This window comes from Rhipicephalus microplus, chromosome X, assembly GCF_043290135.1.
Source record: "Rhipicephalus microplus isolate Deutch F79 chromosome X, USDA_Rmic, whole genome shotgun sequence".
NCBI classification, from domain to species: Eukaryota; Metazoa; Arthropoda; class Arachnida; order Ixodida; family Ixodidae; genus Rhipicephalus; species Rhipicephalus microplus.
The window spans coordinates 215515159-216059588 of record NC_134710.1 but is presented as its reverse complement, the minus strand read 5'-3'; the positions used below and the strand labels follow the sequence as shown (position 1 = coordinate 216059588).

Here is a 544430-nt window from a genome sequence, read left to right as displayed (position 1 = left end):
TCATCATCACACGCGTGTAGTGACTCTGCTGTTATGGCACTATTTTGTGAAATTCTCACGGCTATGTGTTCGTTATAGCGGCCTGCACAACTGCTACGATGCATCTAAATTTCAAACTGGTTTAGGGGCCCTTCAAGTACTTGTATAGGAGTAGCTGCTACATATCTCCTTGTCTTGCACCATCTAGTGAGTTTATTGAAAGTAAACCATATTAAAAAGGTGTAGTGCATATTTTGCACACTTCTCCACAACTTATCTTGACATTGGCGCGAAGACTACGGAGGTGAGGCTCCTGCATGTTCGTGTTGCTCCGCAAGTAGTACGGCAGCTTGAGACATATTTTGGTTTTGCTCCCTCGCATCGTTAAGATATTAAAAATTATATACATGAAAATTTTGAATTAAAAAATGTTGAGATAATTCGGTGTACATTTTAGTGCACTTTTTTTAATGAGTGTATTCTTGGAAAATGGGCATGCTGAAAAAGTGGTGCTGTATGAATAACAACTGTATTTTATCTACGACTTCCCACAACTGTTCATGTCTCATAATAAATAAAGCAGCATTTATTCAGCAAGGCCAATGATTATAAAATTATCAGCAAACTTAACTACTATGTTTTGGTGCTGTAGCAGGTATGCGCTTTGGTTCTATAGCTTCTGCAATGCAGGTAATAAAAGTTATTGCCAAATATGGTGTCACTTGAACAGCCAATGTAGCAATTGTTCACAGACATGATGCATAGAGAGAAATACTACGTAAATATCTTTTGCTCGCTACAAATGCCACTGTGGCCTGAAGTGATCTTGTCACAAATTCACAATATGAAGAAAAATGAGCTTGGAGTCATGCCTCTACTGGTAATCTTTTTGATTACATAAGGCGTTGAACTGTCACCATAATATACAGAACAGTTAACTGCATAGAAAGTTATCTTGTATTACGGAACGCCTTGGAAGTAGTATCTGCAGCGACACCCATCACAATCTTGTGTACTGCCAGAGATTTCATGAAATAGCTGCACAGAACGAGCAAGGACAGAACAGAAAAGAGATGGTCACTAAAGACAAGTGCATCATGACTGCCGACTTTGTTCGTTAATTTTGCATTGCTGGGTGACTGTTCGGTGATGTATTGCTGCAGGAGAGTAGTTTATAAAGCATATGTACCTTCTAATGTACTCCTTTAAACCTTCATTTCTCTCTTACCTCGAATTTAGAATTCATTTCCTTTTCCGGTATACTATTTGTAGATATATGTTAAAAAAAAAAAAAAAACGAACAATGGGCATGTGGGGAGACGCGGAATGGGAGGCTGCGTTCGTACGGCTCCTGTGGACGCGCAACTAAATCTGTGTTTCTAGAGTTTTTTTTTTTTTTTTCAAGTGTTCATGAACTGTTGCTCGCATCGGTTCCGAGAAGTCATCAGGATCCTATCGGTACCATATTTGACCACAGCGAGTGAGTTTTTGTCAAGTTAGGAACAATTTCTTTTCCTGTGGAGCGGTGCCCTCTTTAACCCTAATGAGTGGCTTGAGAGACCGCGCTTTTGCTGGGCTTGTTCTCGCCTTCGAAGGCCCGGTGCGCAGAATTATTTGCTCATGATGGAGTATGAAGTGCACGGAGAGGATATTTCAGAAGAAGAGTTTACTCAAGATAAAGGTTGGCAGTCCGCTGAGGCCAGAAGAGCTGGCGCCAAAACACGCACTGCTGACTCTGATGCACCATCGTCGCAGCCGGGCGCACGCCACGGCAAATCGAGTGGCGCTGCGCTGAAGTCCAAAGTAATGTGGGCGGGAAAGATGCCCTCCCTTCCTCAAGATGACATCAGGATTATGATCCGGCCGAGAGGTGATCTAAAAAATTGGCCCAGCTACGGTGGCAGACACAATACTAGTTGCCGCTGGCATAAGCCAGGAAGATTTGTGCCAGGATACTCTATGCCCGAATCTGCAGCAAACTATTATGGTTGCCAGTACTCCCAATCGTAAAAACGCAGACCGATACGTTCGGATGAAGCAAATACTCATTTCGCGCAAGGTGCACAAGCTAAGTGCCTATGAGACTGCCCCACACTCCACTTGCAAAGAGGTGATTCGCAACGTCCCAGTTCAAGAGGGCCCTGACGTCATCGATGCAAAGATTGTCAACACAAATAATCCACTCGCCTTAGCAGCCAAGAGAATAGCCCAAACTGGCACGGTCATCATCGCTTCCGACGGGTATCATGTACCGAACTTTGTCAGGTATGAACCAGTGCTGATGCAGTGCTCACTGCCGCAAGCAAATTGACGTGTGTTATGCGTGCGGCCATCTTGGTCATCGCGCTTACATCTGCCCCACTCCCGGTGACACGATTTGCCGAGACTGTGGTGCCGCAAGCCCCGACAAGCAACATGTGTGTACTCCCAAGTGCAAACTCTGTGGTGGCCAGCATCTCACGGCTAGCAAAGACTGTGCTCAAAGGTTCAAGATCCCGTTCATTGTGCACCGTCGTCGCAGTGAGCGTGCCAGAATGGCTGGTGCTGCGTCACCGTCCCCGCAACGTCACCTCGACACTGCGGACGAGTTCCAGTCTTTGTCACCCGTCACGGATGCTCAGCACATAGGACGCCCCCGTTCCAGGGGACGCTCGGGAGGCCGCTCCAGATCCAGGCGCCGTGGTGCCCCCAAGGAATGTTCCGGCTCGCCCTCCAGGTCGACAGAACGTGCCCGGCGGAGTTCCACTTCTCAGCCTCGCTCCACCTCAAGGCCGGGGCACGTTTCGTCGGGGCCGACCAGGTCCCGCTCCCGCACGCCCACCATCTCTAACAGCAAGAAGCCGACGCTCTCCTGGGCCGACAAGGCCCGAGGAAGACGTGAGAGGCGACGAATCAATCGCGGTTCTCCCCACGCGAGTGAGCTTGACGAGATGCGACGACCTAACGAGCAGCTGAGAAAAGAAAACGCGCAGCTTAAGCAAGAAATGAGCAGGCTAGGTGCGGAGATGGCGGAGATTAGAAAGCTCGTGTCCTCGCCCCCTTCGGCGCAGCCCGCCCCAACCCCGGTCGCCATGGATACGCCTGAGGCACTTCACAGGCCTAGCGGAACCAAGCGCCGAGCGGTTGAGAACACACAAGAAGAATATGCGGTAAACTTACTGTTGGAACTCAAGGTTTTCTTCGTCAACATGCAGGCTACCTTAGCGAAAATTCAAGAAGCCGTGGCGCATCCCAAGATGGGATTAGGAGCACTGAGTGAACGCATAGGCAAGTTAAAAGAGGTCGATGCGAGGAGAGACCCCGGTCCGACTCCTTTGCACAATGCAATGTACTAGGGCCACCGACTTAGGGTGCGATCCTCCGGGCCGCTATAGTTGCTCAACCATCCCCTCAGCCTAAACATGGAGAGTGTGGACGAAAACTTCAGAATCTGGCAATGGAACTGTGGCGGATTTACTCACGAAAAGCCCATTCTACAGCAATATTTAAGAACTCTCTATGTTAATCCCCAAATCATCGCTGTTCAGGAAGTTGCATCTGGCACCCTCATCAAACTCCAGGGTTACCTAGTAGCGTCATCACATTCAGGAGGTAGGGGAGTTGCCACACTTATCAGCAAAAGGTACAATTACCTATCGCGTGACCTCAGTGCAGTTGCCGATGGCATTGAGTACGTAATGGCTGAAATTATAATGAACTCGCCCAAGAAAGGTGTCCGAAGAAATAGCCTTTTTATTCTCAACGTATACTGCAGTCCCAGTTATAGCAGGGCGAGAGCAAACTGTCCTCAAAAGGGCTGTGAGCATGGCCAGTAGTAGGGCGAGAGCAAACTGTCCTCAAAAGGGCTGTGAGCATGGCCAGTAGTTACCCTCTTGTCGTCGTAGGGGATTTCATTGCCCCACACAGCGTGTGGAGATACATGTATGATACCCCCAAGGGACGCGAGCTATGGCAGACTGCGACAGAAGCCGACTTGACGCTTATCACTAACAAGGATTTTCCCACTAGGAGAGGTAACTCCACATGTCAGGATACCACCCCCTGACTTTTGTGAAGAATATAGGTAGGGTCAGGTGGGTCAACACGGCTCTAGACCTCGGAAGTGACCACTACGTTATCGAGGTATCCTTCGCGATTGCCCGCTTTAGGACGAAAAAATTCAAGGTGGTCAACTGGGACGTTTTTCGCGAAGTCAGAGCTGAGAGAGCACCGAAGGCTGGGACAGACTTTGAAGGATGGTACAAAAGAATCAGAGATGACGCCATGGCAGCGACCAAGGAGGTCGTCACTGACCTCGATGTTGAAAACATAGACAGCAGGTTGGCACACCTACTAGAAGCCAAGCAAGCCCTACTGACGAGGTGGAAGGGACAGAAGCAAAACAGGAGGCTCCGCAAGAAGGTTTCCGAGGAGCACTGCAAAACCTTGTGTAAACAACAATGGCATGAGCTCTGCGAGAGCATCGAGGGTCAGCTCAGATCTGGGAAGAGCTGGGGTCTTCTCAAACACCTTTTCGATCAGGGCAGCACCATGTCCAGCCAGAGGCGATCCCTCGCGCAAGCCATCCATCTTGCTACTGACTCTACCCCGGATGAATTGGTTGTCAACAAGCTTATAAACAGGTATCTGCGAGTCGCGGATAGCTCTGCACCCACACAGTTTCCGGACTACGCGGGTTGCGACGTGCCGGAGTTGGACCAGGACTATACTGTGGCCGAGATACGGCAGGCTCTCTTTTCTCTAAATGCCCAATCCGCTCCTGGCCCCGATGGCATAACCAATAAGATGCTCAAGAACCTTGATGATGACTCCATCGAATTCCTTACGAAAAAGATTAATGAGGTGTGCCGCAGTGGGGAGGTCTCCACACAGTGGAAGACGGCCTACACAGTTCTAATCCCGAAACCTGGTAAATCACCAGGAATAGATAATCTAAGACTGATTTCCTTAACTTCCTGTGTTGGTAAGGTCACAGAGCACGCCCTTCTGAACCGACTCAGGGTGCACCTCGAGACCAATGACATGTACACCCACAATATGATTGGTATCAGAGCTGGTCTCTCGACACATGATGCCATGAAGCTGATAAAAAATCAGATCATCGACCGGAGCACAGGAGATACCAGAGCCATCCTTGTATTAGACCTGGAGAAGGCTTTCGACAACGTTTCTCACGAATTCATTCTCCAGTCTATCGCCAGCCTAGAGCTAGGGAAGAGGGTCTATGACTTCGCGAGATCCTTTCTTTACCAGAGAACTACCAAGCTCAAGATCGAAGGGTACTTCTCACGAGAGATCAACCTCGGTTCATGCGGCACGCCTCAGGGCTCAGTTATTTCACCAACACTATTTAACATCGTGATGATCGGGCTCTCCAAGGAACTCGCGAAGATTCAAGGAATCAATCATACCATCTACGCAGATGATATAACCATCTGGTGCACCGGCGGGAGCAATGGTAAAGTTGAGTAAGCCATGCAGCGCGTAATCGACGTGGCCGAACGTTTCCTCCGTCCCACCAGTCTCAGGTGCTCCCCATCGAAATCTGAACTTCTGCTCTACAAGAAAAGACCCCGAGGCGGCGGCCACCGTGACTGGAAACCTGCGTCTCAAAGTGAAATACGGCTTTTCACTGGTGACGGGTCCCCAGTGCCCAGAGTGGATTCGCTCCAAATATTGGGAATGTATATCGAGTCCAACGCGCTAACGGAGCTGCACTCAGACAGATCACTACCAAGACGGAAAGTGCTCTCGGCCTCATCCGGAGGATCACCAACAGACACCGGGGAATCAAGACAATCTCATCCGCATCATACGTGCGTTTGTGCTCTGCCACCTTTCGTACTCGGCGGCCATGTATAATTGGCATGTTGCAGAGAGAAGTAAGCTCAATTCCCTAATAAGAAAGATCTTCAAGCTCGCGCTTGGCTTGCCTGTAAGCACTTGCACTGAAAACCTTTTCAAGCTCGGTGTTCACAATACACTCGAAGAGATAATCAAGGTGCAAGAGCACTCACAGCTGCTCAGGCTTTCCGGAACCAAATCGGGCCGCAAGATACTTGATGATTTGGGCCTCAACTCTATTGACCAGTGCCCCGATTCCATGCAGATTCCCAGACACATCAGGTCTCAACTGCGCATCGCACCCATTCCCCACAATATACACCCTGCGCACGTCGGTCGGCGTAGGGCCAGGGGTAGAGCTCTGGTGGAACATGTCCGTAGCAACCCCACTGATGCAAGCTTTGTGGACGCTGCGCCATATGTCCAAGAGGCATTCGCTGTTTTCATCGTCGACTCAAAATCCAGGCTCACTTGCTCCGCCATGGTACGCACATCGAAGCCCGTGATAGCCGAACAGGTTGCAATCGCGCTGGCTATGCTAGAAAGTTGCAAAGAGTCAATATACAGCGACTCCAAGGCGGCTATCAAAACCTACGAAACCGGCATGGTAGCCCCTCAGGTCCTCCACATTCTCCAAAGCGTCAAGAGTATCACGCCCCATTCTCTCACTTGGTTTTCTGCTCACCTGGGGTCGATTGAAGGCTCTACCTCTAACCCGAACAAGGGCACACACGAGGCCGCGCAAGGACTCACTGGCCGCGCCACCTCCACAGTCCCTCTGCCTCGCTGGGAACCCTTACTTACGTTCAACGAAATAACAAAGCACTTCTATCTGTCAAGAAGGGTATTCCCTCTCCCACACCCGGCCTTGTGCAGGGCGCAGGCAGTCGTCCTAAGACTATTGCAAGCCAGTGCGTATCCTAACCCTGCGGTTCTTCATGCCATCTACCCTGAACGGTATCCAAGTGCGGATTGCCCCACTTGTGGACTGTTAGCCACATTCAATCATGTGTTGTGGGAATGTGAAGCCATCGGCCCCACCCTCAGCGAGGACAGGTGGGCTGCGCTCTTACACAGCCCCGAACTTAAGGATCAAACCCTGGCCGTTCAGAGTGCCCGTGAATGAGCCGCCAAGCTCGGCTCGACGGTCCCTACGTGGGATTAGCCGGGTGGCGCGGGGTCTCCCCTGCGTCTTCTCAGGACAAAAATAAAGTTTTAATCAATCAATCAATGGGCATGTGGTGTCTACATCTGCCCATTCTTGGCTGCTGTCCCAGAATGGATGTTCGTGGATTGGTATGAAACCATAAATGTATTTAGATTTAGTGGAGTTAGTTAATCATTGTGACACGTAAGAAATTCGCAGTCAATACTTGTTTCCAGTCTTTTTTTTCTACCGTGTTGCCATATTTATATTTGTATATGTTACACACAGTGACACACTGGAGTTTCACAATACAAGCACTACTGGAAGATTTGGTAAGCCAAAATAGGTGCAATGAAAGAAAACCTGGTTGCTGTACCACCTTCAAGTTTATTCCACATGAGATCCCCGTGATGTCACAAATTTTGAAGGTGTCTGGTAAGGTCTGTTTGTTGGTAAAAACAGCATCACGCTTTAAATGAGCCAAATAATGAGCTTTGAAATTTAAGTCGATATACTGCGCCAATGTTGGTCGAATATGAAAAGATTCTTTGGAACCAAGGACTTGACAGTTGCACTGGTGTATGCCTAAGATTTTAAATTTGGTAAATACAACTTAGACCTTAATTTTCTTGTCCAATTGTCAACCTATTATGGTGAAATTACAGCAACTTCTGAAAAGTATTATATCACTTTTAAAGTCCGTGGTTTTTTCTCATCTTTAACTTTGGTTATTATACAACTTTGAGGGTTATAAATTTAATAACAGTTGAATGTCAAATGATCCTGTATAATAGATGTTTTTTATTTCTGGCCAACATATTTTGGAAATAATAGATTGCCATGTCTTTAATATGACCAAATGTTTGCCCGAGGTTGGATGAAAGTGGAACTCGAGTGATATACCTAGAAATCTTGCATTGCTATTGTACACTAGCCCAGACTGCGTTCGAATCATTCACAATCTGCATGTTGCAGTCATGTAGTCCACAGCATCGGCCGTTTTGCGGCAAAAAGGTCGCAGATGGGTTACCTTCTCACCGCAAGAAGGAAGCACAGCGCAAATTGACCTCCCGTTTCGATGTTGCTCAATAAAGGTCAGTTGCTGATAAAGAATGCATATTTTCCTTCCTTTTTGAACCTCTGGTGAATATTTTTACACAATTTGTTTTATTTCCTAATTTGCATAAAAACGTATTCTAATGTGTTGGGCTTCACCCGGAAACTAAACTGGGGACATCGAGAAGCTACAGTTTTGAAATATTTTTTATCCGTACCAATTCCAGCTATTGTGGGCAGCAACAGTAAGGACAATGGGTTCCTTTCTGCATACACCAAAGCACCACAGGCGTTGGTTCACATAAGTGTGATTGATTGATATGTGGGGTTTAACGTCCCAAAACCACCATATGATTATGAGAGACGCTGTAGTGGAGGGCTCCGGAAATTTCCACCACCTGGGGTTCTTTAACGTGCACGCAAACCTGAGCACACAGGCCTACAACATTTCAGCCTCCATCGGAAATGCAGCCGCCGCAGCCGGGATTCGATCCTGCGACCTGCGGGTCAGCAGCCGAGTACCTTAGCCACTAGACCACTGCGGCGGGGCTACACAAATGTGAAATCAATGTTTAGAGTAATAGGTAGTACACCCCCATGATACCCAGGTGTGCAGCTGTAGGTTTTCAAGCTGTTGCAATCCACTTCACACTGATCAGTCTAAATGAGGTAGGTACACGTTGGAAAGGCCAACATTGGCTGAACAAGAATTATTTCCATCTTCCTGCGAACGACTGTCTTGTGAACCTTCTAGAGATGCAAATGTGATGAAGTAGCTGCTTACAAGTGTATGAATATGCATTTATCTTACAATATTGTTTCTCCAGGATAAATACAAGTACACATTTTTTCACGTCTAATAAAATTTTTAAACTTTTTTATTAAAGCCACAAAATCAATTCACTTAACAACAAATTATAATTTGTGCACACTAAAGTTGGCTTTACTGATTCTTTTTTTGAAGAGAACACCAGGTTCTTTTAGACTTTTGCACATAAGATGGTGTTCTTGGTTTATGTTCTGAAGGGGGCCCTGCAACATTTCCTAGTAACGGTGTGGCTTCATTAAAAGTCCATTTCCTCGTAAATTGACTGCCACAAAACTTTTTAGCATCTGTCAATTACGAGCAGAGTTATGGTGATTTGCCATATGCTATAATTGATTGATTGATTGATATGTGGGGTTTAACATCCCAAAATCACCATATGATTATTAGAGATGCCGTAGTGGAGGGCTTCGGATGGGTTTCTTTAACGTGCACCCAAATCTGAGCACACGGGCCTACAACATTTCCACCTCCATCGGAAATGTAGTTGCTGCAGCCGGGATAGCCATATGCTCTAAGCACTTTTTCTCTACTTTTGTACCAGCGAGCGTGCAGGAGATTATGCTGGGGCAGGAAGATGAGTCTGTCAGCATGCATCACAACCTTGAGCACTTTCCTTTTTTTTTCTTCTAACTGGTCTCTTGCTTTCGATATGATCATGAGTGAGTGCAAGGGCACAAGATAACATCCCTTAAGGCAGCGTTGGCTATGGAGCTCACAATGCTGAAGTCAGTGGCCGTGCACTTTTGGGTTTCGAGCATTACTTGTAAAGAGGGAGTGATTTCTAGCCAACTTTGAGAATTGTCAATTTCGGGCTGCATGCTGTGCTATAATGTTGCTCGTGTGTTCTCGACTGCTGGGAACATTTTCCGACCATGATGAAGAAGCGTTGCAGGGCCCCTTTAATTATGACCAAAGTCACTGGCATGCTTTCAGGTATCGCACAGATTAAGAAGTTAATAAAAAAGATCAGCTCATTTTTAGGGGGATTAAAACAATGATTTCAGTAGTGTCATCCTTGGTGGCAATAGGATGATTCACAGCAGGACAGTAATGCTCACAGAAAAGAAATTCACTTCAAACAGCAAGCCTTCTATGCTAATGTAATTAAGACTCGTACTAGGCCAGATATCAAAAGGCCCTTTTCATTTTTCTTAAATATAGCAGGCATTGCTAGTGATGGCAATTACTAAAGGTAGTTCTCCCTATGTGGACATTATTATGTGTATAAACCGATGAGCCGCCCCGCCGCGGTGGTCTAGTGGCTAAGGTACTCGGCTGCTGACCCGCAGGTCGCGGCTTCGAATCCCGGCTGCGGCGGCAGCATTTCCGATGGAGGCGGAAATGTTGTAGGCCCGTGTGCTCAGATTTGGGTGCACGTTAAAGAACCCCAGGTAGTCTAAATTTCCGGAGCCCTCCACTACGGCATCTCTCATAATCATATAGTGGTTTTGGGACGTTAAACCCCACATATCAATCATTAATTAAACCTATGAGCCACAATGGTGTGCCTGATGGCTCAGTGAAATATTGCTAGTATAATAAAATCGCACAGGATTGTAACACAAATGTTGATTGATATGTCGGGTTTAACGTTCCAAAACCACCATGATTATGAGAGACGCTGTAGTGAAGGGCTTCGGAAATTTTGACCACCTGCGGTTCTTTAACGTGCATCCGAATCTGAGCACACAGGCCTACAGCATGCAGCCGCCACAGCCAGGATTCGATCCTGCGGCCTGTGAGTCAGTAGCAGAGTACCTTAGCCACTAGACCAGCACAGTGGGGCTGCAACACAAATGTGCTCTACACCGTGAAACTGACAAGAACACCAAGTGTTGCCGATAGTTTCGGGCAAGAAGTTTTGTCTGTGGGACGAGATTGTAATGAAAACAGTTCTTTGCCTTCTGCAAGTATCATGACTAGGCAAGAGGGCATGCTCATATCAGAAGGCATCTTTACTAAAAGCTTGCAAGGTCACCGTGAATGAAGCTCCGACTTTGTTCACAGGTTGAAGTACAAGGTGCGGAAACACAGACGTAAGAGACAACATCGCAACACCAAGTTAGTTGGCATTTTTGGTGTCTTCCCTCCCGCATCTGTGTTTGCATGCCCTGTCATGTTAACATAAATACCAACCAACTAGCTCAGTTTTCTGTTATTGAGAACTGTTGTATGGTGTTGTTTTGCTGCCCAAACCAGCGAACCTCGAAGTTACGTAGTGGTTTCGTAATCTTTTGCAATAGTTACACCAATGCTTAGATGAAATTTCATCACACGCCAGGAGAAAATGATACCCTCAACCGAAAACAAACACAATGAATGCACACCCTAGTGTAGCAGCAGCTTTGGTATCGTTTACTTGTAGTTACCAGATGGCTACACACAAAACAGTCTCCAGGGTTCCTTGGAATGTTATTCCAAGCAACGCTGTGACAAATACAAGTCGCGGAGTGTTAGAGCGTGCTCGGTACGATCATTTCCATATGCTACCCAGTCTCTGGAAGTGGGGAAAATCCAGGTTAAGGCCAGAGATGGAAGCGCGCAGGCGTTTTATTCACTCAAGGAAAGGGAAAAGACTGAGTTGTCCTAGAATATGGTGAGCAACGCAAATACTCCATACACGAGGGCACATGGGTAGAGGACGAGCGGCTGCTGATGCACCATGCTCAGCGCGGTAACGAACAGCTTGGACGCAGACAGCGCGCACCAAACGACGACTGCGAGCGCAACGGCGGTACCCAGGCTGCCCTTCAGCGAGAACAGGATAGACAAGCCCGACAGCAAGACCATGGGGAGAAGGCAGTAGCCCAACACGCTGACCGTGCAGCCGACCGAAATGCCGGACGCACTCATCAAGTTCAGCAGCGAGTACATGGCTAAGCATCCAAGCACACCGATGCCATAGATGTAGCCGAAGTGTACCTTGCCCGTGAGCAGCAAGAATCCTCCAAACGCCAGGCAAAAGACTAAAGGTCCTGCCAGGTCAGATTCTTGCAGAATGGCTGCGTCTGGGTCCTTCATGGGGTTCAGCACTGCTACCGTTTTCTGCAGTATGTGGTCAAAGTTAATGCCCAGCTCTTCCAGAAGTGGCGGTTCGTTTTCGAAGTCCTCATCTGTTCCGTATGATCCCAGGCTAGAATCTGGCGTCAGGATGCTACCGGTGTATGGCGAACCACCGGAACCCACGTAGCTGGATGGGTCGCCGTAGCCCGCGTTCACTCCGCCGCCGGGTGCAGTGTAATCGAAGGTCGCAAACTGCTGCTGAGCTCCGAAGTCATGATGGGAGCCTGTGCCGTAAACATAGCCTTGCTGAACTGGCGGTGGATTATTCCAGTCATAATAGTAATCCTGGTTTTGACCATAGTTTGACATGATGCCCAATGTGCGCACATTGATTTGCGGACGTCACACTCCGGAAGCGGAAGCAAGGTATGGCACACAAAACCAGCAGTGATGTCTTAAGTTGTTTTAGATTTTAAAAATTTAGTAAAACTGTAAGTCTTACAAAAATTGTCGCAATAATTGCATAATTTTAGACCTTTTATTATAACGGTGGTTCTGATGTTTTGACTAGAAAACATTTCGCACCGTTTTGATGGATAGATTTACAGTGTTCTAGAAGGGGATAGTAGGATTCCAAAAAAGTCTCTAAACGTTGGTGAGAAGCGGCGCCCGCCGCAAGGAGGATGCATAAAACTTTATGTATACATAAAACTTTATGCATACATAAAACTTTACGGATACATAAAGTTTTATGTATCCTCCTTGGCCCGCCGCCGTGATAATGGATGAATGTATGGATGAATGTGGCTGTACCCTTTAGATTGGGCGGCGGCTAATGCCACCTAGCCGTAATACTTAGTGAACTAACCATTACATTTATCTCTTTTTTTTTTTCTTTAAATAATGACGCTGAGGATTCCTACTTCACAGTGAAGGGTTTAATTTTCACTCGTGCTTTGACTTTAGCCACCAATCAGATAACCTCGTTCTAGTTAAGTCTACCCGCTTGAAGTCGATTTTGCCCTCGCTGTCCCTAAACCCCAGTGCTTTGAAAAACTCTGCGCCATCATCCTGAACTATAGGGTGAAGCCCTTTACAGAACATTATCAAGTGTTCGGCAGTTTCTTCTTCCTCTCCACACGCACTGCATACTGTGTCTACCCCTTCGTATTTGGCCCGATATGTCTTGAATCGCAGTACTCCCGTCCTGGCCTCAAACAGTAGAGAACTACCCCGAGTATTATCATAGATCCTTTCCTTGGCAATTTCCTGCTTAAAAGTTCGATAGATCTCTAGTGCGGACTTCTTAATCATGCCCATTCTCCACATGTCAGTCTCCGTTTCCTTCACTTTTTTCCTTAACCGATAGTTCTTTTTGTTGTGGCCACCTGCTGTTTTCTAAGTATTTACCAGTCAACTTCCTGGTTCGCTTCCTCCATTTTGTATCGACATTCTTCATGTACAAGTAGCTGAAAACCTTCCTAGCCCAACGCTCTTCCCCCATTTCTCTCAATCGCTTCTCAAATTTTATCTTGCTGCTAGCTTCCCTGCCCTCAAATGATGTCCATCCCATATCACCTTGTACTCCCTGATTTGGTGTATTCCCGTGAGCTCCTAAAGCAAGCCTACCTATTCCACGTTGCTTAATTTCTAATCTTGCTTGAACTTCTGATCTCATGCACAAGACCGCATTGCTGAACGTCAGCCCAGGAACCATGACCCCTTTCCATATTCCTCTCACAACATCATACCTATTGTAATTCCACAGTGCCCTATTTTTCATGACTGCTGCATTCCTGTTACCTTTAGTCGTCACGTATATTTCGTGTTCCCTCAGATACTCGGTCCCATTGCTTATCCATACGCCCAGATATTTGTATTTATCTGTTATCTCTAGCGTCACCTCCTGTATTCTAAGCTCACTACCTTCGTTGTCATTGAAAATCATGACTGCTGATTTTTCCCTACTGAATCTAAAATCTAACCTATCTCCCTCCTTACCGCAGATGTCCATCAATCTCTGCAAATCTTCCTTGTTGTTGGCCATTAGCACTATATCATCTGCGTACATTAATGCTGGTAGTGCCTGATCAATAAGTTTTCCTTGTTTGACTAAAGAGAGGTTGAAGCCCAGTCCACTTCCCTCTAATTTTGCCTCTAATCCTTGTAGGTACATCATGAATAATAAGGGTGACAGGGGGCACCCCTGCCTAAGCCCCCGTTTTACCTCTGCAGGCTTCGATACCCGTTTTTCCCACTTTATAACTACCTTGTTACCTTTATAGACACCCTTTAAAAGATTAGTGACTACATGTTCCACGCCTAGTGTGTCCCGTATTCCCCACAATTCCTCTTGAACCACGCTATCGTACGCTCCCTTGATATCCAAAAATGCTAGCCACAGGGGCCTGTGTTCTTTTTGTGCTATTTCGATGCACTGCGTGAGTGAGAACAGATTGTCTTCCAACCTCCTGTGTTTCCGAAACCCATTCTGCAGTTCCCCCAGCACCCCCTCATCCTCTATCCACGCCTGCAGTCTTTCCTTTATAATCTGCATCGCCAGCCTGTAGACCACTGATGTCACTGTTATAGGACGGTAGTTGTTTATGTCAGCTTTGTCCCCCTTTCCTTTATAGATCATGCTCATCCTGCTAAGTTTCCATCCATCGGGAACTTCCCCATCGTTTATTATTGTACTCACTGCCTCTCTCAAAGCCTGCTTAGACTTCGGACCTAATGTTTTTATCAGCCTAATTGGAATGCCATCTGGGCCTGTTGATGTACTACTAGGAACCCTTTTCTCAGCCCTTTCCCACTCTTGTTGTGAAAATGGAGCCATTGCACCACTTGATTCGTCTTTGTCTATTGTGGTGCATAAAGTACTTCTTTGTTGAAATTTTTCTGTCACTCTTGTTCTTATATATTCAATAGCTTCGTCCCCTTCTAGCCTAGCACCTTGGGCTGCAGTTATAAAGTTCTGCTCTAGGCTCGTCTCATTCCTTAGGGAGTTTAGATGGTTCCAAAATTTCGCAGCTGCCTTTCTATCTTTTTTATGTACTTCTGCCAGCCACTGAGCTCCCTTCCTTCTAATCTTTTCATTGATCAGAAGGGATGCATCCCTTCTACAGCTTAGAAAGGTTGCCCATTTTCTTTCCACATCATCTGTCGGTTCACCCCGCTGCTTAGCATGTCTGTGTTCCCTAGAGGCTTCCTGACGTTTTGCTATGGCTCTCTTAACTTCCTCATCCCACCAACTTTTGGGTTTGTGTCTTCTTTTCCGGGGTGACTTGTCACGCGTCTTAGCAAGCTCTATCTCAAAGAGTCTAATTAGATTCGTGTATGTCCACACTGTCTTATTATCCTCCGTGATTATTTTCTCAATTTGTTTAGTGGCTATTTCAATTTGCCTTTCTGGATAAAAATTTTCCTGTAGTTGCTCATCTTGTCTCCTTCCCACTTTCACTGCTCTTCCAAAACTTAGCTTGATACGTTTGTGATCACTACACAGACTTCTGGAGCCACCTTCATCTATGTGCATTTCCCTGAGCTTATCATACATCCTATGTGACATCAGTGCATAATCTATCGATCGACTGAAGCCTTCCTATCTCCCATGTTATTTGCCCTTCACACTTCTCGGTACTGTTGCAAATGATCAAATCAAGCCTTTCACACATATCCATGATCATTTTGCCTGTCGGGTCGGTATACCCATCTATATCTTCTATGTGCGCATTCATGTCTCCTTGTATAATTATCTCGCACTCTCTTCCTAACTCCTGAATGTCCTTTGATATACACTCTACCATTGCCTGGTTTTCCTCTCTGGCCTTTGCTCCCGTCCACAAGTACACGAAACCAAGGAGTGTCATTTGACCTGCCACTTTCCCTTTTAGCCATAAATGTTCCTTGCACTCCTGCTTTACCCTTTGCCAGTCTGTACTTTTATGAATGAATGCCCCAATACCACCCCCCTTTCTGCTGCCTTCTGTTCTATTACAATACTCCCACGCGTAGTCCGGATTGTTCGGAGGTTGTTCCATGTCCCTGAGATGTGTTTCTACAAAACCGTATACCATCGGCCTCTCTTCCCTTAGCTGTTCTTCTATCTCTTCCCACTTCAGCCTGTTCCTACCACCCTGCATGTTAATATACCCTATGTCTGAATTGGCTCGGCGCTCGTGGCTACGTCTATTTATGCCCCGGACTCTACGTATCTTAGTTATTGGTGCCACTTTGGAATCGTATCTGTCCATACCACCTGTCGAAGAGTCTCCCTGGTTGTTTTCCTCGTTACTAGCTATCCTGCACCCCGAAGGGCTCGCATGCCCCCCAAAAAAGCTACTGCGCGTCCTGCAAGTCGCCAACCCACCTCATGACCTAGCCGCCCATCGAAGTGAATTCTGTCTCGTTGAAAACCCCCCCACCTATGCACCTCTCTGTTTATTTCCACCACCTCAAAGCCTTTCTCTCGACTCATCCGCCATATCTCTCGGTTTGCGTTGACCACCGCTCTTTGCAGGTTGCTATCACGCACTGGTACCTCCGGTATCGTGCATATCACTACCTGCACCTTAGGAGAAGTGGCGCGCATGTCATCGACGCCTTTCGCCAGTGTGGCTGCTAGTCCTGCTGCATCTTCATTTAGGACATCGTTTAAACCGCCTGAAATTATCACGAGGTTGCGTCTATCAGCTGTCATTTTGAGCTTTGCTTTCAATACTTTTGGTCGCGAGCGCCACCGCGCGGCGCTCGCTCAAAACTGAAGGCAGGCCAACTCCGCTGGAAGCGCGAGCCATTCCCCAGGCATTGCTTAGAGGAGGCGTTGCCCCAGCTTGTTTCGCCTTTAGACCGATGCTAGCTCCGGGAGATCGTCGTCTGCTACTTGTGCGTCGCGGGAATATGGTTGTCGAAAATTGCTACTTCATGATGTGATCACGGCTCGACGATCACTTAGGATATAATTACACTTTAATTAGGAGCTGTAAGCAGATGCTCGATTAGATTACTACGAGCGTGGCGCATCATCAGAGTCGTCTTTAGGTCTAACTCCGCTGATGTGGAGACAAAATTTGCTGGAAAGAACGAAGCGCTAGCGCACTCGTGCCAACGTGCTTCTTTGCAAGCCATGAAGCACATCACTCGCTAGCTCCTCGGAACCGCGGACGGGCATTTTACGCATCGGCAGTGGACCGCACAGTCAAGCTCATCAACACCCCTCTACTGCTAAGGATTGCTTGGAATAGCGGCTAGTAGTTTCGGGTGTCGGCACTCGGAAATGCGCTACATCAAGCACAGTGCGCACTGGTTTTCATCATCATAGCTACACACTTCGCGCATTGTCACTGAACGCCGCCGCCAAGTGCATTACACGCCGGCTGCACTGTCCAGGTGACCGCGCACTTCACGGTCATATGGGGTGCTGTCAATAAGCTTTTGTGATGCGATTCAGACGGGCTTGGAGCTGTGCTTGGTATCGCCGCAGGCATCTATGAATGTTTTGAGACAATGAAAGCCTCGTAGATCAGCGTTTCCACGACCAACCGTATGTATGATAATGCATTTCATGGCCAGACTGGGGAAAGAGGGTGTATGAAGCAGGCGCACGTATTTTTATATGCCCGACTCTGGTCGTTGAATATACTACTAAAAGGTTCCCGTGCCACCAGCTTTCTGCCGATAACTGTTCGTTATTTGGAAAGAAAGCATAGGCTGTTATGGTGTGAGCCATTATTCTGATGCAAGACACCTCTCTCTATATAAAAAAATGTTCAGTGATTATTTGTAATCAAGAAATACTTAATTAAGCTAATAACAGCTTGAACACAAGAAAGATGTATAATCATTTCACTATATGACCTTGTTCAACTACAGTCTATTTTGTCATGCCTATCACACCACTCCTTCATACAGAGAACTTGGTTAGAAATTCATACTTGTTCTCTGTAGTTAAAAAAAAAGAGAGGTTATGAAAAAAATATAAAGGCAACAAAGGCACACTGGCAGATACAGGTCACTTGCCTGAGAAGCCAAATATCACAAGTCAAGCCTAAGATCGCAATTTTTTAGGTGTTTTAGACACTTAAAAACAAGGTGAAACTTTAAACACTGTTTTTTCAATGCTGTTTTTTTTTTTTGGTATTATGCTCAGCTTGTGGAGCAGATATCTTTGCCACCACTGCACAGATTTTGATTTCGTTAGTTCTGTTATGCTCCTTGAACTCAGCTTCAGGGGGCTGCAATCTTAGTTTTTTTATTTTACTCCCTAAAAAATTTTTCGTAGAGTTTCCTGTTTGTAGTGCGAATTTGCTCATTGCAGTGTCACTGGAGAGAACGTTTACAAGTTTTAGTGTTGTAAAAAATTATTTTGAAAGTTCACACCCCTTCAGCATAGATTTGGCTGTACGTACAGTAATCACCAACTACTTTTTGTCGTTTTATAAATCCTCCAGCCCCTCCACAAAGTTTAATGAAGAAATAATTTGTATCTTAGGTTTCGGGGTATCGCCTCAAACTTTTTATGGAAGCACTGTGAGGCCATTTTTAGTGTCAGTGCCAATTTTCTTCAATATCCAACCAGAAACAAGAAAGTTTGTTTTGAAAGGCATGTCTCTAGTGAGTTTTTTGCAGGAAGGACTGCCATTCTCTCATTATGCTAGCCTGCCTGGCTTCATCAGTTATTAAGCTATTTAGTTTAATTATTTTACTGCTTTGATTGATGCATCTAGTAATCTTAGGATCTCAGCTATAGAAAAAGCAGTCATGAAGGCAGTAAGCAAATGCTACTACTGCATTTTCCTCATTTTTCAAGACCTTTGGACACACCCTGTATAGTGCCACAGAGATAGGTGGCCCAGGAAATGCAAATATATGTCTTTTCTTGTTTATTTCGACTAGTTTCAATTGGAATTGAATCAACGGACCAATTCTAATGACCACCTAGCCTATTCACGAACAAGCCCCTTGTGGAGGAAAAAGAAAGAAATATTAGAACTGAAAATAAATACAACTAGTCCTTCCAAGAGGCACACAAGCGTTTTTCTCTGCATAACCAGACCTCTTCTTGCTTTGGTAATGTAATGCGCTGGGGCGCCAAGCCACATCTATTTGCATCCACAAATGTCACATTAAGTGTGATTGTGGGCACGCCAACAGTGGCTCTGGCTGGTGGAGCTGTTTCTGCTGCTCCGCTCTCTGCCAAATAGGGCCAGCAGACTTTCAAGTCTGTTGAACTACGGGTTGCTGCAAGCACAATTAGGTCTGAAACAACTGTGCCTGCCGAGCAGACACCGTGTGCCACCTTAGCAGAAGTGATAGATACAAGTAGCACTTCTTCTGTGCCTGCGAGGCCACGCATTACAAAGCCCCCAGAAGACCCTGTAGCCAAAGGCAACACTTTTGTACACATAGCACCAAACTAAATTAAAATGGAGACAAAAATTCTACAGTGGAACATCAGACGACTCCTGAAAACATTGACGATGCACAGGAACTTATACATAAACATTCACCAAAGGGGCTGTCTGTGTGCAAGAAATGCACTTAGAAACCAATACCACTAATTTTCTAGGTCATTATGTTATTTTTGAAAAAGATTGAGATGATGCGACAGCATCATCTGGTAGTAATGTGTTATAGTTAATCAAGGTATTACATGTACGCATCTACCACTACAAACAACCCTTGAGGCAGAGGCTGTTTAAGCAGTTTTTTTTAGTGAACTTGTCATCATCACCTCTCTGTACATATACTTCCATCTCACTGTCTTGAAGAACATGGAATTCCAGTCCTTAATAGATGAACTTTCAGACCCCTATTTTGTCCTAGGGGACTTTAATGCACATTTTAGCCTGTGGGGTGGCTCTCATTACAATGTGCAAGGTTGCCTGACTGAACAGTTCCTCTGTTCTTTGGCGTGTGCCTCCTGAATAGAAAAGAGCCAACCTATTATAGCATTGCTAACAATACCTACTCTGTCAGCAGACCTCAGCATAAAATCTCCATCACTCTTGCCTCTACTTAAATGGGAAGTCATTTATAATTCTGATGGAAGTGACCACTCCCCTGTTGTTCTGAGCACACCAACAACAATAGAATGTCCTTCTCAGGTGCCGAAGTGGCAGACTGAGAGAGCTGGTTGGAAACAGCTTCAGAAATTTACACTTCAGAAATTTATGCTTCCAAGTTATACCAACATGTGCGCCTTAAGCAGGGGGGTAGACTCATCTTCGACATTTTTTGTTCTCATCTTGTTCTTGAGATAACTTAAGCTCACCCCATATTGCTTAAGGCCACCATAGAAAAAAAAAGTGCTTAAAGGGGCCCTGCAACACTTTTTGAGCATGGTCAGAAAACGCTGCCAATCGGTAGTAGAGGCTCCCGAAAACACGCGAGCCAAATATTATAGCACAGCATGCGACCTGGAATTCATAATAAATGATGAAAGTCCGCTAAAAATTGCTTTCTCTTCTCTCGACAAATGGCGGAATATGCCTAAAAATCACACGTGAATTACCTATCTATCAGCTAATGGCTGATTTAAACATGGCACGCTCGCTCCTTACAGAGATCACCGCGGCAGGCTACGACTTGTCCACGTGTGCATGCGCGATCACACCGAAAAAGTGGCGCATTCGAAGAAAAAAAAAGTGCTCAAGGCCACGAAACGCATGTGATGTTTTTCTATGGCCCTGCCATGCCTCCCTGCTTAGCTTCCAGCGCTTTCGTCAGAATGAGAAAAGAGAGAATGCAGTTGCAGCATGCGACAAACCTTTGTAATACCACTCGCACTGAACGGATTCTTAAAATTTTTACGGCGTTGAATTCGTGAGGCAATAAGCTTTTCCAGTGAATTCATTCCGTGGTTACATGAAAAAGTTTTTCAGGGCCCCTTTAATTAAAAGTGATATTTAGGGTATGGCAACATAAACTAACGATGAGATATTGAAAGTATGCAAGCTTTTTTTTTTACCTTTCTTGGTTATTTTACAGCAAAATAAGCTTTCAATTTTCAAAAGAATTTGGAATTGTGTTTCAATTTTGATGAGTAAATAATTAAAAATGCTTGTGCTCTAAATTCTGCTCCCATACTTGTATTCTCTAAATGTATAGGTTTCCAGTGCAAGAAAAGTTATTATTGTTGTACCTGCCCTAGCTGCAGAGATATTAAGGCCTCAAAATTAAGAAGTCATAAATTTACTTTTTTTTAGAAAAATGGAAAAACTGATAACACAGTTTTTTCAATAAACAACAATCATAGTGTGCATGTTTTTCCATGCTCATAAAAGCGCTCATAAATTGGTAGCAGAGCTTCGAACACAGGTGCTGGAAAATTATGAAGAAGCCTTGAAGAAGGCTCCCCCTTTTTTTGTAGGTTCTGCTTTTTGGTAGGACCAAGAATCTGGACAGTCAGAATGACATTACAAAAAATTACCACTTCGTGGTGTGTGAATTTTACAAAGAGATAGAAAAATACTTGCAAAACAAAATATGTAAATTTTAAAAAAGGGATATTTTTGTCACTTTTTGGTCCCAAAGACCAGTCCACCCCCTTAACATAGATGAACCTGTAGACTACTTCAGAGCACTTCCGATTGACGCTGTAGTCAAGTGTATCCCCCAAACAGGTGGACTGTCCATCAAACGACATATACTGTGGTGAAATAATGAGTGCTGAAATGCACGCAGTTAGCACAACAAGGCATGGAGATTGTTTCGGGACACTGACCATAGAAAGCTTTATCGATTTTGTACACTGTAGGTCCGATGGACGTACAGTGTACATTCATTAGTTCGTACATTTGTTACCTTTGTACATGTGATGTATGTCCACATCACATGTACAAAGGTAATAAATTTGTACGTTCGCTCAACATCCCTTCAGGACAGCCAACATGAACATTGACATTCTCTTCAAAAGATATATAAGTTCAAGTGTTATGTGACGCCAAAAAACAGGCTCTCAAGGAGTGTGCCACACTTGCCGTCATGGCTACATGTAGCGCTGATTGATACTACCATGTTTAATTCATATATAAACACTATAAAGTGGCCGGGGGAATAGCGTTATGGTAGCTACAGTTGGTAGAGCATCGAACGCGTTATTCGAAGGTTGAAGGTTCGGTTCCTGCCCATGGCAAGTTATCTTTTCACCCACTTTTTTTTCATCACATTTACATTACAATTAGGTCTAATAACTTCTCCTGTACTTTTCTTGGCATTATTGTCTGTTAGATATTAATATATTGTGTGTGAACGTGTGAAACACAGAAAAACAAGTCCTCAAGTATACACTTCTTTCCTTGATATGTGTGCGTGCGTGCATGCGTGCGTGCGTGTGTGTGCGTGTATATATATATATATATATATATATATATATATATATATATATATATATATATATATATATATATATATATATATATATATATATATATATATATATATATATATATATATATATATATATATATATATATAATGTTTGTGTGTATATAGGTAGTGCATATTCGAGAAAAACTTTTCATGTGATCAACGTACCCAAACAGTCTACTCGGAGGCCCGTCTTTTTTCTGCGGGAGCTTTTCTGCTGCAAATGAATTCTAAAAAAAAAAAAAATGGACTCCATGCGGGCTTTCAAGAACAGTTGAACCTTTATTGTCAACATATATCAAGGCTAAGAAGCACATAACTCTCAGTCCACAGCCACGATTGTGAAAGTGTGTACGCAGTCTCATAATATTTCAGTGTTCAATGCCCATCCTTCTTCAAGTGCGATGACTTCTTATAGGCTGCAATAATCGCTTCTTTATGGGTTTAATAAATTATTAGCAACAAACTCAACTCGCACGTGTTTATAGCAATGTTATTCTAGCAATTGTAATACGTGCATACAGACAAGCATAGGAGAAAAACTAATGGGTGTAGCAAATGTTTCTAAAGAAGGTTTTCAGGTCCTGACCACGTGCTCATCTTAAATCGATTAATATCAAGGTATATGCAAGCAAATGAAGAGCTGGAAACATGCCACGTATTAGCAGGGCTTATACAAATGGTGTGCAATAGTTAAGGTGTGCTAAGAACAGATAAATGTCCAATATGAGACGTAAATAGCGGGCATGTAACACGTGGCCTTATCTGTGCCGTGCGAGTGAACGGGCTTGCTGCTGCTTGCCGTGGTAATTTCTGCCGAAAACAGTGGTGGGCTTGTGCTGCGTTTCGGTGTTTCTTGCAAAAAAGTCATCTTTTGTAACTTCACATGTTGCTGTTGATATCCACTCGGGCGCACATTGTCCACATGGGTGCACTTGAAAAAAAAAGAATCTGCCTTCTGCTGCTCGGAGACCGGCTCAGTGTACAAACGTACGACGCAACAAGAACACTCTTAATTAATGTACAGAATACTGATTTAACAATGCTGTCACCATGCTCTGTGAGAAAATATAGTATTTCTATAAACACTTTCTATTTCAGTACCTTGTCAGTGTTCCCCTGAAAATGTTCAGGGTGTGGGCGTTTCTTGGGATGCTTGCACAGGTAAATTATTGCATTTTTTTCAAGCTGAATTGCGTACGTCTTTGGTGGAATAATTTACATTTGGGCAGGTTGGAATTTGTTATGCATTTTTGAAATGGGGCAACATGAGACAGAGGACACGAGGCGCTGTGTGGTGCATTACACTTCGGCTTGTGTCCTCAATATCATACTTCCACTTTAAAAATGCATTAAATCTCTGTTTGATATCTCATAAAAGATCACCTAAATAGAAAATCCATACCTGTGCCTTTTTGTATTATGTGCATGCTTGCATGTAAGTGTGAACAGGAATGGGTGGGTTTGTGTGTGTACCTGTTACATGCAAGAGAGAAAGAAGGTGCTAGGTTTCGACAAAACTTGCAAAGCCTTCTTCAGGGGCAATCATAGTGGTGTGCAGTTCTGTAAAATCGTGTGTACCGACTGCACAAGACCATATAGCATCGAAAAAAAGAGAAACTTGTGTTCTGGCTCTCACATAGGAGTTTTATCACAATGGATTTCACACAACTGTTTCATGTGTATGCAGACTAGTATAAATAATTAATGCTGTACCAAAAGCTCTAAATACAGTGTAATCTCATTGATACACTTTTCAGTGCAACGAGAAAATAATTTATTATGCAAAAGTTATATTAACCAAAGAGATTAAAAAAGGACAAAAATATGTATTCATACTTCATCATCAGCTCACTTTTAATTAGCGACATCGAAGTAGTTGGTCAAATTGTGCTGCACTACTTTTTTAATTTCAAGGTCCAGGAGTAAATTCTTCTGTAATGCTAGAAAAAGGAATTGCAGTTCGCTCACTGAGCTCTGCATTCGCGATGAAGCTATGAAGTGCATCTAAATGTTTGAGTGCATCACTTGCTATTTAGAACTCGTTGCCATGCCTCTGTCTGGCTTTTATGTGTCATCAGCTATGCAACACGCAAGTTGAAGCTTGTTTGAATGCTGTTCGAAGCTAATATACGGAAGAATAAATGTTGGATTTCTAGATATATCGATCAAGATCCACTTTTATGGTCATATTCTGAGCAAAAATGTGATCTTATTAAAGCCATGACAGTTTATTGTTTCTGAGAGTTTATTATTTCTGAGGTACGTTTGCCAGGAATAGAAAGGTAAATGTATTTGGTCAAAAATTATATTATGCAGAATCGTATCAATGAGATTTCAATGTAGAAGAATCATTCACACCACCAAACTCTAAAATTGCACTTCATGCAAGCAAAAATAAACCATGAGAATGAGTTTCTTTCTGGTCACATGTGTGGTGCATAGTGTAAGGCCATGTTTTCTCTCCATTAACACCTGTGCAGTCTACATTGCATCTTATGATGTGCCTCATTGTTGCCATCAGTGTGTGGCTGAATGCATTTCTGATTTTGAACCGCTGAAAGTGATCACACATCCAGTTATAAATGGTGCTGCATGCATAGAGTAAATAAGCCTTTTGTTTTTTGTTTTGCTTACCAAACTCTACAATATTTACATTTACCTCTATTTAAAAGTGAGAGAACATTTTGGCATTATACTGAGTGTTCAAAGTTCATTTTACGGAACCTTTGTATTGTATAAAAAAAATCGCTATTTAAGCATACATGCAAATTTTCAAGATATATTTATTTTTTAGCTTATTTTCTAGTTTTTAAATGTGAATATATAGCATGGTTGTTTGCATATGTACATGTTTGTATTTCTTCATGCAAGAGAAATGAAAAACCTACAACATGCATGGGGCTAATCACAGTGGATAGCACTGCACTTCTGCAAAAAGTTTCGATACTGCTGTCAATGTAGATTGCCAATTTCTGAAGGTGATTAAAATATCTACTTTGATATTAACGTTACAACACCATGAGAACTCGTGCAGTGTAAGTAATGTATAGAAAGGTGTATAATTTGCATCCCAATTAGGGCTCTTTTTACACCTCGAGCTCAAGACCTCTTTGGCACCAGTCAACTTTGTAGTTATTTGATGAAGGTAACTGCATGAATTTGATAAATGATCATGTTGAGACTGGCTCAAAGAATTTGCGGTCATGTTTATTCTTGAAGATAGTGCAAAGTGGCAGTTATTTACATAAGGATACAAAGCTTTCTATTTCGATCTGTTTTGGTAAAAGATAAATGCACTGACTGACTAATATCTTGTGCACTTGTTCTCGTTCAGGTGCCATTTGCCATTGTCATTGACAACATCTTCCGCAACCGATACAACAACTTGGGCAACATGGCTGTCTGGATTTCACTCATAATAGGGTAACCTTTGGCGATATTGATGTACTATCACGACTATTACATAATCAACTATGGGACATCGCGAACATTGTGATCACATTTTCTGCAAGCCTAGACAGCGGCAGTTATGAAGATTAGCAGTTGAGCCAGCTGTGGAAGTTTGTCATGAGGAATGTCAAAGTGATGTACACCGCAACTTTATGTGGAACATCTTTACAGACTACACATGCATCTGTGATCCACTTGTATATAGATGTGTGCATCATATGCTAAAGACATGTTAGTGATTGCTTTGCTGGAAACATAGTGTGATTTTTTTTTACTCTCTTCATGGGAAACACGCGATAAGTATACTTCTCAAGCAGAATACGGAATGTGCATTGTAGCTCTGATACTATTGTTTTGTTTGTGAAAGTAGCTCTTTGCTAACTTTATATGAAATATGCATGTAATTTTATAGAAGTTTTATAATTACTGTTTTGTATTTAAATCAGTCAAACTTTTTAGATCAATTATGTACCTATTTAATTATGTACCATTGTAGGACAATGGTGGCTAGCCAGACGAGGTGGAATAACCAAGAGCAAGGTAAGCTGCAGCGCAAAGGTAGCCAAAGAAGAAAAAAAAAAATGTGTGACTACTCGTATTTGCAGGTTTACTTGGACACACACTTTCACGTTTGACAACAATATTTTTTGTACACGCTCTCCATAGTGTAAGACACATCTTGTGTTTAAGAAAAAAAAGTAGAGATATTCAGGCATTCCTTTTCTGAATGATCGAGCGTTAGTTTGAACAGAATTAGGGTATTAAGTTCTGCAAGCTGTGTCGCATCAGTGCATCAGTGTTGTTACGGAGGAAGGGAAAATTTTTCCTTTCCTTTCCTTCCTCTGTGAGTGATGTGCACTATATTTTGCTTTGCAGTGACTATGATGACGGGGCCTGTCAACGCAGTACTATCACAGAACACCTATCTACGGTACTATCGTCAGAGTGTCGGCGCCCGTCAATCATGGTGTAACGAAACAAAGGAGGTTTAAAGAATACTGCTGGAGTGGAAATTCTCGCCCCGAGTGAAGCCGTGTCAACTGTAAAAAGGCGGCGGCGGCAGCCATCTTACTAGGGGCATAATGAGCTGTTTGTGTTCGGCGATTGCGAAGTAGCTTTTTCCTCACACACCCAACGAATTTAACGTGGCAACCTTTTAAGGTCAGATAGTGTTTAAAGTGCGTCCTTGTTTCACTAGTTTCCTTCAGTTAGCCTCAAATTAAAGGCAAATTTCAACGGAGATTAGGTAACTGACACTAGTCTTTGCGGATAATTTCTTCGAAAACAATTATCATTTAATTAATAATTAACGTAGCCTTAAGACTAACAAATCAAATCCACTTGATGTGGAAGCGGGCACCACCAGAAAATAGCATGTTTCGGAAATCTTTGGAGGGCAAAAGCTGGCAATTCACTATTACTGGCAAAAAAATTGCGGGAGCTTTCACTCCAGAATTTTTTTTTAATCTTGAATGAAACATAGAGTTTCTCACAATCATATTTATGAGAAACTCTATGTAATGAAAGACACTAGTGACAATAGAGTTAATATATTAACTCTATGCTAGTGACGGGGCCTGTCCGACGGCCCCGTCATTGTAAAGCAATTAGAGGGGTCCCGTCACCGTAGTGCATATAGAGTTTCATACAATAATTATTATTGCATAAAATTCTATGCCGTAGTGTAATGGTAAAAATGAGGGAGCCCGTTGCCATAAATATTTAGCCGTTTTAGACGTCTAGCTATTTTGGTGGCGTAGTTGGGCGCGTAGTTGAGGAAGCGGTTGTGACGCAGGTCGTCAGTTCCAAGTTCCTGTTTTAGAATATTTAACTTCTTTTTCCTTTTTTTTTTCAAGTTAATGCTGCAAGAAAATCACGTCGCTGTCTGCGGCGGTTGTTAGACAGCCATACCATGTGGATTTCGTGTCGTTGGGGTCCGACCTCGGTGCAAATCGCTTTCTTTTTTTTATTTTCTTCTCTCAGTATTGTCTCAAGAATTGTTACTTATTTTTAAATGATAATAGTGTTCATTATCATTCATCTGGAATATAGATATTGACTTTCTTTTATGTACAACGTGCAATGAAGACCTTTGCCGATTATTTCCGATTGATACTGCGCTCGGCGAGCAGATTCCGTTGTATGCATGTGAATTAATTTTCTTGAATGTGAAAAACCTGGAGTATATGGTGGCGATTTGCGGAGTATCAAACAGAGGATAGAGGTATATGAGGAGGAACGCTATCGCAGAGCGCTAGTGCGAGCCAGAGCAACATCAATTACTGTGGATGATCGCCCGACGAAGTGAGCGCTTGGATTAGAGAAGAGTCATGCCGGACGAAATCACATAGATGCTATTGAAGTCAACGGTATCGAAGTTTCAGACAATGAGAGCATGGGACGAGCGTTTGGCAAACACTACGAAGGACTCTTCGCTGCCACGCCCATTGATTCAGAGGCATTCAAGCAGGTGTTCCTTAACAGAATGCCGAAGTTGTCACATAACACCAAATCAGCTTTAGAGCTATCTATAACGCCAACGGAAGTAGAAAGGGCTATAGATAAAATGAATCCTGGTAAATCTCCAGGGCCGGACGGGCTTAGTGCTTCGTTTTATAAGGAGTTCAAAAATGAATTATCCCAAGTACTTGCAGATGTCTTCAATCAAGCTTATAAACTTAATGGCCTCCCTAGGTCCTTTAGTGAAGCACGTACAGTTTTGATACCTAAGACAGAACACTCGGACAAGTTAAAATTAGTTTCTTCGTATAGACCGATATCACTAACTAATTGTGATTACAAAATTTTAATGAAAGTACTAGCACGGCGACTTCAAGGGGTAATGAAAGAATTGGTAGGGCCTCACCAAACATGCGGGATTATGGGACGCTCCATTGTGACTAATATACACAAGATGCGTTGCGTGCTCGAGTGTAGCGATGAAAATCAAGTAGGGGTTGCCATTCTACAGATTGATCTCGAGAAAGCTTTTGATTGCGTTTCCCACAACCTTCTGCTTGCCATTCTTGACCATGTCAACGTTGGTTTTGTAATCAGAGATGGAGTATCTATGGCATACCGGAACTGCACAACCCGACTGGTAATCAATAAGAAGCTAGGAGATACAATTAACATAAAGCGTTCTGTCCGTCAGGACTGTCCGCTGAGTCCCCTACTTTTCAGTTTATATATAGAATCGTTGTGCTTAGCAATAGCTCAAAACAGTTGCATTCGTGGCTTTAGATTACAAGAATCCGAAGTTAAAATTTTGGCATATGCCGACGATGTGGCTGTTTGTTGTATCGATCAAGATAGTGTTACCACTACCATCAGTGTGGTTAAAAGCTTCGGCAAGGCAACTGGCAGTCTAGTAAACTGGGGAAAGTGTCTGGGTTTCTGGCATGGAGAGTAGTCGTCAAAACCAGACTATTTTGCCAATGTTAAATGGGTGACCACACCTGCCAAGTTCTTAGGGGTGCCACTGAAATTTTATAAAGATAATGAGAACTACAGGCAAGAACAAGCGAAAGAAATCCGGACGAAAGCTAATAGATGCAACGGTATGGTAATCATCTGTCAGTGTTTGCTAGGGTGACTGTCTGTAATCTTTTCTTTGCCTCAAAACTTTGGTATGTGATGTAAGTATTGCATTGTTCAAGGGCAAACGTACAGAAGTTCCATCGCATCTTCGCAGTGTTCGTGTGGGCTTCGAACTGAGAGAGATGCAGTCGAACTAATGTTTCGAAAAGTAAAACACGGAGGGCTTGGTTTAACACATCTTTTCATATGCCAAGTCGTAAATAGGTTCTTTTTTTTTCGCTACACAAGGTACCCTTTCTTACGTACAGTGTGCCAAATGAGACTGATGCGGGCTTTACCTGGATATGTGGTTAGCACGAACGACATGACCGGTGCTGTGCGCGGGTATATTAAAGAGGTTATTCTAAGTGTACGGTTTTTATCTGTTAGATCTTCCAATAAATATTTGTTTTCAGTGTCTCGAAAGAAGTTGTACAAAGATGTATGCGATGTTGTTTTACCTGGACCACTGTATCGTGCCATGTACGCTGGAGGTGAAGGGAAAGATGTGCTTAAACGAGTGAAGAGAATGCAAGTGGCTCCTGGCGGGAAGTCTTTCTTTTTTCAAGCTGCACACAGATACATTATCAGTCAGGACATTTCAAGCAGACCGTGGTTTTTACTTACCTTGGGGGACAAATTGCCTTATCTGCAAAAAACCGGAAAATATTGACCATGTTTTCTTACATTGTTGGGAGGGAGTATATTTTTGGAATGTACTTCAAAGGACGTTACAGAAATAATTACCTTTAAATTCATATGGTATAAGATTTCTGCCAATAGTGGACGAAGAGGGAATGCCTTTTGATTTGATTATGCTATGTGGACTTCACTGTTTATGGCGGGCCCGTATGGCGGGTTTCTATCGCGATCAGGATAGACGGCCTGCATGAATGTACTTCCGTGAATGTATGGCCAAGTTTGTTGAACTGCAGAAAACTCAGGAGATTTTACCTGAGTGGTTGTCGAGCGTGGAGCCCTTGGCAGCACTTAGGGAATTTTAAATTTCTGTCGGACTGTTACTGCTTGATTTTGTTCTGCTTGTGGTTTGATGTATGCGCCTATAAACAGACAATAAACCAAAAAAAAAAACCAGCGTGGCTCAGTGGTAGAATAGTGGGTTGACACCCAGTGGACCCAGGTTCGAGCCTCGCTGTGTCTATGGTGCTAGGTTTTTTTTTTTCTAAGTTTGCACGATGTGGTTACAGACACTGGCAGCGGCGGCGGCTTTCGCTGTAAAAAAGAATAAAGCATCAGCACACAGCTAGCAACAGACCAGCTGCAACTTGACTCAATGTGGAGAAGTGTGCTTTGGAACTATCCATCTGAGTTAATCACTTGTCACCAGGTGACAATATGGTGTATTCAAAACTACGACACATCATGCCCATAGAAGTTATTTACAAAATTGTGGCAGCATAAAATTTCTTTAGACAGAATGCAAAAAAATGAAATCTGATGACCAGTAGCATGATCTTAGCATTTCGAACTGGAATGTACCCCAAAGATTAAGACTTTGGGATGTGCAGAGCATTGCAGGGTAGAAACCTGAGGGAAGATGCTACTTGAAAAATGCCTTTTCCAAAAATGCATATTTTTTTGTTTTTACTTGTTTTCACAAGATTAGTTTGCCTACTTTCAAGACAAAAAAATCAATATTGTAATTAAGCATGAAGCAGGTTAAAATTGCTTTTAAAATGCACAAGGTGGCTATTGAAAACCAAAACGAGCTTATTGTCTAGAGTCCCTTAGAAATTGGCACCTGGCTTCTTGCCATTGAATTTTGCATGAGGAGTTCACCAAAGCCACATGCTCAAAATAACTATTATTCTAAAGCTCTTGTAATGGAAGCAATTATTTTAAAAAAGGATGTTTTAGCACATAAATGAGCTTTCATTTCTACGTCTAAAGTGTATTTTTCTCAAGATGCAATTCTGGGCAACGTATCAAGTTTGTAAATCATGTTTTTGGCATTTTTGATGGCCATATCAACATGAGCTTGTGCCCACATATTTTTCAACTTGTGAAGAGTGCAATAAATTTTTAAAACATGATATTGCTTATGCAATCATTATAAACTCAAAGTAAGCAATTAGTTTGGGCTGAGCATTCTAGGAATTTTCACATTACAGTTTTTGTTATTTGAAATGTCTTAGAGACCCTTTATTATTACTTATTAATATTCTTCATTTAATGTGGAGCGATATGAGCCATTAATGGTTAATAACCATAAAAGTTTAGTGGCAGAAAAAGTGCATCTGAAAACATGTTTTACCCATTCTCATGCTATAAAACAAAAAACGATGCAACTGCTATAAAACTGAATAAATATGTGAAATCAATGTAAAAACCCATATAAACAGCAAAAATTTCATCGCCCTTGGTTAGAGATCGATATGCTTTTTTTTTTCAAATAGCATCTGCACTTAAACGGGTTTGATAAAATTTGGGGGCCACAATATCCACAACCCTGTCAAGCGTTATAAATTGTTAAGAGTTGTTTGGCTGTAGAAGAGCACCCAGAAACTATGAAAATTTTCTGAAGCAAGGTGTACACTGCAGTTGATGAGGGTGGCGATTTGAGCTAGTTGGTATAGCACGAAGGTTGATGCTAGGATAGATTAAAGAAAAGAACAAAATAATACATTCCACAGAACACAGCGCTTGCTTGCAATGACAGCAATAAAACTGTTGTGGAAAGTTAACGCTGTGTCGTGTGGAATGCGTCTTCTTTTGTCCTAGTTCTTAGCTAACACTACCATCAATTTATATAGCACACTGTGGGTTATGAAGACTATGACATTAGGCTGTTGGAGGTTATGATTATGCACAATTTTACACTGGTAGGGTATGTACAAGAATGCATATGCACATCCTAATATAATTACCTTATTGCGTATCTAGGTGAGAATGATGTAGGCTCGCGTGCTCAGATCTAGGTGCACATTAAAGAACCTGAGGTGGTCGAAATTTCCGGCGCCTTCCACTGCAGCGTCTTTCATAATCATATGATGGTTTTGGGAAGTTGATTCCCACATATCAACTTTATTGCTGCACTTATAGTGGCCTTTAACATTCCTTGGCCGGTGACATCACTGATCACCCAACTGGTTAATTACACCAGTTATGGTAAAACAAACCTGGCATGAGAAATTGGCCACATTATTAGTGTGAACTTGTTGGAGATTGCAGGTGTACTATGAGTGAAATCTAAGAGCAAATGTACCAATCAATAAGTGATTGCATATTGTTATGTTGGTAATCTATTGAGCCTGAATGTTGCATTGAGCACCATCTTGGTGTTAACAGCAGTGGCCTCCAAATGCAGTCCTCAATCACTGTTTCTGATGCCTGTAAGACTGCAGTGCTTACAGAATCAACCCAGGCAAAGTTGGATGTCCAGCAGGAAAAAAAAAAAACAGCCTATATTCACAAGAATAGTTCAAATTATAAGTCCACTGGACTATACTAAATTTTCATACTGCTGTCTTCTGCTGCGTAGGTATTTTTTTTAATATTGAGATTTTCGAGATAAGCATAGAAAGACATGCTCTACTGATAAAGAAAGGGGCGTCCTTATAATGTTGTCGTCTAGGTAAGGTCCACAACTGCAGTATGGTGCTATGTGAATCTTGCATCGTCACATGCTGGCAAACACTGAAAATGCGGTATGCCATGCGTGCACGAAAGATGGTGTCATTTATGATGTCCCGTAGAATATAATATTTCTAGTATACAAAGGATAAACTGCTTGAAAACTTTATGAACAACATTGTTCTAAAGCATGTCTGAATGAGCACAGCTACCCAAACGAGAAGCTTGTAGTTTTATCAATGAACTTTACATACTAGTTCATTCACAGTAGAAATCATCTGTAAGATGATGTACTTGCTAGCATGTCTTTTGATGAAAGATGTTGCAAACTTATTATTCTTTAAAGGCTAATCATGCAGGCAGAAATAAAATTGTACAGCTTGCACTAAACCTTGGCAGAAACACTACGCAGGCTAGTGAAACTTCTATTGCTGCTTACACCTGTGGTCCAAACATGGGCCATCACATACTTTATTTTATTTAAATATTTACAGAAATATCACAGGCCACAGCCCATGCAGGAGGGGAAATACAAAAGCATCAAAACATTGGAAAAAAAAGGAAGATAACAAGCAATAATACTAACAAAATCTGAAAGAAATAAAAGTAATACAGGTTGTGAAAATGTGATGCAAATAAATGCCTGCGAATATAGTAACAGTCACAAAAATGATCAAACAAATGAAATGGAACCAATTGTTATTATCCCTGGAAAAATAAAGTGTTTACAAAGTAACCTATGAGGAGGCACTTCACTGTACTAAGGACCACAGTTGGTCAGGAGACGGATCATTCCAATCAGAAATCCTTTGTGAAAGGAATGATAATTTTAACAGATTTGTTTTGGCAATATGGGGATTTACAGCGCATTAGTGTGACGAGTGCGTCGTGATGTAAGTGGAAATAAGTATGGTGCTTGGGCTTTCCCATTAAGCAAGGAGTATATAACTTTAAGCGTTCATCTTTTCACCTGGACTGCAATAAAAAAACCTCTTGGGTTCCATAAATGACCTAACAGAAAACTGGGGGCTATACAAAGAAAAAATAAACTGCACAGCCTATAAGAGAGATTGGTAAGTAGCATGTAATTCTATGTAATTTTTCATATTTCATGTCACAAAGTAAGATATACTAATTGGCAGGTCTCCGACATATGAACTTGCTGACCAGTCGAGCAGATGCATTTTTCCGACCAGCAATCATAGTGCACAAATTGAGGTAGTAATCACAATGAAGTATGTTGCGTGTTGAAACTTCAAAAAAGCTCAAACGATAAATGATATGATGTAACTGCAGGCCTATTTAGTAGGAGTTATCAATGAAGTAGTTATTCCATAGAAGCTATCACTACAAGTATAAAACAAATGAACTGCAAAATCTGCAGTGTGATGCTTCCAGAACTAGGGTTAATTTGATGCTATGTGACCGTCCGTACTTCATCTTTTTCTGCTGATACATAGTCTATACTTTAACTCTTTGCTACACATGTTGGCAAGCAGCCCAAATTTGGGCCTTTGAAAAGCACCCAAAGTGGGCTACCTCGCAGTCAGTGAACTACTACAAGGAAAAATCACAAGCCACAAGTAGCATTTCCTCTAAAGCAGTAGTGAAAGCTAGTTCCTACCCAGTTTCAGAACAAGTTTCAGTTACAAGTTCCTTTAATGCAAATGGAACTCTATACAGTTACATTTTCAAAACTAGAACGTGTCATTACATTGGCGTCACATTTGATTTTTCAATCAAAACGTTTTTCACCCCAGGAATTGCGCTCTTTATCTTATTATCTCTTTTCTGCTCTCTCTGTTCTAATTTTATTGCCCATCAGAGTTATTGCATTCTCCGTCAGACAAATCGGCGCACTCGTTGTGGGAGTGATGCAAAAGAAAAGAACAGAATGAATAGACCGTGTGCCGGATAATGATCATGTTAACTTTCTATATATACGGCACTCGGAAAACCTCAAGCTTAACAGTTCTGTTGTGAAAAGAAAAAGTAGCTGTTCCTCTCGCATGTGTTTGCGATCTCAGTGCCGTGCGCTCTCTGCGCCCTCCGTGGGCACTTTTAAGTGAAAACCAGGATGTACCATAGTCACTTAACAGGCGAGTAGTACACTTCTTATGGCGCCTCATGCTGTTTTCACCCATATGTCCTCTTCTGCATGATGTGCCGCTTGCGTGCACCTGTTTGATGCTGAATAACCCCGTTCTCTTGGCCATTCTTGCATAAACGCAATGAGTTACTCTTACAGTTCCACTAATCCTGAATGTAACAGTGGCGTTCTTTCGTTCCTCCCAAAGGAACTAGTTCCTGAATGGTTCCTTGGAACTCCGGAATGGTTCATATATTGCTGCCACTTGCATTGCTTCAGAATAGCTGCTCTTTTGAATAAAATGCTAGCATATAGTGTTCACGAAAATATGCGAACCAAATTTTCTTGCATACTTTTTTGCAAAGCCCAAGACATTGCCTGAAATCGCTAATTGCTATGCATAAACAAGTGGGCACCATTGTCAGAAAAAAATTTGTAAGACATGTATGCAGTAAAAGAAATATCACAGCTGAATAGGAAAAAAAATGCATTAATGCACTATAATGAAAACAACAGGAAGGGTGAGGTACGTAAAATTTTATTCCAAAAGTAATACGAACAATAAAACTGCATTTTGCAATTAATAAAAACTATAGGCTTCGCTTGTATGAATATAGGCACCAAGCATAGCTTGGCTACACACTTGTTACCGCTCAAGGTTTGAAAAGAATAAACAAGAAGGCTCTCTTGTTCACATCAGCACACATTTTAAATGTTCTGGGTTTCACCAGAAATTCTATGCCGATATATTAAATGAGGAAAGAAAGCACAAGGTTTTTCCCAACATACAATTTGATGCCCTGTAAGAAAATCTCCACATAACTAACAAACCCTGCCTTCACCTGCTTCATCATGTATGTCATGATGGTGAGAAAAAATTGGGCACAACAAAATCTAATAAAAAATAATGCACCATGAGTGAACACGAAAACTATAATGGACATGTGGTTGCGCTGAAGAAAGTGCAAACATTGCTGAGATAATATCTTAACACAGCTAGGTCATTCCAAGTGAAACGTCCCGGCCAATAATTCAAACACCTGTGATTCTATGTAAAAAAGTTGAACTGCAAGGTCCCTGTGTGATTTTTATATAAGGTATTCTAACTTTTAAAAAAACTTGTGCGGTCACATGACCACCGTTTTAATGTTGCGGCAAAAAGGAAAAGTTGGGTGGAAATAAGTTGTTGGTAGTCGCCGGCAAAGCAAAGCATTTTCCTTGATATCAATAAAGTTATTGGAATGTATTATTGGTTATTTCTGTACTTTATACTGTTTTAGACCTTGTTAAATTATTTTCATTAGTTTTGAGTATTGCTAGCCTTGTTGCTGATGAGTGCTGCATCACCGCGCGATGTGAAACAGTGGATAGATGATAAGCCAGAAGCAAAATGAATTTCTTGAATATTTTCCACCACAGGAAGATCTAACAGCAAAATATAACTCCTTAGCCACTTCACATGTCAAAAGCACATGCGACTGTGTCGGTGACCAAGTTGAACGCCTGGTAATTTAGGGCCGGGACGTTTCACTTGGAATGACTCGGCTATGCGAAAGAAACATACACGAGCATAAACATCAGACTGTGTGTGCTACAATTAACTTGTATTCCTTCAGACATTTAAGAAATGCAATGTGCTATTAAAAGCATGACTAGTTGGAGACTGGTAGTGAATTCAAACAAAACATACTCTAATCAGTAACACTCGTAGAAGGCTGAGGCCTTAATGGCTTGTGCATGTTAATATTACACAAAACGTTATGGAGGAAGAAAGAATCGCACAATAGACGACAAATGAGACTCATCTCCCAATTTAAGCATGAACTCAAAGGGGCTAAATATACCAGTGGTTAAAGGAAACTCAAGCAGAGGTGAATGCAATTCTAAAAAATTGGAATGTAGCTAAAAATAGTAGTGTCATGCTAAAAGACGTTGCTTTTACTATCAATCAATGTACAATATTTCAAAAATTTTGAATTTTTTAGTGAAAAGTGTGTTGACAGTGTGAATGGTTCCTTACACATTTAAACAGATAGAAAAGTAACTCTTACTGTCCCAGTATATTGTCGATATACTGGGGCCGTAAGGGACAATACATTGTTGCAGCATTATGAAACTGAGATATTTTCAATGCCTAGATTTTCAACCAAGAGAGAGCATGGGCTGAAAACATTGAATGGTACATTGGATAAAAAGAATAAAGAAAATAAATGCCACATACTGTAGTTCAAGGGAAGAAAAACATGCAGGCTACTATGCTTGCACAGCCAACTTGCTGAAGCTTTTGAACAAGTGCGTTGACAGTATGAATGGTTTCTAACACATTCTACACAAATAAAAAAAAGAACTCTCAAAGCCCCAGTATATTGCCTATTAGAAAGTGAAGAGTATGCAGTTGTCTTGCAGCAATATAAAAAAAATATGCAAGCTACTGTGCTTGCACACCCAACTTGCTGGAACTCTAAACCTCAACTGAAATGATGAATAAAGAAAATGTATTTGATGCTGCTGTAATAGGTCAAAAAGAAAGGTTATAACTATTTATCTCCACTGAAATGTGCACACTGTTATGGCAAATGAAACACTAATGATGAACATCAATGTTTTTAGACACTTAACTTCACTGTGTTGTTAAAGAGACACTGAAACAGTTTTGAAATTTCAGTAGAAACACAAGGGGTCAGTAGACCAAGTCCTAAAAGTAATTTTCAGACTGATTTCAGATAAGAAGGAGGGGTTGATATAATTTCTTTTAGCAGCTTTGGTGCACCGTGTGCTGCTAAATTTGTGCCACTAATGGTATGACAATACTTTAGCTTGAAACTTCCAAAAAATGTTTCAGGGTCCCTTTAAATAAGTTCAGTACAGCCAAAACAGACTGCAAAGGCCGCGAAATCTAATCATGGTTGCGGCAGATCAACCTTAGTTTAGTGCCCCACGTGTTATTACGAACAGACCAAACTACCGTGGGGATGATCGAAAACCAAACTTAAGCACACCAATAGTACATTATCACAGAAATACTCGCATATCTTGACCAGTTCTTCATCTCAGCACACCTCACGATGGAGAGCCGATGTCAAGTTCATGTGCAAGCGACAATGTGTTTGCAATACATGCCCAAGTGTCATCAGAACTGGTCACATTGTTGTCTGTGACAAAAAGTTCTTCAACTTTTATCACTGACAAGTTCACTCTTCCAATATGCAATAAATTATCCTTGAGACGCAACAGCTGTACACTGCAAGGTTGACAAATAATGTCTGCTGGCACCACCACAATGTCAGGTATCACCTTAGCCGTTTGCCGGGACAATGTCTTTGGTATTATTGCAGTGCAGTCTTGTGGTCGTCTTGCCCGTGATTTCTTTGCATTTCTACGTTGCATTGAAGATGAACTCTCATCAAATGAAATGTCAATGTCTGATTGAGAGGAATCAAAGCTATCGTCTGAATACTTTCTTTTGCGAGCATTCGGGCGTAAATAATGATGACGTAGCTGTCTTTTTTTGGGTGTAGAATTTCCACAGGAACCAATGTGCTTCTTGTGGCCCTTTCCCAGTGGTTTAAAGGAGTACTGATTTTCTGTAGGAGGCCCTAACAACGAGTCCTGTGTTGAAGATGCATCAAAGCCATTGTCTTCAGAGGGGTTCACAAATGACCCCGAAGATGGCTCTGAACACACCTCAGAGTCCGAGTTGTCTGAAGAGGTCTTGTCTTCAGATGAAATCTCTTCCTCATCAGGGCTGTATGTAGGATCTTCATCAGAGCTTTTAGGAGCTTTTCTGCCATCTGTCACGTCATCCATGTCAGAACAGTCTTCACTGTCTGATGTAGAACATACAGCGAGAATGACACGAGGCTCAATAGGAGTTTTGATATCTTTCAATACTGACTCTTTGGAACCATCTGCAGTCACATGTGGGTCACGAGTGACACCACCTGATGTTCCTACCGTCGGAGGTGTGACAGAAGAAGCTGTGTCAACTTTTGTCACCTCATCATCAGAGGAGCTGATAATGATTATGTCTTGAATAGTAATTGTAGGAGCGGAAGTAACAGAATCCTTGTACCTAAATTTTTTTTTATTTTATTTTTTTTATTTAGGAATACTGCAGGCCTTAATAGGCCCAGGCAGGAGGGGAAAAGTACGAACAAAAGTACAAAGTCTGCAAATATCAAGAATATATACAAGTAGGATCTATACAAAGCAACAACAAAGTGAATCTACTAACAAGTAAATGAGCACTAAAAGAAATGTGATACAAAGAAAAATAATATACAATATGAGAAGATAAACAATACAGAACTATCTAATCAATGTACAAAGGAGTTAGTAAAATACTGGATCACTGTATTGAAAGAGGAAGGGCTAGATCTAAGATGAAATGGATGCGATAGAGTCGGTGTTGCCGAGTGTACTAAGAGGTAGGCTGTTCCAGTCGGCTACTGTTCGAGGTAAAAAGGAATACTTAAAGATGTTGGTTCTGGTATTGTAAGGCGTTAATGTGGCAGAGTGGCGATGTCTTGTTCGGCGAGCAGTGAGAGGCTTTATGTAAGGTTCAGGAGAAAGAGACAATTTATTTTTATACAGTAAGAATAGAAATTTAAGCCTGTGAATTTTTCTTCTTAGTTGCAAGGACTGAATGTTGTATTGGGCCATTAGGTCACTTGGAGAGTCACTGGTGCGATATTTGGAGAAGATGAATCTTACTGCTTTACGTTGGATCCTTTCTAGCGCATCGATGTTAGTTTTAGTGTAAGGATCCCATACGATAGCTGCATATTCAAGTTTAGGACGGACAAGAGAGGTATAAGCGGTTAGACGGGTCTCGGGAGGAGCATGTTTTAATTTGTGTCTGAGGTAGCAGAGTTTTTTGAAGGCTGAGTCGCAAAGGTGAGAGATGTGGGAGTTCCAACTGAGATTATTAGTTATGATGACACCCAGGTACTTATATTCATCAACCTCTGTAAGAGGCATGGATGCAAGATTATACGTAAACGAAAGTTTGTTAATTTTTTTGGTGATTTTCATAAATACTGTTTTATCAATATTAAGCTGCATGTCCCAGCGTTCGCACCATGTTAAAATTTTTTGAAGGTTAGAGTTTAGGGTGATTTGGTCTTGCTGGCAGGTAATTTCATTAAAGAGTAAGCAGTCATCAGCGAATAATTTTATCTGTACAGGTTCAGTAATAGAGTCAACTATGTCATTAATGTATATATTAAACAATAAAGGTCCAAGAACACTTCCTTGGGGAACTCCAGAAGTAACAGCAAGGTCACTCGAATAGCAATTATCAATTGCAACAAATTGCCTACGGTTAGTGAGGTAAGCAGAAATCCAATTTACTAGGTATGAGGGAACGTCCAGATGAACAAGTTTTTCGATTAGTTTCGCGTGTGACACGAGATCAAACGCCTTCCTAAAATCCAGAAATATGATGTCAGTTTGTCCTGATTTGTCGACAACGCTAGCGAGACTGTGAATTACAGTAGTTAATTGGGTTACAGTGGAGAGGCCCTTCCTAAATCCATGCTGCATAGGAGTTAAAATAGCTCGATCATCAAGAAACCTAGTGATTTCGTTAGCAATAATGTGTTCTAAAAGTTTACAACAAGAGGAGGTTAGTGATATGGGGCGGTAGTTTTGAACTAATGATGGATCGCCTTTCTTTAGGATAGGAATGACACGAGCAGATAGCCAGTCGTTCGGAAGCACTGCTGAAGATAGTGATGCACGAAAGATGATAACAAGAAAACGCGATAGCATTTCGGCGTATCTGTGAAGAAACACGTTTGGTAAGTTGTCAGGCCCGGGTGAAGATTTTGTTTTTATATTCAACAGCATAGAAAAGACGCCAGGCAAAGAAACAAAACTAAAGTCATCCTTCACCAATGTGTGATTCAGGCAACGGGGAACAGGCGAGTTTGAAAATATACTATTAAAATAAGCATTGAAGTGAACAGCGATCTCTTGTTTAGCGACGACAGGATTGCCCTCGTGCATAATATGGTCAACTGGTTTACTTTTTTTGCTGAGAAAGCTCCAAAACTTGCTGGGAGCAGTTCGGATGAAGTTAGGCAGGGTAAATTGAAAATAACGAAGTTTAGCTGCCCTAACAGCCTCGTTTAATTTAGCTTGGCATGGTACGATTTCGTCACGAGAAATACCCCGTCGTCTCAGACGTTTGACTTTTCTCTTCGCATGCACTATCTCACGCGTCATCCAGGGAGTAGGTTTGGATGTTTTTTTAGTTCTGCTTGGAATAAAGTTGTCGATACAGTGCATACAAATATTCTTAAATTCGTCCCAAAGTTTAGCAGCGTCATGTCCCCCAAAAGCACTCAGACTATCATCAAGGTAATCTAGTACGCTCTCATCATTGGAACGTGAATAATCCTTTACAGAAACAGTTTTACAACTAGTAGACTTGGGAAGATCGATGGTACAGGAAAAAGCCACAAGTTCGTGATCAGAAATGCCTTGTTCAACAGAAACAGAAAACTCTTGAAAAGTCTGGCTAATAAATATGAGGTCAAGTATTGAAGCAGAAGCAGCGCTAATTCGTGTAGGCTCAGTAACCACTTGCTGTAAGTTATGCATCAAAATAATGTCACGCAAATGTTCATTGTTTACGCTCACATCAGCGCTATATGTACCGCGAATCCAGTCAATGCCCGGTAGATTGAAATCACCTATTAAAAAAATTTTATTGTGTACAAAAGATGCCATGTGTTCATGCAGATCTTGAAGAAATAGCGGAGGGGAATCAGGGGCTCGATAAACAGCAAATAATAGAAAAGATGTATTACGGCATAAAATTTTTAAAGAAAGCGTTTCAAGATTAGCTGTCTGACGTAGGAGAACTGCGGTGATATCTTGCCTCACCAGGACAGCAACACCACCACCCCTTGTATGCCTATCGCGACGGAAAGCACGGTAATCAGAGGGAAAAACGTCCATATCATCTATTTCGTCATGCAACCAAGTTTCCGTGATGACGACCACGTGTGGGTTATGCCCAAGAATAACCGCTTCAAGCTTATCAGTTTTATTAAGAACACTTCGTGCATTAATGTTCAAAATTCGGAAATCACGAGGTGGAGGAAGTCAGTCCTTTTTTGAAGTGCTACGATAGTTATGAATTTTAACCCTGCTGTTGGTGGGATCGCTCCATATAAAGTAATCGTTATCGACTCGCAGTTTCTCGTCTATCAAAGCGACTTTCTTGCCATCTTTTTTTTCTGCTTTCGCACTGTCCCATAGCAATTTACGTTTTCTGAGTGTTTCACGCGAGTAATCGTTTTGTACGGAAAAGCTTGTCCCTTTTAGCTTGTAGGCGTTTTTTAGAACATCACGTTTTTCATTAAAGTTTTGAAAAAAAATGATAGCTGGTCTTTGTTTACCCGGCTTCCCTAGACGATGGATTCTTCCAATCGAACTACAATTTACATTTAATTTCTCGGAAAATATATCGGTAACAACTTTTTGCTTAAGCTCAGTTTCCGTTTCACCGGCTTCCTTTTGAAGACCGAAGATCAACAGATTAGAACGCCTACTCCTGTCTTCTAAGTCCACAATTTTGGATTCTAGAGATTTTACGGTCCGTTCAAGATCATCTACACGAGCAGCACGTTTTTCTAATTCAGTGAACCGACCGCCCCAATCAGCGAAAATCTTTTCCATGTTATTTTGCTGTGTTCTAAGAGCCGCCACATCTTTAACCAATTTGGTTTGTCCTACCAGTAGTTCTTGCAGCATTTTTTCTATGTCGGGACCTGGATTTGTCTCAACATCACCGCACAATAGAAGCAAGCATGCACAGTACATTTCGTAAGCGATACTAGCACAGCGCCGTGGGCACGGCAAGACCAAAAGGCAGCGGTAATCGCTCTTGAACGAAGCAGAGTAATAACTAACCTGCATTAAGCAGAGAAATGGCTTGTGAGGCCACATGCCCGCAGCTGGTTCGCCGTGCCCACTGAAGGTGTGCAGTTTCAGTCGTCCTTTTATAGAGTTGTCGACCGATGTCACATGACGTGCAGGTGGCGCTGGGGTTGACGTGGGTGTGACCAAGGCTGGCATGAGAAGAAAGGTTCCTTGATAAGCCTCCGTCGGTGATCCCGTGTTAAGAAACCACGTGGGAGGAACAGGCACGTTTTGACAGCTTGTAGATCCGGTAGAACAGAAGTTTGGATGATACGTCGCTCCGGTCAAACCAAAAACGAGCACCTGCATTAAGCAGAGAAATGGCTTGTGAGGCCACATGCCCGCAGCTGGTCCGCCGTGCCCACTGAAGGTGTGCAGTTTCAGTCGTCCTTTTATAGAGTTGTCGACCGATGTCACATGACGTGCAGGTGGCGCTGGGGTTGACGTGGGTGTGACCAAGGCTGGCATGAGAAGAAAGGTTCCTTGATAAGCCTCCGTCGGTGATCCCGTGTTAAGAAACCACGTGGGAGGAACAGGCACGTTTTGACAGCTTGTAGATCCGGTAGAACAGAAGTTTGGATGATACGTCGCTCCGGTCAAACCAAAAACGAGCACCTGCATTAAGCAGAGAAATGGCTTGTGAGGCCACATGCCCGCAGCTGGTCCGCCGTGCCCACTCTAAATGCCCACTCATTTAGTGCCCACTAAATGTGCCCAGGTCCTTCCCATCCCAGTGCAGACGAATTATGCGATCCTTAAAAACCATCCGTTGGTTTACTCTGCTCGCAAGGAATGTTTCAATGCCTTGTCTGACCTCTTGTAGCAACAGTTTGGAAACTACGTCAGAGCTCACTACAATACGGTCCCACGAGCTGTTCAGTGCATTTCTGAGATGTGCGCAAGTGGGACTCTGCTTTTCATTGTGCATAGCTTTGTCAGAACATGAAACTTTTTGAGGCTGCGTTTGTTGACTTGTACCACGCTGCTTCGCCTGAGAGGATGGTGTGCCAAATTGATTACGCATCCAGACTTGTGTATGGTACTTTTTGAAACGCTTTGCAGTTTGACCAGCACTTCTTTCTGCTTTTTGAGCAGCTGTTAACAAATGCGACTTCTTTTCACTTTCTTGAGAATTGACTTCGTGTGCTTGTGGTAACCCATTAACTTGCAGAATTGTAGATCCCTGCTTCGTAGTCTGATCAGCCATAGCTGAGTGCACCGATGGCTGAATAACACTCGATTGCATCAGCATATCAGCCTCAACTGCGCGCACTTTGCAGACATCAATACCTTGGATCATGTTCGCTTCACTGCATTACTCCCTGGCAGGTTACTCACATGCTCTTGATGAACTGAACCAGGCTGCTGGTTTGTCTGCGATAATTGCTTGCCTGGTGGTATAGTTTCGGACGGTAATGAGGGAACATAAATGCCCGAAGGCGATGTTGCATCTTCAAGCAATTGTTTTGCTGCAGGGCTTGATGATGGCCACGGATGAATTGAAGCAGAATTCAATTAAGGTGATGGAGAATACATATTCTGCTGCTGGCTTGAAGTATTTGAGTGCAAATCCGTTGCACTTTCTGTCAACGATGGATGGTCCATGAGAACATCTGAATAACCCGAGGTCAGTGCCATAGCTTCTTCTATGACTTCAGTCGAATACTGTGAATGCTGTGGCGACCGTGATATCGTTGCCGATGGCACCTGGCTCGAGCAGGCAGTTGCAATTACAGGAACAGAAGGCACATAACTTGGCTGCTCGCCTGGTTGCTGTACGTACAGCAATGCGCTTTTTGTTGACGGTGAATGAATCACACCAAGAGAGCTTTGGTAACCCGAGGGTTGTGCTGCATCCAAAGCGCGGGGCTCTTGCGACAACAAATCTGTAGATGTCTGAGGTTGGTCAAAGCCTGCCGGCATCAGCATCAGTGATGCTGGGTCAATGGTTATTGGCAGCAGTATTTGAATTTCAGCTACTGCAGGGCTCACCTGGGAGTTCACACGTGGCCTCCTCTCGTACTTACGGTCACTCCTTTTCTTACGAACACGCGGAGCGCGGTCATATTTAGGCAAGGTCGTCTTCTTTCGAACACGCGGCGCGCAGACACCATCAGGCAACATACCAGGGTTCGTGTTTGTTTCTGCCTCAACCAGCGAAGCTGAGTCAGCTGTGGTTTCAGGGATACCATTTGGGCCCGTAGGGTTTACAGCTAAGCTGAAGACATTCGTGATGACCGGTAATGGAAACTCTTGATTAGGCTCGCTGCATTCTTGCTCCGAAGACGGAGGATCTTCATCCATCTTTGCAGTTGTGGGAGTTGAGAAATGGTCACGTGCAGCAGCGTATTCAGATGTCAACTTAGCGTCTCTCAACACTCGCGCAGTCGCCAAGTTGCAGTTGCCGTTTTGCGCCGGTAACTTGCCGATCACAAATGAGAAACGCAGCACACGCACACCAACAAATCGATTCGAACGTTGTGTGCGCCGGCTAACGAGAATGCGAATTTCTCCGTGTTCAAACTTCCAGCCACATCAGCCTCGTTTTTTTTTAAAACAAGCACACAATAGCAAATGTTTGGAGGTCGTTTCGAGGCCCCTGATTGGCTGTGTCCGCCATGGATAAACGGTTGAATAAAGCTGTAGCCTTTAGATTGGGCGGTGGCCAGCGCCACCAAGCCGTAATACCTAATGATGTCACCCCAGCCAACGCCTCCTCTAAGAAGATGCCTGCCGCATGAAAAAAAAAAAAAACAGCTGCCACACTCTTTTCCTTCTTCATTTTGAAAATGCTTTTGGTCGCTAGCGTCACTTGTGGCGGACGGTGCAACAACGCAACACTTTGCATAGCCTCCAAAACAGTGGTACACAGTTGCAGGTTTTGCACAGTTGCAACTCTCGATGGACGCGCCCCTATGGGCCGCAGATGAAAAACGCTTAGCTGGTAGTTAGAACAGAGCAGCCACCTTTAATAGAGGTGTGCGCCGAGACGTCGGCGCGCCGCCGCTGACAATTTTTTGCTACGTCGCCGACGCCAGCTGATCGGCGCGCCGCCGTCACCGCCGCCAATGTGTTTTTCAGACGCGCCAATTAAATTTTTGTTTTTTTTGTAAACCTGGCTTTCTTTGGCAGTTTATTTTGTCACCAGTAAACTATCGGTCCTTTTTTTTTGATCCAGTTAATTATCTGGATCAGAAAAAACGCCACGCCTGCGCGGAAAGTGAGGCACAGTCACAGCGAAAGCAAGAAGAGCGCCCTTTCAGAGTTTATTCTAAACACTCATTGCGTAACTGCTGCGAGTACACTTGCTTGATACCACTAGGGCATTAATAATAAACTTCTGGGTAGTAACCGGCATTCGCTATGCTATTTTTCGTCATTCTTCTGAGAAGCGTGGTATCCGCTAAACACTTGCAAGGAATTTTGTGCCAATTGTTCATGCAGTGGCTGACGACAAGGAATTATGCCTGAAGTGGGTATGCGCCACAGTTAATGCTGAACAAGAACAATCTTTTGTAATGGCTTGGATCGTTGGATGACCCACACGCTACGCTATTCGTATTCTGGGACGACTGGTTGTCTTTCGCTGTCTTAAAACGCCTTATAAGTCGTATTAACGCGATTGCGTTCCCGACATCAACCTTATCTAAGGCAAGCTTGCCAAGAAGTCCCAAGTACTGGTGTGGCTCAGTGGTAGACTTCAGGGCAGGCACGCAGCGGATCTGGGTTCGAGCCCCACTTTGTCAATAATGTTAGGTTTTTATTTTCTAATTTCATGCAATGTGGTTACGGACACCGGTGGCAGCGGACAACTGTGTGTGACCTGAGTTGGGATCTAATGACAGCTTTCGCTGTTAAACTTGTTCAGTACTCCTATAATAACGTAGGAAGGTAGTGTTGGACTCAAACGTTAATTTTAAGCTACTTTCAAGCTCACTTTAATTAAGCGAATACAGGTCGGTGACAGCGCCAACGGCGGTGTTTGGCGAGGACTATATGCCAACATATACGAGTCTATACTACCTTTCCCACAATATTGTTACGGTGCATCATCGACAGGAGCAAGCGTGGCACTTTGCGAAGATGAAGAAGACGCCTGTGCGTTAGGCGCTTGCGCGAGAGGCAACTCATGCTCACGGGCCCCACAATTCTGCTTCACAGGTCCCAACGTTCCTTTTTCTATCCTCAGGGTTGCGGTCAAGTAGCCGGCGGTTACTTTTATTTTATTAGATCTACCTCTTGTTCCGCAACTGTTTTAGTGCATTGATAAGTGTGACTTCTTCTTATTTCATGTCTGTTTCTTCTCCGGGCCAGAGGCCTGCCATCTGGTCAGCCTCTGTTCCCCCTCAAGATCTTCCCCTGGAAGTGTTTCTCCGCAATGGAACCCGTAGCGTTCCTGTCGCTTTGGTGCCGACCACCGGTGGGTTCATCCGCATGAAAAATCCCAAGACAATCCAAACGGAACTTCGTACGATCACTCCCCACTCTCTACTGATAACAGAGGTTCGTCAGTTTGGACGCGGGGGGATACTATGCTGCTCACCAGACAAGGCTTGCATTCAAGACCTTCTGAAGTTTACTACTTTTGCATCACATCCGGTGAGCTCTTTTATCCCACCTCATCTAGCTTGCTGCAAAGGATTTGTTCGGGGGGTAGACGCAAGTCAAAGCCCAGCAGAAGTCTTAGACATCTCTTCCCCAGCAGGTGTTATTTCTGTTTATCGCTGTACCAAACAGGAAAACAAACATAAAGTTCCCACTGAAACTGTAATTGCCACATTCGCTGGAACAGATCGCCCTTCGGAGATGAAGGCATGGCCGCTTATCTATAAGGTCGAAGCTTTAGCTGCCCGTCCGTTGCAAAGTGCTAAATGCTGGCGCTTTGGGCGCAGTACTAAAGGTTGTCGATCGGAGACCCGATGCCGCATATGCGGGGCCATATACGGGGCTGGTCATAGTACTGCTGAGTGCCAATCAGACAATAAGACATGCCGTTTGTCCAAGGCAAATCACGCTGCAGACGATTCTAACTGCCCTGCAAGATCAAAGGAACTTCAGGTGATTTAAATCATTCAAAGGAGACGATGCTCTCGTAGAGAAGCAATAGCGGAAATTTGAAGCAGGAATCAGGGTTATGCCGGCATAGCAGCTCGTCCACCTCTTTCTATGGATGCATCACTTTCTCAGTCCATTTCTGCTATGGTAGAAAAGGCCGTAGAAAAAGTATTAGAAAAATTTTTACTCAATCTGTCCGACTCACTCAATAATATTATGGATTCACAGATGTCGGGCGCATCTGATCGAATAACTAAGCGTATCCAACCTCCTAGTGCCTCAATCAATAAACCTGCCGAACATCAGTCAGATGCCTCTATCGATAATGAGGCAATGCCTTCCAGATCTAACACAACTGAGCAGGAAGGTATATCTGATTCAGAATCAATACGTAATCGGGATGTAGATATGGATGCTCGCCTTTTGAAACGCACCAGATCACCCACTAGCAAACTTAATAATTCTTCTCATCCAAAAACAAAAAAGAATGTAAAGGAACCTAGTACTAAAGCGGACTTCTTAAAAGACAGTATGTTAGATCAAGCAGTTGATACTGCTTGCTTATCATCATAGGGTGCCTTAGAGTACTTCAGTAGAATTGCCGTTCAATTCTCTCTGCAACTACAGACTTATTATACCTAATTTCTCAACAATCTCCAGACATCCTAATGTTACAAGAAACTTAATTGGCTGTCTGCTGATCAAAACTTCTAAAAAATTATCAGTGCTTTCGACTGGACGGAGACTCACGTGGTGGAGGGTTAATGTTTTTCATTTCATCCAAAATTTGTCATAAAGCACACTTAGTTTACCAACAAATATCACACGATTATGAAGTATTGGTTCGGGAAATTAACTTTCCCGGATGCGCGCCCCTATCTATGGTCAACAACTACTTTCCGGCTGGAATACAAGATGAAATAGCCCTTCACGTGACTGTGAGTTTTTGCATAAACAGTATGCTATTTGCGGGAGACTTCAATTCCCATCACGTGTCATGGGGATTCCGCACTGATTCATCTCGAAAACGGTTGTGGGACTGGACTAATCGGAATAATCTTATTTGTTGGAATTCCAGAGTTCTGACATTCGTTCGAAGTAATTCGAGGTCCGTCTTATATTTGACATTTGCTAGCTCAAGTGTGACAATATCGTCTTGGACTGTTCTTGATACCGCTGGATGGATGGATGGATGGATATGGCTGTACCCTTTAGATCGGGCGGTGGCTAGCGCCACCAAGCCGTAATACTTAATGAACCCAAAACTATATTTATTTTTTTCCTTAAAAAGTGAGTTTGAGGATTCGTACTTTGCAGTGAAAAGTTTAATTTTCACTCGTGCCTTGCCTTTAGCCACCAATCAGATAACCTCCTTCTAGTTAAGTCTACTTGCTTAAAGTCTATTTTGCCCTCCCGGTCCCTAAACCCCAGTGCTTTGAAAAACTCTGCGCCATCATCCTGAACTATAGGGTGAAGCCCTTTACAGAACATTATCAAGTGTTCGGCAGTTTCTTCTTCCTCTCCACACGCACTGCATACTGTGTCTACTCTACCCCTTCGTATTTGGCCCGATATGTCTTGGTTCGCAGTACTCCCGTCCTTGCCTCAAACAGTAGAGAACTACCCCGAGTATTATCATAGATCCTTTCCTTGGCAATTTCCTGCTTAAAGGTTCGATAGATTTCTAGTGCGGACTTCTTAATCATGCCCATTTTCCACATGTCAGTCTCCGTTTCCTTCACTTTCTTCTTAACCGATAGTTCATTTTGGTTTGGCCACCTGCTGTTTTCTAAGTATTTAGCAGTCAACTTCCTGGTTCGCTTCCTCCATTTTGTATCGACATTCTTCATGTACAAGTAGCTGAAAACCTTCCTAGCCCAACGCTCCTCCTTCATTTCTCTCAATCGCTTCTCAAATTTTATCTTGCTGCTAGCTTCCCTGCCCTCAAATGATGTCCATCCCATATCACTATGTACTCCCTGATTTGGTGTATTCCCGTGAGCTCCTAAAGCAAGCCTACCTATTCCACGTTGCTTAATTTCTAATCTTGCTTGAACTTCTGATCTCATGCACAAGACCGCATTGCCGAACGTCAGCTCAGGAACCATGACCCCTTTCCATATTCATCTCACAACATCATACCTATTGTAATTCCACAGTGCCCTATTTTTCATCACTGCTGCATTCCTGTTATCTTTAGTTGTCACGTATATTTCGTGTTCCCTCAGGTACTCGGTCCCATTGCTTATCCATACGCCCAGATATTTGTATTTATCTGTTATCTCTAGCGTGACCTCCTGTATCCCAAGCTCACTACTTTCGTTGTCATTGAAAATCATGACTGCTGATTTTTCCTTACTGAATGTAAAATCTAACCTATCTCCCTCATTACCGCAGATGTCCATCAATCTCTGCAAATCTTCCTTGTTGTTGGCCATTAGCACTATATCATCTGCGTACATTAATGCTGGTAGTGCCTGATCAATAAGTTTTCCTTGTTTGACTAAAGAGAGGTTGAAGCCCAGCCCACTTCCCTCTAATTTTGCTTCTAATCCTTGTAGGTACATCATGAATAATAAGGGTGACAGGGGGCACCCCTGCCTAAGCCCCCGTTTTACCTCTGCAGGCTTGGATACCTGTTTTTCCCACTTTATAACTACCTTGTTACCTTTATAGATACCCTTTAAAAGATTAGTGACTACATGTTCCACGCCTAGTGTGTCCAGTATTCCCCACAATTCCTCTTGAACCACGCTATCAGACGCTCCCTTGATATTCAAGAATGCTAGCCACAGGGGCCTGTGTTCCTTTTCTGCTATTTCGATGCACTGCGTCAGTGAGAACAGATTGTCTTCCAACCTCCTGTGTTTCCGAAACCCATTCTGCAGTTCCCCCAGCACGCCCTCATCTTCTATCCATGCCTGCAGTCTTTCCTTTATAATCTGCATCGCCAGCCTGTAGACCACTGATGTCACTACAAGCAGTGATCACTGCCCCCTGGTATTTGAAGTCAGCATTTCTTTAGTGACGGTAGATTGCCAGGTACAAAGTTTTGTTAACAACTCTAAATTTGCTTTTACGCTTCATTCACGCTGGCGATCTGACGGTCTTCGTCGCGAACACCAGATATCAAAATGAAGATAATCATCCAATGCCAGGAGAGTCACGCCGTTGAGGTAACCGGCGAGGAGACAGTTTCCTTTCTCAACTCTAAATTTAAAAAGAATTTACCGTCAACGCTGTCTTTCTTGCCCAATATGGAAGCAAATATGAAAGCTATGAGACTTTGTTGCACCCTAGAGTGTACAATTAAAAAATCACAGTTCACTATATCTTCAACAAAGGGAAAATTCATATCTGCCTGGTGGAATGTGGATTGTGCCAGAGATTATAGACGCCGCAACGCTGCATGGAAAAAACTCCTTACCGACCAATGTCCGACTAATTGGAGAAATATTTATTTGCTAAAGCTACCTTTAAGAGAACAGTTTCATTAGCGAAAGACAATTATGAAGAAAAACGGTATAGCTATCTATCCAAGAGCGGCAACAAGAAAGCTCTATTCAGATTTCTCCGTAATCGTAAAGCTATTACAGCACACGTAAATATTGACTCAGTTATTTTTTCTCCAACTGAGTTGGAGATACATTAACTGAAATCGCATTAAGATTGGAGAAGAGATTTATATCACAAATCAAAGTGTGCAAAACCATCATTCGGAAATGATTTTATTGAAGTAAGTAGGGATGAACTTGCGCACGTCGTTCGTATTCTGCCAAACACAGGTCCTGGACCAGATTGCGTCACTTCAGAAATGTTAAAAAGATTACTCGACATCTCTCCTGAAGACCTCCTTAACGTTGTTAACTATTCACTTGAAAATAGTTGGATACCTCCTGACTGGAGACTTGCAAAAATAATACCGCTTCTTAAAAAACAGGGACTAGGAATGCAGATAGATAACATTAGGTCAATTGCTTTAAGATCACATGTAGATAAGTTAATAGAAAGAATACATTAGAGTTACGAAGTTCATAAGAGATAATGCGATACTCAGTGCGTGCCAGATTGGATTTAGACCAGGTTACTCTATATGGTGGGCGCATGTTGATTTAGAGGCTCGTATAAAGCTTGCTCGCCACAGACGACAATATGTGGCCCTAGTAACCCTTGATTTAGCCAAGGAATATGACAATGTTGAACATCCTATTCTATCCCTAAAAGAGCTTACGTTCCCGCAGTACATAACAAATTGGATATGCGAATTTTTAAAAGACAGAAAATTTTATTGCTTCCAACGAAGTGTTTCCACACCGAAGTATAGCCAAACGAGAGGTGTTCCTCAAGGCTCTGTTCTATCGCCTGTGCTATTTAACATTTTGCTAAGTTCAATACCACTGAGTGATAAGGTACAAGTATATGTATATGCAGATGATATCGCGTTCTTTGCATCTGATAGTGATATTTATTTACTACATTCGACTTTACAGTGTTATTTGGCAACATATTTGAAACCTGGTTTCAGAAAATTCATATGAACCTGAACGTAACTAAAAGTGCTATAATAGTTTTTCCATTGGACGTACCAGTTACTATTTCTCTTCCGTACCATCAAGAAATAATTCCCCAGGTTAACTGTATTAAATATCTGGGTGTACTGTACGATCAAAAACTGGGCTGGCGTGACCACATTGAATATATTAAAATTAAGGCTACACGCGCTGTTGGGATGATAGGTAGGGTTGGCCACCTCCGTTCCGGTCTTCGCAGAGATACGCTGATCATGATTTATCGCATGTACGTTCGTCCGATTCTTGAATTTGGATGTGTACTATTCTATGGTAGACCAGCACACAAAATAAACCCCCTGATTCTCTTAGAGCGGGAAGCTCTTCGTAGTTGTTTAGGTGTGCCCAAATTCACAGCTAACAATGTTTTGTATCAAGAAGCTCGGATACTCACCCTTGCTTGCAGATTCCGTATTTCAGCAGTCAAAACCTATTTAAAATTTTCTGAATCAACTTTAAGAAGGCGACAGTTTGTATTCTTTGCCGAGCCTGGTGTCTTTTTCAATGAGAATTGGTCCCGTGTATATAAACCCCAAGTGCTATATTTTCAAACACTTCTAGACGCTTTAAATGTTAATATATTTGAGATCACACCATCTGTCAAACAGATCGGCCAAGTGCAAATAGAATTTGATGATATCTTCCCCATGAACGCTGAACACTTGCCCTCTAAATATTTGATTGGTTTACTAGAACAACACTTGTCTCAATTAGGTACTAATATAGTAATTGAAATGGATGCATCTATGAGTGGCGAGAAGGCAGGTGTGGGTATTTTTTCTCTCTCATTATTCTGGTCATTTTCATTACGCCTCCCAGATTATGCACCAATATTTGAAGCGGAATTAATGGCCGTTATACTCGCTATTCGTAAACTTCCTGCGACTCATTCGACAGCTGTGATAGTGACTTACTCGTATTCCGTGTGTTCATTTTTATCATCGTCGTTGGCATCAGAAGTACTAGAAACTTTTAAATCATTAATTCCAGCAAACATTCGTCTAGTGCGAATGATATGGGTGTCAGGCCATCGTAGTATATTTATATATGAGATGGCTGACACACTTGCGCGAACATCTCTTGATCTTCCGATTGTGCCAATCATGCCTCCTACAGCTTATGTAACAGCAGCGAGGTTTAGAAAACTTTCCTTTTTTGAAGACTCATCAAAAATCATGATACCGAATCCAGATTTCTCGCACCTGCACTTCACATGGAATAATAAATGGTGTCCCACGCGTAAATTGGAAGTCTTGATAACAAAATTACGGTGCCGTGTACCACCTCTTAATTTCTACTTATACCTGTGTCACACGGGCGCACAAAAAGTCTTTTAAGTAAGCGGTCTTTTACGAAGTTGAAAGACTTTTAACAAAGAGGTGTTCGCGGCGCAGACACACGGCAGCAACGATCTCCTTTTAGTGTTTTCGTTCGAAGACGCTAGCGAAAGCGTGGCGCTAGCAGTTAAAAGAGAAGCAATGAAAATTAAATAATGTATCACGATGTACAAATTAAAGACTTGTTGCACTGCTCGTTTCTTCAAATAAATTGAAGAATAAGAGATGAAGAAACACCAATGTGAATGTTTTTTGCACTAGATAAGGAAGCATTCCCATAACTAGCGACGTGCACAAGTCCGCCTGGCACCACTGTGCTTTTATTTACCGTATTTGTTTTTCGCTGCTCTCGACACGTTATTGGCGACCGTACGGAAGAAAAAGCGAGGATCGCAAGCCTCACGGCCTGCCTTCTCGCTCTGGAAAGCGAGGCAGACGCTGCAAAAGCCGCCAAGGAGAGGATAAAGCAGCGCAAGACCGAGCGCCACCACGTGATATTGCCGACGCGTTGTAGCTGCTTACGAGACTAGAAAAGGAAATAACCATTGAAAGAGTTCATTACACCTTCTGCAGGATAAGAAATTTGTTTTTACAAAGAGTTTTGGTGACAGAAAAATAAGCATTTGCTCTTTTTTTCCCACCACTCGAAAATTGCTGGCGCCCACTGGTTTCGAGGCTACTCATTCGGAGCCGTAAAAGAGATCGACGAACGCCGTTTACGAAAAAGACCGCTTCTGAAAATGAGTTCGCTCTGTGCCGTGTGTCTGCTGTCAGGAACTCCTTTTCGGAAAAAGACCGCTTACTTAAAAGACTTTTAAGTGCCCGTGTGACAGGGGTATTATACAGGTCTGGTCTGGTGCCATCCCCTCTGTGCTCAAGCTGTAACGAACCTGAACATATCGACCATTTTCTTATCACATGTCACCGTTTCAAAAATCAAAGAAAAAATTGCTTCAAAATTTTATTCAAAAAACTAGGAATATCACTTAATACTCCCAATATTTTGTCTTTTGGGGCCGTTTCATTGGGACACAGCGACAAGAACATCTGCGGGGCTCTCTGCGAATTCCTATATAACACAAGAAGATTATATTGCTGAGTCAGTGATCAGCTCTCGAATTTTAATAGCCACACTACCCCTTATTATTTAGCTGATACACTGCAATGATTCAACTTTCAGAAGAATTTTATATAACAATTACACCTCAGATATTCAACAAGTTCTATTATTTCTCTCCTCCCCCCTTTTCTTCTTTTTTTACATTGCGCAAAATTAAATTCACAGTCAAAACACAGTAATCATATTCCCCTAGTCTAGTAAACCTAAAGGTATTGACTTGCATTAACCACCGGCTTCTTGGCCAATACCCCTTAGTGGGTGAGAGCCACAAAAGAAAATAACAAGCAAGCAAGCAACTCAGCCATCTTGTTCGGCTGCCGATTCTCGGTGGACGCTATCCTATAAGCCTAGACCTCGCCCCGTCACATTTGGTGGAGGTGCTGGGTGACCGCCTCGCTACTGAACTTCGCAGCGGCCGTCGTTTGAAGGGTCATTCCACAACGATGACGGAAAGTACGGCATCTGCATCTGCTCCTGGTGTGCCTGCATGCGGCCGGAGATGATGCGGTAACTACATCTCCTTCTGCGACCACAACCTTCGTGCTCGAACCCCCGCGGGATCCTGGCACGTTTAGCGGTTCCGGCGATCCAGATGAAGTTGACGTTGAAGACTGGCTGGCAGAGTACGAATGTGTAAGTACTTGATACCGATGGGGCCCGACTTTTATGCTGGCAAACCTGTTATTCTATCTTAGTGGAACCGCCAAATCGTGATATGAGAACCATGAAACAGAACTTGGGAGTTGGGCAGTGTGCATGGAGAAAATGTTGGACCTGTTCGGAAAGCCGATTGGAAGAAAAACGGCCGCGAACAAAATGTTCGTGTCTCGGGCACAGACCCTGACTGAGTCTTACGTCTCCTATATAGAAGATGTGTTATCATTGTGTCGCAAAGCCAATGCCGAGATGCCGGAGGCTGACAAGGTCGGACATATTCTTAAGGGGATTGCGGATGACGCATTCAACCTTCTCATCTGCAAAAATTATTCTACTGTGGACGCCATTATAAAAGAATGTCGGCGCTTTAAGCAAGCGAAGAGCCGGCGCATTAACAGCGTGTTTACCCGCCTTCCGAATACGGCTGTGACGTCGTCTTGCGAAGACCGTGCAAGAACACAGCCGCCACCTCTAGACTCATCGGATCAGGTGACCCAAATTGTACGGCGCGAACATTGCCTCTGCTCCAGCTCACATCGCTTCAAGTGACACGACCCCACTCACTGCTAACATGGTTCAAGCCATCGTCCGCCAAGAACTCGCCAGCATAAGTATTCCCTCGGTGTGCGCTTTGCCCAGCCCGCAGCGAGCTCCATGGCGTCCACCCTCGTCCTATCCCGAGCAGCAGTTTACGGCCCAATCTCGCGACCCTGCTGCGTGGAGAACCGTTGACAATCGACCATTTTGTTTTAATTGCCACCGTATCAGTCATGTCGGCGTTACTGCAATTACCGCTGGTCCTTGCCACCTCGAACTTCATCTGAACCTCACTACCGACAGGACAGCACCCGCTTCGCATCTGCCGCGCAGCCTTCTCCGCCAAACAACTACAGAAGGTTCAACAGCCGATCTCCGTCACCGCATGGTAGTCAGTCGCGTTCGCCTCCAGGACGTCGCCAGTCGTTTCGCTCACCGCAGACTCGCAGGCCGTCGTCCCCATTCAACCCCGCTCCTGCCTACCCGGAAAACTAAACGGTGCAGCGCCCGGAGGTGACGCTGCATCTTCGACTCCCTCCACAAATCCTCTCTTGACGCTTCCGACGAGACAAAATTTGTTAGACGTTGCCGTTGACGGTGTGCCTATTTCTGCCCTTATAGATACTGGAGCGCACATTTCTGTAATGAGCGCGAACCTTCACCGACGCCTACATAAAGTGCTCACGCCTGCCGCTTCCCGCACACTTCGTGTCGCTGATGGGAGGACCCCTGACGTTCAAGGGATGTGCACGGCCCGTGTGTCCATCGCCGGTCATCCTACATTAGATCAGTTGGCCGTCATTGAAATGTGTCCTCGTGACTTAATACTTGGTTTGGACTTCCTGTCACGTCATTCTGCACTCATTGATTGTGCCACTGGTGCTCTTTAGCTTGAACTGCCGCAGCTTGCCGATTTTCCAGCTGACTATTCTCCCCGTTTATGCTCTCATCACCACGTTCGCATGCCTCCGCAAGCTGCTACATAAGTCACTTTGTCGTGCTCACGTCATGTGCCCGATGGTGACTACCTCGTCACTCCTATAGTCGACGTATAGTCGAGACGTCGCCCTTGCTCACACTGTTGTTGCCGTCGCTAATAATACAGTGGTTATACCACTACTCAACGTGAATCTCTTGACTCAAGTTATTCCGCAAGACATGTCTTTGGCCACCCTATCTCCACTTGACAGCTGCAGCGTCACTGGTTTGGACACCGATACTACATCCCCTTGTCTTGGCCGCAATTACACTCTGCCTGCCGATGACATTAACAAGATGGTTGCTCCCGACCTCACTCCAGCGCAAGCTGCCAGCCTCTGTAGTCTGCTAACATCATATAGAGACATTTTCGACTTTGACCACCGCCCTCTCAGCCAAACGACTGCAGTGACTCACCGGATCAACACTGGTGATACCAGTCCTATGCGGCGGCGTCCAATGGATATCGCGTATCTAACAAGGAACGCCAAGTAATTCAGAATGAAGTGGACAAAATGATTACTAAAGACGTAGTAGAACCATCATCCAGCTCTGGCCCTCCCCAGTCGTGCTCGTTGAGAAGAAGGATGGCAGCTGGCGCTTTTGCGTGGACTATCGCCATTTAAACAAATTGACCCACAAAGATGTCTACCCTTTGCCTCGGATTGATGACGCCCTCGATTGCCTCCATGGTGCCCAATACTTTTCGTCTATCGACCTTCGGTCCGGCTATTGGCTAATTTCCGTCGACCCCATGGATCGTGAACAAACCACTTTCGTTACGCCCGACGGCCTCTACCAGTTCAAAGTCATGCCGTTTGGACTATGTAATGCGCCGGCAACTTTCGAGCGCATGATGGACTCCCTTCTTCGAGGATATAAGTGGTCCATCTGCTTATGTTACTTGGACGATGTCATCGTCTTTTCACCTACCTTTGACAGCCATATAACACGTCTGTCAGCCGTTCTGGATGTTTTTCGAAGAGCCGCTTTCGAGCACAATTCTGCAAAATACCATTTCGGACGTCGCCAAATCACCATACTCGGCCACCTTGTCAGTGCCGCTGGTGTTCAACTAGATCCAGACAAAGTGCGAGCAATACAACAATTTCCTGAACCACGCTCAACCACGGACGTCCGAAGTTTTGTAAGGCTATGTTCCTATTTTCATCGATTTGTCCGCAACTTCGCCGACATCGCTCGACCACTTACTGATCTCTTAAAGAAGGACGTTCCCTTCGCATGGGGCATGGAGCAAGCGGATGCCTTTTCGGCTCTTATCCATCTGCTGACTGCGCCACCAATACTGGCCCATTTTGACCCTGCATCACCCACAGAGCTTCGGACCGATGCCAGTGGCCATGGAATTGGAGCGGTCCTTGGCCAACGACAGCACGGGAAGGACCGTGTGATTCTTACGCCAGTCGTCTTCTTTCACCTGCCGAACGGAAGTTCTTCATTACTGAGCGTGAATGCCTAGCTTTAGTGTGGGCCGTGGCAAAATTCAGGCCTTACCTGTATGGCCGAACTTTTTCCGTTATTACGGACCATCACGCTCTTTGCTGGCTGTCATCGCTAAAGGACCCATCTGGACGTCTCGGTCACTGGGCGCTCCGTCTGCAAGAATACTCGTTCGTGGTCCACTACAAGTCGGGACGCCTGCACACAGACGCAGACTGTTTGTCACGTTATCCGGTTGAAACGCCCGACTTGACAGACCTTGATTCAGACCCCTGCGTTCTCTCCATCCACGCTTTGGGTGATATCTCCACCGAACAACAACGTGACCCGTCGTTACTCTCCATCATCGAGCGTCCGACCTCTGCTCCAACAGGCCCTTCCGTTCGCCTGTTCGAACTGCACGACAGCATTCTGTACCGTCGCAGCTTCAACGCTGATGGCCCGGAATTACTACTCGTGCTTCCCCATCACCTGCGTACCAGCGTTCTTGAACAACTACATGACGTACCTACAGCCGGTCACCTAGGCGTCTCTCGTACCTACGATCGTGTGCGACGTCGCTTTATCTGGCCCGGACTGTATCGTTTTGTGGTTTGCTACGTCACTGCTTGCGACCACTGCCAACGCCGCAAGCGCCCCTCTTTGCTACCGTCTGGCCTCCTACAGCCCATTGACATACCGACGAAACCATTCTTCCGTGTTGGCCTTGACCTGTTGGGCCCATTTCCTACGCCCACCTCCGGAAATAAATGGGTTGCAGTCGCCACAGACTACGCCACATGCTTTGCCATCACTAAAGCACTGCCGACAAGCTGTTCCATTGACGTCGCTGACTTTCTCTTGTATGAAGTCCTTCTTCATCACGGCGCTCCGCGGCAGCTGCTCACTGATCGAGGAAGGTACTTCCTTTCACGTGTTGTGGATGACATTCTCCGCGCCTGCTCCACTGAGCACAAGCTTACCCACCGCTTATCATCCACAGAGAAATGGATTGACCGAGCGTCTGAACCGAACGATGACGCAGATGCTGTCAATGTACGTTTCGCCAGATCACCGTGACTGTGACAAAGCACTCCCCTTTGTCATGTTCACGTACAATTCTTCATAGCACGACACAGCTTGTTATTCGCCGTTTTATTTGCTGTTTGGCCGACATCCAGCATTACCATTTGACACGCTCCTTCCTTCGGCTGCCCCCTTGTCTACTGAGTACGCCAGCGATGTCGTTTCTCGAGCCCATGCAGCCCGTCAGCTTGCCCGTGATCGGCTGCACTTGTCGCAAGTGCACCAAAAAGACCGCTATGACAGTCGCCACCAAAGCGTGCACTTCTCGCCGGTGTCTCTGGTACGTCTTTGGACACCAAACCGCCAAGTCAGCTTATCAGAGAAGCTACTGTCACACTACCATGGCCCATACAAAGTGTTACGACAACTCAGTGATGTGAGCTACGAGATCGCACCCCTAAACAATGCCTCTTCGACCACCTCACTCCAGACGGACGTTGTACATGTTTCCAGACTCAAACCGTATCACCCTGCTCGTTCGTCGCCGCCGTACTAAGCGCCGTGACGGCGCTTCCGCTGCAGGGGAGTGATGTTACGGTGCATCATCGACAGGAGCAAGCGTTGCACTTAGCGAAGATGAAGAAAACGCCTGTGCGTTAGGCGCTTGCGCGAGAGGCAACTCAGACATCTTGTTCGGCTGCCGACTCTCGGTCGACGCTATCCTATAAGCCTAGACCTCGCCCCGTCACAATAATAATGAATAAAAGGTGTGGAAAGTCAGTGTTGGAATACCAATCAAAGCGACTGTGAAAGCGATTGAAGGGACATTTACAGTTAAAAGGGGGAAATCGGCGCTAGTAGAAGCCCCCTTATGTAATGCCCTTACAAGAAAGGAAGACCATTAAGGTAATAAACTGAACTGAGCTGAATGCGTATGAAAGCAGTTGCTTATAGGTGCTTATAAACGAGCAGGAGCCAGCTAGTTTGTGGCATGCGTATTTAGAAAAAGTCCGTTAAAGAATTGGAAGACAGCCTTTACTGAAGGGAGAAAGAGGCAATCAACACAACAGATGAAGTATGTTCTATCAAACAATCGATCTACTTGGCAGGTTCAGCAAAGTAGACCATTGGGCGAGATTAGGATCACCGTCAACTTTGTGTGAAGTACTGTACAGAACATGAATGCACGTGGATAAAACACTATATAGTACGTAATGTCGTGTATTTCCTCCGCTTTATCATGCACTCGTCAGACAATCAAAGCGAGTAATCTGTGTGTTACTTCACCCGTGCTCTATCTTCGACTAAATTCGACTAACTAAATCTAAATGCCAATTTTCCTCAACGGTGTTTGAAACAGTACATCACTAACGCAACTTGCTGTGCGAGTTGCTTCATAATATTCGGAAAAGAAATCGAATGAAAGACACGAAGACAACAAAAGAGAACATCCACAGAGAGCAAGCATTGGACTTCAAACACAATGTTTATTGCAAAAAGCCCACCTACACACAACCCAGCAACGCGTGCATAAATTATGCTATCTGAGTCATTTCACAGTTGTACACCTAAGAGTGCACATGTTTTAAGGTATTACAAACAGCACATATTCATGAAACACGATATAGAGTCGACGCAACCGGGCAGTCACTATGTAGCAACGCGAATTCTTTATCTGTAAGGAAAATTGATGGTTGATTTACACATGACGCATTGTCATGTTTTGTTTTATTTTGAAGGCTATAAATACTTTACGTTCAAGCTTATTTTTTATTTCTTTGCCAATGACATTTATTGATTTGAAATCATGGGACCTAGAGCCATTGCAGTACATGCAGCGGCGAGTTTCCACCAGTACCTGTAGGCAGTAAAATGCGGTGTTGACAGTCTGTCATTGAAGCTGATTGGTTCTTCTCACCGTTGTAGGCACGGCGACATGACTAGACAATTTCGAAACTCACGTACGCCTGTGCTGCAGAGGCTGTAGCTGCGCGCCCGTGATTTCAAATCAGGGTGCCAAAAAAAAAAGGAATTGAGAAATAACATTTAATATGAAAGTTGTGAAGCCTATCATTATAATAAAAAAGCGATGTGACATATGTGATGCGAACCTTCAGTTTTAGTCAACGGGCACACGTGGCACTGATATTTTGGCTTTGTGGAAATGCGCTGTTTGCGACACCTTGACATGCTTAATTCTTGGCTTTGTATTGTTAAATGTTCAACATACTAGGCTCAAATAGTCCATTTACACATGCGCTGATGGTTCATGCGTATGGGGGCTTTCTTTAATAAATATTTAGTTGTTAGTCCAGCCCTGGTCCTCTCTGGTTCCTTCGCTGTTTTCGTGCTTTTGGATGGTTTCTTATAAAGTATAGTTCGCTAAAGATCATTACTTTTATCGTCATGCGAGGGACGTAACAACTGTCCTCACACACTTCATCTTCTCCTGATAACTTCCCATCATGCGTATATACGAATTGACTTCATCAACACATGACGTAATTTGTTTCACCATTCATCCACAAACTATAGAGACCGATCGACCTCCTTTCAGCATGTTGTACAAAATATTCAGAAAGTAAATCTGAATTGTGCATAGTGTTTTACCACAAATCATCGTTATGCGAGTAATCGAAGAATTCACAAAACTGCCAAATAAAAAAAAAGAACCCTCTATATGACAGATTACGAAACGGCCTTAAACTCTCAAGAGATATATCAGCGGTTTTAGAAGTGCTGTGTCCGGACGTCGTTCTGGCAGAGGAAATTCGCAAAGACGGGGTCGAGGCAGCTTGAAGATGCTAAATTTTCTTCAGTAGAAGGAAACTTGACGTTTATTTAGAATAATTACAGGGCAAGCATTTTGCTACGTGATGGACATATCGTGAAACCAGACGAAGATATGTCTCCACTGAGCCCACGCCCGCCTGCAGGTCGAGGTTTTTGACTAGGCATTGCCATCACATTTTACCAACGTGTCCCTTTTTTGGTGTGAGAAGGGCTGGGGCATAGGTCTCACACTTGTGCAATGGAGCAAAAAAAAAAAAAAAAAAGGACCACCGCTCGCCACGCTCAATTATTGAGGCTGGTTGTCATCCGCCGTGACACCACTCTCCTCAAGCAGGGCGGTGTGGCCGGGAACCATTGCAGTAGTTTTCGTCGAACTCCTTGCCTCGTCGGGCTGCATAGCGCCCCACTTCCCGTGTCGGGAGCATGCATTTGGACGGCCATCAGCAGGCCCATAGCCCTCCGGCGACCTGTTTCTTGTATTAGCATGAACAGGAAAGGGATCACCACTTTCTCCGTGACTCGGCGCCGGATTGACCCAACAACGTGTTCCGTGGACGAGTACATATGTGCGATTCCATAGCTACTCCACTTTAAGAAGAAAAAAAAAGGGGGGGGGGGAGCTGGAAAATTCCTTATGACACTGGCAATGTAAATTCCTGTTTTGTAATTTCTCCCCCCTCCCCCCGCGTCCCCCACTCTTTCTGTTTGTTCGGAAGGACGCTTAGTAGGAAGAACGTGCGTTTTTTAGGGGGTCACGCACACCTACAATCATGGAGAGAATTAGGCGGCACTGGGACAGCCTTCGTTGAAAAGCTGCAGCGTTTGAGTAACCCGTTGTAAGGCCGCAAGGTTGAGTTAAAACGAAAAGGAAGTTAAAAAGAAACAGATGGAACTTCAGGTACGCGTGAAAGTGGGTACTGTAGGCGAGCGGTAGTGCACGATTTCTAATAGCGTGGAAAAAAAAAAGTTGCCGAATTCTCGGCGCCATGCAATGCTTTCGCGATTTTGTGAGATCATCAAATCCGGAAATCAAGGAGCAGGTACAACTGGCCATGTAATAGATTAACTGAATTACTCGCAAACGTGAGGAAAGAAGCGCACATTTAGGGCTCATTATTTTGCTAGATATCATACGTATCGTATACCGTTTTCTTGGTGTATGAGGAAGAAGAAAAGGACAGGGATTTTAGCCATTCCTTGTTTTGTGGTAGAGTGTGCATAGGCCAGGCGGGATGCTCAAAGAACCTGAAATGTCTGTCACATCATCGGTAGGAGACTCGCCTGCTCGACTGCAGAAAGTGCGGTTGCTCGCCAGTTTTTAACGAAACCCAGCAATGATATAAATGCGAGAAGGAACTGATGAAAGCATATATCAAATGCCACGATATGCGATAGGGAACTGACTGAAGTATATAATGTAAGAATTCATTGGACGTCATTTTCCTCATCTGTCGATAACCATGATCAGTCTTCGTTCCGTTCTTCTTCATCATCGGCGCCATCTTGCTGTTGCTTGAATAAAGCGTCAGCTGAACCGTCGTATTTCAAGTGGTGGAGGTGCTTCCCGATCTCTTCGACCTCTCTCCATCCAAAGCCAGCTCCTGCAGTTCCGTTCAGGACGTCGCTTACGCCAGCAGAGCACCATGGCACCATGGTGCTCTGCTGGCAGCTGACCAATAGTCCCTATAGGACTATTGGTCAGCTGCCCGCCCGTAATAAGTTCACGTGCTACGTGACGCCACACAGGCTCATATAAAAGGGTGTTCTACACTCACCAAGGTGGCTACAGATGGCACTGACTGACACTCCCACGTTTAAACTCACATATAAACCCATTAAAGTGGCTGGAGGGATAGCCGCCGTGATAGCTCAGTGGCGGGAACATCGACCACGTTATTCGAAGGTCGTAGGTTCGATTCCTGCTCACGGCACGTTGTTTTTTCACCCACTTTTCTTTCTTCTTATTTACATTACATTGGTTCTATTAACTTCCCCTATACATTCCTTGGCATTATTGTCTGTTAGATCTCATTATTACTGTGTAAAAACACGTAAAAACGAGTCCTTAGGTATACTTAGAAGTGTGGCAGCTTGGGCTAGTTGGTATGGCAAGACGATAGTTATAGCGCGAGAACAAAAAGACGACACAGAGACAAGTGTCCTTCTTGTCTCTGTGTCGTCATTTTGTTCTCGCGCTATAACTATCGTCTTAGGTATACACTTTTTTCCCTTATATATATATATATATATATATATATATATATATATATATATATATATATATATATATATATATATATATATATATATATATATATATATATATATATATATATATATATATATATATATATATATAGATGAAATAGATGATCAGAGTTTCTTCCGGCTACCGTAATAAAAGTTATAAACTTCGAGAATAGTGCAGTATAGGAAACAAAACAATAAAATATTTATTTAATCCTAACAGTTTCGGCTGGTGGACCAGCCTTCTTCGGAGGATGTAAGTGAAATGATACAAGTTCCCGTAGCAGAGGGTCACCCTCACAGTTTAAAGACCCTCCAAAAAAAAAAAGAGAAAAAAAAAAAAAAAAACAAGCGGGCGAACGAGGTAGCAACAGACAACAAGAAGCAGAAGAAGGAGAGGAACTAGAAAGGAGCGACGGAGAGCCGCCGGAAACGAGCGGGTAATTCTGGCATTGTTACTTGGTATAGGTAAGACGCGCCGCCAGCGGAGGCGACCAAGAAAAACGGAAAAATGTGGAACAATTTCTTTTTCCGTAGTCGCAAGCATCTCAAGAGGGTTGAATACATCATTTGAAATAGTTATTAGGAAAGTTAAATTAATTAACATTTTAATTAGCGGAGTTACGCAGTTATGTCAAGTTGGAGAATTGAAGTGTTTCATGCGAAAAACCGATTGCCGCTTTGATATTTCGGAAAAGCGGCCTCTAGTAATAACTACGAAATAATAAACTTTTCCCCCCTTTTCTTTCAACGAACTCGAAACTGAAACGCGAAAGAGCGCGACGGAAATGAGGGAGCGTTGTAATATCAACCATCAACCGACTTCCTTGTGTGGAAGTGTGGGCTGCGCTTGCAATTGCAGCACGCATGAGGCACACACGTTAACGAACGGGCAAGAGCTGCACCCCTGTAAGCGCTATTCTGAACAGTAACGTACTAAATATAGAACCTGAAATCAATAACTCGATTCGAGCGTTTCTTCTGTCTCGGCGTCAATTTGTGGCCACCAATGATAGCGTGTCTGAAATTGCCCCTGTTGAATACGGCGTTCCTCAGGGGTCCGTTGTCGGTCCTCTTCTGTTCTTAATTTAAATAAATGACTTACCCGATAAGATTTCGTCTCAAATTTGTTTATTTGCAGACGACTGTATCATATATTGCAGAATAACCACTACCAATATTGTCACTAATATACAGTCCGATCTGAACCACGTCCACAACTGGTGCGTCACTTGGTGTATGGAGCTCAATACTAAGAAATGCAAATACATGCGTGTTTCACGCTCTAACGCAGCATGCCCAACATATGTGAGTAATAATTCTATTCTCGAATCTGTCACATCATACCATTACCTTGGCGCCCACAAAACGGAAACATCGCGTCGAACACGTACATAATATCCAAAGGTAACCGCACTCTGAGATACATCAAAAGAAATCATTTTCTCGCTTCTCCTTCACTAAAGATATAGCTCTACACATCGTATATTCGTCTTCAGCATGAGTATGCTTAATCGGTTCAGGATCCGCATCAATCCCAGTTAAATGACACAACTCAAGTAGTGAAAAATTGCTCTGCCTGTTTTATACTAACGAACTATCACTGTAGAGGAAGCGTAACAGAAATGAAAGCTCTTCTAAACATCCAACTACTTGCCATTCGCCAGAAGCAAACTGGCATTTCAATTTTGCATAAAATATATTATCACAACGCCACTCTCCGATCAATCTTCGTTCACCCAACACCATTCACATCTGCTTGTAGGGATCATTGTCATGAAGTCAAGGTCTCGTTTTTTAACACTGTCATGGGCGCACAGTCATTTCTTCCGAAAGCCTCAGTCGACTGGAATAATATCGTCTGCAGTAAAAATACGTGACCTAATTCTTTTCAAAGATGCTCTGGGGAACATAATCTAGAATCGTAAAATTATGCCATCTGTTCTCTCTTTCTTTTTTCTCTTCTTGTTAGGTGTTCGGAGCTCTTGCCCTTATACCTTTTGTTATTTTTATATTCATATCCTAATTACTCAATTGAGTGGTACATTTTGTATAACCAGTGTTTAATCGGTCTTATCTTTTGCCTTTTGTCTCTATTACACATGTTACTATACTCACCTGATATACTGTTCATGCATCTTTTTGTTTTTTGTTTTCTTCTCTTCGTACTTGTCCTCCCCTATATAATGTACTGTATGTACCTTGAGGGTATTTCCAACAAAATAAATAAATAAATTGTAGTCGTCTGCTTGTTGCGCTCATCAGTCCATTGGTTTCAGTTTCGCCACATAATCTAGGAGAATTTCATTATTTCGTAGTTATTAGTAGAGGCCGCTTTCCTTGAATCTCAAAGCGGAAATGGGTTCTTCGCATCAAGGACTTAAGTTCTCTCATTTGACTTAACTGCCTAACTCCACTAACTAAAATGCTAATTAATTCAACTTTCCAAAATACTGTTTCAAATGATGTATTTAACTCTATTAGTATACCTGCTGCTACCGAAAAAGCGAATGTGAAGACAGCGCGCGAATAGCGTCTTTTGCTGATTTCTTAATAATAATGGACACATTTTTTGAAACAGTCTGTATATATACATACAGGGTGCCCCAGCTATCTTTAAACAAAGTTTAAAAACATGCCGAAACACGCAATGACGATGCGATCAAATGCATGTTGCTGACTGTTGCCTGGAGTGAGTCAGACTATTATTTGGCGTCTGTGTTATTGCCTAATCAAGTCACTTTTATCAACTAAATTTATAAGCAACGAAAATGGACCAACCTTTCCAATGAGAAAGCTGTTCATCAGTTTGCAAAGCGGCCACGGTTAGACAGTTTCGAGCTTTATATCTGTTAGGTTTTAGTGCTTTTCTACTTGCTGCATATGCCCGCGAAATTCAAAAAATACCACGTGACAAGCCCGCCCGCGCGCACGATGATTCAACTGTTCCATAACGTTCAGCGTACGAATGACCATATATTATTGAGATAGCAATTACATGGACACACTCAGCTGGATATTACTGCAGGCATCGGCGTCAACGTGGGCGTCGCCATCACTCACCGTGAAATATACGTATCTATAGATAATAAAACGCAAGAAATAAAAAAAAAATAAAAAGAAAAGACTCCGGCGCATGAAATCGTATAACCAGTGTATAGCACGTGAGTGCGAGGCGTCAATCACTGAGCCACGGAGAAGCCCGTCCTTCGATGTTTAAGTGACAAGAAATTTATATCCAATACTTGCCGCTGTTGACGGGCATCTTGGGAGGGGGGACTCTTGTGTTTCCAGCATTACCAGCAAGATGGCGCAATGAGCGCGCGTCGACTTGAGAACCTTCATGTGCACGCATTCTCCGTGTTTTAGGGTGGTGACAACTTTCATCATGGTTGCTTGCAACTGTCTAAAATGGCCACCATACTTTACGAGCCGCCATGTTGGTCTTTAGCGGTCGCTCCTTTACATTGAAGGTAGCGTGAGTTTCAACGAGAAGAACGTGTTTTTTATATTGCAAGTTCTGAAAGCTGAAGGGTTGTTTTCTGAAGTTAGCCGCCGTTTTGTAGAAGAGACAAAACTTGTTCCTGACTCGAGTTTGTATAAAATATCGTTAAAGCAGTTCGTTCCTCCCACCTGGTAGACCCACAGCATTGGCGGAGTGAGGATATTTAAGGGGCTTATATGCGAAGTAGAGAACCTCGATGCCACCGTGGACGTACTTCAATGTCTGCGCGGAATTCCTGAAACAAATTCACCTTATCACTGCAGACATCTCAAAGACGTTCTAGTGCAAGGCTCAAGACGGTGCTGTATTATATGACGGTGCCCATAACGACAGGGAAGGCAGATCAAACAACCGGGTAGCTCGCGAAGTTTTCTGTAACCCGCATAACTTCGCTAGCTTGTTTCTCATACCCTAAATATTGCTTTTGTCCGTATTATAATTTCCTGCAGCAAGTTTAGTTCCTGCAAACGAATCTGTACTAATGACAGCTTAAAAACCTTACAAGCTGTAAGCATTGCCAGAAAATAGCAGGGCACTCAATCATATTGCACCAATCCTCCCCCTCCGAACACAAGCCTAGCAGAAAAGCAAAGGGGAACAACAAGGGAGAAACCAAGATTTTACAGGTCAGATTTTATTGCAAACAGCATCCAAACAGAATCTAGACTGAACGTCTTCGAACCGTCCTGCCTCCTTCGCTGAAAGCTTGTGTCCTCGCTGTGAGCCTACAATAAAGCAATAAGGCGAAAAGTCATACATGGTGCCGGTCACAATATGGAGTCCATACACAATATCTGTACAAGCACTAAATAAAAACTGAGTTCACGATAATAAATCATCTTTGTGGCTGGTTCTGAAACAAAAAGACGACGAAAATAACGACGCCGCACCAATCTTCCATAGGGCATATTTGAGTTACGTGCCAACAACCAACTTGCTTAGTGTATACAGGGTGTTCCACGTAACTTTAGCCAGAGCTTTAAAGTGTGCCGGGACACGTAATTACGACGCGAATAAATGCATGTTGCTCACCGTTGCCAGGAGTTAGTCAGACATTTTTTCGTGTTCTTAAATATTGTTTAATTGCACCTGTTTAATTAACTAACTATCGAAGGAACAAAGATGGATATAATTTTCCATGAGAAAGTGATACGTAGATCAGTTTGCAAAACGTCAAAATAGATAGTTTTGAACTTTATATCTGTTAAGTAATAATGTTTTTTGCTAATTACGAATGCCCGCAAAATATCAAAAAATACAACGGGACAAACCCGCTCGCGTGTCAGTACGTACGATGATTCTAGTGCTCCCTAACGTTCCGCGTACGAACAACCATAGCATTTTCCTCATTGTGCTGTCTCGGCAGGACCGCGACGATGGTGGTGGCTTTACGATGAACACGTTTTGCTATCGGCCACAAAAACGATAACCGCTGTGACTGCTTATCGCTGTGACGAACCAGTGCGAAGGAAGCGTGTCGTTCGTACGCGTAATGTTAGGGATCACTAGAATCATCGTGCGTACTGACGCGTGAGTGGGTTTGTCACGTGGTATTTTTTTATATTTCCCGGGCATTCGTAATTAGTTGAAAAACGCTAATACTTAACAGATATAAAGTTCAAAACTATCTATTTGGACGTTTTGCAAACTGATCTACTACTTTCTCATTGAAATTTGTGATCTGTCTTCATTCCCTTCGAAAGTGAGTTAATTAAACAGATCTCATTAAACAATGATTGAGAACACAAAAGTAGTCTAACTCCAGGCAACTGTGAGCAACATGCATTTGGTCGCGTCGTAATTACGTGTTCCGGCATATTTTTAAACTCTGGCTAAAGTTACGTGAGACACCCTGTATATACTGTACCGTAGAGGATCGACAGACAGACAGGACGACGGACACGAACAGTAAATCTATCGCATTCTATATTATTAAAGCGAGATACTTTTTGCCATTGTTCAGCGAGTTTCGCTGTAGTTCCGCGTGTATTTGAAAGAAAGAACGAATACTCCATGGCAAGCCGCACAAAACATTTAGTTGTGTTGCAACTGTGCAAGACTACAAGAGTCTACAGTGAACGCGTTCGTCGGCTTGTCTGTCTACATCTCCAAATGCCCTCCAAATGACCGAGATGAAAGTGCAGGAACGTGAACATCTGCCAGCAAAGGAAGACGCGAACGCAAGCGTCTGTTAGTGGTTTACGGGCCTGGCGTTTCCCGCGACGAGTGCGGTGACAGCTTCGGAAACCGATGAAACGCAGAGAGTGAATGCATGCAGCACCTCACGTTCGACTAGGCATATCATTCGATTGGTGAAGTGCGCTTGGACTTCGAGGATAAACAAGCATACTCAAGCTAACCAGTTTTCGCTCGCATAACCCGGTGTAGCCGACCGAAGCTTTATCCATTTTCGTACTGTGCAAGTTGTGTTTACTTTACTCAAACTGCTTTTAGTCGCATGAATAAGTAAACAATTTCAAGAAATATGCGGCGGTATACTCAATCCACTCGCAATACAACGTCTACTCACCTCACAAACACGGCAAGAAGTAGTCGGCTCCAAGCAATCTCGCTTCACATGTGCAATCCAGCGTTTCCGTCGGCTGTCGGGAAGCGGAACAGTCTCCAGATGATTTTGCTTTGCAGCACAGAGCACACTGGCATTTACACTCCAAAGTTCTTGTAGGTGGTTTTAGCGCCAGGGTGGTGTCGTAGTGGAAGCTAGGTCTACGGTCTAGTCAAACGCAGCACACATACCGCAACTTGCACACTCGCGCCAACATGCAGCTGGTGCAGCGCGGCGGGAAAGGAACGCCTGGCCGCGAGAACCAACATGGCGCTTGTTGCCATGGAAACCGGGATTGGCAGCGTTGTGTTTTAGCGGGCGGAGGCAAGTGCAGGGTCAAAGGCTGACACCACCCCAAAACATGGCGATGCGCGCACATAAAGGCTCTCTAGCGTCGACACATCGTCACGACGTGGCGGCGCCTTCTCTCATCTCCAACGTGTACTTTGCATCGAGGAGAGATGGGGTTTGGGCACTCGCTCGCGCGCCCTTATCTCGCGGTGGGGAGGATGGTACGTCTTGGTTGGCCAAGCCTTTCACCGGAACGATTGTGTTGTAGTTATCGGGCACACTAAGGTCACTGCGATCGCTGCTCAGTCTCCGTTTGCGAAAAGAGCGTGTTTTTCAGACACAGCGAAGCAACATCTGAGACGCTTATTAGCGTTCATCTGTACCTGTCAGTATGTTTCGTGCGTTATTTATGCTCGTGATAAACGTGGGGCACGTTTCGATTTGCTTGTCATTCTGCGCGTGCCCTTCAAATTTGTTGCTATCGCGTTCATTGCTTCACCTTTGCAGCAAAGCTGTGACTCTTTTGCCCGATTGTGCAGTCTCCACAGGGCCGAAACGATAGCGGTGGCTTTGCGATGAACACGTTTCGCTATCGGCCACAAAAGCGATAACCGCTATGACTGTTAACCACAGTCATCAACCAGTGCGAAGGGAGCGTGCTGGTTGTACGTGGAACGTTAGGAAGCACCATAATCACGGCGCGCGTAGGCGCACCAGTGGGTTTGCCACGTGGTATCTTTTGTGTTTCGCGGGCATTTGTAGGTAGCAGAAAAACACTAATAATTAACAGATATAAAGTTTGAAACCGTGACGTTTTGCAAACCAATCTATAACTTTCTCATTGAAATTTTTGGCCGATCATCGTTCCTTCAGAAGTTAGTTAAAATGGTCTAATGAAACAATTGATCAGAACACCCCGCCGTGGTGGTTTAGTGGCTAAGCTACTCGGCTGCTCCACAGTCCGCGGGATCGAATTTTGGCTGCGGCGGCTGCATTTCCGATGGAGGCGGAAATGTCGTACGCCCATGCGCTCAGATTTGGGTGCACGTTAAGGAACCCCAGGTGGTCAAAATTTCCGGAGCCATCCACTACGGCGTCTCTCATAATTATATGGTGGTTTTGGGATGTTAAGCCCCACATATCAATCCATCAATTGATCAGAGCACAAAAAATATTCTGATGGCACTCCGAACAACGTTCAGCAACATACATTTGTTCGCGTCGTATAATTGCGCGTGTTGGCATATATATATATGAGAGGGAGACAGAGTCTTGCAAATTAAATAATTAAACATAACTTTGCTGTCTTATGGGTGTCGGCACCACGATATCGTCATGTCTGTCGGTCCCTAGTGGGAAGCTCCACGTTTATTTTACAGAGAGGGCTGTTACGAGAAAACAACAGATAGGGGCCGATTCTGGCACCGTAGTTGTCGCCGCCGGTGTCCGTAAGCACCACCGCGCGAATGAATGGAATAAACATTTAATGTCCCGAAACAGTGTTCCCGAGCTCGTGAGCACTGAACATGTCAGGGTGCCATCATTCTAAGAATCCTCTGGCGCAATCGCCTCCCGGGCCCTGGCGACGAATTCACGTGGGTCGTCTAGGTTGCAATGCGGCGATCTTGACTCGGCTAGGGGATCGTCGGTACGTATGGTCGTTACAGGTTCGGTATTGCCCCCTTCGCGGAGCCACGGGCACTCGGGTATTATAGGTGTACTATACATCCGGCGCACCTAATTCTCGAGTGCCCGTGGCGCCTCCGAATAAGAAGAAAAGAAACTCACTAAATGGAAAATACCGAGGTTACAATGGAAGTCGAACCCGGGTCCTCTGCGTCGCTACCCAATGCGCTCTACCACCGATGATGATAATAATGCCTTAATTTTGGCTCATACCCACTCAGGGGGATCGGCCAAGAACTGATTACTTGAGCTAGGCGTTATCAATATTGAATATTTATGAAGAAAGTTATGTACGTAAAGAGAAAAGAGTCCCATAAGTGTTATTCTCCCGTTCAGACCAGACAGAATAATAATTGTCTTGACTAACCCTAGATGTGCTTGAAAGTAATTCATACTAATAATAATCACAGTGAAAAATAAAACGACCCTTTTTTGTTTTTTATTTATTTTATGTTAAGCTATTGTTGCATTAATGAGCCACAATTAGGCAGCTCAAGTCTCATTCGTTTTGTTTCGTAAAGATAAGCACAAACGGCATCAAATAATTCCTGTGGCTGAAGCCCAAACTCGCAGCACCGAAGGTAAGTATATTGTCACTTAGTAGTAGTAGTAGTAGTAGTAATTTATTTTATTTCTTGAAAGGCAAGAAAAAGGATACAGAAGCAAAAGGCGTTTCATACGCCTGACAAAGGCCTCTGCACCTGTAGTTCGTCACAGATGCACTTTTTTTTTTTTTTTTTTTGCAGATACAAACAAGCAACAAAAACTAACATGTCATGTACCACATGAGCGCTAACAAAAGAAATACAGGAATAAAAAAAAAACAAGCAACATATAATACACTTAGCATAATACAGATGCAGGAACATAAAATGGATGCATCGTATACCATAATGAACTACTTACTTTCTTAACATTAACATTCTACCTACTCTTTTTACACAATATAGATTAGTGATGATAAGTTATTTCTTTTTTGATCAAAATTTCTTTAACTTGTTTTTTAAATGTCCCTAGGCTGACGTCAAACTGCAAGCCATTTTGGAATTCATTTACTATTCGCGTTGATTGGTAATGCAGTGTTTGCTTTCCGTAATTTGTCCTGGTTCTCGGTAAACGCTGTAAGTTTCTTCTTGCAGGATAACGTTGGTCATTTTCTTTTTGTTTATACCACTTATTTTTGTGTACCTCTTGAAGCAGTTTAAAATAATATATTTGGTTTGCCTTTAAGATTTCATGTTTATCAAAGAGCACTGAAGTGCGCAAACGGTCTATTCTACCCTGGTAATTTTCATAACAGCGAAGTATTTTCTTTTGTAGCATTATAAGTTTGTTATAATTTTTCGCTGTTGTGGTACCCCATACTAGTACGCCGTAACAAAGTCTCGAATAGAATAGGACTTGACAAATTAAGTCCCCAGCTTAGACAACGGGATATCAAGTAGTCTTTTTCCCAGTAGCCTGTACCGATGACATAATAAAAATAATGTTCTATTGTTTTGGGTTCTAAACAAAAATTGCATAAAGAAGATATCACCACACCAGCCCTCTATGAATACAAATTTAACGGGGGGACACGACAACGTATTCTAGTTAATACGACTTCCAGTTGTCTGGCGGGACACCACTGATTTTTCCACGAAAATTTTAAATCACTGAACTCTGCCCGTGAAGTAATTTTGTGGCATCTGCACGAAGCGAAGATTTTCAGTATCTTATCGCAGTTACTGGGGCCACCTCAGGAAGGACCGAAAGTACTGGACAATTCAATGCCGATCGTGCTAGAGAGTCAGCCATTTCATTTAATTCTAATCCACAATGACCGGGTACCCATACTATATTTATTAGCATCAGCTGTGGGGGAACTAGCATGAGAATTATTTCGATGACGATGCAAACAATGTACAGACAGACAGGGAGCCGGTAATTATGATTGCATTATGAACATTCACTGGTAATTTTTGCCGAGCTAGAATAATTGCCAAGAGTTCTGCTTCAAAAACGGGGGTGTAGTCCGGTAATTTTACTGAAAAAGACCAGCTAAACAAACGGGAGTATATTTCTACACCTGTCTTTTCTTCCCTCACTGAAGCATCTGTGGCTATTATGTTATTCGTTCCTACATGTGCAAGATAATCTTGCAGTTGGCTGTTAAGTCCTTGTTTGATCGTAATTTGCGCTTGGAGGAGAAAATTTCATCGTATTCTATCTTAATATTGTAATTTAAAACCTTTGCTGCAGGCTAATATCAAATTTTCACATTTATTCTATCCAGTTGTTGTTGTTTTTTCACAAAGATAATCTGAGGTGTAGTAAACCGTGGCCAATGGGCAAGGAAAAGGGAATCTGGATCATTCAAAAAAGCATATTCAGATCGTGTTTGTGGATAGTTATAACGTTTTAAGAATATCTGAACCGTCCGGATACGAAGCAATGTAGGCGATCGCGCTTCCTGATATATAAAGTTATTACTTACGAATCTAGGGAGTCCTAAACACAATCGCAAGGCTTCTCGTTCAAGCATAACCAGAGGCTTGAGTTTGCAAGCAGGGCCACCCGAGAATAGTACACACCTAAATTCTAATATTGGTCGCATATACAGTTTGTATATCATCACCAGTGTGGTCCTGCATAATCCATATCGACGGCATCTCAGTCTGCGAAGAATGCCTAAGGCACGTTGTGCTTTAGATGCAATGCTCTCTATTTGGGGAGTCCATTCGAGTTTGTCATTATAAATTACTCCCAAATATTTAAGTGACTCAACCTGTGGAATTGGCTCTTGTTTATAACAGATTGAAACGAAGACAGGATCAGCTAATAGGAATATCAGCAATTAATGCACTTTTATTGACGTTTAATGTCATGCCGATAGAGTCTAGCCATATCTCCAGCATATTCATATATGTCTGTATTTTTTTATATACAGAGTACATGCCACTATCTGCTGCAAAAAACACAATATCATCTATATATAAAAACACCTTCACGTCTTGGCAATTTGGAATTGAGCTCATTAATATGTTAAAAAGTATCAGCGACCACCCTTAAAACAATAAGATTCTCTTTCGTTCAGGAATTTTCTGACCCACGCAGTTATGCATTTTGGAAAATTGTGGCTTTGTAAAGTTTCTAACAAAACGGAGTATTCCACACTGTCATATGCTTTTGCCATGTTTAATGTCACTAGGGCAGCATGTTGCCTTCTTTTGCGAGCAAGTGAATGCGGCTTTCTAAGTCTGCGTGTGCACACAAAATTGAGCCATCCACTCTGAAGGCAATTTGGTTTGGATTTAATATTAAATTTTCCGCCATCCAGAGTGTGATTCTCTTATGCAACACCCTCTCAATGAGCTGCACCATATTTGAAACAAGCGAAATGGGTCGAATATTTTCAGCGTTATATCCGAATCCTTGTCTTTCTGTATTGAAATTATTTTAGCTAATTTTCAATTGAGCGGAATCCAGGTATATTTAAAGGAATAATTTATAGTGTTTAGAAGGTCACATGGTGATAATTTAAATAATAATCTTATTGTAGGAGCTGTGATTCCGTCCCGACCTGGAGCTGACGTAGGTAACTTTTCAATCACCTGATGTAATTCTTCCTTAGTAAATTCCGTTATTACCACTGGTTTTGAGATATTGCACGTCTTGCTGGATTCAAATTTTCCTTCTAGTCCTTTAGCTATGTTACCTAAAGTTTCCTTCGTTTCTTCCAAAGAGCAATTTCACTATTACCATTAGTTGGACAGGGCAAAATTTTACGTGTTCTCATAAACTGAAAAAGCGCCCTTTTGTTTTGTGGTTTTGAAAGAAAATCACAATGCTTTCTATCGTAACCCTCTTTAGCTAGCGAAACTGTGCGTTTAAAGCTGACAGCAAAAAACTTATAATCAGACCAATTTTGGGGGCACTGGTTATACCTAAGTTTTTTCCAGGCTGCTTGTTGTCGCCGGATATCCCGTGCACAGTCGGAATTCCACCACGGATTTGGTCTTTGCAGCTTCAACCACAAATTCTGATTTTTCGTATGTAATTTTCATCAACGCACTTAGTTTCATGGCTTTCATATCTTTTTGCTCTTCCGAATGATGTGTCAAAGCAAGTATTTTTTTAAAAAATTTGTTATAATTAATAAACACTCGAGCACGAGAGCATGACGGTGTGATTGAGCAAACTATCTCGAATATAATGGGTTTGTGATCACTGTTCATAGCACAATTCACCGCCGTCCATGATAAACTAGTGAGTGATGAACTCACAAAACTCAAATCTAAGGATGAACGAGGCCTATCACAAATATATGTAGGCGTTCTTGAGTTGAGGCAACACAGATTGTTATCCGCTGTCATTTCTCATAATCTTTTACCGCATCGATCAGTTTGGAAACCCCAACACGTATGACGTGAATTAAAATCACCAACCAGAATTTTATCTTTATAACCGGATGTCACTGCATTGTACAAACATCGAGTATCCAATACGCCTCTAAGAAAATATTCATTAACTAACAAAAAGGTAAGCAACCAGGCAAAATGAATTCTAAAGCGAGAGTTTCACTTTCAGGTGTCATATGCTTAAATGCCATTCTTGCCTTGTGACTTATTCTATTACTAATAAAAAATGCCAAACCTCCACTCTTCGTTGGATGGTCTAGGCGGAAAGATCTGTAGCTATTTAGTTGAAAAGACTGTTGCATTGAAAGCCAAGTTTAGTGCAATAAGATGTGGAGAGAATTGTGATACCAAATATATCAAATCAGTTACTGCTGTGTGAATCGATCAGCGATTCCAGTGATGAATTTTAAGAGACCCCATGCTTTCGTTAATATAACTTCGGTGACGACCTTAGTTAGAATATCTTCTTTAAGAAAATCTGTTTTAGTGAGGCTGTCCTTTTGGTATTTTTGGTTTTTGAATGAGCAGGTAAAGCACCTTTTTTGGACACAGGGGATCGTGCACGCTTTAGCGTTCGGGGATCTGTCTCCATCTCATCTGTGCTGTGATCTTCTTCCCTGATAAGCTCACTTTGAGTCAGAGTGACGCCATCTTTTAAACCTGCAGTGTGTGCATTCTGCGATCTCATCTCTGATTCAGGCTCCCTTGAGTTCTCCGCAGGGTCGCTAGGTGATAGGCAGATATTTTTTGCAGTTCCAAGTACTTGTGCCATCTGATTCGTGAGAATATGGGCCAATGACTCACAAAGGTTCGCAGCAATACGTTCCATTGCCTTTTCTACTGCCTTCTCGATTGCCTCTGCTATAGGAACAGAGAGAGCCCCTTCCATTCACTGCAAACGATTTCACGCTGGGTGGATTTTTCAATAAATCACCCACCTTACACCTATTTTTTTGTGCGAAACTTATCTGAACGAATGTAATTTACCTAATTACACCCTTTGTACACCCACTCGTCGTTTTTAGGTGTACTAGAGGTGTATGTTCGCAAACTACACCCAAGGGTGTTTCCTTGAATGTTACACCTATCATATATGTATATAGTTTAGAGCATTAATACATATCACATCTCAATGGATGCAATCAAACCGCATGCCAAAGTTCTGATGAAAGGATCGATGTTTCGGCAATTGTTTTAATTTCACGTTTCATTCGCCAAAATATATCGTGCTATATACTATACTTAATATACCACCCCCTTTTTACCCTTTTTACATTATTCAGACGATTCCTCACATGTTCAACGACTTAATTCATGGGTAAACGTTTTGGGACTCTTACTAAAAATATCTTGCGGCCACTCATGTCCATTCATCCATAATTCTCACAGACATCGGTAAAAGAGATTATGTTGTGCTTAAACATAACATGAAACGATTACACACGGTTTTCGACAGGCTATCGTGAGCGCATTCTCATTCGAAATCACACTAGGTTTTTCGTACCAGAGGTCCTGTTTTATTTACAATGGGGTCCACATATTTCCTCACACTGAAGTATTTTCCATCAATCCACAAGTCGCTTATTTATTCAGTGAGTTATATTTAGCTCTGTGACCATGGATTAGCTCCAATTGAGTGTTTGCAGTGTTCGCGTTGCCATGGAAGTAGACGTTTACAATTAACCGGCTGAGCTTACTCTGATGCAGCTGCTGTGCACGCATGCCACGCCGCAGGACAAGCATGACGCACATCCGCCAAGCACGGGTGAACTCGTCCAATGGGATGTACCACTCTGTGGGCACTTAATGCTGTTTTTTATTTACTTGATATAAATGCCTGCGCGTCGATAATATACACGTGAACGATTGCAGACGACACTACCGCACTTTACCTGTGCCTAAAGAAAGGAGAGTAGTTGACTAATTGCAGCATTGTAATTGACAGCTATTACTATGGCGTTACAATGCAGTGATAATCGCTCATTCACATGCTCGCACGAAATTTAAGACATGAAATAAAAGCAAGCGTCATTTATATTTTGTGGGTAAAAAAAGCATAGTCCCCAGGTTCTTGCTGAATGGCAGAGTGTTATTTAAAAGAAGCTGATAGCACAGCAGGGGTGTTCCCAAGATTCATGCATGGAGGGGGATAGAAAGAGGAAAGAAGGGGGCCTCACCCATCTGTACGTACATTTTTGCCTGTGGTTGCATACGTGCGGATCCAAATCGGAGCTTTCTTTTTTTTTTTCGAAATGGGCCAAATCCTGACCCGAAAGTAGCCCAAATTACCCTCAATTGGCTCATACATAGTTTCATCTTTCCTCTAAAACAGTAATATTAAAACATTATTTATAATTATTACAGTTCTACAAGAACGGTGATAGCATGTATATGCCAAGGCAGCGTTAGTTGAGCTTGTTTCGATTCTAGATTTGGCCATTTTGAATTAAGAATAAGCTCCTCAAACGAACATAAAAAAGGGGTGCAGATGTGTCAAATACGGAACAACCTCCCCGCCGCAATTCCCTAACTTTCTATTTATATCTATGATGCACAATTAACAAATTTGGGCTCCGAATTGTTGAAACAACGCCGCATTGACGCCTACCTCGGAAAAAGAAAAATGTACATCACAAAGGCTACGCATTTGCCGCCTCACACGTCAGTGGTATAAAAAAAAAACGACTTTGAAGCTCCGCTAGCAAATAAGTATGTTGTCAAGCACAAAATATTACACTATATCTTAGTGGCTTGACATAGCTTGGAAATTATATTATAAAACGGTGCTGCTATAAATTTCGGTTTTGGTCTTGAGGTCTCGGGGCAACTGCGCATCGTCATCGCCAACAGGAAAACTGAATTGGGTAGTATTGTGGTAACACCTTTCCTTCCGTGGGTATCCCTTTCCGTGGGTAACACCTTTCCTTCCTCACGGTATCCGCACTGCGGATACTCTAGCCGTCGAGTTAAAATAAGCCAAAGTGCGAGCACTTATAGCGATTACGCGGTGTCAGCCAGATTACCAAAGCTAGAATAACCTGGAACATAGAAACTAAATATATGCCAGCCCCGACCAACTGAATAGGTGGCGCCATCTAGCGCGGTTATATTGAAACAGACAACCACAACATTGTTATTGCAGAAACATTGTGCATTGTACATCTGATGCAAAAACTGAGCAGCGACAATATTACAAATGAGTAACGTTTTTATTTGTTTTCATCTCAAAAACATTACGCGTAAGCTAACAAGTTCATGACTGCGGTTGCACGAAGTGTCACAAGATGTCGACACTGTCGTTACAATAACCTTGTATTTCACTTTTTTGCGTATAGCAGAGTACTGTACACAATAAAAAAAGTGTTTTGATCACTATGTATGTTTAATTTAACATTTTAAATCATAAAAAGACTTAAATAATACTTAAGCGACAAGACGCTATGGCTCTGCGAGCGCGACAAGAGGCTATGAGCCTATGGCTGCGAGCGCGGCTCTGCTCGCCGCACCGGATATGCGGCGGTGCGACGTGATGTTACGTCACGAAACGTCACCACTCCGGCAGTCGCATCGTCGCACCCACGGAGAAAGGAAAGGGTAAGGAGAGGCCCTGACGTCACTCGTTGTGAAGCCGCGATGAAGCCGGAAGTCGGCCATATTGAGCAGGCAAATTCTCCTCTCTTGTTTACATATGAATGCGAAGCAGAAGGCGCGACTCCCTCTCCGGCTCGGAAAACACGTGGGCTGCGCAGCGCGTGTGTCGTGACGATCCGAAACTAATGGAACTGGGCTCATCACTCAGAGCCAGCGGGACACCTTCAGCGAAATCGCTTCGTCCGAGTAATAACAAAGAGTAACAGCTCGCTGACAATGAAGCAACTACGAAAGAACGCGCGCTAGATGCACTGACAACGGCGAGTGCTTTCACGTCATTAATTCAGCAGCTGTACAGACAACACGATCGGTCGTGCGCCTTCTACGGTTGCATTCCGCCACGCGACTGAGGCAGCGTCCTGCCACTGTGTCCGTGTTCCGCGTGAAACTCACCTGCGTCAGCATTCTGCGACCGTGGTGACTTAGAGCACGGTGCTAGTGACAGTTGAACGTGGTTGCTGTTACGTTGAGATCACATGCAATGCTGGTGGAGTGTACCAAGCGGAACAGAAAAGGTGTTTTAATACGCACATGCAAGTCGTTACTGTACACACACAACACGAAACTACGTATGTGCACATGGTCCTCACGGCGTCTTGCTTGGCTCAACAGCGTCGTCCGTTGTCACAAGCAGGAGCACTGCTCAACCGTCACTGACCTGCAAGGCGTTCGTAGTCATTCAGCTTCATCATGGTGCCCAACGCCATTTCGCTGAACACTGACTGCTTCATCCGCGTCATCCGCCGCACGACACATGGATATGCACTTGTTCTACGCACTGTTGAAACCCCGTGATGGACAAAGAGATTTGTAAACGTTGCTAAGAGTAATGTAACAGCCAGACGAACACTGCGTAACCAATAACGCGGCGCAGAGCACAGATATTTTCCGCCACGGCTCAGCACGAGACCTGGGGAGGCACACATTCCGCCGCCAGCCGCGGCCGCTCACTGCTAGACCAGCTTCACTGCGCAACACGTAACCATAACAACGCCGCCATTGTGCCTACTGAATATGGCCGCCATGATGCCATTTCCGCCACAGTTTTTACGTCCTGCACCGGCTGGGCATGCCCTCTCCTTACCTTTTCCTTCCTCCGCACCGCACGCCGAATCGCAGAGAAAATCGTACGTCTTATGTTATATTATATCATAAAACGGTGCTGCTATGAATTTCGGTTTCGAGGTTTCGGGGCAACTGCGCATCGCCATCGTCAACAGGCACACTTTGAATTGGGTGGTAACATGTCGTATGCGTGTTTGCTGCAGGCTGACGGTGGTTTATTATTTTACTATTAACTTGCTTTGTCCAGGATGTGTACTTATACGGCTTGCACGGTTCAACTCGCGCTTACAGTAGATACAGTACGAGTCACTGCAATCTGTGGCGCGTCAGCAAGTACAGAACAACTTCGGTGCGGCGGGGTGTGTGTCCTCTGTCAACGGTTCTCGTTGAAGCTTGTGCACGCCGCAAGCTGAGTGTTTCCGATCAAGCATTTAACGGAGTGTACGCTGGGAGCTACATGGAGAACGCTTTTGGATTTCGTGCTATTGCTGAAAAGGTAAGCTTTCGTGCATGCGAACAACGAAGTGCAGAAGTGCGTGCCTGCCAACTCCCGATTTGCCCGCGATACTCGTATTTGCAGGAAGCGACCGTCTCTTGGCGCCGGTAGCTCTGTGACCTTCGCTCGCTGTGTGCTTATCAGCTGCAATGTTTCAACAGTCGCAGAGTTCGCGAACCTCGCTGTGGCGCACGGTAAAAAAAAAAAAAAAAAAAAAAAACGGGGGGATGTGCCGCGCATGGAGTTTCTCACAATACTTACTAGAGTGAACTCTGGCGCTAGTGGCGCTAGGCAAGCGAGCGTAAAACTCAAAACTACAGCTGATAGACGAAACCTCGTGATAATTTCAGGCGGTTTAAACGATGTCTTAAATGAAGATACAGCAGGACTAGCAACCACACTGGCGAAAGGCGTCGATGACATGCGCGCCACTTCTCCTAAGGTACAGGTGATGATATGCACGATACCGGAGGTACCGGTGCGTGATAGCAACCTGCAAAGAGCGGTTGTCAACGCAAACCAAGCGATATGGCGGATGAGTCGAGAGAAAGGCTTTGAGGTGGTGGAAATAAACAGAGAGGTGCATAGGTGGGGTGGTTTTCAACGAGACAGAATTCACTTTGATGGGCGGCTAGGTCATGAGGTGGGTTGGCGACTTGCAGGACGCGCAGTAGCTTTTTTGGGGGGCAAGCGAGCCCTTCGGGGTGCAGGATAGCAAGTAACGAGGAAAACAACCAGGGAGACTCTTCGACAGGTGGTATGGACAGATACGATTCCAAAGTGGCACCACTATCTAAGATAGGTAGAGTCCGGGGCAGAAATAGACGTAGCCACGAGCGCCGAGCCCATTCAGACATAGGGTATATTAACATGCAGGGTGGTAGGAACAGGCTGAAGTGGGAAGAGATAGAAGAACAGCTAAGGGAAGAGAGGCCGATGGTATACGGTTTTGTAGAAACACATCTCAGGGACATGGAACAACCTCCGAACAATTCGGACTACGCGTGGGAATATTGTAATAGAACAGAAGGCAGCAGAAAGGGGGGTGGTATTGGGGCATTCATTCATAAAAGTACAGACTGGCAAAGGGTCAAGCAGGAGTGCAAGGAACGTTTATGGCTAAAAGGGAAAGTGGCAGGTCAAATGACACTCCTTGGTTTCGTGTACTTGTGGACGGGAGCAAAGGCCCGAGAGGGTAAAACCAGGCAATGGTAGAGTGTATATAAAAGGACATTCAGGAGGAGTTAGGAAGAGAGCGCGAGGTAATTATACTAGGAGACATGAATGCGCACATAGAAGATATAGATGGGTATACCGACCCAACAGGCAAAATTATCATGGATATGTGTGAAAGGCTTGATTTGATCATTTGCAACAGCACCGAGAAGTGTGAAGGGCAAATAACATGGGAGGTAGGAAGGCTGCAGTCGACGATAGATTATGCACTGATGTCACATAGGATGTATGATAAGCTCAGGCAAATGCACATAGATGAAGGTGGCTCCAGAAGTCTGGGTAGTGATCACAAACGTATCAAGCTAAGTTTTGGAAGAGCAGTGAAAGTGGGAAGGAGACAAGATGAGCAACTACAGGAAAATTTTTATCCAGAAAAGCAAATTGAAATAGCCACTAAACAAATTGAGAAAGTAATCACGGAGGATAATAAGACAATGTGGACATACGCAAATCTAATTAGACTCTTTGAGCTAGAGCTTGCTAAGTCGCGTGACAAGTCACCCCGGAAAAGAAGGCACAAACCCAAAAGTTGGTGGGATGAGGAAGTTAAGAGAGCCATAGCAAAACGTCAGGAAGCCTCTAGGGAACACAGACATGCTAAGCAGCGGGGTGAACCGACAGATGATTTTGAAAGAAAATGGGAAACCTTTCTAAGCTGTAGAAGGGATCCATCCCTTCTGATCAATGAAAAGATTAGAAGAAAGGGAGCTCAGTGGCTGGCAGAAGTAGATAAAAAAAAGAAAGACAGCTGCGAAATTTTGGTACCATCTAAACTCCCTAAAAAAATGAGACGAGCCTAAAGCAGAGCTTTATAACTACAGCCCAAGGTGCTAGGCTAGAAGGGGACGAAGCTATTGAATATATAAGACAAGGGTGACAGAAAAATTTCAACAAAGAAATACTTTATGCACCACAATAGACAAGGACGAGTCAAGTGGTGCAATGGCTCCATTTTCACAACGAGAGGGGGAAAGGGCTGAGAAAAGGGTTCCTAGTAGTACATCAACAGGCCCAGATGGCATTCCAATTATGCTGATAAAGTGATTAGGTCCGAAGTCTAAGCAGACTTTAAGAGAGGCAGTGAGCAAAATAATAATCGATGGTGAAGTTCCCGATGGATGGAAACTTAGCAGGATGAGCATGATCTATAAAGGAAAGGGGCACAAAGCTGACATAAACAACTACCGTCCTATAACAGTGACATCAGTGGTCTACAGGCTGGCGATGCAGATTTTAGAGGAAAGACTGCAGGCATGGATAGAGGATGAGGGGGTGCTGGGGGAACTGCAGAATGGGTTTCGGAAACACAGGAGGTTGGAAGACAATCTGTTCTCACTGACGCAGTGCATCAAAATAGCAGAAAAGGAACACAGGCCCCTGTGGCTAGCATTTTTGGATATCAAGGGAGCGTATGATAGCGTGGTTCAAGAGGAATTGTGGGGAATACTGGACTCACTAGGCGTGGAACATGTACTCACTAATCTATTAAAGGGTATCTATAAAGGTAACAAGGTAGTTATAAAGTGGGAAAAACAGGTATCCAAGCCTGCAGAGGTAAAACGGGGGCTTAGGCAGGGGTGTCCCCTGTCACCCTTATTATTATGTACCTACAAGGATTAGAGGCCAAATTAGAGGGAAGTGGACTGGGCATACTAGCACCGGCAAGCATACTAGCACCGGCATGCTTGCTGCATTTGATAGTAGCAAACGTGTGTAAAACTTTGCCAACGTCGCTGACAATGCCCCTGCGTTGTGTCTACCGTTTTTGCTTAAGTAAAAGCGAGCAAGGAAACACAGCTGTTTCACTTCACAGGTATACGTGCAAAACTAAAGTGTACAATAAGCTAGAATTCATTGTGCCGCACAAGTCTCTTTGTTGAATGTCCTGAAGGTGCGACTACCTAGAAGAAAGCATGAACTAAAATGTGTAATCTCAGAGACACAGTGTTTGAAGATTTTTTTTCAATATTGTCACAACAGCTGATTGACTTCAGGTACGTGTGTACCAATAGTCAGTGTAATGAAAATACACAAGATAAAACAATTAAAATGCAAAGCTGCATAGGTGCAGCCTGCCGTCCGAGATGCAGCACCATTTGGCGATATAAATAGTAGCAGTACAATTTTTTAAAAATTGAAGACTTCTGGCAGCCTTCGAAATTGCACAGTGGAATCAGAAGGAAGTATGCAGGTCAACCTGAGAACTTTGATAGAAAAGTTAAATCCTGTGATCATAACGCACTATCATAATCAGAAATAATTGACAATTACATAATGTTCAACCTTATGATGGTAATGGGAGATCTAGAAGGCACGTAAACACACAATGTGCAGTTTTTAGTTGGTAAATTGTATAGAAAGGTTCTGAAACGCTGTCTATGCAAATAATAAAATAAAAGAAAACGTGAGACACTTTTTATAGCTAAAGGGCAAGAGGAGTGTGCACGGTCATTTAATTAGCTAGTGAAGCAGAAATATTTTTTGGCGTGTTTATTTTTATGTAGGGAGACCTTGCAGTTCGTGAACACATCGCGGAACAATGTGAAACTAATACTAATGTAGTTGTGCTGTTACCTGCATAGGCTAACAGATGAAGACATTAGTGAGACATGTTTTTGAACACAATAGATAAAAAGTCTGGTCAGCAGATGCTGATGTGCAACGTTGCAGTGCAGTAAGAATGGGGATGTGTATGTCTCATGAAAACATCCAAAGAATGTGCAGTCACTGCAATAAATCATTGTGTTGACCAGAAAAATATATGCTGTGTATTTCATCGAGTGGCGACAGTTGAACTTGGCCATAGCGACAATGACGCCATGTAAATGGTGTTGTATTTGTTGGACAAAGAATGTTGAAAGGCAAAATTCCCTTTATAAAATGTTGGCCCCAGTGACATCCAAAATTAAGTTACCTGAAATGGCCTCAAACATGTGCATCTTTGAACTTGTTTAAGCATTTACAAGAAACATATCCTGCCAAAAATGCGCCAAAAGCTGCAGGAACAGCATTGCAACGCGCCACTTCATATAGGACAGTTTTTACAAAAGAAGGAAAACCTTTCTGATCGTGCAGGTTTCCGGTACATGACCCAGACTTGCTGCAAAAATGGCTTCAGACATTGGGGCAGCCAGGCTTTGTACCGTCGGGGCGCCACGTGCTGTGCTCTGCACATTTTGAAGAATCCGCTTTCTACGCTGGCAGGCAATGTCGCCGCCTCCATGAGGGTGCCGTGCCATCGAAGTTCATGACACCAGCCAAAAAAGAACAGGTAATCATACTGCTACTTTTTTTATTAAAAATACCAAGGCGTACATGTCAATGAACTAGTAATTTGAACAAACCTTCCTGCTCAAAGATTAAGAATTGTTCCATTGAATTACAATTAAAGACTGCGAAAAATGCTGGAAGAGGAGCAGCACTGACAATGCAAAAAAAAAAGGCAGCACCACTTGTTGTGAACATTAGGCAATCATTGTATGCATACCGCTCAAGTAACAGACTTTATGCTCATGTGCAAGGAAGCCAGCTATGCTGATCATGCTGTGTGTATGAAGAGCAAGTCATGTAATTGAAGTAATGAAAGCTTATGTTTTAGAGGCTGTTGTTCAGTGTTGTTTTACACAGTGAAACATACACACTAAAGTGGTATTGCAAACACAACTTCGTTTTGCGCCAAATAGGGGTAACTTGGTACATGCTTTATGGTTCTGTGTTCTGTCCACCTTAATTTACCACAGAATGAGGTAATAGATGACTGCCATCATTTAGCAACACATCATTCTGTGTGTGTTGGCATGTGTGCACGGGTCCTCACAAAGAACAAACAAATGTGCACAAATTGCAGAGTATTGTTTTCATAAGCAAAGCGCATTATTTTGCATAATATTATGGAGACGGTGCAATAGCAATGATAAATGTAGACAAGATGTCAAGTTTGACCATTCGTTTACATCATAACAAAATGAGCAATAAAAGTTGTGAAAATACCAGTTGATCAGTGTGCTGTGAGCAAAAAATCTGAGAAAGCTGTGATTTAAAAAGCAGAAATTTTGCAGCTTTTCCTTGGCACAGTGCTGTAATTTTTTTCATTGACGAGAATGTAGCCCGCGGTGGCAGCAATGCTGCACTTCTCAGTTGACAAATAAAACAAACTCACTTCAGGATTCCGTTTTGTCCGATTTTCAATCTAATTTACCATGAACTCCGTTTTCTCAACTTCCATGATTTCGCACAGTCGCCGTCAGTCACTCCTGAGACATTTTGCAACAAATAACATAGATATAACTCTTATGTTTTTTTTTTTCTTTCAGACTCTGCAATTTTTTTAAAAGTTTCCAGTGAACCTGATGTACACGGCATCTCAAAATTGTTTTGTGAGCTTGTAAATGTGTTAATACATCGACCAACAGTTTCACAGGACGCAATGGCTTCTTTGGATATAGTTATGTAAAAATGACGGAATATGTCTGCTTAATTAGTTTATATTGGAATGTGAATGAGAGCTTAGCGAGTGTCATAAATCAAGAACTGGAACAGGTAGTTCAAAAGTGATATTTGTAATATCAGCACAACAAACCACAAATGCATGCAGAATGTCAACGCGTTATCCTCATAAATAATAAAAAACTGTACACTGCATCGCCCCCCCCCCCCCCCCCCGTCAGAAGCAAAGAAATTGGTCATCAGGTGGCAGACTTGTAAAGAACAATTTAGTTATGTTGTTTGCACAGCACTAAATTGGTGAAAGAGATAAGGAAAAAAGCGATTCTATATGTACGTTTTGGCACAATGCCATATGCAAATAGAAATGCTTGTGAGACATTATTTTTACACTGCTGAATACTGCAACTCTCTGGCTCATGAAGTGACAGATGGGAAGCTACTGGTAATAATATCCCAGTATGTGCAGTGGACTGTGTACAGCAGTTACCCATCGATTGTGTTTTTTTAAGGCGTACCAACACAAAATTTTGCGCTTAAGATAGCCCGCAAAACCGATTTCCGTGAACATATGTGTAGTATCTGCGAAATATCACCAGTGGAAATAACTTGGAAGGTATGTTAAATGAATTTTCAAATTTGCTTGAAAGATCGCCTCAAAGGGGTTTTTTGGGAACCCCCTCCTTTCCTCATTTGACTACACTGCAGCAAGTTTTGACTACATCAAAGCCAGTATTTATTTTTATTTGGCCACGATTGCTTCAGCAGACTTTTACTCGGCAGATGCTTGGGAATGTGTCATCGCGGCGCGTGCGTTGTATGTTTTGTGTTTGATGACATTGCTGCCCCATTTCCTGTTCAACAAAATAATTCTTCATGCGAACCGCACGGAAGTGCATCACAGTTTTGTGTGCTGCCATGGTCGAGTGTTGCACCAGCTAAGTGGTGATAGTTGCACACGATGGCTTGTCGTTTTTTGAAACCGGAAGTAACACTGGTTGGTTATAACAAGTAAATAACTGTCTGTCCAGCATAGTGATGGAAGCAACATTTTACTTTTCGGAGCACGTGGCAAATTATTCCAAATGACTCCTGGAATAAAAAGAATCATTTAAACATGTCATAAACAATGCATATTATTAAAGATATTGCATGTACAATAAGCATAGCAAACTACAAGAAACAAATGATTAAGGAGATGACGGGTCACTGAATACTAAGTAAGGTGAGCTTCATATATCTAAAATGTTGGTACCAGTGGTATGAATGACATAACATTAATAAAGCGACACACCACGTTTTAAGACTAGGCAAAACCACATGGAATTATCGCCAAAGCGGCAGTTTATATTGGTGCGAGACCAAAGGAATAGGTAACTCTCAAGATTTAAACTAAAAACAGAAATAAAAAGCAAAAAATAAAGGAAGGCTAGTTACATAAAACGTCGCCTATTGTGGCATAAATGAGGTGAAAGGTGATGTAAAGGTCCATGTAATTTGAAACGCATTAACGTCATAATCACAGAGGTTATTAACCACTATGATATCAAACCGTCATCACACACATTTCATCAAAATAATCTGCTTGTCAGGTCCAAATATACAGATAAATCAGGCACATACAGTGCTAGGACTTCTGGCATTGCCAATATGCCAGTTTGCAGCACGTATGCAGTTAGTAAGCAAGCTGCATTCTTGGATACTAGGATGAAAGTACATAAAGCTTGCTTTTGGTTTCGTGTAAACTTGCTGAATGTTCGCACAGTTGAAGTGCATTGTTTTCCGTTTCTTAATATCATTTTGTAGCAGGTTTGGAGCAGTTACTAACAAACATGACTATGAAGCAGTATGAAACATCACTTCCCTCTTGGAACAGTTTAGAGCAATTAGGCAGCACTTCCACCGCTGGTCGCACCCGACATAAAATTATGTGTTGTGCTCTGATTAAAAGTTCCCCAGAATGACGGTGCAGAAAAAAAAAACGCGAGGACAAAATTGTTGCGTACCCCTTTCGTTATAGAAGTACTTATGCACAAATATCAACAAAGTTGCTTGTTTGTCTTGCTATTAGACTGGGTGCAAACAGTGTGCATTGCACATTTAAGAAAGGTAAAAAGTGTCATGCCCTGGAGTATGTGTAAAACTACTAAGACATGCTTGCAGGCGATATTGCTGTTTTGAGCAATTGTGTTGTTGTTAATTTACTTTCCCCCGGTTTGTGATAAGTTAATTTACTCTGCTTACATAATAGGCACCACCCACAAATGGCAGTTTTCCAAATTTTAAATGCCATGACAACTAGTTTTTTTATTCAATCAAGGGCACTTATACTTTTAAAGGAACTGAACAGTGTCGTACAACAAGTTTATTGTTTTGATCAGTGAAATTATTACTTTACACACTATGACAAGGAAGAATTAAAAAAAAAGACAAATGAGAACAGTGGTCATTTTTGTCCAATCTTTGTGTCCGTGTCAAAGTGTGAGCTGTATCATAATGGTTTGTGTGAAGCCTTATGGTTTTATAGCCTTGTGTGGTCATTGGTTCGGCAATGACGTTTTCCCATGATAATGATTTGCCCACACAGTAAGTTTCTGTAAAGTTGCTTTTGAACACAGGATAAACATGTTCTTTTTAATTAATTGGCACATGTCTAGATATGCTTATGTTTGTTGCAGTGCAAGCAATAAAAAACCTGTGTGTTCTTAAAAGGCAGCTCTTCTGCGTTTGCTACCTGCTGTTCAATGCTTATCGAACAAAGTGTATTTACTAATTTGCTCTAGTAGTTACTATGTCGTTGCATAAACGATCAGTTAAGTTAATCTGTGGTGAACATTCGTTTGCAGGCACAAGACACGCCGATGCCAGCCGACAAGGGAACATGCCAGAGCTTCGCCAGCACGCAGACAGCAGTAGAGTTGCCAAGCGCAAGCCTGCAAAGCGTCGTCATTGAGCACTCGTACAGCAAAAGAGAGGAGCCCGAGAGCAGAGTGAAGAGGCTGAGCAAGGAACTAGATGCTGCAAGGAAAAAAGTCAAGTTGCTTAGAGAAAGGCCAGTCATTACAAGAAGAAAAAAAGCTTGGAAAGTGTAGCACAAACACAGCTACAGCAAAAACAAAAGTCGCAAGCGGTGTTAAAAGAGGCAGTAGGAAATTTACCAAAGGCAATTGTTGCGGATTGGCAAAGAAGTTCGACAGAACAGCCTCGTAGAAGGAGGTATGCTCCTGAAATGAAAACATTTGCTGCAACGTTACACTACTACTCACCCCGAGCGTATGGTTATGTTAGCACACCTTTACCTATGCCGTGTGTACAAGCAATACAACGATGGCTCAAGGCTGTTGATGGCTGGCCAGGTTTCACACCTGAGGTTCTTAATGCCCTGAAGACTAAATACGCAAGCGCCACCCCTTGTGAGCACATGTGCTTAGTTTTGTTGGACGGGATGAGTATCAAAAAAGTGTGTGACCTGGACATTTCAACAGGGCGTCTTATCGGCTATCCTGATTTGGGAGACGGCAGCCGAGTGACCCAAAGAGCACCCCGCTCGCCACTGACGCGCTTGTGTTCATGGTTGTTGGACTAGCTGCGCCATGTAGGATGCCATTTGGGTATTTCCTAAATGCTGGACTATCAGGTGAAGTCCTTTGAAACCTTGTGATGCAAGCTCTGGAGAAGCTGCAAGAGTGCGGGCTCATTGTCATGGCTGTGATTTGCGACTGCCTAGCAGCGAATGTGTCAATCGCAAAACTACTCGGCTGTCGTGTGCATGAACAGTGTTACGATGACCTGATGACAACATTTCAGTGCCCAGGACACAGTCGTGACATTCATGTCATCTTTGATGCGTGCCATGGTCTGAAGTTGCTGCGGAACATCCTTGGTGACATGGGGACCCTGATAAGCAGCACATATGGGGTAAGCAGGGCTTCAATTGTTACACATACCTTTCCTCAGAAATAATTAAAATAGTAAGGCGGGCAACAATGTTTGTTTTGTGTGGTCGCATCTTAGAAACACACTAGCCATTGTTTGCCAAATAAAGAATGTCTTTAGTTAATGGCGTGTGCATACGAGAGACTAAGATATGGCATGACAAACATTTTTTGTTCAAAAAAACATCACCTTTGCAATGCCCCCTCGCACAAGCATGTGATGTACTCTCTAACTAGGATGAATGACTACTTTAAGTCTATATACGTCCCGTATGTCCTTGACCACGCAACAGTTTTGGCGATCAGAGTGTAATGGAAGAATAACTGTGACGCAAAATGCACCCAGGAACACAGGTACTTAACCTCGTAGAGCGAACTTAGTGGACTGTTTAATCAGCTGCTCTCACTTCCAAAAGTATGCGTTAGTGTGTATAGCATCATAAAATTTGAAAACTTGAAAGATGACTTACTTCAAACAATTGTGAAGGTTTCTCCAGTATTGATGACCGATGCAAATGTTATAATATTTGCTTGAGCATACCATGCTTCTGAATGTGAAGCATGGCACAAATTAAAGTACGGTGGCATGAATCAATGAACATATATAATTTTTTAATTTATATCATACTGCAGACCAGAATTCCGTCCTTGCAAGAAGAGCACTCATAGTACACTAAAAAAAGAAATACAATACCAAAATATCAATACAGTGAGTACAAAAAATGGGCAAAATTTTACACTCAACTTAGTAAAGGCACTCATACTGCGTACTATAAAAAAATGCAGTACTGTAGTTACAACAGAAGTAAAATGAAGTAAAACATACAAAATGGGAACACAACACCTAACGGGTGAATTATGGTAACTTAAAAAGGGTCATTCATTATATGCCCAGAATTCCACTCCGACATACAAAATTATACAAAATCAAAACACAACATACAAAAAACATACATAATCGAAACGCAACACCTAACGTGTGTATTATGGTAACTTAAAAAGGGTCATTCATTATATGCCCAGAATTCCGCTCCTACATACAAAATCATACAAAATCAAAACACAACACCTAACGCGGGTACTGCGATAACTTAAAAAATTCCGCCATATCCACGAAGTGAATGATGATGAGTGGGTGAAGCTCCGGAGGTAAACCTGGTAAACCATGAATCCTCTGTACATTTTGCCCACTCGATTTTATTACATCGCTCCCCCTAGCGTACGTCGCCGCACTAAATCGAACGATTGCCTTTAACCAATGACACGCGCCATATGTGACATCATTCCTATTTTATAAGATCTCGCGTCTTTCATCAACTACAAGTACCGCTTTCTAGTTTATAACATCTTGCATCTTTTCATCATCAGCTAAAAGTACCACCATCTAGTAAACACTACAAGAACTAAACGAGAGGTGGCTACATACAGGAGACGGTACCGCCATCTAGTGAACACTGCAAGAACTAAACTAGAGGTTGCTACATACAGGGGACGGTACTGCCATCTAGTGAACACTGCAAGAACTAAACTAGAGGTGGCTACATACAGGCTACAGGGGACGCACAGCCCACGCCCTAAGGAGCTTCGCCCCTAAAAAGGTCATTCATTTCATGCCTAGAGTTGCACTCCGACACTGTCCTGGGAAAAAATGAGTGTTTGTAAATATCTGGCCTAGCAGAATGAGGGGTTAAAGCATGTGTATGATTGTGACGCGTACGCCTTGTCGACACGTTACAAGGCGTACACGTCATGATATGGCAGTGTACGTAGCGTGACTGCCTTGAAACAGAGTAAGCTTTCAAGTTTTTAACCAGCATTCACTTTTTAAAAGTATGATTATTTGCTTAATAACACTCTCTAATGGAATATGAATATTAAAGTTTTATTGTTAAACACGCAATAAAGTATTTGCTTTGTTTCTACGGATAAAGGTACATGTTGAAAATTGGCTGGACTGATGTTTAGTAAGAAAAATATTCTGTCCCACATATACGACCATGCACACAGCTACAGGCTTTCGGATATTGTTTGAATCTGAGGCTACAAGTTGACTGCCAGCAATGATGGCTGTACATGAACAAAGGAAGAAGAGCATTCTTAGGTGTTTTTTTGAAGGTACATTGTTAAAGGTTTCCTAAGGAGCTCGTTTGCTTGATAAAAAATGATTTGATTACATATCTCACTTGGAGACTGCACGATTTCTTTCTGTCTGTATCACTTTTCTGGCCACGCTCGAAGTGGCAGCAGTAAGGGGCAATAACATTTTGTTCCTCAAGTCACAGAGCAGCGGTTGCTGAAAGGGAAAAGTGTGGTAGCGAAAAGCTGGGCATTTTATTAAAAGAATTAAAAAAAAAGAATGCGGACATCACGTATCGGAAATGCTTCGTATTTGCCTGCTGCTCAACTAAGCCAGACCAAATAAATATTGAAATTAGTAAGAAATCGTTGCGTAGATGTCAGCAACATCGCCACAGGCGGGGCATTACCATAGCAATCGTGCGGCATAAGCCTTCGTAAAAGTATATTTTCCTTCATTCTCTTCCTTCAAGACCCCTACAGTCTTAATTTTTCATGCGTGAAACATAACACCCTGAAGGACTTTTTAAAACACCACTCCTCCTCATCATCATCAGCCTGACTACATCCATTGCAGGACAAAGGCCTCTCCCATGATCCGTTAACAACTCGGCCCTGTGCTTGCTACCGCCATTTTATACCCGCAAACTTTGTAACCTCATCTGCCCACCTAACTATCTGTCGCCCCCTAACCCACTTGCCCTTTCTGGTAATCCAATCACGGTTATATAGGTGAAAAAGCTAAGCATTTGATATATGTGTTTTTTTACTTCAAATTGATGCATTAATGTCTCTACTTGTAATGCCTGCAGGTCATTCAATGCAAACACATTGAAGTGCTTCATCAGCTCCAGGAGAAGGAGAGCCTCAATGCTGCAAACAAACTTTCACGGGCTCACGTCGAGTACCACCGTCAGGTAAAGTGGCGCAGATGAAGGCATCACATCTCAATAGATGAACATCGTGCTCTTTCTGTCTTATCCTCATTCGTCTCGTTTTTGAGTTTGTGCTGCATCATTCAAGAACATGCATGATTTGTCCTCTTTTCAACAGATTATGAAAGTGAAACTTGCGGCCCAGACATTCAGCGCGTCGGTGAGAAAAGCACTGGAGTTTGCATCTGAACTGTCTCTGCCTGGCTTTGAAGGGTGCCTCGGAACAGTGTAGTTCATCGGCATGGTCAACAAGTAAGTACTAGCCTGAACCACTTAAGTTCATTTCGTTTTACTTTCACTTCTTCAATATAGTACACATGCTTAACAGTTGTGTTGGGTTAACAGCTGCGCAAGTAGCTTGACGGGACCCAATGACCAGAGCATACAAGGCCATAACGGCAAACAGTCTGGCACAGTAATCAGTATGAAAAGTATGATCATCTAGATGTACAACCTAGATAATGACCTGATGCTGTAGGTGTCAATAAATTTGTGATGAAATTAAAACTGCAACTGCTGTCTAGAGGTGTGCCTATAATTCCAGCACATGCAATAGCATTTGAATTTGCTTAGACATAATCTTACATTATTCAAAATTTCAATGTACGCAATGAATGAAGAGACGTATAATAGACTTTATATAATCCCCTGAATAGGTGATTTCACTGCTTCATAAGGGTGCTACCCCATGAAAACAATTATCCATGTAAAATTTGAGCACTGCCTCGAAGCTTTATTTTGAGGATGAATGAACAAATCACCCAAAAGCTGAATATATAGACAATGCAGCCTAGAAGTAGTTACAGCGCAACTAGGGGAGCAATAAAGAAGAACAGAGTGCTGTCTTTTAAACAGTGTACTTCTGTGTTCTTTTTTATTGCTTTTGTTGTTATGCTGTTACAACTTCTAGGTTGTGCAGTTCGTAAATTCAGTTATGTCCTGCCAAAATGCTAAAGTTTTCACGCGTCATAACCCACAGGCCATTTAACCAATTCAAAAATTTAGAAGCTTGCCGAACATGTTTATGTACTCCTCAAGGTGAAGCAAAGTTTCAGGTGTATCTCAAATAATTGTCAATAGGTCACAACCTTTCCGAATTTGAAATCGTGAAACTATGCAACGTTGCTTCTAATTCATTTCAAACAAAAATGAATGGCATTAGCACATGGCATGTTCTAAATCGGGAAAATGTCGTCTAGGTTGTTTGGTCAAGCCCAATGTTTATATTTTTATATGTAACATATGCTATTTGATTTGTCCAAATCACTATTAGCTTTGAACACAGCATTTAGTATGCAAGCATACATCCACAGTTATTACAATAAGCAACATGTGAGCTGCTCTAAAAACTCATCACACAGGTCATGTTAGAAAGTAACAAATTATATCAGTACAGCAGCAATCAGCAAAGCAGATTCATTGCCCTGCTGAATGTGACAGCAAAACATGTTGCATTACTTTTACTGCTATGTGCTCTTTTTCTTACTGAAGTGCTGTGTGTGGATTGCAACTATTGTTTTTTCTCCACTATATCAAGACCATCTTTCTTATATTTCCTCAGCAGGTTAGCAGTTGTTAAATTCTGCAGCTGTTGCAGTAGTGCCACGTGGTAGGGTTTGCAGAATAATATAAATACACACTATTCCGAGACTCTTCCTACCATCTAGTCCAGATTTGTCCTCAACAGGTGCACCTACTTCACAAATTATTTACCTCTATGATTTTTCTAGTTGAAACGCAACGTCCTCTAGAAGGATTAGCTTGCATAAGCTCTTAGAGGTCTTACAGCTCTTACATTTGCATAGGTTTTGCAAGTTTGCCATTAATCGCATATAGCTATTCCACTATCCGCACATTTCATGTCACTGTACATTTTTAAAATTCTTCGTACTGTCCCCCTTGTACCTTTATAACGTTTGAAGTCTTCAATCATTTGGCGCTAGTAATCTCAACTACAGCTGTTGAAAATGTCACTATATGCAATGCACAAGTGCCAAAGTTCATCACTGTTCATTGTGATAGATCCTTCCAGACTAACTCAGCTAGTAGAAGTGCAATGGTTCACGTGATTCAAAGTTTCTTTGCAAATGCATTAACTAAATAGGACCTTCTCAAGAATTTGATTATGGAGTGCATGATATCTCAAAATAATACTCCATACACATTCCATGCCACTAAAATGTCATTGTGCAATGCATGTAAGCATTCTTAGACCTATTCATTATACCAATCCAGTTGCTTGACTTCATGCAAAATACAGCTTTTTTTGCTGCAACGTAACTGATTTCATAAAAAAACATTTTAACAAACACTAAGAATAGCACAAACATGCTTTGTGTCACATGTGCAGTATCTTGTGAATACAATATTTTATGACAAGTGTGCAGAAAATACATATGAAGATTCCTGAGGCATTCAGTGATCTGACATAAATTAGCCTTACACACATCCACTTCCTCACAATGTGCGCAATGTAATGCACATAACAATAACTGCACTTTTCTTTTGCATGAACTGCCCTTGCCGAGAATGAATGTAGTTTTCCTCACTTTCAGAGCCTTTGACTTGCTGAATTCAAGCAGTCCCATTGCCAAAGGCTTCAAGGTTCCTCTGCGACCGTCGACGTTCCATTATCAAAAAGAGGCCATGGAGCAAGCTGGAAGGGAGCTCATGGCTTTGCAACTGGTTACAGGAAAGCCACTTGTCCAGGACAGCAGGCGCATGTCAGTGATTTCCCTGGTATTCACGCTGAAGAGTGTGTCCCACCTGGCACAAGTGATCTTTGAGGCTGACCTGTGCAGGTAAATGTATACATAATGCATGTTTATTCTTTTTGTAAAGAGTGTTCGAGTTCCCTACAGACACTACTTACAGCATCAAATAGAATTAAATAGATTCAGAAATACCATAATGCTACCACAAAGGACAAGCTCATGAATCCCAAAGCATTACAGAATGACACCTCACCAAAAGAGTACATTAGAAACACTAAAGAATTGTTGACCGGCTAAAAAAACGTTAGCGATTCGTGTTAGAACAAAAACGTCCAACACAGGGATAGCATTATGCACAAGCTTTCCATGCTAGAAGCACAAATGTCATAAATGTTTTGTTTGGGCTAGTCACACCATCCCTTGATTAGTATTACAAAAGAAAACAACCAGCAAAAGTGCACTACTTATGACATGGCCAAAATAGCAGTGATTTTATTTTATTTTTTGCCGAATTTTAAGTTCAGTCTTGTGAAAAGCTGCAATGTTCAAATTATTTATCTTTTCGCCAAGGTACATTTGCACCCGCAGGCTGAACCAGGACCCCATTGAGATGTATTTCAGCTGCATCAGGCAAAGAGGAGGTTGGAATAATAACCCCTCCGCAGCACAGTTTCGCCAGGCATACCGAAGGACACTGGTGCATGCTCAAGCGGCGTCTTCGAGAAATGCCAATGTGTTGCCACAAGTGCAAGGAATTTGCCTGCCAAGAAGCCAAGGAAGCATCACCTGCACGCAAGCTGAAACCACTGACTGCGAAGAGTCGATGTCTGCAAACACTCTTTCCCTGCTAGAGCATGACTATGCAGATATCAGTGTGTTCTCAAGTCAGGTAGTTTGCTACATTGCAGGCTTCATTGTCAGAAGGGTTGTGAGACACCTGCACTGTGATGACTGTGCCGAGCTACTTGTGTCTGACACAAAAGGCACTCTGCTCTTAACCCTGAAAGACAATGGCAGGCTCATTGAGGCATCTGCTTTCGTGCAGGCTGCATTGCGTGCAACTGAGAGATTAGTGCGCCAGGGTACCACAACAGGCCACGCAAAAGTAGAGAAACTTGCGCTAACAAGCTTCCAGACCTTCGTGTCAAGGCATGTCACCATGCTTAACAACATGAATCACTACCGTGAAGAGCCACAACATGTACTAGACCTCACTAAGGTTATCCAGAGAAAGTATGTTGTGCTTCGTTTTCGAGCACTTGCTCGGCGAATCACAGTAAGCAACAGAGGCTCGTATGTGCGGCACACACTCACGAAGCGGGTATTGTTTGCACATCAGTAGGCCGCATTGTTCAAGACATGTTTTTAACCTTTTGTGCAGCCAAAGTTCTTGCAAGTGTCCGGCTGTTGTTGCACAACAATGTTTTGACACCTATTGCCAGCACAGGGAGAAAAGCTTGTGCATTTCGACTACGAACAAGGTCATTGCTTGGTACCTGACAATGCACTGCTACCGTCATGTAGAGTCATTGACAGCTACGGGCAATGGGCCACAAAGAGTTGAAAGGGATGCCACTTATAAATATTACCTCATCTTAATTTTTGTTTTCATCCTTCGGTAGCTGCAGCACATGATTGTAGTTGACTTTTTTTCTTTGTTTTTAAGGTGTGGTTGTGCTTCAAATAATGTGTTACTAGGTGTGAGCAGTTTTTCACACTGCATTTGCTTCGTGAGTACAATGCCGCTGCGCAACCCTTGTTCATAACCACACCCTATTTTTTCCTACATGTTGTGTTGGTGAATGTCAGCAGTTTCTTACATAGCATTTGTTTTCTGGGCACAATGCGAATGTGCGTTCCTATTTCAAAACATATGTGTGGTTTGTATTCGCTCATATGTTTCCAAGTGCGTTCGCTCTCGGTGCTTTTAGATGTGACTAGTCTATGACATGGATTGTATTGAAGTCTATCACAGTATTGAAGTCTATCATATAGTTGTATTGAAGTGTTGTACTAGATCCCGTGACTATCACTAGAGTAAGGTTTGTTTTGTTTTCCCACGTCTCTGATCTCTTCACTTGCTCTGCTTGCGTACGGAACGAACTAACCTGCTGTCATTCCCGTCGCCGACTTCGCGCTGGCGACGCTAGAGTGGCAGCTTGTAACAAAACTGGCGTCCGCAACAGGAACGTTCCGTACAAGAGTAAGACAGTGAGGGGTGAACGAGAACCGTGCGGACAGCGTGGTGATAGAGCCGCACAGTTGAAGCAGTTGCATCCTGCACATGATTGCGCTGGTTTTATAGTGGCATTATAGTGACAGTTTGCAGTATGGATTTTGATAAGTGGATCGCGCACGGTAAACAGTTAGGCCTCGAGGGCGCCGAACTGAGACAATGGGTTAAGGAGCAACAGGAACAGGTGCAAGCGTTAGCCAGAGAAGAGCGGGCACTGGCCCGGGAAGAAAAGGACAGAGAGCGCGAAGAAAAGGAGAAAGAACGAGAAGCGGCAAGGGAAGCCGGAGTACGGGAAGTGCAGTTACTGCAATTCAAGATTCGCCTCAGTGAGAATAGCAGGGTGAGCCGATCCAGCAGTGAGCGCGACGATGCCTGGGGGGAGACGAGTTTGAAAATACACACGGGTAGACGGCTCGTCACCTTTGACGAAGGAAGGGACGACTTAAATGCGTTTATACGCCCGTTTGAGAGCATCGCCAGAGAGCAAAAGTGGCCTGAAAGCCAATGGGCGACGGCACTTTCGACATGTCTTACAGGAGAGGCGCTAAGTGTTTATGACAGGCTACCACCTACAGATGCAGTGGACTACACCAAGGTTAAAACCGCCCTCCTGAAGCGCTTTCGCTTCACGGCGGATGGGTTCCGAGACAAGTTTAATAAGGAGAGGCCAGTAGGGGGTGAAACAGCAAGACAGTACACGGCTCGCTTAAGACATTACTTCGATAGATAGGTTGAGCTGTCCAAAACTGAGACAGAATTCGAGCCCCTCCGCGCATTGTTGATTAGAAAGAGGTTTTTGCATGGATGTGGTTCGAACCTGGCATTATATTTGAAAGAAAGGAAAGCAGAATCCCTGGGAGACATGCTTGAGCTGACAGACCAGTTTTTGGAAGCTCAGGGTGGAGCAAGCCAAGCGAAAACAAAGAAAGATGGTCAGATGGTCCCATAACGGACGAGAAAGGGAAATACGAGAAAGGAGGCAACAGCCACGCACCACTACCACGGTGCTATATTTGCAATCGTGGGAATCACCCGCCGCATTTGTGTCGCAACAGACCTGCCGCTAATGTAGCCATCATCTGCTTCAAGTGTGGGAAAAAAGGACATAGGGCAAACAACTGCCGGTCAGGAGCAAATAACTCACTTCAGGCGTCCTGCCTCTACGCATCAAGGGAAACGCGTGAGGATCCCATATGCGACGGGTATATCAAGCTTAGGAATGACGAAAAAGTCCCCATCCTCAACGCCGTAAGGGTGACACCGCCGAAAAATCTGGCCGAGAACCTACCAGTCGCCACAGGGACCCTCCGAGGCACAGACATATCAGTGCTGCGGGATACGGGGTGCAACACAGTAATCGTGCGGAAAAAGTTGGTGAAGGAAGACGAGCTGACAGGTACAAGCAGACTCGTCTACTTGGTGGACGGAACAGCGAGGATGCTGCCCGAAGCACGGATTGAGGTTGACACCCCCTACTTTACTGGCAATCTGACAGCACTATGCCTGCAAGATCCACTGTATGACCTCATTCTGGGCAATATCGATGGCGTAAGACCTCCTAATGATCCTAGAATGGAGACTGAAAAACCTGTCTCGACAAAGGAGTTAAGGGAAGAGCCTGTAGCAGCAGCTATTACCCGTTCCCAAGCACATGCACAGCCGGAAAAATTTGCCAAGCTTCGTACGCCTGGGACCACGGCGGGATTGCCGGGAGATAACTATGGCTGCGAACAGAGGGGAGATGCGACACTCAATCGGTGTTTTGAGAAGATCGGCAGGAAGCAAACATGCTGAAATGAGAAGGGAAGCGTCGAGTATAAACAAGAACAGGGACTGCTGTACCGACAGTACGCAGAGGCTAACGAACGGCTTGTACGCCAATTAGTCGTTCCGCACTGCCACCGAGAAGCTGTGCTTAAAACAGCACACGATGGTATAATGGCAGGACACTTGGGCACGCAGAAAACCAAGGACCGGATCTCGGAGGAGTTCTTTTGGCCAGGCATGAGAGCTGACGTAAAAAGGTTCGTCGCCTCATGTGACATTTGTCAGCGCACCGTACCAAAGGGCCGTGTACCACATGTTCCACTGGGGAGGGCACCCATAATCCACACCCCGTTCAAGCGAGTGGCGATCGATATAGTGGGACCGATTCACCCGCCCTCAAAGCATGGGAACCGATACATTTTGACTTTAATGGATTATGCCATCCGGTATCCAGACGCAGTGGCGCTCCCGAGTATCGAAACTGAGCGAGTGGCCGAAGCCCTGGTCGAGATGTTCTCCCGATTTGGTGTCCTCCGCGAGGTACTGAGCGACCGGGGCACGAACCTCACATCAGACCTGATGAAGGAAGTAGTACGGCTCCTTTCAGTGCGCCAGCTCCACACCACCCCATATCACCCCATGGCGAATGGCTTGGTGGAAAAATTCAACGGCACCTTAAAATTAATATTAAAGCGCATGTGCGCCGAAAAACCGAGAGATTGGGACCGCTACCTGGCACCTCTCCTCTTTGCCTATAGGGAGGTTTCGTAGGCCAGTTTGGGGTTTTCACCCTTCAAGCTTCTCTACGGCCGCCATGTGAGGGCACCCTTGGCGATACTGAAGGAGCTGTGGACGAACGCCGACTTGACTAAAAAAGCTAAGACGACGTACCAGCATGTCTTCGACCTTCGGAACCGTTTGGAGGAAACGTGCCGCCTGGCACACGAGGAGTTGGAAAAAGCTGGAGCACGGTACACGAAGCTGTACAATCGAAAGGCAGAGCGGAGTTTCAACCCCGGAGACAAGGTACTGATTTTACTTCGCACCGACACGAACAAGCTGCTGCTACAATGGAAGGGCCCTTTTGAAGTCCGGAAAAAGAAAGGTAAAGCTGACTATGTTGTAGACATGGCTGGCGGCAGAAAAATCTTCCACGCCAACTTACTGAAAAGGTATGAGGAGAGGGACAGCAGCCCACCAGCCCACGAGGAAGCTTTTCAAAGTCTCAAACAACATGTCTCTACGAAGCCGAAACTACGGCTACCAAATTTGCACCAACCATTCGTTCTTCGAACGGACGCATCAAACACAAGTCTCGGAGCTGTGCTCATGCAGGCCCACGAAGGCAAGCTCCACGCCACAGCTTATGCCAGCCGAAAGCTGCTTCCACGGGAGGCTTCCTATAGTACCATCGAACGCGAATGTCTCGCGTTGGTATGGGGAATTCAGAAATTCTCCATGTACTTATATAGAGTACATTTTTGTGTCCAGACAGACCACCAGCCTCTGAGTTATATCCAACAGGCAAAACAGCTGAACGCTCGAGTACTTCGATGGAGTTTACTACTCCAAGAGTACCAGTTCACCATTACGCATATTAAGGGTAGCGAAAACGTGGGAGCCGATTACTTGAGCCAGATATAGTTCTTGAGGTCTGGGGAGCATGTTTTTTTATTCCTTTCGTCGTTTGTTTTCTGTTAGTATGTGCGTATTTCATTGTATAAGAAGTGTATTTTGAGTTATTTTCTTTTTGCTTGGTGCATTGGTTGTTTTTACATGTTGTAACGCACATTAAAGGATTTCACTACAGTAGAGGAGCGCACCTGTTCCGTTTGGTTCGTAGTATACCTTCGTGCAGTGTATTCTGTATTGATGGCTGCCGTACACGGCTATTTCTTTTTCTTGTTTGCATGGCGCATTGATATTGTTGCATGTAACTGAAGCTGGTACTCTAACAATTGTTTTTTCCCTTTTGTTGTTACTTTGATGCACTCTGCCTATTTATGTTGTGTAAGAGAGGGACAGTCCTCATGTCTCCCTTGTTGGTGGTGTTTTGTTCCTTGTTGTCGAAAAATTTCCCTGCGTGTGAGCCAATGTTATGAATAACATTCTGAAAGGGAGGGGGCGATGTCACGGACGGCAATTTTTGGCGACCCTGCGTCACTGCGTCCACGCACTTTCCGACGTCAAACACCTAGTCCAAGACTACGCCGAAGTGTTTGAAGAAGGCCTGGGTACATTCAAGGGTGCTTAAGCTTCTCTACATGTTCCTTCAGATGCTCCGCCTCGGTTCTTCAAGCCACGTCCACTGCCGTACGCCTTGACAGATAGAGTAACTGAAGAAATCCATAGACTAAAAAGAGATTCCATTCTTGTTCCAGTCAAGACAGCAAAGTGGGCTGCACCTATTGTTCCTGTGACCAAAAAGGATGGACGCATCAGAATCTGTGAAGACTTTGGTGTCACCATAAACCCAGTGGCAACAGTGGAGCAGTACCCCATTCCAAGGATCGAGGACCTGTAGACTGTGCTTGCTGGAGGTGAGAAATTCACAAAATTGGATTTGCGACATGCGTACCAGCAAGTTGTCCTTGACGAGGCATCTAGGAGTACGTCACCATTTCGACGCATATGGGGTTATTTCAGTACACCCGGTAGCCTTTTGGCGACTCATCTGCTCCTGCCATATTTCAGTGCGAGATGGAGAACTTGTTCAGGGGACTGCCCCATGTAGCAGTCTATTTTGATGACATTCTTGTGACTGGCGCAAATGATGCTCAGCACCTTCACAACCTTCGTGCTGTGCTTAGCAAGCTTCAGGAATCTGGCCTCAGGCTGAAACTTGAAAAATGCCACTTCTTCGTGCCACAAGTTGAGTATCTCGGACACATAATCAGCAAGGAAGCCCTTTCCCCGAATGTTGACAAGGTAGCAGCCATTCTTCATGCACCTGTGTCTATGGATGTCAGGGATCTTCAGAGTTTCTTTGGACTTGTAAACTTCTATAGGTGCTTCTTAGCCAATCTTTCGTCACTCCTTCGTCCATTGCACTTGCTTCTTTGTGAAGAGAAGAAGTGGGAGTGGGGACATGAACAACAAGATGCATTCAATGCCTGCAACCACTTGGTGACATCAGCTCCAGTTCTTGTGCATTTCAACACTGCCAGGCCTGTTTGCCTCAGCTGTGACTCATCGCCTTATGGTATAGGTGCAGTTCTGGCGCACAAAGATGCTGATGGCTTGAACATTCCATTGCTTTTGCCTCGAGGAGCTTGTCAAAAGCAGAACAAAACTACAGTCAACTCGACAAGAAGACACTGGCTTTAGTGTTTGGTGTGGATCGGTTCCACCAGTACTTGTGGGGCATCTCATTCGAAGCACACACTGACCACAAGCCACTTCTTGGACTGCTGGGTGCCAACAAGCCCGTTCCCGTGCAAGCTTCGCCTCGAGTGGTCAGGTGGGCTCTGAAGCTTTCTGCTTACAAGTACGAACTTGTATACAAGCCTGGCAAAGAGCTCGGCCACGCTGATGCTCTTAGTAGACTGCCTCTCTTAACTGACACTACTGCATTACCTCGACCTGCTGAAATCTTCTTGCTAGAGGAGGCATATCCGAGACTCCTTTCACCAGGTGTTGTAGCCTAAGCCACACGAAATGACCCAGTTCTGGGCCATGTTGTTCTTGCTGTTCTGAAAGAAGAAAGCCTTCCAGTAGGACCAGAGTGGAACCCTTTCAATACCAGAAGCACAGAACTCAGTTTCCATGAGGGTTGCCTACTCTGGGGATCAAGAGTAGTGATCCCAAAGTCATTGCAGGCCCAAGTTCTTGGTGTTCTTCATGCTAGCCACATGGGTATCGAGAAGAGCAAGATGATTGCCAGAAGCCATGTTTGGTGGCCAGGCATTGATAATGACATTGCCAACAGCGTGAGGAGCTGCGCTACGTGCCAGACTCAACATCGAGCTGCACAGCCGGTTCAGCAGATGCCGTGGCCGTTTCCACAGCGACTTTGGTCAAGGCTTCACATTGATTTTGGGGGACCATTCCTAGGTCACACATTCTTGGTTATTGCGGATGCATTCTCAAAGTGGATAGAAGTCTTTCCTGTGTCTTCCACAACTGCAGAAGCTACCATTTCTGCATTGAGAATTGCATTCGCCCAGCATGGCCTGCCTGATGTCATAGTTTCCGACAACGGTCCTGCCTTCACCTGTGCCCAGTATCTTGAGTTCTTAACTCGAAATGAAATACGCCGCATGCTTGTACCGCCATATCACCCTGCCTCAAATGGTGCAGCTGAACGAGTTGTACAAACTGTGAAGAACAAACTCAAGAAATCTCGTTCTGGGAACTAAGTCTGGTTCTGGAAACTTCCAAACGCAGATCTCCAGGTTTCTCTTCCACTAGAGGACCACACCACTTGAAGTAACAGGTCCTCTTGACAGGAAGAATGTTCAAGACTCCGTTGGATGTCCTCAGGCCAAGCCTGCAGGCATCTGTATTCCTAAAACAACTCAAGCAGAAGTTTTATGCTGACAGAGGGTCCCGGCAGGCTCCATCACTACAGAGAGGTGATGATGTGTATGCATGAAACTTTCACAGGGATACACTTTGGGGGCCTGCCAGTGTCGTGGAAGTCACTCCGTCATCAGCCAGTGTCCGTTTTGAAGATGGCACCTTGAAAAACCAACACAGCGACCACTTGCGCCTTGCGCAGACAGAAACATTGCCCTCTCCTCAAACTGCTATCGCTGCAGCTCCACCAGCTGTTCCAGAAGTGCCTCATCAGGAACAGCTACCTGGAACTAGCTGCTCTGGGAGTAGCTGTGCCACGGAGAGCAATGGGACTGCGCTCAACAGTGGTGGGCATGTGAACAGTGACTCTGTTGTGCCTACGCCTAGCACGCCGAAGTTGCGACATGGCACAAGAACTAGGAAACCGGTGAATAGGTACTCCCCGACGTCATCCTCCTAAGAGAGGAGGAGTGTAACAATGTTGACTCAAATAGAGCGCCCCCACGCGGCACTGATAGTTGTGTTGAGCTGTGCAAGCCTGTCACAGAAGGGGTGGCCGTTTTGAAAACAATAAAAGACAGTTCGTTCTGGGGAAAGGGCTGAACATTTTCTCCTGTTCTTCGCGGGCCACTGTTCACGGTAGTCGCTACCACCTGGCCATCCGTTAATCTGCACATGTAACACATGTACTTCGTTTTTTAATGGATTCTTTATTCCATGCTGTATAACTTAATGTTCTTGCACTTCACCTAAGTGCCTTTGTCAATTGTTGCTTTTTTCCAAACGAGCCTATAGCTACGGGTCCTCACAGTGACTGCATACTTTGCAAAAAAAATGATAGATAAAATTCGTTTCAATATATGCCATCTATATGGGACACAAAGTCCCAGCAATGACTATTGATTCATGTTGTTCATGGCCACAAACCACATCTCACTCTCAGATTAATATCAGGCCACGCTTATTATGGTTCAAGTAATTGGTTTTTTGAAAAGCCTCCTTAACTTTTGCAGACTTTGTGCAGTGCAAGTTTACATGTTTTTGGTGTTTTATTATGTGATATATTTATGTATATTTCATTACCGCAATAATAAAAAAACATCCCATACAGAGTGGACTGCCTCTTTTTCATCGTTGTCCTTAATTTTTTCTTATTTACACTCCATGAATTACAAAGTGCTTCAAACAAGGTTCAAGCGTGTGCTTCTCTATTTTTCACTCTTTTGAGCCTAATATCGCAAGTGAACATCTGTGGTGATGTTTTTATTGTGACAATGGCCCCTGTGGGGGAGCCGACACGTTAGTACTGCAATAAAGCAGATGCACCAACTGGTATGAACCAGCGGAATAGGACGAGAACGATTTTTGCTGCTGTTGTGTTAGAGCCTGTGGCTTTTGCTGGCTTTGCCATGCTTGACCGTGTGGTTATCCTTCATGACTAAACAATCACATCGCATCAATGAATCTTCATTAATAAACTTTAGTAGAGGCGTACGTCAGTAAACATCATTGTAAAGCAGTTACTCTTTCTTATTATTTTGCTGTGTCTAGATCCCTTCTTGTGACAAGCTCCAGTACTGACAAAAGTGCACTCTTGTCATACCATTATCGAGTGATGCGTTTCAGTACAGTGCGTTGCGACGATGTTTTCAGAATTTTTTTTTTCCGTGCTAGTCCTCTGAGCAACACATCACATTATCACTGCTTGTTGTGTGTGTATAGGCGATATCTCTTAACGATCTGTGGGAAAAGTATAGAAGTCTGTGGCAAAAGTATAGAAGTCTGTGGCAAAAGTATAGAAGGGCCTGATCTATAAAATAAATACAGCTCTTACAGTTGCCCACACAAAAAAACATGCAGTGCCTTTACTCATTCTGCTGCCCACCAGATATCCCAATTCTATGGCAAATCAAGCACAGGATGAACAATTCAGTACACGGTTAGAAAGGCATATCTACAGTTTGAGGCCACTTAGCCAATGCAATACTGCTTTACATTGCAGTAAAATGACAGACACATTAGTATCACATTACTTCATGTTTTGTAACAAAGGCGTGCTCACCAACAACTGTTCCACTTCTTCCTGACACATGAAATGCCCCACCCATCGGATTGTTTACATTAGCCCTAACACATGGATTGCAAGACAATGCCCCACCTTTCTTAGCCATGGAAAAAGGTTAAAGTCATCACTTTATGCTTCTTTTTTCTTCCGATCTCAATGGCAATGTTACGCTCTTATTAAAACTTGTGTATTTCACACCCTGTGGTGCAATTGCATCGGCTAGAAAGTGTAACCCTGTCATCAAGAGGCCTTTCTCGAGTCTCTCCAATCAACCTTCATTGCACTAAATGATTCCAGTGTATACCTGCAGATTTACGAGTTTATTACATTCAATTTAGTGCTCTAGCTGCCTTTTCCTCCTTAACTTTGCCCCCTATCCTATGAATAACAAGCCAACAGTCACCTCACCCTGTCCAATACATTGTCCGGCAAGCTAGATCATATTTCTGCAGTACAGCACATCACATACATTCATTTAATGTCTCATTCATGCCACTGTATGTGCCTATCATTCCTCCTTTCATAATTATCTCAGTGGTATTCTCTTCTCCTCAGGTTTTTACTTTACGCCCTAGTTTCTGCCCTCATGACCACCAACAGAATGCAATGAGTGTATGTTTCCTTCCATGAGCATTTCAATACTTCGTTATTGTTTGCAAGAGCTTATGCTTAGATGAGCAAGTGTATGCTTACCACTTGAACAACGCAGCAAATTCAGTACACACAGAAAAAAAAACACGAACACAACACTTGTAACGCTGATACTTTCTTTAAACCTTCACTCTGTTTATCATTAGTATGCCTCGGTTGTTTATTTTTATATTTTCACTATACAGCCACCAATCCTTGATTGTCCGTTTCTACATCATTTTTTAGTGTCATCATCATTGCAATATTTGAGATTATCAATTTTCGCATACTTTTATGAGTACCAAGAAAATGCCTTGCATTAAGATGCAATTAAAAAAAATACAGTTCTGTCACTACATCTTTTAGCGTGCTTTGTATTTTTTTGCCTTGAACACTTAGAACATATTACTTTCTTGAGTTCCTTCTCATGCTTGCTTTGTCATTCCGGGGACGACCCCGATAGTTTAGTTTCGGATAGACCCTAGACGTCAAAACGAATCATGAATTCACATATTTTGCAAGATCCTTCAACGTCACTGCTTTTTTTTCATACAAATTAATCTGAAGCTATACACACAGATAAATTTGCCTTTCATTACTTGCAGTTGACGCGTGAAAAACACGGACTACTATAAGAAAAACGATGCTTCTTGTCAAGCACTGCTGTTGTATCACTGAACTGCCATTCATTGTTAGGTTGAACCACGACCCAGAGCATTCCTAAGATTGGCTGAGGATCACGCAGTGTAGAAAGCACACATTTCAGAGTCATGCGCCGAAGCGCTCACCAGGGCACATGGAACAACCGGCCGAGATTGCTTACACACGCGGACATTGAGTCACATAGGGCTCGAACTAAATTCCCGAACGCGAGTCTCCCGCTAACAAAAACGAGGCAGTCTACATGCCGATCTGCCCTGTGCGACAGGCTTGACAAAACAGAGTCGCAACCTTTTATAGAATCGGTAGCAAACAGTGTGACGGACTGGGCTCCGATCGCAACTATCTTCAACAGGGATTGCACTTCCCGTTCAACACAACCCCCTTCACTTACCTTGTGGGCATCTACAGCATGGCGGCAGTTCACTTCGATTACACGTTGATGCATACACAGCCCGCAATAACAAGCGGATCTCGCCTCGGCAGGAAAACACAAGTTCGTTCGAACGGCTAACAATTCAGCGCACCGAACACAGCCCTTGTAGCAGATGCACACAGCCCGTGCATACAGCCGATGCAGCCGCCATTTCACTCCCGAGGTTTTGCAAACGCGCAGCTGTTCCACTTCTCCCTCTTTCAGTACCTAGGCTCACCTATCCCAATCCGCTCTTGAAGTTCACAACGATTCGTTATTTCATCCAAAACAAAAGCCAAAACCAGGGCGAAATCCACGCAATAAACAAAGCCACAAGGGCGTTCGAAGCCCAAGTACGAAGACTAGGCAAATGTGTGTACTACCCATCATTCTCATGGTCGCTGAACGATCGCAGCGCCAGAGTGCCCTCTAGTTAATTTTGCGAAACTCTATGGTGCCGCGCGCCTGCAGATAAATCTTAGGGTGCGCGGCAGCGGGTGAAAAAAAAAATAATAAAGGAGCGAGCTAAGGTGGGCGAAAGAGATGGCATAATAATAATAAAAAACAAAACAGATCAACGAGAAAGGAGGCGCAAGTTGTCAGTTAGCGGCACTGCAGTAGACAAATGGGGTGCGTTTATTACGCCGGAAAAAAAAATACAGATTTCAACGACTGAAGTTAAGGCTGTATTTATAATGCTAGTAAGTACCCTATTTAGAGCAACAATTCAAAAATATTTAAAATTTGTATCAGTACCTCTTTGATGCCCGTGCTTTGCCGCGGCGTGACATATGTTTTGTTAAATAGTGCAGCTAACCTAAGAAATTATATGTACCTTGTTTGGTCAGCAATTCGCGCTTTTTTATGCCTTGTTAAATTTGCTTATATCTATACTTGTATATCGTAGATAATTAGGCTATAGAAATATTGATCTGTTTTAGTAAGGGCTTGAGCAGCCACACTCAATAGCACACATCATTTTTTTGCATTTTTGCACCGTTGTAGTGTGGTGCATAGAATATTGTAGAATAGAATATTTCTAAATATTTTGGTGTATGGTTTTGGTGCTGTGGTTACATGAAAGCTTAGCCAAAGTGTACCAACACACATTCACACAAAAATTTCAGTTACACTGATACAGTACAGATGATAATGGTGTAGGCATAATTAGCCACTAAAGAACACGCTCACGAAAAACAAAATGAGGATGACGACTCAGGTGGCTGTGAATGAAAGAAGGCAGACCTAACAGCACCTGTTTATTTCATGCGTTTTGTCTGTGCAGGTTTCATCCTTACGAATGTAAGCACACTGATCCAACTAATAAGCCCGCCATGCATACAATCCTATTAGCATCTCCTGCAATAAGTCATGCATTTTAAAAATGAATACATGTTTAATGTCTAGAGCTTATTGAGCATCTATTTAACTTACTTGTTAACATTATCTGTTGCATGGCTATTTTTATGACTTAAAGAAAATTAAACTGTGAAAAAGCTGCTTATACATGCCCTTGAAAAAGAATAGAATTAGCATGTCTTATTGATTTTTGAGAGTAGTCAGCTTTACTCGTGGCCTGAAGTAATCATTTTGTTGACCAATAGGCAAACTGTGAAAGACATAATTTAAAATTATCCAGTATACCAAATTTATGTAACTGGAGAAGCAATTTAGAGGTGAGCTTCCACAAGTACAGTGCTGTGTTTCCAGCAGCAGTTGTCATTGTATAAGTGCTGTTGATCTTCTCAGATTGGGGCTTGCTCGATGCTTTACACTAGTTTCATGCAGTAGATTGTACATCTGTGGTGTGTACATGTCTACAAAAGGATCCTTTAAAATAATGATATATATTGCTACTTGTCTGTCTGAATTGGTTTATATAATTTTTGTGTCGCGAATTGTAGTGACCTATTAATTAGGGTATTCTAGCTAAGCAAGAACGGTTATTACAAATGCTGAAATTTGAGCATCCCGGTATAGTTCAAACTGCTTGGTAGCTGCGTGATTGAAGAGAGAAGCACTTTTTCACCACCACGTACATTTGCTAACGTTTTTGATGAACCATGGTGTAGACTCAGCCTTGGCACTTGCATTCATACACTGATATGCACAGATGCTTTTAAACATAAAAAAAGAATGTTGGTAAAGCGAAGTAAGGAAGCTAGAGTTTTTTTTTATTATTATTATTATCCCGGCTGTGGCGGCTGCATTTCCGATGGAGGCGGAAATGTTGTAGGCCCATGTGCTCAGATTTGGGTGTACGTTAAAGAACCCCAGGTGGCCGAAATTTCCGGAGCCCTCCACTACGGCGTCTCTCAAAATCATATGGTGGTTTTGGGATGTGAAACCCCACATATCAATCAAATCGATTAGAGTTTTTATTTTAGGATACATCATAATGAGGTTCTGATTGTTCCCAGTATTTTTAAATGCTTAGTTGAATGTTGTGCATATCTTACTTACAGAATGTTGAAAGGACAGCACACTACGTCTTCTACAATGGACTGGGTGCTGGCAATGCAGTGCACTCTTCATCACAACCTGAAAGCAGCTGTTCCGGGCTCACGACCTTACTCAAAGGGTTGCAGCAGTGGTGGACACTACCCACAGGGTGCACCTAATATCTTGTACATTTTAGGAACATTCCTCTGATGGGAAAAGCTTCATCTCAAGCTATGTGATCTATATACCTATTTATTTCTCCAATATGAAAATCAGTTTGCCATAAGATTAACAGCAGTGCGTGTAGAAAACTGTGTACAGATGCATAATGTTATTAGAATTGTATGATAAAGTGGAGACGGCCTAGATGTCTTCAACATAAAAGGTTTATTCACTAATGGGTCATTTCATGCCAAACATCTCAACTATTTTAGCGACTATCTCAAATGTATTTGAAAAAAATTGTGCGATTTACTGCATTAAAAACCGCGAAACGGTAGAACATTTCCGAGAGAAAAAATTTTTGGGTCACGTAGTTACCTTCTGAACTTACTGGAATGACGTTTCAGTGTTGTTTGTGGAAAATTATTTTAAAAATACTGCTCCTTGTTTCTATACCAAATTTTGTCAACATGTTAAGTAAAGGTTCTGGTGTAAAGTGTTTGAAGCTCAGTAATATTAGTGCAATGTCACTGGCACATAGGCCCCCAAGACTTTAAAAAGTGTTGGATTGAGCTGGTTGGTGCTGCATGGTAGACAAAGAAAGTGCTTAACAGTGCAAACGACAGGAGGGGATAAAAAAGACAAGAACAGAGCGCTGAACTAACAAACAAAGTTTATTGGAAACCAACTGCAATATATAGGAAACAGAATCTGCGCATAACAATGCAACATAAGCAGAATTGCACATACATGCGCCATACAGCGTGCCTTATCAAGCTCCGGTCATATCAGTGGACCCCAGATAACTAATTTCACAGCCCTGAAGAAAAATTGAAGGTACACTAACACAGGGAGCACCAAGTTGTTGAATGTGAAAGGCCTCAGTGATCTTGTGCTCGCGCCGATTTTTATATCGGCCCATGATCACATACTTGTCAAGAATTGGCTGACAACCACACCTTTTAAAATGGTTTGCCAAGTGGCTGGGAAGGGAGCCTTCTTGAGAGTTAGCATGCTCCCTCAACCGATCATTCATGCATCGCCCTGTTTGGCCAATGTAACCGAGCCCACAAGTAAATAATATCTTGTAGAGAATCGCTAAAACACATTTAACATGGCACGTAGCGTGTTTCGTAGTGCATGCTTCTTTCTTGGGTCCTTCGCTGTTGACTCTGCGACATAGCCTATTGAGGTTGTTGCGTGCGCAGAACACAACTCTTACACCTATTTTGCTAGCGACCTTCTTTAGTCTATGGAAAACCTTGTGTACGTAGGGAATAACAGCCAAGCTAAAACAAGGCCTGTAGAGTTGGCTGTTGCTTTGTCTCTTATCAGGCACTCTTAGTGACGTTAGGAGAGTCTCGGCAATAGAAGTTAGCCGGAAATTAGGAAGGCCTGCTTGTTGAAGGCGGTGAACTTGGAGCGAAAAACTGCATTCTATCTGGTGGTGACAAGAGTGAGTTAGAGCTGCCTTTAGGCAGGAAAAAGGGATTCATAAAGAACTATTTATTTGCTTTTAATTTATGTATAAAAGTAATTTTTAGACCACCACATTGTGTAAATTGCATCTCAATATGGACAAAAAATAGGATTTCGCTAAATTAATGATTTTTTCTCGTGAAGTTTAGCAGCTTGAGAGTTCTCAAAAAAATTTTTTCCTCAAAATATACCTTCTGTGGAGTAAGTATTCACTACTCGGATATTCATACAAAGTGCAGTATTGCAATAGAAAAAATGCAAACATTACTCGTTTTGGATAAATTCTTAGAGGTGTATGTGCCAGTAATGTTGCACTAATATTACTGAGCTTCACACACCTTACACAAGAACCTTTACTCAACATGTATACCAAGTGTGGTATAGATTGTACTTTTAAAATAAATTTTTCCATGAAAAACACCCAAACGACATTCCAAGAAGTTCCGAAGGCAACCACATGACCAGATATTTTTTTCTCTTGTGATTATTCTGCTGTTTCACTGCTTTCAGTGAAGTTAATCAGCACAATATTTTTCGAATACACTTGAGATGGTCGCCAGAATGGCTGGGCATTTGGCATGGAATGACCCTAATAGCATGTCATGAACGCAGCAGTAGGTCATCTGTTTATTAAGCCCTCTATTGAAATCTATTGAAAGTGCCTCCTCTCTGGCGTTGTATCACCCTGCTTTTTTTCACAGTTCCAAGCCGGCTGCATGTGCTATAGTTATTTACATGTGCAGCAGTGGCATTTATATCTAGTAGAACACGCTGTTGGGATAGTTGGTGCATTTCTGAATTAAATATTAGTCAATTTTGCACCAAAATGGTGACCACACAAACGAAAAAAACACATAAACGGGATGGGCGCTCATTTGCAACTGTTTATTCCTTGAAAAAAAAAAAAAAAACAGGCTGATATAAACCCACTTTTCGCCAATGCATGTGCAGCGTACTCGGGCCGTCGCTTACATAATCACACTATAGGACACATGATTGCTAGATACCGTGCTTCCAACTCATACAGGATGAGTGAAGTTTCGCTAACGCAATTTATACCCCGTTTCTTTTGTGAAAGGCCTCCAAAATTTCTCTTGGTGTGAATTCACACGAAGTGACAGGCATGCTTGAATGGGCACCTTTGTTGTTCTTGACCGTAAGAGCGTGTTTCCTCGTTCGATCATTCGCGCAGCACCCCGTCATTTGGCTAACATTTCTCTTTCCGCACGATACTGGTGTTTTGTAAACCACCTCAGTTTCACACTGCGTGAACAGCCATGCATGCTTTTTTTTACAGCCTTTCAGCTGCTGAGCATGATTTCCAGTGATGCACCGGTGCATCTTTGCTAGTTTGTTGGGGGCAGCAAACTCCAGCAGTACTTCATGCCAACTCACCACCTTTTTAATGTTGTGTGCAACCTTATGAATATATGGCACAAACAGCTGCGTGTGAGCACCCGTCCTGTTCATGTGTTTTGTTCGTTTGTGTGGTCGTGGTTTCGTCGCGAAATCGACTATTCAATTCGGGCATTCATATCTATTTACAGCACGTTTAATGTCTGTAGCATAATATTACATGCTATTTTTTTATTCATAATTGCGTGTTTAAGAGTACAACAACTTTGCCAATTGTGTCAATTGGATACAATTTCTTATTTTTGGACAAAACCATTTTAAAATGCCCAAGCAGTCTCAATATTTTCTCAGTACTGTTAATTTAGAAATATAAAATTCAGTAATCACCATAAGTTTGTGCATCACGATTCATTTGATTGATGTGTGCAGTTTAACGTCCTAAAATCACCATTTGATTATGAGATGTCTTAGTGGAGGGCTCAGGAAATTTCGGACACCTGGGGTTCTTGTGCACCCAAATCTGAGCAAACGGGCGTACAACATTTTTGCCTCCATCAAAAATTCCCCGCCACGGTGGTCTAGTGGGTAAGGTACTCGGCTGCTGACCCGCACGTCGTGGGATCGAATCCCGGTTGCGGCGGCTGCATTTCCGATGGAGGCGGAAATGTTGTAGGCCTGTGTGCTCAGATTTGGGTGCACGTTAAAGAACCCCAGTTGGTCGAAATTTCCAGAGACCTCCACTACGGCGTCTCTCATAATCATATGGTGGTTTTAGAACGTTAAACCCCACATATCAATCAATCATCAATCAGCCTCCATCAAAAATGCAGCCGAGTACCTTAGCCACTAGACCACCGCGGCGGGGCCATCATCATCCAATCTAACACAGATGCGCCAGCCGTACTTCTAACTTTTAATTAACTATACCCTAATATCATGACAAAAGAAAAGAAAAATTAGAGCGGTTTAAAAAAAAAAGTTCCGCATTCCCTTCTAAGACTTGCATAACGCTTTTTAAGTCGCTTTTGTCACAATACACTTTTGCTCTACAGAAAAGTGCTTTACGATTTGGAAGTGGCTACTAATACTTGCTGTCACAAAACACAAAATATTTTTTCCCTTTATTACTCATGCATGCAGATGCCATACAATAAATAATACTAGTATGAGTGCTGGCCATCTTTCAGAGTGATTTATGAGGTTTTGCGACCTTAAGAAACGATAAAGAAAATTGTATACCACTTTTTTTTCTTTTGCCCCCCCCCCCCAAGCTCCTCTTTACGAATCTCTCGAATATCTGGATCGCCTGTCAAACAGTTCGACAAGCTCGGCAAATGCTGTTGTGAGTTTTAGCATTGTTTGCACTGTGGGACAGTTCAAGAGACTGCTTTTATTGATATAGCTGCGCTCTCATGTATTTTGCATGAATTAGCAGATGTTAAATCATTTCTAAATATGTTTTTTCTTTTGTGTGATTCAGTCTAATTTGTAGTATTACTGTAAACTTGGAGCCTCGCCGTGGTGGTCTAGTGCCCAAGGTACTCGGCTGCTGACCTGCAGGTCGCGAGATCGAATCCTGGCTGCTGCGGCTGCATTTCAGATGGAGGCGGAAATATTGTAGGCCGGTGGGCTGAGATTTGGGGGCACGTTGAAGAACCCCAGGTAGTAGAAATTTCTGGAGCCCTTCACTACAGCATCTCTCATAATCATATGGTTGTTTTGGGACGTTAAAACCCACATATCAATCAATACTGTAAATTTGAACTTTCAGGCTAAAAAATGCCGTGTTTTTTTCTGAAACCTGCTCCAAATTTAAATTTTCTTCTTAGAAAAGCAAGACATGGTGCTCCAAAATATTGCTCCAGATCTTAACTTGGATGTTCCATCTCTGCTAGCTGTAAGTGGTTACTCTTTCACCCTGCTTTTGTGTGTCCATTTTATGTTCTTTGATGATGCATTGTTTCAGGGCGACATGTTATTATGTGATGCACTTAATATTTTACATCTTTACATCAAGTATTCTGCATGGTTAGTATGTAATGACTGTTAAGCCATTGTAATTTTGCCTATTGTTTTCACTCCTATATCATTGTTTCTCCAGTATCCTGATTTTCTGAACACACAAAGGTTATTGTGAAATGAAAATGCCATTTTAAGACTGTTTTGTCAATATATTCATTAGAATACAACTAGCCTTGCATTTTATGCATAAGGCATGTGGCAACACATGCAAACTGTGGCATATCATTGTGGCAATGCCAGTGTGCTTCGATATATTATTTTGGTATATTGGAGAAATAAGGCATGCTGCATTGCACTACTCTTCCTGCTGTTTGTATGCTTCACTGAACTGTACTTTTGCGTTGCATTGAAGCATGTTGAAATTTATCATTGATATTTAAATGCAAATAAAGGCTCTTCTGTTACATTTTGATACGCATGCCTTGGTCGTTAAAGTTCTGTGCCATACCATTGACATCTGATTTCCGGTCTTCTTTTGTAGCAAATGGCATTCTGCTCTGCACACTTGGAAAAGTTCTTGATTAAGCTACAATTTGTCTCTGAAGCCTGTATGTGCTCTAAGTCTAATAAAATAAAGCTTGATTTCATTTTGCACTATGGGATGACTTTGTGAATGTTGTGTTCTGTGTGACAGCTCATTTTGAGTTATGCCTTCGCATTCAGCTAGAGTTAAGTTATATGTGAGAGCTTTATATGCAGTGTTTCATATAAGCACTATAAAAGCAGTGCTAGGGCCAGGGTTTCCACACTGTGGCAGGAGCCACTACAATAGGACATCTGCACCTGAAACGTCTAGCTGAAGGGTAAGCTTTCTAGTGTTTCCACGGGGGCCTACTAGAAGAAGTTAACACTCGAATTATGATATTTTTTGCATGAGTGTTGGGGTGTAATTCTACATGAACACCCCCCCACCTTTTTAGCTGTTTGGGTGAATTACACCCCTACACTACTTTTGTTGTTTAAGGGTATTAGGGTGTAATAGCGAGATTACACCCTCATGCCCTTAAGTATACTTGGGTGTACATTCACTTTTCCACCCTCACTCCCTTAAGGGCACTTGGGTGTACATTTGCTTTTACACCCCAAAGAAATGTTCATACCCGACGATAGAAATTATAAAATCCACCCATTGTGTAGGTGTAGTCCTGCTTGTAACACCCATTTCGTGGGGTGTAGGGGTGTGAGTTAGAGACACTATATACACCTATGTGGGTGTAATTTGGTTTACAGTAGATTTATGTTATATTACGGGCTGTAACACCAGTATAGCCTTGTGTTCTTGCTTGTATTTAAATTACTGCTTCCTTCCGAGAACAGCGTCTACGTTCAACAATATCTAGAATTTGCAGTTCACGTGCCTTAGCAGGACAACTGGAACAATCCGCAGCATGAGCTTCTCCACAGAGGCAACACGTTTTGTAATTACTTTGACACTCACTAGCGCTGTGGCTTTCCCCACATACTTTCCACCTGCCAGCAGATCTACAACCTTTTATGGTGTGCCCATATAGCCAGCACCTCCCGCATTGGAGGGGGCAAGGGGAGAGAGGTTCGACTCTGCAAATGAGAGGCCAAGCCTTAATTTCTGATGGTCTGACTGACCCTGCAAATGTCACTGACAGACTCGGTTGGAACATTGATTTTGTCAACTACCCGTGCACATCGATACTGAAGTAACACCTGCTGGCGAAAACAGTGACACCTCAGAGGGTGTCATATTGGTATCGACACCACGAACTAGGCCTCTAGTGCAGGCTAAGTGAGGCGGTATGAACGCGCTCACCGGATGGGGTGCAAACTGCGAGCACTTCAGCAAATCTTGTACAAAGGACTGATCTGGTGAAAAGCAGAGTATGCCCCCTCTGCCGAACTGGCCGACCTCAGTTATTGACTGGAAATTGGTCGCCGCTGACCGTAATTTCATCTGAATGGCTTTCGAGCTCTTCATTCGAATGATGCCCTCATTGGTCGGGACTAGAGCCACTGGAACGGAAGATATACCATTGCGCAAGGAAAGATCCACCGGCAACTCCTCTGGATCAGTGGAAGCAGACCAGAGGAAGGCCCCGGGTCCAGGTGAAGAAAAGGGCATCTTGCCTGGTCTGAACTGCACACACTTATCAAACAACTATTGCACTATAAAAACAATAAACGACAATTCAAATCAAAAGAGCTACTTAATTCTTGGCCACAACCCCTAGAGCAGGCGAGCAAGCGTTCGACCAGCTGCCGCTTCATGGGTATGAAATCATGTTAATAACCTGTGTAACATAAAATTTTAGAACAGTAAAGTAACAACAGGTCTCACAGAATATGAATTGCGTAATGAGTGGGTCGTTGAATGTTCCAACCGATCACAAAACGCTCAGGCATAATTTTTCGCCGTCAGCCACAGCACAAAAAAGTGCACGTAATGCCTTACAAATGTGTAGCGGGTACCACACTGTTCCGAAGAATGACGAAAAATGGCATGTCCCCCTGAGTGGGTATGAGCCATATTTAAGGCGTCATCATCATCAATTGACGTTGTGCCACTACACAAAAGCGTAGTGGGTATCAAGCAAGAGTGCTTGTAGTAGTTGCCTCAGGAATGTTTTATAGAAAGGCTGATCCCCCGTGGTGGGTTGTTCCACTCCTCTTGGGTCCAACCAATCTACAAAGACTGCTCTTCCAACTTTTACTGTGACTGTGCTGCGCGTTCCGCGAAGGCTTGGTGGTTTTACAGTTCTGAAAACCAGTCCATATGCGTTTTTAGACTTTTTAAATTGTCATAACTTATGTAGTCGCATACAGCTTGCAATTGAGGGGAATTTTTCATTGAACACTGAAATAGTTTAAGTGTTCTGCTTTCAATTCACATCTATTATTTGGCGCAAATCGTCAGATGCCAAAAATCTCTCGCAGGCATTCTGCTGTAAGTTCTAGCCAACTATAGTGGTTTCACACGTTCACCATTGTTGATTATTCATCTCGGACAATGGCGCGTTCCACGCGCTCCCACCTAAGCGCCGCTGACGAAGATAAAGTGCATTTGTCGCTCGAGGCGCATTGAGGCACGCGAGGGCGAGCACAGCACAGCTCGCGCATTCGCCATTGTTCCAGAACGTTCGAAGGGTCGCGATCGTGTGTTCTGGGAGCTATGGCTGAGGATAAGAGCCCTGAACAACAACAGCGGCTGGCATCGTCGGTCGGCTCGCTGCCCCTTGGACTCCCCATTGAGCAGGGACGTCGGCAGGCACTTGCCGACGACGGTCGCAATAAGGCGGCCTCTAGCTTTGCCTTACCGTGCCCGCCTGACGCGAGGCGCCGTCCGTCGCGCGATGTGCTCTCGAAGTCTCTCGGAGCACACGACTACCGCTATGGCTACCAGCCCACCCCGGTGGTCGCCTCTGTTGGACGTGCTAGTTATGCGGCCTTCAGTCACTATCCGCAGGTTGCCAAAGAGTACGCGGCCGGTCCGCCACATGCCAAGGGCTTTGGACCACGAGACTACCAGGCGGGGGGCTACCATGTCCCTGAGCATCCATACGTCCCAGGCGTGGTTGCCTATCCGGCCATGGGCTCCTACGACAGGAAGCCGAATTCAGGATCACAGCGTGGCGCGGAGTTGGCCACCGCGCAGGACAGCAAGGCTCGGCAGAACGCGGCCATGCACGCGGGCATGATGCACCAGGCTGGGGACGTGGCCGGGCCGGCCGCTAGCGTGGTCGCAAAGCAGCAGGCCTCGCCTGTCCAGAACACCTCAACTGGAGAGGCCCCCGTGGCTGGCTCGTCGCCAGGCAAAGAGCTCATCAAGGAGGATTCGCGCTCTGCCATTTACTATGCTGGTAAGACAACGCCCAGCATACGTGCTGGTTAGCGGGCTTAGTAATTCTCCGAAGTGTGTAGGGGGGCTGAGTTCCTTGTCCCTCGGTTCTGCGGAGTCTACCCCCACCACCTGCGCATGCGCGTCCCCTCCCCCTCTCTCCTCTCCTACGCTGCTTCTCTCACTTCGCAACGCCGACGCAGGCAGTGTCTGCTATAGCCAACGTTCGCCTCTCTCTCCTCTAGACATCCTTCCCCGCGGCGTTTGCACCTACATTGTGCATGCACGTCTCTGTCGCCTCCCCTTCTCTCTCCTGTCCCACACGCCCCCTCACTCGCCTCGCAACGCCGACGCAGGCAGCGTCTGCTATAGCCTACGCTCGCTCCCCTCTCCTACGCTACCCCTTCTCTCGCCTCGCAATGGCGACGCAGGCAGTGTCTGCTATAGCCTACGCTCGCTCTCCTCTAGGCGTCTTTCTCCATGGCATTTACACCCCCATTGCACATGCACATCCCCGCCTCCTCTCTCTCTCTCCTCTCCTACACGCGCCCCCTTTCTCTCGCAACGCCGACGCAGGCCATGTCTGCTAAACCTACGCTCGTTCCCACTCTCTCTTCTTTAGGCATCCTCCCCGCGGCGTTTACAGACCCATTGCGCATGCATGTCTCCATTCTCTTCCCTTTCCTCTAAAACGCTCCCCCTCACTCACCTAGCAACGCCGACGCAGGCAGCGTGTGCTAGCGAGTTTCTTGATTGAAAAAAAAAACTGACTGCTCGCCCTGCACTGGCCACCCCGTATCTGGATCTTGACCTTCAAGATAGTGCCCATTGGTGATTTCTCCTGTGCGTTTTAGAAAAATAAAAGTTCGCAGCGTGCGCGTTAACTAAAAACTGACTGCGGGTCCAATCGGCATCTTCTGTCTGTCATTGCCCATTAGCAGTGATTGGCGTGTTCCAGTAGAAAACACTGGTACATCACTGCATGATTTGTGCCTGCGTCCCCAGGTTTCTCTCCTTTGCAACGCCCCGATGAGCGTCAGTGTCAACGCCGCCGCCAGTGTCAGTGTTAGCGCCAACTTAAGCCCTCAATAAAGTAGACCGTCTCCCGCTCAAGTGATGACCTCCCCGCAGCTTCGCATCCACACATGGTTACCTTTAGTGGGAGGTTGTGTAATTTTTTGTCAGCGTAATTTTTCCAGCAACGTTTCGTACGTGGGGGTTTGAAAGTGAAATACGTACGAAGCATCTCATTGACAAACACAAGGGTATTCACATGGTTAAGCATCCTCATTATTTGCAGTTAACAAAGACGTGGTCAAGCTATAGCCTGCTTGCCTGCTTACGTGTCTTGGCCTTTCATGTGGGAAGTTTGCTGCATTCTACTCGCATTGTTCGAACGACGGTGTACTAATGCGTACGTTTTCTCAACCACGGTACCCATGTCTCGGTTCACATTTAATACTTAGAATTACAGTGTACAACACTGAAAAACGGCAAGAAAAGGGTGCTGGAAGCTTGTGATGACATAATCCAAAAACTTATACAGGGTGTTTCAGCTAAAAAGCACCAAGTATTAAAAAATTGTACATGAGCGCGACGCGTCCCCTACATTAGCGCTGTATTGTTCTGAGACATATAGAGCACGCGATATCTTTTTCGATCCGCCAAGCATGAGTATTAACAAAACTTTTTAATGAACTTTTTCTATAATGACTCTAGAGGAAAATATTCAATACGAAACTTGTAGCACTTAACCAGAGGTAATATAATTTTTAATCTGTGGTAAGGTACCTGCGCTGCTTAATTTTCTTTCAGCCTTTGTTTGAAATGCGCGAAATTAAAAAAAATCACAGCATATCGACGGAGTGAACAATGATGAGTGGGGCGAAGCGTCCGTCCGTCCATGCATGCGTACATGCGTCTGATCGCGTTCGACAATGCCGACGGCACGCGAGCCAAGGAAGCCGAGCGCAAGCGTCTTCAACGCGCCCGCCATTCTGCTCCGTCCATGTTCCAGCAACAATCCGCCACGTACGGCGACTATCCAGGAGACTAGTGGTGGTGGTAGTGGTCTGAAGAGGAAGAAGGCCCCTAATTTCTGCAGCCCGGTGGAGACTGAGAGTGAGAGAGGCACTTGTTGGCAAAGCACGCGCAGCAGCCAATCAGAGAGTAGCGGCAAAGTAACGCCATCTAGGAAATGAGACGAGAAATGGTCATCCATTTCTTTTGCCTTCTTTCTCGTCCCTTTCTCAACGTTACGCGTGACTAAATGTCACAAGGTGAAACTCTAAGAAGTTTCGCCCCTAAAAAAAAAAAAAAAAAAAAAAAACACGTGATGGCCGCCTAACGCGCGGCGTTTTAGGGCCCTCAAATAGAAGTTCAAGGAACTATCGACGACTGCTCTCACATGAAAATCGCTTGAACAGGCCATCGGTGACTACGATAGATTAAGCGATGGTAGGATGGTAGCAAAAAAAAAAAACATTCGATGAAAAAGCAGTCGCCGCGTGCGAATGTGATACGAGACCGCAGACAGCATTCGACGAAGGCATTCTTTTTTTACTTTTCAGGCTAACAATACTCTCTTCCCCCTCCCCCGTCATGCTTATCGTTAGCCCGAAAAGTAAAAAAAAGAATGACTTCTAGTCTCGTATATTCGCATGTGGTGGCCACTTTTCATCGTTATTTTTTTATCAATACCATCCTTTCATCGTTTATTCCATCGTAGTGATCGATAGCCTGCTCAAGCGACCTTCGTGTGTCAGCAGTCATTGATAGTTCCTCGAACTTACATTTTGGGGTTAGGAGGCAATAACATGGTGTTTATTTTTATTTCGCGTATTTTAAACAAAGGCTGCAAAAAAGAATCAAGCAGCGCAGGCATCTTACCGCAAATTTCAAATTTTATCCCCAGTTAAGCGCTACAAGTTCGGTATCGAAGGTTATTCTCTAGTCATTTAAGAAGTTAAGTAATATTTTTAAATTGCCAAGCTTAGCGGATCGGAGAAACATATGACGTGCTCTATATGCCTCAGAACGATTGAGGACGTGTAGCGCTCATGTATATTTTTTTAAATACATGGTACTTGTTAGCTGAAATACCCTTGCGTGCCGATGTTTCAAGTAGCCTCGAAGAAGTGCACCCGTCGAAGCATCGTCTCGAGCACACAACCCCTACGCATTTTTTCATCAGTGCACTACGTGTAGTACGAGCTTTTATATGTGAAATAACCCAGACAAAACACCGTGGCGTAGACAATACATACGCACTAGTTTCGTATTTCACGTATTTACAGGCGTTTGGCAGTCTTTCAAGCCCCTTTATCCGGCATTATTGTGTACGAGTATGCTTCGGTTCTAATAATGATCAAGGACACTAAAAACGTCCGTGCGTTAGCGAAGGTTCTTCGCAGTACCTGGATTCCTGTCTTAGTCGCTTTGTCTTCACGCGAAGATAGCACCAGGATATAGATGTGAAAGCGGTTGTCTTTTTTGAAGATGACCAAATGTACACTGCTATGTCACTGCAACCCATAGCACGCGGCACACGCTCTGGGCAAAATCGTGACAAAGAAGGAGAAATGGGGACTGGGCCTCTCACCCATAGCAATAAAAATTCATGGACGGTTCAAGCATTGTGTGTAGCCTGGAGATAAATAGGGTCACGTTTTATTTACAACCATCCAGAAAGGCACACAGCTGGGCGTGGCTGGCACACCGAGTAGCCTCCACTCGAAATGAGATTTCTGTCATAGCTAGGATACTTAACATGAAACTACGCGAAAAAAAAACACTCAATTGACTGATTAGCTCTCATTCCAACTTTCTTCCCCGCACCAACGCGTTTGTACAGGCACTGCCTCGGAGGGTTCAAGCGAGAACCATGACAAGCTTGACGAGAGCGGCGGTAGCTCCATCTCCACGCCTAGCACCAGCGGATCCACTGAGAGCTCAGCCGAGTCGGAGCCGCTTGAGAACTCTGAGCCAGTCGATCTGGTAATTAAGGTATGGCGCACCAATGATATTGGAGCAGCATATGGGTATAATGGGCGCGGTAATCTTGTGAACAAAATTTGCGTGACAAGTCATATCATAAAGATGTCGACTTCCTGCAGACCCCGACACCACCTGAGATTCTGCCGCCGAAAAAGCAGGATATGCAACCACAGCAGTTCCCAAAGCCACAAGCGGTGCGCACGCAGGATGACCGCCAGAAGCCTACCCAGCAGCAGGCTCCACGCATCAAGGATCTCCGCATCGACACAGCAGGTCAGGGATCTGGCAGACTCAAGTAGTGCATGGAAAGCAAAAGGCACTAACGCCGGGTTTTAGACGAGTGGTTATACGCTAGAGATGCCCTGATGAATTGTTTCAATATCGCAAGGGTGACGTTTCAGCATAGACAGATGCAGTCGAGGGGCGAGGGGGGCAGGTGTCTCATGAACTCCATAATTTTACAATTCATAATTTAAGTATAGTGTTGACTACCTACCCATACTCGGCTTGGTATCACCTATACTCCCCTTAATTCGATCCCTCCTTCGGAAAAACCATGTATCCGTCCCTGCATTTCGGAATTTTGAAATGGTTTCTTTGTTCCCGCGAGGCATCGCTTGAGGTGGCAAGCATCAAGATATCGGGTTGGGCCGCACAGATGTTACGACGCACTCTAGCTATCCGCAGCGCATGTGCTGAGTGAGTGCACTGGCATGCAGTTTTGCCTTGTTCATGGCTACCTAAAGTAGTATATACAGAAGCTCAAGATTTGCCTAAACCCTCTTAATATGGAATATAGCGACGCCCTCCATCATTTCAGTGCTTTTCTCTATCGCTGCTCCCAACAGGCCGCTCCTCCTATGTATCGTCTCCCAACCATGCCACCACACCACGCACCCTCTTTCGGCCGAAAAAACGAGTGCGAACTATTATAGATGCGACGCAGCTCTTTGACTAGCCTGCAGGAATTAGGCGCCTTCTTGTTCTAACCACCACCATCACCCTCCGTACGAGCGCAGTCACACTCCCCTCGCAGTGGACGAAGCGGCGTGAAAATGAAACCTCGCATACTTAAATGTCTTTTTTGTTCTTCGTGCACTAAAATGAGTGCTTGCTATTATTATGGCCTTATGTTTATTGTTTTGCACTAAGCACAAATATATATACGAGACTCCACAAAACTTCACGAAAAAAAAAAAAACCACACAGTAGACAGGCACAGCACTGCGTTAGTGTTTTTTTTCTATTCACACTAGGCATGTAACTTAAAAGTGTGGCAACTTGGGCTAGTTAGTATGGCATGACGATAGTTATAGCCCGAGAACAAAACTAAGACGCAGAGACAAGGACACGAAAGACACGAGCGCTAAGTCTTTCGCTCGTGTCTTTCGTGTCCTTCTTGTCTCTGTGTCGTCGGTTTGTTCTCGCGCTATAACGCGTCACACTAGGCGTTAGGGTAAAAACGTACTTTTTTTCGCACGTTTCTCATCTCGTGTTGCGATTGCGAGTAGTCGGGAAACTAATCGGCAGGCATTTAATAAATTATAGAGAGAAAAACTCATCACAGGTCGTGACACAAAGCTGGCGTCTCAGAAATGAGGATAGGAGACTGATGGCATGCTTTCGGAATAATTTTATTTGCAGAAAAGCCACGTCAAGAGCTACTTTCTAGTGAGAATTTCGAGCTTTCTCTTTGATTTAGAATGAGCTACCAAAAATCTTACCATTCATTATGGAACATAATTTTTTTTTTCACAAGAATGTTGCGCTGCACGTACTTCAGCACCGGTTCACAAGAGTGTCCGTCGTCGTAGGCATTGCATCTGTCGACTTGTTACTTAGTGGCTCTACGATGGGGTCTGTTATCACTTGGCGCTGGTTTGAGAGCTTTAAAAACACCTCTTGTTTTGATAGTTGCTTCACTACTACGCTTTCAACGCAGTGCGGGAAAGTTTATTTTATGCTTCTGATGCGGAAAGCTAAGCTTCAATATCCTGTATGTACCCCCATCTTCTTCGCGGCGAGATGTTTCCGCTGATTCCTTAAGTGGTGCCTGGATAGCTGCAGCTTGCAGCCGTTTTCGTGTGCAGTCGGAGCTTCCACTTTTCAAAAGTAAGCCACGCATTCTTTTGATAAGTAAGCAGGGCAACTGGAAAATTTCAATTATACCTGGAAGAATGCTCGGATTGAGCAATGGTGTGGTCACCGTGCGCCCCGTTTCTTCATCAATGTACGAAGTTTCTTGTGTTGTGTTCGGGTGCAAAGTGCAGCTCACACACCTAGAAAATAAATACTCGCTTATCTTCGACCTTTCTGCAGCACGACCAATATTATGTACCATTTGAAGCTGAAACACTGCGTACATATAACCGCGCTGCGAAATATAAGAAAATTCTGCAAGACAACTCACCTTGGAGTACGGCGATGAAATGAAGTTGTCTCGTGGAATTGCACGCAACAATTTTCTGCCCAGCTTGTAGTCGAAAAATCTGAAAAAATCTGAAATCTGAAAAAAATCTGAAACAGCACTCCTTGCACGGCGACTCGTAATTTGCCCGGCAGTGAAGAGCACAACACTTGTTCGGGATGAAGTCAGTGCACCACTCGCGGCGTCTTCACACTATCGCAAAGGCGGGACCGACGCAATTGGTGGGACACCTAGAAGCAACTTAGAAGTGTGGCAGCTTGGGCTAGTTGGTATGGCATGAGGATAGTTATAGCACGTGTCCTTCTTGTCTCTGTGTCGTCGTTTTGTTCTCGCGCTATAACTATCGTCATACCTAGAAGCAAACTGAGGTGCACGCTGTGCCACCACACTGCCTGTCCTCCGTCAGTTAAAATAGAGCCCTCCTGTTTTCAACGTTTCTCCGTTGAAAGTTGGTATTTTACTAAAATATAACTTTAGCATGACTAATATGAAAATTTGTTTGGGCTTTTGCCCTTCATTATTCAGACAAATATAGCGAGTCTCTAACTGCACGTGTCTCAATCGGTATCCATCTGCGCTTCGCCGCATTCCCTAAAAGGAAAGTTGCCAGGAAAGCCTGTTTTCCCCACCGCCACAGCCGCCACCGGTTGGTGACGTTAGCACTCGGAATGCGAAGAGCCCTCTGGCCTTGCAGATCGTGTTGGCTGACGCTCCGCTACCGCGACCGCCGCTCGCTACACCGCCGACTCGTCGGTTCACGCGCAATAAACCTGACGCGTGCCTAACCTATACGTGGAAACATGTCTTTACGTGTCACCTCTCTCGCGCTTCACCCTCTCCAGCACTCGCAACGCTGGAGTGCACATCAAGCGGTAGCACTACTTTGGCTCGTTTATCTGCAATGGAGAGGACGCAGGAAGCGCGTTCGCGAATAGCGACGTTGTTTACTCACGTAAACGCTACCAATATTTTCGCTTCAAACCGTTCTTCCATGCACCCGCATTGACGGCCGTCTCGACCGTGTCAACGCCGTGCGCACTGCTGCTGCTTCGCATCCATGCATCAGGGTTCCCTTCGGGGAGGTGGTCCATAGTTTTTCCGCGGTGGTTTAGCGCGTACCTTCAGTAATTTACTTATTTTTTATGTTCTGTTCACTGGTGACATTTCAGAACTCAACTAGATCACAGAATGTGTAGACTCGCTCCTGCGACTCCCGGCGCGTTGATTCCTGCTCGCGTGCTGCGACATACCGAAGCGTTGAAGCACTCTGGTTATACTTTTGGAACACCTGTACGTGATGATGGTGGCTGTACGATGATGCACGTGTTGCTTGCGGCTGTACTAGCGGTAACCGCTGTGTATCCTTATCGCCGTAATCACCGGCTGTGAGAGAACCAAATTGCTACCAATTTCACGGAGAGTGTCTTATATTTAAGTGTCTAGATACTAACTTGGTACGTTTGATAAATCTCAGGGGGTGACAGGTGCACGCAAGGGGTGAACCCTCCTCCCCCTTATTATTTTCGCCTCTGTTTTTTTTTTTTTGCGTTCATGTGTTGGACAGCCGTGCTATACAAGAGCGCACGGGCTTGAATCTCTTGTAACGCATTTTTCATGGTACCTAGAAAGTACGTTTTGCCGCAAAGGCGAAGCAATGAACGCGATAGCAACAAATTGGATTGGAAGGTCGCGTGCAGAATGGCAAGCAGATCGAAACGTGTCCCGCGTTTCTCACGCACGTATAACGCACGAAACGTACTCCCAGGTACAGATGAACGCGATTTAGCGTCTCAGTTGTTATTTCGCTGTGTCTGAAAAGCGTGCTCTTTTCGCAATCGGCGAAGGTGCAATGATTGCGGTGACCTTTGTGTGCCCGGTAGCTACAACAGAATCGTTCCGGCGAAAGCTTGACAGCCGAGACATAAGATGCTCCCAACCGCGAGATAAGGGCGCGCGAATGTGCGTTATGGGGGTTTATGACCTACCACTCCTCTCCGCGAGGCAAAGTAAGCGAGGGAGATGAGGGCGCGCGTCGCCGCGTGCTCAATGCGCCATCTTGTTAATGCTGAAAACACGATAGTTCCCCTCCGAGATGCCCATCACCAGTGGGTAAGCGGTCGATATAAATAGCTCCCCATTTTATCGTTAAAGGACGTGCTTCATGGTGGCTCAGTGGTTAACGCCTCGCACGCACGACGCAGAGGTCCCAAAATCGATTTCGCACACCGGAGTCTTTTTCTGGATTTTCTGGAGTTTTCATAAATATATATGCGTATACATAAACCTTGAGTGACGCGGGTGGCAAAATCCTGCCGAGTGTGTACATATAATTGCTGTCGGAATAAAACAGCTGAAAAGCTGATGGGGCCAAAAAAAAAAAAAAACGGAGGACACATACGACGGTGTACATTTTGCTCTTGTTAGGTTGCTACAAGCGTTCTCTTTCGACAATGCGCATGCTCATATCCTTGATGCATGGCTTAATACAGCTATCTATTTAAAATTACTCTCTTCGTCATCTTTTTTCTGTCTTTGGTCTATTGAGCGCTCATTATAAGGCAAGCGTTTCCTTATAAACGACGGTGTCTAGTCCGCTTTGCGTGAACAAGGTACATGAGGGGTTATAAAGCCGTAAAACGCCATATTTGCAATTTCGAGAAGCACTATTGCTTCCTTTTTTTTTTCATTGTCTAATATGTTTTCGGGCGACAATTCCCACCGAACGCTTGACTGTTCTATAGAGGATTGGCTGTCCGTCTTAAAGCGACATTTAAAAGCCAGGGGCCATGCGTTGCAGGGCGTGTAGCCTCTGTGCTGCCGGTACCTCCCGTGGGACCCCCACCTAACTACTTCGCTAGACCTTCTCGTGAGGCTAGCTCCTCCCAGACCAAAGACGCCGACAGTCGCAGCCAGTTCTCGGTGGCCAGCCTGGCTGCCCCGCTGCTGCCGGCCTCGGCTGCTAGCCTGGCCAACCGCGGTGCCATGGAGCAGGCGAGTCTTGTAGACATTATAAGCATACGCGCCGCCCACTTTCCGCTTCGCTAAGCGCTGATACTGTTTGTGCAGGCCTGCATTCTCGTCAATGTTGTGCTGCTAAGTGTCCTCACCGGCATCGTAGCTGCTTTCCTGGTGCGCCAGCTCACTTGAATGCCTCGGCAAGCAGTCATCCCACCTCGTCGCCAGACCAAGCACCTTCTTTTCTTTTCTGCTGGTCTTTCCTTGTGGGATGAATAAAGCTTTTTTTTTCTCTTCTCTTGCCAACTCGTGGGTGTTACTAAACGCTCAGTGGCAGGATGAGCGTGCCGAAAAGCAGCGTAATGTGCAACGGGGCGAGCTCTTGCATGACACTCAACGCTCAACCTAGGAAATCGACTTTATGCGAAGCATGTTGAGAAAAAGTGACCATGCAATATTTTATTCAGCGACATGTTATGAAATGACACTAGATATATGACAATTGATGCACACACAGACATGCACAGTCATAGCAACACCAGAAGCGATAAGCTGATATGAAGCACTCCTGATTGCGAGGATGGTAGCTCTGGACACTGTTACATGAATCAACTTAAGCGGATGGCACCTAACTACAATTGACGCTAAATACGTGGCGGGTACATATGTAATGTGCATAACATTGGATAACCAGCACTGCGTGCAACAATTGACGTTTCACGAACCCTGTGGTAGAACACTTGATTACTACGCAGAGTGCGGGGGTTCGATTCCTGTTGGGACCCTGAAATTTATTATTTGCATTCGTTGGGTCAACGCTCCCGATCGATGTCTGCTTTTTCTTAACAAAAATGACCCATGTGTGGTCTCACAATTCCACTAAGTGTCAATCACCTGTGGCACATACCCGCACATTAGTGCCACATACCCGCCCGCGGTTATGTTTCACTGTTTGGCGGGAAGTGTCTGACGACGTACGCGACATAATTGTGACATTATTCACGTCTTGACCAGCGCGTCATATTCGTCCAATCATCTTACCCTCCCATAGTAATATTGGTTCATCTGCGGCGGCTGCATTTCCGATGGAGGCGGAAATGTTGTAGGCCCGTGTGCTCAGATTTGGGTGCACGTAAAAGCACCCCAGATGGTCAAAATTTCCTGAGCCCTCCACTACGGCGTCTCTCATAATCATATGGTGGTTTTGGGACGTTAAACCTCACATATCAATCAATAATATTGGTTCACGCCAAGGGAATGGTTAATCACTACAGAACCCAGATGTAAGCGTCTAGATAGATATAGATAGATACGTAGACAGACGCCGAAAGTGCTTGCAGTGCGCAAAGAAATGCTTCGCATATAATAAAACACATATAGTAAAGCCGTCCCGTAATCCACAGTCAGGGTGGCGTGTAGTATGTACTAGCACAGCTGCTGCCGAGCAAAACAACAACCAACAGCTTACGTGCTGCCGTTATTTTTAAGCGCTGTGTAGTCCAAGACACGTGCGTGTAATCTCCGTTACTCTGCAGGTTTGCGAGGAACATACTGCACCGTTGCACCGTAAGCTGGAGGAGCAGCCCTGTAAGGGCCCGCCGTAAATTGCATGCATGACATGTGAATAATGGTTCAATGTGCGCACATTAGGTGTGCACATGCTTTGTGACCCGACCGTAAGTGGCAGGAACCCTGTGCGGTGCGGTGGAACTGCTAAGTCGAAATAAGATCATATAGCAAGCGTTGCGAGGGAGAAAATGTTCTCAGCTGTTCAGTGCGAGGGGGAAGGAGAAGAGTGGTAACTCGGTGGGTGTAGACATTCCCAGTTGAAGTGATACACTGTAGGATTCGCTCCATAGTATGCGCGATATTGTATGGGGTGGTGGAGCATCCATGGAGGCTATCATCATCATCATAAGGCTGGATAGGTGAAGAATGAAAAGACAGGAAAACACAGCAGCTTTTTTTTCAATTTTTTTACTTATGAAGTTCTAGTTTTTGAAATTACCATTCACTTTTTCCTCTTAATTATTAGTTATTTGTCTACTTTATTCGTTAGTCACCTTATGATTATCCACTCTTATATTGCCTAGATGACTGAATAATCATTTTTCTTTTTCAATATATAAAAATTCGTTTTCCCCATTACAATAACCACCGGTTTAATGGCCAATCCCCCTTAGTAGGTACGAGCCAAAGCATACAGGAACAAGCATGCAAGCTTAATTCTTTTTAGCTGAATGGTTTGTGCGGTGGTGGGAAGACATCCGGCTTTGTCTAAAGGCAGTTATCACCTTTGCGTTTCAAGGGTGATACCGACACGTTGTGAAGAATAGGTAGTTTCAGACTACGGACACGTTCCAAGTCCAAATGAGAATATGAGAGAGAGAGAGCGAGAGAGAGAGATATTGTTGTAAAAAAGAGTTTGGGGGACAACCACGCTACATGCTCGACATCCCCCTTCCGGGACACCGCATGACGAGGCCCCGACTCGTGCCCATCTCACCAGAGCCTGTTGAGGCTCCAGCGAGGAGCAGTAAAGCATGACAGTCTCTCATACATGCCTCTCGTGAAGGTGTAAAACTAGGGGGCAGTTGGGGATTTCTCGCGCATGCTCACACAATGCGGAAGATGTTACAGGTCTACCCACAGTGTGGGCATCACCCATCTGTGCTTGGATCGAAGTGTTTGATAACTGCAGGGTATAGTATACCTGTCTGCAGGCGCCATAAAGTTCGCACATCCGCTTTACCCAGCCCCTTTGCAGGAGCCGAGAAAAGGCGGTGAATGTCGCTATCATTAGAAATAATTTATTTGAACAGCAGCAACGATGTATTGACATTCGAGTATAAGAGCTGGGGTATGGAGCCCAGTGGGTAAGCATTCGGGCGGCCGCGTCAGCGGCCTCATTACCTCGCAAACCCTGATGACCAGGAGCCCAAACTATGCTTTTCGGCTTTGGATCAGTGGCAGCCTGTCTTAGAATATGGCTAGCTAAGGGGGATATCTCCCCTGCCAAGTATGCATACGCTTTTTTATAATCCGTTATTATAGTCTTCAAATTGCGATCCACGGCCGCTATCGCTACTTCCTCAGCCAGTCCTGAATTTTGTGCTCCGAAGGAGAGCCCGCAGACTTGCGTTACCCGGTGAACAAAAGTGGCCATCCGCGCGTCCGCCCTGCTATACACACTAGGTCGGGAACTGTGCTGTCTTTCAAACATCTCAGCCCGCGCTTGTTACCTGGTTGTGCGTGTCCATGTAATTGGGGGAGCGGAGAGACCCACAGCACTTGGTGTCAATGTTCTGGAATACGCCCCGCCTTCTCTGGAATGCAAGTGAGCTGGATGCGTAAGCGGTTGAGCAGGCGGCGCCCAGGGGCCGTCTGCATAGGCCGCGTATATTGATTTATGAGGTGGGCCTCCCGCAACTCCTGGTATGAGTTGAGCGCTCCAAGTTTGTATGTTCCAGAGCTCTCTTAGCCTCGCGGAAAATGGCGTCGATTCTCTCGTGTTCTTGCATGTTATTGCGAATGTATGACACGGAGTAGAGTATCCGACTTCCGACTAGTCACGAAGGAGTAGGCGAGACGAAGCACGTCCCGGCCCCGCAGACCATCCCGGTTGGATCATGCACCCTATATACCTCTTCGCCTACTCTCCACTCAGTTTCGCGATACTAGAGTCTGGTTTGAGTCTGTGCGTAATGAAAATGCCCATAATCCGGATCTCCTCCACCTCTCCGGTGGTCAAGTTGTGTGGCTATAGCTTAAAAGCTGAGCTTCCTTCTGACCTAGAGTCCACTGCTTTATTCGTGGTCACATTGCAATGTGCCGCTATGACTCCAAGTTACCATAAGCAAGGCTGATCAGGCTTATCATAGACCGAAGCGGAAACAATTTTTGGTATTTCAGTACGGAAAATCTTGAAGATCAAAAACGATTCGTCACACTAATCTCGCAAAAACTTCGACAAAGCAGCGATGATTATATATATCCTTTTTGCAGAAAATTGATTTCCGGAAGCAGTAAATGCTTTGACCGGTCCATAAAAAGTTTGCTCATTCCCATCCGTAACTACAACAATAAGTCACAGCAGAATAAACGCATGAACAGGTGATGTAATATTATAGGGCCCATGTTCAGCGCTTGCGTGCTCTGCAATACTACAGCAGAAGACGCGAAAGCGTCGTATAGGTGAACCGCACCGCAAAGAGGCTACAAGGAAATCATCTCAGCGGAAATGTTGGCGAAATTTTCCTATGTTGTAACATTGCCTCGTAACATTTTCATTCTCCCGTAAGAACATAATTGAGTGGTTACTGTTGTGACAGAAAACTTCGCCTTACTTAGTTGGTTTCCCCAGCGTGCAGCCAAGAGTGGCCACTGTTGAAAGGGGGGGGAGCGTACGTCACAGTCATAGGCGTATCAGCCGGGGGGGGGGGGGGGCTCGCGCCTTACTTGCCCCCCCCCCCCGGCTGATACGCCTATGACTGTGACGTACGCTAGCATGACGTAAGGGGGAGTCGCGTTGTCTGGGCAAGTTCATACACGCGTTCCATGCAGGAAAAACCAACACACAGCTCGCAGCAGACAAAAGAGCCTGGCAGCAAAACCACGGTGGCCATGTTCCCGGCACTGGAGCGAGCTGGGGGACTCGCCAAAGGGGAGGGCGCGCTTGATTCCCATAGCCATAAAGCATTTACTTAACGCGCCGTCAGAATGGGCATTCCTGTCCGTCATAATTGGACAGACTGGAATGCAAAAACAGGTTCCACCACAAAGACAAGGCTCCAACAGTGGTGGAAGTGGTGCCGAAAGTGAACTATCCTTTGTGCTTTTGTTTTTTTTTGTTCTTTTCTTCTTTTTTTTGTATACCTAGGCTGGAACACAGCATACGTGTTACCCCGTTACAAAGAGCAAAGCGTCAAATCATCATCATGATCATCATCAACATGTAGAATAACTGTATACTGTATATGCTGCAAACGGGAGCAGAGTAACGCATAGGTCCGTCATCTAGCCTGGTTAGCAGCCATAGTTAAGCGGCGAAGTCACGCCCTGTTTTTGCAGGCAACTTGCCTAAGCCTGTTGCCGATCGAAGAAGCGTGTCGCCGATCGCCAGTCGACGTGCCTGGTGCGTCAACGACCAGCGAAGAAAGAAGAAACGCCTGCTTGGGACTGTCCCACGGGAGTTCAAAATCATTTTTTAGCCTGTCCGGTAACGCAAAACACACAGGCCATGGAGCAAGAAAGGCAGGAGGGGAAACTCCCGGCCGGCGACGCACAGCACCATTCGTTTTCCGCCGCGGGAGGTGAGCGCCCGCGGTCTCCGACGGCGCCCTGGTGTCGTCTGCTACATCTGCTTCTCGCCGACTCCACAGTGCTACTGGATACAGCTATGAAAGTTTTTCACCGGCGCGGTTTGACAAAATAAAATGAAGCAAATAGAACGTCTTAGTTCCAGCATTTTAAATTATATATGTTGGATCAGATGCTCTGCGGGCAACGAAAGAAATGAAGCGGTAGAATTAAAACAAAAACAAAAACAGACGATCTGTAATTGTAGTTAGGCGCATGCCTAAAATCACTCATTGTGTAGCTTGAGGAAAGATTTTGCACATTTCCGATATAACAGCGTCATACAGAACTACTGCTCGCGAAAGAAAGTTATTGACGAAGCCCGTTTGAGCAGACGGAATTGATTTGAACAGAAGAGCGGAGACTTCCTGGAGCTCTAAATCAGTTCTGCATAACAACAAAAAAAGTTTGACCTTTCAACGCGCCGTCTGACCAAGAACATTAGAAAAATGGGCGAGGGCTAGTGAAGAGGAAATAGACAATGAGAGGGAAGCGACTGCGCCTAGGAAAACTATTTTCGCAGCGGAACGGTCGGAAGGCGCGACATTACGCTAGGCTTAAATTTACAGACATCCCTGACGAGCCAAAGGTCTTGTGCCTCACTGAAGCGGCGCCTTAAGTTTTTGAGCGGACGTTTTACTTACTCGTGCCCAGAAATGAAGCCAAGAATTGGCCGGAATATCGCTGAAATTACCGATAAAAGCAGCGCCAAACGAGCGAAGGTAGAGGTTACTGGTCACGAGTCAGAAGTATTCGGCAAATATTTTACCAGCCTCCAAACTTCCAGGTAAGCTGCATCACGAAAAAAGCGTGTTTCTGAGTTTTACGCGTTTGGCTGTTGTAGCTTGACATGCACTTTTGGTTCTCAGAAAATAATAACAAAACAAACTTCAGAAGAGAGCAGACACATGAGGAAAGTGTTTTTTTCTGTTTTTGTTTGTATTTTTTTACTTTTTCTCTAAAATAAAAAGCTCCCCCTACAGTTTTTTTTTTATTCCCGCATATTATATGCCATGTTCCCACAAATATTTCTACCCTCGCATGCGAAGGTCCAACAGCGAAAGCGAACCTGTTTACCGCTTGTGGACAGCTTCGCGACATTGACATGCGGGGTTTAACGTCCCAAAACCACCATATCATTATCAGAAACGCCGTAGTGGAGGGCTCCGGAAATTTCGACCACCCGGGCTTCTTTAACGTGCACCCATATATGATCACACGGGCCTACAACATTTCCGCCTCCATCGGAAATGCAGCCGGGATTCGATCCCGCGACCTGCAGGTCAGCAGCTGAGTACCTTAGCCACTAGACCACCGCGGCGGGGCGACAGCTTCGCGAAATTATCGCGGTATGGTCTCTCTCCTAAGGCGATCTGGCTAGCTTAGCGAAAGCTCGTCGTAACGATTCGCCGTCTCGTTTAGTGAGTGTATCTGAGCGAAATAACATGCACCGCCGCTGCCACATGGTGAAGTGATGCCATCTGTGGAAGATAAGCAACAACTCACGAACACAAAATTCAGGTCCTCCGAGACGCCCCACTAAGCCAGTATTGACTATTTCAGTATGTTTTTCGAAAATGGTGCCGAATCCACGTAAATCATTTGCTGCCGAAGCTTAACGACACGAATTTAAAGCAAATAAAAACACCCGTTGGCATATAGCTAAAGAGCTACAGAGCGCACTTCAGTCACTTTAAATATTTCAGGTGGACGGCGACCGCTTTCAGTGGTGCGGCCTGTGCACCAGCTTATCCGCAGGGCTTGGTTCCTTTTTATCGCACCTCATTTTTGTATTCACGCTTGCACCCCCCCCCCCCCCATTGTAAATGCCCTCTTTGGGCCCTTAGAGTGTTCGTACAAATAAATAAATAAATAAATAAATAAATAAATAAATAAATAAATAAATAAATAAATTACCCAAACTTTCTGCGTGTCAGTCGCGAGTATTCTACCACGTAGCTACGCCTGCTTCTGGAACTACTTGCAGAAAGAGACCCTATGCAGGCGTAATGTTCGTAAAATGTTTATTGTGGTTGCAGTTGCAGACTACCCAATTTCATAAACATTACATGTATACTCCAATGATACAGCCATCACGTCGGGTTAACGTCAGTTGTAGTGAATTGTCATGCACTGAAGTAGATTTATGTGTCCAGGGCTCTATATATAATCTTCGCGAGCATAAGCGCTACACTTACATCACCATATATACTGCTTCTGGTGTTGCTAATAGGGAGTTTTCGAATAGGGGCCCCAAAAGTTTGGGACTCAAAGCCTTTCTTGCGTACGGACGCTTTGGATCAAGCAGGGGTGATGAGTTTTCGAATAGGGTCTGCCGCACTTTGGACACTCTCCCTATTATGTGTTACTCTAGTCCTGGGTGAGAGCCGTCAATTCAGTGGGTGCCGTCACATTTGTCGGACCCAAAACTTTTGGGACAGGCTTTGGGGCTCCCGCTAAATTCGAGAAATATGGTTTCCAACGTTTGGGTTTTGCGCATGCGCAGTGGCCTTGCTGCTATTTTTTGCCTTGTCTTGCCGCTATTTCTATTGAAAAACTCCCTAATATCCATGATGCAGCTGTTGGCATCGTTACGCAAATGTAAACGTATGCGACTGTTCAAGATACATCTGTGCGTACAACATTTGTACATATCTTTTGCGTCATTTCGTAACGTTTCGCTAAATAAAAATATGATACACCTTCGCACCGTTCGCATAACATCGATTCCCTAGGTACGTGGAATCTTCCAAATGTTTGTCTACATAACGCATACTCTAGTACTCGCCTTCAGCTCAGCGACAGTTGTGCTTTATATTTCTCTAACGAACTGACTTCAAGAGCCGCCATTGGGCGCTTTTATTAGCCGCCAAAGGAGCAAGCAAATTTTGAAGCGCGCTTCGCATTCTCTGCATCAGTTTGGGGCCAGTGGCGCCTTCCGGGCTTGGCACGGAGGATGGCCGCCACGCGTCGGTCCGCTCTCGCTGTCCTCCGGCAACAGGATGCGCATCTCGGCGTTCATCTGGCACCAGCGGCACGAGCTCTCCCATGCCATCCTGCGAGCATACGTGCGTAAAACATCGCGAACGCAGCAGCAAGAAACATTCGGTCGCGTGCGTGATAAAACTATTTGCAATGTTCATAGACTGTCGCACCGCCTAGCGGCATTCAGGAGCGTCCTCTCATGGATAATCAGTAGGCAGACGCTCCCAATGCTGCCTCTTTCGGCGGTGCTACGTTAATACGTTAGTAAGAAACGAACACAAACCACTTTGTATGCTTCGTGCATCAGTGAATATACCGGCCCATCCATGACACGCTAAATCTGATTTGGTCTTGCGAGACGCGAAGTTTTTGTGAAAATACGCGGCAACTCGCGCTTTCGATTACAGCCCGCAGAGTGCATATATCAGCTTCGCGGGAATTTCCGCAGCCACTTTGGATAGTTGAATGTTAACGTCTGCCCATTTCAGTTAAAAATCACCTTGTTTTACGTGCGTACAGCATTCGTCAGTGTTTTTGTAGTGCATGAATTTTATAACATTCATTGTACGCGTAAAGTAACGCAGGCTCGCAATTTGCGCTTCCAAAACTTTGGCCTACGCGGCGCCGCTTGTTTTTTACGTTCGTTGATAGATGCCAGAACACTGCAAGCGATTCCTTGTTTCCCGTGTATTGGAGCGAAATAAGGTGATCTGCGGCGAAATGATCTCCGCAGTGTCCGCACTGGCCCACCCCTAGATAAGCGTTGTGAGTGACGCCGCGTGGGTGTTGTGCGGGGCGAATGCCGCGTTGTTGGTGCTATCGAAGTCGTTTGGCGGAGAGAATTCCTCAGATTACTTTCAGCAGTTATGTTCAAAGAAACCGTCTCGACGTCGAGGATTTCGCACTGGACGTAAATGGTTATCAACGCGCCGAGAGTGACAGCGACGATGAACGATAAGCTGCTAGCTCACGAGCAAAGAGTTGCACTAATCACGTCCCGTCATGCGTTAATGTTTTTTCACGCTCGTAAGTCACTTTGATTGCATTTACTGTACAATACCCTTCAGCGAGCTCAAAATAAAATCATACTTTTTCTTTTGCATTGAATGTATCCCTATTACAGTGGATATTACAGAGCACCGCATGCCGCCAACCCACTCAAGCTTGACCAGCGAAGCGAAATGGTTAGAGCAATGAAATAGGCAGTTACGACTACAGTCCACGCTATCTTCTCCTGCACTTCACTGGTGCCGTCCAAACAACGTCATTTTTCGACGAAATTTCGCAATTTTGACTTTGCGAAAAGCGTACACGAGCATTCGTTTCGGTGTCCTTGTTTCGATCGCGCTGATGAAACCTGCTACATCCAAGTGCAGGGAATGCTGCACTGTTAGAGCCTGATCATAGCTGTGACAGAAGTGCTACTTAATGGGAAGTTAAATGCTTGTGTTTCGTTGAAGAAGCAGCCACATGATGCTTACAGCGCAAGTAACGACGGCATAATATGTTTGCGAGCCAACGCTACGTTAAACATTTGTTCCTGTGCAGCCGCGACGGCGTGCTATTCGCTATATAGTGACTTACTACTAAGGCAAATTCACCAGACAGGCTCGGCACAAACGATGTCGTAGTGCCGTTAAGTTTATACGTGAATTCTGGTTCGCGCAGTTTTCTGTAGCACTCATACGATTACGCAAAGCATCCTTGATACACGGTCGATCAGCTGGAACCACCACACTTTGCACTGCGGCGAGAAATGAGGTAGCGAACATTTAGCAGTTCTTATTGGTTGAGAAAGTACTTTGGTACACATTCATTTGACGATACACATTCATTTGACGATCAAGAGTTCGTCAGGTGAAAGCGGCATGAGCAGTACTTCCGCGAATCTTATCTTTTCTTATGCGACTTCACGGGTTGATTATCCTTCCGCAGCCATCTTGGAATTTACGGCGCGCCACCTATAGGCCGTGGGCATTAGCGATAAACCCCATAACCGCGAAAATGCTCGCGACAGCGACGAGCGACGCAACGTAGATTGCCTTCGCGCGAACAGTCGCTTGCGCAGGCAAACGTCATTCACGCGACAGCTAGACGGCTTCGGCGAGCGAACTCCACTGTTGCTGGCCTACTCGTGCCAAAAGCGCCGCGTAGTTAGCGGTATGCAATGTAAAAATAAAACGGGTTGTATAATGAAATAGAAGGGGTTTATTATTGCCTTGAAGCACTCATTTTCTATGAACGTACATAAATGTTACCTTATTTCTTCATTGTGCACACGTGACCGTGGTGAAGAGGAGCATGAGAGGAGGTGGTGGTTTCGCGGCACATGGAGAGAACCGGCAGTACGTCAGTCAGGCACTGCGCCGTGCTTCCTGTCGGGCTGTAAAAGTTAGGCGCCTTCTTCCTCTTCTAACCACCGCTACCACTACCACGTCAGTCATGTACATTCTGTTCCAGCGCTTTAAGCACAGCACTTCCGGGCGATGGGCGACGGTTTCCAAATCTAGAAAACAGAGCAATCGCACGAAAACTACCACGCGACACGTCTCGCGTACGCCCCGTTTCGTCGCTCATAGCATCGCTCGTCGCTGTCGCGTGCATTTTCGCGTTTATGGGGTTTGGCCTTAAAGCGATATACGTGACGCCAATTTTACGGCGTTTTCAAATAAATGAAATGGGTGCCATATATGCTTCCAGTGAAATTATTAATTTCCGATTGAACATAGGACAAAATTGATGTAATGTTTTGTGAGTAGCCACAGGGGAATATCTTTGAAAACTTGCAGTTTTATGCTTCGCCACATCACAATGAGTCCAAAAGGCTTGCTTCTTTTGGCTTGCTTCAACATGTAGCATAGGCCGTTCAGCCTATGCTACATGTTGAAATTGGAAATTGAAAAGTGATTTATTTCGCCATCAAAATTTGAAGGAAGAAAAGGAAATAAAGCTATCAGAGACCAGCGCGGGTAGGTGGCACACCAAAAAAGAGCACCTGGTGGAGAGTCGCGACAATACTCAGCCACTCACGCCCAGTTGACCGGCCACAGTGTACCGCGTTGAGAGCATTTGCATGTGCCGCTAGTTGCCACGCGTCATTTTGAAAGGAACAGACCGACAGGTCATTGCGCCAGTAATACTGAACCATGGTTTAGAAAAAAAAAAAAAAACTTTGTCCAAAGGCTACTCCCATATAAAAATCACCGAAAAAACAGAGAGAACCCCTGCAAAGCAGGCTGCGTCTATGCAGTGGCGTAACTAAGGGCGGGGTAAGGAAATACAAGTGCCCCGGGCACCACTTGGGAGGGGGCGCGCTGAGTCCGCTTAGCATGCGCTCGGGGACCTCCTAAGAACTCAAACAGACCGCTAGCACCCCGCGCCCTGTGAAAAGGTCGCCCCTGCAGGTTCAAAACCAATTAGGGCATGCTATCACACTGTTTCAATACCCCCTTCTTCACCTTCTTCTCCCCCACCCGTGAGTCTCTTTTGACTAGGTAAATGGGGCTCTTTTACTTCAACAAACGAAACACAATCTTTTGGGAACCCGTGGCTCATATGAGCAACAAGCTTGTGGCTTCTTCACACAGGGAAGCCCATGAAAATCAATAAGATAAATAGGTTGGTGGAAGCCTGTTTCCACATGAGCACGATTGCGTACGTATCCTGGGTAGGAGTTCTGAGGCCTCTTTATTAGTGACATGGCGTATGTTTCTACGAGCGCACATGTATCATCATGATCATCAGCCTGACTATGTACGCCCAGTGCGAAAAGGCCTCTCCCATGATCCACCAATCAACGCGCTCTTATAAACATATGCAAATGCTATAATATCGGCACGGTGGGAGGTGGAACCGCCAATTTTCTTCCAGTGTCGCCACTGAACTGATCTTTTGAAACATTCGTTTTGTTCGGGTTTGGCCCAAACAACCTTGCTTCTTCCACCCGTACATAACCCTAATCAGAAAGGAAAATGGCTGTCCATGGTCTTGTGGCTGAAGAGTTGCGGTCGATAAGCTCTTTGTCAACTCCTCAAACATGTCAGCCTTCAAGCTTATAGCGAGTTTTCACGATCAGATGTCGCGATGAAAGGAGTACAGGATAGAACTAAGTACGGGCTTTCTAGCAAGACTCAATTCTTATCCTTTTGAAATCTCAAACTCGTAAACAGACCTATAGAATTGCGTCGCCCATGCTCGTTTTTCTCGGTGTATCGGCACTTTCCCCAGGGCATTTTCTTCGATAAGCATGCTTAGGATGGGGTTGACTATGAGGGATGGCGCGCCCGAAGAAGAAGAAAATGAACTTTATTATTAAAGTCCCGCGAAGTTGATTTGGGGCGGGCCTGATTATGCACGAAACGTAACCACGGGCACAAATGAGTGCAATCTAAGAAGTCTCTCAGTTGTTATTTCTCTGTGTATGAAAAGCCCGCTCCTTTCGCAAACGGGGCCTGTGCAGCGAGAGAAGTGACCTTTGTGCGTCCGGCAACTAAACGCAATCGTTCTGATAAAAGCCGAAGGCGCGCGATGCTCCCCCACAACAAGGTAAGCACGCCAGTAGACCACCCTCCCCCACCGCGGCGCAAAGCACGCGTGGGAGATGAGCGCGCATCAGCGTATCACGACGAGTTGGGCGCCGAGCAGGCGCCGAGCGCCCTTATTGCTGCATGTCACTGCTAATGCTCGAAAGATGCTACTTCCCTCGACATCTGCACCACCAGCGCTAAGTGGTAGATATAAATAGCTTGCCGTTGGAACGTTCAAGGAGGTGCTCTTTCGTGTCTCAGTATATGTAATGGCGAATTCCATCGAGAGAACAGGAGTAGAGGGGCAGGGCACTGAGGAGTGGGGGGAAGAGCACTGAGAGCAGGGCTACTCAACCTGTCACTGGAATGCGCCGCGCTCCCGGAGGGCAAGTGAGGAGGTGACGAGTAGGGAGACTATGTGACAAACATTCCAAGCCCCGGCATATTCTTTGTGGGGCAGCAGCAAAATACGTGTGAAATCAGTCAGCCACATATTCTTCATTATCCTGATACCTAGTATGCTTGTGCAACGACTCATTCGGCAAAGGTCCAGCTGTCATTGTAGCCATCCGTACAAAACAGCGCTGTCCAACTACATATGGTTGCTACCATCGCCGCCACGCTCGCCGGCTCAAAAATAATTCTGAGGAGGCTGTGACGTTCAAGAACCACATGACTCATCGTACTGCGCCTACTCCGCTTTTCAGGCGAGAGCACTGCAAACTGCTCCTGGCTGCTCTCGGCGCAGCAAGAGGATTCTCGCTCTACCAATGAATGAGAGTGCTCCTGCACCTGCTCGACGACTGAAACACGCCGGCTCTGAAGAGAGCACTTTAAGCGTGCTTTTGAGTGATCCTGCTCTCCCAATGGAATTCGCCATGAAGCCGCACGCGCGAAAGGTCAAACGTTCGATTACACGCGTCGAAGTCTTTTTCTGGATTATTTTTCTGTTATATATATATATATATATATATATATATATATATATATATATATATATATATATATATATATATATATATATATATATATATATATATATATATATATATATATATATCATCAGCCTAACTACGCCCACTGCAGGACAAAGGCCTCTGTCATGTTCCGCCAGTTACCAAGGTCCTGTACTTGCTGCTGCCAATTTATACCCGCAAACTTCTTAATCTCATCTGCCCACCTAACCTTCTGTCTCCGCCTAACCCGCTTGCCTTCTCTTGGAATCCAGTTAGTTACCCTTAACGACCAGCGGTTATCCTATCTACGCGCTACACGCCCGGCCCATGTCCATTTTCTATTCTTGATTCCAACTATGATATCCTTAACCCCCGTTTGTTCCCTAATCCACTCTGCTCTCTTTTTGTCTCTTAAGGTTACACCTACCATTTTTCTTTCCACTGCTCACTGCGTCATCCTTTATTCAAGCTAAACCCTCTTTGTAAGTCTCCAGCTTTCTGCTCCGTAGCTAAGTACCGGCAAGATACAGTTGTTATATACCCTCCTCTTAAGAGATAGTGGCAATCTACCTGTCATAATTCGAGAGTGCTTGCCAAATGTGCTCCACCCCATTCTTATTCTTCAAGTTACTTCAATCTCGTGGTTTGGCTCCGCGGTTATTACTTGCCCTAAGTAGATATAGTCTTTTACAACTTGAAGTACACTATTACCTATCTCGAAGTGCTGCTCTCTCCCGAGGTGGTTGTACATTACTTTCGTTTTCTGCAAATTAATTTTAAGACCCACCTTTCTGCTCTCCTTGTCTAACTTCGTAAACATGAGTTGCAATTTGTCCCCTGAGTTACTCAGCAATGCAATGTCATCGGCTAAGCGCAGGCTACTTAGGTACTCTCCATTAACTTTTATCCCTAACTGTTCCCATTCTAGGCTTCTGAAAACCTCCTGTAAGCACGCCGTAAGTAGAATTGGGGAGATCGTGTCCCCCTGCCTTACACCCTTCTTGATTGGTATTCTGTTGCTTTCTTTATGAAGCACTGTGGTAGCAGTTGATCCCCTGTACATTTCTTTCAGGATGTTTATATATACTTCATCGACGCCCTGATTCCACAGTGTCTGCATGACGGCTGATATTTCTACTGACTCAAACGCCTTTTCGTAATCTATGAAGGCTATGTAGTGTGGTTGGTTATATTCTGAGCATTTCTCTGTTACCTGATTGATAGTATGAATGTGGTCGATTGTTGAGTAGCCTGTTCGAAATCCTGCTTCTTCCTTTGGTTGATTGAATTCTAATGTTTTCTGTGCTCTGTTAGCAATTACCTTTGTATATAGCATCGTATACTACATAGAGCAAGCTGATCGGCCTGTAATTCTTCAAGTCCTTGCTATCTCCTTTCTTATGTATTAAGATGATGTTAGCATTCTTCCAAGACTCTGGTACTCTTCCCGTCTTAAGACACCTCGTAAACAGAGTGGCTAGTTTTTCTAATACAATCTGTCCTCCATCTTTCAGCAGATCTGATGTTACCTGATCCTCACCAGCAGCTTAACCTCTTTGCACGTTCTCCAAAGCTTTTCTGACTTCTATCATTACTGGTGGGGTGTCATCTGGGTTACTGCTAGTTCATATAGTATTAAGGTCGTGCTTGTCCCGGCTACTGTACAGAACTCTGTAAAACTCCTCCGCTATTTTAACTATCCTATCCATATTGGTAGTTATTTTGCCTTCTTTGTCCCTTAGTGCATACATCCGATTTTAGCCTATTCCAAGTTTCCTCTTCACTGCTTTGACGCTTCCTCCGTTTTTCAGAGCGTATATATATATATATATATATATATATATATATATATATATATATATATATATATATATATATATATATATATATATATATATATATATATATATATATATATATATATATATATATATATATATATATATATATATATATATATATATATATATATATATATTGTCGCGGTACAGCGCGAACCAAAGGCAGATAAACGTTGACACAGCGACTCTCAGCAGCCGAACAGCAAGATCACCTTCTTTGTCTTTTTTTCAGCCAGAGCTCCACTACCTGGTGTCTGCCAAATACCCTTATCGTCGTTTTGGTCCACCAGTACACACGCGTCATTCGCCCCCCTCTTAAAGAGCATCACCCCGATGTTAAACCAGTAGTGCAGTTTTTTTTAAATAAGTGTCTTACGCAGTCACTACCTGGCATAATGCTTCATGCGTACAACGTTAACTAGTTCAGGATGGTGCTGGCGAGGACTCGTACTACACGAACTGTCGGGAACGACCTCGTAAGTAACATTACTTAATCGCCGCAGTACTAAGCATGGCCCAAAGCATCTCCTTAAGAGCTTTTCGGAGAGTTCTCGTTTCCGTATGGGCGTCCAAACCCATACTCTGTCGCCGGTCTGGTAAACGACTGTTCTGCAACGAGAATTGTAGTGGCTTGCGTCGTACTCTTGTTGTTGCTGGATTCGCAAGCGTGCTAGTTGCCTTGCTTCTTCCGCTCGTTCTGTAAACATCTCGGCGTCCGCTTCAATGTCGTCGCATTCGTGCGCTAGAATCGCATCTAACATGGTCCGTACTTCCATTCCGTGAATTAGGCTGAACGGGGTCATCCGGGTTGTTTCTTGCTTGGCCGTGTTGTATGCAAACGTGATATATGGCAAGATTTCGTCCCAATTTTTGTGTTCGTCGTCTACGTACATTGAAAGCATGTCTTCAATTGTTTTGTTCAGACGCCCTGTAAGCCCGTTCGTTTGCGGGTGGTAGGCGGTTGTCTTACGATGGGTTGTTCCACTCGGCACGAGGACTTGATCCAAAAGAGCTGCCGTAAATGCGGTTCCTCCGTCTGTGATTATGACGCTTGGTGCACCATGCCGCAGGGCAACGTTCTCGATGAAAAATTGTGCCACCTCCGCTGCTGTACCTCTGTGGGTAGCCTTTGTTTCAGCAAAACGGGTAGGGTAATCAGTCACGACAATACCCCCGCGGTTCCCAGCAGTAGAAGTAGGAATGGGCCCAAAATATCCATGCCAATCTGGTCGAATGGTGTTCTCGGGACCTGCACGGGCTGCAGGAGGCCAGCTGGTTTAGTTGGCGGTGACTTCCGTCGCTGGCAGTCGAGGCAAGTACGAACATGGTGCTTCACGGCTATAGTCCGTCTTGGCCAGTAGTAGCGGTGCCGTACTCTGGCCAACGTTCTCGTGTAACCTAAGTGGCCTGAAGTCACCTCGTTGTGGCATGCTTCGAGTACTTCGGAGCGAAGGGCTGCTGGGATGACGAGCAAATAGACAGATTCTGTCGAAGAGAAGTTTCTTTTGTATAGTACTCCACCCCGTAAGCAAAATGATGACAGCGCTCTTACGAAAACAGTTGGTGCCTTCTGAGATCTTCCGTCCAGGTAATTAATTAGGGCAAGTAACTCAGGGTCGCCACGTTGTTGCTGCGGAATGGCGGTTGTGTAGTGGGAATTTGGTGAATTGGTCTCGCCATGTCGTCGGTAATTATCCGATGCTTGGTTAGAGGCGTGCGGCCAACTCTTGGCTTTGTCGAAAAGCAGTCCTAGAGTTCGGCCAGTATAAAAGCCTCTTTCGCTCGTTCTTAGGCAAAGTAGTGCTAACGTCGAGAACTGGCGTTGAATCAAGTTTTAGCGCCTCGTCGACTACTGCAAAGCAGCCTTCTGCGTCTGTGATATCGTCGAAGTAAGCGACGGCCATGCCATTTGGAAGGTGCCGGCGCTCACCACTAAAATTTGTCAGAAGCAAGTCCGTGCGTCCAGCGGCAACGCTGACGATACCTCTTGCGACGGAAATGCCGTGTGTGAGGAGGAGCGAGCTTATTCGGTCTGCAACTCTTTCTCCGTCAAACTGGACAGCGGCTGCCACAGAAACAAGCATGCATGATCGAGGAGGGAGAACCCCATCGTCATCAGTTAGGTGCAATTGGTTTGGTCGCACCTGTGGAAAATCAGGTGCGCCTGAACTGTTGCGGAACGTAATCAAACTGTCTGGGATATTGATGACGGCGCCGTACTCTCGTAAGAAGTCCATACCAATAATTAGATCCTTGCAGCATGCGGCGAGAACGACGAACGACGCAACGAAAGAAGAACCTCCAATGTCACTTTTCGCTGTGCATCTTCCAGAGGGCATCAATAACTGACCACCTGCCGTCCTTATTTGAGGGCCTGTCCACGGTGTCTTCACTTTCTTGAGGCGGATGGCGAGGTCCTGACTGATAATAGAAAAGTCGGCACCGGTGTCGACTAAGGCTGGTATTGCTTTCTGGCCGTCAAGAAAAACACTAAGGTCGGCGGTCACAATGTCGTCGCTCTCACGTCTTGTCGGCTTTACAGCGTCGTGTAATGGGGACTTGTCATCTTCATGGCCTGCAACCTTACCCCCGGAGGTCGCCGCCCTCAGTTTCCCCGGAGCGGGCTGGGTGACCTTCTTGCGTAAAGGTACGCAGAGATACGTCGGTGTGACAAAGGTGAATGAGCGGGAGAAGGAGAGCGGTATTGACGTCCCAAACCTGGCTGGCGGGTAGGTATTGCCTCCTCGTCAGAAGTACGGTAGTCGTAAAAGCGAGAACGGGCTCCTTGGAAAGAGGCGTCCTCCCGGCGTGGTATGTATTCTTCGTTCGCACGTCGATCGTCAGACCATGTTCGAAAAGGGCGGAACGAATCACTGCGGTGCCAGCAATGACGGGCAATATGGCCTGCAACTCCGCAGTTAAAGCATAGTGGACGTCGTCGATTGTGCGCCATGCGTCTGTTCCTCGGAGCGATGGACGTCTGAGCCACCCTTCTTGCGACGATGTCCATAATGCTGCTGTGGACGGCTGGTGGTACGTTGGTTGGCTTGGCGGTCGGCTCAGGGTCTGCTCTTGCGGCGGTGACCAAGGGACCGTCGGCACTGGGTGGTATGGCGGCGATATACCAGATGGTGAACGTCGGAGAGCGTCGGCGTAGCTCATGGGACGGTGCTCGTCATCAGGACCAGCGGTAGAAAATGCGTGGCGGATTTCGTCGCGCACCAGTTTAGCGATGGACGCAACGGGGGTTTGAGCAACCGGAGTCCGGTACTTTTGTAGTTCTTCGCGAACTATCTCCTTAATGAGGTCTCGCAGGGAGCTTTGATTCTCAGGTATGGCGGCAGCATTGATTGGGGCACTGCTAGACATTCGATGATACTGCCTGCATTGTTGATGGAGGGCCCGCTCAATAGCCGTAGCCTTCTTGATAAAATCAACTACGGTACTTGGAGGGTTGCGCAGTAGCCCGGCGAAAAGTTGCTCCTTAACGCCGCGCATGAGGTAGCTCAACTTCCTATCTTCACTCATGTTCGGGCCAGCTTGACGAAAAAGACGAGTCATATCTTCAGCGAACATAGCAACGCTTTCATTGGGTTTTTGAACCCGTAGCTCCAACAGCTGCTGCGCACGGTTGCGTCGATCGACATTGGCGAACCTGTCGACAAGCTGTTGTCGGAAGTCACCCCAAGTTAACAGACTGGCTTCTCTGTTCTCATACCAAATTTTCGCACCGCCGTCAAGGTAGAAATAGGCGCGTAAGTGCTTTTTTTGTTCAGGCCACAGATTAATCTTGGCAACACGCTCCTAGTGCTCAAGCCAGTCGTCAACATCTTCATGGGCGCCGCCACTAAAGTGATCGGGAACCAGCGGTTGAAAGATGGTTACCTGTGAAGGCTGTGTCGGCGGGGGCCTTGGGGCGCCGGTTGCGGACTGTCGTTGACCATTTGTAGAGGTGATCGGCACCTGCGAGGTTCCGTGGAAGGAGTGAACTCCGGCGCGAGGCCTATCAGCCGCCGACTGAACCGGTGCACGGGAGTTGCAATGGGTGACAATGCGTCCGAGCGAGATGAACGGCTCCCAGTGGGAGTATGGAGCATTAGGTAGAGTTGCGGCCCAGTACCTCCACCAGTGTCGCGGTTCAGCGCGAACCAAAGGCAGATAAACGTTGACACAGCGACTCTCAGCAGCCGAACAGCAAGATCACCTTCTTTGTCTTTTTTTCAGCCAGAGCTCCAGTACCTGGTGTCTGCCAAATACCCTTATCGTCGTTTTGGTCCACCAGTACACACGCGTCTATATATATATATATATATATATATATATATATATATATATATATATATATATATATATATATATATATATATATATATATATATATATATATATATATATATATATATATATATATATATATATATATATATATATAAATATATATATATATATATATATATATATATATATATATATATATATATATATATATATATATATATATATATATATATATATAGTGGGAGTAATAATTCAATGGGCCAGTTAGTCTTCGTGAAGGTATGAGATATGGCACAACGGGAGCGTTGCTGATGAAGGGAGGACTCTCCCGAAACTGTTGGGAAATCAATATATTTATCCTTGTTGACAACGCTCCCGTTGTGCCATATATATATATATATATATATATATATATATATATATATATATATATATATATATATATATATATATATATATATATATATATATATATATATATATGTATATATGTATATATATATATATATATATATATATGTGTGTGTGTGTGTGTGTGTGTGTGTGTGTGTGTGTGTGTGTGTGTGTTATTTTGTGGCGGGTATATATAGAGAACATCGGCGAATAATTCTTCGACGATGCCATAGTGCGGTCAGAACGTCAATTTTGTTTGTTTTATATTTAGTACTGGTCGGAGCTTGTTCTTTCGCGCCACGAATTTTACCGACCACACGGGTTCCCGTCGAACCGATTTCATTTTGGTATTTTCAAAATGATTCAGCATATTTGTACTAAATTTAACATATTCTTAGTGCTAAATACAAACATGATTGATTGATTGATATGCGGGGTTTAACGTTCCAAACCACCACATGGTTATGAGAGACGCCGTATTGGAGGGCTCCGGAAATTTCGACCACCTGGGGTTTTTTAACGTGCACCCAAATTTGAGCACACGGGCTTAAATCATTTACGCCTCCATCGAAAATGCAGCCACCGCAACCGGGATTCCTAATTACAAACAGCTTGGAGAAATCGAACCAGTTTCTACAACGACAAAGTTGGGCGCAGTGGTAACTGAACACCTGTGTTCCCTGAAAACACTTCTATATACCATATAGTGTTCACCGAGGTCTATAGGCAAACCACTTGCAAGGCAACGCTGGAAACGTTCAGCAGAGTATTTAGTCTTTATAGACTGACATATATGTATTTAACCATGTGGTTTTGGGACGTGAAACCCCAAGTATCAATCATGTCTTTTATCATGAGAATATAAATCCTCAGAAGAGACCAGCCCGCCTGCGCCAACGACGCAGGCGGGCTGGTCTCTCCTGTGAATACTGTGACAGCGCTTACTTAGATAAGTAAGCGCTGTGGTGCATGTATACCATTTCTGTGTCCTGGTTGCTTGGTGAGGTGTGTGTTTCGTAATAAGGATTTTTTTTTTCAGGCTGCTGCCCTAGCCCACTGCTTCTGCTATTTGTGTTAAGCTATTTAAAGCGCAATTTTTTACGTATGAAAATGCAAAACCGCTTGTTTTTTGCCCCAATGCGCATGTGATATATACGAGGTTACGTGGATAACGGTGTGCCGACGCTATGCCCCGCCGCGGTTGTCTAGAGGTTAAGGTACTCAGCTGCTGACCCGCAGGTCGCGGGATCGAATCCCGGCTGCAGCGGCTTCATTTTCGATGAATGCGAAAATGCTCTAGGCCCGTGTGCTGTGATTTGGGTGCACGTTAAGAACCCCAGGTGGTCGAAGTTTCTGGAACCCTCCACTACGGCGTCTCTCATAATCATGTGGTGGTTTTTGGGTGTCAAACCCCACATATCAACCATCATCAATGGCATGTTATATAGAAGAGCGCTATCGGATCTTCCGTATGTTGCTTTCTTAGCCGCGCACCTTCACCACTGTTGTGGTGCCGAGGAGAGTTTACGCACTGATCACGGTCGCGTGTCATTGCTCGGACTCGTCTCAGAAACTGAACTCTCGTCTTCTAAATTAATATTTTACGGCAATGTATAGTTATTATATGGACACTGCAAGCGCACTTTGGGCGTCGCCGTGATCGAGGTTTTAGTAAAAAGTCCAAGGGCGATAACATCACACCAGATTTATACGTTCTATTTGCGATTGAAAGCATATCAGGGCAGCCGGCGATTCCGGCTCAAGGAGAAAAAACGCTCGTGCGAAAGCCTCACGGGGGAGTCCCGGGGTTAGCTCGCCTCTTAAGTTCGTGTCTGCACTCATAATGTCAGACACCACTCCGCTCTTCTCCACTAAGTTCACCGGCTGATGGTATACTTTCGTTCGCACGAGTGCCCTCATCCCCAAGCATTTATCGCATGAAGTGACGGGCCCTTCCATTATTGTTCGCGTCGCTAGCGCTATTACCCAAAGTGGAGGGATGAATAAAACTGGGCACATCCCGTAAAGCAATGCTTTCATGAACAAAATATGCAACGAAACACGGACGACTGCATTACATGTGCGCCGTGCAAGTGGCGCGTTACACATTGATTCAGAGTAGAAACATGGATGCTTAATTCAGTAGTGAAGAACAACGTTAGAACGCGCCCACTCGGGACGTCCTCGCACCTGAAGGCTACGATGGGGAACACGGACCAGAGCAGGGACTGGCCCAGAAGAGCAGCGGCGTTCAGCACCTGGTATGTCCAGGACAGACGGCCCCACATGCGCACGCTTAGTATCCAGGCGAACGCGAACACGTGTAGCAGGCTCAGGCTGAAGAGTACTCCCAGCATCGCGTACACAAGAGGTTCCTTGCGACCCTCCGGGTGCCGCAGTAGGTCGCGGAAGGTCCTCGTTTTCCGTTGGATAGGGTAGCTATAGTGGCAGATGTTGCACTCTTCTTCCCTACGTTCCGAGACCCATCGTTCCATGCAGGGTTTGTGTGCGAAGCCGATGCTGCCTGCACGTACGACGCTGAATGTCATGCTTTGAAGTTAGCGATACCACCATTCGCAGCGTAGTAAAAAGAAAAAAAAAGTGGACAACTTGCACTATAAGGCGCAAGGCTGAGTCAAAGCGGAGCTGCCTCCTATAGCTAGTCCCGGCTTAGGTCAGCTGGACTTGATTTGGATAATTAGCTCATCGAATCATAATGTTTTAAATATTTTCAGAGCAGAAAATAAATAACTACCCCCTCCCCCATGCAGATATAGTTTCAAATGGCCGCAGCTTTAAATCATTGATAATAAGAGTTCAGGAGTAGTTACTGCAAGTATGTCCTAGATAGTCATGTCAATGCAGTAATCGAAAAGTGTGCTGGCATAACGAGAATAGTTGGTCACCACAAACACCTTCTCTCCACGCAGGTGAAATTAATTATTTGCAATTCACTGTTCTGCTCTTATTTTAACTACTATATACTAGAACACAATGACATTTTCTAATCTGCAAAAATACATAAAATGCGAAAAAAAGATAATTCGGTTTACTTATAAAGTGCCCTTTGTGACAGCAACTTCTGACTGGTTTATTTATGCTCACATTATCATCATTCATCAGCTATATTGTTATAGACCAAGTGTTCGTTCTAAATTTGAAATTAAAGAAAACTTAGAGTGCTTAAGAGAGATTGCTTGCCTGGAAATGAAAAAAAAAACAGAATTATGCAACACGAAAAGGTGAGGTATGGATGGCACCAGCCACGCATTCAAACTCTTGAATGCAACGCTTGTGCCATACCTTGCTTTCCCTTCTCAATCATTACACATTAACTAATATTGATCTATTTTGTGTGCCATCAGACTAGTTACGCTTGAAATTTGTAAAAGATATTAGTTACTAATATGTATATATTTGTTTATAGTTTCATTATTATTTTTTGCGCTCGTTGCTTTTCTCTTGTTCTAAGCCCTTGTTTACAAATAATATACCGTTGTCACTATGATGTAACTTTCCTGTTTTTTTTAATTACATGTAAATGAAACTGTCGCTGTGCTGCCTTGAGCCCTTGTAAATGGGAGCGGCGAGCTCGTCAAGCTAGCTTTTATTCGCCGCTCCTCTGTCTGTTTGTAAAATGGGCACAAATAAAGTTGATTAATTGATTGAACTAGGCTTCATCGCCCTTAGGCCACCATTATCTCGGGTGAGAAATCGGTTCGATCTCACACATCTGAATTAGTCCGATATATGCTCAACCTTACATTAACTAAACTAATGAGACTTAATTGAGATTAATGACGCTTAACTCGGTCATTCGTAATTAGTGTTTCCTGTGGTTGGCTCTCCACACTCAATGGGATCTGCGCGAACGTCACTCTGGCGTTCATGCACCGAAGTTTCGGCACGAAATTTAAAAAAATGAAACTTTGACAATTTCCTGTTGTAGTAATTACCTTATAATAGCGAAATTATTGGCACTGTCATTGCGAAATAATGATCCTTTAAAATTAATCAATGTTTGACTTTGGTAGCCTGCTATTTGTATAATGATTTTAGAAAAGTCCGATGCGGATGGCTCAATTGCTTATTCTAGTGCATGAAAAAGTGGCCTATGGGGGCCGGTGCGGTCAAAAACGTTGGTGCTTCCGCGAACCGGCCCGCTATAAACCGGACAGGTACCATTCCTACCAGTACTGCACGACGATGCTTGACGACTTCTACGAGAACGCGTTCATTAAGAGCCTGGTTTGGATTGCGATCACTGAGAACTCTGGAATTGGACGGTGCAGCAACAGCGAGTCAGCATGCCCAAACGTGTCTCGCTTTTGTGCACAGCTGATTGGATCCACCACCACCACTGCGTTCGCCTGTGCCATTTTTGCTGGCGTATGTCCCGCAACAACGTTTGCTAAAGGCGCATTCACTTTACAGAAATGAAGTGAAAACGAAAACGCCAGAGCGGCCGGAAAACCATGACAGCGCGCGTCGAAGATGTTCATCCATTTTACCCCATCCCACCACTACCTTGACAATTAATTAGATATTGTCTGCTTTCTGAGAACTAAAGTTCGTATGGAATTTTAGACATTCACGCAAAGTACTGAAATGAAACAGCTCGCACCTTTTCAAACGTTGTTTTGGGAGATACACCAGCAGAAACGACACGAGCGAACGCAGCGGCAGTGGCGGCGACGGATTCAACCGGCTGTACACAAAAGCGAGGCACGTTGGGACATGCCGACTCGCTGCTCCTGCACTGTCTAATTCCACAGTTCTTGGCGATCGTGATCCAAACCATGCTCTCGATGAACGCGTACTCGTTGAGGCCGTCAGGCTTCGTCGTGCAGCACTGGTAGTTTGCGATATGAGCTGATACGAGCCACCACCGACGCCTTTGCCGCCATGTTTATTCTGCGGCCGGCTGGTTAGATCACGTGGTTTGATACAGCGCAGCCTCCGTAAAACGGAAACCAAATCTTGTTTAACGTGGCGGGAAAATCGGTCTCTACCCGATTTTTGTGCACAAGCCGCGCGGCGTGGTTTACCGGCCGCTTGGGCGACGAAACAAGCCAGTTTCCGGAGTTTCGCCGCTTTTGTACTCTTCGAGGCCAAGTGTGAACGGCTCATTCACACCGAAGGCGGCGCGGCAAAGCGTGCAAGCGAGCTTTTCGAAGCGCAAGGCTGCCAGTGCGTGGACCTGTTCAGACCACCCGCGTCCTATGGATCGCCGCGCGGCAGAATAGGCGGACATCTCGCGCTTTTGCGCACGTGTCGCTATGACGTGTCCGCGCTTCTCCAAAACGTACACCCGCGCCACCACCACGCCTCCGCTGCATGGCGTTCTGATTAGCTGCGGTGAGCCTCGGCTATAGGGTGGCTAGACCCTACCTCGGCAAAGCGATCGCCCTTGCCGCCTAGTTTTTCTCCCGCTTTCACCGCTTTGGCCGCCCCGCCTTCGGTGTGAACGCCTCATTACACCGAAGGCGGGACGGCGAAAGCGGGTGCAAAACAAAGCGGAAAGTGCGATAACTCCCGGAGCATTTTTTTCCCGCCTCCTGAGGATCGCCGCTTTGATATATATATATATATATATATATATATATATATATATATATATATATATATATATATATATATATTATGAAGTCTTGGTAGTCTGGGTTGCGACAGCGTTTAATTGAGGAAAGACCTCGCAAAACGAACAGTACACAGACGATGACGATGATGATGAACCAGAGTGGCAATGAGGACAAAGAGACAAGCGGATGATGGTGATTGTGATCATGCAGGGATGAGGACGATGCAAGTAACAAATGCCCACACTAATTCCCCCCACTTGGAAGCGGACACCCTGGCCGCCGTAAGTCAAAGTGACGGGGAACGTCGCGTGAAAGGTTTCATGCGACAAACGTGGACAATCTCTGTGCTGCGGTAGCGGCGGTCTGTTGGGGCGACGAGTGGTGTCACACGATAATTGACCGGCGAAGTCTGTTCTAAAACAATGTATGGCCCGATGAAGCGTGGTTGGAATTTGTCACAGAGACCAGGAGCGCGAATAGGTGTCAAAAGCAGCACCTCGTCACCAGGTTGGAAAGACACAACGTGGTGGGATTCGTCATAGGTGATCTTCCTCTCGTGCAGTCTCGCTTCAGTATTGATGCGAGCCTGATGGCGAGACTGGGCCAGGCGGGAAATGTATTCTTCGCTTGAAGACTGACATGAATTCCCATGGCTGCTAAAGAAGGAGACGTCGAGAAAGGTAGTCGGGGTGCGTCCGTACACGAGATAAAACGGTGAGTAGCAAGTTGTTCGCTGAACGGCGGTGTTGTAAGCGAATGTCAGGAATGGTAAAAGAGTATCCCAGTTTTTGTGGTCGGGTTGGACGTAAATGGCTATCATGTCTGCAAGGGTTCGGTGAAATCTTTCTGTGAGACCATTTGTCTGAGGGTGGTAGCTTGAAGCTGTCTTGTGAGTAGTTCCAGAAGCGCGGAGTACTTCATTTACCATTTGTGACAGGAACACTTTGCCGCGATCACTAAGCAGTACACGAGGAGCCCCATGACGCAGAATTATGGCGTGAAGAATAAAGTCTGCAACTTCCACAGCTGAGCCTGTAATAACAGAGGAAGTCTCAGCGTATCGTGTCAGGTGGTCCACGGCGGTCACTATCCATCGTTTGCCAGCAGATGTGACGGGGAGAGGCCCATAAAGGTCAACGCCTACAACCTCGAAAGGCATTGACGGACACGGAAGTGGCTGTAGAGGTCCAGCAGGTGCAGACGTGGGGAGTTTACGACGCTGGCATGGGTAGCAGGAACCGACGTACCGCGCTACACTAGAAGAAAGGCCAGGCCAGTAATGACGACATCGAATGCGGTCAAGAGTTTTTTTAAAACCAAGATGACCAGCAGTCAAGTCGTCGTGGAAGGCTTCGAGCACCTGAAGTCGAAGAGAGCGTGGCAGTACAGGAACCCAGCGCTGACCGTCAGGGTGGTAGACGTGGCGGTAGAGAACCCCATTGTCCAGCTTAAAGTGCAGGAGTTGACGACGGAGTCGCGCGTTTGGTGGATGAGAAACTCCCGAAAGGTGGTCCATCATGCGTCTGCAGTATGAATCGGACCGCTGGTGGGAGATAAATGTTGCCTGGTCGTCCGAAAAGGGTTGCGTTATTGATGCGAGCGTATGAACTTTGGTAGATGTGGCGGTTGAGTTCTCACCAACGCTGATATGGGTAGTTGGAAGTGGGCAACGAGATAAAGCATCGGCGTCTCGATGTTTTCTGCCTGACTTGTAAGTTATGTCAAAGTCGTACTCCTGCAAGCGTAGTATCCACCGACCCAAGCGTCCGGACAAGTTCTTCAGTGTAGAAAGCCAGCATAAGGCATGGTGGTCCGTAACGACTGTGAAGTGACGGCCGTGGAGATAGGGACGGAACTTCTGGACCGACCAAACCACAGCCAGACACTCTTGCTCAGTTATAGTGTAGTTCTTTTCAGCAGGGGTGAGTACACGACTGACATATGCAACAACTTTCTCTAGGGAAGACTTGTCGCGTTGTAGAAGAACGGCTCCTATACCAAGGCCGCTAGCGTCGGTATGAAGGATAGTCGGTGCGGCTTCGTCAAAGTGGCAGAGCAGAGGTTCAGACGTGAGTGACCGCTTCAACAGCTCGAATGCCGTTTGACATTCTTGAGACCACAGAAAGGGGACGTTCGAAGCGAGTAGTTGGTGTAATGGAGCAGCAATAGAAGCGAAGTTCTGGATAAACCGGCGAAAATAGGAGGCGAGGCCAAGGAAACTGCGAAGCTCCTTTGGTTTTTCGGGACGCGGGAAGTGAAGGACTGCAGAAATCTTGTCAGGGTCGGGCCGGATGCCATCTTTGCTAACGACATGTCCTAAGACCTTGATAGATTTGCTAGCGAAAGAGCATTTCTTAGTGTTTATTTGGAGCCCGGCGCCGGCAAGGCACGTCAGAACTTGATCCAGTGGTTCTAGGTGCTCAGGAAACGTTGACGAAAAGATAATAATGTCGTCCAGGTAGCACAGGCAACTTTTCCATTTCAGACCGCGCAGCACGGTATCTATCATGCACTCAAAAGTCGCGGGTGCGTTGCAGAGCCCGAAAGGCATCACGTTGAATTCATATAGCCCGTCGGGGGTTGCAAACGCCGTTTTATGCTTATCGTCTTCATGCATGGGAATCTGCCAGTACCCAGAACGCAAGTCGATGCTTGAAAAGAATTCCGCGCCTTGTAGAGAATCAAGGGCGTCGTCAATGCGTGGCATAGGGTACACGTCCTTGCGTGTGATCTTATTGAGCGCCCGGTAGTCCACGCGGCAATGTCGCGTGGGCGTCGCTGGGAGGCACGGCAGCAACTTCAGGGTACGTGGGTATGGGGCGTGAAGCATGTGGCTGTACGGGCGCAACGCCGGTCAGCGTTGTAAGTTCCTCCCTGATGATGTCACGTAAGGGCATTCCCGAAGGCTGTGTAGGTCGTGGTGTAGGAGGTGTGAAGCCCATGGACCGCAATTCTTCGCGTATTATGTCCCGGATGAGGTCGCGCAGGTGGCCATCTGACGTGGAGTGGTGGTCGCCAATGTCTGGTTGGAGGCGAACGGAGTACAGCGCATCAAGGCGCTGGCATGTCGTCACGACATCAGCGATGGTAGCTGGGTTTTGCACAGCGAGTGCATTAAAGGCAACAGGCCCAATGCCTTTCAATGTGTTGCGCACTTTGTCCGATTCCGGCATGGATTGATTGACACGCCGGCACAGTGCGAGGACATCCTCGATGTATGAAGTGTACGATTCACCGGGATGTTGTCGGCGAGTATCAAGTGTCCTCTTCGCGACGGCGGATCGAATGTCCGGGGTGCCAAAAACGTGTCTTAGCTGCTGCTGGAAGGTAGCCCAGTCGGGTAAGTCAATGACGTGGTTAAAATACCATGTCTTTGCGACTCCGGTCAGATAAAATGGGACGTAACGCAGTTTGGCGGCCTCGTCCCACCGATTAGCGACACTTACGCGGTCGTAGTCATCGAGCCAGTCTTCTACGTCTTCTCCACGACGACCAGCGAAGAGCGGGGGTTCCCGCTGATGTCCGTGTATGTAAATAGGAGGGGCAGCTTGCGTCGGTGCGTGGTTGATGACATGAGCGCCGGTAGGCTCGGTCTGGGACATGCTGCCTGACAGTGGGCGCAATCGGCGGCCTGAACGAAGCTCCAGCGGGTAGAGCGGGCTGCGGGAGGTAAGAGGACCGAAAATCCACCTCCACCACGTATGAAGTCTTGGTAGTCTGGATTGCGACAGCGTTTAATTGAGGAAAGACCTCGCAAAACGAACGGGCAGAGCCAGTACACAGACGATGACGATGATGATGAACCAGAGTGGCAATGAGGACAAAGAGACAAGCGGATGATGGTGATTGTGATCATGCAGGGATGAGGACGATGCAAGTAACAAATGCCCACAATATATATATATATATATATGGTGTTTAACGTTCCAAAACCACCATATAATTATGAGAGACGCCGTAGTGGAGGGCTCCGGTAATTATGACCCCCTGGGGTTCTTTAACGTGCACCCAAATATGAGCACACGGGCCTACGACATTTCCGCCCCCATCGGAAATGCAGCCGCCGCAGCCGGGATTTGAACCCGCGACCTGCGGGTCAGCAGCCGAGTACCTTAGCCACTAGACCACCGCAGCGAGGCTACAGCGTCGTCTGCTCGAGTGGAGTCGGCTCTTGCGCTTTGAGCCGTACGCCGACGCACCCATGTGGGTGCGAGACCGGCCATCGTCAGCGCAAGACAGCGGCAGTGGCGACGATGGTGAAGAAGCCTGCGCCGTGGAGGCACCCGTATCGAGACCACGTGGAAAAACCTCCGCTAGCAGAAGCCCCGACCACGACCCTCCTGAACCCGATCGGCTCGGAAATACGCGCCGGTACGTTCAAGTCTTGAAGTCTACGTTGAGCAGCAGGCCAGTGTGTGCAATCGCTAATCTAACTGTTCTAATAGGTGTACCTGCGGACAGTGCGTGCCGATGCCCAGCACTCTTGAGAGCATCTGCTGCCGCGAAATCCAGGCAGCGATTCGAAGGCAGCAGTCTGGGTGCATTACAGAGAACCCGCATTTTCACACGTTGTGCCTTGACGAGGTAGTGCTCGGCGTAGTCCTTCAAATGTTTGAAGACCATGGGCTGCTAGTCGAGGAAACAGGGTAAGCAGCTTGCACAAAGGCAGCACAGCATGAAGAAATGACCGCCTGATATCGCTCTTTTTCAAATGATGCTGTGCGAGAGTGTGTACGTGAAAGTTTTTAACTTCTTTGTGATTGCACACATCGGGGCTTAGGGAAATGAGTCGATGAGTTAGCGTCATGCCTCACGAAGTGCCGACTGCGAAACACGTCAGTGCGAGCAAGATAATAAGTCTCGGTCGTTACGCCTCCCAACCCCACACTTACACTTTATTTTTTTGTGTCATAAGACGCGGCCGAGCAGTTCGTTTGACCACCCAAGTTTACTGCTCGGTCTAACTCACTACTAAACGCCAAAAGGAAATGTGTCTCGTGGCATGTGTGAATTTCCGATCGTGGTACGGAAGGGCACTCATTCGCTTGAGATATCTCAACGGCCTGATAATAATGAAAATAATTAGGCCGCAGTCCGGACACATTGCCTTGATTTATTGTTCGTCCACCGCCAATGGAGCAGCACTTGGGAAGATGATGCAACAGTAAATGTCAAAATAATGGGCACACGCTGTCTTATTTCACAGGAGGCTTTACATAAAGCTGAATACAGTAAAGGAGCATACTTTTCATGTCCATAATAATCACCATCCTAACACTCATTGTGTTCTTTGCCAAATATCTGTTATGAACCCGCATTAGGTGATAATTTATAAATGTTGAAGGCATAATTTGTTATTATGCCTACAACGTAATCTATAACTCGTTTCCATAAAGACGCCTACTTTCTGATCTCATTGCAGCCACCCATCATTTGTATGATAACCACTTTTCCTCTTAAATGCATCATTTTGAGTGTGTAACATGTAATCGGGGCTGCATGTGAAGCAATATGTCGGCAGAAAAAAAAAGTAGGTTATAGAGTGAGTTAGAAAGCAAATTTAGAGCATAGATACACTCGTATCGCTCTGGGATAGCACCTCATAGAATAAGCTTTGAAATTTTAGAAGCAGCTTATTTTTCTTATCAAACTATAGTAAATAGATGTGCTGAATGCTTAGCACAGGGGAAGCTAGAAGTGCTGTTCTATTGAGATGATCATGAGAATATGTAGGCCTCTAAAAGACAGGCCTACGACAACATTCAAAGAATCGCCAAGTCACGTTGCCGGACAACTTGGTTTAGATTCATAATTCGTATCATGTATCCACCGCGACAGGGATAAATAAGAGGGAGACACACACATGACTCTAACTTGCAATTAGTGGTTTTATTGCAATCACACATGTGATTTATGCAATAACAATACATCCAAAACGGTATTATTTTCTAAAAAATTGTTGAGGGTCCTACAGGCGAAAGCTGCACTATACAGCTTGAATTTGCTTGAAGGCACTCACGTGGTGGCAGTACCACTAAAACCAGCATACATACATATGTTCACTATATACCTAAATACACTATTTCAGCGCAACTGAGAAAATAGAACATCCTAATTAACACACACAAACACAGTATCTTGAACAAAATATTGATCAAATGCATTTGCGCATCAGAAACAGTGGTAGTGATAACACTTAAAAAAGCACTAAAATTAACATGGTTGATATACAATGGTATTATATGTACATTGTTCATTGTTTTGCACTGCACTCACTTTGTTTTGCACTGCATCTGTGATTGGTTGGCCCATCACGGATACAGTGTAAAGCAACGTTTCTAGACTAGGTAAGTTGCAAAACTCCCCGCGTCAGACTACTCGGCACACGGCACCGGGACAGCTTCCGGTTTGGTGGCACTGGCGGTGCAACAAGCTTCCGCTAGCAGACGAAAACGCGTAGTCGTCGTGGCAAGACGCCGTGGCGGCCGTTCTAAAAGAGCTTTACCAACAGTATATTATCGAGATTTGTTGTGCTGCCGCAGAAACTTAATACTGCGTAATATTTAGCGATGTAAGGCAAAAATAGTATAATTATGGCTTTCTGAACTTCAGCCCACAATAAACAATGCTTGGTATATATAGCATAACATACACGAGTCTTTCGGTTAGTTGCTAGTTGGTGTACGTTCGCAATAGATTTTTACACGCGAACAACCCAATTACAATGTCTTGCATCGTCTCCTGTGGCTGTGTTTTTCGTGCTTGAAAATAAATTACAACTATATGGCACAATCCCGTGGCTTTTGTCTGGTTATGTAAACAGCTTTTTTTTTTTCATGTCAGTCACATCCTTTAGCAACTTAGACAGTCGAAAAGCTACGCGTGCGGCCATTATCTTGAGCATGTCTTCTCTCTGCTTCTTCTTGAGTTCCTCTAATGAAACATGTTAACACAGCTTCAGCCAAAGCTTCGAGCAGAGACCGCACTTTGGGATATTGGTGAGGCCTTCGTAGTCATTACTCACGAGTCTGCCTGCTGACGCACTGGGACAACATGAACACACTTTCAGCTTTTCTATGTCCCCCAGAAGTTCTGCCAATTGGGTGATGGTATCTGCGTGGCCCGGCGACTTGGCCAAGCGATGGTGACGGCTGCTAATGGTGACTGTCATGTCTTCTGCGACGACGACACATTTCTCCACAAATGGCGCTTATTTTAGCACTAGAAACACCACAAGACGGCTTGTCTCGTCATTCTCAACAACTTTCCGCCAGCATGCAGCAGGCAAACAAACGTTTTCTGTGTCTTGAAGCAAAATGACGCCACTAGTTGATAGCATGTCGGGACTTATTTCACTGTCTTCGAACTCAGTGCTCGGAGATAGTCTATTCTTTTTCGCCGATGATATTCTGGAAAATACCCCACTCCTCTCGGGCAGCTTTCGCTTCTTTGTCGCGGGCCCCGCGACAAAGGTAAGCGGACAAATTCGGGAATATTCGTGGAACGCATCCTTCGACGAGGTCCCACTTTCCTCTTGCGATTTGTACCTTCTTACCATATGACGTGAGTGAAAGTCTTCGGGATGTCCTTCTCATGAAAGAGCATATCACACACACGTGAGGTTCTGGGCAGTTTCTTATCCGCATGAAGAATAGCGCGGTCACATACCTCTCGCTGCTCAGGTACACGTGGGTACAAAAGAAATGTGGTGTCTCTCATTTCCTGTAGCTACTCTACAGCCAGGAACGCAACATCTGGGCATGATGAAAACACGCAACACATACAAAGCAGGACAGGGCACGCTTAAGCACAAAACTGTTCACGCAGGAAGAAGCCTCCATAGATATCGACGCACTGCAACATGCACAGGCGATGGAGGTTACGGGAATGGTGGTGGTGGTGGTAGTGGTTAGAATGAAGAGGAAAAAGGCACCTAATTTCTGTCTGCCTTCGAGCGATCATGCAGTGAGTGAATCCGGATGCGACAGCAGCGCCCCAGTTGTCGCTGGCAGCGGCGGCGCCGCGCAACACCGCTCAGTTTTGCAACTTAACTAGTTCTAGAAACGTTGGTGTAAAGTGACGACGCCATAATGAGGCGACATGATGGCGTCACAAACTTTGGCATCGTTTACGTCATGGTGATGTCACCACGTGATAACTTTTTCCATCACTCGTACGCACAGGCGTGCTCGCGATGGAGGGGGGGGGGGAGCCGCCTCTTTGGTTTCCTAAGAGGGCGGGGGGCGCAAAGCGATCACACGCATTTATTGACAATATATGGAGGGGGTGCTGCGACACGTGGGTGGTTGGCTCAAAGTCAGCCCCAAACGTTGACATAATAGGTATAAGGGCACGCTGCGGTGAATCTTCACCCCCTCCTCCCTGACGGGGAACCGTGTAACCATGTGTGCACGCCTATGCTCGTACGTGCTGTACGCTTTCTGTAATTGACCGTCGTACGCCGATGGTCAATTTGTGCGTTTCATGAAGAATCTAAGACTTTCGTCCTAAAATATGACGTGTTGTCTGATTTGTCTCCAGTGGATGATGGAAACGTGGTCATCACCTATCTCGCTTACAACTTACGCATATATTTCGAAGAACGGAGCGCATTCGTAAAATTTGCACAAAAAAATGGTACGCAGAGAAACAAGACAAATTAAATAAATGACCTTCATGTTACGAGCGACCATTAGAAAATAAGCGTACGTGGGGCACTATTACTCACGCAGCTTTCGCCGTGTGTTAGAAAAGCGTAACACTCGGCGAATTTTAACGTGTAAGTAACTTTAGGGATTCATTTCGTATACTCGATGTTTCGGGCTTCGTAAATATACATTGTTAGCAATAACTAAATAGTTGGAGTTATGAAAACGGATGACTAATAACAACGGAATATTATTTTCATGTTTTACCTAATTCGAAAATTTTATGCTGATGCGATTCCTCTAGATAAGGACAATCCCGACGCATAAGTGACCCCAAATCGCACCGAAATATACAGTTGCTATACCTATTTAAAACTTATGTTATTACAAGGAACATTTTTGTCAGGCTAGAGCATGTGGGAAATACGCATTTCAACAGTTTCCTAAAGGGACGGAACCTCTTTAGATCCGTAGTTGCTCGACGTAAATTTTTCTGCTGCAAGTGCTGGAGTTTGTATCTTTAATTTAACGCTGTGTGTATATATTTAGGGCACTTTTATAATGTACGTATTTATTCTATAAACATAGAATGTGTTATTCCGGTACTGTTCTTCTTTCGAATGCCTGAATTGAAAAAAAGCTTGACGCATGGCAAACCCTGTTGCTGTAAGCTAGGTCTAAAACAGAATAATTTAAAAGATGTTGCGGTGTTACGGCCGTGTTCTCTTCTAGCTGCTCTTGAAAAGTAGTACCCAGGGCTAGCAAGTTGTCTAATAGAACACATGTGTGTGGCTGCGAACCACCGGCGACTAAAGAGCCCGTAATGCTCACTGCACGCAAGTATTTCAGCTGACTGAAAAAGTAATTTACTTTATTCATTACTCGTATTTCTTGCACGCATGGTGTTATTACTCGCTTGCCCGTGCGATTCAGGTTCTTGTCGTTCTTTCCTTTCATGTTATACGTTTTTGCGCACGCACAGCTGCCTAATCAGCGTACTCGAACTCTATAGAACCAGAACATGACCGCATTTATGCCGTTTCAAAAATCAGTTTTCGCGTTCCCTTGCTGCCCTATACGCAGTAACAAAACAATTAACAATGGGCGAGCTCCATTCTACACCTCATTATTAAAGTTGGGTATACTTTAAGTGCCCTGCGTGCAAATACAGCGCGAAAACTACCGCGCGTAGCAGACGCCACTCACTTTGCGCGCGTTTGAGCGCGGAAAGCCCACATGTCCTATAGAGTTACTGTATATGCTACCTTTAAGAGGGACCATATACAGTAACTCTAACGGGTCCGGCGCCGCAGCGGCGCGGCACGGAAGTTCACCGCAAAAGGTCCACGCGGGAGCTGGCGCTTTGGACACTCCCCATATTCTAGGTCACTCTAACCTTATCGCCTCCGAGAAAGGCGCGCACGCCTTCCTTCGTTTTCGAACTTCCAGATAGCGCTCGTGTCTGACGTGTCTCGATGTGCTCGTTCGCCTTCGCTGCACGGATCAAGGCACTCCACGCAGCGCCTCCAGAATACAATTCACCGAGTTTCTCGCGCAGAACATCAAATAAACGTTTTCTTCACTCTCTCCAGGCGCAAGACTATCTTCGTTCGACGACATTTGCAGTGAAACATGTAGATACGGGGCCAATTTTTTATGGAGGTTTCCAATACGTGCTATTGCACTCAGAATACTGCAAGGCTATCTTAAAAGGGCCCTGCAACACTTCTAGCATGATCAGAAAACGCTGAGGATCGGTAGTCGAGGCTCCCGAAAAAGCGCGAGCCCAATAGCGCTGCACGCGGCCTGGAATTCGCAGTAAATTCTCAATGTCAGCTAAAAATGGCTTTCTCTTATCAACAAATGACGATAAAGGCTGAGAAATCACTTGTCACAGCCATTGTATCAGCCATTGGTTGCTCTGAGCATGGCGCGCTTGGTAGATCGTTACTCGGGCAGCCACCAAAAAAAAAAAAAAAACCGTAACTTGTCCACGTGCGCGCAATCACACTGACAAGCCGCGTATTCAGGAAAAAGAAAACTTCGCGAGGCACGCATGACGTATTTTATTTTCCCGTGCCCTCCCCCCTACTTATAATCCAGGGCTTTTGTCGGGACGAGACAATGTAATTGCTATTTTTATTTTCAGAATTTGGACGTGATTTTATATCTTTATTTATTATTTATTTATCTATCTGGTGTTGTTATTGTTGTTGACTTAACATTGCTGATTGTTTGCCACTGCTGTCGTGCTAAAAGCTAGCTGTGGGCCTTTGTCAAGCTGCCTCTTTTGGAGAGCAGCTTTTACCTGCAGCTGTCCTTCATCAAACTATTGATGAAAAATAAACATCATTATTATTATTCTTATTAATATTTACAGCGTGCGACAAATATTTGCAACTCCACTCGTATACGTATTGGACGGCTTCAAAACATTTTTGCGGTGGTGAATTCGTGAGGCAATAAGCTCCTTCAGTGTATACTCTCAGGTCAATCATCAGGACAATCCTTTGCACAAGATATTATTACATGGTAATGATGCATGAAAACACACCACATATAACGGCTCTGTGCGCATGTATTTAGTTCCCGCTTTCTTGTGTTTCTTTTCGCGCGCGGTCCCACTGGGCAAAATATGACCAAACTGTACTTGTTCAGATTTTGCACATGGAGAGACACATACCTCGGCAAAGGCAAGGTTGTAGTAGGGAACCGCAGCTGACCCCTCGGAAACAGATGCGGCATATGTCGGCGTCGTCGGACTTCCCTTTCTTGCCAGAGGGCCCAGCGGAGGCGGCACTCAGCGAGTCCATACCACCGCAGGCACCCCTGACGCGGCGGCTTCGTTTTCATCATCGTCGCCGCGTGATGATTACACCGAAAAATATGAAAGGCTTGCCTCTTGGTGAATGCTATTCTTTCGCCACGTGTATTTGCTTCGAAGCTGACCGATATCAATTGGGCGCTATGCTTCGCAAAAAATACAACGAACAGAGAGCAAACTGTGAGAAATATTAATGCAACTAAAAACCACCAACGGTAATTAGTACCGGAAAATAAAGAAAAGAACAGGGACATTTTCACACAATTAAGCTTTTCGTTTATCTAAAAAAATTTAGGCATCCCCCCTCTCTTTTCCCCCAAAAACCCACTGCTGCACGATTCATGGCTGATCCCCCATGGTGGGTTGAGCTACAGTAGCCACTGTAGCTGAGCCATCTTGGGTCCAACTAAAACCCCTTAATCCTGGGAAAGTAGCGACACTCTCCTCCATGCGCGCGTTTCCTTCTCGATTCTTCTCGCCCGCTTCACCGTACGCGCGGCGCCATTTTTCGCCGATGCTCCCGCAGGCGCACCGCAGTTTTACACTGCGCCTTGCTCCAAACCAAGCTGCAGAAATTAGGTGCATTTCTCCTCTTCTAACCACTACCACCACCAGATTTCAATGGAGGCGGGTTTTTTGAGGCAGCTTGCGCACCACAGTAGTGCTGAATGTTTTTTAAATGGCAATAACAAATTTAAGAACACTGAAGCAACTGTTTATTAAAGGATTAGGTTCTTTCAAAGGTCTTATAAGTGGGGCATGCTAAATAAATAAGAGTTTTTATGGGGAGTTCTACTATGCGGATGTCTTTCTGCCGCAAGATGACATGCTGTACATTTGCATCTGATCTAGTTCCGCTTGTGACATGTCCATCTGTGTTCAGATTTTTTTCGTGCTTGTGCGCCAGTATACGACGCAGGTACTTACAGCGTCACATATTGCAATGTTTTCGTGGATGCTAGATTGTTTAGCCAGTTGTTCATTTTCTCGGCGTGAAAGTAGCTTTGAGTAGTGGTCTCCAACCTGAATGAGGCCCTTGAGCAATGTCAATACGATTAAGTGTCGCCAACAGTGACTGATATACCACAATAACAGAAACAAAAGAAAATGATTAATTAGAACTGTGCTTTAACGTTGTCAAAAAAACTAGTGATCGGGTTACATATGAGAGGAGAAACTCTGCCCCAGGAAGGTCATCACAATCTGAACGTCGATAGCGCGACCAAAAAATCCTATCCGAACTGACTGATCAGAAGTACCTATGTGATACTGGTATTAAAGATAATATAGTTTCTTATTGGTGAATGGAAGACATGCTAATGCAGGCGTGACCGAAACGACTGCGGCCACGGTCTCCTTGAGGATGGCTCACTTTCGCTATCACTGTTGCTATAGCATCTTTTTTGCGTTGCGCCTCTGCATTTTTTTCCTTCTTTCGATAGACCACATCTCTTTAATAATTTTTGTGTGTTATCCCCCCCCCCTAAAAAAATGCCCTCATGGAAATGAGAGCCAATTAGTGTCATCTCTATTCATCCATCCATCTGTTTTCTCTAACAAACGTTTTCTTAAACGAATCCTAACAGTCACAAAACGCGCGATCGAGAAGCTGTGTCATCCCACGTAATTGTTCGCAGTGAAAGCAGACTACAGTTGTGCATATTAGACGAATGCCGAGGTGCGTGCGAGATGATGCAGTACGATATGCATACTTTTATTAGTTTTATTTATATATTCAGACATACTGCAGACCAGAATTTCGCTCCAGGCAGGAGGGGCATAAGAAACATCAAGTGATTCGTAACAGCAAAAAAAGTACCTATACGTTAACAGAGGTCACATGTCTGTGAAACAGCAACAAAATTTATAAAATGTTTTAACACTCTAATCCCCAAGTAGATAACTTTCCAGTGATAAAAGCAAATTGTCAGCCGAAAAATCTCATGAGGCAGTGAATTCCAGTCATCAACTGTTATGGAAAAATAAGTGTATTTGAAAGCATAGTTCGTGCAAATATGGGTGCTAAGGATCGATCATGCTTACGACGGTTATTCCTGGCAGTGGCTGGCTGAACGCAACAAGGTACATTTAAGGCAACTTTCCCTGACATAACTTTGTACAAAATGTTAAACGATTCAACTTTTTTCTTGTTTCTAACAAAGGAATTCAACATATTTGATGACAACTCCAGTTTGAAGCAATGCACAAATAGCCGAGAAAAAAAATCACAGCATATCCACGAGGTGAATGATGACGAGTGGGGCGAATCGCGCGGACAGACAGATGCACAGACGGACGGACAGACACATAGACGCACGGAAACATGTACGGACTGACGGACGCCTCATCCCACTCATCATCATTCGCTCCGTGGATATGCTACGACACCGTTTTTATTGACATCCTTTGCCATGCAACTGGCTATATGCGACGACTACGAGAACACGGGACATACGACCCCCCTTTAAAAACTAGTATGTCGATAAGCAGGCCGAAACAGTACTTCAAGTGCAGCATTCGGCGATGATTTCATACGAGCAAGAAGAAAGGTGCCTTGCCTCACAAAGAACATTGATCTTTGTCGGAACGAAGTTTTTTCGGCCGATGTTGTGCAGCCACTGCTGCTTGCGCAAGCCATCGCGTTTACCTTGGGGTATCATAAAGAGTGCGTAACCATTTTCACTTCGGTTGTTGCAGTCATAGGCGCAACAGCACGGCATAGCGTCCGCACAAAGCACGCGCTACGTTTGTTATGTGGAGCATCGGCGAAAAATGGCGCGAACGAAAAAGAAAAGCACAAGCAAACTGCAAGATTCACGCGTCTTTAAGGGCAACCGCGAGGGAGCCCAATCATTGTGCAGAAAAAGGGTCGGAGACCGGAAGGCCGCGAAGGGAGAGAGGAGGGAGAGAGGAGGTCGCGGCGGTGGGTGCAGTGAATGGCTTTAGGTCCAACCAACTGCCGTGAATGCTGAGCAAATTGCACAGCTTGTAATGATTCCCGTTCATAGAGTTCCCACTGCTTCATTTACCAAAGCGTCAATGATCGAGGTAAGCATGTAGGGTTCCCCGGCACGACTATTTATTTATTTTTTATTTGAACATACTGCAGGCTTTTCACGGCCCATGCAGGAGTGGAGACAAGAAGATACATGCTAAGCATCGAAAGAAAATACATACCGGAAGAACAAGGAAGAAGATACAATGTCAAACAGTGAATAATTCAAAATGAACACACTGTATTCTGTTCATAAATGATTGAATAGTGTTACAGCACACGATAGTGTTGTCAAGTCTTTTCCAGTGGTGGATAGCTGACGGAAATAGGGAATCTTGTAAGAGATATTTGCAAACTCGGTGCGCGATAAGCGCGCTACTTTTTGCTGCGCTTTAGAGACTTCCTGCTTGTTACGGCAGTTGACTTGCCGTGACAGGAGGAGAGGTTGAGGAGTGTTCCCAAGGGGACACTGGAATGTGTTCTTTAGCGCTACCCTTCCAATAACGCCTAGAAGACGATTGTGGCACTGCATGCAGGGAGCAGGCGGTCCATCTGTGTAGACCCCGGCGACAGAGCACGGCGAGCAGTGGCTTGTTGGGCGTGAAGCGTTGGACACACAACAAATGCGCAGTCGTTTTATCTGCCCCACGCGTGGGAGTCGCTTGCTGGATTCCGTGCCGACCGGTTGTGCGCCCGCGCGCTTGTGACCTTCGGCGTCAGCGTAGCTCTGGCCGACTGGGCTCGCCCTACGTCACCTCCTGCCGCCGACGACCTTCGACGACAGTGTAGCTCTGACTTACTGGACCTGCTCTACGCCATCTACAGACGCCGACAAGATCTCTCGCAAGTGTACCCCGTCCTCGGGCTCCAGTGACCGTGCTTCCATCTTTCCTGTCTCTCCTATCCCCTCATTTTGTTGTTGCTTCTTCTTCCTCTTTTCTACACCTTTACTCCTACCCTTTTTATCCCTCCTCACCCCCATCCCCTAGTGAGCTACTGTGGCGGTGTCGCTCACTGAATCAGACAATAACGGGGCTCACTTTTCTCTTCCTTTCTCTTTCTTAAGAATCACTCAGTCCCACGCGCAGTGCGTGTAGATGACTCGAGGCTCTGCAAGCCGTTGACGCCGGGCAGAGCAGGACAGGAGTAGCCGATGCGTAAATGCAGTAGGAGGGGCTGTTAGGAATGAGGGGTCGAGACATGCCACCCCGTTGGTGACTGTGGTGACCTTGGGTAGTGTGCTCCTGGCTGGAGCCAAGAGTAGGTAAAAAGAAGCGTTTATGTACATAATGTACATGGTGCCGTTGTCAGATAGGAAGGAGACGCGGCGCTGAAGCGCTTTGTCCCAGAGTCTCACTTTACTCGTCAACCCATTATGATCCGTACGTCTGTCCCAGCACCTGCCCCCCCCCCCCCCCGGTCGTGTGAGGGGGACGTTTTGTTTCGGGCAGACGGCCATGCCCTGGCAAGGGGGCCACCGCTCGGCGCCAAACACACGCGGCCTGCCTCCCGGCGTACAAGCCAGGGAGACCCGACAAAGGGACTACCCTTCGGCGAAGCAACTTCGGTCACGACACACAAAGTAAACGTACCCTGGCAAGGTGGGCTATCGCAGCGCGGGAGGTGCGCTGCGGTCATGGCCCGTCCCCTGACCGCTAGGGCCCAGTGAGACTGGACACAGGGACTACCCTGTGTCGAGACTACCCTCGACACATCTCATAAAACTTCTTTGCACCTAGGCGCTGCCACTCTCGGTGGAGAACGAACCAGACCTCTTTTTGTACTTTTGTGAGCACTTGGTGAAGCCCGGGTCGTTTCCCATCAAAGACGACACAGCACTATGCCACCCACACTTGGTAGGAGCACTCAACAAGCAGAAGCACGTACTGCTTAGCCGCTTGTCCCGACAGGGGTTGTAGAAAACGAACGGTGTTGAAAGGAACACTGGGGTGGCCAAACAAGCTAGCTATCCTTCGATGAAGGGCGGCTGGTAGTGCGCACTGGGAAAACACGTGAACCAGGTCCCCTATACTGCCACAAAAGGGGCACGTTCCTCGTTGAGGAATTCTTGTGAAGGGCCTGAACTTTAGGAGCAGGCACCCTCTGGCCAGGCGATACATAAATGTAGCACGCTTGGCGTCCAGGAACCTGGCAGTAATAAACCACCAGTTAGGACTTTGGCGGTACACGTCAAATGCTACACAGTTTGCAGGTAATTCTGGGGTAAGTCTATCAACTAACTCATGGAGTTTGATCAATACTAAATCTATCTCGGGGTCGACCTCTTGGAGACGGGCCAAAGTAGGAGCAGCCCCTGCATAGAAGGCGTTCCCGCCCGAGGCACCGAATTCGAAAATGCCCCAAGCGAGAACAGCCTCAGCCGCGTGCTCAGAAAATACGACGCAAAGCTTCTAGCAAGGAGCATATCTGAATCGAGAGCTACCCGCGTCCATCTAACGTGTAACGACGTGGTCACAACGCTAAGGTCAGGAATACCTAATCCTCCTTCGTCCCTACGCAACTTCAGCGCGGGGCGCGACACAAACGGAGAGGCACGACTCCAAAGAAAACCGAAAAGCTTCTTTTCCAGAAGAACCTTGGTATGGGGCTTAACTGGCATAACCAAACCTACGTACGTAAGAAAACTAAACAAGAGTGATCGAATTATCGTGTACCTAGCTGTAAGCGGACAACACAAGGCACCAAGTTCCCCAATCCTGTCGATCAGCTTTTACCTTGCTAACCGCCAGTGTTCGGTAGTGTAACGTCAAACAACACAAAACAGATGAATCACACCCTAACGTCTCTGCAATTGTGTTTTACACCCTAAGTCTTCCCAAGATTCCCTGCAAAGGAAGACAATTGAGTCCTGGTGTCACAGAACGAGCGCTCAAAAAGGGCGCGCCGCCAAATTCTCGCGACGAACCGCCAGAGTGACGCCGCGAGGTCAACGAAAAAGAAAGAAAAAGAAAACAAATATATAAAGGCTCCCCGGACGCGCGAGCCTCTCCTCTCGGAAGCGTGGCTTCGCCGATGAACCTCCTCACCCCACATCGGCGGCCGAGCAAGCCCTGGAAATTTCTAGAAGGAAAGGGGCGTGTTATGCCGGGTTGAGTCATCTGTCGGGGACGGCCCTCGTACAGTCTCGCGCCTTCCCCCAGCCTCCGCTGCGCATCGCGCCGACGAAATGATGAGAACTTTCTGGAATGTCGCGCGGAAGGTATTTAACCGAGCAGCGGAGATGAGAGATCAGGAGAAGACGGAAGTTAGCGCCAGAGCGCGTAGGGTATACCGCCGTGTAGTCGGCGAAGGTTTTGTCCGTAGAGACAAAGCGGGAGAAGAAGATGATTTCCACCTGAGGGGTGACGACTCGAGCTACAGGCAAGAGTGTGTGTTTACCGCTATCGAGCGAAGACGCGTGGCAACAGCTGCATGTGTGAAGCCGACGTGTTTCCGGCGAAGAAGTTTGAAGCTTGGAGAGTGGCCAATTGAAGACGCGAGGTTTCCTGGAAGAGAAACTTCGAGGGCCGCGGAACGACAACAACGCTGGACTTTGAGTGAGTGATTCTCGGAAGAGTATCATCTAGACTTTGGTTCCAAGAACTTTGGACTGAATAGGTTTTCTATCTCTTTAGTCTTTAAGTGTCTTGGTTGTTCAATGCATGCGACTGCATTGTAGTGCGCATTGTTGTCTGTGTCCGTTGTTTCAAGTGTGGCTGATTGTACTGTGTAGTACGTTGTTTGTTTGGTGACATATTGTACTCAACTATTGTGGAGTGTGCATACTTGTGTGTGTTGTTTTCGATCTGCCATTATTGAGAATATAATTCTGTTTTGTTTATCAACTCTCGTCTCTGACTTGCTCTTTGGGCCACAGCCGGCGTCCGCTGGCGCGCCAAAAAGGACCACTTCTAAATTGTCCACGCTTTCGTGGTGCGGTTCGGGGGGCCGATACTCCGGCCCTTGGAATTAGCCCGGCGATCGCCTCCCTAATTAACGGGACCGGTGTGACACCTGGTCCCTCCAATAGGATCGTACTCATCCACTCCACCCTCGAAAAGGCAGTAAAAACCACTTCCAGGAAAGGGGGAAAGGCACGTGCCGATCGTGGAGCAGCACACACAATATAGGCACTGCGCCATGCTCCTGACTGGGCTGCAGAAATTAGGTGCCTTTCTCTTCTTCTAACCACTACCACCAGTACACACAATACGCGAGGTGATAGCAGGCACCACTCACCCATTCCACGTGCACGCGCAGAGTTGACAACCGGTTGACCAGGTTTCAGGTTGACTCATCCAGCGCTGCTAGCACCTCGCTGGCCCCGAAGACAAGAATGCACCAAGGCAGGGCTGCTGACCTAGGAATGTGGAAAACGTTTTCGCGGAACAAGTCCAGCTGTGCGGCCTATTGTCCGGTGGGACCCGAGCAACACAGAGGTGGCGGCAGCTCAGGCTATAATTGTCCCTCTGGGCAGTCCATCGGTCAGGCATGTCTAAAAGGTTTTCAGTCCGCGAGCCGACGGCTTAGCAGAACTTGCAGCACACTGCTACAGTGCTCTAGATCACTATACCGCTACTGTAGTTAAACCTGCTTTGGAATGTCACTCTATACAGGACGACGATTTCCGGTAGAGCCGTGACTCCTTCTTGAAAAAACCCCCGTCGGGCAGCCAGGTCGGCGGTTCTATCTATAGTCACGGCCAAGCGCAGGTGCAGTCTAGCCTGACCGTGCAATTCGCGGCGAGGTCGGGCTACAGGTGACAGCACCGTGCCCGCGCAAGTGTGGATGGCGGTCGGCGGCGCGTATGCATTGATTGATTTGGGGGGTTTAACGTCCCAAAACCACCATACGTTTATGAGAGACGCCGTAGTGGAGGAAATTTTCACCACCTGAGGTTCTTTAACGTGCACCCAAATCTGAGTACACGGGCCTACAAAATTTCCGCCTCCATCGGAAATGCAGTTGGGCGGCGCGTATGCAAATACTCGCAGCGGTGCTTCATTACGTGCGGTCGGATTGTCAGCGGATAAAATGCGTTGATTACTGTTTACTGTTAATATCTACGCTCTTCACCGAGTCAGTGCCCGAAGCCTATGCAACGTTTACAATACTCGCGAGTAAAACGCATTCTGTGTTTCTTGAGGACGCTCGCTCTGAGTGACTCTCTTCACGCTTTCACACTAAATCACGCCTTTGCAGTGTTGTTTTTACGTGGTTAGCTTGTGTTCCGCCTGCTACGCACTGCTGTAACGTGACTGAACCACTTATTTACATCTTTGTAATCTGCATAGGGAGAAAGAAAGATCGTAGAAAGCCCGCATATCTGTGCGATTAGCTCAGTGTACCACCGTTCGCACCTTATACGCACTTTTTTTTTCTCACTCTGATCACCATGAAATGTGGGACAGTCGACAAGTATAGTCAGGAAAGTTTAGTGGCCGATGGCGCTTTGCGCTTGCAGTGTACAAGCCGCAGGACACGCGTTAACAGTCGCCGTGGCGAGAACACGATACTGCTCAAGGTTGCAACACTTCATTGTCTGTGGCATAACCAAACGCAGTACAGCCCATTGCAAAGGCGCGGCGGGAAAGCAAATGGGCTTATCCACGCCACGGGCGTAAAAGTACTACACAGGGTGCCACGAGCACGTCAGCACGTCTCCGTGGTAAAGGTGATTCACGGAGACACCGGTACCAAGGCCCGGTTGCTCGAGCAAGGGCAAAGGTGCTCGCGTTGGCTTCGGAGGGAGACGGGCTTTGCCCACACGCTACACTGCGTTTACCGCGTGTAGACACGTGTTCCTGCACCAGTAAAATATAAATGTTGTATAAGAAATGGCTCAGCAGAAAGCTTTCGTTGATATATTACGTGCATGACAGTGCTACAACAATCTGGCTACGCTACTATGCTGCGAATAGAAAAGCATATGCGAGAACTAGGGCATTTGCGCGGCCATGTTCAACTGTTGGCATTTCTGTGCAATCATAAACCATAACATTGTTAGCTTTGCTATCGCAGATACAAGTTTCACATGTTTTTGTGTTGAAATTATTTAGATTTAAGTAAACATTTATTATCATCATCATCAGCCTGACTACGTCCACTGCAGGACAAAGGCCTCTCCCATGTTCCGCCAGTTAACCCGGTCCTGTGCTTGCTGCTGCCAATTTAAACCCGCAAACTTCTTAATCTCATCTGCCCACCTAACCTTCTGTCTCCCCCTAACCCGCTTCCCTTTTCTGGGAATCCAGTTAGTTACCCTTAATGACCAGCGGTTATCCTGTCTACGTGCTACATGCCCGGCCCATGTCCATTTCTTCTTCTTGATTTCAGCTATCATATCCTTAACCCCCGTTTGTTCCCTAATCCATTCTGCTCTCTTCTTGTCTCTTAAGGTTACACCTACCATTTTTCTTTCCATTGCTCGCTGCGTCGTCCTCAATTTAAACTGAACCCTCTTTGTAAGTCTCCAGGTTTCTGCTCCGTAGCTAAGTACCGGCAAGATACAGCTGTTATTGCTGTGTTGGGGGCTGGCTGGTCCCAACGAAGCAGAAGGAGAAGACGGCCGACGGAGACGTATGCGGCCGTCGGGGACGCCGACCAGCCCGAACACGCGGGTTGGCGCGAAACGCCGAAGAAAAGAACAACAACCACACTCCACGGTTACCCAACACAAACTGCCTTTATTTTACAGTCGCCTTGAAATCCTAGATGCCAGAGCGGCGCCCCCTGGCATCCTCACATGTTAATCCGAAACCGAAAACCCAGAACACAACAATCATCCCCTCCTCGAAAAAAGCACACCTATACACTGTTTATATTTATACATGCTCGATACCAGCATATTTTACAAGGTATGTACATTAGAACACATAAAAATTCAGAGCACGGCACACCGAACTCACACACTACAAGTCCTGAAAATGCACTGACAAACAAGAAAAAATGTACACAACTGTTCGGAACAAGAGCTCTACATCACGTAGTCTTCGAACTGACGCGGCTTCTGCCGCTTCCGCTTAGGGCGGGCCCTTTTGGGTGTAGAATCAGGGGTCTCTGCACCTTGGTCACTTCTGCTCTGATGTGACACATCAAGAGCAGTGGAAGATCGTGAAGGCTCTGAACGAGCGTTAAAATTTGCGGTCTCATCAGAGCTCACAGCATGAGCTTCGGAAAAATTTTGCGGACCCGAGTCCGGTTCAACGGTCTCAGCCGAATTTGAAGGTTCGAAGTGAACCGTATGACTTGGTGTACTTGAATCAGCGACACCGACTGGTAACTCCTCCCCCCTTGAAGAAATGCCTGTACATGGAGGCCACATGTAATAATCTGATGGATAGTTGAAAGGCGTGGACGGAACGTGATTGGGAAGACTTTTAGGTGTTGAAGGCGAATCCGTATGAAAAATAACAAGGCGCGAAGCATTCCAGATGTTACTATCACTTAAGCGAATCGAAGTGGGGCTAACCTGGCCCAAGACTTTGTAAGGACCCCGATACTTGGGGCGCTTGCCTGGCACACGAACCTTGACTAGATCGCCAGTGCGAACTTTGGACTGCTTTGCACCTCGACGGGTGTCGACATACCTTTTCATTGCTTGTTGATGAGAAAAAACCCTGGTACGGATTTGATCAGGAGAAGACACTGCTATGTTACGAGGCAAGGAGACTATGTCGAGAGCAACTCGCGGTTGCCTACCGTGGAGAAGTTGAGCAGGAGACACTCCCGTGGTGCCTTGTGGTGTGAACCTGTACGAAGCTAAACATTCAGTCAAGACTTGCTTGAGGGGACGGTGCTCTAATTGGGAGATCTGGATATGTTCCTTCAGAACGCGATTAAAGTGCTCGATTTGCCCATTTGATTGGGGATAGAAAACTGATTACCTCAAGTGCCGAATTCCTCGTTGTGAAAGAAAAGCCTCGAAATGTTGGAATTGAAACTGGGGACCATTGTCCGTAACTATGGCATCAGGAAAACTTTCCCGGCTGAAGATTGAAGACAGAAACTCAATGATGACCTCAGAAGTAACCGTATGTGTGGAACAAAGCTCTGGCCATTTGGAATGGTAGTCGATGAGAGAAACAATGAACCGGGCATTTTGCGGAACATTATGAAGAGGACCGATGATGTCCATGCCGAGTTTCTGCCAAGGCCGATCAGGCCACTGGACTGGCTGCAACGGAGAAAATGCAGGTTTGGCAGACTTGTCAGCTGCCTGACATATATGGCAGTTGTAAACTGCATGCCAAACCTGCTTGTCTAAGGCTGGCCACCAGTACCTGTCTCGGAGATTAGCTTGTTACGGAAAGAAGCAGGGGGAATCACGCGTTCATCGCGGAAAAGCAAGTCCTCGATACAAGACAGTTCCTGTCGGACTGCGAAGTAAGGCAAGAATTCAGAAGCAAGAGCACATCTGGAAGGCCATCCTTCACGTAAATATTTGAGAACTTGAGACAAAGTGGAATCTACAGCTGTAGCTGCCTGAAGCTCAGCTTTAGTAATGCAGGAAGTAACTAATGAAACAACTTCCTCATCCCGCTCTTCAGTAACCGGTATCTGAAGAGGAAGGCGCGACAGTGCATCAGCAACCACGTTATCAGAACCTTTACGATATTGAACACTGAAATTATAATACATGAGTTTGGCACACCAACGGGAAATGCGAATGGGGCGGCGGCCTTCGGATCCTGCAGAAAGAAGAGCAACAAGTGCTTGGTGATTTGTACGTAATGTGAAGTGCCGGCCCCACAAGTAAACATGCCATTTCTCACAGGCAAAAAGACACGCGAGAGCTTCACGCTCTCCTACTGAATATCTGCGTTCAGCAGGGGTCAATGTACGAGATGCAAAAGCGATAGTGATCAGCTGATCACCTCCGAGTTGTTGAAACACTGCTCCCAGTCCAACATCGGACGCATCCGTCGTGATGACGATGGGAAGCTTCTCATTGAAAATACTAACAGCTGGCTTTGAGGCCAGTATTGACTTAACTCGAATGAAGCTCTGCTCAGCTTCAGCTGACCAGTTAAAAGGCTGTGCTTGACAAAGTAGAGTATGCAGTGGTTCAACAACATCAGCATAGTGAGGAACAAACTTGGCATAATAACCTACAAGACCTAAAAAAGATTGCAAGGTTTTGGCATCAGTAGGCCGTGGGGCATTGACAATGACCTGAACTTTAGATTCAACAGGTGTCAAGCCGCGGGAACTGACATTATGTCCTAGAAAATGTAACTCATTCACAGAAAAAAATGCACTTGTTATTAAGTTTCATACCACATTCACTGATGCGGTTGAGAACAGTATGCAAGTTAGCATCGTGCTCTTCGCGAGTACGTCCCCACACCAGAATATCATCCAAGTAACAAAGGGCGCCATTACAACCCTTAAGAATAATTGACATCATTTTCTGAAACACTGAAGGGGCAGATGCAAGCCCGAAACACACGCGGCGAAACCGAAACAAGCCTTCGTGCGATACAAATGTGGTTAAGTTTCTACTGCACTCAGAAAGTTCAACTTGGTGATAAGCGGACGCGAGGTCCAGCTTGGAGAAACATACCGCTCCGGAGAGCTGATGAAGCAGTTCTTCAATGTGAGGAAGTGGAAACCCGCCTACGACGATCGCCTTGTTTGGTTCTCGTAAGTCGACGCAAAGTCGAAGGGATCCATCTTTTTTCTTGATGACGACCAGTGGAGAAACCCAGTCGGAAGCAGAGACTTGCTCACGGAGAAGAAGAGGAATGCGGCGCAGCTTGGCACGCACAGGGCACACACCTGGTCGACGCATCACTTTATGCACAAAACCGCGCACACAGCCCAGTTCACGGGTGAACAGGTGGTGGAATTCAGAAGGCGCGTTGGCCGGAAGATCATCTTGGACGTCGACTTGAGCACACGTCATAGACGCCCCGACGATGTTGATGGACAAAGCCCTGATGGCATCACGTCCCAAAAGCGAGCTGCCATTGGCAGTTACATAAAAAGTAATGGAAGCAGTGCGACTGCGATAGGAGACCTGAGCTGTAAAATGACCTAAAATAATTAAATGGAGGAGCCCTTTTGAAGCGTGCGGCAGCGGACGTTTTGCGAAGCTACCCCGGTGAAAAGCCGATGGGGGATCATATCGTCCTCGAGCGCGCCGAAGCCGCACGACGCGGCGAGCGTTCGAAGAGAAGTAATGAACTCGGCGACTGGCTCGCCCGGCAATTGTCGCCTTTCTTGGAATTTTACACATGCGAGATAATCGCACGAGACATCTTTAAAATGCTCATCGAAAAGAGCAACAGCATTCTTGAAGGCATCGCCCGACGCTGGCGTCGGCGACGCGTTGGTGGCTTCCAAAGTATAGAAGAGCTTTAACCCGGCAGGGCCCAACGCGTTGAACAGCAGGGCCTTGCGACGCTCGGGCTTGCTGGCGTCCTCCCCGACCGCGTCTGCGTAGGCCTGAAACACCAATTTCCAGTCCGCCCATGGAAGTGGCGGGTCTCCGGGCGAATGAAGAAATAGGGGAGGTGGAATAGGAGACGCCATTTCAAGCAAGAAGAATGGAGAGGTGTAGACGAGAAGAAAATGACGCCAGTACACTGAAGACGAAGGCAGAGGCGGCGTAGCTGAATGAAGAAATGAAGCGACGCAGCACGCAGCAGCCACCTTGCTGGGAACAAGAGCGTCTAGGGTTATCAGGGTAGGTCAGTTACAAGCAAGAAAAAGACGAACACGGAGAACGAAATGGGTTCTTACAGGTCCTCGTCGCCATTGCCGTGTTGGGGGCTGGCTGGTCCTGACGAAGCAGAAGAAGAAGACGGCCGACGGAGACGTACGTGGCCGGCGGGGACGCCGACCAGCCCGAACACCCGGGTTGGCCCGAAACGCCGAAGGAAAGAACAACAACCGCATTCCACGGTTACCCAACACACACTGCCTTTATTTTACAGTCGCCTTGAAATCCTAGATGCCAGAGCGGCGCCCCCTGGCATCCTCACATGTCAATCCGAAATTGAAAACCCAGAACACAACAGTTATATACCTTCCTCTTAAGGGATAGTGGCAATCTACCTGTCATAACTTGAGAGCGCTTGCCGAATGTGCTCCACCCCATTCTTATTCTTCTAGTTACTTCAGTCTCGTGGTTCGGCTCTGCGGTTATTACCTGCCCTAAGTAGACATAGTCTTTTACAACTTCAAGTGCACTATTACCTATCTCGAAGCGCTGCTCCTTTCCGAGGTTGTTGTACATTACTTTCGTTTTCTGCAGATTAATTTTAAGACCCACCTTTCTGCTCTCCCTGTCTAACTCCTTAATCATGAGTTGCAATTCGTCCCCTGAGTTACTCAGCAATGCAATGTCATCGGCGAAGCGCAGGTTACTAAGGTATTCTCCATTAACTCTTATCCCTAACTGTTCCCATTCTAGGCTTCTGAAAATGTCCTGTAAGCACGCGGTAAATAGCATTGGGGAGATTGTGTCCCCCTGCCTTACATCCTTCTTGATTGGTATTCTGTTGCTTTCTTTATGAAGCACTATGGTAGCAGTTGATCCCCTGTAGATTTCTTCCAGAATGTTTATATATACTGCATCTACGCCCTGATTCCGCAGTATCTGCATGACGGCTGATATTTCTACTGAATCAAACGCCTTCTCGTAATCTATGAAGGCTATGTATAGTGGTTGGTTATACTCTGAGCATTTCTCTATTACCTGATTGATAGTATGAATGTGGTCAATTGTTGAGTAGCCTGTTCGAAATCCTGCTTGTTCCTTTGGTTGATGGAATTCTAATGTTTTCTTTACTCTGTTAGCAATTACCTTTGTAAATAGCATTGTATACTACAGAGAGCAAGCTGATCGGCCTGTAATTCTTCAAGTCCTTGTCATCTCCTTTCTTATATATTAAGATGATGTTAGCGTTCTTCCAAGACTCTGGTACTCTTTTCGTCCGGAGACACCTCGTAAACAGGGTGGCTAGTTTTTCTAACACAATCTGTCCTCCATCTTTCAGCAGATCTGATGTTACCTGATCCTCACCAGCAGCTTTGCATCTTTGCATGCTCTCCAAAGCTTTTCTGACTTCTTCTATCATTAGTGGTGGGGTGTCATCTGGGTTACTGCTAGTTCTTATAGTATTAAGGTCGTGGTTGTCCCGGCTACTGTACAGAACTCTGTAAAACTCCTCCCCTATTTTAACTATCCTATCCATACTGGTAGTTATTTTGCCTTCTTTGTCCCTTAGTGCATACATCCGACTTTTGCCTATCCCAAGTTTCCTCTTCACTGCTTTGATTTCCTCTTCGCCTGTGCCTATATACCATGTTGTAGGCTTAAAGCGTAAAACGCTGTTTTAGGACACCCGAATCAAGGCTGCCATGAAGAATAACCGGCAGCCGCTCCGAATTGTCGGAAGGGTGCACAGCTTCAGTAGCATTTACGTGCCAATGTTTGTACTAAGCACGCACATTTTGGAGATGTACGCACCGGTGCTGTTATATCTTTAGCGTGCCATAGACAACAGCAGTACGCACCACCAAATTGCACGTGCATGTACATAGAGTAACTATACATGCTACCTTCATATACAGTAATTCTGCGTGTACAAGTATTGTAACGCTGTATAGCGACGACCATGCCATGTATCTTGGTCGAGCCCGCACCGAGTGCAAATGGATGGATGGATGAAAAACTTTTGTTAGGGTCCTGAAGGATTCCACCCCCGTTTTATAGGGGTAGGATCGATGGCCGCTCCCACGTAGGGACGAGAGGCCCAGCCTCACACCACCGCATCGTGGGCCTCCTGGACAGCCTATGAGAACCGGACTCGTGAGCATTAAATAAAAGAAGGTTTCGGAAAATTTTTCATTTTTTCTTTGTAAAGAGGGCCACCACCAGAGCATGTGGTTAAAATCAATGAGATTGTGGCAGTCCGGACAAAGTTCTGAAATATTGGAGTAATGGTATAGGTTACGAGGATAGGGTATGTTACCGTCTGAAGCATGCGAAGAGAAATTGCCCGTGGCCTAGACAACTTTTCGTGTGGCAGTGTAAAGGACCTAAGGCCTAATTGATAGTGCTTCGTGATCTCGTTGAAGGTAGTCAAAATGTCCCTGAAATGAAGGTAGGGGGCTTATTCCTCTGTCTGAGAAGCACAAGTCGCGGCGCGGTAAGTGAAGCCTCGCGCCTTGGAGTGGGCTAGCTCGTTGACATTGGGAAGGCCCCCCGACCTTCAAGCCAAGGTGAGCAGGGAACCAAAAAATAGTGTGGTGAGTGAGTTCCTTGTGAGCGAGAGTTCTAAAAACTTCCTTGCACACGGAACCAGAAGCGAAGGCCCTAGCAGCGGATTTAGAGTCCGCATAAATATCAGTCCTTTGTGGATCAAGGAGAGCTAGTGCAATGGCCATCTGTTCTGCTTTGTAAGAAGAGGTGGTTCGAACCGACGCTGAGGATAAAATCTGACCATTAGTACCTACAAATACTACTGCAAAGTGAGCGGAAACGCTGTACTGGGCGGCATCAACAAAGCATGAAGCAGACGAGTGGGTTTGAGCTTGAGCTAAAAGAGAGGAGGCTCGAGCGATACGCCTGCCCATGTTGTACTGTGGATGCATATTTCGTAGAAGGGGACACACTTTGATGCGAGAGCGTATATAATCATCAGGTGGCATAATTTGCACTTCGAGCGTCAGGGAGTTGACTCCAGTGTCAATCAGAATCTTTCTCCTTGCTGGTGTGATCGAAAGCCTGGCAACCTGTGTCGTTTGTTGAGCCTTAATAATTTCTTCAAGCGTGTTGTGGACTCCAAGTTTCATAACGTTCTTAGTGCTTGTGCACATAGGAATTCCAAGAACTTTCTTGATGCTTTTCCTTATGAGGATGAAAGGTACATAATGCTATACCTTGTATCGCAAATCCGCCATCTTGGCCATCAGAGATGAAGACAAAGACGCTTTAGCTACAAAACTTGATTGCATAAAAAAATCACAGCATATATCCACGGGGTGAATTATGATGAGTGAAGCGAAGCGGCCGTCGGTCTTTCTGTCTGACGCTACCTACTCGGGCTAGAAACGCATACCACGTTTCTTCTGACAGAGGAACGCCGCGGCGAACGGGAGTCTTGGCTGCACGGTATAAGAAAAAAAAACTGTATTCTTTTAACACTGGGTTCTCACGTGCGAAACGCCGTTATGGACGCTACGCAATGCATTAATTGCACTTCCTAACGATTCCCTTTGGGAAAGTGGGGCCGTTTGTCCATCTTTCTGTCTATCTGTGGATATGCTGGGCTGCCTACGCCACCGGAAGGACACGGGATTTCCACCGACCAGTGGTTTTCAAAGGGGGGTCCGCGAAGCCATTTTTATGATCCGCGAAACCCTCACCCGCATTTCTTTCAAGGGTGATTGTGCTACGTATTGATGAACTGTCCAAAATGAAGTGATGTGGCACGTTTGTTTGATGTTTTTAGTAGCAATAAAAGGCACCTAGCTGTTTCACGCTCCAGTTGCGGTTATTTACTTATGTACCCCTACCCTCCGTTGCAAGGGGTCCGCCACCACTTCCATTAGTTCACAAGAAGTCCCCGACACATCAATGGCTGAGAATCACTTCCACAAACCAGAAGAAAACGCCAGGCTTGCGTGGAATGTGCAGCACAGTCACAGCAAAAGCTGAAAGAGGTACGCCACTGGAAGGACGCAGGATCACCCTAGACCATAAGAAAACGCCAGGCCTGCGCAGAACGCGCAGCACAGTCACACCGAAAGCTAAGAGAGCGGTCTGTTTTGCTAGAGCCATTTAAAACCCTCTTTGCGTAACTGCTACCAATAGACTAGTAGGGTACCCACTACGGCATAAATTATCATTTTTGTGTAGTATATGCCAGCATTCATTATGCTATCCTTCGTCATTCTTCGGAGAAGCGTGGTATCCATTATAAACTTGCTAGGAATTTTGTGCACTTTTTTATGCAGTGTCTGACGATGAAGAATTATGCCTGAAGTGGGTATTTGCCACAGTTAATAGGTAACCAAGAACAAGTTTTCTAATGGGTTGGGGCATTGGACGACCTATTCGTTATGCAATTCGCATTGTGTGATACCTCCCGATTCCTTTGATGTTCTAAAACACTGTATTACTCATATTAATGCCATTTCTTTCCCGACACGCAGCCTGGCTAAGGCCATAGTTTAGAAACAAGGTCCGATCACCAGTGTGGCTCAGTGGTGGAATACTGTGGTAAGAGTGCGGACATGTGGAAACAAGGCGTGCACCATGCACAGACTCTAGCAAAGGGAATGCTGTCAATGGTGAGCAGGATGTATCTGGCAATTTTCACGCAACCCAACCAAGATCGAATGCGGAGGAAGCGTATGAGCCACCGCATGAAGCCATGGAAAAGTGGCCCCTTCCGAAGATCACCGCCAACTTGGCAATGGGAGAAGAGAGTCGTTTCAGTGGCAGGAAGAAGCCTATCGTCGCCGAGAGGGTCCTGGGAACGGTGAAGTGGTTTAATGTCAAGAACGGCTATGGCTTCATCAACCGCAACGACACTCACGAGGACATCTTCATCTACCAGACTGCCATCACGCGGAACAACCCACAGAAGCTGCTGCGCAGCGTTGGCGAAGGTGAGACCGTCGAGTTTGACGTCGTGGTCGGCGATAAGGGCTGCGAGGCAGCCAATGTGACCGGACCCGATGGTGAGCCTGTTCAGGGTAGCCCGTACGCGGCCGACAGGCGCCCGTTCCGACCCCGCTGGATTCCACGTCGCAATCAACGAAGGCGCGGGCCGGCGTCAAGGCGTGGCCGAGGGGAAGATCGAAGGGAGGAAGCAGGAAACCGAGACTCATCGCGATCACTGCCACCGCACCAGGACCAGAGCGACCCGGCTCCTAGACGGTGGATCATGGACGGCGTGGGGAGGCCCTACCCTTGGCGATACAACCAGCGTTTCAGAGGAGTGCCACGAGCACCTCCGCGAGCCCCACCACCGCCACCGCCGCCACCGCAGCGTTTCATTATCGATGAGCCACGGTCAGCGTACGCCGAAGAAGAGGTTTTCAACGAACCCCCTCCCCAGCGCCCTCCACAGCGGTTCCGTGGCTGCTACTTTCGTAGACGACGTGGCCGTTTTCAGAGCAACCTGGAAATGGCAGGACGGAACAGCTCCGGGAAAAAAATCTCGAAGAAGGAGTACGGGGAGGTAGCGGCGGAAGTGGCAACAGGAGCCAGGAGGACTCCCAGGACAGGGGGAGTGCCCCTTCGTGGCAACAACCTCCTCCGATGTACCCAGTGGCGTAACTAGGGGGGGGCAAGGGGGTACAAGTGCCCCGGGCGCCACTAGGGAGGGGGCGCCAAGCCGAGTCCTCGGGTTGGCGCCCCCTGGAAAGGTTGTCAATGTTTTTTTCCGTAAAACCGCCTGGAAGGGGGGAGGGGCGAGGTTGTAATGTACGACTGGAAGTGGGGATGGTGGTGAAGGAAAGGGTTGCCGCAATGGCTTTTGCATCGGGAAAAGGATCCTCTATTTTCATTTTGCTGCGCTACCTCCGTGCCTTCCCATGACCCTCGGCTAAGCTTTGTTTTGTGCTCCGCAGCACTGGGTTAGATGAGTTTCAGCGAACCCCACCAGCCTCCCAAACCACTTACTGAAAGCTTCCCTGAAACCAACCACGTACGTAAACAAAATAAAATAAAAAAGTTCGAATGCACCTTTTTTGAGTAAGAACAGAAAACTCCAACGAAATAGCCGATCGTCCAACGACTAATCGTCCACGCAGCGGCGGAAGGAAGGGCGAATATAATCCGTGACCTCGGCACCAAAGGCTAAACAAAGGCGTTTATTCGCAGAGTTCTCTGGAGGAAAGACGGAGAAAGCGTGACACGACGGCGACGTTTGTTGATTCCCTGCATCGCGGGCGCCAGCAAAGCAATAGAAGGGCGGGGGTCAACGTTTCCCACATGCCATCCACCGCCATGGGCAGGTTCATCCTTTGGCCCAAAGAACACGCACCTGCGAAAAAAGCGCAGAGCGTAGTGTACCCGACAGCATGTGCCGACTGCCCCGCTTCGTACGTTGGAGAAACCAAGAACTTCCCTGAAAGAATGCGGCCGCACAAGGATGACCTCCATCAATGGAACAGCGAACGGAGCGAAACGGCAGAACACTCCGACCAGTTTAACCCCCATACCAGACCCGAGGGCGCGGTGTCTAGCTGGTTGCTTTGTTTTGTACTCACCCTGCATTCCTTGGGATGCACAAATAGCGCGAAAGCTTAGGTACGAGAAACTTGGGCCTGGGAAGCGCCCGTGCCGTCAAGATTTTTGCAGTGTGGACTGGAAGAGAACAATGACGGGTAAGGGACTTCCGGAAGTTTGAATAAAAAAAGAAAAATACTATACAAAAACGCGGGCGTAGCTCATCGAAATCAGAACTGGTGGCCCTTGGCCTCCGAAATGGCCCGCCGCGCGCCAGTAGGCAATCGCGGAAGCCTACATTAGCGCTTTTAATGGGGGGGGGGGCGCGGAAATTATCACGGGCATAATGAGGGGCGCGGAAATATATTTGCCCTGGGCGCCGTCCTATCTAGTTACGCCACTGGATGTACCGACACCCAAGGTCCCGCCGACGCAGAACCAAGTCACCATCCAAGAAGGCCGGGGCCCGTAATGGACGCGAGAACGAGGCGAGCAGCGGTGGAGTCTCCTTCTTATGGAATATGACTTTCACGTGGAACACATTCGTGGTGTGAACAACGTTGGTGCCGACTACATGAGTCGAGCGGCTTTTACCGAGCAGTGACTTATTGCCGTTGTACACAATTTTTTTATCATGTTGTCATCATAGTGCAATTGGTTTTTTTTTTTACATCTAAACTGTGACATTTAAAGTGTGCGGAACCTTTGTTATATTCGGGAACTGTGTGTTACGTGTGTACAACGTACTGGAAGTTGGGGGGAGTGTGGTAAGAGTACTTCTCACAACCAAAATCGAAACTGGAAGTGAAACCGACAGCGGAAAATAACCGACGAAGACGAAAGTGTGCACGGGGTCAGACGAACGTGAGCGCGTGAGTTTCGGAACAGCGACGGGCAGAGGAAGAACGCGGCCAGCTAGCAAGAGCGCTAGGCGTTGGGCCTCAGGGGACCGAACCAACGAGCGGGTGTCACCAACCCAACCGGGACGAGCGTGGCATGTTCCTGAGGCGAGTGGCGGTTCCGGGCCGGGCCTGACATGCTGTTCCTGTGGCGGACGAGCGTGCGGGCCAGGGCAAGCGGCTGATCCTGTCCAGACTCGGGTCCGGCACAACCAGTCACCGAGATCGTGGCCACGGTGCCACGTCGGAGCCGGTCCGGCACAACCGCCAATTGAAGGTGCGACCTCGGTGTTGCGTCGGCCGCAGCGTGAGGCTGCCTGGTCCAGCACGAGCAGCTGATGGTCTGCTCGTGAGCTCCCGTGCACTTGGCAACCTTCCCGTGGTGAGGTTGCGTCCTCGACGCCATCGTCTTCAGCGGGAGCGTGAGTGGCACCCGACGGAATTAGACTTCCGAGTAGTGAGGACGCGTGGGTTACTCGCGGGCGCGTAGACATAAGGACTGTATGACTGAATTACGGAGCCAGTGTGTTGTACAGATAGCCACAGTGTTGCGATTGTTTTGTGTGTGAAGTCAATAGATGTTTCTCTTGTCCTTGTCTTGGGTTTCTGCGTCTGAGGGCCCAAGAACCACCACAAATACCTGGCTACCATGCAGCGGACCCGAGTTTTTTTTTCTTATTTCTTACAATACTATACTTACAAGGAACGGCGGCGGCGGCGGACGACAGCGGCACCGCATGTGACTCGTATTCTGATCTCATAACAGCTTTCGCTGTAAAAAGTGCCACAGATGTGTACTCTTGAGTACTCCTGGTATTGAGCCCCAGGTTTTATCACATTAACTAAGCTGAACTTCTAAAGTTCGGATATCGATTTCTTGCATCTGTACACGCCTCCCCATAAGTTATTCAGTGCACACTTTTAATTTTAGGCACACAATGTGTGTGTGTGTATATATATATATATATATATATATATATATATATATATATATATATATATATATATATATATATATATATATATATATATATATAATCACGACTTTGAGGCATTTGGCATGCATAATGCTAAGCGCAAAAAAAAACAGCTTATACAACGTAAAGATCCCGCAGAAGCTGTGTTATAGTGTGTCCCAGAGAAACAGTGACGTCTCATGCAGTATTGAAATTTCACCAGTTTACGATGTTATCAGCGAGCAATAAATTGTACAAAACCTCGAAACTAACTATACTGAGATATCCATAAGTCATAAGTTAACTCGAATCGAAGATATTCGCCTGGCCAGAGTTTCTCCATTTTAATTTGACACATGCCTTTCTTCGTAACTCGTCGCACCTGCAGGACAACTAGTGTCCCTGAACATTAACGCAGCATATCAAATATATGCTGCAATCACGGAGTAAGAAACATTTATATAGGAGGTGCAACTCCACTTTTAGGCAACGTTTTTAATCTATACACCTTAATTTCAGGAGCCTCATCATCTGGCAGTAGACAAGAAAACTGCTGCCGTTTCGATTGCCAAGATAACCAGTCGTGCGTGTTGCTCCCGTTCCGCCGCAGTGATACAGAGTGGGAACGTGGAGCGCGCTTGTTCCTTGCTCTGTCGCGGCAGACTCTGCAGAAACTGATGCAATAAAAGATAAAATAAAACGAAAAAGTTGGCTCCATATCAGCATTTTATCTGGAAATGTCGTCGAAAGACGATAGTCTTGCGTGTGGAGAGAGTGAAAAAACATTTATTTGATGTTCTGCGCAAGAAATTCAGTGAATTGTATTCTGGGGGGCACTGCGTTTAGAGTACTTCGAGCGTGCAGTGCAGGCGAACGAGCGCATCAAGTCACATCACACGTGAGACATGATCGCCATCTGGCAGTTTTTTTTGGAAAACATATCGCGTGGCTCTGAGAAGGGTGTGCGCGCCCGTCTCAGAGGTGATAAGGTGTAGAACGCAATGTGACGGGCAGGTGCCACCACCGTCTAGTCTTAGCAAAGCGTTGGAAAAACAAGCCTTTTCGTGCAAGCGTGGCATGGTCAGCGCAGCGTGATAAGCGCGCTACGGTCCTTTAAATTACTTACGTATGCCTTTTCTAGTAAAAGGCGCAAATGCAGAATACATACGTGATGTTATGGTGCCCCAGACTTGCAATTGCCAATTAATAAGCAATTATTGTGCAAGTATGAACGCTAACGCTTGAGCAACGATGATGGGCGCTGCAGATGGAGTCAACCGTTTAAAATACCCGGTGCCGTTAAGAGTGGACAAAAAGACAAGTGTACAGACAGACAGACCAAAATTTTTACGCACTTTTTTCAATGCGTGTCGCTACTTTACCAAGTTTCAGGGGTTCAATAAGGTGCGGTTACACTAGAGCGACACCACACCGATAATATGTTCTCCTAACTGTCTTTGGGAGCGTCTTTCGTTGCGTCGGTGTCCTGTTCACAGTGCAACAACGCCAATAGGCCACCGATGATCTGTGGAGACTAGGTCTGCGCGTCTTTGTCAAGCTCCCAGCCTTTAGTACGCCAATTCTCAAGTCACACTGAAAGCGCGCGCGGTGACATGAACTGCAATTGCATGAAGAAATTTGAACAGGACAGCACCTGCTTTTCATTTTTAGGGGCGAAGCTCCTTAGGGCGTGGGCTGTGCGTCCCCTGTAGCCTGTATGTAGCCACCTCTAGTTTAGTTCTTGCAGTGTTCACTAGATGGCGGTACCGTCCCCTGTATGTAGCCACCTCTAGTTTAGTTCTTGCAGTGTTCACTAGATGGCGGTACCGTCTCCTGTATGTAGCCACCTCTCGTTTAGTTCTTGTAGTGTTTACTAGATGGTGGTACTTGTAGCTGATGATGAAAAGATGCAAGATGTTATAAACTAGAAAGCGGTACTTGTAGTTGATGAAAGACGCGAGATCTTATAAAATAGGAATGATGTCACATATGGCGCGTGTCATTGGTTGAAGGCAATCGTTCGATTTAGTGCGGCGACGTACGCTAGGGGGAGCGATGTAATAAAATCGAGTGGGCAAAATGTACAGAGGATTCATGGTTTACCAGGTTTACCTCCGGAGCTTCGCCCACTCATCATCATTCACTTCGTGGATATGGCGGAATTTTTTATATCTTCCTAGGATGTCGCTCACGGGCAAAATTACGTCACATGTGCACGTGATGAGGGTTGTACATGCGCTGAAGAGAGACGCAGCAATTGTATTTCAAAATGGGGCGGCCCGAGCGGTGCACAGCTATGTGCTATATTGGCGAAATGTGATCCCAGCGGCTGTCTGGCGAGCTTGTTTGGGAGATGAGAAAAGAAAAGAAAACAAAAAGAAAAATGTGTTTATTGACCATTCAATGCGAAAGGAGCCCGTTACGTTCAGAACATAAGAACGTCTCACTACATTAACGCATACTAGAGAGATTTAGTTGCGCGTCCTGCAGGAACGCAGCCTGTCATTGAAAATGGCTAGCAGGCTGCATACGTATAACTGCTCCGGACGCGCAACAAAATCTGTCTATTCTTTGAATATTAGTTGAAGCGAAGTAAAGCCAGCAATATGAGACTCATATCAAACTACGTATAAGATGCGAATTCGAGGATCACTGGCATAAGATTATTATAGGATGTAAAAAGAATAAACAAGTGCTGCCAGGCTATATTTTTTTCTTTTACATAATCCTGACATGTCTAAATGCAACTTTAGTGCTCGCCAGGTGCAACACATACGGCACTATCCACGTCAGTTTTCAAGTGCAGCGTTTGCACGGGCCCGTGAGCTTTGGGCTCAGGCCTGAGTCAGGCCCGGGTCTGATACATATCTGTATAATGGCGTGTGTACACTGTTTGCTTTGTTGTTTTGTGGGGTTCAAGGTCTCAATGCAAACCAGGCTGTGTGAAACACCGTAGTTGAGGCTTGAGGGGTACACTAACTTAAAATACATTGAGTGCATTAGCGTGCACTGAATCGCACAGTAAAAGGCGTCTAGCATTTTTCTCCATCGGTATGCTACAAGCAATTTCAAGAAACTCTTATCATAATTAAGAGTTTCCACCATTGATCAAAAGACTCTCTTAGGTAGCGTGTAGGGAAAGGCTTGACCGGTGGTACTGCTGCAAGAGCAATGGTACACTGCCTAGATTTATCTATATATTGTCACGTTTCTCACGACGACTTGATATAATGGGCTCGATGAGTCGACTAGCCAAGCAGCGGCTCAGAGAGATCGTCTTTGTCCTCTTTCACTCTTCGATCTCAGCCAAGCAAACCATGTGGCAATAGTCCCCCCCTTTGAAAGCATCGACTCGACGCTCGTAAATAAAAAAAAAATGAAGGTATACACACGCAGATATAGAGAACCAAAAGAGGGAGAGTGCCAGTACTCGCAGCACAAATGAGGAAGTTTCGTCAACGCTTGCACCAAGCGCAAAAAGAAAAGGCATAAGAACACAGGAGAACACAACAGCAGCAGCAACGCAAAGTCACGGCATGTCGTAGCACGTGAAACCACAAGGGCTACTGTGTGAAGTAGGGCTTCAGCCGAACGACATGCAGGGTTTCTGGCCGAAGCTGTCGACGAGAAGACGCTGCGCCATTCAGAAATACCTCGTAGGTAACATCTGTGACTCGTCTAAGAACCTTGTACGGTCCAAAATAACGGCTTAGGAGTTTTTCGAATAAGCCTGGTCGCCGGACAGGGATCCACACCCACACTTGGTCCCCAGGGTGGTAGGTGACATTGCGATGGCGGAGGTTGTAACGTCGTGCGACTGCATCTTGTTGGTGACTGGTGTTTATGCGAGCTAGCTTACGAGCTTTTTCGGCGTATTGAGCGTATTGCTCAGCGTCTTGAGCAAGTTCATTGCTTTGGCCGCACGGAAGCATAACATCGAGCATGGTTCACACGTTGTGTCCGTAAACAAGTCGGAAAGGCGGAAATCGCGTTGTTTCTTGCGTTGCCGTATTGTAAGCAAACGTGATGTATGGAAGAACCTCGTCCCAGGTTTTGTGTTGTACGTCCACGTACATTGACAGCATGTCCGCTATGGTCTTGTTAAGCCTCTCTGTCAGTCCATTGGATTGTGGGTGATAAGCCGTTGTTTTTCGATGACTTGTGCAGCTCAGTTTAAAAATGTCCTCCATCATTCGTGCTGTAAACGACGTCCCTCTGTCCGTAATCACGCATGACGGGGCACCATGCCGTAGGACGATTTGGTGCACGAAGAACTGCGCGACTTCAGAGGCTGTGCCACGGGGTAATGCTTTTGTTTCAGCATAACGAGTAAGATAATCCGTCGCAACTATAATCCATTTGTTCCCAGAAGACGACAAAGGGAAGGGCCCAAGAAGGTCCATTCCCACGAGGTCAAACGGTGTCCGTGGTGGTGCGATCAGCTGGAGCAGGCCCCCGGGTCTCACAGGCGGAGTCTTGCGGCGCTGGCACTCACGGCAGCCTTTCACATATCGATGTACACGAGTTGATAGTCGCGGCCAGTAGTACTGTTGGCGTACTCTGGCGAGAGTTCGCGAATAGCCCAAATGCCCCGACGTGGGCTCGTCGTGGCACGCAAGGAGGATCTCATCACGCATGTCGGTAGGAACAACGAGTAGGAAGGCTTTGTCGCTACCACGGGCGTTTTTCTTGTAAAGAATGCCTCTTCTTAGACAAAAAGAGGACAGTTCGCGAGCAATGTGTTGAGGGACCTGAGAGTTGCGGCCTTCCAGGGAATCAATGACTGGGCGTAATTCGTCGTCTGTCCGCTGCTTTGACATAAATTCGGAGTCGCTAACTGCTCCGAGAAAGGCATCTTCATCTTCGGAGCCCCTGACAGCGTTCCCCACAGGTGCTCGAGAAAGCGCGTTGGTGTCTTCGTGTTTGCGCCCTGACTTGTACACAATCGTGATATCGAACTCCTGCAAACGCAAACTCTACCGTGCGAGACGGCCGGATGGATCTCTGAGATTTGCCAGCCAGCAGAGCGAGTGGTGGTCAGTCACCACTTTGAAGGGACGACCGTAGAGGTAAGGTCGTCGCCCACACGACTGCGAGGCATTCTTTTTCTGACGTAGAATAGTTGGTCTCGGCTCGAGAAAGAGTACGACTGGCGTAAGCTATCACATGCTCAACGCCGCCATGTCCTTGTACAAGGACAGCGCCAAGTCCGACGTTGCTGGCATCTGTATAAATTTCTGTAGCAGCGTCCTCATCAAAATGGGCAAGAACAGGGGCTGTTTGCATTCTCTGTCGTAACTCTGTGAACGCTGTATCTTGTTCTGCGCCCCAAGTAAAGGGCACGTCATCTCGGGTGAGCCGCGTAAGAGGTTCAGCTATCTTCGAGAAGTTGGCGATAAATCGGCGATAATACGCGCACAAGCCGAGGAAACGGCGTACTGCTCTTTTATCTGATGGAACAGGGAAGGCGGCGACAGCAGCAGTTTTGTCTGGATCAGGTCGCACTCCATCCGCACTAATGACATGTCCCAGAAATTTCAGCTCTTCATAGCCGAAATGGCATTTTTGACGTTTCAGTGTGAGTTCAGCTGTGCGAATGGCTTCCAGAACCTTTCTCAGACGCTTCAGACGTTCTTCGAAGCTCTCGGAAAAGATGACCACATCATCGAGGTAGACAAGGCAACTTTGCCACTTCAAGCCAGCAAGAACTGTGTCCATCATCCTCTGAAAAGTGGCTGGTGCAGAACAGAGGCCGAAGGAAAGAACTCGGAATTCGTAAAGTCCGTCGGGAGTCACAAACGTGGTTTTTTCTCGGTCTCGTTCATCCACTTCAATTTGCCAATAGCCACTCTTTAGATCGATGGACGAAAAATACTTCGCGCGTCGTAACCTGTCGAGGGAGTCGTCGACCCGTGAAAGCGGGTAGACGTCCTCTTTTGTGACGCTATTAAGCTTCCTGTAGTCAATACAGAATCGCAGCGTTCCGTCTTTTTTCTTTACTAGAACGACTAGCGAGGACCAAGCGCTGCTGGATGGTTGAATAATCTCGTCATCGAGCATCTCTTTTACTTGTGTCTGAATAGCCTCACGTTCTTTGGCAGAAACGCGATAAGGCTGCTGCCGGATGGGGCGGACGTCATCGTCGGTAATAATTCGATGCTTCATGAGGTGTGTTTGACGGACTTTAGAAGAAGAGGCGAAGCAACATCGAAACTCCCTTAAAAGGTCATGAAGTGCAGCCTTTCTCTCGTCTGACAGCGTCGAATTAATGTCGATGCGGTCTAGAAATTCCTCATCCTCATGCGTTTCCTCGGACGCAAAGCACTCCGTGACGTCGGCAACAGGGTCTCCATAAGCTAGGGTAGTTCTGCGGAAAAGATGCCGGTGCTCGTAATTGAAGTTCGTAACTAGTATCGTTGACTGTCCGTCACAGACGCGCACAAGACTTCGGGCGGCGCATACACCTTGGAGCAGCAGAAGTGATAGGTTGCTTTCAGCCACCACGTCGCCGTCTTGGAAGTCTTCACAAGTGATTTCGATGGGAACAGTTGCTCGAGGTGGCAGCGTCACACTGTCGTCAGCAACACGTAGCGCAGGTCTACGGCAGTTATCAGCGTCTCGATCTGTTGCGCCTTGAGTCGAGAAGGTCACGATGCGCTCACGGAGATTTATGATGGAACCGTATTCCCGAAGGAAGTCTATGCCGATAATCAGCTGACGCGAACAGTCGCAAAGAACGAGGCAGCTGAGCACAAACGTTGACGCACGAATTTTCACTCTTGTGGTACAGCGACCCAGCTGTGTTACAACGTGTCCTCCAGCTGTTCGAATTCGCGTTCCATTCCACGGCGTGATCACTTTCCTTAGATCTTTCGCTAGCCTCCCGCTGATGATTGAATAGTCTGCACCAGTGTCTACCAATGCACTGACCTGAAGACCGTCAATCAGAATAGGTATGTCGAGTGACACGCGGTCACTAGGTTCAGATGTGGATGTCGGCGTTTCTTCGGTACTGCGATTCTCTGACGAAATGCCTTCGGCGTTGCGTGCAAGCGTCGATGGGAGGTCTTCCGCACTTTGAGTCCCAGCGACCTTGCCCCCGAAGGCCACTGCCTTCAGTTTTCCCAACGAGGGCTCGGGGAGCGTTCCCGTGCCGTCACTCCGAAACCTGGCCCAGTGGCTGCGGGTCTCCTCGGAGATGGTGACCGCGATTGCCATCGTGTAAAGGGTGCACGCTGTTGCGCGAGATACTCTTCGATATCCCTTGGCCTTTGACCAATTCGGGGACAAGGGGAATTGACGGAAAATCCGCGCAGTCCAAGTTGCCGGTATGGGCATTCGCGGTGAATGTGACCAGCCGCACCGCAATGATAGCAGAGGGGTCGTCTGTCTGGCGTACGCCAGAGAACAGACTTGCGCGTCGGTGCACAGCGACTATCGATGTCTAAGTCAGCATGCGCTGACTGAATCGCGACTGACGGCATCATTGTCTGGATCGGGACGTGCGGCACTGTCTGGATCGGGATGTGCGGCACTGGCTGGGTCGGGACTACTTGACCAGAAAGAGGAGTGGCAGATCGCAAGGCTTCCGCGTACGTACGACGGCGACTGTCAATAGACACAGGAGCCGTTTCCGGATCAACCGATGTGGGCGGAAAACGATGGGCATGCAGCACCTGCTGGACCTCATCACGGATGACACTGGTGATAGAACCAACATCGATTTGCCTTGTCCCGTACATCTTTTCAATTTCTTCCCGGACGACAGATCGGATGATCTCGCGAATCCATTCGGGGCTCTTGCTCCCAGGGGTGGCGAAAATTTCGGGAGTTGAGGCAGCATTCACTTGACGGTCAAACAGGGCAGACCGTTGGTGCAGTACTCGCTCCATTGTTGCCGCTTCAGTAAGGAACTCAGCAACACTTTTGAGGGGACTACGCACCAAACCAGCAAAAAGTTGTTCCTTCACACCACGCATGAGGTGGCGCAACTTTTTTTCTTCTGCCATAGCAGGATCCGCTCGCTTGAAAAGCCATCTCATGTCCTCGACGTACATCGAGACGGTCTCGTTGGGCATCTGGATGCGTGATTGTAGTGCACGCTCCGCCCGTTTGCGGCGGTCGGGACTCCTGTAGGTCTCCAGGAGGCGACGCTGGAACTCGCACCAAGATGTCAGAACATCATCCCTGTTCAAAAACCACGTCTTGGCACTGCCTTTTAGGCAAGTGTACACGTTTCGGAGCTTCGCGGCATCATCCCAGTAATTGATCGCTGCAACACGTTCGAACTCACTCAGCCAGTCGTCAACATCTTCATGCTGCTCTCCGTGAAAGGGGCTAGGCATGAGCGGGTTCTGGACGGTGCAGTAGATCGGCATGGAAGGTGTCGGAGCTTGCACGAGACTTGTGTCGAAGTCATAGTCGCTGCGCCAGTGGTTGGTGTCTCAGGCGGTAGGCGTCGTTGACGGCGGCTCACTCTATGAACAGGAGTGTCCACGGGTGCAGGGCTTGTGTTCCGGCTGCTGGACGGGGTCTTGGGCATCGGGTGGATCGTGAGACGTTGTACCCAGCACCTCCCCCAGTCTTGTCACGTTTCTCACGACAACTTGATATAATGGGCTCGTTGAGTCGACTAGCCAAGCAGCGGCTTGGAGAGACCGTCTTCGTCCTCTTTCACTCTTCGATCTCAGCCAAGCAAACCATGTGGCAATATTATGGGTGCGTCTGTTTCTAGGGGAACATTTCTGGTATAAAACTACATTCCCATTCCTGCCCACCCGTTTCTGCCTGCGTGACTCGATAGACTGCTAAACGCGACTCTTGAATATCCGAGTAGCTGTTTTTCGTGCAGTTTAAGTGTAAAATGTGAAGTGACTCTTATCCGAGGCGCGCCAATCGATGCAAATGTTGCTAATTTTTTGTGCTAGCATGGTAGTTTCCAATATTTTTCAAGGCAGTTTCCATATTTTTTTTTGCTTATTTCTATGGCCACCTCCATCCTAGTGACGTTTCTTCAGTAATCCAAAAGTGTCCTTCCTTGTCAAAGAGCAAGCGATGGCGCTCAAAAACGTGGAAATGCTCCCATGGTGGCAGAGAGTAAGAACTCTCAGGAAGGTAATTATTATGACGATGATTTGCTGCTGTACGCTTTGTAACAAGGGGGTGTACTAGCGCCATGGGTGACTGACAGTTTATATCTGCCCAGGAAGAGCAAGAAAAAAAACATTGGCAATTTAATTAAAAATACAAGAGCGCTAAGCAAAAAAATAAATGCAAATAATAAATGTTAGGGCCGCAGCAGGAATCGAACCCAAATATTCTGCATAGAAATCAAGTATTATACCACAAAACCACGCCAGGTTTCAAGACTGTTTTGGAAAAAGACCTTATGCAGGCATCATGTTGGTGAAATGTCGATTGTAGTTGCAGAGCTGGCTTATGATAACAGACATCATGTTGGGTTAACGTCAATTTAAGTAAAGCGCCATCCATTGAAGCTGGTTTATGCAGGGGTGCCACAGCCGTAGAACATGGAGCAATTTTAGGAGAAGAAAAATCTTACATTTGGAGTACTAAAATGCTAATTTGGAGCATGTTACAGAAAAAAACACATTTTTCATCACGAAAGACCAAATTTGGAAAAAAAGACAAGGCTTATATTTAGAAAAAAAAATAGTATGTGCAAACCATTCAACATCACCTAAATCGTACAGAGTGAACACGAGTACCGCTATTCCAATAAAAGTAGTATTTTGAATCACCCCACTGAGCAAACAATCATAAAGCCCACATTAGCATTTGCTGTGTCTGTGACATACAAACTATGAATTCAAACGCAGATCTGCCAAGCTGGCAACCTTGAAATTACAGGGATTCGTGAAACTGAGGAGCAGGGGAGAGGGGGGTCAAAAAAAATCTAGAGCACAGTTTTTTTAGGGTGGCAAAAATGTCATACAGTTCTCTAAATGATTGTTAATAACTATTTCTGACGTCGGCGATCATAATAGTGCTCACAATAATGTGGCATATACACACATGAGTAATTAAATAAAATGTGCTGTGTCCTGTAAGTAGTACCGCGTCAGCTGGTTTTTCAGCGCTTTTTGATCCAGCGTCCCCAATAGCGCGTACAGCCCCTTTCAACTCACGATGCGCCTTTCCACAGGGCACTGGTGTGCTGCGGCAAAGGTGGCTTAAGCAGCGTTCTGCACAGGTTAGAACTAAAGCCTCCCACATGCGTTTTCCGCCAATAGGTGGAAAACGTTTTCCCTCTTTTTGCAATGGAGTTAGGGTTAGACACGATTTCTCGGCTTGCTTGCAAGGCGCGTTCTACAGATATGATAACAACGGCGCACACCGGTTGGTCCAGCGACAGCACCAGATATCTATCGTCGGGAGGATGGCACTAACACAACTTCAAGAGAGAAATTTGTTTTATGTACCGTTATTATGGCGACCAACGTGGTCGCCGGTAACCCTGGCGTTCTCAGAAGGTCGACTCTGTTCGCGCGCGGAAAACACGATGTGCGCTTCCAGCTCTAGTTGCTAACATGCCATAGCTGCGTTTGCTTTTTAAGAAGTCTATATTTCCAGCGAAGTGATGGCGGCTATGGAAACGCATTTTTGTCTTGAAGTTGTGTCGTCCCGCCGGTAGAGATCCACTGTGGCCAGCGGACCGATAGACGCAAGGCTTTGTTACTTTGTCTGGTTGGTCGCGCCTCGCGAGTGCTTTGACCTAATGAGAATGTATTATACACCATGGTTTAGGGTTAGGGCCTGCGCACTATTTGATTGACTGATAGCGCAAACTGCAGCTGACTAACCTACGCGGCCTCCATTTCTCGCTGAAATCGACCATTTGCAGAAATCTACAAAGTGTTTTTTCTGAAAAGTCGTTTTCCAACCAAATGGTCTTGTTCACAAACTGATCTTTTCACTGTGTTTTAGCATTCCCCCCACTCTCTTTTTACGAATGACAGGTGCCTCGCCTACCATGCGATCTGACAGTTCGTTCGGGGTAGGACACCCAGTAATTGTTTCAGGGGGGGGATTTGATTTGTGGGGTTAAACGTCTAGAGGGGGGGGGGGGGGGGTTCTTTTGTTGCGTGCCTTCACTGGAATAGGAGTGGTAAAAGCAGAGTGAGCGAGAAAATTAATACGGGCACGAGAGTTTTTCTTCTTTTCCTTTTGGTTGGAAAACAACCTTGCAGGAAAGCTCCATGCAGATTTCTGCAAATGGTCAATTAGCGCAACTGAGAAAATTTTGAAGCAAGTCGACCATTTTAGCACAATCCCAGCAAATTGCATGGTTTTAGCACAGCTCGGCGCGAAGACGGGGAATGGTATCAAACTGGCACAGCTGTTGCACTCCTGTTTATGTAGCAGCATGATTTATATAGGGCTACCATCCTCGCAAGCACGGGCGCTACATATCAGCTTACAGCTTATGCTATTGCCCACGTTGTTGTTGGCATCATTACACAACTGTAAACAACTGGTGACATAAAACATATGCAACTGTTCAACATGTATGTGCATACATTTGTATGTACATATCTTTAGTGTCATTCCATAAAATCTCGCTTAATAAAAAATTACAAAACAGTCAGTTTCCCTTTGCATGCTTGGCATAACATCGATTCCCAAGGTATGTAGGATCTCCCAAGCTTTTACTTTGTCTTTGTTTGGGGGGGGGGGGGGTCAAGAAAAATGGAAGATAATAATCAAGAATGATTGTTTTACACCTCTTTAGTACTCATGTTATGTTTTCCAAGATTTGGATACAGTGACACACAGTGACGCACGTCTCCAACCTACCTAGAAGTGTGTAACAACACTTCTGAGGCAACTGCAGGAGATTTTCCACTTCTCATCTGTCGTATAAACATTTGCAAATTCTTCGTGGCAATTCCAAATATGATAAGTACAGTCTCTTCTAACTTTTAACTTATTGTTTTATTGCTGAGGCCTAGAAGTATCTTCATGCAAGAGCAAAAAATAAAATAAGAAAGCAGTGTACCACAAAACAAGAATAATAATGTTAGAAATTTATTGAGATGCTGATGCTTGAACACTTGAACACTTTACCAATAACTTTGGCACACTTAAATTAAGAATTTTTCCAAACAGCCTGAAATACTTGTTGCTCTTCAAGTGAGCATTCCTGCAGGATGGCCTGAATTTCTTGTGGGTAGCTCAAACTCAGGGACTTGACTAAATGAAGCAGGTTAACTCTTGTTTCTGTGAATCAGAAAAAAAAATTAAAATCACACTAGTGTACACTCACAGAACAACAACAAAAAGCCTATCTGTTGGTTTAATCTAAAAGCACAACACTGACCATAAGCTAAGTTTAGTATTGTGGTCAGTGTTTTTATCTTGAGCTCAAACAATATATGAGGACGACAATATTAACTTGATGCAACATGGGAGGCGATTTCTGCTGCACAAAAGGAACAGCACCTGGCAACTATCGACAGCCTAATGACGATAGCATGATGTGAAGTACTACAAGTGGCATCGCAAGCAGTGAAACTTGACAGCACATAAAAAAAGTGATGTAAACGACTAAGCACAGCTACCATCTGTCATTGTCCAATAGAAGGATTAACTTGAGTAATTTTAGTACCCGAAATGCAATGTACACTGTATCTTTTGACACCCTCTAACCCTTTACTTATGTTCTGCACACAAAGTTGATACTGTGACAGTGATGAGTGTGTGAACCTGCCAAGTGTATGCTTATACTTCCTTGGAATATGCATTCCCTGCGTACTACGTAGAAGCAGTAAAAAAAATGAAGTGAAAGGCTATGCAATGTATGAATAATCTTATTAGAGATAAGGTGATGAGCACATGTCAGTTCTTTCAGTACGGACAATTTGAAGAGGGAGGAAAAACCTCAGAGAAGCAACTTTAGTGCAAAGCGTTCTCTATAAGCAGAAAAAAGTGCAGAATCCACAGCATGGCCAGAGACTGCACTGCAACACTTAGTATGTCTTAGTTAGTCACTATTGTTTTATTATGCTTTGCTTGTGAGTTGCGAGTTCTAGCTTTATTATAAAGCCCTTAATTTTGATGAAAACATACTTGTATGTAGTGCACTCCGAAAGAATATGCCATTTAGAGTTCATCAATGCCAGCCCGCCATTAATCACAAGTTCTCCGTTTATTTAGCACTCTGAGTTGCCTATACTCTACTGCTATGGACGCTATAGTATACTAGAAAGTACTTGGCATAAAGCATTGAAAAGAAAATAGAAAACTGCACTCGAAATTAACAATTAGTGCTTAGGGAAAGGTTAATTTTTGAATTCCCTGAATGTGAGGCGAAGAAATCAGCACAGTAGAAAATGCTACTGCGATCATTATCCTTTAAAAACCATTAAATTGCATCTCACTAGGCCCCATTATTGCACACTAAAAGTTGTGAGGTCCATCCAAAAAGCATTCTGCTTAAATAATTTTTCAAATCTGCTTATTATTCAAATAATTTGAAGACACTGATTGTATTGTTACCACGTAGCCAGAAGGCAAAATCTACAATCAACATAGACTCTCTCTTTTTGCCTCAGCTACTCTTAACTCGGGGGTTTTTTTCCGTACATGTATGGGGGTAGTTTTCAGTCTCACAAGGTCTTTGCTGTACGGGTACCTTTTCATCCTTCCGTTTGAAACTTCACACTGTACTGAAGATGCATGCTCTCTGGGAGCTGCCGCTGCCTCCTAGGTCTTGGAAGAAACATTTGAAATGATTGTACTACCTTCATGAGAAGATAAACAGAACTGATTTTTAGGTTCAGCGCGTTGCATGGTCAGTGGCAATGCTAAAGGGCAATGCCCTTCCATGGTTTCGGTACGGTTGCGTGATTGCTATGGAAGCATGCGAAACTTTTTCCACCTTTAAAAGTACTTCCTAGCAGAGGCGGTGGAAGTTGATTTCCATTTTTACTAGCATTTCCCTTAGTTTGTTTATTACAGACGCTCACCCTCCTGGCTTACAGAGTTTACTCTAAGCAAGACTACCGCACGAAAAGAAAATGCCGTGTGTGCCGACATAACTCAACACTCCAAGAGGAGAAAGTACACGAACTGTGATAAGGCACAGTTTGTAGACCCTTGCTTTAAGGAATACCAAGCTCTGAAATACTACTGAACATTTCACCGATAAGAGAGATGTTGATGCCAAATTACTGTTCCTGATTTTTAAGAATTTTTTCCAGACTTTATAGATTTCATACATTTAAAATTCACAATAACATATAACCTGACAACCTGGGAAAGTAGAAAAAAAAAGATCATCAAAGGGTTAATAAACAGTGGGCCTTCTCTGCATTCTACCTTTGCTGTGACAAGCCCTAGAGGATTTGAATGCTAGGGAATTTCGAAGGACATGGTTATAACTCATATGCAACTTTTGTAATTTGTACATATATCTTTCTTTACAAGATTAACTATTTTACTGCTTTGATGATGTACTAGGATGCGGGAACATTTCTGAAAGACGGCTACTTTCAACTACAATGGCTGGCATCGCAATTAGGCGCCGTTAGTTGTTGTTGCTGCCTAGATCATGCGTGATCATTGTCCGATTTCAGTGACCAAAATGCGTTCTTGTGACAAAATGGTGACAACACAAATTAGCTACCACTGCCTCATCTCTGCAGCTGGATGTCACTTGTGAACCTACTCCCCAACATACTGTCGGCCATGTAAGTTATCAAATGGCTCTTGGCTTGACTTCATTTATGTCAAGCAGTTGTGTAAAACGGCTCTGAGTATATTTTTAAAAGAGTTTTTTAGTGATTAAAAATATTTCTAAGGACTCATTTGACAAGCGAATTCCAATAGATTTTTATTACTCCCGAAATCACGGCTGAAAAAGGCTGCGATTGTGGTCGTCATATAAAAATAAAATTTGTTTCCGTGTGACACAAGGCAGGTAAAATAGCATTAAGTGCATGTAATGTAATTTGTTGTAAATCATGTGAGATTTTCCGTGTGACAGGGATTTTAGTATACTACATTTTGAATAACTTTAGGGTCATTTCACAGGTCAATCTACACTTAGACAGCAGTTAAAACGCCTCAGCCAAATGCAGACAGAAAAGTCGAAAGAAATGAACAAAAATTCACAGGACAGAAAGGCCCTAGACTAAGCCCTAAGGAAAGACAGAGATTACTTTTCTGGCATACGCGCAATCAGTGCCTGCAGCCATGCACAGTGACCGTCCATCACTAGTTAGTCAAGCAAGCAGGAGTCAATTAGCAAAAGCCCTAAACCCGAGGCAGAGGAAAATCTATTGTTATAATGCTAAATGTTGACAAAGTGACTTCTGTCTGATTAATTTTTTAAGATAAGTAATTCAGAGTTTAACTGAAATCAAGACTTGACTGCCTTATGATCTGAGGTGCTTTCTGCTGAAATTTTAAGTTTGCTTCCACCTGGAGTTTTGGGGGCAAAGATCACGAGTCCTTCTTAGGAAAAGGGTATGGTAAAGAGTAGTGGCCTCGCTAGCGCGCGCTCGCACACTCCAATCATAGCATTTATGGGTGAAAACTGTTCCTGGTAAAGAATGCAGGAGCATTTTTTTTTACACAGATTGAATTTCTTCATTGTTTTTTAGTGGAAACTTCAACCAGTGTGGTGTGAAGATTATTTTGATATTACTGGTTACACTAAAATTTAAATTTTTCATGTTTACTTTAGCTGGTTGATTTACAGAAGTCATCACAGAGTAGGATTCTTGAACAAAAAAATGTTGAGTGGTAACATCACTAATGCCTTCTATGACTGTAAGCAAATGAACATGCTATATCATGAATGCATTAATTACCCCTACATAAGAAACAGTGACATAGAGCATAATAATCAGCAGAGTTTAGTACGAGCCAGGGTTGCCATTGACTTTCAAGTAAAATTCGCTAAACCAGACGTAAAAAGTCGCCAAAAGTCGCCGCTTTTCTTCAAATTTCGCCGAAAAAGTTGCCACTCTACATTTGTGTGGTGTGCCTATACTGATAAAAATTGCTAATTGTATATAGCCCCGTGGAGTACAGTGTTAACCTTAACCCCTAGATTACACTGACGTTTTTTAATGCCAGTCACATCACCAGCTTCATCATGGGAGCACTTAGAAAGAGCATGCATCCACCAGCAGCATCCCTGAATGCTAGCGCCTCATAACAAAAATTTGTAATGGTTTTAGCTGTAGCGAGTAAAAGATTAGGCAGTCGCTTGAACAAGAGAGAGATGGTGTAGGTAGCCTTCGTGCAGATTCAGAGAATTCATTTCACTAAAATCATGTGCCCGACAATCAAACAATTTCATTACAAAACGATTGAAATAAATTAAACCATAATGCAGTGCAGTGAAAAAAAAAACAGACAACAAACGAGCGAGAGACCGAGGACACTTGCTCGTTTGGTGTCTCTTTTTTGTGCTGCACTATACATTATGATTGACTTGTTCCAACTCCCCCAACAAGCATAGTTGCTAAGAAATAAATTCGAATGTAGTGCATAACAATCGCAATGCTCATACCCCAATTTCTGTGCAATCATGCTTACGCTACGCATTCACCTCATTGCTGTTTCTGAAGGGTGCCCAAAGAATCTGGCTGCTCAACTGGCCCAAAAAGTATGTTAATAACAAATTTAAACTCTGCCCAGCAAATTAGGAAGTACTCCAGCGGTGAAGAATTAGACAAGCTATTCAGGACAGTTAGAGCTGTGGTCAGAACATGTGAAGTAACAGTCACCTAGCAACTTCAAAAGCTCATAAAGCACCTCAAGAAGTTAAACTAACACTACCATCTTGCGGCACGCGAAACAGTTCGCTGACATACATTTTGCTGAAATTTTAGTAGGAGACGCACCAGCACCTTCGGAATCCTGATTAATTTAGAAGCAGGACTGGCGTACTAAGTGCACACAAAGTGTGCCTTTTACTGACCAGTCCAAAACTAAGAAAAACAAAAAAAATTAGGCTTATTCTTCAGAAAGACACTGAGCATAGAACGCAAAACCCAATCGAGACCTCAGCTAAAAACCGCCAAAAATTCGCCATGTTGCCATTCATATATTTTAGGTCGCAACAGGCCTCTTAGCTTCACCAATTTGGCGAAAAGTAGCCACCAGTGACAACCCTGGTGCTAGCTGTGGCGCTACATTTTGTGCGATAAAAATTGGGACAGTCCTGTAAATAAAATAATAGTTAAAGATGAACTAACCAATAGTGATTTGGTCAGTTTGGATGACCTTCAGGATGATGCGAAGAATGGCAGGGAGATTTTTCATGACCTGCAACAAACAAAATTAAATATGAAAACATGAGAAAGAGTGTGTGTGAATACAGGGCACCTCAGCTATCTGTAGCCAGAGTTTAAATATATGTCGATGCACTCTACGATGACATGACCAATTGCATGTTGCAAACTACTCTGTGGAGCAAGTCACACTATTTTTTGTGTTATGCTTAATTAGGCATGTTAATGGAATTTTGAAGCAATGAGGCTGGAAAAAAAAGTTAGTGGGAAAGTTGTAGTTCAACTTACAAGACATTAAACTAGACAGTTTCCAACTTATATCAAGCCTGTGAAATACCAAAAATACTATACGACATGCCCGCTTGTACACCTCTGAGTGTCATGATTGCAGTGTTTTTGATGTTCCACTTGCTAACATGCTTTTCTAGCGGCTGTTTACAAGTATTCAATTACCAGTAGTCTACTACATTTTCTATTAATTCTGTAATATAATAGATTACCTTTTCACAACTTTAATATTCTGCATAGTTCAAATAAATCTTCTTGTAATTTTTTACCACTAATTAATTACAATTCTGTCATAAAATCAAGCTGTACTTAGTCTTCTCCGGCAGATGCAGTTTAAAAAAATTTGCCACTGCTCTGTAATGAAGCCCTTACCTGTTAGAAGAGGGGGACAGTGTGTCTCTACAGAGGCTATTTTTTCACTTTTTTTTTTTTTTTCACTTTACTTGCAATACCTTAACCCAGCTCCAGCAAGAGCGAAGCGTGGTGCTTCACAGACGACATGAAGACTAGCATCAAAGCGCTGTGCAACTACAAGCTGGTTCGAAAAGTGTTCCGACATTATAATACCACCTTCTCTCCAGCGCATGCTTTGAGAGCAACTGACCTCTTAACCAGAACACATAGAAGAATCAGTGACGACATCTTTGAAAAACAGCTCTTGTTGACAGGTATCAACTTCTGACACTACATCACAAAAACCACATTAGGCCTCCCAGCCTCCCCAAAAGCCTCCAGCCTTTTTTCTACCACCAAGCCACAGTAGCTTGTCGTGATTTGAGTAAACCTGTGTTACTGTGTTACAGCAATAACACTAGTGCAAAAAATTTTATTGTGCCACGACAATGAAGTTTTGAAGGAAAGTAATGCACAAGTAATTGATTACATTACTGTAATTGTACAGTTATATTTACAGGGCTGTAACTGACTACTGCAACCAATTAAATTTTAATAAAGTAATTGTCATCGGTTACTTATTTTCTGTAATGTGTACAAGTCTACGGCTGTTCATCTCAACAAGAAGAAGATGCTGTGATTATCGCCTGTGTTGTCATTAGCAAAATATGCGTCAATGCTAGGCCACCACTATTGTCGCTACACCACACCTGACCAAACACTAGAGTTATATTCATGCAGAACGCTGAAGAGCACAGCAATCATGGTGAATATAGGCGTGCAAGTGGGCATTTCATGTGGTATTTTTCGTATTTCGTAGGTCTCTGTGGTAAGCACAAAAACAGTAATACTTATTAGATAGAAAGCTGCACACGGTCTAGCTGGATGTTTAGCAAATTAATTTACAACTTTCTCACTGGACTATCTTGCACAGCTTTATTGCTTCAAGACTTGGTTAAATAAACATGCTTGATTAGACAATAAAGCAAAATGCAAAAAATAGCGTCGCACACTTCATGCAGTAGTCAGCAAAATGAAATTCATCGTGTCATCATGGAGTGCATTAGAATACTTTAGCTGAAGATAGCTGGGGCACCCTCTATTTACACAATCATTCGTATGTACATACATACACATATATACATATAACGTGTCTCATGAAATATTTGCTCACTGCCTTCTTGATTATGTTTTCTTTAGCAGCAGACATCAATTACATAACAGAGAAACAAATTAAATTAGGTAACTTTTAATTTAAAAAAATGTGATTGGGTCTAATGAAAGAATCCAAGTCGTACCCTGAAGAAGCCCACTGTTGCTTGGATATTTCCAAGGAGTGGCCTATGGTGAAAAAATTTGGCCAAACTCATGGCCAATACCATAACCAGAGCACAGATGAGCACAACTAGCAGACAAACAGAATGTCACTGTTAGCGACAATGGTTTCAGTATTGTCAGTTGTTTTTTTATTCGCTAACATATGTACACCATGTGTGCTTTAATGCAAGCACAGCTCACACACCAATGAAGAAGTCAATCGAGGATTTATGCAATGACTATCATTCATTCCAGATACACTCAAACCACATTATAACAAAGTTGTGTCTTACAAAAAAATAAGTTTGTGATATTCGAAAATTTGTTATACAGGGTATTTTGTTATATTGAGAATTGAGTGTATTATGAAGCAGCATGGCAATTGTTCTATTCTGTGTTTCAGTTCTGCCTATGAAATTAGTCAAGATTTTATCACTTTGCTAAAATTATTAGCATCTGCTTTTTGGCAATCTCATAGTCTTTTCGCAGGAAAGGCACCAATTCTTACACTTGAACTGACTGCCTGAATCCACTATTGAAAATCAATACTATAATTGATGAGTCTGGTTATTACTTTAGGTGTCTGCTTACAATGTGTTCAACACTTAGGAGGTCTGCCACCACAATAGTGATTACGAAAACAGTGAGCAAATATTACATGCCCCTTGTTTTTTGGCGTTTTCAAACATTTTTTTCTTGAAACACCCTATACGTAAGCCAGGCCACCTTGACCTGAATGTTTACCACTATGGCACATCAAAATAAGAAAAACAAAAGAGGCTCTCAGTTCTAAGTAAATTACTGTGAAACTGTAGGAAGTTAGATTACGTAAATCTCTACAACTGTAAAAACCACACATGGAAGAATGTGGCACATGTAGAAAGAGAGCTATAAAAACCACACATGGAAGAATGTGAGACATGTAGAAAGAGAAGTTCATCTACCACAGAATAAGTTGCTAACGTGCACTGCTACGTGACATGAAAGCACAGCCTGCTTTTAAAAAAAGTTGTTGGGGAAAATGTGCATGTTAGTATGGGTTCAGGGGTGGAAGCGGGCTTCAGTCTTTTGGAGCACCTTTGGGAGCAGGAATAACACGGTTTTGGAGCAGCTTTGGAGCAGTAAAAGGGGCATTTTGGAGCAATTCTCGAGCACCAAAAGGTGTGTTTTCGAGCATCAAAATTTAGTTTTGGAGCATATTTTTCAGTTCACACATCCCCGTCAATTAGAATTTTCATTTTTTTTTTGCTTTCTCATCAACACAAAAAAATTCAATGGTTTTTCACTAACCATTTCATGCTGACCAAATGACCAGACTTATTCCAAATTAATATTATATATATATATATATATATATATATATATATATATATATATATATATATATATATATATATACTAAACCTTACAACAGTAAAGTTGAAAGCACAGCAACTCAAGACTAGAGACGAACTAATACATTAAAAGTTATCTTCATACTAAACCGATAGGGCTCTATACAAATGTAAAAAACTTTTGTTCCAGTCATTGAAGTGCTACAGGCCACGTGACAACCAGACAGAATTTGGATGGGCTCGCAACGCCACTGTTAAGCAATTAAGTGATTTTCCTTTTTTATTAGGATAGGAACTACATGGGCACTCGACGGGTTTTCACCATAGCCCCAATGTTCCGTGTAAACTACAAGTTGGTAACATTCCCCGCTAATCGTACGTTTTACCCGCGCGTAAAATTGTGCAAGTTGGGGTGGTGAGCGCTGCGCAAGCGGAGATTAAACGAGGCAGCCGATCTTCGTTGCTTGGAAGCGACAGCGCACGCAATACTATCTCACCACGTGTTAGACCAGCCATCGAATGTTCAAGCAGAGAGCAAACACGCCACCTGTCTTGAACGAGCATGAAAAAATACGCGGAGGAAAGGGTGGGGGGGGGGATGGGGTCACTTGAGCAGCAGCGGTGAATTTTGATTCTAAGGGGTGGTTGTGATAAGCTGGCACGCACGCTATCGGCAAGCATCAGCGCGCGGTTCGTAAACGTAAACCGTTCTACGTGGTGCGCTCTCAACGGAAATAGATTGTGCGATAAGAGCATTTTTTTCCCTGGAGCGGCCGTACGTCCTTTCTTACACCAGCGTTTTGCAGAGTGTCGCGATGTCCGATTCTAATCCCCGTATTCACAAACGCTCCTCGACTTGACTTTCACCCTACACTCGACAGAGTTGAGCACTGCGCCACAGCTCGGCTCAAAAAATGACGCTGCACTACATGAAGGGACATTCTAGAATACGGGGGTAAAGCGTTAGCTTTCAACCTTCGTATTGTCACGGGGTCGTGAGGTTGACGAAGGCAGCAGCCGCTGTTTTCTTGAGTGAACCTTATTTGGGCAAACCTGTGCTCTGAAAACGAAACGCCACTCTACAAGCAGTAAAAGCTGTAGGCTGATAGCTGCAAACCAGAGCATCGGCCATCGATAATCTGCCCAGCAGCAAAGTGCGTCGGCATTTATACGTGTGTCATCGAAGATTCCCGCGTTATCCCTAGCAGTTGCGTAAGTTCCAGAACAAACTCTACTGTACACGTTGTGCACTTAATATCATCGGAAGCTTCTAAGATTATCTAGATTGTTCCCAGTCATTAAAGAGCGGATTGTGCAAGGCAGCGTTACACACGTAATGGTGCGGTAGCAAAAATAAAAAGTGCGTGCGGTATTACAATTACAAATTCTTGCTATTGCCGTCATCTCTCCCCCGGTGAAACTGATTTTTATTTTTTAGTTTATATGGTTTGGCTAACAGCTTTCCTCTTAAAACATATATAGAGTCGCATAATGAGATATGCACACAAACACCACCTTAACAAGATTTATGCATGAACCGAGATACGACGTCACCGAACTAATTTGATATGGACGTGGTTGCGCCTTTTCGGTAGCCCACGCGTGTTGCTCGGTTGATGATAAAACTTGGCTAAATTTGGCGATACACGTTGGGTTGCCAACAGTGCAGTTCCAGCAGCTGCCTTCCTGTATCAAAACCAGACTGGCATACTATGCATGCTTTCAAAACACATGTATTGCCATTAAAAGAAAACTTATTTCAACTAATGTGAAAGAAACAGCGTTCTCTGCACTGACACCCCTGTTGCTTCACAAAAGTATTACAAGGTGCCTCGAGATGGCCAGTTAGGTCGGTGGCTCTCAAATTGAGTTTGTGAAAACATCGTGCACAATTGTTTGTTAACATAGAGAGTACTGCATTTTTTTAAAGTCAGTGCAATATTGGCATATCATGTGATGAAAGTCTGAAGCACAAATTATGAGCTGCTAGTCACTTGTGCACACAATCATCCTCAGTGAGTCACAAAAAAGTCATTAGAGAAATGCCACTTCATCCAGTTGTGCTTAAAGAACTGGCTAGTTACCTCTCATTGTGTCCCTTAAGTATACAGCGCGTCCCAGCTAACTTCAGCCAAGCTAACAATGGGGAGAGGAGGGGGGGGAAGCCCTTTATTATCAGGTCAAAAGGGGGGCAAGCGAAGCTTGGGGTGCCTGACATACATCGTATATTTCTTTTTATCCCATTGCACAAAGCTCTCTTCTAACTGTTTCCTTCCTCCAAGTGAAAATTCCTCCTAGTGCTTGGCAGTGCAACACTTCCGTTGCTACCAGCAACGATGGGCCATCTGTTCATATCCTGGCAACAATGAAGCATGGCAATGAGAAATGACAAGTCAATTTGATGAAAAATCTGACTGTAATATAAGAGATGACCAATTGCTGACAAGTCCACAATCGAAACATCTTCAATTATTAGAAAATAGCACACAGAAATATGCATGTGATCGGCATTTCTGTACGCTCGCTGGCGTAGGGTTTTTCGTGGATGCTGAAATCTTCTGAGTTATAAAAGCTGTGTGTAAAAATATGCAATAAGACACGAAGATAACACCAACGGTGCTGTGTTACTGGTCACCTTATGCATACTCTTAATTTTTTTTTTATGGTAGCAATGCATTTTAGCCCATGGTTTATGAACCATAAGGTTTCCTGTGCAGCTGCACAATGTAATCAATGTACTGACAGCAAAAAAATTGAAAATGCACCTACCACCTCATGTCCGATTCCGCAGAGATAGCAGATGCAATGGAAAACACTATCATTTTCTTCGAAGTCTTCCTGCAAAGGAAGCTGCTGAAGCAGCACTGGAAAAATCTGTAAAAAGAAAACAACTTATAAGTAGTACACGCTTTCTGCAATGCAGTTTCTTTATTGATGCTTTATAAGAGGGATCACAGTGCAAGACATCCATTTGCACTTTCAAATAACTGTATTTCTGAATTCTCCACATCTGAATAGTGCAGAAGCAAGTTTTATTGCAGGCCTTAAAACTCACTATCAGCCCTTATATAACACAAACTTTTCTGTTTTTGTCCAAGTCATGGATTCCAAAGTGTGCTCGAAAAAATGAAGAACAATGATGATGATGGCATATGGTGGTTAGTGGTTCAAAAGCCAGTGAGGGTTAAAGAGCGCCAAGACAACAGTTATGAGAGTGATAAATAATAATGTAAGATGGTTGTATAAGGGCCTAAAAGCCTGTTCATTAAAAGTGCATGAAACTCATATAAATAATAAAACCCCGATAGTCAAGCGAAACCTGCTGAATGAGTTAAAACAGTGCCACGGCTGAAATATACACTAAAAAGGCCTGTCAAGCACACTGTGCTCCACAAACACTAAGTAATCACCAACATACCTAATATGTAATTATTTAAACATGTGACAGGGCTATAGTAAATATCTTAAAAGTGTTCAAGGAATGCAGCGGGGACCTAGAGTTTACATGCAAATCGCCAAGGGATGGTCAACTTCAGTTCTTAGACTTGTTATCATGTTCTTAGACTTCAGTTCAGTTCTTAGACTTGTTATCACTTCTCGCGCAGCCCCGAAGCTCCGCCCACCGGCCGGAACGCTGCCGCAAATGCGTTCGTTTTTCCTTCTCCGGCAGCCAGCAGGCTGCCTGCGGACTCGCTTTCCTGCCGGAATGATTTTGCGCTGGCAGCGAAATGACGCGCCTTTGCGTGTTTTTTTTTCTTCGTCACGTCGTCTCTGCATAAGTTTTGCGCACGGTTTGACGACCTTTTTAGATTTGCTGTTTTCACATTTGTTAGACGTGCATTTCAGTATTAGCCTTACCACGTTTAGGATGGTGTCTCCTAACACCACGAACTATTTTTTTTAAAGATCAGAAACAGATCTAAGTGTGCCCTGTCTGTAAGGCTGGAGGCTTTGTGCTGTTCAATCGTAGCCCCAGGTATGTGAACAAAGGTAAGACATTTTATTTCCATGCGAGTAACTTTCCTGTTGTCTAGGTTTAATTCTTGTCCTCTCGCTGTAATGAGACCTGCTTTAGTTATAGCTCTATTCCAAATATAGTGGTTGGTGTATGTGAATGTGACAGTTGTCAACGTTGAGTCCCTGATATGACGTATCGAGTGCTGACTTTCACCCCTTGGCGTTGCTACAGCACACGAAATACACGCTTGTTTCGTTATTGTTCGGCCTCTTGATCTCTCTCACTCTGATAGCCAAGAGCACGACGCATTGCGAAGTGCCCACTCGGCTCCACTAACGTCGAATTTGTCCGCAATTCAATGCATTGTAGTTTGAGTGGCAAGATTGCTAGCTTACTTCGATCAGCACCGCCCTCTCAACTGACACGTTATTTCGTCCGGTGCGAGCATTGCTGATAAAAAGCATACCTCTCAATTTCTTCTGCAAGATCCACAGATGTGCTTTTGGACAGTCAAAACGTTTTTCCAAACTACAGGTCTAGATACGTTGGCACAACCCGCTCGATGTATAACGGAACACGGGGCCGTTCCTGCCTAATTACCAGGGCCAACTACAAGCTGATAGTGTGACGCTCTCCACCATCCTCTTCAATCGCGTCGTAAGCATGCAGCATCACAACGGTCTCGTCCGCCGAAGCTTCTGTGTTTACAGGCCGATGATGTAGCAGACGACACAGCAAACACAGCTGCGCTTGCGTGACGACGATGATACAGCGGGGGCAGCCTTGGGCTGCCCGACGCTTGCCCGAAAATATTGCCTCTCATCTAGCTGACGCATAGTTGATGTCATTTTAATGCGGTAGTGCGCCACAGTTCTGTGTGCTGACGTGGTCGAGAGCTGCACACGCTAGGTAGCAATAGTTGCACCTGACAGCTTGTTGTTTTTGGAGCTTTCTCAAACCGAACCTGGTCAATAATGAGGGGCCTGTAATTAATTGTTATGCACTGCAGCAAACGATGTGCCATGTTATGCCTAACAGGCCCCCAGAAACAAACACATCAACACCCACACACAAAAACAAAAAAACGCGAGGCCAAATTTTACTGCAATTTATGTACATATATTTATGTAACATCTGGTACATGTATTTATGTACCATCTCATTATGCATTCTGTTGCCACCATTACCACAGCCTGATGTAACTGGGGGGGGGGTGTGTGAAAACTCAGTCAAGCGGCTAATTGCATTTTTTTTTCTCATCTCCTCTGTCAATACTGTATGAGATTCCTGACGAGAGCAGAATTTTGGCCTAGTTAATAATTAAGCCCGCAGGCAGTATGCGCAGTCAGTACGACTGTCCAATGAAAAAACCATGGATAACGAAGAACACACATGCAGCATGCTGGGTATGCCTACTTTGCAGTTCACATTTTTTTTTTTTTTCATTGCACAGTTGCACTGAAGACACCAATGAAGAAAAAAGTGGTTTATGCACTAAAAACATTGCAGGGTTAAATGAGATATTCTCACATTATGCTTTAAAAAACAGCTTTTTGCTTGGCAGCCCTATCTCTCAACACTGAAGTAGAATGTGAAGCACTGTGAGTGCCTTCCCCCTTCTACCACAGGTCAGAGGTTCATTCACACAAACCTGTTAGTGTATGCCAGAAGTGTGTTGTATTCTCAGTCTTGAGAAAAGGACATTACTTAAGCTTAATTTCGTAGTGGGTTGCTAGTTACCTATTATTGGCTTGATTAAAACAACTTGTGAGTGTGGGCACCCCACAAGTTCTGCAAGTAAATTCTTAAGCCTTCTTACGTAAATGTCCATTGCAGGGAGCCCTGCCACGGTAGTCCAGTGGCTAAGGTACTCGGCTGCTGACCCGCAGGTTGCGGGATCGAATCCCGGCTGCGGCGGCTGCATTTTCAATGGAGGCGAAAATGCTGTAGGCCCATGTTCTCAGATTTGGGTGCATGTTAAAGAACCCGAGGTGGTCTAAATTCCTGGAATCCTCCACTATGGTGTCTCTCATAATCATATGGTGGTTTTGGTATGTTAAACTCCACATATAAATCAATTGCGGGGACAGCTATGGGTGAGTTGACAATGTCGCTCCAGGTAGATTTTGCCTACTGGTCAGCCAGTACTTTGCCTACCATGTGTCTGTACCCTGGCAGCAAGCATATGATGATCTACTATTTTTAGATGCAAGTGGTACACAAAATGGAAAGCAGAGTCCAGCATCTTCACAGCACTTGGCCCCACCCTGTAAACTAGGCATTCACATTCGAGGCTTTGATGAAAATTTATCAGGAAATTTCTGTGACTACACCACCAAAAGTGCCAAAATACCTTTAAAATGTTCACTGTTTTAATGCCCTTGTTTCTGAGATTTGACGTGTGATACAAAGGAAGCTTTGCATCCAGAATCAGGCTATGGAATTTTCTAGGCTACTAAGGTTTCCCTTGCTTCAAATAAACAAACTAATAACGAAACAAAGAGACAGACAAAAGCCATATTAAATCTTATAGTGCATTCGAAAGGTCATTTTAGAGTACACCAGACTGCTCCGACGGTGTGCGTCGCATTCCACTGGTTCTTTCAGAGCACCACACTTCCGACTTTCAAAGCACACTTAAGTGCTCTCACTTTGATTTCAGAGCACTACTTAGATCTGTTCACATGATTACTACACTTTGTCTGTTTACAACGGAAGATGCGGTAACATGCATCCTCTTCTGGCTACTGACTGCTCTGGCAAATGATTGCATGTTCAGCTTGCACACGCATATTTTGGCTCGAATCAAAAGCAGGCACCACATTATTGCAATCTCAGTCAGAGCACAGCGGTACCCAACTATATGTACCATTAAAATCACTGAAAGAAGAAAGAAAGGCAGGTCTTTTTTTGTAAAAAAATAGTACTTTTTAAAGAATGGGATACCTTTGCAAAATATTTTTGCCTTGATCAGAGAAGACAGTAGAAGAAAAAGATTTCATTCAAACACTTACCTGTTCAACAGGCACAACAGTAACACCAACCAAGAGGAGCTTAGCAACAGCACCACATATATTGTCTTTGGCATGCCTGTTGTCTTCACGTGCTAGCATTGTGGAGAGAGCTTCCAGTAATGCCGGATACTCACTAATCCTTGAGTTCAGGAAATATGTATTAAAACTGTACAGTGATCAAACTTCTGCACAAGATGTGCAAGCTATTTCAAAATAATGCTTTGGACCACCATAAAATTATTGTTATCAGTCTATCTAAGAGCTTAACTATACTACTGCTTTGGACCACCATTACATTATTATTATCAGTCTATCCAAGAGCTCAATCAAACTATTATACATCAAACCACCTGCCACATACCTAGTACATTTATTCTTAAGTAGCTGTGTCTGTTCTGACACAGAAGATGTAAGCACATGCACATTAAATCACTTAACACACCAGCCACAGTGACTTCTAGATCATCACATTTTAAATGTGACAAACTATTTTGTTTTTGAGGTGAGACGTGCTTATAATAAAATGTGATCTGTGACAATGAGAAGGAAGTGGTGCTAGTAGTAGTCAGATGTTATTCAGATAACATACAGGTCAAGACCAAGATGTGTAATACGCTTGTCACACAACATACATAATGTCATTTGCAGCAAATGTGATTAAGTGTTAGTGCCATTTGTGTTGCTATTACACAAGTAGAGTGAATGACATTCACACCTAATGCTCTTCACTTGTTAAATGTAGTTTATCAAACTGACCCACTTGTTACATGCGTAATCTTGACAATAGGGGCTCAGCAAAATATTACAAAATCGATTATTGATGTAATGAAGGTTCTTCTTATTGGTTGCCTTCTTGATAACTCTTTTTTACATACATCAAGATATTGTAAGCTATTTGTACAGCTATATTCCCAGACCACGACTTGACTCTACCGCCTCCTGTTGGCCGCCATGTTTACAATGCTTGCTGTTAATTAGGTGAAGCGGCGCCGTTGTGGCACTAGGGTTACTAACCGTCCAGACTTTTCACGCATCGTCCCAAGTGTCACACCATCCTTGTCAGGATAACCACATGTCCCGGATTTGTTCCAGACCTCCGGTAAGAAATATTTATGTAATCTAACACACGCCCAACAACGTGCCCCCTGCTAAGTTTCACCAAGTTCGCGCAAATCCCACGCGCAAAAGGATGTTGCGATGGCTAGCAGTGGCTATGAGAGGCTGAAAATTCAGCTAAACTTCTACATGAAGTACGACTAGTTTTACAAATGCATTATCCCTCAAGGGAAAGTACTGCGAACAGCAAGCACATAGCTAGTTGAAGTACCAACAATAGATTTGTCTGGAAGATACTGAAATAATAAAGTGGCCTTTCCAGCTCCCCAGTCCCGACTTTTTATGTTGAGGAGTTGCTAATCCTAATACCCGTGACACACAAGCAAAAGTAAAGTACTTTGAAGTAAACCCCTTTCATCGCCGAAAGAGACTACTTGAAGAAACGAGTTGTGCCGATGACACACGACACTGTACTGCTTTAGGTGGTTGCCCAAAAGAATGCTACAGAAAAAAAGGCACTGAATGTGGAATCAGTAAGGTTGGGGGAAAAAAAAACACGCATAGACATCATACTCAAAGATATCGGAGCATAAAATAATTTTTTTTACTTGCCCGACGGTTTATAATGCGCATACTCATAATTTCCTTTCTCTTTATCAGTTTTTAGTAGCGGCTTTAATTAATCTAGCAGGTATCAACAGTCGGTTCTAGCTGTCCTCGTTTTTTTCATGCTTTTTCACGGCTGTGTCAGTGACGGCGTGCCGCGTTTTGTGATTATAGTGAACTAGAATCGCGATCCTGCAGTGGGTCAGCAGAGAGGCACATTTACACGAGTTTTTTTTAATAGAGCACAGTGACGCACTTTCAGATCGCAAGAGCGAACAAACGTACACAAGAGAAGACAGTGCAGTGTTGAGACTCACTTTCTTCTATTGATGAATTATGCACACTGTATATGAGAGTACTCCTTTCTTGCCCAGAAAGTAGATGTGGGATCTGCTTTTCAAAAAGGGATCTTTACCAGACAGGAGTTTCTCCTTTATCATGTCTCTGCGCCCTAATGCCTTTCCAGAAAATGTCCACTTGTCAAAGGCCAGGCGTATTAGTAGCACTAGAAGGAACCGTGGCACTAATAGCAGAGGACATCGACATGGCAATACGCGATATCTCTCAGTCACCATTCTTTCACAGTCTACCATACTGTAAACTACAGAGTGGCTTTGTGCTAGTCTTCCTCTGGATATGAGCAAGAAGTTTTTTGACTGATGCTGTCTTACTGCATCGCTGTATATTTTTAAATACAGTCGAATCTTATTGATTCAAACACGCTTAATTCGAACTTCCGGTTAATTCGAACTTACGATGAGGTCCCGTCAAAGCTATGTGTATTCCAATGGGCAAAAATGCCTGGTAATATGAACGCGCAAACACTTGTGACGGTTAATTCGAACATACCACGCTCCGAAAATGCTCTCAGCACCCCGCCCAATCCGGTGGCGGCAGCTGCGATACCTCGACGCTGTGCACGAAGGAAATGAAAAGGAAAAAAAAAAGGCTGCGGTGGAATGTTGCTCTCTCTCAAATGCCGATCTGCGACAAGCCCGGGTCACGCTTCTCCCTTTTGCGTCCCTGCCACGTAAAGACCCTCCTCCTTCCAATGCCGTGCGCGATGAGAGAGAGGAAAAAAAAAAAAGAAAGCTGTCACTGGGTTGAATGAATGTGTGGTTGAAGGAAAGGAAAAAGGCACTATCTTCTGCAGCCCTTGCCCCTTGCGGGAGCACGGCTCTGCGCCTTGAGGGGAGTCTCTCGCGCGCCCGTGTCACGCCTCCTTCTTTCCCGTCTCTGCCACGTAACCCTTCTTCTTTCAACGATGCATGCGAAAAGAAAGAGAGAAAAAAAAAAAAGCTGCCGTGGAGTGTTGGTTTTTTCTCAAATACCGATCTGCTTCTCTCTGTGTGGAGATGCTCCTCCTTTCTCGTCACGTGCTGGCCATGCTCCGCTACGCAGTCGTTGTTGTCGTCGTCTTTAGAAAGTGTCGGCGCAGGACATTTCCGCGCGCAACTTCTCTTGCCAGGAGAATGCTGAAGCCGAAGTAGAAATGCTTTGCAAGCTGCATGCGAAATTGACTCGCTGCAAGGCAAACGTGTGTAGACACGCATCACCGATTACTTTAATTAATAACGAATGTTCTGTGATTTGTGAATAAATGTAAGTCTTCTGAAACTCTCCCCTCGTGTGTTAGCTGAATGCACATGCGCCACTGCATGGAGAGCTCTCCGTTTATTTAGCTTTCATTAATTCGAACTTCTTTTAATTCGAACAAATTCTCAGGCCCCTTCGAGTTCGAATTATCGAGATTCGACTGTAGTTTGACAAGGTTTACAATTGTATTACTAGCAATAAAGAGAAAATATGTAAATTAAGAGCACAATTCAAACTATTATTGTAGCAGCTAGTGAATAAACGCAGACATTAATTGCAAATGCCATATTGTATTGCCATGTATACCCGAAAGAGAACACAGCAATGACATTCGTAATGAATGCATTCGTTACATGTGCTGATGACATTGGTATAATACCCTGAAGAATATACGACGTTCACTGTCTCGCTACTTCAGGAGGCAGAATCAACAGCCGGGCTTCCAGTGCATGAGGATATTAGGTGTCACTCCCAGTAATGAACTTGCTTTTACAACAAGGTTTGTGAGATCAAACAGTGATTGGCTGTGAACACCAATAGCCATGTCATTCTTAGCATGGCATCCTAGTAAGAATATTCAGTTTACCACACTGCTATGCATGGAAGGCTTTGCTGAGAAAGAGACTAACAGCTGCATAATGCTGATACCTTGGTGAATTTTTGAAGCAATGAAAAACATCAATAAGCACCACCTTTGACTAAACATGTAGCCCTTGTTAAATCCAAATTTAGTTAATTATTAAGGCTGAAAATGGGCTTATTAAGGAGTCTCTTCAAACAGTGGCATAAGAAACAAAGTACTGTCAAACATGACTACAAGAAATCTGGGTATATCAAATTATCCTTTATGTTGAGCTCTTTTCGAACACAACCATGCTTTAACACCAATGTATAGGAAAAGCTATGGCTACATTGAACAAAAATCATTTCAACACTTCATAATGCCCCGTTCATTTTCTCAAGGATAACCACATGTAACCTCACCCGCTACGCTGAGCCAAAGCCCTGCCCAAAGGCAGTGCATCCGAGGTAGCTAAGTTTTTCGTTGAAAATATCATCCTACGTCATGGCGCCCCAGAGGTCCTCATCACCGACAGAGGAACGGCCATTACTGCTGACCTAAATCAAGCGATCTTAGCATCCAGCCAGACAAACCACCGCCAGACAACATCGTACCACCCACAGACCAACGGCCTCACCTAGTGGCTAAACAAGACGATCGCCGACATGCCGGCAATGTACGTCGATGTCGAACACAAGACGTGGGACGCCATTCTTCCATGCATGACCTTCGCATACAACAATGCGGTGCAGGAGACGATGCAGATATCTCCATACAAATTGGTCTATGGAAGGAGCCCAGCAGCGACGCTCGATGCCATGTTACCCAACATCACCAATGAAGAAAACCTCGAAGTGAGTGAGTACCTCCAGCATGCCGAAGAAGTCCGACAACTCGTGCGCCTCAATATCAAGAACCAACAGACAGCCGCCATTACAATCTTCGACAATGCTTCGTGCAATATCAGCCGGGTGAACGTGTTTGCGGGTGTACGCCGATACGCCGACGTGGACTCAGTGAAAAGCTTCTGTGATGGTACTTCAGACCGTACAGGGTGGTTCGATGTCTCAGCCCACCCGATTACAAGGTTGTCCCCGACGGTATCACGAACTGTCAACGACGCCGATCGCGACCTGAAGTCGTCCATGTCCTGAAGTCGACCTGAAGCCGTTTCATGCGCGTTAACGATATGAAACAGTGTTTTTTTCTATGATTGCTGTATCGTAACTTATTCCTTGTGCTTTCTTGCATTATTGCTGTACTTTCATCTTCCATTAAAGCATGGAGACAATGCCTTTTCAGAGGGGGGCAATGCCACGTTCCTTTTTTCAAGTTTTGTTATCGCATTGATACACTACTCAGTTCTCAATGCAAACCGCGCCTACAGTCTTCGAGAAGCTTCAGGACTGTAGTAGATCATTTCGATAAGATCACGCCCACTCCGCGAACTGTACAGATTATTCTGGAACATACATCACTGCTAGCAATAACGCTAAAACATTCAACGGCAAGTGTATAAATGCCATTGTGTTTCGTTGCTTGTCAGTTGATTGACGGCCGATGCTGCATGTGCCACTATCAGTGCAAGTGTGCTACCGTAACTCGACTTTCATTTAGTGGGCACAGGTTCACCCAAATAAACAGTTTGATCTGACCATTCTGTCGCCTGCTTTCAACCAGGTCACAACCCCGTGACAATACATTGACCACAGGGCAGTGTGAAACGCCCCAAGAAATAGGCTTTTCCTCAGAAGAGGTTGGCTTTTTTTTTTTTTCACAAGAACTAGGCCCTTTTTCATAAAGGGGAACGCTCCCACTTGCATGTGGAAATGCAAGCAGTGCGATGTGGGCACCGCCCATAGGGAGCAGAAATTACCACTTGCAATCACGAGCGTTTTCTGACTTCCCCATTGTAGCACCCATCGCACATTGTCACATTGTCACTTTTGAGTTCTTTTGTAATTCTCCACTCCCTCTGTTAACATGATGGCTGCCATGAAACAGAGGAACCGCTATTTTCTTCAAAGGTGATAATGATCAGCATGATCCAATATTTAGAAAGGAAATCTGAAGTTGCTGCTGCAAACAGCATCCCAAGACGGACCTGCAGGTAGCGGGATTAAATCCCGGCTGTGGCGGCTGCATTTCTGATGGAGGCGGAAATGTTGTAGGCTTGTGCGCTGAGATTTGGGTGCACGTCAAAGAACCCCAGGTGGTCGAAATTTCCGGAGCCCTCCACTACAGCGTCTCTCATAATCATATGGTGGTTTTGAGACGTTAAACCCCACATATCAATAAATCAAACAGCATTCCAAGAAGCACATCAAATTATCGTATTTACTCGTGTAAAAATCCACTCACATAATGAGCATCCCCCCCAACCTTTGTCTATGAAAAAAAATTTTTTTTTGTGTGTATCTGTTTATTTCACTTCAGCGTAATAACCAGTGCCATTGACGGCGGAAACAAAATTAAATGAAGCCATTATATCACAAAATAATGACACAATAAAGCTCAAAGTATAGTTTATAAACAGTTGCGACCAGCGCGAGCATCGATGGCGTTGACCGAAATTTAAAAGTCGCTCCTTTTGGGGCAAAGTAGCATCTGTCGAACACAAAAGAAACCCGTTTGCTTATACACTTAAACCTCGACTTAAGAAACCCAGATATAACGAAATGCTAGTTATAACGAAATAAGTGAAAAATGGTCTTGCAGTAGATACAATGTTAGAAATATACCTCTATAATGAATTTGCAGATATAACAAACTTATTTTCGTTTAAGGTGAAATTTTGTTATCATGAGGTTTGAGTTTCGCACCAAGCAAGCGCAGTGGTGTGAAAACAAAGCAAAAAAAAGCGCAACTACGCTGACAGCGTGACATGCATCTGCAACGTGCGTGCGCCACCATCCGATGTGCATTTTTGTTGTCGGGTTTTTTTTTGTAGTGAACTTTGTTGTGACACCTACTGTGCAGGGGACGATGAGCCGGTTTTAAAGTTGGACAAGCATGCATTGGAGAATGGAAATCAAGTGGGTGGACGACACTTTCGCGTCGATTTGTCCGCGTTTGTTACCAGAGAAAACAAGAAAAGCTTCAAGCTACAAAAGAGAATCGTCATGCATTTCGTGAGCCAAAACAAGGACAGTTTTTTTTTTGGAGAGCAAAGTTTTCAAATAGAAGCTCCACAGTCCTGCCACTGAGTTGAAGGCCAGCAGCGATTAGACAGCAAGTTTATTAATACCGTCATGCGAAATTTCTGCTGTTCTCCTGTGACCTTTTTTCTCCTACGTAATGAACACTCCCCCACATTGGTGTCAACTTTTCTGAACAAAAGGTGGGTTCATTACGTGAATAAATACGGTATAGTGAACAAAGCTGGCATTAGGACCAAGGTCGACTAAAGGTTTCCAGTGCCTAATGGGTATGCAAAGAGGCATATGATGATGTTGCGGTGCTGTTCCGTTCATTGATAAAGTGCTTTCTTGTTTACAACCCGCACCCCCAACTACAAACTGCAGAAAAATAAAAACAAATATGTCCATGTACTGCTGTGAAGTAGCCTTCTTTGTATTACCTCAAAGCAGTGCTCAGAAGCCAACTTGCAAACCAATGTTTACATTGGTAATATGGCAAATTCTTGTAGAAGTATTCTATCAAACTATGCAATATATTAAACTGTCTCCTTCTCCTCTCATTCCCCCTCTTTTTTTGTCCATTTGATATATGCAGGTCTCACTATATTTGATATTGATACGTGTATGGAACTGTCGCCCCGACACAACTGAATTGGCACCCAAATGAAGAAGACGACAACGTGGTTGTTGTGGGTTGGACTCTCGAGCTTCTCCCGTTTTGCCTGCATGACTGTGCGCTCTCTAAGCCGTTAGCAAGACCAGCTCTCAGTGAATAAATCTTCCCCGTAACATCTTTTGGTGGAAGGTGCGGGGTCTTCACACAACCCGGCTCTGGAACTCCGCAGTGGACGCCAGCTTTGTCCAGTCGCGATGCCTGAAACCAGCACTCAGGCCTCGCCATCCGTGCCGGCTCCATCACCTGTGATTCCCCCCCCATCTTCTCGACCCTAGCACGTTTTCCGGGACGGATAGCATGGACGTCAAAGAATGGCTCGCATTATTCGAGCGCGTCAGCAAGCACTACAGGTGGGACGAAACGCTTATGCTGGCAAATATTCTATTCTACCTACGGGGTACGGCACGTGCCTGGTATGAGACGCATGAAGAAGAATTAACCAGCTGGGACACATGCAAGCAAAAGCTTCGCGATTTGTTTGGTCGGTCAGTTGCTCGTCAGATGACAGCCAGCCAGGAACTCGCGTCGCGTGTTCAATCGTCGACGGAGTCGTACGTCACGTACATTCAAGACGTACTGGCACTGTGTCGGAAGACTGACCAAAACATGTCCGAGGCGGACAAGATCAGCAACATGTTGAAAGGCATTGCTGATGATGCTTTCAACATACTAATGTGCAAGAACTGCACCACTGTCGACTCCATCATATCTGAATGCCAACGATTTGAGCAAGCTAAAAGCAGGCGAATAACCCACCACATCACGAGACTACCAAACACTGCTGCGACTTCGTCTTGCGAGGATTCTCCAGCGCCCCGTTCACTTGCGCCTCCTGCCAATATTGCAAGGATTGTTCGCCAGAAGCTGGAAGCCATGGCACCCGCTTTCTATCAGCCCCCTGCGCAAGACAACTGGGCAACAGTCTCGCTTATTCAAGCCGTCGTACGTCAGGAGTTTGCTAACCTGGGCGTCCAGGTTCCCCAGCCCGCCACACTTATGCCGCAGCCCATGAGCACTCCCGTCCACAACGCTGACCACCACTCTGCTCCACTTGTCGCTGCAGCAGCTGCGACTCCTCGGTTTCCACCACGCTACTGAAATCCATCTGAGTGGCGCACGCACGATGATCGACCCATCTGCTTTTTTTGCTTTCGAGTTGGGCACATCTCCCGCCATTGCCGCAACAGGTGGTATTTCCGGCCAAGCTTTCCTAATGTTGACCGCCATCAAGACCGTGGACACTATTCGCAACCTGGTTTTCCGGATGACCATATTCAGGACCCTTCAGCTCGCCGTTCATCTCCACGCTTTGAACTGTCCTACGCTAACGTCGTCGCCCAAAGAAACTGGTCTAGCCGCTCGTCGTCACCTCAGGGTCGGCTGTCACGCTCCCCTCAACGCCGCCGCTCTCCGTCACCAGCTCATTTTGGCCCTTCCCCGGGAAACTGACGAGTGCAGCTCCTGGAGGTAGCGCTGCGTTGACGACTTGGAACGAAACCTTCAACCGGCTACAAATTCAAGACGCAATTTACTTCGTGTGTTCGTTGATGGCTACACCGTTACTGCTCTAATTGACACTGGTGCCCAAGTATCTGTTATGAGTTCTACACTTCGATCTCGCCTGAAAAAGGTTCTCACACCGGCTATGTTCTCTACTGTTCGAGTTGCCAACGGAAGTCGAACATCAGTGCTTGGTATGTGCACTGCCCGCGTTACTGTTGCTGGCCACCACACTTCCGTTCTCTTCACAGTCCTCGATGCTTGCCCACACAACGTCATCCTTGGAATTGACTTCTTAATCGCCCACTCCGCCCTCATAGATTGTTCTACCGGTATCTTACGGCTCGAATTGCCTTTGTGCACCGATTTCACTCCTCTAAGTTGCACTCGGCTACGATCCGTGGAGTCTCTACGGTAACCACCCCAGGCTGCTATGCACATTCCTCTGTCGCCCTTCCCGTCCGTTCCTGATGGAGACTATCTGGTAGCTCCACTCATTGATTTGACCCTTACGCACCACATCGCACTACCACATACTATAGTGGCTGTTGCTAACAACACGGTGCTACTTCCAGTTCTGAACTTCTCTACGTCGACCCAAGTTCTTCCCCAAGGCATCACTTTAGCCGATCTTTCCACCCTTGATGAATGTTTGATTTGTTATTTTACCCCTGAGACTAAGACCATGGCGAAACCTGTCATCACGTCGCAATATAAGGCGTTCCTCGACAAAATGATACCCAGCGACCTCTTACCTTCCCAAGTTGCAGTGCTCCGGGGTGTTCTATTTTCTTACGTGGATATCTTTGACGTTGACGACCGTTCCCTGGGCCGCACAAGTGCGGTAACCCACCGCATCGACACCGGCGACGCCAGTCCACTCCACAAACGCCCTTATCGCGTGTCACATGCTGAGCGCCAAGTTATACAGACGGAGGTCGAGAAAATGCTGGGTAAAGATGTCACTGAGCCTTCATCGAGTCCTTGGGCATCCCCTGTGGTCTTAGTTAAAAAGGACAACACCGCGCTTTTGCGTCGACTATCGCCACCTGAATCGGATCACCAAGAAGGACGTTTATCCTTTACCCCGAATCGATGATGCTCCCGACTGCCTCCACGGCGGCAACTATTTCTCGTCCCTCGACCTTCGATGCGGATACTGGCAAATTTCGGTTGACGACCACGACCGCGAGAAGACAGCATTCATCACACCCGACGGCCTTTACCAATTCAAGGTCATGCCTTTTGGGTTGTGCAATGCCCCGGCTACTTTTGAGCGTATGATAGACTCTCTTCTTCGCGGTTTCAAATGGTCGACCTGCTTTTGCTATTTGGATGATGTAATCGTTTTCTCGCCCTCCTTCGAAAGCCACCTGTCTCGTCTCTCGGCAATTATTGACGTTTTTCGTTGCGCTGGTCTACAACTGAATTCGTCGAAATGCTCATTTGGACAACGGCAGATTAAACTACTCGGCCACCTTGTTGACGCCACTGGTGTTCAACCCGACCCTGACAAAGTCCGTGCAGTCCGAGAATTCCCGGTTCCGCGTTCCACACAAGAAGTTTGCAGTTTTATTGGGCTCTGCTCATACTTCCACCGCTTTGTCTTCAACTTCGCGGATATTGCTAGGCCCCTCACGAATCTCCTCAAAAAGAATGTGGCCTTTTCTTGGGGAAGGGACCAAGAACATTCCTTCGCGTCGCTGATTACCGCCCTCACATCACCACCTGTGTTGGTTCATTTTGATCCAGCGGCTTGAACAGAGCTTTGCACCGACGCAAGCGGCCATGGCATTGGTGCTATACTCGCTCAGATACAGAATGGCACCAGCCCTGTGATAGCCTACGCTAGCCGCCTTTTGTCGCAAGCGGAACAAAATTATTTCATCACGCAAGCGGAACAAAATTATTTCATCACTGAGCGAAAATGCTTAGCCCTCGTTTGGGCTATTGCAAAATTCCGTCCGTACTTATACGGACGTCCGTTCGCAGTCATCACGGACCATCATGCGCTTTTCTGGCTGTCGACGCTTAAGGACCCTACAGAAAGACTCGGCCGATGGGCACTTCGATTACAGGAGTACACGTTCTCGGTTGTTTACAAATCTGGAAAGCTGCACAGCGATGCTGACTGCTTATCCCGGCACCCCGTTGATCCACCTAGCTCCACTGATTTGGAATCCGATGCCTGCGTTTTAGCCATCACTGACTTTCTGAACGTGGCCGACGAACAGCGCCGAGATCCGTCGCTGCTCACCATCATTGACCCCCTTCAATCGCATTATGCTGACCCTTCTGTTAGCAGATACCTACTTCAAGACAACGTTTTGTACCGCCGCAACTTACACCCCGACGGCGCAGAACTTCAACTCGTCGTACCGCATCACCTGCGAAAGGATGTTCTGCGACAATTCCACGACGCTCCAACTTCTGGACAACTAGGAGTCTCCAGAATTTACGACTGCATTCGACGACGAGTATTCTGGAAGGGTCTCTACCGCTCTGTTCGCCGTTACGTCGCATCTTGCGACCTCTGCCAGCGCCCAAAGAAGCCTACGACTCCCCCTTCCGGTCTTCTTCAACCTATTGAAGTTCCAGCCGAGCCATTTTATCGAGTGGGGGGGTTGGACTTTCTAGGTCTCTTTCCTACTTCTACAACTGGAAATAAATGGATTGCAGTGGCCACAGACTATGCCACTCGGTATGCAATCACTCGAGTGCTACCTACCAGCTGCGCAACCAATGTTGCCGCCTTCCTGCTGTACGACATTATTCTCCAGCATGGCGCTCCGTCTCACCTGCTCACAGACCGTGGTCGCTACTTTCTATCTCGTGTGGTTGATGATCTACTCCGATCTTGTGCTACCCGTCACAACTTCACCACATCTTACCACCCTCAGACTAACGGCCTTACGGAGCGCCTAAACCGCACATTGACAGACATGCTTGCCATGTACGTATCTACCGACCACACTGATTGGGACATAGCTCTTCCGTTTGTAACCTTCCCCTATAACTCGTCGCGTCATGAAAGAGTGGGCTACTCCTCTTTTTATCTACTCCTCGGACGTCACCTCTTACTGCCCTTCGACACAATGCTTTCATCAGACCACCCATCCTCCACTTCGTACGCTCAGGATGCGACCACCCGGGCCCTCACGGCACGCGCGCGCTCGGTTATCGTCGTCGCAGACAGCACAGAAGTCCCATTATGATCATCGACATAGAGATGCCGTTTTTTCAGCGGGATCTCTTGTTCTCCTGTGGCTCCCATCTTGACGTGTCGGCCTCTGCGAGAAACTACTATCGCGATACGCTGGGCCCTACCGAGTCATTCGTCAGGTCACACCTCTGACCAACGAGATTGCCACTACCACAAACTCATCAGCTGCTGCACCCAGAACGGAAGTAATCCACGTTTCTCGTCTCAAGCCCTACAACGCCGACTCACTCATTTAACAGGCACCGAGACGGTGCCTTTCGGGCCAGGGTGATGATACGTGTACGGAACTATCGCCCCGACACAGCTGAATTGGCACCCAAATGAAGAAGACAACGTGGTTGTTGTGGGTTGGACTCTCGAGCTTCTCCCGTTTTGCCTGCATGACTGTGCGCTCTCTAAGCCGTTAGCAAGACCAGCTCTCGGTGAATAAATCTTCCCCGTAACAATATTAACATATCAGCATCTGCAGAAGAAGATGAGTGCGGTTACTTACCAAGTCAATGTGACAACGTACCGTTTTTTTCACCTTGACTTCGTCGGTGACCAAATCTTCATCTTCATCATGTTACCTGGCCAGACAAACTTGTCGTACTCTTGATTACATAACAGTACCTAAATAAATGGCTTCTATTTTTGAAGTTATCAGCGTATTGTTATGTATCTTGCACAGATAACAAACATACTGTCACGTGCGTCCTGCGAGAAAGACGAAGGCGACAGTGCATACGCGCATCTGCACGCTCTTATGGAGAACGCAACAACAAGAAAGATGAAGTCTCTGGCGCGCGGTAAATAAAAAACTGAACCGCTGCTGCTTTCTCAGCTTCTTCAAATACGACCTCTGTCTTCACGTCGCGACACTGGTGGAGGTGCTGGGGCCTGCAACCTGATGCAGGAAAGTGTCGTTCGGGACCGTACACCCAGTCCGGAGCATGAACATCTTGTTACGACTCCAGCACACCGATTCAGCCGGCGCCTACTAGGCCTAAGTCCAGAACTCTTACCTGCATCTTCTTTTACTAACATGGCGGCCTCTTCAATGTCTGCGAATCTTCCTCGGGCCCAAATGACTCTTTCTTCCCAGGTAACTTTTGAGCCTCCTCGTGTTCCCGAAGTCTTCCGTGGAGAACCGTATGAAGATGTCGAGAACTGGCTCGACCAGTTCGAGTGGACCACTGTGGTTAATCGCTGAAGCGCGCAAGAGAAACTTAGCCGTGCCTATTTCGCAATGGAAAATAGCGCTCACACATGGTACGAGAACAAAGAGCCTACTTTCCAAACCTGGGACAATTTCTGCCAAAAGCTTCTCGAGACGTTCTCGAGTGTGGACCGACGAGATTTTGCACAACAGATCATTGAAGCCCGCGTGTAAAAGCCAAATGAAAGCGTCGCAATGTTCGCTGAGAATATGGCCCGTCTATTTCGCCGCGCTGACCCTGACATGCCCGAGGCGAGAAAAGTTCGTCACCTGATGTGGGGAGTTAAGGAACAGCTTTTCGCCGGCCTTGTATGAAATTCGCTAACAACAGTGGGTGAATTTATCAAAGAGGCGACTGTCATCGAGCGGGCGCTCCGGCAACGATGCCGCCACTTTGACCGCCTGCCTGACCAAACGCCTGTTGGTTTTCCGCTCAAAACCCTGCTGTTTCCGAAAGCTCTCTGCAGCAAATGATTAGACAAATCCTGCGGGAAAAGCTGCGGGCCCTCGGCCTTCCGTTTACCGAGCCTCCAGTTGCTTCTGTTGTGAAAATCGTGCGCCACGAACTACGGCAAGCCTTTCCATCACCGGCACCACCACCTGAACCACGTCCATTGACCTATGCTGATGCCGTCCGCCGTCATCCGCCTGCCCCAGAAGAAGCACCCTTTCAGCCACGGCCCGTTATCTTGCCTTGGTGGCAGCGGGAATCTGTGCGGCGACCACCAGTATGTCGGACCGACTTGTGGTGAACTGCCGACCGCCGACTCCTTTGTTTCCACTGCGGCAAATCAGGTGACATCTTGCGCTACTGCCGTCATTGAGAAGCCCGGTTTGAAAGCTTTTTTTTTGTCCCGCTTCGTTTTATTTTCAAGACCCTCGTGACCATGGTGCTGATCACCTGCCGACCAACCAAGCGTCTTCACCAAGTCGTCGCTGGCGGTCTCCCTCACCTGCACGAGGTCACACTTCCCCGAATCACCAAAATTACGCTGACGCCATCAGAAACCGCTCCCCAAGCCCGTGCCAGAGAAACTAACTGCCGCGACCTCCGGGGGCAAGGTTGCCAATTGAAGAGACGCCGAAAAGACCCCCTTGCCTCTACACAAAACGTGACGACAGTAATGACGAAGACGACGACAACCACGAGTACTAATGCCGACAAATTTGTACGAGCCGACCTTAGCGTTATTAGAGACGGACACTACGTAACAGCATCAGTTGACACTGGTGTTGACTTCTCTATTATGAGACAAGAGCTCGCAGACCGCCTTAAGAAGGTCAAGACGCCGTGGAGTGGGCCGAACATAAGGAGTGCTGGTGGACAGCTAATGACGCCAACTGGTAAATGCACCGCTCAGCTTGTAATCGGTGATTCGAGCTTCGTCGCCACTTTTGTCATTTTACCGGACTCTTGTAAAGAGTTGATTTTGGGTATGAATTTTCTGCGAGAGTACGGTGCTGTCATCAACATTCCAGAACAAATCGTCACCTTTTTGCCCATCCTTAGGTTGACGACACCACTGAAGAACAACTGCAACATTTACATGCAGCCAATGATGTGATGCCCCTGCCGAGATCTTCCTGCCTTGTGTCGGTGTTATGTAAACGGCGGTGCCGTAACGAGGTGACAGCGGAGTGAATAGACACACTATTGGTTACGCAAGGTGTTTTAATAACAAGAGACGTTCTGGCACTAACTGATGGGCGGGCAGAAGTGCTCCTCACCAACTTCAGCAATGAGCGCCGTCACATCCAGAAGGGCACCGCCATTGCCTACGACGACGTGGTGGACCAAGCCAGAGATTGCTTCGCTTTGAAGCCGGACGACGCGACCGTCCCAGCCTCGACACCTTTGTCTGCTGTCGACATTTGCGCCACCTTGTTAGCCTCGGATAAACAGCGCCTACTAGAGCTGATACACCAGTTAAAAAATTGTTTTTCGTGCACGTCGAAAGTAAAGCAGCAGCGGGTCGGTCTTTTTATTTACCGTGCCCCAGAAAGTTCCTCATCGTTCTCGTTCTTGCGTTCTGCATAAAAACGTGCAGATGTGCATATGCACTATCGCCTTCATCTTTCTCGCAGGACGCACGTGACAATACCAATGTGTTCAATTCGGATACTGCAAAGTGAATGGAAAGAAGCAGCGATTAGCAATACAGAAATACACAGTTGTGGCATGCGGAGGCAAAATATGCACTCAATTTACATACATCAGCTATACAGAAAGAACTACCCTTCGACACTGAAAAGACAGAAAGGATGAGTAAATATATAAAAGGATACGGTTGAAGTATTTCACGTGCATTTTTGATGAGTACACCGAGTCCATATACAGCATTGCTACGTACTTCACCATTTGGATCACGCATTCCATTAAGGAAAATCTGTTGCAGTGGGCGGCAAAATGGGCCAATGCCTTCTTCGCCCATACTTGCAGCCACTTCAGCAAGAGTACCAACTGCGTATGACCTGTCTGATGTGCTGCTGTGCCTTTTCTGGATGAAAAGTGGCGAACAGTGAGTAATAAAGACTTTTATGGGCATAAAAAAACACAGTTGCATGGTAGCCCTCTAAAAAAGACCTATTCAGAAAGAACTTTAAGCCAAGGGAGTCAACACCAGTCCTTTTTAAACTTCAAGGAAATGCTGCAGTTTCTAAAGGGCACATGACGGCAATAAAACTTGTGATATTGAAGTTAATATCTTTGGTTTTTGTTTACTGAAGAGCCGGTTTCACAGCATTCTGGAACTAAAAACACCAAAAACTGTGCAAATAGCCCCAATCTTGACCATAGGTATAGCCAATCACATCTATAATTAGTAGCCTTGTATGCATATTTGAATACTTCGTATTGAATCAAAGTTATTGACCATTTAGAATTATTTGAATTGAACAAATAAATATAAATCAATTTGCATGTCATCATCACCATCATCAGCCTGACTACGTCCACTGCAGGACAAAGGCCTCTCCCATGATCCGCCAGTTAACCCGGTCCTGTGCTTGCTGCTGCCAATTTATACCCACAAACTTCTTAATCTCATCTGCCCACCTAACCTTCTGTCTCCCCCATACCCGCTTCAATTCTCTGGGAATCCAGTTTGTTACCCTTAATGACCAGCGGTTATCCTGTCTACGCGCTACACGCCCGGCTCATACCCATTTCCTCTTCTTGATTTCAACTATTATATCCTTAACCCCCGTTTGTCCCCTAATCCACTCTGCTTTCTTCTTGTCTCTTAAGGTTACACCTACCATTTTTCTTTCCATTGCTCGCTGCGTTGTCCTCAATTTAAGCTGAACCCTCTTTGTAAGTCTCCAGGTTTCTGCTCCGTACTTAAGTAACGGCAAGATACAGCTATTATATACCTTCCTCTTGAGGAATAGTGGCAATTTACCTCTCATAGTTTGAGAGTGCTTGCCAAATGTGCTCCACCCCATTCCTATTCTTCTAGTTACTTCAATCTCGTGGTTCGGCTCCACGGTTATTACCTGCCCTAAGTAGACATAGACATAGTCTTTTACAACTTGAAGTGCACTATCACCTATCTCGAAGCGCTGCTCTCTTCCGAAATTGTTGTACATTACTTTCATTTTCTTCAGATTAATTTTAAGACCCACCTTTCTGCTCTCCTTGTCTAACTCCGTAATCATGAGTTGCAATTTGTACCCTGAGTTACTCAGCAATGCAATGTCATCGGCGATATGCAGGTTACTAAGATACTCTCCATTAACTCTTATCATTAACTGTTCCCATTCTAGGCTTCTGAAAACCTCCTGTAAGCACGCGGTAAGTAGCATTGGGGAGATTGTGTCCCCCCGCCTTACACCCTTCTTGATTGGTATTCTGTTGCTTTCTTTATGAAGCACTATGGTAGCAGTTGATCCCCTGTAGATTTCTTCCAGGATGTTTACATATACTTCATCGACACCCCGATTCCGCAGTGTCTGCATGACGGCTGATAGTTTTACTGAATCAAATGCCTTCTCGTAATCTATGAAGGCTATGTATAGTGGTTAGTTATATTCTGAGCATTTCTCTATTACCTGATTGATAGTATGAATGTGGTGGATTGTTGAATAGCCTGTTCGAAATCCTGCTTGTTCCTTTGGTTGATCGAATTCTGATGTTTTCTTTACTGTGTTAGCAATCACCTTTGTAAATAGCTTGTATAGTACAGAGAGCAAGCTGATCGGCCTGTAATTCTTCAAGTCCTTGTCATCTCCTGTTTTATGTATTAAGATGATGTTAGCATTCTTCCGAGACTCTGGTACTCTTCCCGTCAGGAGACACCTCGTAAACAGGGTGGATAGTTTTTCTAACACAATCTGTGCTCCATCTTTCAGCAGATCTGATGTTACTTGATCCTCACCAGCAGCTTTGCCTGTTTGCATGCTCTCCAAAGCTTTTCTGACTTCTATCATTACTGGTGGGGTGTCATCTGGGTTACTGCTAGTTCTTATAGTATTAAGGTTGTGGTTATCCCGGCTACTGTACAGATCTCTGTAGAACTCCTCCGCTATTTTAACTATCCTATCCATATTGGTAGTTATTTTGCCTTCTCTGTCCCTTAGTGCATATACATCCGATTTTTGCCTATCCCAAGTTTCCTCTTCACTGCTTTGACGCTTCCTCCGTTTTTGAGAGCGTGTTCAATTCCCTCCATGTTATACCTTCTTACATCGCATACGTTACGCCTATTAATCAAGTTCGAAAGCTCTGCCAGTTCTATTTTGTCTGTTGTACTTGAGACTTTCATGATTTGGCGCTTCTTAATGAGATTCTTCGTTTCCTGGGAAAGCTTGCCAGTGTCCTGCCTAACTACCCTGCCTCCAAACTTCCACTGCACAGTCCGTAATGATACTCGTCAGATAATCATTCATTGTATCTACACTAAGGTTGGTTTCCTCACTAAGAGCCGAGTACCTGTTCTGAAGCGAGACTCTGAATTCCTGTACTTTCCCTCTCAGTGCTATCTCATTGATTGGCTTCTTGCGTATCAGTTTCTGTCGTTCCTTCTTCAAGTCTAGGCGAATTTGAGACCGTACCATTCTATGGTCACTGCATCGTACCGTGCCAACCTTTTCCACATCCTCACGATGCCTGGGTGTGCACTCATTATAAAGTCTATTTCGTTCTTATTTTCGCTATTGGGGCTCCTTCATGTTCACTTGCAGTTTCCTCGTTTTCGGTAGAAGCTATTCAAAATCCATAAATTATTGCGTTCTGTGAATTCTACTAGTAGCTCTCCTCTGGCATTTCTAGTACCGATGCCATAATCTCCTATTGCCTGGTCTCCAGCCTGCTTCTACCCTACCTTTGTATTAAAGTCTCCCATCAGTATAGTATACTGGGTTTTTACCTTACTCATTGCCGATTCCACGTCTTCATAGAAGCTTTCAACTGAAGCGTCATCATGGCTGGATGTAGGCGCGTAAGCCTGTACCACCTTCATCTTTTATCTCTTATTCAGTTATTATTCTTATTCAGTTATTATTATTACGATACCTACCACCCTTTCATTAATGCTATAGTATTCCTCTATGTTACCAGCTATGATTCTGTGAGTTAGGAACCCCACTCCCAGTTCTCTTCTGTCAGCAATGCCTCGATAGCAAAAGACGTGCCCATTCTGTAGCACCGTATAGGCCTCATCTGTCCTCCGAATCTCACTGAGCCCTATTATATCCCATACAACACCCTCTAGCTCCTCGAACAGTACAGCTACACTTCTCTAACTAGATAAGGTTCTAGCGTTAAATGCTGCCAAGTTCAGGTTCCAATGGCGGCCTGTACGGATGCAGAGATTCTTAGCACCCTCTGCTGCGTTGCAGATCTGACCGCCGCCGTGATCAGTTGCTTCGCAGCTGACCATGACTTGCATGTAACACCCTGTAAAAATGGTTTCACAGCAGTAAAGCAGTGCTAAGCCATGAAAGCACCTATTCAAATGTACTATATTAGCATGCAACTCCCTGTAAAATTGGTTTCACAGCAGCGAAGTAGTGAAAAACCGTGAAAACATGCATTCAAAGAAAGTCTGCACTGCCGCGAAGCCTCACTTCAAGGTTAACTGAAGATATTGCCCTCGCATCGATTTCTTGTTTAAGTAAAAAGCTTGTATGCTCCAAGTATGCCAAGTTTTAAAACATAACATAGTTTACAGGCTATCACTTGCATTTACCGAAAGTCAAATCTTGCTACTATTCAAAGTTGTTTCCACTTCCTTTGTCACAAAAAAATGGCATTTGCACAGGCCTTGTTCCAAATTCTAAAACATTTTGTGCAGATTAGTTAGGTCATGACAAATATGCCAATTTATTGATAATATGCAACATATATACTATTCGAATTCAATTCTTCGACCAAAAGCACTATTCACTTCGAACCTTACATTGACTATTTGCACAAGCCTCCTAATTAGTGATAGTGCAGGTCAGCACTTTTCTACATGTCAGTGCACAAAAATAACTTGATTTTTTAAAAATCTTTTAATAAAACTTTACAATGTAATTAACTCGTTTGATAACATGCCTATTCAAATCAATCACTGGTGATCGGTGCTTTGGATTGTCGATTTTGACATGCTGAATTTATTTCTTGTGCACCCAGCACTTTCTAGTAGTTAGTACAGCCACTCAACTTTCAGAACCAATTTGAATTGCGGAGAAGCATGTTGCCACGATTGTGCTAAGGCGTTGTTCTTGTCCGCAAAGTTCGAGGTTCGTACCGTTGTTAGCAGAGTCGGGCATAAAGATAACTTCGATGGTGCGGGGTGGGGCCTATGAGCACAGCGCACCATAGTAATTTGACTGAGCATCCACTTACAGCTCCTAACTAAAGTGTAATTACATCCGAAGTGATCATCAAGCTGTGAATATGTCAGAAAGTAGCTATTTTCGACAGCCATGTCCCACAACCATGTCCATGTCCCACAAGCCATGTCCCCAAGCAGTAGACGACGATCTCCTAGAGCGAGCATCAGGCCAATGGTGAGGCAAGCTGGGGCAACATGGCGGATACGGTGTATTGAAGGCCTTCTAACGTCCTGCAGGTATTTAATTTTTGTGCGGCTCTTTCTGAATGGAGAAGCCAGCTGAAGCGGGGAATTGAAACGTGAAAAAATGCTGGTTCCTATGAGACCAAGAAGTCGGATCCCGGCCGCGCCATTGCGAAGCTATAATTTTTTGAAAATCGCAGTTTTCTCGCGATTTCTGGAATAACTTTCACCACCAAGGAGGGTGAAACAAGTTTTTTGAAGCACTTCTGCACAGTTTTCAGTGCAGATATTTTGGAATCAGATAGAAAAGAGTTCCAGAAATCGAAAACTTGATCTTGAAAATAGCAAGTTTTCTTGCTCTTTTTCATGATCTGAAAGCTGCGTCCCCTCTTCAGTAAACAGAAATTTGGCTGTAAAAGGGCTCAAACCATAGCTATAAAGATCATCACTTATAGTAAAACAGGAAATAAGAAACAAAAACTAAACTAATTTCTACCACTCTTGTCTCTCTCTTTCTATGAAATCAAAATACTCATTCAACACAACCTCGAAGGTGTCATGAGGCCCTCCGAAAGAATACCGATTACCAATTGTGCCAAGACAGCATTGTTGACAGACAAAAGCAGGATTCATGACCAAATGATTTCCACAAGATCTATTTAGTAATATGCATTTCCTAAACAAATAAGTGTACACCTTACCAATTTGCCCATAAAGAAAGGCAGCAGTCCTGCCATGTAAGGAGCAAACCGCTCAGCTGGTAGTGCCTTAGCCATTGCAGGAACCAAGTCTCCAGCCATTTGGACTAGCAAGCCATCATACTCAGCTTCATCTTGCTCGTCTGCCTCATCTATTTCTTCGTCTGCACACTGTGCTTTAAGCTTCAAAAGCACAGAAAAAAAAATAAGGTGGCAAGAACAGAGAAGCACTTATACAACAGAGGTAAGCTGATGCTCAGCAAACAATGCCAGTTTAAGGGGAGATGAGAGTTGAAAAACGCAAGTTTTTTATTTTTTAAATCACATATATTTTCACAGTTGTTTTTCTACTTTCATGACAAAAAGCGAGGATTGTATTTAAACTTAAAGTAGGTTAAAATAACAAGAGCACAAGGTGGATACAATAAGTGCTCACTGTGTAGAGTCCCCTGGAAATCGTCCCCTGACTGCTTGCCATTGCACTTTGCATGAGGGATTTACTAAAGCCATTTGCTCGAATTGAATTGAATCGAATTGAAGTTTATTTGTCCTGAAATTCTTACAGGATTGGGAGCAGAGGCTAAAGGCTATAGCCTGACATGGGGCCTCTGCTCCTAAATACAGTTTGGCACGCAGGCCGCTCAATCTGTCGCATATGTTTTCAGAAATAAATATATAACACAATAAATAACACACAAGAATAAATAAATAACACAATAAACCATAACACAACAAAATTTAGCGTGGTCTTGTCACACTATTTCAGGGAAAACATTAGAAAAATCACTTTATCACAAAAGCGTCATCTGAAAAGAAACTTCAATACAGAATGTAAAATAAAGCATAAGAAAAGCAACTACAACACATAACTCAAATTGATAGATAGGATGTAACAAATCAAGTACAGAAACTTTAATAAGCATACTCAATGTCATGGTTCATTAGGATGGACTTGATGATGGTGTTCGAAGGTACGGAATTTAAATCTATGAGACCGTGTAAACGATTTAACATAGTGGGTATTTGATACTGAACGTGTTGCCATGAATTAACCATGATTGCCAAGCTCTCATGATGGAAGAAATCATCTTAAAAAAAAAAAATAAAGCATGTTTTCCATATAGATGAGCTTTCACACCTTTAAAATGAATTTTTCTCAAAATCCACCTTTGGGCAACTTCTTGAGTTAGGACATCATGTTTTGGTACGTCTGATAGCCCGATTGAGATGAAATTTTGCCCACATATTCCTTAACATACGGAGGGTGCAGGTCTCTTGTTAAATACTTCCGAACCTGAAGTAAGCATATAACATGCACTGAGAATTTTAAGAATTCTCACATTAAAATGTTTATTGACCATCAAAATGTTTTATACGCACTTTCTTGACAGTTATTTGCATTCTACAGTCAATGTGAAGCAATACGAGTTATTAATGGCAGAAAACCCATAAAAGTTTAGTGGCATAGAAAGTTTGTCCAAAAGTAAAATAATGTTGTTTACTATAGATGTTTGTAATCAAGTCAGCTGTGCACATTTTTTTTTGTGCTTGCTTGAGATAGCTGTAGTAATTTCAAGAATGGAGTCAACTAGTCAGCCGTGATGCATTTGCCACCTAAGTGAGGCAAGTGAATGTGGTTCACAAGAACACACACTACAATACAATGTTTGGGGAAACCCTGACGCTTGCAGATTCCTTTTCTAAAGGTTCAAACTGTCATTTCATGCAGAAAAATTACTATGTCGTTAAAGAAATCACAATAGCACGGCTTTAAAAATTTTATGGCTTGCAACGTTTTTATCCCTATAAGGCTTTCAAAACTTTGTTGGTACGAAGGGCAATTCAGTGATCAGAAGTTGTGGTTTTGTAAAAGCTCGATCAAGACTGCTTCATTTCAGTTGGGCAAATAGCCCTTCAACACGTCAGGTATTTCCATCTGGTGAAATGGCGTTGGTAAATGCAGACTAAAGCTAAAAAGTACATCAATACAATGCACAGTTATTATTAAAGCCTAGTCACCACTATTCACTGGCTCATGAGGCAGACAACTTAGTGTAAAAAATAGCCACAAATAAAAGCAGCTAGTTACATTTTCAATATAAAAAGTAGTGGTGCGCAAATATATCAAGATTTTACAATATTTTTCAAATATAGTGCTTGCTACTGGATTCGATTCCCACCATAATTTTACTATTTGAAGTCTTCTGAATTCCAGAAAATAAAGTTGTAATAATTTCATTCACTTTATAAGAAATCACAGCACTTCTAAATCAGGTGAATAAGCCTGATTCTCCTCACAAACTTCGATTTATCAAAAGATTAATGGCTGCCACCATAGAATGGCACTATATTATACAGGGTACATCGATCACAGCAGAAAGGCAAGAAAGAATGCAGCATCTGTTTATACTGCGGTAACTCATATGTATTGTGTGCGCTATGCTACAAAATCTTCTATACCTTTGAGGCATGTCTGCTTCGATTTAGGTGCATGTTACAAAACCACAGGTGGTTGACATTTTTGGGGCCCTCCACTACAGTGTCCCTCATAACCACACGATGGTTTTGAGACGTTAAACCTCAGCAATTACTATTATCTTTTAAAACTACAGCATGCCGCTAAGCTGACGATCAGAAGATAAAAGGAGGCCGGCCTAATGCACCATCATAGAAAGTGAAATTTATTCTGCTGGCAGTTCTTTTCTTTTGGCGACCCACTTTTATGACTTCAAGATATTTCTAGATATGCCTCAATCATGTGCAGTCACCTTCACAAGCTCTGTCTATATGATGCTGCTTGAGAACGTCTGCATGTGATCTGGATGTTCTATTCTGGCTCGTAGATGCTTTTCCTGGTCAAAGTTCAGCTGAAGATCTCCTTCCTCTGTTTGTACCACTCACGCACACAGGTTTTGAGAACACAGAATAGAAAAGACAGGCTTGAGTTTACGCAGCGCCGTTTGCCGCCCTTGCGGAGAGAAGGCAAAGCTCTGGTCGCTCGGACGGGCTGCGCTTGCTTGGTTTTCCCATTGCACACACAGCAAATCTGTTCCTTGGAGCTTTTACCTCGCATTTTGCACTCTATGGGCACCGCTCCTTCGTCAGCCCGAAAAGCAGGCACACACTCCTGCTGCATTCTGAGCTGCTGATTACGTTTAAAAATGTCACAGAGCTGGAAGCTACCTGTGAAGTTCTACCGTTTCCAATGCAAGCAGTGCGAAGAGCAAAGGCGCAAGAGTGGATTATGGCAGTTTGTTGATTATTCCGCGGTCTTGACAGTTTGTATAATTTTTCGTCGTGAACCGTATTACCAACTATTAATGGTGACAAACGCGATGGCCAGACTCATATGAAAAGGAAGTGCGTTTAACAACTGAAGCTACAGCAAATAGACACCCCCTCTACATTTGGAGATTGGGCACGGGCTTTCCGAGACAACCATATGTAATGCGAAAGCGGCTGAGCTTGCTAGCTCAATACACCACTGTTAAAATACCGCGCCGTGAGCCCTGCAAGTGTTTTATTGAGCTGATTGCTGTAGACTTTTCATCGCCGCTCAGTGTCAACAGATGGCAGACAGGGCAAGTTGGTATTGCATATTTGAAGGTACGGTGGCATGATTCTCAATGTCAACAGAAGTGGCACTCGATGTTTGTGCACCCTCTGTCCATTGTCGTCGCGCCTTACACTTCAAATAGGTGGCCAGAATCAATCTGGAGTCTCAAAACACAGTGTACCTCCTAATAATATGATGGTTTTAACACGTAAAATATTATACCCTTGCATGCACCCAAGCCGTGGGAGATATACAGCTGCCGCTATAAAGATGAGTTGAAAAAATAACTAAGGCAGCAATTAAGTTTTCGATGATTTCGCGAAGTCTGCCGCGGTTATCAGGGGCAAATCTCGGCGTAACTAAAAACATGCTCGATCCAAGTGGGTATTGTATAATATGATGAAGACCAAGCGAGTTGTCGAAACAACCAAATTGACATTCAAATCAGTGAACACGTAGCGTGATCACACGTGGATATTATCCGAAATGAAACATGAGCTGCAGGAAACATGCATGGTTGAAGTGGACATAAAATACCTTTTTTGTGTGCATCACTATGCTTTCAAAGGAGTTGCAAAAAATACAAGGTGTCACTGAAGTTACGATACGACTTTGTTAACATCCGATGAAAACCTTGGCAAAAATGAAACTCTTGTGAAACTGAACACTCCGCATTGGAATGATGCAAGGGACTTAACAGGGCAGTTGTAAGTTTAGTCTCTTCACACTGATATCCTAATAAATGTAAAGCCGCGTGACAAACTTGGCATTCAAGCAATATCCGAATGCTATATACAAACGCACGCAAAAGCGTGGTGGTGGTTTACCAACAGCTCCCAGAAGACACGAATGCCGCAGCGAATGCGCATTTTACCGGTAACATACATAAAGAATTCGCGCTGTCACCTCACATTTAATATGATGGAAAAATGGCTGTTCACCATCGACATGCACATAGCACTCGCTCAAATACACCGTGTTTGACTTAATTGGTCCTGCAAAGGTTGTCAATGAAGCGCTCTCGATTCTGATGAGATTCACAGCGTGAAAACGTTTTTACAATCTTTTTAAACCTTCGGAGAAAGTCACAGGTGAGGCTGATGAGGGCAACCAGACAACAGCCCGTGCAGAAAGTGTGAACTTGCTGAGACAGCGCAGGCAGAAGGCGGGAATGGGGTATCGAGCGATCGGTTTTTGCTAGAAAGGCATCGAAACACGCGCGGTGCAGCACCACCTGGCGGAGGTTGGGAGGCCTATAGGCACAACGTAGCAGTGTTCAGCGCGTGAATCCACCTTCTTTCAAGGGGGCAGACCACTGGGACCGAAAAGTGACAAAAAAATATCACTTTTTACTGATTGATTGATTGATTGATTGATACGTGGGGTTTAACGCCCCCAAACCACCACATGATTATGAGAGACGCCGTAGAGAAGGGCTCCGGAAATTTCGACCACCTGGGGTTCTTTAACCTGCACCCACCCAACTCTGAGCACACGGGCCTACAACGTTTCCGCCTCCATCGAAAATGTAGCCGCCGCAGCCGGGATTCGATCCCGCGACCTGCGGGATCGAATCCATTCGATCGAAACCATTAGTAACTTACTTCGTTATAACCGATAATTCATTATATTTGAATTCGTTATATTGACGTTTGAATTTATTTGGTTTCTGCCAGCATTTTTCTATCTGTCTGCAAATTTTCACCCACCAAAAAGTGGTAACTTTTTTTGTAATGTCATTCTGACCGCCCTAAGCCTAGGTGCTAGCACAATGCAGAACCTGCAAAAAATAGGAAGCCTACTTCGAGACTTCTTTACAATTTGCCAGAACCTGTGTCCGAAGCTCTACTACCAATTTATGAGTGCATTTATGAGTATTGCAAAACATGCACACCATGACTGGTGTTTTTTTGAAAAAATGGGGTGTTATCAGTTTTTCCCTTTTTTTCAAAAAAGTAAATTTATGACTTAAATTTTGAGGCCTCAATATCTCTGCAGCTAGGGCAGGTACAACAATAATTCTTTTTGCAATATAAACAAGTATGTGTATAGAACGCAAATATGGGTGCAGAACTTGGAGCACAAATCTTTTAAATTATTTACTTATCAAAACTATAACACAATTCCAAATGCTTTTGAAAATGGAAAGTCCAATTTGCTGTAAAATAACCAAGAAAGGTAAAAAAAAAAGCTCTTCATGCTTTCAATCTCTGGTCATTAGTCTATGTTGCCATACCTTAAATATCACTTTTATTTAAGCACTTTTTTCATATGATTGCCTTAAATAATTGGGGGTGAACTTAGGTTATCTTAGAAATAAGATGAGTTATAGGAAAAGTAATTACATATATAAAATCAGCAGAAAAAACTGCATAAGCATGTGTAGTATGATAGAGATCACTGAAGGAATAAATAAAAAAATAGTCTAAAATGAGTTCACCTTGTTAATATGAAAGCTCATATCAAAAGGGGCTTGTCACCATTAGCACTTTGATGAGCATTAATCTGGCACACACAGAGTGTAGTGGAGCTGAAAATGAGCATGTGCGGACGTCACCATTCAGTGATGACGATGTCACTAGATCTGCCACAGGTTGTCAACTGTTGTTAATGCCACTGCATGGTTTTGGTTTTGTAGTCGATGGAGTTGTTTTATGCAACCTGCTTTTTACATAATGACTTGACAATGCGAAATCAGTCTGCAACATTAAATTCATTGTTATCTACCAAAGCAATGGTGAAATATCAAGTTATTCTAGCTTGTGGAGATAGCGCACGCTACGTCCCCCATGTCAATATGCGAAAGCTAGCAGCACAGCTTCGTTTTTATGTAGCGGACAGTGTGTTGGCGCCAGATCCATGAATCAGTGTGCGAAGGAAATCATTTTTTTGTCATACTTTGCATTAAATTTTAACACGAAAGCATTACTTGACCAAGTTTGCAAGTGTGCACTCGTTCGACACCTGCAAAGCTACGTACAGAAAACATGAGACTTCTCTAAGCAGAACTGACACCGACACCAACAACTGCCACAAAATCTACTTGCAGCTGCTAAGAAGGGGAGGGAAATCCAGGCAGATAATGAACTCCCGACATCAAGAGAGCATGCCCTTAACTGCCAACATTAGTTGGGCTAACAAAGAAGTATAGGGAATAGGAGAGAATGAGAAAACACATTGTGTCTTCTCCTTTCACAGGTAAAGTGTTGTAAACACCAGTTTAGTGGTAACAAATCATGTAATAAAGCTAGGCTTGTGCAAATATTTGAATGTTTCAAATATTGGAACAAATAGTTGAGTATTTGAATTTGCTTCGATTCGAATTTAAATTATGGAATATTTTCGAAGTATTCGCAATGAACAAAAAAGTGTACATTCATCTGCATGTAAACACCTGTAAAAGTGGTTTCACTGCAATGTAGAGGTGCTATGCATTGAAAGCACCTACCCAAGAAAAATTCACTTTGCCATGAAGCCCCCCTTTATATTGACACAACGCAGTAGTGGGATTGGGGCATAAAGCGGTAGAGGGTCTCTGCTTGGAAGAAAAGACTACGAAGTGGTTAGAGACTGGTCCAGTGTGTCAGCCATTGCCATCGCATGTAAACATCGTAAATATCCGCAATTATACGTTTCCTTGTAAGATTATTGATGGAGGTGCTGGGTAGATTTACCTGGCTCTCCCGGCAAACCAACACGAAACTTCGGAGTGGCCACTTCATTTTCCTGCAATGGCTCGACAGTCCTACCCACAAGAGCAACAGCAGCCGCAGCAGCAGCAGAAGCTGCCTCCTCCAATTCTCCTGCCTCCACAAGACCTTAGAACCTTCTCAGGCACAGGCAAGGACAATGTGAATGTCGAAGATTGGGTCGCATTGTACGAGCGTGTGAGCGAATAATATAGATGGGACCCCACGTTGATGCTGGCGAACGTTGTATTTTACTTGCGGGATACGGCACTCACCTAGTATGAGACGCATGAGTCGGAGTTGACCAGCTGGGACATATGCAAAATGAAGCGTGTCGAGTTGTTCAGCAGGCCATTTGGGCGACAGCAGGCCGCGAGGAAAGACCTTGAAGATCGCGTGCAGACATCGACGGAATCGTATGTATCTTATATACAAGACGTATTAGGCCTCTGTCGAAAGGTGGACGAGAATATGGGCAAAACTGACAAAATCGCCCACACATTAAAAAGAATTGCCGACGACACCTTTAACCTGTTGATCGTTAAAGATTGCGCCACCGTCGACGCGGTGGTGAAGCAATGTCAGCGCTTCGAGCACGCCAAGAACTGTTGTATAACCCACCAGTTTGCGCGCCTGCCTAATACTGCAGCTACTTCGACCTGCGAAGACTGCCCCAGGTTTACGCAAGCTACATCATCCAAAAATGTCACCCGGATCGTTCACCGCGAACTCGAAGCAATAGCTCCTGCAGCCATCGCTTCCAGCGGCCCTCAAGATAACGCATCCACCGTCTCCCTTATCCAAGCCGTTGTTCGCCAAGAAATGGCAAATCTCGGCATCGCACCTGTTTGCGCTGTTCACACTACCGAGAATTCGGCTTCGGTTAACCAGATCCCGGTGTACCCTTCACGCTACCCTTCCCGCTACCGGAACCCTGTTGAATGGAGGACATCGGATGATCGACCGATCTGCTTTCACTGCTCTCGCGCCGGACACATTGCGCGCTACTGTCGCAATCGTTGGACGTCCAATTTATCCGGAAACACTGGGACATGGCGCCGCTTTGAAGACAACTCTCGTCGCTTTTCTACTCGGTACGATCCCCAACCTACTGCTACTAACGTTCAGGGCCGAAGGTTCAGCCGGTCACCATCATTCCAAGGCCGCCGATCTCTCTCGCCGATGACTCTTGATCCAGGTCCCCTGCAGGACCTGGGCCCTCAACCTCGGAAAACTAGACCATGCAGCTCCCGGAGGTGACGCTGCATTAACGGCTCGGTCTGCAAATCCTCTGTTGACCATTCCTACATGCCGCAATATTTTCGACTTTTTGGTGGATGACGTAACCGTTACAGCGCTCATAGACACTGGCGCACAAATTTCAGTCATGAGTGCTGCTCTCTGTATGAAACTGCGAAAAGTGATCACGCCTCGTCTTAAGTGTGCAGTAATGCTTGCCGATGGGAGCACATCTACCCTTCTCGGCATGTGCACCTTTTGCGTGTGTATTGCTGGCCGTCAGACTGTCGTATAGTTCACCGTGCTTGAGCAGTGCCCACGTGACGTGATTCTCGGTCTCGACTTTCTCTCTGCACACTCTGCTCTTATCGACTGCTCGACGGGCCTTCTTTAGTTGGAACTGCCTTTCGACGCCGCTGTTGCCCGTGATGCTCAAAGTCGCCTTTGTGCCATCGAGTTCCTGCATCTTCCGCCGCAAGCCGCGACTTACGTGCACCTCGTGTGTGATTCGCCTGTGCACGATGGTGAATATGTCGTTTCACCCATTACCGACGTTGTGCTAAAGCATTCCATTGCTGTCCTGCACACCGTCGTGAGAGTACGCCACAACCATACCTATTTTTTTTTTTTTTTTAACTTTGGTTTCTCCGCGCACGTGCTGCCTGCTGGTATTAAACTAGGCGTCGTGTCGTCGTTGAAAGAGTGTGATATCTCTGAACTGTCAGCTGAGCAACCTACTCCTCCCGTCAACTTGCTCACTGCGCTTAACTTTCAAGCACTCACATTGCCAAAATGATAGCGCCAAAATGATAGATCTTTCGCCCTCCGAAGCACAAGGCCTCCCTCCACCGTCTCTTGACATTATATGCGGACATATTCGATCTAGACAACCACCCTTTAGGCCAGACATCAGTTGTGACCCACCACATCAACACTGGCGATGCCAACCCAATACATCGCTGCCCTTACCGTGTCTCCGCTGCCGAACGCTCTGTCATCCAGAAAGAGGTCGAGAAAATGCTCGCCAAAGGCGTCATCGAACAGTCATCTAGTCCGTGGGCATCCCTGGTCGTGCTTGTCAAGAAGGACAACACATGGCGGTTTTGCGTCGATTATAGACATCTCAACAAGGTCACTAAAAAGGACATTTACCCCTTACCAAAAATAGATGACGCCTTTGACTGCCTTTCTGGCGCAAAGTTTTCCTCGTCCATTGACCTTTCATCTGGTTATTGGCAGATCACTGTTGACCCACGAGACCGAGAAAAAACAGCATTTGTAACCCCCGATGGGTTATATTGCCACGTTCTATTTCCCAAGTTTTTCTTATCGTCCCAAAACACCACACGATTCTCAGCGCAAACCGCGCCTGCAGTTTTCGAGAAGGTTCCGGACTGTAGTAGATCATTTCGATAAGATCACGCCCACTGTGCGAACGGTACAGATTGTTCTGGAACCTATGCCACCGCCGGCGATAACGCTAGAACATTCGACGGCAAGAGTATAAATGCCGACGCGCTTCGCCGCTTGTCAGTTGTTGATCGAAGGCCGACGCTCCGTTCGCCGCTATCAGTCCGAGACTGCTATCTGTGCAAGACTGCTGCTGTAATTGGACTTTCCGTTTACCGGGCACAGGTTCGCCCAAATAAACAGTTAAATCCCAACACGAAGTCTCCTGTCTTCGGCCACGTCACGACCCCGTGACGATATCAATTTAAAGTAATGCCGTTTGGGCTTTGCAATGCGCCGGCCACCTTTGAGCGCATAATAGATTCCCTTCTGCGTGGCTTCAAATGGTCTACTTGCTTGCGCTACTTAGATAATATTATTGTTTTTTCACCGACGTTCGCGAGCCATCTTGAGCGACTGTCCAGCATTCTCCCAGTATTCCGCAACGCTGGTGTCCAGCTGAGCTCCTCCAAATGGCGTTTCGACCGTCGCAAAATAACTGTACTTGGTCACCTCGTTAATCCATGTGGGGTGCAGCCCGACCCGGACAAAATTCACGCAGTGACTCAATTTACCGTACCCTCTTCTGCTAAGGATGTCCGGAGCTTCCTTGGTTTGTGCTCGTATTTCCGCCGCTTCATCCGGAATTTTGCCGATATTGCGCGGCCTCTCACCGAGCTTCTTAAAAAAGACGTCCCATTTACTTGGAATTCGCCTCAACGTGCTGCATTTTCGGCGCTCATTGCAGCTATCACGACTACGCCAATATTAGCCCACTTCGATCAGACCACACCGACAGAAGTTTGCACTGACGCGAGTGGCCACAGGAATGGTGCTGTTTTAGCTCAGCATCAGCATAGACGTGACTGCGTTATCGCCTAAGCCAGCCAATTTTTGTCCTCTGCCGAGAAGAACTATTCCATCACCGAAAGAGAGTATCTTGCTCTTGTTTGGGCTGTCACTAAATTTTGCCCGTACCTGTTCAACCACAGTTTTACTGTTGTAACCGATCATCATGCGCTCTGTGCAAATATCGATATATGTGCTCTGTGCATATATCCCTCTATGCAAAAGTATGTCGCCTGCTACGACCTTTGTCAACGTCGAAAACGACCAACATCGCTTCCAGCTGGCCTCCTTCACCCTATTAAGATCCCTGCTGAACCATTCTACTGCGTAGGGCTTGACCTTCTCGGGCCATTTCCCACTTCTGCATCCGGGAACAAATGGGTTGCCGTGGCGACCGACTACGCGACATGTTACGCGATCACCTGCGCTCTCCCAAGCAGCTGCGCTACTGATGTCGCCAACTTTTTACTGCACGACATCATTTTGCATCACGGTGCTCCGCAACAGCTCGTTACTGACCAAGGCTGATACTTTTTGTCTCGCGTCGTCCAGGATCTTGTACATTCCTGTTCTACGAACCACAAGTTCACAACGGCATGCCATTCACAAACTAATGGACTTACAGAGCGCCTGAATCGCACTATCACCAACATGTTGTCGATGTATGTTTCTCCAGACCACCGCGACTGGGACGCAACGTTACCCTACGTCACCTTTGCTTACAACTCCTCCAGACATGACACCGCAGGCTATTCCCCGTTCTACCTTCTTTATGGACGTGAACCCTTTCTGTCTCTCGATACACTCCTTCCTGCTGGTTCAAGCTCCCCTTTTACATATGTCCGCGATGCCACAGAACGAGCTGACGCAGCACGACAGATTGCCTGAGAACGACTCACACTTTCTCAAGCTTCTCAAAAAGATTGGTACGATTGTCACCACCGTGAAGTTTCGCATGCACCCGGTTCACTAGTACTCTTGTGGACCCCCTGTCATCACATCGGCCTCTCAGTAAAGCTATTATTTCGCTATGACGGACCATACAAAGTCCTATGCGAGGTAGGACTAACCTCACCTACGAGATACAGCGAGTCGTCAATGAAGCGCACTCAATGCCACCACCATCTACTGTTGTGCACGTCGTAAGACTGAAGCCTTATATGTCGCCCAACACTCCGCTTTCATGACAAGCGCCGGGTCGGCACTTTCACGCCGCCGGGTAGTGCCACAAGGCAGTAGTGGGATTGGGGCATAAAGCGGTAGAGGGTCTCTGCTTGAAAAAAAGACTACGAAGTGGTTAGAGACTGGTCCCGGCTTAAACATCATAAATATCCGCAATTATACGTTTCCTTGTAAAATTATTAAAAGGGGCCCTGCAACACTTACTGAACATGGTCAGAAAACGCTGCCGATCGGTAGTTGAGGCTACCGAAAACACGCGAGGCAAATAATGTAGCGCAGCACGTGGCCTGTAATTCACAATAATTTTTCACAAATAAAAATTGCTTTCTTTCCTCGGCAAATGATACTACTAGATCAAAAATCCCTTGTCACAGCTAAGAATAAATATACGGCTCTGATCACAGGCATTGGCTAATTTGAGCATGGTGCGCTCATCGTTACCAGGGCCGCCGCTTGTCCATGCGTACGTGCGCGATCGCACTGATAAGCCGCATATTAAAAAAAGAGGTGCTCAAGGTCATGAGGTGCATGTGGAGTATTTTCTTTCGTCGTGCCATTCCTCTCTGCTTAGCTTCCTGCTATTTCGTCAAGATGAGAAAAGAGAGTGCAATCGCAGTGTGTGACAAATTTTTGGGACTCCGCTCCTACTGGACTGATTCTAGAAACTTTGCGGTAGTAATTTGTGAGGCAACAAGCATGTTTACTGGCTCCATGGCTACTTGAAAAAGTGTTGCAGGGTTCCTTTAAAGGAACATGTTACCCTCAAATCTATTCTTCATTTTATGAAGCTTGTTATGACGGCTTATGTGCTCCAAGTATAACAAAACTTAAAACATTAAGTATCTTACAGGTTATCACTCGCATCCTACCGAAACTACCTTATTTACTCGCGTATTCCTCGCACTCGCATAATTCTCGCACCCCCAACATCGCCCAATAAAACTATGTTTTTTTTTCCTCGAATAATTATCGCAACCCTGAAAATTGCCGCAATAATGTCTGCTCGTTCCAGCCGTTGATGATGATAGCGCGCGAGATCTGGCGCCATCTCATACGCATAAAACGTATATTATTGCACAGAGATTCAATCCAATCCAAGCCAAAGCCGAAGCGGCAAGTGCGCGTTGCGGCGTGTTTTGTGTGTTGTGTCGGTAATCTTGTCACGATATGGGGCGATACTGAAGCTACACGGCTGCTTTCAAGTCGAAAGTGATTGATCATGCACTAAACAACGGCAACAGGACCTCCGGTAGGCCCTTCAGAGTCGACGAGTTTTGTGTTCGCTATTGGTGACGGCAGCTGAAAACCACCAAGACGCGTTGGGCCTGCCGTATGCCTAAGACTGAGATTGATGGTAAACTGTATTTCTTCAGAAAAAAAGCGCGGACGATTCTGTTTAATAGCCATCAGCTCAATACTGACGTCCTACGCTTATCTTTTGAGGGCCCCTGTTGAGTGACGAACGCTACGGCTACGCCCGCATTGCTTAGAAGCTTTGTGTATGCTATTTGCTTGCGCTTTTTTGTGTCTCAAATAAATCTTGCCTTGTGTTGAACCTCAGCTTTTATTGTTGAGGTAAATTTTAATTAGTACTTCTCAAAGCTTGCTAATAGTTGCTGGTATGAGAATCTCGATTCACGGCCACTTCGTTTTCTTTTTCACTCTGTACGTTTTCAAGAAAAGTTTTCCCCGCGTAATTCTCGCACCCCCCAACTTTGTATAGGTTTTAGGCGAAAAAAAGTGTGAGGATTATGCGAGCAAATATGGTACTACTCAAGGTTGTTTCGACTTACTTTGAACGAATAAACAAATGGCATTGGCATAGAGCACCTATTTCAATTCAAAAGAAATATTGTGCATGTTAGTCGGGTCATGATAAATATTCTCTTTTTTTTATATGTCATACATACTATTCGAATTCGATTCGAAATTATTCGATCAGAATAACTATTCGCTTCGAATTTTCTCGGAACCAAAAATTCACTATTTGCACAAGCCTAAGATAAACCCCTTCTGGCTTCTGCAGTGCCTCATTTTTTATAAGACAACTAGAGAATATAACTCAGCAGCACCCTTCCAGCACTTCACCAACCTAGCCGAAATAAACGATTTCATGTTCCTATCTCATGAGAACATGATTAGAGGTCTTCTACAACTTCTTTTTGGTAACTTCATTTCAAAGTATTCCTAAGATATTCTGATTGATTCCCATTCAAGTTGTAATCGTATTTGAATTTGTTTCACACCAAAAATCTAGATATTCACACAGCTCTAATAAAGAATTTACAAACAATGTAATAACATACCTTGCTATTGAAGGCAGACTTCACCAAGTCAACAACAAGCTTAAGCTGCTCTTCACCTTCAAATGCCACGCTTTTCAGTTCATTAATAAGAAGGCCCAATGTCTCTAGAGCAGCAAGGACCACTTCTCGTTCTCGTTCAATATGCGAGACCTCTACAAGCTTGGAAATAAGCATGCTAGCTGCTTTAGATGCATCTGAAATAGTGTACATAAGCAGGTGAATGAAAAAGTCATACATACACACATGAAATAGCATCGCACAATATTTTTCATAATAGTGACAAATGTGTGATATTTTTTTTTTTAAGGCGTCTCACTCATACCTGATATAAAGGCTTTGAACAAAGTTTAAAAAATAATTTTTGGAGAAAGGAAAAGCTAGATTATAGGTCTAACTCTCATAAAGCACAATCCTCTACCCAATAGAAATGTTATGGACTGTGTAAAATGGCACTTAATAATTCATGATTTCTAAATATCATTGAAAACAAATATGGTTGTTACTACAACAAAAATTTTTCTAACAACAATAAAATATTTCTTGGCAGTCACATAGGAGAGCCATTGATCTGATCTGTACAAAAAACAAAATCCGATGCCCAAGAACAAAATCTGTGCCCAAAACAAACCTCTTAGATATATATATATATATTTACCTTTATCAATCGCATGCAGACACTTTCTAGGGTTGTGATCTATATAATGTATAATGTTGTAATCTATATAATGTCTTTTTTTATGCAGTGTATTATGTGCCTTATATTTTGTTTCTGGATGACAATCACATTATGTTTGTTTTCTACACAGTGTAATAATTTCATTTTCAATCTGTGGTTCCATATAAAGTCGAATCTCTACAAGTCAAACTCGAACGAGCTTGAAAATTTGTTTGAATTAAAAAACAAGTTCGAATTAATGAAAGCTAAATGAACCACAGGCTCACCATGCAGTGATGCATGTGCACTGAGCTAACACACAAGATGAGTTTCAGATGACTTACATTTGTTCACAAATCACAGAACATTCGTCATTAATTGTAGTAATTGATAATGCACGTCTGCACACGTTCGCCTAGCAGCGAGTCAATCAACTTCGCATGCAGCTTTTAAAGCATTTCTACTTCGGCTTCAGCATTCCCCTGGCAAGAGAAGTTGTGCGTGGCAATATCCAGCGCCAACACTCTCTAAAGATGACGACAACTGCATCTTCGCTGCTACCCTCTGCGCCGAAGGTGCAGCGTGGCCAGCCTGTGATGAGAAAAGAGGAGCATCTCCATGCGGAGAGAAGCAGATCGGCATTTGAGAACCAACACTACGTGACAGCCCTTTTTTTTTTTCCCCTCTCTTCACGCGTGGCGTTGAAAGGAGAAGGGTCTCTACGTGGCAGAGACGGAAAAGGGAGAAGCGTGGCCCAGGCGCGTCCCAGATCGGCATTTGAGAGAGAGCAAACATTTCACCGCAGCCTTTTCTTTTTTTTCTTTCTTCTTTTCCTTCTTCACGCGCAGTATTGAAGTGTCAGAGGTGCCACTGCTGCGTGGTGCTGAGAGCATTTTCAGAGCGCAGTATGTTTAAATTAACCATCGCAAGAGCTTGCACGTTAAAATTAAGGGCGTTTTCTCCAATTGGAATACACATAGCTTTGATAGGACCACAGACTCAGTTTGAAATAACCAGACGTTCGAATTAAGCGTGTTCGAATGAATGAAATTAGACTGTATGTATTAAAATCACAACTTCAATGTGTATGCCCTGTTGTGGCCCATTGCCCGTGAGGTACCATATCGCCATGTTTAATGCGGTGCTGCAAACGCTTCGACTTTTTATTAAAGACGATAGTCTTTCTTGGGGACCTTCGACGCAAGAACTTTGGTCTGTCTGTTTGTTTGTCTTTACATTTGTCTGTTTGTCCACCGTTATCGCGACCCGGTTATTCTAAACAGCACCAACTGATACCCTGAACAGCCGACCCTATCCGCAGCGCCCACCAATGTTGCTCAAGAATCAGCGTTCTTACGTGTGCAATTGTCAATTAAAAAGCAATCATTGCGCGTATGTGGGGAACCATAACAACACGTCGATGTTTTGTATGTGTGCCTTTAAACTAGAGAATGCACACACAAGTAATTCTAAGGACCGTAGCGATAAACACGCTGCGCTGACAGTGCGTCACGGGGCTCAAAAAGGCAAGTTTTACCAACGCTTTGCTAAAACAACACGGTGGTGGCACCTTCCCATCGCTTTGCGTTATACACCTTATTGCCTCCGAGAATGCACGCATCTTTCTCCGCAGGCATGCAGGCCTTCCTTCGTTTTCGGAGATAACTGCCAGATGGCGCTTGTGGCTAACGTGCCTCGATGCGCTCGTTCGCCTCCGTTGCACGCTCAAGGCACTCTAACGCAGCGCCTCCGGAATACCATTCCCCAATTTTATTGCGCAGAACATCAAATAAATGTTTTGTTCACTCTCTCCACGCTCCAGAATATCGTCTTTCGACGACATTTGCAGATTACATGCGGATACGGGGCCAATTTTTCATTTTTCTGTTTTCTTTTTTTTATGAGGCTGTGTGAGCTAGCTAAGCTGTTTTAAAACACAGTTTTCTTCCCATAAGTCGTTGCTTTCTGAACGACAAAATGAAAAAAGAAAACGACTTGAACTAGTGGTAAAGCTTGAGATCTTCAATGGGAAGAGGGAAGAGCCCCAACTTCCCTGCCTTTGGGGAAGTTGGGGCTTGGAAGACGGGTGTTGTTCTGTGTCATTTGAAGCTAAGAATCATGGCAAGCAGAAATTTCAAGTGAGACGGGGATACAAAGACACACATCTATTATGCCAGTTCTGGCGTGTATGCCCGTGAAACAGATCAAACAAAACTAGTGGAAGCTGAAGAATTCGAGAAGTATAATACTAATTGCATAAAAAGAAAGCACTCTTCTAATAGGCTTACCAATGTATAAATTGAAGTCAGATCAAAAGTTGTCGTACCAATGTATTTTTCGTGGCTTAATGAATGACTGAGTATGAAGAAAATAGGTGTACCGCTTGGTAAAACAGTTTTTGGAATCCCGCAAGGTGGAGAAGCCTATAAAATGGACACTCGCAATGAACATGTTTGCTGCACAACACAAGGAGATCCATACAGATTTTCTAGAAAGCCAAGCTTTCTAGTAGATGAAAAAGTCATCCTGGTCTGGGGATTGAACTTCGAGCGAACGCCATTCCAGGGAAGTCGCTCTATTATTTGAGCTAACCAGGAAGAGGCTAGTAATTCGTAAAGCAAGAGTGCATTAGTCAACAATTAAAGTGCATGGACACCAGGTATGGCAAATCAGTTATGCAGAACACCCAGGATTAGTTCCAAGACTCAGGATGCCCCTTTTGCCAGGTACAGCAAGATTGTGCATGAATACATGCAGGAGGGTCCAGCCCCTGTGTGCATAGGCCCAGGGCAAAGCAACACACAAGCAATATGAGTGAGCAATGTCTCCCTCACTCATCCACTGATACTTCAGCTCATCGATTGAATGCCCTAACAGGGACATCTTTTGCAAAATGCTCCTTGTTATTTTTTCTAAATTGCATATAATTACAAGAAGATGTGGAGAGAGCGTGTACATCTACAAACATCATCTACATTACATCAGAAGCCCTAAAGCCTTTATTTCATGTTATTTTGTGAATGAGACAATATTCAATATGTATGTGATTGTATTTCCTGAAAACTAATACAGCAGGGTTAGATTAGGACATGTCACCTACACTAACTGCCTCCCAACTCTTGTCTATTCTGTTGTTTTGATATGTGATTATTATGCAGATATGTACTGAAAAACTGCAAATGGCCTCTACTCTCTGCAGTGCCTTTCCAATTGAACTCACCACCAATGTTGGCATGGTCACCATCCCCAGCTTGACCGGCACTTTTGAACAGCATCACAATCAGCTGACCTAGGCAGGACAGTGCTGCTTTCTGAACATCACGTGCTGGGTAATCAGCCATATGGTATACTTCAGTTACGCACTTTTCCAAGTATGGTGCAAAAGCTGGTCCAATGTTGTCAGCCATCTCTGCGAGGAGCCCACAAGTGTCTTCCTTCTCCTCCAGGTAGGCATTTGCAATAGTGCAACTGCATTAATACAATGCCATTTTTTAACCTCAGTCAATGCTTAAAAATATTTCCAAGACATGTTTTTGCTTCACATCTTTTATCTTTTAGAGACAGAGATAAAGAGGAAAAAAGAAAGAAAAACTACTAAACACAGAAGGGGGAGAAAATGTGAAGGCAAGCTTTGTTCACTCAGTAATCTATACCATAAATTGTAATAACATAAACGAAATGATTATTAAGAACATATGACAATGACATTTACCTAAATGTCAGAAAATTTGACAAGTGAAGCATATTTATATACTACTGTAGCAACGATAATATCAAGACAATATCAATACACAGAGCACCACTAAATGTTAGCCAATGCATTGGTGTAGCCAACAGAATGATTGGGGGGTTTCAAACATACCCAAAATTTTTTAATTTTGCCTGCGTATATATTTATACGCACATACAGGTGGTGATTATTAAGAACGTATGACAATGACATTTACCTAAATGTCAGAAAATTTGACAAGTGAAGCATATTTATATACTGCTGTAGCAACGATAATATCAAGACAATATCAATACACAGAGCACCACTAAATGTTAGCCAATGAATTGGCATAGCCAACAGAATGATATGGGGGTTTCAAACATACCCCAAATTTTTCAATTTTGCCTGCGTATATATTTATACGCACACACAAACACATGCATAAACATACATAAAATATGGTTAAACCCCCTTAAAATTTCTGGCTATGCCACTGAGCCAAGGTTTAGAAGTATTTTGGTTTCTTATAAGAAAAAGCCCGTTTAAGTGCACTTTAGGTCCTACTATGGATCAAGTTACTTTCCAGTGATTACCAGTAATATGGAATTTGAGAACAGCTTTTTGAATGCCATGATTTCGTGATTTGCAAGGCAAACAATTTCAGAGAGACACGCACGTATGTCTTGACGATGGTACTTAGCCTTTGCTTGGACAGCATAAATTTGTGCTTACTGATGTTGGCATCACTGGACCTCAGCTCAAGCAACCTGTTTAGCTGCAGTGGCAGATAAAGTACTTCCAGCAGTTATATTGCTCATAGTGAAGAGAGCGCTACGAGTATTGTGGCTTTTTTCTTCCTGCTGCCTTCTCTATCACCGTTTTGCATTCTCCAATATGCTCTGCTTTCGCTCCATTTCATCTTCTGCGAGAATCCAAAGCGCCCTCTTTTTTTTAGATCCTCGTTTCCCAGCTAGTGAGCTGTGCTGGCCTTACACCACTCTATTGCAGAAAACTGCCATCAAACGGCAACGTGGCTGTCATCACTACGACATTAGGCCTTATCATCTGGCCCAAACCAAGCTTCCCTCTCCATAGTATAACGACGTTCGAGCACTGTACTTTGCACATCATGTTAGCTCGCATTCCCTGTGTTACACCTGTCCACATCGGCCGCCAGTGACAGCTCCCACGCACCCTCTCCACTGGAGCTCGCTGCTGTCTGGCACTTGGTCACCGCGAGAGTGCTACCTTTGCAAGTGGCTTCTTGTTTGGGAGCTTGGTAGTTCGTTTTTGTCGTAACCACAGTGCTGCTGGCAAACACACTTTATCGGTCTTACAGAGTTGCCCTGTCCAGACCGCCAACCGATGATTGTCGCACTGTGCTGCATCTTGGGCTCATAAACATCTGTTTATTAACAATCTTCCTCGAGTGCTTTTCTTGCACTGTGACAGAGAGTTGACAAATCCGGCTGGACTGTCTTTGTGTACTGTGGCAGAGAAGCAACCTTGCGCCCCTTCCCAGTTGTGCTCATGGGATAAGCCTCTTGCAAACCTATCTCCACACTTCTAATGCCAAAATACATTATTTCTTGGTTGCGCTGCAGCTGTCAACACCCCCGTAAAACAGGCAGAACAGGCACCAAAGAGTTACGCTGTAAAAACATATGACTACACACTTTGTGGCACAATTGTGTACCAAACAAGCCACGTAGTAACTATCAATGCTTTCAACCTAGTTTGCTGCCACTGAAAGGGTGGCAACACTGTGACACAAGTTCCGGCTCAAAAATCCCTATAACATTCTCAGCTACACTGAACAAGCTTATTAATGCTGTTCATAAATTGCAAGTTTGTTATTTCAGTGTACAAGTATTTGTATCTTTCATATTTAAGGAGAAATACAAGCCGAAAAACACAAGTATATATATATTTTTTTAATTTTAAATCTTTTGTTTTTATTTGCTTTCTCTACTTTCACAAAAATAAAACAAAAGACTAAAGGCTGTAATTCAGCTTGAAGTAAATTAAAATTGCTTTTAAAGAGCACAAGATGCCTACGAAAAGCTAAAAAGAGCTCATTGTCTATAGTCTCCAGGAAATTGTAATCTGGCTGCTTGCCATTGCATTTTGCATGAGTTGTTCACTAAAGCCACATGGTCAAAATAACAACGATTGCCAAGCTCTCACGATGTAAAAAATCATTTTAAAAAGCATACCTTTGCCGCATGGATGAGCTTTGACTTATGCCTTTAAAACGCGTTTTTCTTAAGATCTATTTTTGGGTGACTTGTTGAGTATAGACATCATCTTTATGATATTTTTAATAGGGAGATTAGGATGATATTTTTTCCAGATATTCCTTTACATATGGAGGGTGCAAGTATCTCCTTTGAAACTTTATCTCGTCTGTATATAATTATTATGAACCTAAAGCAGGGTATTAGTATGGGCTGAGGATTCTAAGAACTCTCACATTATGCTTTTTTCTTGTCCGTTAAAATGTCTTTTACACACTTTACTGACAGTTATTAGCAATCTACAGGTAATGTGAAGCAATATGAATAATTGATGGCTCAGAGCCATAAAAGTTTATTTGCCTAAAACGTTTGTCCAAAATGAACTATATTTTTCACATTGCCATGGCACAAAACGAAAACTGTAGAATTTACTGTACGACTATTTACATATTTAAAATCAGCATAAAAGCCTATATATAAACCAAAATATTTACATTGCCCTAGAATACAGTTAAATGAAATGTTTTTTTCAAATCCCACTTCTCATTTACAGTCTTTCATTTTAGTTATGAAATGGAAGCGCACAACATAGAACACAACATTGAAATGGAAGCGCACAACATTGTCCCTGTCTTTCCGTCTGCTTCTACGTTGTGCGCTTCCATTTCATAATTAGTCATGTATCACCAACTCGCCCAATCAACCATTTTGACAAATTACGTTTCATTTTAGATGTAAACAAAAAACTTGACTGTTTTATCTCAGAAATCTCCACAACTTTGTCACTAGATGTTTTGAATTTAGGCCGCCTCCTAGAATTGAATAAATTCAACTAAACAAGAAAAGTTGAGTCTTAGTAACAAAGAGAGAGAGAGAGAGACCTACTTTGCAGAGAGCCCAAATCTTAAAAATTTTAGCTCTTACTAAAGTCAGCTGGTATATCCATTAAAAAAAGATTATTAATGGAGTGTTATGTTTGTCTGAAGTTTAAAAGACCGCAATGCTGGCAGATGTCTGGGTAGAAAGCTGTTCAGTGAAATAACCTTTGCTCATTGTCATCATCACTGTCATCATCAGAAGCATCTTCTGCACAATCAGTGTCGATTTCAGCAGCCTCATCATCGCCCTCCTCCAGGTCATCAAAGAGTTGGAAGTTCAGGCCAGAAGTGTCAGCGAACTGTGTCTGTGGCATGGTGGGAGGAGAGAGAGAGAGAGAGATATCAAATAGTATTTAAAAGCAATCCCTATCATGTAGGCTTCATATTTTATAATCTTAACTCCAACAACTTTGATGCTTCGAACTTCTGATTAAGGTGCGGGAAACTGTAGAAAAGTTTCATTTATGAAAAGTTCAGTAAGCTAATTATGACATATACAGTTAAACCTTGGTACAATGAATTTCACTATAATAAAATTCTCAGTATGACAAAGTGTTTCCATTTATAAAACTTCATAATCGTAGAACATGAAGTATTCATAATCTTAGCATAACAAAGTGTGTTTTATGACCGAGGAAAGCCATACCAAAGCAATAAACTCAAGCTACTTCCTGTGGAACTGGTAAAACGGTTTTACATGCTATTTTTGCTAATGTATACTAATGAAATGGCACCCCATGCAATAAAGTACACTCTCCAAAACAAATCCAAATCTTGTGCAGCAGCAGATGGGGACAAGGGTGCATCTGGATGCTTTCTACTTCACTACCAGAGTGGAGTGAGAAGAGCATGAGGGCACACATGAGAGCACCCCCAGCACATTGTACTGAGTATGGATATGCCTCGTACCGCAGCCAGATTTAGTGTATAGTGGTGTCTGGCATGTCACAAGCATAAATAGCCATAAAGGGGGCACAAACAAAGGGGAACTGTTCGCGGGGCTAAATGTCTTTGTTAGACACAATTAATGAAACCAACTGACAACAAAGCCAAGGAAAGCAAAGGAATCTTTTTTAACTGTAGTGTAATAATTATTACCTAGTAAATTGAAAGGAATTAAAGTGGATAAAAAAGCACCTTTTTTGTCAGTGGGCTACAGACCCACAACCTCCTAATTATGTGTCTAATATGGGTTCAAATCCCACCAATGCAGAAGGTACTGTTTCATTCACTGTACAACATATACCGTATTGACTCGCGTAATGAACCCATCTTTTTTTTTTTAATAAAAGATGACGCCAATTTGGGGGGAGAGTTCATTACGAATGCGGGAGAAAAAAGTCACGGGAGTTAAAACTGCAAAAATTTCGCATGATTGTATTGGCCCGAGAAATTGCGCAATGAACCTTTTTGTAGCCCGAAGCACTTCTCGTTTTCTCCCGTAACGAATGCGCACAGATCGATGACGAAGTGTCGGCCAGCCCATAGAGTATACATATGGTCAAGCCACTCGGTTCCCATGCTTTAGCGCATGAAGCCATGTAGCTATAGCGTACCGAAGGAATGCGCTCTGCCAAGCATATGTCCAACTAAATTCCCTACAACAAACCCGACAACGAAAACGGAGCGTCAGGAGGCGGTGCACAAACATTGCGGGTGCACAATGTGTTGCACTTTGCATGGCCTCCGAAATAGGTGACGCACGGCGTAAAAACACGGCGCGTGCCCGTTTTCCTGGAGGCCAATCACTTTGTTTCTTGCTTTGTTTTCATGCCACTGTACTTGCATAGTGCTATAAGCAAAAAGGTTTTTCCTGCATTCGACAGATGGCGCTCTACCGTGAAAGGCGAGACTTTTAAATTTTGATTGACGTCGTTCGGGCTGCTCACAAGTGTTTAGCATGGTTGCCTAACTAACTTTTGAATTTTATTGCATTGTTATTTTGTGATATAACGGCTTGATTTAACATTGTTTCAATTGTCAACGGCGCTGGCTATCACACTGAAATAATATGAACGGATATATAAAAAAATCTTTATTTTTTTTTTTTTCGAGGACCAAGATGGGGGTGGGTTCATTATGCCAGTGTGTTCATTACGTGAGTAAATACAGTAGTGAACGAAAATATAACACCATACAATATGACATTATTGTCATATTGTATGGTGTTATATTTAGTAACCGTGTGTACAACCGTGTGTACAACTGTACACAAACTTTGGGGACATGTCACGCACAGCATGTTTTTTCGATTGTTGCAAAAGCAAGTGTGCACATTCCTGCAGGCTTCCTGAGTGAACACCTAGCAGTCATTTAACTTCATTTCAAGGTATATTGCTCCAGATGGGCACAGCACCGGCCGACTTCGGAGCACGGCACCAGAACATAGTGGCACCTCATGGCAACAAGCACACCTGATCTAAACACTGCTCTGGGTTTATATCAGCTATAGCCAATAGCACAATAGCTATTGGCTATAGCAATAGCTATAGCCAATAGCAATAATCTGCTGTACGACAACATAGAGTTGGCACCCTGTCCAATGAGTAAGGGACTCTGTATGAAAAGAGCACGCTTGAGACGGAGATAACTTTGTGCTTCACTTTTAAATGCTCATTAGTATGCAAGACCCCAAGATTTGGCTGAGCTGTTTAATAGCAGGGCTGGCTTCCTATTGTATGTGCTTTTAATTTTTCACAAAAGTGTGACGGGCGTGGTTCATGACCCCTTTCAAGTTATATTATGGCAAATAACTTTTTTTTTATAATTGTCAGTATTGATGTAAGCAACAATACATAGGCAAGTCGGCAGAGCAGAATTGAGTATGCTTGAATAAGGGAGGGAAAATATGCAGAAATAAAAAAGACAGAGTAGGAGCGCCGATATCTTTTTTTGCATGACACACAGAAATAACAAGGCAAAGTCTTTATAAATACCCATTTCATGCACCTTAATCTATTTAAAAGGTTTATTCAGCCACGGCAACATTGTTTACATGCTTTTAAATATGGGTATCAAAATAAAGTAAAATCTCGTTATAATGAAGTGGAATATAACAAACTAATGAATATAACAAAGTAATTGTGATTCCCATTGAAATTCTTATAGACACCCATGTATTTAAAACCTCATTTTAACAATGCAAAAATTTCCTCACAATGGATATAACGAACCATTCTTCATCTGCAATGAGCATTTACTGATCATTTTGGTATACGTCAATTCAATATCTTAGAGTGCACAATGATTTACGTCTCATCACGGCTGCGGTAATTCTAAACTTGCGCCTTGCGCTCACCGGAAGCTGCCTGCGGCCTGGCAACACGCATGTGGGAGCGAGTCTCCCTGCGTCCCCTTTCCTCAGGAACTAATAGACTCGCCCGCACAGCACCTCCGCGAGCGTGCGCGTCAGTCGGCCTCCCCTCTCCTGTAGAGCTCATTGACCCGCCCGCGCATCTGATCTACTTCTCCCCTTCAGCTGTGCGCCAGGGCCTCGCACGCCACTGGGGCGGCAGAGATCGTAAAATTCATCCTTGTCGTTTGCTATAAAAGAGCAACACTACCTCTATTAGTTTCTGCCGCTAGACAAGAGATGGACAACGGCAGCGGCACGCGTAAGCAAAAAATAAACAATCGAGCAGAAGTCAGCAATGTTGAAAGCCGTTCAGTCTGGGGTCAAGAAAAAAAAAAGAGGCCGAAGATTTCGGAGATGTCGTTGGGTGCCGCGGGCGACCAGGCCCAGACCTCGTGGGACGATCTCCTTGACGCTGGCGTAGTGCCTGACTACGACACTTTTTGCATATACGCCGATGCTGATGCGGTGACAACCGAAGAGTGGCGAGATGTGGAAATTGTGCCAAATTAAAACAAAACAGTGACGTGGAAACAGTGACGAATGTGTCGACACCCCAGAGCCTAATGTTGGCGAGCCCGCCGCGGTGGTCTACTGGTCTAGTAGGTCTAGTGGTCCCGCCGCGGTGGTCTAGTCCCCGCCGCGGTGGTCTAGTGGCTAAGGTACTCGGCTGCTGACCCGCAGGGCGCGGGTTCGTATCCCGGCTGCGGCGGCTGCATTTCCGATGGAGGCGGAAATGTTGTAGGCCCGTGTACTCAGATTTGGGTGCACGTTAAAGAAACCCAGGTGGTCTAAATTTCCGGAGCCCTCCACTACGGCGTCTCTCATAATCATATAGTGGTTTTGGGACGTTAAACCCCACATATCAATCAAAACTGCACAAGCGCTGGATGCGACAGACCTGTTGTGCTACTTCTTTGGTGCTTACAATGACGGCAAGGACGAACTCGAAATAGCTGCTACAGCTGAAAAAGCAGTCATCCGCGTGAGGAAGAGTCGGCAAAGTCAATAATATTAAGGACTATTTTTCTTCTAAGTGATCTGCCAGCTGGTGTGCTAAATTTGGTGGAAATAAAGAGCATTGTTCTGTGTCATTTTGCTATTTTTTGCCTTCCGACAGCTGTTTTTCTCTGCGAGGCGGGCTGCTGTGATATTCGTTGGTGCGTACATTCTCTCTTGCTGACTAACTGCTGATAGAAATGGAGATTGGCTATAACGAACTGAAGGTTATAATTACAACTCCCCCTTCAACTTCGTTATAACGAGGTTAGACTGTAGACAGTATTAAAGAAATGAAAAGTAGCTGTAATTTCGTAAATATTCATCAACACAGTAAAGTTTTCATTATAATAATGCTGAAAGTGTATACAAAAAATTCATACTCGAAAAAGTTCGTAGCCATGAAATTTTACAGATGGGCCATACAATCTATAAGACATGAACTTTTTCACTTGATGCTTGCCAATTCAAATTGATCCCCTGGTCAATGCAGGCATATGTGTCATTTACTGGTTGTCAAACTATTGTCAATCATGACGTATTTTAGCACATCCTGCAAATATAGAAAAACCCTTGGAGTGCTCATAGTGCAAAGCAAAAGCAGAGCAGTGCTAGTACCGAACCAAAATCAAGCTGCAGAGCATGCATCCTCATAGTCAGTAGTGAAAGTATATGGAATAAAAAAAAAAAGTTGGAACATTAGGTGCATATTTATGCCTTCAAAATTGCAGGGTCGCCATCTGCCGCATCAACAGTGACCACAACTTCATCAATAATGATGAGCATCAGCTAATTTTGCCTCGGTGCAGGGCACGTGCAATGTTTTAAACATGGTGCATGAACAGCAACTATACTGTGGCTTGCATGCCAGCATGAAGATTGGCAGTTGAATTATGTTTGACAATTTATTTGGTAGAGTAAGAACCAATGTAAGCTTGTGGTAGTGAAAACCATGAGTCAAGAGGCAAATGATGTTGTAAGTCCCACTGTAATTGTTGAGCTGCCATACTGAATATTGGGGCATTACAGTGCAATTCCTTTTCTCTTACAAGTTCTTAATGAGAAAACTGTAGAAACAGAGATATACCTAAAGGAAAAATTATTCATTGTAAAGAGGCTGCTTCCATATTGCATTTTTTATGGGAAACTAATAGGAATTGCATTGCAAACTTCATTACAGGACTGTTTATTATAGCGGGGCTCGACTGTAAAACATTTTAAAGGACACATACTTCAAAGAATTTGACAATCAAATAACTAAAAACAATGTCAATAGTGTTTGCACATGCCTGCAAGTTACAATGAAATAAGTGATAGCAACATACCACAACACCTTCGGTGGATTGCAAGGAAGTAAACATGTGATCCAGGATAGGCTCCAAATACTTTTTCATGTCAGCTTTCAGCACAGATGACACAGATGCAAACATTCCATACCTGTAAGGCCAGTGTTACACAAATAATGTTCATTATGACATGAGTGTGCTATCAGTAGTAAAAATGATGCCCCTGTATAACCACTCACGTGCTCTTGCGTAAATCAGGATCATCAACTGCATCGATCAGGTGCAATCCAAGTTCCACACACTCTGATGCCATTGGTAAAAAATTGGAAGCCCCAATAGTCCTAGCCAAACAGCCCAATGTGTCTGAAAATGTGAAAATAAAGGTTTTGTGTCATCGCAAATAAATTTGGCACTAGCAATTTTGCTGCTGCCTCACCAATAGCTTGAGTTCGAAGGGTGGCATTCTGTTCCGTTTGGTGTTCTGTTAAATACTGCTTGAGCTCACTCATGATCTGAGGGAAGTATGGCAGCATTGCCTCTTTCGTAGCATTCGCTGAATTTGTGGGAAAAAAACATGATCAAAATTAGCCATAAGAGTAAAATGGTTACTACAACAGCGACGTTTTCCCAGAACAATGCATACAATTGTGCAATAGCCAATCCTATACAATTTAACAAAATATCGATGGTGATGTCACAAATGACGAATTCTAATGGAAGAGTCCAAACAGCCAATTGACTCCTCAAGTCAACACTCAAATCTGCCATAGGGCAAGGCTTCCAAATCTATGACTGGAACACAACTAGTGCCACTGGAGCAAGGAACAATCAAAATTTCTGTGTTCCGAGTAGCGATCTGCTGGATTCCCACTCATATGCAGCAGTTTCAGCATTGTCACTATCAAACAGCAGAACTACTGCCGTATCATTTGCTCTGTTCATGTCATCTGCCATGATTACAAAAACTCACGACTACCAGCAGCACCCCTAAGCAGGAAATAGTCCCAGCCCACTTGATCAATTTTAGCGGAGTAACTTTTACTGCTTTTCGAAGTGCCTCTTAATGGAACACTTGACATGAATAAACTTGCTCCAAATGGGCAGAAAAACTTGCTCAGAGTCTGCCATTGAAATTCAACGCAAGTTTAATGACAGATTCTCTGTTGCTCCAATGGCATACCTGCCAAGTTCAAAGATTTTGAATCTGGGAGATTTTGAATCTGGGAATGTGTCTGGCCTTTTTTTTTTTTACGTATTTACTGTCTTTAATCTACCGCTGCGTTAGCCACGTGCCCTCGTAGCTTGTAGATCGCTATCGCGTCGCCGCGACTGCGAGTTATGTGCGCGACGGTTGCAGCAAGTAGTAGTTCCTTTTTCAATACCCGTGCACTTGGCTGCGCACGCGCCTACAAAACTACGTCGTTTTATGCCGTCTACGATCGCATCTGCCGCGGTTTGGTCCGCAGAGTTTGTGGAAAGCAGCGTTGCTTTGACTGGTTGAGCATTATATGCGTGCACATTTTTGGGGTTTTGTCAGTCACGTAGTCGCCATAGATGATCCTGTCAGGAACGACAGCGGTTTCGTCCATAGCGGTAGTGGCAACGACAATCACACGCACTGTAGAAGACAGCACTCTAAAAAAAGAGCGAGTAAAAAGGGTGTCTTTTTGTCCCACAACAATAATCGTCATCTATATTGTGTTCCATCCTTGCGCTATCACCCCGCGCCCGGTACATTCCAGTCACGATCGACATGCCCATTATCAGGGTTACATTGCATTATCGATAGGAAAGTGGCCAGCGCCGAGTTTTCAAGAAAGGAAGCGCACGCAAGCCTGATGACGATTACTGTTGTGGGACAAAAAGACACCCTTTTTACTCGATATTTTTTTAGAATGAGTGGGTGCGCCAATCGCACGCGTACTTCCGAAGCTTCAAGCATGCTGCTCTCGGCCTTCGTTCGACAGTTTCCATACTAAAGTTCGTATCACCCGCTGCAATTAGGAAATGTGTTCAGAACATTCGAATTTAGGCCCAATGGACATGGTGAAACTTGGCTCGGGAATTTCACGAATTTGTATCTGCCGCGGTTTCGCATCGCCGAGATCCTACTGTACGTTTAGATGAACTCCTCTTAAATTCATTTATAATAAAATGGGTAGGTTCGAAAAGCCTGGAGCAGATTGAGCTGCTTTTTTTTGTTAATGCCGCCTGATCACACACAGAAATTTCGATTTCCGGGAGAGTTTGATGACGACCGTACAAACAGAAAAAACAGTCGAAAGCAGGGAGTCTCCCTGCCAATCCGGGAGACTTGCAAGGTATGCAATGGTGGCAAAACCAGTACCTCTACCCGCCTTTTTTCCAGCTGCGAATTGATTGAGCTAGTTCAGCAAGAAAAGACTACTTTCTTGACACATGACACATTTCTACCCAAAGACAGGTAAGGATGTAGCTGCTGCTGTACTAGCTGGAGCAGGATGTGCCTTACAGCTTACAATCAGATTTTTCCAATTGGCTATTAACAACCAAGTCCGTTTGTGTGCAGAGTGGGCGAACAGAAATGAGAAGGCAGTCCTGTAAGGTTAGGGTTGCAGAGAAGGCTGGAAAAAACCAACTTTATTCTAAGAATGTACTGGACATACGGTACTTGGATGTATGCGGCAGTCTGCATTGCTTTCTTCTTGACATTTTGGGCATTCCTTTTCGATTTTGTACAAACACCCAAGAGCCAGATTTGATTGTTCTAGAATGTGGTATGGGAACATTGTAGTAAGCAGCTTGTTTCACCTCAGAAGAGATGCGAAATTTCTTGGTACATAGGCTGCCATTTTTTTATCACACATATTGTTAAAAGCGGTAAAGTTATAAGTGAGTGCACCGGCACTACAATAGGCTGGCAACATCCAGACAAAACAATTTGTAGTAAGATACTAACCACCACTACAAAGCTTTATGTACATTTTGATGCTCTTTATTAAAAGACAAAAACAAGACTGTCACCTTGAAATGCACAGATATGATTGGGATTCACAGTTCACTGTTTACACACAATTAAAACTTACCAGCAGAGCCGATAGCACTAATGGCCAGCTTCTTAGCTAGATATGATGGTGCTGTCAAGAAGAGAAAGACCTTCTGCATAACACTCGGCAGATGGGGCACCAGCTTTTCCTCTGCACAGCATTTCCATCACAATCCCATTAAGCATACAAATAGCTGAAGAGAACAACTTTTAAGTTCATGATTATAAAGTGCGTGTCCAACAATCATCAAAAACTTAACAACTACAGCAAAAGATCATGGATTCAAACTCACAATTATTTCGAACTGACACCTTGGCCCACGCACTGCTGTGTATTTCTATGGGACAGCACTTTTTTATGAGGCAGCATTTTTTATAAAATGTTGTCGAGCCGCACCTTCACAACGAAGCGCGAAGCATGCTTGGTAGTGTAACAACGGAAGAACAGAGTCCCTGTCCTTTTCGGGCCAAATGCCACAGGTGAAGAGAAGCTGCCATTACTGATAATTAGCAAAGCTCTTAAGCCTAGGTGCTTTAGAAATGCACGACTGCCGAATGGCATTATCTATCGCGCGAATAGAGCAGCGTGGATGACTGCTACTCTTTTCAAAGAGTACGTTTGCACTATGATAACAAGATAGCCAAGAAAAACAGAAAAGTCTTGTTCATTGCCGACAACTGCCAAGGCCACGGCACAATAGAAAATTTGGAGGCAGTGACAGTTGAGTTTTTGCCTGAAAATATGACATCTGTGCTACAGCCGATGGACCAAGGTGTCATCGAAGTGGCCCGAAAAGTCTTCTGAAAGAGCCTTCTTCACAAAATTTTGTTGTCTTATGAAAACGGCAGAGGCTACGAAATTGACCTGCTGGAAGCAATACACATGCTCAGCAGCACTTGGAAGTTTGCGCAGTGGCTATTGCCAACTGCTTTGTGCACGTTAGGTTTTCACATGCTGCCAGTTCGCCAGAAGCAGAGATGACAGACTGACGACTTCACAGACTGTGAGGAACTTTATCAAGAATTTATCAAGGTTACAGGTAATGATGACACTGAAAATGGTGCGACTTTTCTGGAGCATGCGTTGTGCGAGTAACATGTGGCGGTCACTGGAAAAATGACGGACTCTGAAATCGTTCAAACGGCCACTAATGTAAGAGACGGCGAAAATGATGGCGATGACGAACCAACTCGAGAGGTGCCGACATCTACTGAAACAAGAAATTTACAGCGCTTCTTTCGAAATAAGGTCGAGTGCAGAGACGGGAAAAATCGACCGATGCGGTGCGTCAAGCAGCTGGAGGATTCCAAAGCAGACGAGGGCGACGCAGTTTCTCTCTGCTAAATAAAATGGCAGTTCGGCAAAACCTAGCTAGTTAAAGTCTCTTGTATGTTATTTTTTCTTTTTTAAACCTGTATGAGAAGAAATATTAGAAACTGCCACTGAAGAGCCAGTAAGTAGTAATGATTTTTCTGAAAAGCCCTCGTTTTTCCCAGCAATTAGCACAACTTTGCTTATATTGAAAATCCATTCATCTCGAAATTTTCCTTCGTTTTTACAACTTCGAGTTAACGCGGTATTACTGTATTCTTGTTCATTTTGTCCCTGTGCTCCATTTAATGCTGCTTATCGACAGGGCAGTCAATACTTGTGCGTTCAGCTTAAAAAAATGGGCAGCTGTACTTGGACACTACAGCTGTGATGTCACTTACTATACACTCTTAAAAGGCCAGTAAACAGCCCTGAGGTTCAAAATTTTTAAAAAGAGATAGATATATGTGCAGTTTTTCTTTGCGAACATGGTGCCGCAAAAATTTTGCGAATACGTGCTATATTGAGCAAGTTACAGCGGTTAGAACATTGGTCTAAGCTGGTTTCAATTTTCGCACGGCCTCGCCCACCTTCTCTCTTCCATGAAGGGGAAGGCATTGCCCATCGTCGTGACTCTGCCCACTTGGGAATCGTGACACCACGTCAGCGATTGACGTCATCGGTAAACTCGATCCGTCGCAGCGCACTTCCGCTTGCTGCGAATCGTGGTTGTTTGTTTACCGTTTGCCCCACCAGCCGCGAGTCAACCGTGTAAGCGTCAGGTGCGAAGTGTCGACCACAAATGATCAGGTCCCCGACATACGTCGCTGGATGGCTGATTCGCTTCAGCCATGCAGCGTGCAGGGCCCCATCATGAGGCACCCGGTGCCGATGCTTCTCTGCTGCCCAGTCGCTCGATTTGCAGCCGACGACAGAGCAACGCTTTTTACCCGTGTTGCTCATGTCAAGGGCGAAGTACGTTCGTATGTGCGTACAGGCGCTGTAGTTGAGCGAAGAGTGTACACGTGCACGCGTCAACTGCGAGGCTGGTTCTTTCACCGCAGTGCCAAAAAACAAGGGGCAGTTTTGTAGCCGTGGGTGAGAACAGAAACTGGCGTTGACTTCACTACTGTTTTTTCACACCTGATTTAGACCAATCGGCTAGCTACGTGCTACGTCACGTCGCAAATTGCCGAGTTAACGTCACTGCGAGTGCAAGGGGGTCGGTCAGGCGCAGGAAAGATGCGCGGAATTGTTTTTCAAAATAGAGGCTCTGCGCGGCGCTGTAATATTTAGAAAACGCAATCGCTGCTGTCTAATCTACGAATTGCCGAGCTTGCATGGTGGGTGTAAAAAAAAAATTGTCGGAGCCTGTTTACTGGCCCTTTAATCAGGTCCTGGTTAAGTAGTGGCTATATCCAGAAAAACCACATGAAAAAAATTCCCGCTTCCTGGCTATATCCAGCACTTTAAGAAGAGCCTGATTGTGAGTGTAACATGTGACAATGTGGGAATTATTTGAGGCAACATGTGAACTTTGTGTAATCTGTTGTTGAGCAGATGAATGAAAGCTGTGAGAAATAAAACCCGCAAATAAAATGAGGGAGTTTTTATTTTTATTTTAATTTCGAATTGCCACGATATGCAATAAACTAATTGGCCTACATTTATCATGCGTTTGTCTTCTTGCCATTCCTGTGTCGTGCCACCCCGCCATTGCTTAGAAAGTTTATAGTGTATCGTCTCTGACAACAGTTTCAGGGGTGCGAAGCGGTGTATTGCAGTAAGGACACATGATCCGTGTCAGCCTATCCAAATGTATGTGCTCTGAGTAATACATCTCTCAGAAACAGGCAATACACTACTGAGGACGCCCAAACGGCACAGCATTGATGGCATGTGTGCACGAGCAGGCTCGGGCATGTGAGCATGCATGCACATCATGTGATCCTTCTACTGCAATATCAAAGAGGGCCGCGAAGGAATTGGGCTTGCAACGACTACACAGGTGATTGGCAAGGGTTTCAAACTGGCCTCCTCGCATGATGGTTTCGTGGCTCATAACGAATCAATTAGAAACATTATCGTGGTGCAACACTCTTCATTGGGCACATAACAGCTTTCACTAACTAGAATCTTTTATCTGGTGTGGTGAGGGGCCCTTTAAGAAGTAAATTACAAATAAAACAAAAGCCGCATGCACCTCACATTTTTCAGTCTTTTGATTCACGCTCTCCTTTCCCATGACAGCTTTTCACCGTTTCACATTCGTTCTCCACCTGCCTGCGGCTACGTAGGGGGACCTCCTGTTCCCTTCCCACCGTCACATCCAGGTCTTCAAGGCAGCGCTTCAATTTTTTCGGGACATTGCACAAGCGTCTGCCCGTCTGTGGAAGCTGCTCTTTGCATCCTCGTCCACAGCCACTACTTTCCACTCCTTCTCCCATGTTTATTTCTCTTTCCTTATTTCTATGCGATGCAGAGACGTGCTCCCATGCTTTGGAACGTGTCAGCGTGTGTCTTTTTGAAGTGGCGCCACGCCCTCTCCCTATGGGGGGAGAGAGGGCACGTGGCTAAGCGAAGTTGCACGCCTTCGCTCTCCATAAGGTGGCACCGTGTCAAAAAGCCACGCGCTGACGTGTTGCAATGGGTACGTGTGGTCAGGCTTTTAGGGCTGTAGATATAGCTTTTTTTCTTCTCTTCCACCTCTCCTTCTACACTAACTACTCGTGCCATTTTAGCACTGTGGCATAAGGTGACCGCCGCAACCCCTTTCACTGCAGCTAGCAGTTCTTTTTCGGACGGTGGTTGAAGAAAAGAAAGACTTGATTGAACCTGATATAATTCAGAAAGGACAATGTTGTTCTGTGACATAAATAACGTTCAAACCTAACTCGAAAACAAAATTTTAGCTTAAACAGTGTTCATGTAGGCATCGATCTTAAATATAGGCATTTATAGGCCCTTATAGGCCTTTAGGCACTAACGAGAAAAATGGGCATTTATAGGCACTATAAAACCTCCATAAAAGCCTTTCTTAAGGGAAGATGAGAATCGAACAACGCAAGCTTTATTTTTCAAAATTACATATTTTTCATTTGCTTTCATAAGCTGTTTTTGTACTTGCACGACAAAAAACTGAGATGGCATTTAAACTTGAAGTAGGTTAAAATCACTTTTAAAGAGCACAAGGTGGCTACTAAATAATTAAAAAAGTGCTCACTGTGTAGAGCCTCCTGAAAATTGTCCCCTGACTACTTGCCATTGCATTTTGCATGAGGGATTTACTAAAGCCATTTGCTCAAATTAACCATGATTGTCAAGCTCTCTTGATGGAAGAAATCATCTTAAAAAAATAAAGCATATTTTCCATATAGATGAGCTTTCACACCTTTAAAATGAATTTTTCTCAAAATTGACCTTTGCAAAAATTCTTGAGTTAGGATATCATGTTTTGTTACTTCTGATAGCCGGATTGAGATGAAATTTTGCCCACATATTCCTTAACATACGGAGGGTGCAGGTCTTTTGTTAAATACTTATGAACCTGAAGTAAGCATATAACATGCGCTGAGAATTTTAAGAATTCTCACATTAAAATGTTTATTGACCATAAAAATGTTATATACGTACTTTCTTGACAGTTATTTGCATTCTACAGTCAATGTGAAGCAATACGAGTTATTAATAGCTGAAAACCATAAAAGTTTAGTGGCATAGAAAGTTTGTCCAAAATGAACTATACACATTGTCATGGCACAAAACAAAAAGTGTGCAACTTACTAAAAAACTAATTACATTCTTGAAATCAGCATGAAAGGCTATATATAAAACAAAAATCTCATTGCTCTTGGCTTAAGATTAAGCAACCTTTTTTCAGAATCGCATCTCCTTTAAACTCTAATTCAAGCTCATATTTCAAAGTGGCATGATAGGAACGCAAGGAACCAAACAGGCATTTGCCTAAAATCAGGTCACTAGTAATCACTTTTCTGACACAGAAGGGAGCTTCTCCTAAAGATATTTTAGTCAGTCACTGGAACAGACAAGCATAAGCATGGATTCAAATACTTCTTTCTTAGCAGTTAAAAGAAAGATTAAATCTTGATGGATGGCATAGAAAGCTTGACCTAAGTTTTCACAGAAGGTTTCGAGAGCATAGAAGGTCTTGCTGAGACTAGGTGGATCCTTCTGTAACAGGGCCATCAGCTCTGCTGTTTGAGCCAAGTGATTCAGCAGGATGGGCATAACCTGGTCGGCATACTTCTTCATTTCTGGCTGAATGGAAAAGGAAAAAAAAAAGATGGAAATCAAACATGGAAAAAAAACTCAAGCAAACACACACAAAAAAAATCTCGATACAACGAATTTTAAGGAATTGCTGAAAATCATTCATTATTTTGAAAAATCACTGTAAGAAAGTACTAAAAATTTGCACAAAAAATCGTAAATGCAAACGTGTGAGTAGCTCACGTGTGCTGTGTATGCATTCGCGACCACATTATGCTCTAATAAACGCAGAAAAACAAACAAGTACGAAATATTGCGAAACCAGTGACTCTGCATTTGAGGAAGAGGGCCGATCTATCCAGATGTGGGGAACTCGACTGCTAAAAGTCTAACGCTTTTAAGCGTATGCATCCTTTTACGCAACATGAAGGATTGGCGTTAAATACCGGTTCTTTAAGTTTATTCGTACATGCTTCTTTCTCGTCTTCTTTCTCGACATTGTTTCCTTATCACGATAAATGGTATGGATCATATCGGTCATCAGCTAAGCTCACGTGTATGCTTTGTCATCGCACTGTGCGTAGTGTTCGAGCGTTAGTGAAGCATGCATGAATAACCATCGGAGACTTCATTCCATAGGTTACCAGAGTCACATTTTTCACTGTCGTAGCAATCCTTTAGTGCTGTTTCTGAAGCTGATCTGGAACGTTCAACCACCCACTAAAAGGCTAGAAAACAGCCGTGTAACAAGCACGCAGGTAAAACTGCCCGAAAAAAAAAAAAAAGAAAGGCGGAGTGAAGCCTAACGCAAAAAAAACGAGTACCAGGAGACAACAATGGTGATAGGGCAATCACACATTTGCATAGGGCGGGCAGAAAAATACTAGATTGTACTAGAACTTTTGAGCGGCCTGGGCGCGGCCCTTTAGGCGTGGAAGGGTGCAGTGGCACTGGCGTCGACCAATGTTTCTGGGCGGATAGCTGGCAGGCACTCCGCGTACGTGTTGGTACCTTTCTGTCGCGCCGTAAGGGCACCGTGCAGGATGATCGAGTTCGTTAATGCTTTTGTGTTAAAGAGCTCGTTTAATAAAAAATCTCGCGTCCTTGGTTGTGAGTGAAAAATCATAATCTTTGCGTGACCGAAAAATTGAGAAAGATGCAAATTAAAAAAATAATAAAAATTCTAGGTCTGAGTGGGAATCGAACCTGGGTCGTTTACGTGGCGAGTGGATCTTCTACGACACAGTTACACCTCTGCTTGTGAATGCAGTGAAAATAACTTCCTTTGCTTGGAAGTGCAGTAAAAGCAACTTTAATGCTTTAAAAACACATGCGTCCTGCAGAAATGCTTCACAATACAACATGAAATACTGCCGTAATATTAGTTTTATTTATATTTGGCAGAACATGGGAAGGTAGGCTACATTAGAGCCAGCTATCCCAACATCATAACAGTGATGTACAATAGAAACACACAGAAAAGCAAAATTAAGAATAAAATACGAAAAAAAAACTAAGCAAATGCAGTGTACAATCCTATACACATTAAAGGCCATATAATGCATGAATAAATATAGTATGTATGGTCATAGTCCAGTTAACATATCGCGATCACACTGCGGATAAAGTCTGTACAGATAGCGGCAAGGTATGATATGAACTAAAGACAGCTCATTAGATTTCTGTTATTTAAATTGTGCAGGGCGCTCACTGCACGCCTTTGATTATCAAAATGCAGCCACGGTACAAGTATTTTTGTAATCGTGAATGGTCGTCTGTCAAGTCGGTTCAAGCGATCTGTCAGTTCAGCGCGTTGTTGATCGTATTGCGGACATTTTAATAGAATATGGTCCTCTGACGCATCATCATGATTGCAGTGGTCGCAGTGCAGGGACGTTCTTTTTATTCGGCCTAAAAAGTGAGGTTTGTATGAAACACCTAATCGTAGACAGTGCAATAGGGTGTCGAATGGTCTATCGATCTTTTGATTAGGTGAAAATCGGAGAGAGGGATCTCTTTGATATAGAAGCGACGACTTTGTATTTTCATCAAACCAAGCATCTTTGCATAATTTGTGGCACAGTTCAGAAAAAACCTTTTTGCTTTCTGAGAAATAAACGGGCGCTGGTGTCGAGTGAACAATTTTGTGTGCTGCAGTGGCTAATTTGTCAGCAATTTCATTTCCTATCACTCCTACGTGGCTTGGAATCCATTGAATAAATATCTTGTGGTCGTCCAGATGACTGATGGTGATAGTATGAAGCAACAATTACCGGCGCGTTGTGTGTAGTGCAATAAATGCGGCTGATGCAGAGCGCGGAGCCAGCTCCCGACCCGTCAACTAACAAAGCTGATCGGTACCGCGAAGGCGAATGCGGAAGCACGGGAAAGAAAGGAGACTCCTTCGTTCACACGGTTCACGAGCGGAGCAATCAAGGTCGCCCCCGTTTGCCACTAGAAGGGGAAGGCTTACTCGAAAGAGCGTCGGGCAAGAAGCAGGCCAGGTGCCGCCGTGTGAGTTTAAGTCATTGTTGGCATACACGCGTGCATTGAGAACGACGCAGGGAAGCGACCACTGGGCTGTCCGAGAAATTATGGCGGCACGCATATGAGCTTATTCTCCCCCGCTATACGTCATTACCGGCTGTTGTTAGGATGGCGGGGCGCCTCGCTGTCGCGTGCACACCTGGTCAGCGCACAGAGCCTCACGGTGTACTCTCTGAGCTTAAGGAGGCTTCTATGAAGCGACGTGTAATGAGAAAGCTGATGGAGCTCGAGCATGAGAACGGCTATCTACGGAGGTCAGCCGATACACGGCCTGGCATGGGAGAGAGTGTGACACGCAGTGAACCTATCCCTTTGCGTGTTGTATTCGGTAACGTGGTTTTTACCAATGCAGTGTTTTTATGAAAGTGTTTCTGCAATTGGTTGTGATGATGCGATCCCCAACATGTGATTGGCTTGTGTGAAGACCCTTTGTTAAACCGAGGGTTGAAAAGAGGATGTTTGAATTTGAAATGGGGGAGCGGAGGGTCGGGCTTGGACTTGGGCAGACGCCTGAAGCTGCAATAAAGCGTCTCTTTACCGGACTACGGCTCTTCCTTCGCGCTGCCACCGTGCACTCGAGTCATCGAGGGGACCCATTCCGAACCTCAAATATCTTCCCTCTTTAGCTAGTGTAGAAGCTAGTCGAGGAGGAGGAAATAAACTGTAATTGTTTTTAATATTTCATATATGATGCTGTCATTTATATGAAAATAGAAATCCATAATCATTTGCAGTGCTCCTTTGGAGTCTGAATATATTACCCAGTTTCGTCTTAGCTGGCTTTCAACAATGAATTTTGAAGCTTGTAATATTGCAACAAGCTTCGCTGCTGTAGACGATGTCTTTTGAGAAAGTCGGAAATCAAATGTGAAATGGTCTTGGTAATTGCACATTTGTTGAAGCGTTAGAAATTTGGCCTCAAGGTAGTGTGTAGAGAATTTTTTTTTATCCCTTTGATGTCCAAAGTGACTAGAGGTGATGTAAGCTGCCAAGGAGAAAAATTGATAGCGAGACGCAACGAATATTGTTCTTCTTGAAGTACCGCCTCGAAAGCTCGCAAGGTGTCACCAATTCGCCCGTTTCTTTCAATAAGTTTTTCACGAAGCGAACGGGCATAATGCCTTAGCGATAAGCGGAGGAAGTGGCGGTAGAGTTCTTGAATACGAATAACTTAAATTGGTGGTTCTCTCGCTATTGCGTTTACGAGGCCACTGTGAGTTGAGCGCGGTAAGCCCAGGCAAATACCTAGACTGCGGGCTACCCGTTGTTTAGTTTACGCTCATTTGTCCGAGACACACTTTGCATCACTGGTAATGCATATGCGATGGCTTGTCGAAAGAGCTCTATGAACCTCCAGAAGTGATTCTGATGTGCCATCCCATTTGGTTCCTGTAATACATCGGATAACACTCAGTGTCCAGTGGACCCGCTCCTCAATGTTGAAAATATGAGGTCCCCAGGTTAGCATGCGGTCCAATGTTATGCAACGGAAACGATGCTTGCGCACAACAGGAATTACAGTCTGGTTGACTGAGAGTCTGAGCTGGTGGTGACGTCTTCTGGTAAAAGGTAATACCGCAATTTTTTCTGCTGAAACGTCCATGCCCCATTCTGTCAGAAAGCACACTGTTATTTCTATGCCTTCTTGAAGCAGATCCTGTACTTTCCGGCATTTATGCCCTGACGACCAGAGATGATTAATAGAGTTTATTGGTGCAAGGGCCAGATGTGGCCAAAGAGTACCAGAGTGATGATAATGAACTGTGCGTTACGTAGTGTGGATAAAACAGATGTGACGTGGCTGTAAATGGGCCTAAAAACAGTAGCTGTAGGTGCGTAAAATATACATAGAGTAAAATTATGGCAATGACAAACGATGTGAGCTATGGAGACATAAAATTCATTAAAAATGATACGTATATAAAATAAAAACTTGGTGTGGAGCTTTAGTGCCTCGGCAGAGCCCTTAAAACAAGGACATGGAGGCCTGGGCTCATTGAAGGCTGCTATCACAGCGACACCTTCTGGACAGAGGATGCGCTATGAGCTTGTTTGGCTAAAAACATTCAATACCACATCTTTTAGAAAGCTTAGGACTGATTTTGTGTCAAAAAGCGGCTCTTCGTCGAGAAACATAATAGGATGTAAAGGAAGATGATAGCGGTGTACTAAAGGAAAATATTTCTTTCTTTCTCTTTCAGCTTCCGGACACTCCAGGAGGACGGGGAGGACGGTTAGCCTTTTGCCACATCTACCACAAATAGGATGTTCATCGCCAGTCAGAAGAAAGCTATGAGTACCATATGTGTGTCCTATTCTGAGGTGACAGAATAGGACATCAGTTCGCCGTGTTCTTGTAGCGAGGGGCCAGTAACCCAACAGTGGCTTAATCAAGTGAAGCTTATTATTTATTTCTGTGTCCCACAAGCGTTGCCAGTGGCTTGGCAGTTTCTTACGTAGGAAGGATTTTAGACCTGTTGCAGGGACAGTAGTGGTAGGGTTAATAGCGCGCAATATATTTGACGTGGCCATTTGGTCAGCTAACACATTGCCCTCGATGCTTCTATGGCCAGGCACCCAGCAAAAAGTAACATGCTGGTTGGACATATACACAGCACACAGAATGAAACACAGCTCAATTATTACCGAATTTCTGAATCTTAAAAGTGATCTTAATGTATTTACGATGCTTAACGAGTCTGCAAATATAATTGATTTTTGTATGTTTGATTTTCGTATATGCTTCACAGCCGACAATAGTGCATATCCCTCAGCCGTAAAGATACTTGTTTCCGGGCGCAGTACACCGGATTTCGAGAAGGATGGTCCAAGGGCTGCATAAGCCACCCCTGCATGTGACTTAGAAGCGTCGGTATAAAAAGAGATAATAAACTTTTATTAATAGCAAATGCACACTGAGCCTTCTTTGGGTGGGGCCCTCAGTCCAGGGCCCCATTGCCTTGTGCGACCCTGCGCGCTCGCTGGACCAGCTGCTGCTGTTCCTGCCGGCATAAGCTGAGCAGTGCAGACTCCCAAGAGAAAGGGGTGGGGTTGGGAGTCGGTATAAAACTCTATGCATGAGTAGTTGCACTGGAGTTGTCGAAAATGCATTTTAATATGTGCTTCTGGTGCGTGTTTAGTGATCTCGACAAATGAGGTGTCACAATGTTGTTGCAGTACGTTGTTGCAGTACGCAAGTTGTTGCAGTACGCAAGAGATGCCTTAAGTTCAGCTAATGTAAATGGGCAGTTGTAAGTCTCACTGGATGGACATTTACATTTAAGGGGTTGCCGCTCTTCGCGTTCTTTGAATCTTAAGAACGTTTCTGTATAGTGTGATGCACTTGAGACATATTCAAAGTGTTTACTAGGCAGTCCGCCTGCTCCTCCAGGCTGTCTCCTCGGCTACTTACCAAGGGTAGGGGGTGCGACTCCAGACCCATTAACTTATTTACCCCATTCCAAACCTTCGTTTCGTCGGTGTAAGAATTTATACCGGAGATGTACCTATTCCAACTTTCTTTCTTTGCAAGACGACGCGCTCTTCTGGCTTGGGACTTAACCTGTTTAAAATCGACGAGGTTTTCAGCCGTTGGGTAATTTCGGAGTAATCTCCAAGCTGTATTTTGAATATTGCGTGCTTTCCGACAATCGTCGTTCTACCATGGAATGCGACGCTTATTAGTCATTTTGTTAGTTTCCTTAATACATTTCACTGCAGCGTCAAATCAGCAATGTCATCTCCGTCTAAAAATGTAATTTGTCGGAACAGTTCCCAGTTGGCTGACTTGGTGTTCCAACGAGGAAAGTCAGGCGTGCATGTATCTTCTTTTGTTAGCTTCAACATAATCGGGAAGTGGTCACTCCCAAAGGGGTTCTTGAGAACGAACCACTCCAAATATGAAATTAATGTACTCGAGACAATACTCAGGTCTATGGAAGAGTATGTGTTGTGTGTAGTGCTATAATATGTTGGTTCTTTTTTCTTCAGTAGACATTCACCTGACGAAAACAGAAAGTGTTCTATTAGGCGTCCTCGCGCATCTAAACGGGAGTTGCCCCATAGGGGATTATGTGCATTTAGATTACCAATGACTATATATGGCAAAGGAAGTTCATCAATGAAGCTTTGAAATTGTGTCTTCGAAAGCTGATAGCACGGAGGAATGTAAATAGAGGTAATTGTTAGTAGCTTCCCGAACAGCACTGCTTGGACAGCAACTTTCTCAAGAGAAAGTATGAGGTTTAATTGCTTGCAGGCAACACCTTTATCAACTATTATAGCGACACTGCCCGACGAAGCGGCAGCGTCGTCCTGGTCCTCTCACATTCCACTGTAAGATCTGTGTGTCCATTTTAGATGTGTTTTGTGCTGTGTGCTGAAGAATGGATAGTTAGCTCACGGACCCTTTCCAGGGGCCATGACACGAGATTTTTCTTTTTTGGATCGGTCGAGGGAGTCGCGCTGATCCTTAGGCGCTGACTGCGCCCTCATGCTCGGTGTTGTGTCCATTGCCTATTGCGAGGTGCTGGACACGCGCTCTTGCAAGCGCTGCATTTGTTTTGAGGGCCTCGCCTCAAAACAAATGCGGCCCCCAGCTCAGAGGTTGGTGGGTCTTTCTTGAATAGCGGAGCAGCACTGTCTGCAACCGCCGAGGGGTCAGATGGCGTCACCGCTGGCTCACTACACGTGTGCCAGACAGCCGCCGGGGGCCGTCGTGGTGCTGCCCCCTGACGCGCGACTTCTGCAAAGCTGGTTTCTGGTAGGTAGGACACCTGCCTTCGTGCCTCCCTAAATGAAATGTTTTGTTTTACTTTAATTGTGACAATTTCCTTTCCTTTTTTCCAGCATGGGCATAACCGTGAGTATGTGGCATGCTCCCCATTGCAGTTTGCACAGTGAAGAAAGTTTTCACAGGCATCAGATGTGTGTTCTTCAGCACTGCACTTCGCACAAGTTAGGCAGCCTCGGCAGTTCTGTGAACTGTGGCCGAACCGCTGGCATTTGAAACATCGGAGAGGGTTTGGTATATATGCCCTCACTCGAAGCTTAATGTAACCAGCCTCAACGGAGTCCGGCAGTACACTTGAATTGAAAGTAAGTATCAGGTGCTTAGTCTGGACTTCTTTGCCATCACGCCTCATCCTAATTCATTTCACGCTGATGACATTCTGTTCGCTGAAACCCTCCAGGAGTTCAGCCTCCGTCAGCCCTAACAGGTCATCATCTGAAACAACGCCACGGGTGGCGTTCATGGTTCGGTGTGGGGTTACTATTAATTTGGTATCTCCAAATTTCACTAGATTAGGCAGTCTCTCATATTGTTTCTGGTCACGGAGCTCCAACAGGAGGTCACCACTTGCCATTCTCGATGCTTTATATCCTGGGCCAAAGATTTCCGTCAAAGACTTTGAAACTAGAAAAGGTGAAAGTGTTCGCACTGGTTTGCCGGGTGTGTCAGCGAGGATAACATGGAATAGAGGAAAAAATACTCTCTGGTGACCAAAAAACTGGAAGACTTCATCGGTGCGCCCTCTTTTCTGAGGGGGATCAGGGAGTGGGGGGAAGGAACTAGCCATGTAAATGTTTAACTTGCGGCAGCGGCGCCAGCCACCCACCATGGAGTCCTACAAGGGGACGCTGCAGGGTCTGTAAGTACAGGCCCTGCAGACGCCAGCTGTACGCCACCACTATAACCGAATATGGTGTATCCAAGGTAGGGTAGCCAAAGAGGGTTAACCCTTACCGCCAGGAAACACGGAAGTCAATAGAAGTGAGTAGAGGACAGGAAAGATTTAAAGTAAGAGAAAAGACGAAGATGTGAGGTGGAGACAGGAAAAGGCGACTGCCGATTCCCCCCGGGCAAGTCAATCCAGGCGTGCCGTCTACGTGAAGCCAGGGCCAAAGGGGTGTGTTGCCGCCCCTAGGGGGCTTTCCAGGTCCAATCACCCAGCATTGGCTCAACCTCCAGCATCCCCTTTTCCCCGGACACGGCAAAGCCACGCGCACGGCTAGGCGTGGGAGGGAGTCGAACCCTCCCCTCCCCGTTAGCTCGGGTCCGTGGTGTCGCTAGCACCAAACCCCGACGACCAGAGGCAGATATCATCTGTGTACATGAAAATGTTTACTTATGATGGTAAAAGAGTCGGAAGTTCGTGCATTACTAAGTTAATAGTATAGGGCTTAATATTAATACACTTTCTTGGGGTACACCTGCTTTGAGGCCTCGTGTCCTGCTTCTGCCAGTGCTTGTCGCCATGAATACAGTTCGGCCAGTCGAAAATCAGAAATCCAACGAAGTAGGCGTCCCTTCATTCGTAGACTATATAACATATACGTGGTTGACTGTGTCAAAGGCACGCCTAATGTTTAGGAAAGCTGCAATTGTCATTCTTTCGAATGTGTTCTCGTATTCCACATGAGTGACAAGGTCTAAAACAGCCATCTTGCTAGGAAGCGCAGCCACTATTACAAAGAACACACACAAACGCTTACCTTCAACTAAACGTTTATTGCAAACGTCAGAGTTTATAAAGGGGGTGAAAAGAGAAAAAGAATAAAAAATGATAGACAACAGAAAGCGCACGTGCCAGTCCCGTACATTACTATCCGTTATTGTCTACCACCCCACCAAAAAACATAGTTCTTTCCGCGTGAGCAAGATAGAGGGTGCACTAACACAATCAAAATCATCGGGTGTCATTTCAGCTGCTTCTACTATCAAACGGGTTAACCAATCTCTGTCCCGATACAGCACGCACGTGTTATCGAAATAAGGCACACAACCGCACTCCTTACAGTGGATCGCCAAGTGACCATCGGTACCCTTCTGCACTTTATTGTGGTGCTCTTTTAGCCTTTCATTAATGCATCTTTCAGTTGTTCCCACATAAACACGACCTAAAACAGAGTCTAAAGCACTGCGACGCGGGCGAAAACACGATAATTGGTCAGGAAATCCTTCACTGACTTCTATCCACTACTGTAGTCACTGTTCCACCATTTTCTCCATGACTTTGCTACTGCAGGAGATTAAGCTTACTGGTCAAAACGATGACAGCACATTGACAGGTTTACCGGGTTTAGGAATCGGAAGGACTTTTGCCACCTCCCAGGAAAGTGCCACTGACACACTTTTCCAGCTGTTATTACATTTGCCAAAAAGCGCCGTATTCCTAGAGGGTCTGAGGTTACACAGCATGCTATAAGTGATATCATCTGGGCCTGGGGATGTTTTTTTGTTGGACGTTAGCTAAGGCAGACTGTAGTTCAGCTAGGCGGAAATCTAGGTCTAGGGATGAGTGCTCTTCTGTAAGGCGTCTCTCATTAGTCGCTTCAAAACCTGCTCTATTGAAATGAACAGGTTTGTGCACACTGCTTCTGCTAGTAGTGTTGACAAGTTGCAAAATTCGTCAGCCATGATCTCTTCAGTCGAATTTGTTGCCAACACTATTGCCCAGAAAGGATGAGTGTGAGTTATTGGAGACATTAGAGAGTGAAATAATTGTCATAATTTTGAAACTGAAGAATAAGGGCTTAAAGAATCACAAAACTCTCTCCATTTCTTCTGTGAGAGTTTATCAAGCTTTCTGGGCATGGTCGAGAACATCTTTTGCGCTTTTTTATATTCATTCACGCTGCCTGTACGACGATATCGGCGCTTGGCTCTTCGACGAATCGCGCAAAGTTGTTGGTATTCAGCGTCTATGCTTGTGTGTCCTGGTGGAATCGATAGTGTTTTGCTGCTAGATTCAATGTTGGTGAGCAGCGTGCTAATGAACACTTCTGCGTCACCACAGTTCTGCAAATTGCTTGCACTTAGGAGCCTGAATAATTGCCAATTCATGATCTGTGCACATCTACTCTTTCTGTGATTACCAAACTTCATGAGAGGATGGCCTATTAATACCGGCCGATGGTCACTGCCATGTGACTCAATGCCATTGTCCATTGGAATTCAGCTACAATATCTGAGGAGCAGAATTTAACGTCTAAACATGCGCTATAAGATGGTCCGCGAAAAAAGGTCGGCAATCCATCATTTATAGTGCCGAGATTGTAACGATCCATAATGCTTTTTATACGTTTTCTTCGAGAATCGCAGTACGCTTCACCCCAAAGAGTGTGATGAGCATTGAAGTCACCACACATTATAATCCACCCTAACAAAGATGTTGAAAGATGGTCCAAGTCAGTAGAAAGAACTGGCTTTCTTGGTTCAATATAGACGCTCACTATGCGAGTTTCACGCTTCCTGAATTGAACCTTGCATGCCACATACTCTGGAACATCTGTTCAAGATACATCTGTCAGGCAACATGGTAAGTCTTTGTGTACACACAGAATTGCCCGGCTAGTTTTGTTGTTAGGGCGACAAGATTTGTACACAACATTGTTGGAAATTCTAAAGTTTGAATTTGTGCGAGCTTCTAATATGGCTAGAATGGGAAATTTTTGCTCGTAAACTAGCCTGCGGAAATCGCCCAGTTTCCCCCGCAGGCTATTAGCATTCCATTGGAATACCGCGACATTTTTGAAGCGACTATTCATACTTACCAGCACTGGTGAAAGCCATGTTATTGGGTCCTATAAGTGGTTCCATAGCAAGCAGAACCTTAACCTCTGCTAACGATGTAGACCTTGGTGTCATTTTGATAATGGCCTTGAGTACAGCAAATAACATAGGCACCAGCATTTGTCCAACGTTGTCACTTGTGAGCACACCTACCGAAGGAACTTCTTGAAGTGCTGCGGTACCTCTGGCTTTCAGGCATCTTGGTGCAAAGACAACAGGTATGCCTTGCCTTTGTTGTTTCTTGTAATTCACGGTGATGAAGGGGTCAGCCTCCGGTAGGTCTTCGTCCTCATCAAAACATGTCTCAGTGCTTTCTGATATATCTTCGTCTGTCTTATGGCGCTTTGCGGCATTTGTGGCGACGTCCTCGTTGTTCACCAGGTGTCCATTGGGAACTACCACTTCGGTTGTGACATGATTGCTTTCCATCCTCGTTTGTACCATTGTAGGATCTTGCATAGGCTGGTCATTGTGCCCTGTGCATCCAGGATCATTATTAGATATAGTTGTCATGGTAGTGATCACTGTCTCCCTTCCAGCAAGGGCGGTCTCTGGAGGATGGTCACCGTTGCGAGCAGGGAGTACATTCCAAGGGCCGTGCCGAAGGTACGGCTCAGCTGTTGAAATGGCTTGGCGCCTGATGCAGCGCTCAACTGGCGGTCCTATCGTGCCGGCTGATGTGGTCAAAAACAAAAAAAAGCTCATGCCAAAGACCAAAATCGCAGAGATGTTCGAAACACATCTGGTTGCTTGATCATTTCTCCGTGACTTCTTCGGGACAAGCGTACATGGCCATCGCCACGCCAGAACATAGAATTATCAGGACTTCATAGTTGATTGATGTGTGGTGTTTAACTTCCCAAAACCACCATATGATTATGAGAGACGCCGTAGTGGAGGACTCCGGAAATTTCGACCACCTGGGGTTCTTTAACATGCACCTAAATCTGAGCACACGGACCTACAACATTTACGCCTCCATTGGAAATGCAGCCACTACAGCCGGGATTCAATCCCGCGTGCGGCAGTACCTTAGCCACCAGACCACCACGGCGGGGCAGGACTTCATAGTTCAGAGCCAGTCACCCACTACAAAAGCAAAAAGCACACACGCAGTATACTGCACCCTTAAGGCCACGTAGTGGGTGCATAGCAAGTTCGAAAATATTTCATGCACCAAGTGTTTGGAGTACGCACTAGGAACAGAATATCACTATCGTGTTCAACACTTAAGGCGAGGCTTAAGGGTCCCCAAATTTTTCTTCACTTTTATACCTCCTCCTTTCCCATAAACTGTCAGAGGAAAAATTTTTTGATATTATAATTATTATTATTGAAGTTGGTACCTACTGCACTTCAGCTTGAAGCAGCACAGCACATTTTACATTGCGCCGAGTGCTTTTTTTTATACAGGTTACACTTTTTTACACGAAACGATTTAGCCGGTACATACCAGAAGACAAAAAAAAAGAGAGAGAAAAGAATATTTTGCACATGAAAGGAAGAACTCTTGGCCCATTCTACACAAGTGGAATCCAATAAGGGGCGCGTTGCTTCAGGTTTCATTGCCACATGACAGTGAAAAAAAAATACGCTTCATTGATGTAGTCTGAATAACAGAAGTTTTTTCGAAGCTCCTTTTTATTTTAAAATATTGTAATGAATTCATTACTCTAGCACCTACAAAAATGCAAACACATTTATACTACAAAAAACATCTTTAGTAACACTCTAGTGGGTAACTCTCGATATTGAAAAATGTAACACCACTGCACGGCAAAACAAAGTTGTAGCTGGCGTGCATGCTATCTCGGCAAGCATCAGTGCGCTGTTGTGGATCTCAACGCTGTTCGACGCGTAGTTGCTCCAAATCCCAGTGCTGATCACCAGTTGTTGTTGATCCCGGTGCTGAATCGTATCCCACCGCTGCCAACCAGTTTTTGCGGCTCTCGGCGCTGTTCACCAGTTGTTGCGGATCTCAGCACCGTTTACCAGTTGTTGCGGACCGGGGTCTACCCGGTCTCTTGTGGTAGCATGGTGTAGGTTCGGGTTGAGGAAACGAACGCTGACAAAAAGGGGATACGAAAAACAAACAGGTTTATGGCACTATTTACACTTATTTACAGCATGAGGTTAGGAGTTCACAAACCACGAGCGTGGTGGTTGAACCGTTACATGGTTCAGAGCCACGTCCAGCACACTACGACGTCGTTATAAGCCCTGTCGGGCTCCTCCTCCTTGAGTGGAACACCAATCACACACACACAACAGGCGAGGGGTACGAGCATGCACGGCCCACGTGAACATCCAATATTGAGTCGTGATCACTGCACTGCAAGGTGGCGCTGGACGGGCTCTTCCTCGTCGTGTGTGTGCCGCTGGTCGAGGGGTCCCAAGCTCCTGACAGCATACATCAAGCGGTCTGCCGATCTGTCCGCTCAATTAGCAGGGCAATTTGTGGCGGCGGCCGCGGTTTCTTCCAAGGAGGATGCTGTCTTTGTTGTCCTCTCTGGAACGGCTTACGGCGTCGTGGCGACACGTCTCATCCTCCAGCTAGCAGGGACAATACCTGGCGGGCATAGGCAGCCGGCCAGTCGGCTACTTGTTTGAGGATTAAAAGAGCGCCGCTCCCCCGTCAGCTCTGGACGCTGGTTCCGAGAGAATTGGGGTTCCAGGCGTGGGAACGCTGCCCGGCTACGCTTCTCAGCGACAGCATGGCGCCTACTGACAACGGTCATAACAGCACTTTCAACGTGAAGAGCTTGTACAAAAAGAGCGCTTGTCCTTGGAACTTCCCCATTTGCTTACACAAACGTATTGTAGGAGTTCCTTGATATCGGACCTAGAAGAGTTGGTTGCCTTCCTTACTTGTATAACATCTATGATTTGTTGCTATCGCATTCATTGCATTGCATTCAAGGTGCCGTCGTGTTGTTGCCCGAGTTAATTGGCTAATCTCGAAGGCTGTGGTCCCGCGAACTCGCGGCACAGTGCAATGTAGAAGCGTGACGAGTCGACTTCCGAAGCTCCTCCGTTGTCACCGTGGTCAGAGAGAGTTTCCATCAGCGCCTAATCTGACATCCCCTCGGTAGTGACATAAAAACAAAGCAAAGCTGAACGTCGTCGGAGGCCACACCATGCGTGCAAACCATGCACGCGCACACAGCGTCGAAAACGAAGAGCGAAAGACACGGATACCATGAAAAACTATTTGTTAAAGCGCCCTCATATGCAGCACTGCCCCACATAAGTGACGCTAACTAAAAGAATGACGCTGCCAAAACAAAACTGATTTTCTTTTCTTTTTTTGTTTGGGATGGCACATTCGGACACGTGCTCATTGGGGCAAGAACGGCAGTAACGCCGGCTCGTGGGGCGCAGGTCTGCCTGCTCGCCTCGCGCACACCCGCACGCAATAACAAGCACTCGCTCTCGTTTGGGAGTCGCCAGGACCATGAGCACCGCCGCCGCTTTGTGCTTTGTTGGCAGCGGAGAAACCGTGAAAGATGCATGCTCATGCCAAAAAGAGAAAATCCAGGGCGAAATTCTTAGATTGTCTGTGGCAAAATTCATTATCTTAAGGATGCCTCCTACTGTTACTTTGTTACATAGAGGTCGCAAGTACATGGGCTGCTATGGAGCAACGGCGGGAAATCGAAAAACTTCATTACATCAAGGAATTCGTTACATGGAGGTTTGTTATAAGCAGGCTTAACTGTATAGAGTTGGTGTTTAAACGAAAGAGAATGAAATAAACCAACAACAAAGAAATAAACAAATAATTACTTTAAACATTTCTATGTGACTAACAATAGCTCGATTTCAACGACACTTTTGCACAAGTGAAAATCTTGCAACAACCCCCCCGCCCACCCTCTTTTTTGCACAAAAGCAGTCCTGCCCCAAGCCACTCAATCACAGTAGAGTGGTAGCTTGGAGTAGTTGGTGTAGCATCATAACTGGGGAGCATGAAATGCTAATTCGATGTTGTGGGCAAGGGTGGACAAATAACAGGTGCTTGTCGTATGTCCACCTTCGTCCAAGTGGTTGGTTCAGCTCTTCACCCTCCTCAGTAACTCCCCATAAGGCACCAGTGCTATCTGACTTACCTGCAAATAGTCAGCGAACTGACCCAAAGCAAAGAGTGCAGCATTCCGAACTTGAACGTCCTGGTCCAAAATGCCCTCACAAATGGTTTGGACGAACGTTGGCAGATACCTGGATCAAAAAGCCATAGTTACTCAAACCAATAGGTTACGTATTTCGCGCTTTTTTTCACAAAAATACAAATACTGCACAGGAAAAAAGCAAAAAAGCAAGCTCAGCTGTAATCTGAAGTAGAACAACCTTTACTAATGATTGAGAGTAAGCGTCACATGGTTCCCTTACAACACCACGATTAAAGTGACTCTTCGCTCTTCCCCTTTCTTTCCGTTGCACGGCCCCGAACCTTCCCACCCACTGGACACCATACTCCCGTACCGAGCTGATGCATCTGAGTGCTCTCCACTTTCTAAAGTCATCAGATACACCAGAGAAAGCCATCAGTTGGCTCGTCTTCTGACAAGTGAAGCTCAAGGTCGACAAAAGACTCGACATGACGACGTTCATCACCCAGCTCCTAGGATTTGTGCTGGCTCCCTTGTTTGGCTTTGGGTGCCCCCGCAAGTCCCTGGCCTTTCTTCTAAACTTCTGGCGTGGTACCTTGATCCGTACCGTGTCATTGATGCGACCTTGCTGGTGAGTTCCATCGTCAAGCCCCTCACAGAATCGCCAGATTTGAGCCGTCGAGAACGTGAGACTCTATACGTCGACCATCTCAAGCCCTACTACGACCCCCTCATTGTGCCTATTCCCCGAGTCGCCAGGATAGCTACGCTTCACCACAGGTGAAGGTGGAGGTAGGGAAAGAAAAGGCAGGAAGGTCAACCAGGCCAGCGTATGCGTCTTTGGAAGAGGATGAAAAACCCCACGTTCTGATTGCGTGAGAAGCTGTGCCACCTTTGCCGGCCTTGCCGTACGGCCCTTTTGCGCTGCTACCTCGTAGCGACTTTTCTGGTTTAATAAACCTCATCGCACTGCTTTTAATGAACCTTCATATAACGAATTCCTCGATATAACGAACTTTTTCTATTCCCCGCCCTGCTCCATAGAAGCACATGTATTTGTGGCTTCTGTGTAACAAACTAACAACGGAAGACCGCCCTTATGTAACACATTCCCCCCCCCCCCCCCCCCCCCGTAAAATCTATACATTTTGCCCCAGATTCTGCCATTTCGGCACAAGCATGCATCTTCCGTGGGTGCCCCACCACTGCCGAAGCGGCGGCGTGCACGGCGCACCAGATGAAAGCGATTTGATTGATTGATATATGGGGTTTAATGTCCCAAAACCACCATATGATTATAAGAAACGCCATAGTGAAGGGCTTCGGAAATTTCGACCACCTGGGGTTCTTTAACGTGCACCCAAATCTGAGCACACGGGCCTACAACATTTCCGCCTCCATTGGAAATGCAGCCGCCGCAGCTGGGATTTGATCCCGCGACCTGCAGGTCAGCAGCCGAGTACCTTAGCCACTAGACCACCGCGGCGGGGCCCAGACGAAAGCGAGAGCTTCTAATTATGAATAGGTGAGCGCGAGGCGGGCGTGTGCCCTCGAGCTGGCGTTGCCGCCGTTCTTTCCGCCGCGGGCACACGCGTAAATGTGCCCCCCCCCCCCTATCCAAACCAAAAACAAAACAATAAATGTACTTTTGCGTTGGCAGTGCCACGCTTTTAGTTAGCGTCACATATGTGGGGCCACGCCTAATCCAAATAGTTTTCTGCGGTATTCGTGTCTGTGTTGCTCGCTCTTCGTTTTCGATGCCGTGCGTGCATGCATGGTTTCACTGTGCGTGTATGGTGTGGCCCCCAATGACGTTGAAATTTGCTTTTTTTTTAAGGCGAACAACCGTGTCGTCAGCACCGAGGGGATGTGAAATTAGGCGCAGATGGAAACTGTCAGCGATTAGCCAATTAGTTCTGGCAACAACACAACAGCGTGTTGAATGCAATGCAACGAACACCACAGCAAAAAATTGTAATGGTATACGAAGTAAAATTGGCAGCCAACTCTTTTGGATCCGATGCCGCAGAACTCCTGCAAAACGCTGGTGCGACCAAATATGGCAGCTTCAGGAAGAAGTGCTCTTTCCGCAGTCTATTTGTGTTGAAAGCGCACTAATGCTTGATGAGATAGCACGTGCACCAGTGATCCCGACCGAGCCCTTTAAATCAAAGTTCACCATTGCTAGTCAAGCACCCCCACCCCTTCCCTGTTTTTTTATGCTCGTTCGGGTTTCCTTTCTGTTTGAGCATTTGACGGTAGTTCTAACACGCATTTCCGATGGAGGCGGAAACGTCGTAAGCCCGTGTGCTCAGATTTGGGTGCACGTTAAAGAACCCCAAATGGTCAAAATTTCCAGAGCATCCACTACGGCGTCTCTCATAATCATATGATGGTTTTGGGACGTTAAACCCCACAAATCAATCAATCAATCAACACGCGGGGAATCTTATGATGATGATATGTGGTGTTTATTGGCGCCAGAGCCATGTGATGGCCAAAGAGCGCCAGTACATGATACAAAAGATGTGGGCAATGGAGGTAATGACTGGCTGTATAGAGGCCTAAAATTCCTCGCGCTAACGGCGGGTAAAACATAAAGGTATTAAAATCATGAGAGTGACATGAAATGTGTTCAGCGAAGATAAGCAGCCAACGGTTCTGATGATGATTACATGCAGTGATGATACAGCCCAAATGTCTCTTAATGCACTCGTCTCCAAGGGCCACGAGGCAGGTGCTTTGTAATGTATCTTCTGGAGCAGAGACCTCTCTTCAGAGGTCACGCTACAGATTACTGGGGTAATGATGTTAAAACTACCAACATCTTTTAAAAACGCAAATGATGATTGATGATTACAAAGTGGGTCCCTACCGATGAACATCGATAGATGAAGTGGTATTTGCTCTCGGTAGGGCAATGGATGGGAAGTTCTTTTTCCTAAAAGTATGCAATTCATTGCATTGGGTTAAAATCTGCAGAACGGTGTGTGGTTCATCACATCTCTCGCACAAGGGTATGAATGTGTACTGTGGGTGCATCCTAATCTTAGCCTTGCAAGTGTTACGACTGTGTGGCGTGACTTCAATACTAGCGGCCAATAGTCAAGCTGTGGCTTGATAACGTGTAGTTTATTTTGCGTGTGGCTATCCCATGTGCTTTGCCAATAAGCTCTGAGCTGTCGTTTGAGGAAAGGTTTAAAGTCAAGCAAAGGAATAGATGTATTGGCAGAGTTCATGTGGATGGATCCAGCTAGTTGACCTGCCATCACGTTACTGTGGATTTCGCGATGTCCTGGCACCCAGCAAACTACGATGTGTTATTTGAGGGTGTACACTGTGCATAACAGTGAGTAAAGTGGGACAACAGGATTTTTGTGCTTTTTCAGAGTTTTTCAGAGCTTTTACTACACTTCAGGAATCTGTGTAAATTACTGCTTTTTGTATTTTTGATTGTTTGATGTGTTTAACAGCCGCAAGTATCGCATACGCTTCTGCTGTGAATATGCGCGTATTAGGGTGCAGAATGCCAGCATCCGAAAAGGACGAACTGTCCGCTGCGTACAACACACAGGAGTGAGACTGAGGCATCTGTAAAGAATTCCAGACAATTGTATTTGTGCTGAAGTTCTAGAATGTATGTGTGGATATGTGCAATACGAGCATGTTTCGTGACTTTCAAAAAGGACACATCACATTCTATGAGCCGCCACCGCTACAGCGGGAGATGTGCAGCGGGACCCATTAGACAGTGTTTAAGCAGCAAAACACCCGTTTCCTCTGCTATGTCCCTCACATAAAGCGAGTAGGGCTTTCTCATCGAAGTACAGTTTTCAAATAGGGCAGAGCTGGACAAATCAGTGACTGTGGAGTACGAGGGGTGTTCCTTGTCGGCGATCGTTTTCAGGTAATATATAGAAGACATGTAACATCTCCGTAAATGGAGCGACCACTCATTTGAATCAATGTAGAGGTTTTCTAGGGGGCTAGTGCGAAAAGCACTGGTAGAGAGACGAATGCTTAAATGGTGGACAGGATCAAGCATTTGCAAAGTGCTTTGTGTTGCAGACTGATAGATGATCGTACCATAATCTAGTCGTGTTCGTATGAGGCTTTTGTAAAGATTCATCAGACATTTTCTGTCACTTCCCCTGTGCAAGTCAATGACAGATTCAGTCATTGCCTGTGCAAGTCAATGACTGAATCTGGATGGAGACTTCTCTTTCTTAAGAATAGAGCGCATGTGCTCTTTTGTGGGTTAAGGGTAAATCGATTCTCATCAGCCCACTTTGTTACCTTATTCAAGCCAAGTTGGACTTGCCGCACGTATATTGCAAGGTTGCATGATTTAAAACCTATCTGCGCGTCGTCGACATATGTGCAATAAAACATATTGCGTAGAATGTAGGAGGGTAGGCCATTCATTTTTATAATAAAAAGTGTGCAACTTAGTACATCACCTTGCGGCACTCCAGTCTTTTGTGGTCGAGATAAGACATTTTCCACTCGGACACAAAAAGTGCAATTTGACAAATAACTTTCTATTATGGTCAGCATGCTACCTCGGACACCTAAATGTGAGAGGTCTCGCAGAATGCCAAACCGTTATGTGGTGTCGTACGCCTTTTTTTTTTATATCGAGGAATACTGAAAGTGAAGAATTGTTTATGGATGAAGGCGTCGCGGATTTGCGCCTCGATGCATAATAGGTGGTCAGTGGTCGATCTACCCTCGTGAAATCCACACTGATATGGGTGCAGTAGATTGTTCGTTTCCAGAAAATATATTAGTCTGTGATTAATCATCTTTTCGAAAAGCTTACACAGGCAGCTTGTTAATACGATCAGCCCGTAACTCACTACTGAGGACAGATCCTTACCATGTTTTAGTATTGGAACGACAATAACCTCTTTCCAAGAAGCAGGAATCTCACCGAAAAACCAAATGGTATTGTACAGAGAAAGTAGGGTTTTTAGTGTTTTGAGTGGTACGGTTTTCAACATTTCATAAACCACACGGTCTGATTTTGGGGCGGAATTACTACAGCTGTTTAGCAATATCAGTAGCTCAGCCAAGCTCAAAGGTTGGTTGTATGCCTCATTCTTTGTACATTTGCATTCTAGTTTCTGCTTTTCTATTCTTCTTTTGTAGTGCTGGAAAGCTTGGGAGTTGTGCGACGAGCTGGAGATGTGCTCGAAGTAAGCATCAAGAGTGTTCCCCTGGTCTTCCAAGCTGTTTTCTTGAGTGTTCACAAGAGGGAGCGAATGCACTTGTCTTCCCATCACCTTACTAACCCTGTTCCAGACCTTACCCTCTTGTGTACATGAGGTAATGCCAGATAGAAATTGTTGCCAAGATTCCCTTCTTGCTTGTCACCGTGCCCTCCTCCCTTGGGACTTCATGTTTTTTAAATTTGTAAGATTGTCCAATGTCGGAGAGTAACCGAGCAACTTCTATGCTTTATTTTGCTTCTTGCGAGCATTTCTGCACTCGCTGTTCCACCATAGGACACGTGGTTCGCTTGGCAGTCCAGATGTTTGAGGGAGGCATTTAATCGCAGAATCGGTCAAAAAGGCTGTGAAGTACTCTACAACTTCGTTTATGCTTAAACATGATATCGCAGTACTACATAAACTAGTAATTTTAAAGAACTGGTCCCAATCAGCTTTTTCTATGAGTCATTTGGGAACCTCTGGAGAATATTCGTTTAATACTGGTGTGCTCAATACAATGAGAAAGTGTCACTTCTGAAAGGATTATTTATGATTTTCCATTGGAGTAAGGATAAAAATGATGGAGATGCAATGCCACGGTCTATCAACAAGTAAGTACTGTTAGCGAGGTTGTAATATGTTGGCTCTTTGCAATTCAACAGACAGGCACCTGACGAAAAGAGGAACTGTTCAATAAGACGACCTCGTGCATCACAGCGACAGTCACCCTATAAACTGCTGTGTGCATTCAGGTCCCCAAGAACCAGGTAAGGCTCTGGTAATTCATCTACTAAAGACTGGAATTCATGTTTGTCAAGGCGGTGTTGTGGAGGTATGCATAGCGAGCAGATAATGACAAGTTTAATATTTAAAACTGCTCGAATAGCCCCTGGCTCTAGAGATGTTTGTAGTGGTACAAGAGTTCATGCTACTCCTCGATTAAAAATTATGGCTACACCACCAGATGACACCACAGCATCATCCTTGTCCTTTCAGAAGATAACATATTGACGCAAAATATTTGTATTCCTGGATTTTAGGTGCGTTTCTTGTACAGACAGTACTTTTGGAGAATGTTTCTGTAGGAGTTCTTGGACACCGTCAAGGTTTCGAAGCAGTCCTCCGACGTTCCATTGTATAATTTTGTGTCTCCATATTGGGAGTAAAGAAGTGCTGTGTGTACGAAATGAGCGTTGCTGATGTCTTAAGAAGAAAATTGACTTATTTTACAGAGCCTTTGGGGGGCCTTGTGATTACTGTTTTGTCTTTTTGTTTTCTGGAGCGGTCAAGAGGAACCTCGCCGGTGCACCAGAGGTGTCCATCGCCTCAAGAGAGGCGCCAGACAGTACTGTTTTCAGTGTAGGGTTCGTTGCAATGAATGGAGTCTTCGACCCTACCGGGCCGGAGGTCAAGGGGACCTCTTTAGTTTGTGTGGTGCCCTGGCTACTGCCAGGGTTCACAGGGGCCTTCGGTGGGGCAATATTCAAAGAGGGCGGGGCAGCCGAGGCAGCCAAGGAGGGGAAAGACTAAAAGTGAGAGAAAGGCAGAGATCTAAGAAGAGAGGGAGACAGGAAAAGGCGACTGGGGATTTCCCCTGGGTGGGTCAGCCTAGAAGAGGTGTGTTGCTTCTGCAGGGGGGCTTTATAGGTCGAATCAACTGGCATCAGCTCAACCCCTTTTCCCCGAACACAGCGGCTAAGCCATGCACAACTACGCGTGAGAGGGAGTCAGACACACCCCCCCCCCCCATTAGCTCGGGTCCGTGGTGTCGCTACGCACCAAACGCCTGCTTGTGCAGACGCCCCTCCGAAGTGGGGGATGTTATCTTATGCGCCTTCCAGTTGATATAGATGGGCCAACTCATTTGACCTCTGCTTCAGCAGCGCTCGGGCTCTTACCCGCTCGTGAATAAGTTACGAAGTGTAAGGGCATGTTATCAATTTAGACTTGTTGCAGAACATGGCGGCAACAGCCGAGTGTGTCGATATAATTGCTATCGCAATACCGTATTTACTTGAACCTAGGCCGACCCCTGAAATTGGCAAGGCCAGAAAAAAAAAAAAAACTTTCCTCGAATGTAGGCTGAGCTTTTGACACACGGAGGTCCGTAGTCGCAGGCTGAATTCAAATCGTTTCATGAAGCGTGTTGTCCAGCCCCTGCTGGCTTTCTCATGAGACACCCTTCGTAATGACGACTTCTCTGGCCTTTCCATGAATAATTTCAGTAGTCACGGGCATTCCCACTTCCCTCTGTTCTCGAACCAAGTCGGCAACAACTTCTTCCATTGCTTGTTGTCGGCTGGTTTATGGTCCAGTGAACGCCATGCCGGTTACTGCACAACAGAAGAGTTCCGCACGTTGTTTTCGCCATCATTGCACATTCTTTTTGTGCACCTCGAACTCTTGCTGCGCTCGTAGGTTCAATGTCTTTTTCGCATGTAACACGACCTTCCGCTTAAATGCCATACTGTAGTAGCATCGTTTGGTTAGTGCCATCGAATCTGAAGTACAATTAACACAGGTGTTTCGCAAGCAAGAGGCACAACTACACTGCACGATTGCTTTCGAAAGAATGACCATTGAACAAATCCGCGCCTCCTCTTCGCGCCGTCTGCCATGCGATAACAGATAGGTGGGCAAGATGGCAACAGCTGGGTTGAATTTTCCTTGTTTTAAAGACGAGAATCTTTCATGGGGATTTTCGACGGAAAAATTTTGGTCTGTTTGTCTGTACATTTGTCTGATTGTCCATTCTTAACAGTAACGGGTACTTGAAACAGTCGACCCCATTCGCAGTGCCCACCAATGTTGCTCAACATTCAGTGTTCATACTTGTGCAATTGTCAATTAAAAAGCAATCAATGCGCACGTCTGGGACACCATAACAACACGTATATATTCTGCATGTGCGTCTTTCACAAGAAAAGGCATACATAAGTAATTTTAAGGACCATAGTGCTTATCAGGCTGTGCTGACCATGCAACGCTCGCACGAAAGGGCGAGTGTTTCCAACGCTCTGTTAAGACGAGAGGATGGTGGCACCCACACGTCGCCTTGCGTTCTACACCTTATCACCTCTGAGACGGGCACCCACACCCATCTCAGAGCCACGCGCTTTGTTTTCTAAGAAAACTGCCAGATGGCGCTCATGTCTCGCGTGTGCCGTGATTTGATGCGCTTGTTTGTCTCTGCTGCACGCTCGAGGCACTCTAACGCAGCGCCTCCAGAATACCATTCACCGATTTTCTTCAGCAGAACATCAAACAAATGCTTTGTTCACTCTCTCCACACGCAAAACTATCGTCTTTCGACGACCTTTGCAGATTAACATGCAGATACGGGGCCATCTTTTTTTCTTTTTTGGAAACCGGGCTTGGCTGGGAATTCATTTCATTTTAAACTCCAGTAAGCAAATTAGGTATTTCTATTCTATTTTAACACAGAGCAGGCATTCTGAGCACCACAGAAAAAAAAAGTTTAGTTTTTGTTCACTAAGTATTACAGCTAGGTGGCATTAGCCGCCGCCTAATCTAAAGGGTACAGCCATGTCAATCCATCCATCCGTTGGCGGTAATCACGTGACACGATCCACGTCTTCCCGTTTTTTCATGGCTTCTCACCGGCTCGACAACCCTCGCTTCCTCGGTAAACGTGGGACTGCGTGATTTCGGGACAATGAACCGCATGAAAGCGGTAGAGACCACTATTCTCCCGCTGAACAGGCCTGAACGGCCTCGTCACCACGCAGCTACCGTAGAATGTCGTAAAAATGAACCTCCGGCATGCAAAACCAGTACCTTGAGATCACCGCATTGAGGGCCTCATACGCTAGCGCAGCCAAGCCTTTGGGCAGGTGGCAGCGGCGGCCAAATTGTGGTACTCGAATCTAATCTGACCCCCCTGCTTTCGCACACAACTTTTACGAATAAAAAAACATCGGCTTAGATTTGAGTATATACGGTAATAATGCAGTTTTTAACCACTAAGTAAGTGTTTTGGGTTAGCTCTGAATTCAGTCTTGCTTTTGTTTAATTTGTGCATTTATTTGCTGAATTTTTGTACCAGACTTACATATAACGAAATCCTTTTTATAACAAATTTTTCTGGGAATTTATCAATTTTGTTATTTTAGACCTGGCTATATTTGTGAATTCGCTGCAAGCAAAGTGTTGCCGACAACACTTGACACATGAAAGGCAAAATGCTATTTCTTCAACCTCTCCTCCTGTCTCAACTTCTGTGAAACTTTGTGGTGGACAAGGGTGTACTCCTTTCAAGCCCAAAGTTCCAAATCGGCCTTGTAGACGTTAATACACAAAAACAACTGAACTTTTGGATGCTAAACATCTTCAGCATCAGATTTTTCGGACTTCCTGCCCAAATTTCAGATCTAAACCAGCATTAATTGAGCACCCACGTTTGCCACATCTGTCATCTCCACGTTGCAACCAGCGTTTTTTCTGCCCAAATTTCAGATCTAAACCAGCATTAATTGAGCACCCACGTTTTCCACATCTGTCATCTCCACGTTGCAACCAGCGTTTTTTTGAGTCAGGACAACTGAGGGAGGGCACAAAATACACAGCACACAAGAAAAAGAGAGGACAGGAGAGCATCATCCCGTGTCCTTTTTTTTGTTTATTTTGTGCTGTACACTTTGCACTCCTCCCGGTTATCATGAACCAATAACAACTGCCTAACTTTTTATATTACTGATTCTCATTTAAGACCATAGCAGATCTTAAAAGGCAGCTTTGCTGCAATACAAGAATTTTTTGAGGAGAAGCTAAGAGGCTACAGTTAATTTTAAGAGGCTACAGTTAATTTGAAGATTATGTGCCTGAAAAGTTCTGCAGTAGCAGAGCCTAAAAGCCAGCTTTGCCACAACACAACAGTGCAACGAGGTGAAGCATAATAAATGTTCAAAAGGGTCATAATTTTTTCAATTGGGCGTTGACTCTACTTTTATTTGGGCGAGTTTGAATAGTTCAAATAGCTCATGAATGGGCATGTTATGTGTGAATAAATAAAGTAAATAAATAAAAAATCCATAAGCCATTACACTGCGAAAGTGAACTAGGAAAGTCATTTAGTGCATGGCACAGAGTTGACAGAATTTTTATGAAAGATACAGAAAGGTACAGAATGACTCTTTATGCTCTTGTAAAAGTTTTCATTTGAACAGCATGCATCTTTTTGCTGTGACATGCGTCGTATTGTCAGACTTGCCGCAAGCGCTTGACGTTTTGTGCACCAATCACGACGAGCCATTTGAGGACCATGTGTCTGTTAACTGTATCCTACATTTCTTGACAGTTTAGCTGACCAGCGGTGAGAACTGGGGTTTGCCCAGTTTGCGTGTTACATACCGTATTTGTTATCATAATCCTCGCATTCACATAATTCTCACACAGGCCACATTGGCTAACAAAATAAGATGTTTTTTTCCAGCGAGTAACTTTCACACCCCCGCCAATTGCAGCAATAATGTTGTCTGCTTTTTCTAATCTCGGATGATGATAGCGCATGACAGCCTAGTGCCATTTTTCAAGCATCATGCATACTAACACACGAAGCCTCAATCCAAGCCAAAGTGGTAAGTACATGCAACGTACACATTGTGGTGTGTTAGTGCTAGTCTGTGTAGCGTACATTGTTGTGTCCGTTCTGTGGTTACGTGATGGCTCAATATGGAAGCTACACAGCTGCTTTCAAATTGACAGCGATTGATTAAGCACTAAACAATGGCAACAGGGCCACTGGCAGGTACTTCGGAGTCAATGAGTTTTCTGTTCACCACTAGCGACGACAGCAACAGCAGCTGAAACCAACCAACAAGACGTGTGGGGCCTTCCGAGAGCCTAAGACTGGGAAATATCCATAGGCTGAGGTGGAACTTCTTGATTGATTGATATGTGAGGTTTAAAGTCCCAAAACCACCATATGATTATGAGATGCCGTAGTGGAAGGCTCCGGAAATTTCGACCGGAACTCCTTGATTATGTCAAGGGTACCCGCCCGCACAAAGGACCTTCAGACACTAGAGAGTTAAAGAACAGTGTAATGCAAAGCTTTGCGTACGCTATTTGAAATCTCTATATTTGCTAGTGGCTTTAGGGTCTGCAAATAAATCTTGCATTGTGTTGAACCTGTGGTTATTGTTTAAGTAAGTCTTGATTAGAACTTCTGAAAGCTTGTAGTTAGTTGCTCATGTAGAACCCCGATTTGCGGCTGCTTCGCTTTTTTTTTCTCACTGTACGTTTTCATGAAAAATATTCCCCACATTATTCTCGCACTCCCCAACTTTTCATCAGTTTTCCAGGAAAAAAAGTGCAAGGATTATGCGAGTAAATACTGTACTGTATATACTAATGCAATGGCCACAGTCATGGTAATAGCCACACTCAAAACTCTGTTAAAGAGTCCCCCTAAAAAAAATATTTAAGAGCTACACGTATATACTCTGCACCCTTAAATTTAATGAAAGTTATCAGTATTATACGATGTGTGTAGAGAAAATTCCACAACACTTTTGGGGGGGGGGGGGGGGTGAATTTTTGGGTTTTCAGGGTCAATTTCTGTGTCACATTCATGCTATAAGATTTCTATTGAATACCTAAGTCATTTGTTGACTAAGTTAACTACCATATTTACTCGCATAACGAACGCACTTTTTTTCTCGAAAAATCAGAGCAAAGTTGAGGGTGCATTTATTATGCGGGGCAAATTTTATGAAAACGTCTTTGGGATGAGCAAAAAATGTGGTAACGAAAAAAGTTAGGTCGCTTAGCCTTTCACAATTGACATGCACCTACACTGTTCGGAAGCAGCTTTTTTGTTGCACTTTAGTCATCTTCGGTGGTTGATGGCGCTATCTTCTGCACGCTGTCCCCGCATTGCCTGCGCACTCCATAAAAGTGTTTCGCGGCTATCTTTTCTCGCAACCGTTTATCTACAACAGTGGTATCTGCTGTGATCTAGAGCGGCGCCCAGCGCGTGCTTTTCGACGCACTTTGCCAACTTCGTGGCAAACTCGCGCGACGATCGTGATGACGCCGTTCACATTGTAGCAAGTAACCAACATTGTAGCAAGCGACCCCCAAAGCATCAAAACAAACCGTCGATATAACTACAAAATACGGCCGTCGCCTCGCTTCCACATGAGAAGTTTCTGTATGTGCGGAGGACAAGCGAAGCACGAATTGAGGGTGCGACCATGTTGTGGAAATCGTCGCGACCTTTTCTGGGTGACAACAATTTTTTCTCAGAAACCTGTGTCGCGATATCAACGAATTATCCATCGCAGCAGCAAATCCTGTCGTCGTCGCTCGAAAATCGCGTGCATGCCGTTAGGCCTTAAAGTTTTGTATTTGCAGGAAGCGCCCATCGGTTGACGCATCCAGTTTCGTGGCCTTCGGTCGCTGTTTGTTTATCAGCTGCTACGTCTCTGCACTTGCATCATTTGTGAACTCCGCTGTGGCGCACAAATAAAAATGACGGGGGGGGGCGAGGGAGGGAGCGAGCTGAGGTGGCTGAGGGGGAGGGGGTCGGCCTAATACAAAGTCACAGCTTTGCCGCAAAGGCGAAGCAATGAACGCAATAGCAACAAATTGGAAGGTCACGCGCAGAACGGCAAGCAGATTGAAACATGCCCCGCATTTCTCATGCGCTAATGACACACGAAACATACTCACAGGTACAGATCAACGCGAATAAACATCTCAGTTTTACTTTGCTGTGTCTGAAAAGCGTGCTCTTTTCACAAACAGAGACTGCGCAACATTGCAGTGACCTTTGTGCACTGGGTAACTAGAACAGAATCGTTCCGGTGAAAGCCAAAAGCTAGCCAAGACATACGATCCTCCCCACTGCGAGATAAGGGTGCGCGAGTGAGCATCCACCTCCTTCTCTCCGGGGGGGGGGGGCAAAGTACGCGTGGGAGGTGCTGCCGCGACACGAGGATGTGGCACCGCGCGCTCGTTGCGCCATCTTTCTGGTAATGCTGAAAACACAATGGTTCCCCCTCTCACCAAAATGCCTGTCACCAGCAGTAAGAGTTGGATATAAATAGCTTGCCACTTGAACAACGTTGAAGGACGTGCTTCCCCATGGCTCAGTGCATAACTCCTCACCCTCACGTTTCAGAGGTTCCATGTTCCACTCCGCACGCCGGAGTCTTTTTCTGGATTATTTTTCTTTCTTGCGCTTTCATATATACAGTATACAGGTGCTAACAACCCCTGTAAAGTTGTTTGCGTTGCATGGTGCACGTGTCTCGCCCAAAAGCCGCATTTCGTGTTACAATGACCGGGTGGTAGGTGGCGTGTTCGTGAGCATTGATCACCACTATCATCATCATCATGGTATAGCGCCAGCAGCGACAAGTCATGGCGAGCGAGGAATGAGTTGGTCTCTTCTGCGCGTGGCAGTTGTCACGAACGGTTGTCCCTAGCGTGGGTCCCCAATGCGTCGCACCGCGGGTTGTGCGTCGGGGGCCCTCGTGGTAAGTCAAGCATTGGCGACGTCGCCTTGGGTGTGTTATTGTGTTTGTCATATTTTGGAGTGTATGGTAATATTGTGTAAGGATGTCTTAGCGTGTTAACTACAGCTGATGTATAATAATTCGACTGATGATATCGTCGTTCTAAATTAGTTAAATAAATGTGTGTATTGTTTGGTGTCTTCCGGCCGTGTCTGCTGTGTCCGTTTACTCCAAGAGTGTGGCGCTCACCATTTCGAGACCCCACAGCAGATACGTATACATATACGGTGAGTGACAGCAACGCCCACGTCGGCGGCAAAATCCAGCGGAGAGTGTCCATATCGCAATAAATAAAAAATGAAAGAGATCCAACGGGTAAGGAGACGCCAGGTGTCGATTAGCGGGACTGCAGCGGATGAATGTAGGGGGTGCGTTTATTACGTGAAGGAAAAAAATCCAAATTTTGATGACTGAAGTTGGGGGTGCATTATTTCTGCGAGTGCATTCATTACAGGGGTAAATATGATAATCATATTGTTTACAATACGTTCATATCCCTCATTACTTTCAGGGTCGGAATCATGTCGACCAATTTGCCCAGATCGCCATCTGCCATTGCAGTTCAGTCTAGGTGGCCACGGTAGCATTATTTTCAAAGTTTGGAGGTAGTATTCTGTTGATTAGATAGTATTTTGTTGAGGAGATAATTATGAATGGTCTCGTTATATACAGCTGCACCGAAATAAACACGTCACAAGAGTGCCATCATAACTAATTAGTGGGGGAAAGAAAGAGCCGTGACAGGGTGAAGACAACAGAGAGGGAAGTGCAATAAGTTCTGTCTTTAGCACTCCGTCCTGTCTGTAGCCTTCACCCTGTCCATAGTTTTATTGTGCTAATTAGCTATGTCAGCAGTTAATATGCAACAACAAGCCCAACTTGCTTCTCCAAGAAAGTAATGTCACAAAGCACAGTGGAGATACCAAGGAGCATTTTGAAACTATGACAGGGAACAAAGTGGCAGGGCAGATGACTTGTAGCATGCACTTGCGCTGTGGCTCAATCCCCCCTCTGTTGTCGTAGCCACCCATTCTGTCTGTTCGTGTCCATTGTCGTGGACAGACAGATGGATGGACGGACAGAGAGACTGCCCGAAAGATAGACAAACAAAGGGTTCACAGTTTACCAATGAAACCCTTTCAAGCTTCGTCCCCCTCATCATTCACTCCGTGGTGTTACGAGCATGTTGGCGCCCTTTGCAGAGACACTGAGTGCGTTCGTCATGGACACTGGGCGCGTCCTTCGCAGACACAAGATGCGTCCGTTGGAGACACGGGACTAGACGCGTCTCAACAGTAGTAGTGCTCCCGCCTCCTCGAGTGTCTCAGCGCCTTGCCACTGCCTGGATGCTCCCTGCACAGCGTTGGCCTTCGCGACATGCTCCCAAAAGACAGTTGGGGCCTCTCTCTAAACAGTGTATATGCTGCACTTTTTTTTTTTTCTGGGCAGGCACTTCATGTTTATCGCGTCACTTAGCTCCTGTCACAGCCGTCACTGGTCGGCAATGTTGAAGCCTTGACCCAGCTCGATGGCTTTCACTATGAGCAAGGAATGCTCCATCGTGCGCTGAGCCTTGGAAACGCGGAGGAGACGCTTTTTTTGGCTAGCGGTTGAAATGCCCTTCGCTATGATTTCGCTTGACTGAGCCAACGGCTTTGAAAATTGCGCCATTTGAATTCAAATAGTGGTGGAGACATGAGTAGAGCAATTGCTTAAAACAGAGTTATACCTAGCAATACCACTAAACATCCCACTAAATGGCGGCGGCGCCTGACGTCATTTCAAAACAATAATGAAAAAAGTACATTTCAATTGCGCTCAATTGGTTCTCAACCCGACGTCAAAACTGTGACGCAGGCCTTTATTTGCCACATTGGCTGTTTGCTTTCCCTCGTCCTCGCGACAGATTCGGACCGCCCACTTTTTGACGTAACGAACAGAACGCCTCCGTCCAAATTTAGAACGCATATGAAATTGCACCACAGAGTTATCGCCTACAATTATTCACTGGTTATTGAACTAGCTGCAATAAAAGAAGGACCTTCCATGCATCAAGAGACTATGTAATAAAGTGCTAGCTGTCCGTTTCTGTTTGATTTATAAAAAAAGAGCCGCCACACTTGGCTATGGGGAATGGTGCGAGTGGTTCAGGAGTTCAATTTTCGCCTGGTTAAACTGGACAGGTCGTGCCATCTAGCGGGCCCAGTTGAAACAAGCACGCCTGCCATCTCACAGGTCATGGGAGAAAATTGTTCATGGGCTGTTATTGCTCATAGGCTCCCGCTGCTTTCACTCTGCTGCTACTAGTGCCAGCGGCCGCGCAGTACAGCCGCGCAATATTGTGCACAGCAACAGTGACGTGAAAGTGTTCACATTAACGCGGGCAATTTGAAGTGCGGTACCACGATGCGGACCACTAAAACGTAATTTTATTTCAAAACAAGCCCCCTCCTTGGCACAAAAGCAGCACTATGAGGTTTCTGGATTGCTATTTCAGCAATCGACATCGACTTGATATTCCCCTTTAGTGTCCTTTTAAGTCCAGATAGCATCTTTAGCACAGATACATTCATGAGAGAAAGAGAGCATGTTTATGGTATATGGCACAGGGTAATGTCGCAATCGCTACTGAGGTTCAATAAACAAAAGTGCCAGGAGCTTCATCCCCCAGAGACAGCACATTAAAGTTATCAATCACATACTGTAGTACACCTGAATCCTAATGTGTACTTAATAATTTCATTAACATGCCTCTTCAGATTTCATTAACATGCTTTTTCAGATTGAGCCCCGGTGATTGCCTACACCAATCTTCAGTTTCAACATGCTCACCTTGTTTATTCAACACATAACACTATCCAGTGGCGAGTTCAGCAACTTGGCTTTTAGGATTACCCAAGTCTAAATTTATTTCTCAAGCAAAGCTTTGATTTTCGACAGACCTTTCCATGAAGTAATGTTAATGTACATAAATTGGCAAAGAAGGGTGGTGCCACACACCACTGCTACATTAGAAAAAAAATTTAAGAAAAGGTGTGCTGTTATGATTATACTGCACCAATATAAAATTTCTTTAACATGAGACATTGAGAGGGTCAAGCATCAAATTACAACATAGGCTTTGCCATCTCACAGTGATGAATAGAAATAATTAACAAAAAAGATACCGGCTATTCATGGTGAGCTATGTTGCTAAGTGTGAGTGTTTTCAATGGGCATTTCACATATGCCACATGTTTAACGTACAAAATTGGCATTTTTGCAAGTTTTTAGGAGTACTGGTTTAGTTCCTTTAAAAAAATATCAGTTAAAGGCGATTCCATAAAGGATGTTGCTCATTGCAATACTATCTACTGAGATTTACTCCTAAGACGCCAGTATACAGCGCCACTGTGTTATGAAAAAAAAAAGTATCCTGCTCAAAACTATGCTCCGTTTGCACAGGGGGACAACTTGAACAGTAAATGTGAATATCGAAGTACTGAAAATGAAAGCTTTGACAGCACCAGTGTTTCCAGTTAGCACAAAATATCCGCAGGCACTGTAGGGCAGTGTTCCTCCTCTCCTGTGGTTATTTAGTCTGACAAGCGTAGAGCTATATACTTGTAATGTGCAGAATGTTTACAGTGCTTTTTTGGGACTTATTGTCAAACAGAGTAATGAAACTTCAGTTCACACCAGGAAGGTCACCTGTAACAAGCCTAGGCTTAGTGTAGATATGGAGCAATGCAATGAAATCGTCAGCAGTTTCATATTTTTCATGATCAATGACCAGCTGCAATGTTTGACAAAAATTCATGGGTTTGCCCACTTCGATAAGCTTTCCTTGGCTAAAGCTTGTCCTACAACTGCTCAAGCTTGAAGATAAAGATGCCCATCCAGTCAATGTAATGCTAATGTAGAGAAGTGCGAATATTAGGAGTTTCGAATATTTTTTTCAAATAGTGTTTGCTATTCTATTCTATTTGCACAGGTGTTTTTACTATTCGAACTTCCCAGAAACAAATGCAGTCAATGTTCAATTAAAAGTGACTCCTTGAGAGCTTTATTATGCTTCACCTCATCGAATTCTCGTATTGCAGCAGAGCTGCCTTTCAAGCTCTGCAACGGTCAAACTTTCTGAAGGCAAATACAATCCCCCGATTAAAAGTTGCCCCTTCAAATGCTTCATCTTATCCCACTCCTGTATTGTGGCAAGGCTACCTTTCAAGCTCTGCTACAATCACAAAGTATTGACTCAAGAAAGCTTATTCCAACATGGAGATTATAGATGTGGCAGATGTGGGGGCTCTATGTGTTTTGAACCTGAAATTTGAGTAGAAAGCCCAAAAAATTGAGCCTAAAGATTTTTAGCATCCAAAATTGCAGATGTTCATGTATATTGACATAACTGAGGTAGATTTAGAACTCCTAACTTGAAGGGAGCACTATATCAGCCACATCAGTTGGGCTTCCACAGAAGCTGAAAGAGGAGGAGAGGCTGAGGAAATAGCATCTTTGTCTTTACATTAAAGTGTTGTCAGAAACTCCTTAGTTGCACCAAATCATGTACTAATAAATACTATTTCGCTTATGCAATGCCTCATTCTTGATAAGACAACTATGAAATACCACCCTGCTAGCGCTTCATTAACCCGGCGAAAAAAAAAAAAAAAAAACACTTTCATGTTGCTATATCTCGTAAGAATATGCTTAGAAATCCTCTCGGACATCTTTTTTGACAATTTCACTTCGAACTATCAAAAAAAATTCTAAAAATACTGTATTTACTTGCATAATTTGCGCACTTTTTTTTTGCGATTCTGGGGCCCCGAGAAAGGTGTGCACAAATTATGCCGGGATTTCGCGAACGCATTTGGAATACTGTGCAATAGTCCAAATGCACGAAGAATATACACTAAAGAAAATAAAATGAATTGGAGCACGAACATAGCATACTTGTTTATCAGAATTAGCAGGTACTTCAACCAGTCAGATTCAATTATGCGCAGTCTAGTTGAAATCGCTGATTTAGAAGTTTGAGAATCATCGTTGCCGCCGCTGCCACCCCCCTCCCAAAGCGCATTGCCCTCCGTTTTGTCTAGTGCGTTCGAATGTCCCATTTTCTTGAATTTCTTCTCGACAATGCTGGGAGAAACTAGGCCCCACGACACAGCCATACCGGAGGACCTAAGCGTTCACACATAATTGAGAAGTCCATCTTCAATGGAAGCAAACTTGTACCAGCAAGCACGCATTCTCTTTCTTCCGTACTGATCCCGCTGATCATCACACGTTGGAGAACTTCACGCTGAAGTGGTTGGCAGTGGCGAGACTCCCGTTTTCTTTGGCAAACTTCAGAACAGCAAGCTTGAATTTCGCCATATATATAATTACTGTAGCCTATCAGAAGAGAACAGTAAAAACGCGAAGGAGGTGATGGCGAAACCTAAACTTACGAAATCAACCAAGCATGCGTTGCAGCGCAGACTCAGAGAATGAGGTGAACAGTTGACGCGACAAGACCAACAGGCCCTCGCACACCGGTGCCGAAAGTTGTCAACACCGTGACGCGAGCATGCATTCGTACAGTACAGTAAACCCTCATTAACTCGGACTCGCATATCTCGAAAGCTCGGTCAAGTCTAAACATTTTTCGCCATGCATTGCCCACCACAGGTGCCATGTATTTGCCCCCTCTAATCTCGAAACAATTTTTCGGAGGGGGCAGCGTATATCTCGAAATCTTGACTGGCAGGGAAGAAGGGGAAGTCCACTCCCAACAGGAAACAAGGGGGTTGTGCAAACGGTTAGCTCTTACTATACGTGGCGAACGCGATCGAGAAGGTTGAATTTGAAATTCCTGCGGTCGCAGCCGTTTGCTATCCACCTTGTCAAGCTAGCCCTTGCATGCGCGAGGCGGTTGTCTGTGTTCCCAGCGATCTGCGCACGACGAATCTTCAGTGCGTAGTCTGTGCAAAGAACACTTCCAAATATCGACCAAGATGTCCCACCCAAAGCAGTGTATATAGCTAACGCTGGAGAAAAAACTCGCTTTATTCAAGGAAGTGGAAAAAGCATGTCGAAACAAGTCGTGCATCGCCAAAGAATTTGGCATCCCTTTGTCAACCCTCTCGACAGTGCTTAAGGACAAGCAAACAGTTTTGGAAGGCTTCGAGCAAAGCTTCTTGAGCAAGCGAAAGCGCGTTCGAGCTTTCGAATTCCTAGACGCTGAAGCAGCACTTCTGTTGTAGCTCCACAACGTTTGAGCAGCCAATCTTCCAGTGACAACCCAAGTGATGATGAAAAAAGCAGATGCTTTGGCACTGCAGATGGGACACGCGGACTTTAGCAGCAGCAATGGCTGGTTCGAGGGGTTTAAGAAGAGAAACAACATGTTCTAAAAGCCTATTCACGGCGAAAGCGGCATTGTCGACAAACAGGCTGCAGACGCATGGCGCAACCTACGCCTCGCTGCACTGCGAAAGGAGTACGCGGACAAGGACATTTTTAATCTCGACGAAGCCCCTTTCTTTTATAAGATGTTGCCTAACCACACCTACACACCAAAAGGCGAAGCGTGCTCAGGCGCCAAGCAACGCAAAGACAGAATTACCATTCTTTTCGGTGCCAATGCTACTGGCAATGAAAAGCTGCCCCTCCTCATCATAGGCAAGTCGCTGAATCCCAGGTGTTCTCGAAATGCACGGCTCCTGAGAGATGCGACCTACCGCGCAAATAAAATGGCCTGGATGACGGCAGTGATTTCCCAAGAGCATGTCCGTGCACTTGATTGGAAGATGGCTAAGTATGGTCGTAAAGTGTTGTTTGTTGTGGATAACTGTCCCAGTCACGAAAAAACTGACAACTTGGCGTCTGTTACGCTGAAGTTCCTGCCGCCAAATATGACGTCTGTTCTCCAGCCTATGAATCAGGGAGTCATTGAGATGGCCCGGAAATATTATAGGAAAAGCCTGCTGCACCGTATTCAGCTGTCATACAACAATGGGAAGAAGTATAAGATCGATCTGCTCGGTGCAGTCAATCTGATGGCCAAAACCTGGCGCCAACTACGCCCGCTGGCTATTGCCAGTTGCTTCGCTCATGCAGGGTTTTCTCGCGCCCGGCATCTATTGAAGAAGACATTGGTGCGGAATTCAGCGGCTGTGATAAGCTGTGCAGTGACTCAAGGCAACCGGCTGCGTGAGCGATACTGAAGATGGCGAGATTGTTTTTGAGGAGTACGCGCTCTATGACGTGGACGTCCCCGTTACCGGTATGCTGTCAGACACAGATATCGTTTTAGATAGCCATGAACAACGCAGATGACCACGCAGTAGAGGAAGAGCCCTGAGAAGTGCCTACGACGACAGAAATGCATGACATGCTGTGCTTGCTCTGCAACAAGGTCGAGTGCAGCTAGTGGCGACCAATGGCTCATGTGATGTGTTGAGCAACTGGAAAACGCCTTTCTTGGACCGAACGTGAACACGAAACAAGCAAGCATCACGCAGTTTTTTGGTCCTCAGTAAGAAATTATTTTTTCCTGCGAATTCTTGTTCCTTCACTACAGTAGCTCTCTCGTGCAGTGTGGCTTTTCCCTACAACACTGGCTATTCTATTGCAGTGACCTGGGCAAACATTTTCGGCGCTTTGCTTAACTCGAAATACCTCTTACCTAGAAATTTTCTCCAGATTTGACAGCTTCGAGTCAACGAGAAATTACTGTAGTAGAGATGGAAAGATAGAGGGGGACACTCCCTCGAGCAGTTTGGACTACCTGTCAACAGATTTGAGTGTTTGTGCCCAGTATTTAAGGACCCTAGTTTGAGGGAAGTTTTCAAAAAAGTGATTTCGCACTGACAGCCTGTTTTACTGCACTTGTCTGATCGGTGAGTGCACTCGTCCAAAGAATCCAAAAATCCAGTCTCTTCGTACGCATGCCGGCGAGCTGGCTCGGCCGGGTCAGGGAGCACAAAATATGTGAGTAAATATTTTCTTTTTTTCGCAAAGCTGACAAAATATTAGGGGTGCCCAATTATGCAATGGCACAAATTATGCGAGTAAATATGGTATTAAAAAATATTCGATTCGATTCGCACTCACACGTCCATACTCGAATTCGCTTCGCACCCTAAATTTTGCTATTTGCACAGCTCTAGTTAAAAAGTAAAGCACCATTCTGAGACAATGTCAAAAACTGCATAATGTAAAAATGCAACACTGAAAAAAAAATGCCAGTGAATCATACATTTTGCCCCTACGCCTCACGAAAACTACGAAATTCTCCACCACACAGCACAAATAATGAAGCGGTTGTCTTTGCCTGTGGTTAGTACAGTCGAGCCCACATATAACGGCCCCACTTAAAACGAACTTTCGCTTAAAACGAACAATATCGGCGTGACCGTCAAAATATACATTGGTTCAATGGCACAAAATCGCACTTACAACGAACGTCTCCGAGCGCCGCTGATCGGTTACAGCGAACGGAGTCAGCGGTCTGCCGACTTCCCGGGAAACCGATTTCGACCACCGACCAGGAATCGAGGTGCCCATACATTCTTGTTGTTAAACGCCGACCGTGCCTTTGCGCCCCTCTAGTTGCCGCTCTCCCCGACCGCTTTTTGTTATGCACCCGTCTGTCCTTTGTCTCCCCCGCTGCCCTGGGTACCCCGCATCGCTAGACGAGGCACGTGTTTTCACACTGCCACCGATCTTTCGAAGACCGGCCGGCCATCTACCCGGTTTTTGATCGCTGGTACTGTCGTTGGCGTTGCCGGCCTGGAGTGATCAGACCATTTGCCAACATCGTCGGCCACAGACTGTATCCGGTAGTCTGCGTCTAGTGCACGCGCATACGCTACCCCACTGACTCTGATAATTTGTGATTAGTTTCCTGTTTAGGACTTGTTTTCACTCACTTAGCACTCGACTAAGCATGCCTTCCGCGCACGTGCGAAAGCGCGAAAACGGCTGTTAATTTGCGCGGAACGAATCGTGAAACATCGAAGTTCGTGAGGCCAAGCAAACCCACCGGCGCAACGAAACGATTTTTTGACAACGGCCGCCGATTCTTCGAACATCGCCACGCGCACCGATTCAGGCGGCCATGCACTCTTTCCAAGTTTTTCTACGTGCGAGTTTCACGGACCTTTCAAGCAAGCTACCCAACCTGCCTCCTTCCCGTGTGTTTTGGTTTTCAAGGACGCCCTCCCGCCGCATCCTCCCCTCTCTTTATCGCAACTCCTCGCCCTTCTCTCGAAAGTCTGCTCACCTTTCTTGATCACAACCCCTTCGCCCTTCTCCGCCGCTTCGCGACGCCCGCCACACGCTGGCTCGAATTAGTTTCGTTTTCTGACTGGAAACGGGCCTAGAGCTGTTCCACGCGCTCTAGCATGTGTGTCGCGTGTGCGCATCTTGCTCGCTCTTGGTGTGCATGTGTGGTCATGATGGCCGACGGGAGGACTAGCACGCTTTTTCGTGCCGCTCAACAAAACCTCGAAAGTGTGACCGCTTGGCTTGAGCGTAATCAGCGCGCTAGGTGCCGCGTTGCGGAGCGCTTGCTCATAGCTGTTGACCACCTGGCAGCCAACTTGCCGCTTCGCGAATCCCTGTATTCAGCTGTGGAGATGGTGAATATTTCGTGGGCAGCGGTGACGACTACATGCACGCGAAACTGTTTTCGCTAGGCCGACTTCGTCGACGTCGGGCCCGATGCTGAGCCTGAAGCTTACGAACTGCAGCGGTGATTTTTGGTCACGCATCGTCGGCTTCGACCTGGGAGACCGGTTGGGACATCTGTTGCGATGGTTTAATTACGGCCGATGATGATGCCGACACTGCAGAACCGTGCACGAATTGGGGCATTGTGAATTAAGTACGTGGCGAGAGCGATTTGGAGGAATCGGATTGCGAGAACGACGAAACTTTGGAGCCAGTGCCTTATGCAGCTTATGCCGCGTACCTTGGCGAACGAGCACCCTGTCATTTTAAGTGAACTCGAGACCGCCCTTATCGCTTCTGCTCTTCGAAACACGTGCATCGCAGACTTTTTGGGGCAAAAAAAGTTTGTGTTTTCACTCGCAACTTTTTTTAAAAGCTGTGTTTCATTTACTACGAACTTCGGGATACAGCGAACAGATGCCGCGTCACGCTCAGATTAGTTATAAGCGGGCTCGACTGTATTTACTTTTTCATGAACTGTAGATCTTCAAAGCATATTCTGATGATATGTGGGGTTTATCGTCCCAAAACCACCATATGATTATGAGAGACGCCGTAGTGGAGGGCTCCGGAAATTTCGACCACCTGGGGTTCTTTAACGTGCACCCAAATCTGAGCACACGGGCCTACAACATTTCCGCCTCCACTGGAAATGCGGCCGCCACAGCCTTCAAAGCGTATTCTCTCCATTGGTTTTAACGTGAATGGTTTTCTATATACCATCTCTCTCAAACTTGTTCATGTTATTCAAATGGCCACTAAACAACCTTTTTTGTTTTAGCTGACAGGTGCAACTGAATTCTTTTTTGTGTTTTCTGTTTTCAGAAACACCATTTCATTGTTTATAATTCGCTGTCTTTTAATGTGTGCTACAATATCTGTAAAGACAATTTTTTTCCTAAGACCTATAAAAATGTAAATTTTTTTCATAATGAAAGTTACATCGAAAGAGTTACAATGCAACCTAGTCATAATTCTATTGCCTATACACAACTATGTATAGAAACAGGAATTATATTCATTTGCTGTTCCCGAAACGGCAAAATTCACACTCACTTTTCTCGAATGGCTTCAGAGCAACCCTCGGCAATCATAGCAATGGCAAGATAGGCAGCCCGTCTTTGAGAGGCACTGTCGCTTTTCACACGCTTGTTAATATGTTGAAACTGCATTTCACCAAAGAAAAAATATCATTAATGCAAGTAAAATAGTGCGACACCTCAATAAACCCTAGAATTACGCGGCAATAGAAAGAAATCAGGGGCCCCCCCCTTTCCTGTCTGATCATTTGCATTAGCATTGTAACCGGCAGTGCGAACTTAACTGTAAATGGGGAGGGGCTGAATGCAAAGGGTAGCAATGATGAAGTAGCCTTTGTAAGTAAATAAATTAATAAACATGAAAATGTTCAGACAGCTGCATTGCAACTACTGTAGGCCTCCGGTGCAGAAGTCTGACGTTCTAACAACTATGCTGCAGGCACACAGGCACATGCCTCATGAAGTGAAATACAAGACAGTCTTAAGGGGGCCCTGCAACACTTTTTGAATGTCATCAATAAGTGTTGCCCATATGTAGTCAGGCTCCCGTGAACACACGAGACAAGTTTTATTGAACCGCATGCAGCAGAGAACTGAGAATTTATAGTAAAAAAACAGAAAAAAATCATTGGCACTCCTACTCAGAAATAAAATAACTACACAGCCAACAGCAGCAAACATATGCGACCAGTACTGGGCGCATTCGTGAATGGTGTGCCATTGTCATCCCAAAAACCCTGCGCTACATCGTGTAGGTATGGCAATAACCAACAGGGTGCCATAACGGCCGAGTGCCACACAAGTCTGAACCAAAAGTAAAGGCCACCAATGGAAACAATAAATAAATAATAATAATAGAATGCTCAAAGCCATGATGTGCAGCTTTTCGATCGTACATCACCTACCTGCCATTTCCCTTGGTACAGCTTCCGGCACGCTCGGGGCGGTAAAAAATAGGGAGAAAAAATGCTCGTTTTGCGAGATAACTTTACTAATATTTGGTGAATTCAAGGGAGCTTCACAAGGAATGCTACTCTCTAATTTATGAGGATAAACTGAAGAAATTTGGCACACAGATGTAATTTACTATACTGATATAACTGAAACCACTATTGAGCTATCTGTTGTAGCTTTGAGTTACAACACTTGATAGACTCTCATTGTCATCCCCAAGTGAATTAATTAGACATAAGTTTGTCAATACAGTAAATCCTCATTAATTCAGTCACTGGGACAGTAGGAAATCTTCAAAATAAGTGGATTTTCAAATTAACGAAATGTACAGAAAATGAGATGCAAGAAACTAAATATTGCCACAAACATAAGAGAATGCCTGACCTGGCTGCTGTGACTGCATGAAAAAAAGGGGGGGGGGGAGAGGGGATGAGAGATTTTTTTGACTGGCTGCAATGCACTCCTGCGAGAGAAAAAAAGCGTGTTTCACTGCACTATAGCAGTGACATGCAGGCAGCATATCACCTGCTTCCTCCAGCGTCTGCGCATCACAATGAGACCATTTTTTCTGTTAAAATAGAGAAATTATTATGGTGGCCAATTTGACGGAATTCGCAACATGTTATAGCTGGAAAAAATGATCATTGAAGTTTTCGAACCGATATTTAGAAGTGGGTGTTGCAGGCGAAAACTCTGCCAGCAGTTCAAGTGTGCAAATTGCTAGAGCAACTACCAATCGGAGGTTCGCATACATCACGAATTCCGTCAGACTGTCCTTTCTTAATTTCTTTATGTTTTGATAAAGAAGAGTAAATCATGCCATGCTGATGCTGCGAGAACCATGTGGCATGCTGCTTGCATGTCATGGCTGTGCTGCAGTGAAACGTGTCTTCTTTTCCACAGGTGCAGATTTCAACTCACCCCGACAACAATTTTTTGCCCTCTTTAGGCGGTAGCAACAAAACTGGGATGCTTCACCTGTCATTCACCTGTATAGCCAGACTGCATTGCCTTGTGGCTTTTATAAGCCAGCGTTTTCGCGAATTCGCGGCGAAATCAGCATGTGCAATCGGCACATGGCACCCGAAATTTTCCAATTAACCGAGCCAATGCTGATTCCGAACACTTTGAACAGACCTTTCCAGACATCGCAGCGCCGCGTCTTCCCCTGGTGGACCGGTGCTGGGGCATTATGGGAGAGCGGAGCATCGGTGCTCAGAGCAGACAATGCTTTCCAGCTTTCGCCTGCTTTCATCGCGCACTGCGAGTGGTTTTGGCTGGTATAGAGCTGCTATTTTGAAGAAACGTTTCTTCTGATCGCTCTGACTTTCACTCACAGATACTAGATTGTGTTGTTCGTCGCAAATAACCATAATCATCACTGAACATGCCGAATAAGGAAAACAGCGGACACACTTGCTCGGTTCTGGGATGTGATAATACGTGAAAGTCACTGGATGTTTCATTCATTGCTTACCCGCCCCGGTGGTTTAGTGGCTGAGGCACTCAATTGCTAGCCCGCAGGTCGCGGGGTTAAATCCCGGCCACGGCGGCCGCACTTTTGATTGCGGCAAAAATGCTTCAGGCCCATGTGCCTAAATTTCTGGAGCCCTCCACTACGGCGTCTCTCATAATCGCATGGTGGTTTTGGGATGTTAAACCCCAACAATTATATTATTCGTTCATTGCTTGGTGCTACTTCATGGCTTCGATATTTGTGGTGCTGCAGCTAAGTTGGACCTTTGTTATTGGTGTCCTCACTGTGATTATGGGGCTGGGATTCTACACTTGCAGCTTACACTGTAATTAACTATGCGAATTTATTAAGGCAGAAGCCTCAGATACCTCATTATAAACTCACACGGTTCCCTATTCATCTGCCTAAGATGATTTGATGGAGAAGGCCATCTTATTTTTTTTTTTATCAGTCGATGTACTGATCCTACCCCGCCACTCTATGACTGTCAGCAAGCTTTTGCCGTGGGTACGAACCCGTGTTGGGTCGCGGCTGGGGGAGAACACTGGTGTAGCTTGTGCGTGAACAAGTACCGATGTAGCTTGAAGGGGGCCAATGCCCCTTTTGCACCAACCGGCCGACGCCCCAGCCCGCCGCCATTCACACCACCCTTTGAAAACTTGCTGAACCTAACGGGGTTTGCACTGCCTCCAAAAACGGCGGCAGTGCAAAACTGATATTGTATTGCCTCTATGATGAGCACACATTGCACCAAGCTTGGATGTCATGCGATGATGTGATCATGTGAAGTCACATGATGTTTTGATGACGTCACAATTTTCGGCGATCTCTGACGTCATATATGTTGTCATTACGGGGTGGTTTTTTTCAAACACTCGACGTCGCCGACGCAGGACGCAAACGGTCGAGTTTCACGTTTGATCAGGCATCTAAGGTTTTCGCCTAAAAACAAAATTGACCGTTGGTGGCTTTGGCGCCCCGCGGCGTCGGCGTCAACAGGAGTGATGCAAAAATCATCGCGTGATGGCGTCACCACACGGCGTCATCGTGACATCACGGATCACCGAATGTGTAAGGTCATCCGACGGTCCTGTGATCAGGTCATGAGACAACATCGCTGCTTTGCACTGCTTTGTTATCGTGTGATCGGCCCACCATTCACGGAGGCCGAGAGGAACCAGGTGAGGTACTGAAAGTTTGGAATGCCTCCAGTCATAAATCAGTGCAAAGTTGTTTTAGGTGCAGAAAACATTTGCGAGGCGGGGAGGACCAATAAATTCACCGAACAAAAAGAAACAGACGGCTGTCGCCTTCAGGTCACCTTGGGTGAATGCATAAGAAACCCTGCTGGTTTCTTTTTTTGCGCTGTTACGTAGTGTTTATTTTGCTGTTTACTGTATGGTTATGTTCAACGCATCTGCTTTTTATTTAGCATAAACCTAGAGACCTCACCTATTTTTGCTTTGCGCCCCTCTCTATTTTTTTTTTTTCCAGTGTCAAGGCAAAGAGCGCTAGCTGTAGTTTCATGATGATCCATACAAAAGCTACATTCGCATTCAGTTTTTCCAAAGTGACAGCTTATGTGTGCGCTGCTGTGGCCATCTATACCTTTCCCACACTCAATGAGGCTTTCACCATTGCTTTTAAAGTCATTCTGACCATTACCAGCCTTCCACAACAAATATTTCTGGCTTAAACCATCTGTGCCCATATAGTGAGTGCTTATTAGCACCGTAAGAATGTTCATGCTGCACAATTTTTCCTTCTGACTACGCCTGAGGTTAGTTTTTTAGATGTTTTGTCCTTGGCCCTTTTGGCAAAGGTGACAGGAAGGTTGTATGTTTTCGGCCGCTTGGAGAGACAGATCTATACAAATGACAAATTACTAAATTAGCATAATCATAAACTGTAATCAAACAAGAGATCCCGGGAGCTTAAACAGTATAATAGTATATTGTGTGAATTATGCACATTGACGCTCATTCCATTGTCTAGTTCTTCTAAGTCTTAACTAGTCATGACCTTTTGCGCTGTCAGATCCAAAATTCGAGTTAGTTTCCAATTCACAGCCGTGGAAACAGGAACTACACAAAGACAGCAGGTTTTACGCTGTTTGAAAGCAAATACTGCATGCAAAGTATTCACTCTATGGACGTGCTGTTAGCTGGTTTTCACTTCTCTCAGCGTTCCAAGTACAAACTTTCTCACACGCAGCATTTGAAACAGGCAATTAGTATTCAAATATATACACATACCTTCCAAGTTAAAGGATTTTGAATCCGGGAGATTTCCGCAGTGAGGGGGGGGGGGGGCTGAATTATTCGCTCCTATTTTTTATGGCACCAAAAAAATCCAAGGACCAACAAACAAACAAACAAACATGAGGGGGTGGGGGTGGGGGTCTCAATCGCAAGCACAAACATTAGCGTTGCGGTCGGCTTGGAGTGGCCGAACATGCGAAGGTATAGTTTCCCACTAAGGTGAGAGTCTCAAAGGATCAACACAACTAGCAAAATTTATTTCCTACAAAAAACGTGAACGGACGGGACGGCGGAGCTGGCTGCCGCAAAAGCACGGGTCAAAGCTTTGCTCCCTACTAGATTCTTTTGACAGGAACACCAAAACGTCTGGCCCCTTTGTTATTGACAGTCTAGGCTGGTTTTTTGCCGTCGCTGCGACTGCCGTCATTCACCGTATATGTATACTTATCTATATATATTGACACTCTAGAAAAGAAAAAAAGCCGCCCGCGCTTCGTGCCCAGCTCGTCACAATGCGCCGACGCGCGCTTATCTCTGACACGTACTTTGACCGGAGGATTGAGGGGGGGGGGGGGGGGGGGAGGGTGATGCTTGTGCACGCGCGCTTATCTTTCGGTGGGGAGAATTGTGTGCCTTCAGCTTTCACTGGAACAATTACATTAGTTGCTGGGGCCCACAAAAGTGTCTTTGGTTCATGCACAGATTCCGTTTGTGAAAAAAAGCGCGCTTTTCATACACAGCAAGGTATAACTGGGACACTTGTTAGTTTGTACTCATTCGTACCTGTGATTATGTATAGAGCAACGCTTTTTTTGTTGTTGTTCAAACAGCACATTACGTGTGCAGCGGCAAACATTAGTTCGCTTTCGTCTTGTGTCTATTGTTTTCATGCATCATTTGTGCGTGAGCAGCGCACTGCGCGTTTCGATCTGCTTGCCGTTCTCAGTGTGACATTCCAAGTTGTTGCTGTCGCATTCATTGCTTCGCCCTTGTGGCGAAACTGACTTTTTTTTACGTATTTACTGCCTTTAGTCTACCGCTGCGTGCCCTCGGAGCGCGTAAGTCGCTATCACGCCACCGCGACCGCAATATGCGCGGCGGTTGCGGCAAATGATAATTCCTTTTTCAATTAATTTGATTGATTGATTGACTGATTGATTGATATGTGTGTTTTAACGTTCCAAAACCACCATATGATTATGAGAGACGCCGTAGTGGAGGGCTCCGGAAATTTATACCACCTGGGGTTCTTTAACGTACACCCAAATTTGAGCACATGAGCCTACAACATTTCCGTTTCCATCGGAAATGCAGCCGCCGCAGTAGAGATTCAATCCCGTGACCTGTGGGTCAGCAGCCGAGTACCTTAGCCACTAGACCACCGCGGCAGGGCAGTTCCTTTTTCAATCCCCATGCGCTTGACTACACACACGCCTTCAAAACAGAGTCGTTTTATGCCGTCTACGATCGCATCTGCCGCGGTTTTGTTCGCAGGGTTTGCGGAACGCAGCGTTGCTTTGACTGGTTGAGTGTTGGACGCACGCACACTTTCAGGATTCTGTCACGTCGTCGCCATACATGATCGCGTCAAAAGCAACTACGGTTTCGTCAACAGCGGTTGTGGCAACGACAATCACGCACAATGTAGAAGACAGTGCGTGCACCAGTCGCACGCGAACTTCCGAAGCTTTGAGTACGCTGCTCTCGGCCTTCGTTCGACAATTTCCATACTAACGTTCGTATCACCCGCCACATTTAGGAAATGTGTTTGGAACATTCGAATTTAGGCCCAATAGACATAGTGGAATTTCACTGAGGAATTTTACGTATTCGTATCTGCTGTGGTTTCGCATCACTGAGACTCTACTGTACGTTTAGATGAATGCCTCTTAAACTCATTCATAATAAAATGGGGTAGGTACAAAAAGCCTGGAGCGGATTGAGATGCTTTTTTGTGAAGGCGGCTGGACCACACACAAAAAATTCAATTTCCTGGAGATTTTCATGACAACCATACAAACGGAAGAAACGGTCCAAATCCGGGAGTCTCCCGGAAAATCCGGGAGACTTGGCAGGTATATATACAGAATAGTGAGGCTCGAACTCATTTACAAGGGTGGAATTTTGAAATTATCATTTATGAAGTGCATGGTCTTGCACTGCGTATCCCACGGTGACAGTCCCCGACATAAAGTACTAATAATGAAGCTGTACGGTCATACTGACAATAAAATAATGACAAAAGCTTCCGCTACGCGAAAATACGATCAACGAAGCACAGGGGACTCGCTGCGAAAGCCGAGAAAAATTTCCAATTTAATGGGCCTTTTCGCAGGTACGTGAGCAATTTCCCAAGTCATTAATAAGTCAAGGATACTAGTGTTTCCTGACTGCATATGTTGCTCTGGGTGGGGCCTCTTCTGTGAGTGCAGATTGAAGCAGGGTTACGACACGCGACATTCCCGCAACGATGCGTTCGTACGCCCGCACGCTGTGAGAAACGGGGTGAGCCAACGCTTCTGTGAGCAGACGACATTCCGCCGGCGCTCCAGTTTCCCATAATGTTTTGCAGCCACCGTAAGAGGGCACGCGTCAATTTCTGGAAAGGTCCATTATCCACGCAAACTTACATTGCCGAATATGGCACCACAGAAATCTTTCAAATTAAGTGAGATTTCAAAATAACAAGAGTTCAAATTAATGGGGTTTTTAAAGGCATAAACAGAAGGGCTTAATCTGAGCCATAAAAGTATTGGTTTATTTTTTTTTAAAGACTCAAATAAGCCCACAAAAAAATATTTTTGTACATTCTTTTGTCATCATCATCATCATCAGCCTGACTACGTCCACTGCAAGACAAAGGCCTCTCCCATGTTCCGCCAGTTAACCCGGTCCTGTGCTTGCTGCTGCCAATTTATACCCGCAAACTTCTTAATCTCATCTGCCCACTTAACCTTCCGTCTCCCCCTAACCCGCTTCCGTTCCCTGGGAATCCAGTTTGTTATCCTTAATGACCAGCGATTATCCTGTCTACGCGCTACATGCCCGGCCCATGCCCATTTCCTATTCTTGATTTCAACTATTATATCCTTAACCCCCGTTTGTCCCCTAATCCACTCTGCTCTCTTCTTGTCTCTTAAGGTTACACCTACTATTTTTCTTTCCATTACTCGCTGCGTCGTCCTCAATTTAAGCTGAACCCTCTTTGTGAGTCTCCAGGTTTCTGCTCCGTAGCTAAGTACCGGCAAGATACAGCTGTTATACACCTTCCTCTCGAGGGATAGTGGCAATCTACCTGTCATAATTTGAGAGTGCTTGCCGAATGTGCTCCACCCCATTCTTACTCTTCCAGTTACTTCAATCTCGTGGTTCGGCTCTGCAGTTATTACCTGCCCTAAGTAGACATAGTCTTTTACAACTTGAAGTGCACTATTACCTATCTCAAAGCGCTGCTCTCTTCCGAGGTTGTTGTACATTATTTTCGTTTTTTGCAAATTAATTTTAAGACCCACCTTTCTGCTCTCCTTGTCTAACTCCGTAATCATGAGTTGCAATTCGTCCCCTGAGTTACTCAGCAATGCAATGTCATCGGCGAAGCGCAGGTTACTAAGGCATTCTCCATTAACTCTTATCCCTAACTGTTCCCATTCTAGGCTTCTGAAAGCCACCTGTTAGCACGTGGTAAACAGCATTGGGGAAAATGTGCTTCCCTGCCTTACACCCTTTTTGATTGGTATTCTGTTGCTTTCTTTATGAAGCACTGTGGTTGCAGTTGATTCCCAGTAGATTTCTTCCAGAATGTTCATATATACTTCATCTATGCCTTGATTCCGCACAGTCTGCATGACAGCTGACATTTCTACTGAATCAAACGCCTTCTCGTAATCTATGAAGGCTATGTATAGTGGTTGGTTATATTCTGAGCATTTCTCTATTACCTGATTGACAGTATGAATGTGGTCAATTATTGAGTAGCGTGTTTGAAATCCTGCTTGTTCCTTTGGTTGATTGAATTCTAATGTTTTCTTTACTCTGTTAGCAATTACCTTTGTAGATAGCTTGTATACTACAGAGAGCAAGCTGATCAGCCTGTAATTCTTCCAAGTCCTTGTCATCTCTTTTCTTATGTATTGAAGAGAGATGCTACTCGAAAAACGATTTTCTTTAATAAGAGTCTGAATTTAATACAAGTTGGCATGCTAATAGAGTTTTTTCTCCTGTTTTCAAATATGTCATTTATTTTCATATAGATTGCTTGGTTTTCTTTCTGCAGGTCAGATACTGCAAAATTATGGCCATTGTTATGCAACAATTCTGACCTATAAAAATTTGAGATAAAGCATGCAGATATAGCTGACTATGATCCTTTGGAACTGTAGAGTGCAAAAAACTATATAAATTTTGTGTGTAAAAAGGTGAAATACAATAATAAAATAGAAAAATTTACTATGGCTCTAGTTGCCAAGGGCTTTCAATGTTATGTAATTTTTGAAAAACATAATCAAGCAGCACTGACAATCTGAATAGATACTTGCACTCTATGGGCCTTCATCATGCTATGTGCAAAATTTCATAAAGGTATGACAATTCTAAGTATACGAACTAGCGTGTATAAGAAGCACAGATCACACAAAACTGCAAAAGGAGAAAAACGCATTTGAAAGTTTGAAACCTTTTTTTTTTTATCACAGAGTTGTTAGAAATGCATAATCTTTGGCCATAATGTTCAACAGAACTTTGAAAAGCACTGCAAGTTACTGAACTGTCCTGCAGCATAGGTTGTGCCCTCACGGTCCTTGCGAGCACTCTCTTCTAGCCGTGCCCTTTTCACTCCACGACGACGGTGGGCCCTTGCTTCTGCTGTCAGACGCTCGGACATTCTCTTGATGCGCCTCGCATCGCGGGAATCACTGAAAGTAACTAGATCTCTAGATGGCAGTATGTTGAGCTCTTCCAGAATGTGCTCGAAAGTAGCATGACCCTTGTTGAACCACAGCATTGCCATAGCTGCGGCAGTCTCGACAACCGTTCGGAAGACAAACTTAGTCTTGGGGCAAAGTAGCCAAATTTTGCTGTTCAGGGATTCCGATGCGTTCTGGGTTTTCCCTTTGATGCATCGAGCAAGGAGCTTCTCATCCATTAGCGGCTTATAAATGGGCAAAACAGCCAATCCCTGTGCTTTTGTCAGGAGAGGTGTGTGGCGTGGTGCAGGTTCACCAAGTGCTTCAGCGCGTTGATGTTTGCACCACGACTTTGTTCCTGCAGGGCAAAACTTGTGGCTGCCAGCATTGTCAGTAGAGCATGAGTGGAAGTACGAAGCCCATACTGCAGTGTACATATCCCGTATACTCCCCCTGTTGCTTGTTATGGCAATCTGATAGTATGTTTGGAGCTTCTGAATGGCTGGCTCTTTCATTTTCTGCCCTCGTGGTAATGGCACATGCAGCTTCCGTAGCGCGGTGCCAAGTCTCTTGGTCACATGATTAGTGCAGTCTTCTTTTTCTATATTGACAGCACCATAGACTTTTGACTCTGCAACTGCACTATATGCTTTGCTGTCACCGTCACTCAAGAATGTCATGAAATGCAGTGGGGTGTCATAAGTCAATGTTCTCTGCCAAATGCGCATTGCAGCCTCCGTTTCCATGGCATGGGAGGAACAGTCTGCATTTTTTTCACAGACTGGGCCATGGAATGCCTGCCACACTTCCTCGTCTGGGCCCATATCCTTGTGCCTACTGCATGTCAGGCAGTAATTTGATATGACCTCGAAGTCTAAGCAGAGGCCAGTATCTAATGAGATAACTGCGCCAATCCCGTTGTGGCTTTTGTGGCCCCTCCTCTGCCAAGTGCCGTCGAACATAACAGCCACATCAGTTTCGCCTGCTACTTCTTTCGTCAACTCTCTGGATTGGCGCAAGTTTTCACTCACAGCTGCTATGGCAGCGGTGTGCACCTTCTTTGCTATCGAAAAAAATCCTCGGTGGTGCATTGGCTTTGGGAGTCCAATAATGGAGCAAAATCTTGACAATTGCTCATGCCCAATGCCGACAGCGCGTGCAGCCACCACCGCCTTAACATTTACAGCGAAACTATCTCGGGAGCTCCCACTGTCGTACCGTTGGCTCACTCGGCTGCTGCCGTCCGCCGTAACACGCAGTGACGTATAGGAGCACGAAAGAACAGTCGCTGAGCATTCGCTGTTTTCGCAATGAAGTTCGAGGAGCGACGAAAGTCCCTTGCGCTTTTCTGCCGGCTCCCGAATGGCAAATTTTTGAATACCACAAGCAGGGCATGCCGCACCTGCCACAAGTGCCATCAGCAAGAGGGTGTCGCACAAAACTGTCGTTGCACAAACCTCATCGCGCTGTCTTTCGTCTTTTTCGAAGAAGCCGAGCTTCTTTTCCGAAGCACTGACGAAAGAAAGCGCAGCGTCAATCCCTTCATCGCAGCCACTGTCGCTCGCGCACTCGTCGATGCCGCCGTCAGGCCTAGCACACGTAGGCGCGTTCTCGTTCATCGCCGTCGTTCGGGGCGCTTTACGCCGCCTTCCCTTGAACTTGTGCTTCGTTCGAAACTTCTGCGGTCTCACGTTGCACTTTTTTGGGCTTGTCATCGCGGAAATATGCGTAGACGCGCAGAAAAGCAGACGGACCAAATGCCGATGGCCGCCACCAACACAGCTGACAATGACTCGGTAGCCAATGGCGATGCGGCTTAGGGTGCCGCGCGTTTCAAACCGCTCAAACCACGTGATAAAAAGGCCTCGTTTTTAATTTTTTTTTTTTTGCCCACGTACGAAACTGGCGGTCGTCAGAGCTGTAAGAAGAAGGCCGGCCGCAACTTTCCCAACCGATCGCGATGGCGGGCGGCACTGCGACGGGGAGCAGCGCGCAGTCAAAGATGGCCAATATCGGCGCAAATTCACGAAATTTTGAGCCACCGCGATGCCTTCATACACATTTTTTTGTATTTTGCGGTTCGAATTTAGTTTTGAAATTTTCACAAATGAAAGAAGAAGGTTTGAAGATTACAATGCAATAAAAATCAGAAATACGAGGAATTTCGCTAAAAACGCGATTTTTCGACTCGCATCTCCCCTTAAGATGATGTTAGCGTTCTTCCAAAACTCTGGTACTCTTCCCGCCAGGAGACACCTCGTAAACAGGGTGGCTAGTTTTTCTAACACAATCTGTCCTCCATCTTTCAGCAGATCTTATGTTACTTGATCCTCACCAGCAGCTTTGCCTCTTTGCATGCTCTCCAAAGCTTTTCTGACTTCTATCATTACTGGTGAGGTGTCATCTGGGTTACTGCTAGTTCTTATAGTATTAGGGTCGTGGTTGTCTCGGCTACTGTACAGATCTCTGTAACACTCCTTCGCTATTTTAACTATCTTATCCATATTGGTAGTTATTTTGCCTTGTTTGTCCCTTAGTGTATGCATCCGATTTTTGCCTATCCCAAGTTTCCTCTTCACTGGTTCGATGCTTCCTCCATTTCTCAGAGCGTATTCAATTCTCTCCATGTTATACCTTCTTACATCACATACCTTACACCTATTAATCAACTTCGAAAGTTCTGCCAGTTCTATTTTGTCTGTTCTACTTGAGACTTTCATGATTTGACGCTTCTTAATTAGATTATTCGTTTCCTGGGAAAGCTTGCCAGTGTCCTGTCTATTTACCCTGCCTCCAACTTCCACTGCACACTCTGTAATGATACTCATCAGATTATCATTCATTGTATCTATGCTAAGGTTGGTTTGCTCACTAAGAGCCGAGTACCTGTTCTGAAGCGACACTGAATTCCTGTACTTTCCCTCTCAGTGCTAGCTCATTGACTGGCTTCTTGCGTATCAGTTTCCGTCGTTCCTTCTTCAAGTCTAGGCGAATTCGAGACCGTACCATTCTATGGTCACTGCATCGTACCTTGCCAACCACTTCCACATCCTGCACGATTCCTGAGTGTGCACTCATTATAAAGTCTATTTTGTTCTTATTTTCGCCATTATGGCTCCTCCATGTCCTGTTGCGGTTTCCTCGTTTTTGGTAGAAGGTATTCAAAATCCGTAAATTATTGTGTTCTGCGAATTCTACTAGTAGCTCTCCTCTGGCATTTCTAGTACCAATGCCATAATCTCCTACTGCCTGGTCTCCAGCCTACTTCTTCCCTACCTTTGCATTAATGTCGCCCATCACTATAGTATACTGTGTTTTTACCTTACTCATTGCCGATTCCACGTCTTCATAGAAGCTTTCAACTGAAGCGTCATCATGGCTGGATGTAGGCGCGTAAGCCTGTACCACCTTCAACTTGTATCTTTTATTCAATTTAATTACAATACCTACTACCCTTTCATTAATGCTATAGTATTCCTCTATGTTTTCAGCTATGTTTCTGTGAATTAGGAGCCCCACTCCCAGTTCTCTTCTGTCTGCCAAGCCCCGATAGCAAAGGACGTGCCCATTCTGTAGCACCGTATAGGCACAATCTGTCCTCCAGACCTCACTGAGCCCTATTATATCGCATTTAACACCCTCTAGCTCCTCGAATAGTACAGCTAGACTTCCCTCACTAGATAAGGTTCTAGCGTTAAACGTTGCCAAGTTCAGGCTCCAATGGCAGCGTGTCCGGATCCAGAGATTCTTAGCACCCTCTGCTGCGTTGCAGATCTGACCGCCGCCGTGGTCAGTTGCTTCGCAGCTGCTGGGGACCGAGGGCCGTGAGTTATTTGATGTATGCATGTGGGAGGTAGTGGCCAGATACTGCACCAGGGTGGCCAATCCTTCTCTGGTGAGGGAGTGCGTTCCCGGCGGTGGTTACCGGTGAGGCCGCACCCCAGGCCTCTTAATGCTGTTCCATCACCACGCGGATTTTTTTTTTATCCGGTTGGAAACTGTGCGGCTCCGGGATTTGAACCACGGACCTTTTGCATGCGAGGCGGATGCTCTAACCACTACGCCATCCCCGCCCTCATTCTTTTTTACAGTTCTACAAAAAAAAAATTATAAAAATCTGTGAGATGTGCAGACAAATATGGCCATCTTAATAATGCTCACCGTTGTTTCAGAACCTAAGTACAAAAATATAATAATTTTGTTGTTATTTGTTATGAAATGGCACAGGGACGACTCATAGTAACTGAGAAAAACAAAAGCTGAGAAAACAGACCTCAGAATAGAGCTGGTATTACTTTTATTGAAAAAAAGCAGCACTACAACTAACTTGAGCTCTGATCTCTTCTCTTGATAACCGATTATGATTAATATGTGGGGTTTAATATATGCTTATGAACGACACCATAGTGGAGGGCTCCTGAAATTTCGACCCCCTGGGGTTCTTTAACGTGCACCCAAATATGAGCAAACGGGCCCACAGCATTTTTGCCTCCATCGAAAATGCAGCCACCGCAGCCGAGATTGGATCCCGCGACCTGCGGGTCAGCGGCCGAGTACCTTAGCTACTAGACCACCACAGCGGGGCGATCTCTCCTCTTTATGATGACGCTAAAATGGTGCCACTGTGTCAAGAGAAAGCTGTAAGTTTTTAACCTTCTGAAGCCAGAATTTTTCTACAGTCTTTGATAACAGCATGCTAGTGAAGGGTGTGTCCAAGTAAGATCGAACATGAGGTCCTGGTCACCCTTCCCAAATTTGATAAATATTACTGTGGGCCTAGGTATTCGAGCCAGAACAGTGATTTCAAGTTTAGTTTAGCATAAAAAAGGTTGTGAGTGGTCAAAAAAAAAAAAAAATCTTGGTCGCAAAAAAACATTTTTTCGACAATTTCCAATTTCCGATTTTCGAGGTGCCTAAATAACAATGGTGCACTCCTTAATCACAGTATCTATTCCCGTCAAGTCAAAGAAAAATCAATTCGGAATGTTATGAGTTTATCATTTTCTTTATCTGTTGAAAAACTTTAGAGGAAGAAATCACAAGGATAGCAAATTGCACAAAATACCTGTTTTTCAGAATTATTGCTGCAAGCAACTTGAACTTGGGATAATTAAATCGGTACATACTGTATTTACTTGCGTAATGAACCCACCTTTTTATTAAAAAAAGGTTGATGCCAATTTAGGGGAGGATTCATTATGCAGGAGAAAAAACGTCATGGAAGTTATAACAGCAAAAATTAAGGAACCCTAAAGCTTAGCCTTTAGGAGTTGAACGTGACAGCAACCCGTTCCTAGAGCGTATTTCAAACACTTAGTGCACAACATCTTTTAAAATCTGGTATGCACTGACTATACGTGGCCTTAAAGGAATAGGTGCAGTAGTGTGTGTGCCTTCTGTAGTGGGATATCAGCTCTCAACCACAGAGTCATCATGATAATCACATATTCTGACACCCGTTGGCAATGTACGCTTGTACCATGCATTATTACTGCAATATTTCATTTGCATTGTGAAGCATGTATACAGAACGCATGTGTTTGTGAACCATGAAAGCTACTTTAACCGCATTTCCAAGCAAAGAAAGTCCTTTTCACTATTTTCACAAGCAGAGGCATGGTCATGTGGTAGAACATCTGCTTGCCACTTAAGTGACCCGGCTGCGATCCCCACTCAGACCCTAACATCCCTGATTCGGTCCCCACTCTGCTCCAGGATTTTTCATTATTTTATTTGCATCGTTCTTGATTTTTTGGTCACGCATAAGATAATTTTTTGCTCACAACCAACAACGCCGACAATGGAATCTCTGCAAAACAAGCTGTTTAACGCTATCGCATTAAAAATTTCACGCAATGACATTAACTTCGCTGGCCAACCACTGCTGGCCTTCAATTCAGTGGCAGAACTATGGAGCCTCTAAAACTACAGGAAAACCTTGTTAATTTGAACCTGCTTATTTTGATATTCCACTTATTTCGAAGTTTTTCTGCAGTCCCATATTTTGCAATGCAAGTCTGAGCGGATAATTTGAAGCGGCGGTCAGCACAAGTCTGGATAATTCGAGAACTTTGGGTGCAGTGTGCCACATTCCCATCCCGATTTCACCGCAATTCCACAAAAACAACGGCCTTTAAGAGTCACTAGGCATTGTACTTTAGCGATACTAATGAGTGGTAGCTGAAGCAGTCCTGCCTCACTACTTCCAGCATGAAAAATAAAATTATAAATAAAAAATGGTCCTGTGACCAGCTGAAATATGCACCTGTAGAAAACAAAACGTGCTTCAGTGCAATACAGAAGTGACGTGCAGGCAGTCTGTCGTACGCTTATCGTAACGTCAGATTTATCGATGCTTTCTGGGAATTTAAAGAAATTAATAAAAGATGATTTCGAGAAATCCGCGATGTATGCGACCCTCCCACTGCCGGTTGCTCCAGCGATTTGCGCACTTGCACTACTGGCGGAGTTCTTGCCTGCAACACCTACTTCGAAAACTCGAGTTGAAAGCTTCAATTGTGTTGTTTTCCAGCCAAGACACACCACGAATTTCGTCGCACTGTTCATTATTAAATTATTTATTTTACCAGACAGACTGGGCCAATGGTCGCATCATGACGTGCTGATGCAGCGAGGACCAGGTAACATGCTGCCCGCGTGTCACTGCTGTGTTGCAGTGACGATGTCTACTTTTTCTCAAATGCTCATTTCAATTGATCACATTTTTTTTTTTTTTTTCAGTGACAGCAGTTAAGGCCGAATTCTCCCTTGCTTGCGACGAAATTGTGACCAGGTATTTCTAGAAAACATAACCCTTGGGACCACAAACTAGCCGGTGCAGCAAACAACCAGCCCCAATTAAATTGAATAATTTTAAGTTCCTTGCATCCGACTTTTTACATGTTCTGTTAATTCAAAAACCCACTTAATTCAAAGATTTCTCGGGGTCCCAGAGACTTCAAATAAAGGAGGTTTTATTGTATTCGAGAACGTTCCTTTTCACAAGAGGAAATTGTTCCTTGTTTTGGCTTGCGAAATGCATGGTGGACTTTTTGTAGCCTGAAGCTCTTCTTGTTTTCTCCAGTAACGAATGCGCATGAATTGACACTAAAGCGTCGTCCAGTCGCTTGGTTCCCACGCTACAGCGCATGCTCGACTAACTTTATGTTTGAACAAGGCCGTGTAGCTAGCGTACCGGTTAATCGTGCCCTGAACAGCAGGTGTCCAACAAAGTTCGCTACAACAAACTCAACAACAAAAACTCAGTGTCGGATGGTGGCGCACACAGCGTCGGCGTGGTTGCGCTTTGTTTTCGTGCCGCTGTGCCTGTGTGGCACTATACGAAAAGAGCTTTCTTCTGTATTCGTCAGATGGCACTCTACTACAAAAGGCGCGACCTTTAAATTTTGATTGACGTCGTCCGCGCTGCTTAGAACTATTAAGCATGGTTTTTAAACTAGTTCATTGTGTCGTTATCCTGCGATATGCTGGTGTGACTTAATGTTGTTTTGATCGTCAATGGCACTGGCTATCTCACCAAAATAAAGTGAACAGATACATTAAAAAATAGATGTTTTTTGTTATCAAGGACCAAGAAAGAGAGTGGCTTCAATATGCGAGTTGGTTCACTACACAAGTAAATATATTACTTTGATAATTTAGCTTTGTTTTTAAATAACTTTCACAGTTTTATCGCGATTCATATTGCTTCGGAATTGTGATGAACAAAGTTGTTTACTAAGAAGACCAAAACTTGAAAAAATTTTTCTTAGAAAGGCCATTTTTAATTTAAAAAAAAACAACGACCAAGTCCGCCTTGCAGCCCCGCCGTTATTTATTTAAGCAAAGCACTTGGACACACTCCAGTTGACAACCGGTTGGCATCAGTGTTCTGGTGCAAAAAGTAGAGCAAGAGCAGTTTGAGTTGCTGAACCATTGTGAACACAACTGATAGCTTCTTTAGGTGTCGCAGGCTTGCTTTTGTATCATATGCTGCTGAAAGAGTGAACCTAATCATTTTTAGGCCAACAGAAGAGAGGAAGCAACATATGAGCGTAAGGCGCTCACTGCAAGATTCCTGGCAAAGTCTTCACTGTATAATATGCCCCTTGCACTTAATAACCTTCACTTTGATGCATTCCTTATTTCATTCGTCCTCTGAAAGCAGTGCCCTTATGTAATGCGAGTGCCTCTAGCATCAAGCGGCTGCTCCCGCAGACTTGTCAAGAGGTTGATCGGAAGACAAGGTTTTCTGATCCGTGCACCCGGACTGCGCATTTGTTGTGGAGCTGCTGTTTTGTAATTATATTGCGTAAAATTATTTGGAATGACTTATACCTAATTTTCAGTACATAACAAACAACTCAGCCACAAAGTCGACTTGTGGCTGTGTTAGCGCTAAAACTTGTTAGCAACCTAAATAATGCAATGTTTTTTAAGCAGTATGGTAGATGAGGTCCCTGAACTCAATCAAAAGAATTTTTTTTTTAATTGAAAATGGCTTTTTGAGCAAAATATGTTTAAACTATGGTGCTTTTGGCAAAGCACTTACGTTTCACTCCAATAATGAAGCTAAACGAGGTGCGATAAAACCACAAAAGTTATTTAAAATTTTAGAAAGCTACAGTATCAAAGTTAATATGTACCAAGTTTCATTATTTTCAGCTTAAAGTGTTTGCAGCAATAAATTCCAGAAATACAGGTATTTTGAGCAGTTTGCCATGTTTGGGACTTTTTTCTTCTAAAATTTTATAACAAGTAAGAAAGATGATAGACTCATAGCATCCCAAATCACTAGTTCTTTTATGATAATAAATACTGTGTAGAAAGTGCACCGTTTTTTACTTAGGTGCCTTCAAAGTTCAGACATCGCGAAATCAATGAAACAGCCCTTTCTTTTCCTTTTTTTAACGGTGAACATTTTTTTTTTCACAATGCTAACCCTGAAACCACTGTTCTGACTCGAATGCCTAAGCCCACAGTAAATTTTGTCAAAATTGGGAATGGTGACCCAGACCTAACGTTTGATCTTATTTGAACACACCCTTAAATGCTTTTTTTGCTCCATATCTACAATGCATTCTGTTCTAATATTTTACTGCTAAGTAAAACGAGGCCTGAGGATAGCAAAAAAATAACTAAATTGAGAAATAGAAAATTTTGCCCAAATTTACGATTCTTATCATCATGTCCCCCTCCAAAAAAATTTTGCAGGAGATTTGCAAGGCAACAGGGTCCAACTGTAAGGTAACTTGTAACTTAAAAGTGTTGCAAGGCTCCTCTAAGAATGTCCCATTTGCAAAGTAGCGCGTTTTTCCCAATGCTAATCGTTTCCTGAAGAATTTTCTTAGCACAAGTCGGTGGGGTTGAGACACTCAGAATATTTCACAAAGTCGACAGTTTACTGCTGGTCTTATCTCCTGCACACACTGTGAAGGGCAAGGCCTCCACAACTACAGGACGTCCTGTTTTTATGTTATAAACTGTATTGCTTGATATTGCATGTGCATGCTCCGCTATTCAAAGGATTCCCTCAAACACTACAGTATAACTCAGTGAAGTACCAATGCCTGCTTTAGTGTTTTCATTTGATATACTCATTTCAAACACTCCAAATCCATTCACAAATGTCCTTCATAATGCAGAAAGACAAACAAGACATAAGTTTAGAGGAAGGTGAATGCTTGATAAGGTGAGAAAAATTTTGATATGGTTAAGACTTCACCTCAGAAATTATTCTCAGCTCAAACTTCAAAAATTTATCTTGAAACAATATTGCTTACTATCATCCAATGCTTTTCAACAACAGGCTTGACTAATGTAGGTAGTTTTGTTCAGAAGGATTCACAATTATGAGAACCCACCAGAGGAGGCAGCAGCTTTTCTGGAGGAAGGTGGAGGGCCATGGTGTCAATGAGCTGCAAGGATCAGAAATCATGTCACAGATAAATCATATGCGCCATGTATTTAGAGAAAAACCTTAATTTAAATAACATAGATATAATGAATTGATAGGCCAATTTGACTGGCCATTATTTTATTCACAGGGATTTTAAGTTGGGCTAAGATAGTTCTAGGTGAGCCAGGTGGACTAGTAGTTGGTTTTGCCACAATGTTCATGCTTTTTTGTTTCTGTGGTTCCATTTACTGAGAGCTGTGAAAATTTTGAGTCCGATTAATAAAAGCTTTTTGCTTTACTGAAACACAAAACCAAGAGAGCATTGTTCCATTTAAGTAGTAAATCTGTGATCTAGTGTGGGACAACTGCCAAATTTTGGAAAGAGCATCTACAAAATGGCAAGGTTATAGTATAGAGGTTATACTACAGAGGTACCACATAGACCCATTGATCAATCATTTATTTGTTGAAAAGGAGGTTGAATGGCATGATGTGTATGTTATCTCTATAGAGTACAATCAAAACAGTTTGTGCTAATCTCAATGATTTGATCATTTGTGAGCGTGCCTTAGGGATAGATAGTAGTACACACAATATTACAACATTTTACAACATTCAACAGTCCTTATTTGAGATTGCATAAACTTGGGATACATGCACCTCCCTCGCTGGATAATTATGTCTCTAATAACAGTGTCACCTTCATTTTTCGTAAACTGAAACTTCAGATCATACATTTTCATGGATATAGTTGAACCCCTTGTGGGATATCGCAATGAGGCACGCTCTCTAAACACACGATGACAGTTGACATAGCCGAATCAAACCAAACTAAACATTATTTGAGCTCCTTTTACATTGCGACATTATCAGCCGAATCAAATACAACACTAGTGATCAGCACTCTAAATACAACCTTATAAAATCTTGCAATACACTTAACATAACAAATACAAGGTAACGCAAAGGCGGCAACGCCCCCGTTCAAGTCAACACAAAGGGCTCATGGCAGACAACCCATGGCGCCGTCCCCATAGACCCACCACGGGAGACGAACTATTCGCGCCAGCCGCTACACGCCAAACAGCACCGCTCACATCTCTTGTGCCATCACCCAGCCTCGCCGCAAGGCGGCACGGCCAGCACTAGGGAGCCAATTATGATGATGATGACGATAAAGGTTTGCAAGCACAATGCCACCTACCTCTCAATGCTTGTTAACGTTAAATGCAGCTTACCCGCGAGACACACATTCACCACGAGGCAAAAACAACTTTACAAAGACGATAGCACCCCCGCACCCTTTATAAAAGACATGCGCTGGGTCGTAATTCTTGTCTTTTATATGAGATGTCTCTTATAAATAAGGCACCTTGTATGCATTTTCTTATCTACCCGTATTTTCCTATTGCATACCTGTCATACTGGCAACAGAGAAATTTGTAAAACCCCCGAGCAGGAAAGAGGGTGGGGTTATCGTTTTTTTTTAATTTGTAGCTGTGATGGATTTGCCTTTATCGACAAGTATAATCATGTTTTGTCGCCATAAGTCAAATTGAAGGGCTGAATTTTTTTCCGCCATTTTGGCACCAAAAGAGCGAAAAACAGGAGAGGGGGGTAGAGTCCCAAATGTAAGTGCAAACATCGGCGTTGTGGTCTCGTAATGATTTGGAGTGACTGAACACACGAGGGTAGGGTTACCCACTAAGGTGAGTCTCGAAGGAGGAGCACAAATGCTCCCGAAATTTCGTGTCATCAAAATAACTAGCGAAAAAATTTATACCCGTCAAAACAACTCGCGCGTGTCTTGACACGTGAATGGACGGGACGGTGCAGCTGGCTTCCGTGAAAGCGCGGGTCAAAGCTTTGACTTTGCTCACTGCTAAATTCTTTGGACAGGAACGCCAGAATGCTTCTAGCCTTTTTTGCGTCTTTACCACCTTTAATTTACCACAGCGTCAGGCACCTTTAATTTACCACTGCGTCAGCCACAAGCCCTTAGAGCTCATAGATCGCTATCACATCGCCGCGACTGCAATTTCATGTGCGGCAGTTGCGGCAAATGGTAATTTTATTTTTAATCCACGTGCCTTCAAAACTAAGTTGTTTTATGCTATCTATGACCGCAACTGCCGCAGTTTTTTTTTGTCCACAGAGTTTGCAGAAAGCAGCGTTGCTTTGACTAGTCGAGCGTTGGCCGCGCGCACACTTTCGGAGTTCTGTCAGTAACGTCGTCGCCAAACATGATCGTGCCGAATGACCGCGGTATCATCCGCAGTGGTTGTGGCAACAACAACCACATGCACTGTAGAAGACGCTGCATGCGCTGGTCGCACGTGTACTTTCGAAGCTTCGAGCACGCTGCTCTCGATCGGCTTTCGTTTGAAGGTTTCATTACTTAAGTTCATATCAGACGCCGCGATTAGGAAAAGTGTTTGGAACATCAAATTTTGGCCCAACAGACAAAGAATTCGGCTTGGAAATTTCACGAATTCGTATCTGCCATGGTTTGACATCATTAAGACTCTACTGTACATTTAGGTGAACGCCTCTGAAATTCATTTATAATAAAATGCTGTGGGCTCGCGAAAAGCCTGGATTGAACCGACCTGCATTTTTGTCAATGCGGCGAGATCTCGCACACAAATTCCGATTTCCGAGAGACTTTCGTGGCAACCGTACAAACGGATGAAACAATCGAAATCTGGGAGTCTTCTGGACAATGCCGGAGACTTGGCACATACGTGATTTATTTATTTATTTAGGAGAATACTGCCAGTCTGAATGCCAGACTTTGGACAGCAGTAGGCAGTACAATCAACACAACAATATGCTAAAAGTACAATATAATATTGAGTATATTATACAGCAGTGCAAATATTGTGTAGAAAAAGAGAAGGAACACGTTAATTCACATAGAAAGAAAACAGAAAATGTAGACCACAAATGCCGTGCTATACACAGCAATATCAAAAACTGCGCGAAAGTAGTGCTCAGCAGATCTTGCTGTTCACAAAAAAAAAAAGAGAAAAAAAGGAAAAACAATCAAGTACAAGTATAATCGGCACACAATGGAAAAAATACATTCGGGCATGATAATTGCAAGCGTGGCAAATTGGTGAGACAAACATTCTTACTAAGACTAAGATGGGAACAAGAAGAATGGCACTGTAAAGGACGTGGGAGTGTAACTATAGGAGAGATGGAGCAGGTAACGCACAGAGAAATGATTTCAGGTCGACACTTTCCAGGTGCTCTGGTGGCAATTAGTTCCACTCGTTTATTGAGCGGGAAAAGAAAGAGTACCTGTATATGCCAGCATGACAGAGGAGCTCACCAATTCTTTTAGGGCGGGAGGAGCGTGTTTCACGGCACAAAATTGGTTCAATGTAGTTGGTTTTCAGAATTGCTAGCTTGTCATTATATATAAGGTAGAACAATTTATTGCTTCGTGATAAAGTCTTCATTGCAAACTTTCGAGCTTTGCGCTTTCCAAAAGAGCTGATGGAGATGTGTTGTGACGGTAGGCATTGAACACGAACCGTACAGCCTTTCGCTGTACTGATTCAAGTTTATCTATGCTAGCTTGTGTGTGGGGATCCCATACAGACGACACGTATTCTAGTAATGGTATTACGTATGTTTTATATGCGAGCTTTATTTCACGGGTTGCTTTAGCTAGTGTGTGTCTCAAGTAACCTAGTTTTCTCAGAGCCTTTTTTTCAATGTAAGCTATATGATCATTCCATCTTAAATCAGATGTGATTACAAGGCCAAGGTACGCATATTGTGAAAAAATAACAAGGAGTGATTGCCTAAATTGTATTGAAATTTTAATGGATCTTTTTTGCGGGTTATGGTCATTGCAACAGTTTTTTTTGGGAGGGGTTTATGATCATATGCCATGATGATAACAGCAATAAATATTGTTCTCTCCAACGCCATGTTTGTGACCTGATGATGATTTGTGGGGTTTAACGTCCCAAAACCACCATATGATTATGAGAGACGCCGTAGTGGAGGGCTCCGGAAATTTATACCACCTGGGGTTCTTTAACGTGCACCCAAATCTGAGTACACGGGCCTACAACATTTCCGCCTCCATCGGAAATGCAGCCGCCACAGCCGGGATTTGATCCCGCGACCTGCGGGTCAGCAGCCGAGTACCTTAACCACTAGACCACCGTGGCGGGGTCATGTTTGTGACCTACGCGACTAGCTATGGCAATGCGCAGCAGCCAGTCACGGAGGCCATGCAATTTTACTAATTTTTTTTAATCAGAAATGACATATTTTCTGTATAATTTCAGGCCAAATTCATAAAAACCTAAGCGCGGTCAAAATTCATACATTTTACAAGAAAATTGAAAGAGTTGGCAAGTACGCTATTGGCACACTGGTGTCTCTTATACCCATTTGTCTCTTCTATCACTGTCTCTTATAAAGGGGTTAGACTGTAGCCACCAAACCAGCCTGCAACTCACGTGTGACCATACTTATCACAGGGTTGCATGCATAGAGTTTCATACAATAATACCTTGAGAGGAATTTGGCACTGCAATCGTGTACCCCATGAGAATTATGGGAAGTACAGCCTTCGGATTGGAATGTGTTAGCTAGCAAACTGTCTACGAATCTTTTTCTACAGTTTCAGTTTCGTGCTTTTGTAGGGACAAGTTTAGTACATTCAGCACTGTTCCTGTTGTACCGTCTTTTGTTTACCCATCTTTCGTGCTTATTTTTTCACAAATATTGTACATGTTATTTATGTCCCAAAACACATTTACTCAGAAGTCAAGTTAATGCAATGAAAATTGAAGTAATCAGCAATTGGCATTTGTTTACATTTTTTCACTTGTGACTTTATTAGGCATTGTTTGCAGTTTCCCCAAAAACTCCAGCACAGCGTCTAGTGCAGGGGAATGCTGTTGTTTAGTAGTTTTGTATGCTGGTAAACTTGGTTTGGTTTAGCAACATACTGTGATCACTGTGGGCCTACGCTTGAACTAATCGTGGTGAATACCAACGCATTCAAATTGGGTGTTTCCCCCCACAGAAATACACAAAACTGTGCTACGATTAGGGCATCAGTTCAAATTACCTGAAATTTTGAATTAGCCAAGTTCAAATCAACAAGCTTTTACTATAAAAAGATAAGTCAGATATGTAGCCAACTTGACAACCAGAAAAATCTTGACTGTAAAATTGTGCCCACATTCGTTGCACATTGAAATATATCAGTAGATGTATTACAAACAGTAGCAAGATAACACAAAAGTTGTGAAATAATGAATTAACCGAAAAAAGGTAGACATTTTGAAAATATACCAGAGTGCAACATATTGCACATTTATAAAATCCCTCTTATCTCCCACACATGCTGGTGTACCTGGGCTGCACAGGCTGATGGAGATTGGCAGGATTGCCCATCTTCCTCTTCCATTTCGTCAACGTCATGAGGTGATACCTCTTCCATGATTGGCAAGAACACATCCAGCAGCTCAGGAATCAGTTTGTGCTTTACAATTGCCTGCACACAAACAGCACTGAATGAAAAATCAACCCTTCATCGTAATAATGAGAATCGAGAAATAATAAAAAGGCCCTATGGGAGAAGAGATTGAGACTGCTTAAAACAAGTTTGGAGAGTTTAATACATGCTCAGAAATGCATGATTCAGGTAGGGTCAACATACAGAACACACTGAATATTCCAAATCTCCTGGCAGAGGTGAGCTAGTCAGAATTTAGACACTTCATACATTTCCAGCAACCTCCCAGTCTTATATTTTATTTCTTTAATAGTTCCCATTTTCCTTCAAGCACTAGAAATGCATCTCCCTAGTTTTTTTGTCTTTCCTTTTTAGACTTCATAATTGGTCTGAATGTTGCTATGCTTATGTAATCACCAGGACCAGCCAGCCATGAAGAATGGTCAATAACAAAGGAATACAACCAAACAAAATTTGCCCGCACATTATACCGGCCCTTATATAACTAGATAGTGAAATAAGATAGATAACCGTTAGGAGTTGAGTTTAATGAAAGATCATAACACACAAGCATGTTAAAATATTCCATCAGTGATCACTCGAGATAAAATAAAAATAATGCTTTATCCACAACATACAACCCACTTTCATTGGTAAAATTTCCACAGAAACAGCAACATTTATTTTTTCCACATCATAAGATACAGTAAGAACTACCTGTGCATGAAAGCTTTACAAATGTGTGCCCCCAGTACCGTAAAAATCAGAATATATGTCGGACCAGAATAGATCGCCCCCCCCGCCCCCCCCCCCCAATTTTGAATCTCCGAAATAGAAATTCTTATTGTGTATCGCGGTGCACCTTTGCCTTGATAAATACGCAATACAACCAGCTGCACTGTTCTGGCGTTTTATTTTTTTCGACACTAATTTTGTGTAGTTAAACGCTAGAAGGCCCCAAAATGCTATCACTCAGACTCGTTCAAACTTGAGACCGACGAAGTCTGTTTTTCACTAGTAACTGTTGTGTTCATGAGGCCGGCCGAGACGCTACACGCGTTGGAGCTAGACACACAACAGGTGCAACCACACTCTTGAGCGTCACAAAACCAAGTGTTTTATTTAGGCACACCCATCCCAATTCCAAACGCGGGTGGCGTCACTAAATAGCTTTAAGAGGGCCCTTAAACACTTTTTCAAGTAACCATGGAATAAATTCACTGGATGAGCTTATTGCCTCACGAATTTAACACCGCAAAAATTTTAAGAATTCGTCCACTGCGAGTAGAGTTACGAAGGTTTATCGCATGCTGCAATTGCATTCTCTCTTCTCTCGCCCCGACGAAAGCGCTGGAAGCTAAGCAGGGTGGGATGGTAGGGCCACAGAAGAACCTCACGTGCGTCTCGTGACCTTGAGCACTTTTTTTCTTCGAATCCAAAGCTATTTCAGTGTGAGCACACCCGCATGTGTGGACAAGTAGGGGCTTCTCGCGGTGATCTCTGTAATGAGCGAGCGCGCCATGTTCAAATCGGGCAATGGCTGATAGATGGGCTTTCTACGTGTGATTTTTGGGCATATTCCGTGATATGTCGAGATAAGAGAAAGCAACTTTTAGCTGACATTGATAATTTATTGTTAATTCCAGGCCGCATGCTGCGCAACAATATTTGGCTCGCGTTTTGTCGGAAGCCTCTACTACTGATTAGCAGCGTTTTCTGACCATGCTCCAAAAGTGTTGCAGGGCCCCTTTAACACAGGTGACACCACAAGTTCAGACGGGCTGGGGAACTACACGGCGGCCACTACGCATTCTCACAGCACTATTGTCACAAGAATCACAGTCGACATCAGTTTGCTGCAGTGTACAGTATGTTCGCCGTCGAATTTGCAGGGAAAGCATCCTGCGTTGTGCCTGTAGGAGTTTCAGAATCTATCTGGTACTGTTGTGAGAACCCCAACAGATGTTGCCGGTTACGCTGCAAAACTGCACCTTGGTCCGTCTCTACAATGTAACAGCGAGGTCGTTGGCCCTCACTTAATACAGTAGCTCGGACTCCTTCAGGTTGAACCCAAACTTGTTCTCCCGTCTCCAGTAGAGGCAGCGGCCGAGCCCGATGATGCTGATTAAGTTGCATTGGCCTTTCATTTGGTAGGACGCATCACTAGCGGCCACCCACTGAGTCTCTAGCAGGCCAAGACGGCTGCAGTAACTATTTCATCTTCGGAACACAAGTTCTGATTTGCCGCCCCATTAGGAGCCGAGCAGGGCTGAAGCCATTCACCCCTGGTGTATTCCTGTAGCTGAGTAAGGCTAGATGTGGGTCGCTTGATTTGCCAAGAAGTTCCTTGACTGTGCGAACCATCTGTTCAGCCTATTCGTCGGACTGAGAAAAATGGGGGCTGCTGGTCACGAGGGTGAAACCATAGGAGTCAGCAAATTTCTTGAGCTCATGAAAAGAAAACAGTGGCCCGTTTTCGGATCTCACAACTTCTGCGATACCATGTCGAGCAAATATGCTCTTGAGCACCTCGACGACTGCATAAGCTGTAGACGATCGAAGGGTAATAACTTCAGGGAAGCGAGAGTAATAATCCACGACAAGCAGAAACTTTCGTCCTTTGCTGCTGTGAAAGAGATCCATACCCAAAACTTCCAATGAGCGACCTGGTAATGGCGTGGAAATGAGCGGTTCCGCTGCATTTATCCGAGTGCGTGCACACTGCTCACATTGGACTACCATGGACTCAATGCTCAATGTCTTTGGCAATATCCGACCACTACTGAATCTCCGACTTTTGCTTTGCACCGGTTTGCACCTTGATGACTGGTGGGCTCAGCTAGAACGTCCACTAACCCATTGCTATTCTCCATGCAGGTGTTAACTGAGACTTTCATCCTGATGCTCCTTCGTGACCCGGTAGGCATCGCTTCAACACACATGCCCATTCAATCTACTCCTTGCGATCATGCAAGCAATAGTCCTGCGACAATCATGGCAGATTTTGGAGGGGCAGTTATCAGCGCTTCGACTGAGAATGCTGTATGAGCCCCGCCGCCCCTTGTCCTTGTTCCAGCTTAGGAGGCACCATCAGCATTGACAGCCGTCATAGGAGCAGCTATAAAACCACCGGATATGCTTCACTCGCTTCGTGGGCTCGGTGGCTGTGCCACTATAATGTTCACTAACCCGTTGCTATTCACCATGCAGGTTAGTTCACCACATAGTTTATTCGCTACAAGAATGACGAACTACCTCTTGGTACTGCTGCCGAGCCCCCAGAGCTTTTATCTGTTAATTGGTGAATGTATTGCTATTGTACGTTTCCTGTTGCTGCTCTTAGGTGATGTTGAGCAAAATCCAGGAACTGACTAAGCAGCGGTGCTAGCAGAACTGAAGAAACTATCTACCGGGCAATCTAAACTTCTCTCCGAAATACAAGACCTAAAAAGACAGCTACAGTAGACTGACGATAATTCAAACTTTGATAACTCATACTTTCGGTTGATTACATGATAATATATGGTGTTTTTTTAACACGGCCACTTGATGGCCAAAGAGCGCCAGGTAATGAGGCAAGAACATATGAACAATGAATATGGTACAAGGCTGTATAAGGGCCTTAAAAGTCCACGCACTAGAGGCGGGTAAAATGTACATACTCAAATCATGAGAGCGAGGCAAGATCAGTGTACGCAGATGTATATAGTATACAAAAAATAAAATTTTTCCATCATGCATAAAGTGATGGGTGTTCGATGGGCGTTGAGTTATCACCGTGGCGAAAGGCAAAAACTGATGAATAATAGCAAGCGTGCCTCTTGGAGTCCTTAGTTTCCAAAGGGCTGGAGGCACTTGCTTTCTTTGAAAATACTACCGCAAGAGCGACCTCAGTCAAGAGGCCGTGCTGCGATTGCCTGTATACATAATGCTAAAACTACGAATATAAAAAACGGAGGAGTGAATAATTTAAAAAGAGGTTCACTGCCTATAAACATTGCAGGATGGAGTGGGAAATGTTGACGATAAGACGGAAAATGCTTTTCTCTGATGGAATCAAGATGAGTGCATTGAAGGAGAACGTGAAGCGCAGTAAGTGGTACACCGCATTTTTCCCACATGGGTGTGTGTCACCACCGGACAATAGGTGAGCGTGCATACTGTATGTGTGTCCTATTCTCATTCTGCAAAGTATGACTTCAGTGTAGCAAGACTGACACTGGTACCCAAGTGCCAAGGTGCAGCTTGATGAGAAGCAATTTATTTACCGTTTGTCTATCCCACAAGAGCTGCCAGTGTGTTTTTAATAATTTCTTTATAAACGGCTTGAGGTCTAATGCAGGGACAGAAACTGATTCATTGGCCCCACTCTCCTGGACAGATGCAGCCAGACTGTCAGCCAGTACATTTCCTTTTATCTCACGGTGTCCTGGCACCCAGCAAAGTACAATATGCTGTTTAAGTGCGTAAGTGGTAGACAGCAGTGAATAGAGTGACAGAATAACAGTGTTTTTGTGTTTCTTAAGGATTTTCAATGCTTTTACAACACCTAATAAATTTGTGTATATAACTGAATTGTGCAATTTTAATTGCCTAATGTGCTTAATGGCAGAATATATGGCACACGCCTCTGCAGTGAAAATACTTGTATGTGGGTGCAAAACGCCGGCATCTCAAAAGGGTGGGCCAATCACCACATAAGACACTCCAGTATACGATTTCGAAGCTTCAGTGAAATGTTCAGGGTAGCAATATTCATGCTGTAATTCAAGAAAGTATGTGTGTATGTGTGCGAGTGGTGCGTGTTTAGTAACCCGTACAAAGGAGAGATCACACTCGATAGTCTGCCAATGCCATGGTGGAAGCTCCTTTGCGGGAGGCATCAGGTTGAGCTGAAGCGGGATGCCCATTTCCCGTGACAAGCCTTTTACACGCAGTGAGTACGGCTGTCTCACTGGAGGACGGTTATGAAAGAGAGTGGAGCTGGACAAGTCATTTATGGTAGGGTGCGTGGGGTGCTCATTATTTAAAAAATACATGAATGATAGGCATGCTCTCTGCAAATGAAGTGGCCATTCGTCAGATTCCACATACAGACTTTTTACAGGGCTCGTTCTGAAGGCACCTGTGGAGAGGCGAATGCCCGAATGGTGGACAGGATTCAGCATCTTTAAGACAATTGATGAGGTGGACTGATACGTTATGGCACTGTAGTCAAAACGTTTGCGAATAAGGCTCTTGTGCAGGCTTAACAGGCATTTTTTTGTCACTACCCACGTACAGTGAGACAGCAGTTTTAAAAGGTTCATAGTTTTCAAGCACTTGTTTTTCATATGTTTTATGTGTGGCACAAAGGTTAATTTTGATTCCAGAATCAGGCCTAGAAATTTGTACTCTGCCTCTACTCGTAGTCGTTGGCCATGCAGGTTGATTGCGGGATTGGGGTGGAGGCCTCTCCTTCAAGAAAAGAGGACACGTGTTTTTTTGAGGGTTTCACCTGAAGCCGTTTTCAAACAAAATTAAATTTTATGATTGGCCCTCTATTATTTCAATGCATTTAAAAACCATTTAATTCAACCTCCATCATTCGGTTCATTCATACTTTTTGCAGGTCCATACCAGAAAATATCTGCTGCTTTCCCACTACTAGTTTTTAAAAATTTGTGTGCTTATATAATCCTGACCATCTAAAAATGAAAAATAAGCACTTGAGGCCTTCAAGGAAAAAGGCTTTACTAGTAAGCAAATGTTGGAAACGAAGTACATGCATGGTAAACTGTGATGCTTTTCAACTGGTATAGAGAGCTTTGTGCTGAAGGCACATACCTATAGCAGTGAGGCAGTTGGCAATTCAAGATTTCTTTAATAGGTCTGATAAGCAGTAAATGGCCAATAAACTTGTGGACTTTACACCTCTCCTTTCTGTTCACTGCATGCAGTTAGGGCTTAAGAACACTTCAAAAATTTTTAAATGTGATAAAATCAATGCCTAATCATAATGTGTGGTGACACTTCACCCAGTGTCATCTCTCCTAGAACTTCTGATAATTCAAACTTCTTAATAATTCAAACAAAATTCAGAGGTCTCTTCAAGTTTAAATTAATGATAGTCGACTGTACAGTAAAACCTCGATAATTCAATCTTCACGGGACCGGAGACAATGTCCTATTAACCGAGGGTACGAATCATTGTGAATAAGAACAAAACAGTTGAAAAATGTCTCCTACACCATCAGATTTTTATTTCTTAAAAAAGTCTGATCGCGGTTTGCTTCACGGGTACAATGTGCGACGAAGTCACAATTTTGCGAAGTTCCTGCACAAGGCTTAGTCCGTGCACACTGTCCGAGGAAAGCATGCATATGTCCTCCAAAACGGCCAACGCATGCGCAGCCTAGTGTAGCGTGGACGGTCGTCAGCATCACTTACAGCCTCATCAAGCGATTCCCCTCTTCGCTGTCCATGACTTGGCGACGATATCGCTGTCGGTTACTGTGCCGGCCTCAGCAACATCGCTGTCAATTGCTATGTGCCATGTGCCATGTGCCATGTGTCACAATTGCCATGTGTCACTACCATGTGCAGATAAATAATTTAAAGCAAACCAGAGGTGAGCAATCCAACTCAACCGTCACGCAAACGTGTTCGACGCGCAAGAAAAAAAGAAAGGCAAATCCGTAGGTTGCCCGTTGCCGATGACAGTAGTGATGCACTGCCTTCCATTTTGGTTATTTAAACCACCATGTTTTTTTTGTTTTTTTTTTGTGCCTCCGAGATGTACTACTCATGGACGAAGTTTTGAATCTCAGAGGCCGCAATCCGATCCCAAAGTTGTTTCGGTGGGCCATCGATTTGGCCGGCAGAATCTGCTGCTGCTTCCTTGTCGTAACTTGACCGTCGTCGGGCGTTCGAATTAACCGAAGCGCGGCCGAATTGGTTTGAATTAATGAGAGTTTTCAGTCATAAAACAATGTGCATTTTGGACAGGACCAGATGCCGTGGCCCAATTAACCGAAATTCCAAATTAAGAGGGGTTGAATTAATGAGATTTTACTGTACTTGCAGCTAATAACACCCTGCGAGAACTCACCAGGCACCGAACAAATATGGAAATTAATTGTAAGCAAATTGAGCCCTTGAGGCAGCAGCTCGGAACAGTGCAAACCAACACCTCTGAAACGGCTTGTCAGGTTTGAATTCTCGAAACACGTCTTGATAAAGCGGAGAACTGTTCACGACGTAGTAGCTTGATATTTTATGGCATTAATGATACTAACAAATCTGACTAATTTACACAGTCTGAAGACTTGGTAATTCAGCTGTGTTCTGAGAGAGAGAGAGAGGAAACTTTATTAGAACTTGGCCGGCAGCTTGGTCTTGGTGGCCTCAGATGGCGGCGCTGAGTCCCTGAACTCGGGCGGCATCTTCGGCCTGCCGGACAGCCCAGAGCTGGTCGTTGAGCTCCGAGCTTCTGAGCGCCGCCTCCCAGCGGCGGCGTCGCCGACGGAGAAGGTCCCCCGCGGCTCCCGCAGACGGGACGGCGGCGGGAACGAGTGAGCTCGAGGCTTCCTGTTGCCTGGTATTGGCAGCCGCCATAGGCGCATCGCGAACGACGGCCGTTTCTCGACCATTGTTATCGGCGCATTCCCAGAGCATGTGGCGCAGCGTTGCTCTGTGCCCGCATGCTTTACATAGATCGGTAATGTGTAAGTGCGGGTAGCAGTGGCGTAAGACGACCGGGCTGGGGTAAGAGTGGGTTTGTAGTAAGCGATAGCTTACGGCATCGTGTCTGTTTAATTTGTCATGCGGTGGCGGGAACTTTCGCCTTTCCAGTCTGTAGTGTTGCGTAATATCTCGGAACGTGATGAGACGATCACCCCACGACCATTGTGGTCTGTGTTGTCGCTGCGTGTCTGTCAAAGTGTCTCGATTCGGCAGATCAGAAGCCCCGTTCACGGGAGCGGAGGCGGCGGCCACGGAATGTGCCGCGGCTCGGCGAGTGAGACCTCGAGCCGCGGCGTGGGCCGCCTCGTTGCCCGGAAGCGGGACATCGGTGTGTGCCGGGGTCCAAAGGAGGAAGAATGTTAAATTTTGTTGTGGCGATCGCGACGCTGAGTCACCATCACCGCACATCTTAAGGATGCGGGCCGCTTCCCGCGAGACGCGGCCGCGCGCGAAGCCGCGGATTGCTGCCTGCGAGTCGCTGATTACGATTGTAGCGTTCGGCACCGTGGCGATTGCTAGGGCTATCGCGGCTTCTTCGGCCGCCTCCGTATGGCCCGTGGTCACCGTGGCGCTCGCGAGAAATTAAATTTTTCCTTGGAGCCAAAGGAAATTGAGTAAGCAATCGCCTTGGTCGATACTGTTCTGGTCGTAACTGGCCTATTACTGTGAAACTTTTATTTTTTAAAACCAAACAAGCCATCTTGTCAAACAGCCGTAAGTTCGAAAACACTCCCTACAGGGTGGGCAAAGATTTTTTTTTTAAAAAGTGCAGAACACGCGGCAAGACCTTGTCACTTTTGAAAGATCAAAGGCAGCTCCTTTCTCTCTTCACAACAAAACATTATTGATTGGATCAAAGCGCTATATTTTCTATGAAGCATCCCGATCAATTAAAGAATTATAGCTATTTCACGGACATTGCCATCCGTCCCGAGATGCAAGGCCTGCTCCCCGAAAGTCTTTTTCAATCTGTTATTTTTACTAATATTACAAGCTTCCTTTGCAAATGTGAACAGGTAGTTGATGTCGTATCTGAAAGTAATTTACTTATTCTGACATAAACGTGGCTTACTAATGAAATTCCTGACAGTGAAGTTATGCATGAACTGCCAAACTTTGATATTTTTTGCAAGGACAGACAGAGTGCTCGAGGCGGTGCTGTTCTTACCACCATAAAAAAACAGCTTATAAGTGCTCCGCTGTTCACGTGACCACGAACCTGGAATTTGAATGGCTCATATGTCGAGCTACTCCACAACTACTATTTGTCGCTGTCTGCTAACATCCTGCCAACAGTAATGGGAACTTCCCTGGTGAGCTCAATAATATCTTGGCCTTCCTAACAACAACAACAACAACGAAAAAAACCCAAACGCGTGTTTCTTGCTTTTTAGTGACTTCAACTACCCACACATCGACTGGATTGATTATTCTAGCTCAAGCATCGGTAATGCAGGAGTTGAGTATTTCCTAGACTTTTGCCTTAATTTCAACTTATCACAGATGGTAAAGGAGCCCACGCGTGTAAGTGATGATACTGCAAAGAAACTTGACTTGATACTAACTACCCATCCAGACAGCATGTCATCCATGAGTTATTGAAATGAAATAAGCGACCACAAAGTAATTCATGCGGTTTTCTCTTTTTTGCCCATGAAACATTATACACACTGGAAAACTTATATGAGAAAAATAATTATTCCGCAATTATTAGTGAATTAGACGCATTCTACCGATCATTTGAATCGGGCTTCGAAAGTCGCTCCGTGAATGAAAACTGGTGGCTCTCCTAAAGCAAACTGTCTAATCTTGTAGCACAGTATACACCAACCATCACACTCCAGCCTCATTGCAATCGGCCACGGTTCACAAGTGCACTAAAAAAAACTTGAGAACAAAAAGAAATTCCTGCCAAGCCCCAACTGCGGGAATAAATAGTATTATGATGCTAAACACACCTACTTGGTCGATATCCGACAACAGTAACATTCCTTTTTTTTTTCATTCAGACCTGCCCCGTATGCCCCACCCCCCCATTAATAACATTAAAAAATTCGGGCCAGCAATCAACTCTAAATCAGCGTCTGGTATCAGAATTTCAAAGGACTATGAAATTTTATCTGACATACAGTGTACGAACTTGTTTAATTCTGATTTTGCGTCTGTTCTCACAACTGAACCACTCATGCCTCTCCCTCCATGTGATGCCTCCTATGTATGGTATTAATTTTTCACCGGCCGGAACATCCACACTCATTGACAATCAAAGAGATCCTTATCCACCACTTAAGACGAAATCACCTCAAGGCTATTAAAAAACACCAAGTGCGTATCTGCCATGTACCTAACTTTGTTGATCTCACAATGATTATCACTAGGCTCCCTTCCAGATGACTGGAAAAAAAGCAAGGTCATTCCAGTCATCAAATCGGGTAACCGTGAGTCTCCATTAAACTATCGCCCCATATCCATCACTAGCATTCCTTGCAAAATCATGGAACACTTCATATTTTCACACGCTATAAATTCATGAAACACTTCATATTTACACACGCTATAAATTTTCTTGACAGCAATAACTTTTTCCATCCGTCACAGCACGGTCTCCGTAAGAATCTATCATTCGACACGCAACAAGCCTCATTTCTGCACGATTTCCACTCAGACCTTGATAGTGACATTGTAACTGACGTCATTTTTCTTGAATTTGCAAAGGCATTTGATAAAGTAGTGCACAATAGATTAATATTAAAACTTTCTCAGATAAACATGCACCCTAGCATCCTCACAGGAATAAATAAGTTTCTTCATAGCCAATCACAATCTGTCATTATTAACAATATTGCTTCTAAATTTCTACCAGTAACATCAGGCATCCCCCAGGGTTCAGTTTTAGGTCCCTTCTTATATTTATTATACATAAAAAATCTACCATGGCATGTATCCTTTAACATTCAAATGTATGCTGATGATTGTGTCATATATCGATCTATCATAACAACCACATCTCATTGCAGAATGACCTAAATAACATTAAGAAGTGGTGTGATGAGTGATTCATGGCCTTACATCTTCATAAATGTAAATCCATGTCAATTTTCATCACATCCTTTCTTTCACAATTGACAACACCCCCATTGACTATGTTGCCTCATTCAAGTATTTGGGCATTACTATCATGCATAATCTCAACTGGTCCTCTCATGCGACTAACATCACATCCTCTTCAAACAAAACTTTCGGATTTCTCAAACGTAAGCTTCGCAGTGCTCCTCAACACGTCAAATTACTTGCTTGTAAAACATTGCTTAGGCCTCGAATATGCATCGCCTATTAGGAATCCTCATCAGATCTATCTGAGTGATCCCAAAGAATTCGTTCAAAATCGTGCAGTAAGGTCATTTTCGTGCAGTAAGGTCAAAATGGCCTGCACACAGGCCATTTTTTTAACGTTGCTCGTCCAAGTGCACGTACTGTCACTTGCTCGTCATAATTTTTTCCACCGCACAGCCAAATACTGGAATGTCCTTCCCCAACACATCACTTCCATCACTACCTCACCTGCCTTCATTGAAGAAATGACAAGATTTATTCGTCGACAAACCTTGTAATTTTTGTTTATATAACCACCCCTTATGTAATACCTCTCTGGAGTCTCTAAGGTAAATAAATGAAATGAAATGCAGCAGATTTAGGACTGCTAGTCTCAAGGAAGTAGAAACCATGATGCAGGGACCTTTGAGCAGAAGACCGTCACAGACTGTGATCGCGTTAGCTACCACCGTATACTTCATCAAATGTAGAGGCAGCTTCTTGTGAGGCCAACCTCGTTGGGCTACATTAATAAGAGATGTGCACTCGCCATCCATACTTTGGACTCTCTCCATGTCATCCAGATTCAATGGCAAAGTTGAGGATGCGTTGTTAGCGTCTGTTGCAAACAATTCCACCATGTCGAGAGAAGAAACCTTCGGTGGTATCCTCAAGAGAGCATGGGTTGTTGCCAGTAGATTTCCTGGGATGTACTGCATGATGAACTGGTAGTGCATCAGCTTGAGGTGCAGTCTTTAAAACACGGGAAGGGAGCATATGCAGTTCCATTTTGCTGAACAGAGTGACGAGTGGTTGATTATCCGTTTCCACAGTAAAATGTATGCCACGTATGAACTCATTGAACCTACGCATTACTCATGTAGCCACTAGAGCTTCCTTCTCTGTCTGACTGTGCCTCTGTTCCATGGCAGTCATCTTCAGAAGGTTGCGTTTGTAGTAAGACTGCTCTTAGTCTAAAAGAACTGGCATCCGCCGAAATCGACGTTGGATAGGACAGATGATATTAGGCCATGCACCTATCTGATACCAGCAGTTGTTTGAGCTTGCTGAAGGCAGTTCAGGGTACCATGCCCACGCCGTTTTCTTGCTCAGAAGAACACGCAGGGGTGCCGTAATCTCCAAGATGTTAGGAAAGAACCTAGCGAGATGGCTCACCATTCCAAGAAGTTGGGGAAGTTGGGCGATGTCCTCAGGCGCCATAGGCATATCAGCCGGGGGGGGCTGATTTCCTCAGGCGCCATAGGCGTATCAACCGCCACTAAGAAGAGGTAGGGGGGCTGAGCCCCCCAACTTCCGACAGTGGTCAATGTTGGCTGCACGATGGAGAAACAAACAACTAAGGCGATGTTTTCTTTGGCCACAGTAATCACACAGTTAATATGTTATGAGGGAATCAATATATTATGAGAAAATGTTACATATATAATGAAGGAATGATGACAACAAAACGGAACAGCAAGCATCATCGCAGAGTAAGGCACCACGAGATCGGCGCTCGAGCTCCTCCATCTTTCTCGTCCGGTCGCTATCTCCAATCTCCCACCTGCCCGTTTGGTTCGCCCAATAAACCTCTTTACAATTAGTGGAGGTGCGGGGTAACCACATCGCCTACAACCTGGAACTCCGATCCCGCACCCTGCTGTCGACCATGCAAGTTGACGCTGCCCAACAAACAATACCTCTCGCGGCCGCTGCTTGCCCCGGCCCGGTTCATCAGCGAGACCCCCCGATCTTTGCCGGCACCGAAGACCAGGACGTCGAGGACTGGCTGTCGTCATACGAGAAAGTCAGTGGACCCAACAGGTGGGATGACGCTGCTAAGTTAGGCACTGTCAATTTTTATGACACCGACGTGGCCAAGCTGTGATAAACGAACCACGAAACCGAGTTCGCGAATTGGTCCGCCTTCAAGAAGGCAATATGTGCCGTTTTTGGTCGTCCTGCTTTACGGAAGCTACGCGCCGAACAACGTCTGCGCACACGGGCACAGGAGCCAGGTGAAACTTTCACATCATATAGAGAAGATGTGATCGATCTCTGCCGGCGCGTCGATGCTTCCAGGAGCGAGAGTGCGAAGATACAGCACATTATGAAGGGCGTCGACGATGACGTTTTCCAGATGCTTCTCGCGAAGTCTCCTAGCACTGTGGCAGAAGTAGTGACTTTGTGCCAAAGCTATGATGAATTGCGGAGGCAACGAGCTCAGACGCGACGCTCATTCCAGACAATCCAACCAGTGACCACACTGGACGCTATGACTGACCAGACAAACCTTCTCGCACAAATGAAAGACCTCGTGCGAGAGGAAGTGGCTCGGAAGCTTTCTCTGCTGCCTTTTACTCAACGCCAGGAGCTCTCGCACCAACAGCCACTGCGACACCCACCACCATTGGCTCCCATGCTCCGACATGTGGTCCCGGAGCAGATTTCCGAGGCTATGCCGGTGCCCTTGCAGCAGCCCCCCGTCACCGCGCCTCTTACTTACGCTGAGGCACTAAAGCGGCAGCAGCGACACCACCCCCCGCCGTTCCAGGGACTGCCGTATACCTCAGCCCCAACTCAGCCGTCCACCGCCTGGGTTCCTCCCATTGCCACCACAGCCTCGACTCCTCATCGCCAATACTTGGAGAACGCGCGATAACCGGCCCATCTGTTTTGCGTGCGGCGGCCCTGGCCATATCGCCCGTTACTGCCGTCGTCGCGTGCCGGGATACACAGACGCCCGGACACAGAACAGCTTCATGAACCTTTCTCCATCCCGTCTGGAAAATTCTGACCCTCAGTCAAGCTCGTCTTCACGGGAATGTCTGCATACTATGTCTGGTTGCTCACCTTCACCCCGTCGTCGCTCCCTGTCACCCATGCGTCGTCGGCCAGCTCCTGAACACGAGGGAAACTAACCGCTGCAGTTCAGGAGGCAAGAACTGCGCTGTCGAAATGCTCAAGTCCTCGGACATTGCCGTCGAGTATTGTCGAAGTTTTTGTAGAAGGTACTCGAGCATATGCTCGAGTGGATACTGGTGCTGCCGTTTCCGTGATAGACGCTAAACTTTGCCGCAAGCTCCGAAAAGTGACGACGCCTCTTAATATAATATCCTTGCAAACAGCGAATGGGGACCCGGTTCAGCCTGTAGCCGCCTGTACTGTCCGACTGATGATCGCGAAGGACCACTACACTGTTGAGTTTATTGTCCTTTCGTCATGCTCACACGACATCATACTTGGATGGGATTTTTTATCGCGTAACCATGCCGTTATTGATTGTGCAGATCGGAGCTTGAACTTTTCCCGTTTTACGACCAACCAACCAGCCGCATTCAGCCCGCCGTACACAAACTCGTCGTCAAAGAAGGCACTGAAATTCCTCCGACAGCAGCTGTGTTGCTCCCCGTGTTCTGTGACGGCATTAGGAACGAAGCTGCATTCTTTGAGCCATCAAGCCTCTTCCTTAGTCGAAGATCACTTCTTCTGCCTTATTCAACCCTCTATATTTCTGAAGGAAACAGTGCTCTTTGCCTCATCAATCCCCTTCCGTATCCCGTTGAACTGTTTCAAGGTGAATCTCTTAGACACGTGCATGCCATTGATAAAGAACAAATTTTTACCATGTCGCCAGATTGTTCCAGTGACTACGACGCCATCAGTGCCCTCAACCCTTCCAATATACCACCTTGCGAGCTTTTCGATTCATCGATTGCCGACGGACTATCGCCATCTGAACGCTCTGAGCTCCTTCAGCTGCTCTACCAGTTTCGTGAATCCTTTGACGTTGCTCAACCTACCCTTGGCCGAACTCCCAGTTTTTTCCACTGCATCGACACAGGTTCCAACGCGCCAGTACGACAGCAACCATACCGTGTTTCCACCACAAAACGTCAGGTTATCACCGAACACGTTGACGATATGCTCAAGCGCGACGTTATCCGACCTTCCCAAAGTCCATGGGCATCACCTGTCATTCTTGTTAAGAAGAAGGATGGTACAATTCGCTTCTGCGTTGATTACAGGCGCTTAAATAAGATCACTCGCAAAGACGTATACCCTTTGCCCAGGATTGATGACGCCCTTGATTGCTTACAAGGTGCCGAGTTTTTTTCGTCGTTAGATTTGCGTTCAGGGTATTGGCAGGTGCCCTTAGCAGATGGTGATCGTCCAAAAACAGCATTCGTGACACCGGACGGGCTATATGAGTTCAATGTCACGCCCTTCAGCCTCTGCAATGCGCCGGTCACATTCGAGCGCATGATGGACTCGGTTCTGCGGGGTTTGAAATGGAACATATGCCTCTGCTACCTCGACGATATCGTCGTCTTTGCACCCGATTTCGCAACACACCTTGTACGCCTGAAACGTGTCCTCACGTGTCTGAAGAATGCGCAGCTCCAACTGAATCTCAAGAAATGCCACTTCGCTGCTCGGACGCTCACCATTCTCGGTCACGTTGTATCAAAGGATGGTGTTCTTCCCGACCCGGCTAAACTACGCGCTGTTGCTGAATTCCCCAAACAAACGACTGTAAAACAGTTACGCAGCTTCGTAGGATTGTGCTCCTACTTTCGTCGGTTTGTGCGCAACTTTCCCTCCATAATTGCCCCTTTGACCCAACTTTTAAGCAGTGCCGACGACATCTCATCATGGTCTTCCGAATGTGATCACGCATTTACCACTCTTCGCCGTCTCCTGACATCACCGCCTATATTGCGCCACTATGATCCCACGGCTGCAACTGAAATCCATACAGATGCCAGCGGTGTCGGTCTCGGTGCAGTTCTCGCTCAACGCAAGCCTGGATCCCCTGAATATGTCGTCACCTACGCCAGCAGAACGCTCAACAAGGCTGAGCTAAACTACAGTGTTACCGAAAAAGAGTGCTTAGCCATACTTTGGGCAATTGTGAAATTTCGCCCATACTTATATGGCCGCACCTTTGCTGTAGTTACACACCATCATGCCTTATGTTGGTTGTCGTCGCTGAAGGATCCATCAGGTCGCCTTGCTCGTTGGGCTCTGCGACTTCAAGAGTATGACATCCGCGTCGTGTACCGTTACGGCCGCCAACATGCCGATGCTGATGCGCTCTCGCCATCACCACTGTCGACTGAGGCTGCCTCTATTTCTTCTATGGAACACGTGCTCTCCGCTCTTGACATCGACACAATGACCTCTGCACAGCGCGACGATCCATGGATAACTTCGCTTCTGGACGTCTTATCTGGGGTACTGACACTTCCCATCACTTGAGAAATGCGACGCCAGGCTTCGCACTTCACCATTCGAGGTGGCCTCTTGTACCGGCGCAATTACTCACCAGATTGATTGATACGTGGGGTTTAACGTCCCAAAACCACTATATGATTATGAGAGACGCCGTAGTGGAGGGCTCCGGAAATTTAGACCACCTGGGGTTCTTTAACGTGCACCCAAATCTGAGCACACGGGCCTACAACATTTCCGCCTCCATCGGAAATGCAGCCGCCGCAGCCGGGATTCGAACCCGCGCCCTGCGGGTCAGCAGCCGAGTGCCTTAGCCACTAGACCACCGCGGCGGGGCGCAATTACTCACCAGACGGCAGGAAGTGGCTGCTCGTTATTCCCCGAAAGCTGCGCTCTACAATCTGTGCATCATTTCACTCCGACCCGCAATGCGCTCACGCCGGTGTCTTCAAGACCTACGAGCGTTTAAGGAAGCGGTACTACTGGCGTGGGATGTTTACTTTTGTTCGACAGTTTATTCGCGGCTGCCACGAGTGTCAGCGACGAAAACAGCCACCGAATGCAGGAGCAGCTCCACTACAGCCGCTTGCGTGCCCTGACCGCCCATTCGATCGCGTCGGAATCGACCTTTATGGACCACTGCCATTGACCACAGCAGGTAACCGGTGGGCTATCGTTGCTGTAGATCACCTGGCACGGTACGCCGAAACCACTGCTCTTCCTACGGCGACCGCTCACGACGTCGCATCTTTCATCCTCCATCGGTTTGTGTTGCGTCACGGCCCTCCTCGCGAGCTCCCCAGTGACCGGGGCCGTGTATTTCTATCCGACGTAATCCAAGCACTTCTCCGTCAGTGCCATATTGTACACCGGATGAGTACTGCTTACCACCCTCAGACGAATGGCCTGACTGAGAGGTTTAATCGGACCCTGGGTGACATGCTCGCGACGCATGTGGCATCTGACCAAACGAACTGGGACCTGGTTCTTCCGTTTGCGACCTACGCGTACAACACCGCTACCCAAGTCACCACCGGCTTTTCTCCATTCTACCTTCTATACGGACGTCAACCATCGCACACAATTGACACTTTGCTGCCATACGCACCAGATGTATCTGAATGCACGACCGTGTCTGAAGCCGCCCGTCACGCCGAAGAATGCCGCCAACTAGTGAAGCAGTTTACTACGGCTGACCAGCAACGCCAGAAAAAGGCCCGGGATGACGACCACCCTCCTGCCGCCAAGTTCGCCCCTGGAACCCTTGTATGGCTGTATGTACCACCCTGTGCACCTGGTTTGTCTACCAAGCTACTTTCAAATTACCATGGCCCATACCGCGTGGTAGAGCGCACATCGCCCGTCAATTACGCCATTGAACCGCTTACGCCACCCGGTGACCGTCGTCGGCGTGGACACGATATTGTTCACGTGGACCGCTTGAAGCCATACTATGACCCGCTCGTTCCCACTTGTTAGATCGCCAGGATGGCTTGATCTTTCTCGACGGGGGCAATTATAATGAAGGAATGATGACAACAAAAGGGAACAGCAAGCATCATCGCAGAGTAAGGCACCACGAGATCGGCGCTCGAGTTCCTCCATCTTTCTCGTCCGGTCGCTATCTCCAATCTCCCACCTGCCCGTTTGGTTCGCCCAATAAACCTCTTTACACATATAATAAAATATTTCCAACAATTTCGCTCTTTGCAGTGCGGACCGCTGTACAATGCTTTCGCGCCTTGTGCTGTACCATTGCAGAGCAGGCTAGCCCTGAACAGAGCCCTTATAAGATTACATCACTGGCTCATGCTTTTATTCTGCTGTGCCTGGCTGGATGATGCAGCTACAGATGGGAATGAGCAAAGTTTTTATGAACTAATGAAACCACTTGCTGCTTGACAAAAATAATTTTCTTCCATAGAAAAGGAACAGCATCACCGCTCCTCTGTCGAAGCTGCTGTGAGCCTATGAGTGTGATGAATTCTTTTCAATGTTTGGTTTTGTTGTAATGAAAAAGGAAAAAAAAAATGTTTGCGCTTAAGGGGGGACATGGGTCTTTAGAATTTTTTTTCTATTTTTGGCTCAATCTTGACGAAACCTCACCATCTTGGACAGTTTTTCATGCTGATTTCAAATATGTAATTGTTTCTGAAATAGCTTTAGTGGATAAAAAGATATTAACATCTGTAATTTAATTAATTATGCTGTGGGCTTTTTGGCAACTTAATCAAGCCAGATGCAAAAAATAAATGCATAGCCCCAATGCTGAGGGCTTTCTGTATGGGGTGATGCTATTTTTATTAATTTTTAGGCATTATATAGATAAGAAAACAGACCAGCACTTACAATGGATATTCTGTTCAATTTTCGCTCATTACTATCCATAATTGTAATTAACAGTATGCTTCTAGAGTAATCAAAATAGCATCACCCCATAGGTAATGTTATTACAAATAAAATGATACCAAGTTTGTCATTCTCAATCAACAGTAACATATAAGAAAAACCCCTAAGGTTTAGTGTGGTGCACAAAAACATCGAACTGAGAAAAACGCATTTAAAGTTTCTAATAACTGTAACTTTTGCTAAAGTGAAGCTAGAGCAATAAAAATGGCACCGTTGTATAGCTCTACATTATGTGAGTATGGCTGTACCAAATGTGTCAATGCACCTTCCCAAAATATTTGCCACAGCTCATTTAAAAACTGTGTACTGGCCGTTGAATCAGTATAAGAAACCCAGTCTACAACTTTGTGGCTGTTCTAGTGCACTGAAAACCAAAGGAAGACACATGTTATATATAAAAACATCGCCCTTTTATACATAAAACACTATTTCAAGTAAAACACACATTTTTGTCCCAGACATCCTTACAATTCTACAGCATGCCAGGGCTGTATGCAGTGTCTCTTGCAGGCCTATGTCGCTTTGCAAGTGTTGCCTTTGTTGAACTGCTCTGCAGGTGCTCCCTCCGCGATTTGTGAAGCCTGGTTTTATCCTTTTCAAGGCTACGACGCATGAAGAGATTTCCTGCACTGTAGCCTAGCTTCTCAGCTATTGCTTCATTGCTCTTCGTGGCCCCCTGATTAAAGCGGCTGATGGCTTCAGCCACTGCTCTTTCTACGCTGCGCAGTGAGGCATGGGTGGTCTTGGGGACTTGTTGCCAAATTGTAGCGTGTAAGCTCTCACTAGGATTCTGGGTCTGGAAGCTCTCCCTAGGATTCTGGAATGTGCTGCCTCCGCAATAACAGGCATTTCCGACAGCCCGTTGTCGTCAGAATGCGCTGCCTCGGCCATCTCCGGCGTTCTCGGCGGCGCGCAGGCCGCTCCCTTCTGCCGCGCATTCCACGCTCGCTTTCATTTCCTGCCGAAAGCTTGACGAGTGTTCTTCTTCAGGCGAGCTTCCCAAGCCATGCCGGCGAAGTGCAGAAAGACGTATACGTCGGCGACGTCGGTACACGAGCGGGTAGCAGACGAGATAACACGCACGAGAGCAGGCGCCGACGGAGCAAAACCAAAAAAAAAAAAAAAAAAGAGCGAGCAACCATGGCCGCGCTGCCGCGCCAGCCAATGGTAAGCGCGAGACGGGGGGGCTCGCCGGCGCGCGCGCGCTCTAGCCAATCAGCGGTTCGGCAGACGGCTTCGCAAAACGGGGGAGGGCAGTCATTGTGTTGGAGCTACGCTATTTTGAGAGCCCGCAAAACGCCCACAAAGGAACCAACTTCAAAACAAGCCCAAGATGGCGCCGATCCGCCGGCTGCTTCGCTGGCGGCGCGCGCGGGAAGTTCGAACAAATTTTCTGTTTTGCGGGTTGTTTTGCGACTCCCGTGATGGTTTGAAAAAAGATTTTAACCTATTTTTTTATCGAATTTAGCATTAATAATTTGAGGAGAGGTGCTTATAGGTTCAAAGATTCGAAAAATGCGTTTTTCTCAAAATCGATTTTTTGGCCATTTTTTCCTTTTCTAAGACCCGCGTCCCCCCTTAAGTCTCCGATCACCCAAATCAGTGATCAGTTTTGCTTATCATACTTTGTAATGGTGGCAGCAGCTTTCAAAGTGGCGACGAATAAAACAGTGGAATCGAGCAGTGGGAAGCTTAGCTTATAATCTTTCCCTAAAACTTCATCCCACGAATGAGGCAGATAGTTAAAGTCTGTGGTATTTTGCACTATATAGGCTTAAAGAAGCGCACACGTGCAGTGCTGCTTATTCATCTCTCTTTCTGGGCAAGGATGAACTAATTGTATTTATGCAGAGAGTTATGAGGTGATGCATAAAAAATCGCTGCCATATCCACAAAGTGATGTGATGTAAGAGGCACTTGCTCGGAGATAATCGCGCAACCCACGAATCTTCCGTGTACATCTTCCACCATCATATATAGACATGACATTAGTATATATCCCAGCACTGTCCGTTTGCATGTTTCTATGCATACCCTACAGTTTGTAGTAAAAAAATGTGTATTGCATGCAATTTTTTCATACAGTCATAACCATATCGAACAAGTACCTATGTTTATTGATAGTGGCACGATATATGCCATATCTATGACGATAATAGTGAAGCACGTGTTGGGAGCCCTCACCGTACTCATCTATTTAGAAAGAGCCTTTTTGCCTGTACCCTGTATTCCCCGACGAAGGCAAGCTCTCAACTTTGAAAGATATAAACATTTTTGCATGTTCGTATGTCGTTTCTCCCCCCCGCTTATATATATATATATGTATATATAATCCGGGAACGAATTAGGTAAGCTTGTATCCCATTTGTCAAGTCAAGTACTCTGTCAGGCGCTTCAAGAATCTTGACAGTCTTTAGTTTATCTCAATGACATCGCGCCTGATGCCATCTGCCGAGACGACAACACCTAGGAAAGGCACATTGGACACCCAAAGCGGCACTTTTTTTTGTTTAAAGTCATACCCGCTTTAGAGAGACACGAGAGGACTTGCTCCAAGCAGGCGTCGTGCTCTTTCTTGTCGCGACCGCGAACAAGGATGTCGTCCATCATATTTGCGGCACTTTCTTGATCCTCGAGAATCTTTGCCATCTGTTTCTGAAAAATATTTCGGGGCCGATGTGATACCAAACGGCAGGCAACAAAAACGGTATCGTCCAAAAGGTGTTACAAAAGTTGTCAACTCTTGAGAGTCTGGAGCAAGCTTGACCTGGTGAAACCCAGCTGTGGCATCAGACTTAGAAAAAACTTTTGTGTCGCCTACCAGACCAAGAACTTGCTCAACGGTTGGCAATATGTGGCATTCCCAAAGCACAATCTCATTCAGACGAGTCAGGTCAATACAAAGTCAATAACCACCTCAAGCTTTATGAACTACTACGAGTCCCGCACACCAAGGTGTTGGCTTATCTATCTGACGAATGACTCCTTCAGCCTCCATTCTGTCCAGTTCCCGTTGAACAACTCGATGCAACGGGATAGGGACACGTCTCAGTGCACAAAGTGAAAATGGTACGACATCAAGTTTGAGTCTGCTTTGGTACTCATTTTTCAGTGTGCCAAGGCCCTTGAACAGTTCCGCATAATGTTTCAGTTGGGGAGTGTGATCGAGTGTGGGGAACTGAAAACGGGTGGAGTGTGTGGAACGTGAAACGGGGCAAGCAGAATTCGAAGTGCGCGCCATGAATCAAGTTCGAAGTCGGCAAGGAAGAAGAAGCTGGCCCGAATGGTAATGAACAACAAGAAATGACTGAAGCGCCAATTCGACGCAGACGCAGCATGGTTCATAGCACGCGCGAGAGAGGAAAAAAGAGTCGCAGCGGTAGCGGAAGGAAGACGAGCCACGCATCAGGACGGTCGGGTTTCAGACCCGAGCCACGGCTGCTACCTCCATCGTCCGGTGACCAGAGGGGCTCCAGGACTACCTGGCTGCGCTGACGTTCCCATGGCCGTGGACAGGTCTGAGCTCTCGATCTTCGGGTTCAAGCTCAGGCGAGGCTGTCCGGCCGCGACTTTACCTCGAGGCCAGTGCGAGAAATGCAGCATCAGCTGGTGCAGTGTCCACCGGCAGTCTAGGAAGGCTGCTTCTCCTGCAGTTCGTGTGGCTGTTCGACGCCGACACCAACTGGGGCGACAACATTAGCCCCGTGCTTCATGCCCAGGCTCCTGTGCAATGACGTGGGTGAGATGCCGCTCCTTTAACGTTCCACGACGCACTCTGTGTATAGGAACTGCGTGCTTGGGACCTTTTGTTTAGGGACTAGTGTGCAGCTTCTGTATTTCTTGGTGACTGTATGCGAGAGGTGGGACTACTTATATTTTGGGTTAAGTGGTCTCAAGCTGTTGCCATTAAACATTGTCAAACGAACCCGTCCTTCGGGAAGTGTCCTGAGGTCGCTCCTCGGACTTTCCAAAACGAACTTGCACGTTGTGCGAAACAAAAACAAAAACCACAACGTTACAGGGAGTCACTAGGCCTCCTTGGAATCTAATGACTTCAAGTGCCTGCAGCAAGGGGAATCCCTTTACATCGGCCGGGAGGTGGCCTCAAAATGACTCTAGCCCCAACATGCTCAGTCGCTGAAAAAATGCACCAGGTCGTGGATTCCACAGAAGCTGGATTTACTCAAGCATGAGGGGCTCATTCATGAACCCCTTTTCGTTCACTCTCACGATAACATCCCGGGGAAAGTATAAGGGGGCAGCTTTTTTACATCAGCTGTGCATGCGAGCATCACTGTAAATCACGAATGCTTGTTACCCATTTTCAAGAGCTTCACTAGCTTAAATCCTTTAGCGGTCACAGTCTGGTTCGAGGGCATATCAAACCAGATTAAAGTCAAGTCAGCGTTGCCCATGTGTCCCATCATGAAGCAATGCTGTTGACGAAGCCCTTTGACAAAGCGCTGATACTCGATCAGCTTGTTATCGAAATCTTCAGGCAGTTTTTAGCACACAGAAGTACGCTGCTTCAGCGCAAAGCCTTTCCACTTCATAAACTGACGCACCCACGATGGCGAGCCCTTAAATTGCACCTTGAATTGGCGTCCCTCATATTCATATGGTGGTTTTGGGACGTTAAACCTCACAGATCGATTGAATTGTGTCCTTGTGAACCCAGCTTTACGCGTTATCTCGATAGCTTTCACACGGATGCACTCCGCTGTCTCGGGTAGCGACCTTGCATGCAGCCCCCAGACGAATTCGTACTAGTAGCATTTCCAGTTTGAGGTGCTCTGCAGGCTGTCCATGAAATGAACTTTTTTTTTTCCTTTTGGTTGCTGCAAGATTTGATGCTCTGCTTTTGGCTCCTCCAATATCAGACGCTTTTCTCTGATGAACGAAATTCCTGTTCCATTGCCAGGTTACCATGCACTTCAGCATACACAATAATTTTTTTTCATATAGCCTAATGTAAACTGCTGTCGATTACTACTCATTTCTGAAAGAAATAGAAAAAGAAAACAGCAGACTAAGATAACCAAAGCTAAATGGTATCACTAGTACACTGTAGGCCTAGTCTAGCTTTGTCCAACGGCGCCGCTGCTGATGCTCACACGGTGGCAATGGAGGCTTTCGACTTCAGCTGCTCATTGTTGCGAGACTTCAACATTTTTTTTTGCCAATGACTGGTACATAAGACAAGGATACTGTCTTGAGCAACATCACTGTATTTAAGTGACTATGACGCAGCGGTGGCCTGAAAAAATGCCTCTTCTTGCTCAAAAAGCGCACTGAGTCATAGCCACTCCTGCAGACGGTCACAAAACACCGAGGCCTATTCGCTCACAAGGCACGTGACATTATCCCGGCACATAGATAACCAACAGGAGCAAAAAAAGGCCATGCTTCGGTGCCTCTGCCCAACGTTACTAGATTTAGTAACGTTGCCTCTGCCAGCGTTACTCGCATCTCTCGCCCGGCTTGCCCTCAGGCCGACAGCGCTGCGCACGCCACTCTGTGGGCCCTGCCGAAAGGGGTCAGGCACTAAGGCGAACTTTGACGGTGAACTTTGACAACTGAAAGTATTTAGTGACACTGGGTTAGGCGGGGTAGGTAGTGCCATCTCGCGGGGCCCAGCTTAATCAAGCAAGCAGAACCATGGGCTTTGAGATTGCACAAAATTGTTTAATGGCCATTGCTGCTACTGTGGCTCCTGCTACTTCCGTTCTGCTGCTACTGGTTTTCGTGGCCGCATAGTAAAGGTGGGCAACTTTGGGCACAAAAAGTGACGTCTAAAAGACCGCTTTCTAGCATTTGATTTGAATTGCACTAACGGGATGCGCACCATTAAAACGTGATTTTATTTCAAGATAAGCACTTCCTTGGCACAAAAGTAGCACTACAAGGTTTTTGGACCAATATTTCGACAATCAACGTCAACTTAATATTCGCCTTAAATGTCCCTTTAAGTGTGCAACGCCTAAACTACTGCTGCAAGTCAGAAAAGAACATTCTCAATTTATCTTTTTAAAGTTGAACTATTGAGGGTACACTAATAAAAAATATGCGAGAAAAAAAACCTTTTTCTTGACATTGACCATCCAGCCGAGAACAGACATGGCACAGACACGGAGCATGTCTCCCTTCCTAGAATCACCAGCTATCTGAAAAGACAATCAGTACTATGAAGCCACTTTCATTTTGTTCAACAGAAATCTAGGCAAATGAAACAAGGATGAGGACATCGTGCTATTCTGTATGATACCTTATGCAGCTCACTACATGACACAAAATACATAGACTCCAGTGACTTCTCCCGTTATGAACTCACTTATTGCAACAGCAGTTACTTAGTTCAATGCCTCTAATACACAAAATTCTTACAATCATATTGAAAGTACTCCAGCCAGATGTGACAATAACATCATGCCAACAATGGCATGACGATGATAGCACAGCGTACAAAAAGCAAACAGTAAACTGGCTTTCAAGACTTGACTGTTCTAGTAAAAAGAAAGCAAAATAAACTGTTTAACAACACACATTTAGTACTCCTGTCATTTAGTACTGCATTATTTCTAAGAACAAGAGCAAAAAACTACACCACTGTCATTCCTCAGTATGACTTTATATCAATAAGTTTAACAAGTTTTTTTGCTTTTGATCCTGCAAATGTTAGAAAGCTGAAGTAGATGTGACACCTAAACTGGTTTATAAATAAATACCATTGCACATAACAAAACACAAGTTGAAACAGTATAATAAAATGCTTTGTATGTCTTTATAACTGGCACAAGGAGAGGAGATGAGCGAGGGCTTATTTTGCCCCATCAAAAGCATGTAACCCTGCCATTACGACACCAATTTCAAAAATTCTCATGACTGCGTGTTCATTATATACCTGTGTGCAACTGCCACACCACAACTAGACAACTAAATTTCGACCTCTGGATGATTTAGGGGCTTTTTGAAGTGGCACCAAGGAGGAAAATGATTTTTCTTTTATCAAGAAATTATTTTTTCATACAATGTGGGGATAGTGCGGCTGTGCTAGCACAGGACTGTGTTGGTGGGCAAAACATGAAACGCCTTTGCCCTGGAGTGGGCCCAGTCAGGCTGATGCTATCTTTCTCACAAGTAATCATTGATTGACCTCACTATCAGAGTTATTGTCAGACAAATCGATTGCCTCAAAAATTTTTCAAATCCATCAGAAACAAGTGAAGCTACAGAGATTTGTTGCATGCTTTAAATACTTTCTCCCTTTTGTACCGACGAGCGTGCTTGATGCTAACAAGGTGTAATAATATGAGGAAAAGAAGCTACGTCACGGGTGCGCCATAACCTTGATCCCAATGAAACCCAATTGCCCTCTTGAGGAGCGATCGTTGAGCGCAGTAGTGGCGCAATTATGTAAATATTGCAGACATTAAAGCACAGCACATAGTAGCACCACTTGTAAGGAAGCATATCTGATCCAAACACCACTCTTGGTTTATGCCAGCTATCGCCCATTAGCAAGAACCTGTAGTTAGATGAGAGATCTGCTGCGTGACAGTCATACAAAGATGCAAGTACAGATCTGTATGAAGAGACCACCACACTTCAGAAAGTAAAAACTACGCATGCGTTCCCTTTAGAACTCTCTTTGCCGCGCATGATTGTAAGAACTCTCTTTGCCGCGCATGATTGCAAGATTCGGCTGAGCTGCTCACAGCTCTTTCTGCTTTACGCTGTATTAAAAAATTTGTACAAACTTTCCAAAGCAAAAATTCAAAAATTCAGAACCTGTCCCAGGTCTTTCAAGGACTCAAAGCGGCATGCAAAGATGGAATTTTCCCCTCTAAAATTCTGAGAAATGACTCACCTTATTGGACTTATAATAAATAAATGGATATCACAATTATAACAATACATCTGGTCTTATTAGCTTCTGAAGATCACAGCACACAATTAAAGCTTACAAAAGTTGTCGCGATTTTCTCAGAATAGGCTTGAAGTTCCCCAAATACAGTAGAACCTCATTAATTCAAACTTGATTATTCCGAAATCCCACTTAATTCAAAGTGTTTCCGCAGTCCTGTATTTTGCTATGCAAGTTTCAGTGAATAATTTGAAGCCGCGGCCGACACCAGTCCGGTTAATTCGCAAACTTAGTGTGCCATGTGCCAGTTCCAGATCCCGATTACGCTGCAAATTTGCGGAAACGACGGCCCTTAATAGCCACAAGGCAATGAAACATGAAGATACTAATGAGTGGCAGCTGAAGTGCCCCAGCCTCGCTACTTCCAGCGCAAAAAAAGTGGGGGGGGGGAAAAAAAGAACTGCCTCGTGATCAACCAAAGCATACACCTGCGAAAAACAAAACATGCTTCACTGCAATGCAGCGGTGACACGCGAGCAGCATATCTTATGTTTCTCGCAACGTCGAAGTGTCATGGTTTGCTCATTCTTTCTGGAATAGTGAAAAAATTAACAAAGAATAGCTTGGCGGAATCGGCGATGTATGTGAACCTCCGATTGCCGGTTACACTTTCACACTGCAGGCGGAGTTCTTGCCAGCAACACCTACTTTGAAAACTAAGGTCAAAAGTTTCAAAGATAATTTTTTTCCAGCCAAAACACATTGTGAGTTTCGCCATACTGGCCGTTATTAAATTCCTAATTATACCAGAGAGAATATGCGAATGGTCGCATCACAACGGGCTGGCGCAGCGAGGAGCAGGTGATATACTGCCCGCGTGTCACTGCTGTGTTGCAGTGAAAATGTCTTGCTTTCCGCAGGCGCACATTTCAATTTATCAAGACCGCTTTTTTTTTTTTTTTTTTTTTTTTGGTGGCAGCAGCGAGGCTTACCATTGCCCCGTGTTTGCAACAAAATTAGAAACAGGTATCATGAAAAACATAACCCTTCGAGCCGCAAGCTAGCCGGCACAGCAAATGACAATCTACGATTACTTTAAATAGTTTTAAGTTTTTTGCATCCCACTTTTTATATGTTCTGTTCATTTGAAAACCCGCTTAATTCGAAGATTTTTTGCAGCCTCAGTGACTTCGAATTAACGAGGTCTTACTGTACATTCAAAACGTCCAGTGTAGTGTTATTTCACTTGTATAAAGGTAAATAAATGTATCCCTCAATTATGTTAACAATGACTAGCCTGGATTACATTGCAAGTCCTAAACAGTACAAAAAAATGTTTGCAACACACAATGAACTCTTACTACAGTGGTTGAAATTTCTCAACTACAAGCTTTGTGAAGCCCACAAAATATATTCAAAACATTCAGCGTAATGTTCTTTCACTTATACAAAGATAAATAAATGTATACAAGGTACGCACTTGACATCACCTGTGAGGGGTGCTACCGGCGAGGTCACCATTTTGCAGGACAAAAAACATGCAGCACATGCTTGGGCATTTTTCTTTAATGTGGTTTGGAAGAGAAATGTAGGCAGCTATCAGGAGAGCGCGAAGCATTTCGCTAGAGAAGGTGGGCACCTATGCAAGCACAAATTTTGCTTTTCCCACAAGTCTGTGGCTGTCTCAGATACAGGGGCGACATAGCGAGAAGAAAGTTTGACTGCTGCCAAGTGAGAAGTTTGGTCAGTTCAGTTAGCGCTCCTTTTCAGTGTGTGCTGGACCTTATTTTTTTGTAACACAAATCATTCTGCTTTGACTGGGCATTTGAGCAGTTACTTGGCGTAGGTGAAATGGTCTGTGTAAGCGAGAGGTCATTTTCATGTCACCACTATATGGAAATGGCGTTAGATGCAGATTTTGTTTTTGTGCAGTTTCTAACATGATCACTACTGCTATTCATAATAACCTGTCACCTCGAAGCCAGTGGAACATCATATAGTAGCCTGAAATAATTTTTCCTTCACCTTATTTAAGCCACACCAAATGTGCAGCTGCTTTCCCGGCGCATGTATAGGCCTTGAAAGTGAGTGGCACGGTGCGGTAGAATCGGCCGTGGCCACCTGTGGAATTTCACTGCCTCCGTGCAATTGGGACCTTCCAGCCCACAATCTCAGACGCCATGCTCCACGCGCCGCAGTTTTCAAGAAATAAACTAAAACTCGGACAGTTGTTCATTCACTTTCATCCTGTGCATACCTGCTCAATATTTTTGACTGATTGATTGATTGATACGCGGGGTTTTACGTCCCAAAACCACCATATCATTATGAGAGACGCCGTAGTGGAGGGCTCCGGAAATTTCGACGACCTGGGGTTCTTTAACGTGCACCCAAATCTGAGCACATGGGCTCAGAGCATACTTTTTCGAGCATACTTCTTTGTGTCTAAGCAGCAAGCTGCAAGTGTCAAGCTGTGGCAGTTGTTCATTAGTTCCTGTCCTTGTGTGTGTTCTTTTCGTGTGCTCTTTGTACTTAAGTGGCAAGCTGCATGCATTGAGTTGTGTGTCAATCTTTGTGAGACATCCTATTTTCTTGCTATCGCATTCATGGCTTCACCCACACCCCAAAACTGACTTTTCTTTTTCATGTGAAGTTCTGCAAAATGGAACCATGTGTGCCCGCACCAAATTACTGCTTCTGAAGTGGGAGCTGACAAGCCGATCTACCACATTTAGGAGGCCGCAATGTCGATGTGAGAGTGCGCTGCTTAGGAAATTCAAGGACTTTAATAGACTGAAAAAAATTCCAGGACTTTCAAGGGCCTTGAAAATGCATTTTTCAAATCCAAGGGTTTTCAAGGATTTGAAGGACCTGCATGCATGCTGTACACATTCTTGTCACCAAGCACAGGGGGTGATTCGAGCCCTTTCAAATTTCAGTCGGACATTCCAGAAAACAATCACCGGTCTTTCATTTTTGATTGTTTTAGATGAACAAGTGGTTTCTTCAGGGCTTACGCAACTGATGAAGCACAGTTAGCCACTTCTATTAATTCACAGCTATTTCCTTTCATCTATAAATCAGCCAGCAACCTGTATTACTGTCTTGAAGTGGCAGACATCTGTGGTGTTAACAGCGAATTGTTGAATAACGCTCTTTTCTATTCCAAATCAGTTCTGTGGAAACCCGCAAGGTGGCGGATGGGTTATAAAAGGAAAAATAGACAACTGCCTAGTTTGTAGCCCAGAGAAACAAGGATATCCATGCAGATTTTCCAGAACAAATGCTTCTTCTTTGACGCAAGATTGAACCTGGTCCAGGCATCAAATGCCTCACTCAAGTCTCTCTTTTATAAATAACCCTTTGGCCTCATCACAGGTTTCCACAGGACTAATTTAAAATATCCAGTGTCCACGCGCTTCGAATTGTCAATAAAGACGACCTCATGCTGCCAAATACTGGCATTCTGCTCAGCTCCATTGGTAGAATGATCGCCTTGACAAGGTATTACTACTAGGTTCATCCCCAGGCCAGGACAAATTTTTAATAACTAAACATCTTTCTCTCTGAAAAATCCGCATTGATTTCCTTGTGGCTTCGTGCCATAAACTATGTGGTTGTCAACTTTCCCTTTCATAGTGCCCTGTTCTATTAAGACAAGATAACACACTACACTAATATACCACAGAGGCAAGCACAGGCTTTCTGCCCATACAATTTTAATGTGAGGTTTTCATGCACCTGGGTTGAGCCATTGAAAGCAAGGCATTGGCATTTCGAACTGTCCCCATCACAGAGAAGTGGCAAGTTAGCAAGGGTGCAATACTAAATTACATAGTAAAAACAAGAATAAAGACATGCATAATTTTACAAATCACCCTTTCAAAGATGGACATACCTCTAAGCACAGCTTGATCAGAGGCCTCATATGAGGCACAAGGACGGCAACGTCAAAGTAAATGAGTCCATCAAAAAGCTCCAACGCTTCTACAGCTTTGTCCTGGTCCCATAGAGCAAAAAAGATTTGAGTAAAATAATGATCACATTTTCACCCATGTTTAACCATTTAATGCTTGAATTATGAAACTGCCAAACAAAATAAAAGTTGTTTTTATTTGTCATCTTTAAATAGCAACCTTCAAATGATTCTGCAGTTAAATGATCTGAAATGCAACTTTAATGCATACTTTTATGTACGTCACGAATTCACCATATGCTACAGAAGTGAGAACCCTGCAACCAAAAAACGTACTTCAGAACTACATCACATTTTGTGTGCCACTTTTTGGTTGCCTACACACCAAATGAGCAAAACTATTGAAGATAAAACTTATGTCACCCAGACTAGAAAGATTGAAGAAGTGAGAGCTGTTGCATGCGCTTCACATCCTCTGCCATCAGCGACAAAACAATTGGTTCTAGCATAAAGTACCTTAAACGAGACGGTGCTATATTTTTAATGCTGGAAGCTGCATTCCCCCCGAGTACTTGACAGCCGGCATTAAAAATGGCATGCATTACTTGCTTGCTCGAAGTTTTTTGGTATGTTGCAAACTCACGACATTCGGCAGTTATGGGTTAAACAAAAGTACAAAGATAATGTTTTTGCTTTCAGCTTATTAAAAAAAAGTGCACTTTTTCTAAAAATTTCAGATGCAAGAACTGTTACAACACTCACTATGGCAGATGGTGCTGCTAAACTGAATTAGTTGATGATAGAAAAGTGAACCATTTTATGTGCAGAATGGCAGTGAATGTGCCAAAAAAATGTACCCATGAAGAACTCTAGATACAAAGGCAATATAGACTAGAAAATCTGTACACTGCATTCATAGTTATCAGTATTGTAACTCATGGTGTATTTAGTTCTTTGCAGAAGAGTGAGTTTATAACTCATGGTGTATTTACCTAGTTCTTTACAGAAGAGTGAGTTTATGAGACGTGGAGAGACACATCCTAGCGTGCCAAGGTATAACACTCAATTAGACGATTGAAAATAAATGTGTGATACAAATGAACAAAATCTGTAACAACTTAACGTGCTTTTGGGCATCAAAAGCACAGTGGTTTGTGCGACTTTGCTGTTGAGCCATGTATTTCTGTGACTGATAAAAAAAAAATGGTTCTTGATTTACCTATGTAATAATTAGCCTTTACGCAGGAGAATCAATGCGACATCATGCTACATGAGTTATCATTTTAACCCCTTCACTGCGAATTTCCAGATAACTTGGGCAGTGACACACGCACAAGCCCAGCCTCTTCTGTGTACACTCGTTTTGTCTTTTTAAATCTCTCCCTGTTACTCGTGACACAACTCTCATAAAAAAAAATAATGCGCACATGTCCCATCATCTATGGAGAAAACATAAATATAACAAGTAGTGCACTTTTCAACAACACATGAAACGTATGATCTCACATCAGTGCCAACTCGGGTCACTTTGCCAGCATCTCAGCAGGGCAGCCATGGTGAGTTAGCAGGCCACGTACGCATGCTATTTGAAAAACTAAGAAATTCAGCAGTTATTGATGAATATAGACTCTGAATAAAATGGATAATCACTCAATCAGCCACCCTGAGTAAGTGGCTAACCATGATTTTCATAGTCAGTCCATTGCTTTCAGTAGTCCTATAATAATTAATTAATTTGTACTGCTTTTTATCTGATGAGATAATTCACAATAAAAGTGCTTACATGTCCTGAAGCACCTCCTACCACATTGGCAGCACAGAAATGCCACATAACATTAAAAAAAAAAAACGTGGCAAAGAGTGTAGAGCAGCGCCCAAATAACCCGGCGCTGTTAAACATTAAAAAAAAAAACATAAAATTGATATAACAAGCAGAGCCAACGTGCAATGAAGACTTGTCTTGCACAGTGCATTGCCCCTTTAAGAATCGTGTTGCCTGACAATTCCCCTGCTGCAAGGGTTGCCCCATGTTTATATAACACCACAGACATCAGGAAAAAGAATAAAAATATAAATATAGCGGAAACGTATCTACAAATTTTCTATGTTATATGAGAGCAACTGCAACACCACATATATTTTACTTAACTGCCATTACAGTCAATTGAACAGAAAGTGACAGGGTGTCCATTGTTGCTCTATTAACATTATGCACTGAGAATAATTAAAAACCTTTTAACCTTCCATGCATAATAACATACGTGTGCCAATACAGCAACAGCACTACGATGCTGTGTTCTACCATTCTGCTGTTGCACATAATCTGCACCCCCTTCTCAACTGTTGTGGAACTAAAGATAGGTGCTCGACTAGTGTGCTGCTGACGCAAGTTCATAGGGGCTAGAATTCTTTATTTTTCTGGTAATAGTACCCTCTACTCTCACAGTGTTGTAAAGAATTAGTGAAATGGAGTGTCAATAAATTATCCACTCACCTCATCTGAACCTGCTAGTCTTTGGATAACGTCCATGACAAAAGGAATTAGTGCTTGGAAATAATTCTGGTTGACGAATGAAAAAGTGAATGTTCCTTTAATCTTCTGGAGATATCAAATTTTTGTTTGATTTATTAAAGTTCTACAAAATATTGTCTATAAAATGTGAAAATGTTATGTACTATAATAATATAAATACAGAATACACATTATCATGTTCAAGGCCTTTATGGTACAGTAATGTCTTTTACAATACTAATGCGTTTTTGCATTTCATCAGTTTTCACAGTGGTCACAGCACAAGTCTGCCCAAGTTACTAATGACATATGATCAGCAAGCATTCAGCTGGGAATGAGATTTACAAATGGTACAGATTTGAATAAAAAAATATAGCCCAGCTAAGTACATGACCAGAACTGCTTTGACGATATACCTATGATCTGTTAGCATACATATATGTGTTAATGAGTGCCCCTTTGAGGTACCATCTTGTAGCTCACCTATGAAACTTCAAAGCATTAGGACAGTCCCATGTAAGAAACTTTGGACTATTTACTAATAAATGTTCTCCTGTCCTCTACTGTCTACTTTTTCTACAGTTGTATGCTGCATTGTTTTACCTTAAGTTAAAAAGCTTTAATCGCAGAAAAATTTTGCACATAACACATTTTCAAACAGCGGCATGAAAATTCACTTGCCGATTGAGTTCTGGCCCCAAAACTCCGCTGTTATTTCATCAATTAATTTGACTGCCATCAGGAGCTGAATGGGTGCTATTTCCCTGTATTTGAGTTTTCTTTACCATTTGAACGCACTCTAGAGGCAGTAATCTTAAAAAAAACGTTTTCTAAGTTGTACTACTTGAGATGAACGGGTGCTTAAAACCAACACCATTCCAGGCCATGTGTAAAGTTTACTAGTATTTTTGCACACTGCAAGGAATGATATAGATCAGATATCAATACATTCAACACCAAATCAAGCAAAATCTCGTGATCATATTCGAAAGGTGTCGGCTCAATTCTACTGCCTTTGGGCTACACAAGTGATAATGAACAACCACACAGCACGACAATGATAAAAAATTTAAGGAAATCAAAGCTTGCTAAGTGTGAAACACCGAGGAATTACAACCAGGCAACAGAGGAGGTACCACCTGCTCATAAAAAGTGAATCCTTGGCAATCGTGGTCCAACAAAAGAAACTAAAGCAGGCACACCTGTAGTAGCTACTTGTGGTCTATGCCCATAAGAAAATACATTTTTTGAGAGTTTTTTAATTATGAGGATTGTTCATTTTTTTTTTTTTTGAGAATTCCCCATGCAATTATCATGCTGTTAATAGATGAAATGGCAAATAGAAGTACTACTAGTCCTACAAAATAGGTTAGGGAAGAGGGGAAGACATAGGTATGTATTTGGGTTTAGCCTGTATGGAACATCATACCAGTTAACTTCCTTTTATTTTGAAACAGATGTTCTTAGGCCACTACAATGTAAAACATCAAACAAAGCAATGATCCCATTTTAAATCATTGAGGTCTCACATTTTAAACAACAGACTAAAGAAGTAAAATGCTAAGTTAAACAAAATACCGATACTCACAGAATTATCTGTGCCAACGAATCTGGCTAGTGCTGTCATAGACCTAACAAAAGAGGAAAGCAAAATACATAAAATTAAACTGGCGGTACAAAGCCAACTTACTTAAGTGTGGACTTACTTGATCACATAGAAGCAAATTTCGTCATCACCACACCTTTGCAAACATTCACCAAAAAACTTGAAAAGTGGCCTAAGGTGATGTGAGAACACTTCCGGTGCGACAGAAGAAATGATACTTGTCAAGTGAAAGCCCAGCTAAGGAAAAAAAAAAATGAATCTTGACACAATGCACAATAATAGATTACGAACAAAGTAATGTAGTGAAAGATAGGCGTGAGGAGGAGGATAAATCAAGGATTTATTTCTTTGCTAGACACAACCTAATAAAGCCAACTGACCGTGAAGCTATGGAAGGTGTGTACAACATTATTTCTAGTCTATATCTGCAGTGTAGTAATTATGACATAAACGAAAAGAATCAATGTGGGTAGTGTAGAAAATGCGAAGGAGAGATCCAGACCTAGACATCTGGCTACATCGAAGGCATTATAACAACTGAACGAGCCAGTGTCCGTGGCCATTGCTCGTGCCCATATCCCTTGGTCTTCCTTTATTTGCAACAGGTGGAAAAGTAACTTTGCCACTGGTACAGGCCAAGTCTACAACCTTGAAATAACACGTTCGTTACTCTGTCAATTAAGCTTGGGTGGCAGTCATTTTCTTGTTAATGTTATTGTGTATTCCTGCAAGAGCATGTAATCCTGGATATGTTAGGCACTGCTACTTATAGCCATGACGGCGAATGTGGAACACTCCTTTTATGCCAGCTGTCAAATCACACCTACCCTTAATTTGTATCTTACTATACGCACTGATTAACAAAAGGTTTGTAAAAACAACCCTCCGCTGCTTTTTTAACACTTTCAGAACCGCCCCATAAACCGTCGGTCATATCGACTGATAGTTTTCAACGCCTTTTCAAACTAAATTTTTTTTGCGCTTTGACATGTAGCATTTTCTGCACGGTGTTTCTAACATTATTCTTTCATTTCCGGAGGAGGTCATTTTTTTTTTTTTTTCTCGAGAGTATCATACCTGCTTGTGCGTGCCCTTATCTTTTGTTGTGAGCAGAAAAGGTGCCAGTATTTCATTTTCTACTATCTTGCTTCCCTTCCTTTCTACAATGACCTTCTCACCCAGTGTGGCTTTAAATGTGATGCAATAAAGCAATACGAGGTTCTTTTTCTCGGCACGAGCTTGCGCCCTTTACTCAGTCAGTCGCCATGACTGATACATGGTGTCAGAAGTGGGCACTTCTCTTTGAACCACCACATTGGCCCTGACCACTGCAGAACCGCCATGGAAAGCATCAAGCCACCAGAGCCACTATGCATAGCCGGAGACGGTGGGGAAGTAGGAAGACAGAGATTTGAACTGTTCCTGAAAGCGACAGAATGCACCTGCAAGGCACAAACCAAAGTGGCAAAAACAGTGCTGTTCCTGAGTGTGGCCGGCGAGGACACGATTGAGATTTCCAACAACTTTGTTTTCACTGACGAAAAAGGCAAAAAAAAACTACACCACCGTCGTCGTGAAGTTTGAAGAATACTATGTCGAGCAGGTATGTGTTCCGCACCCGCATACCGTCTAAAGCAGAGCCATTCGAGAATTTTGTGCAGCATCTACAAAAGCAAGCTGAGCACAGCAACTGTGGAAATCTGGCAAATGAAATAGTTCAAGACCAGATAATATTTGGCCTAAATAAGACGAAGCTGAGAGGGAAAATCTTCTGAGAGAGAACAATTTAACCCTCGCAAAAGCAATCGCGACGTGCAAAGCAGCCGAGACCTCTGCACGCCAAAATTCATTGTGGTAAAAAAAAAGCGACACCCAGGTTGATGCAGTCATTTCAAGCCAGGCATGACGCCCACCTCAACAGGGCATCGGGTGTTCCAAGTGTGGAAGATCACATGGCCCTCGGCAGTGCCCAGCTTTCGGAAAAATTTGTTGTTAGTGCAGCGGACTGAACCACTTAACCGTGTGTTGCAAATAAATTACTCGGGTCGCGTGAGTATATCACAAAGATGACTTTGACGTTCTCGACATCTCAGTCAGCGCAGTTGACACAGACTGTGAATGGCTCGTCAAAGCGACAATCGAGAAAAAAAGAGGCGTTGATGAAAGTTGAGATGGAATCCCAAGGCAAATCTAATACCGCCATCAATGTACAAAAAACTGAATGTCGGACCCCTCGAGACCAGCATGGCAACTCTGCTCTCATACAATGGTGGCATCATCAAGCACTGCGGCACAGTCTCTGTACTTGTCCTCATCGACGACAGAAAAATCTGCACAAACTTCTTCGTGGTAGGAAATAATTATCAGGCAACCCTAGGGTTAAATGCAAGCGAACACCCTGGGTTATTCCAGCGAGAAGTCGGTGCCGTAGCAGCTTGCACTGTTCACGCAGTTGTTAATGAATTTTCACTGCTTTTCCAGAGAACTAGCCGGATCAACCGCGAGTACAAGATAGTGTTGCAAGACGACACCGTCCCCACCATCCAGCCCATGCGAAGGGTTCCCTTGGCGTTGCAGCAGCCACTTCAGGAGGAGCTGACGCGTATGGAGCAAGAGCACATCATTCAAAAAGTCAGCGAACGAACAGACAGGGCAAGCCCTCTCGTTATTGTATGGAAAAAAGATGGCAAACTACGGGTTTGCATGGAAAACAACCCGAGAATAATCAATTCATTGCTCAAGGGAGAACGTTGTCAAATGCCCCGTCGAGAAGATATTTGAAGCTGAGCTAGCAGGCACAAAATGTTTCTCATGGCTAGACGCTAACGCCGGCTTCCACCAGATTCCGCTAGACCAACATTCATCAAAAATATGCACATTTGCATCAACATTTGGTCACTACTGTTTCCTCCAACTGCCGTTCGGCATCTCGTCGGTATTATGTAGTCACTAGCGCCCCCCTAAAACTTGATTCAACTTGCTCAATAAACGCCACTCCCATCACGGAGTAGGCCTGCCCTCGCTCGCTCAACAAGGCGTTCCCCGTCACTCATTTCTGTCGCGCCCCATTCTCATAATCGCGACATATCGAAACATAACATGGTGTCAGAAGTGAACTAACGCAACGATAGTAAGCATAGCCTTTCCACTCATCTCACCCCCAAAGCAGTTCGAGCCGGGCAGCAATCCCGCGGAAGCTTGGTCGGAATGGAAATCGGCGTATCAGCTTTACGAAGCAGCCTGCGAATACAACACAAAGCCAGAAGCAACACGGCGAGCACTGCTACTTCCCGTCATGGGCCCAACAGCACGAAAAATCGTTGAAGTCTTCCGTTTTCCGTCGCCAGCCTAAGGTAAGCTGAGAACCAACACGGTGGCAGCAATATTTGAGCGATTCGACGAGAGATACCTTCCCTACAAAAACGTAAAAACGTGACGCAAGCGACAGCCATATTCAACACCATGTGCCAGAAAGAGAACCAGCCGTTTGACGACTTCATTGCTAAAATTCAGCATCAAGCGGTAATGTGTGACTTCGGTGACAAGCATGACCGCCTCCTTGGTGACAGGATCATCGTCGGCATCCGAGATGCAGCACTTCGAGAAAGGTTATTCCGCGAGAAAGACTTGACACTGGAGAAAATCATCGCTACGTGCAGATCGGCGTAAATCTCAAAACAGCATGTGACCTCGCTAGCAACGACTTCGCATGAGCAAGAAGCAACTGTGGCCAGATTGAGCAAAAAAGGCAAGCGATTTCGACAACCTGACAAGCATCACACGAGAAGGCAACCAGCGTATCATCTAAGGAACGCGCAGCCCACAGAAACAGCAGCTCAGCGTACGTGCGGCAGGTGCGGAACAGTGCATCAACCCCGACAATGTCCCGCCTACGGCTCAACATGTCACAAGTGTGGAAAGTTTGGCCACTTCGCGAGTGTTTGCCGTCAGAAACAATGGACAATACAGAAAAAAGTTCACGTTCTCTCCGACCAAGGGGACGACTCCGAACAGGAGTTTTTAGGAAACCTCACAGTGGACATCGTGGAAAGTGCATAGTCTGACTGGTTAGAGTGTGTCGAAGTGAATGGTCGTCTCGTTAACTTCAATTTGGTCACGAGTTCAGATGTCAACATTCTCCCAGAGCAGCTAGTACTAAACTGGAACCCGCAACCAACAGTGAAAGCTACGAATGCCAAGGTCACCACGTACCTAGGTGAGCAGCTCAACATTCAAAACGAATGTCAACTCTCTTGTTCGGTGAAAAACAAACAAAGCCTTGTCAAATTTTTTCTGGTTAAAGGAAGTCTCAAGCCATTATTGGGAGCAGCTGCATGCTCAGAACTAAACTTGGTGCGCAGAGTTAGTAACGTCGAAGCAGTAGGAGAGGCTTGTCCTCCTCGGCAGCTTGAAGCAGTACTTCAAGAATTTTCTGACGTATTCGAAGGCATTGGCAGACTCCCAGAAGAGTGCAGCATTCACCTACAGCCGGATGCAAAGCCTACAGTTGCAGCCTCTCGCCGTGTGCCATGTGCACTTGAAAAGACAGTCAAAGCCGAACTTGAAAGTATGGAACGAAATTCCATTATCAAGCGTGTAACAGAACCGACGGACTGGGTGCATGCCGTTGTTATTATTACTAAAAAAAGACGGAAGTTTGCGAATATGTCTAGACCCCAGGAACTTGAACGCGGCAGTGAAGCGACACCACTATCGCATTCCTGTTGCTGAAGAACTCTTTGCACAACTCAATGGGTGTACTGTTTACAGTTCTGGATGCCAAGAATGCATTTTGGCAGCTAGCGCTTGACGAGAGCAGCTCGTACTTGTGTACATTTGCCACACCATGAGGACGCTACAGGTTCCTCTGTGTACCATTTGGCCTCAACATTGCTTGTGAACTCTTTCAGCAGGCCATTGACAGTATCTTTGAACGTCAAGCTCTTGTAACGCCATACTTTGACGACATTTTGGTAGCATCCAAAACACTAGATGAACATGTTGTTCACTTGCGTTAGTTCTCAGCATAGCACGAGCTAACAACCTCAAGCTGAATTATAACAAGCTCAAGCTGGGTTTACCAACAGTCACCTACCTAGGACATCAGCTGACACAACAAGGCGTCACTCCTGATTCCAGCAAAGTGAAGGCTATCAATGCTATACCAGCACCAACCTGCAAAAGCGGAGCTTCTTTGCTTCCTCGGCATGGCGACTTACTTAATGAAGTTTGTCCCAAATTTTTCTGCGAAGACGCAGCCCCTTCGAGAACTTCTCAAATCTGATGTTGCATGGCACTGGACGCAAAATATGACCGATGCATTCAATGACATTAAGAGCAAACTGACAACAGCACCAATCTTGCACTACTTTGACCCGGCACAGTCTATTGTCATATCCACTGACGCAAGCTCCTATGGAATGGGCAGTGTCCTCCTTCAGCACGGACACCCAGTTGCCTATGCATCCGCAGCACTCACACAAGCACAACAGCGCTATGCGCAAATTGAGAAGGAACTGTTAGCTGTAGTATTTGCCTGTGAACAGTTCCACTATTATATCTGTGGTCGCAGCATTGTCATTGAGACTGACCTCTTATTGATCTTCAGTCTAAGGACTTCCACAAGGTCTCACCCAGGCTACAACGCCTACTACTTCGACTTCAACGCTACAGCGTGAAGTTGGTGTATTTGCCAGGTAAACATTTGACTATTGCACACACTTTGTCTCATGCACCTGATCCAGCAGAGACAATCAAGACATCAGACCAGGAGTATCAGGTTCTAGCCTGTACATTGGTGCAAGCGTCAACTCCGAAGCTAGCAGAGATAAGAATGTGCACAGCTGCTGATAGCACACTCCAGTGTGTAGCGTCGTACATCCAGAAAGGCTGGCCCAACAAGATCTCAAAAGTTCCCACAGTAGTGAAGCCCTACTACTCAATCACAGGTGAACTTTATGTAACCGATGGCTTTTTGTGTTATGGTGAACGACTTGTTTTGCCAACGGCATGTAAAAAAAAAGTGCTCTCAACGCTCCACCTCACCCACCGAGGCATTGTATCTTGTAAGAACACAGCTCGCCAGAGTGTCTACTGGCCTAGAATAAGCCAGGACATTGAGCAGATGATAACCAACTGCGAGGTCTGCCAGCGCCATCAGCGGGCTAACCAACGAGAGCCACTCCTCGACAGAGAACTACCAGCACGACCTTGGGAAAAAGTGGCTTTGAACTTCTTCCACCACAATGGCGTGACATACTTGCTTCTAGTTGATTATTACTCTAAGTACGTCGAGGTCAAGAAAATGGGTATAACATCAGCCTCATCAGTCATCACAGTGCTGAAGGATATCTAAGCGCGTTTCGGCATACCCTCAGAGGTTGTGAGTGATCAAGGTCCTCCATTTGATTCAGCCGACTTTAGAAACTTCAACAAGGAATGGGACATCGTTCACAAGCCCACATCACCTTTTTCCTCGTGCAAATGGGCAAGTGGAAAGAACAATCCAATCCATTAAGGCATCAATGTTAAAAGCACTGTCTGAAGGCAAGGAACTCGCAGCGGTGCTATTGAACCGCAGAGCTACTCCAATGAATGGCCTTCTTTCTCCGGCAGAGATACTTATGGGAAGAAGGATAAGAACATTTATTCCAGCCCATCCCAGCACTTTGTTACCGCACTATCCACACTCGGTGCTCCAAAGAAACCTTCAGTCAAGGCAGCAGGCACAGCATGAGCATGCAGACCAGCATGCAGACCAGCATGCTCGTCAGCTTCCCTCCTTATCAAGAATACGCCAGTGTGGTTTTGGCAGGAAAAGAAATGGGAGAAAGCAGTCGTAACACAGGTAGGCCCAGAGCCACAGAGATACACCGTTACAGCAGCCAATGGTCAAGTGTACATGCGCAACCGACATCATTTGCGAGTGCGGCACCCCCCAAGTGACCCCCAGTCAACACCTGAAGACTACTATCCTCTTCAAACGACCAAAGAAAATGTGCCCCACCACACCTCACACCCGAGTTCTCTCCCTGACCGTCCTTCAGACAACCGAATGGTGTTACCGCAACCTTTTCCTAAAAAGACATGCTCGGGAAGGCCAGTGAGAATCCCTTCAAGATTCCTTCTGTGATCAAATTTTCATTTTCTCATTTTTGTTTTGTTCATGTGTGGTGGCGTGTGATGTAGTCACTAGCGCCCCCCTAAAACTTGATTCAACTTGCTCAATAAACGCCACTCCCATCACGGCGTAGGCTTGTCCTCGCTCGATCAACATGGCAATCATAAATAAATAAATAAATAAATAAATCGCCGTCACTCATTTCTGTCACGCCCCATTCTCATAATCGCGACACATCGAAACATAACAGTCGGCTAGGAAAGTATTTGAGAAGGCACTAAACAAAGTATTTGAAAGCATGCAGGCGTACGTGTGTATGTGGATGACGTGCTAATTTGGGGAAGTGAGAAGGAGGAGCATGACATGTCTTCAGAGTCCGCTCAGGGTGGCACATTCTGTAGGCTTAACATTCAACGCACAAACATGCAAGTTCAGAGTGCAAGAAATATATTTCCTGGGAGATACCAACAGCGACACAGGAATCAGCCCTAATCCAGTCTTAGTCAGTTTAGTGCCGATGCTAAAGCCCGGCAACAAGCTTGCAGTACAAAGGTTGCTGGGCATGGTAAATTATTTCAGTAAATATGTGCCATCACTAGTCCAGAAAACAGTGGCTTTGCGATCTCTTATCAAGCAAGACGTAGTGTTTGAATGAACACAAGAACATGATGAAGATTGGTGAGACATATGCGAAGCACTACACAAAAAATCGCTACTTGCCGTTTTCAACCCATGCAAGCAAACTAAAGTAGCCTCAGAAGCCTCCAAGAACGGTATCGGATCCACCCTTGTGTAGAGTTACGAAGACAGTTTGAGTGCAGTAGCTTACATGTCAAGAGCTCTGACCGACAAAGAGCACAATATTCCCAGATAGAAAAAGAGGCTCTCACTCTGGTATTTGGTTGTGAGAAGTTCTCTCATTTTACATACGGCCGTCCACTGCTACTTGAAAATGACCACAAGCCCTCATTGATATTTCGAAGAAGCCAATTGCAGATATACCGCCTAGGATACAGCGTTTCTTTTTAAGACTTCTAAGGTTAGACTAAAACTTGGTGTTTGTGCCCCGCCGCGGTGGTCTAGTGGCTAAGGTACTCGGCTGATGACCCACAGGTCGTGAGATCGAATCCTGGCTACGGCGTCTGTATTTTCCATGAAGGCAAAAATGCTGTAGGCCCGTGTGCTCAGATTTGGGTGCACGTTAAGGAACCCCAGTCGCAATTTCTGGAGCCCTCCACAACGGCGTCTAGCATAATCATATGGTAGTTTTTGGTCGTTAAGCCCCACATATCAATCAATCAAAACTTGATGTTTGTTTTCGAAAAACAGATGGAGATGGCGGACATGCTGTCAAGAGCACCGGGCACTGGCGACTTCACGGTTGTGGACAACGGCAACGTCAAAGTTCTCGCTACCAGTATTGTGGCAGCACTCACGAGTGGAGAGTGCAGCTCGAATGGCGCGCGACACCGCCTCAGACGCATACATTCAGGCTGTCCTCCAGCAAATTATGAAAGGAAAACTCGTCACAGGCCAACTTAAAACCGTGGCTTCTCAGCCCTAATCAAGAAAATATTATTGAAAAGGGCAAAAGTAGTGATCCCTACTAGTGATGTTCTGTGCAGAGAATTTTCGCCTGTCACCTTGAACCAAAAGAAAAAAGGGAGTATTCGTGATATTGCAGAGAATTTCAGGAGTGGTTAAATTTTCCTATGATGACCGATAATTAGCGGTCACAGTGCACCTTCATCTGCTGTAATCGGTTCTGACGCATGCACCACGCAAGCATGGACTTTGAGAATGGTTTCAATATTTACGAAGAGCGACTTCTAGTTCACTAGCGGTGTTAGACTTGAAGCTCGCAATATGCAGTGTACGAACAGTATATGAAATAATTAAGTCATGCTTTTGTTGTGCTGCAGTGGAGGGGTTAGTCATGATTTAAAAAGTCGCCAGTACGTGATACACGTGTAATTATAGTATGTGTGTGCGTGGATTGAGGCAGAAATTAGTACTTTTGTGCAGGGAACTTCGCTGGGAATTTCGTCAACGTTTGCAGGAAAAAATCCCCGAAATATGAAATTTTCATTTCTCTGAATGGGAATTCTTTGGCATAGGACGGAACATCACTGATCCCTACATGCATGTGGCTTGAAATTCTAAAGCGGGTATACGAGGGTAATCTCAGTGCAACTAAGTGCAAATCAAGAGCAACACTACTGATATACTGGCCAGGTCTCGACAATGATATTGAAGCTCTGATTAAAAAATGCCCAGTTTGTAGAAAGCACGCATAAAGTCAACTGTACGAGCCGCTAATCATGCGTCCGACGCCAGCGAGCACATGATTTCAAGTTTGGATCGACGTATTCCAGTACACTGGCAATCACTACCTGTGTGTGTACGATCCGACGTCCAACTTTCCCAAAGTAGAGCTGCTGCATGGAACCACGGCCCATGCAGTCATCGAAAAGCGCAGCGCAATTTTTTCATGATATGGAATTCCCATGAAAGTATGCATAGATAACGGCCCCAGTGTTCCAGTCGCAAATTCGCTCAGTTCTCGAAAGCGTAAGACTTCCTTCACATCACGTAAAGTCTGTACTTAAGATCAAACGGGCTAGCTGAAAGAGGAGTTCAAATCATTAAACAAATTCTAAAAAAAAACTTCTCAAGCTAACGAGGACTTCTGGCTTGGTATTCTGGCTTATAGGGCAAGTCCGTTGGAGGACGGTCGGTCCCCCGGAGAGCTGCTTCAAGGATGCTGCTTACAGACCCTGCTCCCCAAATTTCACGAACAGCAAACAGTGGAAGTGAAGCACAAGCAGACAAGCATTCATCATTTACACCTCTCGTCTCTCCAAAATGACGATGTTGTGTGCATGAAGAAGCGTTCACGGTCACGAAAGGGCAGAGTGGTAGCACCAGCAGGGTCGAGGTCCCGTTATGTCAAGATGGGCGACAACAGGATGGTACCGCGAAACCGCCAACATTTGCTGAAGACGGAGGAGCATCTAACCATCACATGAAGAAATGAGTGACAATTCTGATGAGGAGACAAACTTATCTTGTGAAGCCCACTAGCCATCAGCAAACGTAACACTGCGATCGACGAACATAGTATCGCCGTCAGCGAACGTCACACCGCAAGCAACAGCCCCGCGGCAACCTTCACCAATTTTAAGAAGATTGCAGCAGCAAGTTAGACCACCCAAACGCTTAGGCTACATGAGAAACTTTCAACAGATCAGCAAGTGACTGAAGTGTTTTTTAAAGCAAATTATTTGTTGACGAGAGGGATGTATCATACCAGCTTGTGCGCGCGCTAATTTGTTTTGAGCACGAACGTTCCAGTATTTCATTTTCTACATCTTTCTTCCCTTCCTTTCTGCACTAACCTCCTCACCCAATGTTGCTTTAAATGTGATGCAATAAAGCAATACGGGGTTCTTTTCCTCGGCATGAGCTTGTGTCCTTCACTCAGTCAGTCACCATGACTGATACAGCAACGGTGCTGTTGTGACTCTTGTTCGTGGGCGCCATGCTGGCCATGAGAAGCATAACCGGGCTGCGTTCGCATGTCGGGAAGCCCCAGCGCTCTTATCTCAGAACGAGCGTCAAGCGGCAAGAAGCAACAAAGGGATTATAATGTGGCAATTTCGACCGTTCGTGAGCCAATATCCCTACATGGCTTGTTTGGTGAGATGGCAAGGCAGACCGACCACGAGGTCGTGTGTAAGCAATTAAAGTCACTAATCCTTTGCTGCCCTTCCAGGGAGAAACGGCAGCAACAACCCAATCGCCAACTTGTTCCGTGAAGAACTCCACTTTCCCGCTCTTCAGTGAAACTGACCGGAGGAGCATTTGCATAAAGAGGTGCAATGACTATTTGGTGACCGTGTGTCCGACGCCATCGTGGCTGGCGTCATGTGTGTGATTGGTGTTTCAATCACGGAGGAGGAGCACAACGCTGCAATGTTCTGAACGTGGCTCTGAATCGTGGTTTGACGGTTCATTCATCATGCTTGTGGTTTGCGGAACTCTAACCTCTCATGCTCTAAATAGTTGTAAATAGTGCCAGTAAACCTGTTTGTTTTTCGATTCCCCAACTTGTGAGCATCGTTTCCTCCACCCGAAGTTGCGCAACACTACCACAGGAGTACGGGTCCGACAAAACCCTGGCTTATCGGTATCCCTCGTCAATGGGGAAGCGTCGGGTGGGACCCCGGTTCGCAACAGCACACAGTTGCAGTTTATTTCGGGTGCAGTTGCGTTAGCTGATCAAGGGAATGGTGTCAAGTTCGCGACTTGGCACTCTTGAAAAACGACACGTAACTCGTGATTCCGCTACTTGGACAGATGAAACAAGTAGCAAAGAGTCAAAAACCTCCCTCCCCGACTTCGAAAGCTCAGATTTCAGTTCGAATGGCAAGTCACGGGGCGATCAGCCTAGAAGCTCAACAAGTAGACAAAGCTTAGTTTTTGTTTTCGTTCAGCTTGCTCTTGAGAAAGCTTGCATGGTCGTTACGTGTTCTTATCTCTATGTGGCAGAGTTTCAACAATAGATTAACAACGCAGACACGAATCGTCCTTGCACTGCGACAGGCACCTGGTTTATACATGAGCGATTACGTGGGTGTGGCACTAAGAAGCCAACCAAAAAAATTTCTGACGGGCCTTGACTTTTTTGCCTTTTTTTTTCCCTATGCAAGTGATCACTACAATATGCAAAAACACAAACAAATACAGCTAGATGAAAATACTTGGAAAAAACAGACGCACGCTTGTTCGGATGGGTCATGGGAAGAGGTGACACCGAATGAAATGAAAAAGTTCATTGGCCTTATAGTCTACATGGGCCTCGTCAAGGTTCCATGTCTGAAGCTTCACTGCAACGTCGGAGAACTCTACAGCAGCCTACTTCCACAGCGAATAATGCCTCGATGCTGTTTCATAGCGCTGCTCGCTATGCTCCATGTCGCTGACTTGGATGATGTGAGCCAGCAATTGAGAGGGAAGCTCAGGTTCGTGTGGTGGCTAATGGAGCATGTGATTCAGATGTCGGCAAAGCTTTCTCAACCGAAACGCAATCTTTCCGTCGATGAACGGGTGGTAAAATCAAAAGGGCGATTGGGCATCAGACAATATTTGAAAGATAAGGTCACAAAATGGGGCTACAAGCTATGGGTTTTAGCTGATTCTGGAATCGGATACACGGTACGTTTCAGTGTATATACCGGTAAGAGGGATCACCCAGGACCTCATAGATTAGCATTCGATGTACTTTGCCAGCTGCAGGCAGAATATCTCGATCCAGGGTATGGAATATTCATGAACAACTTCAACACATCGATGTGTTTGTTCAGCCACCCGATTGACCGAAGAACATTGGCTTGCGGTATGACGAGAAAATACTTCCGAGTATTTCCTGGTCAACAAAAAAACACACGATGCATACCTGCCAAGTCTCCCGGATTACCCGGGAGACTGTTTCTCCCGGTTGTACGGGTCATAGAAAAATCTCTCGGAAATCCAGTTTTGCCCCACGCATCCAGTGCTTTGTCTGGCCACTTGAGCAAGCTGTCTGACCATGTAGTAAAAAGAATTCTTTTTTTAGCGATTATAGCAAGGTTCAACTCTGTTCAATGTAGTTTTCGAGAAGCGAAAATAACGCCAGAACATGCAGCCCGCGGAGCAGGAGCAGTGAAATCGCGCATGGCTGTGCAGTTCTTGAAAGCCTACACATTAGCTAAAAAAAAAAAAAAAGCTCCATTGTAGCAGAGGGAGCGCAGTGGCCCTGTTGTACAGTTGATGCTTTTGCTGGCTTTTAAACGTGCCAGCATTCCCACACCAAAGAGAATAAAAAAGGAGAGCAAAAAGGGAGCGCCTCCAGGCTTGCTTGACGTGACTGATGAGAGCGTTTGCAAACTCTTTGTGGCTGTTCTACTGCAGCCAGCAGTCAGCACTTTACATTGACATGATAGGAAGCGGCACAAGAACTCGGGCGGACAAAGAGGGGCAGGGGGGGGTGACACAGGGGGGGTGACGCAGGGGGGGAGGGGGTGACGCTGCGACGCACCTTCACTCTCCCCCACCTGTACCCGGAAGGCTTATGCCCACACCTCTCCACACACTTTCTGTACCTTTCCTTTATGCGACTCCTTTCCCCTCTCCTCAAGCCGCTAAGCTGAACCCTGCTTCCACAAAAGTTCCTCGAACCTATATAAAACGGCAAGGCTTTAACCAGCCGCTTCAGTCAGTACTTTATAAACTTTTTTTTCTCTTTTTATAATTCGACCGTTTTATTTTTTTTTGTCACTGTCTCTTTTATTCCCAAACCCCCTTATTGAAGGCTCCTACCCCATATTCTTACCTTTTTCCTCGAACATTCCTGGTTTTTTTTTTTTTTTCTCAACTGCAAGGGTTGCCGAAAAGAGTGCCTGACACTGCCTGTTTTCTCGGCGAGCTGGGGGAAGGCGAGTGGTCGGCAGGACTGTACTATGGTCCTTTGTCCAACAAATTAACTCGTAAGCAAGCGAAGACAGGCCTCGCACGCAGAGCGATGTTATCGCATGTGCCCTTTGCGCGACGGTGACCGCCGGGTAGTTTCATCTCTGCTTCAGCTGCGTTGGTCCCTAGCGCTAGCTTTTACTCGCACGTAAAACAGATGAACGATGCGTAAGCGAAGTTATCAAGTTGGACTCTGTACAGATCAGCGGCGACCGCGAGATTCCGCTGACAGTGTTCATATAATTTCTATCGCAATACCTGCCCCCCCCCCCCCCCTTGAGTATATCTCCCGGATAGCGTTGCTCCGAACTTGGCAGGTATGACAAAATTGGTGAGGCAGCTCAACCATCAGACTTCAATAGAATATGCCTCAGTGACAATTAGCTTCGATACAAGCTAAAAATTGCTACAGTTCAGGCAGAAGAGAGTGATTTTAACAGAAGCAGTAAGCCCTGTTATAAGTATCACATGCTACTATGTATTAGGATGTGTCTCAGTTGACAAGAGAAACAAAAAAGTATATAATGCAAGCACTTCCATTAAAGTGAAAAAAAGCAGCAAAAGTGAAACATAAGGCTAGTAAGAGGAGATGGTTTCTATTTAAACACCACTGTCATACAGTAAGTCTTAATCATATTTTACTAATTTCAGTAAAACAATAATATAAAGAAAGTTGGAAAAAAGCAAAAGAGATCCCAGAACTCACTGCACGTTCCGCTACATTGCTGCTGTGCATAAGCCTATCCAAGAGCTCTTCTAGCTCTGCCCATCGTGTCCTTTGGTATTCGTGCTTGGCTATGACTGCCACCAACTGGCCAATCGCCAAGATAACTGGCTGTCTGTGTTGTAAGACAGAGGCCCCAAGACACACAGTCAACAACACATTTTCAGCTCAAATAAGGCACATTAATTATAGGCAAGAAGAAAGCAAGTCACCACCCCATAAGAGAAAAAAGAGATAAGATGCACTATGCTAAAAGAAGAAAAAGCACTTTATAACACAATAAAGCCTATTATTAAAAGCTTTGTGAATAATGCCCAATTAGTTGACACAATCCAAGAGATCCAATTAAATTTTACATATGAACAGATAACCATACACAAGCAGTTCTGCCACACTAAATGGTCAAGGGCCTACAGGTGAAACTCTGCAGTTCATTGTCAGGCCTCTTCCAACAATGCAACACACCTACAGCGGTGCGCTGTCAGGCGTTACAGGCTGTCCAAATATCGCCAAAAAACTACAACACGCAAGATCAACAACAAAAATAAACAACCAATGTGTGTTTCCTGCTTAGCCGTTTTTCTTTCGCAGTGCTCACAACTTTTAAAATGTTTTTGGGCTGCAACGGCTGTAAAATTGATAGAAATTTCAGAGCCCAAAAGTTTTATTTATATGATCACTATACGTAAGAACCCAAGAAAATTTTCCTGTTCCTCATATGTGCACCATACAATTTTCTCAAAGCATGAACATCTGCTCTATAACACAAAAACTGCACTTTATTGAAACAAGAAAGTAATATTATAGATCAACCACTAAAAAAGAAAGGATGCTTTGGATGTGGTCTATACAGAAGCAATTTGCTGGATACACTGCATATGCAGGACACCCTGTGTACTGCAATCAAATTTATGCAACACTGATGAGCTTTTGGAGAGAAAAACGTTATACATATTTAACTGCGCGGAAATAAGAATAAGAACAAGTTAAACCCCATCTGACACATTGAGAGTCACTGCTGTACATTAAAGGCGACAAAAAAAAAGCAAAATATTTACAGACACACAAGTATGGCAATGGCTGAATGTTTGAAAATATCTGTACTTTAAGAAAGCCTGGTGCTGTAATAAACTGTTGTAATATCTTGCAAATTTCAAAAAAAAACATACTTCGATTATGCTGCAACCCATCAGATTCCACAAATAACAAATTTTATGCCTTGCTCTGTGGTGGCTAAAGGAAGATTAAGGCAGATTCTTAGGCAGCAAATACAAACAAATTTAACCCCTTCTGTGCAATGAATAAGCTGGGTTCTCTAGCACAATTCAGGTAAAGTGACCCAAGACAAACTCAGCTCACTGATGGCAGTTCTCTTCATCTCACACCACCAAAGATGAGCTGGCTTCATCTAAGCACTTTGAAATACATTTGGTAGACGACAGCACAAGGCATAAAAAGCAGGACAACTTCATTCGGTGGCGGAATTGAAACACACATTGGTACCTAGGGTCTTCAAATACCAAAATTATGTAAATTTCAATGCACATTTCATTGACTTCTTCACATTCCACTCAAGAAAGCTAAAACAAAACCTGACTTTAATAATACCCAAACTTTGAAGATTATGAGTACAAATCGTTGAGTGAATGTGGCAATGGTTGAGGCAACAACACCACAAGGCATCGAACTTGTGGGTGCACTCAGCTTGATATAAAGTAAGAATGATAAGATGAGACCTAAACCAACAATTTGTAGGATCAACTGCTTGATGCAGTATCGCTCAATTCACAACATCACTTGATTGAAGTGTGCCTAAAGCAAGGTATATATAAAGTTCTGGTCCCTTTTTATCTCTGTCATGGTGTATTTGCTTCACATCTGAAGTTTCTGCTATAATTAATTTTTCGATATTGATCGAGATTTGAAAAAGTAAACACTTAAAAACTCCACTTTTTTATATGAAGATTCTCTACAATCAAAGAAAAAAAGCCAATAGTGATCATATATAGGGACGACAGCGCTGCATGGAAGGGCTCACATTCAACCATATCATTTAATTTGACATTTTCTCAGTTCCAATTTAACATAACATAGTTACAGCCACACTAATTGACTAAAAGTGCTGCCAGTACTGGATTTGACATTGTGAGAAGATCTGCTGATTTTCAAAATACCTAACTACTGCCATCTGAATCTCAGAACTGAATACATTTATGGCATTATCAGGTGTCATTTTGAATTATCGGCCTTGTAAATGCTGATATTTTTTTTTTCCCCTATGCAAGCTTTGCTGCGCAATTTTTCCCCACAAATGTAAGTCTTCAGCAGATCAGCGATTTTGCTGAAATATAAATGCTTGAAAACCAGTGACATTATAATGTGTGTCTCAATTTTCCATGACCTGTGGTCTCGTGTTATGATCAGACAACAGATTCCAGCAAGTTTCTAAAATTGCTTTGTTCGTCTCATGGGTATGCCATACTCTTGCTGCAGCCCAGTATCACTGGGTTTGCATTCTTCAGTGAATTTTGTTGATTTTATGTTCTTGTGGTTTTGTCATTGATTTGGACAATGCTCAGAGGCTGCTGCGCTTCGCTCCTCAGCAAGACACAAGAATGGAAAATAAAGTGTTACAAAACTAAGGCTCTAGTTGCTCCAAAATCAATTCAAAAGCTAAAAAAAAATGGCTGTGTGAGTACTATTACATTTGCAAAGATAACTATTCAGTAAGCTATGCTAAACGGACTGATGAAACAGCGAAGCTGATGGCATGCAGTGGGGTTGAATGAAGTGGCATGGAAATGGTCAATGAGGTGGGGAGCAGTAGGGTGTGTCATGGTGAGTTGTGTAAGTAGCGAGAGTGGTGCCACATATCCGCAGGGCGATTTACCCTCTTTCTGTGAGTAAATCCTACAACGATGTACGACTGTTCCCAGAAGTAGAAAGCTAGACAAAAAACAGCTAAGTTGTTAGAAACAAAAACATCTATGCTAGTTTATCCGCGTACTGAACAATACGTCACAGATACTAGCACACTGATCCCAACTTTCTTGCTCTCAATAATGACACAGACCACAAATGCAAGCACTGTGGGGCGAAATTTTTTGGAGCACAATTTGGAGGTACTGGCAATCTGAGTAAATTGCTAGTCAGAATGCTCAATATGGCTACTGTGATTACAACCCGACGATCGTGTTGAACACAACCTGGATTAGTTCACAATGTAATTTCACAATGAAGTTAATAAAATTTCCAATTTTCGTAATGCCACCCCATTGTTTACATAACATGAAAATTATTCATTCGAATGCATATTGTGGCACAAAAAGCAATATAAACAACATGGTCGATCAGAGAGGAGCTAAAAAGTTGCATAGAAAAACTGAAGTTCACGGAGCTGCCACGTCTTTTCCGCTGTGAAGCACTGCCATCTTTGTATTCTTGAAAGCTCAAAGTTTCACCTTTCAATTCCCACCTCTTAGCACACAATGACCGCATAGGAAAAAGGAAAGAAGAATGAGAACAACAATAAAGGCCAATCTGATAAAATTCACTATGTACCTGGACTTCTAACAGGCTGTTGCTAATTGTGTACCAACAAAGCAGGAGGCGTGCTCACCCCAAGAAAAACATCGTTGATTGGCCATTTCTTTACCAAATCACTTCGTGATCATAAACAGTCATGAATGAATCAATGCTAATTTTTAAAAGTTCAAAACCAAGAACAACCACAAAAAGCAGTTTTTATACGATCCCATGATGTTAGAGAGCCTGCTTTGTGCCTGCTAGCAGTAAAGTTGCTGTACTTGCGTACGCCACTAAATGTGTTTAACCAGGGGTGCAACAGCCGAAATGCAATTTGGAGCAATTTTTGGAGCAGCAAAATGTTACTTTTGGAGCACTAAAATCTAGTTTTGGAGCAGGTTGCGGGAAAAAAAACATGCATTTTTATCATAAAATACCAAATTTGCAGCAGTATAAAAAAGAAGGCTTACATTTAGAAAAAAAGAAAAATAAGATACATGTATAAACCATTCAACATCATGTAAATTATGCAGTGTGAACATGAGTACAGCTATTTCAATGAAAGTAGTATTTTGAACCAACCCTTAAAGCAAACAATGATGAAGTCTATATTGAAATTTGCTGTGTCTGTCAAATCATTTGACAGATTCTGTGACTTCAAATATGGATCTGCCAAGCTTGTATTGTGAATTGGGAGATTCGTTAAACCGAAAAGTAGGGGTGGCAAGAAAAAATACTGGCGCACACTTTAGCTTTATTTATTAGGTTAATAGTTCATAGCTTATTCAGATGTCAGTGATTATATTGGTATTCAGAATTATGTGGTGTACAAACCCATTAGTAACTCAATAAAACGTGCACTGTCCCGTGACTAGCGCAAGGCATCGGTGTACAGCGGTGAAGGTGGCTTTAGCAGCATTCTTTGCAGGGTTAGAACCAATGCCAAAAAATCTAAGCGTACACCTTCCCTCGACCCCCCCCCCCCCCCCCCATTTCCCACCCCTGTTTGTTTTTTTCTTTCAACGTGGGGTTAGCTACCGCTTCTGTTCCCTTGCCAGGCACGTTCGATGAGGCAAAGTAACAACGGCGCACGCTTATTGGCCCGGCGACGGTACCGGATATTTATTGCCAGGATCGTGGCCGGGACAATGCATCGTCAAGATAAAAAAAATGTTTTATGTGCCACTGCTAAAGCAATCAACGTGGTCGCTCGCAGCACCGGTGTTTGCAGCGCATCGAGCTTGTTCGCGCGAGAACAAGCCATAGCCGCGTTTTCCGGCCAGGAAATTTGCATTTCACACGAAACATTGATGGCTACAGCAAGAAATTTTTATCTCAAGTTCTGTCGTCTCGCCGATAGGTATCCGCAGTAGTCAGCGGACTGACGGGCGGGCAGCGTTCTTATTTCATCTGGTCGATCGCGTCTCGCAATCATAGGGTGGGTTCCATTTTAAATATATTCTAGGCACTATACTTTGGGTCTGCTCGCGTTGACTGAAGGAGCGAACTGCAGGTGGCCGACGTAGCCTACATTTCTCACCGAAATTAGTGCACCTGATGAAATTTTGAGGCTGGCTCAGCATTTTGGTGGCGCAGTGTGGCACAATTTAAGCAAATTTTTTGGTTTTGGCACAGCTCCGCGCAACAATCAGGAATCGCATCAGATTGGCATAATTGGCGCAGCTGTCGCACCCATGGTTTAACGGCAGCCACGTAACTTGTGTACTATTCCACCATTTAAAAGCACTAAGGAATGTCAAAGCACAGTACATGATGCCTGCCATGCAAAATGGTGAATATATGGCATTGTTATCAACACTGTCACTTGCTATGAAAATAAGTTTTGGGAGCTATCGTTATGTGGTGGAGAAAAACAAAAACACATACTGATAACAAAGCTGAGGGCTATGATCATTATTTGGGCGCAATAGTTATGCAAGGTAAAACACTTGTAAGGAAGAAGATGGACACATGCGGAAGCACATTACCATCGCCTGGTTCGCTCGGCTGTTTGCTCCCTGGCTACGTTTTGCCTGCTGCTGCTGCTGCTATCTTTCAGGTCGCTGTGTACCTCAATAAACCCCCGTAACAAGTGATGGAGCTACTGGGTCGCGCCAACCTAAAACTTCGCAGCCGGGAACTCAAGCCAGCTTCTGCAATGCCGGATGAGGTAGCAAATCAACCGCAGCAACAACCTGCTGTTCTGGTGCCCACATTGGTCTTTTCTGGCCTATCGTGTCAACGCAACCCACCAATCTTCAGCGGTACAGAAGAGGAGGATGTTGACGACTGGCTCGGTAAATACGAACGGGTAAGCGTGATCAACCGCTGGGATGACGCTGCGAAGCCCAGCTACGTGTCACTTTATTTGAGTGGCGTCGCCAGCGTGTGGCATCGAAACCACCAACGTGACTTCCCGATGTGGGCTGCTTTCAAAAGGCACGTGGCGGAAGTATTCAGGCGCCCCGCTGTTCACAACCTTCGAGCTGAGCAATGGTTGCGTGGTCGCGAGCAGCAGAATGGTGAAACATTCACCAGCTACATTGAAGACGTTGTCGAGCTGTGTAACCACGTTGATGTCACAATGGACGATGCCAATAAGATCAGGTATATCTTGAAAGGGATTGAAGACGACGCCTTTCAGATGCTGCTGGCAAAGAACCCGTCCACAGTGTCTGAACTTGTCACTGTTTGCCAAAGTTTTGATGAGCTGCGCAAACAACGCACAGCCACGCGCCGCTCTCACCCACAGGCGACTTCAATGTCTGGATTGGCTGTTGCTCCTGACAACTCATCTCTGCTGCTACAGATTAAGGATTTCGTTCGTGAAGAGGTCACTCGCCAGCTTTCGCTGATGCCGCTTGTTCACGACCAGCCGAATTCCCCGTTGGCGCCCCCTCTCCAAAACATCATAACTTCCCCTATACATTCCTTGACATTATTGTCTGTTAGATCTCATTAATATTGTGTCAAAACAAGAAAATACGAGCCGTTAGGTATACACTTCTTTCCCACACATATATATATATATATATTTTCATTATGTCGTGAATTCACGACACTCGGCATTAAAGGGTCAAGTCTCTTGCAGTGACTCATTCAAAACAATGAAACAGTCATTTTTTAAACTCTGTGCACGTTCGCCTATATTTTAAACTTCTATAATATTTGGACATTATATGTATATATATATATATATATATATATATATATATATATATATATATATATATATATATAATGTCCAAATATAATAGAATCATGTTTAAAATATAGGCAAACGTGCAAAGAGTTTAAAAAATGACTGTTTCATTGCTTTGAATGAGTCGCTGCGAGAGACTTGACCCTTTACTGCCGAGTGACGTGAATTCACGACATCATGAAAAACTTAGAGCAAGGAAGTCACAAAGTGCCTGCCGCCTTTAATACCGGCTCTCAATTACTCGGGAGGGGGGTGCATAGCTTTTAGCATGAAAAATCTAGCGCCGTCTCATGTAAGCTATTCTATGCTAGAAGAGTTGCATCTCATGTAAGCTCTTCTATTCCAGAAGGGTTGTGTAGCTGATGGCGGACAGCGCAAAGCACATGCAACAGCTCTCACTTCATTGTTCTTTCTCGCCTGGGTGACGTAAGCTCTACCTTCAATGATTTGCTTATTTGATGTGTACGCACCCAAGAGGTGGTACACAATATATTATGTATTTCTGGAGTGTTTTTTGGTTGCGAGGTCCCCGCTTCTGTGGCATATAGAGAATTCTCTACATACCTAAATAGATGCATAACTGCATTTTAGACAACTTAACTGCGGAACCAATAAAAGGTTGCTGTTCGAAGATGGAAAATGAAAACAATTTTCATTTTGTTCGGCGGTTTCATAATTCCGGCATTAAAGGGTTAAATCTCCTATAAATACTTCAACTTTGGGGCAATAAATTTATCGAAAAAGAAGCCGTCTGCTAAGGATTGAACCTAATCAAAGGAACATGTAAAATCAAACCCTAATCAATAAAAAGAGGAAAATTCTATTGCCCTTGGAGCAATCCACAAGAAAGTGCCTATTCAGCCCAGCATTCATATAAATCCCATGGTATGCACTATACTATCTAACTACATACAGTCGAGTCCACTTATGATGATATCGTTTATTGCAATATATCAAATATAACAATGAACAACGATGGCACCATGCACTTTTATGTGCTTTCTATATGGTAGAATAAACTACTTATTACAATGTTCCAGTGCTGTAATATCAAATATAGTAACTGAGTGCGCCTACAGCACGTGCCACAAGTGGGTCTCTGCACTGAGCACGGTGTGCTGCAGATAGTGGTCAGAGCGAAGACTCTGAAAACACGTTTGATCAGCCTATCCAAGCACTGTCATCGCAGGAGGCCCAGCAGACGATCCAGTCCCCCCAGGACCTTGTTTTCGTGAACGGCCTCGATCTTTCATAGGTAGAGCACCTAACTGTTCTTGAAAAAGATGTACATGAACTTCGCATGAAAAAAAAAAAAAAACTGAGAGACTAAGTTCTTTTTGCGAACAAGTGGTACACAGCTGCAGAATCTTACTTGCATGTAAATAAAATGTTTTCATCCCTCTTTCATCATTTTTTTGTCATCCCGCTTATAACAATTATCAGTTATAATGATGAAATTACCTTGGCCCTTGGACATCATTATAAGTGGACTTCGCTTATAATGAGGTATTTATTTATCTCAATTGAAGCTATTCAACTATAGTGTATTCTCTTACAGATTGCATAAAATTCAGGTGAGCAAGCATTTCATATGGCAGTTCAACATCACTACTTCTTACATGCAGTCACAAAATGTGCAAAACTTGCTCTCCTTGAACTCTGCCCGCATTATCATGTCGTACACTACAAACGTGCACCCAAAGAATATTGTGGTGCGCTAATATCTGCTACTGCTGCTGGCACCACCTCCCACATGGCAGTTTAGTTTCAACACACAAAAAGATGAGCCAGAATAAAATTCCTTGATTATACTTGACAATAAGCCCAGCATAAGTCACGAGGCAGAGGAAGGTTCATGAAATAAAAAAAACTGTCATCCATCCATTTGTAGCATAAAGCTACAAAGAAAGCCATACTGATTCCTCAGAAAGAAAGTGCTCCAGTTGGCAAAAAAACTTTTGCCTGGTGCAAGAATCAAACCCAGGACCAACTCCTCTCTGAAGCAGCTATTCTACCACATGAGCAAACAGACAGACTGGCAGCACACTGGAGCGAAAGGGTGAACCAAGCAACAGCTTGAAGCACACAACACTAAATGTGACAAATAAAGTCAGTGTAAGCCTGCAGCTTCCTTTCTGAGAAATCTGTACAGAAATTCTTGCACTTCATGCTACAAACAGTTGAATGCATGGGTCGGCAAAAATATGAGAGATCACTCATACTCGCCCAAGGATTTTGAGCTTTTCAGTCAGACTCGCCGAAATTTTCCTCAACTGGACTCGCTATGAATTTTCCCGACATGACTCAGGCTCAAAGCGCGATCCGAGTCTGAGTGAGTCGACTCATAATTCCATTAGCGCACTATTAGCTTTTTCAACCATGGTGTCAATGCCCTTTAACAATAATATCTCAGGTAATCGGTGCTCTACATGGTAGCTTTTGATCCCATATCTTCAAGTACCAAGTACGAGGTATCAGTGGTTGCAATTCAGTGAGCGTATTTTTATTGAAAGAAACAGGTCACACAAGATATTTTATCATGAAATTCCTATGAAATAATTTGCAAGGGGCAGTGAAGGCATTCTCCCTTTCGTAACTCATGCTGATAAGTATTAATCAGGCACATCAATGCCAATGCAATGAAGTAGATGTGACTAGATGCATGTACAGACTTGAACAGACATAAGGCTCATGTCTATGCATGCAGAAGTTCAGCACCATAGGTAAGGAAAAATGTGGAGCTCACTCACTCACTGAAGAAATACATTTTGTGCTTTTGAAGTCAGACTCACCAAAATTTTCTTCCAACTGTACTCACTCAAACTTCGACTCACTAAAACTGTTCTCGGTCAAGCTCACTCAGACTCACTTTAACTAATGCCCAATCAGAATCCGAGCGAGTACGAGTGAGTCGACTTATGAGTGAGTTGGCAGACTCATGTATGAATGCCAACTTTTCCCTAATTCACTTCTTGATTAGAGTGCCCTTTTTACCATTATTTTTTTTATTTGCTGTAAAAGAGTTGAGACATGGAGCAAGGAATGTTGCTGAAGCCAATGTTTCGACTGCTTGAAGTGCTGGCTCCAGCACTGTTTCCAGCATATACATATCCTAAACAATTATCAATAGGGTACAAACTAAAGTCGATCCCGAGTATGTTGAACTCTGATATATCGAATTATTCACTGTATCAAACAGTTGATAAATCCCCTTGAATTTCCCATGCAAAAGTGTGGGATTGTTCCACACGTATATCAAACTCCCGCAGAATGTAACATCCGACATATCAAACGCTGTGCCGGGCCGAAGCCCAGAAAGTGCATTTATAATGACAAAGATTGCTCATTTTTCAGCCGCATTGTATCAAGTTTTGATCCCATCATCGTTGGTTCCCATCTTCGTTGATTCGTTGGTTGCCCAGCATTTGAGAGTGCACCGGCACGTGATGCGCAATCTGTTGTAGGTTGTAACACGCAGACACAGTGTTTCCAAAATGGCCAACTGCCGACGAGACCAAAATCCCATGAACGCGAAGTGACCCAGGAGTCTCGTCGCGATGTGCGCAATCCTTTCTTGTTCGCTCATACATGACAGCATGCGAGGCTAAAAAGCATGGCCTTCAAGATCTGCAACTTAGTGATGTATTTCTGATGTTTTAGGTTATAAAATACAACTATCGAAGGCTACGCTATTTTTTTTTTTTTTTGCACTTCGCTTGTTGCTACAAAGCCTCTAGTGTCATCGTCATAGCTGAAATATCAATGGTGCGTTACACGGACATTTCGTTTGTTGTTTGGGGACAGCGTTGTGACTTTCAGCCTGTGCACTTCAGTAGGTCTCTCTTCGTTATGGCTGAATCTTCCATCTCGAGTGGAACTAAACATTGCATCACTCGTAGCAATAAAAATAATGACTGGTGCTTGGAACGACGTCGAGCAAGGCACTGTCGTGCGCAGTTTTCTTGTGGGCTTTGGTGACAGCTGGCGACTTAGTGCGCATCATTTTAGCTGACAACAGTGTACGGTGCCTCAGTGATTTTAGCTACTTATTAGCATTTCCAGGTGCCACCTTGCATAGGAGGACAGAAAGCTACTTCATCGGTGCTGGATGACGACACCCCTAACTGCATCAATGTTAATATCATGGCTGACGTTATTGGTGCCGCAGAAGTAGACCCGTGCAGTTATGAAGATACTGACGCCGCCACTAAACGACATTTTTACCGGGCTTCAGAGCTTGCATTGGCGCACACCCTCAATCGCTGCTATGGTGGCTGAATGAGTTGAGTTTGCTTATTTTGAAAGCTTGAATGCTCCATTAATGAGGATGACTTGACGAACATGATGGGGCGCAAAAGGCTAGCCAAGTGTACAGACTATTTTCATGCAAAATAAAGTGCGGAAACTTGCAAAGGAGGTTGTCACCTTTTGTTAAGCATACCGTGAGCGAAGTGTCATGCTAACTCATATGGCGACTTCCTGAAGCCATTTCAAGAGTTTCAATGCATTAATATAAGCCTTAAATATGCATATTTCTTATATCAAATTATCAATATATCCATTTCAATATATCCTTTTCGAGTTCGATATGTCCGAGATCGACTGTATAAATGCGAACATAAGATAGGCCAGTATTAAGCTCATGTCCACTTTTCGCAAAATGCAATACAGTCGAATACGACAGAATTCAACTTGGGTAAATAATATTATCCCTTATAGCGAACTATTTCAGAACATGGCAATGCTTTATCGTCAATGTAATTTACGATTAAACCGCACAAAATTAGCCAGTAGACTTGACATATTGAACATCAGGCAGCATGAAATACCCAAAAAAAGTTACTTTCCTTTCTTCAAAAAAGGCGACCTTCCTGCATGCATTTGCGAGAGCGAGCAGTGGTTAAGATGGTGCCACAGGGAGTGAGTAGAAACTACTGCTTTCCACTACACCCCCCCTTGGTTCCTCGTCGTTAAGCCACCAGCCATGCGTGGTGTCCTTTCACGTTTCGGTTCATTTTCATATTGCGATAGATGCTGTGAAACGCCAAAGGCTGCTGTTCTCCACAAGCTGACGATAATCAACACAGTCGAATGCGGAGAAAAGACGCCTGACGTCTATACTGTGTACAGCATCCCATGAAGCACGCTGAGAAGGCAGACTAGAAGCTTCCAGGACCCAACGAGTACGCTCAGCAGAGTATGCTAATTATGAGGAGCTAAGTATTTATTATATCAATACCGTATTCTCAATACCCACCCAGGCACACAACCCCACATCCCCAATTACACACTGGGAAAAAATACAAAATTAAAAAGAAACACCACAATGACATTATCGAGGGTCATTTTGAAAGTCAACTTCTGCACTGAAGTTCACAGTGAAAATATAATAACTTCTATGAAAGTTGTATATCGAATTATCTGATATACGGACCTATGTCCACTTCCTTTTTTGCAAATTCGATATATGCATGTTTGACTGAAGGTACTAACAACAAAACATTTACCATTTAAACATGTCACAAAGTAAAGCGATGATCCTGAAATTTTGTTTAAAATGCTATGCACAGCAGGGTACTAGCCAGTCAAGTGACCACTAACTCCATAGCAATAAACAAGAATAATTAACATATTTCAAAGAAAACCCTTCGTTACTCACAACAGATAATGCTTAAATGTTAAGCACAAATGAAAACCAGTACAACAAAGAAAAGCTTACTCTTTTTCACAAGCAATTCTTTGGAGAAGGCCACTTTTCAGTCTGGAACAGAACGCGACAAGCACCACATTAAAATTATCCACAAATAGAATATAAATAAAAGGAGTAGGGGGAGTGGAATGTATAAAAATATGCTTGACTTGGTAAAAAGAACCCCCCCCCCCCAACTCCTCCAATAAAAATGCTCTCTGCTGCAACCTGACATAAAATCCAGCTGTAAAATATTGCTCGTTGCTTGGAAGTGTTGGATGCAGCTTACTGTGCCGCACTGTTGCAGCAATTAGCCACTTGGTTTGGTCTAAATTTGCTCTTATTATTTGTTCTCTACAATCATCGTAAAATAATAGAAAGTCATATAAAAATGAGTCTTTGCTTCACCTCATTTCAGTGAAGACAAAATGTTGGCAATGTTATCTCCATCAAATTTTTCTGATGCTGTCAGGCCCAAGATGTCATCGGTAGTCGTGAAATCACTAGTACTTGGGTTTCCGCCTACCGAATAGCGCCACAGCATTTCATGGCGGCGACATGGAAGGTTTTCTTTTTTTTTTCTTTATGACAATGATGGAACATCAAGATTGCTCTAGTACAGATAAAAATGCAAGTGTTGCGGTGATTCAGCAATTGTTTTAAGGGTGCTAGTTCCAACTTACTCTAACAACAGGGTTCATACAAGATGTCTGACTTATAATTTAAGGACAATTTCAGAATTTCAAGGATTCTGAAGACAAAAATTTCAGCAGAGACAGCGCAAACTTTATTTTATTAATCCTCTAATATCCATCTTAACTGGAAATTCTCTGCAGTCACTACCACAGTCTCTCTTTTCTGTCTATCCTTCGAAACTTGTTTCTTTGGCTTATAAAGCTGTCATTTTTCACTTCAGCATGTTTACAAAATGTGCCAGAAGATTTCCTTAGGTAGATCAGTTTTTTTCAATTCAAGAGTTTGTTTATATATATATATATATATATATATATATATATATATATATATATATATATTGTGAGGAGGTTTATTAGCCGTTAAAGACAGCGACGAGATAGCGTGAAGAACCGTCCAGCGATCGGCACAGCAACGAACCGAAGCACGAGCCGAGAGAGCCGGGCGTTGGCGACGCTGCTTGCTGCAGGCACATCTTCACAATCGCCCCCGCTGAAAAAGGAGCCATCCTGGCAACCTAAGAAGTTTCAGGGAGAGGCTCATGATACGGTTTTAGGCAGGAAACATGGACGATGTGACGTGCACGCCGGCGCATGTCATCCGATCAGGAAACTGGCTCAATTAGGTAATTAACCGGAGAGGTTTTCTCTAAAACGGTGTAAGGCCCCTCGTACCGGGGAACAAGTTTTGATGAGAGTCCCGGAGTTTGGTATGGGATGGCAAGCCACATGAGAGACCCTGGGGCATAGCTGGGATCCGGAAGAAAGGTGCAACGGTTTTCTTTCTGGCGTTGCTGCTCGTCCGAGGTGAACGCACGGGCGAGCTGGCGGCACTCTTCAACTTGTCGAGCAGCATCGGAGATAGGTGGACATTCAGAAACATCAGGACAGTAGGGAAGTAGAGTATCAATTGTATGGGAAGGGTCACGTCCATAAAGAAGAAAGAAAGGTGAAAATCCCGTGGTTGTTTGTATTGCAGTATTGTATGCGAATGTGACGTATCGGCGAACACGGTCCCAGTTGCTATGATTAGATGCCACGTACATTGAGAGCATATCACCAAGCGTGCGGTTAAACCGTTCCGTTGGCCCATTAGTCTGCGGGTGGTATGCTATCGTTTTCCGATGAATGACGTGGCATTCCGAAAACAGAGCTTCGACGACCTCGGAGAGGAAAACGCGGCCTCTGTCACTAAGGAGCTCTCGAGGTGCGCCATGTCGAAGGATAAATCGACGTAAAATGATAGAGACGACATCCTGAGCGGTAGCGTTCTGTAAAGCGGCTGTTTCGGCGTAGCGTGCTAGATGGTTGACCGCCACTATAATCCACCGATTGCCACCTGGTGTCAATGGAAGGCGGCCGTAGAAGTCAACGCCAACGCGATCAAATGGCTTGGCAGGGCACGGAAGTGGCTGCAATTCACCAGTCGCACGTAGCGGTGTTGATTTGCGTCGCTGGCAGTCAGGACAGCAATGCACAAATTTGCGTACAAAATTGTACATGCCGCGCCAGTAATAGCGATGGCGAAGGCGTTCATATGTTTTGAACACCCCGGCGTGGCCACATTGTGGATCGTCGTGAAGAGAGGCGCATACCTGCGATCGTAAAGTGCGTGGAATGACCAGTAGCCACCGGCGGCCATCAGGAGAGTAGTTGCGTCGATGGAGAAGTTGATCGCAGATTTAGTTAGTTAGTTAGTTATGTTGGGTTTAGTGGCGCAAAAGCAACTAAGGCTATGCTGCGCCAGCCACATGGTGAAAAAAAGGAGAGAAAAAAGAGCAAAAGAAAACGTCACTAGTTAGCTCGGCATACATTGTGCTGTGAAAGTCTGATTGAAAAACTATTTTCTCTGAGGGAGTAAATCCGTCAGTCAGGGGAAAATGTGCTTCGTCGTCCAGGTGATTTTTCCTTTACAATGGTCATGACTATGAATGCGCGGTTGACGATGACTAATGGAATAAAATGAATAATGTTGTGCGGCTGTATAGAGACCTAAAACCAATCGCGTAATGTGTATACTTTTAAAATTATGGACATGGTACATGGCGTGGTCAATGGGTATGGTATGTGCGTGAGGTGATTTTGTCAAAAAATGTGAGGGGATCGCTCCAGCACTCCCGCCTCACCTGTGTCCTTGTGCGCAAGGACCAGGAGGTAAGTGCTGTGTTCAAAAGAAGCTGTCACAGCGCTGACCTCTCGCAAGAGGCCGTGCTGTGGCCACACGGTTCGTGAAGAAGTTGATCGCAGATGGCAAAATGGAAAGCTTGACGTCGGAGGGATCGAGATACCTGAAGATTGGGCGTACCAGATAGATATTCGAGAAGAGATGCGACCCACGGGTCACGACGTTGTTCGGTGGCAATTGAGTCAAGATTTAATGATGACAAGGTCTGGAGGCACGTGTTTCCGCACGTCGGATCTGGTGGCAAAGGTGAGCGGGACAGGGCGTCAGCGTCGGAGTGTTTGCGTCCGCAGCAGTATACGACGCGAATGTCGTACTCCTGGATGCAAAGTGCCCATCGCGCAAGGCGGCCAGAAGGGTCTTTCAGCGAGGAGAGCCAGCAAAGCGCACGATGATCAGTTACTAGATCGAACGAGCGGCCGTATAAGTACGGCCGGAACTTTCCAAGCGCCCACACCAGAGCCAAACACTTTTTTTCTGTCACGCTGTAATTAGTTTCGGCTTTCGTCAGAGTGCGGCTAGCGTAGGCTACATTGTATTCTGAATAGCCGGGCTTTCGTTGAGCAAAGACAGCGCCTAGCCCAACGCCACTGGCGTCGGTGTGCGCTTCGGTAGGAGCCGTCGGGTCGAAGTGGCGAAGAATAGATGGGGAGCTAAGCAGACGGCCCCGAGTAGTGAAGGCAACGTCACATGCAGGGTACCAGGAGGAGAGGTTCACGTCACCGCGAAGAAGCTGGGTTAATGATGACATGATGGATGCAAAATTGCGAACAAAGCGCCAAAAATATGAACATAGGCCTACAAAACTGCGAAGTTCCTTTATGGTCGTCGGCTTGGGAAATTCTGCGACTGCTCGAAGTTTTGCTGGGTCAGAATACGCCGTGCTTCGACACGATGTGGCCTAAGATGACGAGCTCGCGTGCAGCGAAGCAGCATTTTTTCAGGTTAAGCTGCATGCCAGCGTTGGTCAGACAAGTCAAAACGTGCCCGAGGCGAAGGAGGTGCGTAGGAAAGTCGTGCAAGAAAACCACGACATCGTCGAGGTAGCAGAGGCACATATTCCACTTGAGGCCACGTAGCGTATTATCCATAAGTCGTTCAAACATGGCGGACGCGTTACAAAGCCCAAAGGGCATGACAAACTCGTATAGGTCGTCAGGTGTAATAAATGCAGTTTTTTGGCGATCGGCTTCAGCCACTGGAACTTGCCAGTAGCCAGACTGCAAATCTAGCGACGAGAAGAATTCCGCTCCGTGAAGGGTGTCAATGGCGTCATCACTGCGCGGCAAAGGATATACGTCCTTGCGGGTTATCTTATTCAAACGACGATAGTCCATGCAAAATCGGATAGATCCGTTTTTCTTACGCACCAGGACGACAGGAGACACCCAGGGACTGTGAGATGGTCGAATGACGCCTCTACGAAGCATATCTCCGACTTGATCGTTGATGACGCGGCACTCTTCAGTGGAGACACGGTATGGTCTTTGACGCAGTGGCTGGTGTAGGCCGGTGTCAACATGATGCTTGACTTGCGACGTGCGGCCTAGTTGAGATTGCGACACATCGAAAGAATTCCGAAACTCATGCAGAAGATCAAGCAGGTCGGCATGTTTGGTGGGAGTGAGGGTGTCGGCGATGGCGCTGGAAAACGTATCCTTGGACGACTCTTCGAGCGCCGACAGTGATTTTAGGTGGTCGCAGTAGTCATCCAGGACATCAACCAAAGACGAAGGGTCTAGATCCTGCATGCGGCCGAGACATTCCACCGCAAGCAAAGTGACAGGTGTGGAAAGCGGGTTGAGTATGAACATATTGCTTCTTCCGGCGGCAAGGTCAATCGTCGCGAAAGGCAGCGGAAGAGCTTGACGACTCGTGAAGATATCGGAAGGCATGAAAAAGACTGTAGCGTCAGTGTAGGCGTTGCATAAAACTGGAACAAGTGCGAAATTTTCAGGTGGAATATCGGTATCTTTATGCACGAACAACTTCGGCGGCTGATGAAGAAAGTCAAGTAATGGGACCTCACAAAAGGGTGAAAACTCAACTTCAGCGCGTGCGCAGTCGATGACGGCATTATGGCGGGATAGGAAGTCCCTTCCGAGGATGACATCATGCAAACAGACAGCGAGGACAATAAACTCCACAATGTAAACAATGCCTTCGATGGACACTCTTGCAGTGCAGGCTGCGAGAGGCGTTACTTGCTGTGCACTTGTGGTGTGGAGTGACAGTCCCGAAAGCGGCGTCGTGACTTTACATAATACATGGCAGACATTAGCGGCAATAACAGAAACAGCGGCGCCGGTGTCTACAAGGGCGAAAGTACAATAACCTTCAACAGTTACTGCGACCACGTTAGCAGGAGAGGGGCGAGGGCTTATACAGTTCGAAAATGGCGCAGTTCTTGCCTCTTGAACTGCGGTGCTTAGTTTTCCTGGTCAGAGGGTCTGGGCCGGCGACGCATGGGGGAGGGCAATCGCCGACGAGGAGAGGGTGCGCGCGGCCTCACGAAGTCGGGGTCGTTGGGAGGGGCATAGCGAGGTGACGAGACCGGCCCGTATTGCGCGAAGGGTTGGCTGCCGGGTTGCGACGATCGGACATAGTCGCCGAACGTCTGAGGTCGATGGCGGCAGTAGCAGGCAACATGTCCGGGAGTGAAGCAGGCGTAGCATATTGGTCGGTTATCGGGCGTCCTCCAAGGATTGGCGACTGGTAGTGCCGCCCAAGGTGCAGTATAAGCAGCCGGGTGTTCGGGCTGTGAGCGCGAGGTGTAGGGTGGTTCCGGAAGCCTACGCACAGCATTTGCATATGTGAACGGCGCTGCTACAGGCTGCATCACTTACGAACAGGCGACAGGAGGAGCCACAGGCTGCGCTGCATAGGCTAGGGGTGCGGCCACAGGCGGCACGGCTGGCGGATAGGCGACAGGAGGGCCTACCGGCTGCGCGACACGCTGGCAGTGAACACGGTTGGATAGAGGCGACTCGTGGTGCGCAAGAGGAACAGCTTGGGCAACCTCTTCCGAAATAGCAGTGCGAAGTGGGGCAGGTAGACAAGTGGTGGTCTCGTGAGTGAAGGGCACTAGGGAAAGTTGGCGGGCGACTTCCTCACGGACGAAGGCTCGAACTTGCTGAAGCAACGGTGAATTGTCAGGCAGTGTGTCGAAACTGGTCAGTGACTCACCACCATGCTGAGGCTGCCGAGTCAGAGTGCGTTGCTTCTTCAACTCGTCGTAGCTCTGACACAAGCTGACGACTTCGGAAACTGTGCTCGGATTTCTTGCCAAGAGCATTTGAAATGCGCCGTCGTCGATGCCCTTCAGGATGTGTTTGACCTTGTCAGATTCGGGCATGATGTCATTCGCACGTCGACAAAGGTCGACGACGTCCTCAATATAGCTGGTAAAGGTCTCGCCAGTCTGCTGAGAGCGGACGCGCAGGCGCTGTTCTGCCCACTGCTTGCGGACAGCCTGCCGACTGAACACTTCAGCATATGACGTCTTGAAGACGCTCCATGTGGAGATGTTGTGTTTGTGGTTGTTAAACCACAATTCGGTGACGCCATTGAGATAAATATGACGTGGCCCAGCTTGTCGGCTTCATCCCACTTATTGTTGGCGCTCACCAGTTCATAGTGCTCGAGCCAGTCTTCGACGACGGTCCCATCCGCACCACTGAAGACCTTCGGGGCCCGTAGCCTAGGATGGCCAGGGCAGTTGAACTGGGGCGAAGGCGTCGATGTAGTGGCGTTGTCAGCCATGACAGGCGGTAGCGTGCGGCTTCGCAGCTCCAGGGTGTAGCAACGGGGATTACCAGCATCTTCCACCAAATGTGAGGAGGTTTATTAGCTGTTAAAGACAGCGACGAGACAGCGTGAAGAACCGTCCAGCGATCGGCACAGCAACGAACCAAAGCACGAGCCGAGAGAGCCGGGCTTTGGCGATGCTGCTTGCTGCAGGCACATCTTCTTCTTCACAATATATATATATTGTAAGATGGCGTCCAGTACCCTCAAGACTTTTCTTTATTGTCTCGAGTATGTGCCCCACAACCTAAACAGGAGTGGTGATGATGAGTATGTACAGATGAAAAAATGGAACGAGTAATGATGCTCACACTTATGTTCCCCGCGCACTTGAGCGGCCGGCCCGGCCGAGACTTAGGCGGGAAAGGTACGGCGAACAAAGGGTTTAAGGCGTGAAACGTGAACTAACTCAGATGCACGGTAACGACGGTCCGAAGAACCCTCGATGGGAGTGACAAAGTAATTGACAGGAGATGTTCGTTCACTAATAACGTAAGGTCCGAGAAAGCATGACTGAAACTTTTCACACAATCCGGGTGTACGAACAGGCGTCTAAAGTAGTACTTCATCTCCAGGACGGAAGGTGACGTCTCGACGAAAGCTGTCATAGCGTTGTTTGCGGTCTAGTTGACTAGCCTCCGTGTTGCGTTGAGCACGCTGCCGTGCGTCAGCGAGCCTGGAGACGAAATTTTCTGGCGTAGTCGTGGACGTTTTTGTCATTACATTGAAGAAAGAGGCGTCAATAGTGAATGTCGGCGCACGACCATAGACGAGGAAGAAAGGTGAATACCCTGTGGTTCGTTGAACAGCGGTGTTATGTGCAAACGTTACGAACGGCAAGATTTTGCCCCAATTATCGTGGTTCGGTCCGATGTACATGGATATCATGTCGATTAGAGTCCGGTGGAATTGCTCTGTCAGGCCATTTGTCTGCGGGTGGTAAGCGGATGTGGTCTTATGAACTCTGCCACAAAGTTTTTAGAATTTCGTCAAGAATTGCCGACATGAAGGCCTTGCCCCGATCACTCAACAACGTGCGAGGTGCACCATGACGCAACACAATGGCTTCTAAAAAGAAGGCGGCAACGTCTGAGGCGGAGCTAGTGCGTAGAGGAGCGGTCTCGCGTATGGTGTGAGGTGGTTGACGGCTGTGACGATCCAGCGGTGGCCCGCTGGCGTTACGAGAAGTGGTCCGACGAGGTCTATTCCGACAACGACAAAAGGTGTACCGGGACATGGAATGGGCTGTAATAATCCAGCAGGAGCAGAAGTTGGCCGTTTCCGGCGTTGACACAGTGCACAAGAAGCGACATAATTAGCCACAAAGGTAGAAAGACCAGGCCAGAAGAAACGGCTCCTAACGCGGTTGTAGGTCTTCTGAAATGCCAAGTGTCCAGCTGATGGGTCATCGTGGAGTGCTTCGAAAACTTGTTTTCGCAGTGAACGGGGAAGTACTGGCACTCACCGATGCCCATCCGCATTGTAAGTATAGCGCTGCAGGACACTGTTGTCTAGCTTGAACTGCCATAGCTGACGACGTAGTCTGGCATTAGGTGGAGAAGGCGAGTCATTCAAGTACCCGATGATGCGGTTACAGTATGAATCGTGATGTTGGCACGCGGCAAACTGAGTGCTGCTGTTTAAAGATAGTGACCCAGCAACTGCCAGGGGTGATAACGTGAGTGCAGAGGAAGCCGCTTGATCACCTGAGGGGCATCGAGGATGCATGGTTGGAGATGAAAACGGTAGAGGGCAGCGAGAGAGAGCGTCGGCATCCTGATGCTGTTTGCCAGACCTGTACACAACGTCAAAAGTGTACTCTTGCAAACGGAGTATCCAGCGACCGAGTCGCCCAGACAAATTCTTCAGCGAGGACAACCAGCATAGGGCATGGTGGTCGGTAATGACAGTGAAGTGGCGTCCATACAGATAAGATCGAAACTTCTGGATGGCCCAAACGACAGCAAGACATTCCTGCTCTGTTATCGAGTAGTTCTGCTCCGCAGGTGTTAGTGCGCGGCTGGCATACACAACTACTCGCTCACATGAAGTGTCGTCGCGCTGGAGGAGGACGGCACCGATTCTGTGGCCGCTGGCATCTGTGTGAAGGAAAGTGGGTGCGCTCTCATCGAAGTGACGGAGGATGGGGTTTGATCACAAAGCACGTTTAAGGGCTTGGAAAGCACACTCGCACTCGTCAGTCCAAGTGAAGGCCGTTCCTGACGTCAGAAGCTTGTGTAATGGCCCCGCAATAGCAGCAAAGTCACTGATAAAGCGGCGGAAGTAAGATGCCAGGCCCAGGAAACTTCGCAATTGTTTTTGATTGCTCGGACGTGGAAAATTAATTACGGCAGCAACCTTGTTGGGGTGGGGTCGGACACCATCTTTGCTGACAAGGTGACCCAATACTTTGATGCTCCTGCTGACGAAGTGGCACTTCTTTGTATTGAGCTGAAGCCCAGTGTTCGAAATGCACGTAAGAACTTCGTCCAAACGCTTAAGGTGCCGAGGAAAAGTAGAAGAATAAATTACGATGTCGTCCAAATAGCACAAGCAGGTTTTCCACTCGAAACCACGTAAGACAGTATCTATCATGCGCTCGAATGTTGCTGGAGCGTTGCATAAGCCAAAAGGCATGACGTTGAACTCGTAAAGCCTTTCAGGCATTGCAAACGCTGTTTTCTCCTTGTCTGCTTCGCGCATAGGTATTTGCCAATACCCGGATCAAAGGTCAAGGCTGGAGAAATATTCTGTGCATTGTAGGGAGTCCAGGGCATCATCTATGCGTGGCAACGGATATACATCTTTTTTCATTATCTTATTGAGCGCTCTGTAATCAACACAAAAGTGGACAGAGCCATCCTTTTTCTGGACCAACACCTCAGGAGACGACCAAGAGCTGGATGAAGGTCGAATAATATCCCGTTTGAGCATTTTGGCGACGTTTTCCTCAAACATTTGCCGTTCCGCCGAAGACAGACGGTATGGGCGGCGGAGCACAATGGAGCTGCCTTCGGTTTCGATGCTGTGCTCTGCAACAGAGGTGCGGCCCAAAACTTTGGAATGTACGTCGAACGAAAAGCTGTGCTTTTGGAGAAGGCCTAAGAGGTCTTTCTTTTGCTCAGCAGTGAGGTGAGGACATATGGTAGCATTTAGAGCAGCAGTGGTTGCCTTGGTATCGGTTGTAGCAGACAAAGGCGGTGATTCTGCGTGAAGAGAAACCAGCGAAAAAGGCTCGCTGTCAGCGAAGCAGCTCACAGCAGTGCCCTGGGCAGCATCACTGGCGAAGAAGTTAGGTTTAAGGCGGTGACCAATGCCTTACCGTCGTTAAACCGCACAAGGCCGGGTGCAATGATAAGCCCCGCAGGTTTGGAGCGAACTGATGGAGCAATGAACACGTCGCCGTTAACTATAGTATCCGAAGCGATTGTGAGAGTTCGTTCATCTCCTGGCGAAATAAAACAATCCGCGGCAGCAACGAAACGGAAGCTGTATGGATTGACATCAGATGAACTCTCAGTAGCTGACATGAATTACTCGCTGACGACACGATATGAAAGCTGACGCCGAAGAAAGGAAGTCCCATCCTAAAATGACTGTGTGAGTGCACAAAAGAAGTACAAGAAACTGAATGTGGTGAAGAATGCCATCTATGAAAACGCAGACTGTACAAACACTTGAAGGCTGAATAAGGACTCCATCTGCGCAACGAAGGGAAGGGCCATCGTCTGGCGTCCTAACTTTTTTCAAGCGGGCACAAAAGTCTGCACGAATCACGGAAAGTGATGCGCCTGTGTCTACTAGTGCCTCTGTCTGTATACCTTCAACATACACCAATAAAACATTTGATGGGCGGTCTGGAGGAGTTTGACGCAGTTCGAAAGATGCAGCTTTCCCTCCCGAAGCTGCACTGTTTAGTTTTCCAGTTGGTGGTCGCGAATCGACGTACAAGGTCGAAGGGGAGAGGAGGAACGCCGCATTGATGAAGGTGATCGACGACGTGAGAAACGGGAACTGCCAACTGAGGCAAAGTTCTGCGGAGACGGCAACCGGCGTGTGCTGTTCTGATACAGTTGGCGATAGGGTGGTCCAGTTGGGTAGAAGTCATCCCGTTCATAGTCACCGTAGCTTCGTCTTTCGTCTCGTTGACGGCGTCGGCAAAACCTTGAAATATGACCACGGATGCCGCAATAAAAGCAAGTCGGTCGTGTAGTGCGCCAGGTGTTGTAAGGCTGAGAAGATGGTCGCGGTGCGAACGAGTTGAGCGAACCATGCACATCGGGCGCTGGTAGCTGCATTGGGCTGTGCTGGGGTGCAGGTGTCCTAGCAGCAACCTGAGCATAAGTTGGCATGGTCACAAGATATGAACTCTGAACAGGTGTGACAGTCACCGAGGCCAGGCTTTGGTGGGGCGCAGCCGTCGTTGCAGCAACGTGAGCATAACTTGGCATGGGCACGGGATGTGAGCTTGGAACTGGTGTGCCTGTGATCAAGGCCAGTTCCTCCCTCACGACGTCCCATAAACTTGTAGCAGGTGACGTCGTTCGAATATCAAGGTGGCGAGGTGAAGTCTGTGCATGAAGATCCTCGGGGATGATAGAGCGGATCAATGCACGCAGCTCTGTTGTGTCATGACTCGAGCTGAGATCAGGCATATCAGGTTGCACCCCAGTGGTTTGAAGCTCCTCGAGGCGCTGACAGGTAGCTACAACATCGGCTACGGTCTGGGGATTCTGCACCACAAGTGCATTAAAAGAGACAGTCGCAATGCCTTTTAGCAGGTGGCGCACACGATCGTTTTCTGCCATATGGTTGTCGATGCGGAGGCAAAGGGCGAGAACATCTTCAATGTAAGAAGTGTAAGACTCGCCGGGTCGTTGAACACGTGCACCACCAAGCCTTTTGGCGATATCCGAGCGCACTGATGGGTTGGCGAAAATCTGGCGGAGCTGGCGCGTAAAGGCGGGCCATGTCGTAAAATCTGTAGCGTGGTTTAAAAACCACGTTTTTACGACGCCGCTCAAGTAGAATGCAACGTGGGTCAGTTTCGCAGGCTCATCCCAGTTGTTGATGGCACTCCCGCGGTCATACTCCTCAAGCCAGTCTTCCACGTCCTCACCCGGAAGCCCTGCGAACAGCGGAGGATCCTTTTGAGGGCTGGTGACCAGGTGAGAAGGGTTTCTTGCCGTTGGGAGCGATGACGCAGCTGCTGCGCTGAGCTGGTCGGCTTGCGACATTACCGAACCCAGGTCGTTGAAGCGGCGGCCTGAACGGAGCTCCAGAGATGTGTTCTAGAAGATGCTGGAGTTGTCCGAGAGCGCGAGAGGATGCAGGAATCGGGCAGCACTCTCCACCACTTGTAAGATGGCGTCCAGTACCCTCAAGACTCTTCTTTATTGTCTCGAGTATGTGCCCCACAACCTAAACAGGAGTGGTGATGATGAGTATGTACAGATGAAAAGATGGAATGAGTAATGATGCTCACAATATATATATATATATATATATATATATATATATATATATATAGAGAGAGAGAGAGAGAGAGAGAGAGAGAGAGAGCATCGAACGCGTTATTCGAAGGTCATAGGTTCGATTCTTGCACACAGCAGGTTATTTTTTCACCCACTTTTCTTTCTTCTTATTTACATTACATTGGTTCTAATAACTTTCCCTGGACTGAAAGTTCCATCTCCTTAATGATCTCGTAGTTCATTATTTCATTATCTCAGTGTTTTTGACAGTATCACAGATAACAATAAAGATAAGAGGTAATACTGAAGAATAAAGAAAACCATGCTGCTTATGGAGCAAGAATTCAAAAGGATGGCAGATAAATATGTTTTGACTGCATAAATTCAAATGTAAGTCCCTACTCGGCAAACATTACTCCATCCACTATACGCTTACAGACCACCAGTAGGATAGTCGACTCATTTTCCAATCCACAGTCTTTTTCAGCTATGATTGCTCCACAGGGTGGCTACGGTCTCCCTGAGTGGCTTAAAATGCCGGCATTACAGATTACTTCACAGGCACGCATGCTGCTTTTCGCCACTTTTTAAGTAGTACCCTACTAAAAATCCCTACAGTCTATAGCTGTGCAGGGTAAGTGTGCGGAGTGGTAAAACACTGATTTTCAAAGATTTCAAGGAATGTCTCTACTTATGAAGAGTTTCAAGAATTTTTCAGGATCCCCCCCCCCCCCCCTCCTTAAAATTCTGGGTTTTCAGTCTACGATGTTGCATGCGTGCGTTTGAACGCATTGAGCCAGTATACACTGTGAACAAGAGTTTTAGCAGAACCACCTTAAGGCGGAATGTTCCACTGCAATAAAGATTAAACAATCTTGCAACTGAGCAAGGCTGTATGTTGATATAAAGATTTAGTTCAATAATAATAACTACAATAATAATTATTAGGGTTTAATGTCTCGAAACCATGATATGATTAGGAGAGGTGCTATAGTGGAAGATTACCGAACGTTCGACCACGGGAGGTTCTTTAACGTGCACCTAAATTTAAGTACATGGGCCTCAAGCATTAGTTCACTAAACCAGAGTTGTAAACTCTGAATGAAAACGAAAGGAATGCTTGCATCGACAAACACTTTAATATCACATCCCCAATGGCTATCAAGCACATCAAGATAATGCGTACGCCACTGTATGTCAGACTATGAAGGTGTAGCAACTTTGTGCCTAGCAGTCCCATTTTGGGATGCATGAGCCTTCTCAGCACAGAGGTATGATGAAACCAAACAGTCTAACTGAAGAATACTGTAGCATGCAGCTGTTAGGTGTATGAAAGAGACAACAAAACAGCCAGGTTTCTTTCCAGATTCTCCCTATAAAGTTGTATGGTAGAATGACTCGATACGCATTTGATCCCTTCAGGCTTTGCACCTTCCGTAATCCTCGGAGTGCCTCTATGGACATTGACTAAACCGCTGGTATGCGTTCACATACGTGAAATTTCGTATAAATCGCATGTTTCTAATGTTGCCCTCAAGCAACTCACCTTGGCACATTTGGATGACCGATACAGTGACTCTGTGCGCATCTACACTGATAGATCCGTAACTTCATCTGCCTCAGCTGCAGCCTTCGTGATCCCTCAACTCGGTATTTCCCGACAGTACAAATTAGATCACAGGTCATCTTCGACAGGTGCAGAACTTGTTGCTATACAGGAAGCCATAAAATTTGAGAAAAGCCAAGCACCGCGTAAATGGACGATTCTGTCCGATGCAAAATCAGCTCTTCAGGCCATCCATTCATGCTCAAGAAGAGGCCAATTTTACGTGTTAGCGTTAGGAATCATCCAAGCATTCGACCTGACACACAGGAGTGGTCCCTTGATTATACTCCAATGAATTCCTGGACACTGCGGCCTGGTTGGCAACGAACTAGCCGATAACGAAGCAAGAGCGGCAGTATAAAACGCTTTTATGTACGTCAAGGTACCGTACTTGCGAAGTGACGTCAACACATTGTTGAGGTCGCTCATGCACGAATGCGTTGCCACTTACTGGTTGCTACCAGATCATCGGAACAAGCATCTGCAGAAAACAGACCCTGATGTGACTTTTTGTTTTCCGGCTAAAATCAGCCGAAGACATGCTAATATACTGAACCGGTTTCGCCTGGGCATCTCCTTCACTCGTCACTACACCCACCTAATCGACCGTGCGAACAGCTCGAATTGTGAGCACTGCCAAGTGCGCGAAACTTAAGCTCATATATTTTGTGACTGCCCATTATACGTGGCGCAAAGAAAAATGCTAACTACAATGTTGGCAAGCATCGGACGAACGCCACTGAGTGAAAGCCACATGTTGTCAGTAATCAACGACCAAACAGTGTCAAAAGCTGCTACAAAGGCTGTTTTAGACTATCAAAAGCACTGGACTAGATACTAGATCGTAGAGTGCTAAGCTAAGTGGCCACTGCACATACACACCACCTCTTCTTGCACCCATCATCATGCTTCATCCCTCTTTCGTTTATCCCCTGTGTAGAGTAGCAGGCTAGAGCGAACTAGTTCAGGCCAACCTCTCTACCTTCTAATGAATTCTCACTCACTCAAGTGAGACGAAGCCACCACTGGGTAACTATTAGGTCACTGCTAAATTGACACAGTACGTTTCTGGCTACCCCATTTCACTTACTAAGTGAAGAAAAATCTGACCATAAAGTGAAATGTCATAAGCATTTCATGAGGCCACTGCTTACACCGATGTGTGAGCTGTGGCAAAGTATGGATTCTTTTTATTTTATCTGCTTTAAGTGCAACGTGCATGAGTGACTTTAGTCAAGACATTTACAGATGTGCTGTAGAATATCGTAGTTCACTATTTTGTTTCATGTCTTGTTATTGGCAGGTGAGCAGAGGAAGTCGGAGCCCGCACTTGCCTGTATTCCATGGTGCCACCAAAACCGATTATTTATGACAAATATCACTGCAACCAAAACCCTACTAACAAAATGTCGAGCCCTCCTGCTGAAACCACCAGCAGATGAACTGAATACAGTTTCTCTTGGCAATAACTACTGGACATTTAGTTTAAAGACAGCTTTGCAAGATTTTAGCCATAGTCATCAATGTCAAGCCCAGGGTGGCAGTAAATATGATCATTTAAAGAAACACTAAAGTTAAATATTAAGTCGACATCGTTAAAACAGAAATGCACAATCCTGTAATGCTCATTTTGTGCCAAGGAAGTGCTTATTTTGAAATAAAATCATGTTTCAATTGTCCACATCGTGTTAGTGCACTTTAAATCGCTCGTCTGAAAGCGCTTTTTCTGACGTCACTGTTGCCGTGCCCAACATTGCCCGCCTTAACTAGGTAACTGCTGATACTACCCACATGAAAATGGGATGTGAACTCCCAGCTGGAAATTGAGTTTCCAGCCTGGATTTTAACTGGAAACTGCTATTCAGGTGGGGAATTTCCCATTCCTACCTGGAAATGCCATTTCCAGCTGGGAATGGTATTTCCAGGCTGCAAATGGAAATGATTCCCGACTGGAAAGCCATTTAAAGCTTGAGGCTTTTCAGTATCAGTTTGAAAGTTATATTTCCAGCTGGGAATGGCTTTCCGGTCGGGAATCATTTCTATTTCCTGTTTGAAGTTTTCCAGTCCCAGTTTGGAAGTGATATTTCCAGCAAGAATTTTTTTCCATCTTGCAGTTGGGAAATAATTTGCTCGATTAGCATGAAGTTTTCCTGTTTGAAAGTAGTTATTAGACAAAAGAAATTTGAGCCAAACAAAAAGTGGTCTACATAGAAGGGACAGATTTAAGTGTTTACCATGTTTCCTGGAATGCAACTCAAGGGGTTTTTTTTCCCGCATTTTTGCTATCTAAAGTCCCAAGCCTTACAAATCAAATACCAAAACTCGACTTTTTTTCCTAGACCCAATGAAAAGTGACCTCTTGGTAATGCAGGCTGTGTATTTGAGGATGGCTCAGAGTATTAATCACATGCATGCATGTGTGTCGGCAGGAGGTTGGAAAAGGGGTACTTGCACTCCTCAATACACATCAACATTTTCCCCCACCCAAGCTATACCAGCACTTTTTCCCTACCCCAGCAGTGGTGCAACACGAGTTTGCACCCCCCCCCCTCAAAAAAAAAAAAAAAAAATCCTGTCAACGACTAAGATCATACAGCACACATTTAACTGCTCTGGTTTTAGGTGCCTCGTACAGCTGGGAATTAAATATAAGGCAGGGTCTGACCTACTTTTATTTGACCGTATAGTCGTGCACCCGGCGAACACGCCGTTACAAAATGTTATAACTGTAGATGTTCAACCAGGTGCTTGCTCAATTACTCATTAAGCCGCTGCACCTATAGCTTTAAACAATACCAGTTTCTTCTTTGTTAAAAGAAGCCTTACTTTTAAGTTCACCATTGACTGCCTCAATCTAATATTTGTAAGCTTTGCTAGCATGCTCTTTTCGATGCCACAGCCACGAACCACAAAAATCAACGTGCTGCCATGATTATTGTTGGCATCTCATTAGCACTAGTAGCACCATTGTCGTAACATTTCTCAGTGCTTTTTAACGCAATTTATTTAAGTAATAGCCTACTCTTTATTACTCATACTGCATAGGAAAAGTAATATTCTTTTTTTTAAAGTAACATAATCAACGACAGTGGTCCAGTAAAATGAATAAATCCTTATTAGCCCCCACAGCATGACCGCAGTTTCGTATAACAAATGGCGGCTAGTCGTGGAGCAAGTTGCACGTGTGCATGCTCGCTGTACGCTAGTCTAGTGATTTTCCTTGACGAATACCTGTGTGGAAGTTCTATGAAATAGTTCAGTTTTATCTCTGGAAAGTGCTACAAGTTATGAGAGTGCATTCAAGTGGTTTTTACTGCTGTACTGTGTGCGATGTGTGGGATCGAGCGCCGGTCGTAGGAGATGGATATGTCAACTGTGATGTGTTGGACTGAGCACCGATCGTGAGAAATGGATTATGTCAACTGTGATTCTACCGTGTGGAGGTAAGTTTTGCGCCTATATAATTTAGGCATGGTTGTCCTCAATATTTTTTCGCAATGTTTCTGTACGCGCTAAATGCATTACAGACCGTTTGGGCAAAAAGACTGTCGCAATGCTTGTGCCAATGGCGTGCATGCGTCTTTGCAACTAACACCATCAATTACATATGTGCGCGTGAAGTAATTTGGCGTTCATTTGAAGTAGTTTAAGATCGATAAAAAATAATTATTTCTTAGTAGTTGCTTAATAATTGTTGCAGCTTAAACTGCAATGCCCATCAATTGTTTCTGAAAAGGACCTTTGCTTTACACGCTGCTGTTATCTTGGGTGCATGATAAAGGTGCATCATACTTCGTTTCAAGGCTGTATTGATGCTGTTCATGTGGGTTGGTGAGGTTATACTTTTTCAGGTGGTGTACAAGGATGCAACCAACTCATTCCACATCTCGAGATACTATGTGCCAGCACTTGCTACACGCGTTCCAATAAATGTTTTTAGGAATTCCAATAAATGTTGTCAAGTTTCGAAACCATTTTCTTTGTCTGTGTTGAGTGATCTGGGTGAACAGGTTTTGAAGAACTAGATGCTAATACGTATGCAATAGCAGTGAGGTGAAAATCTGGACATTCTTTCAAGGCTTGCATCAACCTGTTTCCTGCTTGAAATGCTTCCATTCTCAGCTGGGAATATTTCCATGCCCAACTGCGTTACGGAACTGAAAATATTTCCAGGCTGGAAACATTTTTCATTCCCAGCTAGAGTTTCCAGCCTGGAAAAATTTCCAGAGTTCATAACCCAGCTGGGAATAGGAATAATTTTCACCTGGGCAGTACCAGCAGAGCAAAAGTAGCGGGAGCCACAGCAGCAACAATGGCCATTGAACAATTTTCTGCTTGCTTGGTTCAACTGCGCGCCACTAGATGGCACCATTTATCCAGCCTAACCAGAGGAAAATGGAACTTTTGAACCACTCGTGCCATTCCCCATAGTAATGCCAGATGATTCTTCTTTTCATAAATCAAACAGAAATAGAAAATAAGCATTTTATTATGTCTCTTGATGCATGGAAGGTTCTTTTTTATTGTAACTGATTTGATTACTAGTGATTAATTGTAGTTGGATACTGTTACGCCATCGGGATCATTTCCAAAATTCATGGTCTACATCGTGGGATAAATTTAGCTTAATTCTCGATAAGTAGGGCACTGCTGATAATATTGCCGTTTTAGACCTCATACGTTGAGCTTTCACTTCGGCATAAATTGTTATTTGCCTTTATCAACACAGAGACCTAATGAAACCACACCAATCCTGAAAACTATCATTCAGCATAAACCACAAAAATCTATCATACCATTTAGTGCCTACACCTGCCTGCTGGTCACACTCACAGCGATCAACAAATGAAGAAATCTTGCCCAAATCACAGACGCAGAAATAACTCCTTCCCCGTCTCTGATTTCACAGAAAAGCTTTTACTCGTCGTAAGAATGCTTTGAGTTATCAGACTGAAGAAACTATTATCAAGATGCCCAAAATTTCTTATAGCATTCTTGTACTTTTTGTTCTTTTTTTAGATGACTTTTTTCAAATGATGAATAACCAACAAAGTTCATTAAGTGGAATCTACTTCATATGCCTCAACTTTCTTTGTTGCACAACAGGAAGAAGATAAAAAGTCAGTACCAAGATAAAAAGTCAGTACCAACTAAAGAAACTATTTTAAGGGAGTAACCTTACTAAACCATCAAAACGGTTTGGAGTTAAAGGGTGACAGCAATTTAGACTCATACCATCAACTGGGACACATAATCCTACTCTAACCCCCATATTGCTACTTCGAATAGTGGTGAGGAAGGATGCCTCCAAGGGCAAGTCAAACACATTGAGAGAAACAGCAATGTATGGTACAAGATCCAATAAACATCTGAAATTATTTATTTCACATTAAAATTCTAAGTAATGCCTTCTCATTTTAATTCAGGTGCACCACTCTGGCTTGATCAAAGCTTGTAGGCCTTGTAAAGGAGAGATGCGATTAAAAAAAAAAAAAGTTTCATTATTGTTTACCAAGGGCAATGAAATTTTTGAATCATATATAAGCTTTTATGCTGATTTCCAATATTTATTTAGTTTAAATAATACATTTAATAAAAAAAAGTTGCGCAGTTTTCGTTTTTTGCCATGAACATGTGTAAAGTATAGATGTTTTGTACAAACTTTTTATACCATCAATATTTAATGGTTCTAGCCATTAATCGCTCATATGGCTTCACACTAACTGCAGAATGTAAATAACTACCAAGAAAATGCACATAATACATTTTAATAGACATAAAATTAAAATGTGAGAATTCTTAGAATCCTCTGCCCACCCTTATCGCTTACTTTAAGTTCCTAATAATTATATAGATGACATCAATTTCTAAACAACATAGCTGCACCCTTCACATGTTAAGGAATATGTAGGCAAAATTTTATCACAGTCGGGCTATCAGAAGTACAAAAAACATGTCCAAGTTCAAGAAGTTGCCTGAAAATGAATCTTGAGAAGAATGCATTTTAAAGGTATAATTGAAGGCTCACATCTATGTGGAAAAAAAAATTTATTTAAGAAGATTTTTTTCTATCATGAGAGCTTGGTTATTTTGAGCCAAAAGTATACAAAGTATACAAATTATTCTAAACTACTCAAGTAGCAAACAGCCCCATGAGCTTACCCATTTTGCATCTCTAATGGAAGCTTCTTCCAGGACCTAAAGCGGTATAGCTTTTTCCGCAGGAGCACTGCGGAGTACTGCCGCACCTATATATAAAGAACACATAATTGTGTGTGTGTAAGTGCAATGCTATGCTAGTGGCAACTTCGGCTGCCTCATAGAACTAACAAAGCATTTCAAGGCCTTTGTACTTGTGCTGCTCAATTCACCTGCTTAAGCTTAATACCTTGGGCTAAGTATAAGTGGCAAACAAAGGTCACACCTCTTCTGATGCGACTTTACAACTCTGCGGTAACACACAGCCACGATTCCATGAAAAAGACACTAGAAAAAACATGAACACAGCCCATGGCACAAGCAAGCCAAGCAAGCTTTTGCTATGTTCAGCAACCACCTACAGGCAGCATATGGTGCATTAGTACATGCATAAATGATTGTTGGGGTTTAACATTTCAAAATCACCATATTATTATGAGAAACACCATGATGAAGGGCTCCAGGAATTTCGACCACCTGGGGTTCTTTATTGTGCACACAAATCTAAATAAACAGGCCTCAAGCATTTTTGCCTCCATCGAAAATGTGACCGCCACAAACGTGATCGAACCAGTGACCTGCAGGTCAGTAGTAGAGCCCGTTAACCACTAGACCTATGTGGTGGGTATCAGTATAGGCAAACAAGGTAGATAAAAGAGCTCATTTGCCTCAGGATTGCTCAATTTTTTCATTATACTTAGTACTGGCCACAGAGAAATATTTTGGTGAATATCTGCTGTGTCATGGCAAAAGATTACCTAAACCTCAAAGCTTCCCTTTCTACAGAGTAAATGTTTGTCTTACTAGTCCATAAGTTATAAAATTAGAAGGAACCAATAAGTGGAGAAAAACTGGGCAGTTCGATCATTACAAAATGCCCACAATGCTAAACAGCCTCGATTTCCATTTTTAGAAAGGATGCCTCCTTTCGCTCAAGATACACCGTCTTAGCGCTTGCAATTGGTACGAAATAAATGCCAGGCGCTTTAGAGCAAACCTTTCTGAAGATAACATATATGATGATGATGTGTAGGGCTTAATGGCTCAAGGGCCAATTAATGCCCAAAGAGCGCCATTTCAGTAGACAAAAGATGTGAACAATGATACGGTATGTGGCTGTATAGGGGCTTTAAAATTCCTCGCGCTTAAGCGGGTAAAAACAAAGAAGTATTAAAAGCATGACAGTGGCGTGAAATATGTACAGTGAAACTTAAAAGCGAAATGTCGTGACAAAACTATGCTGAAGATGGAGCCACCGCAGCCGGGACCTCAGTAGTGAGGTCGTGCTACAGATCAGCTCGATATATGGGTCGAAAGCTATGTATATCATTTAAAAATGCAAATAGTGATTCGACTTTAAAAAGCAGATCCCAACCGATGAGCATGGCCGGATGTACCGGCAGCTGCTGTCAGTAGGGAAGTAAAAAGTGCTTGTTTCTGAGGGCATCTAGCTCATTGCACTGCAGAAGGATGTGGAGAACCGTAAGTTGTTCTCTAAATCTTTCACACAATGGCGCATCGCCACCAGACAAAAGGTGTGAATGTATTGAGTGAGTGTGTCCTATTTGTAGTCTTGTAAGTGTGGCTTGTGTGTAGCGGGACCTGGATAATGTTGACTAATTTTCAAGTCTCGGTTTGATAACGTGCAATTTATTATCTGTTTGTCTATCTCACAGGCGTTGCCAGAACGCCCGGAGTTTCCGTCATAGGAAGGGTTTCATGTCAACTGCAGTGACGGCCAGGGATGTATTAGCGGGTGCGTGGTCGTGCATAGACCCAGCCAGCTGATCCTCCACTACGTTTCCTGTACACCACAACCTGTCATTTGAGGGCAGAGATTGTGCATAAAAGACAGTAAAGTGATATAAGGACAGGATTTTTATGTTTTTTCAGCGCTTTCAAAGCTATTACGTCACTCAGCGAATCTGTGTACACAACCGCACGTTGCAATTTTAATTCCTTGATACACTTGACGACCACAGATATAGCATGGGCTTCTGCAGTGAAGATACTTGTTTGCGGGTGCAGAATACCGGATTTTGAAAAGGATGGGCCAACAGCTGCATAGGACACATCAGTACGGGACTTTGACGCATCAATTCCGGGCAAGTGTATCTATGTTGAAGTTCGAAGAAGTGTGTGCGGATGTGTGCAGTAGGTGCGTGTTTAGTAACCTCCACGAAGGATACGTTAGTCAATTATCTGCCACTGCCACGGCGGTGGATATGCTGCGGGAGCCATCAGCCGGTGCTCTAGAAGAGGCATGCCTGTTTCCTCAGCGAGGCTCCACACACAGAGCGAGTAGGGCTGTCTTTGTGAAGGACGGTTGTTGAACAAGGCAGCATTGGACACATGATTAATTATGATGTGAGTGAGATGTTCCTCGTCTGCGTTAACTTTGTAGTAGTATGTAAAGGACATGTATCTATGGTATGAAGGTTAGTTTTGCGTCCAATATTAGGCCGAGAGACTTATGCTCAGACTTTACAGCCAGACGTTTACCATGCAGGTCAATCTCAGCATCGGGATGAACGCCCCTCTTCCGGCAGAATATGATGCAGGTACTCTTTTGCGTGTTCAGTTTAAAGCCATTCTCATCTGCCCATTGAGAGATCTTGTTCAAACTTAACTGAAACTGACGTTCACACACTGAGAGGTTACAAGACTGAAAACCAACCTGCACATCATCAACATATGTAAAGTAAAACATATTTCATGGTATAGCGAGGCGCAAGGAGTTCATTTTGACTATAAATAGTGTACAACTCAATACGCCTCCTAGCGGTACTCCTGTTTTTTTAACAAATACACGGGACAACACAGTGCCCACTTGAACACGGAATGTCCGATCAGACAGGTAGCTTTCGATTATTGCCAACATTCTGCCCCGCACACCTACGCGTGACAGGTCTCGGATTATGCCAAAGCGCCACGTTGTGTCATAGGCCTTCTTCATATCTAGGAACACAGAAAGAAAAAATTGTTTGTGAATGAAAGCATCACGAATTATTGACTCAATACCGACAAGGTGGTCAGTAGTGGATTTAGCTTCCCGAAACCCGCACTGGTATGGGTCAAGTAGGCTATTTGTTTCAATGAAGTGCATCAGTCGCCTGTTTATCATTTCCTCAAAAACCTTGCACAGGCAACTCGTCAATGCTATGGGCCTGTAACTTGATGCTGAAGATGGGTCCTTACCCTGTTTAAGGATCGGAATAATGATGGCTTCTTTTCAGGCGGAAGGGATCTCTCCGGAAAACCAAACAGCATTATACAAGGAAAGGAGGGGTTTTGGGGTTTCCGGGGACAGACGTTTCAGCATTTCGTACACTATACGGTCAGAGCATGGGGTGGTCTTGTTACAGCAATTTAGCGATGCTTCTAGCCCTGCCAAGATGAAAGGTTCATTGTATCCATCATTATATGTGGATTTCCGTTCTAGTTTTTGTTTTTCTGTTCTTACTTTGTAACGTTGGAACGCCGGACTGTAATGGGTTGAGCTGGAGACCTGTTCGAAGTGTGCACTGAGGGAATTCGCTTGGTCTTCCAAACCATTGCCTTGTGTGTTTACTAGAGGAAGAGGATGTGCTTCTCGCCCTACTACAGTACTGACCATGTGCCAGACTTTTGCCTCTTGTGTATATGAGTTGATGCCAGATAGAAACTTCTGCCAGCTCTCCCTTCTGGCCTGTCGACACGTTCTCTTGCCTTGTGACTTGATGTTTTTAAAATTAATAAGGTTCTCGCTGGTTGGGGAGTCTCGAAGACGCTTCCATGCTTTGTTTTGTTGTTTGCGCGCATTGAGACACTCACTGTTCCACCAGGGAACACGCCGTTTTCTGGGTAGTCCAGATGTTTACGGAATGCACTTAGCCGCAGCTTCAATAACAAAAGCACTAAAGTACTCTACACATGCATTTATGCTAGAACCGCATATGTCAGTCCAACTTAAGCTAGCCATATTATACAACTGGTCCCAATCGGCCTTTTCTATGAGCCATTTGGGAACATGTGCGGGACATTCAGATGATGTTAGTGTACATCAAATAATAGGAAAATGGTCTCTGCCGTAAGGATTATTAACGACTTTCCATGTGAGTATCGATAGGAGCGATGGAGAGACAATGCTGAGGTCTATCGATGAGTAGGTATTATTAGCCAGGCTATAGTATGTTGACTCTTTTCGATTGAGGAGACACGCACCAGAAGAGAAAAAGAACTGTTCTATAAGGCAGCCTCGCGCATCGCAGAGAGAGTCACCCCATAAGCTAGTATGAGCATTAAAGTCCCCTAGGACGAGATACGATTCTGGAAGTTCATCGATCAGCGACTGAAATAGGTGTCTATTCAGTTAATGATGTAAAGGTACGTAAATACTGCAAATTGTTACCAATTTGTTGAAGATGACATCTCGGACAGCTACTGCTTCCAAGGATGTCTGAAGGGGTAAATGTGTACAGGCTGTTCCTTGATTAACTATTATGGCAACACCACCGGATGAGGCGACAGCATCATCTCGGTCCTTTTGAAAGATAATGTAATTGAGTAGAAAGTTAGTGAGTCTTGATTTTAGGTGTGTTTTCTGCATGCACAGCACTTTTGGTGGATGTTTGTATAAAAGTTCTTGGATATCTTCGAGGTTCCTCAGCATTCCTCTGACATTCCACTGTATTATATGAGTCATTTTAAAGATGTGTGGTGCTGTGCGTACAAAAAGTGTTACTTCAGGTTACAGGGCCTTTTTGGAGCCCGTAATTTGACGTTTTTCTTTCTGGGCGCCCTCCAAAGAGTTGCGCCTATCCTGTGACATCTGAGGCGCCGAAGGAGTGGGACTTGTATCCATCACCTCCTGCCAAGTGGCGGATGGTGCCTGATGAGCAAGCACATTCACAGGAGTTTCGGACCTATCTGCAGGTGCAGTGGTTTGGCAGACTCTGAAGTCTGCTGAACCTGTTTAACTGGAGGCGGAGCAGCAGAGGCTACTCCAGTCTTGGGTGCAGACGGCGCGTCTGCGGTCACACTCTGTGTGACAGCGCGGGCGCGGAATGATGTGATGCGGTGCCCTGGCGCGTCACATCTGCAAAGGAAGGGGAGTGCTTGTTATGGAGAGAGAAACGCTGGCGCGCCTCTTGAAAAGACAGATTGAATTTCACTAAGTTCCACAATTTGTTTTTCCTTTTTCCACGATGGACACGATCGCGAGTAGGCGGGATGGCCTCCTCTGCAGTTGGCACAGCGAGCTGTAGCAGTACAATCGTCCAATGGGTGTTCGTTAGAGCGACAGTTTGCGCAAGTAGCGCGCCCTCTGCAGCTTTGCGACCCATGTTCAAAGCACTGACATTTGAAACACCTACAAGGATTTGGTATGTACGGCCTGACACAAAGATCGCAGTAGCCGGTTTTGATTGAATCGGGTAAATCGCTAGTACCAAAGGTGATAATTATGTTTCATTGGTGTTCCTTTTTTGTTTCATCGTATGACTATTCTTTGAACCTTCACTACATTCTGGTCTTGCCAGCCTTCCAATAATTCACTCTCTGATTGATTTGTGGGGTTTAACGTCCCAAAACCACCATATGATTCTGAGAGACGCCGTAGTGGAGGGCTCCGGAAATTTCGACCACCTGGGGTTCTATAACGTGCACCCAAATCTGAGCACAGGAGCCTACAACATTTCCACCTAATTCACTCTCTAATGATCCAAGAAGGTCGTCATCAGAAATGACACCCCGGACTCTGTTCAGGGATCTGTGGGGGCCTATAGAAACTGGGACATCCCCAAACGCTACTAGTTTAGATAAGTTGTCGTATTGTATCTTGTCGCGAACCTCCAAAAGGAGGTCGCCGCTTCCCAACTTGGTTACACGATACCCTGAACCAATTGCTTCAGTGAGTGTCTTTGAGACAAGAAAAGGTGAGATTGCTCGCACTGTTTTGTTTTCTTTCTGAAAATGCACAACATAAAACTTGGGGAACGAATGCCTTGGTTTTGATGAAAGGAACTGTTCTTCGGTGCGCCACCTTTTAGGGCGGCGATCAGGGAGAGGGGGGAAAAAGTTGGCCATACAGATTGGGTAAAGTTCAGCGGCGATGGTGTACCCCCATCACCGAGCCCAACAAGGGGACGCTACAAGGTTGAATAGTAAACACTTGGAGACGCCAGCCATGCATCGCCGCTATAACCAAATATAACTACCCAAGGTTGGGTAACTACACAGGGTTAACCCTCGCCGCCAGGAAGTTTGGAAGTAAATGGATAAGAGAAGATGACAGGACAGATAAAAAGTGAGAGATAAAGATGAGATTAGGGGGAGAGAGATAGGAAAAGGCGACTGCAGATTTCCCCTAAGTGGGTCAGCCCAGGGGTGCTGTCTACGTGAAGCTGGGGCCAAAGGGGTGTGTTGCCTCTGCCGGGGAGCCTTAAATGTCCAATCGCCCATCGTCCGCTTAACCCCCAGGATCGCCTTTTCCACGGACACGGCAAAGCCACGCACGGCTAGGCGTGGGAGAGGTCGGAACACCCTGTAAGCTCGGGTCCGTGGTGTCGCTACACACCAAATGCCTGCGTAAGCAGACGCCTCGGCGGGGAAGATAACAAATATCCTATTCTCATAAAGAAAAACAGTGTGATCTTGAATTGGGCTTACCTGAATGTTCCGAGAGCTGCAAAGTGCATGGCAAAGGTGCTCTACAATATTGGGATCTCTGTATGCTACTTTGAGCTCTTGAGTTGCCTATATGAAAGTTAATATGAAAAAATTATAGCACTCATCCTACACAGTTTGCTCACATAGAACTATGTGCCATTTCAGAACTTTGTTTTTGTGACTGTGCTCGGAAAACATTTTATTGCACAACAAAACTCTAAATTTCTCTCACCATGTTTTGTACCATGCAGCAAAACACAAAGCTTATAACATTCAATGTACACTTCCATTCTGGCCTTTGAATAGGCAAGTAAAACAATCCTTGCCAAAATACCAATGAGCAGCACCTTTGGTACATTTACAAGTGACAACAACCATTAGTACATCACATGTCTAAGAACTAACAGATAACAATGTGTCTAACCAAGGAAAACGAGCTTTGAAATTTTCACTTTCCTTCATGTCGGAGACTCGGTATTTCCCATATATGCTCGTCAAAGGGTGCTTCAAGCATGAATGTCACATCTATTGCTCTTTTTGAAGCCAACCACCAGATTTACACCAGAACACTTCTCCAGATTAATTTCAACCACATGTGTTTCCTTAACATACAACTATTTTAAGCACCCAGGTGCTCTCTCATTTTGCCCCCTCACTGCATGGACCTCAAGAATCGAACCCACACCCTTAAGTCTGGCTGTACAACACTAAGCATGACTAACTTTCCTTGCTTTTCTTAATGCTTTTGTCATGCCCCACACTGGTGCACCCAATCTGGAATTTATTCCGATGACAGGTTGCAAATGAAGGAAACGCAGTCTATGCACCAGGTCATGTAACATTGGTACAGTGCTTGTATGTGCATGAAGCAAGCGTACAGCCAAGCTATAACCTAAGAATGAAGAGTCTCGGTGCATGTTTCAACAACAGTCAACATTTCTACAAATCAAAGCAGGCCGGTTGATGCATTCAAAATTTACATTATAGCTTGCATAGAAAAAGTGCCTCTGAAGCAAACGCGTGTGAATTGACATTCTTTTTATAGGATATATTGCACATGAGCCTAGGTTCTAATATAAAGTCACAAACACACACCGAGAGACGTCAGAACAGGCTGCTGGTCTCTACACAGAACTTGCCAGCATAACTGAAACTAAAACAATGCGCAAATAACACTGTTTTCCCTTCCGAATGAGCGAACGAAGTGCTCAGGAGTGCCTTAATTAGAAATCAAGCAAATAATTTGTGTGTGGATAACAAAACATCAGATCAGCGTTTAATTATTATGCAAAGTAATTAATAGGTAAATAGAAGATATACGTCCGGGCGCCTTCTTCACTTTCGCTTATTCCACGGAAACGAAACCCTCGATCTTATGGAAGGCAGGTGCGCACGGCCGGCTCACTCTTCTCAAATACGTGCACAATATCAACTGTCAACTGTTGAGCAAGAGCAAAGACCGTAGAACACTTTTTCACAGTAATGGAGCAGCGGTTGGTTATAATTTAACTGTCTATTTCACCTGTTTTAGAGCACGTGTAACATGCGCGCCTGGCATGTGCCTCGTGTGCTTTACAACAATTAACCGCACCAAAAGGAAATATCTATACGGTTGATTCGTTAGGACATACTAATGGGTGATTCTAGAATAGCTCGAAAATATATATATATGTATATATATATATACCTGAGCAATGATACCAGTGTCAGGGACAAGCAGGCGCAACAAAATGCTTTCCAAAGAGAGCGAAGCACCATCGCCTGCCATACTGAATATGAATGACGGTAATGCACTTCCTCCGTGCGGTAATGACTTGGTGCGCGCGCCACGATGGATGGATGGATGTGGCTATACCACAGAACACCTACCAGGCTGTACCCTTTAAATCGGGTGGCGGCTAACGCCACCTAGCCGTAATACTTAGTGAACTAACCATTAAATTTATCTTTCTTTTTTTCCTTTGAATAGTGAGACTGAGAATTCGTACTTTGCAGTGAAGGGTTTAATTTTCACTTGTGCCTTGACTTTAGCCACCAATCAGATAACCTCCTTCTAGTTAAGTCTACCCGCTTAAAGTCTATTTTGCCCTCGCTGTCCCTAAACCCCAGTGCTTTGAAAAACTCTGCGCCATCATCCTGAACTATAGGGTGAAGCCCTCTACAGAACATTATCAAGTGTTCGACAGTTTCTCCTTCCTCTCAACACGCACTGCATACTATGTCTACCCCTTCGTATTTGGCCCGATATGTCTTGGTTCGCAATACTCCCGTCCTGGCCTCAAACAGTAGAAAACTACACCGAGTATTATCATAGACCCTTTCCTTGGCAATTTCCTGCTTAAAAGTTCCGTAGATCTCTAGTGCGAACTTCTTGATCATGCCAATTATCCACATGTCAGTCTCCGTTTCCTTCACTTTCTTCTTAACCGATAGTTCTTTTTGGTTTGGCCACCTGCTGTTTTCTAAGTATTTACCAGTCAATTTCCTGGTTCGCTTCCCCATTTTGTATCGACGTTCTTTATGTACAAGTAGCTGAAAACCTTCCTAGCCCAACGCTTCTCCCCCATTTCTCTCAATCACTTCTCAAATTTTATCTGGCTTTTTTCTTGCACGATCAGCCAAGAACAGCGTGGCATAATCCGTCTATTTATTCCATACAACACAAGTTACACAACTTGTCACATGTAGGATGAAAAGAGGAAAAGCCACGAACGTTGTTTGTCTCGGAGGCATGCTCAAAGGTTACAGCGCGCCGCCACAAGAGGCAGTTGATATTTGATTCGTGGAATGTATGATTATTAAGCTCGTCGAATATCTTGCTGAGGAGTATTTTCGATACATTTATTTTTCAGAAAAGTATATTATAATTTAGCACAATAGGGTGTCATCTGAACGTGCTAACGATGCGTTCTCTTGGTACGCCAGCGCATAGCGGTAATATTAATTTGCGATTCTTTACAACTTCACGAACTGCGTTGATTTTTTTTTTTAATATAATGAATTACTTGCTGTTGCCAACAGCTAGGTAGCCTACGACAGAAACAAATCAACATGTCGGAACTACAAAGAAATGATAGATTAATTCATTCGTTAAAAAGCAACGGAAGCATGTGCATTGAGAGGAGGCAGAGCAAAATCAAAATGCCATTGGATACATGGTCGTCGGCAAGGGAACCTTCTAGTTCACTGTAGCAGGGGTGTGCAAAAAGGGACACTTGCTGCTCTCAAGCTGCGATGCAACACTGGTATGGTCCCTAGAATATACAGTATACAGTATTCTAGGGACCATAACACCGGAATCCAGCCCCCAAGAGAAAATCCTGCCGACGACCATAAATAAGCTGCCCAAACCATTTCCCTCATTTTTTTTTTTGTTCTTTTTACCATCGGAGCTGTGTAAGCGTTGCAAACCCCCAGTTTTTCTTTAAAAATTATTACCATGCCGGAGAGTGCTCTCTTCTTCCTCTTCATCGTCTGCTACGCTCCCCGAACATGTGCGCTGTGTGCCGATTTGTCTAGCGTGGGATACTGTAACTCGGATGGGCGAGAGAATGAGCACAGAGAAAAGGAAAGATAAATAAAGGAAAAGTAAAAAAATTCATATAATGCCAAAGAAAAAATAGAGACAAAAAGAAATCTCAATAATAATTGTCAAAACTACGATATAATTTTGAGGGACCTCGTAGGAGGGCTTCAGAAGTTTAGACCACTTTTGGGTTTTTTTTTTTTTTAACTATTGTCGCCTCCATTGAAAATGCGGCCGCCAAGGCAGGAATGAAGGAATAGAACAAACTTTTAAACAAAAGGTGATAGCAAAAGAATCTACGTATCTCAACGAAATGAATCATAACAAGTGGGCAAAGCAAAATCACCCGCCCGCTCGTAAGTGACTGACAATGCATGTGTACAATATATACCATGTTTTATTGGTTATAACTCGTATTTTTTGTTGAGTTCTGCATTCCATTTTGCCTTCATTAATATATACTGCTTCGTGGTCCGTGAAATGCCGAACCAATGGTTCTTCGATGGAATATATATCCTGAAGTTAGCAAAGAGGAGGTTAGGGTGGCTAGCCACCCAAACGAGGGATATGCACGTTTTCTTTACATTAGGTGGCACCTTCTATCTCCTAAGATTGGAGTTAAACACAGCAAATGCACTTTCTTCGGGGGCTTTGTCCCTATAGAATACCATGACGGGAAAGTTGTTGAGGCATTGCAGGAGTTTATTAAAGGTTAAAAGAAATTCAAGCTGTTGAATTCATTACTCCTAAATTGCTCGATGTTTTCCATTTTGCTTTATTTATTTATTTTTGTTGAAATTATCTCATTCCTTTTCTACATCTATAGCTTCTATTTGTCCATTTCTAATATTTAACTTTTTTCCCTTGATTCTTCTCATCATTTTAGAAGACGTGAGCCAGCAAAATTTAAGTACTTTTTTGTTAGACCTACCCGAAGGTTACTGAGGTTCCTTAGTTCGGCCGAGGGGGTATCCTGCGCTGCTCTGCAGACCAGGATTGCATCTGAGAGCTTCTAAATTGTTCTGAATTTGCTGCACAGTCGGTGAGCCCATTGATTCCAGCTCATATTACATTTATGAAGGGCATATAGTCCGCGTTAGATATGAGTCTGGCACCTCAAAAAATTCTGAACTTATTTGCTGTAGCTGGGGCAATTTCAGTCTATTGGTGCACCCGAATGACTGATAACAAGAAATCGCCTAATGAATCAGTTATTGTAACTTTTGTAAGAACCAGACCGACAGAAATTAAGGCATGACCACTAATCTACAAAGTAGAGTCACTTTCCCCGAAACCATTGCAGCGCTTGAAATGTTAGCAATTTGGCCCCCGCATAAAAGGATGCAGATCAAGCGCTAGATGTCGTCTGTGCGTGAGAGTCATAACAGCTGCGATTGCAAGTCTGATGAATGCGGAAGTGCTGTACGTTTGTGTACTGAAGCGCACCCTGCAAAGTCTTTTGAATGTGCCGCTAAAGAGAGAGAACTGCATGTTTTAGAAATGATAGAACATAGGCATTGCTCTAGAAGGGAGGCGGTTGCAGAAATGCATGAAAGATCGAAAGGTTACGCAGGTGTAACGTCCCGGCACATAGCTGCTATGGATGCATCACTCGCACAGTCGATAACAGAGGCCATTGAAAAGTCTACTGAAAAGGCAATGGAGCGTTTGGCATCTACTCTTTTTGAAGCCTTGGCTAACATGTTATCTCAACAACTGAGCCAAATCATTGGTACAGTTTCTGTGCAAAATCTGGATTCACAGGTTTTGTTGATTTTAAGAAGTAACGAGGAGGAAAATCTGACAGTTAATCATAAATCTGTATCTCCAAAAGCAGAACCTTTTAAAAATATTATTCAGGCTGAGTCAGAACCCTTAACAGATGATTCAGAAGACTTTACATATCGGTAACACACACAGAATCTCAAAAAGACTCTGAAGCGTAACGGATCTTCTCCTTCAAAAAAAGCCTCCTCAAAACTCAAAATAAAAAAAAAACCTGTCAAAGAAGGATTTCTTTGAGGACCTATCAAAAAATATTTTCTTCAAAAAAGATATTCTAGATCAGGCACTTTCTACTGCTGGTCTAGCATCAAAATAGGTTCATTAAAAATTCTGCAGTGAAATTGCCGGTCTACTTGGTCGGCAATTGCAGATGTAAATATATTTATTCACAAATTTTCCAGACATAATTGCTATTCAGGAAAACTAGCTTGCTAAGAGTGAAACGTTTTACCTAAAAAACTATCAATTAATGCGGCTGGATCTGCTGAGTAGAGGTGGCGGTCTGGCTTTTTCAATATCAACAAAGTTTAGTCACAGAGCAAAGATATTGTATCAGTGGATAGATACAGATTGCAAAATTCTGGGGTTAGACATAACACTACCAGACTGCTCCCCTTTTTCTTTTGCAAATGTATACTTTCCGGCAGGAGTTCAGGACACGAGATGTCTTGATATCATGTTAGCTTCATGCAGAAACGATATAGTACTGTGTGGTGATTTCAATTCACACCATGCAGTGGCGTACCAACTACTTGACGGGTGAGGGGGCAAGCTTACCTAATTCGTTCCCTATACATATACTTATGTATACATATATAAATATATATCTGTGTGTGTGTGTGTGTGTGTACGGGGACAAACAATGGACGAACGTGAGAAAATGTTTATTTCTTCCAAAGTTGAGAGCCTGCCTTTATCAGGGTATACAGGGTACACACAAAAACATACTTTTTAAATAGATAAATATGATGGGGACCCCCAACACATGCTTCACTATTATCGTCATGGATATGGCAGATATCATGTCACTACTAAATAAACATAGGCACTTGTGCGAAATGGTTATGACTGCATAAAAAATTTGCAAGCAATGCACAGCTTTATACTACAGAGTATGGGGTATGTGCAGAAACATGCAAACGGATGGTGCTGGTATATATACTAACGTTGTGATGTCTATATATCTGATGGTGGTAGATGTACACAGAAGATTCATGGGTTGTGCAATCATCTCCGAGCAAGCGCCTCTTACATCACATCAATTTGTGGATATGGCAGCAATTTTTCATGCATCACCCCACAACTCTCTGCATAAATACAATTAGTTCATCCTTGCTGAGAAAGAGGGATGAAAAAGCAGCACTGCATGTGTGCTCTTCTTTAAGTCTACTTAGTGCGAAAAACCACAGACTTTAACTATAATTTTGGATCATAGGATCAAGTTTTAGGGAAAGGTCATAAGCTAAGTTTCCCACTACTCGATTCTACTGTTTTATTAGTCGCCACTTTGAAAGCTGCTGCCACCATTACAAGGAACTATAAGAAAAACTGATCACTGATTTGGATGATCGGAGACTTAAGCGCGAACCTTTTTTTCCCGCTCTTTCATTACGGCAAAACCAAACATTGAAAAGAATTCATCACACTCATAGGCTCACAGCAGCTTCAACAGAGCAGCGGTGATGCTATTCCTTTTTTACAGAAGAAAATTATTTTCGTGAAGCAGCAAGTGCTTTCATTAGTCCATAAAAACTGTGCTCATTGCCATCTGTAGATGCATAAACCAGCCAGGCAAAACAGAATAAAAGCATATGAGTCAGTGATGTAATCTTATAGGGCCCTGTTCAGGGTTAGCCTGCTCTGCAATGCTGCAGCACAAGACACGAAAGCGTTGTACAGTGGCCCACACTGGAAAGAGTCTACTAAAAAAATCTTCACAGCATAATTGTTGGAAAGATTTCATTATATGTAACATTTTATTGTAATATATTGATCCTCTCGTAACATTATAACTGAGTGATTACTGTGGTCAAAGAAAACATCACCTTAGTTGTTTGTTTCCCCATCATGCAGCCAACATTGACCACTGTCGAAAGTGTTGGGGGCTGGGGTAAAGCTCCCTAGCTCTTCTTGGTGGAGGGGCTAGCGCCCCCAGCTGATATGCCTGTGAATGTGTCTTGGGGCTTCCGATCTGATGTATGTGGAAGACGTTGGTGGGAATGGACGCTTGATAACAACTTTTCCAGCTTGAACTCACATGCTGCTCCATTTGTAAGAGGTAACTCTAAATCGACTATAGATTTAACATTTTCCAGCTTCTCTTTAAGTATATCCTCGTGAAATATCTTAGATTGTGCTGCAAACTGAGACCACATTCCCATTAGTTTTGAAATTAAGTTCTTAAAGTTATATTGGGCCGGAAAAGTTGGTTCATTTGTAAGTTATGTTAAATTACAAAAAGACTTAGGTAAAACCTATGTTAATTTCTCGCGAGGAAATGCAGGAAGATTTTAGGGGTATGAGTCAGTGTGCGGTATTAAAACTATCATTAAAGAATTCAACATTTGCTATAAACTCGGACACAGCAGGATCTTTTAGTCTATGGTGGAATCTAGAATGTGTTAGAGGGTATAGAAAGCAAAAAGTGGCTTGGAAAAAGCTGTTAATTAACCAATGCCCTAAAAATTAGTGTGGGTATAAATTCACGCCATGGCTACTGATGTCAAACGTACAGTGCGCAAAGCAAAAGATGACTATGATATAAATAAATTCAATCATCAATCTAAGTCTAAAAATAAAAAAGCACTTTTCAGGTTTTTGCATGTGAAAAAATTATTCCCCAGTCACAAAGTATTCATTCCGCCATTATGTCTCCTCGCAAACTCTCTGAACTCTCAGAAAATGTTACTAAAGGCTTGGAAAACAGGTTTATGACAATAATTCCAAAGCCCATGGTGAAATCGAGGGCAGATGATGATAACAAGGAGGTATCTTTAGCTGAACTGGTGAATGTGATAAAGCACTGGACCTGATGGGGTGACCTCTACAATGATAAAAGTGCCGTACGAAATATCCCCACATGAAATCTGTAATCCGGTTAATTATACACTGAAAATTTCTTTGATTCCTGCCGGTTGGAAGAAACAGGGAATGATGTTTGCTCTAGATAATGTAAGACATATTTTATTAATGTCTAACCTGGTCAAATTTGCAGAGAAAGTTTTGAATGCCCGTATAATGACCTATATCAATGAACATTCAATATTAAACCCCAGTTGAATTGGCTTTAGATCGGGATACTCTATTTGGTGTGCACATGCGGATTTAGAAAGTCACATACAGCTGGCTCGGCATTGGTGCGAATACTGTACACTAGTGACTCTAGACTTAGCTAAGGCATACGATAAAGTGGAGTATTTTATTCTCATCCAGCAGATGCAAGACTATTGCATTCCAAAATATGTAACAGTATAGATTACAGATTTTGTAAGAAACAGAAAATGTTATTGCTTCTTGGGTGGATGCTCTTTTAAATGATATAAGCAGACATCAAGTGTACCTTAGGGCTCAGTGTTTTCACCTGTTTTATTCAACATATTGCTAAGTTCCATTCCAACTCATCGGGATATTCAAATTTACGTGTATGCACATGATATTCCTTTCTTTGCAACAAATAGTGATCTGCACTCATTGTATGAGGCATTACTGAATTACATGGACATGATGAAAGCATGGCTTGAAAATATCCACATGTCATTGAACGTCAAAAAAAGTGCGCTTCTGTCGTTCTCTTCTAAAGATCCTGTCAACATTTCTCTGATGTATCGTATTGAGCTCATTCCCCAGGTCGATTCCCTGAAATAGCTGGGCATTATATATGATAGAACGTTAAATTGAAAAAGCCACATAGATGAAGTTGGCTGTAAAGCAACACGTGCCTTGGAGTGGTTACGAAAATTAGGAAACAGAAAAACAGGATTGCGAAGAAATACATCGATAATGATTTACAAGATGTATGTGCAGCGTATTATAGAATTTGGGTGCGTATTTTTTTCTGGCAGCGCGACATATAAGATGAGACAGCTAATATTATTAGAAAGAGAAGCTTCGCGCTTGTGTCTGGTCTCCCCGAGTTTGTTGCAAATAATGTTTTGTATGTGGAAGTGCGTCTTCCACATACTCGGTTGAAATACTCAGTTTAAAATACTTACTGTTCAAACTTTCTTAAAAATATACAATTCACTTTAAAACAAGCGTCTTATGCTTTTATTCAGAAACCAGGCGCATTCTTCGGAACACAAGCTGAGGGGAGTGTAGTCAAGACTACACTCCCCTCAGATTAGGTTCATTCAAGTGCTGCAAGAACCTCTGAATGTATATATCTATCAAATTATTTCAGCAAGTATGCTTAATTAAAGATTTAAAATATAATTTGATGATATTTTCTCTCTAATGTAAAACAAATGCCCCTTTGATATTTAAGTAATCAGTTACAAGATTATTTGACTCGTCTGTCCATAAGCAACATTATTGTGACGTATGTATTCATATTAAACGAAAAAGCTGGAGTAGGCATCTTCTGTCCTTCTCTCGAATGGTCTTTTTCAGTTCGATTACCAGATTGTATGCCTATATTTATTGCTGAATTATTTGCTATAGTTCTAGCACTTTGTAAACTTCCTGCTTACAAATCAGAAGCAGTCATACTTACTGACTCTTTCTCAGTATGTACTGCACTCTCTGCAGTAAAAAATTTAATATTAAACTGTATAATTAGAAGTTTATTATTACCAGCAAACCTAAGAAAATTTCACTTGCTATGAGTACCTGGCCACTGCGAGATTTATCTGAAAGAGATGGCAGACTCGTTAGCTAAAGCATCTTTCAAGCAGACCACTGATCACTATTTTACCTGATTTCGCTTATGTAAGAGCACTCAGATATAGAGATGCTTGTTTGCAAAAGCAAATACACAAATTATCATTGGATACTATAAGAGACTTCGTACATCTAAGCTTTTGCTGGAATAAACAGTGGTGCATACCTCGGCAGTTAGAAATTACAATCATCGAATTATGCTGCAGAATTCCCCAATTGAATTATTACTTACATAAGCTGGACTCACAGCATCTACGTTATGTTTCTTTTGCCAGGTAATAGAAACAATAGATCATTTCTTTTTATTCTGTCACCGATATTTTTATCATAAGAAAAGATACCTTGTCGACTCAATTGAGAAGCTATATAGGTTTAACAATAAACAGGTCAGTAATTTTATGCTTTGGAGGGATTGCATTAGGTTATAGCCATAGGGAGGTTTGCTCTGCTGTGTGTGCATACATAATGGAAACAAAAAGATTACCTTCTTAGTCTGTTTTTATTATTATTTTTGGCTCCGAGACTGTCTAATTGCCTGACTGCTAGCTCGTGTAGCATTTTCATAAATTTTTATGATTTATTTTCGTTTTTTACTGAAATTCCATTTAATTCTTTTAAATACATAATTATAACTACTTTAAAGATCCTGCCACCCGGTTCTTGGCCGATTCCCCTTTGTGGGCGAGTGCCAGCAATACAAGAGATTCATCATCCTAACTAACCGGTTCTTGGACAATCCCTCAGCATGGGTATGTGCCGCAGATTACGGGCTATACTTGTACGTTGGAATTTTTGTAGGGAGGTGACCATGCCTGAGCGTTTCGTTATTTGTCTAGGCCAGACTTGTACGAGGGCTTGCTTACTAGATTTTCTTTATCTGCGCGTCGATGGCTGCGTTGTTGGGTATGTTTCTAGCATTGCACCATTTTCTGAACGTCTATTGGGAAGTTGACCACTTGGCCTTTGATTCTGTATTTGGGTTAATGGCCATCTAACACGGAATCATCCTCAGTTGCTTTCTGACGAAATAAAGTTTTTCCATTCATCCGTGTATTGGCCGCTGCCATGCGTTAAATGCCAGATGCTCACGAACGGGAGCTGTGGAGCGATTAGCTCTCGCCTCTGGGGTAGCAGCTTGGCGTTGCCGCTGCTTTCATAACTCTCGTCTCCGGGCTAGCTTATTATCTCCGTCGGCGTTGCCTTTTGTGGGTGAGAGCGCCTTCACGTTCGTTCTCATCCATATGTGGTCTGAAACGCTCTTCACTGTCATCAACCGAAGTGCACATAATGCCTGCAGGGTACCTCGCTAAAAACAATTAGACCAGCTCTGCTTGGTGGACACTGACAGAATGGCGAGGCTGGTGGCGTGTAGTGAGCTTGAATTAAGTGGAACGAAGTGGGTTGAACAAAGTGGCATAAAGGGTGACCATAGTGGGACGAGTAGTGGGCATAGTGATGAGCAGTGGGAGGAGTGGCACATGTTCGTAGTGGGAGTTACCCAACCCACACTATGTACGACCTCCCACCCCTCTCGGATTCCCACGTGCAAGACAGATTTCACCAAGAACAGCTATGCTGTTCAAACAGTGACCAACGTAGAAAGAGAGAAACAAATAAATGGAAAGGAAGAAGCGAGTAGCTAAGCCCGCTTACCCTATTTCTTAGTCAGCACCTTCTAATGAGAGCCTCAGACAGACCATGAAAATGCACGTTTGAAATTGATTTTTAGCAAAGCAAAAATTTCACTGATTTGTAAAATTCACCATGTCGGCTCTACATCATGCTCTGCAGAGAGTCTTTAAGGCACTACCATGAAATTCAGTAACCCTGCATATAAGGTTGACAAAAGTGGAGGCTTGGGCTTGTTGGAAATCTGTAACTTACAGCACCAGCACACCGGGATAAAAAAGAAGATGATACACTGTGCTGAGAACACACATGTGTCATCTTCTTTCTTGATGGTCTTTGTGTTCTTGCCAATGAGGTTAAAAAATGCTTTTAGACCTCCGTGGTCCTAACATTGTAACTCCACTCTGAGGAAAGTGTTTCTTTTATACATTTAATTGTTTTGTATACCATGCGTAAAACAAATTTAAATGGTTTGATATACAGGTATGTATACATTCATTGATCATGGATGTGCTTGTAGCCGAATGGTAAATGCACTAGCCTTGAGTGCGTGAGAGCATAGAATGAAAAAAAAATCTTCCTTTCTTACTTTGTAATTCTTCATGTAATTTTTCAAGCTAACAAGACACTATAGCCCTTCAATGAGAAATGTTAAAAAAATGGAGCCTCCCCCCCTCCCCCTATCAACAGTGGTCACTGTTGGCTGCACAATGCTAAACCATCCAATGATGCAAAGTCTTGTGCTTCTACACGGCAATGAGTTATGTATGGCGCTTCTGCTATGGAGATTATTTTCCGTGTCTCACAAGCACCCATAGTAGGTCCTTTTTGGTGCCACCTATTCCACGCATTCGCACATTACGCTACTGCAGTGCCGAGAAGACTACCCTGAGTAGAGGCTCTATGGCATAAGAGAACTCTGTCATGATTTTATTATGCCCGGTCTGACTTGAAATTCACATAGCAGGTGACACAAATACCGGCAGAAACCAGTAAGCGTTTTACAAGCCGATCAAATACTCTTCGTGTTTCTGGATGATAATTTTCTTTCATCGGGAGGGAACAAGATCCCTGCTGTTTTATCCAATTAGCTATGAGACGATGATTATGCAGAAATTTTGAGTGTTTTAGTTTAGCCGCATTGAAGGAGATAAAAAAGGTTTCAGCTATTGTAAACGAATAACCAGTTCCGCCTTGGTTATTATACAATAACTTGTAGTTATCGCGGCTACTTGGACCAAGGTGAGGAATAACACGCAGTGGACTTGGGTACATTGGTCAACCTTGCCCCGCAATTTGATCTATCGGACCAGAGAAATTGTCAAGGCCTATGATTTTCTGCACTAAGGAGACAGAATTGGCAGCCAGGCTCTGACGCGTGAGCTCGACTACTTTGACTGATGCCAGTTGCGAAGCGCTGGGATCTGTTGCCGAGATAATACCTCGGTGTGCTTGGATAGGCATGCATGGGATACAACTACACAACAGAAAGTTGCGTGGTACTAGCGTCAATCAAACTGTTTCAGACACGCGGTGGAGCGTTCGTGTTAAATGACTGTACAGCGCTAAAAGACAACTCAGATGGCGAAGCACACAAAAGCAGTGCCTGCTTATTTCTCTCCCTCTTTCTCAGCAAGGATGATTAGAGCACTGCACAGGCCCGGCCTGGGCTTGTAACGACACGCACGAGCTGGACTCGAGCTGGATTTGGTCGTGCATGCCTGGTCCAGACCCCGACTTAAATTTACGGGCCCGGGCTGGGCTTGATAAAACGGGCCCGGGCCAAAAAAATCAGGCCCGTGCAGTTCTCGAAGGATGAGTTCTTAGAGCTGTATAAGCGCACAAACAGTTCAATATTGTCATATATTACAATTGAAAATATTTATTATGCTCATATAAATCTAGAATTATCTCCCAGCTGCTATCAGCAGCCGCTGCCACTGTGATCGGCGGGTACCTTTCTTGAATTACCTTCAGGATGAGACACTAATCGGGTATTCAAAAAATCGCCAGGCCTGCGCTTCACTGGTCCACGGTCACAGCACTGTCACAGTGAAAACTAGAAGAGCGGCCTTAAGAGCCTTCTTTTTAATACTCTTAGGACAGATCGTAGCTGCTGCAAGCACACTTGCAGCCAGGGGCGTAGCCAGGGCGTGGCACACCAGGCCGCAATTTTACAAAGGCGAGCAGACCCCGAACTCCTGAGACTGTGTCCATTTTTCCCATCTTCTCCTTGCATCTGGGTGTCGCTGTCCCTGCGCCATACTCTCTCCTTTCTCCTCTCTATCTCTATACCTTTAATCCTATTCCTTTAACGCGAAAGAGCTCGTGTCGCAGAAAACCCGCCGCCGGCGTCGGCCCCATTGGTTGTGAGCAAAAAATCGTCTGTGCGTCTGTGACCGAAAAATTAAGTTATTGAGACAGCCGCGGGAGGCCGCTAGTTGTCCACGCGTGCGCGCGCGATTACACCGACAAAGCCGCGGATTCGAAGAAAAAAAAAAAACGTGCTCACGGTCGCGAGGCGCGGTACTTTCTTTGCTCTGCCACACCTCCCTGCTTAGCTTCCAGCGCTTTCGTCGGGACAAGAAAAGAGATAATGCAATTGCAGCATGCGAGAAACCTTTGTAACTCTACTCGCACTGGACGGATTTTTAAAATTTTTGCGGCGTTGAATTTGTGAGGCAATAAGCACTTCTAGTGAATTCATTCCATGGTTACTTGCAAAAGTGTTTCAGGGCCCCTTTAACGCATTTTGTTCGACAGGTGTCACGACGAAAGCGAGCCCATTCGGCGATAATAGCTTGCGCTGGTCCAATCTATTGTGCGCGTGTTTGTGTGAACTGCTCTCGTGAATTGTTGAGGATAAGTCTTTCTTTTCTCACAGAATTTATCCGGGTAACTTGGATCCGGGGAAGCTTTCGCCCCGCTTATTCCTTAAAGATTTCCCTAAGCCTAGGTACTACTTGAAAACAAGTGAGATGGCATTCTATCCCTAGGCGAGCTTGTTGCAACGTGGCTTGTTGCTGTCTTTTCGCGGTTGGCGGCATGGTGCGCGAGGATTGTTGTTGCTGGCGGATTGTGCGGTGTGTACGTGGTCCGCCGCCGAGGTGTGTAGCCCTGCCGTGCCGTCACGTAACGTCCGTGCTTGTTTTTACTTCTGTCTACCGCTTCGAGGACCTGCGGGCGAGGTTTTCGGGATTGCCCGTTGCTTCCTTGTTTTATCAAAGGGCCTAGTAATTTCTAAGGATGTTGATCGCGCAGACGACAAACATTTTTCATGTGGGTATGTGCTCGAAGTAACGTATCTGAAAGAGCCGATGCTGCACGTGTCAACGCAAGGAGATACACGTAACTTGAGCCCAAGACTCTGGGACGTTTGTTAACAAACGAATGCGCTGTGGAATCAGTGGCGTAGCTGCACAGTGGACCATTCGGATCGATTCCCGCGAATAATGTATTTCTTAAAGACACAATTTCTGTTGTGTTGGTGTAACTATTCTTTAAGAAAAGTAATTACTACTAAAAGATCATCACAATTATTTCAACGCCTGTAGCTGACCAATCTGTCTGCGCAAACGGAAAACGACAGCTAGGAGATCGTGTTTGAGCTCTATGGGTATCGGCGATAGCATCCTTCTTCTGGTTGAGTAAAACGCCTAATCATGATCAAGAAACTCTGGGAGGATCAGGCGAGGAAACCGGTGTTATATTCTTAAAACACTGTTCAATGCGCCCAGCAAAGCTGTTATTGCCAAGGCAGTGAAATCATGCCAGCTTGAGATGTATTAGAATGCATTTTCTACAAAGTAGTATGTGCAAGGTACTAAGTGCTGCATTACTGGCGTCTAATTTTAGTTGAGGTGAAATGGTAGGGCCTCGTGTACAGTGCAGTTTCAGTGCACATTAAGGAATCCCAGGTGCTCTATATTTACACAGCCTTGCACTACAGCATGCCTCATAATCATGGCATGGTTTTGTATGAAACCCAAATATTATTATTATTATTATTATTATTATGCATTGTTCTCGTGCTAGAGTTTGAACAGCTGGAGCATATGCAGCACTGTTGGTTGTTAAAGGTATCGTGAAAAACAGTGCACAAAAAGCCATCATATTTGTTGATTCTCCAGGTGTTAAAGCTAGGGTGGTCACCATAACTTCAGGCCTCCCATCTCCCTGGGCAGATGAAGCCGACCATGAAGCGACGTCGGATGAAGCAGGATCGTTCTTCAAGAAGACAACTGCAATCAGTGATAATTTTCCCACTTTGTAAGCTGCATTGCGAGCTATAGAAAGCAATGAGTGGAGGCTGGTGTTGGAATGAAGGTTCCAAGAACAGGGCACCAAAAGCCAAGGGTATATGTTGTTGCTAATTTAGTTCCAACAGCTCATTTTGGGAGAGTAGCCTTGTGCAGTTCGGCATATGTGAGTTGGTTCTTTGGTGAAAATGCTGATGTTTATATGTACAGGGGGCTGGAGGTGGATGGGCTAGATGTCAAGGCATTGTTGAACTTTGCATAAAGCAGCTGCCTGGTTCAATGTATTGTTTTTTGGTTCTTTTGAAATCATAATGAGCCGCTAAGCAAATCGAACCAGTGTGACTGTTACAAGACTGTAAATACCACGCGAAGGCAGCTGGCGATTTTTTTCTCCCCAGCTGAATTTTTTTAAGTTTACAAAAAAGAAACATAAACTTTTAGTCCTCAACTTGCTTAGTCTTCGTGCCTTAGTACAAAAGAAAATAATTCCAGCAGTGCTTACGAGCTGTATGGTTCAAATTTCTTGGGTAAATGTAGCAATGTGTTTAATGTTGGGTTTCATTCATGCTAGCTACCCACTATATAATACTGAACTTATTAAAGTGTTTATTAGCATGCAACATGTTTAATAAGCAAGTGCCATTGGTATTGTAAATTATTTGATGCCATAATGCTGTCAGCACATTCACTCACTAGACCTTTTTATATTTTGCATACTAGGGAAATGCAAAAGTTGCACATGCAGACTTACAAGGAGCATTGAACAACCCAAATGGCATCACAGACAAACACAAGTAGGGTTTGGGGTGCTGCACAGGCAAAGTTACTTTGGGGAATGCAAAATGTAAATCTGCAAGACACAGGCTTACACAAAACTGCGAGCATCAAGCATGCTTTTTACCATAATGTTACCTATATGTGAAACACAAAAAAACTTGCTAGACATATAGGTCAGAAAATATAAAAGCATCACAAGATGGTGTAGAAGTTCTGTTCTATCTGTTAGCAGAATACAGCATGCCTAGAGCTCAAAGCAGCAGGGCGAATGAAGGGAAGTTAGTTTATATGATATTTCTCTCTAGTGACAAGCTCGTATTTCAATTATTCTGAATCGCTGACTCCCCCAAACAGCCATTCTGATTGGTATATGTGGGTGGGTGTGCTTGTGAAGTTGTGAACATACAAAAAAAGAAATACTTGTTTTAATAGAGACATTAGGCAGAAGGCTAACATACACGCAATAAAAGTAAGCAGCAATCAATAAACAAATAATGCTCAAATGCACCAGCATCATAAATAAATGTATGAAATTGAACCATGCAGGTGTTTTGCACTTCAGGATTGATTGTTCTCATTTGATCTCATTGTGGACTGGTAGCAGCTTGATCCATTCACTCGTTCATGTAAAGAAAGCACTTTAATGTTTTAGGGACCTCATTTATCTTCTAGCTACAGGGCACGCATATGAGTCTATATTTGGGAAAAGCTGGTTGTATATAAGGGGGAAAAACATGAAAAAGACCAAAGCATAGTACAGGACATAACAGTAGCACAGTAAAATCCACCAATCATAGGCTAGTGAGGGCAATGCTTGCCATCAACTTGAAGAAAACAAAACACAGAGGAAACCATAACTAGACCAATTTGTATACCAGCAATTGAAGTTGGAGGTACAAAATAAGCAACATCTCTTGAAGCACGAAACTCTGCACAAATAACAGATAAATGGATTGCCATAAATTAATAAAATTCACTCATCTGTTGAATCTGATAAACAGGTATAAGCCTCGTAACATACCAAATTAGGATATCAAGAAACAGTGCAAAAAGCGACAGCACTGACACAACTACAAAGTAATTACCTTTTTATGAAAGAACAAAATACATACAGTGGAAGATAAGCACAGCAACATTTTTTTTTTTATTTGAATATACTGCAGGCTCACTCGGCCCTTGCAGGAGTTGTTGCATAAGGCAACAAAAAAAGCAGTCGTAAACAAAAATCAATGGCTTTGTACTTGTACTTCAATAGGTAAACTTATTTATTTTATTTATTTGTTTATTCTGTACCGAAGCATAGTGGCGCCAGCTCTGTGCCAGCGTGAAAGAAGACGTTGATGTCCGTGTGTGGCTCGTGCTTGCCGGGTTCCTGCCTGTACCAGCTTGTTGCGGCTAAGGTTTCTCGAATAATAACCTGTGTTTTTACGCAACCTTGCTCGTTGCATTTGGTGGAGGTGCTGGGTAACGTCCTGGAGCTCCGCAGCCGTAAGCTACCATCTCAGTCCGCGATGACCGAGCGCGTCGATCCCCCACAAGGCTCTTCCACGCTGCCACCTGTCATGTGTTCTGGTGTACTTCGTCTGCGTGACCCACCAGTATACAACGGCACTGAAGATCAAGATGTCGAGGACTGGCTGGCAGAGTACGAGCATGCCAGCGCGATTAACAAGTGGGATGACCCTGTGAAACTGACTCACGTCATCTTCTACTTGATGGATTTGGCCAACCTATGGTTCACCAATCACCAAGCCGACATCCCCACCTGGTCGGTTTTCAAAGAGGCCGTCACCTCGTTTTTCGGTCGTCCAGCCATGCGTAAGCTTCGTGCTGAACTGGGACTGCGGGGACGATTTCAGCGAAATGGTGAGAGCTTCACGAGCTACATTGAGGATGTGATCAGCCTCTGTAGGCGAGTTGATGCCAGGATGACGGAGGCTGACAGAATAAAGAATATAATGAAAGGCATTGATGACGACACTTTTCATATGCTTGTGGCCAAAGACCCACAGACCGTCACGGCCGTGATTCAGCTATGTCAAAGTTTCGATGAGCTGCGCAAGCAACGAATTTCTGCACGTCGCGCTAATACGCAAACAGCTGATATTTCGGCCTTGGAGTGCAAAAGCAGTGGCCCCGACTACAGCGTGTTAATGCCTCAAATTCAACAGTACATCCGGGAGGAAGTTGCTCGACAGCTCTCTCTTGTCGCCACCATCAACGAGACCCCCACAACACTGGACCACTCACTTCGCCGTGCTATTCAGACGCAAGTTGCCGCGGCTCTCCCTTCGCCCGCATCCCCAATATCAGTGGCTGCACCGCTGACTTATGCAGAAGCCATCCGCCGACCTCCTTCCCAACCGCCGCTCCCTTCATACAGTCCAGCCACCAACTAATACAGGTCACTAGTTTCGGTTTATCCGGTAAATCGGCCTTTTCCACCACCTTGAGCACCTGTAAACTCTTGGCATACTCCGGATAACCGGCCTGTCTACTACAACTGTGGTATTCCAGGACATGTCGCGCGAGACTGTCGTCGCCGTGGATTCTATTTTATTGATGTTCAGCATTCCGGCAACATACCTCGGCAATCAGAATCGCATGTGACACCTGATTCACATGACCCCCGCTCACGTCGACCGGACTTCAGCCGATGTCGATCTCCCTCACCTCGCCTTCGGTCTCCTTCCCGCATGCTTCGCCGTTCCAACCACGCCCAGGAGGAAAACTAACAGTCGCAGTTCCTGAGGCAAGAGCTGCGCCACCGACGAAATTTCCAAGGCCTCATCTTTCGCCCCCTAACGAGATTGCCGTGTTTGTGGACGGTTTCGCCACAACTGCTCTTGTCGACACAGGTGCCGCTATTTGTATAATCAGTGAAGTGTTATGCCGCAAACTGAACAAAGTGATGACTCCACTGGTTGAAATTTTTTTACGCACGGCGAGTTCGCAACACGTCCAACCTTCTGCCACATGCACTGCTCGTGTTGTGATTCAAGGAGTGCTTTACATCGTTGAATTTGTCGTCCTTTCGCATGCGTCTCATGAAATCATCCTGGGATGGAACTTTTTTTCCGCTAATCATGCGGTTGTTGACTGCGCTCGTGCTCAACTCGTTTTGTTTCCATTCAGCACGACATTCATAGATCTCCCTCGCTCACCCAAAAAGGTGATCGTCACCGCTGACGTCGTCATTTCTGCTTTTTCGGTCATCGCGGTATCTCTTTTGTGCAACTCCGTTTCCGATTCAACTGCCCTATTTATGCCGTCACAAGAATGCGCTCGTCGCCGGAACCTTGTCATCCCGTTTGCCGTCATAACACTTGCCGATGGCTCCAGTGCTGTGTACGTGCGCAATCCGTTCCCTTGTTCCGCTACCTTATTGCATGGCGAATGCATTGGGAGTCTTGACGCTTATGATGACATCTTTCCTTTCGATGCCCGTTCTGATACGACACCGATGTCCGTGGATGCTGTCGCAGCTGCCACCGCGCCCTCACTACCTGACGAAGACGTTCTGTTGCGCAGCGTAGACACCGGCCTTACGCAAGACCAGCGCAATCAGCTCATTCACCTACTTGACGACCGTTTCCGAGCCTCCTTCGACCACGGACAACCTCCCTTGGGACGCACGTCAGTTGTCGCTCACCATATCGACACCGGTCATCATACTCCGTTTCGTCAGCGCCCCTACTGCGTCTCGCAGGCTCAGCGTGACGTCATCACTCAACACGTTGACGAGGTGCTGCAACGTGCTGTTATTCAGCACTCGCACAGTCCTTGGGCTTCGCTAGTGGTCCTTGTGCGAAAAAAGGATGGTTCCATCAGGTTTTGCGTAGATTATCATCGACTAAACAACATCACACGCAAGGATGTTTATCCCCTGCCACGCATTGGTGACGCCTTGGATTGCCTTCAAGGTGCGGAGTTTTTTTCTTCACTGGATATGCGCTCTGTATATTGGCAAGTGCCAATAGCTGAACCAGACCGCCCAAAAATGACGTTTGTGACCCCTGACGGCTTATATGAATTTAATGTAATGCCCTTCGGTCTTTGCAATGCGCCTGCGACTTTTGAAAGAATGATGGACAGTGTCCTCAGGGGACTTAAATGGCGCATCTGTCTTTGCTATTGAGACGACATAGTTGTATTCTCGGCGAATTTTGAAACTCATCTTTCCCGTCTGGAACAAGTTCTCCAGTGCCTTACGGCAGCCGGGTTGCAACTAAACTTCAAGAAATGTCGTTTTGGCACCCGCAAACTCACAATTCTCGGCCATGTCGTTTCAAAAGAAGGAATATCGCCAGATCCTGCCAAACTGCGTGCCGTTGCCGAGTACCCCAAGCCTACTACCCTAAAGGAGCTTCGTAGTTTCGTAGGCTTGTGTTCCTATTTTCGGCGTTTCATTCGCAATTTTGCCTCTATAATTGCCCCTTTGACTCAGCTTCCCTCCCGTAGTGCGGAACCCCCGGCTGGAATTCCCACTGCGATGAGGCATTCACGGCGCTACGCCGGCTACTCTAGTCTCCGCCAGTTCTCCGCCACTTCGATCCCAATGCACCAACTGAAATTCACACGGATGCAAGCGGTGTCGGCCTCGGTGCCATTCTCGCTCAACGCAAGGATGGCTGCGACGAGTACGTTGTCGCCTATGCCAGCCGTACACTAACGAAGGCAGAGTCTAACTATTCCGTCACGGAAAAGGAGTGCTTGGCTATTATTTGGGCTATAGGAAAATTTCGCACCTACCTTTACGGACGCCAGTTTGATGTTGTCACAGATCACCATGCCTTATGCTGGTTAGCGTCCATGAAAGATCCTACTGGCCGCCTCGCTCGTTGGGCTTTACGCCTTCAGGAATACGATATCCATGTTGTTTATCGCTCAGGACGCAGACATTCAGACGCCGATGCACTATCCCTTTCTCCACTGCCTCCTGACCTTGCTTGGTTATCAACTGCCATTTGCGATTCATCATCGTTGAGCATCACTGACATGCCATCCGAACAGCGCAAGGATCCTTGGATCAATTCTTTGCTCGACGTCCTCTCTAACAGTTCCTCAGAAACGACTTCACGCTCCCTCTCTCGTTAAGCAAGACACTTTGCTGTCTGTGAAGGCTTGTTGTATCGCAGCAATTACGTGACGGACGGCCGTAGGTGGCTCCTTGTCATCCCTCGTCATTTGCGTTTGGACATCTGCGCTGCCTTTCACGATGACCCCCAGTGTGGCCACGCTGGAGTATTTAAGACTTACTCTCGCCTTCGTCTAAGATACTACTGGCGCGGCATGTATCGGCACGTTCGCCAGTACGTTCGGTCATGCACCACGTGTCAACGACGCAAGACGCCTTCTCACAGCACTGCTGGCCCTTCGCAACCCTTAACCTGCCCAGCAAGACCGTTCGACCGCGTCGGAATTGATATTTATGGTCCTCTACCCAACTCTCTTTGAGGCAACCGGTGGATTATTGTCGCCGTGGATCATTTGACACGCTACGTTGAAACATCTGCGCTGCCTGCTACCACTGCAAAAGACGTTGCGTCCTTTCTTCTTCACCATCTCATTTTGCGACACGGTGAACCTCGTGAATGACTGAGTGACCGTGGACGCGTGTTTCTCTCGAACGCCGTCGACGAGCTGCTCAAGGCATGTCGCACTGTCCATCGGAAATCCTCGGCATACCATCCTCAAACCAATGGCATGACGGAACCCTTTAACCGTACCCTTGGAGATATGCTTGCCATGTACGCCTCTGACGACCACACTAATTGGGAACAAGTGCTCCCTTTTGTCACGTACGTGTACAACTCTGCGCCACAAACAACCACTGGCTTTTCTCCTTTCTTCCTCCTGTACGGAGGTGAGCCATCATGCTCCATGGACACCATTCTCCCTTACAAGCCTGATGTTTCCGAAGCGACGCCTGTTTCCAAAGCAGCTGCTTATGCCGAAGAGTGTCGTCAACTCGCTCGCTCATTTACCGCACAGGACCAATGGCGCCAGAAAACTGACCACGATTCCTCTGCGTCTACTGTACACTATAACCCAGGAATGCTGGTTTGGCTCTGGGTCCCGTCTACCCCTCACGGTCTTTCCCCGAAGCTTTCGTCGAAATACCATGGCCCCTACCGTGTGGTGCGGCAAACATCTCCTGTCAACTATGAAGTTGAGCCCATTGATCCACCTTCGGACCAACGCTGCCGTGGGCGTGAAACAGTACACGTATCACGCCTCAAACCATGCTATGACCCCCTTGTCGTGTCCTTTCCCTAGGTCGCCAGGTTGGCTCCTTTCTGCGCGGGGAGTAATTGTCCCGAAGCATAGTGGCGCCAGCTCTGTGCCAGCGTGAAAGAAGACGTTGACGTCTGTGTGTGGTTCGTGCTTGCCGGGTTCCTGCCTGTACCAGCGTGTTGCGGCTAACGTTTCTCGAATAATAACCTGTGTTTTTACGCAACCTTGCTCGTTGCAATTCATACTGTAGATCCCATCAGGGATCTTTACAGGAAGGGCATATTGAATTGTTACAACATGACAATACAAGTATCAAATATTCAATTATGCATAAAAAATATTGGCGGTTAACAAAGGCAGACGAGAAGACGTAATAGTACATCATAGTAATAGTACATCATAATAATAGTACATCCTAATACGTAAAAAAGGGGTGATCAAAGAGGTGTATAATGGCAAAACTGAAGTAAAAAATACGTTTTTGTAAAAATGGTGAAAATAGACGAAGTAACAGTATGTAGGATAAACGAAATTATGCATACAGTGTAACAGCAAAAAAAAAAAAAAAGTGAACAAAGAGGCATACAAAGGGAAAACAGTAGCAAAAAACACACTGATGTAAAAAACGTTATACAGAAGTAAGGATGAGACAGGAGGCTCATCAAATATTCAATTATGCAGATTGACATTACACAGTTGATTGATAAATGATTAACATTACACAGTTAATTTTTCGGACTTGGACAGAAACATATTGATCACTTCGGGGGGTCAGGACCATGGCCCCTGTGCTTGGACTGAAGTATAACCTTTATACCGTAGCTCTCTTTTGACACGTTCATTCCTGCGAAGCACCGTTTACCACATTTGATGGTTGGCTTGGCCTTTCTTTGTCCTGAAGCTGAGAAAAAAATGAAACGGAGCAGTTTATTTATAGACTTAATTTCAAGCATATGCTGGCACAGAGCCAGCTTTGGTGTTATGCATATTAGCTAAATTTCATTACCTAATAGAGCTACTGTGTTCTATAAAATGAGGCAGAAACCTCAGTAGCTCTATATGCAGTACTGTTTTGTTTTGTGGGGGTGATTCGTGGAAGGAACTTTGAAAATTGCCTATCTTTTGAAGGCTGACATTGTTTCTGTAAAATTGCTTGCTCTGGCTTGTATTCACTGGTTTAATGGAGTGCTAAACACATGAGGAGAAATAGGCATGTATAAGAACACAGTGAAATTTTCACAGATGTAAATTTTTACAATATTTTTCACTATCACGTATCTTTAGATTGGCAGTAATACATAATGTTTTTTTCAGCAATTTATAGACATGTGAAATTTCGCTGAACAAAAATAATTTGATCATAGTAACAGTCATAAACATACAGCAGGCATTTTGTGTATATAGAGCTTTCACAATGGAAAGTGGTTGTGACATTTATTTCGTAAAAAGAAAAATTACATGAGATGTGGTGATGAGATTGTGTTGCAAAAAAGGGGTGGGGGCTCCATAAAGCACCAATGCTGAGTGTAAAATATAATCCAACATAGTTTAACAATTGTTTGGGATGAATTGTACTCACGGGAAATTACATTTCAAATATTCATGTGTACATATTTGTCTCGAGAGCTACGTATTATGTAAGCAGGATGAAATAAATGGACATGCAACTATTGTAGCTATAGCGCATGTATTTAAAAAGGCATTCCTCATGACAAAACCTGCATTTATGTTTCAGCCTGTTTCTTGTGTGGGTGTGTGAGCTGTGAAAGGCAATTACATCCACATGACAAATACGCGAGAAATCGGGGGGTTTTCCCATTTTGCAATATTTGACGACACAGTGTCATCACCATAGTTCTATTCGTTGCACTGCCATTGATGGACGCAGCTAACCTGGCAAAGCCGCAGTGCTGGTATCATGCACTGTTTAGAAGGGTCATTCATTCGACTTTTCTCGACCTTTCTTTCAAATCTCTTTCGCCTCTAACAAAGTTGAAAGTCAGGGTGGGTTCCTATACTGTTAGCGAAGTCAGCTCACATTCAACACCAAAGGCAGTTCAGAAAGTTTGAGGGGCTTTTTTGCAGGGTTCAAGTTCATTGCTAGATCTCAGCTTAATATAATGACAATCCTGTTCATGATGAGAATAGTCTGAAAGTATTGATACGGGACTTTCGTTGAAGTGGGGTAGAGGAGAAAGAAGTGAATGTGTTCTGTACCAGGCCTGACTGCTGCAACCATCTATCATCCCGCCTGTACAATAAACATCTCTCGCCCGTAACATAATTGGTGGAGGTGCTGGGTTGTGGGATAGCATTGTGTGAGTTATGGGGCGTTGGGTGCATTGGCACAGTGCTGAAGGTGCAGACAGCTCGAGTTTACAGTACTTGTGCTGAAATGTCCTTTTAGGAGTCAAAAGGCAATCTGTTGACAAAGTCATAGCATTGTTCACTCTTAAATAATTTTTCAACCACTGGGGATTCTTTTGTTTGTGTTGCACAATAATAATTGTCATCTGGCCTACTTGTGTTATTTGATTACATCTCTTGAAAATTGAGCTATCACCGCTTTCCCACCAAGAAAACTGCTGTGATATAGCATGCTCACTGATTTTAGTGGCAAAAAGCATTCACACAACGAAAGGTGCACAAGAGAGATGATGCTTATTCTTGTTGCCGTGCAAGTGCTCACAAGTCAGAGCAGTTATTTCAGTAGTGCACAATACCTTGTGAAGCATAACTGCCGGATCGGTGGCACGTGTAATAGGAAAGTTCCTTTCCTGAGGAGCCGCTTTTCCATTTACTTCCTGTTGCAGTGAAGCAGCTGAAAGTCTCTTCCTCTACATTTTTCTTCCATTTCTTGAATTCTGTTCATGAAAACACCATAGAACATCATGTGTGCAGCATGTATGAAGCTGAAGCTGTTGCAATAGTGTTAATTTCGGGAATTTTTTAATTCTTTAATTTCACTTTGGAAATTTTTAAGATCAACTTGACAGGATCATTAAGAAACAAAGAATAGAAATCTGAGAGGGAGGTTTATTTTTTGTATATCTTTTACCTTATACTCTGTGTAATTTGCAAATTTGGTTGTATTGTCCTGATCTAGAAATAGAAAGTGAGCATTAGAGCAACCACAGACTAAATTATGCTATTAATTTGAGGTTGACTATCTAGGAACACAGCAGATTTGATGATATTCTGGCTAATTTGTATGTGTTTGTATTGGCAGAAAAGGCACTGGCACGGGGATAAAGGAAAGGAAGCACAGCACTAGTACAGGAATAACAGATAGTGCATAATTGTAACTCATGTACTGACATTTCTTCACATATGCCTATTTTAATTCTGTGATAGCTATATAAAATGTGACCTATGCAGAAGACTTATGTTAAGAAGGCCAGTATAAATGTAGCAAGGCTAATACTAGCAGCTGTGATAGTTCATTTATTATATCAATAAAATGACACAGTCTTTCTGAAAATTTGTCGTATTGTATTGTCATAACACTGTAACACTAGATTGAAAGGTCATATTTAATTTTATTTGACTTTCTGGGACAGGGCATCTTGTAGCGTTGTGGTGGTACACAAGTAGAACGTAACAGTCATGATGACTGCGAGCAAGTTTCAGTTCTTTCCTTACAAGAGTCGATGAAACTAATGCATATTATATCACTAGCTTTTTAGATACATTGTAAAACATTGCCATTGAATATATTTTTGTTGTCGATTACGGTTGCGGGTATTGTTTATTTATTTATTTTATTTACTTATTTATCCACCTTAAAGTAGGCTTTAACAAACTCAAACAATAATTTCAATCTCAATACAGTGTTTCTCTGTGTTGGAGTTGGGAGGTTGGCTTTTGCTAATAAACATGTTGTTGAAGTACGGCCAAAACTGTTATAAATAAATCTAACAGCTCTCCTATGAATTTTTTCCATTTCATTGATGTTGGTTTTAGTGTGAGAATACCAAACTATTTATGCCTTATCTAGAGTACGTTGAACAATTGCCTTGAATGCAATAAAGTGAACGGCAGGAGTGGAAAGCTAGAGAGCTCGTTTAATATAAAATAGTTTGTAATTGCATGAACTTATTACAGTTTTCACATGTCTCGTCCATTTTAGGTAATGCGAAATCCAAAGAAACTCCGCCAAGAAAACATTATCTGATGAATAAGTGAAATGAAGAAGATTACGTTTTTCAGAAACTTTCATAAAAACGGTCTTTTTAGAATTAACCGACATCTGCCATTTATTGCAACAACGAATGACCTTATGAATGGCATCGTTCAAATAGATTTGGTCTGTCTGGTTTTCTATCTTTGTGTACAGGATGCAGTCATCAGCATATAACTTAACATTTACCGGCATACTATGCGAAATATCACTGATAAGTAACAAAAATAGGTGGGGCCTGAGCATTGAGCCTTGGGGGACACCTGAACCAACTAATATCATACAGGAACAAGACATATTGTTTGTGATTTGAAAGATAAGCAGAAATCCAATTTTGAAGCCAAGTATTTTTAAGAATGAAATCCACTTTGAACAGCAACTTATATTGAGGGACTGTATCGAAAGCTTTTGCAAAATTCATAAAAATTGCATCTACTTGTTTTCCGGAATCGATAGCTAGTACGAAGTCATGTACTGTAGTTACCAACAGAGTATAGGTAGAAAATGCTTTCCTCAATCCGTGCTGTGAATCTGATAAAATATTGTGCTCATCTAGGAATTGAGAAACATGCTTATGAATTTATGCTCAAGGCACTTACAGGAAGTTGAAATTAATGAGATTGGGCAATAGTTAATTACATGCTGGGGATTTCCACTCTTACATAGGGGCTTCACTTTTGCAGTTACCCAGTCATCCGGAACTTGAACATCTTGCGAAGATTTAGAAAAGATAACTTTTTGACACTTGGACACCCACGTGGTATAACGTTTTAGGAACTCATTCGGTACTCCATCAGGACCCGAAGATTTTTTTGACATCAAGTTTCTAAAGCAAATTGAAAATTCTCTCTTTACTTGTCACAATATATGGTAGAGGAGGGTTTGCCACATGAAGTGTTTTCAGGACTGTGCTATCCTTCATAAAAACTGATTTAATATGATCATTGAAAGCATTAGAAATAAGAGAAGAATCACTAGTTACTACACCGCTAATTTCAAAGACATCAGTGGTTACAGTATTAGGAGAAATCAATCTCCAGAACTTCTCGGTAGACGAAGAAATGTGAAGTGGAAATTTTTCGCTTGAGGAGCAATCTCAGGGTATTGGGATCGGGGCTACAGTTTGTGTAAGCTACTGTATTCTGTGCTTCATTAACACACGATAGTAGAAACAAGGATACAAATATCAACTCTCTTGGAATATCCTCAAGCAGCGATACTGCAAAGGCATTGATTGGAATGATCAAAATATTGAGCTGTAACTGTATCTCTAAATCAAATAGTGGATATTCAATTCACAAATTGAACTGTTTGCAGAGAACCATTCTAATTGTATTCAAGCATAGGCCAAATGAAAACTGCGCATTGGTCGACTCTGCAGCATAATTTCTAAATGACAGCAGCATGAAAAGACATTTCTCTGATGAGCACACTGTGCTAGTAATGTCTCAAGCATCGGTACATGCACTGAAGGATTGTTTTTTACTTGCTGCATTCAATTAATATGACTAATTTTTTTTCTAGACGGCTTTTATTCACCATGGTGTTCAAATTTACCTGCAATCATTCGCATGAGAAGTGTGCACTAATGCAAGCACACGCTGTTGACTTCCGGCTGCGCTTAGCCACAAGCTTGACTAGAAGTTCGATTCGTTAGTCTGGCCTCTCACTAATCAGTTCTTCTGATATTCAGTAAAAATTCGGAATACATATTTTTTTAAGGGACTGTTGAAAAAAATCTCATTAAATGTGAAAGGATTGCCCGTGCTACCTAATGTAGTAATTATTCCTATGAGTGTGTAAAAGAATGTAAGAAAAAATTTATGCTGAGCAATTATATAAAGTGCAACCTCAGGCAATTTGCATTTGCAAGGTTAATGTTTTCTGCTCTGGAATACCTGTGGTCTGCATTCATGTCACTAAGTGTGCTTGTCATTTTTTATACGTTTAATAGAAAGCATGTACGAATACTTGAGCACTTTGTTTCTGCTCTTAAATTTCTGAAAATTGCAAATATAATCGTTGTAAACCATTTGAAATTGTGGCTTCACTTCACCACGGAGTCATTATGCCGTGAAACCGCCTTGTAAAGGTAAATTCGTACTGCCGTGAAGTCATTCTTAACCGTCACGTGAGCAAGTTGCCTGATTGATATGTGGGGTTTAACGTCCCAAAACAACCATATGATTATAAGAGATGCCGTAGTGGAAGGCTCTGGAAGCTTCGACCTCTTGGGATCCTTTTTGCCTCGCTGTTATGACAGTTAAATCATTAAAATCGTCTTATATGTGCTTATGTATGCTATGTAAAACCAACGTAAAAATGTAACGTATTTTACCGCTTACATTTTGCACCCTTCTGCTATTAATTGTATACTTATATCCGAATTAGCTTCATAGTTATTTGATACTCATATTAGAAATCAATTTGACTACGCAAACAAAGAAGTATATGTGCCAAATGAGTTTGGAACTAGGAGATTGGCGCATAAATTTTATATTTAGAATTATCTTGGCTCTCAGTTATTAATACTTTGATCATCAAATTTTTACTTTCATTCTTATCTCGTCCTAACGCTTCAAACTAACGGGGGGGGGGGGGTTTACACTATAGAAAAAAAAATTGTGTCGACAGGTAAGAGAAAAGACTGAGGCAGCAAAAAACAGAAACAGACTTTGCATAACGCTCGTTCCAAACATTGCTAACGGGACACATTTCTATGTGGTGCTATATAGCTTGAGTCTAATAATATTTCAAATTAAAAGTACAATGTGTACACCGTGAGGTCGCAGATTTCGAGCAGTAATGCAAAAGTCCATGTTAAAAGGCAGTGCGTCGCACGTCACGTTGCTGGGCCCGAAATCGAATTACGGCGGCAGAATGCCAACGGAGGCGAAATTCAAAACGCAGTTGCTACGAATTTTGTGGTGCACGGTTAAGAACGCCGAGTGGTCAAAATGAATCAGTAGTTTACGGCATACCTTGTAATCATACGAAGCCCCGCCGCGGTGGTTTAGTGGCTAAGGTACTCGGCTGCTGACCCGCAGGGCGCGGGTTCGAATCCCGGCTGCGGCGGCTGCATTTCCGATGGAGGCCGAAATGTTGTAGGCCCGTGTGCTCAGATTTGGGTGCACGTTAAAGAACCCCAGGTGGTCTAAATTTCCGGAGCCCTCCACTACGGCGCCTCTCATAATCATATAGTGGTTTTGGGACGTTAAACCCCACATATCAATCATGTAATCATACGAAGCATGTTTAACAGGTTTTGGTAAGTGAAGGTCCAGTATTTATTTTTCTATTCTTGTTTTAAGTACGCAGCGTAACGGTAATGCGAAAGTCTGTGTGAATATTTGTAAACTAAGGTAGGGTTGACCTCTTGAAGAAAAATTGAGTAACTTACCATTCATTGTCCGAAAAGTGTACTCCTCGTACTCCGGCGTGAAGTCGTGTTCATCTATATGGTTCTGCCTCAATTCGCACACAGTGAAGAATTTTTGATCGCACTCGTCGCAGTTGATTTTTCTCTCGGCACTGTTAATCTTATGCACGTTTCTCACGTGCCTGTGCATGTTGCTTGAGGTTGCAAAAGGCTTGTCACAGTACACGCACATGAACTTTGCCATTGCAAGATGGAGTCTGTAAAGAAATAAAATAAATGCGCTTTCTGGTAAATTGCGCGGGAACACCAAAGCTGACGTCACTGCTTCAGTTTCGTTTTGGTTTCAACATTTGAGACATGTTAAAGCCAACTTCGGCTATTTTTTTAATCATGTCAAAATAATGGTGTTTCCATGTTCCTGAGGCACTCTTGTCATGAGCCCAATAGCTGAAATGCTCAGGAAAATTTGAATAAAATTTTGAATAAGCAAGAAGAAGCTATACTGAAACCGAAGCCTAACCGAGTGCACTGTCTATGCACAAAGTACTATTTGGTTAGAGTGTGCTAGAAGTGTTGAGTGGCGTGACCGCACCTCGACGCCTGATGCCTTCCGCGTTGCCTGTAGCGGCGGCGCTGCAGTCGAATAGCACTGATAGAGCCGCGCGCTGCGTGCAGAAACTGCTATGCGCTCCGGCTTCTCCGGTGCGCATTTTTGATGCAGATTTCTTTCTACCTGCCCATCATTCATGTCTAGCACATGATGTCAAAACCATTGAAGTATGACACGCCAATATACTGAATTTGAGCTTAATAAAAGTCCTTGTGAAAGATTGAAAATTATTTAGAAAGGGCGTGTCTTATTCTGATTTTTTCTCTCAACTCTTTCTTTGTTGGCCAGGCGTCTACAATGTTAAGAACAACTGAGTCGATTTCCTGGAAGTTAGCTGCGCTCAGAACTGTAAGATTAAAAAAAATTACCGTGTCAAATGCACGAAGAACCAGGAGGCCGTAAGTAGAGAGGTACGAGGAAGGGAATCTTACCCCCTGCACCACGAATTTTTTTCGTAATTTAACTTTTCAGGGTATACTAAAATATTTACGCGTATTCACAGCGACCACCAATTGCCAAAGTTAGTCGTTCTGCTGCACCCCCCTCCCTCTAAAAAATAAATAAAAAATTCAAGGTAGCTGTGCGCCGAACGTTCACAGTGAGCGTAGCTGAATATAGCATGCTTCTGTAGTAATTCTCACTGTAAATTTCACCTTTTCGACAGTATGAGTTCTCAAAACTAGTGCAAGTCTAACGTAGTTGGACAAAAATGCACGGCGTAAAAATAGCGGCTGCTCTAAAGGGCATTGCATGAATATTGTTAAGGGGGCGATGACGTGTGACTTAAACGCGTGTACTTGTGGATATATAATATATATATATATATATATATATATATATGGTGAGGTGAAATTCAATGGATCCGGTGGAAAATGCAGTAGAAAAAGAGGACGACAAACGTGCGAAAAAACACTAGCTGCAGGTGGGCCTGCCTTCGTCTTTTAGGGGCGAAGCTCCTTAGGGCGTGGGCTGTGCGTCCCCTGTAGCCTGTATGTAGCCACCTCTAGTTTAGTTCTTGCAGTGTTCACTAGATGGCGATACCGTCCCCTGTATGTAACCACCTCTAGTTTAGTTCTTGCAGTGTTCACTAGATGGCGGTACCGTCTCCTGTATGTAGCCACCTCTCGTTTAGTTCTTGTAGTGTTTACTAGATGGTGGTACTTGTAGCTGATGATGAAAAGATGCAAGATGTTATAAACTAGAAAGCGGTACTTGTAGTTGATGAAAGACGCGAGATCTTATAAAATAGGAATGATGTCACATATGGCGCGTGTCATTGGTTGAAGGCAATCGTTCGATTTAGTGCGGCGACGTACGCTAGGGGGAGCGTTGTAATAAAATCCGTTCGCTGTTGGCGCGCGCTCGGAGTCGCCGGATGGATAAGGCTGCACAGCGGAGAGAGCGCAAGGCGGTAGCAGCGCGCGCTCGCAGACAGAATCCCGATGTGCGAGCGCGCGAGGCAATGGACATCGCAAGCCATCTATCGTCTAAGAACAAATAAAAGTTGATTTGTGTATATACACACACAGCGTTTCTCACGTCTTTACATGATGATCGACTGGGCGAATTACACGGAAGATTCACAGTTTACCGATGAATCCCTCCGGAGCTTCGCCCATTCATCATCATTCACCCCGTGAATATGCCGTAATTTTTTTCTACCGTATATATATATATATATATATATATATATATATATATATATATATATATATATATATATATATATATATATATAAGGGAAAGAAGTGGTGTATATCTAAGGGCTCGTTTTTCTGCTTTTGACCCACTATAATGAGATATAACAGACAATATAGCCAAGGAATGTATAGGTAAAGTTATTAGAACCAATGTAATGTAAATAAGAAGAAAGAAAAGTGGGTGAAAAAATAACTTGTCTTGAGCAGGAATCGAACCTTCGAATATAAATATATATATATACGTGTGTGTGTTTACTGTGTACATCTACAAGCTATATTTCTTAAAACAAAACGCACCAACGCTTCCCTACACTTTTGACACTTAATAAAAGAACTATGCTTATAATATTAAACATCGCCATAAACTTTCACGCTTGCGACGGCGTTACACCAATATATTATTAGGAAATCAGTACAATTTAGCTGTCGATACACAATGAGAACTGGTTACAGTGAATTTACGCAATGTAACAGACGGGCTATGTATACTATACAACTGGCACTTTTTAATGTGTTTGTGGTAACCCCTTTCGCATAGAGTTCTTGACTAGGAGGTACAGGTGTTCTTTCAGCTCGGCTCTCTGGCTCGGCCTCCTGAAGCTTGCATAAAAGAAGTAAAGTGAGCGCGAAAGCACGTGGTTAACACAAAAAGGCCTTTCAAAAGCATTATTAATTATCTTCCGCAAAACTGGGATGATAAAACTAAGTCGTCACTGATATAAACGTTGTGACAACATTACTTATAATCGGGTTTCTAATGAAACAGTCGAGAGCATTTAATATGAGGAAGAGTGCTCTGGGTATAGAAACTGCCGACAAAACGAGCGCATGATTTATTCGTGGTTTTGATACTTCCCTATTTGTAGCTCGCCAGTAGCAACTTATGATATAGCACTGCTTGAGTGAGAAGCTAGGCGGATCCGTGCAAATTCAGATTGTACTACTTGTTTTTTTTTTTGTCGGCAGGCTCTTGAAACAGTGAATGTCCCGACGCAATTTCCGCGTGTCTGCATATTCACTCGTGCACCATTGCGCTTAGCAGGTGTGCATACACTGATAAAGGTTGTGAAACGCATTAAACGCGCTAAAAACAAGCAAATACACGCTTTCGCGGGCTACTCACGCTCGCTCCCAATGCAGACGCTCCTGAGATCTTCAGTACCGTGTGACTCCAGCGCCACCGCTACTGTCACCCGCCGGAGAATCAGCCGACATACGGCGCGGCCGCCTCGTCTACTCCGCTATCTTCTAGTACACTGTAATTAGGTACGAACAGTACGTTTTGTACTGGTCCCGCCGGCGCGGAGTATGAAAACTGTGAAACCACCATAGGCGTGCTCAGGGTTCCACTACAGGGGAGGGGGGCGGAGGTCGTCGCCGAGTGCGTGAGTGAAAACATTTTTGAAAAAAAAAAGGAGGAGAGGTGGAGCCCTTAAGAGGCTTCATAGTGGGTGGAGTCCTTATTCCGGGACCCCATTGGTGACCTTTTGCTAACTTAGCCCTCTGGATCAGGGCCCTTTGGGTTTGAAGGTGCGAGCAACCCTGGAGGGTCGCCTCCCACTCCTCTCTGGTTGAGTTAGAGTTGGGGGGGAAGAGCTGAGCTGAGCTGGCATGCCCAAACGATGTGGTAGGTGTCAGCCACCTGCCTACAGTATTGACACTTGCCAGTAAAGGAGGAATCGAAATGTTGCATGATTACTGGGCACAATAAAGTGTTGGTGAAAAGTCTCAGCAAAATGCATTCATTAGCCTTCCCCAGCCCCTTTGCAGGAGGTGGGTACTGACGATGCTGATCCCTCTAATAGGTCGTAATATTTTTTAATGTCAGCAGGTATCCGCCTTCGGGTTGCAGGCACTCAGGGTCTAAGCGGGATGCCCGGTGAACGAGTGCTCGGGCCACCGTGTTCGCGGCCTCATTCCCCATTAGGCCCTGGTGGCCTGGAGTCCAGACTAGGCAACGAAAGTTAGGGTTGGTTCCCCGGTTGCTATAGTTATGCAAAATTCTTTACGCTGGTGGTGTGATCCAACCAGCTTCATAATTTGGACATGCCCCACGTGAATCTGATATGATACATTGAGACCGGTGGTAGGAGGCAGCTAGGGCAATAGCTACCTCATCCGCATGTGTTGTGCCAGGAGCTTTGAAGGTGAGTCCATCTACTTGCTTTTCCTCGTGAATTACCATGGCCGTATACCACCCCCCGCAGTCAGGACCAGCCATATCTACGTAAAAGACTCCGTGTTTATTGCCATAGTGACGTTGCAAGGCGTCTGCCCTTGCCTTGCGACGACCACTACTGTCTTCTCTATCCATCTTTGTGGGGAGGGGTCGAACTCTGATGGCGCGTCTCCAGAGTTCCGGCACTCGGACCCGTTCCTGAGTGTGAAAGTCGTGTTTAAAGTGAAGCTGGTTCAGCAGATGCCGTCCCGACTTTGTGTTAGACGTGTGTATTGGTTCGTGAGGTGTACTTCCTTAAGCTCCTGAAAGGTGTTCACTACTCCCAGCGCGAGAAATTGCACGTTAGAAGTTGTGACAGGTAGGCCTCCTAATCACTTCGCGGATGATTGCCTCGACTTCATTTACATCATGCTTGCGCAAGTAGAGATAGAGGACTGCGTATAAAATACAGCTAATTACGAAGGTATTAGCTATAGCTGCACAGCATGCTTGCTTCGTAATCCCCCTCTGTTGTTCGAGACACGTCGTACCATTCGGCCCACTTGGTACCCAACCTTGCTAAGCTTTTGTAGCGTTGTGTCAACTCTCCTTTGATTGTGGATGAAAAGTCCGAGGATTCGAATCTCCTTAGCCTCGCGTATGGGGCCACTAGCCGAAGAGATACGTAGTTTTGTAGCGTGCTTAGGCGATGACCTAAGATGCACAAATTGGGATTTGTTTGGTGCACACTGGAGTCCGCAGCGCTTTGCATACCGATCGACAACGTAAGCGGCTGCTTGCAGGCTTTCCTTCATATGCCCAATGTTTCCTTCCATGGCCCAAATGGTGATGTCGTCGGCGTACAGTGCGTGCTGCACACCTGCACACCCCTTTAGCTGGACCGGAAGGTGTATCATCTATCATCGCTAGGTTAAACAGTAGAGGAGAAAGCACAGCGCCTTGTGGCGTCCCCCTAATACCCAATTTGTAAGGTCCATATTTATTGTCTTGGATTCTGATGAGTGCGACTCGATCCGTCAAAAAATCTTCAATATAATTGAATGTGTATGTTCCACTATGAGTCTCACTGAGATGTGCTAATATAATGCTGTTTTATGTTGTCGAAGGCTCCCTTCAGATCTAATGCTAGGACAACCTTTTCGTTGTGAGGGTGCTCTGTTGGCTGTAATATGTCATGACTGAATTGTAATAATATGTCTTGTGCCGATCGACTTGTCTTGATGGAAGCCGAACATCGTGTCTGCAAATGTGTTACAATCTTGCAAATAATCGGAAAGCCTATCTCGCACCATGGCCTCCATTAGTGTGCCCACGCACGATGTGAACGAGATAGGTCTCAAGTTGTCTGTATTAATTTCCTTTCCTGCTTTCGGAATGAGCGTGACAATTGATGTTTTCCAATCGAGTGGCACAGGCGTCTCCCCTTTTCATATCGCATTATGTAGGTAACAAGGGCCTCATACTCGCGATCAGGGAGGTTGGCCAGCAGTTTCACTGTAACCTTCTCCCCACCGGGGGCAGTGCCTCTCATCATTTTGGCTAAGGCCGCCTTGAGGTCGTGGAGGTGGAAAGGCTTATCCAACTCTTCGTTATCTCTGCCTGCATAGAGATATTCCTGGCCTCGAGGTCCTGTTTTTTGCAGAGATACTTGTCCCATAATGCCTCTGCCAGTTTTGTTGTGCTGCCCTGAAAATTGTGTAAAGCACGTTGCAAGTGTTTCTGTGTTTCTCCCCGCGATTGAGCGGGATCTGTTTGGCTGCGGAAAAGCTTCCATGTGTTCTGCCTCGACATCTGTCGGGCTTTCATGTTGCAACGATCGATCCAGTTGGAATCAGCTAACTGAGAGGCATAATCGGCAGCTGGTTGGGTCAGATTTGATATACGTCTTTTCAGCGTTCTGTTGTGTTTTTGTCGTTCCCATCTTTTTGTGAGACTTCGGTGAGCTTCCCAGAGATGGAGTAAATGATTATCTACCGCTGGGAGGTTCTCCGTGATGTGTGTGCGTTTCTCATGTTTTTGAGTGTTTTCATAAGATTTTGAGCCCATGAACTATATCCGTCATCGATAAGACTGGTCCGTGGCAGGGACTTACGGAAACCAGTCCAGTCTGTCAGTTTGGCCTTATTCGACGGACGTTTTAGGGGCCCGGTGCAAATCATGGTGTTAAGGATGCAGTGATCGCTGCCTAACGTTTCTTCGGTGTTGTACCGCTCAATGTGTTGTATGTGTTTGGAAAGCGTGAGATCGGGACAAGTGTCCCGAGTCACAGAGTTTCCTATACGTGTTGGTTAATTGTTCTGGATCAGTCTGGAGCGTTATGCCTAACGTGGAAATCAGCTCCGCTAAACCATCCAATGATGCAATTTTTGTGCTTCTACACGGCAACGAGTTGGTTATGTCTGGCGCTTCTGCTATGGAGATTGTTTTCCGTGTCTCACAAGCACCCATAGTAGGACCTATGTGGTGTCACCTATTCCACGGGTTCGCACATTACGCTACAGCATTGCCGAGAAGACTACACTGAGTAGAGGCTCTATGACGTAAGAGAACTGTGTCATGATTTTATTCTGCCCGGTCTGGCCTGAAATTTACCTAGCAGATGACACAAATACGGGCAGAAACCGGTAAATGTTTACAGGCTGATCCAATACTCTTCGTATTTCAGGATGTCAATTTTCTTTCATCGGGAGGGATCAAGATCCCCGCTGTTTATATCCAATTAGTTATGAGCCGATGAGTATATATGCAGAAATTTTGAGTGTTTTAGTTTAGCCGCATTGAAGGAGATAAAGACGGTTTCGGCTTTTGTAAAAGATTAACTTTTTTCGTCTTGGTTAGTATATAATAACTTGTAGTTGTCGCGGCTGCTTGGACCAAGGTGAGGAATAAGACACAGTGGACTCGGGGTACATTGGTCAACCTTGCCCCGCAATTTGATCTATCGGACCAGAGAAATTGTCACGGCCTATGATTTTCTGCACTAAGGAGACTGAATTGACATCCAGGCTCTGACGCGTGAGCTCGACTACTTTGAATGGTGTCATGTTGCGAAACGCTGGGATCTGTTGCCGAGATAATACTACAGTGTCTAGAACTATACTGCCTAGTGTGCTGAGCGCGGGCTAGGAGATAGCCCCGCAGCTGATGACTGCCGGCGGCGCCCGCATGGTGCGCTGCTGTGCGAGTGGGTGCATTTGCGTTCAATCCTTGCGCTCCGCAAGCGCTGCAAAGCTTTCAGGAGGCTGAACCGCCCGAGGCCAACTATTATTTTCCTATATTTTCGTAGTGTATTTTACACAATGCTTTATTGTATAAGAACTACTCGATTGCTTTCACAGTACTGGTGTTTTGCAATACCAAATGAACGTCATTTCGTGGCATACATTTCGCCATCCGCTACTGCCCGCAAAAAAAAAAAGAGGCAGATCCCACGTAACTTGGGAATAAATGCTATTCAAGGTGACTCTGTTGTAATTTTTATTAAGTGAAACATTATGAAATGGCGCTAAATATATGCGAGAAATTGAATAGTCAACACTGGAACTAGCATTGGCGTTTCATGAACATTTGGCTCTTCTTGCAAAGTATTTCGAAGACCTGGCGTGGCTCGGCAGTAGAATACTTGGTTTCCACGCAGATTGCTTGGCTTCGATTCCTCCGCTAGGACACAAGCGTTTATAATTTGCATTCGTAGGGTCAATGTTGCTAATGTGAGCTTAATGCTCACGAGTTAAAAAAGATGTGGCGAGAAGGGTTTGATGGCGTACGTGACGGGATTGTGAAATTATTCATGCCAAGACCAGCGAATCATATTCATCAAACCATCTTACCCGCCCACACTAATTTTGGTTTACCCTAAGTTAAGGGGGTGATCGCGAGGGCACCCAGACGTACGCGATTTGATAGATAGATAGATAGATAGTGCCACCTGATATGCTTGGGTGAGATCCGGGAGTGGAAGAAGACAAAGACGATCTGTCTGAGCTGCTGTTTGGCTAGTCGACTCAACGAATCCAATAAACCAAGTTTGTCTTAAGAAACGTGACAAGACTGGTGGAGTTGCTGGGTACAACGTCTCACGATCCACCCGATGCCCAAGACCCCGTCCAGCAGCCGGAACACAAGCCCTGCACCCGTGGACACTCCTGTTCACAGAGTAAGCCGCCGCCAACGAGGCCTACCACCTGAGACACCAACCACTGACGCAGCGACTATGACTTCGACACAAGATCCCGTGCAAGCTCTGACACCTTCCACGCCGATATACTGCACCGTCCAGAACCCGCTCATGCCTAGCCCTTTTCACGGAGAGCAGCATGAAGATGTTGACGACTGGCTGAGTGAGTTCGAACGTGTCGCAGCGATAAATTACTGGGATGATGCCGCGAAGCTCCGAAACGTGTACACTTGCCTGAAGGACGGTGCCAAGACGTGGTTTTTGAACAGGGATGATGTTCTGACATCTTGGCGCGAGTTCCAGCGACGCCTTCTGGAGACCTACAGGAGTCCCGACCGCCGCGAACGAGCGGAGCGTGCACTACAATCACGCATCCAGATGCCAAACGAGACCGTCTCGATGTACGTTGAGGACATGACACGGCTTTTCAAGCGAGCGGATCCTGCTATGGCAGAGGAAAAAAAGTTGCGCCACCTCATGCGTGGTGTGAAGGAACAACTTTTTGCTGGTTTGGTGCGTAGTCCCCCTAAGAGTGTTGCTGAGTTCCTTACTGAAGCGGCAACAATGGAGCAAGTACTGCACCAACGGTCTGCCCTGTTTGACCGTCAAGTGAATGCTGCCTCAACCCCCGAAATTTTCGCTACCCCTGGGAGCAAGAGCCCCGAATGGATTCGCGAGATCATCCGATCTGTCGTCCGGGAAGAAATGGAAAAGATGTACGGGACAAGACCAATCGATGTTGGTTCTATCACCAGTGTCATCCGTGACGAGGTCCAACAGGTGTTGCACGCCCATCGTTTTCCGCTGATGTCGGTTGATCCGGAAACGGCTCCTGTGTCTACTGACAGTCGCCGTCGTACGTACGCGGAAGCCTTGCGATCTGCCACGCCTCGTTCTGGTCAAGGAGTCCCGACCCAGCCAGTGCCGCACGTCCCGATCCAGACAGTGCCGCACGTTCCGCTTCAGACAGTTCCATACGTCCCGATCCAGACAATGATGCCGTCAGTCGCGATTCAGTCGGCGCACGCTGGTTTGGACATCGATGGTCGCCGTGCACCGACGCGCAAGTCTGATATCTGGCGTACGCCGGACAGACGACCCCTCTGCTATCATTGCGGTGAGGCTGGTCACATTTACCGCGAATGCCCATACCGGCAACTTGGCCTGCGTGGATTTTCCGTCAATTCACCTCGTCCCCAAATTGGTCAAAGGCCGAGGGACATCGAAGAATATCTCGCGCAACAGCGTGTACCCTTTACGCGACGTCAATCACGGTCACCATCTCCGAGGAGACCCGCAGCCACTGGGTCACGTTTCGATGTGACGGCACGGGAACGCTCTCCAAGCCCCCGTCGGGAAAACTGAAGGCAGCGGCCTTCGGGGGCAAGGTCGCTGGGACTCAAAGTGCGGAAGACCTCCCATCGACGCTTGCACGCAACACGGAAGACATTCAACCAGAGAATAATCGCAGTACCGAAGGAACGCCGAAATTCACAACTGAACCCAGTGACTGCGTGTCACTTGACATACCTGTGCTGATTGACGGTTTTCAGGTCAATGCATTGATAGACACTGGTGCAGACTATTCGATTATCAGCGGGAGGCTAGCAAAAGATCTCAGGAAAGTGATTACGCCGTGGAATGAAACGCGAATTCGAACTGCTGGAGGACACGTTGTAACACCACTGGGTCGCTGTACGGCAAGAGTTAAAATTCGTGCGTCAACGTTTGTGCTCAGCTGCCTCGTTCTGCGCGACTGTTCACGTCAGCTGATTATCGGCATGGACTTCCTTCGGGAATACGGTGCCATCATAAATCTCCGTGAACGCATCGTGACCTTCTCGACTCAAGGCGCAACAGATCGAGACGCTGATAACTGCCGTAGACCTGCGCTGCGTGTTGCTGATGACAGTGTGACGCTGCCGCCCCGAGCGACTGTTCCCATCGAAGTCATTTGTGAAGACCTCCGGGACGGTGACGTGGTGGCTGAAAGCAACCTATCACTTCTGCTACTCCAAGGTGTATGTGCTGCCCGAAGTGTTGTGCGTGTCCGTAACGGACAGTCACAAATACTAGTTACGAACTTCAACTACGAGCACCGGTATCTTTTCCGCGGAACCACCGTAGCCTATGGAGACCCTGTTGCCGACGTCACGGAGTGCTTCGCGTCCGAGGAAACGCATGAGGATGAAGAATTCCTAGACCACATCGACATTAATTCGACGCTGTCAGACAAGAGAAAGGCTGCACTTCATGACCTTTTAAAGGAGTTTCGGTCTTGCTTCGCCTCTTCTTCCAAAGTCCATCAAACACACTTCGCCAAGCATCGAATTATTACCGACGATGACGTCCGCCCCATCCGGCAGCAGCCTTATTGCGTTTCTTCCAAAGAACGTGCGGCTATTCAGACACAAGTGAAAGATATGCTCGATGACGGAATTATTCAACCATCCAGCAGCCCTTGGTCCTCGCCAGTCGTTCTAGTGAAGAAAAAAGACGGAACGCTGCGATTTTGTATTGACAACAGGAAGCTTAATAGCGTCACGAAAAAAGACGTTTACCCGCTTCCACGGGTCGACGACTCTCTCGACAGATTACGACGCGCGAAGTATTTTTCGTCCATCGATGTAAAGAGTGGCTATTGGCAAATTGAAGTGGATGAACGAGACCGAGAAAAAACTGCGTTTGTGACTCCAGACGGACTTTACGAATTCCGTGTTCTTCCCTTCGGCCTCTGTTCTGCCCCAGCCACTTTTCAGAGGATGATGGACACAGTTCTCGCTGGCTTGAAGTGGCAAAGCTGCCTTGTCTACCTCGATGATGTGGTCATCTTTTCCGAGAGCTTCGAAGAACATCTGAAGCGTCTGAGAAAGGTTCTGGACGCCATTCGCACAGCTAAACTCACGCTGAAACCCCAAAAATGCCATTTCGGCTACGAAGAGCTGAAATTTCTGGGGCATGTCATTAGTGCGGATGGAGTGCGACCTGATCCAGACAAAACTGCTGCTGTCGCCGCCTTCCCTGTTCCATCAGATAAAAGACCAGTACGCCGTTTCCTCGGCTTGTGCGCGTATTATCGCCGATTTATCGCCAACTTCTCGAAGATAGCTGAACCTCTTACGCGACTCACTCGGGATGACGTGCCTTTTACTTGGAGCGCAGAACAAGATGCAGCGTTCACAGAGCTACGGCGGAGAATGCAAACAGCCCCTGTTCTTGCCCATTTTGATGAGGACGCTGCTACAGAAATTCATACAGATGCCAGCAACGTCGGACTTGGCGCTGTCCTTGTACAACGACATGGTGGCGTTGAACATGTAATAGCTTACGCCAGTCGTACTCTTTCTCGAGCCGAGACCAACTATTCTACATCGGAAAAAGAATGCCTCGCAGTCGTGTGGGCGACGACCAAGTTTAGGCCTTACCTCTACGGTCGTCCCTTCAAAGTGGTGACTGACCACCACTCGCTCTGCTGGCTGGCAAATCTCAGAGATCCATCCGACCGTCTCGCTCGGTGGAGTTTGCGTTTGCAGGAGTTCGATATTACGATTGTGTACAGGTCAGGGCGCAAACATGAAGATGCCGACGCGCTTTCTCGAGCGCCTGTGGGGCACGCTGTCAGGGGCTCCGAGGATGAAGATGCCTTTCTCGGAGCAGTCAGCGATTCCGAATTTATGTCAAAACAGCGGGCAGACGACAAATTACGCCCAGCTATTGATTCCCTGGAAGGCCGGAACTCTCAGGTCCCTCGACACATTGCTCGCGAACTGTCCTCTTTTTGTCTAAGAAGAGGCATTCTTTACAAGAAAAACGCCCGTGGTAGCGACAAAGCCTTCCTACTCGTTGTTCCTACCGAAATGCGGGACGAGATCCTCCTTGCGTGCCACGACGAGCCCACGTCAGGACATTTGGGCTATTCGCGAACTCTCGCCAGAGTACGCCAACAGTATTACTGGCCGCGACTATCAACAAGTGCACATCGATACGTGAAATGCTGCCGTGAGTGCCAGCGTCGCAAGACTCCGCCTGTGAGACCCGCAGGCCTGCTCCAGCCGATCGCACCACCACAGACACCGTTTGACCTCGTGGGAATGGACCTTCTTGGACCCTTCCCTTTGTCGTCCTCTGGGAACAAATGGATTATAGTTGCGACAGATTATCTCACTCGGTATGCTGAAACAAAAGCGTTACCCCGTGGCACATCCTCTGAAGTCGCGCAGTTCTTCGTGCACCAAATCGTCCTACGGCATGGTGCCCCGTCATGCGTGATTACGGACAGAGGGACGTCATTTACAGCACGAATGATGGAGGACATTTTTAAATTGAGCAGCACAACTCATCGAAAAACGACGGCTTATCACCCGCAATCGAATGGACTGACAGAGAGGCTTAAAAGACCATAGCGGACATGCTGTCAATGTACGTTGACGTACAACACAAAACCTGGGACGAAATTCTTCCGTATATCACGTTTGCATACAATACGGCAACGCAAGAAACAACGCGATTTCCGCCTTTCCGACTCGTTTACGAACGCAACGTGCGAACCATGCTCGATGCTATGCTTCCGTGTGACCAAAGCAATGAAATCGCTCCAGACGCTGAGGAATACACTCAATACGCCGAAGAAGCTCGTCAGCTAGCTCGCATAAACACCAGTCGCCAACAAGATGAAGACGCACGACGTTACAACCTCCGCCATCGAAACGTCACCTACCACCCTGGGGACCGAGTGTGGGTATGGACCCCTTTTCGGCGACCAGGCTTATCCGAAAAACTCCTAAGCCGTTATTTTGGACCGTACAAGGCTCTTAGACGTGTCACCGATCTTACCTACGAGGTATTTCCGGACTGCGCAGCGTCTTCTCGTCGACAGCTTCGGCCCGAAACCGTGCATGTCGTTAGGCTGAAGCCGTACTTCACACAGTAGCCCTTGTGGTTCACGTGTTGCGACAAGCCGTGACATTGTGCTGCTGCTGCTGCTGTTCATGTTCTCCTGTGTTTTTATGCCTTCTGTTTTTGCGCTTGGCGCAAGCATTGGCGCAATTTCCTAATTTGCGCTGCGAGTACTGGCACTCTCCCTCCTTTGGTTCTCTGTATCTGCGTGTGTATGCCTTCATTTTTTTTTTCGTTACGAACATCGAGTCGATGCTTTCAAATGGGGGACTAATGCCACCTGATATGCTTGGGTGAGATCCGGGAGTGGAAGAAGACAAAGACGATCTGTCTGAGCTGCTGTTTGGCTAGTCGACTCAACGAACCCAATAAACCAAGTTTGTCTTAAGAAACGTGACAATAGATAGATAGATAGATAGATAGATAGATAGATAGATAGATAGATAGATAGATAGATAGATAGATAGATAGATAGACAGGCAGGCAGACGGACGGACGGACGACAGAAAGACGGACGGACAGACAGGCAGACAGACGGACGGATGGATGGACAGATGGACGGGCAGACAGACAGACAGATGGACAGATAGACACACGGACGGACAGACAGACACATGGACAGACAGACAGATAGATATATAGATGCTCAAAGTGGTTGGAGTACGCAAAGAAATTAACTTTAAAAACCATTGACAGTATAACCACCAGAGTTATTTTTAAAGACGATAGTTTTACTTGGAGACCTTCGACAGAAAAAAATTTGGTCTGTCTGTCTGTCTGTCTGTCTGTCTGTCTGTCTGTCTGTCTGTCTGTCTGTCTGTCTGTCTGTCTGTCTGTCTATTTGTCTGTTCTTCTGCCCTAACGATACCTCAAACGCCACCAAACGGCCAACCCCATACGCAACACCCGCCAATATTGTTCAAGGAGTTCATAGTTGTGCGATTGTCAATTAAAAAAGCAAATATTGCGCATATCTAAGGTGCCATAATATCACGTCTGTGTTTTGTATGTCTGCCTTTATACTAGAAGAGGCACACACAAGTAACTCTAAGGACTGTTGCGTTTATCGCGCTGCGCTGACAGTGCAACGCGATGCTCAAGAAGGTGTTTCCAACGCTTTGCTACGACGACACAGTGGCGGCACCTGCCCGTCGCTTTGAATTCTACACCTTATCACCTTCGATACTGGCGCGCATTTTTCTCCGCGTTCACGCACGCCTTCGTTATCGAAAATAACTGCCCGGATGGTGCTCGTGTCTAACGTGCCTAGATGCGCTTGTTCGCCTCCGCTACACGCTCGAGGCACTCTAACGCACTGCCTTCAGAATACCATTCACCGATTTTCTTGCGCAGAACATCAAATAAACTTTTTTTTCACTCTCTCTAGGCGCAAGACTATCGTCTTTCGATGACATTTACAATGTAACATGTAGATTCGGGCCAATTTCAAAAATGTGCCTTTTTCTTGAGAGCAAGAATTATCACAAAAGACCCAAAAACCTTTACCTCTTAGCCTGCATTCGGTTAGGATAAAAGGGAAAACAAATAACCTGCCAATGAACAATGTGACACTCGCTGCATATTACACTCGAAACGTTGTTGGAAAAGAAGTCTGACGTTGAAATGGCAGAAAAACTGTGTGAATGAAATTCGAAAGGGTATTTTCAAATTTTTTAGATAAATATTGATATTTGAAATTATGACTAAACGGTGATTTCGTTCCCGACACCGTTCACCCTAATCCGAAAAGATAGTTCGATGGAGTCACTCTCAGAACGCTTTTCTCACACGACAGCTTTCAAATGCAGCCTTCTGTCTGCCCTCTTGATCCTACTTTTTCATTCAGGAGACTGTGCTGGATCCGTTAGTGCGGGGAACAAGACACCTTTTCCTTGTCCGACCGATTTGACAGAGCGGCACAATACAGGTCCTTTCTTTGCATTGTCTCTTAGCTTTTAACATCTCAGGGTGTTGCAGTGTACATACGGCGCCGTTGAACTTCACAATAAATCAGATGGCAGCTGTCACACACTGATTTTAAACGTGGTGAGGCACCGGCAGCAACATGACGAGAGCAATTTCGCGCGTTCGTGCACCCTCTCGACACGCAGCGCCACTTGTGGCATCTGAGTGCAGTCATCAATGCGGGGCCAGCCTTTCTCGTACGGAATGCTCGCGCTGAGCACACTAGCCAGTATATTTCTAGACACTCGGTATGCTTGGACAGGCATGCATGGGCAACAACTCGACAACAGAAGGCTGCGTGGCGCTAGCGTCAATCAAACTGTTTCAGACACGCGGTGGAGCGTTCGTGTTAATGGTGCATTCAGACGACGGATCGAATCCCGATGTGGCAGGACGGACGGCGCGTCACGTGACCTCACATCAGCGATTCCCCTCGTCCGCGACTCGTCCGCGCGGCTCGCAGACGGATGAACCCAACCTGTTTCTCACATCGGGATTCTGGCGGGGGAGAGCCGGTACTTCAGCGGAATAGCTTGGGGTCGGTGGCAACCAGTACACTTTTCGTCTGCTCGCGGCATGTCCTCCATGGCTCGCGGACAGCCAACGTTACTAGATACTTTTCCAGTTGTCAAACTCCGCCGCGGCGCGTGACGCTTTTCCATTGAGCGCCGCGTGGGGGCGCGCGCGACACGATTGGCCGAAAGGCGTCCGTGGTGGTGGTAGAGGTCGGACGTGTTTTTGGAGAGCTCCGGAATGACAGCTACAGATAAGTGTTTTTGCATGTTTCCAGCTTGCCTCTGTATGTAGCGTTATGAGAACGTAAGGCGCTAGCGTAAAGCTTGATTAGGTCTAGTATGGTGTACGGTGTACGTTTTTTTTTAGTATTTTGTACTGTGTCTTTTTTTCTCCAGCCACCACGTGGCTGAGGCCTGCGCGTAGACCGACCACGTGCATGCGCAGGTGCTGTGAAGTGTAGCGTATTTATTTATTATTGTGGTTCTTTTTGGCTTAGACCAGTGTATTTTAGTACAGTTTTCTAACACGTGGGCATCGGTAAACTGAGCTAGCCATGGTCAAAAAGACCGTAAAGTGTTCAGAGTGCGGGGTAGGGTGGAAGGTGGAAATTAGTGCGGAAGAGAAAGCAGAAGATGACGCCAAGTGTAGACAGTGCGAGTTCGAGGAGAAAATGAAAAATATGATGGCGGTCCAGAGTGGGCTCACGGAGAAAATCGCAGAGCTGGAGAATGCATTGGCGAAGGAGCGAGAGAAAACGTCAGCCATGGAGGAAAGGCTCCGGGCAGCCGAGAAGGGCCTATCGAAGGTCGTGAAAGGGAACGAAGACGCAGGTGACGGCGGAAGCATTATGGCGACGACCCCCCGTGCGGGAGAGATGAGGGAAACAGGCATGACAAAGGCAGATACATTGGCCACAGGGCCCAGCTACCGGGAAGTAGTTTTGAGGGAGGGAGGGAGCAAACCAGCAGCCGTGACTCACGCTAGTCACCTAGTCAGCAGCCAGGTGCAGGTTTCAGAAGGAATGTCTGAACAGGTCATCATCGCCGGTGACTCAAATTTAGTCCGATGCGCAGCGGCAATCAAAGAAAGGGTGAAAGGCGACAAGAGAGTTGCGATAGGGACGTTCCCAGGACAAACGCTGGGGACAGTAATGAGTCAAGCGGGTGAACAACTCGCAGCTAAAGCTAACAATCGTAACCTCGTTGTAATTGCGGGAGGGTTAAATGACGTCCTGAAAAAAGAATCGTCAGGACTAGCGACGACCTTGGCGAAAGGGGTGGATGACATGCGCACCGTGTCCCCCCAGGTGCAAATTGTAGTATGCACAGTACCGGAAGTACCAGTACGCAACATCAACCTGCAAAGAGCGGTTGTCGACGCAAACAAAGAGATATGGCGAATTAGTCGAGAGAAGGGTTTCGAGGTAGTGGATTTAAACAGGGAAGTGCACAGGTGGGGTGGATTCCAAAGAGACAAGATTCATTTCGATAAGAGGCTTGGACACGAGGTGGGCTGGCGACTGGCAGGACGCGCAGTAGCTTTTTGGGGGGGCTCACGGGCCCTTCGGAGTCCGGGGTAGCTCGTAACAGGGAAAACAACCAGGAGGACGCTTTGACAGGTAGAATTGCGAAAAACCAGAAAAAAGGTAAAAGAAAAAGGAAAAAGGCGCGTGTTGCAATTAGTTACATAAACATGCAGGGTGGCAGAAAGAAGGCAAAATGGTTAGAGATTGAGGAGCAGTTAAACAAAGAACAGATAGGCGTGTATGCGGTTACAGAAACACACCTTAGAGACTTGGAAGAGCCACCACATATTAAAAATTATGTTTGGGAAGGGTGTAACAGGACCATATCGGAAAGGAAAGGTGGGGGTGTAGGAATGCTAATTCACCGCGGAGCCAAATGGGTTAGAGTGAAACAGACGTGTTCAGAGCACCTCTGGGTTCTGGGCACAGTAGGTGGAAAGGAAACGTGGCTAGGGGTAGCCTACTTGTGGACGGGTAATAACTGCAGAGAAAAGAATCAGGAGATAGTGGATTGCACGAGTGCGGATATTAAGGAATTTGGTAATGGGGCCGAAATCATCCTTCTAGGGGACATGAATGCCCACATACATGACCTTGACGGATATTCAGACACCAATGGGAAGTTATTACTAGATCTTTGCGAGCAACATAGTCTGGAGATAGTTAACACGGGGCCTAAATGTGACGGCCAGATCACATGGGAAGTCGGAAACAAGCAATCAAGTATTGATTATTGTCTCATGACTGAAGGAATTTACCACAAACTGACAGAAATGAGGATAGACGAGGAAGGCATTAACAGCTTGGGTAGTGATCATAAACGAATAACATTACAAATGGGATACGAAACTGAAAATATGAGCATGGAATCAAAGTCTGGCAGCTCGTATTTAAATGACAAACAAATAATGAATATAGCCGCAAGAGTCGAGGAATAAGTAGGCGAAATACCAGGCAAGGACTGGGAGTATAGTGAGCTGTTACATCTAATGACGAAGGAGATAGGGAAAGAGAAGAAAACTGTTTGCTGGAAAGGAAAAAGGAAGCCAAAAAGTTGGTGGAACAAGGAAATCCGGGAGGCGATCGAGAAGCGACGCGAAGCATCACGGGAGCATAGAAAGGCAAAAAAGGAGAAGCGGCCGCAGGACGAAGTCAAAAAAATATGGGAAATATATTTAGAGAAAAAATCCCTTGTACAGAAATTGGTAGAGGCAAAAATTAAAGGTGAAAGTGAACGCTAGATGACAGAGATACACGAAAAAAAGGAGGCCGCGCCTAGGATTTTTTGGAGCCACATAAAGGCGCTAGGTAGGAAGTCTGTCACAACGCAACAACATATTCTAGATGAAGGAGGAAATCAATTGGAAGGGTACGAAGCGCTAGGTTACATCCAAAAGGTAACAGCCGATTCGTTTCAAAAGAGCGTCCAGGGGATCTCCCCGGTGAGTAAAAGTGTGGCGGAGAAAGCAACAGAGGAAGAGCTAGTACTTGATAATTTCAACTGGAAAAAGGCCGAAGGAAAAATTCCAAAGCGCACTGCCGCGGGTTTAGATGGGATTCCCGTTAGCCTCATTAACGAACTAGGACATAACACTAAAGAAGCATTGTTAAAAGCAGTAGACAAAAGCTTAAAGGACGGACAAATACCGGACAGTTGGCGACAAAGTAGAATGAACTTAATCTATAAAGGCAAGGGAGAAAAGGACAAGATTCGCTCGTATAGACCACTAACCATTACATCGGTACTATACAGGTTGGCGATGCAAGCAGTAAAAATGAAAATAGAAACATGGGCCGAACATAACGATATTTTGGGAGAACTTCAGAACGGATTTCGAGTCGACAGGCGGTTAGACGATAACCTGTTTGTTCTCACTCAGTGTATAGAAATATCTAAAATAGAGAATAGGCCCTTGTACGTGGCTTTTCTAGACATCACTGGGGCATACGACAACGTTAATCAGGAAATTTTGTGGGATATATTGAAAGGAATGGGCATGGGCGACGACTGTATACAGCTTTTGAGGGAGATATACCGAGAAAATACAGTTTGCATAGAGTGGGAAGGAATGCGTAGCAAGGAGAACGTTGAGGTTAGCAGGGGTCTGAGACAGGGATGTCCTTTGTCCCCGCTGTTATTCATGCTGTACATGGTGAGTATGGAAAAAGCGCTAGAAGGTAGCAACATTGGTTTTAATCTGTCACACAAACAGGGCGGCATGATGATTGAGCAGAAGCTTCCAGGTTTATTTTATGCGGACGATATCGTCTTATTTGCGGACAGTCGAGATGATATACAGCAGCTGGCGAATATATGCGGAAGGGAAGGTGAAGCTCTTGGACTAGGATTCAGTGTAACGAAGTGTGGATTGATGGTATTCAATGATCCCTGTGATCAGACGGTGTCCATACAAGGCCAAGAAATACCGAGGGTAAGTGAATACAAGTACCTTGGAGTATGGGTAAATGAGAGTGATAGATACATGGAGGTACAGGAAAAAGCCTCGGCAGCAAAAGGAAAGAGGAATGCGGCAATAATGAAGCACAGAGCGTTGTGGGGATACAATAGGTATGAGGTGCTTCGAGGTCTGTGGAAGGGTGTAATGGTTCCAGGGCTTACTTTTGGGAACTCAGTGGTGTGCATGAGGGCAGAGGTGCAATCGGGAATGGATGTAAATCAAAGGACTGTGGGACGCCTCGCGTTGGGTGCTCACGGGAAGACGACAAGCGAGGCTGTAAAGGGCGATATGGGGTGGGCAGGTTTTGAGGCGAGGGAAGCGCAGAGCAAAATAAGGTTCGAAGAAAGGCTAAGAAATATGAAGGAGAGTAGATGGGCAGAGAAGGTGTTCCGTTATTTGTATAGGAAGAGCGTGGACACACAGTGGAGAAAAAGAACTAGAAGACTCACTAGTAAATATACGGCTGGTATTGTGAGCCATATGTCAACAAAGAGCGTTAAGGGAAAAGTCAGGGAGGCGGAGAGGATTTCCTGGATGGCAGCTATGGAGAAAAAACCGGCTTTGAGTAACTACCGAAAGGGCAAAAATGAAATAAGGAGGGAGGCATTTTACGATAATTCAAGGGGAAGCGCTTTACTGTTTGAAGCGAGATCGGGTTGCCTTAGAACGCGTAGTTATAAAGCAAGATTCAGTAAAGAAGAAGAACAATGCACATGCTGCGGGAAAGATAAGGAAACGGCGGAGCATGTTCTGATTGAATGTGGAGATATCCACCCAGGTGTACGTTTGGGCACGAGCCTACAGGAAGCCTTGGGTTTTAGGGACAACAATGGAAAGCTGAACACACCCGCGATTGAAATAAGTAAGAGACGGTTAGAGTATTGGTGGCAGAAAATTAGAGAGAAAGGACAAAAATAAATATTGGAAAAATAAAATATGGACAGTGTGCCGTAAATGGCAGAGAACTTAAGCTGAAAATTTACCTTTTTTTCCATTAAGATAGAATTTATCGAAGTAGAGGCATTAGGCCAACATAAAAAAAGAAAAAAGGTTTTTTTTTTTGTCGAGCCTGGTGGCATACTTGTCACCACCCCGTTATAAAGGGGACGCTCATAGCATCCATCCATCCATCCATCCCGGTTCGGTGAGAGGTGCAACCGCGAAGGAACCGGCCTGCGAGCGCAGAAGGCGACCGCATCGTTCTGCTCGAGTTGTTGTGCGCGTTTGCTTTTGTTTCCCGTGTATAGACGTAAAATGTCGATGACTGCTGTGACTGTGTAGTGAGAAGCAGTGCCCCGTTGTTTTGTGACCGGCTGCAAAAGCGGCTACGACTCTGCGAAGAGCGCAGCTGAGAAGAGACACTTTTTCAAACCGTTCAATGAAACTTCGAGGCTTCAAGAATGGCAACACGCGATCCCAAGGAGTGACAGGGAGCTCACGAGCTCTTGTGTTGTGTGCGACCTTCACTTTCAGGAAGCAGACCTTGTGAAAAACTTCGTGCACAACATCCGCGGTGACGTCGTCGTCATACCGCGAGACAAGTGGAGCCTCAAAGATGATGCCGTACCCCGCTTGTTTCCCAACTGTCCGAAATATCTTTCGAAGCCTTTGCGGAAACGCAAAGCTCCTGCGGTGAGGTCACCCCTCCAACCGAAGCGTCGGAATGTTCAGGACGATGCCGAACAAGAAAACACAGCGCCGAACACCTTCGACTATGGGGAGAGAGACGGCTCTGTGTCAGGCAGCGTCACACTCGATAGTACCCAGTCCTTGTTCGAGGAGCTATCGACAATGGCGCAAGAGGGACGGCGGCTGCAAGGCTGGTCGACTGAACTCGTTGATTCTGTTGTCTTCCAAGGACGCCCACCAAAAAGAGAAAGTCCGCCTGCATGACATAGTGGAAGCCAAAATGATGAAAATTACAACTGCTTCTGCTGACACATCTGAGCTAGGGCCAAGCGACCACGCCTATTTCAAGGGTGAGGTGGAGGACAGTGTTGTGTACTACCTGTGTGGCTATGTCATACACAAGTTCACCAAGCATGCAACATGCCATCTCTGCATAGAGGACATCAGCTCCGCCACACCTGTGCTTGCTTCTGACAGCTACCTAACCGACTACAGGAGCTTCAAGCAAGGCAGCTTAAAGCATCCAACACAGAAGATGTTGACGTTTTTTAAAATAGTCAGCAAAGTAGTTTCAGCTTGTCTGGACAAGGAGGATCGCTGCGGGGACATATTTTGGAAAGTGTTGGAAGAGTTGGAGAAGCACCACCTTTCTCGACTCGGCTGTGACCAGCACAATTCAGCATTCACGTGCCAACTGCTGAACTTTTTTATCATCACCCGCATGCATTTCTTCTCGCCGGATGCTAACCGCCGCCTCGGAAGCAGCCAAAAAGTGGCAATAGCGAACAAAAAGGCCCGCCTGCTGTGAGCAATCACGCAGCAGCCGAATAAGGTTCTTTGAATGTGTGTACGTTTGTGTTTTAAGTGTGTGCTGGCGCGTTACTTTGGCTCTTTGGATATGTGAAGCACTCCTGCTTGTGCGTAAAATAAATGTTTGTCAGGGCGTGCATACATTTCGTCGGCGTCCGCTGCTGAGCTAGGAGCCGGGCTGCTGCAAAGGTGAGTACGAGCGCTTTGAGTTGTCGTTTTTCTCTTGTCCTCGCCGGTAGTTCGCGCTTTCAAGAAGCAACTTGTTATACCAACTGCCACAAGCAACCACGCGTGCGAGTGGGCGTGATAGTGTGCGAAAATAATCTAGCTGTTACGAACCAACGTGCTGACGCACGTTCGCGATACGCGGTGCTTTCTTTATCGAAAGTTCGCGAGCAATACAAGCCGCCCAGTCTGCTTTTCCCGGTTTTCTGTATAATAGCAGGCAACTTGCCTCAAATAGAAGGAAAATGTTAGCCGAAAAAGCATGCAGAACCTATGAACAGCACCCGCTACTGCGCTGAACTGCAGGGGAAAGTTGCCTGTTCAGCGGCGCGCCGACGCGCTCGATCGGGCCGACCTAGGGTCCCTCGATGCGCGCGCCCTCTTGCAGGGTGGAGACAACAGCGTCGTCTGCTACGGCGTCCGCCATTAGGATGCCCTCTCCGCAGGCCACCTATAGTTACGATAGGGCAGCCAACGGGCGTCGCGCGGCTGCATGCAGAGTTCATTGTGTCAAAACGAGTGGTACTCAAACAACATGACAAAAATACAAAGTTTTCGCATCGGGAGTGTCAAGGTCTCAGATTTCTATTCTCTAATCTTTATTTTTAAAGCGACATTAGCAGCTGGAGTTGTTCGCAGCAGAATACTACCGTCCACGCCAGCCACGTTAACATCTTCAGTTAGCATCTTCTTGGGCTAGTTGGTAACTATTTATACTGGTTAAAGATGCGAAACACACGCACGCGAGTCCCATAACCTTTCATTGTGTCTGTGTGTTTTGTGCCTTTAACAAAAGTGTAAAAACAGTTTGCCTGCCGGTCAAAAAAAGAATTAAAAAAAACAACGTGCTGTCACGAGAAAAGAGAAAAACTGTGATTGCACACCATATTTTCAGATCTAGTTTTCGAATTATTCATCAGCTACTCCATTTACGGACCGCTCCCTGCAACGCACAGTATTCTGAATTTTGTTTTCATCTTTTTTACCTTACTGTAAATAGCAGATGGGCAAAAAAATTGTTCAATACATATACTATTTGGGGCTCTACATACGGCTTTTATGGCATTAAATCATGACTCGCACTCAGACACTGACTATCAAACCAGGTTTAGCGTGTTTTCCGCTGGAATATATTATAAATTAGTAACTGTAATAAAGCGTTCGTCGATATCGTTAAAATGAAGCGACCACACGGCTTCTCAACAATAAGAAAGCAAATTGCGTTCAATATACGGCAATTTCTGATGCCATAGCTTGTTTATTTCATCGATAACTTTAATATATTTCAAAAACAAGTGCTACAACTCACTGCAAGTTAACCGCAGCGCATGTCTTGCTTCCACTCCCACTGGTTCTCGCTGTTTCGAGCTGGCGCAGGTGAATGCGAAGCCTTACTCGTGCATAACTGGATATCAACATTTTTTCCAGAGAACCCTTGTGTTGCTGGCATGCCTGCACATTGCACTTGGTCCTCTTGATTAAATATTCAGTTACAGCTTTGAGAGGGGACTTCAGGATGAACAGGTTGTCTGTCCAGGATGTGATCCCTTTAAAGTGTTCTTCACAAGATATGAGCGAGCTCATAACCTCACCGCTCGGATAACACAAGTTCTCACCATCCTGAACATACTCCTTTAGTGCAGTTAAATATGCGTGTTCATGGCTCGCCGAGCCTTGCATTGCAGCCCTGCACTGCTTGCAGTCCGTTTTCTTCAATATTCTTTTCACAAGGAATCCACCTATATGGTGTAAAATGCTGCACTCTATTGAAGTCAACGCTTCAATGAAAAGAATTTCCCCATCATCAATTTCCTCTTCATCATCTCCTCGACACTCTCTTTTCCCTTGGGAAATCATGTCAACCAGGTACTCAGAGTCGTCATTCTCATAACTAGAGTTCGCTGGCGTGTGCAAAAACTGGCTGACGCACACAAGCTTTAAAGCGCATTTCATGTCGTACGCGTTAGGGACGGGTTTCCTTTGGCGCACGACAGAAAAAAGATTCTCCAGGCAGTCCTGAAGTAGTCTCCCAGTGAGCAAGAACTTGTAGCCATCCGATTTCAGTAAAATATTTTGCAAACGAAGGACCACTGTCGTTGCAACCATGAGACCAGCCTGTGAGGGCTTCCACTGGGATGTACTTCCCATCTGCATGCCTTGTATTGTCTCCAATGTCAAGCGCAACGTTTCCAGGGCCTCGTGGTACTTTGCCATGTCTCGACAACTAAGTGCGACAGACGGATGTCGCGAGCACATCAGCTTGTACCATTTTGCGATCAGGTCCAGGAACCATGCAGTAGTTTCAGCTTCTGGTTCGAGCACTTTCATTCTAATTAGGCAACGAATGGCAGCTGGGGATTCCTTGAAAAACTGCACCGCTATGCCGACTTTCATTTTCGTGTAATGGCCTTTGCTGATGTGTACTTCTGAAAGTTTGGGTGCAATTTTCAGCTCTTTATCGGAGTCATACTCTACGACAGCACACACATGCTCCAGTTTGACTTTGTTTGAGGGTAAGCCATGGTGACAGACAGTTGCGTCACTCAGTGTAAAATCAACAGAGTTCAAAAGCTGGCCTCGAATATTTTTTATCACGTGCGCGGCATCTGCAGTGAAGAAGAGTTCCTTTCCCTCAAGCACAGGATGAGGGATTGCGCACACCGTGTTTGAGTTCCTATGGCTAGAAAAACCAAACTCGCGCCACATCGCTCTGTTGGAGGCTCCCATGTCAGAGGTCACCACAAGCACTCTCAGGGAAATATCTGCGCAGAGCTGCACGATTTCCAGCACAAAATTCTTGAGCAGACAGCCGTCGACCGAGCTTCCAGTGAAATGATACGCAATGACCTGTTTCCATCTTGAGTTCAATCCTCCGACCATAAACACCAAGCAATGACAGGCGGGTTCATCTGGTTCCGCTGGGAGTGTCTTTCCTCCAAACACGACGTCTTCAGCACGGTCGAGCTCATACCCGCGGGCAATTTCCATTTCGTCGAGATAAAGCACACAATCTCTTTCAACGTCTTCCAAGCCCTCTGCTTTTGCTCTGAGCAACTCAGTAACTTCCGTTAAAATCCCAGGCAGGAACTTGAGCCCTTGAAGACGACGGACAAGAGTTCTGTTGGAAGGCAGTGGATACCCAAGTTTTCTAAGGGTTTCATAGCCTGTTGTTCCACTTGCGAATTTTATCTGAAGGGCTTGTTTAATTGTTTTTGATGACCAGGTAGTACCTTGGTTGCTGTTTCGTGATAAGGCTCGCATTTGGTCTTCATTTAGGAACTTCAGTTTTTTTCGTAAAATCCCACTGGCATATTCCAACTTCTGAAGCTTCTTTTTAATTGAATTAGTTTTAGCACTTGCTTTGCTATGATCTTCACGGAGTTTCGCGTACTTTGCCTTCATGTCCTGTAGCTGTTTATTCACTTCAGCACACGACCTGTTACTGCACTTCTCTTCCGACAATTCAACATGGGTTGCGGAAAGTGGGCATGCAACTAGCTGAGAATCATCTGTTGTAGGAACTTCAGTTTCTGCCGTGGCACTTGGGCTAGGTAAGTTGCTCATCTGATCACGAGGCATCTCCGTGCCATCACTCGGTAGTGGCTGCAATTCTTGATTTGCTGTTTGTTGCATACCAGCTATGTCGTTGACATGTTGTTCTTGAATTTCTGTCGCTGAGGTATCAGAAGCATGGGGTTGACTGTGCAGAGAACAACTTTCTTCTGCGGCCGCAGGCGTCCCTTGTGGTAAAAACCTTTCTTTTGGTGGCTTCCTGTGCTTAGGCATCGCTAAAAAAAACACACATATGTTGCATATCAGCTGGCAGATTCTTTTATCATTATGAACGAACATGCTCTGAGCGTCGCTACGCATAGAAATAAAAATAAACAAAGTGCGAAGTTGTCATTATCCTGCTTCTGGATGGCAGGTGCGGTTAATTCACCTCTCGATAAAAATGGAGGAAACGAGCGATTTCATTGACCGAAGGTATTAAGAGCGTTTTTTTGTAATGTGCGTTTTTTTTCTGTTTTTAAAGAAACACCTGGTTAGACCCTCCATGTGACTCTTAAGAAGGCCGGCAATAACAGTGCTAAACGTGGAACTGACTAAGATTGGAACAAGGAACAAAATTAGGAAGCAAACTCGCAAACTTCCGTTAACGCGAAAATAAGTGGATTCCTACCTCTGAACGAAAACATTGTTGGCAGAGCATTCGGCTTCAATTTTTTCCAGCCGTCCGCGCGGTTCTGCTCAAATGCGGTTTCTTCGAAATGTCCCTGCAGCGCGGAAACACGCGATGATCAGGTCTCAAAGATCTTCACAAAAACCTTCTAAGCAGACCACAACAGCCAACACTTTCAGGGACATGCGTAAAGAGTGATAAGGGAATTTTAGGGGCTGTTGTAGTTGGAGTTAATAATAAAGAAGGGAAAATTGTCAATTTCTTTCTGAAAAAACAGGGACAGTGAGAAAATATTCTTTGATAATGAACTGACGGGATGCGTGCTTTCAATGTGATGTTACAAAAACAAATTGTTGAAGGCGCCGGTAGCAACAAGCGACAACGTAGGCGCACATCTCTGCGCAATTGCAGCTTGTGTACAACAAGCGATCAAGAACAACGCATTTTGTGCTATCCAAAATGAACAATACGCATGTACATAGCATGCAAATGAACGAGTATTGCACCCGGTGCACTGGTGATAGCGATTAAGCCCGATCGGGGTCAGATTTCTGAACAGTCATTGGCGTCCTTCTGCACCAAAAGCCTTTCACATGAGTAACCAACAAGCCCACGTTGCAACCCTCATCGACTACAGTCCTTCTGCAGCTTGCGTATAAGGGAGTCAATCACATCAGGCTCGATCGCGATCAAAAATGCTGAAATGGCATAACTTACGCTGCACAAACACGAACGGTCCGTGGGTTGCCACTTGTCGCGCTTGATCTTTACCAGCCACAGGAGTCGCCTTTTCGGATCTTTCGGAAATCTGAACATCCTATAGCCATTTCGCGAGTGGTTTGTGCACTGTGGCACGCAACACCCGGGCATTTTGCCCGAGAAAACGCTATAAAACGCCGCGCACCTGTCTCACACAAACCAGACGCGACGGGGCTAGCACACTCTAGCGAGGCGGGGGGGGAGCCGAATGGCGGCCGCCGATCGGAAGGCGGCATTCACCCCCTCACAGAATGACTCCACCCTCCAAGGCGGCGGAGGGGAGAGCGCGCATCGAGGAACCCTAGGCCGACCGTGGCGCGAGCGCCCCTGGCGGCAGTAAACAGAGAGGGGTCAAGTTTGTGCGGCGGTCCAGGCGGAGTTTGACAACTGGAAAAGTATCTAGTAACGTTGCGGACAGCTGCATGACTGGTCGGCATCATCTACGCTTGAGCATTGTTTACTTAGTTTCCGGAGACTTGGTTCTCAGGTGATTAAATATGCAGAAATTACTTTTGGTGGTTCGGGAAATGTCGCCGCCGTCGCTTAACACGCGAGATTCTTAGCCGTCATGGTGGTGAAATATTCCGACTTCTGCAACCGGCGACGTGCCGCTTCTAAAAAAAAAAGGCGGGAGACACGTTTAGAAGTTCTACAAGTGGGGAATAATGTAGTTGAAAGAATATCCTGCTAGCAACTCCCTTTTCTCCTGAAAGAATAACACTACTCGTTCATTTGTCACAACACGACAGACATCGCAGCCAAACTTCGCTTCTTGCGGGCATCCATGTTGAATACTCTCAAACCGGTCTGCTGCCAGCGGGCGCAGGTGAGCCCCGAATCTGCTGTCGAGGGTAATCCGGCTGTTTTCCCCTAGGACACCGTCCATCGTGTGGATGCGCCTGCAGGCGGACCATCCGCAGATTAGCTGTCCGCGTCCAGGACAAATCCGGATTCGGTCCGTCGTCTGAATGCACCATAAACGACTGTACGGCGCAAAAAGACAACTCGGATGGCGAAGCACACAAGGCCAGCGCCTGCTTATTTCTCTCTCTCTCCCTCAGCAAGGATGACTAGAGCACTGCACGGGCCCGCCCTGGGCTTGTAACGACAGGCACGGGCTGGGCTCGAGCTAGATTTGGTCGTGCACGCGGGGCCCGGACCTCGACTTAGAATTACGGGCCCGGGCTGGGCTTGGTAAAACGGGCCCGGGCCAAAAAATCAGGCCCGTGCAGTTCTCGAAGGATGAGTTTTTAGAGCTGTATAAGCGCACAAACAGTTCAATATCGTCATATATTACAATTGAAAATATTCATTATGCTCATATAAATCTCAAATTATCTCCTCCCAGCTGCTATCAGCAGCTGCTACCACTGCGATCGGTGGGTACCCTTCTTGGATTACCTTCGGAATGAGGCACTAATCGGGTTTTTTAAAAATCGCCAGGCCTGCATGCGCTGAACTCGCAGCACTGTCACAGCGAAAACTAGAAGAGCGGCCTTAAGAGCCTTTTTTTTAAACTCTTAGGATATCTCGTAGCTGCTGCTAGCACACTTGCAGCCAGGGGGTGGCACACAGGGCCGCGATTTTACAACGGCGAGCGGACTTCGGACTCCTGAGACCGTGTGCATCTTTCCCATCTTCTCCTTGCTTCTGGGTGTCGCTGCCCCTGCGCCACGCTCGCTCCTTCCCCCTCTCTATCTCTATACATTAATCCTATTCCTTTTACGCGAAAAAGCTCCTGTCGCAGAAAACCCGCCGCCGGCGTCGGCCCCGTTGGTTGTGAGCGAAAAATTGTCTGTGCGTCTGTGACCGAAAAATCAAGTTACCGAGATAGTCGCGGGAGGCCACTAGTTGTCCACACGTGCGCGTGCGTTCACACTGAAAAGCCGCGCATTCGAAGAAAAAAAAAGTGCTCATGGTCACGAGGCGCGGTAGTTTCTTTGCCCTGCCACCCCTCCCTGCCTAGCTTCCAGCGCTTTCGTCAGGATGAGAGAAGAGATAATGCAATTTCAGCATGCGACAAACCTTTGTAACTCCACTCGCACTGGACGGATTCTTAAACGTTTAGTGGCGTTGAATTTGTGAGGCAATAAGAACTTCTAGTGAATTCATTCCATGGTTACTTGAAAAAGTGTTCCAGGGCCCCTTTAACGCATTTTGTTCGACAGGTGTCACGACGAAAACGAGCCCATTCGGCGATAATAGCTCGCGCAGTTCTAATCTACTGTGCGCGTGTTTGTGTGCGTGCGTGTGTATGTAACAAAACATGAATAATTGTATGCTCTTAGCGGTTGAAGAGTGCACTAGGGGCCGCATTTTGCTATCGTGTTCAACTTTTAAAAGCGAAGCTTAAGGGTCCCCCGAATTTTTAATTTCCTCCTTACCCCCATCTCTCGTGAACTACTGTTGAGGACGAGTCTTTCTTTTCTCATAAAATTTATCCGGGTAACTTGGATCTGGGAAAGGTTTCGCCCCGCTTGTTCCTTTTACTTGCCAATGTTCCAAAATTGGAACATATGAAACTCCATTTTTAATTTTCTATCCATATAGCACGCTTAAATTTTCGATTTCGCATACTCACTGATGCTTAGAGAAAACATAAGAATTTAAATTTTTATATAAATCCTTGTAGAATTTTTAGTTAAATATTTAAAAAGAGGCATATTTTGCGCTCCTTTCCCACCAGACGCTTGTCGCATTATTTTGCAAGAAGAAGTAACGTAGCAGTGAGCAAAGTAAAATTAGAATATAGGGCTATATTGTGGCATCACGTGGCCAAATAACAATAAATAGCAAAGGCACTCTAGTTGCCAGGTTCGAGAGTTTTATGCGAATGTTCCTTTTTTGGAGCATTGGCATTTTACAGTGTCAAAAAAAGCATGGGCGTGCGCTAGCGTTTCGCTTTATTTTTTGTCTTGTTGAAGATGAAGATGACAATATTACTTTGTGGGTGTGTGCCAGTATTACAAGGATCATCATATTATTATCAGGAGCACGTGAATGAAAATGACTTTTCTGAAGTTCCATCCGATGATGTATGTGGGTACGTTGAAGTTGTGCGATGCAGCGATTAACATATGCGATGCAGTGATGAAGATGTTGATTTGCCGACCAGTTCGAGCTCTGAGCCATGACGAAAGCGACCAGCGTCGAGACAAATGACTGCTGCAAAAGCACGGAAATCTTCAACAAAGACTGTAAAAACAAAAACCCCAAAGCGCACTCATACACCAATATGGGGTGACTATGTTAAGTTTGATAAAAAGATTCCCAGCGACAATTCCCCGTTATTGCTAGAGGAATTTTCAGACCTTGGGAATATGAGCCCTTTTATGGTATTGTGCAAAATTATTTCTCCAGAATATATTGATTCACTGGCTGAATTGACAGCAAAATATGCACTCCAAAAGGGCGAGGAGGTGGACGTCACTGAAGAACACATCGGTCAGTTTTTCGGTCTCGTACTTTTTAGTGACTACCACTCTGTTCTGTCAGAAGACTCGTACTTGAGCACTGCAGAAGACCTTTTCGTGTCGATAGTCACGACAGTGATGTTCCAAAATAGGTTCCGGCAGCTCAAAGGCTCTCATGTGGTTGACAACACTCAGTTTCAAGCAGGCAAGGTGGGCAGGATTCAGCCGTTTTATGGTCAAATCTCCGAATGTCCGAGTCCACCAATTTGGAGTGGTGGAAACCACTCCAAATCTAAGAACCTGGACATCGATGAGTCAATGGTGCCCTATTATGACCACCACTTGTGCAAAATGTTTATCCGCGATAAACCAATTCGATTTGGTTGCAAGGTTTGGGTGATGTACTCATCAAAGGGGTACCCCTACGCAATAAATATATATTGCGAAAAAAAAATGGGAAGGATGACAGGACCCCTCTCGGGCTCAGGGTAGTTAGCAACATGGTGTCGGTCCTCCAAGCCCTTGAAAGCTCGAAATCTATTTGGAAAACCTCTTCACTTCGCACGACCTCTTGACGAAACTCACTGACCAGGGTATTCGAGCGACAGGGACTGCGCGAGGTACAAGAGCTGGTGGTTGTCCACAGAAGAGCCTCCAAGACGTCGGAAAAAAAGAGGACCTTTCTACTACAAGGGCGATGGGGTGGTCTACACATCCAGGTGGAAAGATAATGCTGTTCGCAGTTTCTTTGAACCGCCTCAGCCACGAGCCTGTTAGAAGTGCGCAACGCTTCACACGACGCTCGAACAAGAAAGTGGAAATTCCTCAACCTCATTTGATCAAGAAATACAATGAAGGCATGGGGGGAGTAGATGTGATGGACCGGCTTCTCGGAGCTATCGACCAAAACTACGAAGCAAGAAATGGTGTTGGGACCTTTTCAGCACTGGTCTCAACAAGTCTGTCGTCGCAGGATGCTCTGCTCCTCCACTGCAAACTTCACAAGGCAACCGATGCCATCACGACACATATTGCACTTTGACGGGATGTCACCATGTCATTACTGCAGCTTAATCAGAAACTAACTTGGGTTCATCTGAGACGTGAGTACAGGAAAACTGATGGTCACTACATCATCTCAGCTTCTTAGGGTAGAAGCGCTGAATGCAAGAAGAATACAACAAATCAGCATGCCAACAGGACAAGAAACGGCTGCACAAGAACTGCTATGCTGCGTACCATGCCTTGTGAATTGTTCACTGTCGATAGTACAGCCACCATTTTTTTGCAAATTTGTTATTATTGATTATATTTGTAGACACTTTGTTTCACGCTAAATATTATTCTTCACTTATCGTGAGTAAGAAAATCCGATAGCGACATCAATAAAAGCTGTTCTTGACAAACTTTGTGTATTGCATATGAAAGACGCCAATGTTCCGAAAATGGAACACGTAAAAAAATCGCTTCATCATCATGAATGTGGCAGCGCTTGCTCATAGCTGTCGACGACCTGGCAGCCAATTTGCCGCTTCGGGCGTCCCAGTATTCAGCTGTGGAGATGGTGAATATTTCGTGGGTGGCGGTGACGGCTACATGTTCGCGAAACTATTTTCGCGAAGCCGACTTCGTCGATCGTCGGGCCCGATGCCGATCCTGAAGCTTCCGAACAGGACCACTGCGGCGGCGATTTGTGGCGGCGCGCTGTCGACTCCGACCTGGGAGAGCGGATAGGACATCTGTTGCGATGATTTAATTACGGCCGATGATGATGACGACACTGCGGAACCGTGCACGGATTGGGTCATTGTGAATGAAGTACGAGGCGAGAGCGATTTGGAGGAATCGGATTGCGAGAACGACGAAGCTTTGGAGCCTCATGCAGTTTATGCCACGGGCCTCGGCGAACGAGCAGCCTGCCGTTTTAAATGAACTCGAGACCGCCCTTATCGTTTCTGCTCTTCGAAACACGTGCATTACGGACTTTTTGGGGCAGAAAAAGTTTCTGTTTTCACTCGTAACTTTTTTTAAAAGCTTTGTTTCATTTACTACGAACTTCGGGATACAGCGAACAGATGCCGCGTCACGCTCAGGTTCGTTATAAGCAGGCTCGACTGTATGTGCAAGGTACTAAGTGCTGCATCACTGGCGTCTAATTTTAGTTGAGGTGAAATGGTAGGGGCTCATGTACAGTGCAGTTTCAGTGCACATTAAAAAATCCCAGGTGCTCTATATTTACACAGTCTTGCGCTACAGTGTGCCTCATAATCATGGCATGGTTTTGTATGAAATTACAAATATTATTATTATTATAATGCATTGTTCTCGTGCTAGATTTTGAACAGCTGGAGCATATGCAGCACTGTTGGTTGTTAAGGGTATCATGAAAAACAGTGCACAAAAAGTCATTATATTTGTTGATTCTCTAGGTGTTGAAGCTAGGGTGGTCACCAAAACTTCATGCTTCCCATCACCCTGGGCAGATGAAGCCGATCAGGAAGCGACGTCGGATGAAGCAGAATCTTTCTTCAAGAAGACAACTGCAACCAGTGATAATTTTCCCCACTTTGTAAGCTGCATTTTGAGCTGTAAAAAGCAATGAGTGGAGGCTGGTGTTGCATTGAAGGTTCCAAGAACAGAGCACCAAAAGCCAAGGGTATATGTTGTTGCTAATTTAGTTCCAACAGTTCATTTTGGGAGAGTAGCCTCGTGCAGTTCGGCATATGTGAGTTGGTTTTCTGGTGAAAATGCTCATGTTTATATGTACAGGGGGGCTGGAGGTAGATGGGCTTGATGTGACGACATTGTTGAACTTTGCATAAAGCAGCTGCCTGGTTTATTGTATTGTTTTTGGTTCTTTCGAAATCGTAATGAGCCGCTAAGCAAATTGAATCAGTGTGACTGTTACAAGACTGTAAATACCACACGAAGGCAGCAGGTGATTTTTTTCTCCCCACCTGAATTTCTATTAGTTTACAAAAAAATAAACAAACTTTTAGTCCTCAACTTGCTTAGTCTTCATGCCTTAGTACAGAAGAAAATCATTCCAGCAGTGCTTACGAGCTGTATAGTTCAAATGTCTCGGGTAAATGTAGCAATGTGTTTAATGTCGGGTTTCGTTCATGCTAGCTACCCACTACATTATTCTAAACCTATTAATGTGTTTATTAGCATGCAAAATGTTTAATAAGCAAGTGCCATTGGTATTGTAAATTATTTGATGCCATAATGCTGTCAGCACACTCACTCACTAGACCTTTTTATATTGATAAGAAGTATCACTACCAGGAAAAACAAGGGAAGCGCGGGTAGAGAATGAAGACAAAGTTGCCTCCAATGCGATCCCTCTGAGTGGGTACGAGCCATGGCGGTGGAGATCATCAATATACGGTGATCGCGGACTCAGGGCCCATTAAAAACCCCCATTAATTTACCTTGCCTTGTGTAACAATTTGGTGGAAGGTGCTGGGTAGGACGAACCCAAAGACGGAAGCTTCACTACCAGGACTTCGTCGCAGCCGCCGCCTCGCCGGACTTCCACCTTCGCCGATCGTAATGGCCCAAGAGCAGCCACCCAACGCTTCGAGGCCAACTCCGATGATTTCCGCGCCGTACTACAGAGTGCCGCCAAACTTCGGTGGAACCTCAGGAGAAGACGTCGACGTGTGGCTCAAGAACTACAAGCGGGTGAGCAGAAGCAATGACTGGGACTCGAACGAACAGCTCAATCATGTCGTATTCTCGTTAACTGACACCGCCCTCATGTGGTACGAGAACCACGAGGACATGTTCACTACTTGGGAACGTTTTGTTGAAGAAGTGCAGATGTGTTTCGGTGATTCGGATGCAAAGAAGAAACGCGCGGAGCAGACATTGTCTCAGAGGGCTCAGCTTCCAGGAGAAACATGTACGACATACACTGAAGAAATATTGAAGCTGTGCAAGATCGTGAATGGGAGGATGTCTGAAAAAGACAAGGTTGGACACGTTCTCAAGGGTGTAGCCGAAGACGTGTACAATTTCTTAATTGGGAAAGACTGCTTGAACTCCGTGTCCGACGTGACGAAGCACCTTTGAATCGTACCTTTGAATCCCTCAAGATGCGACGAATTTCTCCGAAATTCAGCCGCCTGTCCAACGTCCCCACTGTGGCTAGTGTTGAAACAGTGCCGCCTAACGACCTTGCTTTGACCATACGGCAGATTGTCAGAGAAGAGCTGCTTCGATGTCAGCAGACCTATCATCGCCCCAGCGATTTTCAAGATGTGTACGTAAACGAACCAGAACGTGGGCGGACTCCTGTTTCTCTTCCACCATGGCAACCATCGATCAACGCAGGAGACGCTTATGAATATCAAGGCACACGGCAGGCTGGATTCCCCCGTCATCCAACTCCCAACTACGAACGAAGTTTTCGCCCGCCTGTTTACCCAACATCGCCTGCCTACAGTGCCCCTGAAGGGCGGCACCACTATCCCATGCCTTCCGAGAGGAGTCGTTACTCTGAGCAGCCACGCGCCCCTCGACCAATTCCGGTATGCTACAATTAACTGTGGCGTCCCGGGTCATATCGCACGTTTGTGTGACCATCGCCCATATCAGCGACAGTCTTGGCCCATGTATCACCAACATTTCGACCATCCGCACTCCACGTCACGGAAACCACGCGCACCTACTGGGTCACGCTACCCCTCGCTGGCCTCTGATCGAAGTTTGACGCCACCACCAGCTCCACGATCGCCGTCGCCACGGCGACGCGCACGTACACCGCCGCCGGAAAACTTGTCGGTGCGGCCAGTGGGGGTGAAGCCGCAAGATCACAGGCTCTATCTACAGATATACCCCCGTCAGCATTTATGTTGAAGAACAAAGTTCGTGTAGTTGTCGATGGAGTAGCTACTATGGCACTTGTGGATACAGGCGCGACAGTCTCGGTGATGAGTGTAAATTTTAGGAACCTGATAGGACCAAAAGTGATGTTTTGCCTGAACCGTGGGGTGACATTTCGTGGTGTAAGTGGTGACGTGTTGTGTCCGGTGGGATATTGTACTGTGGACGTCTCGGTGTGTGGCAAGGTGTTTTGCTCAGAGTTTGCGGTTATTCCGCGGTCTACACATGACGTTATCTTGGGTATTGACTTGTTGTGTGAGTGTGGGGCAACTGTAGACTGCAGAAGTGGGCATCTTTCTATACACGGTACTTTCCCAACGGCGCTCCTGGAAAATTCCTGTCCGGAGGAATGCATCTTTTTCGTCTCCGTGGATACAGTCGTTCCTGCATTTTCTGCTGTGTGTGTTCCCATGACATGTTCCAGTAACAACTGTGGCACGTTTGACGCCACGCTCGAACCGATTCCCCCGGCATGCCTGAAAAAGAACATTCTCATTCCCCATTGTATAGTGTCAGTCGTTGATGGACGGGCAGGTGTGTGGACAATAAACAGTTCCATGGAGCCTGCAATTCTGCCAGGCGGCATGAAACTTGCACTATTTAGACCCGAGTCATGTACGACGCTGGTTGCGCTTATTGATGCTACAAGCCAAAATGAACATCTAGGCTTAAAAGGTTCAGAAGATGCCCAATTGCTACAAATGGTCAGCAAGTCACTTGACCAAAGCGAACGTCATACACTGCTCGACATTCTGTCTAAGCAATCGAAAGTGTTCGTTTTTTCTAAATACAGCCAAAGGCCCTTACCCAGCGTCCCGGATACGTCATCAGATCCACACCGAATCGGCGCATCCCATTAGGCAGAAACCTTACCGAGTGGCACCATCGGAGCGCAAGATCATCAACGAGCAAGTCCAAGAGATGCTGGAAAAGGGAATAATACAGGAATCGGCATGTCCGTGGGCTGCTCCCGTCATTCTAGTGAGGAAAAAGGATGGTACGTGGAGATTTTGCGTTGACTACCGTCGACTGAATTCTGTTACCAAGAAAGACGTCTATCAACTGCCGCGCATCGATGACGCTTTAGACTGCCTGCATTCCGCGTCCTACTTTTCATCTGTCGACCTGAGATCAGGTTACTGGCAAATTCCGGTGCACGCAGCTGACAAAGAAAAGACGGCATTTGTTACGACCGACGGACTTTGCGAGTTCGACGTTATGCCATTCGGATTATGTAATGCTCCTGCGACATTCGAAAGATTTATGGACTCTATATTGCGTGGTTTAAAATGGCATATATGCATGTGTTACCTTGATGATGTCGTAATTCTTGGACGTACGTTTGAGGAGCACAATACTCGCCTAGACCTCGTTCTCAGCTGCATTGAAAAAGCTGGCCTTGTATTGAATTCAAAAAAGTGCCACTTTGGCGAGCGGCAGACATTGGTGTTAAGACATCTCGTCGACAAAAATGGCATTAGACCTGACCCACAAAAGACAGCGGCCGTTGAATAGTTCGAGCGTCCTAAATCTGTGAAACAACTGCGTAGCTTTATCGGGCTCTGCTCGTATTTCCGCCGGTTCGTACCCAAGCTTGCGGATGTCGTTCACCCCCTGACGAGCCTTCTACGCAAGAACAGCCCGTTTCAGTGGACCTCCGAGTGCGATGCCGCTTTTCACAAGCTGAAGTGTTTGTTAACTTCGCAGCCAATACTTCGGCACTTCAATCTTTCGTCGCCCACGGAAATTCACACAGACGCAAGTGGCATCGGTATCGGTGCCGTTCTCGGTCAGCGTTCTGGCAAGAAGGAACACGTTGTGGCGTACGCAAGTCGTTCTTTAAGCAAGCCTGAACGCAACTACACAGTGACCGAACAGGAATGTCTAGCGGTAGTCTTTGCCATGCAACGGCTTCGCTCATACATCTATGGTCGCCCGTTCACTATCGTCACAGATCACCATTCCCTGTGTTGGCTGGTCAACTTTCGTGACCCATCCGGCCGCCTCGCACGATGGGCCATTCGTTTGCAAGAACACGTCTTCACCATTTTATACAAGACTGGCCGTCTACACGCTGATGCGGATTGCCTCTCCAGAATGCCGCTACCATCGACAGATTGTGAAGGCGATAACTTTGACCACCTTATCACTTCTCTGTCGTCTGGCTTTCCCGATGCCGTGACTTTCGCCGCTGAGCAGCGTAATGACCCAAGCTTGAAAGCTCTCTTCCCTGGAGCGAGAAATTCATTAAGCGAAGGCCGATTCTGCGTCCGAAATGGTCTTCTTTACCAGAGAAACTTGTCCACGACGGGCGCCCGCTTTCTGCTAGTTGTTCCTGCGTCTCTCCAAACGTCTGTTCTGCGTCTCACGCATGATTACCCCACCTCTGGCCATCTAGGCACCGCACGAACACTTAGTCTCGCACGAAAGAGCGGTTCTATTGACCGAAAATAAGCAAGACAATTAAGAACTACGTGGTCAGCTGTACGCAGTGCCAGAGCCACAAGCGGCCCTCTTCGGGTCCAGTTGGTCACCTGCAACCTGTAAAGCCTCCCGGTTCCCCATGGCATTGATCTGATGGGACCATTTCCACGCTCCTCAAAAGGTAACCGGTGGATAATTGTATGCGCCGACTACCTGACGCGGTACTGCGAGACGGCTGCCTTATGCTCCGCCACGGCAGTCCAGGTTTCGGAGTTCCTGTTGAATTCAGTCATCCTCCGACACGGGCCTCTTCGCGTGATAATAAGTGACCGTGGACGACAATTTACCGCTGATATTGTCGAATCATTACTTCATTTGTGTGCTTCCAAGTTCCGACACTCAACTGCGTATCATCCACAAACTAACGGCCTCACCGAGTGCACAAACCAAACGTTGATCAACATGTTGTCAATGTACGTCGCCTCCGACCACAAAAACTGGGATGAAGTTTTACCGTTCGTCACGTACGGCTTCAACACGTCGAAACACGAAACGACAGGCTACAGCCCTTTATATCTGCTCTACGCTCGCTCACCTCGACATACGCTGGACACTATCTTTCCTTTTGTCGTCCATGACGATTTAACAATTACGGAAACTTTGTGTCGTGCGGAAGAGACACGTCGACTTGCCTGCCTACGTACATGGCAGCGCAAGAGTCCTCCAAAACTCGCTACGACAGTCAACACAGGCATGTAACCTATGCCCCCGGTGATCTTGTGTGGGTGTGGACCCCAATACGCAGACGTGGCCTGAGCCAAAAGCTACTGGCACACTACGCCGGTCCTTTCGTGATACTTCACCGTCTCAGTGAGGTCAATTATGAAATTGCACGTGTCACCACTAGTGGCCGATGTTCATGCAAGACAGATGTGACGCATGTTGCCCGCCTGAAGCCGTTTACACGAAGGATGCAAGAATGACTCGCCCAGAGGGCTTCGTCTGAGACCGGAGGAATGATAAGTATCACTACCAGGAAAAACAAGGGAAGCGCGCGTAGAGAATGAAGAGAAAGTTGCCTCCACTGCGATCCCTCTGAGTGGGTACGAGCCATGGCGGTGGAGATCACCAATATACGGTGATCGCGGACTCAGGACCCGTTAAAAACCCCTATTATTTACCTTGCCTTGTGTAACAATATTTTGCGTACTAGGGAAATGCAAAAGTTGCACATGCAGACTTACAAGGAGCATTGAACAACCCAAATGGCATCGCAGACAAACACAAACAGGGTTTGGGGTTCTGCACAGGCAAAGTTACTTTGGGGAATGCAAAATGTAAATCTGCAAGACACAGGCTTACACAAAACTGCGAGCATCAAGCATGCTTTTTACCATAATGTTACCTATATGTGAAACACAAAAAAACTTGCAAGACATATAGGTCAGAAAATATAAAAACATCACAAAATGGTGTAGAAGTTCTGTTCTATCTGTTAGCAGAATACAGCATGCCTAGAGCTCAAAGCAGCAGGGCGAATGAATGGAAATTAGTTTATATGATATTTCTGTCTAACGAAAAGCTCGTATTTCAATTGTTATGAATCGCTGACTCCCCCAAACAGCCATTCTGATTGGTATATGTGGGTGGGTGTGCTTGCGAAGTTATGAAGATACAAAAAAATAAATACTTGTTTTAATAGAGACATTAGGCAGAAAGCTAACATACACGCAATAAAAGTAAGCAGCAATCAATAAACAAATAATGCTCAAATGCACCAGCATCATAAATAAATGTATGAAATTGAACAATGCAGGTGTTTTGCACTTCAGGATTGATTGTTCTCATTTGATCTCTTTGTGGACTGGTAGCAGCTTGATCCATTCACTCGTTCATGTAAAGAAAGCACTTTAATGTTTTAGTGACCTCATTCATCTTCTAGCTACAGGGCACGCATATGAGTGTATTCGGGAATAGCTGGTTGTATATAAGGGGGAAAAACATGAAAAATAAAAAAAGACCAAAGCCTAGTACAGGACATAACAGTAGCACAGTAAAATGCACCAATCATAGGCTAGTGAGGGCAATGCTTGCCATCAACTTGAAGAAAATAAAACACAGAGGAAACCATAACTATACCAATTTGTATATCAGCAATTGAAGTTGGAGGTAAAAAATAAGCAACATCTCTGTAACCACGAAACTCTGCACAAATAACAGATAATTGGATTGCAATAAATAATAGAATTCACTCATCTGTTGAATCTGATCAACAGGTATAAGCCTCTTGACATACCAATTTAGTATATCAAAAAATAGTGCAAAAGGTGACAGCACTGACACAGCTACAAAGTAATTACCTTTATATGAAAGAACAAAATACATACAGTGGAAGGTAAGTACAGCAACATTAATAGTTAACTGAATGACACGGCAAAAGTAACAGAAGACTTGCACTCTGAAATGTTCATTTCAAGGAGAAGTCATTCACTCCTAATGCAATCAAAGAACAGTAAAGTTCAATGTGTGACTATCACTTAGTTTACAAAAGCCACACGAGGTGCCTCATAGAAAAGTACCTGGACAAGGCTGTGTGGTGGTCAGTTAACTCAGATCACCGGCAGGTCAGATCACCGGTAGGGGGTAGTTTATACATAGGAAACTTGTGACACTCTGTACACAATCTGATAAGAAAAATGTGAAACCTAGTTGTAAAAACATCAATATTACAGTAATACACTAGAAGGGGATTGAAAAGACATAGAGAATTCTATTACAGATGTATCAGCTTACAATTGCGTTCATTTCAAATTTTTACAACGGTAATCTCGAAGAAATGAGCCAGGAATAAGGTTGAGCTGGAGTTCATAAAGGAGATGTTTATAAATCCCCACAAGCTGTTTACTCTTACTCCCACAACAAAAAGGTATTCAGCCACTGTATTCCACCAGTGCTGAAGTATGTGGCATAAACTTTGATGATATAGTCAAACTTGGGCTGAAATAAAGGACCACATTGCATACCTTAAAAGGGGAAATCACAGCAAGAAATTAAAGGAGGACTGACACAAAAAATATTACAACTTGTTTTTCTGTTGTCGCTAATTATCATGGCTGGATACCTTGTTTCGTCCAGTATGTGAGAGTTAATTATTTGGAGACTGCTTTTTACTGCCCATTTGCAGCTTTCGCTTGAGAAGAAGCTAATTGAAGAGGGACCCAGAGTGGTTTACATGTAAATGCAGCTGGCTATGTGAGCATACAAAAGTGCGTTTATGTGAGCACTGCATTGAAAACTCCTTTCAGCAGATTCCCTGGGTGCTGTAATCTCCTCTAGGGTGCTGTAAACACGTGTGACTCCTTAAATATGCACTATGGTGGTAAGGACATCAACCTTTGTACTCCTATGCAAGTCTGCCCCTCCTTCTGTTGAAAAGGTCTGCTAGCAGAAAGTGCTCGCAAGGATTGTGGCGGCCCACAATAACGCATGACGCAGGGGATGGTCGGTTTTTTTACATGAAAATCAAAGACGCATTTTGCGTGCATTGCCATAACGTGCACTTTAGATGGACATTGAATTTGATTTTAAATGTGTTCTAGGCTATACGGCCCGTTGAAATTTCGGAGATAATGTGCGTATGTCCAAATAAATCTCTCATATATGTTATCTAACCTTCAAATTTTGTATCAGTGCTCTCTAATGAGGTTTTATGACTGTGGAGTGGATCAGAGATTGAGCTAGCATTTGCAATATTTTTGTTGACATCAAGAAAAAGTTATTGAGCTGGGTTGGCCACATAGTGCACAGCAGCAATAATCGGTGGTCAATTAAAGCAACAAACTGAATATTCTTCATATTCATATTCCAATCAGAAACACAGTTGAGGGCTGTAGTTGAAAGGGTGGGCAGGTAATACTGAGAAGTTTACAGGGATAAAATGAAATCAACCATCATAAGGTGGCCTAGATCAGAGATCATTTGGAGGTTGTCCTCAAATGGAAATTAGCTGACATTGGGGATGATCAATAAATTACTCTCATTGCTTAAGCAGAAATAATAAATCAACTGGACAGTCAACTGTGGTGTGCCCTGGGTAAGGCAGCCATTCAGAGTTCTTGATAGCCCCTTACTTTGCTTGGTTTGTTTCAGCAGTATATACAGTTTGTGTTTAACCGATCAATGAGATTTGTATTAGAAAACAAACATATAGCAAAATATCTGCCTAAGTACACTCTAAAAAAAGAGCGAGTAAAAAGTGTGTCTTTTTGTCCCACAACAATCATCGTCATCTATATTGCGTTCCATCCTTGCGCTATCGCCCCGCGCCCGGTACATTCCGGTCACGATCGACATGCCCATTATCAAGGTTACCTTGCATTCTCGATAGGAAAGGGGCCAGTGCCGAGTTTTCAAGAAAGGAAGTGCACGCAAGCCCGATGACGATTATTGTTGTGGGACAAAAAGACACCCTTTCTACTTGATATTTTTTTAGAGTGTACCAGTGCCAGCTTCCCTACACAAGCCTCATTTCTTTTGTGCATAGTGAAAATGTGTATGAAAAAAACCACTGGTGGTCAGTGTAAATCAAGAGTAAGCATGCCGAATAATTATTGTGGGATTTCACCAAGTGAAACCGCAGAATTGAATTTTTTTGTACAAATATTTTTTAGTGTAAATTTAAGGGGGGACATGCCTTTGACAATGAATTTTCTCGTTTCTGGTCAGATGATGATGAAAATTGGCACAAACACTAAGAGTGACCTCACCATGCATCCATAAAAATTTCGAGGCGATAGCACAAATACTTATTCAGACAAATTATTTTTAATTGAACCTCTTGGACGAGTTGGAAAATTTATAAAATGACAAAAATGGTTGGTAATTACTGTATGCACAACCAAATGCATGTTGAAGGGGGCCGTGTTCTCAAAATAATTTTTTGCAACACTAAAACTTGTAGTTAACATTTTCTCCAGCAACACTGCAATGAGCACACTTGCACTACAAACAAGAAACCCTATAAAAATGATTTAAGGAGTAAAATGAAAAACTGAGGCCACAGCTTCCTGAAGCACAGTTCAAGGAGCGTTACGAAATAAACAGAACCGAAATTTCTGCAGTGGTTGCCCAGATATCTGCTTTACAAGCTGAGCATAATGCAAAAAAAAAAAAAACAGTATTGAGAAAACTGCAGGTAAAGTTTCAACTTCTTTTTACGTCTCTAAAACACTTAAAGATTGTGATCTTAGGTTTTCCTTGTGATATTTAACTTCTCAGGCATCTGGTCTCTGACCAGTGTGTCTTGGTTGCCTTTTTTTCCCCATAACCTCCTTTTCATGATATACAAAGAACAAGTATGGATTTCAAACCAAGTTCTTTGTATGAAGGAGTGGTGTGATAGGCATGACAGGAAAGATTGTAATTCAATAAGACCATATACTGAAATGATTACACATATTTCTTGTGCTGAAGTTGTAATTAGCGTAATTAAGTACTTGATTACAAATAATCACTGAACATTTTTTTTATTTGGAGAGAGGTTTATTGCATCAGAAAAATGGATCACACCATGACGGCCTACGCCTTCTTTCCAAATAACAAAGTTATGGGCAGAAGACTGGTGGCAGAGGAATTTTTAGCAGTATATTTAATGACGCGAAACGGGCATATAAAAATTTGGTCGCCTGATTCATACACGCTCTTTTGCCACTCTAGCCGTGAAACGCATCGTCATACAACCGGTCGCGGAAACGCTAATCAACGAGGCTTTCATTGCCTCAGAACATTCATAGACGCTCGTGGTGATACCAAGCACGGCTTCAAGCACGTCTAAATCGCATCACAAAAGCTTATTGACAGCACTCCATATGACTGTGGAGTGCGCGGCCGCGTGGACAGCGCAGCCGGCACGTAATGCACTTGCCGGCGGCGTTCGGTGAAGATGCGCGAAATGTGTAACTACGATGACAAAAAATCGGCGCGCAAATCGGCGTGCACTGCGCTTGGCATCACATTTTCGAGTGACGGCGCGCGAAACTGCTAGCCGCTGTTCCGAGCATTCCTTAGCACTGAAGGGGGGGGGGGGGGGGGTGACGAGCTTGACTGTGTGGTCCGCTGCCAAGGTTCAGAGGAGCTAGTTAGTGCTGTGCTTTTTTTCTTGCGAAGAAACACGTCGCCAAGAGTGCGCTAGCGCGTCGTTCCTGCCCGCAGTCTCGCTGTCAGCGGAGTTAGGGCTAAAGACGACTCCGACGACGCGCCGCGCTCGTAGACCGCGCGCCCGCTCTTATAGTAATCTGATCGTGCATCTGGCGCGGCTGCTCGTAGTAAACTGATCGTGCCACCGCTTACAGCTTCGTAGCTTACGAAAAAGCACGTCGCTACGAGTGCGCTAGCGCGTCGTTCCTGCCCGCCGTCTCGCTGTCGGCGGAGTTAGGGCTAAAAACGACTCCGATGACGCACCGCGCTCGTAGACCGCGCGCCCGCTCGTAGTAACCTTATCGCGCATCAGCTTACGGCTCCTAACTAAAGCGCAATTATATCCGAAGTGATGATCGAGCCGTGAACACGTTACGAAGTAGCGATTTTCGAGTGCCATGTCCTCGCGACGCACAAGCATCAGACGACGACCTTCCGGAGCGAGCATCGGGACAATGGCGAGGCGAGCTGAGGCAACATGGCGACCACAGCCAATTATGGGCCTCAAAACGACCTTGAAACATTTGCTTTTGTGCGCTTGTTTTTAAAAGGAGGAGCCAGACGGGAAAGTTAAACACGGAGAAATGCTCTTTCCGATGAGCCCAAGAAGCCAGCTCCCGGCCCCGCCATCGTGAAGCTATAATTTTTTGAAAATCGCTGTTTTCTCGCGATTTCCAGAAAAAGTTTTGCTAGCTAGGTGGGTGAAACGAATTTTCTGAAGCACTTCTGCGCGGTTTTCAGTGTAGATATTTTGGAATCAGATAGAAAAAGTGCTCCAGAAACTGAGAACTTGATTATCAAAAAATTGATTTTTTTTGCCATTTTTCGCGATCCCAAAGCCGCGTCCCCCCTTAAAGCTATACAGAATCAGGCTGTGCTGTATGGATAATTAGAAACTTTCGGCATATGTGTGGTCGAACCCTGTATGTTTACCTGAGCCACCAGCGGCTGACAATATGTCCGACACCATTTTTTCTTCTAGGCAATTCGGTTTCCCCATGCGATTGGTGGTCTGTGTTTTTTTTTTTGTGGAAGTAAAGCGACATTGCTTGTCAATTTTTTTTTGGTGCCGCTTCAAGCAACTTTTCTTCTGGCACAGGCATACCCTTGAGCTTTGTAAAGATATTCTGTAAGGCCGGCCCAGCCCATGGCGCAGCTCGTTCATCTATTGTTGGTTTCTGTAATTCCTCAACAATTGCTTGCGCAATTTTCGTGCAGGGTCCCCGCTTTTCTTCGAATGTTCTTTTGTCCTTGATTTTGTTCAGGCCATTAAGGTGCTCCTTCGCTTCATTTTCCATGACGTCTTTCATAGTCATGGATCCCTGCAGAAAGACGAAAATGAAAGGCAAAGCACCATGCTTTAGTTAAAAACCATGAGGTGAAGCAGGTTGCTTTTGTGTTGGCACTGTTGCATGACAACAGGAGACAAATATACCCAAATTCTAGATTGCAGTCAGGGAGTTTGCCTCGGGCTTCATAGCGGAGAAGGCACATGACGTTCTTAAGAACAGGGCTATAACTATCCACATGATCACTTGGTTCCCAACACAGCTACAGCAAAGTTAAGACTTGCTCAGGCGTCGCCCATTCCCAAGCACACGTAAATCCCCGCGCGGGAGGAGAAGCCTTGTCACAATGCAGAATTCAAGAGTTCCGAGACTCTTCATTCACATTTATCGAATTTACAAAGCACTTCTATCTCGAAGGACGAGTATTTTCTACAGCACACAAATCGCTGCACGCAAACCGCGTCGGATGAAATTTGGCGAGGTAGTCAAATATTTTGTCTCTTGTAAATTTGAGTAATACCAATATTACTTTGTCTACTCGATCGTTGCCTCTTCCATGAAAGTAGCAGTACTTCAGAACTTTATGCATGGCTTCGAGGCTCATGTTCGTGTCGATTGTGGCATCTTTTCTGAAGCACAGGGCCCAGGATTTAGCCCACTGTACATTGTGGTTTGCAAAATAATCCCTAAAACTCATAAGACCATCATCTTCTTTTCACTCTTATTGACACCATTTATCAAAGTGTTAAATTTTTTGTTGGAGTGTTCCTTCCTCCCCTCCGTTCATGATAGTCCCAAGAGCCTGAAAAAAAAAGTGGTGGAGGTAAATGGTATATTTCACTTTAGTGCTTGCTATTGTAATTTTATAAGTTTGGGTATGTTTTTAATCATGAATATTGATTTCGAAGGTGTGATATAAAAAAAATTTGAATGTTTATATTTCAATATAACAGCATAAAAATGAGCAGTGACTAGGACACTTCACAGGCCAGGCCTGTGGGGCCCAGTAAGGAAAGGCCCAAACAGGGTAAGGAGTTGTTGACTTAATCCAGCTGCTAATAGACCTATATAGGCTGGTAAATTCCAGCCGGCCAATACCATAGCAGGGTGTTTACTAACATGGAAAACTCTGAATCAGGGAATTTCTGAAAAATCTGGTTTGGTCATGAAAACTCACGGCTGTCTGTTCGACCGTCACGAAAATAAGCATTACCATTGATCAAAGCTTAAGAAGCCACTCCTTCAGCTGCAACTACAATGAACAGCTAAAAGATGTGAGAAAAAGAAAAGCAGTGCACGACTGTTGATTCTTAGTGAAGGCGGGAAAAGATACGCCTACCAAAATAATACAAAGTTTACTGACATCATGGTACCCGCTATGGGAGCCTTGTATTACAATATTAGCCATAAAAAAGCACATAATATTGAAGTACACCTAAGTATGTGACGTTAGCACCGGAAGTGCATTGTTGGAAGCGTCCCATCACTCCTATTCAGCATATGTGCAGTTGTCTACATGTGCTGATGCTCCAGGTGAAGGCATGATGCAAGCTTTCTTTTGGCCAGAACACGCACACTTGACCAGTCAGTTTGGTGGCCTGTATATTCCACATGTTTAATGAGGGCATGTGAGGTCACGCATAGTTTCCTGGTGTCATATTTGTGTTGTTTTTAACTCTTCCCTTAAAATCAGTGGTCTCACTGATGTACTGGTTGTCACATTTGTGGTAGCCTAAAGTAAAAAAGACGGTGGAAAATTTTCCTTGGCAACTTTTTCTTCATGTTATATAAAGCGTTCCCTAGCTTCCACGTTCGTAGGTACGCTATTTTGATGTCTGTTGCTTCTACATATCAGACAGCATATCTGACTTTCCAACCACAACATAATTCACGTGGTTAAGTTTGTGCATGTTTGTCTTGACCATGATTTGGCTCGGCTTGAAGGCCTTCTGGTTCGGCTAGGACTGCCATTAGCAGAGGCTTGCCGGGCTATGTCATGCCTTTTATCATTATTGTGACTATTGCTACTGGCGATGCAACGGCAAACGGCCTCAGTTACACACTTAATGCTGGTAGCTCGTGTTTCAGGGGTAGAGTTGGGTAAATTCATCAAAATTTCTCATTTCAGTTTCTTGAGATGACTTGTTAAATCTGTGACTTCTTTTTAGCCTTATATCCATAGAAGAGTACACAAATGATGGTAATCCGCCGGCACCTGTGATAAATTTATGAAATCGAGAGTGCTGTTGCAACCAGACAGATTCCTTCTCTCCGGTACATATTCGAACGTCATCGCTTTAAATACTACCCCTTGCTTTCATTGCAGAATTCTGAGGACTTTGTCGAACACTATGTGTCAGAGCTCATAGAAATAAAACATCAACATGCAGGTGCTTATCAAAGAAAAGAAAACAATGAGAGAAAGAAAATTCTGCCGAAAGTGTGGCAGCTTGGGCTAGTTGGTATGGCATGACGATAGTTATAGCGCGAGACCAAAACGACGACACAGAGACAAGAAGGACACGAAAGACACGTGTCTTTCGTGTCCTTCTTGTCTCTGTGTCATCGTTTTGGTCTCGCGCTATAACTATCGTCTGCCGAAGGGCTCTGTTCTTGTGACGTTGTTAGTCACTGTTCAAGGCAAGGTGCACAGAATGCGCGAGTAGTAGTGTTTCTTTTTTTCCCTGAAAAGTATATACTAGAGGTGTGCAATTTGGGCGTAAATTGTGAATAGCAGGTGTGAATTGTGATGAACTTTCTATGATTGCATCAATATCACATAGCATAATTTCAAGGCACTCTATATTGCATTCCTAGAAATAAAATAAAACAATGTCAGCTTCAGTCATTAGTTGTAATTAGCATATCAATAAATATTTTATTATCATGCACTTAGTCAATATTTTCTCATAATAATAATGATATCATAAGCTGTAAATGTGTGTGGAATTAAGTATTGGTTGCATTTATTTTGAGAAAAAAAAGTAATACTCTTGACATTGCATCTGAAACATAGCATGTTGAACGAGCCATTAAACACCATGTGCCTTCACCAAAATGATCGGTTACAGCACTGTGAGGTTAAGTCAAGACATATTGACTAAGGTTCAGTTGATCCAATCAGTGATGCATCGTGCTCTCTTTTTGCCACAAGTTGACACAATTAACTGAAACAAGTTGCTTAGGCAAACATAACGACCACGGTTTAAGGGGATATAGCAGTGCCACGAGGAAGCAGTGGGAGAAACTTCAATATGACATGGTTGAATTTTTCAAGAGCACAAAATATGGGTAAAAAACTGCATAAAGGGGCCCCGCAACAGTTTTTCGGTATGGCTGCGGGATGCTGTCATGTGCACTTGCAGTCACACTGAAAGTAAGCCGAACATTAAAGAAAATTGAAAAAAAGAAGTGCTCAAGGTCATGCTGATGAAGGGACGCATCTCCTCGTCCCTCCTTATGTAGCTTTCAGCATGCTCACTAGTACCAAAAAATAGAAAGCACTTAAAGCGTGTTGAAAATTCCAACAATTCCTCTTGTGCTTGATGGATTTTAAAAATTCTTGCGGCAGGCGATTCGTGATGCAGATGATCACTTGGAAAAGTCTTGAAGGGTGCCTTTGACAACCTTCTTATTTTTGGACAGACGTGTAGATATTCAGGATCAGTTAGTAACTTTAACCCATATACGCCTGAACTTTAAGATATTAACAAAACAATTTTCTTTTCTCGAAATAATAGCTTGTAAGGTCTGAGAAAAAAAATAAAACCTTTATTCACAAGAAACATTTTTCTAACAACGATTCTGGCACCGTCCTACATATAGGACACTAGGCCATGAGGTGTGGCGTTGTGGCAATTCGGAACAGACGTAGCGCACTACTTATTTAGTTGAACCGTATGTAATAAGAAACACTTTACATGCATTGCAACATCCCATCTTTCACAATGTGTGGTGGGCTTTCCATTGCGCACCTTGTTTCCTTTTCTTGGGGTATCAACAAGAGGTCCGTGCGGTCAAATCGGCTTTGCGCTTCCAGCGGAGACTGGCGGCTTCTTCCACGCAATGGCTTGTAGCCATATCTCTTTACGTACGACATTGCTACTGTCCTTCGAAACATTCTAAGGTCCATTTTGTCTGTTCCCTTTCTCTACAACTGGAATGTGTTGTTCACACACGCACCAAAAAGATATGTTGAAAGTGATGACTACCACTTGATACCTCTCATGGCAGGGTGGTACTTTGCAATATTTTGATCCAGTCGGTCAACCCCACCCATCTTGGCATTGTATTTAAAAATCAAAAAAGGCTGCTCCACCATGATGTATTGCTTTTATCTAGAGTATCTTTTCACCATTTGCAGCTGTTTAAGTCCATGACCATTTGATATCACTGTAACTATGCTATTGTCCTTCCAACAACATACAATAATATTTGATTCAGTGTCAGCTCTAATTGTAAATGGCTCAAGACTTCTTTTTCATTTGTTTCTGCATGCCTTCTCTATCACCGCTTCATTGACCTGTCACTGCACTAGCATAATTGCTAGGCGGAAGAATGGTGACAACTGAAGGCACGCCATCGCCAGCGTCAATATGATTCAAGATGTCGTTCAGCATCCGCAGGTACTTTCTTGCGTGAAAGGAACTGCAAGGAATTTCCCGAGTGCGAAAAAAAATGAAAACACGAATGTGCTATACACCCATGTGCATGTCATTATGTTACGACAAGCCTCACGGGCACGACGTGGCATGCATTCCAAATTGACACAGCGTGACACCCCATGTGCCCAGCATCCTATATGTAGGACACCAATGTCTGACAGACCGCAAACAATAAACTTTGCCGCATATCGCAGTCATATATCAGTTTTACTGCACATCCAATAATCTACAAACAATCCACAGGAATATTGGCAGCATCCAGAACAATTTGGATATATATTACTTGCATTTCCTTCCGCGGTATGGTGCTCTATTTCATGCACGTGAAACAACAATTTTGCGACTGCGATCACGAGGCGACTGGTGGCCGGGCGATCATTTAGACTTGAGCATGAGAAGGGCAGGGCATCGTCAGTACACTTCAGGTAGCGCTAGCCTTCTTACAGAAAAAAAAAAGTTCGAGTTACAATGAAAAGTTTCAGCGTCCTACATGTAGGACACTAGGCATATATGGCTACAATGAGAGAGTGGCAGCTCATGATTTGTCGACTTACAACTGTTCATTGCAGGATGATTGCCACTTGCAGTGATCACCAAATTACTCAGTTGCATGTGAGCTTTCTCTTTTTTATACCCTCAGTCCTTCGTTCTAGGCTTTGTTTGCTATGTCTTGACATCCATTTCATTTCTCTAACTGTTCACTGACCACCTCTCAACCTCTTTTCTTTTTCTTTTTGCATAATATAAACTGGAATACCAGCTCAGATTCTCAAATTTGTTCTCGGATCCTCCGTGCTCTTTTTCCATTTTAAGCTGCTACATCTGGACACAACTCTGTATTGGAGGGGACACCAGTAGCTTCGTCAACATCGCTGTTCTCCATGTTAATGTCCGACTCGTCGCCACCACTAGCCGAAACACAGCCCTCGAAATCGGCAGTTTCTCTAAGTTCCCGGGTCTTCCTTTTGCGCTTTGTTGCCACTGGTTTAGACAAGTGTGCAGGAATTTTCGGGGAAATTTGAAGAACTGCACCGGGCTAAAGTGTCCTCCTACCATGTGAAATTTTGACTGTTCCTCCTACGATGTGCTCACAGCAAGTGATAAGGACTTCAGATTCGAAATGTAGGTTGCAAATGTAGGTCTTGACTGTCATCTGGAAGGTTTTTTCATACTATAGCAATAAAAGAATAAATAGGTAAATAGCAGCTGCCTGGGTCTTGATAACTGCAAGGTCATTAGGCAGTTTGAATAAGTGCTGTCGATCGCAGGTGTCGTCCTCGGGGGCATAGCCACTTCAACTGCCCATTGTGCTGCAGATTGGCATGTTTACTATGGTAAACTGCTAATTCACTCAAACATGCTTGATCGTTGTGTCACATGTGAAATACAATATGTGAAAAAGCTTTTCTACATAAAAGTTATTTAAATACTGTCTGTATATGCCACCTATTGCACTGCCTGCTATTTTTCTTAAACTTTTCTTCCTTCACTTTGGAAGCCCTTCTTGTAATTGCTCGGATATTTGAGCTACAATCCAAAGAGATTGTGCATGAAAGGCATCTCACATGAAAATAATACGATTTGTGTCAGCTGCAGGCGTGCAAGCTCCCCGATATAAAGCATAGCAGGATTATTTGTGGCGCTAATTGTCAGTGTGGCCAGTCTGTTTTCTCTAAGCTGTTCCAAGAGAAGCATAACTGGTTCTAAATATATTCTGACATGCAATTTATAAGATTTGTAATTGCACCAGGCTTGTTCACTTACAATCGCCCATAACCAGAAGGTGCAGGGGATAAACGCTATTTATAGCAGAGGCGAAGGCAGAATATTTTTCGGGGCGTTAGGGCACCATCTTGATCTGAAGTGGGTGCCGGACAGGGAAGTCTGGTCGAGTGTCACTTTTTGCTCGGTAAACAACAGCAGGAAAATTTTTTTGGGGTGGTTGGGGAACGGCACAGGCTGGTATGCCGCCTCCTGATCACCCCACTGATTCATTGCAGGCACAGAAATAATTATACATTTGTTAGATACAGGCGTTGCCCTTATTTATCACTTATTCATTCGGCTACCATTGAGATGCTTTTGCAAAAGTTCGAGTATTCAGAAACGAATTCCCCTCTGTTTTGCATGCAGAGGTAGAAGACGATGCTCAACGAATCCCAAAGCGACAACAGCGCCACCGCTGCGCGGGATATGGGGGCCACATCTCGCCCCTGCAATCCCGCTCGCTTACCCAACTGTCAGTATCTAAAAATGTTGGCCATAGGCCACCAGTTTGGTTGTCTGTGACACTTGCCTTTTCTTTCTTTCGGTCTCTTTATTTCCCAAAATAAAACGAAAACATTACATTCTGGATGGTCTCCTAGGCTAAAAGCTGTAATGAAACAGCTTGACTAAGGCCCAGAAGTCCGATTGCTTTGCATTGTATGGTGTGGGCATGGCTTTATATTTGTGATAAACTTGAGAGCTACATTTTATGTGTAATAAAGCGAAGCAAAATTGGTGTCTTAACTGCTATAGTAGCTCTTTCCGACTTAGACAGAAACATACCATTAGGTCCAAGTCATGGCCCCTGTGCTTGGATTGGAATGTCACGCTGACACCATTGCTGTTTTTTGTCACGTTCATTGTTGCGAAGCATATTTTACCACATTTGATGGTTGACTTGGGCTTTCTTTTCTCTGAAGCTGAGAAAAGAAATGAAACTGAGCAGTTAATTTATAGACTTTATTTCAAGCATATGCTGGCACAGTGCCAGCTTGAGTGTTACGTATATTAGTTAAATTTCATTACCTAATAGAGCTACTGTGTTATATAAAATGAAGCAGAAACCTCAGTAGCTCTTTATGCAGTACCGTTCTGTTTTGTGGGGGTCATTTATGGAAGGAACTTTGAAAATTGCCAACCTTTTGAAGGTTGGCACTGTTTCTGTAAAATTGCTTGCTCTGGCTTGTACTCAATGGTTTAATGGAGTGCTAAAGACATGACGAGAAATAAGCATGCGCAAGAACACAATGAAATTTTCACAGATGTGAATTTTTACAATATTTTTCACTATCATATATCTTTAGATCGGCAGTAATACATAATGTTTTTCGGGAATTTTTAGACGTGAAATTTCGTTGAACAAAAATAATTTGATCATAGTAACAGTCATAAACATACAGCAGGCATTTTGTGTATATAGAGCTTTCACAATGGAAAGTGGTTGTGACATTTATTTGGCAAAAAGAAAAATTACATGAGACTTGGTGATGAGATTGTGTTGCAAAAAAGGGGCGGGGGCTCTATAAAGCGCAAATGCTGAATGTAAAATATAATACAACATAGTTTGACAATTGTTTGGGATGAATTGTACTCACGGGAAATTACATTTTAAATATTCATGTGTACATATTTGTCTCGAGAGCTACGTATTATGTAAGCAGGATGAAATAAATGGAAATGCAACTATTGTAGCTATAGCGGATGTATTTAAAAATGCATTCCTCATGACAAAACCTGCATTTCTGTTTCAGCCTGTTTCTTGTGTGGGTGTGTGAGCGGTGAAAGGCAATTACACCCACATGACAAATACGCAAGAAATCGGGGGGTTTTCCCATTTTGCCATCTTTGACGACCCAGTGTCATCACCATAGTTCTATTGGTTGCACTGCCATTGATGGACGCAGCTAACCTTGCAAAGCCGCAGTGCTGGTATCATGCCATGTTTAGTAGGGTCATTCATTCGACTTTTCTCGACCTTTCTTTCAAACCTCTTTCGCCTCTAACAAATTTGAAAGTCAGGGTGGGTTCCTATACTGTTAGCGAAGTCAGCTCACATTCAACACCAAAGGCAGTTCAGAAAGTTTGAGGGGCTTTTTTGCAGGGTTGAAGTTCTTCATTGCTAGATCTCAGCGTAATATCATGACGATCCTGTTCATGATGAGAATAGTCTGAAAATATTGATACGGGACTTTCGTTGAAGTGGGGTAGAGGAGAAAGAAGTGAATGTGTTCTGTGCCAGGCCTGACTGCTGCAACCATCTATCATCCCGCCTGTACAATGAACATCTCTCGCCCGTAACATAATTGGTGGAGGTGCTGGGTTGTGGGATAGTGTTGTGTGAGTTATGTGGCGTTGGGTGCATTGGCACAGTGCTGAAGGTGCAGACAGCTCGAGTTTACAGTACTTGTGCTGAAATGTCCTTTTAGGAGTCAAAAGGCAATCTGTGGACAAAGTCATAGCATTGTTCACTCTAAAATAATTTTTCAACCACTGGGGATTCTTTTGTTTGTATTGCACAATAATAATTGTCATCTGGCCTGCTTGTGTTAATTGGTTACATCTCTTGAAAATTGAGCTATCACCGCTTTCCCACCAAAAAAACTGCTGTGATATAGCATGCTCACTGATTTTAGTGGCAAAAAGCATTCACACAACGAAAGGCGCACAAGAGAGATGATGCTTATTCTTGTTGCCGTGCAAGTGCTCACAAGTCAGAGCAGTTATTTCAGTAGTGCACAATACCTTGTGAAGCATAACTGCCGGATTGGTGGCACGTGTAATAGGAAAGTTCCTTTCCTGAGGAGCCGCTTTTCCATTTACTTCCTGTTGCAGTGAAGCAGCTGAAAGTCTCTTCCTCTACATCTTCCTTCCATGTCTTGAATTCTGTTCATGAAAGACCATAGAACATCATGTGTGCAGCATGTATGAAGCTGAAGCTGTTGCAATAGTGGTAATTTCGGGAATTTTTTATATCTTTAATTTCCCTTTGGAAATTTTTAAGATTAGCATGACAGGATCATTAAGAAACAAAGAATAGAAATCTGAGAGGGAGGTTTATTTTTTGTATATGTTTTACCTTATACTCTGTGTAATTTGCATATTTGGTTGTGTTGTCCTGATCTAGGAATAGAAAGTGAGCATTAGAGCAACCACAGACTAAATTATGCTATTAATTTGAGGTTGACTATCTAGGAACACAGCAGATATTTGATGATATTCTGGCTAATTTGTATGTGTTTGTATTGGCAGAAAAGGCACTCACACGGGGATAAAGGAAAGGAAGCACAGCACTAGTACAGCAATGACAGATAGTGCATAATTGTAACTCATGTACTGACATTTCTTCACATATGCCTATTTTAATTCTGTGATAGCTATATAAAATGTGACTTATGCAGAAGGCCAGTATAAATGTAGCAAGGCTAATACTAGCAGCTGTGATAGTTCCTTTATTATATTAATAAAATGACACAATCATTCTGATAATTTGTCATATTGTATTGTCAAACACTGTAACACTAGGTTGAAAGGTCATATTTTATTTTATTTGACTTTCTGGGACCGGGCATCTTGTAGCGTTGTGGTGGTACACAAGTAGAACGTAACAAAGTCATGATGACTGCGAGCAAGTTTCAGTTCTTTCCTTACAAGAGTCGATGAAACTAATGCATATTCTATTACTAGCTTTTTAGATACATTGTAAAGCATTGCCATTGAATATATTTTTGTTGTCGATTACGGTCGCGGGTATTGTTTATTTATTTATTTTATTTACTTATTTATCAACCTTAAAGTAGGCTTTAACTAACTCAAACAATAATTTCAATCTCAATACAGTGTTTCTCTGTGTTGGAATTGGGAAGTTGGCTTTTGCTAATAAACATGTTGTTGAAGTACGGCCGCAACTGTTATAAATAAATCTAACAGCTCTCCTAAGAATTTTTTTCCATTTCGTTGATGTTGGTTTTAGTGTGAGAATACCAAACTATTTATGCCTTATTTAGAGTACGTTGAACAATTGACTTGAATGCAATAAAGTGAACGGCGGGAGTGGAAAGCTAGAGAGCTCGTTTAATATAAAATAGTTTGTAATTGCATGAACTTTTTACATTTTCCATATGTCTCGTCCATTTTAGGTAATGCGAAATCCAAAGAAACTCCGCCAAGAAAACATTATTGGATGAATAAGTTAAATGAGGAGGATTACGTTTTCCAGAAACTTTCATAAAAACGGTCTCTTTAGAATTAACTGACATCTGCCATTTACTGCAACAACGAATGACCTTATGAAAGGCATCGTTCAAATAGATTTGGTCTGTCTGGTTTTCTATCTCTGTGTACAGGATGCAGTCATCAGCATATAACTTAACATTTACCGGCATACAACGCGAAATATCACTAATAAATAACAAAAATAGGTGTCGCCTGAGCATTGAGCCTTGGGGGACACCTGAACCAACTGGTATACCATACAGGAACAAGACATATTGTTTCTGATTTGAAAGATAAGCGGAAATCTAATTTAGAAGCTGAGTATTTTTAAGAATGACATCCAATTTGAACAGCAACTTATTGTGAGAGGCCGTATTGAAAGCTTTCGCAAAATCCATTAAAATTGCGTTTACTTTGTTTTCCAGAATTCACCTCGCGCGCCAACCCCAAAACGACAGCAAGCTCGCCTAGAAATAAAATGCGATCGCACATGTTCCTCGGTAGTACCTAGGCATAGAGATATCTTCAAGAAGCAAGTGGGGCGAAAGCTGCCCAGATCCAAGCTACCCGGATGAATTCTGTGAGAAAAGAAAGACTCGTCTGTTGAGGTGTCCCACTCTGATGCAGACAGTTACGGGGCTCACTTTTGTCGTCTTTTCTCTTTTAAGAATCACACGAGATAGATCCCCCCACAATGCACTGCTCCAAGCGCCCTTACGAGGCTCTCGGAAGCTGTGACAGACTCGTGGCATGATGAAAGCTTTGCGTCCTCGCCGTGAAGCTTCGTCACCATCAAAACGACGACAGCGCAGCGCCGGCAGCTGTAAACAAACGCCACCTAAGCCTTTTTTTTACAATTTTACTTGCAAGATTTGAGAACGGTAAGCTTCAACCGTTTCTCATTTAGTTTTAGGCATTAAGAAGCATGCGTGGTGCAAACGCTTGAAAAATTGGAAAGTGACACAGTTTAGATGAACGCTTCTAGTTAGATGGCAGCATGGATTAGAAAACAAACAGTCGTGCTGCACTGCTCGTGAAAGGCATGCGAATATGTTGATATTAATTACAGAAAGTTTGCTGAATACTGTCAACGAGGTGTCACGACATCTACGGCTACAGAAGTGGTGGAACGTTATCAGTAAACTTTTACTTACTGCAGTGAACGTTTCGTGGAGTGCGATGTATATATCAGCCAGCGCTGGACGGCGTCTGTGCTCCGGGCATCTGCGTCGGAGCTATGCGTAGTACGCACCTTGTTTGCACACGAACGCTGATGCACGCATATTGTTCACTGCTGTACATTCTAAAACGTTACTACGTGACCTTTATTTCATGTAAACGTCGATTGGCTTGCAATAAAACAATTTATTTCTGCACGTTTGTGTGATCAGCGTTGTCGTTACGCTCGGCCTATATGCGGCATCACCAAGGAGGTTCTGTACTATAGAACCTCCTTGGGCATCACTCACTTCCTAAAGTAAGTATGCAAGATACTTGTGAGCATCTAGTAAGTAGTTTACTGCATTGTACTATGTGGAAATGAGAGAAATTGAGACATGGAGCTGCTCCAACAAGTGGGGGGCAGCCATGAAGCAGACGACGACGGTGTTGTCTGCTATGCATATAAAGAGCCCGCCTCCAGCCGGCGTTTTTTTTTTTTTTCCCCTCACTTCACCGCGATGCATGTCTGTAGAGCGAGCGGTGAAGCGTTGACGGCACGTTTCAGTAGGCACTGTGGAATTACAGTAGGTATGATTTTGTGAGAGGAATATGGAAAGGAGTCATGGTTCCTGGTCTGACATTCGGCAATGCGGTCTTGTGCATTAGATCAGAAGTTCAAGCAAGATTAGAAATTAAGCGACGTGGAATAGGTAGGCTTGGGTTACGAGCTCACGGGAATAAACAAAATCAGGGAGTACAAGGTGATATGGGATGGATATCATTTGAGGGCAGGGAAGCTAGCAGCAAGATAAAATTTGAGAAGCGATTGAGAGAAATGGGGTAGGAGCGTTGGGCTAGGAAGATATTCAGTTACTTGTACATGAAGAACGTCGATACAAAATGGAGGAAGCGAACCAGGAAATTGAGTGGTAAATACTTAGAAAACAGCAGGTGGCCAAACCAAGAAGACCTATAGGTTAAGAAGAAAGCGAAGGAAACGGAGAGTGACATGTGGACAATCAGCATGATTAAGAAGTCCGCACTAGAGATGTATCGAACTTTTAAGCAGGAAATTGGCCAAAGAAAGGATCTATGATAATACTCGGGGTAGTTCTCTACTGTTTGAGGCGAGGACGGGAGTATTGCGAACCAAGACATGTCGGGCCAAATACGAAGGGGTAGACACGGTATGCAGTGCGTGTGGAGAGAAAGAGAAAAGTGCCGAACACTTGAAAATGTTCTGTAAAGGGCTTCACCCTATAGTTCAAGATGATGGCGCAGAGTTTCTCAAATCACTGGGGTATAGGGACAGCTAGGGCAAAATAGACTTCAAGCGGGTAGAATTAACTAGAAGGAGGTTATCTGATTGGTGGCTAAAGCCAAGGCACGAGTGAAAATTAAACACTTCACTGCAAAGTACCAGCCCTCAAATTCACTATATAAAGGAAAAAAAAGATAAATTTAATTGTTGGTTCACTAAGTATTACGGCTAGGTGGCATTAGGCGCCGCCCGATCTAAAGGGTGCAGCCACTTCAATCCATCTATCCAGCACTGTCATTCTACAAAGACGCGTGCAAAAAAGGGGTTCGCGAGTAGTAAATTTCGGAAGCGAATTCAATACGAATATTATAGCGGTATAACCAAATTGAACACTTAAACGAACTTATTTCAACTTATTTCAACTTATTGAAACAAAGAAAAAGAAAATGCAATATGTTAATTGTTTTCGCCAGAGAATTTTGGATATAAGATGATTAATTAAGGCTTAGCTTGTATTAGCACGGCACATATAAAAAGAAACTGGGAAAAATTACAGAGACGTCTAGAAAGGTAGGCACCTAATTTTCAACAGTCCCTTTTTGTTTTCATATGTGCTGCGCTAATACAAGCTAAGTTCATGGATAAACAACTCGTCCGAGCCACAACACTTTAATTAAGGCTGTCACAAGATGTGTTCAAAATGAAAAAAAAATACTTGCCATTGTGAACTGCTCGAGGAATGTGAAGTCCACATATAGTGTTATTACAGGTATGTGAATTGCCATATATATATGCCGTGGCTATAACACATGCAGCACAACGCACCACATTCAGATGTTTTTTGGCCTCTGGGGATAAAAATATCTTTTTACTTGGGATAAATTTAGCATATAAATGACAAGCGTGACAACTAAGAACATGCATATTGCCATGTGTGTTTTATTTCAATAAAGTCGGGTTTCACCTACAAAGACTTTAAGCAACACTTGGTGCAGGTGGCGCAACAGTGTTCGAAAAGCTCGGCAATAACGTGAGATCACACTTTGTGGATAGGACGCCAATTGTCTAGTGCTTACACAGACACCAGCAATAACCCTGGAATTTTCTAGAGCAAATGTGTAAAAACAGACGCGCTGTACTCTAGTCAGATTATTAATGGCCGACGCACTGTTTTCGTTATCAGGGCAGACTATGTATTGCTTGTAGTTTAACTTTCCGTTCTCCAGAAAAAGGTTCACTGAAGTAAAAAGTGTGATCTCAATCCCGCCAACTACTGCAGTCTTCAACATCACGACAATAGTAATAGATTTTATGTCTCTCTATGAGATGCTTATATGCATAAATCCAGAAAGTTGAAATTTCATTTTTTTAGAAATGGCGCAGACATACAATCGCAAAATTAGGAAGTGTAATAATAATAGCTTGTTTCAATGTGAATACATTTGGTGAAGCAGAGCAGTATACAAGTGCTGTTAATGGAGACTACGTGACAAAGCCCACTGATCCTTAGAGCAGCTTGCATCCCTAGCTGTATAGCACAGTGTAAGAGTGAAGGTTTCAAAACAAATGTCAAAATGAAGCAATGGCATGCTGCTCACAATGGCGTGCTTGTGGTCCCCAATTTTCTCGGATTAACAATGAAATGTAAAGAGCTCTTGTAATTGCACAGCAGAAGTCCTTGGAAACCATTATTGTTAAAGACCTACATAACCATAACACAGCAGATAAATTGACAGGACAGGCCGGATGGCTCACCCTAAGAAATTTCAATATTTTCAAATATCTTGTCATCAGCAAAAAACATTTCAATTTAAGGATTGTGATAGTGCTAGAAAGTGAATTCATTGCACAGTGGAAAGGACTCCCAGCCCACGAAAAGTTGAGGTGGGTCTGCCTTTGCTTTCACCTTTGATGACAGACAGTACTGTGATGTAACTGCTTTCAGATGACTTAACAGGAGAGATTTCGCTTGTTTTAGGGTAAGTGGAAGCAAAAACATCCAGCACTACAAACTTTACTTGCATTTTTTTTATTCAAACTTAGTACTATGAAGTCTCCATAAACAATTCATGGGTTCATTTTACATTTTCAAATGTTAGCAAAGGTTATGTTGTCCAACAATTTCTCATCAAGCAGAATGAGAAATTATGTGTACTAAGAACCTTCAGAAAAGGTCTACAAAGGCAGATGCTGTCTTCATTGCAGTACTTGTCCACGCTGAGCCAAGCAGCAGTACCCGGCAGCATTCCAGCTCCAATCATCGATCCACATTGCTTCAGGGGCCTCTAAGTGGACGAGGGGAGAACAAAATCGTTTTAAGTTCTGAGTTCAGCTACCTGTTGTCTAGCGACATTTTTATTGTTCTTCAGGACAGTTGCATGCGAAAATGAGGGTGTGAAAGAAGTCAGTGCTTTTAGGTGTGTCAAAATTATAACACAAGTCATAGAGATGGCATAACATTGAGTATAAGAACCAACAGCTGCATAAGCTGCTAAATCAAAGACAGAACTCGAGGAATGGAAGCACAGAGGGATTTACTTTGTTAAAAAATCATGCTCTCAAATATGCAGATTTACAACACTTGGCCCATACAGGTACTGCTTCTTATTACACTTTCTAGTTGGACTGAGAATAAAACCAATTAGGCAATCCAGATGGGCATATAGACTGTTACAATGACGTGTATTTATTTATAAATGGACTGATTGAAATGAAAGAAGGGTTGCTGTGCCAACACATAGCTACTCAGGAACTACTCCAGAGCTACATAGCTACTCCAAGACCCCTTCATCCTTCCTGTTACTTTGTTGTAGAGATATAAATCGTGGGCTTACACTATTTACAAAATACATTGATCCTGTGTTTGTACTGAGATATGCATGGTCACGGAGGACAATGCTGTGTGGCGGTGTGTAGCTGTAAATGGCAGAGCATGTTGAGATAGCGGCACTGAAGGCCACCCTAGCAAGAAAGCTGTAAGCATACAGCTTGACGAGACTAGGGGGTCGCAACAGCAGCAGTGCACACATGTGCAGACAACGCTGTGTGCTGTTGTAAATACATATAAATACATGTGTGTGCACTATAAACTGGTTAGAATATGTGTGAATAGTGAATAAGTGACCGCCAAGAAAGAATTGTTCTGTTACAGTGCCAAAATAGATATCAAAAGAAGCAGCAGTAGGGAAAGAAAAAAAAATGAGCATACATATGATGAATACATTGTAAAAAATAAATACAAGGTAAATTTACGAGCTTTAGGCATAAATTTGAAATTTATCAAATAGAAAGACACCAAGCATGATAATGAGGTTTTTGTATTTTCGCACTTCTGTAATTGATTTAACAGTTTGGGCACATTGTACTACAATTACTACAGCTACAGAAGAGGAACGACCCACAGCCTAAGGAGCTTCGCCCCTAAAAGAAATAACCTTGTGGGGTCTAGCAATTGGAGGCATGGGTCCCCGCCTAAATGGCAGCCAGTAGCCCTTAAGTCCTGGTGGCGTTATCGGCCAGCTGGATTGCTCAGAGTCGTTATTCTGGATCAGAGCTTAGCAGCATGGCCTTCCACTGCTCATCATTGTCTATTTTGCAACCGTGTAGAGACACCTGAGGTCAAGCCCACGAAACATGTCTTAGGTCCGCCCATTCCTTGTATACCTGACATTTGCCATCCTATTGGTCAGGGTAATAGTTGCTGCAGGCCACCAGTTTCAAATAAGTGTTTGTTCGAAGAAGGCGCCCGGCCACCATCTACAGAATAGGGTTTCATGTGGGCAGGAGAGACCGAGACTGGTTTCATTGCCCACGGGCCAAAGACTTCAAGGGAAGAAAGAAAAAGATAAAGTGTGGTGGAAGAATGGTTGCCGCGGCACTTGATCAGGCATTAGGGGCTTCAGACCTCGTGTGCTAGGCCAGACGCGCTACGTGGGTGCCACCGGGCCCACAAGGATGATGCAAGAATTCCACACTGCTGAGGCACCATACGAGGAGTAGGTATCACAAGCATCTGCAACGTGCCTTCTTGGAAGATTGAGACAAACAAGTCATCGTGCTGTATGGCACTTGTGTTTGCTGCAAAAGCATGATTGTAAACATCCTCAAAATATGGCTGCTTGAATGTACATCATTAAAAATTCGTCCTGCTGTCTGGCGCCTGTGTTCGGTACAGAGACGTGAATAAGTCGTAGACTACTTCGTAAGCATTGAATTGCGAGTCTGTCATGTACGTAGTGCATAGACATATCCGAGAAAGGTTGTGCTTCGCTTTTTCCGGCCAAGGCTAAAAAAATAAAGTTTTTCGTGAAGTTTTAGGTCTATAATATAGTGTGCTCAATCCAAAATTATAAAGTAATTTCCTATGCATTGAAGAAAAATGGCTATTTGGGCTAGTTGGTTTGAATTCATGGTAATAAGGGCTGCAGCGCGAGCACGAAGGTGCTAGAAGAAACTGATGAAAGGCAAGTTCAGTTGGTAGTCAGCGCTCGTGTTGTCCTCTTTGCCTTCCGTGCCTCGCCTTTCGTCTGTTTCTTCTAGCACCTTCGTGCTCACGCTGCAGCCCTTATTACCATAATTTCCTATGCCTACTGTCTTGGCTCTGCATTTCTGAGATCCTGGGCCCATGAACCTTCACAGCCATTAAAATTACATGTTTAAATACACTAGCGCAAAAAGATATCGGACTTATGACTTTGAAGTGGCTTGTAAACACCTGGTGCAAAATATGTGACATGATCCTATACATAAACCACTAGACTTTGCTCTACCATTAAAGCTGAATACAGATGAATTACAATACTGAATAGGAGCGATACCCTATTAATGAAATAAAAGACTGCCAAGTAGTTGCCAACTACATGTGGTTAGTTACCGTGGCTACACGTTTAACAAAGTGGAACTGAATTACACAACAGAGAAAGAAGCACTGGCCATCCTGAAGACACCTAGAAGCTTCAACGAAAGACGGTGGCGCAGAATCCATATTGGAGATCCCACTTGCTGATGTGTAAAACAGTAAATGCTGTCGAACTTTGAGAAGAAACTGAAACTCTAGACTGACACAAGCAGGATTGATCGCAGTGCCACCCACACTAATTCCAAAAATATTCCATCTTTATAATAACAGCTGTAATTCGGGTGGTCATAACGGCATCTGGTGGACCTACATGAAGCTAACCGAGCAGTTCACATGATCCGGCATAAAAGAAGACACAAAAAATAAGTACAATGTTATCATGAATGCCGGATTTATAACGTAAAGTTTAGGCACCCGGACTCAACAAATGGTACAATGAAAACACTTCCCTGCACCGTTGGAGGTCATTCACATGGACTTCAAACTTTGTAAAAAAATGTAAAGGTTATAGTTTGTAAAAGGATGGTGGCAACAAAAGCAAGAAAGGGGACACCAACAGTCTGATCTCCTTTCTGAACTAAAAGATGTTTGACAAAGAGTCAGTATTAGTGAGAGACAGTGAAACAGATCCACAGAGTCATCAACCCAATAAATGGGCAAATCATCAGAGAATTGCTCTCAGGTTTACTTCTCCATGTCATTCAGCAATTAATGGGCTAGTGAAGCGAGCTAATTGAGACATAAATCAGTACCTAAGCCTGCGTCCAGACTTCCCAGAAGGATGGAAGAGCTGCCTTGAATGAAATAGCCCATCATGCACTGCTCCATAAAGCATCTCTGGGGTGCACACCACTTCTTATATATTTTATCTATTTTTACACACTGGAGCTTCAATTAGGTTATTGCAGACGTGAAAAAAAAATCGGCAGATCCCACGTACCTGGGAACCCACGTTATGCGAAGCACGCGGAAGAAAGGTGACCGTGTTGCAATTTTTTTTATTGAGCGACACGTCGGTGAAGTGACGCTAAATTATTGTAAAAATGTCGCACACAAGGACATATGTTGAAGAGTTGCAGATGTTTACATAACAAGTCGTTTGTACTTGTGCAACGATGCCAACTAGAACATAAATCTGATATGAAGCGCTGATGCTCACGAAGATGCTTGCCCTGCACACTGCTACATAAATCAACTTCAGTGCACGGCAACTAACCACATCTGACGTTAACCAGACGTGAGGACTGTATAAAAATAGTACATACGTAATGTTTATGAAATTAGGTAGGCAGCACTGAAACCCCTATTAACGTTTCAAGAAGATTAGCGTCTATTTGAAAAGTAGTTCCGAGAGCTGGCGTAGCTCTGTAGTAAAATGCTTCATTGGCACCCAGAATGCTTGGGTTCGATTCCAGCTGGGACTTGTCGGGTCGACGCTACCGACGTCGGGTATTTCTTAACACTCGCGTGTTAAAATTGCCCATGTGTGTTCTTGTCGTTCCTGAGCAGATACCAAGTCTCAATCACCTGTGGTACATACCCGCATACCAGTGGCACACACCCGCCCGTGGGTATGTGCCACTGTCTGGCGGGAGGTGTCTGACGACGTACGCGACGGGACTGTGACAGTATTCATGTCTTGACAAGCGTGTCGTATTCGTCAAATCATCTTACCCTCTCATGCTACTTTTGGTTCATTCCAAGTAAATGGGGTGGCCACGAGAACACCCAAACGTAAGTGGCTAAATAGATAGATAGATACGCTCAAAGTCGCCAATGTTCGCTAAAAAATGCTTCGCATTCAAAACAAAGACAACAAGAACAAATCAACATTCATGAATCGGCTTTTCATTGCTTTTGCAAATGAACATATTTACCAGCCAATGTGACTGTGAGTTGTAAGTATTGCACAAATAATGGAATAATAATTAAGTAGGTTCGAAGCATGCTTAGTTTATTGATGTCAGCTAAGAGTACAAAAAATGCGCTATAAACAGATCTTTCTTGCTAATAGACGACAAGATTCAGAGCAATTGTCACCAAATATACTTATGTTTTTACTCCCTTTTTATGTCACGAATGTCCATCACTTGTAGCCAGGTACATTTCGTTTTCACTATTAACGCACCTTGAGGCATGTGCAAGGGTTTGTTCAATAAATAATGGGATACAGTACCAAAAAAAAAACAATAACAGCACTCGTGATGTTTACAGATTCCCAATCACATTCACGCAAAAAGATGGTGAATCATTGGTGGCTACAACGTTACTAGTGGCATGCAAATATTTGAATAACGAATCAAATATAATTTGCTAGTCGAGTTGAACGGTGCATATACGAAACACCGAATATTTTAAAAATTATCGGCCCCTATTGGACAGCCCTGAAGCAGCAAAACATGGGATCAGCTGAATGTTTATTTTGTTCTTGTAATCTCTGAATTACCACAATAATGCAGCCCAAGTATTGGTAACACTATTGGTGCTATAGCCATTACCAAATAAAGCATTTATACTGCAAGCAGCACTTTAACTCTATTCGTACTATGATGGAGCTGCATCGCATTAATCATTTCCTGTCTTCATCATTGAAGCAAGGGACTATGGTTACATTCAGTTTCACGAATAAAAACACATGCAAGTCTTTTGTTCACGTAAATTGTTTTTACAGATACAGCTTTCAACACTTAATTTTTACATGCTCCTTGTGCTGGGGTATATGTTGTAATAATTTTGCCTGTTGCAATAAACCTTTAGCTGAATGCATGGTGTTCGGTTCAAAATTGTTTAAATTTTATGTCGCAGTTTTACTTAAAAGCTGGCAACAGAGTTTCAACTTGAATAATGTAGTTGCTGCAGTATGTCGACATACAGTTAAAAAGTATTTCGAATATACTAGTCGCTGCTGTATGCAAGTGTATCCTAGTTTTTATGATTGTAGTATTATTTGGTGACAGTTCATGAATATTTATTTCAAATAAACTGCTGGGGAGCTCTAGGATTATTTTTAAATAGGTTTCCTTACTATTTGAAAACTACCAGACGAAAATTAGATTCATTTAAGCGTTCGATTTCATTATACCACTATTGAATTATTATCGAATTCGCTTCTGAAATTCACTACTCGCAAACCCCTTGCTAGCGCGCGTTTTGCAGTATGACAGTGCACGTGCTGTCAACACTTCACCGCTCTACGAGCGTGCATCGCGGTGAAGTGAGCAAAACACACGCACACAGGCTGGTGGCGGGCTCTTTATAGGCACAACACGCCGTAGATTTCCAAGTCTATTTGGCCTAGAGGGAACAAGCCGTCATCCGCGTCCTTCTCTTCCAATAATAGCGCGGCCCCTCGCCCGTTATGTGAACGGAATTGCTTCGCGTTTTTATAGAGTGACACTACGAAGGTATTCACTTGCAAGTCTATCGAGGCGCTGCTACAGATATTCCTGCTTTTCGTTTCGCATTGCCATCATATTCAGTAGCGGTGGCATTCACTACGAGTAGCCAGAGTGAGTGCAAGCTGAGCCGATCGAGTGACGTGCGTGACGTAGGCACTCAAGTGCTCTGACACCGGCTCTTTGAGCTGCAGCAAAGGCTTTTACCGAGTTACGATTATTGTTATGTAGTGCGCACATGAACTCTTTACACCGCCATCTAACCCTTTTTCACTGCTTATCTGCGCCGACTTCGATGCTTTCGGCGATCGTTGCAAACGGAGCGACGACACTTTCGGCAGCGTCGACACAGGCGTGCGCACAACGTTTCTGGAGCATCTTGGTAGCGCCGTTTTCCCATTCATCGTAGGCGGTTTACCAGAACGCGTGCGAGCGTCAACTTCGGCCGCAGCGTCTGCATCAGCTGTGCCCGACGCACGAAGTCACGAACCCTGCAGCATGCTTGATTACGAAATTACGCACGAACCAATGAGCGCGCAGCTTCCAAGAGCCTCGTGAGACCGCCTGGCGCAGTGCATTGGGTAGGGGGGGGGGGGGTCTATTTGCTCCATAGCCTCCTAGATTTCCCTTGCCTGCCGGATGAGCGCGAAATTCTGGATGGATGAATGGATGGATGTATGTGACATTACCCTTTAGATCGGGCGGCGGCTAACACCACCGAGCCGTAATACTTAGTGAACTAACCATTAGATTTATCTTTTTTCCCCTTTAAATAGTAAAGTTGGACGGGTACTTTGCAGTGAAGGGCTTAATTTTCACTCGTGCCTTGACTTTCGCCACCAATCAGATAACCTCCTTCTAGTTAAGTTTACCCACTTAAAGTCTATTTTGCCCTCCCTGTCCCTAAACCCCAGTGCTTTGAAAAACTCTGCGCCATCATCCTGAACTAGAGGGTGAAGCCCTTTACAGAACATTATCAAGTGTTCGGCAGTTTCTTCTTCCTCTCCACACGCACTGCATACTGTGTCTACCCCTTCGTATTTGGCCCGATATGTCTTGGTTCGCAGTAATCCCGTCCTGGCCTCAAACAGTAGAGAACTACCCCGAGTATTATCATAGATCCTTTCTTTGGCAATTTCCTGCTTAAAAGTTTGATAGATCTCTAGTGCGGACTTCATAATCATGCCAATTCTCCACATGTCAGTCTCCGTTTCCTTCACTTTCTTCTTAACTGATAGGTATTTTTGGTTTGGCCACCTGCTGTTTTCTAAGTATTTACCAGTCCATTTCCTGGTTCCTTTCCTCCATTTTGTATCGACGTTCTTCATGTGCAAGTAGCTGAATATCTTCCTAGCCCAACGCTCCTCCCCCATTTTTCTCAATCGCTTCTCAAATTTTATCTTGCTGCTAGCTTCCCTGCCCTCAAATGATGTCCACCCCATATCACCTTGTACTCTCTGATTTGGTGTATTCCCGTGAGCTCCTAAAGCAAGCCTACCTATTCCACGTTGCTTAATTTCTAATCTTGCTTGACCTTCTGATTTCATGTACAAGACCGCATTGCCGAACGTCAGCCCAGGAACCATGACCCCTTTCCATATTCCTCTCACAACATCATACCTATTGTAATTCCACAGTGCCCTATTTTTCATCACTGCTGCATTCCTGTTACCTTTAGTCGTCACGTATATTTCGTGTTCCCTTAGGTACTCGGTCCCGTTGCTTATTCATACGCCCAGATATTTGTATTTATCTGTTATTTCTAGCCTGACTTCCTGTATTCTAAGCTCACTACCGTCGTTATCATTAAAAATCATGACTGCTGATTTTTCCTTACTGAATCTAAAAGCTAACCTATCTCCCTCATTACCGCAGATGTCCATCAATCTCTGCAAATCTTCCTTGTTGTTCGCCATTAGCGCTATATCATCTGCGTACATTAATGCTGGTAGTGCCTGATCAATGAGTTTTCCTTGTTTGACTAAAGAGAGGTTGAAGCCAAGTCCACTTCCCTCAAATTTGGCCTCTAATCCTTGTATGTACATCATGAATAACAAGGGTGACAGTGGACACCCCTGCCTAAGTCCCCGTTTCACTTCTGTGGGCTTGGATACCTGTTTTTCCCACGTTATAACTACCTTGTTACCTTTATAGATATCCTTTAAAAGATTAGTGACTACATGTTCCACGCCTAGTGTGTCCAGTATTCCCCACAATTCCTCTTGAACCACGCTATCGTACGCTCCCTTGATATCCAAAAATGCTAGCCACAGGGGCCTGAGTTCCTTTTCTGCTATTTCGATGCACTGCGTCAGTGAGAACAGATTGTCTTCCAACCTCCTGTGTTTCCGAAACCCATTCTGCAGTTCCCCCAGCACCCCCTCATCTTCTATCCATGCCTGCAGTCTTTCTTTTATAATCTGCATCGCCAGCATGTAGACCACTGATGTCACTGTTACGGGACGGTAGTTGTTTATGTCATCTTTGTCCCCCTTTCCTTTATAGATCATGCTCATCCTGCTAAATTTTCATCCATCAGGGACTTCACCATCGATTATAGCTCTGCTCACTGCCTCTCTCAAAGTCTGTTTAGACTTCGTACCCAATGTCTTTATCAGCATAATTGGAATGCCATCTGGGCCTGTTGATGTACTACTTAGAACCCTCTTCTCAGCCCTTTCCCACTCTCGTTGTGGAAATGGAGCCATTGTGGCACTTGATCCATCCCTGTCTATTGTGGTGCATAAGGCACTTCTTTGTTGAAGTTTTTCTGTCACCCTTGTTCTTATCAATTCAATAGCTTCGTCCCCTTCTAGCCTAGCACCTTGAGCTGTAGTTATAAACCTCTGCTCTAGATTTGTTTCATTTATTAGGGAGTTTAGATGATTCCAAAGTTTCGCAGCTGCCTTTCTGTCCTTTTTATGTACTTCTGCCAGCCACTGAGCACCCTTTCTTCTAATCTTTCAGGATCAGGATGGATGCTTCCCTTCTAGAGCTTAGAAAGATTTCCCATTTTCTTTCAACATCATCTGTCGGTTCACCCCGTTGCTTAGCATGTCTGTGTTCCCTAGAGGCTTCCTGACGCTTTGCTATGGCTCTCTTAACTTCCTCATCCCACCAACTCTTTGACTTGTGTCTTCTTTTCAGGGGTGACTTGTCACGTGCCTTAGCAAGCTCTAGCCCAAACAGTCTAATTAGATTTGTGTATGTCCACACATTTTTATTATCCTCAGTGATTACTTTCTCAATTTGTTTAGTAGCAATGTCTATTTGCCTTTCTGAATGAAAATTTTCCTATAGTTGCTCATCTTGTCTCCTTCCCACTTTCACTGGTCTTCGAAAACTTAGCTTGATACGTTTGTGATCACTACCCAGACTTCTGGAGCCACCTTCATCTATGTGCAATCCCCTGAGCTTATCATACATCCTATGTGACATCAGTGCATAATCTATCGTTGACTGCAGCCTTCCTACCTCCCATGTTATTTGCCCTTCACAATTCCCCTGAGCTTATCATACATCCTATGTGACATCAGTGCGCAATCTATCGTTGACTGCAGCCTTCCTACCTCTAATGTTATTTGCCCTTCACACTTCTTGGTACTGTTGCAAATGATCAAATCATGCCTTTCACACAAATACATGATTATTTTGCCTGTTGAGTCAGTATACCCATCTATATCTTCTATGTGTGCATTCATATCTCCTAGTATAATTATCTCGCACTCTCCTCCTAACTCCGAAGTGTCATTTGATATACACTCTACTATTGCCTGGTTTTCCTCTCTGGCCTTTGCTCCCGTCCGCAAGTACACGAAACCAAGGAGTGTAATTTGCCCTGCCACTTTCCCTTTTAGCCATAAATGTTCCTTGCATCCCTGCTTGACTCTTTGCGAACCCATGCTCTTATGTATAAATGCACCCATTCCACCCCCTTTTTTTCTGCTTTCTGTTCTATTGCAATATTCCCATACATAGTCTGGATTGCAGGGTGGTTGCTCCAGGTCCCGAAGATGTGTCTCCACAACCCCATATACCATCAGCTCTTCCTGCCTCAAATGCTCGTCTATCTCTTCCCACTTTAACCTATTCCTGCCACCCTGTATGTTAATATAGCCTACGTCTGACTTAGCTCGGCCCTTGTGCTTACGTCGATTTCTTTTCTCACGGACTTCGTGTGGCTTGATATCTGTGCCCCTTTAGGTCCGTATTTGGCTACACTGTTGGCCTCAGGGCTCTGGGTCCCCCTAAAAAAGCTATGGCTTGGCGACCCATTCTATTACCGACCCTCCTGCCCGTTGCACCATTGTAGTGAATGCCATCCTGTGCAAAGGGGCGAGCGCCGGGCTCGTACACGTCTTGGTTAGCTTCCATTACGCTATATCCGAGTGGCCGGCTCTAACCTTTGATCACACAATTGGCCTCCACTACCCTCCTTTCAATCCCACGAGGCTGCCCCCCCCCCTACCTCTGGGCCTGTGCATATGGTCACATGCACACTCCCAGAGGCTTTTGGGAGCTTACGCATCCCATCCTCTAGCTTTCTCTGAAGGTTCTGATCCTTGCCCTTCAACACATCATTGAGCCCAGCATGAATAATGATTAGATTTTCGCCCTCCATGCTGTTTTCTACAACCTCCTGAGCTTTGGCCAGTGCATCCACCATGCTCTTCCCTGACTGTGCCTCCACCCTGACTCTCCCATCTTCCTTCACTGTCTTGAAGACGCCATCCCTAACCTTGGCTACGTTAGAGTCCCCCACCACTAGGACCCTTCTACGCTCCAATCGCTGGCTTCCTGTTTGTGATGGCGCCCCTCTTTGCTTCACCTGTTTCTCTCTCTGCCGTCTGTCCTGTGTTCCTGCCCTGCTTGAAGACTGCTGCGCCACCGAGCTGTATGTTCTCGGAGCCTCCGTGCTGTGGCCAGACACTGCGACCCCCTGACCTCCCTTCTCGCCTGTTCCTTCCCGCCTGTCGCCTTCTTCGCTTCCCACACCTTCCGTCTCACACCGCTCGGGGCCGGGGCAAAGCGCCATTAGTTCCTTAACCCGCTGCTAGCTCGGTCCGCCCTTCCCGACTTGCTCGAAGGTCGCCCTTCATTTGCATCAATAGGCTGGGGAGACCCACGCCGAGGGAGGCGCTGCGGAGCGTGGTGCTGTCAGTCAATGCGGGGAGAAAACTCGTTACTCGAGTCTTCGCCCCTCCGCTGTCCCATTCAACCTGCCTTGAAAACGCGTTTCTTTGCTCGCGCGCTGCACGCGTTCTGCACGTGTTTTTGAGAGTTTCGCGTCGCGTGCGGTGCGCTCTGTCCGCATTTATTAGCATGCTGCAATTGAGCATTTTTTTTTCGTGGCAGCAATTTAGTAAAAGGGCAGCGAAGCAAGTTGTAGCAGACGACGCCGTCCTCGTCAGAGCGAAGTGCGTTTCGCAAGTGAAAGACGACGCTGTTTACGACGTTAGAGGTGAATAAAACTTTCTGTACGTTCATTATTATATACTTGTTTTATTTGGTTTACTCTGTGTACTATGCACTATGTTTGTTCCTGGATGGATGGGTAAGGCCGCTTCTCGTGCTTTAGGTTAAGCGGTTCTTGCGTTGTGACTGCTATTAGTTGGGATGCCTTAATTTAATAGCACCTATAGCTATCGTGCGGTGTATACACAACACTTCAAAAATAAATGGTCTATTTGGGGCTTCTTTCTGACCCACAACAATAATTGACATCTATCTCGCGTGTCTTTCCTTGCATTATCACCGTTCTCATCGCGGGTACTTTGAGTTCACGAACAGCGTGCGTACCATCATGATGAGCGCCCAGCTTTCAGAGAAACTTTTTTGTGTGTGTCTAATCTGCAGGGGAAGAGCGCATTGCTATAAAGGCATTTTATCTTGGTCACGCTTCAAAAATGCACCGTGTTGTACGGGCTGCCCCTGCACACTCAGTAACCACTAGTTCACTGTATCTGCCAACGGACGTGCAACAACGGCTAATGCATTTTTTTCTTTTTTTCATAGTTGCTCAAGCTTTTGGCAACCACACTTCCGCCGGCGCTACGTAGATTTAAAAATATATAACAACACATTACCAATACCACATGTGCACACAGCTTCAACTACTACGTCCCCAACAATATCGACTAATAGTAGCAGCATAAAATATTTATTCACTATTTTTTAACAGTGCTCTAAAGACGGGCGTTAAAAAATCTATACATTTAAGATGGGGACGTGCATCTCCCAGTAACTCGATAGATTAGAGAAACGGTGACGCTGGAATTAACACGCGTAATTTTGAATGTATTGTGCGCGTGCTAATGTTTATGAAAAAAAAATTGTTTACATACTTTTTTCGGCGCACTGCTTTAATCCATTTCTGTCGTCTGCTTGTTTCGTACCATCGGTTTCGGAATCGGTAGAATTTCACTGGTGGAGTCGACCTCTTCGTGTTTGCATGGTTATTGTGACAGTGGACGACGCAGCGATGTCACCCCCTTTTCTGTTGGGGTGACATCGCGGAACGAGGGACGTTTCACGTGCAGCGCATGGTTCGCAAATGCTGGAAGCCAAAGGGAGCGGAAGGGTCGGAAGACGCTACTGTTTGCGCTTTTTCTGGCAGGGGAAAGGCAAGCGCTGGCGTCGCCGGGCAAACTTGAGCGGGTCTCCCCTATTAGGCTGGCGGTAGCCTCCTCCCGCTCACGCGACGCTCCGAGCTGTTTTTGGAGTTTCATCCTCTTCTCCCGTTCCGTCCTAAGCTCCCCTGAAGCCCCTCGATGCTAGCCTCCGTGCGCTGCACGGCCGCCTTCAGTGCCTCGCACAGCCTGCACACGAAGCTCGCCTTCTGCGCGTCAGCCAAACTCGTGAATGCTGTCTCATCTAAGTAGTACCAGCGCTTGCATTTTTCGCACTGCACCAGCTCACTCTCGCTCGTGGTTTTCCTAGCCTCCTTAGCCATCGCCCGCCTGACCATCGGACCGAGCGCCCAACAGCCCTACGTTTAACCCTAATCCCGTTATCCAGCCGCCTCCGTTAACTCTCCTACCTCAACAACTGTTTGAAGCTGCCGCATACAACGCACACACACGTGTTCAATTTCGCTAGTAGCCTCTCACTAGGTCCCCTTCGTGTTCGGCTCTAGCTCTCTAACAACTAACCGGGCACCCCGACCTTCTTCAAAACAGCCGCCTAGCCCGTTCACGTGGTCAACGTCACTACGACGCAGCCCGTGTCCCACACCTACGGTACTCGCAACGCTAGTTATTGATTACACTGTAAACAGAAATAAGCCGAGATGGGAGTAAATGACCTTGTCCTCTAGCGCACGCCCAGATGGGAGTTTTAAAAAACCGTCCGCAGGGAGTAAAAAATTTACTCCCCATCAGTAGGGGGTTTTTGCATGGTGCCAGGGGAGTTTTTATTTACATCCATTGGGGAACTTTTTCAGGTCAGTATGGGAGTAAATTTTTTGCATCGACAAAGAAAAAAAATTACGTCAGCAGCCGTACCATGCGCAAGCGTAACTTTAATTACATAACATTTAATGAGCACAACAATGATTACAGAACACAAACATTATCACAACATTCACGTTATATCACAACACTCGCACTCACCACAGCTTGCCACACGCAGTACATACCTACCATATAGTCACCGGGTATATATATGCACCACATTTTTACCTCCCATGTAGCCCTGGTGAAAGCCTTTTTTCGCTATTAATTAGGCAATAAATACGCACGGCGTAAGTATGAACTTGCGGTGCTCTGATGTAAGCACTTCAACACACATGCCTTTTATCCTAAGCCTGCCTAATATTCATTATTTTTTTACTATAGCGATAAAGTTTCATCAGTTGACGCTCTGTCGTACGGGCTGAATTCGCATTAGCAGTACTGTTTGTGGACCCGTAAAATGCACGGAATGATACACAAAGTGCGCGCGGCCTTGAATGAACACATTAACGAGGCACATTTAGCAGCTCCAGCGATGAACCGAGGTAGACCGCCGCTACCGCGTTCGACGACTAGGCCTCACTCACGAGTACGGCACGGTGATTCGATGAATGAGAGCTGGCGATCACAAAGTGCTTGCTGATGTGCAGTTTACGTCTCGTTTTTCCCATGCACAGAAATAGGTATCCGCTATCCACGCAGTTTAAGCTACGGAGCGATAGACTTAAACGAATGAGACGGTTCGCAGTCGCTGTTCCCGTTGCTCGCATGCATTGCATGTATAGCTCGCAGAGCTCGCCACGGCGGCCGGTGCGCAGTGCGAGCTCGATACGATGCCGGCTTGATACCGACGCCATAGCGAGGCCTTCTTACCGCTTAGATGTTGCAGCCGGTGAAATACCGGTGACACTCCGAGAAGCCACTATCGGCGGAGACGGGGCGAGCGCGTCGCCGGCGCAACTCTCAGACCGGTTGCCGGCCAGCCTGCCGTAGTCGAGCGAAGCCTACTTCGAACCGCTTCGAAGTTTTACGGTGCAATCGCTGACGATCGTACTCCGCCTCGTTCGGCGCTCGCCTTGTAGTTAGTCATTGACAGCTGCGGTCGCAAGGCGCAGAAGACTGTTATACATCCCAGCAGCCTTCATTTTTGTGAAACACATTCTTTGCCTCGCCGGTGGTCGGTGCTAGCTCGTAGCGCTTGCCACGGTGGCCGGCGCGCAGTGCGAGCTCGATACGATGCCGGCTTGATACCGACGCCATAGCGAGGCCTCCCTACCGCTTAGATGTTGCAGCCGGTGAAATACCGGTGACACTCCGAGAAGCCACTATCGGCGGAGACGGGGCGAGCGCGTCGCCGGCGCAACTCTCAGACCGGTTGCCGGCCAGCCTGCCGTAGTCGAGCGAAGCCTACTTCAGACCACTTTGAAGTTTCTGATGGTGAAACTCCAGCAGCAGCTGCAGACGATCGTAACAGCTTACTTTTGCTAGCATTAATTTGTTCTTCGAAGTTTTTTGTTACTCGGCCCTTTGAAGCGTGGCATTCACGACGTTTCGTTGAGGAATCAGACCGATGTGCAGCGTGGTTTAACGGTGCGAAATATATTGAAATGTTCCCAGTAAATACCAACCAGTCGTTGCTATTCTTCGGTGCACTTATAATATCGTTGCCTGTTGACAGATGCTTACACGGTTAGCCACACAAAACACATGTGTTTCACACCGACGTGCAAACATATGCCCGTACACACACATACACACACACAAACACACGCACACACACACACGTCACGCCTAAAGAGGGTTTTTAAAGCTCCTATAGGGAGTTTGTAACCACGTGACCTGAAACACCCTGGGGAGTTTAACAAGGTCATGTCGTTCATAAACTCTGTGATTAAGGAGGGGGCGTTTTACGATAACATGTGCTGAGTTCACTCCCTACCAGGGAGTAAATAATTGAGGCAGGGGAGTTTTGTGGGCTTATGTGCTGGAGAAACTCCCATCTCGGCTAACTTTTGCTTACAGTGTAGGAGCGAAAAAAATAATAATGGTGTTCACAAACACAAAAATGAAGAGAAATGAGAAATGAAGAGAAACCTATCTCTCGTTGCGCGCTGCTTCTGCACCAACCGACCTTGCACAACCTTGCACGACCTTGAATCCGTCGAACTGGCGGAGCGCGCGAAAACACGTCCGCACAGCTCGGAAGTAGGGCGAGATCCTCATCTATGGTGACGCCACCTACGGAGAGTTAAAGGGTTTTTGTACTTGGCCTTTGAGATGAGCAACTTTGGCGTTAGCTAATTTCAGAGGCTATGCCTTGTATTGGATGGGTTGTCTGCTGAATGAACGCAAAACGCCCGTCATCTATGGCGCCGTCACTTGTGTAGGGTTAGTTATAATTACGTTCACTTCTTTTTAAAACTTTTTACGTTATTTTTGTTGCGTAAAAGCTCCAAAAACGTAAAAACCTATTTTAAGACAACCCTACTTAAGTAGCGCCACTACCGCAGTTCCGACGATGGCCGCTTCCCAAGTGACCGCCATTAATTCGACAGGCAAGGGAAATCTAGGAGGCTGTGGCAGTGCATTGCGAGGGGGGGGGGGGTCTATCCGCTCGCCGGCCCGGGGCCACCGGGGCGCGCGTGTTGTGATCGGTGGCGGCGATGTGCAAGCGGCTATACCGCGAATGGTGCGCTGTATTCCTACGTCACTTCTCGAACTGCTTTTCGCAATGCGTAGTTTCTTGTACGAAAAGCGAGGAGGAGCAGATTTATCTACAGTGAGGTACGCCGACTAGCTTTGCGCCAGGCTCCAACAGCGGCGACCGCAAGGACGATTCCGTTGCACGCGACTTGTTCGTTTGTTTGTTTATCCACCAACTCATTTTCTTTGTAGACGTGGTTACGCAGTCGTGTGGGTTAACATAAAAGCAGCAGCTTGAAAACCTCATATATGTAGCCCCCGATCTTTTTCGTCTTGCGGTGACGGGCTAGCATAAAAACGATCGTAAATAAATTTCCTCTTGGCTTGCACGTTACTTGAGAGTTTTAATTATAGTGCAAATAACAAATATAATTACAAAATATATTATTATTATTATTATTATTATTATTATTATTATTATTATTATTGTATGCAGTAACAATTGGCGGATATGGCAGAGGTGACGCCGTTGAATATTATGTATATTGTGTGACAAAAGGTACAAACACAACAATTACAAAACTTACAAACTTCCAATTACAAGAGTCGAGCTTTGCCTTCAAGAGTAGACCGCAATAGCGAATCACTTTCTCAATTACTAGCCTAGCTTCGGCCTCAGTGTATGCCTCATACATGCCGTGAGAAAACGAACGACTGTGCATGCAACACTGGCTGTTTCAAACTATCGAACAATGTCTACTGCAAGTACAGATGCGAAGTGCCCACTGCGCCATAATTGTTCCTTTTGAGAGTCAGCGAAGGGGCCTTTACGCGTGCGTAAATCAACACGCGAGCATAACCTTGAGTGCTCTGTAATGAGTGGGTCTTTCTAACACCCACTCGATGCTGCGAATTTCACACGTTTAGATGCTCGGCGTGATTCTACGCTTCTAGCATTTGATATTGCGTGGTTTAAAGAAATTCCTTTTACTACATGAACAGAAGTGTAAATATAAGGCCTCGCTTATTTGGTTAGACACAATATTAATAAATGAGAACGTCTACTACATAAAATTCATACTGTTTTTTTTTTCAGTGAGTTTCGACCATTGCGTGACTCTGTGGCATAACACCTTATTTGCACGCAGAGAGCCTGGGTTTCATTCTCGCTTGCACAGAAATTTTTTCGGTATTTATTTTATTGGCAGGTTTCCTAATTTTTCATCACGGACAAGATGATGTTTTCTCGCTCACAACCGGAGACGCCAAAAGCGACACTGGTATTTCTGTGAAACGAGCTCGTTAAAGCCATTGCGTTCAAATAGTATACAGTGCCCAGTGACAAAAATGACATCCGCAGGACGTCCACAGGACCACCCCGACTAGATATTGGATATCCACTGCATTTCCGAAACCACAGCGGCGGACATCCCTTGCAGGTTGATTTGGCCGCACTTCCCCTTAACCCAGGGTAATCCCTCGCGAATCCCTAGCAAGTTCCGAAGGACACACTGTGTACATGACAGTGAGATTAGGGTTGTATTTTATTCAGAGTTTTTTCTAAAAGCAGTCTCTTATAATCTTTTTTCTTTTACTCTCTGAAGTTGAAATTTCGGAAGTTCAAACCATGAATACGTTTTCTTGTGCTTTCAGGTGCCAATTTAGTTCTTCTGGACATGCACAAAAATTACTGAAATTAGAATAAAGCACACACAATTTTTTTACCAAAGCGTATTTTTGAAAAGAACTAATCATATTAGCACCTGTAAGCATAAGAAAACTTATGCATGATTTGAACATCTGAAATCGCAAAACTTTAATTAAATGAAATTACAACAAAAGAACAAAGCACAAATCACATGCATTATGCACTGTGACTATATGTTGCTTACATACATAAGCATGTTTAAGTTCACATATAAACCGGAATTGAATATTGAAGAAACATGAATAGACAAGTATGGCAGATACTACAAACGAGAGAAAAGGAGGCTGTGATATAACAAAACAGTACATGACATGCCCATTAAATGTGTGAGTATCAGGTGAGTATCATATTCAGTAGGGTCGTGCTCATGCATGTCTTCAAATGATGCCGTGACGTCTTCATGTTGCCTTAGAGGTGACCTATTGAATTAGGAGGTTTACTTTAAGCAAATGCAAAGGCAAACGCCTCTATAAAATGCTATTTTTCTACTACATGCATCCAATTGACAGAAAAACTGTCAGAGAAAGCAAAAATTATTAAAAGTAACTGAGAAAAACAAAATTAAAGCTTGCTGTCAATCGTACACATTGAGAAAGTGAAGTGAAGAACACAACTTATTTCCACATGGCGCACTGGTTCAGACAGCCAAGGTGTTCTGGCACTGAGCCTGAGAAGGTGGGATTAAATCAGAGCTGATGGAGCCATAATGACTACTACAATATTATTTATCATACGCCATGATAAGATTAAGAGGTTGCCATAGTGGAGGGCTCTGGCAATTTTTTTGTGGTGTTTAAGGTGCACAGATATAGCACATGTGCCTTTAGCATTGAAAATACTCATTAACGTACAATGTCCCGTACCTGGAGGTTAGATGGAATGCAGATAGCGCAAATATAGTCAGTACATCTCTTAGCCAACTTGCAATCAACAAGACATCCGGGCTAATCTATACATGCAGGAGACCTTGTGCGTATCCACGTACAAGCAGTTCACAAATTCGACGTGAGAATGCCGACTGGAAGCATGATGAATGATTAAGTTCGATAATATTACCACAGGGAAGCCGGTGCGAGGAACAGCGTGGCGAATGGTACGCCGTCATAGCAGACGATGCGCTGAGAGTAGCGCCAAGTCAGACTGCAGCGCCGCTATAGTTCTCACTACCTCCGTTCTGTCCACTCTCATCCGCTGGCAGAGATACGGAACTTTGAAACTGAGTTTATTCAGGTTTATTTTAGGAACATTGCTAGCACCCACTACGTCATTAATCTATGTGTATTAGGCAGACATTCACTATGCTATCCTTCGGAGAAGCGTTGTACCCGCTAAACACTTGCAACGAATTTCGTGCGAACTTCATTTTTCGTGCAGTCGCTAACGGCGACGAAGACTTACGCCTAAAATGGGTGTCAACCACACCTAATAAACGATGAATAACAAGATTTGTAATAGGTAAGAACATTGGACGACCCACTCGTTACGCAATTCACATTGCGTGACGCCTGTTGTTCAATTGCTGTTGTAAAATGCTTTATTACTCATATTTACGCAATTTTTTCCCCGAAGGCAAGCCTCCCTTAGGCAAGCTTGCGAACGAGGATCTTGTACCGGCGTGGCTCAGCGGTAGGATACTGTGCTGCGCGCAGTGGACCCGGGTGCGAATCCCACTATGTCGACGGTGTTTTTTCTTTGAGTTTTTCTTTTCAGATTTTTTGCCATGGACTCCGAGATGGAAACTGCTTGAACATTGCGTGGCAGTTTCGGTGACTGATTAAGAATATTCAGTATCTTCGTAGTTGTTGTACTTCCGCGAATAAAAACCCGACGAAAATTTAGTAGTTGCGATACGATTGTAAAAAAACAGGGTAATGATGGATGGTTATTTATTTATTCATTCATTATTTATTTATAATAGTCTCAGGGTCCACAGACATTACAGAGGGGAGTGGTAAAAACATTAAAATAATATTGTAAATACAAAGAGACAATAAATTGCAATAATAGTTAATGAAAGGCACAGTATAGCACGAATTTTCAGCGGAACTATACATATTGCGAAAGATGACAGCGTGCTCAAATATACAATAAATAATTAACATCTTCCCAAAGGGAACCTTGACGGACGTGATCGGCGTTTTTGACTCACGCCTAGTCTGTGTCGTTGGTCTTCTGCTGCCGACGCTTGACTTCGGCTTCGCTGGCTCACGCATCGTCGTTGGTGCAGACGCGACGTCGCCATTCGCGACCGCGATCGCCTCTGCTAAACCTCACAATGCCGGCGATGGCCGGGTTAGGCCCAATCGCTTCGGCGCAAGTTTCAGCGGGCGAAGGAGCTTCGCTTTCCGGCGTCCTCTCAATCGCAGATAAACGAGCTGAAAGAGTGTTCACTCGATGTGCGCTCGAACATTGCGAGCAGTGGAGAGGGTGAAGCGATAAAGAGGTGACACGCGGCGAGCGCGCTGCAGGTGAGGGAGAGAGTGACGTCACCACGCACTGCGAAAGAAGGCATGACCTACTTGGCATCGCCCCAACACCTGTGCGGTGCAGTGCGTTGGCACGGATACACGGACGGACAGCGTTATGCAGGCTATAGTCAAAAAGCTGATTCGCATTTAATAGCTATACAAGGCAATACACAAAACGTAATTGTGCAATGTATAAGTTATACAAGTGGGGCAATGAAGGCGCAAGATACAACAAGATTTACAAAGATTGGCTAACAAAGTCACATCTATCATAATCTAAAATAGTTAGTGATTCGGGAAGGCATTTCCAATCATCTGATGTGCGAAATATATATGACTGCCGGAATGATTCAGTATTAGATGACGAAATTCTAACCTAATGAACATGATACAAACGGTGCGAGAACTAATGAGGAAGAAGTATTAGCAAACCACGTAGAATCTCCCGGTGTGACCTTTTCTAATCCTCATAAGACAGATTTAGTTGGACGTCCGTAGCGGCCTTGCAGACGCAGCCTGCCATCCATTTCCTATGGCAGGCTGCGTTCGCAAAACAGTTTCGGACGCTAAACTAAATTTGTTCATTAGGGTGGCTTTTTGGGCAAGTTGGTACATAGCAGGCACGTAGCCAGGACGTTCTTTCGGGAGGGGGGGCGAGGTCTAATTGCTATAAAAAGACTTTTGAAGGAAAAAGTTGCTTGGAAATATAGAGGGTGCTTAATTCTTAGAATAACATGAGAACAAAGTAGAATGCAGCACAAAAGATGAGTTAATCAGCGATGAAAAGCAAATTTGGCACAGCAGTAAACTTAAGATAGTGCGTGTGCACCAGAAAGTATCCTTTCTTACCAAAAAAGCCCGATGAAGAAGTCCCACACAGAGTCAAAAACGGGAAAACGAGTGACAAAAAGAAAGAAAAAAGCCACAATTTCGCTGCAAGGGCGAAGCGATGAATGTAATAGCCATAACTGAGACGCTGAGAACGGCTAGCAGATCGAAACGTGCAGCACGCTGCACACGCACAAATCACGCACAAAAACAACACACAAAGGACGAGAGATAACTAACAATGTTTACAACTCGATGCTTAAACCGTTTTTTTAAACAAAAACGATGCAAGAAACGTATTGATTGATATGTGGGGTTTAACGTCCCAAAACCACTATATGATTATGAGAGACGCCGTAGTGGAGAGCTCCGGAAATTTAGACCACCTGGGGTTCTTTAACGTGCACCCAAATCTGAGCACACGGGCCTACAACATTTCCGCCTCCATCGGAAATGCAGCCGCCGCAGCCGGGATTTGAACCCGCGACCTGCGGGTCAGCAGCCGAGTACCTTAGCCACTAGACCACCGCGGCGGGGCTGCAAGAAACGTAATCACAGGTACAGATATGAGTGCGAACTAACGAGTTTCCCAGTTGTTATTTCGCTGTTTTAAAAGCGTGCTTTTTTTCGCAAACGGGGCCTGCCCAGCGAGCGAAGTTGACCATTATGGATCAGACAACCAATGTAATAATTCCAGTGAAAGGCCAAGGCCCACTATCTTCTCCGCCGAAGAATAAGCGTGAGCGCGCAAGCACCTAACTCCCCCCCCCCCCCATGCAAGGGGCAGTGAGCGAAGTTGACCTTTATGGCTAAGATAACTAACGCAATCATTACGGTAAAAGGCCAAGGCACGCGATTTTCCCCACCGAAGGATAAACGCGAGTGCAAGCACCTACCCCCCCCCCCCCCCGTCCCAATGCATGGGGCAAAGTACGCGTGGGAGATAAGCGCGCGTTGGCGCATCGCGACGAGCTGGGTGCCGAGCGCGTGCGGCTTTTTTTTTTCTTTCTTGAGTTTTACTATATATAGATAGGCGTACATATACGGTGAGCGACGGCCGCGTTGGCAACGGTAAAAAGTCACAGCTTTGCTGCAAAGGTGAAGCAATGAATGCGATAGAAACAAATTGGAATGTCACGCGCAGTATGGCAAGTAGATCAGAACGTGCCCCACGTTTCTTACGCACAAATAACGCAAGAAACGTACTCACAAGTACAGATGAACGCGAATAAGCGTCTCAGTTGTTACTTCGCTGTGTCTGAAAACCGCACTCTTTTCGCAATCGGAGACTGGGCAACGATTGCAGTCACCCTTGTGCGCCCGGCAACTACAACAGAATCGTTCCGATGGAAGCCACAGGCCAGCCAAGACGTACGATGCTCCCCACTGTGAGATAAAAGCTCGCGCGAGCAAGCGTCCATCTTCTCCCCTCTGTGGGCCAAAGTACGCGTGGGAGATAAGAACGAGCGCCACCACACTCTTATTGCGCCATCTTGCTGGTAATGGTGAAAACACGATTGTTCCCCTTACCCCCACGAGGTGCCCATCACCAGTGGTACGTACGTGGTAGATACAAATAGCTTGCCGTTTGAACCCGCCGACGCCAGCGGCAAAATCCAGCCGAGAGTTCCCATATAATTGCTATCACAATAAAAGGTTACAGTTTCGCCGCAAGGGCGAAGCAATGAATGTGATAGCAATCACTTGATATGTAACGCTCAGAACGACTATCAGATCGAAACGAGCAGCGCGCTGCTCACGCACAAATGACGCACTAAAACAACACACGCAGGACGAGAGCTAACAAGTTTACAACTCGACGCTTAACGTGCTGTTCAAACAAAACGACGCACGTAACGTAATCACAGGTACAGTGCGAACTAACGAGTGTCCCAGTTGTTACTTGGCTGCGTTTGAAAAGCGCGCTCTTTTCGCAAGTGGGGCCTGCCCAGCTAGCGAAGTTGAACTTCGTGGCCCGGGCAGCTAATGCAATCATTACGGTGAAAGGTCAATGCACCCGATTCTTCCCACCGAAGGATAAGCGCGAGCGCTCAAGCACCTACCCCCCCCCCCCCCACTTCATGCGTGGTTAGAGATAAGTGCGCGTTGGCACATCGCGACGAGCTGGGTGCCGAGCACGGGCGGCTTTTTTTTTCTTTCTTGAGTTTTCCTATATATAGATACGTATACATGTGCGATGCATTACGGCAGCTTTGGCAACGGTAAAAACCAACCGAGACTGTTCATATATTTGCGATCGCACTACACGCACTATTTCTGATCGCACCATACATGTGCGAAAAAAAATACTGCCAAACTGTGATTGATATGTGGTGTTTAACGACCCAAAACAACCATATAGTTATGAGAGTCGCCGTAGTGAAGGGCTCCGGAAATTTGTACCACTTGGCGTTCTTTAACATGCACCCAAATTGGAGCTCATGGGCATACAGCACTTTCGCCTCCATCGATAATGCAGCCGCCGCCGCGGGGATTTGATCCCGCGATCGTGCGGGTCAGCAGCCGCGTACCTTAGCCACTAGACCACCGCAGCGGGGCAGGTGTCTGCCGAACTTCTTACACTGTCTTAACAAGAGGCCTGCGAGAAGAACGAAAACTATTTTATGGCAGGAATTTTCAAACAAAGGCCACACACATTCGTGAAAAAATTTTTATTGGACATCAAAAAACTAAAACACGGATCCTTCCCTGTCTCAAAGAGGCAGAACGTAAACATTCATTTTAGCAAGCAACTTTAAAGAACGGCATTGCCACTGGTTTTTCCATGTTGGAAATATCAATTTAAAAAAAGGAGCATCTAGCCTGGCCGAATTGAGCATTTCAAGCTACAATTTTCATGCGTACCAGCGATAACCTCGTCGACACTGACTTGTATCCGGTGTATGCACATTAGTGCCAGATCATCGAGCCACTCCTCAGCCGTCCGGTTCCTCGAATACGTTTTCACTCTTTTCAGTGTCGACAAACTGCGTTCTGCAGCATCTGTACTCACTGGGCGCGTTGCCAATATCTTGAGGAGTGTGTCAATGTTCGGGAACACGGCTTTGTCGCATTCATAGGCGTACCAGACGGGGAGGGGGCAAAGGGGGCGCGAGCTCCCCCCTCCCACTGAGAAGAGTTTGGGTGGCTTAGCCCTCCCCCCTTTCGACAGTGGTCACTGTTGGCCGCACGCCGGGGAAAGCAACCATCGAGGCGAAGTTTTCCTGCACCACAGCATTCACTGAATTATGTTATTACAAGAGAATATTACAATATAGTGAAATTTCTCCAACATTGTAGTTGTGACGACTTTCCTTGTAGGCTCTTGCGGTGCGGGCCGCCTAAGCGGCGCTTTCGTGTCTTGTGCTGTAGCATTGCAGAGCAGGCGAGCGCTGACCAGGGGCCCAATAACATTCCACAGCTTGTCCACGTTTTCGTTCTGCTGCGACTGGCTGATGCAGTTACGAATTCAAATGGGCAAACGTTTTATGGACTAGTAAAATCATCTGCTGCTTTAGGAAAATTATCTTCTTTGATCAAAAACAGATATCATCAACGCTGCTTTGTCGAAGCTGCTGTGAGCTGACTAATGTTACGAATATTTTTTAATGTTCTAGTGTTATCTGGAAGCGCCAAAAAGGGGTTTCCGCTTTAGTCTCCGATACACCTGATCAGCCTTGCTTATGGTAACTTGGAGCGATGTTGGCAGCTTGCAAAGTGGCAACGATCAAAGCAGTGGACTCGAGCACAGTGGGAATCTCAGCTTTTAAGCTTGCTCTTTACCTTGAGCCACCGGACCAAGGAGAAAGAGAAAGAGTATGGTTTTTAGCACTATGGCGGCCTAATTGCGAGGCGGGCTAGTAAGTTTTCATTCAACTCGAATGGTCTTTTGCAGCTCAAAATACAACTTGGACAGCCAAGAAGCACAGACGTGCTGCGCTGCTTATTTGTTTCTCTTCCTCTCTCTCTCTCTCAGCAAGGACGAGCTCACAGAGATGTGTGCGCGCACAAAGTACTAAACGCCTTGATGCTGCAAGTGAAAATATTTTATTACGCTCAT

General features: G+C 44.8%; 9 protein-coding genes and 4 long non-coding RNA genes across 30 annotated transcripts; 7 read left to right on the top strand and 6 right to left on the bottom strand.

Moving 5' to 3' along the window:
• Positions 1–11187: 11187 nt before the first annotated feature.
• Positions 11188–12279, bottom strand: Yip1d1 (Yip1 domain-containing 1). Its single transcript, XM_037435573.2, has one exon. The coding sequence runs from the start codon at positions 12225–12227 to the stop codon at positions 11442–11444; it is 786 nt and encodes a 261-aa protein (XP_037291470.1). The 5' UTR covers positions 12228–12279; the 3' UTR covers positions 11188–11441.
• Positions 12280–22402: 10123 nt separating this feature from the next.
• On the top strand, positions 22403–29972 carry LOC142775972 (diacylglycerol O-acyltransferase 1-like). The gene is made up of 3 exons (XM_075878619.1): positions 22403–23393; positions 25567–25655; positions 26559–29972. Exons 1-3 carry the CDS (start codon positions 23355–23357, stop codon positions 26653–26655), a joined length of 225 nt encoding a protein of 74 aa, XP_075734734.1. The 5' UTR covers positions 22403–23354; the 3' UTR covers positions 26656–29972.
• Positions 29973–68757: 38785 nt separating this feature from the next.
• Positions 68758–73236, bottom strand: LOC142775971 (uncharacterized). The gene is made up of 2 exons (XR_012887197.1): positions 70670–73236; positions 68758–68864 (listed from the first exon to the last, which is right to left on the bottom strand). It is a non-coding gene; the product is annotated as an uncharacterized LOC142775971 (long non-coding RNA).
• A 46984-nt stretch (positions 73237–120220) lies between these two features.
• LOC142777089 (uncharacterized) lies at positions 120221–130866 on the top strand. Its single transcript, XM_075881386.1, has 5 exons — positions 120221–121212; positions 125044–125195; positions 125306–125459; positions 130412–130605; positions 130681–130866. The coding sequence occupies exons 1-5, from the start codon at positions 120525–120527 to the stop codon at positions 130759–130761; spliced, it is 1269 nt and encodes a 422-aa protein (XP_075737501.1). The 5' UTR covers positions 120221–120524; the 3' UTR covers positions 130762–130866.
• A 7891-nt stretch (positions 130867–138757) lies between these two features.
• Positions 138758–181956, bottom strand: LOC119187389 (E3 ubiquitin-protein ligase MARCHF2-like). 2 transcript variants are annotated; one of them, XM_075878617.1, is made up of 3 exons: positions 167820–168155; positions 153097–153430; positions 138758–138983 (listed from the first exon to the last, which is right to left on the bottom strand). In XM_075878617.1, the coding sequence occupies exons 1-3, from the start codon at positions 167947–167949 to the stop codon at positions 138842–138844; spliced, it is 606 nt and encodes a 201-aa protein (XP_075734732.1). In that variant the 5' UTR covers positions 167950–168155; the 3' UTR covers positions 138758–138841. The 2 variants fall into 2 exon arrangements, with proteins under 2 accessions (XP_075734732.1, XP_075734733.1); XM_075878618.1 differs by lacking the exon at positions 167820–168155 and adding an exon at positions 181702–181956 and having other exon boundaries at positions 138791–138983.
• A 4257-nt stretch (positions 181957–186213) lies between these two features.
• LOC119185434 (Y-box factor homolog) lies at positions 186214–187161 on the top strand. Its single transcript, XM_075876521.1, has 2 exons — positions 186214–187048; positions 187092–187161. The coding sequence occupies exons 1-2, from the start codon at positions 186345–186347 to the stop codon at positions 187159–187161; spliced, it is 774 nt and encodes a 257-aa protein (XP_075732636.1). The 5' UTR covers positions 186214–186344.
• Positions 187162–187246: 85 nt separating this feature from the next.
• LOC142775967 (uncharacterized) lies at positions 187247–190711 on the top strand. Its single transcript, XR_012887194.1, has 2 exons — positions 187247–189470; positions 190524–190711. It is a non-coding gene; the product is annotated as an uncharacterized LOC142775967 (long non-coding RNA).
• Positions 190712–202036: 11325 nt separating this feature from the next.
• On the bottom strand, positions 202037–429370 carry LOC119187392 (importin-4). Of its 2 annotated transcripts, XM_037435539.2 has the most exons (28): positions 429148–429370; positions 427461–427547; positions 420777–420862; positions 400884–400925; positions 388420–388552; positions 374184–374320; positions 374066–374108; positions 372460–372525; positions 369948–370049; positions 364266–364349; positions 339403–339543; positions 333979–334032; positions 314539–314648; positions 290022–290130; positions 274691–274838; positions 269289–269399; positions 266660–266776; positions 266463–266586; positions 266263–266374; positions 260752–260891; positions 256980–257227; positions 253105–253298; positions 238838–239017; positions 233419–233630; positions 217576–217708; positions 213373–213477; positions 207236–207305; positions 202037–202244 (listed from the first exon to the last, which is right to left on the bottom strand). In XM_037435539.2, exons 1-28 carry the CDS (start codon positions 429226–429228, stop codon positions 202114–202116), a joined length of 3300 nt encoding a protein of 1099 aa, XP_037291436.2. In that variant the 5' UTR covers positions 429229–429370; the 3' UTR covers positions 202037–202113. The 2 variants fall into 2 exon arrangements, with proteins under 2 accessions (XP_037291436.2, XP_075734719.1); XM_075878604.1 differs by lacking the exon at positions 369948–370049.
• Positions 335596–369795, top strand: LOC142775968 (uncharacterized). Its single transcript, XR_012887195.1, has 3 exons — positions 335596–335722; positions 343508–343651; positions 368703–369795. It is a non-coding gene; the product is annotated as an uncharacterized LOC142775968 (long non-coding RNA).
• On the top strand, positions 416598–418588 carry LOC142775969 (uncharacterized). Its single transcript, XR_012887196.1, has 2 exons — positions 416598–418057; positions 418466–418588. It is a non-coding gene; the product is annotated as an uncharacterized LOC142775969 (long non-coding RNA).
• Positions 429371–429562: 192 nt separating the features above from the next.
• On the top strand, positions 429563–519944 carry LOC119187395 (uncharacterized). Of its 15 annotated transcripts, none has more exons than XM_075878612.1 (4): positions 429563–431342; positions 443409–443528; positions 491586–491725; positions 499776–506437. In XM_075878612.1, the coding sequence occupies exons 1-4, from the start codon at positions 431300–431302 to the stop codon at positions 499794–499796; spliced, it is 324 nt and encodes a 107-aa protein (XP_075734727.1). In that variant the 5' UTR covers positions 429563–431299; the 3' UTR covers positions 499797–506437. The 15 variants fall into 15 exon arrangements, 7 of the variants coding, with proteins under 7 accessions (XP_075734727.1, XP_075734726.1, XP_075734728.1 ...); XM_075878613.1 differs by having other exon boundaries at positions 429653–431342; positions 499779–506437; XM_075878614.1 differs by lacking the exons at positions 491586–491725; positions 499776–506437 and adding exons at positions 510752–510857; positions 515023–515973 and having other exon boundaries at positions 429996–431342.
• LOC142775966 (uncharacterized) lies at positions 451292–458316 on the bottom strand. The gene is made up of 3 exons (XM_075878616.1): positions 458132–458316; positions 453275–453415; positions 451292–451452 (listed from the first exon to the last, which is right to left on the bottom strand). Exons 1-3 carry the CDS (start codon positions 458298–458300, stop codon positions 451310–451312), a joined length of 453 nt encoding a protein of 150 aa, XP_075734731.1. The 5' UTR covers positions 458301–458316; the 3' UTR covers positions 451292–451309.
• LOC142775965 (uncharacterized) lies at positions 482020–486515 on the bottom strand. Of its 2 annotated transcripts, none has more exons than XM_075878605.1 (2): positions 485702–486515; positions 482020–485078 (listed from the first exon to the last, which is right to left on the bottom strand). In XM_075878605.1, the coding sequence occupies exon 2, from the start codon at positions 484672–484674 to the stop codon at positions 482107–482109; it is 2568 nt and encodes an 855-aa protein (XP_075734720.1). In that variant the 5' UTR covers positions 484675–485078; positions 485702–486515; the 3' UTR covers positions 482020–482106. The 2 variants fall into 2 exon arrangements, with proteins under 2 accessions (XP_075734720.1, XP_075734721.1); XM_075878606.1 differs by having other exon boundaries at positions 482020–484589.
• Positions 519945–544430: the final 24486 nt, after the last annotated feature.

Bases quoted from the DNA above. Each gene is read 5' to 3' on its own strand.
- LOC119185434 (XM_075876521.1), top strand. From the start codon at position 186,345: ATGGAAAAGTGGCCCCTTCCGAAGATCACCGCCAACTTGGCAATGGGA. The intron at 187,049-187,091 runs GTTCCGTGGCTG...GGCCGTTTTCAG, and splicing joins CCCCAGCGCCCTCCACAGCG to AGCAACCTGGAAATGGCAGG.
- LOC119187392 (XM_037435539.2), bottom strand. From the start codon at position 429,228: ATGGCAGGCGATGGTGCTTCGCTCTCTTTGGAAAGCATTTTGTTGCGC. The intron at 334,033-339,402 runs GTACACCAGCAT...TGATCCTTGCAG, and splicing joins CATCAGCCTGTGCAGCCCAG to CTCATTGACACCATGGCCCT. The intron at 266,587-266,659 runs GTGAGGCAGCAG...TCACATTTTCAG, and splicing joins CCTTCGAACTCAAGCTATTG to ACACATTGGGCTGTTTGGCT.
- LOC119187389 (XM_075878617.1), bottom strand. From the start codon at position 167,949: ATGGACTCGCTGAGTGCCGCCTCCGCTGGGCCCTCTGGCAAGAAAGGG. The intron at 153,431-167,819 runs GTATGTGTCTCT...TCGTACGTGCAG, and splicing joins ACAACCTTGCCTTTGCCGAG to GCAGCATCGGCTTCGCACAC. The intron at 138,984-153,096 runs GTGCGAGGACGT...GTATGCTCGCAG, and splicing joins TTCCCCATCGTAGCCTTCAG to GATGGCATGGGAGAGCTCGT.
- LOC142777089 (XM_075881386.1), top strand. From the start codon at position 120,525: ATGGCTGAGGATAAGAGCCCTGAACAACAACAGCGGCTGGCATCGTCG. The intron at 121,213-125,043 runs GTAAGACAACGC...GCGTTTGTACAG, and splicing joins CTCTGCCATTTACTATGCTG to GCACTGCCTCGGAGGGTTCA. The intron at 125,460-130,411 runs GTCAGGGATCTG...CATGCGTTGCAG, and splicing joins TCTCCGCATCGACACAGCAG to GGCGTGTAGCCTCTGTGCTG.
- LOC142775965 (XM_075878605.1), bottom strand. From the start codon at position 484,674: ATGCGTAGCGACGCTCAGAGCATGTTCGTTCATAATGATAAAAGAATC.
- LOC119187395 (XM_075878607.1), top strand. From the start codon at position 445,655: ATGTCCGTGTGTGGCTCGTGCTTGCCGGGTTCCTGCCTGTACCAGCTT.
- LOC142775972 (XM_075878619.1), top strand. From the start codon at position 23,355: ATGTTCAGGGTGTGGGCGTTTCTTGGGATGCTTGCACAG. The intron at 23,394-25,566 runs GTAAATTATTGC...GTTCTCGTTCAG, and splicing joins TTCTTGGGATGCTTGCACAG to GTGCCATTTGCCATTGTCAT. The intron at 25,656-26,558 runs GTAACCTTTGGC...TTTGCTTTGCAG, and splicing joins TGGATTTCACTCATAATAGG to TGACTATGATGACGGGGCCT.
- Yip1d1 (XM_037435573.2), bottom strand. From the start codon at position 12,227: ATGTCAAACTATGGTCAAAACCAGGATTACTATTATGACTGGAATAAT.
- LOC142775966 (XM_075878616.1), bottom strand. From the start codon at position 458,300: ATGCACAGGCACGTGAGAAACGTGCATAAGATTAACAGTGCCGAGAGA. The intron at 453,416-458,131 runs GTAAGTTACTCA...TTTCATGAACAG, and splicing joins CACTTTTCGGACAATGAATG to AATTCAAGAAATGGAAGAAA. The intron at 451,453-453,274 runs GTATTGTGCACT...TTTTTTTCTCAG, and splicing joins CGGCAGTTATGCTTCACAAG to CTTCAGGACAAAGAAAGGCC.